The sequence below is a fragment of the Folsomia candida genome, unplaced genomic scaffold, assembly GCF_002217175.1.
Source record: "Folsomia candida strain VU population unplaced genomic scaffold, ASM221717v1 Fcan01_Sc002, whole genome shotgun sequence".
Classification (NCBI taxonomy): Eukaryota; Metazoa; Arthropoda; class Collembola; order Entomobryomorpha; family Isotomidae; genus Folsomia; species Folsomia candida.
In genome coordinates this window covers 14,075,660-14,549,624 of record NW_019091194.1, presented here as the reverse complement: position 1 = coordinate 14,549,624, position 473,965 = coordinate 14,075,660, and the positions used below count along the sequence as shown (strand labels likewise).

General features: G+C 37.2%; 42 protein-coding genes and 3 long non-coding RNA genes across 87 annotated transcripts; 25 read left to right on the top strand and 20 right to left on the bottom strand.

Moving 5' to 3' along the window:
* Positions 1-2,698: 2,698 nt before the first annotated feature.
* On the bottom strand, positions 2,699-81,736 carry LOC118434361. Its single transcript, XM_035847677.1, has 14 exons — positions 80,892-81,736; positions 56,587-56,678; positions 53,552-53,920; positions 49,424-50,611; positions 48,879-49,243; positions 48,444-48,548; positions 44,445-44,603; positions 39,356-39,437; positions 39,079-39,251; positions 32,134-32,205; positions 32,006-32,044; positions 7,566-7,755; positions 7,440-7,495; positions 2,699-5,430 (listed from the first exon to the last, which is right to left on the bottom strand). Exons 3-14 carry the CDS (start codon positions 53,778-53,780, stop codon positions 4,975-4,977), a joined length of 3,114 nt encoding a protein of 1,037 aa, XP_035703570.1. The 5' UTR covers positions 53,781-53,920; positions 56,587-56,678; positions 80,892-81,736; the 3' UTR covers positions 2,699-4,974.
* LOC110844856 lies at positions 29,726-32,031 on the top strand. The gene is made up of 4 exons (XM_022091179.2): positions 29,726-30,195; positions 30,274-30,591; positions 30,976-31,276; positions 31,459-32,031. Exons 1-4 carry the CDS (start codon positions 30,149-30,151, stop codon positions 31,726-31,728), a joined length of 936 nt encoding a protein of 311 aa, XP_021946871.1. The 5' UTR covers positions 29,726-30,148; the 3' UTR covers positions 31,729-32,031.
* A 2,175-nt stretch (positions 81,737-83,911) lies between the features above and the next one.
* On the top strand, positions 83,912-86,672 carry LOC110842806 (N-lysine methyltransferase SMYD2-B). Of its 2 annotated transcripts, none has more exons than XM_035848519.1 (11): positions 83,912-84,145; positions 84,229-84,413; positions 84,681-84,879; positions 84,949-85,018; positions 85,091-85,227; positions 85,311-85,481; positions 85,557-85,724; positions 85,809-85,935; positions 86,013-86,171; positions 86,262-86,334; positions 86,423-86,468. In XM_035848519.1, exons 2-10 carry the CDS (start codon positions 84,253-84,255, stop codon positions 86,297-86,299), a joined length of 1,230 nt encoding a protein of 409 aa, XP_035704412.1. In that variant the 5' UTR covers positions 83,912-84,145; positions 84,229-84,252; the 3' UTR covers positions 86,300-86,334; positions 86,423-86,468. The 2 variants fall into 2 exon arrangements, with proteins under 2 accessions (XP_035704412.1, XP_021944318.1); XM_022088626.2 differs by having other exon boundaries at positions 83,915-84,145; positions 86,013-86,178; positions 86,423-86,672.
* Positions 86,472-88,384, top strand: LOC110842809 (nucleoside diphosphate-linked moiety X motif 13). The gene is made up of 8 exons (XM_022088630.2): positions 86,472-86,613; positions 86,767-86,841; positions 86,969-87,134; positions 87,225-87,427; positions 87,496-87,745; positions 87,818-87,972; positions 88,054-88,256; positions 88,342-88,384. Coding segments are annotated over exons 1-8 (1,083 nt in total). The 5' UTR covers positions 86,472-86,583; the 3' UTR covers positions 88,343-88,384.
* On the bottom strand, positions 88,309-89,614 carry LOC110842810 (putative pterin-4-alpha-carbinolamine dehydratase). Its single transcript, XM_022088632.2, has 6 exons — positions 89,239-89,614; positions 89,095-89,172; positions 88,972-89,025; positions 88,821-88,889; positions 88,651-88,689; positions 88,309-88,568 (listed from the first exon to the last, which is right to left on the bottom strand). Exons 1-6 carry the CDS (start codon positions 89,581-89,583, stop codon positions 88,491-88,493), a joined length of 663 nt encoding a protein of 220 aa, XP_021944324.1. The 5' UTR covers positions 89,584-89,614; the 3' UTR covers positions 88,309-88,490.
* Positions 89,615-89,616: 2 nt separating this feature from the next.
* LOC110842808 (DNA-directed RNA polymerase I subunit RPA49) lies at positions 89,617-93,044 on the top strand. Of its 2 annotated transcripts, XM_022088628.2 has the most exons (7): positions 89,617-89,747; positions 91,076-91,449; positions 91,545-91,839; positions 91,950-92,237; positions 92,322-92,552; positions 92,632-92,754; positions 92,829-93,041. In XM_022088628.2, exons 2-7 carry the CDS (start codon positions 91,236-91,238, stop codon positions 92,959-92,961), a joined length of 1,284 nt encoding a protein of 427 aa, XP_021944320.1. In that variant the 5' UTR covers positions 89,617-89,747; positions 91,076-91,235; the 3' UTR covers positions 92,962-93,041. The 2 variants fall into 2 exon arrangements, with proteins under 2 accessions (XP_021944320.1, XP_035704413.1); XM_035848520.1 differs by lacking the exon at positions 89,617-89,747 and having other exon boundaries at positions 91,043-91,449; positions 92,829-93,044.
* Positions 93,045-93,121: 77 nt separating this feature from the next.
* LOC110843482 (glucose dehydrogenase [FAD, quinone]) lies at positions 93,122-96,696 on the top strand. Its single transcript, XM_035848518.1, has 14 exons — positions 93,122-93,814; positions 93,927-94,129; positions 94,227-94,278; positions 94,352-94,489; positions 94,563-94,697; positions 94,755-95,047; positions 95,182-95,341; positions 95,449-95,612; positions 95,701-95,878; positions 95,959-96,077; positions 96,143-96,247; positions 96,310-96,344; positions 96,414-96,469; positions 96,555-96,696. Exons 1-14 carry the CDS (start codon positions 93,655-93,657, stop codon positions 96,593-96,595), a joined length of 1,839 nt encoding a protein of 612 aa, XP_035704411.1. The 5' UTR covers positions 93,122-93,654; the 3' UTR covers positions 96,596-96,696.
* On the bottom strand, positions 96,626-105,496 carry LOC110843678 (kinesin-like protein Klp98A). Its single transcript, XM_022089690.2, has 34 exons — positions 104,953-105,496; positions 104,652-104,854; positions 104,553-104,584; positions 104,423-104,460; positions 104,084-104,210; positions 103,898-104,004; positions 103,705-103,737; positions 103,473-103,622; positions 103,085-103,311; positions 102,967-103,016; positions 102,808-102,878; positions 102,621-102,720; positions 102,487-102,535; positions 102,080-102,203; positions 101,876-102,004; positions 101,674-101,769; positions 101,415-101,607; positions 101,287-101,331; positions 101,071-101,200; positions 100,869-100,995; positions 100,700-100,789; positions 100,435-100,608; positions 99,985-100,254; positions 99,707-99,907; positions 99,376-99,602; positions 98,865-99,249; positions 98,748-98,770; positions 98,486-98,653; positions 98,261-98,377; positions 98,140-98,188; positions 97,981-98,065; positions 97,840-97,871; positions 97,577-97,768; positions 96,626-97,509 (listed from the first exon to the last, which is right to left on the bottom strand). The coding sequence occupies exons 2-34, from the start codon at positions 104,696-104,698 to the stop codon at positions 97,300-97,302; spliced, it is 4,098 nt and encodes a 1,365-aa protein (XP_021945382.1). The 5' UTR covers positions 104,699-104,854; positions 104,953-105,496; the 3' UTR covers positions 96,626-97,299.
* An 835-nt stretch (positions 105,497-106,331) lies between these two features.
* LOC110844646 (putative E3 ubiquitin-protein ligase UBR7) lies at positions 106,332-109,084 on the top strand. 3 transcript variants are annotated; one of them, XM_022090896.2, is made up of 11 exons: positions 106,332-106,465; positions 106,606-106,671; positions 106,865-107,007; positions 107,081-107,223; positions 107,317-107,377; positions 107,454-107,593; positions 107,679-107,703; positions 107,800-107,911; positions 108,012-108,286; positions 108,398-108,569; positions 108,697-109,084. In XM_022090896.2, exons 2-11 carry the CDS (start codon positions 106,665-106,667, stop codon positions 108,849-108,851), a joined length of 1,233 nt encoding a protein of 410 aa, XP_021946588.1. In that variant the 5' UTR covers positions 106,332-106,465; positions 106,606-106,664; the 3' UTR covers positions 108,852-109,084. The 3 variants fall into 3 exon arrangements, with proteins under 3 accessions (XP_021946588.1, XP_021946589.1, XP_035704414.1); XM_022090897.2 differs by lacking the exon at positions 106,332-106,465 and adding an exon at positions 106,479-106,497; XM_035848521.1 differs by lacking the exon at positions 106,332-106,465 and having other exon boundaries at positions 106,515-106,671.
* LOC110844647 (radial spoke head protein 9 homolog) lies at positions 108,938-112,058 on the bottom strand. The gene is made up of 8 exons (XM_022090898.2): positions 110,712-112,058; positions 110,441-110,603; positions 110,215-110,344; positions 110,019-110,101; positions 109,879-109,942; positions 109,727-109,788; positions 109,276-109,505; positions 108,938-109,215 (listed from the first exon to the last, which is right to left on the bottom strand). The coding sequence occupies exons 1-8, from the start codon at positions 110,936-110,938 to the stop codon at positions 109,167-109,169; spliced, it is 1,008 nt and encodes a 335-aa protein (XP_021946590.1). The 5' UTR covers positions 110,939-112,058; the 3' UTR covers positions 108,938-109,166.
* Positions 112,059-113,343: 1,285 nt separating this feature from the next.
* Positions 113,344-115,559, top strand: LOC110843481 (piggyBac transposable element-derived protein 4-like). Its single transcript, XM_022089448.1, has 5 exons — positions 113,344-113,350; positions 113,422-113,606; positions 113,678-114,051; positions 114,119-114,685; positions 114,782-115,559. The coding sequence occupies exons 1-5, from the start codon at positions 113,344-113,346 to the stop codon at positions 115,557-115,559; spliced, it is 1,911 nt and encodes a 636-aa protein (XP_021945140.1).
* A 4,502-nt stretch (positions 115,560-120,061) lies between these two features.
* On the top strand, positions 120,062-136,269 carry LOC110844664 (E3 ubiquitin-protein ligase HECTD1). The gene is made up of 51 exons (XM_035848461.1): positions 120,062-120,857; positions 121,143-121,233; positions 121,324-121,391; positions 121,476-121,618; positions 121,717-121,808; positions 121,894-122,121; positions 122,203-122,505; positions 122,582-122,855; positions 122,949-122,969; positions 123,178-123,255; positions 123,525-123,637; positions 123,783-123,846; positions 123,993-124,120; positions 124,638-124,711; positions 124,813-125,071; positions 125,156-125,920; positions 126,037-126,351; positions 126,439-126,514; positions 126,583-126,730; positions 126,847-126,972; positions 127,049-127,140; positions 127,228-127,344; positions 127,431-127,656; positions 127,754-127,806; positions 127,893-128,013; positions 128,092-128,134; positions 128,232-128,367; positions 128,462-128,643; positions 128,741-129,046; positions 129,162-129,432; positions 129,528-129,629; positions 130,046-130,636; positions 131,116-131,258; positions 131,357-131,479; positions 131,578-131,832; positions 131,901-131,961; positions 132,136-132,205; positions 132,324-132,725; positions 132,823-132,924; positions 132,999-133,156; positions 133,660-133,717; positions 133,815-133,988; positions 134,073-134,153; positions 134,318-134,388; positions 134,508-134,713; positions 134,818-134,953; positions 135,020-135,097; positions 135,173-135,258; positions 135,338-135,432; positions 135,525-135,709; positions 135,782-136,269. The coding sequence occupies exons 2-51, from the start codon at positions 121,159-121,161 to the stop codon at positions 135,877-135,879; spliced, it is 8,172 nt and encodes a 2,723-aa protein (XP_035704354.1). The 5' UTR covers positions 120,062-120,857; positions 121,143-121,158; the 3' UTR covers positions 135,880-136,269.
* Positions 136,270-136,274: 5 nt separating this feature from the next.
* LOC110844665 (AMP deaminase 2) lies at positions 136,275-150,500 on the bottom strand. 11 transcript variants are annotated; one of them, XM_035848467.1, is made up of 26 exons: positions 149,915-150,500; positions 143,513-143,577; positions 143,298-143,455; positions 143,080-143,100; positions 142,117-142,276; positions 141,939-142,027; positions 141,744-141,838; positions 141,415-141,501; positions 140,981-141,322; positions 140,648-140,707; positions 140,113-140,272; positions 139,915-139,974; positions 139,692-139,821; positions 139,597-139,618; positions 139,335-139,510; positions 139,132-139,263; positions 138,933-139,048; positions 138,770-138,817; positions 138,581-138,707; positions 138,298-138,461; positions 138,138-138,223; positions 137,738-137,772; positions 137,489-137,662; positions 137,372-137,407; positions 137,062-137,136; positions 136,275-137,007 (listed from the first exon to the last, which is right to left on the bottom strand). In XM_035848467.1, the coding sequence occupies exons 1-26, from the start codon at positions 150,027-150,029 to the stop codon at positions 136,789-136,791; spliced, it is 2,952 nt and encodes a 983-aa protein (XP_035704360.1). In that variant the 5' UTR covers positions 150,030-150,500; the 3' UTR covers positions 136,275-136,788. The 11 variants fall into 11 exon arrangements, with proteins under 11 accessions (XP_035704360.1, XP_035704358.1, XP_035704361.1 ...); XM_035848465.1 differs by lacking the exon at positions 149,915-150,500 and adding an exon at positions 147,984-148,738; XM_035848468.1 differs by lacking the exon at positions 149,915-150,500 and adding an exon at positions 146,660-147,221.
* Positions 150,501-151,463: 963 nt separating this feature from the next.
* LOC118434647 lies at positions 151,464-154,260 on the top strand. Its single transcript, XM_035848654.1, has 5 exons — positions 151,464-151,820; positions 152,004-152,231; positions 152,475-152,557; positions 152,908-152,997; positions 153,404-154,260. Exons 1-5 carry the CDS (start codon positions 151,617-151,619, stop codon positions 154,008-154,010), a joined length of 1,212 nt encoding a protein of 403 aa, XP_035704547.1. The 5' UTR covers positions 151,464-151,616; the 3' UTR covers positions 154,011-154,260.
* On the bottom strand, positions 154,226-158,787 carry LOC118434646. Of its 2 annotated transcripts, XM_035848652.1 has the most exons (4): positions 157,840-158,787; positions 157,368-157,777; positions 155,370-156,784; positions 154,226-154,680 (listed from the first exon to the last, which is right to left on the bottom strand). In XM_035848652.1, exons 2-4 carry the CDS (start codon positions 157,752-157,754, stop codon positions 154,248-154,250), a joined length of 2,235 nt encoding a protein of 744 aa, XP_035704545.1. In that variant the 5' UTR covers positions 157,755-157,777; positions 157,840-158,787; the 3' UTR covers positions 154,226-154,247. The 2 variants fall into 2 exon arrangements, with proteins under 2 accessions (XP_035704545.1, XP_035704546.1); XM_035848653.1 differs by lacking the exon at positions 157,840-158,787 and having other exon boundaries at positions 157,368-157,810.
* Positions 158,788-159,338: 551 nt separating this feature from the next.
* Positions 159,339-206,018, top strand: LOC110844425 (serine/threonine-protein kinase D1). 4 transcript variants are annotated; one of them, XM_022090625.2, is made up of 35 exons: positions 159,339-159,964; positions 168,485-168,584; positions 169,618-170,673; positions 170,790-170,854; positions 183,253-183,391; positions 187,005-187,072; positions 187,191-187,260; positions 187,989-188,179; positions 189,187-189,274; positions 189,414-189,501; positions 189,596-189,619; positions 189,893-189,972; positions 192,148-192,329; positions 195,539-195,588; positions 196,855-196,978; positions 199,646-199,713; positions 199,819-199,886; positions 200,908-201,123; positions 201,215-201,277; positions 201,365-201,377; positions 201,451-201,479; positions 201,836-201,958; positions 202,046-202,085; positions 202,168-202,267; positions 202,410-202,498; positions 203,256-203,285; positions 203,356-203,388; positions 203,481-203,512; positions 204,018-204,074; positions 204,167-204,220; positions 204,283-204,354; positions 204,448-204,554; positions 204,748-204,794; positions 204,871-204,994; positions 205,109-206,018. In XM_022090625.2, exons 3-34 carry the CDS (start codon positions 170,604-170,606, stop codon positions 204,989-204,991), a joined length of 2,601 nt encoding a protein of 866 aa, XP_021946317.1. In that variant the 5' UTR covers positions 159,339-159,964; positions 168,485-168,584; positions 169,618-170,603; the 3' UTR covers positions 204,992-204,994; positions 205,109-206,018. The 4 variants fall into 4 exon arrangements, with proteins under 4 accessions (XP_021946317.1, XP_021946314.1, XP_021946315.1 ...); XM_022090622.2 differs by having other exon boundaries at positions 159,340-159,964; positions 205,112-206,018; XM_022090623.2 differs by having other exon boundaries at positions 159,340-159,964; positions 168,485-168,588; positions 205,112-206,018.
* Positions 206,019-206,030: 12 nt separating this feature from the next.
* LOC110843480 lies at positions 206,031-211,627 on the bottom strand. Its single transcript, XM_022089447.2, has 14 exons — positions 211,372-211,627; positions 211,164-211,274; positions 210,981-211,096; positions 210,585-210,926; positions 210,182-210,308; positions 209,831-210,021; positions 209,190-209,734; positions 208,608-209,120; positions 207,230-208,537; positions 207,119-207,142; positions 206,968-207,037; positions 206,787-206,892; positions 206,549-206,689; positions 206,031-206,462 (listed from the first exon to the last, which is right to left on the bottom strand). Exons 1-14 carry the CDS (start codon positions 211,399-211,401, stop codon positions 206,322-206,324), a joined length of 3,765 nt encoding a protein of 1,254 aa, XP_021945139.1. The 5' UTR covers positions 211,402-211,627; the 3' UTR covers positions 206,031-206,321.
* Positions 211,628-211,838: 211 nt separating this feature from the next.
* LOC110844422 (AP-1 complex subunit sigma-2) lies at positions 211,839-215,503 on the top strand. Of its 5 annotated transcripts, XM_035848800.1 has the most exons (7): positions 211,839-211,993; positions 212,113-212,291; positions 212,412-212,520; positions 212,608-212,745; positions 214,487-214,508; positions 215,088-215,115; positions 215,226-215,503. In XM_035848800.1, exons 1-7 carry the CDS (start codon positions 211,988-211,990, stop codon positions 215,284-215,286), a joined length of 543 nt encoding a protein of 180 aa, XP_035704693.1. In that variant the 5' UTR covers positions 211,839-211,987; the 3' UTR covers positions 215,287-215,503. The 5 variants fall into 5 exon arrangements, with proteins under 5 accessions (XP_035704693.1, XP_035704694.1, XP_035704696.1 ...); XM_035848801.1 differs by lacking the exon at positions 214,487-214,508; XM_035848803.1 differs by lacking the exons at positions 215,088-215,115; positions 215,226-215,503 and adding an exon at positions 214,759-214,987 and having other exon boundaries at positions 211,840-211,993.
* A 126-nt stretch (positions 215,504-215,629) lies between these two features.
* Positions 215,630-217,842, top strand: LOC110844419 (N-alpha-acetyltransferase 40). The gene is made up of 5 exons (XM_022090614.2): positions 215,630-215,833; positions 216,003-216,157; positions 216,532-216,687; positions 217,205-217,363; positions 217,471-217,842. Exons 1-5 carry the CDS (start codon positions 215,771-215,773, stop codon positions 217,544-217,546), a joined length of 609 nt encoding a protein of 202 aa, XP_021946306.1. The 5' UTR covers positions 215,630-215,770; the 3' UTR covers positions 217,547-217,842.
* A 198-nt stretch (positions 217,843-218,040) lies between these two features.
* Positions 218,041-223,298, top strand: LOC110844417 (adenylosuccinate synthetase). The gene is made up of 13 exons (XM_022090611.2): positions 218,041-218,874; positions 219,399-219,694; positions 219,763-219,827; positions 220,089-220,126; positions 220,947-221,226; positions 221,308-221,404; positions 221,470-221,519; positions 221,620-221,698; positions 221,783-221,816; positions 221,897-221,997; positions 222,069-222,193; positions 222,319-222,566; positions 222,666-223,298. The coding sequence occupies exons 2-13, from the start codon at positions 219,473-219,475 to the stop codon at positions 222,716-222,718; spliced, it is 1,392 nt and encodes a 463-aa protein (XP_021946303.1). The 5' UTR covers positions 218,041-218,874; positions 219,399-219,472; the 3' UTR covers positions 222,719-223,298.
* On the bottom strand, positions 223,291-239,964 carry LOC110844414 (alpha-actinin, sarcomeric). Of its 3 annotated transcripts, XM_022090607.2 has the most exons (31): positions 239,833-239,964; positions 238,433-238,828; positions 237,559-237,587; positions 230,713-230,947; positions 230,517-230,622; positions 230,295-230,422; positions 230,005-230,024; positions 229,842-229,914; positions 229,754-229,762; positions 229,527-229,612; positions 229,044-229,136; positions 228,750-228,980; positions 228,628-228,649; positions 228,345-228,399; positions 228,131-228,241; positions 227,956-228,017; positions 227,819-227,867; positions 227,677-227,736; positions 227,491-227,602; positions 227,361-227,389; positions 227,123-227,249; positions 226,880-226,960; positions 226,382-226,466; positions 226,201-226,304; positions 225,983-226,131; positions 225,713-225,815; positions 225,498-225,611; positions 225,135-225,243; positions 224,995-225,044; positions 224,840-224,905; positions 223,295-224,728 (listed from the first exon to the last, which is right to left on the bottom strand). In XM_022090607.2, the coding sequence occupies exons 2-31, from the start codon at positions 238,506-238,508 to the stop codon at positions 224,636-224,638; spliced, it is 2,667 nt and encodes an 888-aa protein (XP_021946299.1). In that variant the 5' UTR covers positions 238,509-238,828; positions 239,833-239,964; the 3' UTR covers positions 223,295-224,635. The 3 variants fall into 3 exon arrangements, with proteins under 3 accessions (XP_021946300.1, XP_021946299.1, XP_035704691.1); XM_022090608.2 differs by lacking the exons at positions 229,527-229,612; positions 239,833-239,964 and adding an exon at positions 229,258-229,343 and having other exon boundaries at positions 223,291-224,728; positions 238,433-239,123; XM_035848798.1 differs by lacking the exon at positions 239,833-239,964 and having other exon boundaries at positions 238,433-239,122.
* Positions 236,683-237,482, top strand: LOC118434697. The gene is made up of 2 exons (XR_004834187.1): positions 236,683-236,858; positions 236,974-237,482. It is a non-coding gene; the product is annotated as an uncharacterized LOC118434697 (long non-coding RNA).
* A 97-nt stretch (positions 239,965-240,061) lies between the features above and the next one.
* LOC110844416 (uncharacterized protein C19orf47) lies at positions 240,062-243,143 on the top strand. Of its 2 annotated transcripts, none has more exons than XM_022090610.2 (9): positions 240,062-240,319; positions 240,592-240,788; positions 240,861-241,323; positions 241,406-241,471; positions 241,541-241,668; positions 241,767-241,932; positions 242,005-242,139; positions 242,219-242,469; positions 242,626-243,143. In XM_022090610.2, exons 1-9 carry the CDS (start codon positions 240,295-240,297, stop codon positions 242,749-242,751), a joined length of 1,557 nt encoding a protein of 518 aa, XP_021946302.1. In that variant the 5' UTR covers positions 240,062-240,294; the 3' UTR covers positions 242,752-243,143. The 2 variants fall into 2 exon arrangements, with proteins under 2 accessions (XP_021946302.1, XP_021946301.1); XM_022090609.2 differs by having other exon boundaries at positions 242,623-243,141.
* LOC110844418 (piRNA biogenesis protein EXD1) lies at positions 242,957-244,769 on the bottom strand. Its single transcript, XM_022090613.2, has 6 exons — positions 244,494-244,769; positions 244,291-244,407; positions 243,844-244,217; positions 243,614-243,719; positions 243,295-243,530; positions 242,957-243,210 (listed from the first exon to the last, which is right to left on the bottom strand). Exons 1-6 carry the CDS (start codon positions 244,735-244,737, stop codon positions 243,145-243,147), a joined length of 1,143 nt encoding a protein of 380 aa, XP_021946305.1. The 5' UTR covers positions 244,738-244,769; the 3' UTR covers positions 242,957-243,144.
* LOC110844423 (vacuolar ATPase assembly integral membrane protein VMA21 homolog) lies at positions 244,568-248,047 on the bottom strand. 5 transcript variants are annotated; one of them, XM_022090620.2, is made up of 4 exons: positions 247,821-248,045; positions 247,636-247,700; positions 246,842-246,968; positions 244,568-245,022 (listed from the first exon to the last, which is right to left on the bottom strand). In XM_022090620.2, the coding sequence occupies exons 2-4, from the start codon at positions 247,669-247,671 to the stop codon at positions 244,871-244,873; spliced, it is 315 nt and encodes a 104-aa protein (XP_021946312.1). In that variant the 5' UTR covers positions 247,672-247,700; positions 247,821-248,045; the 3' UTR covers positions 244,568-244,870. The 5 variants fall into 5 exon arrangements, with proteins under 5 accessions (XP_021946312.1, XP_035704699.1, XP_021946313.1 ...); XM_035848806.1 differs by having other exon boundaries at positions 244,602-245,022; positions 246,842-246,962; positions 247,821-248,047; XM_022090621.2 differs by having other exon boundaries at positions 244,602-245,022; positions 247,636-247,733; positions 247,821-248,044.
* Positions 245,193-249,245, top strand: LOC110844420. Of its 3 annotated transcripts, none has more exons than XM_035848799.1 (4): positions 245,193-245,347; positions 247,260-247,321; positions 248,247-248,649; positions 248,746-249,245. In XM_035848799.1, exons 3-4 carry the CDS (start codon positions 248,257-248,259, stop codon positions 248,899-248,901), a joined length of 549 nt encoding a protein of 182 aa, XP_035704692.1. In that variant the 5' UTR covers positions 245,193-245,347; positions 247,260-247,321; positions 248,247-248,256; the 3' UTR covers positions 248,902-249,245. The 3 variants fall into 3 exon arrangements, with proteins under 3 accessions (XP_035704692.1, XP_021946307.1, XP_021946308.1); XM_022090615.2 differs by lacking the exon at positions 245,193-245,347 and adding an exon at positions 245,638-245,743; XM_022090616.2 differs by lacking the exon at positions 245,193-245,347 and adding an exon at positions 246,930-247,056.
* LOC110844421 (glutaredoxin-related protein 5, mitochondrial) lies at positions 249,047-250,593 on the bottom strand. Its single transcript, XM_022090617.2, has 5 exons — positions 250,436-250,593; positions 250,009-250,351; positions 249,858-249,943; positions 249,751-249,777; positions 249,047-249,315 (listed from the first exon to the last, which is right to left on the bottom strand). The coding sequence occupies exons 2-5, from the start codon at positions 250,343-250,345 to the stop codon at positions 249,235-249,237; spliced, it is 531 nt and encodes a 176-aa protein (XP_021946309.1). The 5' UTR covers positions 250,346-250,351; positions 250,436-250,593; the 3' UTR covers positions 249,047-249,234.
* A 4,567-nt stretch (positions 250,594-255,160) lies between these two features.
* LOC110843148 (homeobox protein OTX2-B) lies at positions 255,161-269,641 on the top strand. Of its 3 annotated transcripts, XM_035848013.1 has the most exons (7): positions 255,161-255,358; positions 255,707-255,779; positions 263,314-263,833; positions 263,959-264,072; positions 264,164-264,222; positions 267,285-267,311; positions 267,408-269,641. In XM_035848013.1, exons 3-7 carry the CDS (start codon positions 263,743-263,745, stop codon positions 268,347-268,349), a joined length of 1,233 nt encoding a protein of 410 aa, XP_035703906.1. In that variant the 5' UTR covers positions 255,161-255,358; positions 255,707-255,779; positions 263,314-263,742; the 3' UTR covers positions 268,350-269,641. The 3 variants fall into 3 exon arrangements, with proteins under 3 accessions (XP_035703906.1, XP_021944777.1, XP_021944776.1); XM_022089085.2 differs by lacking the exons at positions 255,161-255,358; positions 255,707-255,779 and adding an exon at positions 262,715-262,897 and having other exon boundaries at positions 263,974-264,072; XM_022089084.2 differs by lacking the exons at positions 255,161-255,358; positions 255,707-255,779 and adding an exon at positions 262,717-262,897.
* Positions 269,642-280,768: 11,127 nt separating this feature from the next.
* LOC110843479 (homeobox protein OTX2) lies at positions 280,769-315,033 on the top strand. 2 transcript variants are annotated; one of them, XM_035847620.1, is made up of 8 exons: positions 280,769-281,480; positions 288,174-288,509; positions 290,645-290,690; positions 290,756-290,805; positions 290,888-290,946; positions 311,677-311,696; positions 311,782-312,362; positions 312,796-315,033. In XM_035847620.1, the coding sequence occupies exons 2-8, from the start codon at positions 288,389-288,391 to the stop codon at positions 313,011-313,013; spliced, it is 1,095 nt and encodes a 364-aa protein (XP_035703513.1). In that variant the 5' UTR covers positions 280,769-281,480; positions 288,174-288,388; the 3' UTR covers positions 313,014-315,033. The 2 variants fall into 2 exon arrangements, with proteins under 2 accessions (XP_035703513.1, XP_021945138.1); XM_022089446.2 differs by having other exon boundaries at positions 280,772-281,480; positions 288,174-288,476.
* On the bottom strand, positions 300,406-301,973 carry LOC118434342. The gene is made up of 6 exons (XM_035847623.1): positions 301,730-301,973; positions 301,383-301,625; positions 301,184-301,297; positions 300,917-301,116; positions 300,688-300,847; positions 300,406-300,589 (listed from the first exon to the last, which is right to left on the bottom strand). The coding sequence occupies exons 1-6, from the start codon at positions 301,944-301,946 to the stop codon at positions 300,444-300,446; spliced, it is 1,080 nt and encodes a 359-aa protein (XP_035703516.1). The 5' UTR covers positions 301,947-301,973; the 3' UTR covers positions 300,406-300,443.
* On the bottom strand, positions 304,723-306,290 carry LOC118434341. Its single transcript, XM_035847622.1, has 6 exons — positions 306,047-306,290; positions 305,700-305,942; positions 305,501-305,614; positions 305,234-305,433; positions 305,005-305,164; positions 304,723-304,906 (listed from the first exon to the last, which is right to left on the bottom strand). The coding sequence occupies exons 1-6, from the start codon at positions 306,261-306,263 to the stop codon at positions 304,761-304,763; spliced, it is 1,080 nt and encodes a 359-aa protein (XP_035703515.1). The 5' UTR covers positions 306,264-306,290; the 3' UTR covers positions 304,723-304,760.
* Positions 309,040-311,655, bottom strand: LOC118434340. The gene is made up of 6 exons (XM_035847621.1): positions 310,364-311,655; positions 310,017-310,259; positions 309,818-309,931; positions 309,551-309,750; positions 309,322-309,481; positions 309,040-309,223 (listed from the first exon to the last, which is right to left on the bottom strand). The coding sequence occupies exons 1-6, from the start codon at positions 310,578-310,580 to the stop codon at positions 309,078-309,080; spliced, it is 1,080 nt and encodes a 359-aa protein (XP_035703514.1). The 5' UTR covers positions 310,581-311,655; the 3' UTR covers positions 309,040-309,077.
* On the bottom strand, positions 314,865-335,632 carry LOC110845274 (EH domain-binding protein 1-like protein 1). 2 transcript variants are annotated; one of them, XM_022091666.2, is made up of 25 exons: positions 335,497-335,632; positions 335,174-335,381; positions 334,888-335,066; positions 334,724-334,812; positions 334,494-334,628; positions 333,981-334,401; positions 332,022-332,124; positions 329,445-329,505; positions 329,255-329,309; positions 329,137-329,187; positions 328,600-328,634; positions 328,372-328,512; positions 327,793-328,271; positions 327,522-327,692; positions 327,347-327,442; positions 327,077-327,268; positions 326,657-326,857; positions 326,415-326,573; positions 326,244-326,325; positions 324,212-324,250; positions 324,086-324,132; positions 323,970-324,019; positions 323,787-323,860; positions 319,628-319,742; positions 314,865-315,827 (listed from the first exon to the last, which is right to left on the bottom strand). In XM_022091666.2, exons 1-25 carry the CDS (start codon positions 335,598-335,600, stop codon positions 315,740-315,742), a joined length of 3,375 nt encoding a protein of 1,124 aa, XP_021947358.1. In that variant the 5' UTR covers positions 335,601-335,632; the 3' UTR covers positions 314,865-315,739. The 2 variants fall into 2 exon arrangements, with proteins under 2 accessions (XP_021947358.1, XP_021947359.1); XM_022091667.2 differs by having other exon boundaries at positions 327,146-327,268.
* On the top strand, positions 324,370-325,430 carry LOC110845276. Its single transcript, XR_002547519.2, has 2 exons — positions 324,370-325,021; positions 325,123-325,430. It is a non-coding gene; the product is annotated as an uncharacterized LOC110845276 (long non-coding RNA).
* A 270-nt stretch (positions 335,633-335,902) lies between the features above and the next one.
* On the top strand, positions 335,903-337,713 carry LOC110845275 (N-alpha-acetyltransferase 80). 2 transcript variants are annotated; one of them, XM_022091668.2, is made up of 4 exons: positions 335,903-336,567; positions 336,680-336,834; positions 336,928-337,003; positions 337,105-337,713. In XM_022091668.2, the coding sequence occupies exons 1-4, from the start codon at positions 336,464-336,466 to the stop codon at positions 337,568-337,570; spliced, it is 801 nt and encodes a 266-aa protein (XP_021947360.1). In that variant the 5' UTR covers positions 335,903-336,463; the 3' UTR covers positions 337,571-337,713. The 2 variants fall into 2 exon arrangements, with proteins under 2 accessions (XP_021947360.1, XP_021947363.1); XM_022091671.2 differs by having other exon boundaries at positions 336,239-336,567; positions 337,108-337,713.
* A 67-nt stretch (positions 337,714-337,780) lies between these two features.
* On the top strand, positions 337,781-341,093 carry LOC110844095 (arginine--tRNA ligase, cytoplasmic). Its single transcript, XM_022090217.2, has 13 exons — positions 337,781-337,922; positions 338,073-338,188; positions 338,266-338,379; positions 338,489-338,677; positions 338,784-339,040; positions 339,128-339,317; positions 339,427-339,664; positions 339,744-339,788; positions 339,870-340,199; positions 340,296-340,456; positions 340,522-340,683; positions 340,751-340,892; positions 340,979-341,093. Exons 2-13 carry the CDS (start codon positions 338,129-338,131, stop codon positions 341,086-341,088), a joined length of 1,998 nt encoding a protein of 665 aa, XP_021945909.1. The 5' UTR covers positions 337,781-337,922; positions 338,073-338,128; the 3' UTR covers positions 341,089-341,093.
* Positions 341,094-341,411: 318 nt separating this feature from the next.
* On the top strand, positions 341,412-346,071 carry LOC110844094 (N-alpha-acetyltransferase 35, NatC auxiliary subunit). The gene is made up of 15 exons (XM_022090215.2): positions 341,412-341,826; positions 341,942-341,984; positions 342,137-342,523; positions 342,602-342,750; positions 342,830-343,053; positions 343,136-343,530; positions 343,606-343,643; positions 343,741-344,067; positions 344,143-344,222; positions 344,332-344,392; positions 344,471-344,629; positions 344,733-344,963; positions 345,025-345,173; positions 345,344-345,449; positions 345,529-346,071. Exons 3-15 carry the CDS (start codon positions 342,166-342,168, stop codon positions 345,682-345,684), a joined length of 2,433 nt encoding a protein of 810 aa, XP_021945907.1. The 5' UTR covers positions 341,412-341,826; positions 341,942-341,984; positions 342,137-342,165; the 3' UTR covers positions 345,685-346,071.
* Positions 346,072-346,218: 147 nt separating this feature from the next.
* Positions 346,219-351,011, top strand: LOC110844090 (double-stranded RNA-specific editase Adar). The gene is made up of 15 exons (XM_022090207.2): positions 346,219-346,465; positions 346,576-347,101; positions 347,182-347,333; positions 347,412-347,572; positions 347,663-347,799; positions 347,865-348,056; positions 348,133-348,385; positions 348,466-348,617; positions 348,775-349,018; positions 349,103-349,227; positions 349,328-349,357; positions 349,456-349,636; positions 350,151-350,274; positions 350,356-350,562; positions 350,650-351,011. The coding sequence occupies exons 2-15, from the start codon at positions 346,582-346,584 to the stop codon at positions 350,746-350,748; spliced, it is 2,577 nt and encodes an 858-aa protein (XP_021945899.1). The 5' UTR covers positions 346,219-346,465; positions 346,576-346,581; the 3' UTR covers positions 350,749-351,011.
* On the bottom strand, positions 350,997-352,279 carry LOC110844093. Its single transcript, XM_022090214.1, has 4 exons — positions 351,959-352,279; positions 351,855-351,872; positions 351,613-351,789; positions 350,997-351,538 (listed from the first exon to the last, which is right to left on the bottom strand). The coding sequence occupies exons 1-4, from the start codon at positions 352,116-352,118 to the stop codon at positions 351,243-351,245; spliced, it is 651 nt and encodes a 216-aa protein (XP_021945906.1). The 5' UTR covers positions 352,119-352,279; the 3' UTR covers positions 350,997-351,242.
* Positions 352,204-356,717, bottom strand: LOC110844091 (zinc finger matrin-type protein CG9776). 5 transcript variants are annotated; one of them, XM_022090211.2, is made up of 12 exons: positions 356,539-356,695; positions 356,085-356,464; positions 355,815-355,998; positions 355,366-355,739; positions 354,870-355,133; positions 354,479-354,637; positions 354,217-354,357; positions 353,935-354,028; positions 353,720-353,838; positions 353,265-353,444; positions 352,570-352,964; positions 352,204-352,442 (listed from the first exon to the last, which is right to left on the bottom strand). In XM_022090211.2, the coding sequence occupies exons 2-12, from the start codon at positions 356,211-356,213 to the stop codon at positions 352,238-352,240; spliced, it is 2,244 nt and encodes a 747-aa protein (XP_021945903.1). In that variant the 5' UTR covers positions 356,214-356,464; positions 356,539-356,695; the 3' UTR covers positions 352,204-352,237. The 5 variants fall into 5 exon arrangements, with proteins under 5 accessions (XP_021945903.1, XP_021945905.1, XP_021945901.1 ...); XM_022090213.2 differs by having other exon boundaries at positions 355,366-355,700; XM_022090209.2 differs by having other exon boundaries at positions 355,366-355,998; positions 356,561-356,717.
* Positions 356,718-358,507: 1,790 nt separating this feature from the next.
* Positions 358,508-396,265, top strand: LOC118434436. Its single transcript, XM_035847999.1, has 3 exons — positions 358,508-361,049; positions 391,281-391,565; positions 392,293-396,265. The coding sequence occupies exons 1-3, from the start codon at positions 360,605-360,607 to the stop codon at positions 392,610-392,612; spliced, it is 1,050 nt and encodes a 349-aa protein (XP_035703892.1). The 5' UTR covers positions 358,508-360,604; the 3' UTR covers positions 392,613-396,265.
* A 5,141-nt stretch (positions 396,266-401,406) lies between these two features.
* Positions 401,407-402,223, bottom strand: LOC110843478 (leukotriene A-4 hydrolase). The gene is made up of 3 exons (XM_022089445.2): positions 402,027-402,223; positions 401,815-401,898; positions 401,407-401,703 (listed from the first exon to the last, which is right to left on the bottom strand). Exons 1-3 carry the CDS (start codon positions 402,206-402,208, stop codon positions 401,568-401,570), a joined length of 402 nt encoding a protein of 133 aa, XP_021945137.1. The 5' UTR covers positions 402,209-402,223; the 3' UTR covers positions 401,407-401,567.
* Positions 402,224-419,343: 17,120 nt separating this feature from the next.
* On the bottom strand, positions 419,344-423,372 carry LOC118434248. The gene is made up of 2 exons (XR_004833861.1): positions 419,634-423,372; positions 419,344-419,549 (listed from the first exon to the last, which is right to left on the bottom strand). It is a non-coding gene; the product is annotated as an uncharacterized LOC118434248 (long non-coding RNA).
* Positions 423,373-426,605: 3,233 nt separating this feature from the next.
* Positions 426,606-431,781, bottom strand: LOC118434470. 3 transcript variants are annotated; one of them, XM_035848099.1, is made up of 4 exons: positions 431,160-431,781; positions 430,707-430,918; positions 429,842-430,646; positions 426,606-428,009 (listed from the first exon to the last, which is right to left on the bottom strand). In XM_035848099.1, the coding sequence occupies exons 1-3, from the start codon at positions 431,183-431,185 to the stop codon at positions 429,844-429,846; spliced, it is 1,041 nt and encodes a 346-aa protein (XP_035703992.1). In that variant the 5' UTR covers positions 431,186-431,781; the 3' UTR covers positions 426,606-428,009; positions 429,842-429,843. The 3 variants fall into 3 exon arrangements, with proteins under 3 accessions (XP_035703992.1, XP_035703991.1, XP_035703993.1); XM_035848098.1 differs by having other exon boundaries at positions 426,606-430,646; XM_035848100.1 differs by lacking the exons at positions 429,842-430,646; positions 430,707-430,918.
* A 633-nt stretch (positions 431,782-432,414) lies between these two features.
* LOC110842883 (leukotriene A-4 hydrolase) lies at positions 432,415-436,425 on the top strand. Its single transcript, XM_022088737.2, has 18 exons — positions 432,415-432,742; positions 432,820-432,890; positions 432,989-433,033; positions 433,103-433,239; positions 433,349-433,469; positions 433,731-433,799; positions 433,899-434,164; positions 434,248-434,276; positions 434,365-434,391; positions 434,471-434,511; positions 434,579-434,609; positions 434,712-434,778; positions 434,839-434,907; positions 435,004-435,191; positions 435,294-435,477; positions 435,575-435,805; positions 435,934-436,017; positions 436,129-436,425. Exons 1-18 carry the CDS (start codon positions 432,688-432,690, stop codon positions 436,262-436,264), a joined length of 1,851 nt encoding a protein of 616 aa, XP_021944429.1. The 5' UTR covers positions 432,415-432,687; the 3' UTR covers positions 436,265-436,425.
* The last annotated feature ends 37,540 nt before the right edge of the window (positions 436,426-473,965 follow it).

Sequence of the window (473,965 nt, the reverse complement as noted above, 5' to 3'; positions counted from 1 at the left end):
CCCATTTGCTACCATTACACAACATTTCCATTTGTACATCGATCGACTCTGACGGTGGTAATGATCCAGTTTGGCAGAGATTCCCTTCATATACACAAATTAGCCGCATACACACATACATACGTATCAGTGCATTGGCATGTGTGGTAACTGGCCACGAGGCATATGAAAACTTTAGATGAAATGGAATTCTCCACAGATTCTAAACAAAGTGAAGTCTTCATCATGACTACGCAACCCTTTTGGTTGCATAGTCCTCGAATGTGCGATGCGGCATATGTTGCTCAAATCTATACATTTGTATTTAAATGACCTCAATTTCAATAACCGATTTTGAGAGGAGCTGAAATACGACAACAGCTAACGAAGATTAACAGTTAAAGAAAGAAATCGCTGGTGAGAGCCAACAAATTCAGTTAAATTTTATTTTGGACACAATGACATTTTCTATTGAACGACGACAAAACCTGAACGGTTAATGTCAAGCCAGTCGCAGCAGGTGACATTTATGTTTATGGAGTTGATCTTCTGGCGAAGGGGGATGGTTGACTTGAACACTTTATTTTATATAGGGCAACCATTTGCATATTTCAGTCAGATAATTTAGTTTTCTCCCTCCTTCTCTATATTTAGAAGAACAAAGGATACGGATGAAATCAGGAAATGCTGAATACTTCTTGGGTCGAAGACTTTCTCCATCTCTCTCAAAAACGTAGCCCACTGACTGGTTGAAATTTGGATTGATACCGTTTGGGTTGTTTACCGATTTGTCAGTGTGATGGTGGTGGCAGAGGGAGCATAGTGGAGTCAAATCCAATTTTATCGGGTTGTCCTCTCCATAAAACTGTCCGCTCAAGTGTTTTGCATAAAATATCTTCTCCCTTCTTCGTCCTTAGTGATTTTAGATGTAGTTCAGGTAACTCATTTTTCTTCTCTGTCTTTCAGAGGAGAAAATACATAGTAAATGCAAAAATCAATACGAATGGATCAGGTTCTGATCCTACTTACCGTTGACTATAATCCTTGCTTTCAGACCCCGGCTTGTCTGGGAAAGAATTTTCTGGGGAATGACGCATAGTACGGACGAACGGACGGATGGAGAGCGTGCATTTGGCTTAAGATCGACTTCTTCGCGTCTAAGCATCTTAGAAAAACTTTGGATTGCATGCTGAATATTTGAATACTTGGGACAATACTGATTCAAAGTTAAATCCGAAATATCTCGAATTTTATTCTCCCTCCTCTCGCTCCCCCCACCCGCTTTCTCAGTATCATTTTCCAGCGCATAAGTTACCTCCTCATGCCACACACGCACCCTGATTTTACTTGAAATCTGGAAACCAGTGTTGTTGTCATTTTCCACTGCTTTACACCTTTGAATGCCAAATATTTTGTATATATAAGTATTCATCCTGTGATTTCAATCACACGCATAACTCACCATTTTGGAATCAAATGGCATTTTCTTTGTAGTGAATTTGATTGCTAAAGTGCAATCTCATGTTGACTGCAAGAAGAATCGACAATATGGCCGAAGAATAGGTTGAAATTTCCGGGTCGTTTGTTGCATTGTCACCGATTTTATTGCCACTGCTGCCATCCAGGCACATTACCTTTTTGGTTCGTTTCACTGCATTTGCATACGAATGTTGAATATCATTCGTGAATAGGGACAGCAATGCGAGAGGGCGAGTGCCATATGTGTCCGGTTATTGCACTATTCGTTATTCATAAAACTGGGGTTATGTGTATTCTGAAGTGACCTTTCCAGGCTAATCGTAATGCATTTCGCAATCACGACGACACGTTTGATTATTTTATCGCGTCATATTTTTAATTAATTATATATCATCTTATCGATTTGAGAACACAATGTATCAACAGGTGTGGCAAACACTTGAAAAATATGCTATTACCTTTGATTATATAACAATGGACTGTGTACAGCACAAACCTATCTGCATACCAAGATATGAAATTCAATGTACAATGCACAATTCCGATCTTTTCATGATAGTGATGTTCTCTTGGTGCAGTTATGTCAAACAGAGTAAGAAATTCGTTTTAGTAGATTTCCAAGAACGAGCCGTTAGAGAGGATTATTCGTAGCATGTTAAATTGAATATGAAAAAGCAATAAAGCATAAATGATAAAGCACTCGTACGCAATTTCCTGGTGATTTCAAGCTAGGAACCTGGAATGTTTGGTTGTTTAATGAAATTTTTTCGGAGCACAGTTCAATGTAGGGGTCGATATATGTAAGAACAGCACATTTCCCGAACGTGAGTGAAAGTAGCTCCAGTTTTAATTTGGGAAACAACGCACGTCAAACCAAATAGAATGGCTTTGTACAATAAATCTTCATCTACTTGTTTAGGCTGCCGTGTTCATCATCCGATTATCCTGGAAGCTCAAAGTAAATATTGGATGTTGTGTAGTTTTGTGTGCTATGCAAACGAATCTTGACACCATCATTCCCTGTTGTACATAATTCTTGCCTCTTGCAGGCTTAGATAAAAATTTGCTTTTAATTGTTCAAAAATAATTTTAGTGCTTCAGCGTGCCATTTTATGCAGCCGTTTGGTGAATAGCGAACAATATGCTTTATTACGCCTGAAATATTTATAGGTTTAGGAAATGACGAGGTATGTATCATTTATTATGCTGGCAATAGGGTAATGATTAATTTATTACTTGATCACCAGAAAAACAATTTTATTAGCAACAGTTTATTTCATTATGTAAATTATGTTATTATGGTTTAGTACAATTAAGTGAAATTGCTACAATATTAATCAGCTTTCCGCTACTGACATGCCAGCAATTGCATCCTTGTAGGTGTAATATTCTCCGTAAGGTTTTGACCTTTCCACGCATGCAATAAGCTGAAAGAATAGTTCTACGTAAAGTAGTTTAGTTTTATGTAAGGGACTCATCATATCAAGCTTACTTATTTGGCAGTAATGCATTAAATCCACCTTAATCTAATTTTCTCATTCCATTTTCAGTTCACACCAACTATGGTCGTGCACTTACATATTTCCTTAATTAAAGTTTATCTAAGGTAAATGGTTCGTCAGCACATTTTGACTGATATTTAAGTAGATATATTTATGGACTATAGCTTATGTACATATAGCTTATAAGATACCATAGTTCTTATATTTATGTATTTATAAATGTGTAACTTAATTACGTCGATATACCTTGTCTACGATTAAATGATCTCTCAAAAACATGGAGCAAAATGTAACAAAACATTATTTTCATATATAATTATTATGCATTTACTATTCTACCGCAAACATTCCAGGTAGATGGGCACATACATTATGGTTATACATTTTCGATTAGCTTCGTCAACTAAGCTATTACTTACGGTACATACTTGTTTAAGAAGATGTACTTCTACTTAAAATTACTTGCATATTTCTCTGCATAATTACATATGCGTCTAATCCGACAATTCAAGAGATAACACACATCTTGAATTGATCTATCTTGTCCAGCACCTTTAATTCGAGTAAATAACTATTTTAAAAGTTAATCAGCACCAACATGTAGTAGCACAAAGCCCAACGTCCACATTGTAGCAAAATATTGTCATAAAAACCCTTCATATGATTACGCCACATGGATGTATTTTACTAGCATTATTTGTATGTACATATACTTTCTAGTATTGTTATGGAAAAATTCTTGTTCTTATGCATAAATTGGGTCACTCCTTTCCAACTTGGTTTTGTTTTCAGGTGGAAAAGGATTGGCGCTTAAAAGCAATTAAATTAACATGTAACAAATGCATGTGTGCTTAATTAATTACATCATCTCACTGTTGTGTTGTGCCATGTGAACGACTCGCAAAATTCGTTACACTTTCACTACTAGTTTGAATGGTACCATAGTTTTGTGCTATGTAGGGTTGTGTGCTTTTGAAATAAACTAGGCATCATGAAAAGGGGATGGACTTACGAGGGAACCTTTTATAGTGCCCGGAGCTCCCAGCATATCTACTATATACATTAGACGCAGTTTTTAATACTAGTCCGTTGATGTGACAAAATTTCCGTGTCAAAATGACATTTGGTCAAGCTGTGACGATTTTAGTGACGCGCCGAACGGTCACTTTCGCCATGCTTTAGTAGGGCAGGTACGCTTTCACCTTTTCACTACACGCTCTCCGCTCATCTCACTGAAATCTCAACTCATTTGCTCACCGATAAGACTGGCACTTAATTTAAATAGATTTACAATATCATTACAATTTATTTACTATTTACAAGTTTTCAATATTGTTTTTTCCTTTCAAATATTGGAGTTTGAAAACTGTGCGGAAAAAATACAGCAATTACTTATGAATGTTCTTCAAAAAGTACGCGTGAACATTTTGTAACTTTTAAATTCAAATGTAAAAATAATATTCATAAGCTACAAATAGTAAATTGTAATGATATTGTAAATATAGTTAAATTAAGTACCAGTGAGTAAATTGGTTGAGAATTCAAAAGCAAGATGAGGACCGTGTGGTGAAAAGTGTATGTATTTAATTGCGCTATTGAAATCATCGGAGAAAGTGACCGTTCGGCGCGTCACTAAAATCGTCACACTTTGACCAAATGTCATTTTGACACGGAAATTTTGTCACATCAACGGACTAGTATTAAAAACTGCGTCTAATGTATATAGTAGATATGCTGGGAGCTCCGGGCACTATAAAAGGTTCCCTCGTTAGACTTGGTTTAAATCCACCATTTCATCAGAAATCTATTCTAATACATAGTACCTACATTTCAAGACGCATACATGTACATGTATGTACTTATATGTAGTTATGTATGCGTATGTATATGCATTTATTATATACTTGCTTGTATGCATCTCTCTCTACATACACATGCACCTTACAATTTACATATGCATGTAAGCATATTTGAATCTATATAAACTCACTCAGACTTTCACTCATTCACTGGATTACGAAATTGTACTAATGGAATCCATCTTCAATTCATAAATCTCACTCCCACCCGGAATGGACCAGTTTGGCCTTCTTGAAGATTTAGCTTGGCGTTTTCCTGGTCGATTATTCGAGGGTCCTGGAAATATTGGAGCGTACATCCCGGGGGTGCACTGACGCACACCACTTTTTGACGACGAAGAGGAGGAGGAAGATGCCGTAGCGGGTTTGCAGACTGAGTGACCAACATCAATGCCATAAGCGGAGGACGTGGATGGGAGCGGTGGGAGAACGGTGGATGTGGATGACGCGGCCAACAATGGTTCGTTGTCAAAGGACAGGTGAGCTCCGGGCTGGCATCCTCCATCATCTGTCGAAAACAGGGACGAGGACGGGGACTGGTCCCTCCTGGTGCAACAGGACCAGAGTTCAGGCCACATCTCATCCCCCAAGAAATACAGGATGAGCCAGCTCTGGAATAGGACACAAAACAAGCAGTCATAATAACGGTTTGCTATTGACAAACAAGGAGGTCTAATCCAGTTAAATTGTGTAACAGTGCCAACGTCATATTTAAAACAAGACCAGTTGTGGCATTTTGTGACATGGATAGTAATTGTGTTTGATGGGTTGTGGGAGAGGAAATCAGGTGGCCTGTCGCAGGAGCCGTGTGGAATTGGTAGTCAAAGTCAAAGAGGCAGAAAGGGGGTTCCTAGCAAATAGCCTGATGATCCACCCGAGTTCGTTACGCTAAAGAGATTTTCTGCTTCATCAATCAAACGAACGGTTGCATATGCGAATTGACACATTTTTACCTATGTTCACTTTTTAACTCTGTCCTCAGTCTGACGATACTGTACTTTTGACATTCCGCTCCGCTGCACTTTAAACAGGGTTTACCCTTGTCAAAAGTGTGCTAACAAGGAATTCATTCTGAAAATTCACCGCATCAAATATTCCATTTCAATTACTATGCTGACACTACCCGCATGAAATTGGTCTCAATTTTGGTATCTGGCACAACAATAAAAAAAACTGTATTTCATGGAGCAGAATGGTTTTAGAATTTGTTTAAAGCGTCGTAGGTGAAAATTATTATTCGTGTAACCATATTTAATAAACCTCTGTCATATTTTTGTTGGCCTTTGTATTTGGTATTTGATCATACTCAACCCATTGTCTAGGTTTTCATCATTTCATTTCAGTTACACAACTATACAACGAAATATGATTTCCAGTGACTGTCACAGTTGGCAAAGAGAGGAGACAAGTCAGGAGAAAGTGATATTGATATTGGTGACGAAGTGGAAATAAGATACCATCGACATGGCCGTTCTGAGAGAACATTGGTATTTGCACCAAACGCCCCTTCCGAGCTTCGCAGTTGTGTGTGTGTGTGTTTGCTCGAGTGTAATATTACATTCCATTATTCTAATGAAAAACAGCCGAGATAGACTTGAGGTAGACAGAGTGTGAGTGGAAGTGGCAGTGCATACTGGATGAAGACGACTTTTTCTTAATATTGTGCCATCATAATTTCTTGACGACTTTCTTTCATGGCTGAATCGTTCCCAGTCATTGGAGAACGCAGAAAGAAAGAACTGGTCATGATGTGTTCGTGTGTGGTGAAGGTTCACAGCAAAATTCTGGCTACACGGCTTCTGTCTGTCTATATTTAGCGTTAAAAACGTTGCTCTTAAAACAATGTTGTTGGCTTTTTCTGAGCTTTTTCTCCGTCATCGCCACCACCCACGACCACCACTTTCACCATCATCGTCTATTTTGTGAGTCGGAATGCGAGTTCGTTTTATGTTTACCCTGCACCACCAAGGAAAGTCATTTCGTATGCAAAACTAATGGAGAAAATTGCCATATTATAATACCAAATTTAGAGCACTCGGAATTTTTTATACTGAAAATACTTGGCCAAGATCACAGGCTCAATTGAGATTAGACGCGCCAGCATCTGCGACGCCATAATTCTTTGTAAAAGTTATTACTGACTTCTGAACTAATTTTGTTTGGAAATTGGCGACGATAAAATTGTACCTACACACTTATTCATCGTTTTCTCTCATGTCATGCATATTGCGGTGGTGGTGGTGATCTTTCCTTTGTCGCATATTTACACCCACCACTCCCACGAGTCGAGGAGAAGCAATATATTAAATTGCATGAGTCATATATTCAATCGAATTTTAAGCAAACGACCACCTCATCCCATTTATTGGTCTTCCCTTAATAAAAATATTCTCAAAGTTGGTCCTTTTAGATTGGAACTCGTGCAACAAATATAGATAACTGGCTGAACATGTGTACACATATTCAAAACATGTTTCTGGATTGATTCTTGCTGAAGCGTACAAGAGGTGTCTTCCTCCTTCCCCGAATTTTTCTAAACATTTTCCCCTTATGCTCCAAGCACTTTCGGTTCTTCCTGCAAAAATGTGAGCAACATTATTGTTTCCTCGCAACAACTTACCAGAAGTATGTTGGCGGAAGCAGACGCAATTTGGAAGAATATTGAGGAGGCATTCTCTGAAAGAAATGACGGGAAAAATATGTGTGTAAGTACGTAGCATCAGGGGCAACCACACCTCAGACTTACCCAGAGAGACAACCCCCAAGAACCACATGATGCTGAGGAGTGGGAGCAGCATGGCCGACGCTCGAATCCGACCGCTGATTTTCCTCTCGTCCAGTGTGTCCTCGTCCATCTCAGCACTCGTGGAGTCCGCCCATAACTTTCTTGCAGCCAACAAATGTCGAAGTGAAAGGACCACCAGGAATGTGTTTGACTGTAATTTCCAAAAAAAGATACACACATCAAAACTCGACTCACTCACTTTCAGGAAAGTGGGAAAGTGTTCGTTACACAAGGAAGTTGCACAATAACTGGCCCTCAGAGATACAAACGTATGTAGGTGTACATGTAATAACTTTGGAAAGTAAGATATTATTCGATTACGTACGTTGCAGATCAACACAGAAAAAGTATTCGGATTATTTGTGCTCATTTTTTGTAGTAATAGTAATACTTTCTCCGTGCATAGTTCTGCCTGATTGCACTACAATACTCATGAGACATTCTTGCTAGATATAATAATTTTTGAATGGTGTATGTACTTATGTATCGTCGTACATATGCTGCTTATTTGCTACAATTGTAAATAGTTGAAGCATTTTGTAAATAATCTCACCTTCGTCTAGTTACAAACTTTTTTGTTGAATAGCTAAACAGATGACGTTCACGTATTTACAAATATTAATGAGCACTCAAATCAGCTCCTGACAGAAAGGATTTGACAGTTTTCACTTATCTACAGAATTCAATTCTATGTCTTGATTCGTATCGTTACAGTTGTCCACACAAAAAAATGTCGACTACATACGATTGAATTTTTTGGTGACAGCAACTTCACCACAACTGCGTGAACAACATTTTTCTTTTGACTTCAATAAAGGCAACCACTTTAATGTAATGATCATGATCTTGCTTGAACAACTCCTTCCTTTTCTCTCGCCCCAGTTTGATTGACAATGCTTTATCTCCTGGTAAGGCATTCCCATTACAGTTCTTGTCGAGAATTGGATACAATTCTTCCTTCCACACGCCGCTACTGCAGCATTTTTAGAGGGTGGATTTTGCCGCAGTACTCATCGCACCTCAATTTGTTAAGAACTCATTTCGAGAGCTCTGTATTCCAATTCTGGAGGAAACAAGAACATTCACCATGAATCAGCCGACATTAAACAAAGTGAACCCAACAATTTTTTTAATGCAATTCTGAATCATCCAAGTGCTGCTCACTCGAAACCACCAGTCGTCCACCATCGGCAAGGAAAGCACGGTTTCTTTTGAATTTCTTACGGAACTGCTCTTTTATGGTCTCCCTTGACAGAAAGTCGAACAGTAAATCTTAATTTTTCTGCAATAACGACGTCAAAAGAAGTATTGGAGCCAGCCAAGTAAACTGAAATTGGCCAAAGGTCTATGCGCGCGGCCTCCTCTCTGTTTCGGTGAACAGAGATACCGTTAAGAATCTAGAACCTGGAAACTGGCCAACTAGAAGTATAGAGTTTATGCCATCCATTCATGAATGAACAGTTTTCGTTGACATCAATAGTTTCCTCACTACCAGTGACAGCTCCCCCATAAGTAAGCATGCAAAAACTCTGAGCCTCTCCCCGATACACAAATGTAATCATGAAATGACGACGACGACGACGACGACGGAGAAAGTTTCCGCTTCTTGGGACCAGCATCATTTGCGTAGTCTCCTCTCTTTGGCCAACCGCTCGTCTTTTCAATGCGAAAAAGTTTTGGTTTGCAAAGCCAAACGTAGTCAAGTTGAAATGAGATCTCCCATTTTCAAAGTATTTAAAGAATGAACCAACTTAAGCGTTCATTTGACTTGCCATAACAGAATAATTCAGGGAGGAAGTTGGACTGTCGTTTCCTCTCAAGTATTAATGACCCCGTGCACATCTCCTGCCACTTAAATCATGATTTACTCAATGAAAAATGAACAGAGAAACCTCAACTTTTTTCATTACAACTGATGAACACTTTCAGCTCCAGCCACAGACACGACAACTACACACATATATCACTCATCAAACAGCCTGCCATCACTTGCCGATTTTTTCTTCCTGTCGGGTAGATCTGGCAAGGAATTGGGGTTCCTAAATGGTGAGCGATAGGTATTTAGCTCGAGTGACGGACTATATAAAAGCTAAGAATAGCCCACCACTACGAACTACTGGACACTTGGACAAACTACTTGCTGACGACTGGGCTGAGCATTTATAAAAACGAACCAAGGAGAACATTCATCTTAATGTCGACCATTACAAGAGCAGGCAGCAACTATGCAGGAACAACTTTGATAATGCGTCTTGTGGTCAAACTTGTCCTTAAAAATGTAGCTTACGAGAGACAAGTGATTGAAACAACACTAATCCATCCACTAGTCCATTAAGTATGTACATTTTTTACTTAGTCCATAGGAGCGAGGTTGAAGATCACACATGTCATGAAAGACGACAGCACAGAATATTGATTACACGGACTACAAACACTTACATATACAGTTACGTAGTTTAGTTTAGTTGAGCAACGAGTGGGACTAGTATTGTAGAGCATTGTGAGTGAACCAAGTGGGTGGGAGGGAGGGTGGGAGACCAAGATGTATTGTGGGAGAAAGTTTGGGAGAAAAACTGTTGAACTATCGACGTACAGTTTGCATGCAGATCACGTCTGACAGAATCGGAAATTGCTCCTTGATCATATATTATGTTCTTCCTTTTGTGAGATGAGACGATGTTAACTAAAATAACACGAGAGAAAAAAGATGGGATACGAGAGTGTGAGCGAAGAATGCAAAAAATTGTTTTATTTTAGGATTCAGAACTGAGTTGACCACATAGAAAATAGACCATGTTTGGAGAATTTAAGGATGATGGAGAATAAGCATGACCAATGAAAATCCGTGTGTCTAATTATTATTCTATCCGTCGAAAAAATAATCACTTTCCGGTGATTATTGTCAAAATTATCCTCAGGGCACGAGAATGCAAGGCACTGAAGCGTGCGAGGGGAAATCTTATTAATAGCGACACAGCATGGGATCGATATATAAATTATTGAACCCGTTCAAAATTAACGAGATAACCAATATGGGGAGAAAATTGGCTCAGAAGTAATTATTGAAAGAATGTGAAGCAAAAAAGACTTTGAGAGGGTTTTGGATAACCAATATCATCAAATCACGAGTAGAGAAAGTAAGAGAAAGTACTGAATCGAGCCGTTGATGATGACAGGAATTGGGAGATGAGATTCGGGAGCTCATCATCATTTTTTGTGATTCCATTTCGATATGCTCCGTGGAACGTACATTTCCGTTGCGGAGTCGCCTCCTCTGGAAAGCAAGCAAGCAAACTGCTATCTTCAATCTCGATTCCCTCAATCAACTTTCTGGTTAATTGGATCAAGATCTCATGATAATTTTTGGGTTGTGCCAAACGAACCGAAGCGAATTACTGCGGATTGAGGCTACTGCGTACCAACGACTGCAGCAACGCCATACATATGGATATTCTTCATTTTCCCCCGTTTCAAACCACGGAGCTGTGGAGAAAGTACTGCACACCTCTATTTTTTTAGAAAATAAGTTAAACATGACATTGGGTGATTCCACAAAACATGATATTTGGCTTGTCACGCCGCCTGTCCAAAATTAGAACTAGAATTACAGCAATTGTGGACAAATTGGGTAATCAAAGGGTGAAATAATTGTAACAATAATCATATAAGTGATCTTGAGGTGCAAAGTCCATGTCGTATAAAGCAAATAAAGTGACAATTGGAGTTTGGGCTCGTAATGAAGTAACCTTCCGTCTGCAGACTGACGCAAACTTGGACTGAATTGGCTCAGAACTTATCCACCTTAATTGCCATCATTACAGAAAGTAATAAAGTTGCCCTTATCCTTTTGGTTTTCTTTTCTGCGAGAAAATGTTGCAATTCAGAAAGGATGTAAGAAAGTAAAACGTAGAGGCTAAAATACAGAGGGATGACGAACAATCTTAACTCAGGAACGGTCAGTGCGGATTCCTTATGTTTTTATGCGAATGCCCTTCTCTTGAACTACACGCTGATGTCTTTAGTTCAAGATCTTTTGCGCTTTCTTGACCATGTTTTAAAACTTTCCAAACTTTTCTTAAAATTTTGTTTCGCTGAAGAAAATATATTTTGTAATTCCCGAACTCTAAAAAATCCATGAAAAAAGACATCCCTCTATATACATATACAACTAATGAGGATGTGGTCAAGTGTGTAGAATATGTGCACTGCTGGAACAATAGAGAAGATTCAGTATGTACTTATTTCTGTTCGTGGTAGTATTTATGTAGTAGTTACGACCATGTTCATTATTTGGCGTTGCTGCATTGGCGTCGCCTATGCATGCACAGGCTGTCTGGAGCCCTTGCGTATAGCATATCTGGTCGTTATCCACATCATATCGGAGCGAGAAGAGGAAGATTCACCCGTTACAAAGTCAGTTAATATTAACGAGATCTATTCTGCTACTACGAACCATCATCACACTGCCAGTCACAGAGTGGGCTTGAGTTGGAGAAAGTAGAAAATGCGACCAAAAGTTGCCACATTTTCTCGCTGTTTTAATACCGGCTTTCCAAGGTACTTGCTTGCCATCTGATTATGGCCCTTTTAAAAATAATGACCCTCTCGTAAAACTTGCTCCGGGTGAATAATGCCACCATTTTGATGCAAAGCTGTAAAATTTTGGCTGAAAGGTTCATTTGAAACTTTAATTAGCTTACATGACACAAAAGAATGTTAATTGCTCACTAAAGAATCCAAGACATTTTAATTACTCTGTGTCAGTTGAGATAGTTGAGATGGCTTGATCAGGTAATTTCCCATGTGCAATGGGGTCTGACAAGTTTATAATGAAAATTATGTGTTTTTAAAACTCTTTTTTTGGATTAAATAAATCATGCTAAATATCAAAAAAAAATATCAAGATACTCGAACCAATTTTTCCATTATTTTCACACATTAAGAAATTTGTTTTTTTATATAGAATAATACTTAAATATTCCAAAGTATGACAATAGTCTTTCTTTGAAGGGGTGTTATTCAATATAAGTAAATATAATTTAATAATTCGTCATATTTCTCGTCTTCATCATTATGATCCAAGAAATCACAACGTCGAAACACGGAATGAGAAGGGCAAGTCAGCAGTTTTCTCCCCATAATATACACCAGTGTACGTACATATATTGGAAATGGGGCTTCGGAAAACAAGATCCACATCCAGCCAGAATATAATGTTTTACGATACGACTCGATAGACCTGGAGCGACTGTAGCTTGTCCAAGTTTGGTCGGATGATGGAACACTTTGAATGCTGAATATCTGCTCTTTGCGAAGAAAACTTTTGCCTTTGTGCGAAAGAGTTTTATCTACGGAAAGGTAGTAAAAGCCATCGAGTGAAAGTTGTAAAATGGTGATACTCGTTGCTCGTGAGGTGCGCATACTTTACATCCACATCTCCGATTTCATCAACTTTTATCCAAACTTTGCATCCACCACCGTCACCCTTTACGTCGTCGCCACAAATTCAACGCTGCACTATGTAATAATACCTGACTCAAACAATTGCGGCTGGCGTTGACGTCGTTGAAGAACAACTACATCCGCGCTTATCATATGTACGCTGGTATCTCTACGAGGCCACCACTGACGTGTTGGTTATTTTAGGTCACAAATAATACCTTTCAGCGTATCCAGGATGGTACATATTGATTTCTAAAAGAAACATCTACTTGATTGCATATTGTGAGGAGGGATATGTACGTAGTTCTACTTATGAAAGCAAGTTGCGTGGTCGCATCCGTCTCTGTAAAATATTCGTGTCATCGTCTTGTTCTCCATTCGCCGCTGGTTTAGTTCATCTTGTCCACCTTCGCCTTGGGTCTCTACCTACCGTTCTTATATCCGTTCATGCCATATTTACCTCAGGCTGTCTTTCCCCACCCACAAACAACACGGAACAATAACTGTGGCCGTAACTATTATGAAAGTTTGAGCAGTTCTTCCCGTGCCACCCAGTCAAGGACGAATAAAGGGAGGAAGGCATATCTCATAAACGAGGAATAGTATGGCAAGCTACATTAATTCCTGTCGTTAAAGGTGGCAATTAGGTTGTAAAATAGATAGATCTTCCCCACAAAATTTGCATTCAGACTACATTAGCTCTCCCGGACTTTCTCTTTCCGTTTCTTGGACTGCTTTTACTACTGCCATTAACAGCAGCCTTAGCAGCAAGTAACAAGTCGTAGAGAAGTTAGCAAACAAGCTGGAGTCGCTAAAACTTTCCGGCCCCACCGAAGAAGATAACATCAAAATGACATCAAGAAAGGAAAAGGAAAGCGCGGTTGGCGGCGGCAGTGGTTTCGCAATATTTTTTCATGTGACGACAGCACATTACCACACACACACAGGACTCGGTGTTCAACATACACAAATAATCTCAACATTTGTAACCTGTGTTTGTGTGCCAGACTTTATTGCGAGGTTAGATTATGGCCTTTGTTTGCACTTTCGCTTATTTATGATAAAATCCGGTAATAAATTTTGAACCCAATATTTATCCTGAATTTAGTGAACAATAAAATATAATGGTACGTATGTGCATATCACGTTTGTAGCAAAAATATGGTGGCGTTAGTGCAGCAACATATTGTATTTTATCTTTCAAATCGAATCTAAAATGCTTGGCAGCTGGTTTGATTTAAAATCTTAGGATATAAATTTGAAGCATGAGCGACTAGCATCACTGCCAACCGCGTCATACACAAATGTCCGACTTTTTCCTTGGTATTTATAATAATAGCTTTATCAAAATCTGAACTAGGCTGGATATGTGTATGCAATATACTGTATGTGTACGTACATATGTACACATGCACATATCTGACTGTATTCATTGACTGCAGAGCGTGAGACGAAATAAGCCTGCATAAGAAAATAAATAAACACGGATCTTCCAGAATGATGCAAAGCTTATGCTAAACCCTTGCTATTTATTATCTAAAACGTAAGCACACACGTCCACTCTGCATTTAAATTGCTCTTTGCAGACAGACAACGCATCACTTTGCTGCTTTCTCTTTATTATTTTTTAGATGAGATTGAAGCTAAAATGTAGAAAATTGGCATGGGATGGAGTTTTCTGTTTTCTAAGCAAAGCAAAATATTATTATGTAAAAAAATAATAGAACAAATGCTGTCTGTCTGAGCTCTTGAATTCATCCAACTCATGCCAGAGGGCTGAGAAAAAAAGGCTCAAGTGAGTGAAAGCCGTGTACATATGGCGTCACATGGGTTGATAAATATTTGGTTTCTTGTTATGCGGGTTTACTCATGAAATTGTGTGTATCCTGTTGCATTGTAGGCTGGAAAAACTTTCATTTGTGTGGAGATGAAATACGAAACATTAGTCCCGTTTTGGGGATGGAAAATAGAGCATCGAATTTTCTTTTTTTAGTGCTCACATTTATAATAATCCAATTTGGGATGTTTGGAATTTTGAATACTTATTTTGCAAGACATCATTACATTGTAGATAGTTGACTTCAATACAACTCTGGCTCGAATGTCATAAAAAATAAATACAGAGAAAAACACCGACCAAAAAGGTCCCACCTTTTTAACGACACCGACTGCAATTCTGTGAGAAATGCCTCTAGAGATAAAATGGGTGTCATCTCATTTACTTTGAAGGTAGGAGTCGGAGGAAATCATCTTCACCTTTCATCACCTCCTTCGTAGATGGAAAGTCCTCAAAAATAATGGTAATGACTCACTTAATATCTTGCAAGTGTCCTAAAAATAAAGGAATTGAGTATGATTGTCACAAAAGTAATTATCTTTCAGCAATTTCATTTTACGTCCTTCAATTTTTTATTTTCCTAATTAGAATTCCTAATAATTCCCTCGCTCCAAAATTAGCAGAAACTTTGTTAAGGTGTTGAATTTTAACTGGTTTTTATGCGTCTCTGTGCTCTCCTTCAACCACGAAAAATCAACGATGAGCTGGGTAAGGGGGTTGGTGGTAAATCGTCGTCGGAAGTTTGGTAGCGGACAAGTCGAGGGAAGAACAACTCGCTGGCGGACAAGTAAATAAAGTGGACAAGTCGAAGAAGAATATTTGGTCGAAAATATGGAATTGTCTTTTAGCTTTAAAATTTACACTCAAATCAAATTGTGTACAAGATTCTGAAAAATAAGGTTTCTTGTGTTTTTGAAAATTTCCCTGCGTTAGTCCATCTACGCTTTAAGCATGGGACATCGATATATGTTGGAGCAAAAGCAGTTGAATATTGTGCGATAAGTGCCTGAATAATAAGTTCTTCTTTGACTTATCAATAGCGTCGTTATGTCTTTTATCGACATGCGTAACTCTACCTAAGAACTTAAGTTCTTAGGTAAAATGGTAAGTAGCATTTTAATGCAACACGTTTTACAAAGGCATTTAATTCGAGCGTCTGATAATTTCAAAAAGATTCAATAGCCGCCGATTTAGTTGAATTTGTACCGTTCAGCTTCGGGAGGGTTGCTAGAAATTTTGACACTCGACCCTGGCGTTACCACGGTCAAGTGTGCTCCATTGCTTTTTACCATATTATGCACACTACAAAATGCTCTTTTGTAGAGGGACGACACATGGTATAAAATTGAATTCGACGAAAATGTCCGACTACGACACTTTTCGCTCCACCGAGTTACCCTACTACGAGTTGTCCAACTACCACCCTACCCGCCTTCGAGTTATCCAACGATGATTTACCCGTAACCCGGGTAAGGTATTTGATTAGATTGCAAATTGAATTTCCAGAAGTGACACTCATCTTCTTCAGCATTACTTTGTCCAACAGTTCCAAGAATTATTCAATATTATGCAGGGATTCTCCATTAATATTCGAGTGATACAATGTTACTTGCAACTAAAATGTCAACATATTAGAAATATTGTACAATTCCCAGCTAAATATTCAATATTAAACTAAAAGTGAAATGTGCGACTACCAACTTGGAAATTGCAGATCGAATTGGAGGTGTAGCAACGTTGGAGGTTTGGGGAAAGTTCTGATCCACAGAGGCGAGACCAGAAGAGTGAGTAAGCAACCAATGAGGAATTGGGATGAAATACATATACCTGCATCCTCAAGATGAGGCTGGGTGGATTGAACAATTCATGCCAGTTGCCTAACCTGAGGATAACTTTGATAGGATTATTTATCACCATACCACAGTGACTACACTGATTAATGAGTGTTTGCCTCACTTATCCTTAATTTGAGCGGATTGGATGAGCCAATAACGATAATTTGAATAACGATCTAATCATTTCTATTACTTCATGTCCTACACGCGATATGTGTGAGACGGATGCGTCCACGAAGGAACAACCCTCGCTAATTCTATTGAACCCATAATTACTTGCGCATCGTTGTGTTGCCCGGTTCGACGAATAAGCCGACCACTAATAACCCCGACATGGCGTAGAGAAATATCTGTAATAATTTGCTAGCTTTAGCTCTAATTCGAGCAGGAGATTTTTATCTGCGTTGGAATTATGCCAATATTTTAACTGAATTAAGTTGAAAACTTTCCGTAATACGTTAAAATCTTGCATGAAGTTGGTAAATTGATATCAGTAATAAATTAACTCGCCCCTAATGAAGTAAGGAAATCATATTAGACAAACAAAGCATTAATCGTGTGTATGATTCAATAAAGTTATCCAGCAATTCCTGACATTAACCATAAATCAATTAGTGTAACATATAATTGGAGGCTGGCCTAACAAAGTTATCGACTTGATTATTTCCTGCGAAAGTAGTCAATCTCGTTGCCCAAAAACTAATAATATTTAATCTCTCCCCACAACAGCCAAATCCCATCCTGTATCCTGAATAATCTTCATCATGGTCTGATACAATTTTGTTAATAAGTGCTGGGCTCCAAACACATGGCCCGTCGTATCTACACGTTGACCTGAATGTGTGGCTGGTGGTGAAGCAACTCATCCCTGGAAAAGTTTGTCTGTTCCTGTGAGACCCGTTTCGCAAAAGCCAAGGCCACCAGACCACTCTCATTTCTTTCAGTTATTTGCCAAGGGCCAGGACCACTGTATAAGTGCCTAACCAGTTTTATGAACCAATAATAGTAAATCAAGGGAAGTCGAGGACTGAGGATAATATCTAATAAAACAACGATACCTGTAAATTCTAAGTGGATTGCGTTCAAATTAGTTCACGACTCGGTTTGCCTCCAACCAAGCCAACCATGCAATTACTTGGTTGTTGGTGCTTTTAGTGTTCGGGAGCAGTAGGCTGGACAATTTCAGAGGCAAGGAAGCCAACAAACTATAATAATATAATAATATACCGCATCGAATCCGAACGGATGAAACGAAGCAGGTTGTTAAAGAGCTGCTGGATTGAATGGAGGAAACTCAGAAGAACGGAACAACCGAGACCAGGCAGAAACTCAATTACAACCTTTGCCAAAAACGAGTTAATTGAAGTAATAAGCTAAAAACTAAGAAATTTAAACTGGCCTCTGGAGAACCCATAAGAAGTTATTTCAAACCACAGTGGAACAAATGAGATGAAAGAAGAAGCAATATGTTCTATTTTACTTGTGCAATCACGAACTGTGCATCTATTCTGGCGAAAATTACTACATAGGTTAAAATTAGAACAAATTTGTCCGAATTTCGAATTTCAGACACATGTGGAAAATGCTTTGAATGAATGTCTTTTAATAATTTTGTAATCTTCTGCTGGTGGTGCGGATGAATGGGTGATTGCCCTCCTGGAATTTCTAGTGTAACACACTTACATATAATACATTAACGTTACACACATTAAGTATTTTGAACGTCCTCAGTTGGTACCAAAGTAATTCTCAAGTTTGACAACGTAAAAGTGATAAGTTTCCCATTTGCACCTGTTCCACTACATAAATTTTCAATATGCAGCACAATTTCCTTTTTATTATTGCTAAAGAAATGGAAAATTAATGAAGTATGAAGTCGGCGTGCTTAACACGAATATTACGGAATAAACGGCGCATGCTTTCACAAGTACGAGAACCACTTAGGTCTGTGTGCATATGTGTAACTGGAATTCTGTAAAAGTTGGAATCTGGCTAGATAAACTCCAGCAACAGACATAATGATGTAGCGGAGCAAAGTGTTGGAAATCCAGTTCTTTATTGAATATGCTATAAAATACATAATGTGATTCAAAACGCGAAAATTTAGCATTTTTGATGTTAGACCTCCTGTAGAAATGATGGTGATTTTTGAAATTAAAGCCCCAAACTACGTCTATTTAAAACGACCAAAACTAAAAATTCGACATTTTTGGCCGCTGCACTGCATCGAATTCATCTCCATCATCACAGTCGTAACGTGACCTATTGACCTATAAACGAATTTCCTCTTACTTTAAAAATTAGATGTCGATATCCGAAAGCGGAACAAAAAATTTACTTGTTCGAAAGTCATCGTGCTGACAAACGGACAGACGGACAAATCGAACCCAATAAGTTGCTTCAGTCCTGCCGCTCCTTAATAGTTGTGCCATGTTCATACACATTCATTCATACAGTAGTGTATGTATTGCCATTTAGCGTGAACTGATGTTAGATGAAGCTACACTTTATAACGACATTTTTGTGTGGACAAGCTATGCGGAAATGAAATTTTGAATTTTGTAAATTTATTTTTCTTGCATTTATTCACACGAATGAATCTCGGTGACACACTTTAAGACGTACGCCACATACTTATCTCTCTCTCTACACATCACAAATTGGATGAGATGTCACTCAGAATGTTTCATATGCTTGACGCATGCTGTCTCTCAACTGGAAAACACTTTAGTAGGCGTCTGTCAAGCTCTGAAAATTTAAAACTTTTCTGCTGTGTATACAATGCGTACGTACGTAGCAGAATTCTATTTCAGTAGGCTCTTAAATCTGCGTCGCTCCTTGGCTTTAGCACAGATCCACTTTTCCGGAAATTAAGTTTCCTCAAGCAGCATTTCTAATTCACGTCTAGTCTTCTAAATTCCTCGTGTTTAGCATGAATTTGAAGGGAAATTGGTTGCTGTCCAGCATAAATATTAGTATAATACGTACTAGCAAATAATAAATGCGAATTTGGCATAAACTAGTAATACATTAAAATATTTCTCAAATATCTAGCACTTATGCTACTATTAATAAGTGACGTGACGAGTAGTTTAGTTTTACTTCTGTTTTTTAAATTATCTAAATGGAACTTTGAATACAACTCGAAGTAAATTAATAACAATATATTTCACCCCTGAAAATCTAAATATATTCTGAGACAGTCAGCCAGTCATAATCCTCGTTTAGTGGTCATACAAAAACTTGGATGAAGTTGAAGTAATACAAGTGGGAAAAGAGTATTGCAGGATATGTTAAAGATGGGTAAATTTTTGCAAAAACAGGAAATGGCAATCGTAGGAAGGTAGATAAATATATCTATTAAAGTGCCGAAATAAATATGTGTATCTACTAAATGCGCACTTGTGTACATGCTGCATAGAAAACTTCCCAGAATATGTCTAAACAAAAAACATTTACGTCTTGAAGCTCTGGCTTCATTTTAATTTTTAATAATTGAACTTTTGTAAACGTTCACTGCATCCTTCCTGAGATGTATGCAAAACATCCCGCAAAACATCACATCAAAATCATCACGTATGCAACAAAAACTTTCTCCTGTGCCCTGTGGCGGTTAGCGTAGCCTAGAAAATTTGAACTCAAAGCAAGAGAGCCAGTTAGATTGTCTTTTCTCCCTTCTCTTGTCTGCTTCGGATGGAGTTAGAAAAGAAAAGGGGTACGAATGGTTGCACTATGAGTGCGATGTACGTACTACGTGTTGGTGTTACGTTCGGAGGCTGAAGAGGTTTCAAAAGAGAGAAAGGAGTACATATTTAGAATGCCTGATGAATGGAAGGCATACTGAAAGTAAGAATAATAGATTCAACAGGACAAGAGGAGCAGTGTGTATGGATGGATAGCTGGGTGTACGTATGCATTAGGTGGCTGGGTGCCTAAGGAAAAATGCTTCAATTAAAGTGGTAGTTGGTTTTGTTGGAGGAGATGGAAGCGGAGGTAGGGGATATGAGTTGTTGGATGAAAGTGAGTGACGTCCTTGTTGAAACTACGTCTCAAGGGACACGCTTTCCTTGAAAATCTCTTTTATTATTCCAATTTAATTAGGGTTAAGATTATAATCCCGCATCTTCTGGACTGAAAGTTGGACGGAAACTGTGCCACTCAATCATAACCAAGTCTCACGAGAACTTTCAAATCATGAAACTCCATTCATTTGCATAAACTATTAAGGTAATTTCGCAAATCTGCATAACATTCTTCTCGTTTTCTCCTCACAGCCAGCAAGGAGAGGAAGGACAAGAACAAGATGAGCCCATAATAAGATTTGAAGTTTGACGATGCGACGACAGCAAACAGAGCATAAACGTAAGCGTGAAATCTGTCAAATCAAATGCACACTGGAATTGTGTTAGCTCAAACTATAGAATACCAACTCGTGTATACAATATGCATATTATGCATGTCACAAACCACTTTTGAAAGTGTAAAGACATGCAGAATTAGGGCACATTAATTCGCACACACGGAAAACGGGAGCAGAAAATATACAAGTCGTTTTTCACTAAGAAAAAATGGGGAAAGGCGAAAAAATAGGGTTGACCTCTTATCCATGCGGTATAGACTGACCGAGCTAGCAATGCGGAAATTGAATACAGCCGAAGAGACTTTCTTTCACGAGAAAAGCTTATGTACTCAGCTAGTTCGAGGTTGTTGGTAAGTAGTAACAAGTAATTTGAGTAAGTGAACGTCCCAAATCCATCTGTGACAAAGTGCTCCTACATGCGCCATCCTAACCTAACCACCCAAAGGGACTCTCATATGACTAAGAGCACAATTAAGTAAATTAACTTTGAAATTGGACACGAGCGTCCCTTAAATCCTTCTGAAGTGAATACAAAAAAAAGAAACTTTCAGAAAGTGGGTAAAATAATCTCTTTTTTTTCTCTTCGTCAAACAAAACTTGGATTTTTTGGAAGAAAGAAGAAGACGACGACGACTTTCATCCTTAAGTAATGACACGCTGAACCACCGCAAAACCAAGCCACCAAATCTCATCCTCTCTCATTCCCTGTCTCATTCTTTCCAAAGGCGTACCAGATATTTGTTTTGTGTTTATTAAAATTATGGGAGTATTCCAAACTTGATATTTATTGCAAGGAACATGGAGTTTTGGAGTTGGTTCAAAATTTTCCTACAGCGGAGGAAGAACGACAAACAAAACGAGCGAGGGACAAAAACTCGTTTTCTTATGTGAAATGGCTAAATCGATGAAACTAATGGCCCATTCTACACCATTTTCTGAGGGTTTCTCAAGAATGGGAGAAAAGAAGAAGAGTTGATACTATTCCTGACTTTCTTCGCCGTAAACCCTTTATTCGTGGATAATCAAGCAGGAAACCAAAATAAAGCCACTTTGTGCCTCGACGCTTTGCTGCGTCGCAACTCTTCTCATATTCCTCAAAATCTTGTCGTGCTGATAGAAAATGCGAACTTCACCTTTCTCGTAATTCGTCCATCTCTTTTTTCGAGTGGGAAATAATTTCCCACTCGAATAAATTTAGAAAGGATAATTATTATCCTTTCTAAATTTATTCCCATAAAATTATTTGGTTCAAAATATATAAGCAAATTCCATACACGAATGCATCGTGATTTATGAAATCCGTAGGCATATCCGTACCAATGTAGACAAACTAACGTTGACATATTGGCTACTTTTGCTAAATAGTTTATGCTCACATGTTGATTATCCAGATTTAGCATAAAAGCGTTGGGTCAGCTCACTGCGATTAAAACATGTATGTACTTACCTATGTATATATATTACCATAAGTTTTACCAGAGCGACCACCCTAGTTGCATAATTAACTGCAATAAGTCATCTCCATTGTAAAGCATTTATGTATCAATGTGGACCAAATGAATGTACCGCACCAAACTAACTAGATGGATATGGGATTCTTATTGCGTGCAAGGCTAGGGAAAGGAAAATTTTGAGTGATCCACTTTCTCCTGAGTTTGTGATAGGAAAGAACGACCGAACGAGGCAAACTATCAAAGAACCACGAACAATCTCATAATTGTCACGAGATGAAATAGTCATACTACTTTGTTTAATGATCCATTAATAATTCTTTGCCTGATAAGTTAGAGTGAGTAGTTTTCCCTTTTGCGTTTTGAGATTATTCAGGTAAGGGAAAGAAAACATAATGCTCAATAAATGTCCCATTATTATTTGAAAATACGAGCGAAAATTCTCTCACACAAGAGTAGTTTCGGTTTGGAAGAGGAGAATGCAGCTGAAACTAAACGAAGCAAAACAGCGGCAGAGTTTTTATTATTTATTTAAGTGGAAAGTAGGACAGTCAATAAGGCAATGGCAGGGCAGACAGTGTGGTGGATGGATAGGAGGGAAGCAGGGCTGGAGGGAGAAAGTCAAGTCAAGACGTGACGGTGAAGTTGACCTAAAGTCAAGTAGACTTGAAGTGGATCAGATACTGCAGCAGGGCGAATTTATGCTGCTGCCACGATGAGAGAGATCTACCCAGCACCAACTCGCCTTGGGTTCCATCACCAAAATTAAAGACTTGGAGGGCAATCGAGGTATTTGGACCACAAAGGTTATTGCTATTAATGTCCTTCCATTCCATTGGGGCTGGTCACTAAATATATCTCTTGTCCATTTCATCAAATCCCAAATGGCAGCATTAATGGAAGCCCGAGACCCACTCGGTCACTGGCAGGGATGGAACAGTCACTTTCTTCGTCCTCAGCCTCCCTCTCTCTCCATCTTATCAAAGGGGATCTCTGTCAAGCTGGAAACTAATCCAAATTTAGTCAACCAGGGTTAACATCTTTTGACAGTGTTTCTCAATCCCCCAGTTCGCTCTCTATCTCTAAAAATAACAAACCCTAGTTTATGCCTTATCTATTCTTAGTTGGACTTATGTTGTAATATTAGTTACGTAAACTGATATAGTGATTTGAATCCGAGGCATCCGATTTATGTAAAGCTGCTCGAAATTAATTCTTCTTAAAGGCCTAAAATTAGGCAAATTCTATCAAAGCGATGAATTTATTTACTTTATTATTTTCAGCGATAAATAAATTCTTTCCGGAGAATAAATCTGTTTGATTTCGAAAGCTTGAATAAAGTGATATCTCTTTAAGAGCTACGGCATGTTTGTTTCTATCATTTCATAGAAAGTATGTAGAACAAATTAATACACTCAAGTTCTGCGATAGAATTATTACTCACAAAGGAATGCTAGCTGTAGTACATGCATGACACTTAATTTCTGATGTTAGCGGGGTGAAAGTAAACAAGTAATGACTTGGCACAACTACATTACATGTGTAGTAACTTCTATTGTGCACATGTATGTATGCATAGTGCATAATACTACTTTACGCCATTTTGAAGTACTCCTTTAGAAAATATGTAAGTAATTACACACTCGTGCTCATATAAAACATTTTCAGTGCCTTTGCTTTCTTCGCCACCCAGATCTCTACGATGAAGATCTCTACGATGAAGGTTTCATAAAGCGAGTGAACAATAAAGCTAATTTGAAAATGGCTCAATGGCGGAGCAGGAAAAAAGGAAGGAATTGAGCTTTCATCAAGAAGAAAGAAAACCTTTATCAACGTCTCATCACAATCATGCTAAGTAACAATAAGTAGACAAAAGAACAGATTTCTTGATTATGTCGATCATGACAAAATTATACTGCAATGCAGAGAAAAGAGAAACTTTTGTGGGAAAGCGAACGAAATTTGATTACTCTCAATCCACCTTCTCCGAGGAGGCAAACCAGTTTTTGGAAATAAGTTTGACTTTTAAAATTATTATGCAATCATTTATAATTGGTATAGTATTTTTGGAGCTGTGTGAGAATGTAAATGTGCAGACCCTCTTTCTTCCGATGAAAAAGCAACATGTTTCAGCATCACCCATTGGTATCTTGTATGTGTTAATAAATGAGATATTTGTTTGCCCTGAAAACCAGTTTGACCACCTACCAGAAAGCCCGAAAGGAACTAAATATACCATAAGTTTATTAATTTGAAATTAAGGTTTTATTGCATATTGTTATTTTATGAAGATACGCACTTCTTTGTGCACAACCAACTTGTAATGTATGTATTTAGCATTAGCATAGTTGTCGCAGATGTAATAATTTGAACTCTGAGGTATTGACTACATGGCATAAGGTAACTTGTGCAAATGGAATTAGGCCTTTATCATTACTTCAAATAAACTAACTTCAAAGTGCGTTTAAAAAGAAGAAAACGTTCAATAGTCAAGCCCTGGTCTAGAAGATGAAAGGAAAATACACATGTACACCTCCACATGCGAAATCTTATTCAAATAGAAGGGAAAAAATCGTAGATCCATATGTACAGTCTACGATGTCCGTCAAAAATTGTATTTAAAATAATTCGAAAGAAAATAAATTCGATTTTGTTACATTATATAGATAAATAACTAAACTACTAAAATGAGCTGATCATGAGTATTTAAATATGTAAATATACCATACATATATGCATTTGTTGGGTTTTACAGAGTGAACATGTAGAATTTGTAGCTTTACCCTGCAATACACAAAGTAGTTCAACCTGCTGTATTATGCAGCTTAAATAAGACTGAATATAAAGGATGCAAGAATAGGAATCCAATGTGCGTTTTAATTATCAACAATAACAGGTTCCATTACTGAATTATTAAAATGTTTGAAGAGAAAGCACACAGGTTTGTATCAATAAATGCAAACAGAAGACTATTTCAATTAAGCCGTCCTGTGATTGGTCTGCATGGATTTTCTCTAATTTTCTTCCCATAGTTCTCCCTGGCCTACATCCTGTTTCACGCAAGAGAAAGTCAAGTTGGCGAGAAACCCAAGTCCCGTCCCGTCTATGTGAAGGCTTCTTACCAACTAAATCAAAGCTCGATCCAGCTCACTTTTCTCAAAAACTTTCTCAATTGGGGAAGAAAATAAGAATGGCACACACCGTGGAGCACAAACACAAAGAAAAGAGAACCAATTGAAGGGTACTCACAATCAAGAGAGAGGTAAACATTGACAATGTCAGTCACGTGAAGGCAGTAGGAAAGCAAATACGTCAGCAGTCATAAAGTTGAACCGAGTATAGTGTTACATCCATTTGAACTAAAAGCTTTTGTTATCCTCGACAATAAAATGTAGGAAGGCACAAAGGAAAATATAAACAATACGATTTCGTCAGAAAGTAAAAAAAAAGTTCAAAGGTGTTCTTTATTCTCAATCACTGTCTTTGGCATAAACTCAAAAATACGAAAATTGAGATGCCAATTGAAGAATATACGGGATATTGCGACATCCCGTTGTTTTTATATTGGTTTTACGTAAGTGAGTCCTCCTAGAATAAATGTCCAAGATGACTCAGGAGCGTGCAATGTATATTTGTTAATACATACTTCCAAGACATAGCATTGCAATGATGACACTGGAATTATCTCAAAGTAATGACAATTTCTACGGCTTATTTACAGCGCTAAATAAAGTAGGTACTCATTTCCTCCAAATACGTACTACTCTTCTCTGGCATTGGCAAAGTGTGAAAGTTGTAAAAGAACATACACTGGGGAACGAGAAGCCGAAAACGCCTGCCAAAGTGATAAATATCAGTCACTAGACCGTTAATATCTCACAAGGTTCAGCAGTGTCCGCACTGTCTCTTCTGTATTCTATAAATACATGTGCGGTGGTTAAGCTGGAACCAGTTCTTTTTGCAGGAAATCTATTACAATTCTTATAATTTCAATCCATTGTTGCTCCCTTTCTTGCTTGTGATGATACAAGAGAAGCGAGAGAAAATGGACAGCAAAGTGTTTACGAGGCAGTTACGTAGTGTGTCACTGTCAACGTCAGGGAGAAAAGGAGCCATGGGTCGGCATGGTCATCAATTGTATCAGAAAGTGACAGGCGGACAAGAGGAGGCGCATGGATGGGTAGCGATTTTGTGCGTCTTTAATGATCACTCAACTACCTGTTATCGTTTTTAGAGCAATAATAATCACGCTGCAATGATAATCATCTCAAGGCATAAATTTTAATCTAACTCGAGTTTTAAGTTTTTGGTTTGAAGTTAACCTGCTTGTTGCAGTAGCCGATTGGGTTTCACGGCGATAGTAGCATAATTCATATCTTTTGTATATAACCGACTAGACCAAAGTAAGCAGAATTCCAGCAATTGAAACTGTACAGCAGCAGTTACCAAACACTCCTTTCTATTGTATATCCTTGCGGAATGAGCATGGCAAAACAAACAAAGAGGAGTTCCACGGAGAATTCAAGAAAAATAAGTTGATAAAAAGAAGTTTCGCTTTATTTTCTCTCATGGAATAGTATATACTTACAACCAGGACTAACGTTCATATAAGTGGAGCGAAAACTAACACAAAAAGTACTGATAATAATAAGTAAAACAGTAAAGAGTTGTAGAGTCACATGGACATAAATTGCATGTTAAATAACACTAGCGTTCGGATTTTTTTCTTTGTTTAAGTGATGAGAGTCAGGTCAGATGATACGTTATTGGTGCATAATAAATACATACATAGAATGTAGAAAGTACAAAATACAGCCAGAAATGTCTACTTTGTTCCAATTCACAAGTGTTTGCGAAATTCCGGTTCTCGTTTTCTTCTCTTAAGTTTTTATAGCAAAATAAAAATCTCAACAAAAAACTTTCGATTAAATAGATCTCAATTTGATCAGTGTTGAATATTTTTAAGCAGCCATCGTGATTGAGCGATCATTCCACTTTTACAACCTGTCCGTGAAAGTTAACTTTCCAACTTTCCAAATGAAAAGTTTTCCTCTACTTCTTACGATCAAATCACGCTTCAATGTATTCCGACTATACATTTCTACTCTCATGACATTTGAGCAGACTACTACATCTTCTTCAGCCATCAGTACTTTTAAATGAACGGGATTGAGAATCAATCCAACTTCTGATGGCCAATTTTCTATTCACAAGTTTATTTGGGTTTCTGATAAAAGGCAAACTTTGCAATTGAAATTTATAACGCAACTTTTATGCATTTTACCGACGGACATTTTGACGTCCATGAAACCCAATGGCACAAATTACACTGAAAAATGGGATATTCTTGTGAATAGATCTTCCTTTGTGTTTATGCCTTGTCTAGTAAAGAAACACGATTTGTTTAGGTACCATCCAGCGTCCAGCTAAATAGTTCCCCGTCAGAAATTCTGTGGAAGACGAAACACAACCAACCAACCAACAAACGAACGATCTTTCTTTCTTTCATAGCAAACTTTGCTTAATTCATTGTGAGATAAAGACTTCTATTCGTCTTGGATTAACATCTTTGCCCAAATGGAGGAGGATTTCATTAGGACCAAATACACCCTGAAGTTGTCTCCTGTGAGTTAAAGCCTCATAATTTACCGATTCTATCTCAGCTTTCGAAGGAAAAAGCTCCCTTTCATTTTCTGCTTTTCTTCTGCTCCTATCACGAAATAATGCCAGTACAACAAGGCTAACAAGTTGTAGAATAAATACACAGAAGACATATAAGTATACACGGTTCATGGGCAAGCCCGTCCCATATCGCCCTCGCTGTCTTCTTCCTTGTTGTATATTTTCACTTGAGTGAACTGAATAAACTTAACAAAACTGGGCCACATTTCTTGCCCTGCTCTTTCTCTCCTTATCACGGACTCCTTTGGCTTTTGGTGGACATAACATCTTTGTGCTTTGTCTTAGAAAGTGACATTTCAACCGGAAAGGCAAAGTTTTGGTCTCTGCTGGCTGGCTTTCTTTCTGCAAATAATAATGAATGACCACCCTCGGATTCCTGTGCAACTTTCCTCATCCAAGCAAAAGAACATCCAACCTGAAGGATAAAAATTGTGCTCCTAAAACATTAGGTATTACTGTAGGGTGCAATTTAATTTTGAGAATAAAGAAAATACGTATCCATGTAATGTACACTAAATCGACCGATATGAATTTTTTTCAAATTATTTATCAGCTTCATTTTCATACGTTGGGAGAACTATATGGTCATGACTCAGATTGAAGGAGAGTTGCTAAACGTTGTGTGTTGAATTGACAAATTCCGTTCAACGAGAAGATGCAATTTTCGTGGGGGAAATGCGTTTAGAGCTTGAGGTTGCTTCTTGACAATAAATATGTCTCGGGCTACCTCCTCCACCCGTCATGCCCGAGTTGCTTTGGCTAACAAGAAACAAGGCCGATTTCAAAGGACAAACGAGCAAAATATATATAAAAAAGTTTGCTTAGCAGACTGGTGGTGGATTTAGGTAAGAGAGGAGTTAAACCGGCGCCAGCATGGGGTGGCCCATAAATTAACAAAGAGAAGACATTCACTTCCCGTTCAAAATCTCTCAAGGAACGATAGAAGCTCAGGCGGAGAGAGCACTACATTTGGTAAAAAATGGGAAATTGCAGAAATTTTGCTGAGGCTAAGAAAGAAAGGAGCAAGGTTTTCCACAAAAAAATCGCTATTATTATTACTTATGCATGTGACCATTGTCCTTTCTCAGACATTTCGCAGCCATATCCAGTATGTACCTATCTGTAGTTGTCTCCAAGAAGGAAATAACGAAATGCAAGGAAGTTTACCCATTTTCAAGAGAGGAGGACTAGCCATCAACATATACATTATTATTACAGATTAATGATAATGTATTTCTGCAAAATAATGTAATTCAATTCAAAACGGTGTGATGGTGCCATTAAATTTTCATAATGTCACCGCCAGCAAGAAGGTGCATAATAATGCAGAGTTCAGAGTTGTACTAAATCTGAAATTCATTCTCCTGCTTGATCAAGACTATTCAAAACTTGTACACATTTGCTTGATTTGGTCGGATTCATGCAATGTAAATAGGTAAAAGTTCATGCATAGATAAGACGCGACCACTGCACTGTACATCGGATGTACCATTACACGCTGATAATATTGTACTGTCAACTGTGGTAAGTAAACACACACACACGTTAACGAGGAGCACAGTTGGAGCATTATTCATTGACTACGCTTTTCCCTACTGAGAAAAAAAATATAATAAAAATCTGCCGGATCAAAATTTTGAAGTTTATTATTGCGATAGAAAATAAAATTAATACAAGAATGTACACCGGCGTACATAATAATTATTATAATTATTATAAGTAATACAAGTGCTGTAAACAAAATGCATTCTTCAATTAATATTGGGGTTTTGCTCCGCTGACTGCTGAATCTTATTTTGACTGCTGAATTTTTCTGTGTTAATGTTAAGCTGGACTCAACGTGACAAAGTTTAAATCTCTCTTGTTAATTTCAAGCGGTATCTTGATTATTTTGTATTTATTTGTACTTGTCGCCACATGTGTGTTGAGTGAGTGCAATGTCGTCATCAACAGCAGAAAAAACTGGAGAAGGGGGGGAAAACATGTAAATTTTTCGAATTTTGCATCGATTTGGTAAATTTCAAGTCAAGAAAGTACTGAATAATAATATTTTATTTTCTAGTAAAACCAGATATTGCGGCGATTTGGCAGAACTTGCTGATTTGGACGTGCTGACCCGTCAACTCGAGTGCCCATCATGCTATGAAGTACCGTTGCCCCCAATCTATCTCTGCACAGCAGGTCATAATGTTTGCTTCTCCTGTAAATCGCAATTGAACAAATGTCCCTTGTGTAAAGCGCCGTTCTCCACGACGCGAAACTTTGTGATGGAAGGAGTAATATTGGCCTCAAAATTCAATTGCAATTACAAACATCACGGATGCGTGGAACTCGTTCTTGGAGAAAAATTCCATGAGCACGCCAAGACCTGTCTGTACAGGTGAGTGAGTGGTCGTCTTTTTATTTTGACAAGTTGTTCTAACAAGTTACATAGAATTTGATGTTTTGAACTGGACAAAAAAGAAAGAAGTCGATTTATGTGAGCTTATAGTTTACAGATAGTAGAGTTTTTCTTTTTGTAGATACGTATTTGTAGATACCTATAACCATTTAGTACAAGAGTTGTGTAGAAATCTTAAAGGATTTAAAGTGAATGAAAATGAACTTGACCGCACCTCGACCGACCTTGTCACCTGTCATTTACTCCTTTTTCCTTCCTTCCTTCCTTTTCCTACTGCGACCAACGGCCCGGTGCTAGTTGGTTGAGGGAAACGTTGTTCCAATTTATGGAAATTTATTCTGTTCACTTCTCTTATTTTATAAGGAATGGAGCAATCTCCAAAGAGAAGGAACCTCAGAGTAGTTCTTCCACCAATGCAAATGACGAAAGTTCCTCTCGTCCAACAACGGTACGACACGTTGGCGGTTGTTGTCAGTGGATTTCCTCCTCGTCAAATGATCCTATCCCTCAGGATGCAGTGGAAGGTGGATTTGAACATGGGACCTTACTCTACGTTTCCAGATCCCCTTACAACGGGGGCATTTTTCCAGGAAAGCTGAATGCTCAATCTCGCAAGCACTTTTTCCCCCTGGGTACCGAGGGACGCACCAGTGATGACTATGAAGTGAGTTTAATCATACATTCGAATAATTCATCATTAGTTTGTGAAACTCTTTCTGGTGATTTATTCCAGTTTCCTGAATTGCTTGAAAATTCACAAACTGATGCGCTGAGTTCTGTGCTATAGCATTCTATAGAGATGTTCTTCAAGTTTTATTGAGCTGGGAAAATTATTTGGTTTTCTAGGTGCTAGTCGCTTCACCTGACTCTGTCCAATGGGTCACTGCTGAACGAGGACAGATTCCTCCAAACCCCATAATTGGAGGTCGGACCGAGCTAGGGGAAGCTCTCTATATTGGAAGATGTGGTTTCAACGGCAATTTAACCACTGGGTGGGTGCTACCATGGAATAATCGTGTTATGACCACGTACAACACCATGGTTATCAGCAATGGTATATTCGAAGTTTTGGTAAAGACTGAACTCGGGGTTGCTCTTGATTTGTCTTCTACCTGACTATCAACTATTTTCTGTACTTTTGAATTTTTGATCTAATTTTCACTCAAGGCTGACCGTACGATGTGATCGAAATAGTGCACTCTTATTTATAATTGCAACTTGTTTATAATTGTGTAATACGTATTCATTAAGTTACTAAATGTACTTTTTATGCACTTTGTATTATTATTTTCATATATATTGTTTACGTGGATTTTATAATTAATGATGCATCTCATGTAAATTTGTAAGGCGAGGGTTTTGACAGCAATGAAAATAAATTTTAAAAACGTACCCCAATTAAGAGAAATACTGGAACAATGAAGGAGATGACCTATAAATAGAAAATATGTTTTGTCAAACAATTCCCACACCCCCGCAATCTAGACAAATTGGTAACAATTAAATAACGATTTGACTTACCATTCCTTTTTCGATAGACATCCAGCAGTAATGTCGGGTTTCGTACCCATCTGGGTTGGCCAAGTAGCTCATCTGTAAAGACAGGAACATTTTAATTCCTCAATTAAATTTCTCAGTTTTCCTCTGAATAATCACTAAACAAAATGTAATTTATCTTGTTTCATTTTTTTTACTTTGAAAAATATTTTTGAGTAAGTAGCATGTGGACGTAAAATATGGTTATAAGTAGGATACTGAGATATGGATTACAATTTTTAACTTTACTACATCTTACAAGGTAATAAAAACCAAGGTGTCCAACGAGTTAAGGGCCGACACCAATACCAAAATGACCACAACACATGACTTATTAAACAAACTGAAGGAATTTCCGTGTAAAATTCACTTTTCGTCACGTTGTGACGATATTTGTGACCAGCGCATGACCATCGGGTTGCCAGAGAGGGAGAGGTCGGCCGCTGAACGATCAGGTCTTGCACAGAGAAGCGTCATCGTCTTCAGAGATTTCGAATTCTTTCAAATTTTGAAAGCATCTTGAAATTTTGAAAAATTTCTAGAATTTCTTCAAAATTTCAAAAATTTCTCAAAATTTCAAAAATTTCTCAAAATTTCAAAAATTTCTCAAAATTTCAAAAATTTCTCAAAATTTCAAAAATTTCTCAAAATTTCAAAAATTTCTCAAAATTTCAAAAATTTCTCAAAATTTCAAAAATTTCTTAAAATTGTTAAATTTTAAATTTTTTCACACTTTTTTCAAAATTTCAAAATGTTTTCAAAATTTGAAAGAATTTGAAATCTCTGAAGACGCGTGAAGACGACGACGCTTCTCTGTGCAAGACCTGATCGTTCAGCGGCCGACCTCTCCCTCTCTGGCAACCCGATGGTCATGCGCTGGTCACAAATATCGTCACAACGTGACGAAAAGTGAATTTTACACGGAAATTCCTTCAGTTTGTTTAATAAGTCATGTGTTGTGGTCATTTTGGTATTGGTGTCGGCCCTTAACTCGTTGGACACCTCGGTATGTTCCCTTGTTAGTAGCAATTATCTCTCCTCCAGTTATGAATACAAAATCATTTTTCTAATTGTTTTATAAATTGATGTCCATGATCTCAGCTCTAAATCCTAACTTTCGATATTTATTACCATTACCTCTCGATGAGATAAGTTAGTAATTGACATTGTACTTTATTGATTCCTATATTTTTTGCTCCTTGTGTATTTGCAGGTTCCAATTACGAACAATATATTACAGATTATATCTGCATTGCTCTCAGAGCTGGGATAATCCTGATTAAGGATTATGGATTTTAATCCCGGATTATGGATTATTAATCCATAATCCCTAATCCGACAATGAGAGTTTTTTGTAGATTAATCCCAATCCATAATCCAGATTTTTCTGGAATTTGAATTAATCCGGGAATAATCCCATTAGATGTCATTAATCCGTAATCGTGATTACGGATTACTAATCCTGATTAATCCCAATCATGACTACTAATCATGATTATTAATCCCGATTAATCCCAATCATGATTACTAATCATGATTAGGTATTCATGATTAATTCTCAATCTGGATTACTCAGTTCAATTCCCGTAGTTCTATTTCATCCCACTGTGTAGCTTGAAGTCTCAAGTTCTCACAACTTTGTCCTGTCGGCTACCATTTGAAGAGTTAACATGTTTTTACTGCCTTGTGCTACATATATCAATTGAAACTGGCGTTTTAAATATTTTATGTGAAACCACATAGTTTACATTTTTTGGGCTAGATATATCTGTAGGTAGTGTAAAAATCATTAATCACCAAAATAATCCGGATTATTAATCCATAATCCATAATCCTGAAATTTCCAGAATTCATGGATTAATCCGGATTAATCCTGACATGAATTAATCTGACGAAAATAATTTAATCACAATCCACATTATTTTGTGGTTAATCCATAATCCTTAATCCACCCTCAAAAACGAATAATCACCCAGCTCTGATTGCTCTTGTCTGAATGAACCGCACTGATTTGCCTCGACTGCGACCTTGTGGTCGTGATTTTATTGCATGAATCACACGCCCACCACTACATCTCACATATCTTGTATTGCAAGTTGAATTTTTCCCAAGGTTCTTTCCCAAGTGTCCGACGATGATAAGCCTCACGGGCAGAGGGAGAAAATGGTCCAATTGAGAACCCACCACTACAGTGGTCGAGTTGAGGGAGGCAGGAGGAGAGGGGGCAGTGATACGTGTATAATGCCGGTTCCGAGTACAGACAAAAGCTTTTAGAAAGCTGGAGCAGGGTGGGTGAAAGTTCAAAACATAAAATAAAGCATCTCTCTTGCCTGCCTTCTGATAGGTTGGCATGATTTGTGGATGCAGTGCCACATTGGGATGGGACGTGGTCACTCCCTCCTCGGCAAGATGTGAACTTGCACAGAAATAAAATAAATAGTGCAGATGACAGATAGTGAAGCGTGGCAGAGGAGAGTGGGCGTTGTATTTTCTCTCATAAATTTCATTATTGAATACTTGTTCAACTCTGGCAACTTCGGAAACTAATGGCCACCATTAGAAAAGAATCAGAGCCAAAAAAATCTAATATTTCCCCAACAATTGTAGTGTCGCGTCAGATTGGTTATCTCTGTTACACGCGACTTGCCGTCTTGTCATCCTTCTGACAGAACCGACAAGATTTCCCTTTCGCTTATCCCTTCATTATTATTAGTTAGAACAATCACGTTGGAAGGTTGTGCCAACTTTTTATACATGCGTTATTGGGCACGTAACGAATGACATGCACATAAATGCTGTCTCTGTTAGCACAATACTTGCTGATCCTCAGTGTAGGGTAGACTACATGTAAGACTTCCAGGATTTGAGAAAATCTCAGGTTGGTCATGTGAAAGCGAAATTCTTTTATGTGAACCAGTTTCAGTCCACACCCTCCGAACGTGTTTCCTTGCTGCGTTCGTATGTATGTATCTACGTACAAGGCAACGTGATAACTGAGCGAAAAGATATTTATGTGCTTGGAATTTTGCCAAATGGAATTATACGGTTTCAATTATGCTGTTCATATTAATATGTATGTAAGTATGTGTATAGCACTGCTATTACACCAGACATTATCCAGTATCTAGTTGTTCCATATTAGTGCGTTTGATGTAAATATTTATTTATGAAATGTGCCCCCCTCCTTTATTATTACCATTAACCAATGTAACACAAAATATCCATACGTCCAAGTCAAGGAAGGTCCATAAAACTTCCGGCCAGAAGTATGTAGAATCTCGCTCACTGTAATATTAATCGCATTGCCAAGAAATATATATTTATGTAGTGTTCAATGCAGTACAGTCGATTCCTGTCTTGGACAGTAACGCTAAATCCCGAAATTTTAAAACTTTCTATTGACTAAAATCAGACCACGCAACTCAATCCTCTTCTGGGATCATGCTCTGGAAGAAGGACACGTACAAAGTCATATCCACCTTCTGCTTGTGTTAAACCTTCTGCTGCCTATGTAAATTTTTGCCTAATCTCCAACATCCGAATATCAGTTGGGTGTCTGTACTTATATAAACTCGATTACCATGTGCATAGTTTTCCCTCTCAAATTTCTACCTTTATATTTATGAAATAGAAAATATTTAAGGCTGAAGAGGATGCAACCAGTTGGAAAATTTGCTAACATTTCACCCTGATGTCAACGACAGTAATGACTCCAAATAAGTGAGTACTTACTTAGGTGTACTCACTCCAAATAAATTGTGTGTATACGCTCTTGTATTCGAGATTATGCATACAAAATTCTTCTAGCTCAGCGTATGTCAATAGATGCATGTAAATATGCATATACGTACAATCCAATATGCATTCATTTCGTATGAAAATATGAAAATTTTTAATGTAATTTTATACCTCTTACATAAATATATGCAAACTTTCATACATGTAGTTACGCAAGTTTGTGGTCACTGGAGGTGTTCAACTAGCAGGGATTAATAAATTCACCTAGATATTTATACATTTAGCTTGGTATTCATATATAACTGTATAACTATATGCATACATATTGGCTCGCTCCAGTCACCACTGATTCTATTTCACGTGGGCGTGTGAAACCTTATGATAAATCTGGCCCTATTGATCATTAGATTTTCTATTAGTATTTATAAGTCCAGCGTTTGGTTAGTTAGTAAATAGGCTAAAATATTCCCTGCATATTTGGCATTGACCAGGGTTTGGTTACAACTCTTTTGTTGAGTGCATGACATTCAAACTTGGTCAACCATTTAAACGATAAATTATTCCATTTGTTTTCACCGGGTTGGGTATGATATGATTATGGCATAAAGCACTCGGCTAAATGAGTAATGGGAGTGCTCCCTCGAGACGAAATGGAAGAGCTTTTGTTGTTCTGCTGCTGATGCAATTTCTAGATGAGAGTGAATTTCGATATAAATCCTCGCGCACCACTCCTCCCTTAAAAATTATCATGAAAGGCACTAAACTGAGCAACGTTGATAGCCAGGTAAACCACGTCATTTCGATATACTTAGATATGTATAAATATGGAATTTTCTAGGTAAACTTGTCATGTGGCAAGCGATGCGAGTATGGCTAAACTCACTGGAATATATATATTTGCTTCGTTACTGACCGAGAAAATTTGTATATAAATCATAATACGGCATTAGAAATGTTGCAATAAAAACAGAGATCTAGAAAATCAGTGCAGAATCTGAAATCTTGGGAGAGAATTGCTTGGTATGCTTCAGAGTTTTTTTTACTCCAATGACCACTTGACCAGCATAACTTATTTGAGAACACTTAATTAACAGTGGGGACATGCACTTAGAGCCTGTCATTTTTCAATTGAAGGAGAAGCTGCTCGTTATGAAAAGCTTAAAAAGAAAATAGTTTGCGGTTTGAATGTGGGAGTGTTGTCAAATATATTTGACAACCCTTCCATAACATAAAATGAAACCAAAACGTGGATCCAATAATTGTGTCACTGCAGGCAGACAACATCTGGTCACGGTCACAACTGACTCTGATGTTGTATACGTCACACACAATCCAGTTACTTCAACAAACTCCGCGGTGGTGAGTAGTGACAGTGAGCGTGGTCCACGTAGTATAATAAAAATCGAATCAGGATGAACAAGAAAAAAGTTTTAGTGAAAATTCTTGAAACTTGTAATTCCATTTATCAATCAAAAACTCGTATACAAAGACTCGGCCTTTCAGCCCAGTAATAAAATCAAAGAAAGTTATCCACATTCACAGAGTTTCGGTTTACCGAAGGAGAGAATGGAAACTTTTGTTACAGATGGAGAAAGACACTGAAGACAAACTTTCTTCACAATGACAAGTAAGAAACTACAGGATAAAAAATATATGAGTGGACTGAATTCAAGGAAAAATTCTTTCAAATAGAGAAGAGGACAAATGTTGAGGAATGATAAAATGACCATCGTCCAACCGTGTCACTTACTACATAACTTACACAGAGCAAGAGACCTGAGAAGGGAAAGTGCACTTACTGCTTCTTTCAAATCACGACGGGCAGGAGGGACCAAGTGAAAGTACAAGATATGAAAAACAGACTTATTTTTTTATTTCTAAAGTTGTCATTCGAACGATGACGGCCTTTCAAGCATCCCTCACTCACTATCATTCCTCCACTTTTTCTTTGATTTAGAAACGAGACGAGTTAAATTCAAAGCAACTTTTCCACCATGGTTTGTAATTTAAGGATTGTGAGCCTCAACTCCCACGCCCAACTCGTAAAAAGTGTGATAAGTCTCAACTCTCTTTTCATGTATAACAATGTTGTGCAAACAAACTTTACGAGCGATATCACATATACGGCGCTGAAGACCAGAGGGTTGTTTAAAATATGATTACACAATTCCATCAAAATAACAAACCATGCTGTACTTGTGTAAATATGCATGTCTTACACAACACGAAATCTCTTGTACCTTGAATTGATTTCGTGTTCTTGGGATGTTGTTGTATTTACCCAAACCCTTAGACCTGGTGTAACGATGTCCAAAGAGGCAAAACAATGTGGATTTTTTATGAAGCCTTAACACTAGGGATCTGTCTCCATTGCACATACACACGAGTGACATAAATTCAGAAGGTTGGCTTATCCCACAGGGATTCTGTGGTATGTTCCAGACTACCGAGATTTATCCAAGGGGATTTTACAACTCGCCTCACAACCAACCAACCAACCACAAGGAAACCAGGATACTTTCGAAGCAAGCAAACCTCAGCTAGCCCATTTCGTCGTGTGTTCAACTTGTAGTAGTTGCAACAACAAATTCAAGTAGGTCATCGTGATACGAAGAAAGAAAGAACGACAGGGGACGGACGAGTCTTATCTGTTGGGATGATCATGGCGAGTAGTGGGACGACAAGAAAGACAAATTTGTGTCCACCACCAACAAGCTCTGTTGTGCATTATATTTAGTGGCCGTGGTGAGGTTACGGACATGTACATCAAATCAACGAAAGCAAACCCGTCGCCCTGTTCTTTCAAAGTAGACCAACCATAGAATTATTATGATCATGATGCGAAAGGAAATTTACGATGTAAATACATATATGAGTGGAGTGGCGTGCAAGTTATTTTCTCTTCAAAGAGCAGCCACGCAAAATGTGAACCTGCGTGAATGGGAAAAATACTCAGCTACTATATGCATTAAAACGCATGATTTATGAATTTTTAGCCGGAGCCAGATGGACCTGTCATAACGATGTAGCAGCCTTAAGTCTTAGCAGCCGATTGATTTGAAATTTAAAACACAGTTATAGTGCACATATTTAGGAATTAATCCAAAATCAGTGGTTATCCACCAGTCACCCACAAAAAAAAATGTAGAAGAAAATTGGCAAAAATGTGTTGATTATGTTGTGGTCACTTACAAATATGAAGGGCAAAGGTGCAGTCCAGGATGCTGAGCAGTATCGCAAACTATGGGACGACAAGAGTGGTTGTTTGGCTTCCCCTCTCCCAGGTCGATCACTGGAGTCGGACACAACGAGATCCGGGGCTTCCGCATGACGCCGGAGTTTTAGGTAAGTTCGAATCGTATGGGCTGAAAAATGGTAATAATTTATCATGTGCTTTTATTCGCTAATACAATGATGACCTCTTTGCCGTCTTTGTGTGTTCTTGTTCATAATAAAACATGAAACGTACCAAATAACCAGCAGCCGATAACCAGGTGCAGATAATGTAAAATCATTGCGACGGTGTTGCAAACATCTGCTGGCTCCGTTGCCTATTTGTACAAATATTCACAAATGAGTTTTAAATTCGTTATTTTCTCATCATGCATCATAATCATAAAATCGTTACATGAATTTATGTACACTTTGCGAATACGCTCGTAATTTCGGATATATGTATTTATGTTTATATTATTATAACACATGGATAAACTATACCCGTAATATGAACTCTAATGAGAGATTATTGGATCTTGGAGGTAACAACACACGCTCCACGGTTCCAATAAAAAATAGAAAGTGTTCACTTTTGGCTGATAAATTATAGTATAGCCAAGATCAATAATACTTAGATTTGGAAGATTTGGAAACTCGGTTGCATCAATTTCAAGGTGCTCTCGAGACAATAGCCAACACCACTTTCGTCGAGAAAAGTGATCCGACCTATTTTGCAAAATTTATACTAATGGCCACGGAACCCAAGCTTTACGGACATCTCTCTCTCTCGCTGTTCTAAGTTTAAGTTTCATATAGAAATCCCAAAGCACCCAAGCAAAAACAGAAGGAGAAAAGTAGCCTACTTCGTTTCCCTAATTTTCAACATTCAACTTGACTTTACTCCAGAAAAGGTACTTTTCACTTATTTTCATTTTCAAACTTTCCTCATGCATGCATACTCAACCAAGTAAGCTTAGCTAAATTGTCTGAGGATATTGCAATCACCATCCACCAAAGCCAACTACCATCATCAGCACCAACCAAACCAGCAGCAGCAGAATGGAGAGAAGGCATAAAGCCAGCAAATATTGCTCAGTCCTCCTCCTCTTCACCCACCACCAACACCACCGGTGTGAATCCAGAATTTTTAGAGTTGGTGAGAAAGTTTGTGTTTGTTACTTTCTCCTGGTCCGTTGGTTGGTAGTGTGCGAGGAAGAGAAAGAGGTAAGCAAAAGCAAACTGTGAGAGCCCTACTTGCTGGCAGAGAAAAGAGCGATGGATCCATCTCATGTTTCATTCATGATCACACTCTTTCCACTCAACTCTCTTGTTCTTGGCTTCGTTTGGCAAAATGGTCCTTCTTCCCTGACAAAGGTATCTCATCAGATTATTGCTCCGTTTCAGTCTAGAAATGAGCCACGGACGGGGATGACGCTTTACTTTTTTATGCTACCAAGAAGGATTGCCAAACCTGTGTTGGATCTTTGTCAAAACCAAGTATGCATAATATACAGCTCCCAAGATGTAGATGACGACAAGTGACATGTAAATTTGAATTTTTAAATTAGTCCGAATGTACAGGTTGACAATGTTGTCACCCTCACACAATTCTTCATCCGTTCCGTTGTATGCATGTACATAAATCCGGTCCAGAGTGGGTGTCAGGCTGTTGGAGCTATATTCTGCTGTCAAGTCAGGAAGAAATTTACATAAAAGAGTCCAAATTGAGTAAAGGTAGGTGCTAACTTGATTGAAAAGATATCAAGGACTTCAATTAGCACAAACGTTTTTCTGAAATTATGAGCTCACAAATTCTGACGTCAATGTGGCGTGGTGTGAAAATATGAATTTCAGATCGGAATACAAAGATTTAAATCTGATAAACAGCAGCAGCCAAGTAAAATGTTTTCGTGTTCAGTCTGTCAGTATCGTCTTGTTCCTTAACTAAGCCCCACTTTGTATTCGTCGGCCAAACTGGCATCCTTAAGTTATTCATAGATTCAAAAACGACGCTGGTGTTCCTGTGACAGTGACTGCAGGCCAAACCAGACGATAGGCCAACCAACGCTTTGCGCTTGTCGATGTAATAACAGAAAGCGTCAAAAGTTGGTTGGTTACCATGTTGGAGGAGGACAACAGATGCATTCCCAACGAACCACGCCACCAAATTTGCAGCAGTTTCCATCATCATCGTCTCGTTGTCCCACGCCTTGAAAACTTTGATGCGCGAAATAAGTGTAAATTAGAGTAAGTCACGTATTTCGCCGTTGGTGGATCCCGCCTACGTTCCGGTTTTAAAGTAGAATGGAGCGCCGAGAAATGGCAGGAAAGCAGCAAAAGTCGCCCAAACTTGGCATAATATATCATCCAACTCTCTCAACCTATTCTTAACCTATACACAGTTGCAGGTTACTCACTCTACTTTATGAGCATAGCTGTGTACGTGAGAATGTCGATTTGTCCAAGGGCACATGTGTATAGTACGATACCATAGATTTACGATATGTCTTGAGAAGTATTAACGTTCTGAATGCAAAATCAGGTAAAGTTTTCTTTGTTTTCCTAAAAAATTTCATTACGACCATTCGCCCCACGAAAAATGATGCTTCTCAAAGGAAATCAAGGCAAAATAAATTGAGGTGAAGCATCATCAAAGAAGTTTTCCTACTGGTTGGTGGGTCGTATTTTAAAATCGTATTTAGGAAGTTCATAAAACTTGGAGAAAGTAGACAAACCTTTGCTTGGTCTTATGTATATACTACCTGGAGATGAGATGAGATAAGCTACGTAGGGATATCATTCTGTCTTCGCCTTGAACGCCCAGCTGCATAAGCTATATGTATGAGCATATCATCAAGTGGAAAATGGAGATATCAAGCAGTCAATCTACTGACACGAAATTGCCAAATCCCTGCTGAATATTCCGCCCACCTCGATGGAGCCAGTCAAAATTCAAAATGAAATGACTGTATATTCCTAGATATAAGCACGTACATACACATGTACATGCATACGTAGATACATATATATCCGCATTCAAAGTTGAGAATACTCCGTTCAATTTCACCTCTTCAATCAAATCAAGAATAAAACTATGGGAATTGGAACACCCACTTATTCTACTCTCCCTTCTTTCTTTCCCCTTCACATCCTGAGAAAGGCAAACGTCAAGTGGTTGTAGCACAAGCACAACTCAATCGTACGTACATATATTTACGACTAATGCCATTTCTTGAATCGAGAAAAGGAGGAAACTTGAGACTGGAGTAGTAGAATTTCGAAATAAGTTGCATCGAGTCCACCAAAACTGATATTGCCTCAAAGTTCCTCATTCAGCTCAGTCACCGTCACAGAGAACAAATGGAAGTGTTTTCGGCTTCATTCCAAACCTTGACAGATTCCAACTCTAATTTAACGGGGTGAAATTAAGTTCCTTCCTTTTGAGTCTGTACGTACACTTTCCTCCTGAAGCTAGGAATTTTCCAACCTATTTAAAATATGTAGACCGAAAATATTAAAGCCTTTGAGTTGGCTGGGTGCGGGTGGTGGATTGTAGGTAGGCTTGCATCTTTCCTTTGTACCTTTAATATTGTTTGGTGACCTTTATGTATTATGGAAACGGACTGAGAGAGAAAGAGGACGAGGGCAAGAAAGAAGTGGTGGAACAAGAATATACTTGGCTCAAGTTGAGAGAGCCACGTATTTTATTAAGGCTGCGTATTTTGGGTGATCAGCAGTCAGAAGTTGTGATCTCTCTCTCTCAATTCCTGCGACAGATGAGACAGATCTCAAACTCAGCTCATTTACATTGCAGTGGAGCTGGAGTCATCCCTTCCTTTCAATTTCTAATTTAGTCTCGATTTCGGAATTCCTTGGTTCCCTCTCTGCTGCAAGAAATATATTTGCGTATAATAAGGCATGGTTGGAAGGAGGAGGGGCGTTATGTGCAATTTCAAAGTCTGTTAGTCTTTGGTGGTTGAGTTTCAACCAGATTTCTCCTCATTTCGACTTCTTCTTCTTCTAGATTAAAACTGAAGAATTTACGGACTTGCCCTCCATTCTGCTCGCAGTCTACTTCGTACACCGTCCTCATTTTCGTCCAACTGCTGAGCTTTCTCCGTCCGACAATCGAGGTTTCAGCTCGAGCGTAGATTAGTATTCCTATCTACTTCTTGTGCATACTGCGTACATACTCGAATTACAAAATATCTGGCTACGAATGAACTGACAAATACCACTCCCTGCAAATTCCCTAGACTTGAAGGGATGTGCTGAGGAATAACTCTCCCCGTCTGATTAAAGTCATTGGAACCTACCGCACCGCAAACCGCAGGAACCTAAGTATAGAATGTGAAATGGGAAGGCATCTTTCTTCTTTATCCTTCATTATTACTATTAAATTCCACAGCATTTCTGGCAACGCATTGCACAAGTTGTGGGATTGGATCTTCTTAACACTTTGTAAATTGGGAACCAATTATAGATTTTATAGTTTTACTCCCAAAGTTGCAGCCCACCGTTGTGTTCAATTATTGTTGAAGGTAATTTCTATGTTCGCAATTCGTAAGAGTGTATCTTCACTGGGTACACCCTCAATTTTCGATAGTTTGGAATTGAGTGAATAATTAATTAATTAATATTTCTCATCGTGAAAATCTTATAATATACGAAGTATTATATACGCGAAGGAAAACTGAACATCATGTCTTTTACCGATCAGCAAAGGCTGCTGGTTGGAATATTTCAGTGCGTGGGAGTGAGCACCTCAAATATGACCGACTAATTTTCGAGAAAGAAACTTCGCAGCTCCAAAACTGAGCACCTTTGATCCTTTCACATTGTAGGAAACTTTTGTTTTGAGCTGCCAAATTGAATTTTTAATGGGATCTTATTATGAAACAAGACAAAGGAATTGGGGTGAGGCCTTGTATCATTTTCTTTGTCGTGAATATTACCTCCAAGCAGTATTAAATACGTCAGAAAGTAACAAGCATCTTTTAGTACGTTATTATTATAAGGTGTCCTTCGGATGAGTAGTGCATTTGATTAATTTAGTTGACGGCACAATTCGGTTAAGACATTTTTGGAAAATTCTGATCGCCTTTTCACACATAAAAATAAAGACACATGTTCAAAAGTTATGCAAATATTGGGAAAGTAAAATGAATTACTCAACACATGTCTCAAACTTATTACTTATCGTAGTCGACTGAACTTATCGACTGAACTAGTTATAAAATCGGACAAGATTCTAGATCTCTCTTGCCCGTTTTTATAACCAGGCCTGCGATATACTTACGTATAAATACTTCTGCATGAATGTTATGAATGTAAATACTTACGTGAACAGCAAGTAACAAAAGTAGATTGGAAATCAAGAGGGCAAATCCAATGTGCAGGTGAATGGGTGGTTGATTACTATGGGTCGATTTTCGGACGCATTTTGCTGTTCCAAGAACCGTCAGGACTTGAGCTATTGCAGCAATAACTCCTCCGACCGCCTGTTACAGAGATTAAACATACGAAAATGATTACTGACGAAACAACCAGATTTGGAATGCACCAACTTGTACAGCAAATGATACATGACGCGTTTGTTCCCAAGTTTCTAATTCTCAAAATGATTTAGAGGAGAATACACACAGAATTATAAGGCTTCAAAGCAAGTACATATCTATTAACCGAAAATGAAACGGAACGGATTGGTCAGAACTCGACAATTTTGTTTATTAATTAACCTTCTAAATAATGGTACAAATTCACATAAGTATTAGTTTGTTGTATATGTGTGACTATGTAATCGTACCGTTTATATAAACAACAAAAGTTATTCTTAGGTGAAGGAAAAGTAACCATAAAGTGATCATGTTAAAAGATCACCATGGTTACGGCGAAGCCTAGGTATGCATTCAGCTGCAACTTTGAGAAACTCCCACTGAGATTTCTCCCCAACCGTTCGTTGTACGGAAAACATGTTGAAACAAAATAGTTAGATAATTCGGTTTTACAGTGACATTTTTCTTATTTTTCCAAAATTCCAATTCCTTCAGGTGGAAAGTCCGATGCCTAAATTTTCAAATCTATTTCTTGGCACCAAGGAAATGTTTCCGACCGGGGGCTTGCCATTTTTACTATTCTCCTGGATAATACGCACATTTTAAGCCTTTGTTAGACTTAATCGGATGAAAACTCATGGAATTAGAGCGTTTTGAAATATTGTCATTAAGCAACCTATTTACGTTTTGTTAGGTTACTGGTTGCTAACGTATGCTAATAATGTGGGGTTTATTTTTTATTAGCATTACTATTTCAACATATGTAACATTCCTTAAAATTCTGAAAAATTAAGCATTGATCAAATTCCATGAAATACAATAATAATAAGTAATAATAATAATAAATAACTAATCCACCCACTCGGGATTAAATTAGTATGCCACGCATCCACCCATAGGAAAGTTCACAACGTTTAAGAATTGATATTATGATTTTATACATTTAAGTTCACACTTCACTAAAAATAATTAAATAAATACATTTAAAAAAACAAACTTAGGTGAAGGACGCGCTTAAAATATTAAAACAAGAAGCATTACAAAATGTTACAATATCGTTTAATATTTAGTAACTTTTACTTCACCGTGGGCCCAACTAACAGAAAAAATACTTTCAGGCATTTTGTGTAAACGAAATACGTAATTTTTATATAATAAACTTGCTAGATTTGAATTATTATCTTTCAATAAATAGTGACTTTGCACATTTGGTATAGAGAAAATTTGCCCACATTCTGACTCATTTTAATTCCTGAAACAGGTAGACTTTTCGTTTTAATTGGTTAAACAAGTCGCTCTTTTAGTTGCATTTAGTGTTACTTATCGCTGTGAAAATGAAATAGGTATAGGGTTGCCGTTTTATCCGAGATTATCCTATCCGATCGGATAGGATCGGATAATGTCGGATAGGATGAGCAAAAATACGATTCGGATATCCGTCGGATAGGATAATTTTTTCAAATTATCCGACTCGGATTATCCGACGTTGTCCGTCGGATATCCGACGGATATCGGATAATTTTGAAATGACGAGTTACGTGTAATTTGTGCACGTTGTATGTGCGAAAGTAAAGTAAATATTTCATCTCCAATTGTATTTCATTATCAGCCAGGATATATTTAAGTAATTCCAGACAAATCTTAGTAAAGCTAGCAGGTGTAAAATTATTACCATGTCAGACACAAAACGGTTCCATTTGTGGTAATATAAGGTTATTTTCCCATTGCTTAGAGAATCAATCTAGTTCTGTGGGTGCTTTGACGTAATTAAGTTGAATATTGACATTGTGTATTAAATTGAACTGATTACATACTGCGTAGTGCGTATCATACCTATTCAAAATAATAAAGAAAAGTGGAGACTTACGGAAAGACGTTTGTCAAATACATACATACGTATCACTTCTAATTCCTACAACTCCCTTAGTAGTTCAGTCTGCTCAGTTCACTTGACATATTTAATTTTAATAGAGCATATGTATGTAAATTGAATACCCGACAATTGTTGGCATTATTTAAAATTTTTGTGTTTTTTCCTAATTAATTTTATTATCCTATCCTATCCGTCGGATATCCGACGGATATCGGATAGGATAATATTTCTGAAATTATCCGACTCGGATTATCCGAACAGTGGACTTATCCGATTGGATAAAAATTATTTTTATCCTATCCTATCCGATCGGATGGCAACCCTAAATAGGTAGTTGGGCCCACGGTGAAGTAAAAGTTACTAAATATTAAACGATATTGTAAAATTTTGTAATGCTTCTTGTTTTAATATTTTAAGCGCGTCCTTCACCTAAGTTTGTTTTTTTAAATGTATTTATTTTTTATTTGTGTTTGTCATTTGTCTGCACATAAGTGAGAGACTCAACATGTCGCTAACTATGTTTCTCACTTGCTCACTATATAAATAGTAATATTTAGAGTGATATTAAACCTCCAACTTTGCAACTAGAGTCGAAAGTTTAATTCCAAAGTTGACAAATTCACGCACCACGACCTCTTCAGCGTCGCTTATTGTTCCCACTGCGTCTCATGCAACTTTTCCTTTCCCCAAACACATCCAGATATAACCACGAAATGTAACAAGTCTATAATGAAATGAGAGAGGGGGAAAGCGAGTAAATTAAACTGGATCGAATTGGAATACTTAAATAAATGCAGTGACCATGAACATTGTCATCCTACGTAAAATAAAGCTCAGCACGTTTGAGGGCTTGAGCCAAATTTGGTGAAACATGACGTATGTACATACGGCAGACCTGTCTAACTTTTGACTTTGATGCCAAACTGGTGGGACCGCCAACAAGGTAATAATCCCTTTGTTTCGAGCCTGTAAGTTAATTAAGGATTTTAACTCGTTCAGTTTACTTTCCCTTTCGGCGTAGTTGGTGCAAATGTGCGAATAACATATTTAGCGAGAACTTTTGAATTTAATTTAAATGTGGCAAAGGATAGAAAATCCAAAATTTTGAGTGTGAGTGAGGCAGCAGACAAGTTTGCGTAGTCGGAGTACATGTAGTTGAGAGAAAGTTTGGACAGAGCTGTGCTCCTGCTGCTTCCTGCATTTTGCATCGCCTGGGAAAGTCGGAGTGGGTGGGTGGGTGCTCAGAGTGGATTTGTTCGTCCGGTTTTTAAGCTTTGTTCTGTTTTCATTCTCTTGCCTTCCAATAAATGAAGCCGCAGCTGCTATCGCTCTCTCTCTCCGTTGTTTTAAGCAAGACCATAATGCAAAGTTCACATTCGAATGGAGGTGAAGACAGGAAATAGCAGTAAAATTTAGACCACAAGACAAATACGCCATGAGCTCAAAATGTGCAAATCTATTCAAATTAGTGGAGCTAAAAATGATAAATTACTTGCCATGTTCTTTCCAGTCAGAAATATATGTTTGCTTAGCCCTAGCCTATTTTCGTTTTCAAGAGCCTTGAATTTTCTAAATTTTAACCTGTTTATAATCAACGTGTATCCATGAAAAATAGGAAAAAGGCACTTGCGAGATTCTTGATTTATGTTTTCGAGATAGGAATAAATCAAATTATTGCGTATACTTCGTTAAATTCGTACTAGACTTTCGTAGTCGACCCACTAGTTTAAGCCCCAAGCGTGCCATTTGGAGAAAGCTCGAATGTCATTGATAATAATTTTCGATTATCGGTTGTGGGACTGATGCCCATTAAATCACTAAATCACTGATCTCATTCCTATGCTAGAAATTAAATGGGAACCGTTCGTGGAAATGGAAATGATTATTTAAATAACAAGAATGAATAAACAAACCTGAATTATTCGACCTACAACTTCCTCCTTATGGTAGTCACTACTGTACCTATCGCCAAAATACACGTACATCACGCTGTCAATCCGTCCTCTGGAGATCACATCCTGAAAATGAAAGTCAGTCAGTTATTTGTAACATTTATGCAAAATTGCAAAGTATTTTAATCTTTTCTATGGACTCGATGTCAAAATTTGGGTTTGTAATAGTGAATTTTGGGATTCTTCATTATGTTGCACGCATTAAGTATTGCGTGGTTTTGTAGGAAAGTATAGCATACTTTGAAATTGCTACCACTTGTTACTGCATGCTCGCTTATCATCCCACTATCCCTGACTCTGATTGTGCTAATAATTTGTGACGTAGTAGTTATGAGACGACGAGGGCGAATTAGATTTTTTGCAGCATGATTAGATAACAACCTTGAATGAACTTACCGCTAACCCATTCTGAGCAATAATAGCCTCCGGAGCTTCCGTCGACATCAATGGATCAACGTCTGATGCTGAGGGAGATGCAGCCATTCGATGTTCTCTCTCGCTCAATACTTGTTGTTCCTTCAGTTTTAGTCGATTTTGCCAACTACTCAGGTTCATAAAATGGTCGAGAAAGTCAGTATGAATTTTTTTGTTGTTGTACAAATTGAATTTTCTTCCGGGGGCCTCTTCTTCCCTTTCGCCCGGATTACCTCCACCAGCGTCTAACCCTGCTCTGTTATTTTCATTATTGTTGATTAGATTTTCATATTCGGGTTCACCGTAATATTCTCCTGTTCCATTTGTACTGTCATCTGGATAAACACCTGCAACATTTTGAAAAGCATATTAACAACGTCACTGAGGTTTTTAGTATATTTCCGGATGTTTAGTAGAAACAAATTTTGTTGAATTTATAGATTTGCATTGTGATGTTTCATACTTTCTCAACTTAAGGTTAGGTTAGGATTTCTAAAGTGGAATTAAAAAGTATTAAGCCTAAATACCTCCAGATGAGGAGAGCCATTCGGGGTACAGCATTGAGGTTCGTCTTCCTCCGGGTGTAGGAAACTTATTATCTCGAGGACCACTCTTGTTGGGTGGAGCAGAAGTAGATAATTCTGTCCCATCATTGAATGCTAACTTGACTGAAGGGTGGAGAAGAGGAGCCGAGGTTTCAGGTGCGTCTGATGGAGGTACCCACGAATGCTTTCTCCGAGAAGATGTTTCCTCGTCCTCAACCTCCTGCTCTAATTTGAGTGACATGGGCTTCAACGGTGTCAATTCCACGGACATGGGGCGGACCAATGAGGGCGAAATGAAATTGGGGGTCGGGTGAGATGATGTCGTAGTCCATGGGGCCAACGAGGCTCCTGCGAGATCAAGGATTGATCGACTTACGTTGCTATTTGTGGAGAGTTCTTTATCATTTGCACCTCTTCCACTGTCGTTGGGAGGGCTGCTGCTGCTGGGTCGATGTGATTTATCCGACTCAATTCTCAAAAGTGATTGCTGCTCATGAGTTAAATTGAGTTTAGATGATCGAGTACTAGACCACAACTTCCGCAGCAAATTGATATTGGTCGGCTTCTCTCCAGTTTCCTCTGAACTCGTCGTTGTCGTCGTGGGTTTTTTAGGATATAGGAAAAGCTCGGCTCTGGAGCGACTATCGATGGTTGTACTGGATGTGGACGACGATCTATCAAGAGCATCTTGGCCGACCTCTTTCGGAGAGTGGTGTGGTGTCCCCAGATTTGATTTCAACTTGGCATTATCATCCCAGTCTTTGATGACGATGGGGGATAATGGGAAGTTTGATTGAATGCGAAATTCACTGGGTACAACAGAACGTGTCGGGGGATTTGATGGTCGTCTAAGTGGACTAGTTTTACTCTCCATAATTTCTCGGTGTGGGAGAGAAAGTTTGGCGGCGGTGGTGGTGGCGGCGGCGGAGATAGTTTTTTCCATCAAAGGTGATCTTGCAAATTGACCATTAGAAGTGAGTTTGGATGCAGAGTGGTAGTCATCCGTCCGTGCTAGACTGGAGGATGAATGAAATACGTCTCCTTCACTGGCTCCTAGTTCATCACCCTCGCGAGCAGTTAAGACGGAAGGATGTCCAGGTCTCATGTTGGCATTGAGATTTAAAGGAGCGTCGGTGGAAGGTATTGCTCCCACGAGATTCAGCGAGATACCTGCACGGAAAGAGAAAGAGCAAAAGGTGAGGCGAAAGTGCTTATGAATTTTGCATCCTCTTCCACACCCAATTCACTCCTGATTGTTCAGAATGCAGGTGTTTGCTCACTCCCTAATTATTATTTAAAGCGGGTTGGAATGGGAGCAGAAATAAATTTTAATTTACACTAAATAAACGTTAAAGGAACGTGATGCAATTTGTTTCTAAACATTTTATGTAAGTCTATATTTTTATCATTTTATTCCATTTAAGTGTTGAAGCAGGGAACCGAATCTAAAATTGGGCATTTTTTACTGGGTGTAAAATTTTTCATGTTTAAACCTTTCCATTACATCAAAGTTGATGCCGTTTTGTATTACTCAAAGCAAAAAGCGTCACTAAAATTAGAATTTATGTCTTTCACAAGCATGACTCTTCTCAACTTCCGACCTCGATTTCAACAATGACCTACAACGCTTCTACTCTTCTTCTGTAGTAGAAAGGTAAGTGTGCAAAGAGAAAGCAACGTGCATATCGTTTACTGCTACACTTTTATGAACAAACGTCCAACCCGGGATGAAATTACGGCCCATCGTGAGTGGGATAGTGATGATATAGCGACAAGTTTTGATGAAAGTGCTCAGTTAGTCTCAGCTAAGTAATTAACGCATTATGTGAATTATGAAATTTGAATTAAATAAAAATGCCGGATAAAATAGTTTGCACTAGTTGTTTAATGGACACAGTTTATTTTAAGTCTGGATCTAAACCTGACTTTCTATAATACTGAAAGTCGAATATTATGTACGTGGGTCCTGTATGGTACATATCCTTTCAATAAAACTCATATATTTTTATCAAATACAATCCACGCAACCATCCAGTCCCGATCCAAACCAGATGCTGCACCTCTGCTGGCATCTGTGGCACCTCTTCCATCATCCAAGTTAGTGCAGAGAACCATTCTGGATTTCATATGTGTGGCAACTGTGTGAGGTTGAAAAACAAGTGAAAGGCAGACATCGCTCGGTTATTACAATTTGCCTGGAAATGAAACGTCGTTTGCAACGGTTACCATTTCTATATGTCAAGTGCCAGTCAGCCGACATCAGTCAGGCTCATCCCAGTGTTTTAAAACATACCGAGCAACAATATTCCAGTATTATATTCTGGGTGAAACCTGGATCCGAGATTTGACACGAGATAAATGACAATGGGTTTTACGGCGGCTGAGGGTAATAACTAGAGAGATACAGACATCCTCCCCCAACAATCCCATCCCGTACTTAATTTCAAAGGCTCCCAACGCTTCCTGCTTTTCCGGAGGTGAGAGAGATGTATGCACAAGAGAGGGTGGCGCATAGAATTGTGCCAAGTGCAGTGAAGCCGTTTTTGCACTAGAGAGGCATTTAAATGTATTTTATGTTACAAATAAGTAAATACAGCAAATTCGTTTAGCGAAAACTGATTAAAATGTTAAGTTAGGTAACGTAATTGTATAAATTTCGCCATGCAAATTTACCACCTTTCACCCGCTATCATTATATATTTCTAATGAGCAGAGAATAGAGTGGATGGGATGGAGCATGCGTTGCGTATCCCACTTTCATGTAAACCTTAAGTGTGGGTGAACCATCAGCATCCTGCCGTAAATGTGAATGATACAATCATAAAATTGAACTCTGTTATAAAGGTCTAACTATAAGCTCAATGTTCTCAATTCCAGACGTCCATATGTACGCACAGCAAAATCCTCGAGTAAAATGGAGTAAAACAGTAAAGTCATTGATTAGGATTTTATGGCTCGTTTTTCACAACGAGATCTTCAAAAGATATCAAACTTCTTGTTGGGAATGGAGTGAAATAAAATTGCTTTCACCAACAACAGCTCGAGCAAAGGGAGGGAGGATGCTCTTCTGGAAAACATTTTATTTTCAGTAGTTTCGTGTCTCGCACTCGTAAACTCAATATTCTCTTAAAACTAAATTGCACAAATATTTTGAAACTACCGATTGAATGCTGAATAATATTAATTCATTAAAACGGAAAACTTTCACCGTATGAGCCAAGTTGTTTTTTGCATAATTTGATAAAAGCAGAACCGAAGCAATGTCAGTATCAAAGTAAACGTACATGTTGTGCACGTTTTAATGCAGTGTTTGTTTCGCAAAACTGTTACTGTGACTTGAGCCGCTTTTAAAAGTACATTCAACGTTGCTGCTCCTCTGGAAATGCTCACTTCAAAGTCAAATGCATTGCGTGAATTGTATCTGTATCTGTTTCGGAGCCTGTTGAATAACAGTTTTACCTAATAGTAAAGCCTCCCTCGTGAAAATTCCTATTTGCAAAATAATTCAACGAAATTATTGAAATTCTTGGCCAATACATGCCAAGGTTATTCATAGGACAACTCTTTGATCTACGTGCATAAACCGGAATTCATACATCTCAACTTTGTAATAAATTGTGCGATGATGGAGGAAGTAGAATTTGGGTTTGAAGATTAGCACTTCAAAGGCATTTTTGAATGTCTATTACAACTCGCCCACCCAGCAGCTGGCTGCCTAAAAAGTCCTCCTGTTCCACTTTCTTCGCCCAAAAAATTTTAGCGAATGACAACATCAAAAGTTTAATATTACCTCAGTTACATCGCCCACGTCCTTAAAATATAAACCAACCACATCAGCACGAATGTATGTCATAAATGGGGAATATGTGAAAAAATGGTTAAAGAGGCTGAGTTATGAACCATTTGAAAGTAGAGGAAAGAAAACTGAGGAGAGTTTCAAAAATCGTTAAAGAGGCTGAAAAAAGTTGCTGATTAGTTTTTTCCACTGTGTGTGTGTTTGGAATCTGGGTGAGCGTGTATGTACATATGTATGTACGTATGCTGTTGCTGGCTGGCTGGATGGACGGACGGGTGGATGGAGGAGTAGAGAAAGCGAGGACTTTCACTTACCAGCCGAGAAGGAGAGAAGGAGGAGGAGGAGGGAGCAGGAGGTGAGTCGTCGTCTGCCCTGGTGGTCCTGGGTTTTGGACTCATGCTGCATTTTTGAGCTGCCGGAAGACTGAAGTATTTGACCCATTTGGAACAACTCCTCTCTTCTCGGACGACGACGACGGCGGCGGATTGTCTCCTCCGGCCTTATTTTTTGAACCAACATCTGCCCTGCTTCAATCCAGTGCATCCAATTCTCCTCTGCAGATCCAAGAGTTCAAGTTGAAAGGAAAGAACCCGAATTTCAACGTGGCAGCCCGGTTGTTCCTTTCGATGGTAGATTTGATGTGGCGTTGGATGGTGGATGGTGGTGGAATAGCATGAGGCGGCCTAGAACATGGAAGAAAGACAAAAAAATCCTCTCATCATCATTAATTCTTTCTGGATTACAAGTTATCTTGCCGAGTTCAATTTGCCGGACTTGTTCCGGTGCTACTACCATTACGGATATAATACGTGGTTGTGTGAGGCTGCAGGCTGTCGGTAGTATATATGTGTGAATACATACATACAAACATACGATACGGGCATGTTGTGGTGTTGGAGGAGTAAGATTGTGTATCAAGCAGCTTAGGGAGAAAGTAGCACTAACGTAGGAGTCGAAGAAAAAATGAGCTTTCCCTACTTTCGCCAACAGCCATGGACGGGAAGGAACACAGGAAATGGAAATCCCATCTCCTTCCGCGTGTTATGCCTTTTAAATCCACGTCTTTATGGTAATCGCTTTCTTGTTACACTTTAGCTTACAATTGTTAGTCCTTTCTAACCCAGTACTAAGCGTAGCTGGGAATTGAACAACCGTGGAATTTATTGTAACATGAGTTGCAAACCCATTTGCTGGACTATTTGAAATTTTGTGGAGAGTAAAAAAGACAACCTTTTTCCAAGTGAAAAATTTTGCCGAATGCATATGACTGCATATTTATATAAATACGTGTAAAATATGCCCAGACTGATGCCTGCACATGACAAAATAGGTGAGGGGACGAGACAAACAACAAGTACAGCAAATTGTTGCCTTTGACTGATTGTACCTCTAAAAATAGTGAATAAAAATGAGGATCTTAATAGAATACAAATATATTTACATATGCAGCAACAGTATTTTTTACTTGGCACAAAGGACCTCGTTTCCCCTCATTTCAGTTTGTCACGCCAACTTTTGATTAATTTGAAAGAAAATCTCAAAGAATCTCAGATGATGGCAGAAGAAGAATCAACACTAGTTTTGGCAGTTCTGCCCTTCTCGTTGCGTCTGTATTAGGATGAGCAAGCAGCAGACGATGGTTTACCAAATTTTCTCCCAGTCCTCCACAACTTTAATTTGATAAGATGGAGTTGGTTAAGGCGTACATACATTTCTTTCACTTGGCGAAAACCTCTTATCTCATTTCGTAGTACAAAGAGCCTGGAACTGAAACCTATCTTTCCAGTGTCAATATTTATTTTAACTTTAACACGAAGAAGAAATATAACGTGAAGATGAGAAAACAGTGGATGAGCTGAGCTGAGCCATCCTTCATCTCTCCTGCCTCACTGACGGAGGACGAGTATTAAAGGAAAGAGGCTTGCTTTAGAAAGCAACCTACACATGCATACGTACGTACGTACATTTGAGTATGATAAGTATGAATAGGGCACTGAAAAGTGGATTGAGCGGTATATTTATATGCATATCTTTCTCGCCATCAGGCTGCATATGTAAACTTACTCATATACAGTCATGCATGCACGCATACACAAACTGCGAGCTTCAATATCCACGTACTTTCCCTACCTGATAATTTCTTTGTTGCATAATTGAACTTTTCGGCTACGTAACTTTATGAAAAATCCATAATATTCATATTTTTAGGGAGCATGTCTTGGCTGTGAAAGTTTTCGCTCCAGCCAAATGCAGTACTCCATCGCTCAGGTGTTGGCAGTGTGTTACGTAAATTTAGGAGGGAGTCGTTATTAGGGTAAATAATCCCGTGACCCTGTCGTGCAGAATAATCTGAACAACAGACTTCGAAAAGCCGTTGTCTCTTTTTCATTATTATTTACATGAATGCACTCCAGGCAGATTGATGAAGTTTCTTGCGACACAAACGCGTCTTCTTTCTCCTTCTTCTTCCATGTAATCAAATAAATTGTCAATCGTGCTAGATGTTCGCAGCCTTTGATCTTCAGTACAAATTGCTTTTCTGGAACTTCCAACTTTGTGCATGTGTCAAAAAATTGCTTCTCATAAAGAATGCATACCCAATTTAAAAGTAATTTATTTAAACTTGAGGGATTATTTGGGGTGCTCATATTCCACAAGTGAGAGGATTTGGATCCTGGTAAAAAATGAGCTGTCAAATGGTAACAAAACTCAATGTCAAAATTATTATGCGAAACTATGTAGGTAAGTAACCAAACCAATGTGGCAGTAAAATTCCTGTGAAGAATTGAAGAAATGTCCCGATTTTCATTGTTTTAGTATTGTTACGGCATATTTGCCATCAATATCAAAAGTATAATAAAAATAATACAATATACACATAGATCCTTGCGGAAATTGCATATCGGATACGAATACGTATGTATGCATGTAGATACCCTTGATTTGATGTAAAAGCTACAGTGTAAGTATCACTACCAAAGTAGTACTTTCATTGGTTTCATGTTTTCCTTTCCTCATAGCCGAAGGAAAGCACATTTCTCATTTCAAGAAACGACTTGTGATGCAAAGAGCAGAAGCTCACCAATTTTTCAAAAGCATAAAGTCAAGTCGGGATTCTCGACCTCATGTCAGAACCACAAGAGAGCATTTTGATTGGCTGTCTATCTTTCTTGCCTGTATTCATGTGCATACGTATGTAGCTGGTTGGGCATAAAATCTTTCAAATCTTTTTTCCCCTTCCCCTTCCTCTCCGTCATCAATCTCACAAGAGAATACAATGCTGAAAGAAACATTTATACATTCGTATGTGTGTGTTAAAAATTACCCATATTCCAAAATGCCTTCTTACAATTTAACTCCAAAGATGTGCGCCGTGTCGGGGCGCCTCAGCCGTCCGTCCGTCGCATCTAAGCGATTTGATGTTGAAACTGCTGCACAGACCTGCAATATAAAAATATGTGTTTAATTAATTAAATTAAAACCTGCCGATTTCATTAAGAATACAAGTTTCACTCTCTTTACAAAATGGACATGAGATACAAACACTGGCGAAGGTTGGGTTGGGCTTTAAATAGAACAGAAGACTTGCATGGGGCACGAATTTAATTTTGCGTGAATGAGAAGATGAAAATACACAATCGCTTGTTCATATATCTCAGCCAGCAACAATCTTTCGTGTCGTGGTTTCTCCTTTTCCTGCTCAGCAATTGCTGCACACAGTCACTCGTAATTTTCTTTGGCGGAGTAATAATTAGATTAATTACGAATCCAACGCGGTTAAGCATTCTCATTCACTCGTTTCTCCTCTGCCGTAGTATCGTTGCAGGTTCGCCTTGAAATGCCTTTTGTCTCCTGATGAATTCTACGCAAACATGCAGTTAATTTGAAAACTTTACCAAAATGCAGAATTATTTATTTATATATGACCAGTGGTATCATTTCACTGAAAGGTTGTTCTTGGTTTGAATTAAATATATCTCTGATATCAATTTCAGCGAAATTTGGATGAGGAGCGTAGAAGGAGGGGGGAGAATGAAAAGGAAGCTACCTCGCAATCCTTCGTCCCTCGTAAATCCTAAAGCCGAAACATAAATTAACAAAGTGCAATGTATCATATCGCTTAGAAATAACTGTCACATAATTTCCAACCTAACCAACTTTCCCCACACTTTACGCTTTTGTACGACTCATTTATATCTACTGTGCAGCAGCACTGAGAGACTTTACTTGTTCTCTTCCTTCAGCTTTGTGGCCAAGCAATAAATTTAAATTAGAAAGGCTTCACCGCACAACAAAGTGTACACGTTATTGCAAAACGAAACAGTTTCGGTATTTAATTTCAATTTTCCACCTGTAACAGAAAATCATGACGAGATAAGAGCGTATGAAAAGTTAGCCGCGGGAGCTTCATTTTTTATTGAAATTCATTTTATCACAATTTTTGAAGATCTATGAAGCAGTTGCGACAAACTTTGTAAAAAAAAAAGTTGTGGAAAGGACTACACCCTGAGTAGCTGTTGCATGCATACAACTGGTGGTGATGGTCGTAGTGCGTGGCAGAAAAATTTGGGTAATGTAATAGTCCTAAGGTTTCCGCCTCACAGAACTTTCTTTCTTTGAAGAAAGAACGAGATGATTTTAAGAATGAAGTAAAATTCCTCCAAAGTGCAAACTTAATAAGCGCCACGGCCAAGATCTCCTTGAAAGTGGAGGAGTGCGTACCCTCGAAACATTGGGACACGCGGCGGCCACAAAAATTTCTACTCTGTAAAAGTCCAACACTTTGGATCGCCTTGTAATTTACAATTTGTTAGAAGTAAGCAACCACCTTCACAACTCCCCTTTGCCCTAACTTTTAATTTCGTTTGGACGTGAGCTTAAATTTGTAAGTCGCAGCTATGTAAGTCACAGCTATGCTATGCTACACAGACGAGGCTTCTTTGCTCCGAAAACGAAGTTATTTTTGTGTAAAAGTCTAGGAAAAGGAGAACAGAGAGGTATCAGACGTTGTAGAAATAGGGTAAAAGACAAGTACACTTTCACCTAAACGTGCATCTGCTTTAAAACAGAAGGAATATTTTACGTCATCACTCGAAATATTAATGTGTCGTTTTTGTGCTGGGATTTTGTTCCAATTTATTTTACGTACGTTAATTAAATCCAGTCTAAATATATATGGAAAAAGCTTAAAAGTTTAGTGCATTCGTTAACAGTAGTTAGGTCGACGTTCTTTTATTCACGTACACTTTTCGGCACGACTTATCTCCACAATTTACTAAAATGTAGCTAAAGCCAATTTGACAATTTTCTATACTCACAAAGGAATTTTCAGTGGAATAGTGGAATTCATACACTAGCTATGATACACTAGACAGAAATGTAGTGTGATGCTTTTGTGAATTCTGTGCCATTCGTCGTGTCATATTACACTTGAATCCTGCCATTCATTGTGTGTTCTCACAGCAAGAGGCGACATTAATGCTAATGAACAATTTCTCAAAACATGTGGCCCATTTACTTGGTGATTTGTGTCATTGTTAGGAAGATAGGTGTCCATCCTTTTGCAGGATGGACGCAATGAGCAGTTCCATTTTCTATTATCCTTTTATACGCGTCGTCGTCGTGTCAGGTATAGTGCACACTTTGCTCAACGACACCTCCAGCAGTTCGTGACATTGAAATGGGGCAAAGGACTTGGGAACACACACACATGTCACATCAAGTTGGATATATTCTTATTTTCGAGACATTGTAATAATAATTAAAGAATCAGCAGCAATGCATTTATGATATGCTTTCCATTTCGTAAGGCATATGCGCATCGATATATATTGCCTCTTTCAATGGCGTGGCACTTAAGGACATTTGGATGCAAGGAGTGATACTGATATCTAAAGCCTAAACCACCAAGGAAAAGAACGAGACAAATTAGTTAGCAGAGGTTGGCTCGGAGTGTTGTTGGACATGAGAACTGACGAGGAATGGAAAGCCGTGGTTGAAATAATAATGAACTTCTTTACCTGTCTCTCACACTCCTTTTGAGGGAAACAACGGAATCAACTATGAATTGCTTTGCTCAACTGAAATTCAGTAACTCACAAAATCCACACAAACCTACTGCCGACCCAACTCCAAACTCCTCGAAAACACGAACACGACTTCTCGAAACATGTAATTTTTTCCTTCGACTTTCTCCTTCTTATAATTAGCTTTAACAATGGGCTAATTAGCAGTGGACGGATTAATGTTGCAATATTCTATGGATTGTCTAGCTAATATTGATCTCCATTGAATTGAGATTAATAATTGCGCCAGGATAATAAGAATAACAATTGTAATTGTAACAATAATCAAAATAACGAGAATAATAATAATAATAACGTCGGGTTGACACGTGTGTTATGTCGATGTAGATGACACGCGCAAAATGCCTCATCATAATGGCAATGGTTGTGTCTGAATGTGAATATTTGGCTGTGATGTTGATGTGATAACATGTATAGATATTATTTAAGTAGTTGACAAATGGAAGCTCACTAGAGGACAATATGTTTCATCAGATGTGTGAAAGGGAGTGATACGACGACAACGACGATGTGTGTGCCCAAACGACGCATAGAAGAGGACTGTTGTGGTTACCTTATGCCAGTGAAAGTGAAATATGAGGGCATTCCCACCAAATGTGTGCTTTTGACGTGTTGACTCAGAAAATTAATGTTATTTCTTCAGTACGTGATAAAATAGTATTTGCGCCAAAGAAACTGCGAAAAATATTGATCAAGGATAACAAAAAGTGTTGATTCAGATATTTGGGATTACAGTCAGAGTAAAACATCTACGAAGCACTTTATAATCACAATATTAAAAGTGACCTGGTTCAAGGAACCAAATATTTAATGCAACTTTTTACTTTAGATTGTATTATTTCGTGAGAAATATTAGAATTACTAGTATTGACACCTGCTGATTGTTGTTTTTGTAGTGGGTTCGTTTATCCGCAAAGTGTGAATAAGTTGGCGACTGCATGCATGTAAATATTACGCATTTAAGTATATGCACATTTCCATATGTAACACAAACACATTTATAAGCGCTGTCAACATTCCTGGAAAGTATTCATTACAAGGTCCCCTGAAGGAATATCGTTTATGCAAAACTACAAAATTAGGAATGCACTGTAAAGTGCTAAAATCGTGCCTCGTGCAACAAGAGGGAGGAGCAAGGAATACAAATTGTTGTGATTAAGCAATAAAGCACACATGGTTATAAATCTTGGGCTGCATGCGATGTGATGCTGAAATTAATATTTTACAAAGGACAATAAGGGTTGACGAATAGCTTCCTCGCCTTCTCGTCCTCGGTGGTGGTGCCATTTCACATTTCAGGAAGCAGCTCTTCAATAAAGTTAACATTTTATGAGGAAATGCCTTCAAAGAGATGAGATATTGTCGCAATAAGGCACAATAGTGAAAGGGAGTCAATAGTTTCTTTGGCAGTCCTCATCTCACGGATCCGTATTAGCTTTCTCCCCTTCCCATCCCGCACACTGTTCATTCCTCTATTTTGAAACCACTGCATATTTGGCATGAGGAACATATTGACAAAAGCGAACAAACTATCGGGTAAAATGGGGAAAGAATTATTGGCAATCTTGAGAGACTCACGATTCTCAGAATTTTCACTATGTATTTCCACTGAGAATCTCAAAAATTGATACTTAAGTCCACATGCTACCGAGCGTTCGACTTGGTTCGGTTCGGTTTTGATCCCATGTGAAAGTCCCACTTTTTCATTGTTATTAAATTTTCCCGTCGCCTCTTTCTCCGGCAGAAGGAGGAGGCAGGGTCGATGGAACTGAGAAAGAATGAAACCCTTGTTTTGCTGTATGGCACAAACACACTTTGTTTTTATACGAGATATACAACATCCGGCAGGAAGGAAGCAAAAGTTGCCAAAATATCTTGCAACCGACATTAACTTTTTTTGAGGGGTTATGCTTTCGAGGATTCCGCTGCTTGTTGTGCAGGAATTTTAACATTTCTTTTAGAAGCCGATGGATTCTTATCATCACAACAAAACAATCCACTACCAGCCGACAACTTGGTTTCTTATCAAAATCTTCAATCTGTTGGAAATGTATGCATTTACATATATAGGTGGTTGAAACACAAAAATACTACACAATTTGGGATTAGTTGAACATATGGTAAATTTATCTCTGGCCTACCTTTTAGCTAGTAGAAAGTTGATGTTATTTTTTTTGTTTTTAATAATCATTGTGAGAAAGTTTAAAAGCCACATAAATATGCCTCCCACTTGCTAGACTTGCATTAATTTCCGGCAAAAAATACTCTTCCGCTGGAAGTTTGCATGTGAAAGAGATGTACATTGCAATTTATGGTAATTCTGTCATTCAAAATTACTCTTAATTGTATTGTTGGATTATTATGCATACAACAACTCAAGTATTTAGTACTTCTCCAACGTTTATGTTTGAAGATGTATATTTGGAGAGAGAAGCGTCTCTCCACCGTCTAGACGGTACCATGAAAAAGTCTGAGAATGTAAAAAAAGAAAACTAATAGAAATCCATTTACTCCGACACTTAAGCATTTCGTGCTTCATTAAATTTCATTCTCCAGTCGATATCTCTGGTTCAACGTTTACTTTGACAAAGAATAGATTTTATTACATCTGGGCCATTTCAGCTGCAAATCGGAATCGAGATTTCATAGATTTATGTAGGAACATTAGTACAATTTAGTACTTACGATCCAGACCTGCTTTCACATTTAGTTCTTTAACGCATTGCACTTAGCGAGATGTTAAAATTATTAAATTAAAATCCAAGACATAGACAGTGCTACCTATACATACGTATGTATATAGATATTTACATATTTATTTATTCCTGGCTGGCGTAGAAAAACTGCTCATTATTATTAGAACGCAACACCAGGTTGACTAGTCCCGGCGAAGGAAATATTGTGCAGGTGTTTGTTGTTAATTAAAATGACGCAAGTTTCAGATTTTCTCGTTCAGTTTGAGTAAAGCTGGTGATTAGTTTGTGTAAACACGCATGGAGTAGTTCAAGTTCGTAGGATGTTACTTGCCGAGTTCTCATGTTCTCTCGAATGAAATGAGCTTTACGTGACTTTGCTCATTAATGACTTAACGAGAGGGTGAAAGTGCGATGCGATGGGGAAATCGGGTTGCAGTGTGGATGGACCTTTCATGACATTATTAACTCTTGTCGACTCTGCTCTGATTTCCACTCATCGTGTTAAAGTTGCTGTCGGCAGCCGTATTATAGCAAATGCCTCTCCGGCCACTGATGAACACGACCTGACCAGAATGTAAACGAACCAACCAACTAAAAAATTACAATGAACGCCGAGTTTGTTCCAACCACTCTTTAGCTTCTTGCTAGGTTTATGGGTATAGGCAAAATCTGGGATAATTTAATCCATGTGATTATTTAATGGATTACCGTCCACGCAATGCAAATTTACTCTGTGACTCTCCACAGACTCACCATCATAAATTTGGGGTTAACTTTCTTTTGCTTGCAAAGCTCTTTGATCTTCTCCAAGATTGATGCAAACACTCTTTTTATGCAAAAATCGTCTGAAATTCGATCCAGATCAGAGCAAGAGGAAGATACCTCGTTACCTTTCCTCTTTTAACAAACCTTAACGCCAGATCATTATCCACCCAATCCCAACTTTGAAATATTCTAAACGAGCATGCCAGGTAACAATGTGGATCCTCTTAAATTGCACGTGTAAAAATTAGATGATCTATCGGATAAGTGTGGATATATGGCAAAAAATATCGCATTCATGTGGTTCGAGAGAGTTTTAATGAAGCACTAATGATCTGAATTTCAACATCTGACTATACAAGTACGGGGTTCGAATTTTATAAAAAAAATTGTATTAAATTCATGCGCCCCGTAAAAATTTAAGTTACGTAGCATATATTATCATCATTATTTATTACGTTGTGACACCCTGTTGATATTGATTCTTAAAGCACACCGGATTATCGCCAAATGTTAAGATATACTGCATATCGACATTATGCAAAGTGATCAGGAATATTAAACATTTCTACCATTTAGTACACTGTAATAAGAGATTGATCTCCTTCTTGCCCTAAATTCAGCCTGACATGTGCAGGACGTATAATTTATATGCATGTGCTTCCATAAATTTTAGATTTTTTGCGTGAGCCGTACTCTCTACGCACCAATGAAGTTATTGTAAGCATAAATTTGCAAAATGTTCTCTATATCTATGCAAATGTGGGGCTGCTGATTTTACCCATGAAGCGTATCTACCTACATATATCCAAAATTTCTCAGTGGATCCCTTGACTTTTTGATTTTCCGTGCAATAATATTCCGAGATGTGAACGTGACGTGGAGCAGAGCACACGGACCGACGTGGAGCCCTAGGAGGTGGATTGGCAAAGGAGAAAGCAGATATGAATTGCATAAAAGATAACATTAAGAGATACGGGCCCAATTGTGTCTTCAGTTTGACGCTTTTACCGCATTTCCATATCATAATATCGACCTGCCTGCATAACATCTTTTCGCCTCCTGTGCCACAAAACCAAGCACCGACACCATGCAGCCAGCTCTTTGGCGGATTGGACTGTCTCTTATTACTCACACACACACACACACAACGGGCGATGGTGGTGGGGGAAAACTGGTCTATTTCACTCTTTTCGCTTTGCATATACATTTTGAGTCGAGTCAACGCAACGTCTTCGCATTTTGTTCTACTTTCACCTCACATGTCCCAGCCTAACGATTCTTTGGACAAGAGTCCCCAAGGAGCTTACCTTAATCCGACGTTTCTTTGGGCTCCGTCTTTTCCACCATTGTGCGAATATGAACCAAAATTTTGGAGGCGTGTAGATGAAAACGCAGCTCCTTATGCATAGTTGAATACCTTGGTTTCCAGTTCTGATCCAAAATCGGAATTTTTTGGCGATTAAGTTTCGCAAGCAGAAAATAATTTGCTGAATATTGATTTTGGACTAATTATGTATCTATCACTTTTCGTATTTACCATCTGACATATGTAGAAGTAACTTTGTTTATTTATTTAGCCATACGTTTAGCCAGTCGCCCACTTGTGGTTGTTATATGTCACACGATTGAGGACATATAGAAATGATAAAAGCATTTATGTATAATTAGTTAGATAGTAGGATTCCTGTAGATTAATAAGTACTTGAATAAATAAAAACAGCGATATCATGGTTTGCAGTTGATGTAGAGGATTCTCTAGAGGAGGCCCTTAAATTCTTCCTGAAATGTTTTATATTTACGTCATTCTGTAAATCAGGAGCCAGTTCAAACCCTAACTTAGCAGCATTGTACATAAAACCTTTTGTCAGAAAAAGATTTATCTACATTTGTATAATAATTAATGTTGTATGAAAATATCAACGGGAAGATAATTAACAAATAGCTCATATCAGGTATTTGTAAAAATTTTAAATGCCATACGTACAATCGTTGCTGTACTTGTATCTTAGAGAAAGTTTTAACTTTGCTGCCGAAGAAATTATTTTCGCTTTTCCTTTTCAAATAATTTGTATAATAATTTGTATCACATAAACTGCCGTGACATTGCAATTCAGTAAATTATCGACCAAGGAGATATACAGTTGCTGTATATCGCCTTGTTATCGACATATTTACATAACAATGTATTTTATAATAGGGAAATTTGAAGGAAGCAGAATGGATGGATTTCCTTCGTGCATAGGGATTAAAATCATGAGGTTTCTGAGTTATGAGTTTGCGAGAATTGGGTTTTGTGGAGAGAGAAAGTCCATCTCCTGATGGTTTCTGGACTCTGTTGAGGTATTTCTATGTCTTGCCGAAGAGGAAGGAAAGGGTGGTCGAGAGAAAGGGAGAGGAGGATATCGGTCGAGATATGAAAGTTTAATCATAGCTTTTGTCGCTCGTCCCCATTTCGCACAAGACGGCACAAAATGAAAGCCAAGAGTCGTTGCCTCTTCTCTGTTTGGATTCGATACATTGTTGGCATCAAAAGGATCTAATTTCAATTTCGCCATTCATTCATCATTCATAGGTTATCTGCTCGTTGAATCGGCTAAAATATGGAATCCTCCTTTTGCTAAAAGGAAAACGAGTTGATTTACACTCCAACTCCCCGTGTGAAGATGAGATTGTGTACAGCATCGTTGTGGGAAGTTGGTTTTGCGTCTCTCAAGTAAAATTAGATAAGGTATGTGCTCCCATTTCAAAATAATCCCAAGTGTATCAATCCTTCAGTATGTACCACCAGCAGTCAATATCTCCCACTCTCTCCTTCCTTCCTTCCTTGCCTCCTTCCCATGCTCGCTCTTCGGGCCAAAAGCCAATCAAAGACTTATATGGATTTATGCTTTTCCACGTTATAATCTTTGCCCACAACCATTATGGGATCTATTAAAAATCAGCCTACTTATTACTTTGCCATCGCGCTATCGTGGTAGTGGCAGCAACAGAAATCTGTACCCTAAGCTAAAAGGAACTCATCCATCAGTCCAATATCCAACGGAATCAGTCCATGAAAAATAGTGGTGCCAAGAAGAGTGGTAGAACTGCCAGTCAGTCAGTCAGTCTCTTCTTCATTTCTCAGTCCACATTTTTTGCAACGCTTCTCTTCTTGCCGTCTCTCCTCCTAATCGCACAAAATAATGGATAGGATGGGCGTGCAAGGGGGGCATCTTCACTGTAACTGATATACCATCATGATGATGATGATGACGAGGAGAAGGAGGATACAAATTCTTTAGCACGAGTATATATGAATGCCATCTTCTTGGCCACGCAATTCTATATGTTTGCGGTGTGCTACGATTTTGGACTGCAAAATATTACATGCTCCACCTCCTTGAGGAATCATAGACGTATAGTAATTTTGTGGTGCAAAAAATCCCGATCTGACGGTACATCGCATCTCTCAGTGGGCGATACGATAATCAGGATGATGGGAATGGGAAAAGAAAATGATGTAGAGAGATCATCATCTCTCACATTTTTCATAATAAACTAACGAACTCGGGAGGATAGAAAAGACGAGAAAAAATAGGTTCTGCTTAACTTCATCATATTGATTTTCACCCAGAGAACTATTTTTTCATAGTCGTATCTTTCTCCTTTTCTTCACACAGAGACGAAACGAAACCAAAAAAGGTTGGCCAACGTACTTCAGGACTGTCGGCGGTTCCCTTACTCGACAATGAACAGAAGCACGAACAGAAGTGAACAGCAGCAACAGAGAAAGAAATGAATGGAAGGAAACATCATTTCGCGGAATATATGTAGTGAGGTGGCAAGACAGGAGTGAAAACACTGCACAAATTTTGATAATCCTTCCGCATAGTTATATGTACATATGTATGTATACCTACATATCTACCACCACTGACTCTTCCTCTGCTGGTTTTAGTAGTGGTGGTTGGTAAAAGTATGGATGGGAAAAAGAATGCGAACCTGACATGCCTCTTTGGACAGGAAGACATTCCTTCCAACATTTTTGAGGTATTCTGGAGAGAAAATTCTGCGACCTCGTAAACACAAACACGACATGAATCATTTACCCGAGCCTTTCACTTAATTGATTAAACTTCTTGAAGTGAATGAACACATTACAAATAAACTCTGGGTTTCAGAGTGTGGAGTGAAAGGAACATTTGCGAAGAAGAAGGAGGAGGAATGAATAAAACGAACTACACACCAACATTTTCAGGAGTACTCAAGTTGGGCTTGACAAAGAAAATCTTTTCATGAAAATAAAAGTTGCTCTTATTGATCACAATTATGCCATACAATCCACTGCACAATATCAATTTTCTACTTGACACTCTCCTCCTCTACATTTCGTGAGTGTGCTTCTACTCAACCTAATGTGCATTCATTTCCCAACTTCCTGTGCCGAACACGTTTCCTTCCATTTTCTCCGCCCTCCTCCATTCACACGGGTTCAACAATTTAAGTACGTTCGCATACCACTGCTCCTCTCCATCCTCGCGATCTATGCATTATGGTAAAAGCTTGGCCGCGAGTATGGTTCGTGCATTATGAGTGCCCGTTATGCATGTCTTTTCCAAATACACACATTTTTTTACACAAGATATGTACAGTGTCGGACAGATGTCTACGTCCACATAGTCGCGTCAATTTCATTTTCAAATTGTCACTGAACTACTGAACCAATTTTCATCATTGATATATCAAATTCTCACAAATTTAACGTAATTTCATAAAACATATGAGTTATTTCTGAAAATTCTGGGAAAACTGAGAATCATAGTGCAGAGCGAGAGAGGATGAAATTTGAGCGGACAAAAGTCTACGTCCACTTCACTTTAATTGTCAACAACAAAAATCTCTCCAATTTATAAAATCAGGTAACTTAATAAATCTATCAATAACATATGCCGCATTAATTTTTAAATAATTTTCTTCCAGAAAAATATGATGGCGTCGACACGCAAGGAAATTCCTATCGCTATTCGAGATCTTGTCATTCAGGACTGGAAGGGTGGACAAAAAGGGGGCTGTCGCAGAGACAAATATGGACCAAGTATAAATTAGCAAGGACAACCATCCAGACAATCATTAAGAACTTTAAAGCTAATGGTTCAGTCCAAAACAAGGTCAGAAGTGGTCGAAAACCCATTTTGGCTCACCGAGAAGTACGCCACGTGCTCAACAAAGTCAACGTTACACCCTCACTTAGTGCTCCAAAGCTATCTACCGAGATCAAGGAGATGTTCGGCAAACAGGTTAGTCCTATGACCATCCAAAGAACACTGAATAAGGGAAATTTGAAATCCCACAGAGCAGTCCGGAAGCCTCTTATTGTACCGAGGAATGCAACCAAACGAGTGAAGTTTGCCAGAGACCACATTTCCAAGCCACAAACATTCTGGGACATATTTTATGGACTGACGAGTCAAAGTTCAATGTCTTTGGGTCAGATGGGCGTCGTAGAGTGTGGAGATATCCAAAAGAAGCTTTGAATCCAAAAAATCTCAACCCCACAGTTAAGCACGGCGGCGGGTCGGTAATGGTGTGGGGATGCATGGCTTCAAGTGGGGCAGGAAAAATGGAATTTATTGACGGAATTATGGACCAATACAAGTACCAGGGAATACTTGACCGTAATATCCAGGAATCTGTTCGAAAACTTGGACTTGGACGACGATTTGCCTTCCAACAAGACAACGATCCGAAACACTCTGCCAAGTCCACCATGGAATACTTCAAGAAAAAAAAATTCCGAAGCTAGAATGGGCTGCCCAATCTCCAGACTTGAATCCCATTGAGCATCTGTGGGACCACATTGAAAGAGAAATAAGAAAACAATCTTTTTCAGGAATTCCGGGCCTTAAATCCAGAATTCGTGAAGTTTGGGAAACCATTTCTGAAGATGTGACCAAGAATTTGGTAAACTCTATGACTCGACGCCTTGAATCCGTCCTTAAAGCGAACGGAGGCCCAACCAAATATTAAAAATTAATTGTTATAACATTCCTTATAAATTACAGTTTTTTTTGTATGTTTTCTCTGACTGGACGTTGACTTTTGTCCATCCAATTGTTTTCATTTTGAATTAAAATACATCTCTGGCCTAAAATAAATTTTTTAGCGGAAAACTAATAATGTGCTATGAAATTACGTTAAATTTGTGAGAATTTGATATATCAATGATGAAAATTGGTTCAGTAGTTCAGTGACAATTTGAAAATGAAATTGACGCGACTATGTGGACGTAGACATCTGTCCGACACTGTACATATGCATGTATGCTGGAATTGGTAGGCACCTCACTTTCTCCTCGGTGTCCTTGTCCACCATTTTGCCATCAATGGGAACGAGCTAAAAATCCCCTATCTTGAATGAATCAGACTCCTTTCAATATCCAGGCAATAAAATCGATTTTCGATGACCAAGTTTTGTAAAGTTCAGCCAACGTAAACAAGAATCAATTTATCTGAGTTAAATTGTAATTACTTTGCTTTTGCTTTCTTGTGTATAGTTACATGAGCGATTCAGATTATGTAATTTATAAGAAAATGAGAACGCCATACTGGAACTAAATATATAAAAATGTGCAATTTCTTGGTCCTTTTTCCAAGAAGAATCTGCCAGTTCAGTGACCAGCGAGAGAAAGATAGGAATGATGCAAAACAAACCAGTTTTCACTGCTTTCTGCCATAGCGTGCTTGGCCTTTCTCAGATCAAAGGAAGTGACTATATGTCTGTGTGTGTACAGTGCATTATGGTGTTGCATAGCCGGGGTGGGAGACTTGGTGGATGGGACCAAGAATGGGAGAAAGTCAGAGTAATACGTAAGGACGCAAAGACGTATGTAGGCGAAGAGGAGACTTTTTCAAGAGGCTGACTATCTGAAGAGTCCGTCCGTACTGGTGGTGGTGGTGGTGCTGCCCAGTGCTTCTGTCACTTGATGGAAACTATTACGTTTACTTGGTCCAACTCAAGCCTATACAAATGCCGTGTTTTCAAAACTGTTTTAACTTCTTCAAAAAGAAGACTTCTCAAGTTTCCTCTTCTGTAAACAAACTGATGTAGTGGTCAAAAGAGAGTCACACACAGTGGAGCTTTCTTGGAGGGCCACACGTAAGCAAGTTCCAGGATTTAAAAATCCAGCACATTCACTGTAATGTGAATAGTCTCTTTATCTGAGCGAACCAGACTTTTCCTACTCGATTTATTTATTGGACGACCAAATGATCATCTTGGCTATAATAAATTTTCTTAATCACCTCAACTTATGACATGCAGTATTTGCAAATTCACCAGTTTTCTAATACTTTTTTGAGGATCATCATTGAGGGAGGAACACAAATTTATTTTATGTACATACATGTAATACATTACTCAAGCCTATAATAAGTGTGTACGTCAACTGTGGGTGCTTATAGTGTGCATTGGCTGATTAGTATGGTGGCGCGTGTGCCATATTTTAAGGTTTCTTTGGGAAAAGTTGAAAACATCAAGTACAGAGAATGAGACGATTTGCAGTTTTTCCGAGAAGAGAGAAAGTACACGATGGGATGGTTGTTGTTGTGGACTTGATGGTGGTTCTTCTTGGAGTGAATGTATGTATGAGGCAGAGTGGTGGCCATTCCTTTGGAGGTGATATGCAGCTAGGAGAGAGTGTCTGTTGGGATAAATTGGCTTTACTTGCCCTGGGCTTTGGTGGCAGTAAAGTAGTCCAACTCTCTGGACCAACTTTGATCACAACTTTCTCCTTCCTTCCACTTCCTCCCATTCCTTCCTCTCTGCCTCCCTACCTCCCAAGTCCACCGCATCCATTCCTTCACTACTCCACTTTAATTCTACACCACTCCATGACCACAAAGTTAAGTAATGGAGTCACACGCAGGTTTCGTTACAGACCGTGCAGCACAGTCGCAAATCACTAACTCAAACTATTTCATCCCGCAATTACATAAGGTGTTATCAAGTTAATTCGAAGACTACTAGAATCTTTGGGTGACAATTAACTGCGATTTGAAAAAAAATCGTTTGATCCTACCAAATGAATCAAGTTAAAATTATGGCTTCTCAGCAGCCAGCTTGCATTGTAATAATAATATCCCGGGCACTCGTCACCATAAACTTTGACATGACAAACCAACCACATTTTGCAGATGAGCATATACTTTGTGTATAGTTGGTTTCTGTAATGGTTCACTGGCAGCCTTTCCTTCTAAGCAGCTGGCCAAGACATTACATTTCTGATGAAGAGTGTGACAACATGTAATTCAGTCTTTGCATACTAGAGCAAGAGCGACTGGTGTCCAGGAACCATTGGTGCTGCAAAAAGTAAGAAAGGCAGCGACGGAAATGAGGTCTTTGGAGATAAAGTGAGCTGACGATATAAACTAGTTGAGTCTACACGCTCCTGCATATGGTTAGCCTTGGTTAAGCATACACACACAGATGATGATATTACTCTGATTCAGACGCCTCATCAACTAAACTGTCAAATCAAATTATGTCAGAAATGTCAACAGACATACTTAAACCAAAATTATGCGGAAAGTCACTCATCGTCACTGCGACGGTGCAGTTTGTATCAGTGAGTTCGGAACTCGTTGTCCTGTCCAAGACTTTTACAGTCCGTTCTTTTAGTTGGTTGGTTGGTTTACTTCAGAGAATGAGTACACAATTTCCCACAACTACTATTACAGTCGTTTTGCGTCACAGGATACATATCAGCGGCCCAAGTATATGTATAGAACATAGTTTTCCTTTGACTGGTTTGGTCAGCTCATCCAGACATGATTCGTTACCAGTCATCTCATCATATCACGACCACCACCACACCAACGGGACAAAGAATAAAGTTGTTTCATACCATTAGTAGTTCCATCGTTCAAACTTGGCTTGCGCTTTCTCCTGGTCCAGAGAAGCAGTGCATAGGCCGACAAATTAAAAGTTTCGTGAATGCACGCGCTCAACCCACTTCCTTCCTCGCAGGAATCATAAATGTATGAGCTCCTCCTTGCTTTCAAAACATGTATTTGCTCGACGAGAAAACTTTATACAAAAGGCGAACGGTTTATTGTTTGAGTGAAAAAATACAGTTGAGCTTCAACTTTTGAAATTAACGATGTAGCATTTTTTATTAAACTTTTTGTATAAGCACCAATACATTGGTGGACTGAATTGCGATATTGCATATTGCGGACTCACATATAACTCGATTTATAGTGCAAGTATTGATATAATTGTCGTTGCTTTCAAATAAAACCTGAAAAAATATGTATGCAAGTTAAGTCTGTACATATGTACATACATGCACCCAATTCACAATCACATAAATTAAAATCGTCTGCCACTGTAGAACGATTTATAATATTCGAGACAGAAGTTTCTCATTTATTTTTATACGCCTGGCAGCTATTGGGTAACGAAAGATGGATCCCACGAGGTACCTTTATTGAAAAAATAGGAAGGAAAGTGATTGTATTATATAAAGTATGATCTCGCACGTCTGCTTTGCTTAGACAAGAGAGGCGATCAACCAGCACACCTTGATATCAAAAAATAGGGGAAGAATAAACAACAGGCCAGATAGGTTGGATAGAGTTGGATAAGCTTTTATGTAAGAAGAATGAAAAGCGTCATCATTTCTGCTGTGATGATTACACTAACTTATGAATACTGAAATGCAGTCTGCTGGTGGGATTTGGAATCGTCACGATCACATAAGTAAAATAAATATTTGGCATGGCATCCAGCCTAGATTCAAGATTCGCAGAGATGACGCATGAATGAATTTAATTGTTGAGGGCATGCGTCATAAAATAAATGCGATCTCAATGATCCCACCTTGAACAACTCCTGGGTTTTCAAAGAGCCTCGAGACAACAATACTTGTTGTACCCTAAAATTGGTGCACCTTACAAATAGTGAGGATGGATATCTTGGTTCTCGCAGGGCGTGGAGGCTATTGCGAGATGATGACTACGGCCCCAGTCCCTCTGTATTCTATTATGATTTGATTGAAGGAGAATAAAAGGGGCAGAAATGGTGCAAGAATAGACCTAATTCAACATTTCTCATAATACCGACTCGAATGTGATGTGAGTGAGTGAAGACGGCCACACTACTCACTCACTTCCACTGCTTTCTCTCTCTCTCTCCATTCGCAGGACTAGCCCAGCCAGCAGCTTAGGGAAACCGAGTTGAAAAGATTGCAAAAAATTCACTCGACTTGAGAAAGAGAAAGAGAGAGAAGGAATTCGTATTCATTCGTGATACAGTTTTCTTTCTCTGTCCAAGTTCTGAGGAAAGAAGAGGAAAAAGAAGAGGAGAAAGCAGTCTCTGTTCTGTCACTGTCCGTGCAATCCGCTGATGCAACCACTTCTCTTGCACACTCACGACTCTCTCCTCCTCCTGCCCAACTTGGCTGACGAGACTGACTGGGTGCACGGACGGACGTATGTATTTTAATACTCGTGTAAGTGTATTCGTATGGGAATGGACGAGGTGCTCTTATTCTTCCAGTTCTCAATCCTCAGGCAACAAGGACCGTTCCTCCAAACAGACTCCTTCAGTAGACAACGGAAAGAAGAATCAAGCCGACCGACCAAGAAGCTTAAAATAGCAATATAAGCTTCTTTACAATTACATACAACCCATCTACTCTACGCTTATGTACATATGCACGTGTGTATCCTAGCGGGTGGGTCAGCTTCAGGTTTGCTTTGCATATGTGCTCAGATGCTGAATGCCCCAGGACCAGTCTTCTCAATCTTACGATGACAATGATTTCCGCTTCGGTGTGGATTTCATCACAATGAAATTCATGTTTCTCCACCGTTGAGCAAATGACGATTTTATGGACCAGGTTATGAGGGATTTAGCTATAAAAGTAAGTTCTAGCTGCGTTTTGGACATTATTCTTCTCTAATGAAAAATTATTGTGTACATGTACATACGTAGGAACATGACATTTCTCGTCTTGTACTCTTGTTATACAAAACTATTTTTGATGATTTTATGAGATTTCTTAAATCTTTCGTGTTTTTTTTCCTTCGTGGAATCCTATAATACAGTGTGGCCGGAAAAAATGTTATTGTGTTTGGAATGTCACATGCAGTATTTTCATAAAGTTATGTACTTATGTACGACAACGAGAACACAATTGAAGCCAACTGCGACTCTTTTTTACTTGTTGTTGGGGTTTCCGCTATTTCATTCTTTGTACAAATATTGTTGGTTGGCTATTAGCTTTATTTGCATGCTCTTTTCTCGTTCTGAGTGGAGTTCAATCTTTATCCTTGTCAAAAAGCTTTTCCTTTTTGTATTGCGACACATTAAACTTTGCTAGCTTTGCAATGTTTATTCAATATTATTGTTGACACAAAACTTCCTCAACGCAACATTTCACTTTCATGGCTTTATTAGTAAAAGTATTTGATGGTATACTTCTCTAATGTTGTTGGCCACATTACAGTCGACACGTGCTGTTGTGCGATTGACTAGCCATTGAAAGCTGTACGTGAATGAAATGACACACGATTGATAGATACACATTTCTGGGTAATTTTTTCAATTTGCCTGTCCTCCATGCCTGTGGCTCACCACTGTCCCTTCAATAAGTGGGACTTTCATATAGTTCTCTCAATTAAAAAGCTGTCTAACTGCACTACTGGAAATTGGGAGCTTGTCCTCTCGGTCAGCTTATATCTGTCGTGCCACTCAAAATCCATGCTCGAGAATTGATTATTAGACAAGTTTGATAGCATGCAAAATAAATTTTAGATTCGGAATTCAGTCATATTGATATTTCCACAATTTTTCCATACAGAAAAAATTATCTTAAAAATACCCTGGTCCACTAATTCATAATTCACTAATAGTTTACTCATATGGATAGTCACTTCTAAATGCTCTTGTATGCATCTTTACAGGGAAATTTGCTAATTTTTCAACTAATTGTTTTCACTTCTAGTGAAATGCTAAAATCGCATATGAACTTTCACTTTTCAATCACCAGCTATGAAAATGGTTTAATAGAAAAAAATTGTCTTCTACAAAACTCTTTAATTAATGATCAGGTCGAAAATCCACAATGAGCAGATTAGTTCGTCATCGTCATTAACTACTTTAATTAACCTATTTGAATTTTTTTCAATGCACCTTCTAGGCTGAAGGAAGCGATACTTTGAAAGTAGGGGGCGAATGCATACTAACTAAGGTGTCAAGTTGGTAGGGCGTCTTTTGCATACCTCACCTTAGAAAAAGTAAAAATGATTTAATTTCAACGTTACAAGCCAACCCCGAGTATATCAATATACGGTGATTTTATTACCCTGCAGACCGACCAACACTAAATATTATCGAAACCAATTTAATTACAGGTGACGATTGAATATTGCGAAAATAATATTCTACTGCAAATTCACGGGCAATGAAGCGATGACGAGTTTGGTGAAATTCTCTACTGCCTAAATTGTTTTATAAACAATGAATGATTTATGTATATCGATCTTCATACTGTATAAATGAGTTGGAGAGAAAGGTTCTGTTAGTGCTGGTTTACTTAGCGGTAGCTCGTTTTCTGATCGTTGTAAAACAATGTGGTACTCTAACATCATCCAACCAAAACTTTGCACAGCCTCAACGAACCAATTTATATTGCACAAGTTTTGGATTCATGAATGAAGGAATTGAGTTTTGAGTGCCCGCATTCTTCCGCCTGTACCAATTCTGACCACTTCTTACTAACAAACTAACTGGAGTGAAAGCCTCTGTGGGCTGAGGACAGGACGATGAAACGTCTCCTCCTTGAGGAAAGTGAAAACTCTAGCTTCTTGTGCACTATGGTCTCCTTCTCGTGTCGTCATCCTCCTTGTCTACTCTTGGCCAATGTCCACTACTGCCAGCACCATCACAATTTCTATGTAGTCTTCTTTGCAGCAAAGTGCGAGTGGCTGTTGAAGTGCGCAAAGAAAACCAATTTTGAGAGCAAACAACAATGCGACACGAGTTTCACTATGTCACACTTTTGCTGGTTATTACATGCCTTTCTCTCTTTGCCGGGTCCAAGCTTAATAAAACTTGTTTTGGGACATAATTCCAGACTTCAATTTATTTCTCTCGCAAATGCTCATCAACTATTTATATATCGCATTCTGAACTGCATTTCATTTCGGGCATCTGTTGTACACACATATAGAATCTGAAACAACTTGCTGGAAAGCGGTGGGATGGAGTACGGCTAGTGCAAGGAAGTTGTAAACGGTTGTTGGACGAATTTAAATTCTTGAGGCAAAGTTGCCGTCAACAGCATCCACAACGTTACGTAACATAACTTTTGCATCAAATGGGTCATTTCAATTTCGTGGGGTTATGCAAAATGTTGTTGAACGGAAGCGTAATTTTGGAAATTAATTTTACTTTAGAAAATACAAATATTCTAATAAATGCAATTTGTATTGGAGCGAGTCATGCCCTTTGGCTACCTTCTGCTTGTATTAATACCACTGTACACATACTGTAAATACGTCAACAATGCTTCACCCTTTGAAAACTAACTTACTTACCAGAGTGAAAGTAGAAGAGAACTTTACATGCATGCACTTCAACCAAACTTATGTATGTGTTCATGCATACGTGCTGACGCCTTCTTACATAACCGTCACCTGCCAGTTTTAGAATGGTTGGGATTTGGAACAAATGTAGCAAAGTGGGCTTTTGTGGGCCAGCCGAATACCTCTCGCCTCGTGCCTTTCATCAGATTTTTATTGACAGAGACGGATGAAGTGGGAAATCTTGAGTCCGTCAGGTGTGTCAGTTGTATCAAGTGCAAATTGCCTCGTTTTTGAAGGTGGAAGTGCTCGCGTATGGCCAGCTGCGTACTACTCACACACCGAGACCATTATCACTGTATAAAATGATATACTCTGCATCTCTTATGCCTTCTTTCTCTGATGTTGGGATTTAGGTAGCACGTGGCTCCTGAAAAGTAGTAGTAGATTAATTTTGCATTTATGATTAAGTGAAAGTGCTTCTTGTTTCTCTGTGAAAATGAGCGTTGCTGTAACTAAAATTCGTGTCTTCTGTATGTAAAAAATGCAAATCATTCCAGACAAGCAAGAAAGTAGCAGGATGCATAATTCCTGCCATGTTACGAGGTCTTAACCTGAATGAAATAATAACTTGGTTCTCTCATGTATGTAGCATTTCCCCATTTAGATTTATAAATTCGAAAAACAGGATTTCAATTGATCAAATCGTCATTACTCGTCATTGACAGATGATCGTTGACGATCTAAAAGTAAATAATACTTGATATTGAGATATTCACTGGAAAGTAAGTATTGCGAGTTTTTTTTCTCAGTCTCAGATATAAAAGCTGGCTAAACTAAACCTGAATAAAACTTGACGAGTATCAAAGGAACCTGATACTCGTCAAGTGATGAATAAAGTGGTGAATTAAATGTGAGGATGTTGATCGAATGAGGTTTCGCTAAGTGCTTTCTCTTATATACATGCACGCCGATTGAGTTGGTTCGTTGTGGGCATGATGGGAATTCTTCTATCTACTCCGGCATGCGTATCTGCGTATATGACATGGAACGACGCTTCAACTAATAGATAGTCTCATGCTAATGCAAATTGATACTGCCAATCTCTTTACTTACTTACATTTCGCTTCCCTTTGGGCAAGCTTTTTACATTAAAAGCGTTTTTGTTATTTTATTTACAAAGCTTTTGCAAGTATCATTTGATAGTAAAATTATTTCGATCCTCTGCCCGCTGGATATTTCTAAAGAGAAATGCAGAGTCCATTCATTGATCCAAGGTAGAACAGCATTGTGCGATAATATTAGTTTTTCTTAACACAATGTATTTTTTGGAGGATCTATGATGAACATGCTGTCCTGATTTCGGGTGAGCATATTACGACATATGCATGTACGTACACACACACACGTACGAATAAAAAGAGGGTTTAGCCAACTTTTTGAAATTAAATCTCCGGACCAGAATTAGTGAAAATGCGTCCTTTCCACTTTATTTCTTCGTCCGCTCGTTCCACTCTGTTCTCATTCAAAAATCCCTGGAGCCAAGTTGGAAAGCAGCATTAGCTTTTAGCTTAGCGATTTTCTATTTCAAGAAGCTCAACGCAGGAATGGTCTGAATGCTCTGAATGATAAATCTTGGGGAAAACTTTAGCTCTCCAAAGAATCAAGAAGAGTTAATAATTCGAAGCAGTTTTTAATTTTCAAGCTGTCTTTACCACTCTCACACACAGATTCGTTTTGGCTCAGTTGGGCTTTATGCAATTTAAAGTTTTTTTTATACGCTCGCATCATCCACTTTAGTGCTAAGTAAGTTTTGTACTGGTTCCCACTCTCCCAATCGTAATAAGTAGTTTCCCTGCTGCTACATTTTTGTGTCGCTCCTATTTCATCTCCTCGGCTTTTGAATAGGACGGCCGGTCTCTGCCATTAAAGTGTTTATAACGCGACCAAACTCTTCGCGACTAATCAACTAAAGTACTGCATACGTGTTATGGAGTGAAAGTGATGCAATGCACGCCTTTCCAAGGGATTCGAATAGTTTGAGTTCAGAGGTACGTGCATTTGTTCATATACTCGCATGAAATACCGTACGAGGTGCTAAACCCTGTATATTGCAATAAATTTGAGTGTGTTTGGCTCTGTAAAGTATAGTTACGTAAAGCCCACCTATAGTTGACGAACGACGGAATTTGAGCCCTCTTGGCCGCTACTTGAAGTCACAAATCCGATTCTATTTATATAGTCTTCTGTTTGTTGCGCATATGTATGCTAGGAAAACATGTTTTTTTCCAGGTGAATGGAAATGTATCTCTTCAGTTGTCCAGAAATATACACAAGTGCCATACGTCAACTTTTCATGCTTTCTAGTGCTGGAATTTTGCTAAGTGGAGATGAGAGACGTGTCATCATCACTCCTCTTGTTGTGCCTACGTGTGGATCTCTCTGGTCGTCTCATCAGTATGCTCGTGAGAAAGTTGGATCCACTCCAGACAAAATTACCACCAGGTTGCTGAGTCTGCCTCAACGTTATCACTCCATTCAGGTGGAATGCATGGCCGTTGCATAGAGAGCTAAGCTATTGATAGGTATACACATGTACATAGGTTTTTTCTTATTCTTCTCTCATACCCACAGAAAATATGATCTTGTTGTTTATTCGAAATATTCGAATAAACCAAAGTTGGATGAGACTTGACTCAACTTCCTTCAATTCGGAGGGACTCAGAACTTATCACCCAACGATTTTGATGTCCTTTGAATATGTTGTAGTATTCCAAGTGGTTTGACTCGGTGACCACATTTGGGCCGGCCACACCCACTCAAATGGACAAAAACACCAAAAAACCTTTCAAATCCTGCTTTCACTAATTCAAATCCTTATGAAAATCGAATTTTCATCTGATTTTTAAAATTCTTGCACAATTGTATTCCCAAATAGTTGGTCAATATCAAACTCAACTTTCCTTCAAGAAATTTTGAAAAATACTGAAAATAAAAAAATCGTGTTTGATATAATACAACAACTATCTGTTAGTATAATGGTGAAAGGATTTTCAAAATCTGAGACAAATTTGATTTTTTGCAAGCCTGTAGGCTTGTAATCTTTGTGATTTTCACTCCTACGACTGGGTGTGGCGGGCGCAAATGTGGCTATTGAATCAGACCACTTGGGGGTTTTAGTACACTCATCGGGTACTACAACATGTCCATACATAGAGCACCAAAATCGGTGGATGATAAGTTCAGAATCCCTCCTCCTCAGTTAAGGTTTAGTCTGGGGTTGCGAGATCTGATTTCATTTCATCAGAAGAGTTTGAGTTTAAGGTTCATTCAACATGAAATTGCTCATCCGAGCGGACGGATTGTGGATTCCCTCTTTCCTCCCTGAATTCCATGTTACAATGGACGAGGCGGATGAAATTCTGTTCACTTGAAATATTCAATAATTGGAAATATTATGTGTGCCTAGGAGAGGTCTCACTCCTTCCTTTGGTTTCACAATGTAGTTTTCATATCCAACAGAGTAGAGGTAATAATAATGGATATTACGATTAAGAATGTAATCAAACACTTGTTTCATTTCGGAACCCGTCGTTGGGAAAGGGTGATTTGGACAGTAAAATCTCCGAGCTGAACAGGATCAACTATTCAAATCTGAAATCTGATCAAAGCGTATCAGGGCAATCTCTGTATATACAGATACTGAATCAGTAAATACGAACGTGTGCTACATTGGTGGCGAGGTGCTTTTTAAACATTCAGTATATACATATATACCTTATATATATATTATATATATTATATTCTATCGTGTGGTTTGGAAATTCAATCAATCAAATGCAACGACAGTAACAGAATGACTCTCTCGCTCTCTGACAATAAAGCACTAGTGGAAATCCTAGGAAAGAGGGACAAACAACGTACGCTGGCTATATTAGGATTGCAATGGTGAATTTGGAGAAATAGAAAGAGTTAAATGTGGCAGAGAGTCTTACTGGATTCTGCTGCACAGATCGTTATTACGGAGCAACGGGTAAAATATTCTTGTCACATTCGACGAAGAATAAGATGGATTTGCTTACTGCAGGGATGCCTACTCAATGTCACTTTTCATTGAAGCAGATAGTGCCCACCCTGTCGGAAAGACTCAAGTCGGCTCAAGGTGCTATCAGACATTTTTGCTGGACGGATCCAGAAATATTCGTTTGGTTGAGGGGAATATGCGAACTTTGGGGATTAATACATACACCTTTAGCGTAAATACCTACATATGTCCAAAGTTACCCCTTTACTTCTTAAGTAGTATAATAAAAAGCATTCATTACTTAAAATGGTACAAAATAACTTGTCGGGTTCAAACAAGAGAGCTTAATGTCTCAACTTTAACAAATGTTGAGCAACAAAGTTTAAAGCATTGACACCAACCTGATTTGACATGGGTTTTGGAGCGTGACGTCGGCAATTGACAGACAATTGCGGAAGCGTCAAATCAAATTGGTTCAAGTCTACATGTTAAAATAGATAAAAAAAGTTCATTTTTACTTGAAGAGGAGGGATTGAAGATCAGAGGCCAAAGAGCAGGAAATCTGATCCAGAGTTGTAGTCGTCGGTTGTAACTATACCGCAGCAGCAGGGGAGAGACTCGACATCGGCTAAAGTGCGACTACTACGTTCAGAGTTCGAGAGAAACAGGTCTTCGGCTCAACGTTCTTTTTGTCTGTAAAATGTTGTTACGAGTAAATTTCTCCGATTTTGATTCGCCAGCCACGCACTTTCACTGAACAACCAACCACCAAGTAGCAGGAAGAAGCACCACAGTCAGTGAATTCCAACATCCCTTTTAAACTATGTGTGCATGTATGTAGAGATAGATAGACTGACTGACTGACTTTCTCTTCCTGCAATTTAATTGAATACACACAAGAAGTTTCAAGTAGAGACTGAAACCCAAATCCCAAAACAACGTGTGGATGAATCCGAGTTCAAGTGACAAGTATATTGCACTAAACCAACTTTTCAGTATGTACGTATTTTATACCACGAATCGAGAAGCCAACTAAATTAACCAAAATTAAAGTTGGATTGGAAAGTTATTTAGTAGTTAAATGAACCACTTCGTTATCGATGAGAAAACTCTTTGGCTACGGTCACAAGCTAATGGGAAGAGGTTCTTTTGTGAATAAGGTCCGTTATGAGTTCAGGTCGACGTTGTCGAAACTTTTGTCTGCTAGGGTAGGTCTGCAAGTGGTGGCGACATTCGTACAAAAGAGCGAAAGTAGTGGTGATGAGATGAGACCACGTTTGGGTGAGGAGCGTGTGTTGCCTCTGCGAATCACTATTCTCCTTTCACCCAACTTGCCCACCAACGCTCACTTTTGTACGGGATTCGCCCAGCAGAAATCCGAGCAGCATGCAAGGCAAGGGAGAAAGTAGTCCTGCTTCAATACACCACCATCACCAACCGCAACTTTCTGTATCTCTCACATGGATTCAATGTATGGCACACGAGTGAGTGGTGGAAGGAGGGCAAATTTGGGAGAAAGGGAAAGCAGAGAGTCAGTCAGTGAGCGTCGTCGTTCTTACTTCCCAGCAGCAGCTCGTGATGTTATTTCTAGTCAGTTGTTGTCCCACCGCTCCTTCCGCTCTTCCAACGACGATCATTGTTTTCTATGCACGAAAAGGACGACTATTCTCCAACCACCAACAAGTCCTATCGCATGCAACATTCAGATTTAGCGTGTGAGCGAAAGGAGATGAAATATGCCAACAAAATGTTCTCCGCATGCATGCATCGGTCAGTCGGTGGGTGGGTATCGCCACGTATTTACTGAGCTCACAGGATTCAAATTTGGTGTTGGATAGTACTTGACTCCAAGTTTGCATTGACCCAAATTTTATAGACGTCATTTGCGGAGAGTGATATTCAATAAAGTCATGATCTTGGTCAAGAGGGCCGGTTTTTCCACAAATCACTAAAATTGCTGAAATACTCGCAACAGAGAAGGTTTTGTATGCATGCCACAATCGCTAAAAGGAAATAATCTTTGAAACGATGTAATTTATATCGTGCAGAGAGTGACATGACTGCGACGGCTGAGAGCAAGATTAAGAATCAAATAAGGACAGCAAAAAGTTAAACAACTACTCTTCTCCAAATATCTCGTATAAGCAAGAATCCGGAATAGACTGGATTAGCTACTACTTTGGTTAATTATGTAGTAAGGAATTTGATAAATTTTTATTGATGGTGTCGAAGAGCGTCAACTAGTTCCAGCTCAAAATATCTGAACCTCAAAAGCGTGTAAATTTGACTTTCTTTTACATCACTCTTCATTCAAATTAGGACTGCATTCATAACTAATAGTTAGCGACGGGGTTACTAGTAGTTTTCATTATGATGTAACTAATGAGGTTTAATTATGACGATGTGAGAGTTCCGTTGTTCTGGTGGAACAGGAACTAATAGAAAATATGTTGCATTTTATGTCATTGTGTTTACTATCGCACATCCGAAACTGGAACAGGCTTGAGTAATTGAATATTATCTTCATTTAGACTGAATCCGGATTCATTTGGAATTTCCGGCTCCTCTCTTGGAACGTCCGTCATGAATCAACAAATAATATACAAATCTCAGACGAATAATACATACATATTTACGTAGTAAAACTACTACGTGATAATGCAATCTATGCACGTAATATGTACATTGATACCACGTGTTGAAAATGGCTTTGTCAAAACTTAATTATGGACGATCGTTTGAGAATATTGTTGTTACATAATTCTAAAAAAACCACAAAGGGATTCAACCAGGTCCTTTCTCCTCTTTTACTTGCTCTAATAATGAACTGTCTATCAGTTAATGGAAAATGGTTCAAAACTTCAATCAGACTTTTCTTTGTTTATCGAACCGTTCCTTTCTGATCGGTTTCTAAAATAGAACTCTTTTGAACCTCGTCCCACGTCCACCACGTAAACCCATTTTTAATTATAATTACAGGGTAGTGGATCAATGAGTTGTTTGAGGGAAAATTGGACGCTTCAGCTTTGATCAATCCCCATATATTATCTGACGATCTCGTAACTATATTTATTTTATATACATATTCATTTCATTATATAATGTCACGTATGTATTTACATAGTACTACATGAAAAACTGTGAAGATCAAAAAGGAAAGCCGGTAATGGAAGTGTGTCCAAGAAGTAAATCTACATATAATTACAAGTCTCCTTTAAGAACTTACAATACAACTGGTTTATTTTGGACAAATATCTAATTGTTAAATGCATTCCCACTTTCCCTGGTGTGAAACAAATAAAGGTTTGATCACTTATCTGTTTGGAATTAGTAGGGAATCACGAAAAGTCCTAATTCCTTAGCTTCACATGAACGTCTGCTAATTATAGTAAGCAGTCCATAGTATAATTTCACAATTCCAAACTAATTTCATCCAAGAGCAGTGAAAATGTCAGTGGGTGAAAGTTGGGTGAAAGTGGCTTAAAGCTTCTCGTCTCTCGACGCCCCACTCGGCTGCACACGGAGGCAATCAATCTGAAGTAATCCTCTCCGGCTGCAATCTACGAACAAGATTTGTGCCAAGTGCCAAGTTGCAAGTCAAACATAATTGGAATGATAACCTTGAATTATTCTTAACTTAACGAGCTTGACCTCATTCAACAGTGAACAGTTTTCCTCAGAAATATCAGTCGTCCTCGTCGTTTATTAATATCTTGTGCTGTGCATGATCGTTTCTGCATTTTATTTTTAAACAAATCTATTTCGCTCAGCTGTAAGTCATATAAGCATTAAGTATGTAAATAAATCTTTATTTTAATTCTATATAAAATAATAAAATTGCTTTTACTTATCTAGCGTGTGCAAAAATATGTGTCAGATATGAACTACGACTTTCCTCTTCATCACTACTCGGATTACGAAAACATTGAGAAACACTCATCTGTTGTCAAACCGGGCACTGTTTTATTGACCTGCAAACCCTTTGCTTACTCGCTTTCTCCGAATTTGAATGAAATTCGGTGCAACACCTGTTTTAAACTGTAAGTGCCTTTGTACTTTGTCATGATTTTTTCTAGTCTTATGTTCATTCATGTATATACTCGTATATACAATATTTGCAACAAATTACATGTAGCCACTAATGCATGAGGAATAACTTTAAAATTCAAGAAGTTAAATTGAGTAGTTACATCATAATTTCCTAGAAGTAGGAAATTAACTAACTTAACCTGATGTAATAGAAAAACAAGTATGAAGGGGGAGGTTAGTTTGCCTTATGACTGATGTCACTGATGTGGCTTTGATAGTGAGGGGAAATCTGGAGGATGTGAGGGTCTGATTCTGCTCCGCTGTGGGGGGTGCCAACAGGTCAGATTTTGCAATCGAGAATGCCAGCGGCAAGGTTGGAACGATGGTCACAAGTATGAGTGCAAGGGTTTCGGCCTTCAGAAACGGGTTGCAGGCTCATTCACACGATTACTGATTCGTATTATTGTCAAACTCCAGGTACTTTATACTTTAGTAAATGTATGCTTAATTAGGTTTGAGATAAAAGTATTTTCTTGTTTTTAAAAGAAAAATAGCGACTATTATGATGAAGTCAGTCGCCGAAAAGTTCGTCGGAGATTTAAGGATCTGGTTTCTCGTAAGTAGGAGCAGATAAAGCATTAGCCAATAATAATCATCGTTTACATCTCTTACCAATTATAATTTACAGATTTTGCTGATCTCAAAACCGACAAAACTAGAATGGAACAAGTGGAAGCAATGTCACACATTGCGAGATCTGTGTTGCTCCACCACCCTGAAATAAAGTTTCCTAATGAGACAGAGTTACTAGGAATATGCGGACGGGTATGGGAGTAAAAAATGTACAGTATCATATTGCATTTTACTTTTGTTGAATAAGATGATATCTTGTAATTGTGATTTTCTAGATATTCGTAAATACCTTTAGCATCACGGATTACGAAAATCATACAATTGGTATAGGTTTGTACATTGGAGCATCCGTTTTTGATCACTCGTGTCAACCGCTAGCCGTTGCCAATTTTGACTCGACAGATATCATTATTCGGAATATTCGGGAATTTCCTATAACTCTGCCAGTATTACAAGTTTATGGAAAAGCGTATTTAATACCGAATATGTAAAGTAATTGAATTTTTCTACTATTTTAATAGATTCTTAAAGTGACAATTTCTTACCGAGATGTCATAAAACCCACAGAAATTAGAAAGGCTGAGCTACTAAAGTGTTATTACTTTGAATGTCAATGTGAACGGTGCAGTACATTTTTATTTGATAACACAATGCAATCGGTTGTATGCCCCAACAAGTGTGATGTTGAGGTTCGAAGTTTAATCCATAAGACATTCATTATGTAATAACTGTCATCGAGTTGTTTGATATCATTTCATAATTATTGTTATTAGATTAATCTGAAACTTCATCAAGAATGCCCAAAGTGTAAATATAAGTTTGAGGAAGATTACATTCAAAAAGTAGCAGATGCTGAAGAAGCTGCAAAAATGAAAATAACAGAAATGGGTGATACAGCATGTACGGTTTATACTTAGCTTATGTACGCATGTATGTAGCAATGATGGAACATAATTCTATTTTCACAATATTTTCAGATTTGGATGTGGCCGAAGTGTATATAAGAATTCTCACAAGTCTTCATTTTTCGGAAATACATTGGTTGCTGACTGAGATGTACGGAGTAGGATTCGATAGTTGTATCGACACTCAACGGTGGGAATGTGCTTATCAATATGGGACAATGGCGCTCAAAGGTTATCGGTAAAGACAACAAATATGATCCATTTGTTTATGTTTGCAAATACTGATTATGGGATATCTCGCTCATATTTGTTTAAATTCAGACATTACTTGTTCGAGTTTGACATGTCTTTGGGATTGATGTTTTTGAGGATGGCAAAGTTATCTTGGTACTTGGTACTAACCAAATTATCTTGTTTTTTCTTCATTTTTTAAACTGAATATTACGTTTATGTCACCCACTGACTGTCATATGTATTTTCAGGAGAAAGAAAAGGAAGCAAAGAGTTACATTGTTGAAGCAAAAAAAATTCTGGACGTGACACATGGACTTAACTCGCCTTTTGCTCGCCAACATATTTTTCCATTAATTAGAGAAATTAGCATGTGCTGCAGATTTAGCAATCAACTATCCATACCTTGATTATGCAATCATACTTACAGCTACATACACAGGTCCTAATTGTATAGCAAATGAGACAGAATTAAAAAACTTGAGTTTTAAGAAAAAACAACCATGTGTTATGAGCTTCTTTTTACCATTTTTATCACGATCTACATGCGCAAAACTCACAGTTTAGCAAATGCTGATAAAATTTTCTCCCATAGGTTAGCACAGTAATTTTGGAACGCGTAGCTGGAAACCAGATGGGCTGGCCCCTGTTAAGAATGGCTCGATACGTTGTAAGTAAAGTTGCATTCGATTTGAATATCACCTTATCTTAATATTATGTGTTACTTAATATATTTCATTAAGTATGCTCGAAAATTTACATTCTGTGATTAAGCCAATCGCTCTTTGTATATGTAGAAACAGTCAAAGTATCTTCAACAATTAAAGGAAAACGAGGAAGTTTGGTCTAAATCATTCCCAATGGCATCGTTTATGATGTTTTCAAAGGACAGGGCTTTCATTACCTCTGCATCGAATCCAACAAATCCGTTTCAGGCTAAAATTAACTGGAGAAGTTATGAAGGTGCCATCACCATAAATTCAACATTACCACTGTAAAACGTAATCTTTTTCTGTTTAAATAAGATGAATCATCACTATTGTAATATTACAGAGATTCAAAGCTACTGTCCGGATGTCAAAGGCTCATCCGTTGTTTTAGGGGTTGATGCAGAATGCGAAGAGAAAGCCTTATTTGTGTGTCCAGTTCAACCGGAAACCATTGATGAAATTCAGGAAAAATTTGAGGGAAAATTTGCTGATATGAGAATGGCTATCTTTTCCCTTTCAACTTCAGAAGCTCAACTTGTTGGACGTGTAGGTCGTTTATTAAAACTGCATATAGAAATTAATTAAAAATTTAGTCTTTTATATTTCTGACACAGGGATACACCATGATAACATGGAATGAAGCATCAAAATTTTGCCAGAGATGTGGCAGTGCTATGAAGAAAACATTTTCTGGGTGCGTTCGTGAGTGCAGTGAAGGCTGCACAAAAAATCATGTTTATCCTCCAATCTCTCCAGTAGCAATTACTCGAGTTTTGGATCAAACAAGAGAAAAGGTACTCCTTGTTCGGCAGCCGCAGTATCCTAAAGGAATGTATAGCTGTATTGCTGGATTTATGGAGCCAGGTAATAATTTTTTGTTTGCTTCAGGTAAGTTCAGGTTATGTTAGATACATCAGGTTTATGATTTTTTGTCAGGAGAGACGCTCCAGGATTGCGTTCGTCGTGAAATTGCAGAAGAAGCGGGGATTGTGGTCGAGGAAATTAATTATTTTCAATCACAAACTTGGCCCCTACCACAGTCGTCGTTGATGCTTGGGATAACAGCAATAGCAATGGAGGGTTCTGAAGTGGTACGCTTATTAAATAACTATATTGATCAATTTAAAATAAACCCCGTGTCAATTAAATTTATGAACAAATTTGTAATTTAGCTTGACATTGACAAGGGTGAACTTGAAGACGCTAAATGGTGTACAAAATCTGAAGTCAAAGAAGCATACGAAAGAGTGAAGAAAAATCCAGGGATATTTCGTGGTAATGATGAAGGCCTTCTTGTAATTCCTCCACGTGGTGCTATTGCTCATCAATTACTTAGAAATTGGATTGAGGGTGATTATATTCCGTCGCAACTTTAGTATGTACACATCCATTTATAATTGAATTTGCATGTTACAAAACCCAAAGAATATTCTTATTCACTTGTTTTTTTTTATTTCTAGAGAGAACTTTTTCTTAAATACAGCGTAACAATTTTAATTATCATTGTGGGCGTATATTATTATAGTAATTTAGACTACATCTAAACTGAGAATAATATTATAGTCAGTGGTCCCTTGGTTCTGCCATCACTAAACCCTTTAAAGATCATTCACCCTGATTTCATAAACCCGGCAGCTTTCTCCATAAACTTTGCTAGTTTCACGTCCCGATCACTCAGCCCATTGACCTGGAAAATATTATTAACATGTGTAAAATATTAGCTAGTTGTGTATGTCAAAAGATTGTATTAAGTTTTGGAATTTGCTCACATCGTGACTGGATAAGGTGACCTGCACTTTATTGTAGACCTAATCCATACAAATGCTTATTACTCATGAGATGGTTCAATGAACCATTCATTCCGAGATATGACTATGCAACACATTGCGTAGACAATAACAGAAGTACTAGGACGATTTTAAAAAAATCATCAACTCACGTTAAACCATTCAGGATGATGGTCCATTTTCTCTGCTTGAAGTGCAGATCGACTCATGAATCCCCATGCCTTAAATGTCATAAAAGTTATAGCGCATAACATATAACTTCCGAATATGTGTTTTTTGAAGCCTCATTATTAGGCTAATCACCTCATTGAAATTCTTAAAGAGGAATTCTTTATAAATGGCATCCCTCCCTTCAACCTGCGAATTGAAATTATCAAAGGTGCATATTAACTTTGATGAAAAAACTTGAGGTATGAAATTGCCTACCATACTCCAACCCGAGGACAACAACAGTCCGAGTTTCTCCTTTCTTTCTTCCTCTGTCAGTTTAGGACTTAAAGGTGCCTAAAGAAAGAGGGTAAAAAATATGGATATATATATAGTGGGATAATGATAGACGGTCCATCTTACCATTTTTGCAGAGAAAAGTCTCCAGATCCAAGTGGGATTAAGCGTTAAATTATTTACACTACCAGCAGCAGTAGCAGAAGTGTGACTAACCAAGAGTGATAGCTCTCTCCTAGAGATACTACTACTCCAACTCGTCCTTGATGAATGATTAAGAAAATTGTGACCAGACGAAGAGTTGGTGGAGCTAAAGGAATGGAAATCTCTTCCACTACTTTTGTTGTTTACTGATCCAGAAACGAGTTTAACTTTTAATCCATCACCACAAAGCCTTAAAGTTTTATTACTGTTGCCAGCAATAACCACTTCTGTCACTCCAACAAGTTTTGACCAGAGTGGAGTCGACATGCGTGCTTGTGTGTTCAGAATCCCTTTCGGCTTATTTTAATTCCATCCACCCAGAGAGAACTTGAGAGAAGTTGGCCTTGATTAAGCCAGCGAAAGATCAAACTTTCTCGACTCGAGTGAAAGAGAAAGAGAGAGAGACTTGGAGAAAGAGAATTCTCAATGATGTACTACCTACCGCCTAGCGCCTAGCTTCCTACTGCCTATCGCCTACCAGGTACTTCCTACCGCCTAAAGACCTAGCGCCTACTTCCTAGCGCCTACTTCCTAACGCCTAAACGCTCATCGCCTACTTCCTAACGCCTAAACACCTACCGCCTACTTCCTAACGCCTAAAATGTTTACCGCCTAATTTTTTTTATCATTTTTGAACATTTCACACTATTCTATTAGTGGTGAACTTTGAGATTTTTGTAAATTTAATATCATGGAAATCATAATTTATTCTTATAGTGGGGCACTATGAGATTATTGCGGTAAAGTGTAGCATAGATTATCGAAATTATGCCCCATATTGGGGTATTGTTCGTTTTTAAGCGAGCGAAGCGAGCAGGTTAGGTTAGTTATACTAGGTGCGCGGAAAGCGTGAAATATTCAGCTAGGTAAGCTAGCAAGGAGATCTAGCTAGAAGTCCTAGCTAGGAGAGCTAGCTAGAAGTCCTAGTTAGAAGTCCTAGCTAGTAGAGCTAGCTAGAAGTCCTAACTAGTAGAGCTAGCTAGAAGTCCTAGCTAGTAGATCTAGCTAGAAGTCCTAGCTAGTAGAGCTAGCTAGAAGTCCTAGCTAGTAGAGCTAGCTAGAAGTCCTAGCTAGTAGATCTAGCTAGAAGTCCTAGCTAGTAGAGCTAGCTAGAAGTCCTAGCTAGTAGAGCTAGCTAGAAGTCCTAGCTAGTAGAGCTAGCTAGAAGTCCTAGCTAGAAGTAGTAGCTAGGAGGGATAGCTAGACCTCCTAGCAAGGAGAGCTAGCTAGAAATCCTAGCTAGGAGAGCATCTAGCTAGCTCCCCTAGCTAGGACTTCTAACTAGATCTCCTTGCTAGCTTACCTAGCTGAATATTTCACGCTTTCCGCGTACCTAGTATAACTAACCTAGCCTGCTCGCTTCGCTCGCTTAAAAACGAACAATACCCCAATATGGGGCATAATTTCGATAATCCATGCTACACTTTACCGCAATAATCTCATAGTGCCCCAATGTTATAAGAATAAATTATGATTTCCATGATATTAAATTTACAAAAATCTCAAAGTTCCCCACTATTAGAATAGTGTGAAATGTTCAAAAATGATAAAAAAAATTAGGCGGTAAACATTTTAGGCGTTAGGAAGTAGGCGGTAGGTGTTTAGGCGTTAGGAAGTAGGCGATGAGCGTTTAGGCGTTAGGAAGTAGGCGCTAGGAAGTAGGCGCTAGGTCTTTAGGCGGTAGGAAGTACCTGGTAGGCGATAGGCGGTAGGAAGCTAGGCGCTAGGCGGTAGGTAGTACATCATAATTCTCATGCAGGCTCTACCGCTCTCTCCCGCGAACACTAAAACTCTCAGGCTGACTGCTGATATGCACGTGGAAATCGCACAACAACAACACAGGAATTTCGTCCTGAAATAAATAGTTTTTCACTATAAATTGACTATATTTGCGTGACAAGTCGTTTCATAAGCCTGACATGGGTAAAGTAAGAGTAAAAGCGGTGTTGGATAAGGATCCGTACAGTGATCAAGTTCAAAATCCAATCCTTGTTAGATTTCAACATGCTACCACGAGTCGTGAAAGCTCTTCCCTCGACCTGAACCAAATCTTTGGCACGGCCGTCTTTCACAGCGACCCTGTTAAATCTCAACAGAAGGACTTTTCCCATTTAGACAGATCCAAAAAGCAAGGTGATTGATTGTATTACGGTTTTTTAATTTAATTTCTAATATTTTTTCTACGATGATATATTTATTTATGACTTGATTTTTGAATTTGGATATAGAAGTAGATATGAAACCAACACGCAACCGTAAAAGAAAATTGGTTGCATTGCAGAGCAGTTCAATGACTTACATTGGTACAGACGAGGATGATGAACCCCTTCGAACTTACATGGCGGTGCGACAAGGGCAACATATGCAAGTGTTTGAGGTCACTCCGGTCACAGTCACACCATTTATCAAGGGACATTCCTTCGTGGTTGAGCAGGAGAGGCAGAGGCAACCAAAAAAGACGCAAATCGAAAAGAAAGAAGCTGCAATTGATCTTGTAAAGTCTTTTGGATCAAAAAGGAAAAGGTTTGTTACAGTTACATATATATTTGTTTATATATTTTATAAGTAATCGTATAATATAAGACTACTACAAGGTAGATACTTACTTCAATAATTTTGTATGATTGTGTTAGGTTGACATATGAAAGACTTGAGAAAAATCAAATTGACGTAGTCGACATGAATGAAAGTATGTCGAAAGCATCGGCACAAATTAGTGCAGCGGATGATGAACCAATAATCAAGGATGACTCCATGGTTCATCTGATGCCTCCTTGTCATCGGAAGGCAAAAACTGCAGAAGAAGTGTACAACTTGGATGATATTATCACTCCAGAAGAAATGAATGATATGGATGGTTTGTCAGATGAGTTCCTGAACTTATCGACGGATGTCATTCTGGAATGGCAAAATTCTAAAAAGTAGGTCGCAAAATGATCCTCATTTTTTCAGGATTAATATTGCTTGAGCACGTAACAACTATACTTATTTGTCTTTCTTTGCAGATTTTCTGATTACTTTTTTGCCATGTGGCATAGTTTGAGTTCTCAAGCTCCTAATGGAAAAACAATTTATTGTGCTAAGCTTGTACTATACACTGAATTGTTGATTTGTCTATTAAAACTTCGACATGACCAACTTCGTAAGAAGACGGTGGAACTACCTGATGTTTTCCCCATGTGGATGCAAGAGAAGGCACTAGAAACTTTTACATCTACCAACGCGAAGGGAGTCCGGTAACTTGTTTTTCAAAAAAATATATATTGCATTATATTTTGCTGGTTTACTGAATTCTGGGTGTTTCGATAATTACAGAAATCGACCCGAGCACCTAAAAGATAAAACCTGTTGCTACGTCATGGTGTTGGTTTTACTCGCCAACAATTTCATATTTGATGTCCAGCTAATGTCTACCAGTTTAAATCTCCATATTAAAAAGTAAGTAGCATCAAGTTTTTCCATTAATGTTTTGGTCATCTAATACTTTACATAACATACCTTAATATTTTCAGGCTGTTAACATTAGCCAAAGCCGTTGGTATATCTCTGCATTACAATAGCATTGCAAAAGAACATCGTGGAGTTCTCAAAGTTCCTCTACCAAAACCAATCGAGACCAGAGGAAGAAGACGGGCATTACGCTAATTTCATTTATTTACAATTTTTGCTTTGTGTATTTTCTGACGAAATATATTTAAAGTATTTATACTTCCACTTGCTATAAATTACTGGTCATTGTCTGCATAGAGCGATATATTTAATTTATTTGAAAGCTTAAAAGAGTCATGTTTTTTTTTTTACTTAAATGGAGCTCAAACGCCTGCAAACAACAATGAAAGCAATTTCGTTTGTTGCAATTACGACTGACGACTGCTGCAACTCACTCGAGTGAAAATCACTAATTGCATGTCAGCACAAAGCATGACAGAAATTTGAGACACACGTATGTATGCACACATAAGCATAAAATAAACAAAAAATTCAACCATTTCAATTTCACATCACTTGACAGTGATAAATACAATACGGCTTACAAATATACATATTTAGGTAGAGTAGTGCAGCACCTACATGCATACATACAGTGCAAGTTGATGCGAAGATGATTATTGAAATTTTTGGGAAATTCTTTTTAATCCATAGCTGTGCCCCTGTTAACTGTTCTCTTTGTTTTACGTGATGGTGGGTAAAAGTTCCTGAGTTTAGTTGCAAATTGAAGTGAATTGGAGAAGTTACGATATAGTAATCGAAAAATAAATTTCATAACGTTAGTCGATAATTTTTTAACCAGTATGTCTGCAAGTATTTTTTCAAACTGTGAGTGACTGGTACTGCACCATGGACATTAATATGCGTGTGGAGAATTTTGTGTCAATGGCTATGCAGGCGTGGGTTAATTTTTTAAGCCACTTTATGGTCATGAACATGTATCTGACAACATTGCCACTGGAGCCCATGAACGCCCGATTTCTTGAGAAGGAGTATGACTTCATCGTGGGTAAGCTGTTTTGAACTTCTAAATAACTATATGCATGTCCAAAGTTGAGATTCTAGTTGAGGCAAAGTGAGACTTTTACGCTTCCTTCTGTAATATAACTGATAACCTCTAGTTGGAGGAGGTTCGGCAGGTGCAGTGATTTCTGCTAGGCTTTCTGAAAATCCAGCAGTCACCGTTTTGCTAATAGAAGCTGGTGGCAATGAGCCTGTTACGTCAACAGTTCCTTGGTTTCATGCCGTTCTACCGGGGTCAGATTTGGACTGGAAGTTTCGGACAGTGCCACAAACTGACATTTTACTCGGATATGAAAACCAGGTGAGTCCAATCCGACTGGTAATTTAATGTGTAGAAGTGTAGTGTACCTGGCAGGATGTTTAGTTATCATTGATCAAGATGCCACTTATCAACACAGGTGTCATTTTGGCCGAGAGGAAAAGTGATTGGTGGAACAAGTTCAATAAACAGTAAAAAAAAATATGCAATTTTGTTCATATCAGAAGAACGAGTTCAACTCCATATTTATTATTTATTTATTAGCAATGATTTACATGAGAGGAAATAAACTAGACTTTGATGCATGGGCAGCACAAGGCAATGATGGGTGGGCGTATGAAGACGTTTTGCCATACTTTAAAAAGGCTGAACATCAAACTGATCCCATTTTAGCTGCTGATAGTAAGAAATGAGGCATACAAATTTTCTCTCGGAAATCCATAAATGATCATGGTTAATAATAATATTTTCGTAGCATACCATCACGGAACCAACGGTCCTTTAATTGTACAAACTCCGAGGCATCGGAGTCCTGTGATGGGTGCGTTTCTCAAAGCTGGAAAATATTTGGGATACGACATTGTTGATCCTAACGGAAGTCATGTTACTGGTACAAAGTCCTAGTAAATAAGTTATTTCTAGATAATAACTTGAATTTTATCTCAAGGGTTCTCCCCATTCCAAATGACAATCAACAAGGGAATCCGATGGTCGACAGCACGTGCATATTTGAAACCTGCAAGTCGACGGACCAATTTACACATTTTTCTTTATTCCCATGTTCACACAGTTTTATTTGATGAGCAAAAACGTGCCATTGGTGTGGAATATGGTGCCAACGGCCTTCGTCACATAGTGTATTGTCGAAAAGAGGTTATTTTATCTGCGGGGACCATAGGCTCCGCTAAAATCTTACTCTTGAGTGGCATTGGTCCTAAGGAGGATCTAGAGGAGATTGGGGTCAGCCTTAAATTTTTGTCGTATAATATGCTCCTAATTTTTTGTGCACTTTCATCTGCATGTCTTTTTGCATAGTGCAAATGGGTTGTCAGATGAAATGGGTACACTTTAATGTGTTATATGCGTGTGAACAGATTTTCCCGAATATCGCGAATTTACAAGTAGGAAAAAATTTGCAAGACCATATGGGGGCATTTGGACTCTCGTGGACTATACGAAAGAAAAAAAGTGCATACTCTTTACTTCCACTTTTTAACCCAATTACGCTAAAAGAGTACACTTTAAAACATACTGGTAAAAACATGCCTGAAAATAAGATTATACGATCATTTTTTCCCATGGAATGTTGGCCTGACTTATATGTATTGTGCATACTGAATGATTTTATTGCTTTCATTGAGGTCCTTTCGGTGAAACAGTGGGGGTCGAAGGAAATGCATTTCTACACAGTCGATATTCTAATAAAAGTACAGATTGGCCAGATCTGCAACTATTTTTCCTTTCTGCGACACCGGCGATCGATGGGGGAGGAGGATTTCAGAAATATTTTGGAGCTACTACAGAAGTGTGTATATGTAACTCTACTTAACTTGTTGCTTTGTGTTTAATTTTCAGTAATTAAGGTTTTTATGAAATTTATAAACATTTATTAGATGATTGAAACTTTCTATCACCCAATAAAATTCAAGGAAGGTTACACAATTGTGCCGATTTTGTTACGTCCCTTTTCTCGTGGTTACATGAAACTTCGGAGTCATCATCCATACGACATGCCAATTATTCAGCCCAACTTTCTCAGCGATCGGAGGGACTTTGATGTACTTTTGGATGGTAAACTTTTTTGCGGCATTGTTGCAAAAATTATATTGTTACACTGAATTAATATCTTGTAACAATGTGTTGTTAATAAGGTCTGAAACATGCAGTAGAGATAGGAAACAGTAAACCCTTCAAAAAATTTGGAATAAGCATGCATCTTGGAGTTTTGCCGAAATGTCCTCACCTCCAACCGGGATCAGACGCTTACTGGGTTTGTATAATATAAAATATAATGTGCTGTGGACTATAACTAACTTTTATGAATATGATTGCTAGGTCTGTTTTCTGCGTCACAATGCTAATACGGAACATCATGTTGCCGGTACTTGCAAAATGGGGCCTGTGCATGATAAGAGTGCTGTGGTAGATCCAGAACTAAAGGTAAAAATAATTTATTGTGAATTGTGTTTAAAAATTCAAGACTAAAAAGAGTATTATTTAAGGTTCATGGAGTAATGGGTTTACGGGTGGCCGATGGGTAAAATTATGAAATTGAATGCACCCAAGGACAGAATAATGTTATCCCTAATTAAAAATTATGTTTCAGATCAATTATGCCGACAGTAGTGAGCGCAAACACGAATGCTGCAATCATTATGATAGGTATTTTAAAATTAATCTTAATTGTAATTAAGTCCCCGAATCAAAGGGTCAATGTGATATAATTTATTTTTATTCCCTATGATAGGTGAAAAAGCTGCAGATTTAATTAAAGGATCGTGGATGTAATTTAAATGTAATAAGGAAAATTATTTAATGTTTTATGAGCATAGAGATTTATTCAATAACTTGCCGTTGAATAAATACATACATGTTTTGGTTCCAATTTAGACCTTTTCGATATATAATTTCTTGTCTATATTCATTTCTTAATGTATATATATATTTTGCATACTCGTAATACAAATAGTAGAGAAAGTACTTACACTTACATATTTAGTAGCAGGAATCATTTAAAGGGCTGAGCAAATTAAGTTGTTTGATTAGGCACTTAACAATAAATGTTATAGGTCGTATATAAACGATATTAATAGTTTATAAATTATTATCAGATCTTTTTCAGATCAACAAATCACCAGAAAGTTGACTAATTAAACCACCAAACAAACAAAACAAAAATTACTTATCAATTTAACGTTAATGATAATAATTATATAAGCTGTAGAAATAACACATTTTGCACATTTCGGTATAATTTCTTGAATGACATCAAACATGACATATCGGTAATTAGTATTGTGACTAGAACAGTGAGTACTTTTAGTCAACCAAAGCAAACACAAAAGATTCGTGTAAAACAATAGAATTTAAATTATGTAATATGTCAAGCAAGAAAAATGCCAATAAAGTGTGGACACCTAGTTGACTTTTTGTTATTCCGAGATTGCATATTTCTTTGGTAGTAGTGACTGGAAGTTGTTGGACAAAGAAGACTACGAAGTTCCAAATACAGTACTCTCGAAAAATCCTTTTTGGAAGAATGGAGAGAAAGCTGTTAATGCGTCTTTCACTCTGATGGAAGGGCAGTTGTGGAGTGGACATGATGAAATTTGAGAACAAGCCTTCAATAAGGATTGAAGAAAGATCTCGAGTAATTTTTGCCTTTCCTTTGCTAATTTTTCTGACCGACTACCAAACCATTTCTTGGGAGGAAATTTGAATTAGTACGCAATCCTCATATTTTACTAATTCTAACGTTTATGTAAATACCTTGGGAGGAAAATGAATGTGTTCAATTCTTGGTCCATATTTTTTCCGCATGTATGAATTTAAATCCCGAAAGCGTTGATATCGGCGAAGAACTGACCATTTTTCATGCGGGGTAACAATAGCCACTTCATATTCAAAGTGTGTACTCGATCCATTTCCCCTCAATACATACGATGGAATTTTAATTGACACCTAATTGTGAAAGTATAATGAAACCAACGTTAATAAAGATGGAAATAAATACTGAGATTGGAAACTATTACCAATTCTGATGGAACATCAAGTGCTCCACCACCTAAAATATCCAAATAAGTAAGTAAGCAATATATTATTATATTGGAATTACATTTCAACCAGGGCCACAAAAAATATCCTGATTATTTCCATATGTATGTATTACATACCTTGGCCAAAAGATGCCCAAACACCAGAGTTCATTGAAATTGACCGAGGTATATTAGTTTGGGGACCATTAGATTCTTCATCCTCCTACAAAGCAGAATAGAACATACAATAGCCAAGCTAGGTATATTTAGATAGCAAAATTTACTAGTGGAAATTACCGATCCTGAACCATTTAAGTGATTTAGTCCCGATGGTAAACTGCTGCGACTTAAAAAAACACTTTAGTGAAACGGAGTAACTATTTTAATTTGATTTTGTTGTGATAAGTAAAACAATTACAGATTGGAAGATCGATTTGTATTTCTGAGAAATACATTGCTCTTTTGTCCATGCTTTAACTGGTCAAATATCTCGAACAGACGTTTTTCTACTTCTTGATCAATCAAAGTTTGGAGGCTATTTAAAATTTAGAAAGATAAAAAAAAATCAGGGAATATTATCTATGCAACACATATACAGTATGAAAATCTAATGCAATCTTATGTATTGGTAATAAACACTCACTCGTCATGATCAGTAACACTGGATTGAACTTCAGAGTCATCCAGTTCACTGTCATTTGCCATAGTTGAATCTTCTGTCTTGTCAAACTCAAACGTAGATTCATCCTCATCGTATCCCAAAAGTCTATGACGACTAGCATTGTCCAGCAATCTTTCAATTTCTAAGTACCTGTTGAAAATAGATTGACCTGTAGCATTTTACCCTTGATTGGACGGTGTTCGAAAAAATATATTGGCAAAAAAATTTTATTTCTCTGTCTTACTTATTTCGAAGTTCCTGAAGCACCTGTCAAATACAAACGAGTGTTGAATTATTATACGAATAAACTCGTAGATGCCCAGTAACTGTGTAAATTAGAAGCATAGAAAAAAATCCTTACAGCCATGTGTCCATTGAGTTCTTCTTTGTCGCAGTCATTTTCCAAACATTCTAGCACGACAGTTTTTTGGTCGTTTACTTGTTCAACAAGTCGTTTCAACTCTAAACCAATGTCCGTTGGGCTCATGTTAAGCGTTAAAGAATTTGAAGTCGATATAAGTTTATGAGCCACTAGATCTGATGTTGCTTTAATAGGACTAATGTCTCCATATTTTGCACTATTTACATCATTATTCCGATCAATTCGATTAGGAGAAGAATCCCTAGTAATCAGTGGCGAAGAGGTCTTTGGAAGTCGTGGTTGTGATGTTGAGAGCCACTCGGCGCTTGTGTCGTTATTTTGGGAAAGATCAGCAATTTTTTCATTCGACGTTGCCAACATCAATCTATGTAAATAGTAGCAGAAATGATTGTACATATTAGTAATACAAATACACTTGCTACGGAATAAAGTAAACTTGAAATATGCATGACAGACTACTAAAGTGAGTAAGTGCAAAAATGAGTATTACTTTTGTTCTTCAGCATCTTCGAAATCTTTTGTGTCACCCGTATTTTCGATTATAGTTTTCAACTTTTGTTTGCTGGTATCAATATGAGCCAATTGTGTTACGATAAGTTTTTCTTGATCCGCAATGAGAGCTAAATCAGATTCTAGCCGACTCATTTTGTCTTCACTTGCCATGATTTTGTCCATACTTTTGTTAACTTCATCTTCCAAGTCCTTACAACTTAAACCCTTTAAAAAATAATATATTTGTAATATTACAGTAATAACAGTAATAGTATTTCAAAATGATACAAATTAATCAAAAATTTAAAAAAGCTGAAAAAAACTCATACATTTTCAAGCAATTTGTCTCTGTACTCCTTTAATAGTTCCGTTGTTTGAAATAAAAGTGATTTTTCATTGTCGAACGCTCTTTCACCTTGATTAATGTCATTCTGTAATTTTTCTGCTTGTTGAGAAAGGTGGTCACGTTGGTTTTCATACTGTAGCTTAATCTCATCGTCAACGCATCCCTTTAGTTTTTCAGAAAATTCCTAAATCATATTAAATTAGCCATATTCTGTTAAGCGGAAAGAAATATCTTATATGTATTAAATATAAACTACTTTACATTTAGCTGGGAAAAAATGCGATTTCTTTGCTCCTCTAAACGGGATACATTATTTATACGCGAGTCTTCTAGCTTTCTAGCCTGTGATGTAAGGTATTCCTGAAATTTTGGTTCGTCCATTCTGAGGATGGGTTTGAGTTCATCTGCAGAACGACCTACTAGCTTTTGCTGCAATTCCAAAGTTACATTTTGGAGAACATTCTCAGCTTGTTCCTGCTTAGCATCTAACTCTGCCCTAAGAGCTTCAACGTTTTGAGCCTCAGTTTCAATCTATGTGTTCATGATATAGACATTTGGTAAGTGTTATGTCACGGCACAGCATTGAGCACAATTTGAAAACGCACGTCCGTTAATGAATCATGCAAAAAGATAAAATTACAAAACAGTTAGGAAATCAAAAATCAAATAATAACAACGTGACTACGTGATAAGCTTCGTTAAGTCACAAACCTGTTCCATCTCTTGATCAATTTCCCATTCTAAAAACTCTCGTCTTTTTTTAAGATCTTTTTCCTTGGATTGTAAGCTGGCCAATGTTTCTTGTTCTTGTTGTTCGAGTCTCTTCCAGTCTTCGGCAAGAATCTTCCGATGTGCCGAGTACTCGGTCTCCAATTTTTTACGTCTCTAAAACCATTTTTCCCAATTATTCACAAATTGCAGAATTATCCTCTTTCTGAAAATCCAAAACCACTAAAAACACATATATGAAACGTACATCTTCAAGGTCTTTCTGAGCTAATTGTATCACTGAACTCTTGTTTAGCTGCTCGGCTTTCCAGGCTTCCTCTTTTTCTGCTTGTAGAAGCTGTTGACACACATTTAGAGTGTTTTTAGATAAAATAATATAATTATGATTAGTATTAGTAGGTATTATATTTTTGTACTTGGTAACTCTGTTTCTGCTCTTCTAGTAACTTTTTTTGTTCAACCAAAAGCTGACTTTCCTTCTGCAAACGAGCTTCTTCAGCTTCTAATTGACGACGCTTTTCTTCCAAAATAGTATTTTCTTCTCTGAAACATGAAAATGTATCAGATTATTTTACTATCAACTTTAATTTATCACTATAAAATTTATGCAATACTAACCCCATTGCAGAAATACTAAGCGAACCGTCCAAAACCAAATCGGTCGCAGATCTACTTAGAAAGGACAGTCTACTTAGATTTACGTTTGAACGACTACCTTCCTTTCTCATTTTTTCTGCTTCGGCTGGATCTGTATTTAAGGTAAATTAGAATCAAATTACAATCTAAATAAACAGTAAATAAATAGCATTTTAAAAATATTATATATATTTGTACCATTGTATCGAAACATATTCGTTCGTCCAAGTAGTAAAACACAACCTGTAACCAACCGACACACATCAGTTTGTATGAGGTAAATATTATCAGTCTGATTTTGTTTGCTTAGTTATGCATTTTCCTACCTTGAAATAAACGAGTAGGCTTATCTACAGTTTGTCCGTTGACTGAACAAACTGAAGCCCCATTTGGGACCAAAGTCGCCATTCCGTTTTCTAGCATGATACTACAATGTTGGGATTCTAGACCCTGGCCTTTTAAACTGATGTCATGATTATTTGTATTGTTTTCATCTGAACCGATTTTAGTTTCTCCTTCCTGAAATCCAAAGAAAAAAAATCAAAACTACAATATTTATAATTTAATTAATTAATTAATGCTTACTTTGAGGTGATATAATGTGATTCCAGTGCTGTGCAGATCATCATCAATGCCAATCAAGTGAGGCATCTGAGAATCTAAAATTACTCCAGGTCCAGCCTGATCAAAAAAAATTTCACGTTCAACATTTGTTAGTTTCAACTGTAATTGGCGTAATTGCAATAAAAATTAATGTATGAAAAATTGAAGTAATAATTTTAAATACCTTCCGTAATGTCAAATCTTTTTGTTCCATGAGAATTTTCTGAGTCTCCTTCCACTTGTCGGTCCATTCTTCCGTGAGGGATTTTTCTTTCGCTTCTTTCTTTTGAAGTTCTGCCAGAACGTCGGATGGCTATAAAAATTAAACACATTACATATTCGAACTCCATACGAATAATATGAATGTTCAAGAAAAAGGCATACATACATCGTCACTTCCTAGCATCGACTTTAACTTTTGAATTTCATTCCTCAGGTCACGGATTAACTTAACATTTGGATCTTCATTGATGGTGGGTTTGTTTATAATATTTTTCGCTCTATTTGCATACCTGCAGTTAAAAATCAATCCTGATTTGGTTAAGTGAGTCAAACGTTAACATGATAAATCAGAAGAAATTATTAAATCTCGTGGAAAATGGTCAATGTTAGTCGATCTTCAAGAATTTAGTCGTGCGTCTTCAGGTCTATAATATGTGAACAGATTTCCGATTTGTTCGCATATTAATTCTAATTATGGCAAATAAATATGTACTTGCTGATGTGAGAATTAAATAGGAAGTATCACGAAAGTTTTAATCAAGGGAAGAATTATAATCATAACAGATTTTTTACCGTAGTGTGCTCAGAGTTTCTGCATAATTACAGTCCGCAGGAGAAATAGCTACAACAAAAATTTAAATTAGCATATTGTATGATTTAATTCACTGAATTTATTTTTTCCACATTTTTAAACTTAACAAACATACTTGCTATGCATATGGTCTTTGCATTTCCACCGAGGGAGTCCTTGAGCAACCAGGTTAAAACGGAATCACGATATGGAATGAAGACCTTCTTTGCCTGAGTCTGTATATACATACACATCATATACTGTTAGTTGTAATTACAAAAATTTGCGTTGATTTTATCGTTCAAGTTCTAATAACTTCCTACCTGGGATTGAGAAGCATCGGCTAAGGCCGAAATCACAGAACCCAACGTTACCAGCGACTTATTAATGTGAGCTGTTCATGAACAAAGGGTACAATGTGAGCTTACAAGTTGTGTGCCTAAAATTTTGTAAAAAATATTTAAATACAATAGATAACTTACCTCCCTCTTTAAGTCGTTGCCCCGTAGCACCAGATGCATCTGCTCTCTCGCTAAAAAAAAGAATGTGCATTTACACGTGTGTATGGGAAATTTGTAAACAAATTGAAATTGTATATACCTTCCTGCGAGATCTACTAAATGAACTTTTGAAACAGTTTCCGAAGGCATGTCACCTACAAAGCTGGCTTGGATAAACGTCATTGTAAAAATTGCATGACTTCTACTGCTAACGTCATTCATATTTGTGCAGGCCGTAGTTCTCGCGGAATTTCCAGTAGACATTAATCCAACGATATCATCGTAGTCCATTACTAAGTGTTTGGAAAGGCCTTGTACATATGGTCCCTGTTTGAAAGGGAAATACAAAAGGACAAATGAATAGTGTGCATAGAGAGCTAAGTAATAGCAATTCTTCTACTCAGCAACATAAGATGTTGATGCTTCGATAGTGTTTATATAAATTTAGGTACTTTAACTATGCACTAGTAAAGGCTATGGAAAATTACCTGTCTTGGATGCTCACGAACTTTGAGGCTATGAGTCTGATTTCCTCTTAGAAGGTCTTTCACCCTTTCGTTGTAAATTTCTAAATAACTAACTTCTGTTCGATATGTAGTTCCTTTTTCTTTCCCTTGGTGCATTCGCTTGAACATGTCCTGCGAGTACATATAAATGATAAATCGGATTGAAAGTTAATACATATTGCGTTCAAATTGTTAGAAGCAAGTGCAGGTTTACCTTGCATATTCTTGGAATTAGGCCCTGTGCCTCCTAATAAAAAATATTTCATCTTTAGTCAGTTTACTACTTAGATCAGAGGGGACTACTAAAATAGGAATGCTTTCTAAGGGAGATGCAGAATTGCAGATCCCATCAAGAACCCAGCAGATGTAATATCTTACTAGTTAAAACATTCAATTCAGCTACTTACCTCAGACCCCATCATGGTGTGAGTTTTCCCACTTCCTGTTTGTCCGTATGCAAATACGCAGGCGTTGTACCCTTCAAAAGCATTATGGACCACATCCATACCAAGGTCTGCAGAAAGAATTAAAGTGCAAGTCTTCACTCACCACTTATGACTATTTAGTTACATATAGCTATGCTATTTACGCACCTTCAAACACTTGTTCTTGAGATGCAAAATGTTCATCGTTTTCATCGTAAGACCAATAAGAAAAGTCGAATGTAAAATCTTTGTACTTTTCACGAGCTGCTTCGCCCTCCAGTTTTGATGCAGCCACCTAAGCAGAGTAATAATTAGTGACAACAGTGCCATTACGGCGGATATTTATTTATTTATTTTCAACTTTTCATCTGATGACCTAGATATTTCAAACTTGTGAGTCCACCATCAAAAACAATTTTTTGTAAATATATACCCGCCGTAATATAACATAAATTCCTATAAAAGCTAAAACCAATCATATCTATAATTATTGCCATATTTAAATACCTTGTGATTGCATATACGAGTCTTTTTGCCTTCCATTTCTATATAAAAATAAATTAACCAATTAACTATTATGCTTATATTCACCAATTCACCATCATATCATTTTGCAAAAGTAAATTGAATAACTTACCAATAATTGGATGAGCTGCCATTGATATCTCTCTAAAATAAAATATTATAACGATATTTATGTAAAATTTGACGCCAATATATGAATCTTGATACTAACCTCTGGTTCAAGGGCCGAACCCTTACAGCAACCTTGACAGTTGCCATTTTATTTTATCAGACCTACTTAAAGGCAATTAGAGAAGTAGAGATTATTTAAATCAGATCTTTGAGTAAAGCAGATCTCTCATATCACATCACATCCCTTCACAAACTACACATCACTGATGTGACATCAGTTCGAAGTTCATCAAAAAATTGATCCTGTAGAATAAAAAAACGATAAAACATTTAAAAAATACAATATTCGTCAGCATTTGCAGCCTTATTTAATTTATATACCATACGTCAAATTTGTTTACCATTTCGAAGAATTCAAACATGTGATTATAAAAAAAACTATGATTGCTGTCGTGTATTATTTCAACTAAGAAAACACGTACTCTTCATATTAATTCAAAATCCAATTGCTCAAATTCTTGACTGTTGACTGTTCCTACTATCGCTCATTATGTAATGTTGCGAAAAATTCGATTTGCGAAATAGTCTTTCACACTCAACCAAATAAACTCAAGTTCAACAACGTGAGACGTGAGCTGATTGAGAAGAGGACTGACTATATTAGCCATCCACTAAAGTAATGAAAGCGTTACATACAACAGTTTTTAGGTTAAGTTTTTGAGGTAATTAAACCATCACTAAACAAAACATTAAGAAGGATGCTAACTCAAATTTAGATAGATGCGTAAAACAGATTCTTTTTAAATGCTGCTGATTGGTGAAGGAAGAGAGAACTTCTTAAAAGATAACCTGACTCATCCTAAAAAGAATATATGGGGAATCCCCATTGGGGATGACTCCCTCTTTGCATTTTGTATTCTTCCTTTCTTCACAGTTTACATTACTTATGTGAATATGACACCAAAAAAAAACAAAAATTTTACTAATATGAAATGTCCTGAATTTTTGGAAAACTACATAAGAACAAAAAGCAGTTTCAACTGTATTAATTTGTATTATGTTAGTGTGCAATATTAAGTTTAAAAAATTCTATTGTAAGACGACAAGAGTATATGTTTCAATACAGATTACTTGTATATGATAAATTATAAATAAATTGTTTAGCATCATGTTAGTATGTTACCTACATACTTACTTATGTATGAAGGTCTATCCATGGATCTAAAGGGTCTATCACATGATTCACTTCAATGAATGTGTCAATTTGTGTACACTTATTAATTATGTAGTTTGTTGCACAAGTGAATAGAACTCCACAAATTGTCACAAATTGTTACGAATTGAAGGGCAAAGAAACGGCGTGGTGCCTTACTGAAATACAAACAAGTCTGAAGCCTATGATCAGTGTTATATTACTACCAAATAGTGAATGTTATTCATGGCATTCATTCATACATACGAATATTTTGTGATGATGATTTTGATGATGTCATTTTATGACTGGTACTAACAATTTTATTTGCCAACAATGCCAGCCCATGCCACAGTTATGTTATGCATGTATAATAAGCATTATGTTGTATAGAACTTAAACTATAAACCATTACGAGAAAATGGTACGAGATTGCCAATCTCAGATAATATCCTTTGGACTGTTATTTAATAATAAATATCGTACTTTGTGGGATAAAAGTCTAGGCAAAATATATCTGCACCACTGACAATGCTGGGTTTGCAAAATTGTTCATGCAGAAGATTGTCGAGTTTTGCAGCAGCTTCCGTCGTCATGTATAACATCTTACAATGCCCAGAATGAAGCGGGAGTGCGAGAGACTTCGAGCGCACAACTTTTGTCCCTAAACAAAAACAGAAATTGATTCCGTTTGCAGTCTAGAATCTGGATATTGCAGATCCGTCAGTTTTTTAGACTCTCCGTTTTTTGCAAGGTCCTGAATTTTACTTAGTTACGTGTCTACATAACTAAGTAAAATTCAGGACCTTGGTTTTTTGTATAAAAATAATCACTAACTTGAATTAATTTGGCCGTTTATCAGTCTCACCTATTCTCTAAACATTTCAAACTTGTGTGTACTGGAAACATTCGAATTTAATTATGGCAGGTAAGATTGATTTCACTATTAATTAAACGCTTTTCACTTCACTTTTTCGTCCTTATTTTGTACTTTCTTTATGAAAGCCCTGTGTATTAGACATTGCACATTATATTTTGATACGAATTATAATTCAAATATCGTATAGTTATTAGGAAAAGTTAAATAGATTTATGCAACATTTTCTCGATTGTTTGATTAGACGGTGGACCCTCGTCATCGGAAGTGAAAGAGGACGAGGAAGTGGTAACCCTTGGGGAGGCATTGGAGGCATATGAAGAACTGGGGAAGTTATCAAATGCGGTGCTCGGAGCCTCCGATCCGCTCAATTGCTCCTATTCCAAGGTTTCGTACTTTCAATTTGAACTTGTATGTATTAAACCATGTTTTAAAAATTGGGCATGCAAATAATTAATAGGGCTACTTGAAACGTCAAGCCCTTTATGCTTGCTTAACATGCAATCCAAAAAATGCTCCACATTTCCAGCAAGGAGGAGTTTGTTTGGCGTGCAGCTACAAATGCCATGACGGACATGAATTGGTAGAACTATACACAAAGCGGTACGTATTGCAATCATTTTGTGAAAATTCTTTAATGTACCGATTTTAGTGAGGACGAGTATAGCTAATTGAGAAGTATTATGTTACAATTAGAAATTTTCGGTGTGATTGTGGAAACAAAAAGTTTCCCGATAACCCTTGCACTCTGCAAAAGGTAATTAGTTATATCTATTTAAGGCTAGTAGGTTTATTACGATGCAGCACTTCATGTTGAATTGTTGATCTTTAAGGATAAGGAGGAATATAACGAAAAGAATGTATATTCCCAAAACTTTTCTGGATTGTACTGCACATGTCACAGACCTTATCCCGATCCGGACGAATCTGCAGAAATGGATGGCGGCCCAGGACCTATGATTCAATGCATTGTGTAAGTCAGTAATTGAATTGTATCTGTGTAATAAAGTATATATTCTGCAAATCGATGATTATTTTTCTGATGACGATTTTTTTAGCTGTGAGGATTGGTACCATTCTGAGGTAGTTTATGTACATATTTATTTATTTGAATGCAATTTGACTATAATCACCAGTATTAATAATAATTTATTACTATGCATATTTTTATACGTTCAGCATGTCATGCCTGTTGGGTTTGACTACGAAGATATAGAGCAAGCGGTGGAATTGATTTGTGCTGGTTGTACACCTAAATTGAACTTTCTGGCCTTTTATGGAGAGTTGCAAGGTATTGGAATGCTATCTTTTTAACTGCTGCTAGTTGTTTGTTTATTGATTATTTATAACTTGATGAAATCTAATCTGCAAATTGTTTTATTATTTATCAGTCAAACCCAGCAATTCCGCTTCGGCAGAGGTTGTGGAGGACTCGAACGCCAAAAACATTATAACCAACGGGGAAGAACCCAGTAAGCATGAATCACCTTCAAACAGCCAGGACAGCGGAGTTTCATCGTTACCGGAAACTGAAACAAAATCTTCAATTAATCCAAATGCATGTCCACTGACAGACACTTCTTGTCAAGCAGAGATGAAACCGGGAAATGGAACAATGTGGCAAGATGGTTGGCGCAAAAAGCTTTGTCGGTGTGACTCTTGCAAGGTATCGATAATGTCAATTAAATAAAGTATTATCAGTTGCCATAAATGGTTCAACGTATGTACGTACATACATCTAAAGATTATATTTCACAATGTCGTAATGTTTTCGTAGGCGATATACGACGCTGGAGGAGTTTCATTTCTTTTAGACGAGGAGGATACCATTGAAAATTATGAAGCTGCTGGGCAGGCTAAATTGGACTCTGAAATGGTTCGAGCAGAAGAATCATTCACTCGACAAATGAATGAAATGGGTCATGTTGGTCAGATTGAATTGATTTCAGGTAATTTTCATTTTATTTAAAAAATTATGATTATATATACTTACTCTTATGGTACGTATATACATTCAACATCAAATACATAGTTGTTTGTTATGATAAAATGCATACTGATAATAATATAAAACAGGATACAACAATATGAAGGAAGCACTGAAGGATTTTCTCGAAGAATTTGCTAATAATGGAAAGGTTGTTCAAGAAAAAGACGTGCAAGAATTTTTTGAAAATTTAAGAGCAACCAAACGCCCACGTTTAGACTTGGGTGGGAATAATCAGTTTTAAGGCTCTTGTATACATCGAGGTTAGATCCACCTATGCCACTGGAACACAACACTTGCAACGTCAAAATAAGATTGTGATTTTTTTAGTGTGGCTTTTTATCTGCCCAATAATTCGTTGATGATGAGAATGAAAAATATTAACATGCAAAAAAAAATAAATACCAGCAGTATCTTCCAACCAGCAGTTCTGAATGTTGCTAAAGTCAGTATATTAGCAAAAAATCTATGACTGACCCCAAAAATATCTTAATAAAATGATTCATCTCATTGATCATGAAAAAGTTGGGTTGAGACGATATGATTATATTATTTCTGTTCAGTTTCCTTCCTCCTCTTCATCCATTAACTCTTGTGGAACGTATGGCCTGGTTAACATAAACTAGATCAGAGTTGTTCTCGATAGATCGAAATATCATTTTGAATACCTCCCATCTGGACCCGACTCGTATGGAAAGTCGCCACCTTCTCCTGGCATTTCTGCAGTTTCTTTTCCCATGTCAAATTGATAGTCCCCACCACCTTCAACAACAGATGCTTTTATAGCCCTTGGTGGAGGAAGAATCATGAAGGGGACGTCCCAATTCTTTTTCCCTGTCCCGATGTAGATGAAACCGTAGCGTGGCGTGTCCATTACGTGGTATGCGACAAATCCTGGCTGTAAATTAATTCACATACATTATGAATAACATGTTTAGGAATCGTGTTGTACACTAAATCGTAGATTGAACAAAAAGACCGTTCCACGGATTGTCTCAAGTAGCTTAAGACTATAAACATTTGGGGAATCAACGTCGAAACTACTTTTTGAAATTTATGTGGTATGTAGATAACTAAATGTACTCATGGATGGTAAATAATATGAGAGCTTGAGGTTACCCAGTACAAGGATCGTGCAAAAACCGTGGTTTCCAAACTGTCCATCTGTAAACTCCAGCAACCTGATACAAAAAGCATGCAAATCTCTTTAAATATTTAGCCCAATCAATATTCCATCACCCGTAATTGGAAAAACTCTGCCGTCTCTGTACCGATCGGAAGGTCACATGCGATAGAATCCAAGAAATCCAAACTTAAATTGTAATCTGCACGAACCTAGAAATACAAATATCTAGACATTAGACATTACTTTTGTGTATTCGATATTTTGTTTTATGCATGAACTGCTGACCACAATATTTCGGTCCCACGGGTTTTCCGGTCGGCGAAGATGGTAGTAAGAGTGAAACTGGGTTGCGTTGACTTTTGGCACTCCTTAGTAAAACTCATTCATTTATTATATGCACAAATTATTTATGCATGTGAGTGCATATTCCTACATAGTTTACACTTTTTTATCATGTTTGATATTTGAACTATTATATTACCTTCAAAGAGTTTGTTTTCAGTAACTAAGCCATTTACGCTTTTGATTAGAGCACCCCTGGGAATAATTGCCACCTCGTTCATAATCCCAGCAATGGTGGCTCCAAGACGCTCTTCCTCCTTAATTGTCACCTATTCATTCATTATAAATACTTGTTCAGAATTATTCGCTTATACATAATTTGACTATCATATTTTGCTTAAAAAAATGCGTAATAAATAATGTACCCAATCATCCCCTTCCATGATTTCATCCTGGTTATCTGGGACAATGTCAGTCTCACTGTCTGCCGTAGGATCTCCAATGAAATGACCCCTACAAGCGAGACCCAATTCTATGTTCCCAGCATTCGGCAAGGGTAACATGACCCAATCGATCCCCATGTTGATACTATACGATTAAGTATATATAAGTAATTGATATTAACAGGCCTTCATGTTTTCAAGGATATACAAAGTAGCCATGTATTTGATGTATTATAATAAATGGATATATTACCTGTAAAAATATGCACGATCTTTGATGTAGTCTTTTCCGATTCCGCACACAAAATAATAATCTCTCTCGGTGCCACAGATTTTTCCCAAAAAGTGGACGTAATTGAACTTGTTGTCTTGCTGAAGAATTGTCAGTGAGGATTGGATAGCAACTCTCTGTTCAACAGAAAAGACCGTTCCAGTCGACGCCAAGTAGTCCAGGGCAAAATTCATTCCACGCCAATCCATCTCGTTCTTGTCTTTGTTCCGGCGACAGATTGCCAAAAAATTTGCCACTCACTCACTCACGCTTCGGCACTATAGGTAGGACAATTGCAGGACAATTTAAATTTTTGAACAATTATAGGTGGGCACAATTCAAGATTGCTTGACAATTTATCAGAATACAAGGTTACGACAGTTGCTTCGATAGCCTCAAAAACCTCCATTTTTGAAGTGCTAATTATTTGGCCCGTCGCTAACGGTAATTAAAGCACAAAAATTTCTAACAGAACGCCGAAATAGCCGATTTCACATTTACAACTGCACTGATTCTTGTATCCATGGTTAAAAAATTAATTCGTGGGATGTGATGTGAGTGCACACTGGTTCCAAAAGGTACCAAGGTTTTCGAAAATTGAAGTTTTTTCATCGTCGAAGTAAGCATCGTGAAGACTGTGAAGAGACGAAGTTGCAGTTGGCATGTAGATTATTACAAAAATTATCACATAGTGGCAGTAGTGAAGGGTTCCCAAACGTTTCACTCTCTGATTGACAAGAGTTACATGAATTTATGTCAACTTTTAATTTATTCATAAATTACTACCAAACCCAGCCTTATATTTGCAGCTTTATAATTTTACATGTTATTTTAACATAATTAATTGGCCCTGTGTCCCTTCCCATGATGTCGCAATCGAAAAACTGACCTCAGATTCGAAATCAGCGACCAAAAAACTATAAGAATCGACATTTACCCAACCTCAACAACGTTGAAATAATTAACTATTAACCAGTTGCCTCCCAAGCATGTCATGTGGCGCACAAACCGTCGCTAAGGGCCCAAGTACATCAAAGTCACGTGCTCCTTGAACGGTAACCATGCGCCCAAATACATCAAAGTCGTGTGCTCCGACTGCGGTAACCATGCGCCCAAGCACATCAATGGGTGATATGAATAAAACCAGGGAAATCCTTTTTCCGAAAAAATTGAGGAGAATGCCCCAATATAGATGAATAAAAATTTGGGCATTTGCTTTTCCCCGAGGGAAAGGAAAAAGGGAATAGCTTTTCCCTCAACCTCAAGATTTTCCCTGGAGACGGGGATTTTCGTATGAATAAAACCAAGGTGAAAGCCTTTCCTTCAGGCAATCTCCCCAAAAAATACCGATCAGCTACTATGCTGACCCCAACTAACAAAATTAGCAATAAAACTTAGTTTTTAAGCATCTGTTGTACTTTTTATGAATGTTGGACACTAGTTGGACATGTTAGGGCTTTGAAACTCACAAAACCAGATTTATCGACAAAAATATAGATTTTTATTTGCTATCGACATCGAAAAAATGTATTTTATATTTTCATTGAAAACCTGAAAATATTTTCTGAAATATTTTTAAATTCAGATTTCGGCCAACTGGTCATGCTACCGGTATCGCGCAAGTTGCATATAAATGTTGAAAATTTTCCAAGATTCTAATTAAATTCTGCTTTCGCTCATTTATTCGCCGTTTAAGGGTCCATTGCATGTGGGTTTTGAGTTTGAATGTTTGTGTCTCAACTTTCCATTCCTCCATATAAATGGCGATTTTGAAACCCATTCATCGTCGTGCATATTTTACAAAAAGGGAGGTTTCAAAATTCGAAAATTTTTAGCTTTATACAAAGTTAGGAGGTTAGAATTTTAGTATTTTTCCTGGTTAGGAAATTTTTGAAAATCTATAAAAAATTCAAAAATGAGTTTGATCTTGAATATTATAAAATAACTGTATGGGACAATAATCGTAAAAGAGTTTTTAAATTCCGAGAACAATTTGATTTTTGGCGAGCATTTGAAGGTGGTTTTTTCCAGGTTAGTCTGAGTGAGTTTGGAGGGTGTTCAAAAAATCAAAAATAGATTAAATTAAATACACTTATATACAACAAAACAACGCTGAAATTTCCTTGATTTTTGCAATTCTGAGATGCGCCGATACCGAATTTTAGCCTTTTTAGCGAACATCACAAACCAGTGGGGGTCATTGGGGGACATTTCTTTAAGAATTTGATCAAAATCATGGTCAGAGAAATTTTTGAAATGCATTTGTGTTCGTTGCGATGGTATTATTTTAATTACATGTAATTGAAGTCAGGGGATTTGCCCGAAACCAAGGGGATTTGCCTGGCGAGAAAGGTAAAAGTTTATTCATACGAAAAGGAGCAATAGCCTTGACCTGTGAGACTTTCCCTCAGGCAAATGCCTTTCCCTTTTCCCGTTTCCTTGGAGGATTTCCCTGGTTTTATTCATACCAGTAAATGTCATGTAATTCCAAAAACAAAATTTTCCGCCCGAGCACATCAAAGTCGTGTAATTCCAAAATAAATTCTGTGCAAATTTCTAAATAGCTGTAGTTTTTTTTGGAGCTTGTATATTACAATTGTATAGCTCTTCAGGCATGTCTGGTAAGTATTTATCATCGACAAGCATATATATAAATATATATCCAATTTTCTCACACTTGAAAATACGACAGACAGTGAAGACGACGAATTTTCCTTGGGTCAGTTCTCAGATTACGACTCCGATGAGGAATTCTTGCTACATGAACACAACGACGACGATGACGAGAACATGATCAACTTTCCGGAAGATGAAGATGAAGAAGGCGCGGATGTAGATTCTGAGGACGAGTTGGGTGACCTCGATGAACACCCCGATGTACGTATATTATTTGTACATATGTATATTCCTAAATAATTTTATTTTCCCCAAATTGATTCATATTTCAGACTAATGTTATCCGCTACCGTAAAAATGTCCCATTTTCACCACAAGTTAGTGATTATGAGGATCCAGGGGAATTTCTAAAGCCGGATTTTGGGGTCACGATGGAATCTACTGCTCTAGAGATTCTACAAAAATTCTTGGACCCCGAAATTTTGGATGAAATTGTCCTTCAGACCAATGTTTATGTTCAACAACAAAGACGGGCGAATCGAAATACAATGAAGGATTGGTCTCCAGTGAATGGGGAAGAAATATGGCAATTCTTCTCTCTGGTGATGATGATGGGGCTGGTTATCAAGCCGGAGATCAAGGACTACTGGTCCACAGACTCGATGTTTTCTACCCCATTTTTCGGTCAGGTAATATCAAGGAATAGGTATATACAACAATAAAATACAATAAATACTTATGTACACTAGTTATCATACCTATTTGCCTACTAGATTTGAGTCAATCCTTCGGGGATTCCATCTTGTGGATAATGACACCGTCCCACCCAACAATAAAGATCGGTATATAAAGTTTGGGAGTTTTATGGACAAGTTATTCCAAAATTTCCGCAAAGCAATAAATTTGGGATCATTTCTCACGGTGGATGAAACTTTGCTCTCGTTCAAAGGGAGGTTATCTTTCAAGCAGTATTTAAAAGACAAGAGAGCCAGATTTGGAATGAAGCTATATCTCCTCTGCGATTCGGCTAGCAGATTTGTCCTCAAAGCTCTTCCTTACCAAGGAAGAACTACCAAAATAGAGAATTCAAGCTGGATTCAAGAACTTGGATTTGGTGGCGCTACTGTGATGACTCTTCTTCATGGCTATTTTAACAAATTTCATAGAATCACTATCGACAATTGGTTCGTGTCTCCGATCTTGGCATTGCGATTGAAGCAACTTGGTACGTACATACTTGGCACCGTACAGAAAAGAAGAAAGCTGATACCAAAATGGACGGACAAATTAGCAAAGGGACAAGTTGCGACTTATTCTTCTTCAGACATTTTAGTGGAACGGTACGTTTTTGTAAATTTACCAATAAAACAATACAATAAACCGGATGTCAAATTTTCAGCAGAATGACGTGAAGAATTTCATTTCATGATTTTTAGGTGGTCTGACCGGAGAGAAGTGATAATGCTGAACACATTTATGGGACACCGAATGGAAGAAATCACAACCACAAACCCCAACAACAACCGAGAGAAACCATCAACTGTTCTCGTTTATAATGCGACAATGGGCGCTGTGGATAACGTCGACAGAGTCACCAAGCCATTCACATCTGTCCGCAAATCCTTCAAATGGTACAGGAAAGTATTCTTCTACTTCTTGGACATAGCAATTTACAATTCTCACATCATTCACTCTTCTTTCCGGCCAACGAAGGAACACTCAAGTTATAAAGATTTTGTACGAATTATAATCAAAGAAATATTAGAAAAATATCCACCACAACGTCTATCATTGGGGAGGAAGTCCAACACCCAGTCGGAACGGCGAATCGGCACCCACTTTCCAGAAAAGATGTTAGAAGATAATGTCTCCGTCTTCCGGGATTGCCACCTATGCTGTTTGGAAGGCAAAAGGCGCACCACAGCTTTCAGATGTGAAACGTGTCTGAAGTTTTTCTGCATAAAGAGCACAGACTCGTGTTTCAAGAGATTTCACACGCTTTCGAAATTACCCGTCAAAAGGAAGCGATCTAGCGCCAATGCATCTTCAGCATCGACGAGTCAAAGCATTATGTACCAATCAGTACCTCGGTCTGAAACTGACTCTGAAATTGGATTAGGATTCGGTGAGGCGAATGAAGTGAGATTTCAAGAAGCGGATTTTGAATCAAATGTTGTAGTAATGGAGGAGGAGGAAGAACTGTTTTCCATTTAAAATGTGAAATTACTTGTGATTGTGCGAAAATATTTAGCCGAACTATGAATAAGTTTGTGAAATTTTATAATTTATGATTTATAGTTGTTTTGCCGAGTTTTTCCGGCCTATATTCGAATTGGCTATCATGATGTTGTATGGTGTTTTATTGTGAAAAAAATTGCTTCGCGGCATAAGTAATGATAATTAAAATGATTTCCACATATCATATTATCAGTATCACCCTTGCATTAATTTGGGCTATAGCGTACTTGTCAGCATTTCATATCTTGGGTCGCATTGAAAATACTTCTCCAAGAAAAGTGGTACAAAGATCACGAAATTCGAAGCCTTATCTTGGGGGCTTAGCAACTATTTTATGGCTTCAAATGTGGCAGGCAACTGGTTAATAATGAATTATTTGTAACAATTGTAAACACGGAAGAGGCCACTTATCTCAGGTGCTATTAATATACAGGGTGGTTAAAATGTCACGCTACAATGGAAAATTTTTCGATGGGAAAAATTCGTAAATTTCCATTAGTTACGAAATTTTGTCTCTAAAATTCAACATTTCAAGAATTTCGTCATCAGAGTTCCATCAGTTTTGATAATAATTTTATAAAAAATCTCAACCAAAAATCTTGTAACTAATGGAGATTTAGGGATTTTTCCCATCGAAAAATTTTCCATTGTAGCGTGACATTTAAACCACCCTGTACATAGGCTATTAATAGCACCAAGTCATACAGTATGACTGGGTGCTATTTATAGCAGATCTTTCACCGGGTGCTATTTATAGCAGAACTTTCACCGGGTGCTATTTATAGCAGAACTTTCACCGCCCTCCGGAGGGTATAAAAGGAGCTGCACCAGAAATTTTTGTCAGTCTGCGGGAGGAGCTCGTGGGGGACGTATCCCTGGGTGAGCTCCCCATTGCAGCTGCGCCCCTGGACCGCCCTGCCTCTCTGGGGAGTCGGGTCCACCCGTGGTTTGTCCCACAGCCCCGACTCTCTTCCCGTTGGAGGGGTGGTCCGGGGGAGCAACGCTGCAAGGGGAGAGCCTTACGGGAAGGTCCCCCCTCCAATGCTCCTCCCACCAAGCAGGCTCACCGGGTGGGGAGCCGGCGGGGCTTGCCAAAAGTGCGGGTGGCGCTTGGCAAGTGAGAGGGGCTCTCTACCTCCAACCCTTGGGTGACGCCGCTCTTTAGCGATACCTCCCCTTGGGGCCGACCGGGTTCCCGAGTTCGAAGCCTTAATGGGGGCCGATTTACGGGTGCGCTCCCACCTCGTAAGGCGAGGGTCAGACGGGCCCCCTAGGGGAACGCGGTTGCAGAGGCGGTGACGTGGGCAGGGCTTTCCCGGTCGGTGGAGGTAGACCCCCCATGCGCCTCAGGGCGCGAGTGGGGGCCCGCCCGCGTGGAGCACGAGGGAGCGACGTGCTCTGGAAACGCTCTTCTCAGGGCGGCCAACAGCTCCCCCCCTTATAAATGCAGGGCATGGCGACAACCTTTGTCGCCATGCCATAACTTCGCTATTTCTCGGCCGATTTGCATGAAATTAAGCACAACGCTTCTTATTGGTGTTGTCGACATGTCGCAAAATCACACCCGCCGCACACCACCTTGTTTTCGCCAAATTTCGTCGCCATGCCAGAACTTCACCATTTTTCGTCCGATTTGCATGAAATTTAGCAAAAAGCTTCTTATTGGTGTTGTTGACATGTCGCAAGGTCCCACCCGCTGCCACCCCCTTGTTTTCGCCAAATATCGTCGCCATGCCAGAATTTCGCCATTTCTCGTCCGATTTGCATGAAATTTAGCAAAAGGCTTCTTATTGGTGTTATCGACATGTCGCAAGGTCCCACCCGTCGCCACCACCTTGTTTTCGCCAAATTTCGTCGCCATGCCATAATTTCGCCATTTCTCGTCCGATTTGCATAAAACTTCGACAGAGACTTCTTTTTGGTGTTATCGACATGTCGCAAGGTCACACCCGCCGCCACCACCTTGTTTTCGCCAAACTTCGTCGCCATGCCATAATTTCGCCATTTCTCGTCCGATTTGCATGAAACTTCGACAGAGACTTCTTTTTGGTGTTATCGACATGTCGCAAGGTCACACTCATCGCCACCACCTTGTTTTCGCCAAATATCGTCGACATGCCATAACTTACCCATTTTTCGTCAGATTTCCATCAAACTTCGACAGAGACTTCTTATTGGTGTTGTTGACATGTCGCAAGGTCCCAACCACCGCCACCCCCTTGTTTTCGCCAAATTTCGTCGCCATGCCATAATTTCGCCATTTCTCGTCCGATTTGCATGAAATTTGGCACAAAGCTTCTTATTTGTGTTGTTCACATGTCGCAAGGTCCCATTCATGATCATACCCATGCTCAAATTTGACAGGTACAGGAAGTCTATCCTTCAGATAAGCAACGTCAACCGGTGCACAACCGGCAATGTTGTGCAGATAAAGATCCATTGCCTCATTAATCTGCCTTTGAATCACCAAGTCTGATCCACCACGATAATTGAAAAATTGTCCGGGCTGTGCATTTTGAGCAATTTGTACGAGTACTTCCTATTGATCATCAATGGACGAACCGGATAGCACCCAAATCCTTATCAAGCAACATTTCAGTAATCAGTCGTCGTTCCTAAAACAAGAAAGAAGTTTTTTAGGCGTCGAAGCAATTGTCGCAACCTTGTAATTATTACTAAAGTTGTCAAGCAACCTTGGGCACAATTACTTGACTTTTAGTACTCAAATTTTAGTATCTAGGTAACGCTGGATATCTTATGCAGTGATAAAGTATCAAATGATCTTAGGATTCGACGCACGATTAATTGACACCATTTCTATGGGGTGGTTTGGATTCGACGATATGAATGACCAAGATAGATAGAGACAAGTTGGTAATGCATTCCTTGGTAAAATTGTAGTCGTGGTATAAATAATCTACAGTGTGCAGTGTTTATGTTATATGTAGTTCGAATCAGGGTCAGAGCCCTTTTCTAAATTTTTGCCAGATGACCTAACTACTGATTAATTAAATTAAATAGGGTTTGATGATAACCATAAAGGGTTTCAATTTCATGAACTATTGGCGGTGTCTCAAATTTTAACGATCGTTTTATATTTAACTTCAAAAAAATACGAAAATTTGTATCCGTCAATCATACATCAAAATCATTAGAGCGTAAAAAAATACTATTTAGTTGCATACCTCTAAATTAATAAACCCCATATTTCCATCGTGGAATAACTAATACAGAAAATTCAATTATTTATTTTACAAAATTTGTCAATTAGCCGGATAAAAAAGTAACATCAGAAAAACAGTAACATTAGAAAAACGTGTGTTGCAACTTGCAGTAAAGTATAGCGACATTTATTGCATTTTACTGTTCATCTTTTTGTCAAATCCTTCATCGCATTATTTTTAGACTTCTTGGCTCAATCCGAAACAAAAAAACAAAACAGGCTATTAGATCATGCACGACCATGCAAGTCGAAAGCCATGAGAAGTTACAGATAAAAGACCTGACCGTCATCTCAAGGGTAATGCAATGTAAAATACATACGACATTTAACACTCTTCACAAACTTTTTCATTTAGCCCAATCTCAAAAGCACCAAAGAAAAACTAAAATCTTTGTAATTGAACTAAGTTCATTAATGCGACAGCATTAATTTGAATTGACTTATGATTATCAAAGATTCAGTAATTGTAATAAAACAAGAAAGAAAAAAAATTTTCTTTTCACATGAGACAGACTTGTGTTGAGACTTATCCTTTAAACGTGGCTTGGTTGACACTACAGTAAAGACTGCACTATTATTCCCCTTTCGCTTCATCTTTTGGGTTTCTCGCATAACCTAAATTTCTCAAATTCAAGTAAGTCACCCAAATTGAAATCAGATGGATAAATTCCGTTGAAATGCATGACATGTACCATTATTTTTAAAATACCAGCAGTGTGTTATTAAGGATTTTATCTTCTCTCTCGTTAGTAATCTTATGCGGGAAAATAATTGCATTCTCATGCTGACCTTATCAATAAATAACTGACATAAACAAAGTTAGAAGTGGTCTTGTTTTTGTATTTTCTGCATTTCTCTGCGATTTACTACTATTTAGTAGTTGTTGAGTTGAGAAGAGTCTCAACTTGAGACTGCAGCTCGTGTCGGAACAAAGTTCCCAAATGTAACATATCAAGGACGTATTTTAATGCAACCAAATCCCAGTCCATCTGCCTGCAAAATTCATACGCTCCTGCCACTACTAGATTTCCCCCTACGCCATCCATTCACCACGGGGTCTTGGAACCGATTCCAGATTAAGACAATTTAATTTTTAAAACTTCTTGAAAACTGAATGCGAACAAAATTACAAAATTTCAGCAAATGTTCCTTTTTAGAATCCGAAGACATTGAGCATGGACGGCCTTCTTTGTGTGTTGTACCGTATCGCCTTGTGTCGCACAACCAGATGAAAAAGTAGACTGACGACAATAATAATTATTTTACACTCTCTGCCTCCTGCTGAAGAGAAATCCATCTCGTTCTTGGTTCTTTCTTTCTTTCTTTCATCTTTCTGCATTTCGTCCTGGTCCGAGTGCAAATACTCAGGGGGAAGGACGAGGCGACGAGTGTTGCAAAATAAAATGAAAGTTTTTAGACACCTTTTCAGTTAAAGTAAAATATTATTATAATTCGCAAAGATGATGACTATTGAGTGACGAAAAAGTGTGCGAAAGAGGAAGTGAATACAACCAACCATCAAAAGTCATCTCGTAGTATGGTGGCTGGTTGATTCAACTTTTTTGTGGCCCAGTTTCGAAAAGTTGTTTGTTTGTTTTCAAGCACTAGTTTTTAAAAGGTTTTGTCCGTGATGATAAGTTCTCTGTCTTGCTCATCATTGTAATTTTTGTAAATATACATGATCATTATTTTTAGCTTAATATAAATCGTTGTGAATCAAGAATTAATACAAGAGTGAAGAACGAAGAGCCAGCAGATGTAATTAATTGCAGCAACACAGCAGAAAGAGATATTATTAATTGAAATACAGCAAAGTAACCAATTTTAGTCATTTGGTTTTGTCATTTGTCCACAACTGAATTTATCCGGAGAGAACAAGTCAAGTCTTATTAGAAAAAAACAATAAATTAATTCGCGACATTTTGAAATCCCAAGTTGCCAGTCGATAAGTACTATTCAGTTCACAGCGAACGCCTAATTTTGGAAACAACTGGTAGACAATTTCTACTGTAAAGATCGGTGAATACATAATAAGATCGTTACAAATTAAGGTGAGCAAACAACATTCATATGTTATTAATCTGTAATCATTAATAATCAAAACGCCGTGCACTATAAATGTTGTACATGGTGTTAGATTAATAGAATGCATTATTATAGTCTATAATACATAATTAGAAGTTCCAATTTCAAAATTTGCGATTAATAGGGAAATAAGTAATTGTAATATCCAGTTCTTTACGTCCCATATTATGTCTGTCTCATCCAATTATACATGTATATATCTACTTGGGAGTTTCATCTCTTCAAAATTATAATTCAGATTTTCGTTTTAGATAAGCAAACATAGTCATGGCAGACGTTGTGGATCCGGAAACATTGTTGGAGTGGCTGAGCATTGGACAGGGCGAGGAAAGGGACATGCAGGTATTATCATAATGACCAACTAAAAAGGACAAGTAATTTTCGTGTCATTAAGGACCAGAACTAAACAAAATTGATTTATTTTGCATACAGCTTATCGCTCTTGAACAGCTATGCATGTTGCTCTTGATGAGTGACAATGTTGATCGTTGTTTTGAATGGTAAGTTTTTCTTCGAGTTCAAATTGAAATATATTTATGTGAGAAAAATATCGCTATTAATAAAATATGAATCGATTTTAATAGTTGTCCGCCGCGAGCATTTCTTCCAGCCCTGTGCAGGATATTTTTGGACGAAACTGCTACAGAATCAGTGTTGGAAGTCACAGCTAGAGCACTTACGTACTATTTGGACGTATCCGCTGAATGTACTCGTAGAATTGTGTCAGGTGATATTGTTTGACCTACAAATAATTATATACCATTGTCTTTAGTCTGTATTGACAACTTTTCTGCACAGAGACTTAACATTATTCTATAATTCCAGTTGATGGAGCCGTAAAATCCATTTGCAATAGATTAGTTGTCGCTGAAATCAGTTCCAGGACTTCAAAGGATTTGGCTGAACAGTGTGTGAAGGTACCAGTTTTCCTCCATCTGTTCTTATTATTATAACATTCTCAAACTGTTATTATTGTACATGACCATTTTTTTAATCCACTAGGTTCTGGAGCTAATATGTACCAGAGAAGCTGGGGCAGTTTTTGAGGCTGGTGGGCTTACTTGTGTGCTGACCTTTATCCGAGATAATGGAAATATGGTTCATAAAGACACTCTGCACTCTGCGATGTCTGTCGTATCAAGATTGTGTTCCAAGATGGAACCTCAAGACACAACTCTCACTGCAGTGGTTGAAAGTTTATCAACTCTTTTACGCCATGAAGATAACCACGTGAGTTTTATTGCTATTGGGAGAAAAATTTAGATTTTGTCCTATTCATATACGTTTCACTATTAACTAACATTTTTACAGGTGGCTGATGGAGCATTGAGATGTTTTGCATCACTTTCGGATAGATTTACAAGGAGAGGAATTGACCCAGCTCCATTGGCATCACATGGATTAGTTAAAGATCTACTTGCTAAAATGTCATCATCGCTTGGCACAACGTCATCAAACATATCAAGTTCTACTCCTAACGCGTCAACAATGGGAGTTTCTAGCGGAGTTTCTTCAACATCCAACACCCCGAACGAAGCCAAAAGTACAGCAACTGTGTCAACGATTATAAGTTTGCTTTCAACTTTGTGCCGTGGCTCTCCGTCAATAACACACGTAATAATTTCAGATAATGAGATGAAAACAGCTCATTGTTATTACTGATGTTTTGTTTGTATTTATTAATATATAGGATCTTTTACGATCTGAACTACCCGAAGCATTAGAAAAAGCTTTAAAGGGGGATGAAAGGTGTGTGCTTGACACAATGCGACTTGTTGATCTTCTTTTGGTGCTACTGTTTGAAGGCAGAAAAGCATTGCCAAAGCAATCTGGCGTGGCGAGTGCCAGATTGGCTAGTCTCCGACGACAGGATGGTACCTCTGGAGAGAAAACCCATCGTCAACTCATTGACTGCATACGTAGTAAAGACACTGAGGCGTTAATAGAAGCCATTGAAACTGGAGGTTTGAAATTTTTCATTAATTATTTAATGTCAGGGAGAATGGATATATTGTATAAAGGACTGGCAATAAATAACTTAACTTTTTGATACACAGGTGTCGAAGTAAATTTTATGGGTAAGAGATTTGACAAATTTATACTGTTTTTATGCGATTATCCTTTAATCGTTTTTAGCCCAAACCAGGGCTATCATATCTCTGGTAGTGGGTTATAAACACTGGTTTTCGAAACTGAGTAAAAGACCAAGAAAATGACTAGCTCAGGCTATCCAACGCTGCACTGTATTTTTTTTCGTTACGATGATTTTTTGGCTGTCCCTTGCAGATGATGTCGGACAAACATTACTAAATTGGGCTTCTGCTTTTGGGACTCAAGAAATGGTTGAATATCTATGTGATAAAGGTAGGAGAAAAATTTGATACTTATGCATGTATCGAAATATGGATCCTGTAGACGTAAAGAGAGAAGGGGGGTTGCCTAAAACCTGTACCGCGTGCGAGGCTTTCCACTTACAGCATAGTTAAGCTTAGCATCAAGTGGAAACCTCTGCTGGATGTATAGTGTTTAGCAGGCCCCATTTCCATGCAAGTAGTTAGTATGCTGGCGTTATGTTTTAGGAATAAATGAATAAATCAAGTTAACTAATCCTAAACATGTACACTTTTCTGAAGGTGCTGACGTTAATAAAGGCCAGCGGTCATCTTCTCTCCATTATGCCGCTTGCTTTGGAAGACCTGCAATCGCTAAAGTTTTATTAAAACATGCCGCCAATCCCGATTTAAGAGTAAGTTTAATTTAATTTAATAACGACATTTATTTTATATACATTATGGGAAAATCGTTTGACACATTTGCATTACTATTTACTACACGATTGAAGACTTATAATTCGAAGAGTATATATTTTTATGATAATGATTTGTAATTAGGACGAAGATGGGAAAACTCCTCTGGATAAAGCCCGAGAACGGAATGACGAGGGCCATCGAGAAGGTTTGTTTAAAAATATTGACATTTTACTACTAATTAAAATTAAACAAATATTGATGAATCCTGTTTTAGAAAATTACCATAATACTTATATTTGTGTATTCTATTCTTTCACATCTTTTGAACCACACTTTCTTGGAACTATAAAGTTGCCACAATTTTACAATCGCCCGGTGAATACATGGTGTCTTCAGAAATTGTGAGGGAGCGATCCAAATCGGAGTGTGAAGAAGTTGTACAACAAGAAGCAAAAGGGGATCCAGAAATGGCTCCTGTTGTAAGTTTCTTATAGTTAATTATAGTCAGTCGTACATATTTTTTAGATTTGCGTATCCCATTTCGTTTTTAGCCCTAATCAGGGCTTTAGGGCGTTCTTAAATTATGTAACGCTAAAAACTGATTTTCTCGACCCCCCCCCCCTCCTCCCTTTAACATGACGTACATAGGCACGATATCATTGGGGCCTAAACCCCCTTCCCCCTTCAAGCGTTACGTAATTTAACAACAGTCCCTTATTATGGGATAGAATTATCATGTTTATCCGACACTATCGAGCCATAATGGCTAAACCGATTGAGTTCATTCTTTTGCACACATGTATGTTAGACGAATTCAGTTCGATAAAAATTTCGGTAAAAATAAAAATTTGACCATCCCGACAATTGGGGTTGGTAATACGCGTCCGATCAATTCGGAAAACAATTTAGAAGCGGACTCTGTCCCTGACTCGGGCAAGTTCAACACTGTACTGTAGGTATTATATATTAAAAAAAACTATTTGCATAATTTTGTAGATTCCTGTATATTTACAACGACTTTTGCCCCTCTTCTGCTCCACGTATCATTCAACCATGGTTCCTGCCGTTAGGTAAGACTGTTTATTTTGTCTCAAAGCTTTCTATAGTTTACTCTATAACTGCGTATATAATAACTGATACCTATAATATTCGTATTTTACATTTCATATAGACGAGCAAGTTTGAACTTGATAAAGAAGATGATTCATTATATACCTTCCCCGTTATTGAATGAACTTTCCGAACTTTGCAAACCTGAATCTGCGTCGCATTCGCTTGGAACAGTGTTGGTTGAGGTCATCGCTGCGGTCTTAGATAATGAGGAAGATGACGATGGTCATCTACTCATCCTGACAATGATCAAAGATCTTATGATGAAAGCTCAAGAAATATACGTGGAACACTTTGCAAGGCTAGGTGTTTTCGTTAAGGTATGGTTCAATTGCAATTATTCAATTTGAAAATCTATTAATCCATGTATCATAATTTTTCATTTTATTCATTTGATTATTAAGGTGCTGAACCTGTGTCCAAACGACCCCGAAATTCTTAAAAAAGAGGAAACTCCTGAACGTTTGGATACTGACACAGTTATGATGGAAGATGCAAGTGAAATAACTGCCGGAAAACCTTATCATTGGAGGGATTGGTGCATCTGTCGTGGGCGGGATTGCTTATATATCTGGAATGAAGCTGCAGCACTAGAATTATCAAATGGCAGTAATGGATGGTTTAGATTTGTTTTGGATGGCAAGCTCGCGACAATGTATAGTTCGGGTAGTCCAGAAGGGGGATCTGATAGTTCAGAAAGTCGAAGCGAATTCATCGAAAAGCTACAACGAGCCAAGGCAGGCATTCGACCAGGAATGCAGTCGCAGTCAATTTTGAGTTCCCCAGGCCCAAACAATCAAATGAAGATTGGAAACTGGGCGCTTTCCTGTAAGAAAGATGGCGAACTATCCATTTCTAACACTGATGGACAACAACAAACCACAATTCTCAAAGATGACTTGGCTGGATTTCTTTTTGAATCCAATCGGGGGACCCGCCATTCTTTTACTGCTGAAGTTGGGACCTTGGGACCTGAATTTGCCACTGGTTGGGTTGGAAAGCGTGGCAAGCGACTAAAGTCTAAACATGAAGCAATGAAACAAAAGATCCGATCTCTTGCTCAGGAAATTTTCGATAATTATTTTCAAGTGGCTCAATCACAACCTCGAGGAGTTGTTGCAAAGTTGGGGACAATTGTTGCCCAGTTGGAACGTGCATGTTTCAAACAGGTAATAAAATTTATTTGTTGAATTGTTAGTTTGATATTTAATTAATTAGATAATTATAATAATAATTCGAACATTATTAATTTTTGGTTTATGGAATGATTCATTTGTTTTTTTAGCAAACGGGTCATCGAGATGATTGTACTACCTGGCAGCAAGTTTTAAAAACTGCTTTGGATGAGTTGGCCCGTTTATTGCGAGACGATTCGCTTGTCTCTGCATATGAATTGCACTCATCAGGGTTGGTCCAAGCCTTGATTCGCCTGTTTACATCAGATCATGAAAGAGAACATGACGTATTTTTTGGAAAATCGAGTCGCCGTCGTCAAGCGGCAATGTTACAACAACGATTAGAAATTCTAAAGTCTGTGCTAAAAGAACGAAATATTGAAGGTTCAAGAGTTAATTGTGGACGAGCACTTGTCAAGAAATTGGTAAGTTTAAAGAAGAAACGAGCATTTCATGCATACTTCAAAAGACATTTGAAACTTTTTTTAACTGACTGATGTGAATGCTTCAAGGTAACCGTGCTCGAAACGATTGAGAAATTACCTGTACTGTTGTACGAATCTTCTGGTGCTAATTATGGATTGCAAGGTTAAAGCAGTTTTAATTTAGGAATAACGTGTTTGTAATTGTTTATTTACTGATTTTTTTTATCAAAGTACTCACACGGAGACTTAGATTCCGACTGGAAAAATCGTGCACAGAAAGCTCACTTATTGATAGATCAGGACGTACCTTAAAAATGGAACCTCTAACAACTATTGGACAATTGGAAAATTATTTGCTGAAAATGGTTGCAAAACAATGGTAAGAAAACTATGTATATATATTTATTATTCAACATTATAAAACAATAAATTATTATCAAATTGCTTTCTATTCAATTCGTTTACTGTACTGATATTTACTTACCTTTCCGGCAGGTATGACTATGACCGTTCCACATTTGCATTTGTGCGAAAGCTCAAAGAATCTCCTCCTGCTACATTTCGACATCAGCAAGATTTTGACGAAAACGGTCTTATATACTGGATTGGTACTAACGGAAGGTTGGTACTAGTATATGCAGTTGTTTTTAATTTCAAATACCATAGCCATTCATGAAACCGATTTATATTTCTGTAGAACTAGCATGGAGTGGGTAAACCCTGCACAGTACGGACTTGTCATTGTAACTTCGTCAGAAGGTCGTAATCTTCCATATGGGCGGTTACTGGGTAGGCTATAATTACTTTAAAAAAATTCTATATTACATAACGAATTGGTGCACAATTTAATAATGTTGATTGTGTTATTTTTTCAAGACATTTTAAGTCGGGATACCTCGGCATTGAATGTACACACGAATGATGATAAAAAAGCATGGTTTGCCATTGATATGGGAGTTTGGCTTATCCCGTCAGCCTATACTTTGCGACATGGTAATCAATAACTTGATTAATTTTTCTTCCACTAACTCTATTATTTGTGCATTTATGTGCTACAATGATAATAATTTTATTCACAGCTCGAGGTTATGGCCGTTCGGCAATGAGAAATTGGAAATTCCAAGTATCAAAGGACGGCAACACTTGGGAAGATTTAATGAATCACACTGATGATTGTTCACTGAATGAACCAGGAAGCACAGCCACATGGCCTATTACACCTCGCGAGGATGAAACGATAGGATGGCGTCATATTAGATTGCAACAAACCGGGAAAAATGCATCTAACCAAACACATTATCTTAGGTAGGAATTATGAGGGTATTATATAGTTATGAGGTCAAAAGGTGTCAAGTATTATTTAACATGATGAAACTAATCATTCATCTTCTGTATAACTTAGTCTTTCTGGATTTGAAGTGTATGGAAAAGTCACAGGAATATGTGATGATTTAGGTAACTTGATTGGATACTAATAAATTGAAATGAGGTGCATTTTTCATAACAATTAATCAAACAAATAAATTGTTGTTTTTATATAGGAAAAGCCATGCGAGAACAAGAAGCAAACATTAGGAAACAACGGCGATTAATCAGATCCCAGTTGAAACACATGGTTGTAAATGCTCGAGTTGTCCGTGGGGTTGACTGGAAATGGAGAGAGTATACACCAATATAAAATTGAATCGTAAACTATATAGATACATTTAATATACTCAAATAATAATATGCTATTTATAGGCAAGATGGAAATCCCCCTGCAGAAGGAACAATTACCAGTGAGGTAGGTTTATTTTGTACTGTCGTGGTTGGTTTTGCTACTCGTGTATACATTCCAAGTCAATTGGGTCTAACTTAACTGTAATAATATAATAATCTAGCACAACGGCTGGATTGATGTAACATGGGACGCTGGTGGTTCAAATTCATATAGAATGGGAGCTGAAGGAAAGTATGACTTGAAGCTGTCGCCCTTATATGACCCGGAATCAGCAACGAATTCTAAAACTCCTGCAGGTTAGTGTGTTTTGCTTCAGTTTTTGATGCTAAAGAATACAATATTACCGGGGATCAAATCACAACTTTTAATATCTATTTTATCTTTGAACAGCTAAAGTCTCCAAATCCAAAGCTGCTGTTGGAGAAACTTCAGGAAAAGTCAGTGTACTCGCTAGTAGAAAATGCAGCTCTACTTCTAGTCTTCCAGAAGCAATGGATGGAAATTCTGCCAAACTGCACTCCGTTGCATCCACTGAGCAAGCATCATCTGCGGATAGTCTATTGGTGAACAAGGTGGGTTATGATGAAATTAGTCGCGAGGTGCCAATTTCTAAACAGTTGTAGATACATAAACCATATTGTTCTCAATCTGACTTTATACCACTTACAGTTGAGTGAACTAATGGCTGAGTCGGTATTATCAAACGCGCAGTCAGATTTAACACTTGAAAATATTGTGACTTCATTGAGCGTACCGGAAGAAATACATCCTTCATGTAGCATTACTGCAGCTGCTGTCGCCGTCTCTGATCTCGCTACCATTGTTGAAGAAAGGAATATTGGCAGTAGCGGTAAACCAAATGCGTTATCAGTTACTTTGGGAGACACGAGTGAAGATGAAACATTCTCACCCCTTCCTTCTAAACTACCCGTAGCCTCTGCTCCAACCGATGTTCCAGGCGGATCATCTAAGCTGGTAAAAGTTCAATAAGTTGACTCACATTATCAATAGTCCCAACTTTTATAATAATATAATATTTATTAACAACTATTGTTGAATTGGGTATTAAATGTAATTCATTTACAAATAGACTGAAGGATCTTGTCCTGGGAGTGCATCGTCATATGATGACACCGAGTTTTTCAACAGTTTGAAAAATGGAAAGAATGCAGTATTATCTGCATCTAAACCTGCTGTGTCAACCTCAAATCCAACCAGCAGTAGCGGAAGTAAACCGAAAACAAAAGTTTCTAATATGAGTTCCATCGAGTTTGGTGATTTGGGTACAATGGGCCCCCCAGGTCTTAAGGATGTTATGAAAATGATTGCTTTGCGAAGAGCAATGGATGACAGTAGTGAAGGTATGCAGCAACATCTCCTCTCGTTAATATATATTTTCCATGAAAAATAGCACGAAACTCGTATTTATTTTATCATTTTATTTTCATGTACATAGAAAAGAAACTGAGAAATATTCAAATGGAAGATTCGGAGGCGTCTGGAAGTGGTGACCGGGGTTCATCTAGTGGAAGTGGAAGTAAATCTCGGAGGACTTTAGGTACAAAAAAAATCACTTCAATGCTTTACACTAGCTACATTTTATATAAATATTTCTAACCACTAAAATTGGGTTGGGTACTTGATGGTTGATGGCTATACATCTAGCTAGCTAGCTTTTTATTAAAATGGGTATAGCTTGTCGTGGGCTTTCTTTTGGTTGATGTTGATGCCAACACAACAGTTTTAGATGGGTTGGAACTCTAAGACGATGATTGAAATGAAACCTATGTAACTATTTTACTATCAATCAAATGCTCATAAGTCAAAAGTTTAGTAATTTATGTATTAGGCAATGACATTATAGATGTTTTCCTGAAATCATCAATATTTAAGACCTATTTTTTCCTTATGGCAAAAAACTAACAAAATTGACTGGACAAAGTCGTTGTTGACACAAGAAATCTGTATGTGTAGCTTGGCTGGGAACGAATAATAAAGGGGTTCCTGGCCGAGGCACGGAAAGCCAGGCAAACCCAGGATCCGCTGATGCCTCCACTGCTAGTGGCACCACGCCAGGGACATCATCATCCAAAACAATTTGTTCGAATCCAAAGAGTGTGTCTGTTCCCAATTTATCCACGACTGAAACTTCCTCCTTGTCTACATCCTCAAACTCTGTTTTTTCCTCTCCACTCTCCCCAGGAACCAACAATTTAAACAATGTATCATCCTCACTATTTGACAGTTTATCAGCGATCGCCAGAGTTCGGTCGTTGATCAATAGTTCTAGATTTCCATCAGTTTCTCAAAACTGTAACACGTTGGTGACAACAACTTCTCATGCAAGCCCCTGTCCTCCTAACACTAATAACCCCCAGCAGACCCCTCAAAATGTACATCCACCAGCAGCTCATCATCATAATCATCATCATCATCCTCCGCCTCCCGTTCCTACATCCCAACAACACCACCCAAACCATCAATCATACAATCCTTTCGTTTTCGGACGCGCCCCACATTCTGTCTCAAGTCTTGTTAGGATTGCACTTACCTCAAATTTTCCAGGTTGGCAATGATTATATGCTCATTCGCACATATTAAAATCTTCACTTTAATTGTCAGTAAATCGCAGTTAACTATGATTTGCATATTTTCTACTGATTGATTTCCCCCTATATATCGTTTTCATTCCGCACTTGATTATTACATGCATATTATTATTCCTTTGACTGAGCCGGATGATTGTTGTATGCGTTTTGGCTTGTGTATGTATATTTCTGTAATTATTTCCCCTTGTACATACATCATAGTGATCAAAAGTCCAGTGATAAAAATAACTACAATAGCTTTCTCCTTGTTCTTATTACTCAAAGAAGCTTCATTCAAAGAAACTACGAAAGCTTATACATATGTACATACATATTTATTTATATTATCTAGACTATCATTTATGTATGGTTTTGCTTGTTGTAATCCTTTGCAATTTACCAAAGACACGGAAATGCATAACACTTGATTAAAAATTGTATTTGGTGCAATCACAGGAGGTCTCCTCAGTACTGCACAGAGCTACCCAAGTTTATCAGGAAATAATTCTGGAGGTGCTGCTACAGCGTCTAGCGGTGGACAGAACTTGGGTCAAACTTTAACAATGAGTTTAACTTCTACCTCCAGTGACAGTGAACAGGTAAAGGAATACAATGTTTTACTTTTCGTCTACGTTTAAACCACAACATGCTTAATTCTTGCATATGTAAATCTTTTTGTTACCGTCAATTAATTTAGGACTTTCTGGAAACTTGTCGAACCACCACGTTATTAGCTGAGCTGGAAGATGACGACGAATTGCCGGAAGATGAGAATGATGACGATGAAGAAAATGAAGACGACTATATGTACGAAGAGGCAGTAAGTCTTTAAGAAACATTTAACAAACACATCTTAAGCCGTCACCCATGACTCTTACATTGTGTATTCAATTTCAAACACATTGGATTTATTTTTAGGATGAAGATTGCTTCGAAGTTCGATCTGGCAAAAGGAGATCTTGGGATGATGAATTTGTTCTCAAACGTCAGTTTTCAGCATTGATTCCTGCTTTCGATCCACGACCTGGGCGGACCAACGTGAACCAAATTAGTGAGGTCGAAGTACCAGCTCCGCTAGACAGCACAGTGTCGACTCCAGGAAGGGATGTAGACTGTTGCATAGCTCCACAACCCAAGCTTAATTTAATTCTTCGTGGACCTAATTTACCAGGCGTACGTTCATCATCATTTTGAATTATCTTGTTGAGTATTGTTAATGAATTGTTTTTGTTCCTTTATAGGTACCTGATATAGAAATAGATTTGAGTAATCGCAAAGCTACCATTTTCCAAGCTGTCCAAGGTAAGTCTCATTTTCCCCCCTTTCAACTCTCAAGAAAAGACAGAGACTTTACGAATACTAAAATATACATTGTTTTTTTATATTTCTAAAATCCTTAAATAGTCTGTTTTTGTCACGTTTTCTTACGGTTATTTGTTTCAAAAATACATTTGTTGTTACCTTGTCCTTGTCAAGATCTCGTCCAAACTTCTCAAATTGGAACCAAGCAGGAAAAACTCCGCAGAATTTGGGAACCGACTTATACGTAAGTGGCATACTACTTTTAATTATTAGTCCGCATATAGTTAGAGTATAATAACAATAAGGACTGATTATCGAGATGATATTACTATTACAATTGTTATTTATTTAAACCTTTACAGCATCATTTATAAGGAAGAAAAAGAATCCGAAGAAAAGGAATCTCTTGATACATGCACTTCCAGTTTTGGTGGAACAATTTCCCCATCTCCTTCCTCCATTTCATGTTCTGTGGAGGAAGTCATGAATCTGCTCCGTCATTTGTATTCACTAAGTGCTTCAAGCAAATTGCAGGACGATACTATCATCTGTATGGATTTGAACAAGGGATTCTATGTTCCTCCCGATGAATTTATCAGCAAAAAAATTACAAACAAACTTGTTCAGCAAGTTCAGGACCCTTTAGTACTAGCTAGCCGTGCTTTGCCAACGTGGTGTGAAGACCTTACATATTCTGCTCCTATGCTGTTTCCCTTCGACACCAGAAATCTATATTTTAGTTGCACCGCATTTGGGACGTCGAGGTAAAGCATTTCATATATTCAAACAACTAGACTATTTTTTTAGTACGTGGAAAATTCTCAGTAATGACTTTCTTTTTCTTGATGTTATTTTACCTAGGTCTATCGTGTGGTTACAAAATCAGCGAGATTCAACAGTTGACAGAAATAGAACACGACGAGATGATCCTCATGAGTTCCGACTTGGTCGACTTAAACATGAGTGAGTGTTGGTTTGCTGCTAAAAAACAACACTTTAATCAATCAATCATATCAAATTATTAATAAACTTTGCAGGCGTGTTAAAGTTCCTCGAGGAAATAATCTGTTGGAGTGGGCTCTACAAGTGATGAATTTCCATGCTGCAAGAAAATCAGTTCTCGAAATCGAATTTCAAGGGGAAGATGGGACTGGCTTGGGCCCAACCTTGGAATTTTACGCCCTTGTCGCTGCAGGTTAGTAACACAATTTATTTTAATACAATTTATTTAAATCGAATATTTATTAGAAACAGATAGTTAGTTTTTAATAGAAAAACTAGGGAGTGTGTAGGATCATTGACATATAACTGATATTGTGATAAACCAGCCTTGGTTCTAAAAGTTAGATAACGTTTCTAATCTCAATCCAAAAAAATGACAAACATAATTCTAGTGGGAGTGAACAAAGATATTCTTATCATTCCACATTCAGCCTTTCTCGCCTTCTGAATCATTTTACATATAACGGGAGCAGGAATTCTGTTTTTACAACTCTTGTTTGTATTTTTTGTATTTGTGTAATCCATTTGTTTTACACAAAAACCTACCAAAGAGTTAATTTAATTTATGAGTGAGCAAAGCACAGGCAGTAATTCGCATTGTGTATACAAATCTTGGTTTAAAAAATAGTCAAGTGCACGATGAAACGCTTTAGCCCAAGTAATTAATAATCACTAATTGCGTAATACCTTTTTCAGAACTGCAAAGAAAAGACTTGTGTATGTGGTTATGTGATGATATTCCGGATTCAAATCGGTACGTAGTATATACACACATGTTGTAATATTTATATTAATGTATGGTCATTATATCGATAATAGCATTATAACATTTCAATGTTTTAAATTAATAGGTATGACCGACTTCCAGTAATTGACGATACTGCGTCCAAGCCACCTGAATATTATGTTCAACGAAGCACTGGATTATTTCCTGCGCCATTGGTCCAGGATAGTTTAACTTGTGAAAAGGCTTGCAGACTGTTTAGGTTTTTGGGTATCTTTATCGCCAAAGTCTTACAAGACAAGTAGGTTGCAATTTTGAGTAAAACCGTGTAATTTATCGTGATTTGTTAAGTAGATCTAAAGTCTTCACATGTTTTATATTTCAGTCGTCTTGTGGATCTTCCTTTGTCTCGCCCATTCTTTAAACTGTTGTGCTCTGGAGAATTTGGGAGTGAAGTTCGTGAAAGGTACGTGTACTTTAATTTAGTTTATTGCCTTGAATCTCATAACAATTAGTCATTCGTTAAGAGAATGTCTGTTTAATGTATTTACATACCCACCACAGTAACATAGATTTCTAGTATGCTTTATATGCAATGTATAAGATCAGTCTTTTTATATTTTCTTGTAGGTCAAGAGGTGACCGTGTCGCTACGCCTCTGTCGGACGAGGACTTAATGGTTTCTTCGTATATTTCTCAGGGTAAGAGATATAATTCATTTATTCTTATTGTCCCACTAATTATATATTAGTATAGGCATAACTGGCAGAGATTGAACTCGGTGTTGTAATAATTTATGTTTTCATTTTTTATTCTCAAGAGAGCGAAAAGGAAATGGAGCTAGATCCACCAAAATATCGAATAACGGAAAATAAGCCTTGGTACTCTGGAATTTTAACTATTGAAGACCTGACAGAAATTGATCCACCTCGAGCTCGCTTTTTGAATCAATTACAAGAACTTGCTACCCAAAAAAGACGTATTCTACATGATAACTCTCTCTCAGAATCTGACAAACTTCGACAGGTAAGACTCACCACTTCCGTACATATATGATATTGCATAGTTTGTATAGATTATTTTTTACTTATGTTTTCTATACTATTTTATTCATATTCTGAAATATGTAGATTCAAAATTTGGCTCTACCTCACTTATCAAACCAAGAGCCAGGACCAGCAATTCGATTAGAAGATCTGGGGCTAAATTTTCAATACTCTCCCTCATCCCGTGTATTTGGATACTCTGCCGTTGATCTTTGCCCTCGTGAGTATTAAAATTGCATTTTTATACATATGCATTTATGCCAATTACTATATACTGTGTTTCCAGGTGGAGAATTTGAAGATGTTTCCATTGATAACATTGAAGATTATATCGAACTCTTGACTGATTTCTGCTGTCGAACTGGTGAGGAAGTAGTATTAAATGTTAATATTCAAAATTAACCTGAATTTATTTTGTTTATTTGTATATTTTATTAAGGAATTCATCGCCAGCTTATGTCACTGAAAGAAGGCTTCGATTATGTATTCTCAATTGAAAAACTCGGGGCCTTTAGCCCAGATGAGGTTACTATCTATCTATTCTGATTACTATAATCCATATTGTCCACGTTGTAGCTATATTTAAATATACCTTGAAATTCAGGTGAGATTAATGCTATGTGGCGACCAGAGTCCTGTTTGGACTCGTGAGGATATACTAAACTATACTGAACCCAAGCTAGGTTACACCAAAGAAAGGTATTTTTAATTTTATGAATTAGTGCATCAAAATATTCGTTTAATTTTAAGATGTATGTATGTAAATTAACATCAACTCTTGCTTATTTTAGTCCTGGTTTCCTCAAATTCGTCAATGTTATGGTATCGTTTACAAGCGAGGAGAGGAAATCATTTCTTCAATTTACTACTGGATGTTCTTCACTACCTCCCGGGGGCTTAGCAAATCTGCATCCTAGACTTACTATTGTTCGAAAGGTGGACGCTGGCGAAGGAAGTTATCCATCAGTAAATACTTGTAAGGCGTATACCTTTATTTACGAATTATTAATAAGTAAAATTTATTTTAAATGTACTTATTTTTTCTTAGGTGTGCATTATCTTAAGCTACCTGAGTACCCTTCTGAGGAAGTGCTAAAAGAGAGGTTGCTTGCGGCAACGAAAGAAAAAATGTTCCTTCTTGCATAGTCAGACCAAACCGGCACACGAGAACAGCAACGATTCCATTTGAAGGTTCATCAAAAGTTGGTAAATAAGTGATTAAGAAAAAAGATCATCCAAAAATTTTTGCTTCTAAATAACTGATCTAACATAGTTTGAAGAAAAAACTTTGATCATCATATGAATATTTACTGTTAGTTGTAGTAAAGACGAAAAATAATGTCACCGGGCGCCACTTTCGCTATAATAATACACACAATATAAATACATACTAAATCTAACGCAACAATCTCCTATAATCACACTATATTGTAATCACATGATTTTGGGGGTTGTCTGAACTTTGACTAATGTTTAACTATTGTAAAACAAAAGCCACATGGTGTTAATAAAAATGAATCACGTCATGAAATTAAATTATGTACTATTCGTAATTTCCAACTTTATTACTAAATAGCATCATAACCTTCATAACATCATGTTCTTTTTATTAATAGCAGTTGGTCAGTAAATCTAAAAATCCGGAAAAAATTAATACATATATTAACATTAAAATCATTCTAAATATTTATTACATTATGCAATCTAAAAATAATCCCCAATGATTAGTTCATCCTGACACAGTTCGATATAAATTATAAATATATGTATTAGTCAAAATTTTTTAAATAATCACATCAGAGTTCGATTCAAATTGGCACCACATGGTTCAAGAAAGATTCATCGCAATGATTGCTGTATAGTAGTCAATATTTTTTCATACATCATCATTTATAGTATTTATACATGTATTATTTATTATGGGAACAAGCATCCACTGGCATCGGTCATGCCTATTACTTAGTACATACGTCATCACAGTGAGAGAGAGAGGTCAAGTTTAAAATAAATTGCTATCCCCCATCCAAACAGTGTCCTCAAATTGGAAATGCTCATTTATTGCATTCCTCGAAAAATGAAGCCTTTTACTTGTGGCTTGCTAATCCGCTCGACGACCTTGAATATATTTGCTAGCTCTTCGACTAGTGTTTCATGACGATAGCAGACGCGGATGTCGGGCACATTGGTCCTGCTGATGTCATTACCAGCGACGCCATCCTTTGTGTAATTGGGTCCCAACCAGTACTGTTTCACCTGAACGGAAATCATTGAAGACTGATTTTTACATAAATTGCCTCGGTATGTAATCAAACTTATAGTTTCTCAGACCTTGTGATTAAAACCGCTCATGATAACACTGTTCCTCGCGAGTTCACACATGTCACATGCACTCAGTTTCCAGACCTGGAAATATAAAACAATTATTAATTAATTTAAAAAGTTATTCAGATCCATACAAGTTATAAACATAACAACACGAGGAGGGCGATTGTGATCGTGACCTGCAGTGAATGTACTTACGCCACATGTTAAAGGTGAGTTAATATGTGGCAAATGAAGGACGGACTTGTGTATGTTGCTGGATTCTCCAGATATGCAACGCTAAATTTATGCAATACTTGGCTGAGTTTATGCTTACCTGAGCTGCAATGCTATACTCCTCCATTAAGGGTTCCTTGAGGGAGAAAATAAAACTGATGAAACTGAGAAAAATTATCAAGGCATGATTTTAGTTATGTACCACATATATATGTACCTTGGTGAAGTGGAACTGGAGTGGGTCGTCCGTTGATAAACTGATGCAAAGACCCCGTGCTAAGTACTCTGGGAGTGGATTCCGATTGTAATTCAAGAACAATGAGTTGTTGCTCAACGGCGACATGGCGATTCCAATTTGGGCCAAATAATATAAATATTGCAGAACGGGAACCTGTTCAACATTATTGGATAACGTTATCGTATTTATATGCATGCATGTACAATTGCCATTAAAGCATTGCTGTACCTTTCGCAGGAGGAGCCCATGAGAAATGTTCTCAGCTACAAAAGTTATATAAAAATAGTTAAAATTAGTCATTTTGATATTATTCGTGTATGTCGAGTCATAGTTGCACACAATACTGGGCAGATTTAATTATAAATGTGATACATATACAATTTTGAAATACTAGATTTAGGACAAATTGTACTTTAAGGTTTGCCTAACCCCAAATAATTTCATTTTTAAGAGAAATTATTCTTCTCCGTTGGAATCATGCAGTAAAATCAACAAATACTTGGATAGTAAAACTATTATTATTATTACCATACCCCGGACAAATATTTTTTTATCCTACCCTACTCGTGTTGAGCTCAACATGAGTAGGGTAGGATAAAAAAATATTTGTCCGGGGTATGATTATTACCCAGCAAATATGCAGACACCAAATGCTGAACGGGGCCAGCTTCTCCACAATGAGGGCGAAAAACAAATGTGTTGAGACCTCGCTCCCTATGAGCAAAATAATTGAAATATTTGTCAAGAAATAATAAGCGACTGGATTTTTTTAATGTATGTGAAATTACCTTCGGAAATGGTTCAAAATAGCCATATTTGCATACATATAGTACAAATAGTAAGAGTATGGGGGATTCTCCTTCTCCGCCCAGCGGTCAGGCGTTGGCACATTGTGATCAAAGAGAGGATGTTCTGGTTTACTCTCATCGTCAACAGAGTCAAACCCAATGACCTGGAATATAACACAAATATACACAAATTAGTGTATATAGTTTTCATGCAAATTAAGTAGTCCAATTAATTATACTACATGTCATAGATCATTATTATACATAGGTCTTGGGCACTCACATATTGCAGAAATCGATGCAAGTCCGGATGAGTGTTGGGGTCATTCGTCGCCTCAAAAATGGGCATGAAGATATTTTCTAGAATCTCTTGGAAGTTGCTAATCAGGTTCTTTGACTTGTAAATATCACTGTATATCAAATTATGTAATTAGTTAACTGTATTGGCATTATTACTGCTTACTACGCTTACTAAAGTCGTGGAACTTGGATTAACCATCGAACATTATCCGAGTACAAGCTGGAAGGAGGAGAAGAATAAATTACCACCAGAATATATAGGCCAACTAATTCTAGTCTAGCTATTTTTGATATGGTATTTCGAAATAGTTTGAATCAATAAATCAAATCTTTACTTGTTGGTGATTGCCCACTTGGCAAGCTTATCCCATTCATCCCTACTTCGACCATAGATTGACAGCCGTAGTTCAGCATTTTGATACTTGCTTTCGTCAAAGTCTGCCATCACCTCCTAAGGGACAAGTAAAAACAAAATGGTCATCGTGCTGTAGTTTATCTCATAAAAATTTCTTAAATGTACGTCATTATACGTACTTTAATAATGCGTGCAAAGTATCGTCCATCATTAAAGTTGTCGGTTTTAAGGAAAACTTCCCTCAGCCGGGATTCTCCGATTGGATTATACTTTGCATTGAACTTATCAAAGCGATGAAATGTGTTTCGATCCTGAAATTGCAAACATTTTATAAATGTGCATACACAACTGTCTTATGCAACTTTTCAAAACAAATTCATACAGCGTGGACATCCAACATATCGACCGTCAAATCATAGGCAGTCAAATTCATGGACTGAAATACTTCTTTCAATGTCATCAACTCCCCCTTTTCATTATGGCACACTTTTTCATCTGCGTGATTCTTTAGCGTTTTCTTGATAAAGCGAAGAAGGTGCTTCTGGTTCATACATGAGGCTACGTGACATGCAAAGAAATTAACACTAATGTTTTCAGCTATTTCTACCAAACCAACAATGTAAACTTATTTATTATGTGCATACCTGCATGAATATGAGTATCCACCTGATAATTAAAACAATTCAGAATTAAATTGATGTTTACAATTGAATAGTATGAAAAAACTATGTGTACGTACTTTGCGAATATTATAAAAATCTCGATGTGGTACATCTTTCTGAGCTGTCAACTCTTGAACCTCATTCAGCAGAGCATGGAGTTGATACTTGGAAAATAAATAGCTTAATCGTTTAAAGCAGAATGATTTCCTGAAAAATAAGACATGTAAAATTATATTTCAACATGTACAACTATAATGTTTCTGTCTACGCACACCTAATCTCGAAAGCAAATATACTTACAAGGGTCCATCAGCAATCATCACACAAAGAATTTTCATATCCCGAATGTACTCGTGGAGTCTGTGACATTAAATGAGCAAATTAATACGTCTTCCCACATGTTCACATACTTAGGACATACGTATGTACATATGTATGTATATATGTGTATATATGTATATATATATGCATGAATTTGCGCATAGTGCAAAGCTTTACCCCGGAAATGGATAGTTGTTCGGCTCCTCCTTTTGTTGGGCTTCTTCATTCGGGAAGACCTGGCACACCCCTTCTTTGAATTTCAAAATCCAGTTGAGACTTGGCTGGAACTCAATTTCCCAAGGGTTGTCTCGCCCGGAGGGTGGATGGATTGGATGGTCTACAGCATACAATGAATTAGACATTTGTGCCAAGACACGTATGACGACCACATAACGAGGACATCACAACGCAACACCTTAAGAACAGGGTCCACAAGGACTCGTTTATGGTGATAGCTTAACTAAAAAATAGGTAAATAGATGGGCAGATAGGTGGACTTAATTGAAACGTGCAAAGCATCCGTTCTGACAGTCTCTTATGCTTTTGTTTTGATTTTGCTAGGAACACATACAAACTCATAATAATGTTCAATGTTTCCATATGAGAGGATGGTAAGGGTTGTGCAACATGTTAATTGAAGCTAAAAAAACTAGGTTAGGACTGATTTGTGTCAAAAGTGAAAGTCAACACTGACAGACGGTAGTGAGACTACCTTTGGACTTCTTATAGTAACCCTTTTGTTGTACCAAACCATCCACCGTCCAGCTTTCCTCTAAAGAGTAAAAATATTGCCATTTAAACTTAAACGCTTAAACTTAAACAAATACCAAATTGAGCAGAAAGCACACGCATCCTAATTTACTTAGAATCCCAGATTGTGTTCTTGTCAGTAATATGTACATATTTAATTATTCAGCAACCAATAATCCTTCGTGAGAGCTAATATCGAAAAATTTTTGAGGCTATCTCAGACATTGGATCAATGTCAAAGGAGGTAGGTAAGTAGGTAGGTAGGAGAATGTTAAGGTTAAAGGTAATAAGGTACCAGCAAAAGGATCGTTGATGTGGAGCACTTCAGTTTCTTTAAGTTGACGTGCTTCTTCAGTCTTTGGAATGTCCGTGTCACTATTGTCTTCATCCACATACAAACTCTTTCTCGGTTTCATTTTAACATGGACCTGAGTGGGGTTGAGCAAGTCATTCTTAATTTGATCAACTCTTGACTCAAATCCAGATACAGAAACACGGGTTTTATCAATAGACTCAGAAGTGGACTTGAGCGTTTTGACCAACTTGTTTATCGAAGAAGTTAGACGAGGGTCAGTCTGGTTTGTGGTGCAAAACTTGGGTGCAACAGCAACAGTGTCACTCGTACTTTCTCCAATGCCTGTAGGTTAGGAAAGTTTAGAAGAAGGATTTTTTCAGCCACAAGGATGGGGTGGAATTGTGAAATGGAAGGAATGGAAATTTTATGGGTACCTTCGACGCCATGATCACAACGGTTTTTCTGGCATCGATCTCTAAGTTGCTCTAGTTTCTGAGTCATTTCTGCCAACTCTAAAACCGCTGTACGATATAAGATATACACAGGTCTGACAAAAAGATGAATAGATCAAAAAATTCTGAGTACGCCATTCATAGCAATAAAGAGAAAGAGAGTAAAAAGCTTCTTAAAATGTATACAACATGAAAAAGCTAAAAGTTCATGCGTACGAAATTTTGAATTTATAAAAAGATGAAATAAAAGATTCGTTGTCTGTACAATATTTATACCGACTTACAACAAATGGAATTAAGAAATTGCTTACCATCAATCGTCTTCTTATCATCATGGTGTTCCTGCACAGGCTGCTTCTGAGGTTGATCCAGAGCAGCAAGAAATCGTGAAGTTATGTTCAAGAAACTATAATTAAAGTATATTAAGACAATTAAGATATAATTGGCATTAGATTTTAGATTTGAAGGCAGAAACAACTCTAATACATATGTATGTATGTACATACCTTTGACGAGATTTGGCCATATAGTTTTCCCGAAGGCGCAAAGCATTCACAAGATATTTTGATGCATGAACCAGATCTTCATAGGGGACCTTTTGAGTACAAAGAGAAAGTTGGCACATCATCACTTATAAAATATGCTTATCATGGCTGACCTGTAATTTAGGAAAAATAAACTTACCCCGGAAGTGTCCTCTCCAGAAACGGAAACCCTTTGGAAATGAGGAACAAAATCAAATTCAAAGTCGTCCTTGACGCTACCATCGTGGTCTCCTTCGTCCGGTGTGACTCCGAGGGTTGGTTCAAAGCCATGCTGTGACCGCGCCTCGAAATCCTTCGCCCTGCAGAATTGTATGTAAACCATCGTCTTTAAGTATTTTTATTTAAAAAAACAGTCCAATAGTTGAGCGGTCTGTATAAGTTTTAAAGTTAATGTTTGTTTTCAATCAAAGTTTGACACTTTTATACATATGCCAGCAGCATTTGAACATCAAGCGTTGCGCATAGACCTATTCTATGAACTCCTCGAATGCAGCTAAAAAATGTTATGCTAGTAAATACGACTTGTAAGAAATGTAAATTATTATTTTTTGCACAATTATTTTTCATAAGCTGCGGATTCCTTGAGTCACAATGTCCAGTGAGCTCAACGCGTAAACTGCGACGAAAAGCATGGAAAACCATTATTTTATGCCATACGGCAAGTACTGCAACGCAATAAATGCGTCCCGAGTTTGCAAAATTTCTCGTAGGTCGCCTACACCACGATATCAACACGGTAGATATCAACAGCGTATACGTATGTAAGTACGGAGCTGTTTACTTCTTGATCTACGCATTATATACAAACGCCAAAATCCGGACAGGAAATGTACCAAGAGCTTCTTAACCAATAAACAAGCTTGAACCATTCCGTGTCAATTAATGATTAGTCATTGAAAACACAGTGAACTCTGTTATGTAAATTAAAATAATTTAAGGACCTACTAGATAAAATATTTAGTTACTTTGCAGTAAGCATTATGTAAAATCATGTATGTTAAGCTAAATGTATGGATGGATAGTCGTGTGGAGATAAATGTTGATTTTTTTGTGTGTTAAACGTTTAGTTGAGAAGAAAAGTTTCGAAAATTCAGAGGCTTACTTGACGTCCGTTTTGGTCTTGCTGTATGCCAGGCATAAAGAGGAGCAAGAAAAGTACAAGAAAATCCTTGATCAGATTGAATTTGATATCGCCTCTTTTTGCGAATATTACATATTTACAGTGACACTAATAAATAATACTACATAAAAATATGAGAAAATGGGAAAACAAAAGCACAAAAAATATCTCATTCTAAAGACGAAAGTATAATTAGTTACCTGATGCTAAGTTGTCGCTGAAGGGCTAATTTGGTCTCAATTTGTTCAATGGGAAATTGAGGCACTTCAAACGGGGTGGAAATCTCGTTGGCAATCTGAATCACATTGTTCTCTTGCATGAGAATTGTCCCAACCATTTCTTCATAAGTGTCGTCCAACTATTTAAACATAATGCTGTAATGGTTTTTGTATGTTCATAAAATAATAAAAGTTACCTGCGAGTGTCGAATTTTGGGGATTTGGAACGAAGTTGGACTCCCATAAGTGGGACTCTCACTCCCTAAAAGGTCAACAAAGTAAATAAATTCAGAGGTCAAATTTTACTTTCAAATTTGTATTTCTTATCATATTACATCATAACTAAATCATTTTGATACAAGACTGCTGACTTATCAAACAAAATATGTAAAACATTTTTATTATTATTATGTCAAACACGTTTATTTGCACGGTGCATACCGGATGGATTCGAATCGAATCCAGAAGATTCTGATATGTATTGTTCCCGTTTGCCCATCATGCAATCGAGCGCAGCTTTGAGGTCGGGAGGAAGCTGACCACTTTTTAGAACCCATTTTAGAATTCTTTCATCTCCCAAACCTTCCTCTATATTTGTATCAGGATGAGACACACCTTCCATATTTCGCTATGAATTTAACTACGGTATGCAGAGGAGTGATTGAAATGCAAGCAAGGAGTTGATTACAAAGAGCGACTGGTTGGTAGTTGTAGTAAGGAATGCAGTTAATAGGAAATATAATATTGGTCATTAACAGTATCAATATTGCATTCCACTTGAATAATATTGACAAGTTATGAACTTTCAGTTAATCCCGTCGTGTTATTAATAAATTATTTTTGGAGTGATCTGAAAACCCAATTAATGTTATCTTCAAATAACTAGGCGGCTTCCCACTTGAAGTGATATCGAATAAATATATGTATTAAATCAGCACTCGACTTTAAAAATTATGTATCGAGCTCTTGAATATGCTGTAAACCATGCAAAGGTCAGAAATTGAATGCCCGTGGAGCCAGTCCTACAAAATGTTTTATCCAATGAAGGATTACCAAGAAGGGGTTGGGTTTGTTATGGCATCGTTTTATTGTCTTCACGTTGTCTTCGATTTCTTGCCATATAATAATAATATGATAAAATTATCTCTCGGAGGAGATAAACAACATGTCGTGCCATGCAACGAATGTTTATCTACAAATGTACTTCAATTGGACTGGGATTAAAAATCTGTTGTGAATTTAAGCACAACTAAGTAATTGCCGTCGTTCAGAAGAGAAGACAACAGCTCAGAGGTTATGGATTTAAGTGCGAGGTAGTTGTTCTCTGTTCTACATTCGAAAGGTTTACTGTACTACGACGCCAACTCGACCGACCACAAACAACACGTTTATTTCCTTGGGAGGTTTCGTCTTGTAAAACAAAACTTTTAAATCCCAAGTAGTGATAAACCCAGTCAAAAATTATTTGAGGTATATATTTGTCATGTCTGTTTGTTTTTTGGTTCGCCTGCTCACGACTGTCAACTGTTCTCAATAATTCTTCTTTAGACTTGCACAACTTTAAAAACAAAAGTTGGAATAGAGACATGATACCTTAACAAAATTATATTCATGCGTTTCTGATAAACCCAAGGATAAAACCAAGATTCTCGTTGTTGTTGCCACATGCCAGGCTAAAGATGTACATATACTTCAAAAAAGGCAAAGTATAGCCTGCAGAGTTTCACTTTATGACGGTTTTTCTTATCAACGCAACGTTAAAATAGTCCTAATCTGCGTGGACCATGACTGGTCAGGTGAGCTTACCCAGAGAAAATTATGTCTTCAATGATTGGAGTCCAATCCAATGACAAACTATTTCTTTTTGAAATTGGTCAGAATTGTTTATAAATTCAAGTCACAAATATTTCAAGCGAATCGCAACCTTTCTGTTAAGGAAATCTGAAGCCGTGTTTCAAAAACTCTGGATGGGCAATAGAAAAAATACTATCTCGAAGGGCTGCAAAAGAGGACTGATGGGAATATAATATGACAATTCGATTATATGAGTTACCAGTAATCCATTAAATAGAACCAGCCAAATTGCTATTAGATCCAATATGATGTACACCAAAATCAATTTTTCATTCTATGTAACATATACATATATATATTCTGTCATGTATTATAAACAATGTACAAACGACCGATATTTGATGCAATATAACCATGAAGCTTTCATAATGAAGGTCTTGATAGATGAAGTCTAACAACTTTTGTCCAATTCGGCAAAACTCGTCATGCTTTCACTTTGTTTTAGGAGGAGGATAGGTTGTGCATCACGCAGCCCCAGATTTTGATGCTCTTTTGGGTATTTTGTAGTAACCAATGAGTATAGGAAAATTGAAGCAAGAAAAAGTGAAGCAGAGTCCGTTCCATGCGCTGCCACACCCCCTCACATACATTGTAATCACTGAAACTACAGAATTCAAACCCTAGTCAAAAATCCAATTTTTATCAGATTTTCGCGAGTTAAGCATTCTCTTGAATCAAGAAGGTTGTTTTAAATCCGACATAAAGTTCAATTTTTTTTAGTATTTTCCTGTTGAGAGTTGAAAAGCTTGAGATTAATACAAAAAAGGATATATTAATATTTGATATAATAAGGCAAACTTCCCCTTTGGTGGGTGTGACAGGCGCAAATGGGGTCATGGAGTCAAACCTCTTGGAGGTGCAGTACCATCATGTCGAAAGGACATCAAAACCTGGTACTGCCAACCGCACAACCTCCCCTTCTCACGATCAGTGGTGGTGACCCGAATAGGAATTTATACGAAACAGTAATGTAGCACAAATTACAAATTGACTGGAGCATGAAACACAATACAGGAGTATCATGTTCCTTTTGATATTGCAAATACCAATTTATCCTTGATTAGCTTGATCCCTTATGTCTTTTCCCTTTATTAGTGAAAGCTACTCGACTCTCTTGTGATATGTACTTTCATCGTATTACTACACAATAAAACTTGATTGCGTTCGATGGGAAACCTAATCGTACATAGTCTCATAGGACCTGTATATTAAAATATGCATTTAGCAATACAACTAAATCGCTTAATAATCTACCAGCAAAGTTTCTATTAGTGCATTCTATGGCACTAAATGAACCAATCACCGAGAGTACTTTCTTACTTATACGGGATTTATTAGCTAGTGAAACCATCGTACTTATTATCGGTCAAATAAGTGACATTGGTCCTCTGATGGTAACACATTGCGGTCGAATTGCCTAATTGAACCATAATTTCCACATTTCGTCGTAAATGTCAAGAACATTCCAAGTATATAAACAATAAGCTTACGAGCTCTTGACGTTGCATTCGCAAAGGGAGGAAGATCCACATCGCTATCAAAGGATGACTCTCCCGACTCTCCAAGTTTCTTAAATCGATATCCCCGAAACGACATGACTTTTTTATCCTATAACTTAATTTTTTTTATTTATGTTTTCCTTTTCCCTTGCTTTTCCCCCACTCACAGTTCAAGTAACGTATAACACACTATTACCATGTAGTCCAATCCGTTATGATAAATTACAACAACTCTCTCGGTCAGTACAAGTATAGTGCAGATATAGAATCATCCAATTTGTTTTGTCAATATTTCTCGGGTATGGAAAAAAATCTCAGGCGCAGAACTTTTTCAGATATGCATCAGTGTTTTGCAATTTTGATACTAATCAGATTAAGAAGTTAAGTCTCTGATATGTGAAAACGGTAAGTAAAGTGTAAACTGTATTGTAGTGTAGACTGGTGGATCAAGAAGATACTCTTGTCTTGGACGTGCCATATGCCTAATATTCAGTGAACATTACAAATATTCCGTAAACCTCATGAACCTAACGATTACACAGACTGATCCTTAAGTTTTGCAACACATGCGATTCTGAATTATAATATGCATGCAGCTGACTTTTCTGTAATATACGTACAGGTTTTTGTCAGAAGTTATTTTTGGATCCTGGTTTTTTATAAGTTTGGCATGATAAAAGACTTTTCCTCGCAGTTGGCTGCTTGTGTGATATGGAAAGAAGGCAACGGCATGCGCTTCGTATTATTCTTATCTCAGACATCTCCTTACCCTCAATTGACTCAAAATATTTGGTGGAGAGTAGGCGAGACGCGAGACAACAGTCTCAAATCAGTCATCGATGGGAAGTCACCAAGAATTTGAGACAATTAGCACTTCAGATATGAGACATATAACAAATTCCAAAATGGCAAACATTTACCAAAATTTGATGGACGAAATAATCTTTAAAAAATATTTTAGCCAAACTTAGCATATGCTCGGTGTAATTCGACGGAGAAGTGCTAAATACATGGGTACATGATGTGAGACTTCAAAATACATCAAGCTGGCAACAGTAACTTGAAACCCACATTACAAATTACAATTACTTGTAAAATTCCAAATACTAACTATATACGAGTAATTTTTGTTTACAAATGGCAATCACAATAGCATCTGAATAATAAAGTCCTATTTTTGGCCAGCAATTAGTAATTTTACCAATTTTCCGAGAATAATTTACGACATGAAGTGTGGTTGGTGTTTAAAGCATACTTTTATATTTGGACGTGAAATTAAACATTCAATCATGAAAAGAAAACCAAGAAATCTAACCTTTCATCAACATAAGACTTTCAGCCAAATCTCCAGATACGGAATGGTCCTCACTTAGATTACTCTTCCTCCCACTAATTCCAACCGGTTCGGAGGTAGTTTTGTCCCCATTTTGACCCAAGGTTAGGTCAATCTTAGTTTGCAATGGCATATTTACGTTTGATGAGAAGTGTCGTAATAATTCGAGGAAATAAACAAGAGATCACAAATAACAGTCTGTCAGAATCGGAGTCTGTCTGGGATGTGCACAAATATTGTATCAGAGTTTACTGAAAACAGCAAATTCCTACTATCACTTATTGTATGACAAATATGAACTACTGATAAATATGACGTGATAATCCCTCAACTCGATCAGTACCACTCAATGGAGACTTATTATTATATTACTTCTGCTCCTTGCAAAATTTCAGCTCAGACAGAACAGACGTCGGATATATGTACATGCATATATATGCGATATTATTATACAAGTATATAGCACTCGCAGCACCACTGTTAAAAAACTTGAGTGTTTATTGTGTTATTTGGGCACCATTGTGTTGCATCACCCGACGCATGCAGTGGTTCTGGCTATTCTTGCCGTACAATACAACTCGTGCAAAAGTTGTGAATAACACACGAGACGACTGAAAGTATTATTATGATTATGATTAATCAAGATTCCAAAGGACGAGTGGTGAAAAGTCACTCTGCTGCGATGTCTGAACCTTATTTGTTTCAAGCAGTTACTGTTTGAACAGGAGTCAACGTACCAAATGTTGTATGAATGGAACAACCATTATTCATCGTCTGATATGTACGAGTAATACCCTTCTGAAACCCATGTATACTTCTTACACCAGTTGATTTGATTAGGAAATCCTTTATTAGACGAATATATATTTCGAGCAAGTGAATTATGCTTCGCGTCAACTTTTGGGAACGTGACAAAGTGTGTATGCACTTTAATACTTGAAGCAGATGGAACGGAATATTACAAGAGATTACTAAAAATCTGAAACAATGTCGATTCATTCGTAACGACTGGTTATTAAAAACACTTGAAGCTTATTGGGAACAAACTCGTTTATTGAAAGCAATTTATTTGGTAGCCTATTCACTCACTCTGTATTGTGGAATAAATGCATAAGATACTTTATGACGGCTATTTGTTTGTCCGTTAAACTTGTTGTACTCGATATTAGGTATTTACATGCATTGCATGCACTTAACGGATGTCACAATATCTCGTATTCACTAAAACATGCAAGGCTACTTGCACAGGAGAACCACAAATATTTAGTTGCATAATAGGCATAGTTGGCGTTTGCCTGTAGAACTGACAGCATTTTTATCCTGAACTTCCCGAAAAACTACTGGAAAATTATTCTCGCCCCTTTTATATGCTTCGACTGCTACATAAATTGTTTGAAGTTATAATACACGACACCATGCGAGTGTGGAGTAGGAACCTCGGAAAATATGTGACCCATCCAAATTTAAGCTAATTCATAAGCCATATCTTGAGCTAAATTGAATGATCAAAAAGATGACTCGATGATATTCGCAGTTGGATGACTGCCGGAAATTTATCTTCATTTTGTGTGAAGCACCTGGTTCCACACTATATGACTAAATGACTAATGATTTAATAGCCATAATAATATGCATGCTATACATGTATTATTCACAATTTAGGATATGATAAAGATATGATATCAACCGTATCCCATTCCCACATCCCGTATCAATCGTACATATTTTGGTATTTTGCATGTAACCCATGCATACCTTACTTCCTCTAATTTTGCAACCGTACGCAATTAAATTTTTGCTTCATATATATTTTTTGTTATTTTTGTCTGCATGCACAATTCCACCACGTACATGATGGAATTTTAATCAGACACAGTGACTTATGCATTAAACAAATGGAACAAATGACATACCTTCTCGACGACGGAAGAGAATGTTGGGCTCACCATCGTCCTCGTCATTTACTCCAGAAACATTGGGATGGATAGCAGTTTGTGTTGCAGAGTTGTGATAACTTAGGTTCGACATTGACTTATCTCGCAGGTAGCTCTAACAAAGTGATGATCGATGACGGTGCTCTCGTGTTAACAAACAACTCGTCTTGCATAAATATATTGATTATATAGTCTGGCTTCTTGTCCTTTTGTTTCCTCGAGACTTTCACTTGGACAAATGCACTCTCAACAATAGGCTTTTCAGTTGCTTTTATTCAACTTGTAATATAAATGCGGATTTGTAATCACTTGGTTACAACAATTAGACTCTTTAATTATTAGTCGTGGCACAGTTTACAGCTTGTTTGACTTAAAAGTGCACAATAATGATATGTTAGGCCCTTGCTAAATGCAGTACTCTACGGATGAAGTGAAGGGGTTTAGCATTAATATTCGACCACTACTTCGCACCACTGCAACAGCATAAGGCAATGTTCACGGACATCGGGAGCAGATGATATGGGGAGAAAGAGAGTGGTGTTGATGAAAGCAGGAGAGAGTATGATTAAGCACTTATCATTGGCAGCAAGTACCCGACCGAGAGAGAGAGCGAGGTGAGAGGAAAGTATGGCACATCGCTTTCGGTGTGCAAAACCGTCTTTATTCAGTGCGTCGACGTCCCAACTTTCCCGAATCCAGCCGACATTACTTGAAGCAAAGAAAGAAATAAATAAAATGTAAATAAATGCATTCAATCTTTATCTCAGGAATGCAGATCTGCTTATGTTGCCTCTTTCTTAATTGGGAACACAAGACGTGGAAAATGTATAAAGTTTACATAATTTTTTTTGTCAATTGGCGTTTAGTTTTTGCATGCATCGTCATAAGATCGAATTCACATTTTGCATGATTCTTCAAACTGTAAAATATCTCATGAATCACTCACTGCACGTAAATTCTCGTATAGGTACTAAATAAATTCTGTTTAATGTATCCCATAGGTTAGTTTCAACAAGAAATTCATATTACATTCATATTGCTATTGCATGCTGAAATATCTATATGCAAGTGTATTTTGACTTTTTACATTTTCACTTCATACAACAATAAAAAATTTACATTAATTTATTTGTGAAATAGTTTTTGCAAGGGTAACTTAATTATTAAAATTAAAATTATGCATCTATTTTTTCCGTAAAATTAAGGTAGTCTTCTACCTACGGATGCAAGCGAAAATGAACGAATGAAGAGTTTTTCAGCACGTTTTATTAAATAGGTATATACAATTGCAAGAATAAATGGAAAATTTATTAATAAAACGAAATGTATTTATATTTTTTGAATGTTTTTGTGTTTAATAAATACAAAAATAAATTCCCCGAGTTTCCTTCCGGTAGGAAGATTGAGGCAACGTTCCTCGTTGTAAAGTAATGCTTAAATGTAATAATATAAAACCAGTGGCTCGTTTTTCTCCGGTAAAATTTTAATAAAATTTTAGTGGAAAGAAAATTCTTATCAAAATCTTTTGGAGCATGCCGTCTCTTTGGAATTAAATATATTGTTATGGAGTTCCAATTTCTTGATACGAGTTTATGCAGATAAGGGGGTGAGCATTTCCAACAGGAAATAACATTTTATAACTGACTCATATTGCGTGTGAATTGCTGAAAATCATTGCAAAATGAGCAGTATATCAGCAATCAGTTCTCCAATTCAAATGTCTCAATCGAGAGCTGATGTTCCCAAGTTTGCAATTATACTGAACGGAATGAAAGCAGAAAACAGCATTGGCCCGCAAGTTCCTTCCGTTCTGACGCAAGATCTGGTGCAAACAAAGGATGATGGAAAATACAAAGATGTTGGACAGCTTGCCAAAATACTTCAAGTATGCAAAAATATTGTATAATGTGTTATTCTACTTTCACTTTTTTGCCAAACAACCCATGAGAATGAGATGTCTGAAGGATCGTAGGCTCCCATCACTCTGTTTTCATTATATTATCGGAAATTCTATTGTTATTGTTTCCGAAATTGTGTCTTTAAGTTTCCTCCCCTTGTTTGACAATAGGAAAAGATTAAACTTCACGCAGGAGTTGAGGCGTCATTGTTTACTGGAAAGGAAATCATTGAGGAGAACCCGGCCGCATTGATTCCGCTCATGTTTCGTGTCGCAGTTGAAGAGTTTTCAAAAACTTGTAAAAACGAATTTAAAATCATTGAATGTCGGCATGAGACCAAGCTGAGTTCAAACTGGAAACCTTCCCTCTCGGACATATTGATTGCTCGAAAGCATCAAGTAAGATTATTATTACGTGTAATTTTCTACAGAGAAAGTGCTTACTTACGCAGTCATCCTTAAATTCTATGATACTCAAAGTTTATGAGGGAGAGAGAGAGATAACTAAATTGCAATAAGTTTCAAAACACTAGTTTATTGAGTATTATTATGAAACTCATGAACTACTACATACATGCATACACTAGTAAAAGATGGTTTTCTAAAGTTATTTAACGATCAATTTCTTTACTTTTGAAATAGGTCATTGTTGTGGATCTGAAAGAGTCGTTTCTTCCATATACGAATTTTGCTTATGCAATACTTCGTCAACTAGATCGTGAATGGTAATCAAGTCATAAAACTCATGAAAGTCAAGCAGTAAATACATAGTTGCTCGCATGCACAACACATAATTTGATTGGGACTAAGTAAGCCCTGGATTTTCCTTGCTCTTTGTATTTCTCTATAATAAATGAAACTGCGAGTCTTTGATTTACGAACGAGATATCGGTCCGTGAATTTGATGAGTTTGGCTGGTAAGACGACGACGACGAAGAAATAATAATGCGCTGTTTATGTGACGCCATGAGGGAAAGTATGCTTCCCCTACACTATTTTGATCGAAAAGATGTGAATGAGAGAGGAGACGGTGTCTGATTAGTTCCCTTTCATTGGATTATTTATTATTCCTCAGGAGGATCAAGATGCCTCGATGTTTGTTTCATCCCAATGATGTGTGCACTGTAGAGAAGCCCAACAAAAATTTGATTATGGTGTCCCCGTCGTAAGTAAATGTCATTTATTTTCTAAGAAATATGGAAATACGTGCTTGTATGACATACATACTTGAAACTTTTATTCCTAAATATTTCACATATGTATTTACATTGCTTAGGTGACTTTTTTTATGAAAGTTCATCTACATATGCTCAAATGCAAAGAAAAAGGCAAAGGTGCATGAATATCGTCTGATTATAAAACTTTTATTCACTTTTTATCTCTTCTTGTTAAAGATTAAATGGAAAAAGGTTTCTTAGAAAATTAACTTTCAGTCAAACAATTGAAAAATTTTCCATAAGGTTATTTATAAAAAAAAAATTGGTTGTAAGTTGTGCGTTAAATGGCACATGTACATAGATACGTGTATGTGTATGTATTATAACTTACAAATTACACATTCATGTATACAGAATGCCTGATGGTGACTTCAAACTGTCCGGAATTGCAAGTCCGTTCCAGTACAAATTACTCACCATGTTCAAATTGGGCTGCATGGACGCCTTAAAGAACCAGTTACAAATGAGAGACCTCCGCATTGGAAAATTTGAAGACATTGTCGCAGACATTGCCCGAATTCGAACCATTTACAGACGGGCCCAACGCTGGTTACTCCTGGGACAAGAAATTCAGATCGGTTCTGATTCCTGCATGGAATTGCTCAAACAGATGGAATCAGTCCTGAGTGCGAATCTGACCACGGCAGCCAATATCGAAGACATTGGACAGCGGCTTTTCTCCTCAAACACGGATGAATCCGCGAAGCAGCAAGGAAACCGGATGGATTTCAACCGTGAAGAAAGGTTTCCTTCGCAAGGTGCAACCACAGCCCAGCAACGCGATGCCAAGGGCGCTGACTTGTTTCCGGCGTCTAACACAAAATCATACTTTGACCTATCTCCATCCGGAGACCAACCACCAGCTCATAATTTGTCTGCACAATTCTCGTTGGCGGACGAAAAGCTTCGAACGCAATTTGAAAGAATTGAAATGATGCTATCGTCTGGAAATCGTGAATAAAATATTCAGCTGCATGAACCTAAATAAATAAAATAACCTGACATGGATATACATATGTACACGCGTATTTATTATAACAATACATATATATAGAAATATGCATGACCAACTCGTGTACAATTAAACACTAAACGCAAATAATATAAATGTCTAAACACCTTTTGTACATGTATATTTGTATGCATTGCTGGACAAAGGAACAACTGAAAATAGAATAATTAATAACAAAACACAAAATCAACCAAAGAAATCTTCAAATTCGGCATCTAATTCTTCCTTTGTCGGTACTTGTTTCGTCGAAACGGACGTCGAAAGTGAGGACCCTTTAACGACAGGTTCATCCCCCCTTTTGCCTGGGTTTCCCCTCTCTCTCTCAGTTTCTGAGTTGTCTGATTCTGAGTCGTCAAAATTCAGTTTGAGACGGCGAGATTTAATCTTTGACGTTAATTTTGATTCTCTTGTCTCCCGCATCTTCGAATCTGATTTGCCAATTTTGTTATTTTGAGCGATCTTCTCATTACCGTTCAGCCCGGAATGATCTGCTCCTCCGTCTTCAGCTGAATTTCCTGTTGTTTGTCGCATTTTTTGCGATGTCTCATTAGTTATGGAGAGAGGAGGGCGAGGTGAAGGAGGCAATGCATCCGATAAGGGATGCAGCTCACCATCATCACTACAATACAAATACATAAACAGTGGCAATAGTAAAAGTTTCGACTTGACTACACATATAGTAAATAGTATTTTGGTAGGAATAAAGTGCATTTATATATCTGTCTCGTTCCTTACTGCGACTGGAAATTATTTACAACATCAAACGGATCAAGGTGCCTTATTTATTGTCTTTGACTGAGGCTGACGTGAGACGCTTGACAAGATAAAGTACTTTTGATAGAGCTGAAAGTGTTGTCTCTCTTGTTTAATGTTCGTAGCAATAAAATCATCATTTCAGTTCAGTCTCTCTTTATTGTATGCCTTGCGTTTCAGGAGTGAAACTTATTTCATCAGAGTAAATATTATGGAAAGATAGAAGTTTGCTTTGTTCGGCTAATGGGTTATGACGCATTCATTTCCCGTCGCTGCCACTACAACTGTTTCCCTTACGATACTGCAACGGTCATGCGACAATCTTGAAATCTGTCTCTCATTTGCCTCCAAGGTGCTCAGGGAGTCACGTCCCACTAATTTCGACTAGGTGAATAAAAGATCAAAGCTGGTCGACATACTTATTTATAAGAAACTGCTGTGCCTTACTTATTATTAATTTAAGGCGAATTTTGGCGACGTCAGGAACTCGAAGGTAACGAGCGTTTGAAGGTGCTTTGCATAATAGTAGGAAAGGTGTTCTTTAAGATTATCTACCTGCATGTTGGCAAAGATGATGTCCCCATATTAATAATTTGCGATGAATTATGATCCAGTTTCGCTAAATTATTGCCAAACTCTGCTGAACCCGCATTGCTTGGACCATGTGCATATTTGTCAACAGCCGTGTCGAAAGTTCTTTCTTTCTTTGGTTCTTCGTCGATCTGTTCATCAGTCGCAGTTTGGATTCTTCGTGGAGATTGTGGCTGGTTCGGGAGAAAGGGTGATGATGATGGTATTTTGCTGATATTCTGTTGGATTTCTCCTTGCTGGGCTTGTATAGACTTTAGTCCTGCTTTCTTCTCAACAATATTACTCACCTCATTATTATCATCCTCTTTACTTTTCACTTCTATGGCATTGCCCGCTCGAGTAATGTTATGCTGGTTGGAGGAATCGTCGTCGTCGTGTATCCGTTTGTGTTGCATAGATTCTGCAGAGGCCTTATTTTTGTGGTAAGTAGAATCCATCAGACTGTCTCCTATGCTGTGCAACGAGCTGTCATTGGCCATGGAGGAATGGTCTCCTTCCTGATCTGGTAGATAAGTCGCATCATTTGCATCAACATGGTTTCTCCCTTCTTCCTCTACCTGCATGGAACCAGTGGCAGTGGCACCAGGGAAAGTTTTCCCCGTAATTTCTTGGCCATTCCCATTGGCATCTGCTCTGTGAGGCTCATCGTCAACAACATCAATGACAGTTAGGCTTTCTTTTGTTGCGAGAGGGACATTGCTCGTTTTGGGATTTCTTGCATTAATGGAAGGATTCTGCTGCTGCTGCTGGTGTTTTATTGAAGTGGAGTCTGACAAGGATCCGTCTGTGGAGACGCTTAGTATATAATTCGAGCCCCGAGATTTTGGCAGCAGCACAGAAAGTGAAGTGGTGTCTGCCGAAGTTTCGTCAAAATGCTCTTCCTCTTGCTTCTGCGGATGATTATTATTACTACGATACTCTGGTTTTAAATCCGCAGATTCACTCGTAGTGCTGGAAATATCATCCTGAAAGGCTAGCTTCTTGGTAGGGCCCTGCTTTCCCGTGCTGGGCACGTATTTCGAAGGAAAGGTACCGGTTGAAGGTAAACCGTTGATGGGGTATTCTCCACTAATTGAGATCAGACCTCGGTGATGGCGGTTACGTTCTTTATAAAAGTCCCGAGGGTGACCATCAGCAGAGTCTTGTTCAGAAGCTTGATCAAGAGGGATGTCAATATTTAGGAAACTTGTCTTTCCTTGATTCAGTATTGGCGTAACTGGACCAGTAATATCCGTGTTCGACGAGGTTGAGGTCATCGTGACTGAATTCTCAACTCTTTTTTTGCTGGAAAGGGATCTGCTTTCTCCGAAATTACTTTCCGATGCCCCCCTGTGATTTCTGTGGGTCGAATATTTTCGGACGAGGTTTTCATATTCATTCTGAAAATGTAAAAACAATGTATAATGTAAACTACTGCCTTAACTTTGTATATGCATTTTCCTTTGGGTATTTTTATTTCTTTAATATATTTTAGTTCTAGGTTGTGACTTATGTCAATCCATTCTAGCAAAAATTATGGACGCCATTTGTGCAAAGAAAAAAGGATTGTTCTAAACGTGCTCAGCTTCAGCTCACTTTCAGAAAATATCTCAAAGCATTCCCCTCAATCTCCTGATAAATGTAGCCATTCAATCAAAGCTTTCAAGTGTCAGTCAGATATAAGAAGTAACTTTATAGCTCTGCAATTTGCCTACCCTTTTGTTATTGTCGGAGCTGAAAAAAACTCCATTTCTTGTCCTTATTTATTATTCCATGTATAAAATTTTCAAGAAAAATATATTTTGATGCGAATGTCCGTCAAACACATGCATACACTCTGTCGTACATGGACATGAAACCGGCCAAGCTTAAACGTATGTATATCCGTGTATTAAAAGGAGTCGGCATGATGTGGATGGAGAAAGCGGTTGGGCTGACGAGTACGTCAGTCGAGTAGACGGAAGTACATGTTCTCACACTTACTCTCATCATCCGAAGTCGTTCAGAACGAGCTGCGAAAATCGACGCATTTGTTTCCAATTCCTGGAGTTTATCCAAAATTGAGGCATTTCTAGCACGTCGTGGATCCTGATCCTCATAATTTCGCGGATTTGTATTAGTGGGGTTGGCCAGAAGTTGACTTTTCTCGGATAAATGACCAAGTTGAACACGAGTGGTTGTCTTTGGCTCCACTCCACTGGCTGAAACGGGGACACTTGTGTCCTGTGTCCACAACCGTTGAAACTCTTCCTCCAGATTAAAGTGCTGACTCTCGTACGTCTTCAATTCTCCTTGAAGTTGGGACATTCTCTCGTAAAATTTAATGGAGTCGCTGTACGAGGACGGTTTCCACATTACTGCGTCTGACATTCTGTAGAGCTGACACTGGATTCCTTGCAATAAAGAAATAATTCAGTTTTACGCATTCCCCGACAATGGTACGTTGTTAGCTTACTTAGTTATGTATTTAGGTTCTTGGGGTACCAGTTATTTATGAAGCTTATATGTCTGCCAATGAATATAACTGACTTTAATAGTTCATATGACACGACGATGAAATTATTACTAATTATTTATAATCAATAGTAGAATTGTATTTCAAATCAATCTCAACAATATTTTCAAGGAAAAATTTTCGAGAAATTTGAGAGAAACACTTTTCCCCCTTTAGTTACCAAGGTTACAAAGGGACAACAAATCATACCCAACGCTTCAACGCTGCTGAACGCTACATATGTTGATTTTCATGAAAATTCATAAAAATGTAGCATTTCAAATTATCTAATCTCAGTAATAGTCGAAAATATTTTTACTGATATAATACCAATATTGTTATCTAAGTAGATACATGAGACTATTTACAAAAATGTTGCAATTTGTTTGAATTTTTTGGGCACTTTGCCTTAATTCCGAACAAAAGCTCATGCAAAATGTTTAAGCAAATAATAAAAATTCCAAATAACAGAATGCAGTCAATTGACACCAAGTAAAATAAGACCCTTATCCTCTCGTTGGCATACTTGTATTTCTGTCTGAAAAATTTTCCCGTTCATTTTTATTACCTGTAAAAATGCGGCCATGTTGCGTGATCGCCCTCATCTCCAAACCCCGACGAGTGTACATACGTATAACAGAACATTGTGCATAGCAAAAAACCGAAAACCCATTAGATTAGCATCTCTCAATTTATTACCAAATTGTTATGAGCCACCTATTCCAGCCAGAATGCCATACAGACCTTCATAATACGTCCTGTGCAACCCAACACCGTCGTCCTCTACCCATCTCGACATTTAATAAAAGGAATACAATATTTGTATGATTCAAATGCAAACCACTTTTGCTCTGCCAATGTACTACGTGTTTGCTGTGCCTGCAAGCATTGGAATTGCGCTGATGTTACCACTACAATAATATGGTATGCATGACACGCCATTTTTTGCACTCTTGCCGTATTGAGATTCGAATTCAAGCTGCATAGCATCCAGAACATGTACCAGACATACACGGCTAGGTTTGGACCTCTCCGTGTCATATATACTGCGTGGCAAAGTGTAATAACTCTACCATTAAATTGCTAACCAATCCAACAGCATCCATCATCTCTCTCTCTCCACATCACACATGCAGGCATACGTATAATTCTTACTTACGACGTGTAATTCGCGTCGCTGTTATTGTTCGCTGTCCCCCTCGCTTTTTTATTATGCAACGTAGGAATGGCGAGAGTAAAACGTAGCGGCCACAGCGAGATGAGAAACACAATGCAAGAATCACGAAGATCGATTTTACTACAGAATGCGCATGCCATGGTCTTGTAATGTATTGGACGGGTGTGCAAAAATTCCTCCAAGAGGAGCGAATGCTTTTGCCTCATCTACGGCTGATGTGAGAGCCAGGGAGATGCTGCTGTTGAGATATGATAGGAAAGAGCCACGAACAGTGTGCCAGCCAGTTGGATTTTGTTACAACGAGTGAGAAAGCCAGCAGCCAAGGAAGAATTCTGCTCGCACCATTCGAAAGTGCTTTCCATTTCAGTACGACGAGGTAGACGGGAAGGAAAAGGAAAGTGACTGCCACTACTCCAACCCGGACGGACTCCGTTCTCAGTTCTGCTTTTATCCTGGTGAAAGTCCGAGAGCCGAGTAGTTGGATTTCGATTCTCACCACGTGAAAGTCTGTTCGTGATGTTCGTTCCATCGCCACTTTCAGCAGCAACAACACTTTCTCCTAGTTCTGGCTGAGACTCACATGGGCTCTCTCGCCTTTTTTGCATTGTGTGCTCTGTACGAGGAAGTGCAACAGTGTCAGCTGCGTTATATCTCTTTCCGGACCGGAAAGAAGACGTTGTTGTGGTCGCGTTCATGGATTTATGACAGTCGCTGACAGATTTGTCGGAATTTTGAATTTTAATCGTGCATACAAACCTGCAAGAACCTTCATTGTGTGATTAGCATAGTTTGGATGTGTATGAAAATTAACAGTCAACCAAACATTAACGTTTTCCATGCATGCAAATGTGTAATCGGTTCAAATCGAACGAATTAGATTGGATTATCAACGGTAAAAATATTCCAAAGGTAAGAAAACATTAATGTATTGCCTGCAATGCATTAACATATGTACGTACAAAACCATGTACCAATATGTACTTACATACCTGCGTGCGATCTTGGGCATTATGAAAATAAACCCAAAATCGAGCATATTTTTCATAGGAATGGCATAAGAATATAGGAATTTAAATTAAGCCATTTCCAAAGTAGATGCATGTAGTAGTGCTTATGCAAAGTAGTACCCTGAGCAAAGGGTGGACATAAAATAGTGGGGGAACATTATTAACCAGAATTTAATTTCCGCTTGGGCTGACACTGTACTTATGTATGAATGAACGCCATTTATGCAACATCATTAAAAAACCACATTCCATATGCTACAATTTTAAATGGTCCCAAGCAGCATCAATTGACTTCCAGGGTTTTAGAGATTTTGGGAATGATAAACTTTGGATCCGCTTAATCCAAGAGTTGTCATGAAATATTCAGCATTCGTCTACCCTGGGTTGTTTATTATAAACATTACAATGTAATCAAATTATTTGTACCTCTAGTGGTTTATGGGCACTGGCTCGAAGAACAATGTGATTCCACAGTGTACATAAATATGTACATACATAAATACATTATTTATTCTTCGCGTTCAGTAAAATGTCTCATTTTTTCATCGCCTTGCTCGTCGTCTGTCTTCAACTCCTCTTATGAATAATATGACACGTCTCTCCCATATTCGCGAAGCCATTGACATAGCTTTCATTCATCCTTTGCTGAACTTCACGACGCGTCGTTTGTTTCTGGTAATTCGTGCACAATCTACGATCTGTTAATCAAGACTCCATGGACATCCAACTATGAAACATGTGTAAAAGGAGGCAATACGTGCATATATACGTGTAATACATACATAAATCTGGCTATAATCTTGCCCATGAATCGTTTCATATACGTATAAACAGATTCATTCACGTGGTGCGTGGATGGGAGAATAGAGCAAGCGAGTAAATAAAGATCACGAAAAAGATGAAAGATACTCTCTTTGCCGACTAATAATATCATGCACATTACCACGACTCGCTCAGGTTATAAACATGACACATTTACCAATTTATGTGTGCCAACAAAATATAAATTACAACTCTGATCCAAAACATCCAATCAAGTAAGAAATCAAAGCCACATAAATTATCCAGTGTTTTCATATAATCAAATGAAAATCGATATTACCGTTCCTTGTAAATAATTTACATGCATTCGTCTAACTGCTACTTTTGTACCACAGTCAGAGTTGTCGTACTTGTAATTATTGCTACATGACATGACTTGCTTGATTTTTGCCATCTCTGCCACTGCCCAACTACCAACCAACCAAGTGATTGTATGTAAAATTGGACATGCACATTAACTAATTGATGAAATGAATCAATGGCTGTTGGTACGTACAGCAATTGAAATGAAGGCAAAATTTTAATGGATTTACCTTGAAAATTTCAATCCTCGGCTGGTTGACCCTATGCTTTTGTGTGCGATAACTACTCTCACAACCCACCCACAAAATAAGAGATGAATGGATATAATCAACCCCATCAGGTTGCATGAGTGGGTATTCATTCACAGGCATCATAAACTCACCTCAATCATACAAACAAACTAAATTATTAAACATTTCGACGTCAGCTCTCGAACCAAAATAAAAACAAATTCAAACAAAGTTATCAATGTGATCCTGATGATGATTGTACAGCGTGCAGGCTAAGCAATGTTTTGTTGTTTGACAACAACAATTTCACCCACAACCACAAATTTTACACTGTTACAAATACGCAAAATACAAATCGTATCATGACCTAAACTGCACACCCCACCTCGGAAATATCCGTAGCAAGCCGATTATTGTTTTTGGTCTGCTGAAGAGCTGTGGGCTTCGTGATTGATTAATTCTTGGTATTAATTAACCTCGACAAAAACGATAATTAGTTACCTCGCTGGCATAATCTAAATACAACTGCCAAGTCTAATTCAATATCAAACGTCGTCCTGTGGCTAATTGATGTTTCTCCTCGCTTGGGAGCAAATTCTTACCAACTAAACAATTACTACATACATACTCTACTTATGTATCTCTATGTACATATTTATACATATGCGTTATTTATGCTGCTTGGGATTATTGACATTCATGATGGATGACTTGTTGGGGATGTGGTGATAAATTGATACCTTAATTAATTGGTCACCATTGTATGCTTATTTGATCGTCTAAACTGATTTTAAGTCTTATCCTTTGATGTTCGCTTATTGATGTTGCCATTTGTTGGTTGAAAAATGTTGATTAATTGCACCTGCATTATAATAAAGGCATTTGGTCATTGGGAAAGCTGAATGGAAAGTTTTGCCCGTCAGAGGTTAATAAAGGAACCCAATTTATTATGGCATCGAGCTAGCCTGCCAACCAATTTCATGTCAACTTGACAGCTCATTTCCATCAATTAGTACGTTTTGTATTGTGAGTGAAGGAACACTTTGTTTAGCTCAGGTATGAAAATTCATAATATTACAAATTGGTATTCATCCATCGACGTCCACCCACAGCTGCCACCCAGGCACTTAACAATAGCAAACAATTGTAGCAAATTGTTTGCGATTCCTCGTTTAACAAGCTATTCTGAAACCATTAACATCTAATGAACTGTTTATATTTCATATTTTACGACAAAAGATAGATTGCCACACATGAATCCAATTTGCAGAACCAAGAACAAGAACGATTTTGACTCGTTTTTGGCACTAGAATTTTTCTGACTTCATCTCGATCACAATATTTGAAGCGCACCCCAGGGGTATTTTAATTTATAAAACATTAAATAGGCCAAGTGGTCTGAATTGAAGATTACCTTCTTACAATGTCATGTCTAACACATTAATAACTTTAAAAAAATTCAATAATAATCCATAAAAGGATAAAGGTTTTGTGGTGAGCGTATATCCATATGCATGAATTGTTCTGGAGCGGAAATTAAAATTAAACCGATACCGAAATGTTATTCATTTGTTGTTGCTGAAATATGAGCATTACGTGACATAGCCATTCGTCCAACGAGTCAATTAGTCAATTAGTATGCATATTGTTGGTTTCGTGTATGTTAGGACAATGACAACCACGCGCAAACGGTACAGTGAGGTCAAATTACTCTATAGTTCAGCCCCACATACATTTTCTATGACAAAGTTGGTTCAAAAACATTTTAGTTGTGCATGACCATCCAACCTGATTGAATGACAAAGTCACCCAGAAGGAGTGTTAGCGTTGTGTATAAAATGGAGAATAAATCACTCGTAGTTAAACATTGATTGCATACATAAAATGAGGTCTGTAAAAGCTTTACTTAAAACGAGTTAGTCGATCTGAAAACGAAACTTGATACCCGCGTGAAACTAGACACCAAGATTAGATGAATGACGAGCATAAGTGTATTCCTGCAAATATTCCATCATTTTGATCTTCTTTCATGTGTACAAGTATGAACTGTACATACATTCTTGTCGTCTGCTGAGTTTTTCATTAATTTTGAACCATCAATTTTGTTGAGAAAAAAGCGCTGTATAATATTGACAACGTAAACTTGTGTTGATTAATCAATTCCAATATAAATCATTTATATGATGAGCATTACAATAGAGAGGATAAAAACTAGAGCATTTTACTTGTCTCTATATTGGTGAGTTTGTTAGTAAATCTCCCACGTCTCCACTCCAACGTCTCCTCCAGCATCGGAAGCATCCCGATAAATAAGTAATCCAGTTAATTGAATTGGCTAAATGATGAATTCCCCTCTCGGTTTGTTTCTCTTAATTATGCTGACATCCATTCCTTTGAAAGCTAATAATGCTGCGCAACAGCGAGGAGACCTTCATCAACAACTGAAGTGAACTAAATAAAGAATTGGCATCTCCAAATGAGTTTTATCCAATCCTACGCACATTACTATTACACTCAAATTCTACCTTGCGTTGTTGTGTCTTAATCAAGCAGGCTTTTATCATCAGACAGACCTCAAAGAGATTGAAATGTTACTTTCCCAAACAAAAATATGAATGAATTGATGGATATGCGGGAATCCGGCTGCTACCGTTCGGTATGTGTACATATGGCTAAATAGACACATTGCTAAATTATTTTCCTATCGAGCATACAACTATGCAAGCTGGCTCGTCAACATTAATGAGCATCAGTCATGACATTTTCAATATCATACATAAATACATACATTTCGCAGTAGTCGAACGTAATTTGTATGCAATTAACTAATCTCCTAAATTGAGTGTTCTTGGTAGACAGATAACAAATTACCAGCAATATCAACTTTGAACTTATTGATTCCTGTTCGCTCTCGGTGTTTTCGTAATTTCTGGATGCATACATATGTAATAATATGAGTACCGTTTGTAAGTCACTCCATTATTTGGTTCACCTTTATTTGGTAAAGGTTTTGGCAATGTATCTATGCGCATAAATACCCCGAATAATTATCCAAGTTAAGAATCACATACGCGTACTTTCTGTATTTTTTATACTGAAACCAAAAGGTCGTATTATTTTTCTTGTAATTTTAAGTGTTTACTGACGGACACTGGTAATAGAAAATATCGTTCAAGTATTGCAATGAAATCTCCCTTTTACAGTACACGAGGAGTGTTAAATTGGGTGTAGTCTTAATTTATAGACATTTTCGAATTAAATATGTAATTCAGTAGGTTAACTTGAACTTTACGTATTTATTATCACGAGGCGAAAGTGGTCGTTATACTCACGGATAGATTATAAATTTATACAATGTTCCCTCTCGCATTGGGCGCAGTTGAATTAAACTTTTAGATTCATTCAGATAATTGTCTCTGTAGACCTTTCTCTAATTTACATATTACACCTCCCTCCTATCTAGTTTCCCAGCAGAAGAACGGGTGGCACATTATATAATTGTACATTGTTCTGACACCAGCCAGCATTGTTATGCCTGTAAAATAAAGTTAGGGATAGATTTAGCAAAGTGACCATATTGGACACTATTGGACACATAATAGACTGCGAGTTTAGGCAGGAGTTACGTTAGACATATTTTGATGAGGAAAGTTAAGGTAGTTTTGTTGGACAGGGTTTTGAATGCAACGATTATGCACAAATTCCAAAATTTAACCAAAGGGAATCCAAAGACATGACATTAGGACAGGACTGAAATGCTGTCACCGTTATAATTCAACGAGATTTGGATGCTCTAATAGGACTTGAACAATAGACAATAATACGACAGTAACGTGAAGGCTGTGTGGTAACATTGGCCACTAAACTTGTTATTATCTGGAGGTAAGCACAGAAGGATGCTGTTATGTGAACGTTAGAATTGGTTAGTTATAGTGCTATAAGGAAAGCACATTAAATCACCTGCACACCTACGGTATGTGACGGAAAGTACGTTTGCGTGGATCAAGTGCATAGCACCCGAGAAGCGTTGAGACGATTGTTACAGTTATGTTGTTCAGAGAATAAGATATGCACAAGCTATATTTCAGTTATGAAATCACAGGAGTTGAAAGCAAGCAAGTGTTGTGCACCGAGTAGTTTAGTCGTGATTTAACGCAACAGTGCAAAATAATAATAAGTTGACTTGTGCAGTGTCCTCATTTCCTCGTATTTGGAGCATACCCTAAATTGACATTGGAATTTCTGCGCATATTTCCTGACATGTCAACAGAAATCGTTTCTTGTCCCAAGAAGAAAACATTTGAGAACATGTAATTCGTTCCAGAAAAGACTGTCCATTCTCCTTGAGCACGTACACATATTAATAAAAAAGGGCAAGTACTGAATACGTTACTTTTATTTTAAAAACATGTCTCTGTCTCAAGAGAGTAATAACATAACCTGCAAAGAGAATATGTAATGGTTAAAATTTCCATTTATGTAAGTATCCACACGTGGCAAGTTTTAAAAATACGACGAACATTCAAACTTCTCAGTTTCGTAATGTTGAGTATGTAATATTTGTGTCTCATTTGCTTTACTTAATTGCAATTAGTTCGTTATGCAAATGCTGTAAGTGTAACTGGGTTCTTCAAAGTTGAGAAAAGTTGAGCTTAAGAATTGCATACAAATTGGTCATGAAATATTTCGTGAACATGAAAGTGCTTTATAAATTTTTACATGGAGCCTAAAATGCAACTAATCCTAATCCTAAGTATCACAGTCGCTCACAAGATTGATGATGAGATGTGTGCAAGTGTGATCGTTTTGCGTTTAATTTCTTGGTCTAACTGCATTCCTGGGTTGCAATGGGTTTGTTGTTTGCTATTGCACAAAATCTCAATGTTGCTCATTTACTTATTTCTCGTGGACTTCTTTTCACATGGTTTACTTGGCTGGTTTTAAGGTATGAGCCTGCATTCTGTGCTGTAGTGTCCCGTAAGTAACGAAGGATGCAAGTTGACTAACAAAGACGAAGCATGCATGTATAAAAAAGAGGCTGATTTGATGGCAAAGTTGATTGGCGTATTGTTGCATGACTCTTGGTTGGTGCATTGACCTTGATTACAAAAAATGAGACCTGGCTAATTTTTGCGAAGCGGAATGCCCGTCATGTCCCTTTATTATTTCACTGTAAACTGGCCCAAAGAGTGGGATGGAGGAATTTAAAAGGAGAAGTGAGAAATCTCCTTTTAAGCAAAAGACACCACCACCGGTACCACCATCATTATCCTCTTCTGGCTTGAGACAAGCAAGAATTGAGTGGAAATATTGCACACCTTTCGCTACAATGATTCAAAACCGGGGTTCAACTTATCACGAGTCAAACCACAGAATGCACCCTTTCGTCCAATTAATTTACTTTCCTCTCCTGCTTTTTTGCCTATGCTTTGTTTATCAAAATTCAGGAAAGGCATAAGGGTGTAACTTTTGAGAGGTTGATTTTGTTGTGGGTGAAATGGAGCACAACGAAATGGATGAGTGGTGTTAACGGTTGCAGGGAAAGGTGAGGTGAATCCAATTCTGGCACAATATTATTATACGGTAAAAGTAGTGGTGGCAATAACAAGGTTGGCGAGTGGGTTTTGGGTAGAATAGATTTTATCGTCATTTAATTTACGTGGACTGCAGTACGTAACGGTTTCTGTGTACCTTGAGCAGTACAATACTCTCCTTCCTCCTCCACGACTCGAAAGCAAGAAGCCAACTAAATATGCATGCACTTGAATTTGTGTCACTTTGTAAGTTTTCTGCATTCACAGGCATTTATTTATCCCCTTTTCTAGCCATTCCTTATCATTTTGACGTAGTTGCTTGAAAATGTGGAGATATTCCACTCTAATTTACGCTAAAAGTCAAAATGACATTTATTGTCGTTATTTATACGGTTGTAAAAGTACTTGAAAGAAATAATTTGCGTTCCGATTAAAGCGTGCATACCATGGTCAGAACGTATGCAGTAGTGGAGGGCAGGTACGTAAGTCGTGTGGTTGATAAGGTGGTGTCTGGAGGATGACATATTATTACACAAACAATTAAATTCCATTGCATTGATGATGGCGACGCCGAAGAGTTGGTTTGTTGGTGCAATTTGAAAACACCAACCACTTCATTCATAGAGGAGCTGCTTTCATGTGGTATATTTCTATTTGATCTCGTGGCACAAAAGGTTTTCGGGTATCTGGTCGTTAAAACGCTGCTGTCAAGCGAAGAAGCACATTTTATACTCGGAATGAAATTGAGAACCGCAAAATCATTAACGTCAATCACCCCACAACCGATATGTGTAATGCTCCTCCCGATCGACGAGTGATATGGTTGGAAACATACAAAGTATTTCGTATGCGATAAACAAGCACACATTTGCACATCAAAAGAATACCCATTACTGAATATTACCATCGGGGCGCAATAATCAACTTCTAACCCTGACAAACTAGTTTAACCTATTGAACTCTTTTTCAATTGTGCTTTGACATCACAATATACATCCTACGTGTTACCCAATGTGTGTTGCACAATTTCCTCCCCATGCAGCATCAATGGATTTTGAACTTGTATTCTAATAGTTGACACAGACTTTATGAATTCCATGAAATTCAAGAGCCCTAGATTATTTAAACGATGATCATGATCTATAAAAAAATATTTTACCATAATGTTGAACGATTGACAATGAGTCCATGCTCATTGATCCGTTGAGTCAACTCAGAAGTGAATTAAATAGTTTATTGTCCAGCAGATAACGATGGATGTGAGAATTTGACGTGTGACCGAGTTCCAAAATTAGCAATGAACATAATAAACATAAAAGTTTTCGGAAATAAGACTGCATAAATCAGAGTAGGGTTAACTACATGTGTTGATAGTGGTTTATCACAGAAACGTTGAGTCGGACGAAATCTAAGCCTAAACAGATAGTAACACAATACCCGTGGATCAAATTTATTGCTAATTAAATGTTTACACAATGTGGATTACATAAACAAATTGGGTCCAAAATACAACTTATTTATTTTTTGTTACAGGCTTTCCCTTGACTTTGGCCCTGATTTAGAAGCGGAACCATAACAAAGTTATTCATGCGGATGAAGATAAAAGGGAGGGATACATAACGAGAGTCAGCAAGTACGTACGTATGCATTCAATATTGTTTTTGGAGTGTGCTAAACTATGTACATATGCATGTAGCCTAGATTAGTTAGTGCATGGTCTTGGCTGGTTGTTACATATACTTTTGCAATATAAATAAAAAAGATGAGTAAATCCGCGAGTTAGTCATCTAACTTCTAAGCTCATTAAATGCACACATATCTGAACGGCTTGCAATCAAAGAAACGTCTCACTGAACTGGGCTTAAGAAGTGGAACAGAGCCGGATACTCGATATATATATGATACACATGTGCTCTAAATATAATGTGCAATAAGTAATGGAAATACTAAAACAAAGACCTCCTACACGCGCTTATTAGCTTCAAGAACATTTGTTACGTCATAATCCAGCATGACACCCAACAAGACCAACTGGTGGCAACTGGTAGAAATCTGTCAGTCAGTTTCTGCAATATTGTTGCTTGTTTATTTTTCGCTAGAATTTTTTTATCATATTCCTTCTGACGCTATCGAATGCAGACATCATTTCATATGTCCATAGGATTTAAACATTTTTATAATTAGAATAGTACATGTTTTGCAACTGTTATTTGTTCTCGTAATTCTCCTTCCTCAACTTGATGAGCTTCTATTTGTATCATTGTACATAATATGTGCATAGCGCAATTATAAAACTTAAAAAAAACAGATTGTTGAGTCATTTCTAAATGCGCTATAAAACATACTAATACCTACATACTAGTTAACCAAACAAGGTGCCATTCCCAGTAATAAATGTGTGCAGATAATTTATTTATGTATAATGCGAGAAATTATCAAAAATCAAATTAGCCAATGTAAAAACTACATATAGATGAACAAACATACATGATCTTTGTTCAATGTTTGTGACACAGTGTGTCAATAGTTTGTGCTTAATGGGCCATGGCCAATGATTCAACAAAACTGTAATAGCATAGCATTAGATAGGGAAACCAACCATCAAGTATAAATTGATGCATCACCATTGCCAATCCTAGCTCACGTTGTGTTCTTGGTGTGCACAGATTGTTGGAGTGGACTTCGAGAAGGAACAACACGACAGTGACAACAATCCAATCGGCCATCGAATTTGCTGCTCAACAATAGTGAACCAGCAAGAGGCGACGAGGTATCGAAAATCGACCCCCAACCAAACCCAGCAAAACAGTTATTACCACCACCACACGAGATCGTCTGTCAGGGATCGAGCAGTGATGCATTTTCTCAGTCTCGCGAGCATCCTTACTTGAGTCGACGAAGAATAGAAAGCAAGATTGGCCCACACAATCTGAGTGAGTCAGCAATCAACTTGCACACTTTTTGCAGTTTAAAACTTTATCAAAACCCAATTGTGTGTCGAATCGAACTGTGTAACATTTTATAAAAACTTTTGCTCCCAACGAGTAAAAAACGGCGTATTTGCCATTCCCAAGTTTTATCAACTGGAAAATTACCTGAGATTATCCACGAACTCGCAACATTTACCGTGCTATCCTACATTATTACACCGTCTACGAGATTTACATAATATAAAACTTACGGTTTCAGCAGTGGCATAGTTATTATACGTGCAAATATATTAACTATACTACATATTTCGTGGTATAGCGAGGAACGGTTAAGTGAGACGCCTCTATTATCGATTTCCAGATACTTGCGTTAATAAAATAACCGCAAAAGAATTGTGTTTCTCGAGTGAAGAAAACCCTAAAGATCTTTCCATTGAAAACAGTTCGGCGTGCGTGAGAACTGTACTTATTATTATTAGTCGTAGTAGAGTACCTGCCAATTCTCTGCGGTTATTTTCCACTCTGACGACAGATGTGCTGCTGTGAACGCAAGCAATTTTAATTACTGAGAACGACGAGTAACTGAAACCTTGTTGGAGAAGTGTATGGATGCGGAGAGTGGAAAATAATAATAAATACATCAAACAATTGATCACACGGCGTCATTATTTTCAATTAGCAGCGTTTCAACAGCAGTAGTTCGTAGTTGTACAGAAGGAAAGATGGACAATTCTTCAGGAGACATGGTCACATTCATGTTTCAACTGGGCCTTGTTCGTGACTCGGCCACAGGTAAGAACTTTATAGAATTTAAAATACATTTTAAACTCAAATCTACTGTGCTACGTCGTAAACAAATGAGTTATCATATCAGTTACAAATGCTGACAAAATGTATTCCCTTTACAGTGGATACATCTCTTCTCACCCTTAAAACTTTAAAGGAGGAAGCATGCAAGTTCATCATGAAAAAGGTGAGCACATTTAAATAATTCAGCTTGTCCATCAACTCTGACATTTGAGCTACGTGTGTAATCTTCAACAATTCTCCAGCCTCTACTCCCATACATATCTGTTAAGCAGGTTCATATTCCCTGACTCCAAACGCCATATGTGTGACCACCAGAACCCAGCGGTGTATGCATTATAGAATACGCAGCCTCTCATTTTCGATTCGTCGTTGGAGGTCAAATTGGTCGCACAGCGCAGTGTCCAGAAGGACGATATTTGGAGCATTTTATACGCCAAAACTTTTATAAGATGGCTGACCAGTAGCAGAATTCACAACGAGCTAGCCTTTGCGAGTAAATATGGGGTGCGGGATATGCATATGGAAGTCTTGGAGTTGAGACAAGAATACAAATTGGTCTCAATAAAGGTTCATTTATTAGTGACTTGAGATTGCTTGCTGGGCGCTGGGCAGATAAAACGGGTGTGAAGAAGATCTTCATAAATGTAGACTACAGTCGACTGCTTAATTAATAATGAATGAACACAAACGCCAAATTTCCTGCTAAATTATTTGCACCAGAAAGTCACTGCTGCAAACTGTCTCTTCGATATATCTACATAATATGCAGCGTATTGTATAACACAAAAGAAAAACAACCACTCATAAGCATTTCCAACTAGTTCCACCATAGTTTAGATGAGATTTTGCGGTTGAATAATGTAGCAGCTGGTACAACCTTGTCATTAACAGAATTTGACATTATGCTAAAAAGTAGTTATTAATATGCCGAGCCAGACTACATATTCGCCAACAAAATATGTACAACAACAACCACAACGGAAGGAGATGGATTTGACTATGAATTTGTAAACTCAAATGCTGATCTGTAGCTAAACAAGTTGGCCAGCGAAAAATCATTACGTCATTTGTGCATAAAAAAGTATCAAGCAATCTTCTCTAAAGGACACAGGTTGACTTGAGAGGTGAGAAGGCAAGTCTAATTGTGTAAGAAAAGTATGTACGTATGGCTGCCCTTTGGCTACTCTAGCATAAATTGGTTCGCCCTTCGAAGAGCTTGTGCATAATAATTGCTTAAATCAAATGGCTTTAGACACTTGTAGGTGAGGAATATATAACTTCTTTTTAGCAGAGTGACCATACTCTGACGAGAGAAGGAGATGAGTGGATAAACTTGAAGACTTTGATTTTTTAAAACGTTGTGACGTCTCAATTATCTTATTAGTAGTCTTCAATTAGGTTGATACTACTACTTTTAGATTGCGAACAATTTGTATCACCTCATGAAAATAAGTACCCAAATAAGTTTGACTACAAACAGCGAAGAGGTGAAATTATTGCATATGGAAACCTTAGACTCGAGATACTAAATAAGTATAATTTACTGGTTTGTCTGTCATTTTAAAATGTCAGCTTGTGTACGCTACCGCGATGATAAATTGGTTGGCGTTGAAAACAATGTTGTCTATCAGAAATGAATTATTATGTCTAGAATTCGTTCAGCCAGTAAAGTCGAGACTTCATCCTGTAAACTTGTTTGCTATACATCATTATTTAATTTGATTTAAATTTCCTAGAGTATTTAATTATTAAAAATAGTCATTTTCGCTATACTAACTTTAGGGTAGTACCACAATCAATGATTGTAGGTCTCAATACACTTCTATTCTTCCACTTTGAGCTACTTATATATTTATGTATTTCTGCATCCGTAAATTAAAACAAATTACGATTTTTATCTTAGATATGTGTAGATGAATTATTATCTCCGCGATAAGGTATTTTCTTGGCAATTAAAATCGCAATTGTTTTTTATACGAAATCCTAGATAGTTCAGTACCACTTCTCAAGTGTATACATTGTAAGTTTTAGTATGCAATTGATTTTGGAGTTTATTTGGATTTTAAAGGGTGCATAAAGCTTATAGCATTCCGCTGAAGTTGATATCTTCATCGGGAAATACGCTCGTATATGTAATCCGAGGTAGAACGTCCAGAAATGTGTACTCATCCGTCTCGGATGGGACGAACATTGTAAACAGCGTAAAGTACACAATTCCTAGCAATCTGCATCAATGTCCCTAAAGCAAAATTGGACCATCATGAATCATCGCTGATTTAAAATTCAAATAAGAAATTAATGCAAATATTCGCTCCACATACGCAACCAACCGTACGATATCCCTATACCTTGGAGACTCTGTAAATTTGAAGGCCGGTTAAGAATTCAGGGACATTGGCTAACTAAAGTATGGGTTATTGTAATCTTGTAGTGCTGAACCTTCTGCAATACATAAAATTCGCTTCTTTTCATTCAGTCACTGCATGCATATTAGACATGCGCTGGCAATAGTTTTAACGCAACCACGCCCACAAAATTATATTACTCAGCCAGGATGCAAACCAAATAAAGATTCGTCGTTTAAAATCCACTTACTAAATACGACTAGTAACTGTCCAAGCGAATTCTAAAACGGGCGGGTATTTCCCAAGATTTGCATAGTACGCAACTCCCTCCTTTTCAGCAAATTTCCCAAAAACATGTTATGGGTCGTCCCCTGGAGGGGCAATGAATTTCTTGAGGTCTAGACAAGGACAACGTTCTACTAAATATAACAAATTACACTTTCTTTTCATTGGATTGATATTTTGTGCAGTTTTGGTCCAATTTTTTTTCACACTGGAAATATTTATGTATTACCCGAACAATATGTCGTTTCTCGACATGTTGTAATCTTGATTAAGAATTAATTTGTATCAGATTAAAAACAATTTCGTATTACGTACATGAAGCTGTATTGCATAGGATTGCTTTGACATTTCTTAGAGCTTACATTAATGATAGATAAATGGTACTAATCCTAAAATTTAATATAATGAAAAACTTATTGAATCACATTATGAAAACTATTTATTGATAGATGACTGTTATCCCCTCACATAAATTTTCCCTCTACGTTGTGTGTAGCGTCTTGAGTTGTAGGTTATTAATCTAATTTAGTCTTGTAAGCTCAGACCACACTGATCCAAAGGTTATGTTCAGCGACACGAGCTCATCGTCAAGTAATTTACCTCCCTTTGAACGATATCTAACAATTTATTAACTACTTGTAATACAACTCTAGTGATTTTTTGAACTAAATGCAGGATAATTGCATGTCACTTTTGTGGTTTCGTTGTTTGGCTGGCGAATTTGTAAATTGTCACCTTTTGCCTTTCAATCACTTCAAAGTAAAATAAAACGTTTTAAACGAACATAAAGAAGTAGCGTCAAAGCGATTGAAATTTCATTTATAATGTCACCACGCTGACGCATGGCTTATGTATTTTTTGGCGTTTGACCTCGTCGTCACGGTCATAGGCTGGTATTCGTTTTAAATTTTCTTAACTTGAGTAGAACTTTAAAAGCAAAAGTTGGAGTTTATGATGATACCTTAATAAAATGATCTCATGCGTTTCTAATAAACGGATTCAGGGAGAAAGCGGAGAAAACTAGCATTCTCATGATTATTATTGCCTGCTAAAGATTAAATGCAAAATAGGTCCTGCAGAGTTTGATTGACTTTAGCTTTTGTTATCAACACAAGTTGTGTTACACAATATTAAGATAATCTTAACCTGCATGGAAAGTTATCGCACTTGATGACAAGGGTACCATGAAATTATTTGTTGGTGCAGTTACTAAAATTAAACTTGAATTTTGAAATATGAGTATTTGGAATTGTCAGAATGCTGCCAATTTCAGAATATAATCATGCAATTAAGGAAAAGTTTTTATTATTAAACAACTTCACTTTAAAAACTCTTGTGACATATGTACATATTTCGGATAATAATTTAGTTGGGAAATCCTAGAATAACAATTTGCAACATTTTAAGTAGCCAAACTTTCTCAAAGTTTGAAACTTTTTGAAATAAATTGACAATTTGCGACTTTTGATTTTGAATCCAACTGATCTTTTGTGAAGGCCACCCATATTAAAGAAGTTACAACATACAATTCATAAGAAAAAGTTTACTGACAAACTTATCCAAGCTTGTTGACATTTCCTTTTGCTTTCTGTACTCGATGTAACAGTATATTTTCTTTCACATAACTACACAAATAACATAATAACTTGAGTGATTTGATGTTTCGTTATTCGCAGCACAAAGCTTTACCTAAACATGCACATAGGCCTTGTGCGAATATGTTCTGACACTTGCAAAAGTAAAGTGAAAATGCATATTTGACCACCTTTCTCCACATAAGTTGGGAGTGGGCATCAAAATTGGTGAGAAAGATCATTGTTTTGTTTTGTTTCATTTTTTTATTTGTTTATCTCGGATAAACAAAATAAAAAATGAACGATTGTTTTTCTGAAGTTGTATGCATTTACATACAAGGCGGAAGATTCCCAGAGGAAGAAATACGCCTTCCTCTGGGACCGTTTTATTTTTGTTTCTGTTGGTAAGACGGAGGTGTGGGGTCATGAAGGGCTGACCTTCGATGGAAAAGCCAACAAATCTCCCGGACCGTTCAGTTCAGAGGGGAAAAGTCGCTTCAATGCACTTCCTGCTGAAAAAAGCATCGATTTGATAATGTGTAAAATTCAATACACATCCGTCCGCACATCCCTTATTTCATCATGCTTGGTGTATAATGGAGAATTATACATTCTGTAACACACATATTACTTTGCTCTGTAGCAATAAAACTAAAATGCATACTTATCTTTAATACAGAATTCATCATAGCAAAACATGTGGTTGCTAAATATCAAAATAATGTATACGTGTTTTATGGGACCCATCTGGAGTGACACTTTGACCTTGATGGAAAATTGAATCTCTTTGATAGGTGATTAAAAAACCTTTGTGTCTCGTTGAAAGCCATTAAACGTTAATTGCTAGATTCCTCTGTTTGATGCTGCTAGCCAGTCAGAAGTGTTTATTTAGAACTCGTTTGTATATTGGATGGACAGGAGTGAATAATTCAAAGAAACTGTAAAATAACATTAAATGACTTTGTAATTATAAACCCGTCGTCAGAAGTGTCGCTCCATGATCCACGTATTCACTCATAAATACATACGTCAGTATATGTGATAAATGTCACCAGCAGAACACCTACATACAAATACATGCATACTTCCAAACATTACCAGTGAGTGACTACTTAGCTTGGCCATTACTCACTTTTGAAATTAGTTGTCAGTCGGTGGCCAGAATAATTTACATTAATTAATAGAGAAGTGTAGACAGGCATTCTACCAAAATGTCATTTCTACACGTTCCAAGTTCCAGCATTGTATGAACAAATGTCAAACATAAATACGTTCAAAATAAGTTGTCAACAAATCTTCCGTACTTGTTCGTCGAATGATCTACTTGTCATGTCGTTAAATGTGTAAACATGATCCTCGGCCCAGAACAACAGGCCTTGTTTTCTACGTCATTAGTCTGATGTTTCCATTCTTTGCGAATGCTTTTGTTTCAAGGATCATATTTACATGGAACAGACATTGAATCTTCAACTTTCTGACTTTCAGCCTATCCTTTTTTCCTTGTATTCCGAGGAGTTGTATAATGCTGATGGCACATATGGCGACAAATATTATTCAGATCCCCTTCAACATCGTCTGCTATTTGTTTGATACTAAAATCGGACCTGTTTGTGTCATATTCTTACGAAATATCAGTTACTTCTAACTTATACATAAGTACATGCATATGCTCGTATTTTTAGTACAAATACACAATACGCGTGTTTATATGCAAAATGTGCAGAGTTGAATGTTTGGTACTTTATACAGGACTGTAATGTTTGATATGTACATAAAGTTCTGGAGATGGGAAAATTACTTCGTTATGACTGTGCTGGGTATACTATTGTAGATTGTAGTAAATTTTATTGCTTTCGTCAGTAAAAATTAGAAACATAATGAGACATTTCATACGTCCCATCAGAACACAAGCTAATGAGATTTGATCTAGCACCGAACCAAAATAAGTTATGATTTACACATAATGGGAAAACGTCTTTGTGATTGCTTCGTTTCAGAATTCAGACATTTACGTAACGGGTTTTCGTGGGCGAAAATCATGAAAAAGGTTTTTGTCCAAAAGACTGAAGTTTTTCCTCCAGGATATTTGATTTGTTGCCAAAGGTCAAGATTTTTGATGAGATTTCTAGCTTTTCATTATGTCAGGGCAGAACGAATTGTCGGTGGGGGAAAATAAATTGATTGTGTGTGCTATATATGTATGCTATGTACGTACATAATATGTACGTTTATGACAGTGTACAAAAACACTACATTTTTATTGTAATCCATTCCCCAACTAATCGACTGATGCAATGAAGCATCTATTTCAAAATGAACTAATTCGTTTTCTGATGTAAAATTATATATTTTTCTACTTAACAACTACTACTTAACAATAATTCGGTCGTCACCTACTTGTCTGAATATACATGCATGCAAGTAAAAACTAGCCCAATTCTTCTGCAACACACCATTAAAGCTGGAAAGGAATGAAAGTGTTTCCGTTCTGAAGAAAGCCTGACGGAAGCGAGTCACACTCGATTAAATGGGTTGACAAAGTATGTCCGCAGATGTGGCCGAGGGGGAGAGAACTATAGAATCAATCAAATGTACTGACCTCTGACCCAATTCCATTCATTTCAAGGGCATAACTATACTTTTGTATGTTCACGGAGGTTATGAGACGGCATTAATATTCACTACAGATCTTTTTTGTTGCGATTATTATTTTTCGTTTCACGAAGCACAAAGAGGGACGGCACGAAATTAATTTTCATTTTGTGAGTGCACTTGGCATCTTACCAAATATATTTTGTTTTTCGCAGCCCGCATGAGAATGAACTTTTCGCACATGTATCATCATCTCTTACTTGAGAAGTATATATTTCCTCGCAGACTGCCAGACTTTATACTTTGCTATTTCTTATTCATGTATGTTATGATGTACGTGAATACTTAATTCTCAGCTTTCTACTCCACTAAAAATAATTCTAATTTCATGTTTATGTATGTATACATAGATCTTTGAGTCCCCCATGTGCATAGCATGCGAACTCACTAAAACGGAGACAGGACAAAGTTTCTGTTTGATTTTTTACATGAAGCGGAAACATTTTAAATGGGCATTGGAGTATATTCAATTTTTTCATCAGGCCCACTCAAAGAGATGACGCCGCCGCTCGCTACTTCATCTCAAGGACGGGTCTTAATTAAAATTCTCAACTCTTCTCAACTCTGGCGATAATTTTCCAAGATAAGAAAGAAGCACATTTTGTTTGCGAACCCATTGTGGACACTTTGTTGCGTCATTCGGACACGACAATTTAATCTCCCTCCGACGGCCGACCAACCGACCGACCTCGTCGCGGCATTTCCAATGTAAAAGTCGTAAACGTTGGTCTGCACAAAAGGAGATAAAATATTCCACGTGAAATATGGAAAAAATAGGCAATTTAACTGCTCATAAATAACCATGTCGAGGACAAAGGAGGGGTTTGTGAATTATTAACCCTACACGTAATCCTTATTAATTTTTTGAGACAAGAGAACGGGAGGAAAAGGGAGGAAATTTGTTGCGAGTAATGGATTTCTTGATCCAGAAAGCAAACGCTAATGCTTGCAATACATCAAGTGACATTACAATGTCGACCTCAAGTACCTTTGATGCTCTTTAGACATAAACTGCTGTGTAGTTTATTTCAACTCATTGCAAAACTGTGACATCTTATTTTTTGGCTGACACAAAGTTTGTGCAGTCAAACTACACAGTGAAGTATTAGATACTCAAAGACATTAACCGGGATAAGTTACAGGAACCGTTTATATAACTGCTTAGAGTACTAGACACACAATTATTGTTCCTGAAGATTTTTGGGGAAAATTCGCTGGTTCATTGGCTTGGCTAACTTTTGCATACATTTGTACAGACATGTGCACGTAATACGTCATGTATATATACGTATACAATGTGCATAGACATGTAAATAATTTATGCAAAGTCTTCCCGCACAGACGATATCATGCAGATATTGTTGCAATATTACATGAATAATTAGGTGAGATGTCTAGCTTTAAGGATTTTCTTTTAAACATTTCTGTTATCACACCAACCACAAAGCGGGTAACATTGCGGTTATACATTCTCATTATTGTCCCATTGTGTGGTATTTAAGTAGCTTAGCTGGCGCAGAATTTCTTGCAGTGAATGTTGGATCCGGACAAGATAATTCACGAACCACTAAAGCTCAAAGTACAGTTTGTAAAGCCAGCTTTGGCTCCACATTAATATAATAATATAGCCTTCATCCATGTAGTGGTGTGTATGTAAGTATTATTGCTTATGGGAAAATTTAATATAGCCAAGATTAACTGGTGAATCGCAAACCATCATCTCAAATTCGGCTATTTAGTCTAATAATGCAATAAATTCGGTACATTTGTAATAGAATCCCATTTACATTGACACGGCATATTAATTTTGGCAGCAAGCAATCATTAGGGGGCATCACTTACATACTATGTAAAATTTCATTCAGAGTTACAATTTGTAATTCGTACGTACATATTATATCAAAACCATACAGTGACATATTACATACACATTTTCATGATGCATTTTTTGCAAATAAATAAGATGCAACTTTGTTTAAATGTTTGTGCATGTGTGCATAATTCATTGACCATCCATTAAGTATTTATCATTATTAGGTCAAAGTGGCAGACTCAGCTTGTGTCAAGCCTATGTACGTATGCTGACCTGGAAGGCGAGGCTGCTCAACACGTGCACAAATCGTTAGACTTATACTTATACGTATTTATATTAGTAAGTATATGCAAGTGATGAGTCATGAGAAATTCTAGGATTAGTACATAGTTTGCCATTTTATTCCAAGACGATATCCTGGTCAGATCGCGCAGTTTATGTGGTCTACGTTCATATTTGCATATTTGAAGCTTCAGCAGCGAGCGGTCCCATCCTTTTCATCTTGCCATTTCAAAGAGGAAACGAGCGTGAAAAACTGCGGGTGGCATGTTTGATTGGTTTCATTTTTAATACTTTTCCAATGCACAGAGCGGAAGAAAAGCAGATTGAATTACTTTGCTGAAAGAAACCGTGTTTGTATTGGTTCATTGTACCCCAAAGGAAGGTATATACAAGAAATATGCATGCGTGTGTAATGCGAAAAAATGCAAATTCTGTTTGCCAAGAAATTCACCGAAATTTAGAGCACGGAGAAAACACCGATTGTAGTTGACAGCCTATAAGAATTTGGGATTTTCTCCTTGGTTGTGTAATTTCCTGATTATAGTTGAAGGCAAGTTATGCAAGGTGACGGCCCCTGTCATCGAATTTTTAAATTTTTATGATTTTCCACTTTGTATAAATTTACTGAAGCATTCCTACATCTCTCAAACTGTCGGTGGTCGCTGTCTCACGAGCCGGTAAACTGGCTGAGACAGTCTGCTCGAGCAAATGAATGCGCAAAGTGGGGATCAAGAAGAGTGTCTGTCGTCGTCATAGGGGTTTTCGACAGGCGACGGCTCTTGTTTCCAAAAAGACCCTTTCCCCGTCTCATTTTTGTCACTTTAGCCGAGTTGAACCACTTGGAAATTGAACACCGATTCAAGTAAAGTGGATCTTCACTAACCTCGTGGTCGTGCAGCAGGAATTTCCAAGATACATTAATTTTCCTAATGATTTCCATCATCACGTTCAAAGAGGGTCAAGAAGGCTGAGATTAAAATAGATCTGCACATTCAACCAATTTTTTCTAGAATTAAACTTTATGTAGGTTAGCTTAAGTACGTCTTAAGTTTAACATTTTAGAAATAACGTGCAAATGTTAAAAACCAGCATTTCGTTTCGCAATACAAATCGTGCAGTGATCATGATTATAAACGTGGATCATTCTTTACAATTAGCATACAATTGCTCTTCGTTACTAACTATTTATTCGTAGTACGAGTTTAACATTAGTTTTCCGTCATCTAAGGAATATACCCCGCTACCCAGAACACGTTAAGTTCTTGAGCGCAGAGATTTCAGCTATTTATGCTTATGAAGCTATTGTATCTCGAATTAACAACGAATTGCAAGAAAAGGAACATGTTGAGACGAGCTTTTATAGTAAATACACACAAGCGGAAGATTCTCCTCGTAATATCTTTAAGTATTTGCATGACTGAATCCGCAATAGTTGAGTCAAGTCAAGCAAAACGAAATCAAAGTCAGGTAAAGGTGATCTCCAAGGATTTGCGTTGAATAGATTGAGTTAAACTTCAAATCCTCCTTCGGCTACCTGCTTCCTCGTCCTCAACAACTTGAACACACTGCAAGTTTTATGCTCAGTCAGAATCAAATCAACAAGACCCCCAACAAATACGTATATATGTACATACTATAAGTTTCCTCCGGACTCAGCAGTACGAGTACAACGATTATGGGTCAGGCTGTCCCGTGTTCTTTGATTTTTGTGTGCAAATTCCGTTAAAAACGCTATACTTTGTGTATCGTAAAATTCAGGATCTCATATTTCCTCCTTTCTTTAAATCATCCTCTGTTCTCGTGATCTGGCTGTCGCGACGTCGGTTGCGTGCTCCCGATCACGATGAGTTTTTGAGTTGAATCGAATTGAATGTATAAAAATTCAATTTTGTTTCCTAATCCGATTTCGTTCTGCTTCATTGAATTGTTCAAGTTTGTAGACAACGAGCAACGTCTCATTCGTCGTCATCTAGTTGGTCTCGTAACTATCTGTGACAAATTCTGAAAAAAGCCTCATTGCTCAGAAAAACGGTTCTCATCTATTATCAATTTTCAAGAGTTGGTAGCTTGGTAAGTACAATTTAATAATTGATGGTGGACAATAGGCACGAATACAAATAAGAAACTCACATTTCCTTTGAAAGACAGTTTTTGCATGCTCAAATACACGATAGTTCATGAAATGGCCTTTCTGCAATGATTCTGTGCAGTTTCCTATATAAATAAGTGCGTATATGCATGTGTATAAGAACATGTGAGATCAAGTAAGACCTATTTTCGATCGCAGTAAGCACTAAATTTTCATTAACTTTCTTATGTACATTTTTATTAGGATGGAATAGTTTGATCCCCTCATTCATTCATGCTAGCCATTAAATTGATCATTCTGTAAAATGGTCTCAAGAGTTCTGGAAAACGGCAAATATATGTAGGCTTCTCACACGCGATAAGATTGAGATATGTGCATTTTTACGTTATATGATGATCATTTAGTATAATGTGAGGTTTAAATCCAAATTGTTATAGATTACAACTTTGAGATAATAAAGTGGAACCTGAAATTCAATTCAGAGTGGATTTGGGTTTCTCCTTTCTAAATATTAGGCTGACATGCATGGTAAATAAATATTGGTCTAATGAAGAAGTATCGCCCTTGTCACATGTCGGTTCATACATTTTTTCTCTCGATCAAGATTTACTTGGAGCAGATGCTGATTGGATTGCACCATGAATTGAAATAGAACTCCAGATACTTTTGTCTTCCACGGGCCACGGTCCCAGCACCGGAAATAATATTGATACTAAATTTTCACCAGAACAATCAAGTTAAGCCCTCAGCTATTTGTTATGGTTAGTTTGGTGGTCCAGGAATGCGAACTGTTGGAATGGATTTGATAGGAAAACGAAACCAACGAACGAATCCGCCAAATTGCTTTCTTCGTATTTATGTTCGAGTATAAAATTCCCATTTTCGGTTCGCTGGTTTGCTTTCTTGAGCTTTGCAATTCCATCCGAGCTACAGGGTCATCTCTTCTTCCATTCGACGTATGTTTAAGCAGTCAGTCATTCCTTCACGCGGACATCACACACCCGAGTCGTGTGGGGATTTGGATCGGTGAAAATGTTGGGGACCAGAGATCCCATCATGTAATGTGATTCTCTATCTGCGTCACTTAGACAGACGTAGCGACAAAGTGTGATTTACTTTCACAGAGGGAATAATGGACGTTGTGGCGGTATCGGAAGCGAAAATAAACACCGTGCACCGTGTACATTCACATCTTCCTGAGCGGATCAGGCTTTTTTCATGATCCTTTGCAAACCAATACAAAATCTCATCTCGTGCCCCCAGCGCAGAGTTTGATTGTCATTGATGCACATAAAATGGGTGGCAAGATAGTAAATAGTATAGATCACACGTTCGAATAGGTCGTCATACTCGTAGGGGTATAAAAACACGCATGGAGAACATGGGAGAATAAGAAACTACACATAAACATTTTTTGTGTGGTCTTATGGATTTTTGAGAGCTGGTGGTTTCAAATTATTAAGAAGCGAATGCGATTGATTGCTAAATCTAATAATGTTTCTTATTTTTCTGTGTATTTAGTTCCCAGAGCACGGACTGAGCCGATTGAACGAGCGATTACTTCTTTTCCGGCATGATTACAGCTCTACAAACATTTTGCAGATGATTAACTCGGCATCAGAGATCAATGATGAGACCCTCGTCGAAATCGTGCTTACAGGTAAACCAATTTTCTCGAAATTCTGATATCGTGACTACGCAAACATACGTATCACGTAACTGTATACATCTTGTTGTGCAAACTCTAAAAATTTTCATTGTTTTCGAGGAACGAAAAGAAGTAGCGAACAAATAAAGTTTGCTAGTATTGCAACATTCCCTGCTATATTTTTCCTCTTGATTGGCCAATCGAATAGAAAAGTGAATTTATTTACGTTAGAGATTGGACTAACAATTCTTTTACTTTATTTTCGGGAGCAAGGACAAGAATTTTCCTTTGACGCACTACTAACACGCCAGACCATTTGGTTCAAGTCGAGAAAAACGGCGTGCTTATGGGGTTATCGGAAAGTCCCATAGCTAGCTGTTAAGTTTGAGACGATACGTATGCAGGACCTATTTCCCAATGTAAAATGTCAATTGAATTTATTTTATAATTTATCCGACCATTTACGCCATCTCGAATTTTCAGTATATTTTTGTTAAAATGTACTTTAGTATGCAAATTTCGACTGTATCTCAAATTTTCTCTAGTTTTCCTGTTTTTCTTGAAATTTTTGTACCATCTACGATGTTGAAATATGCAAAGATATTCCGAAAAAAAGTTGCCATGAACTCTCCCAACTTCTCCCATAAGCACGCCTCTTTGTGGCAGGTGGTGTATCACTAACGGGTGAATATATGTATATTATTGCTTATATACAACAAACAAGTATGCTTTCAAAGCTGTGTAATGTAGGATTGAGAGAAGAGAGGAAAATTATCTGGACCTTCTCCTCTTGGTCTGAGCAAGGTGTTTGGTAATAAGGAAGAGTTGGTTGGTTTGGTGGTTGGAGAAAGCAAGACGGAGATAACGGGGACAATGTCCGTTCTGGGAAAAGTTCCGCGTAGAAGAGGAAAAGGAGAAAGCGAGAGCTATAAATAGAATTTATTACTCAGACATTTTCACGAATGTACGGGCAACTTTCGAGTATTTCCTTCGTAATTTTGTACCGATTCTTTTGCTTGGATTAGTTGTTGGACCTCCGGATCTCTCTCTATTTATTTGTGCACTCCGTTGGTGCACCCGTCGCTTGGTTGGTTCAGATTGCGAGGAGTTCATTGGGCGAGAGGTTGACTACTATATTGCCTGGTCACATCCCTCATCGACCTGTCCGTATTTCGGAAGATAATCCTGACCTCAGTCAGTCACTGATTCACCAACCACTACGAGATCCGAATGCTCAACTCGTATGGCGTCGAACTGAACTCCTTTCTGTCACTTTTTTATTAGAACCATCACATTTTGGAGAAGGCACGGTTCCCTCTACTACCTCCCAGAGGGAAATATTATGCGGGTGCAAAGATAAATTGGCGTTAATATTCAATATATCATAATTAGGTCACATTCACATATATTTGTTACACGTTCAATTATTTTAGTCCATCCTGATTAAATAATTTATTCCTACAATTGCACTAATTGTCAAAGCATTATTTCCAAACTACTTTACAACTGCAGTAGTTATTGCGCAAGTGTTAAATATTGCTTTTGGTTCCCTTACAACTTGTAGTTTACAAGAATAAAAGTTTCAAGTGATTAATCATTGAATCTATCTCTTTCAAATACATGTTGACTTTTTGTAAGCGAATAATATTTATTTAGCGAGATGCTTTCTAGGTTCTGCACTCAACCCTTTCAACATTATAGACCTTCCTGTCACTTGTCCACATAAACTCAATCAATTAGAAAGCACTTTACACTCACTTGACGACTTTAATTCTCTGTGTGCCATCCATCCCATAAGGTGAAAGGTTGTCCTGTCGCAGGCGTGGTTTGAATACATCGATAAAGGGAACAATACTTGTGTCAAGTGAACCAATCCATTCCACGAGACGACTGAAAGAATTTTGTAAAGGCATTCAGCATTTCCGTTTCAGCCGGAATTGCACGTGTGTGACATAGATGCACTGCTTCACAAACCGTCCTATTATACCAGGCAACGTTGGCGACAACGAGTTGTCGTCATATCCTTCTTTTCTTTCGTCGACCCATAAAACGTTGATCCATTTCATTTATACACTCACAATCAGTTACGAGCTGTGTGAATTTTCATCCTTGATTACACTTCACCCATGTTTTATTTTATTTTATCATTGGCATTGCGTCAGCTGACCCATGCAGCAGGCCAGCGAGCATGCAACATCTCACACAGATATCGATGGGGAGCACTTCAAACTTTTTCAGAGCATCACTTTGATTTTGCAAAAGTTGAGGGGTAGACTGGATGGGACGAGTGTGAGGTTTTTAGGGCACCCCGAAAACGTTACTGCAATTTAGAGAGACCGATATCGATAGTCGATGATATATGTATTCTGGAAGGTGTAGGATTCCTTCTTCGATCTTGACTATAAAAGTTATTTTGTTGGAAAATTTCTCGCTGCTTCGCATTCCAGGGAGTCTGCCAAATGGAAAGTTTAGGTGGTTTGTTGCTAGTGGATCAACTTATATCCGTTCCCATGTGGTGTGATGATGTCTTGTGTTGTATAAACTGGGTCGAATCTTCAAGACTCCTGTTGGTGAAAGCAGCGGCGTATTTTACTGCTTGTCGTAAACTTTGCACAAAAGAATGTGAAATTCTGGAAGGGTCGCATTATTTTTTAAGATAAAAATCACTGAAATAAACTCGCTGTTTTTTTCTCAAGAACTTGACGGATATTGAACCAGAACCTTTCAAACCTATGAAAACGGGGTTGCAGTACTTTTAAGTAGTAAAGGAAAACTCAGTAAAAGGCTTTGGACTTTGAGGCCAGTTTTTTGAGCGGATGAAATTTTAATCACTTGGGGAAAATTTTCTGGTTTTATTTATTTATTTCCCAGATATGTTGGTGCATAATCTCACATTGAGATAGGACTAACAATAAGTATGTAGATCTGGTCGCATATCATTTGATATTACGCATTGGTTCAGTTCATATGCCATCATGCATTGACTGAATGGCATGAATTGTAAATTTTGCTACAAGTTTTTTGGTTGACATTTGACGAGTTGAGATGAATTCAGTACGGCTTTCTAGCTTGGAGAATAAAGAGTGGTTCAAGTCGTTTTTGTTGTTTTCCTCGCTTTCGTCGTCTGATCTTTTGAATAGAAAACAGTTGCATCCCAAACCTCTTAAAATTCATTGAGTCGATTCCTTTCTTTCTTTGGTTTGTTGGCCTTTCGATATAATAAGATTCTGCAGTGGTGCCGTTCTTCCTTCCTCTCTTTCACCAGGCAAACAGCAAGCGTCTTAAGTCGAAAGAGATAAAGTTAGTAAAAAAGAAAGTGGAACTTTCTCTGTGGCTATTTTTAGATTTACATGATCCGTCGCAAGTTTTTGTTCGGCAACTTTCTTAAAATGAGTCATCTTGCAATACGCAGAATGGAATAATTCTTACCTAAGTCTAGTTCACCCTCTGGTGACATTTAATCCTATGGTTGTACGTACGTGGAGAACTAGTTCATCTGAACTAGTGACAAGCCCTGGCTTACTGATAATATGCTTTCACTTCATTTACAATTAAACACGAATAAATAAATACATTCAAGTGCCGTTTGATAGAAAATGAAAATATTCGTGATTATTTTTTGCAGCTTCTGCTCCCTCCGGAGAAGAAAGTGTCCAGATCCGACCCCACAGTCTTTCCGTCCATTCATACAAAGTAAGCAATAGAATATGCAATCCCGTGTACCCTCGTTCTTCCTAAGAATTCATGCACATGTGACATGTATGCATCCCTTTATTCAGGAAATAATTGTTCCTTAATTATAAAATTTCAGTCGCCTTCCTTTTGTGATTGTTGCGGTGAAATGCTATTTGGACTTGTTCGTCAGGGCCTGAAATGTGAAGGTAAGCGTTAAAATATTAATTTGAACTGATTGCACAGGAGCAACCTCAGAGATGTACAGAATACTGATACCACCCCCATAAAGTACCACATCAATTGCACAGAGGCTAATATTTAACCCCAAACTTGTAAAAATCTGTGTTTAAGTTGGACTTTTTGATACTTAGCAAGAATAGGAAATGGAAAAACTTTCATGTTTAAAGTTTGGAGCTTTAGAAAAGACCTGGCGTTAGATAGATGACCAGGAAAGTATGACGAGAGTAATGTCTCGGCTCACTAGTTAAAAGCGTAGCCAGGCCCAACATTTACTGGAAACTTTTGCATATGCACTTTACTCCATATGAAGATTGTACAGCAGGTATAAAGAATTAATGCACAGTGTGATATGCGCGCTCATTAATATTACCACTGCATGCAATACGAATTTCGCCCAATTCTATTTGAAGGACATAAATATGTATATGTGCATAAGCATATGTATGTCATATAATTAAAAATCTGCATAATTAGCTTGCCAGAAGAAAGTAAATGAAAGTCCTATTTTTCTCGATTGCATTAAATATGTAGGTCAGTCTATGATAAAACTTCTAATAGGATTTTGTAAGGTTAAATATTGAATTCAGAGCACGCTGTCATCGCTGTGAGCTGCCCAGCAAAGTTGATTATCCTCAACGAAAGTTAGAGTTCAAGGCAAGTAATTCAATGAGCTTGTTATCTTGTCTTGTTGTAGGTTGTGGCTTGAACTTTCACAAAAGGTGTGTCTACAAGATTCCAAATAACTGCAGTAATAATTACCACGGGAAAAGACGTCGGTCCTCAACATTCTTGGGCCTACCCCGGAGTTCGTCAGAGTCTGGCTCAATTGGCTCGATCAATTCTGGTCTTTCTGATGACAATTCTCCTGCAACTATTGGAGGGCTGGTAAGCATTCTTTGCTCACTTGTGTGTGTATTTTTATATGTGGAAATTAGTGAAAGTATCAAAAATACCAAGCATACTCAGTATGTTTAATTTTTACAAGATTTACTGATGCCTTTTATGAATAACGTAAAGTTTACGAAATAGCTGTATAACACAGCTGGACTATTATTATTTACGAAGCAGCCTTGTGTGGTGCTAGTATCTAGAAAATATTGCTTCTGAATATTACTGTAAGCTGTATTGTACCGATAAAATATGAGAAATGTACGTACATACATATCCAAAAATACAAGTTTCCTGTCAATATATATCAACATATAGTTATCAGCATAGTGTTCGGAAAGCTGCCCAAGAGTTAATTCAAATAAAATGCTGAGCCATCCCTTGTTATTGGAGGAATAGCATCGGCAAGCATTTCACAACTAACACGAGTTGAGATATTGGTATGTTGGCCAATTTTCTGGTTTTCACTTCAATGAGGATTCATGCACTGTGTCTCCTAAGTTCAAGCAGTTACAGAAATGTCGGTGCCCTCAAATCTCCGTCTCATCATCTTGTTCTCAGAACTTTATATCTCACAATTTCCTTTATTTAGTAACGTCTGCTCCAAATTGCCTAGTTTGAAAGTGCGTTCGGGCACGTAGTAAAATCGGGCTCTATTATCTGAACCAATCCAATTGGATCTTTTGAGGTCTAACTTTCTCTCGTTCAACCTCGCGAATTGCAAGTCTTATTCCTTCCCCACATACGTACAGACTGGAACTCGAGCTTCAGTTCACAATGTCTCTTCAACCTGGCAATTAAAACCAAGAATAATTGCAAAGACTCTGCACCACTAAATAATTGCTTTTTTGGCACATCAATTCCACAGATAAATGGCTTAAGTATATAGCAGTCCAAATCAGTTTTACTGGTTTAATAAGAATTGCTATCATTAACGAATATGTGCACTAGACGAGATCTGGATTGGAGGATGCTATATATGATGTTAAATTTTTAACTTTCAGCTTGCCCCATCACCAAACAATGGCAAAAGTCGGAGCAGATCCCCTTCATTGGGAGGAAGGCCACCTTGGGTGGAACGAGAAATTGCTGGTGATTTTAATATTGCAATTATGCAGTTTACGAACGAATTTAATGCAAACCGCGAATATTGATGTAGCTATTAAACATTAATTAATAGCTGCGGCTGATGCATATTTTTACTAAAATTCAAGAAACTTCTGTACTACAGGTCGCATCAAAATCCCGCATACCTTCATGGTCCACTCCTATACCCGCCCAACCGTTTGTTCGTACTGTAAAAAACTCCTGAAAGGATTGTAAGTTACATATATTGTTAAATTATATGTATTATAATATTGCATGATATTTAAAACCTTCAAAATACTCATTGTTACCTCATTCGCATTTCAGCCTGAAACAAGGACTGCAGTGCAGGTAAGGCCTTCATTTAACTTTGCTGTCCTCCTCCTTAACACCCTTCTATTTAACCTTACTTTCTCCATTGTCACCTAATAAATATGTGGAGTACAGTTTATTGTGCATGTAGTGGGAATGAATTAACTGCTTGGCTTACTTACCAACATTCCTCATAATAAACTCTGTGGGGACATTGTGTCCCCACGGTTTCGCAGCCTTTGGTGATGTGCCATTAGCATTTAATGTGCGGCACTATTAATGATTTTTCGTAATACGACTTATGATTTTCAGAGACTGCAAGTACAACGTTCACAAAAAATGCATGGACAGAGTCCCAAAGGATTGTGCTGGCGAAGCCCCCAAGGATATGGGTAAGCACATAAATATGTATGCATTACAGTTGAGCGGACGCAATAAGCAAGTATTAGTAGTTGAACACGTACATAGTGTTGAGTTCACTGCTGCATGCGATCTATTGAATTTTAATTTTAAGATATTTTCCGCAACCCAGAATTTAAGATAGCCTGAGCTCAGCTCAGAGATCTCGTACTCAATTATAGTCGTTCGTGCGTGGATCACAAACATCATCGTGGAGAAAGTTGCTTGAGTTGTATCTTCTTTTCAAGTGTCACTTATATAATCACTTCTCATGCTATCAATCATTTACACTGTACTTTTACTTACTTTGCCTTTTTGGACGTCCCACTACGACGTGAGGTTGATCTAAATTAGAATCACAGGGTACTCAAAAACTCAACCATTCTTCCCAAAGACAACGTTCATCTTCTTGAACAAACACTTTCTCCATCCTTCTCCTTTTACTTTAAATTCTAGAGAGGAATGCTAACATTTAATGTTGTAGCAGCAGCACTAGCATAGCATCCCATATTTTATTTCATATTAAACATTCCATGTCATACTTTCAAGTGTTTAGAAACTTTTCCTGTAGTGAATACAAATTATACTGTTCCCCAGGTTTGTTTCTATCTACAATATTTTTTAGCAAGTTTTATCGTAGCTCATTTGCATTTCATATCTGTTCGTAAATTATTTTTGATCTTTTTTCCGTCCAGGAAACACGTTTATGTAAGGAAAGAGTAGCAATTAAAGCAAAATCTGCCAGAATCTTAGAAAAAGAAGCTCATGCAAATTTCCGCATGAACGATGAAGACCCATCTTAATCTATGTGCTTTATGGTCTTACTTTTTCTTTGCTCCCTAATTACATAAGCTGATTAGCAGCAAAAGGGAGGAGTATAAGTATGTATCGAGATGTATGCGTGTATAGTCAGCCTACTTTGTATCAAGATGTTTCAGAGCTTTCAAAGCACACACGACTTTCTCCACCCGGAGTAAAGAATTTAAATAATATCCAAATTAGAATCTTAATTTCCTCTCTTGAGTAGTAATAATAACGGGCATGACAGCGTAAGCACTCCTGCTTCTGACATGAATTTAGTTATTCACATTTTCTGGACAGCAGGACTTTCATAATTACTGGTTATAATTCCCAAGGGCTACATAAGCCTTTAGAAGTTGCAAAAACTGTCTCATGCCTTTTAAGAGCACATATTTAGTTATGTAGATGTTCTCACAATATGCATGTACATACACATATTTGTACGAAACTACGCAGATGAATGTACTCATACATTTTATTAAAGTTGGATCAATTTTCAGCAGCAATAATATATTAAAATAAACAATTGCAGAGATGAAAACCCACCAAGGAATTTATATTTTACCCCAATATAAAGTTGCATAAGTAATACCAATAAGCCATTTGTGAATCCGGTAGGAAAGAACCTTGAATAATGGAGAAAGTTGCTCCATATCGTTTGATATACTACCTTCACACTTCTCTTCGCATTCATCCCTATAGATTTGCTAGATTTCCGACCTGTTTTCTAATTCCTTTGAAACATTCCTCGTGGCAATCCTACTTTTGCAAACTTTTTGATTCACCAAACTACATCATTGAACATTTCACGGAGACGCGATAGGAATGACATTGCAGGCAATTTAGCTCCTCGTTTCTCACCTGCGACTGGTGATGGTAATGCGTTAAGGCACACATAATCACAATGGTGAACCCGCATAGCTCACTCAGAGTGGGTTTTGGGACTTTGCAATCAAATAAGGACAATCTCAAAGTTTCAAGAGTCAATATGCAAGTAGTGTAATGGGGAAAGTTTAGGAACTGTAATTATTAGATTTTGTTCGTTGTAAGTACTAATAACTTTTGTTTCTTCCTAATCCTTTCTATCGTCTCAATTTTCAAACGTTCCTCGAGAAAGTTTCTGTAGAAGGATTAATAATATACATACTTATGTACATACATCCATATGTGTGTGTATACAGACAATTTTTTGTATATAAATACATACAAAAGTGCATATATAGTTAACAGGCAGAATCAATTTGTAGTGCAAAAAAATGTCGAGAAAACTCAGCGTAAAGTGATTTAGCTTAAGGGCGGTTTTTAAAGTGGTTTTATTTCATGTGTATCAAAAATTTGAACTGCCCTTGGTTTTTGGTGAACCACAGGCGAGGCGTCGAGTCAAGAAAGTTTTGAGTCTGACAAGAACCCATCCATCGGAAGTCGTGACAGCAATGAAGCCTTGGAGGATGATTCGGACGATTCGGGCTCTCCTCCAGCCGGAATGTACAAGGAAGGAGCCGACAGCCCCTCGCCACACTTTCCCAATGGCAACGTCACACCGATACTGGTAAGACCACTTTTTCTCACTTATTTGACACTTGCGAGTCAAGTCGGGTACACTTCAATCTCAAATTTTATTAGATTTCAAATTCTCAGCAGGGGTTCTGATGCTTCGTGTTCTGGCACAACAGTTCAATAAAATATTTCAGTCCTATTATTCCTCTAAGCTTCGAGAGCTACATTTTTAAAGCCGTCCTTACACGGTCTTCAGACAGGCAGAAAATGTTATGCATTATTCCTTATTTCAGTTATGGCACACGTTACTAGTTAAATTCACTGATGTCACTTTCACTTTGATGATTAATTTCAAGACATTGATATTCTCAGATTCATAATTACCTATTAAGAGCTCGATTTCGAATTCTGCCATATTTTAGGCGATTTATGTGTTGCACGTCCACTCATTTATCGTAGAGCGTGGTTCTCGGGTTCCCTCATGACATTTCCTGTGCTGAAACATACATGTTGTTGTGAGGAAAGTCCTTTAGGAATTACGAGATTATTTATCAAGAACACAACGGTTTTCACTCCAGTCTTCCAGCTTAAGAGCATTAGATTAAGTGGATGTCGGATGAAAGTTGAAGGAGGCGACTAACTCTGAAGTCCTATCCCTTTGTTTTGCTTGTGCTGTTTTTTGGGTCGGTCTCCACATCCACGACCGCAATAAGTGAACGATAAGTAGATTCAGCAAACACAAAAGTACACTTGATGCGATAATTAATCTCAGAGTATCCTCCTCCCACCAATCAGAGTGAACCGAGCAATCCCATACCTTCACCCATGACTAGAGGATGTATGTATGTATGCAATGCGTTAATGGCTTCTGATACTTTTGTCTGGTACAGAGACGCCAGGTACACGATGAATATGTATTATTTGACGTAACAATAAATAATTATTAGTAGTTGTACATCATCAACTAGGTCATACTTCTCCAAATATTCAATTCATTTGTCTAATTAGTTTTGCGTGGGTAGCTAGCTCGTACCAGTTCCACAAAAAAAAAGATGAAAATTGATATTTGTGCTAATCCTATCTTTACTTCAATACTGACCGGGCAATGTGGAGTTCTCAGCCATGTACTTGTGTATTTATTTACTATTGATTAAGTAGATGAAGTAAAGAAAGCATACGGAATCCATCGCCACATACTTTTTCCTGCCTTCCTATCTTTCGAGCGGAAGAAAGTGCAGTAAGTTGACCAAGCAATTTGGTCAGACGGTGGCATGGATTCCAGAGTGTGGAAACTTCATCAAAGCCACCAGCTGTCGAAAGTCGTAAAATGGAATATCTAGTTTGTCCCAATGGTCGTAATAATTACTTGAAATCTAATTGGCAAATGGAGCATTTTTGCTGAGTCCACATAATGTCCGTTATTGCGCAGATAAAAGAAAACGTTATTTTCTATGCCTGCGGATGAGAATCCAGTGATTACATTCGTGTGACACAAGAGACAGAAGGACAACAAAGGACATAAGTTTTGGTGACCATCTTTCATGTAATCAAAGTAGAGAGAGTTGCCTCCACATATCCCACATCCTTCATCACGAGGGGAAAGCCGCACAATTCTGCGCAAAAAGAGAAAGCGTGCACTTATGCTCATTGTTTGGGTTGGATAGAAAGTAGTAAAAGTGGTCGTGGTGGAATTCGGGTTGCTCTCTTTTATACACACACTGGAAACAGTCGATCCCCACATTTGTTGCAAAATCCTTTCATTTTTGAACAAAGGGATTTGTATTTGATCGCATACATGCATGGAAAGGGCATCCCAATTACTGTTGCTGTGAAATCCAGATGACGCTCATTTTCCACACACTCCTTACGAAATATGTATATATACCAAAGTGCTTAAAACTGTCTAAAGAGTTGCTCATTTTATTATAGAAAAAGATTGCATACCAATTAATCAAACCGTGAAGGCGAGTGGCCGTCAGTATTGCATCCACCTGAGACTAGACTTTGATTGAGGTCCTGTTAACTCCACTCTGCGAACAATTCTTGTAGCAAAAAAGAACTCTTGGCAATATTAGTTGGGTTCTTTATTGTTGTCGTTGTTGGAGGTGGTGGTGGTACACGAGCGAGAGTAATAAATTACTTAAGCAGCAGAGAAAGTCAAGGTGAGGGAATTGTTCAAGATCGTCTGTCTCTGTGCCTTCCTATTTCGCTGACTCTTTTGACATGTTGCAGGAAACGGTATCTAATTTTCCACAAATAATTGAGTAATGGAACAATCTGAAATGCGAGCGTTTTGCATTTTTGTATTTACAACTTCCGTTTTTCCATAAAATGGCAAGAACGCCTGATTACTAAACCATGAGAAAATCTTCCAATATGTAAATATATGCACACAAGTCATCCAGATTACAAGATTACTCTGCCACTTCTGTCACTTCATCCTCTAACTACCACTGGATTATTCACCATATGTATTTTTGCCATGTATGTACTTATGTATATGATATGCATTTAAGAAACGGAATATTTGTCTGTCTGACAAAATATGCTTAAATAATTTATGTGTATGCGCACCGAGTGTCTGCATATGTCGTTCCTTAAAAGCTTCCTCGTATTTGGTCGTTGTTCAGTTTTCTCGGTATTCAAACATTTTGGGGACCGTGCACAAATGACGTCACTCAGAAATTGAATATTTCGACCCCTCCGCCCTTAATTACATATCATCATGCTTCGTGCTTCCTCTCTCCGCTACTTGTGGCATCATTTGTGCACGGTCTCTTGTGCGACATTTGGTAAATAATGATGATCATGGTGGCATTTGATTTTGATTTATAACAAACATTCATTCGGTCCATATTCATATACATAGAGCATTATGGCGTGGAATTAAAGTTAGCAAACCACATTGGTAATTTTAATTCTCGAGTAATCGACAGATGTTTCCAGCAAAAGTAGCAATAAAACAAAAGCATCAACTTTGTAGAGAAATTGTAGGATAGACAAACAGAGAACCCCAACAAACTTATATTTGTTGTGAAATTTGTTTTGGAATTGTGAAATTCCATGAATCTCGGGTTTCATGCTACGGTATGGTTAAGTTTGTTTGTAGAAGATTGAGATTCGAAGTGTGCAAATAATAATAGTCTGCAGAACATTTTGAGTGGAAATGACTTGAACTGTACAATATTACCACACACATATTTTTGTATAGGAGCTCTTCAGAGAAAATTAATTTGACTAAGTAAACTCTATTTTTTGAAGGTTGAAGACCACGATTCTCCCGAAGATCCGGTGAAGATTAGAACTGCCAGGTAAGAAAATACTATTCCTTCGACGCCTCTTCATGCCCCTCCGAAGCTTTAAGCTGCTAGACCATTTCGAAGCTCAACTGTGTAAATAGCATATACACACACACACACCTTTTATTTTATCATATCAAAAAGTATGTACTCAAAGTGCATGATTTCCATCACCCTACGTAACATCACAGTATTATTGTGTTACATCACGATACATGGAGGTTTGAAAATGTGAATAACATTGGTCTCAGTTTTGCACGCGAGTTAAACTGAATGACACCCAAGATGCGAGACGTCTTTGCATTCTGAAATAATAGTCTTTCATTCTTTATAATGCGCTATGCAAGAATGAGACCAGAAAGAAGGCAGTTGAAAATTATATGGTTCACAGTTGTTATCACATTTATTTTGCTATTTACAGCAGCAGCAGCATTTGTTTGTCGCTCGTTTTAGTGTATTATTTAGTAAGTAGGGTAAGGCCAGTTTGGATGATTTTATGGTTTAAGCAAGTGTGTAAGTATGGCAAAACTTGGCGCTCCAACGCTCCTCTTTACTTACTCAAAGGATTACGACTGTGAACAAGTAAATGCAATTCACAAAAGCAATTGGTGCAGCGCAACTTGATCTCAACAAGAGTTCGCACTAACCAGCTCAGCCAGCCAGCCAGCGGTGGAAGGATGCGATGCGATGTTATGATTATTGCTTTATTACGAATCACGAGAATAGGTAAAGGAATGACTGACGAACGTTACTGCATTACTGCCCATTCTATGGGAATTAAATGACGATGGTACTTTCCCATTAAATATTTAGGAGGGGGTTTCCGAAGTACATAGATTCGCAGAAGCAGTAACGAAACTCAGATCATCGGCTGTATTTGGATTATTATGTGGCTGGTAATAATCAGGAATTTATGCCCATTATATTATACCATTACAAACTGCAGTAACTATACACGAAAGGAAAAATCTTGAAATATTTAGTTTAGTTTTGACGTGCAAGTATTCTGACGTTCAATTTACTTGAGGTGAGGTGAAAATTTGTTTCGTCTAAGTTTACTGCGTTCTTCCAGTGTAACGAACCACCAGCTAACAGCGTGTTGTCTCAAATTCGACAGGGCCATGGTGCATTTTGAATCTGCAACAGTAATTCTATAACTAGAACTGTGACTATTATTATGTAATTGTGAAAACTGAAAAATACGTGAATTCGTGTAAAATAGGTTCCAGAAATCCGATCACATGTAATACATAGTTGACGATGAATTAATAATTGCAGCCCCACTCAGAGCAACAATATCCCTTTGATGAGAATCGTCCAGTCTGTGAAACACACCAAGAGACGTGGTTCCAAAGTTATTAAGGAAGGCTGGATGGTCCACTTTACGAACAAAGAAAACTCGGTAAGCCATTATCTTTACTTTTTTTAGAATTATGCATAATAGATAATACACATATTGTAGCATAAAAATAATTCCTAAATATAGTTATGATGGTTTCATGAATTGCAAGAATTACACTCATGTCAACACTAAAATGATTGTGCATATGATTGTTGTGGGAAAAATGAGACCCAATTTATTAGATACATATTTATCCATTACACGTTTATTTCTACAACTAACTCATGCAAAAAAAAATCGGAAGTGGCTTTTCATAGGAACTATTTACTTTAGGACAAGTAGACCGATTACTTAGCACAACGTGCTCGCCTTATTTGAAATATGTGCAGCGTGAAGTAGTCGTGCATAAATATGTATGTTTTTTGTTTGTGCACAATCTTTCGAATCATTTGCCGATTGCTCTCAATTCTCATAATGGCAAACGTGGCTAATTGAAATTAATAAGCTTACTTTGTACTAGTTTGTATTTTCCACCCTCATTTAATCAGCAGAAAGCATCATCCATCAACCAAACAACTTCAACCTAATTAAGTCTGTTGCTAAAAGCCTTATCACGTTGGGCACACACGCCAATGAGCTTCCTTATTCTACCTGAGTGCATTATTCTTATTAATGACTGTAGGGCACGAAGCAGAGATTAAAATTTGTACAGATCGATGCATACTACAATCATACCATTAACTATTTCTGTTTGCAGAGATCATCGGTTGTCGGTCGGTCAGTTGTTATTCCAAGCAAAATTAGAGACAACTGATGCAGGAATACACATGCACATTGTACATGCCTACATATAGATACATGCAAGAATGACTTAACGTATTTCCGACTATTTCATACGAGTGAATGAATAATTTAATGACACTTTATGGGTAGATACACAAGTCGTCATTATGGGCACATCTCAAACTAATTTTAATCATGGGGAAAGAGGTAGCCCGATAATCCTGTTCTTTGCTGATGTGATGATGGGGAACATTAATTGTCAGAGGACTATTATCCTCTACGACTGCCGTTATCGGTCTGCTGGAATTTGGCGAAGGGCAATATATTTATTATAGTCTCTCGCATCCCTGCATATTTCATTAATCACTCATCCACATGAAGAACGACATCATTGGAGTCAGGATTACTCAGTCAGTCTAGTCCTAATTCCCACAAGAGTCTAAGGGCTCGGGGTTTCATTAAGCCACAACAAATGTGCACTGTTTGTCAAATAAGGCGTCTTACAAAGAAAAACTCTGATGCGAAAGAATGGAATTGGAAATGCGAAATGTGTTAAAGAGCATGAGCAAAGACACCATGAGAGTAATTCTACAGGAGGCATGACAAGAGGAAAGTAATATATTATGCAATGCAATGAAAATGAAGAGAAAAAAGTTCCTTTTATATTTTCAATAAAGAAAAAAAGAAGATTGACTCCAGTTGTTGGACAGACGGAGGGCATGAAATCATCCTCATCTGAAGCCCACCACCGCATATATTTAGTTTATGGAAAAATATATAAAATTTGTATATTAAGTCCGGAGGGAATAGAAAAAAAAGAAGAAGCCTGTAGTAAGTAGACAATGGTTAAATACTTGTGGTTTTCGCTCGAAATGAAAGAATGGCGAGGAAAGCAACATAAAACGGAGTGCCTCGCTTTTCACCATCACATAAATTTGACAAATAGAAACTGCGTTGTGTAACAAATCCAACGTTTCCTGTAATGGAAAGAGAAGGAAGCAGAATTTCAATGTATATTTAGTATGTGCGTACGATAATATTTTTCTGTGGTGTATTGTGAATGCCTGCAAACCATAATGTGTATGTATTGCAGAGGTTGGGTTGAAATAGGTCGTGCCTAATAAAAATGCCTTTGACTTTATTGAAGTAGCATCAGAAAAGTTATGGAAATTGTAAATAGCTACGATGCTATCTATTAATATCATCTCTACTTTTTTCGGAAAATTGGTAAAGTTGCTACTGTTTACTGTACACTAGCTGTATCGTAAACATAAGTATTTATATATTCAAGGTCCAGTGAAATGTCTGGTCGTATTTATATGTAGGGAAACTTTCCTTTATTCACAGGAGTTAAAAAGGTTTTAGCAGTTTAAATAAAAGAAGGGTACACAAAATAGTGAGGATTTATGTAATGTAAATCATGAGGGGATTGTGCGTTTGGTTCCATTTTGCAAAGCTGCATGTAAATACGTACATAGACGTCAAGAGTGCGACCAATTCTCTGGATACCAGTTAAGAGCTTAAGGAAAGCATGGACGTGACCTTTTTCCGACTTTATGAACTGGGATGGAGACCCAGACCTTGAGTGGATCTTTTGTCATGTATTTGTTATGAACGGATATTCAGAGCTCGTGCAATACCTATGAGGGAGCAATTCTGCCAAAAGTGAAAGTGCAGCCAGAGCGTGTTTGGATGGAGTGTCCCTTGCAATAAATTTTGCTCGCCCTGACATCCTCATAAAAATACGGCTTGATTTATTCCTCCATAAGAAATTTAGCAATATCCAACAAATCTGCTCCTTCAAGCATGCACACACACAGAGTGGTTTTGTTCGTTTAGTTGGATGGATGATGATCAGCCAATGCATATATAATATTATTTTTTGTGCGGAATATATTTTTCTTTGTACGTTGGTCTAACATGTGGATTTTTATGAATTTATAGAAAAAACGACATTACTGGAGACTGGATGCAGCTGGAGCCCTAACACTTTTCCAGAGTGAAAGCACAAGGTTAGCTTGGGTTTGGTGATTTCGCATGATAAATAATGCTATTAAAATATTACACCAAAAATATTAACGAGTGATGGCCTAATGTATAATTTCGTTAAATTTCAGCAAATATTTTAGAGAAATCCCGTTAGCAGAAATAATATCAATCGAACCAGCCAAAGCACCTCAAGGAGGTGAGTACGTTTTAGGTTGAAATGACTTTTTTCCGCTTTTGCTTCATCTCCCTGCATCCATTTTTTGGTAATCAGATCCAAGTGGCGCATATCTTTGTCCCCAAAGGAAGGATTAAAACAAAATGCTTTGCTGTAGAACATCCCAATTTTCTCCAATCTCAGCCAGCCTAAAATAAATACGTATCCATAAAGTGTACAGTAACATAGAAGGGAGCAATGTAGTAAAAACTGTAGTGAGTGAGTATATAAGAAGATATTTGCAAAATGGATGAGTGCACGGTCCACAAGTTTGCGTTGTTGCTTAAGGCACAATTGTAACTGTAATCCGAGAGAAAGCTATGTAGCAACTTGGCCTCGTCTTGCATTGCTTTCTCTCCAGTCGTTAGGTTTTGTTTATGCCGTCAGTTAATCCAATTTCATGTAAATGTAATAAGATATACGCCTCAAAGCCCTTTGCGAGTGTGTATGCATACAGTGTTTGAAGGATTCTTGAGTATTGTTCTTGCTTTGTCGTCCATGTAATTATAAAACAAGCCAAAGACTTCATTAATCAATGGGATTATACCCATCCAAGATTCCTCAATAAAATACGCAATGTAAGTTAGGGAATATATCTGTTACGTGTTATGTTTATTATTACCTTTTGCTAACACAATGGTTTCAAAAGGACCCAGCATTTTTCACAGTACAGCTATTTATCCGCAAATAGAATTTATATATTTAATTAATTCAATCAACACAACCTAAGTTTGAACCACTCCTGGCTAAATTTAGGGGGAAAGTTGTTGTGCCTTTCAGTGATTGGTCTCCACTTTCTCTGCATTACTTTACCCATCAAACCAACTTCTCTTATTGTCCTTCCTCTGGTATTGCGTTTCCTATAATCTCACAAATTTATTATCGTTTGCAATGGACAAAACTTTGCTCGTGCTTATCTCTCATTCAAGTCTAAATGCATAGAACGCTGCCAAACTGTTTGTGTTGGATGGACCATGATTTCATTTTGTTTCTTTCGTTCTAGATAACATGCATTGCTTCGAGATAAGGACTGCAAATGTGGACTACTACATCGGGACACCTGATGGAGAAGATCCACTCTATGGGGCAAAAGATCTCACAAAAGCGACTCCTCCCCCAGAGACTGGTATTGGCACACATTTGGCAAAGTCATGGGAAACCGCAATTCGGGCAGCTCTCATGCCCATCACTCCGCAAGCCAGCATTGCTGCCTCCAACCGTACGAATTTTACGCAAAGTCCATAAATAAAAATGTCACGCTTATCCGGTTTGCCTTTCTCCATCCATCTTTTTGTGTGTGCTCGATACAGGAAAGGACGACGAGAGAGAAGATCGTATCACAGAGATAAGCCAAATTTATCAAATTTTTCCTGGTGAGATGCTTTGAATAATTAAGTTAAAAATTGTCCCATCAAATCAGCCTTAAACTGTAAGCTAAATTATTCTTTACTATTTTTCAGATGAGGTTCTTGGGTAGGTTGAACAACTTGCTTGTCAATTGCTGTATAAGTTGTGCCGTTCTTTCATTTTTTGTTCTTCTATTTAGGTCAGGACAGTTTGGAACTGTTTATGGAGGTAATTTTTATGAATTTTTATGCCGCCGTACTCGGAGCGGATCCTGCGTATTATTAGTACATGTACATAACATGACAAATAAGTTGAAGAAACTTTGTCTCTCTTTCTCGGAAAGGAAGTAAATGAAATTTAAGATTACTACTATTATCGGGGACAAGATTCTTGTTTAACTTTGTTGGCAAAAGAACAGCTCATACATGAAAGACAATAAAGCTTTTTGTGGTGCAATTCTTTACTGACTTTCTCTAAGAGTCTGGCAAAATTGTTGAGAGGATCAAAGTTGATCAGAAGCAGCTTTAAAGTTTGGAAAGAGTGCTTTCTTTATTTTTGTATCTTTTTGGTTTGTACGTGTTTAGGTGTACATCGAAAGACCAACCGACCAGTAGCGATTAAAGTAATTGACAAGTTAAGATTCCCAAGAAAACAGGAAGATCAACTTAAAAACGAAGTTGCAATCTTACAAAATATATCACATCGAGGTAAATACACATGAATAAGTATGCTACATATACACATGTACGTACCTCTTATGCATGGAAAATGAAATAATTGTGAGCATATTTTAGGTGTTGTAAATTTGGAAAGAATGTTCGAAAGTCCAGAGCGGTAAGTTTAATAGTTCATTTACTTTATTAAGTAGTCAATCTTTAACACTCTTTAAATGTTAACTTTTAATATGAATTTTCAGAATATTTGTGGTAATGGAGAAGCTGAGAGGAGATATGCTCGAAATGATTCTGTCGCGTGAGAGGCTCACTGAACGAATTTCCAAGTACTTGAGTTATCAAGTAGGTGTCAAACTAAAAATGATTTCTTACCCGTACACGTTCATGAATTTTTAATGAATTTAATTGACTGATGAACCAATTTCATTCTAGTAATTACATATATGCTTAATATAAAACTTGGTCGTTTTGCTGTTTTTTTTAGATCCTGGTTGCTCTTAAACATTTGCATAGTAAGAACATTGTCCATTGTGATCTAAAACCCGAAAACGTCCTCCTTTCTTCAGATTCAGAGTACTAGTTTCTGTTATTCTTAAATCTGATACAAGTTATTCGTATACGCAAATCTCCTCTAAATTCTCAAATAATGTTATTCAGCAAGATGAAATATTTCGTACCCAAAAGAACGCATTAAATCTGCGCTTAACGTGGCATTGTATCACGTGTTTTTTGTTTGAATTGTTGTGTCTCAGCTTTCCCTTCCTCCATGTATTCAAATGGCGATTTTGAAAAATGTTCACCGCCTTTCGTTTTTAACAATATGAAGATATTAATGCACCTAAAAATCGGTAATTTTTAGGCTTACATAGTTAGGAGATAAAAATTTTGATTTTTTTCTTCAATGAGGAAATATTTAAATTTTATTGATTATTTTTCATCTATTTTATATTTATCTTCTTGTTGAAGGAAAAAATCAAAATTTTTATCTCCTAACTATGTAAGCCTAAAAATTACCGATTTTTAGGTGCATTAATATCTTCATATTGTTAAAAACGAAAGGCGGTGAACATTTTTCAAAATCGCCATTTGAATACATGGAGGAAGGGAAAGTTGAGACACAACAATTCAAACAAAAAACCCCGCATCAGCCAGCATGCTATTCCGCCTTAAGGCATTTTACATGACATCAAAACAAATTTCCCTGCAAACTTGATGTTGCGTATTTTTATATAGGACGAGATTTGTGTATAAAAATAAACTGTATGACTTTCGACATTTTTACAAGACAACTTAATTAATTAACTAACTTGAAAAATAATACTTTCCCAAGCTTTCCCCAAGCCAAGCTGTGTGATTTTGGGTAAATGAGTATATATTCAATATTTTAGTTGTTTTGCTATATTATCACTAAAAAAATGTTTCTCATACAGGTTCGCTAGAATTATAGGAGAAAAGTCATTCAGGTAGGACTGATATCTATGTACAAAATCTTTTTCTCCTAAGAATCGTAAACGGACAAGGTAGACGAATCTAACACAATTTTTATTGGTTGCAGACGATCAGTCGTTGGAACTCCAGCATATTTAGGTAATTGCAAGTTTAATGAAAAGTTTTAGTTTTAGTTTTATCTAAAAATCTCCTAATAAAGCAATGCTTATTGGGTTAGACGAATTTTAATTACTACTCGAGATGAGTAGGATGATCTGGTTTTCCAAAGCCAGTCTTCGTATGCATAGAGGATTTAATTTACATATAAAATTCGTAATTAGTTGGTTCAACTTTGTGGGTTCAGGCTGACAACAGATCACTCATTTATCATCGTCCATTCAACCTTGGTTAATTGTCAATGTTCGAATTAAATTACGAGTTTATTATATCATCTTGAGTTCCAACAATATGGCTACAACGCTGCAATGTTGAGATAACCCAGTTTAGTGTTTGATGAGTCAAAATCAAGTTAGTCGTATAAATCTGCTATGCAATTCTGCTGTGATTACACATTACATCGCACACGGCAGAAGGGACTATGAATTTTATTCACATAAATTACGATAATCTTCTAATACGTACATTACATCTCTGTCACTTTCAGCTCCAGAAGTATTAAGAAATAAGGGCTATAATCGGTCTTTGGACATGTGGAGCGTGGGTTAGTATTTGATTTTATCTAAATATCTGTACATGCGTATGTATGCAGATAATATAATGCGTTCATAACTACATAATCTAACTATGATATAGGAGTCATAATCTATGTGAGTTTGAGTGGCACGTTTCCATTCAACGAAGATGAAGGTAATTTGAGTAATAAAAGTTACTTTATGAAGCTGTGTTTTAAATGTGAAATGTGTGTTAAGATATAAACGATCAAATTCAAAACGCTGCCTTCATGTACCCACCCAACCCCTGGAAAACCATTTCCCCGGAAGGTAAGTGCATATATATACACACCTCTTGTAAGTAATCTCGTAAAGGCCTTTGTGACTAATAATTGAGCATTCTTTTGTGTTTGTCAATTGCAGCAATCGACTTAATAAATAACCTACTCCAAGTGAAGCAGAGGAAGCGATATACAGTGGACAAGTCACTGAATCATTATTGGCTGCAAGACTACCAAACCTGGTGTGACGTAAGCGAATCAGATTTTATTTTTCTGTTGATTTTCTACATTAACTGGGTCCTTAACATTATGGAATTCAAACTTTAACATGATACTCGTTTGCAATCCATTGCATCAGTAACTCCAGTCATAAAATTCAGCATCGTCCTCAGGATTATATTCATGGTTATCAATATTGACACGAGATTTCTTTTATTTTTAGCTCAAGGAGTTGGAGAGACAAGTTGGATGCAGATACCTAACTCACGAGTAAGAAATGCGTACCACAACAGAGGAGCTGCCTTGTGATGATCATTAAATAAATGCGCATTGATTATTGTTCCAGGTCTGATGATGCCCGATGGCAAAATTATCGCAAAGAGCATGGGAGTAATAATGGGTCCACGAACGGACTTCCTTCAGCTTCTGACTCTTTGTCCACTAACCTTTCCAAGTTGCGTCTTTAGCAGGTAATATTGCTTCTTGTTGAAGATTTCTTTACTGGATGGCGTCAGATCACAACCACGCCACCTTACTTTATTTATACCCCACACCCCTTATAATCTGACCTTTCTTTATTCTAGCAGTACGAGAGATTATTTTAGTTTTATTAAATCACGGCCAACCGAGTCCTCCTTACCAAACACTTACAGCTGGAAGGAAAATTCGATTCCCGATATTCCTGAGGAGGTAGAAAACAATTCGCCGTGGAGCAACTCCTCTTTAGTATCGTCTCAAGGAGATTTGCGTATAAGACTTGTTTGTCGCGATGATTCGTCCACCTTTTTATAGGAAATATACATATGGATTTATAAACTTGAGATTTTTATGCATATTTCTAATATTGCATTGATTTTAGTGGTGGCTATTGGCCGTGAGTGATTCAGATTATACAAATATATACACAACAAATTTCTCTATTGTTTGTACACTGTAGTTTTATATGAAAGAATACAACAGTGTCAGTAATTACATACATCGTTCAACAAGATTGAGAAACACTGCTTCGGGTCATTTTCGAATTTTTAACACCGCCAAGGTACCAATATTTACCTTGCAGCAACACAAATTCAGTTCTCAAAAATTTGATATTTTAGTACCATGAAATCTCATTGAACGTGTGGGACCATTTTTCAAGCTTGAATGTTCCTTTTTATAGTGTTCCCTACACTTTTTTATACATTCTATCTCACGTCCTCCTGTAACCTTTTACGGCAGTATCGCAATTCCTTATAACATTGCTAATTATCTCGAACAAGGTGTATATTCGCATAAAAATGGTTTTAAAAATAGTTACAATAAGTCAAATCGTTAGTTTATTAGAAAACGGCAGATAAATATCTAGGATAATGCAACATTGGATAATATTTTGTACTACTTCAAGATTGATTATTTTATAACGAATGTAAAAATTTTAATGTTTCTGAATATTAATACTATTGTCATTCCATGAAAATAAAATAAAATTTGTGACATTGTAACTTTTGAACGAAAGAAAAGTGCCTGTGCAGTTTTTCAGCGAAAGTGATTATTATTATCTATTAGTGATTAGAATTAGTCAGAAACGATTACATTTTCTTCATCTCAGCGCACACGCAAAAATATACATAGTTAAATCTATTAACGACAGTGTCAGTCGTAATATGAAAAGTTTGAATAAATAAAATAAAACATAAAATATTACAAAACTTATGAAAATAAAATGTGTCATATTCAATGTCAATATCAACTTCACGAGCCTTCATAAAAATTGTAGAAAATTCTAACTAATTTAATCTCTTACGATTTTAACAAATATCAACTATCCTTGTAGGGACCTTCGTAGCAGGGGCCTGCCAACATTTCTTTCTCTGCTGTCTGACGGCTAATCTCATTTACTAATGCATATATTCGAATAAAGGCTTCCGGTCGGGTTACATAATTTACATAGTCGGCACACTGGAAAATTAAAGATTCATTCAGTTACAATACATTGACATTATTTTCACTAATGCAATAAAGACAAGTGCAGAATAATTATGTACCTTTAGAGTTGATGCCGAGTATGGTAACAAAAGATCGTACAACCAAGTGTTCAATGTATTCCCATGCTCCTCATGAAACGGAGTGATGACGTTTAAACTTTTTAACGTGCGAATATCTTGATGACTTTTATTGCAGTATAACTAGAGTAATAAATAAAATGACACTATTTATAATAACAGAATCAACTTTCATGCATGTCTGAAACGGGAAGAGAGGACAACTGAATAATGTCTATACCTGGTTCCGTAAGCTTTCCTCCTTGCCTTCAACAATGTCCATAATTTGTGGTCTAATTATTTCAAAATGTTGCTTGAATTGGTCAGATGTCATGTCCTCTATATTCCTGCAATCAACCAACGCAGAAATCACTTATTGTTAGTTGCAGGGTTAAAGATTATTTAATTGCTTCAAATCTTACTTTGTGTGCTTTTTGTATGTTCTACTTTTTTCTGCATAATCTTGTACTACTGCTGGCATGCATTGTGAAGCTAGAGTCGTACATGAAATTGACCAGAAATATCAGAATTATGAGTAATAATTAAATTTAAAAAGTTATTCCATTAAATTACCTTGAGTGAGATCATACTCGTCTCCTGAAAAAAGTTGTTCATGTACATTTTGTATGCGAGAATGTATTACGTAAATATTCATCAAGACAAAATATAAACAGAAATTTCTACCTCTGGGTTGATATTCGGTTTGTGGTTCCTGAGCTCGTGACATGAATTCTCTCCAGTATGGTCCAACTCCTTTCGGATAATGATCATCTGAATCATCATCATCGGAATCGTCAACATCAAAGTTTGTCATTGGGCTAGCCCGAATCCCAGTACTGGGGCCCGGTATCGGACTACCGGCTCGATTCATTTCTAAACTGTGGTGATGGTCATTATTCTTATGATGTTTGGGTCGTGTGGACTTTGATTTCTTCAGCCATTGTTCAGGATTCAGGGAGCAAATGTCTGGACTAGCAGGCCGTTTTGCCGGTGGAGGGGGCATTAGATCGCTATCATCCTTTTGTTTTCTGCTGCTTTGTTCATTGTGTTTTTTCTTTTCCCTTTTATCTAATCCAAACCGCTTGTAAATATTGTCTCGTTTACCATTGTTGGACATGACTTTATTCAAAAAACCGAATCCTGCACGAAGCGTTCCCGGATGATTCATCAACTGAAATGTTGACAAGTTTTCCACTCGCTGGTGGTTACACTCGTCATTATCACGGTGGTTGTCTGATTCTGATGATACTTGGATTTCTACCATCACAGGGTTATCGCTCAATGCATTCACAACATTATCACTTCCTTGGGGACCCCCAGTTCTTGATATAACATGAGCTTTGTTTCGAGAACGAGCAACAAAGTCGAACGAATATTCATAACCATCATCATCGCCTATCATGGCTTCGTCATTATTAACTGAGTTATGTTCTACTTCAGGCGGATTACTTGGGTGATCCACGGAATTAATGGACTGACATTCGATTTTAACTGATGCTGGTCTATCAAAGCTAAAGAGCTCTTCGTCGTCCTCATCTTCATATTGATCTACAGAACGTTTTGGGGAATCTAAAGTTACAACAGGGATAGCAAAATACTGTCCAGCAAATAGGACATCATCATCATCTTCACCGCTGGAGGCTTCTTCTCGTACATGATCGCTATCATTGTCCGATTGGCTAGTACGTTCGGTTTTAACAGCGATTGCAGATGTCTTTTCTGGAACGTTTGAGCTGGGCGCCGTTTCAGAAACTTCAGCTATTTGGTCACGGGGATGATTTCTTTCTCCAATGTCTAAAATTGAAGGGACTGTAAAAGTAGTTTGAGTCTGAGCGTCTCCAGTTTGCTTGCTGGGTGACACACTAGTTCTTTCTCTTGGAAATTTATTATAAATTCTTTGGTGAGCAGAATTGAAAGCGCTGGTTGTTGAAGATCCAGGAACCAATTTCTTTCTTCTCTTCCGACGAATTGGAGTTTTTCTGTATGCTGACTCTGAAGTAATTATATAATTGTTTAGTAATTATACATTAATATTTATTGCCAAACTAATTTTTACTCATACCTGAAGTAATATCGTCAGAGTCACTGGCATGGTAGTGTAGAATTTTTGTTATAATTTGTGACGAGGATTTATAAGAATTCAAATTTTGAGAATGGTCACTAATTGAAAAATTCTTAGAAAGTTGTCTATGCACAGTGGTATGAATGGAATGAACACAGTGGTCAGCAATATCAGGACTAAGGCTACGTCGCACTTTTTCCGATTGTTGGACTGTGATAATCATGCTTGGCTCAGCAGGCTCGAGAGGTGGAACTGTACCAGGGCTTTCTGGTGGCGTCATAGCAGAATTGCTTTGATCATCATCAGACGAAGGAACCATTTTGACTAATACGGGCATTTCTGGCTCAGATCCCGAGTAGGAATCTTCATCATCATCTTCATCATCAACTTCGTCGGGATCATCATGTCTTATGTCAACATCCTCTTCAGGAGATTCTGGAAATGGGCTAGGGGTTAACCTGTCATTTAATGGTGAACTGCCTCGTCTTTTTCTTGTATGCCTTTTTTGCTTCACTTTAAAGGTAGGAAAAATAAATAAAATATCAAAATGCTAGTAAACCTTTAAATAAAATAATATAATACCATCCTTCCTCTTTCTTTTGTCGGCTGATCCTTGGGATGACCGTGCGTCTGAATTATTAGGCATTTCAGTATCTTCACCAACAATCTCAATAGCAGAATTGGCATTATTTCTAAAACGATTCCGATCCATGGTGGGCGACCCAGTTGATCTGGCTCTTTTCTTTCTCTCAGTAACATTGATTGCGGGTACACTCATTGCTCCGACTGCTTCTTCAAATGACATTTGTCCAGTTGAAGTAGATTTCATAGGTTTCATTGGTTCAACAATTGCGACGTTTCGTTTCCTCTTGGCCCTTCCTCTTTTATTTGTATCATCTATATCAGGTAAACCTGACGTTAACGTGTTCTTCGCAGGACTTTTGCTTTTGTCGCTTCCAAATTTCCTTCGGTTTCCAGCAGATCTTTTAGGTTTTCTACTTGTGTGGTGATGAACACTTGCCTCTGTCTCTTCAATATCGGGAAGTTCTTCGTCAAAGTCTTCATCATCATCTTCAATCCAATTTCGAAATAGGCTGGAAGAACTGAATACTTCGTCGACAGAATCACTAATATGAGAAAATAAGTTTTTCATTGAAGGGGAAGTTAAAAACTATAGTTCTATGTGACATGGTGGAAGCAAAGCTTTATCATCTTTGTCTCACCTTAAAATATCGCCTCCGACGGGTGTTCCGTCAATATCTACATCTATACTATCAAGTATATCCAACTCGGTTGGGAGCTCAATGGGGGAACATTGTTGAGGTGCAACGGTGGTATTGCTCATCGTGCCTCCCAATTTCACTGCCGGGGAGGTCGCTGCGAGCGGCCATGACAAAGATGACCCAGGAGGAGGCTGAGTTACAAAACAGAGAATATCATAGGTAAAGAAGTTTTGAAAATAATTGGAGGGACTTGGCATTGGTTCAGGTTCAATTGTAATAACTTGTGCATTTCACGCGACGCTAATGATCAACACGTACACAAGAGGATCACAATTAAGTTATATGTATTACCAAGTCCATCAAAGACTCTTCTGAGCTACTGTAATCTCGAACATGGCGAATGTGGGAGCTGTTGGTGGATCGTCTTTTGTTCTTGGTGGACTTGTTCCTCTTTCGATTCACTGTCTTGATTTTATGCCTGATAAGAAAATCAAATTTATTATTATGCAGCAAATAAGGTTTTTCAATGGATTACAACCAACAAAACGTGGTAATATATGTACGAGCAAGGAAGTTTATTGGATCTTGACGAAAAATTAAAATATTTATATAATATGATAAAAAACAGGAAGTCTATTATTGGTTTGAAGGGTACTTTAGAGGATATATTTTTGAGATATTTATTCTTCCCGAGGTTTCGTATATGTTAACTGCAAACCTCATCAGGCAATAAAAAAACAGGAAATTAAATTACGGTTTTTCATATGTTGCCATCCCTGGTTGATTAGTGACGCTAAAGAGCGTTGTTGACCCAGAGCTGGAAGGTGATGTTTGAAAATAGTTCCGAACATCGTCATTCTTGACCCCTAACTCTTTCCGAATTTTTTTCCCATCCTCCACTTGTGAACCAGATTTTTTAGTGACACATCCTCGAATGTAACATTTTGTAGGCGTGAAATTTTTATGCCTCCCACCAAAGTCTGCTATCCCTGAGTTCTCGTCTATTTCACCATCTTCGTCATCTGTCCATACATTGTGTTTGACATCCAAGACGGCAACAAATGGACACTTGTCCTTGTTTAAATGAATGGAATACCTACAAAACGTTTTATATTTAAAATACGTTTTATTTTGACAAGTGAAAACCTACCCAAATGCAATTTCTTGGCCAAACGAAATATGATGAGATTTTGATATCTTATCCGTCCCAGATTCGTTGTATTTTCCAACAAGTTCTACTGCTGGCTTTAGCATAGCTTTGACTTCCTGCAATTATACATACATCAATAAATCTTTTCAGGAACGCAAATCGACGACAAAAATATTGCCAAACCTTCCAATGTCGCCTTTCCACCCATTTTGATGTCAGTATTTCCTGACCAACGTTATCGACCAATTTCGATGGAAGAAATGACAATTCCACTGGCACAACGTATCGTCCAGCCTAAATAAAAAATATCACTCAACATTACTAAAAGATATGTTCACGTTCACTTCACATTTTGCATAATGGTCCTGTTCCTGTAAATATTTGTATTTACCTTGATGTACTCTAGGTACTTTCCTGGCATTGTTTAAAGCAATGGATTTCCGGAGAAAGTTCCACCAACCAAACTGTCCACTTACACACTAAATCACTTTATATAATTTGTAAGGCTTGTACAAATCACATTTTGTTATGCGTTATTGTCATTGCATTCTTCTGGTCAACGTGACCAAGAGTTTACGTTGCTGGTCGGACTCCCTCCCTTTTTACACTGAGGCCAGGTCAATGGTTCTTCAGCTCTCTCCACCAATCCAAGGCACCACTAATACTACCACTGATAATACCCTCTGAGGACCGTCCAGTCGTTGTAATACGAACGGAACGAGGTCACTAGACATCCCAAATCCTGAGATTTTATTTAATTGCAAATTAGGAGAACTATTATTTCTACAATGGATCAAAAACTGAGAAATGGATGCACCAAAGGAAGCAGCAACTCGTCTCAAAACGTTGAGAGTGAAGAGTATACGTGGCAAATTCGAGAGAAGGGCTGCTACGAATTACAAAAATAAAATAAAATTTTGACATTCTCGTAAACATTGGATTTAATTGAAAAACACATTAAGTTATAACCCACTTTATGGTGCAATCCTACTAATATCAATATCAAGATGGTGGTCAGTAATAATTATTTCACACAATATTTTCTATACGATATTTCATTTCACGTGTTATGTTATTATGTGTCGAAATTCGACAGTCGAATGTCTGTCTAATTGTTTGTTTTATTTTGCAGATGCATTTTATGCTCTTATTTAGTCGACAAGGGAAGTTGCGATTGCAAAAATGGTACGTCGCACAACCTGATAAAGTTCGAAAGAAGACGACGAGAGAGTTGGTCACTACCATTTTGTCCAGAAAACCTAAGATGTGCTCTTTCTTAGAGTGGCGTGATTTGAAAGTGGTTTATAAAAGGTAAATTAATTAAGAAACACTATCATCTCTTAAAACCAGGTGTGCGTTTTGATCGAATTGTCATACTGAAGTTAGGATAATAATTATATGATAGTAATTGTTTATGTGCTATTGTTTCAGATATGCCAGCTTATACTTTTGTTGTGCAATCGAACAGCAAGACAATGAACTCCTTACGCTCGAGATAATTCATCGATATGTGGAACTTTTAGACAAATATTTCGGGAGTGTTAGTAATAATAATTATACAGCCATTATAGTACGTCTAGATATTCTATTATGCGAGCTATAATTCCGATAATTTGACTTGTTTTAGGTCTGTGAACTGGACATAATCTTTAACTTTGAGAAGGCGTACTTCATATTGGACGAGTTTCTCTTGGGTGGCGAAGTGCAAGAGACATCCAAGAAAAATGTGCTAAAAGCTATCGCTGCGCAGGACCTCCTACAAGAGGTAACTGATGGAGCTGATTCAGTTGAACTGTGATGATGTATTGTGATTTAGATGCATTCAAAAAACGATTAATAATTGATATGATATTAATCGAAGTTAATTGACTACGTTCTCTCATAACCTAATTAAATACGAGTAAAAAAATGCTTGAATCTTCTTTGCAATATTTGTGACCAATCAGGAATGATAGAATGATGATATTCATGCAGTATGCTGATGCAAAATGCATGTTCATACGACTGTATGTATAGCTTTGTTTGCAACGTTACTTAATTTTTAATAAGTGTTGGCATTTTTGAAAGTTTGGCCTTGTACTCCTGCGATTGATTGAATATTGTTACAATTTCACAATATTGTACATGTTATCCTTTCTCTGGTTCGTCATCCTAACTGTTGCTGATACAAACCAGACCAAGAGTACTACAAAGCTCTTTTCCATATTTAGCGTGAGGCAGAGTGAGATTCGGGTTCTGGTGGGTATCCGCGATTATCGCGCGTCAGTGCCGTATCCGTCTCACTTTGCCGCGCTCACACAATCATGCGTCTTATTTAGTTAAGTATACTGGGTTATCTAAATGTTGTCTTATTAAAATATAAAAAACTTAAATGTTGGTATATCATTAGCCCTCGTTTGTTACGGCACTTGCCGTATAAGTCACTCCCACAGAAACTTTGACCCCAAAAATCTCATGGTCCCAGGCATTTCTCGTCGGGCAACAAAAGCTGAAAATGTAGGAGAAAATAAGGAGAAAATTCTGGCATCAGGTTGTCAGACGGAAAATGGCTGGGACCATGACTTTTTTAAGGATTTATGTGTATGCAAAAAAACCGCCAATTTTCGAATTTTGAAACTCTTGATGCATCAAAATGTTCGTATTCCAGGGGGAAGTCAAATTGCAAATGCAACTTGGGGTCTTATTCTTTTTGTGCCGAGTGTACATTGACTTTCTCATTTTTCACGATTTCCTTTAACAATTTTTGAAGGGGGGGTGGTTGCATATAATTCGGAAAGACCTATGGTATATTGATGTTTCTACCCGAAAATAAATTTTGGATTTTTTCTGGGAAATTCGGTGAAATCGACGCGAAAAGAGCTTGTACTTTTGGCTCATTTTGTACCTGCTCATGATTATCATGATTATAAAGGACAAAATATGCGAGGTATGCATTCTTCCTTATGTGGATATAAAATTCAAGTTGAGATGATTTCAATTAAATATTAGTACATTTAAATTCGCTGGTATATTATTGTAGACACTACTAGTAAGTAGCTTATGTAGAAGTATTTTTAATATACATTGAATTATTTGATAAATTGATAGAATCTAATAGAGTTGAGAATTGTGGTAAAATATTTTTTATGTACAATCAAATCAAGTACATTATAGTATGTATTAGCTTTTGTAGTACCCATTTGCCATACATATACATAAGGATATATATTAGTTCAGAATAAATAATCAGTTGGAATGTGATTCGGTTTTTCACAAAGCATGAGAGATTCCAACAATTGGCACCTGAAACAATATGTATAACCTTTTCCATGAAAGATAGCCTTGCATGACATGCTGTTCTAGCATGGCCTATTTATCGTGTATGATGTGAATGTATTCATTTGTAATGTCGTATTTAATGTAGTATTTAATGTTTTATTTACTCACCACTACTAACACTACTATTTGTTGTTCTCACTGTGTGTCTTCTATTTATTCCTTCGGGGTTATGTTGTTGGCCGCTACAGGATCCTGAATGGATTGGATTAGGTAACTAATTTTAATTGGTGGCTCTGGGCAGTTATTCAGTGTCAAATTCAAATACTACGCTACTCATAATGGCATCTCTATTCATTGCTTTTACTTGTTAGCAATCTTGTCAAAGAATAAATGTTTTAATGGAGCATGCACTTCACATACAAGCAAATATTTTTGGTCACGGAATTTATCCACATTCGTCTTCAAAGTTAAACTATAATATGAAATGTTACTTGTTATTGTTGCATTGCCTCTCTGGAAGGATGAATTTATGGACTCTATCTTAAAAGAACATGGGCTTATCTAATCCCTTTATGATGACGACTGGCGTCTAAAATATTAGTACTCTGCGCCATTACAGTAATATGTATGAATTTCATTCTCTGCTCAACCTTTGAGCATGCAAATGGTTTTCATAATTCAGTTGTACATTGCGTCAAATCAATTTTTGGTGTTATAAAATAAAGTTGTTTAAAATGTGCTATAAAAAATTTGATACTATATAATATTAGTGTGCTACTGTATAAAACTTGAATAATGGTGTGACACTCATTAACAATTAATTCTGATATTAATCCATCGTCAATCCAGTACAAAGCCAAACTTCAAAATTTATCCGGTACTTCATTTTTCTTCAATAATATGATCTTTCTATAAAATAGCCCCCAAAACATAATAATTCCTTTGTTTGCAATATTTTAAATTGTCTTTATTCTTGTCTAATTTTAGGAGGAGACGCCACAAGGCTTCTTTGAGGACCATGGACTTGGATAATGAATGTTTGATATAATAATTCAGGAATTCACCCTTCTTTCGATGACACCAACCAATTACCTAAAATATGATACATTCCATTATCTACTCCATCTAATTTAGTATGACACTGATTCTTTCCTTCCATGTTCATGAAGCAGCACAAGTATTACGTATCACACCACATATTTTGTAGTTTGAAGTTTATCATTAAAGTTTAATAATAAAGAATAAGACTTTAACATTCATTAAAACCAGATAGAATAGTATAGTTCTGCTGTGATTAAAACTTGGAAAAGGTGAGATTTCTTAAAATGCCCATAAAATGATGGAGACAAAATCGACGTCTCACATTTCCCACTATAAGCAAGCAGTAGCACCAACCAAATCCGGCCGCCCATCATTCTCCTTTGTTTTGGGTTGCGTTTTATCGTATTTTTTAATTTAAAAGATATATTATTTAGATTTATTTATATTTTAATTCTGAAGACTTAAGTTAACTATTTAACCGGAGCTCCGTCATGATTCAATTAAACTCTCCGACAGAGGAGGATGAGACAAGAGTCATTGAAGCAAATTCATTGGTTAGTTTACCACTCTTATTTTCATTTTTAATTCATTTGACATTTGGTATTTAAAATAGTTCGCTTTGGTTGGATAAAGTATATAGTTAGTTGTACGGGATTAGATTAGTCTTGTTGGATCGCCTGTGGCTGTGATGTGACCTGATTTTGATCTGATTTGAATTTATAGGAGGACCCGTTACAATTGGAACTATTGAATAATTACAGTTCACTGACTTACAGAGATGGTTCCACGGCTACTCTGAAGCATTTCAAGGCTCAAAATTTGTCTCCAGTTCAGTTCAAGTGGATTATGGGTTTAATGGAAAGAAATATGAAGAAAATGTACGTCATTTAATTTATAACTTTTTATTTCAATTGCTTGACTAGCACAAGATGTGTAAAAATCTAAAGTTTACTGTACGTGTCAGATGTACTCAAACATATGATCCAACCAGAACTAGTGATAGTAGGTTTGAATTGGTTATCATTCAATGTTCACTCATCGTCGTAAGTCTTAATTTTTGCGTGACGCGATCACTTATACTTGTCATTTTCTTGTCAATATTCTGCAGAATTAATATCATGATATTTATTACCTCTGAATAATTCATTTATTAATGGCTCGTATCAGGTTTTCAGTAACGTATTAACAGAAAGAATTTGATTGATCGTTGAGTGCATACATAGTTTATCATGAAATATGTTAAAAATTGTAGGTACAAACGGAGTCAAGGTGGGTGGAAGGAACGCAAGAAAAGAAAAGAAATGACGCAGGAAACTTCGCGTTACCTGGTCGCATATGTGAATGAGAAACCTGTCGCGTTTACACATTTCCAGTTTGACATGGATTACGGGCGTCAGGTTTTGTATTGGTAAGTAAATTTATGTTGAATGTTATTAGTTACTCGTTTTTAGTATGTACGTACATGGTGTATCCACGCAGTGAAAGAATGCTGTCTGCGCTGCTGTGTGAATTCATTTGCTTTGAAATTTTCCATTAGTTAATGATGCATGTTTAATATTTTTATTGGAAGCATTCCAATTTTGCGATTCCGCATAGTTTGTTTTGTCTCGTTCCGTTAAATTGGAACCAATTTTATTGCGAGTAAATTAATTCGATCCTTCTGTGCAGGTGCAAATTCACCTGTGTCAATGAAAAATGGGATATTTATTCATGTTCTTATTATATTTGAGCCTGACGTCCACCTGAAATAGAAACGTTGATATATATACTTTTGCCTGCATTATTTTAGAAGTCCGATAATATATATCGATCAAATAATAGCAAGCGGCCTAGTAAAACTTGCACTAAAAAGCATCGCATGCAAAAATGTGATGTTGATTTGTGGGAAAGTCAATTACATTCCCCTATTTTTATTATTACTTTAGCTATGAAATTCAGTTGGAGACAACGGTTCGACGATTTGGCCTTGGGAAGCATATTATGAAAACGTTAGAGGAAATAGCGACCGCCACCAAATTGTCCATGGTTGTTCTAACCGTTTTTAAGCATAACCTGAACGCACTTGCTTTCTTTAAAAGCATAAGGTAAGATAAACTTTGGTCTAAGATCAGTCAAGATTCACAATTATTATTAATAGCTGATTTATTATACCCATTATTTTTGGTCATTTACGTGATTTGCTCTTTTTCAGATATGACATTGACGAAACCTGTCCTGAGGACGAAGAGGAAAAAGATTATGTTATAATGTCCAAGCGAACTTTGTAAATCTTTGTCAACCTTTGACCTACTTACAAGCAATTCTTGCATTCTTGAATATCTGAATAGAGTTCAGTTCTTGGGTTCCAAATTCCACGTAGTGTAGTAGACACTTATACGATGCATATGGTGAATGTATTTATATGAATACATATACATACATACATATATATTTATACTAACTTGGAAGAAGCAGACCAATGAATATTTATGAATGATCTCACGCTTTCCTTGTGATAATAGTTCATACACATGATCAAAGTATTGAATTACACAATTTACGCCTGTCTGGCTTTGAAATTTGATTATAAGAGATTCATTTCTCTGTCTCATACTGTATTAAACTTCATTATTTCACGAGCAGTCTTTCATATTGGCCGAGTATTATTATCATCGCTTTTGTTCCACCCTAAATCTAATGTTCTACCCTAGTTTGACAAGAAAGCATGAGACGATTTTGAATTGTTTCGTATCCTGGTGAAGATTTATATAACACGTCGTTATAAGTATAATTACACTGCACTTTTACATATGTACAACCTACAAGCTCATAATTTTCATAAGCTAGTCAATCCATTAAATCTTGATGATGCGAGTCTTTCTGCATACTCGACAAATTTTTATGACTACATATCTGACTGTTGCGTATTGAATTTTAGTTTTGTACGTATTGTGCAAGATAATTTTGTTAACGACAATTTGCTAACGGGGAATATGGAATTCAAAAAAGCTGCGTAGTCGAATGTTTTATCCTTGTATAACAGAAATTCATGTCAGGCATCTGTCTCACTGACTTGAGATAAAAATTTATACACGTATGACGTATGAAAGTTGAACAGTGTGACGAGTATGTGCATGAGTTTGGAGAAGAAAAAGATTGCAGTAATAACCTAACCCTTTCCTTTCTACCTTTATCATCATCGTTGCAGCAGTTTGACAGTACCATTAGTGCTCGTTTACTAGTTGGGTTTAGATTTAGCATTGCAAGATCACGAGTCAGTCGCTTATGAAAGACGAATTATAATGAAAAGCTTCATTGGCACCCCGGTTCTTTCATGCAGCCAAAAATATACCCAGGAGCGAAGGGTAGGATTTTATAGGCAGCCTTGGTGTAAGGAAACTATAAAAGGACGGGAGAAGAGTGCATTCGGTTTGGCTTCGCTTCCATTCGGTCACAAACCCTCTCCACGGACGGACAGGACGACAACGGGTCTTCCTTATCTCCTACCCGGACTCCACTTCTCGCCTCATCGGCAATTGAAACTGTGTCATCGATCCACTTTTAAAGTCAAAAAGTCACCGGAAACTCGCACTGCCAAGTTGGTGACATTTCTTTCGTAAGTACTCATTATATATTTCTATTCTCCGAAAAACCTTCGCAGGAATATTTACTGAGCAGTCTCATAAGTGTGCTGCTTAAATAGTCAGCCTAGCTTTTCAATTTGAGCAGGAACTATGGAATAATTAGGATATTTTGCTAACGTAATCATTTCCAGTAGTCGTGTACATATTACGTGGAGGGATTAATACATGAACAAAGAACGTGCTGATAAAAGCTAGCTGTTGCTCTCATGCGTCATTATTACATGTATTATTAGTATCCCAAATTGGTAATACAATAAATTTATTCCCAGTTTGAGTTGACTGACTCGCATGTCTGACGCGACGCATATATGCATGCAGATCTATGATGAATGATGTGATGATCAATCAATCGATACCTCCTGCTGCTGGAAGTCTATTGTACATGTATAGTCTGCATTTTGCCTCGTAAAACCAGCTAATTTTGGTTCAAGCGTTTCAAAGTGCGTATAACGGACACAAGTGGTAATAGATTTATTGTGTGATTTTTTTACGATAGGAAATCGAGACCCCCTTTCTCTGGAGTAATCCTAAACAGTCGGACAATTGATTGAGGAAAAGTAGGCGGCAGTCATGGGGACTTTAGAAATATGCGAGAATGGGAACCTGGCGAACGGAGTGTCGAATGGGGTCGCTCACAAGGCCAACAATGGAGTATTTGCACATGGAATTAATGGAGGGGTGAAGGATGACAACCGTGTGACTGTCGTCCTTGGAGCCCAGTGGGGCGACGAAGGAAAGGGGAAGCTGGTTGACTTGCTGGCGTCGGATGCGGACATTGTGTGTCGATGTCAGGTATGTATCCCTGGCTTATATCAATATCCCTCAAATTTTCTGTAATGTTGATTTGAATTCCATTCCAGGGGGGTAACAACGCAGGGCACACTGTCGTCATTGGAGAAAAAGCTTATGACTTCCATTTGCTACCGTAAGTTATTATTGAATTATGCAACAATACTCTCTTGATGTGGTATCTTTGCCCACCTATTTTTTACTGACTTGTGTTGCAAACCATGACACGTCACAATTGACACTATATTCCACCACCACAGTTACTCCCTTTTTCTTGTTGTCGAAATCTCCTATGCTAATCTCGATATTTATTTAGAAGTGTGTGGTTTGAATTTAATGAATACTCAAATTCCTATATAGCCTGATGTAAATGTGTACTATTTGTTTTTCATTCTAGATCTGGAATCATTAATCCGGCCTGCAAATCGATCATAGGTACACTAAATTATTTACGTTTTTATTTACGTTTTACCACATAAAAATTTTGTGTAGTTTTGGCATCAAAGTATATACAGCATATTAGATAAAATGTTCAATGAGTGGTTTTTAAGCAGTTGGAAGTATTTTTGAATGCCATTCATTATGCATTTTAAACAACTGTTATTAACCATGCAGTTCTGGTGAAACTGAGATTATTAATTAAAGTTATGATGGCATTTACGTATGTATACTTTGATAATTTTTACACATAGCTGGTTGGTACTATTAACTAGGCAGCTAACATGAATTCTATCTTTAAAGTAAGCGCATGCTTGAAGGTCAAGGTTAAATAAAAGATGAGGTCGATTTCAAGGTTGTGGATACATTACAATTTCATGAATATTTAATTGGTTTTCTTTTGTTACGGGTCCACCATCGAGTATAATTGAAATGCTAGATAGTTGCAGTCTGTGAAAGCATTTGCTGAAACGAATAAAAACTTGGAACAATCTCAATAAGTTAATTTGGAGAACCGATACACGTATGAATTTATCAACCCAAGTTAACATTGGAAAATGATGCCAAGTATACATATGTATGTAGTAGCCGCATCATCATCGTCTTATGGTTGGTGGTTGTGCCAAATTTTCTGACTGAGCGAAAGTAGGATCAAATAAATAAATTTGTGTGTTCAGTCAGACAGGCTATGATGTAACAAGACACATATTGTGTCGTAATCAAATCGCGAGAATGATGACGATGACAGTTTCTTCTTAGTACTTCTCGAGTAGTGCTAAACTAAAGGCTAATGATACATTTTTAATTCTGCTACTAGGAAATGGGGTCGTGATCCATCTACCTGGATTGTTCAAGGAATTGGAGGCTAATGAAGCGAAAGGACTGGACGATTGGCACAATAGACTACTGATCTCTGACAGGGCTCACCTAGTTTTTGATTTTCACCAAGCGGTGGATGGGCTGCAGGAAGCTGAGAAGGGGAAAAACATGTTGGGCACGACAAAGAAAGGAATTGGACCAGCCTACTCTAGCAAAGCGAGTCGCAACGGACTACGTGTTTCAAACCTAATGGGCGACTTTGAATCTTTCTCTACAAAGTAATATAGATAGATCCTCTCTCCTCATGAATGAGTGATTTAGGGATCACTGAATTGAATGATGCTAAATTATGGCGTAAGGTTTCGAGAACTGGTGGATCATCATCAACGCATGTTTCCTGGCCTGCATGTTGACGTGGATAAGGAATTGTTGCGGTATAAGGATTATGCTGAGATGGTTAGTTATTATCATACATGTACCCATGTATACTCGTGCCTGTCTTATTAATTTATAATATCCAGATTCGGCCTTTGGTTTGTGATACTGTAGACTACCTCAAAAATGAGCTCCGGTTAGTATCAAACCTAATTAATACCATTTGAAACAGAGATACTTATTGTTAGATGCTTGTAACTAGCTTCAAATCCTATTTCTTGTATGCAATATTACAGCAGCAACAAAAAGATACTTGTGGAAGGTGCTAACGCTGCAATGTTGGATATAGATTTTGGCACGTATCCTTTCGTTACGGTAAAATACCTTTAGAATTTGGTTTACAACAAGTAATAATATTTATAATGTTATACAATGTTATACAATGTTATATAATTGCAGTCTTCGAACTGCAGTATAGGAGGAGTTTGCACGGGTAAGATTGATTCTCATGACCATTCGTTTATTGATTAAAGCAGAAACAATTAAATACAGAAGCATCAAATTCACATTTAGGGTTAGGATTGCCACCAAAGAGAATTGGAGATGTGTATGGCGTTGTTAAAGCTTATACTACACGGGTTGGAGATGGTCCGTTTCCCAGCGAGTTGAAGGACGTTAGTCATGCCATTTTAAATAATGTCCAACATTTCATAGAATTGTTTTACAATGCGATTTTTCTAAACAGGAAATTGGAAAGCATTTGCAGACAGTTGGGGCAGAAGTGGGAGTTACTACTGGTCGACTACGTCGTTGCGGTTGGCTTGATCTCGCATTACTGGAGTATACTAACGCGGTTAATGGCTACACGAGGTAATAAACAAAAATATTAATTTAATAATAACAGGATGTTCAAGTTTCATGAGACATTCGTATGTAAATTATTTAACTAGGTCAAGCTATGCTTAATTTAATGAAATGTTCTTTGAAATCACTAGCATTGCATTGACAAAATTGGATATCCTTGATGATTTACCTGAAATCAAAATTGCAACCCACTACAAGTTGAACGGAGTACGAATCTCACGATATCCTGCTGATCCAGCCGAACTTTCACAGGTTGAAGTAATGTATGAGACCTTACCTGGTTGGAAAAAATCTATTGCTCACATTCGAAAATGGGATGATCTTCCTGAAAACGCTAAAAACTACGTTCTTCGAATTCAAGATCATTTACAAGTTCCTGGTATGTGCCCCTTACTCAATCAGGCCTCGTTTCCCTAATTTAAGTGACAGTATGTTGGTCATAGCTAATTTTCATGATTTTCTTTTTTTAATTCAACAGTGAGATGGATCGGTGTCGGCCAACGGCGCGACGCCATCATTGATGTTCCTTGAACGCTATTTAGAAACTCGATCAAGAAGTATTTCATGTTTACCTAACTACCTTCCCTATTATATTACTACTAATTATTACTATTCTACGATTAAGTTCTACGTTGTACCTACTTTTTGTACTTTGACTTGCACGCTTGTTGAGATTCAACAAATTCTTGCTTATGCAAATTTTTCTGTTAGCTTATCAATAGATTTGCAAAACTTTGTAGGCAGATCCTGTACCTATACCAAATAGGCTAATAAAATCTTTCTCTGAGTAGCAACACTGTTGACTGTGTAGTTTTATAAATATATCAAATAGTGAAAGGTTAGAAAATATTTATTAAAAATGAATCTCCTTATGATTAGCATCATTCTGCATTTTAATTACAATATACAGAGACCGACTGTGACTATTTTCTAATAATACAAACGTCTTTTTTGACAAATGTTTAAATGTTATATATAATACAGATACGCATTATTTTTCATGCTCATCATCAACACTCCTGGAGAGAGCGCAACAACGTCCCAGCAAATTTTATTGGAATTAATATGTACATGTAAAATGTGATTGTCAATAAAAATTTGAATTTCTCAATTTTATTCAACAGACATTTATTAATATTGCCTTCATACATCCATTCAACTAGAACTTTTTTAAAATATATACAGGTTCGTACAATACTTGAATCAGAGATTACTTTGAGAGCTGCTGAATTAATTTTTTCACAATAAATAACCAAATCGACAGTTATGTCTCAAATTTAAAAATGCACAAAATAGGATTGATTTTTTGTTTGTTTATTGGTTGCAGTATCTCATACGCTAGAAACTGACTTGTAATTAGTGCACCTCACTTTCCTGTTGAATTGAAAATCGGTCGGAACTGAACATAACATAACTCAGAAGGGGGAGATTTACATCAAATTGCCCTGCGACTAGATGACTCGATAATTTATTCTCATTCTAACAATAAACAATAATCCGTGGCATAACATTTTTACATTCACATCATACAAACCACCCCTCATATACATAACTACTAGTGCGTACATAGATCCTAATATTATGAATGCATTATTAGTTGCCTTAACATATGTATAACATATCATCAGTAGTGCATTCCTTCATTCCCATTCAAATGGATATCTATTATAATAAACCCACTTTCAGCCACCCATCAAAATTTCATTCTTGTCGTACGAATTGGCACAAATAATGTCAGAGGTTGTCAATTTCAAATTGCGAAAACAGGTCACACAAATAATCACCATAATACAATGCAATACTTGTTATTAAATAAACTTATGTATATATATATTAATGATTAAAGCTTGGCTTGATTTCATTCATTTACTCATCCATAGCATGCATGTACTTATATATATACTTACAAATACTAAATAACTCATAACAACTTCTGGAAATAAACTTACAAATACTAATCATCTTAGCTGCTCTCGTACACAACTCATCAGTTTTTAAATGAACGAGGGGAGATACAAATTAAAGTGGACTCTGTTCGACTAGGCTTTCGAAATATTTCCTCAGTTCGTTTGATGTAATTACGGTTGTTAATTAAAAAACAATACTACGCAGGGCATGACCAATTTTATCTTCAATAATAACAATGGTATTCTATGGAAAACCAAAAGCTCGTGAATTTGAGGGATTTAGAAGAGTAACTACAAAGAAGGGATATAATACATAGTCAGTATTGGAAGACCTATTCAGTTGGTAACATTGCATTCTTGTGAGCCAGGAAGACTAAGAGTTATTATATAGTTAACAAATAAGTAATAATTATTAAACAATATTATTATGATGAATGGCAGTCACAGCTTGGTACTGGTATTGGACCAATAATGATTTGTTTCAATGGGTCTTCTCTTCTTTCACAAATTCACAGAGTTTTCCAAACTTAGCAAAATATAATTAAATATCAGACTCTCCGTACAGAGCTGTGGAAAAGGAGAGGTAGTCAAGGGCTCCTGGAACTGCGCCTGGTCCTTTGAATGGCTGCATCCTCTGAATACAACAACAGAAAGTTTAGTTATATTAAAACATGACTATGGCTTGTTCCAGATAAATATTATTGCAATTAATTTATGATAACATTAATATTGATATTGTTCTCACCTGAATGCAATATTCAGCTTGGTCTGGAGGCAACTCTCTTCTCAATTCATCGGGAAGGATGTATGGCTAAAATAAAAACCGAATTTGTATTCCGTCATTAAATGCACATCGTTGCAGACCACTATAACGTATCAATGCAACAATTAAACTATTACCTTATCTGCGGCAAGAATCCTGAATGAATCTATAACTTGTTCGGCGGTGTCTAATAAAATAAGAAAGAAATTAAATGTGTTCATTGTGTATTTATAAAATAAGTTTATTTGTCTCAAGAAACTAAATAGTAAAAAGTCACCAGTGTCAGTGGATTCTCGAGTCATAAAGTCCAGGAAGGCGTCAAAATGAACGTAACCACTGTTGTTGGGATCCACAGCTGCCATTATTCTGCTAAAGTCAACATCTCCCTGAAATTTGCAAATATGTCAAAGTTAAAGTCAAATTACATCCGATCAGAGGGCATTATTTAGTTATTTATAGCATTTTTATCATTCATAGGGAGCCACGCATTAAGTCGACCTTCACAGACTATACGAAATACATGAAGTATGTTCGATAAAATTTATTTAGATGCAATTTAATTTGCATATCCTCCACTCATCGACAGCCATACGAATCTTTTCCAGTTTATGTATTGCAATAAGAAAAAGCAAAAACAAACCTGAACAGAATATCCCAACGAGACAAGACATGATCTAAATTCATCCTTCGCTAGACGCCCGGTACGGTTTTTGTCAAAATGGTTAAAACTGCCTCTGAATTCCGTGAGTTGTTGCTAAATATTGAAAAAAATCAGAAATCAACAAATAAATCAGTAACGACCAAACATGAGCTCCTATATGAGCAAGGCCTTGTAAATCCGTGAACGTTTCTTACTTGCGTAATACCCTTGGAGTCACGAGTTAAGATTTGATTTTCGACTTCGTTAATATTTCGGTTGATAGAGGTTAGTAATTGCTCCCAACCCACACGAAGAGTTCTGTAATTGGAAACATATATTGGATACATTAATTTGCCACCTAGCCATAAAGACTTTCTGAGCGATGTGCATTACAACGCGTTACAACACGCGTTATTCAAACAATGGTATTCTTTTAAGTTTTTTTTACTTCTCGTTTCAGTAAAATAAATACAAGCATAACTTACTCCATTGTGTATTGTGTATATCTGTTTTCAAAGACCATTCCTTCTTGTACGGACTGGTGAATTTTTTCTAGTTCATCAATGTGCGGTCGGTAAGCAGTCACACCTTGTTGATATTCCTTTAGTCTGTGGAGCTGATCTTCAAGTGATCCCTTTAGAAATTAATAACAAAACATATTATTACATTAAATCTGTTTAATTCTACTCATTATAGTGAATACCTGCAAACCCATTCCAATAGCAGTAACAGCGTCCAATTGTTTCTCAATCCATGGTCCTACTTGATTTCCCTTTTCAGCAAATTGACGTCGAAGCATTTCATTATCTAAGTATAATTTTAATTTACAAAGAAATTAAAAATGCCAAGTATTTCAACTGTTTAAATTGATTGAATAAAATTACTTTGTTGCTTGCGATATTCATTTTGAAGAGTAGAATCCCTTTGTGGCACCAATTGTCTCACTTCGTTCCATTTTTTCGTAAGGGTCTGAAAAACAAAATATTCACAAGAATCACGAAAGTGAAAATTTTCCACTCATTTAAACAATTGTACTTATTTCTTGCCATGTAAAAACTTCAACTTTGGACATGATATTTTTTAAAGTAACCCATAAAGATATCAGATAAGAAGAATACCTCAAGTTGAACTTGTAGTTCTTCCTTTAACTATTCGCAGCATGTAGAAATATATAATTGCAACATATCATATCAACTATATCTATACAAAGTTTTATAATTTATAAGCATATTGCGAACGTGCCTAAGATTTAGTACAAATTTATTCCAAAAATAAACTCCAGCAACAGAAAATAAACTCGCGGAACAGAGTGCATTGAGACTAATTGAGAGCTGTACTCAAAGTGCTAATTTATTTCATACCAGTAACTCAAAGAAACTTACGCTTGCAGTGAGGGTTGTGTACGGGTTCTCGAGACCTCCTGGGACTTGATATTTCTGAGCAATACTTTCAACTTCCTTGACCTGCACACATGTAAACAAACTTTTAATCACAAATGCATAAAACCACAAGGACATGTGACGTCTGAATCATTAAGGTTGACCCTGTTTTGATATGTAACACCCATGATTCAGAGTCTGAATTTCAGACTTTGTAATATCTCCGCAATATTAAATATATCTTACCAGAGACACGATAGAATTATATTCCTTGTCAGCTTCTCCTAATGTTGCTTTGAACTGATTATGAGCGTCAATCAACCCTTGAATTTCTTCAATGGTGTGCACAATGAACATGTCCACCAAATCTTCACTGGAAAGCCAAGTATAAATATTAAATATCCAGGGCGAATTAATTGGTATAATTCAGAAAATTCTTGTGGGCTTTTCAACTAATTAGCGCTCATAAATCTAGAATGCGTACCTCGTTCCATCCAGCCAATTGTTGAACGGCTACGTAAAATATTATAACGTAACATGTTTATTTAATTTGTACCACAAATATAATACATAATTCTTAATAATCACAATCTAAATATATGGATCAAACTTACAGCAGCACGTTTGGCAAATTCGAGATGTAGAGTGTCAATTTTTTCGAGAACCTTTTCAGCCTCATCTAATGCTTGGCGACGTCTTTGTGTGAAGCTGCCCAAGCGATCCCATCTAAAGCATAGCATATTTCTTTAGAAAATATGTTCCAACTATCTGTGTATTAATAAATTGTGTTGAATTATTACTGATCACAAATTCTTTGACAGCGTTGATTAACTGAAGCACTGTCGTGATATCCCAAGGCACTATAAGAAATGTTTTGGTAATATTTTCCACTACTTCTAAGAATGAAATGTATACATCATATGTACTTAAAAATTTACATACTTTAGTTCATGAGCAATCGCAGCAATTTGTTCAACACGATCTTGATGGGCTGTTGGATTAAAAAAAATTAGCGTACGGTAATTACACATCTGTACACCGGTTGATCAACATACATATAATCTGCTATTATATTATACCTGCAAGGTCTGATTCAAAAGCTTCATGTTTCTTTTTTAAAGCTTTCAACTCATTTAGCTTGCTGAAAAAGAAACAAAGTTAGCTTTAAGTTTAGGTGATGACGACAATAGTGATGAGGGATAATTGAAATTTCAAAATGTATTAATTCAAATAGTCAAAATTTTTTGGGTATACCAATGTCTAAAATCTTGGCTCTGTAGCATTTCTTCTTTTCCCTTTGTCCATTCCTCATGAATATCTGATTTATGTTTGAATTTTTTGGCCAAATGTTCCAATCGCTCAAGTCTACAGCAAAAATTACAATTTAGGTAAATATATTGCCATCTACATGTTCCTATTTATATTGTGTTAGTATATATTACAATGATTAAATTGAAAAAGAACTAACCGCATTATTTCCGACAGAAGCCATTCTTCAAACGACTTTTCCGAAGTTTCAAGACCTAAAAGAGTTTAACGAAATTAATTTCATTAATCTCGAAAATCATGTGGCCAAATGAAAAGCAGAGTTATATTAGAACTAATTAGAAAATTGGCCTCCAAAAATTCCACAGCCAATAAAGATGTTTTGAACCGAAAATTGGAGAAATAATACAATAATGGTAATAACGGACACAATGCGAGTACATCGAGAGCAATAATAATATTGATATTGAAATTTTTTAACTGACCTTTCCACGCATTTGCAATATCCTGTTGGAAACACCAAGAAAACGACAAGAAGTTAATGCAAATAAATAAATAACAATGAATCAACACACCCATTGAAATGTTATTGCTAAAAACCACTTACAGATACCATTTTTCCTTCTGTTGGCATGTATGCAGGTCTATTAGATAACCGAAGTTTTGTTTGAAGTGTGTTAAAATTTGTTTCCAGCTTCGCCTTCTGTTCGACTCGGGGTGGCTTATGAACACGACGGTAAGTTCGATATTCCTCCAATTTCTTCTGTACTGATGCTAGTGCGTTATCCGACTGTCTGTTGTTCAACCATGGCATAGTCCTCCGGATCCATTCAAGAAGCTGGAATCACGCACACCCATTGACTATTATATTAATATATGTAATTACTAGATGAGCCCTTACATCACTAGCTAAACGTTCATATTCCTCCATCAAACGCTCATTTTCCTGGTTGACCTTAAGGACTTTGCAAATTCGGTTTGCAGCTGTCTCGGCCTAATTCCAAAATAGGTTGTATTACAATCGGCACAAGAAACTTTATGCATAAGGATATTAAAGTTGTGTGGTTAATATAGATATTAGTTTAAAACCATTCATCATGGATCAGTGAGTTTACCTTTTGAGTACTCGAAAAACAATGGTAGTACGACGATACATAAGTCATCACTAAGCGCTCATCAGGCATAGCAGTGTTCGCAATATCTGTTAAGCATTAGTGTAACTCCTATTAGTATGTATGCATTATTACTTGATATTATGTAACTTGTTATTAACTTTTTAAATCATTTAAGTAAATCAATTAATTTTAAAAACGGCAAAACTAAAAAATTCCAAATCCAAACGCAAAAAAAATCCACACATATTAGCGGTACACTCTCGATTTACCTGCTGTGCCCCTTGGAAAGCGTGATAGAAGCATGACACATATGTCATAATAGCACGCTCATCGGGCTTAGGAAAATTGATCAAGTCTAATTTTAAAGAATTAAATGAAAATAATAACTCATCCTTTGCAGGAGGACTTTGGAATTCCGTAAATATATACATAAATAAAAATACTTATGACTATGATCAGTATTTTTACAGATCATAATAATGTTAACGAAGCTCACCGTAGGGATCTGTAATTGATAATGAAAGAATTATAAATTTAAAAAAATAGGTTTTAGCACATGCACGTTGAGTACTATTAATACCTACCCAACATTTTTGGGATATCCAAATGTTTTTCAGCGATTTCAAATGCCAAATTCAAGTTCTCTAATGGATTATCCTGAAAATAAAATGATTCACAATCAAGTCTATAGAAGTTAACAGGATAATAAGTTTTATACCACTTGATATTATTAACATGTAATCATACCTTGGACAACTTGCTGTAATCTAACAGGTCGCCACCCAGAATCAATCAAATAAAATATGAGACATCGGTAACAATACTACAATAAACTAACATAAACTACAGAGAGTGAGGATTTCTCGTGTTTCTTAAGTTTATCCATTCGTAAACAAAGTAATTTGAAACCAAGAAAGAAATTCGGTATCTCTTGGACCACCATCGAAACAAAAAAATTTTTGTGACAATTTCTACCAACGATGTAGACTCTTTCACTGATTAACCAAAAAAACACGTTAACCAACCACAACTATTACCTAATAAGTCGGGTCTATGGCGGTGAATAAGTGCACAGAAGGCCAAACCATCCTTCCATGAGAGATGGAAATTTTGAACGTTAACATTACGGTACGGCGCGGTTTTTCGTTGACACCACAGGAGCAACCTGCCGAGCACCAGAATTTAAAGGTTATTTTTGTTACCAAAAGTCCCAAAATCCGTATTTATAAAGAAATTGCATAATTTTATCAAATACATACCCTTCCTTGGCCGTCATTTCTTCCACAGAGATGTCTTGGATTGCAAAACGAAGAATAATAGTCCAGACCATGCCGAGGGTCATTTTTAAATTTCCGTCAACGATTTCTGCGTGATAATTGGGAATATTTGAAAACATCTTAATTTAATCGTAATTTCTAGCAGTTATAAGTATGACAAGCTCTCTCCTATATATACCTTCTGCTCCGATGGATACCAATCTCACACCTTTGCTGGCGATGTAATCCAGAGCCTTGTTGACATTGGCGATTTTATGGAATCTCATTTTTCCTCTATCTGGTTTTGGCAATGTCTCTCCAGAAATAACTTCCAGTAGCAGCATCAATTTTAACCCATTTCTAAAGTCTTCGTCAATGTTTTCAATCCCGGTTCCAGCTTTCCTCAAATGCGAATTGCACCAAGCTGTAAAGGTCTGGAACAATAATATGAACATTAAATGGGGAAACACGGTACGTTCATCCATAAACTTAATCGATCCATATTTATAAAGCTTGTTGGTATTGCATTTTTTGCATCACATTATAATTGTGACGCATGAAAAAAAACGGAAAAATCACAAGATAAAGAGCATTTCGCCTGGGCCTGGGCCCCGTTTTCACACGGATACACATTTTGGTGAGCCAATTTTTTGCCATATTTATCTCGAGAAATTTGAGCTCATAACAAGGATCGCGTTAATGCAACCTTGGTCGCCGTCCACCCTTCCTGGTGGTCATAAATTATAAATTAAGTAGGCTGGGACCTTTAATTCATCTTCATTCAAAATGCCAGTACAAAAAATTCCGCAAATTAACCTGTTATATAGCACAAAATATGTACCATAAGGTTCAAAATATATCAAAATATTGGGGAAATTTATTTCATGGAATATCTTCAGAAAAAATTGACTCTCGTCACAATGTGCAGAAGCCGAGGAACTCGGATCGAGTTCCTCGACTCTCATTAAATGTGTTTCAGAAATCGTTTAACACAATTACTCGTGCTACGAGGATGACTAGTGCGAGAGAGCGACGAAGGCGACGGTAACCTTAAAATAACCGAAATGTAGACTAAAGAATGTATGTCCCCGATATTTCTGGGATGGCAAACGCCTACTCACTTTAAAATAACTGGCAAAGATTGCAACGAAGAGGCAGCGTAAAAGAGATGTACTTATATTATGCAGTAAGTAACATTGAGACGCTTAATTCCTATTTACTGTTTACAAATGTTGTACGTATTCCCTCCTACTTGTATGTACTCTTCATTCAGCAGACAAAATCGTGACGATATTGGTGCAAATTCTGCTCTAGAGGTCTTCCCAAGTGGACCTGTTTAAATGAAGAAATGCTCGTACAAGTTTAGTGGTGGTATCAAGAAAACCTTCCTTCCGGTTATGAAATCTAAATTCTTATCTATTTTGCAAGCCTCATGTGTACGTGTATTTCAGAACAGAAGTTGAAACTCTGCAATTTTGAATGTAGGTTAACGATACACATGATAACAAATTTTAAGACAAGGTGCGTATATATTTTATGAGTTAGACTTGTCAGAAATTCGAGAAACAATAAGCGTCAGTAATGTGCGTGGTGGTTGATCCAGTCACCGTTCTTATCGTCAGTTTTTTTACGTCATCCATGTGTCTTAACTCCTTGTTTCGAGTACGGATGCATGCACCGTATTGGTTATTCGAAATACAAACATAAATTCTAAAAAGTGCAAAGCCAGATTTGTCTTGAGTAATGTGCATATACGGCGATACGCCCAGAACAATACAGATTGAAAATCATCATAAATGAACTCCAGTCATTGTCATTTTATTGATCGCATAATTAGCTGGTACTATTATTGACTCTATGTAATATGTATAATCGCTCTTCTTGATAATCTCTGTAAAGATCAGATTGCGATTATGAACTTGTGCATATTGAGTTGACCTTCAATTATAAATTTAAAATATCAGTCTTGGCTTGTTTGGTATTTTTTTACCAAGATACGAGTGCATCCTTGCCTTTAAGCAGGCTTTATGAATCAGCTCATAAATTCAAATCCATATGTATTGTAATAAAGTAAACCGTGTGATGGAATATTTCGTGCAAAATTAAGTAGCGCTGCTCTTATAGATTAAATGCATTAAATCGTCCACTTTTACATTTTCTTTATTATCCCACTTTTCCAGAGCTGTCTAGTTTTCAACAGGATTCTTTACAAAATAATCAAGACTATAACAAATCAATAATAATTTTAACTTCTTGGGTATTTTAACACTTGACTATTGGCCTTTTTTGTTCATTTCATGTGCACGTGTATGTAAAGTAAATCCGAAAAAAACGTCAAAAACGACTTAAGTCTGTCACAAGATCATTTCGAAACTGATATAATATGACTAGAATATCAGGTCAGACCTCAACCCATTTCATTAGAGCAACTAAAGAAAGTTCTGTATTGTTTTGAAGCATTTATAATGATGCAAGTTTAAAATACAATTTTCCGTCACATTGCGATGCATACATAATATCAGTAATTCGGTTAGTCATGCAATGGTCATGGATGTTTAGGAACGTAACGGCAATTTATTCACCATGCTCCCTTTCGGTGTGTCGAACCGTTGTTTTTGAAAAGTTGTGAGTCAATTTGACAATATTGGGATTGACGGTATTGGGCAACCAAATAAGCAATCAATGCTTTAAATGCTAGTACTTCGCTGCATATTTAAGTATTGAATTAAATCGCTGAGTTAAATTTAGAATAAATTCCAATTGAACGTAAAATTATAAAATTGAAGAAAGTCTAGAAAATCCTAAACTGGAAAGTAATAATATTCAATTTTTCCGTAGTACACACAAACAACAATACTTGAATCCTCAACATGGTTAAAAACTCTAATTTCATCAGTTTACTGACCTCGTGGGATCGTGACTATAGAATAATCAAGCGTGGGCCGTGACATTCTGTTAAACAAAGTCGTGATGATATTTTTAAATTCGAGAGCCTAATAAAAGAGTACGTTTAGTAATATTAGGGACTCCCAACTTTGTAAAAAAATCGCTTTTTTCGCTCTTTTCTCAAAACGCTTTTTTGTCAATTGCGATGCAATTTCGTTCTTTTTTCACTCTTTTGGTCCAAAAATAAAATTATCTTAACCTTGATTTTATTTTTAAGCAAAAATATTGGAAAAAATTTCGAAATCACATGCGGAATTGAGAAAAAAGCGTTTTGTGAAAAAGCCAAAAAAGCGATTTTTTTACAAAGTTGGAACTCCTTATTATTTTGCACAACGCTCTTTAAAATCGTTTTATAACTGCATTTTGTTGCATCAGATCAACTACTTAAAACCACAAGTACAAAATTTGAAGTTTGCAAGTCCAAGTCCACATGAACTAATAAGTTTCTTCGAGTAAAATTGAGATCTACACAGGAAAAGAAACAGCAACGGCAATTTTATATTAAAAAAAAGTTACATTCATCAGTTGGCGAAATCGCGACATTTAGTACGAACCAAGCAGGAACAAATAACCCAACAAATGATAATCACGTCGAATGACACTCATTGACACGCATCGATCGAAAAAGCTTGTTAACATACCAGCTTAGCTAATAAGCTCAACATCGTGCATGAGGAAAAATCCATTTATTAGTGACAAAAATCAAGATGAAGGAACAATGTTCCGCGTGCTCGTTATAAAATAGAAACCCCAACCTGCATGCAGTATAGCTTTTCAGAATGAGCCGACGCATAGATCACAGTAATGCATACTAACTAACCCATGGTCTCATTATTCTTTAATTTGGAGTAAAATAATATGCATGGACAAAGTCATAAAATCCGTTGCACGCGAGTGTAACTTTTTAAGTTTCACTAGATTTCATAATAATATCATAATTTGAATACAAAAAATAGTTTGCCAGGTTTCACACTGGGTAGTACACATTCATCATATTACAGAAGTCTTGAATTAATACATTTTAACTTGATACAACTCTTGCATTTCGGATACTTTGTCTCATAATGTCACCAGGCTAAACACAATAGAATTGGCTAGATGCCATAGCACTGATATTGTTATTGAGTGTAGACACGATGCATACCAAAAAGTAGCTCACAACTATGGTATACATGATATCTGCCTAATGCCATGGTCTGTAAGGAAATATGTGAAGGCTCTAGTTGGTTCAAATCAGCAAACATTTTAGTTTCGGTTAGTTTACTTGGTTCAAGTTTACATGTGAGAGACCAAATTTCATGGAGTACGCTCGTACCTAGGTTGCTGTACTTACGGAATAAGTGAGTAGTTATCGTAGAATACACCGAGAGAAAAGCTGATAATCTCCAACCACACGAGCAAGATTTTACCTTCATGCAGCAAATCCATATGCTTATCCTGCCTGTCTTTCCAAGCCTGATTCACATTAAGTCAAAGATTCGCTAAATACATTATACGACTTCCAAGTTTTTTTAACTCGGCTTGTACTGTGAGCGAAGAAAACACATTCCAACATCAAACTGACAGTCTTGCCCTCATTCAAACTGCATTTCCAGGCACTAGGGTGTTCCCAAAAATAGGTGGAAGAAGAGATATTCATTCACCGTCGATACCGTCCTACCAATAACTCGGGAGATAATTTTTAAAACTTATGATTTTAAATGCCTAATAATAACTAATACAATTTGTAGTTAGTCGTCCTTAAAAACAACACAGTAAAGATTGAAATGTGACTCATTTTCATGCAGCATGCCTGGCACAAGTAGCGTTTTTTTACCTAGCGTAACAAACAACAAACAACGAAATGCTTTAGCAATCAATGATGAGCGGACGAACAGAGTTATCATACAATTAAATTAGATTGGTTGATCTATTCATCTTTTTTTGATATTCCTAAAAACAGAGATTATTAGGTAATGGACAAGGAATTTTTAAAAGTGACCCTTTTCAAGAATTTGCACAAGATGATATTCCGTCATAACTCTGGGCGAAAAACATTCAAACATAACCTAAAGAAACATGTAAAGAGAAACGAAACGAGTGTGGAAATGATGGCCGGAACATGCTGATAACGTTGAGCGGAACATACATGTCTATCTTTCAAATATGTAAACAAAATACTACCGGAAGGTTTGCACATATAACCTCTCAAACTCTACGTGCAGAATGATCCTCATCGTCCGGGTGGATAAAAATAACAGAATGAGCTCATCCCCCATCCTAGGATGGGAAGTGGTTGGTTGGTTTTCAATGTTGATTTGACAGAATCATCCAAATTGCTCACAATTCCAAACTCTTTTAGAGTATTTAACTTAAGTAGTAAAATATAGGAATTTGAAATTGATGATGTCAAGATCATCCGCTACCTACCTATGCAAACAAACCAATTGCAAACAAATCCACTCATACGTACTAAAAATCATCGATGAAATTAAATGAATCAATTATCCACAAAAAAGTATCAACAAAAACTAAGTGTGAGTTTTTGCATCGCTTTAGCGAACAAAGTAGGGTATCAAAACTCAAATTAAGTTTCTGCTAATAATACGCTCTGCCGATGTTGAGTGACTTTTCGTTTTTCAAATACCTTGACTTCACACATCCCTGTGTGTTCTTTGGACCGTTTAAGCTCCCCCAATTCATGCAGTTTCATACATTCAAACCCTATTGAGTAACACTAAACAGTAATTTAAAATGTACTCGGCCAGGTAAAGATATAGTTCACCTTCTTTTATGTGTTTGCCTAACATATTTATTCACATACACATGGCTCATATTCGCATTTCCTAACTATGGATGCATGGCATTTATGCACACATATTTCTTGATGTATCCATTTTGATAGCTTCAAATCTACATACGTGAGGAACGTAAATATACAACTATTCGATTTAAATTCATTTAATACAATTAAGAATTTTATAATAAAGACAAAGAACCACCCACATATTTAATTCAGTTTTAATAACCGCAAACCACTTGTGATGTATCCAATTTGTGCAGCCTGTCATAAACTTATTTCTTTTTGGTGCGAATAATGTGTGGAATGTGTGGCATTGCTTAACTGAAGTTCTAAATGTGCGTCAAAATTATTGCCAGTTTGGTGAACAGACTAACAAATATTCGTTTTGAACTGATGCGAGCAAACCTATGAAGAGAAAATGATGTCAGCAAAAAAAAAGCTGTTAATATCACCCATTACACATTACAAATACACTTTACATTACATTTCTATCCTGAAATAAATTGCTGATGATTGCTTTCAAGGTTTGCTGATTTACTGCCTGATAGATTTGCGTAATAGAGAGCATTCCATATTTTGACCAGCCCTGTCTGCAACTGACTAATCCTGCCTGAGTAGTGAGTATAAGCAAACCAATATATTAAGTATATGCGCTTAATAATAAATAACTGACATTGTTGTATTTTCTACTTGGCACATTTCATTGTGGACACTTTCTTCTAATCTATTTAGTGGGAAGAACGACGAAACAAACTTCAATGTAAATATTTTACATGTGCAATGAAAATTCCATCATGGAATGCGACATGGAGAACGACAAAGATGAGTAACAAAGCCATCAAATAAAAAAAACTTGATATGTTTATCTAATCAATGTTATCCTGATCCGTCATCCGCATTTTTACAACGACGTGAGTCAACTTTTATACATATTTGCTCAAGATAATAATATGCTGCACTGATCTTATGCTCCTAGTTAGTTGACTATGAATTACCTTGGGCAGTGATTTTACCAACTGAATATTTGAATATTATCATGCTTGATAAAGCTGAAATGAATGGAAGGTTTGGATTTTGTCTCGGTAAACTGATAAATTCTATTATGAAAAGCGTATGTATCTCAATAGATTTCAGTATATCTCATTTAAAAACGAAAGAACCATTTTCAGCTTAAAATGATTTTAACCGCTAATGGTTTTAATTACAGTGAATAAATTTTCATGATATTAGGGTTTCAAAAATTCAATCATTTTTTCATGATTTGACGTCTCTGAACATGTACTTTTATATATTTGAAAGTAAGAGAATTTGACTTGCTTTCTTCTGTTGGCGTTCCCACGCTGGATCTGTTAAAAAAATATACACGAAGTTATTACTCAATCCGCTTCAATAATTTACTAGCGCATTTGGTTCATTGGTATTCAGGAGGAGAACTTCCCAATCAGATGCAAAATGGCAAAAATTGAATTGTCATAATTTATTTGAGCATATGAATTATCGAATTTTTGTTGTTAAATCGGTCCCTTTTTGGGTAAAAATGTTTGCTACAATATGTCCGAAGGACTTTGAAATATATGACTTGACAGCTTGAAGCATCTATTTATCAGTTTTAAATGAACTCTATATGCCTAATGAAAGGAAATTGAGACGGCCATATGAATTCTGAAGTTCGGAATTCATAACCGGAATTCATATTGTGGGTCTTTAGAATCTGAAGACCCACAGTTCAGATATAATTTGTTTCAACTTATGGTACATTTTTCATATATTACAACTGTACTACTAACTAACTCTAATTCAAGTAATTACTTATTTCAACAAACTTTTATTTTTTGTATTTGAAAAAATGATCACCCTAAGAGGCACTTATGCACTTTGCACTCGTGCACTAATAATAAGTTCGTGAATGATATAATACACTCGATTGCTTTTAAAGGTTTTTAATTACAATCAATAAAGATGACCATTCGCTATTATTTTGTAGCAAATAAATTTCTATATAGAGATTTATTTGTGATACTGTGAAATTATTTGTAATATGCAAAATGGCCTATATAGATCATATGATAATTATAGGAAATGACAGGCATGTGCTATTAGTATTAGGTAGTACAATACTAAATAATGCATCTAACCGGTGATGGTACCTTTTAACCAATTGATTCGAATATAAAAAAGCAGGATAACTCACCCAGAAGTCCTTCCCGTTCCCACTCCTCCTCTTGTTCCATGTAGTCTATCTCACCCCCCATCCCGTTGTTCATCATTGTTATATAATTTATTCTAGTAGTTGCGCAGTTTTGCAAAGGAATAATCAAACTAGCCCTTCTAACTATAACGATACTAATTAACTATGCACACAGTTTGATGCTGCTGCTCCACTTTCTCCACAACAGGCACTACACACAGACACTTTCACTTTCTTTCTCTTGGTCAAATTTGAATCACTTTTTCGGTGAGGAACAAGATAAGAAACTGCACAACTACGAAAGAGATCCGAATAATCAATCACAAAGTCCCAAATCTTGTTTCGGTAGTAGTATTATGAGCAAGATTCTTCCTTTACGGTGCTTTCACTTCCGGTTCCCTATTATGAGAAGACAACAATATGTATGAAATTTCACGTTCACAATATACATGTACTGATGGTGATGGAAATAAATTAGTGGCTACACGAATTATAACATGTATTACTGGTTTATCACACACACACACTCATTCCCTGGCATTCACGAGGAGCAGCAAAGTAAAAAGGAGGATTAATATCGGATTGACACAGGGGGCTACTACGAAAAACGAGAGATAGCAGATTACGGACAACGGGATTAAGATATCGTTCGGTCGGCAGGCTTCGGTGTCTGTGTACCGTGTGTGCTTTAATTCTTTCAAAAATAAACGTGTAGCCTACTTTTGCTCGTTAAAAGACAGGCAGTAGACACCAGTTCAAAAACGAGGCAGCATTTTCTTGCAGAAGATGATATTACTGCCAGTTCCTTTTAAACTATAACCAACAGTGATGTAATACTACTGGAAAGGAAATGCTGTTGGCTGGCTTGGTTTTGCTATCTCACCATCGTCACCCGTGAGTTTCGAACTATTTTAACTTTTTTTTACCATCCGATCCGAATTGCTGTCCCGTTTCTTACTTGAATGAATGCGGCTGCATGCATCTATGTCGGAGCAATTATAATAACACGAATAATGGGAAAAGAGAAGAACTAGGAAATAATATCCTCTACTTTTCGTCAATGGTCTGAATAATGACGATCATCGTCATATCTCTCCATTCATTTCAGTTCTACCTCACAACCCTTATACCTACGTACACCTACACCTTAATACATAACTATGTACTTATTACAAATTATGTCATGGATGATTATGAACTACCATGAACTTAAAGTCGTCCTCTATTAATAGTGTTAATAAGATTTAAAACTTGATAATAAGTAAACGCACACAAAAACAATTTTAGTATGTAACCGACCAGTGTGTACAACAACAATGCAATCAACAATCATTGGTTCATCCACCTTCAATCTTTCAATCGCTTATAATGTGTCGATGCAATTACATGTTGTTTGTTCTTACGTTATTTTTTGGTGAATATTATTGTTGTTTTTGTGAAGATGTGTTTTTGTGAGCCGGGATGAGCAGCGCAGAAAAGAGACAAACCGCGACTGAGGTGAGTGAGAAAGGGCCGACCGAGTATAAATAATTTGGCTCGTTTGCAAATCGCAAACCCGACCGACTATGTCCTCGAAGGAAGATGAGATGGTTAAGGTAATATAGTCTACGTCTATGGATGAGATCAACGCAACGTAAACAACGGCCGCCTCTGACTCTCGCTCAATCTGCCTCCTTGGCTGGCGGGCCTCTTGACTGCTTCGCCACCACGAAAAGCACAACAAATATGAAACACAATTTGTAATTTTAGCCGATTTTAACAATTTTTCTTAAAAGTTCTCACCCACGCAGAGCATTACGTCAAAAAACAAATCATTCTGTCCAATATAAAGGCGCATTATTAATTGCTGTTACGTTTCACTCACAATGTCATCGGACAAAGCGACAAAATGTAAGCAAAACAACAATGGAGTAAAATTATGAAGTAGAAAGTAGTCAAAGTTTATTTATTATTACATATTATTATTCATTGTCCTTTCATTTAATTGATAACAATTATCATTGTGTATCAAATTTTAACCTAGCGTATTTATTGAGAATTTTTTAGTCGATTAATTTAATACGAGTTTGAATATTTGATAATATTGGTTGTTAAACTTAGTGTTATGCAATCTGTAAATGTGATGTATTTGTTGTAAACTATGTGTTTGTCAAATCTTGCAGCAATGTGGCTCCGTTTTTTTCGTGATGCCGGGATTCCGCAGGGATTTGATACCAAATATGCTCTTGTATTTGATGAAAATAGAATAAAACATGATATGCTTATGGACATAAGCAAGGAGTGCTTGAAAGATATGGGCATTACGGCCATGGGCGATATTATTGCAATTCTCAAGCATGCTAAAATAGTATATGAAGAGGTGAGTAATTAATTTTTTAATAACTAACTACAATTAACATTAACACCAATGTATCGTTTGATTTTGTTTTAGTCAAAAGCTCAGGCTTATGACATTCCTCAACCAACCTCAACGGTCAGACTATCTGCACCCGCTCCAGCTCCTAAAAGCAGTTCACCAGCTTCTTCTGGATCCAGCTGTGGTTCTACTGAATCGAGGGAGCCACGGAGCGTTATCATTAACTCGCAACACAAAGTGTTTGCAACCCAACCCTCCAAGGTTCCTTCAACTGCTGCTGCAAGGTCAAAGACTCAGACTGATGCACCTGTTAATCGAACCATTTCCAGACTAGTACCATCATCCTCCTCATCAATGCTTGTCAGTACAAGTTCTGATAGAAAGACTGAACCGGGCGTGAAGGCGACTTTAATGGCCACTTCGAAAATCGTAAAGCCTACTCCCAGTACCATTGTCAGGTTGAAGCGAAGCGTTAGTCCAGCTCAAAGAGAAGAGGTGCCTCTTCAAAAGAAAACTCGAGTTCTAAAGGAACAAGAGGGTATGGGCTGATCTCATTTGTTATTGTTATTTTTAACCATCTTGTGCTAATAATTGTAACATTTGTAATTGTAATGTCTTAGGGAGCTATATCGTGAAGATGCCCGAGGGTACAACCCCAAAAACTCAGAAACTTATGCAAGATCGTTGTAAGCTCAGTGATACCCTTGTTTCAATTGCATGTATATAAATTCAGTAATGCACACTTTACCTTCTAGTGGGACCTATCAATAATACCCATGTTCAGATGACTGAAAAGAAACTTAGCGTCTTCTCTCGGTTGGGAGGAGAAAGTCGCGTCTCGAGCAGCAGTGATGTTTCGCCAAAAGAACAAGTTAAAACTAAGGTAAGCATTACTTACAGCATCTGAACCTAATGCTTTACTTATCGTATTTAACAACAAAAAATCTGACGTATGCAATTTACGGTTTAATGTTTCCGTAGTCCTCGGTATTCTCAAGATTGGGCCAGGGATCTACTAGTACTGCATCCTCCTCTCAACAGCAACAACAGGTCATTGCTCGCCCTTCAATAGACCCCTCCGACTTTTTGAAAACGAGATTCGAAGTACGACAGGCAATTTCTTCTCCGGCTTTAAATATTGCCAAAGGTGGTCCGATTATTATCATTTGACGATTCATATAATCTACGATGCTTATAATAATTATTTGTCAAATTCTAGCTCATCTTGCAAGCAACTACAATACCAATAACTCAAACAGCTTAGGTCGACTTGTAAGTGACAGAGGAAGCGTGTGCTCATTGGAGCCAAGAAATGATAATCGCATTAGTAGTACCGGTTCTAGAATGAGATCAAGTATGCCTTATTTTATTAATTGAACTGGAATTTTAATTATGCGCATTGTGATCAGATAATTTTTATAAATTATTTAAAGGTGCTGACGGTGGTAGTGTGAAATCGAGACTTGGCTCCCGAGAAATAAATAGTACAACTGCAATCTCTAGATCACGATCTCGATCCATTTCTCCTCCACCAAAACGTCAATTTAATGATCCTCGGATTCAAATTCGTCGTGGTGTTGTCGAAAGACGTCCCAGCCCAGCGACGCAATTTTCTACCACCATAAAACCACGCATTCCAGTCCAAGTAATTACGAAACCTCAAGCTCAGACTGCAATTCGCAAGGTATAAATACTACAAAAAAATATCCCCGAGTGAAATAATAAAGCTACACGAATTTGGTATATTATTTCGCTCGAGAATATTTTTTATATTTTTAATTTCGTATTACAAAATAGGTGCAATTCAATATACTCATGGGTAATCTGTATACTTTAGCAGATGGACCCTGATAATTCTGAGCTGTCTGTTTCCAGACAAGTAGTACGAGAAGAGCGATTTAAGAATGCAGAAGGGAAGAATATGATACGCAAAACTGTCATAAAGACTGTGCGAAAAAGGATTTAAACGTATACATTTGATCTTCCAGTTTCAACGTTCTGTATATAAATATACTAATTTTTAACGAATGTTATGACTGCTGAAACACAAGAACTACTTTAAAATCCTGTAGTATTTCTAATAGTTAGTTTTAATTTATGGTTTAATGACCGTTACAAGTAGTTTCATTTAGTATGCATTAATCTATATAGGAGGAAATTGAATAATAATATATGTATTAAGCAATATTTTTACTTCATAATGTTTTTATCAACTGCACTTACGTGCATACATAGAGACGTGTAACTTTAACTTATGAATAATATTAATAAATTATTATTAATATGGACTAACATATAAACAAGAACAACCACATTCTACAAACTAACAGTTTTTAATAAACTCAATAAATAAATCGAGCTAAACTTGTTGACCTAAATTATCTTCAAGCAGGTCCAACAATTCGGACGAAACTTCTCTCGGCTTCTGAAATAATACAATTATATATCGGATTATGATTCGCCAACATTTTCTAACATCAATTTGCAACTCTTTGTTGTGTCGTGTCACCTTTGACAATACGGCATACTCTTGGAGACCACTGTTCTTAAAAGTGCTGAGATGTGCTTCCACACAATTGCGTAAACGTTTCATAAGTTTAGTCATCATGTTTTCACGAAGTGGGACCAAATGTTTGACTTTTATCGCACACAGTTTAAGAAATTCTGGAGGTGGAAGGGGCTTCCGAAGAAAAGGTGAATTGGATGAAAAGTCCATTCCTTCGTATTTCCTTAGAAAGTCCAATTCTTCGAAACGAAAAATTTGACAAATATAAATACGAAAAAATAAACAAATATACCAATCCCAATATTAGTCTAGTAAATAATACCTTCCATAGGAATTCTACGGTTGTACATTTCAAGGCAATCAGAAAGTGGACTGAGTTGAGGTGGAGCATATCCTAAATGCTCTTTCACAATTAAAGCGTCAGCTACCTGAAACCCAAAATTATTTGTCATGTAAAACATACCAAATCTTGCCAAAGGAAATTGAATTATGCATATATATGTATTGGCTCCCAGCCTCCCATTATACTTTAGAGTAGTGCCAATAACTAACCTGGGTGTCAAACACGTTGACCATTTTTATACGATGAACGTGCCATAAATAGTCTGCTGCTGGTCGTCCATCATGAATGATTTTGATAAGTTTTTCATTTGTGAAAACAGATCTCTCCAAGGATTTCCAAAGGTCAGGTAATTGTTCATATAGGGCGTCAATATCGAACGGAATTAAAGTTTTCCCAGCTGTCATAATCATCCAACTTACGATTCCGTTCCGTCCAACATTTTGACCTTCGAAAGAAATTCCACAAACATCTACCTCTTTCAATAACGTTGTCAACACTTTAAATTGCTGAGGATCTCGGATCACATAGGTGCGCAATTGAATCTCAATTGGCTCTAAATTTTTCATCTCCGAGTTTAATTTACCTGCAAATATACCATGTATTCAAAATTGATCCATGTTAATTTAAACCTTGGCATAACTTGCAACCAGACTAACATTTTTTCGTCTTTTCCTTTTTAATTTTTTCTCCAGGATGACCAGGAGGAAGAGATGGTGGTCCATCATCTACCTGTCCCGTCCTTTTCTTGAAAATTCCGCATTCAATCACCTCAACTGAAATGTGTACGTAATATATTAAATAAAATAAGTGAGTCCCAGTTGTAAATGTTTATGCTTGATATATATATATGATTCCTTACTTTGTCTAATTTCGTTCAAGGCTATAGTAATAGGTTCTTCATGACACTTTCCATTAGGAAGCTCCAATGGTTTGTCCAATACAATTTTGTCTTCTGCTGGATTTTTTGAATTCTCAATTGCCAATTGAACACCAATAAATTCGCCTCGAAGTGTCCTATCTTTTACTTGAACACTGACTATAGTTCCATTTGTTATATCGTACGCTGACAAGTAGTTAGACATATTTTTGTCGGTTTCGATCATTTATAAAGACGACATTCAATAATAATTAATGTTTCTAGCTATCGATAATATATTTAAGTAATAAAGTATAAATTGGACTGGGTTTTTCCTTGAATAAATTTCAACTAAATCTACCTGCTTAAAAATTAAGTTTTTAGTCTTCCTTGTCCAATTTATCAAATCCAGGAATGGTTTCGGTGTCAAAATACGCGTGGTAGATGAAATTCCCCAGGGCTAAATGCAGAACTATGACAGCAGCGAATGCACTGTACAGGTTCGACTGCAATGACTCCAATTCCAAGAAACCTAAGGAAAACATAATATAAAAGTTTTCTATAATTAAACAACACGAATAGTTAATAAGGACAAATGTTATTGTTCATTTGTCGTTAGTTTTTAGATCCGCATAGTAAATAAATTCGATTCCTGGTTATTTATATATAAGTTACCTCTAGTACTCAAGCTCAATACAACGCTGATAATTCTCATGTATTATTTAACTATAAACAACGCTTGGTGCACATATACCACTAAATCAAATTAAACTTCCTTAGTCCACTCCACGGTGGTTGGACACCGACTGGGTTGCGAGTCTTCCCATCTTCAAATATTTACTTATCGTCCTAACCAGGTAATCCTAAGCAGTAGTTGGTTATTATAATAAGTTACTAATGTTTTGAGCCTGTCTGGTTGCAAGTTGTTATACCATATAGTTTTTAGTCAAAGGCATCACTTTGAGTCTCTAACGTTCTTCGAGACCATTAATGCATCCAAATCTCTCCTCGAGTGCTTCTACCTCACCCTCCTGCCTAGTTCAACGAAGGTGACCCACATAAAAAGTACATATTTATATCGGATGAAGATTTGATTATATGAAGTAATCAAAATCAAGGCACCAGGTAAACAATACCACGTAACGCCACGAATTATGTCTTCCTCCTTCATCCGTGCATACGATATAGCAAGGTATGCCACACCACCGTGATGATGAGATGCCTTGAACCGAAACCAAACATGGTATTATAAGGTAAGAGACAAGAAGTCCAATGGGTTTAAACACTCCTTCTTCGTTCTTGAAAACATAAACCCATTGTGTTGCACTGATTGTAATTTTTCAGTGGTTTCTCCTCCACATTAAACTCATCTTATTTTGATGTGTGGCGTGGGCACATTGTGTACGCAGATAAAATAGAACGTACCACAAAAACGACCACGCTCATGAAAACACTCTGAAATGGATTGGCGTTGTTGGATGATTTTGCGTTCCATTGTTACGCAGAAATATCATGAACCAAGATGTCGGAAAAAGTACCATCAAGCTAAACCAACCAACAACACCTGTCTCTATCTTAATAACCACATTTAACTAAACCATAATATTAGAACTTTCGCACACATTTGTACTCGAACTCCTTTGTAAAACTTATTAGTACTCGGAAGAGTGAATAAATCTATTTAACGCAAAGTCAAGATTTTGGCCTTTTAAAGTTAAACCTCGGATACACCCGAGTAATCTCCGTTAGATTATATTAAAAATATTAAGAACCAATAAATGATTCGGATCACGTCACGATTAAGACCTTAAATAATGTAGTTTCTGCAAAACTGCAGACACGTGAGCAGAAAATGGATAATAAGGATGAACAAAAAAATCAACTCTACTCATCCTCACAATATGCTAGAATTTTAAAATAAAAAAAATTGGGTCGATCAAAACTGATCCAAGTCTATTTAAGTAAAATGGGCAGCGCACGTGCGCATCAATTTGGTAAAAGTGACAATATAGCCGTTCTTGAAATTAAAAGCTTTTATGAGCATGTTTCACTCCAATTCAAGTCAATTTCTTTTGATGACTAGTGTAAATTAGGTCTCGTTGAAGCAGTGGAGCACATCCTCCACCATACATACAATTAGCAAAGCAACGAAACAATCGTCAACTTTATATTTAAGATAAAGGGTCAACTCTGCTTTCTAGTCTTGACTTTTTAAGGTCGTTTCACACATAGTACTTATATAGAATCGAAGTACTATATAAGTCTTAGATAGAACATAGCTAAATTTCATATAAAAATATGATACTGTTGTATAGATAGGTAATAAATGAAACGGGAGTTTTTTAACTTACCATCAAAGAAATAGATCTTGAGGAGGAAAAAGACGGTAATGGGGCACAAAATGATGAGAAAGCAATGGAACAATACTTGCTTGAAGATTTGAAACTCTGACTTTGCAGGCTTGGAGGAAGTCTGTAACTAAATCAAATACAAAAATTAGTATAAATAAATAGCAGGGATGTATACAATAATTACTTATATTATTAAACCATCCTACCCATGGAAGGTAAAAAGTGACGATGGCCAAAATATTGATCAATGCATAATAGAAATGAGTAATTTGGAACGAAGATCGGGTTGACTTGACGTAACGCGCAAGCAGAGGTCAAGAGTCGACCCTCTGCAGATTTTCCAAAATAGAAAATTGTATTGATTGAATTTGCACATATGTTTGTTTATAGTAATTTCACTCTTTTGTTGTCAATTTAGCGCAGAAAACATCGAGTCTATCATCGAAGTACGGAATCACTGAATCAATTACGCCACTAGTGGTAAGTTATTGCATAAATATATGCTATCGTGCATTAATTATTACCAGCAATTAATTGTTTCATTACTTTGTGTATATGTGCAAATTGCACAGTGCAATATATGTATATTATATTGTTTATATGCATTTTGATATGAAATGTGCATTTCCCAAAATATCTCTCCAACTGCAATCCGCTTAACTATATATTGTAAGGGTTTTATACGACTTACAAGTTGTTAGTAATTGTACGCAAGTTATACCGTTTGCTTTAACATAACAGTTAAGAATTAAGAATCAAGTACAATTATAAATCTACAAAATGAACTCTCTTACAGAATTTTTGATCGCTTGCCCGTCCAAGTTGTACATTTTCACTAATAATTGATGAATTGATAGTCCTGGTTGAAATAGAATGTAGTAAAGATAGGTTTCTGAAATTCCCTCATTTATTTACGATGAACAAATTTTGTGTTATATGTATATTTATTTTCTGTGGCACTTTAACCTTAAAAACACACCTGGGTTTGTGCAAAATAGCTTTACTTTCGCTCTTTTCCGCGACGGGTGTCAGCAGTCATCGTGAATGATAATTCAAGGTCAGCAAATTCAATGTATGCAGTAATTTCGGGTTAGTGTAAAAGTAGTAAATGTTGCATAATACTTATGCTTTAGCAATACTTTCTACTTGCTTCTCTGAAGTTTCTCACTGATCTCCGTAACCGATATGATGTAAAGTATTAACTATTTTCCCCGCTTCCTGTCTCATCTTCTAAACCTTATATACAAACTTGCTTTCACTGTATATGCAATGCACGTAGATCATGGATAAATCAACATGCATGAAATGCAATTTGCATTACTTGCATTCGTCTGCTCGCAGACAAGCATTTTTATTATGAATATAATGCGGTAAAATTTATTGCTTATTGTTTTATATGATGCAGGGAATACACTATGGAGTCTCAAAGTCAAAGTAGTTTTGATTTGTTCCAATTCCAATCTCAAAACTCTGCCACCACGGGTGACCCTGTTCCTGAAGTCCCTGTGCATTCGTTCATACCCCCCTTGCAACAACAACAGCATCCACCCAGCGTCATTAGATGTCCACTTTTACGACCACCTCAAATGCCAGGATACAGACCATTTGATTCACAAGATCCGTCTCAAAATGCAACACAAGATCCTTCAACAGATAGTGCATCAGCGAGGTCATCAATGTCCTCAGTAATCAACTATAAAAATTTGAAAGAGAGTGATTGTATCAACCTGCTTACCCAATCTGTGGATGTCATATTAAAGGATACATATAATACCGCATTTCGCCAAGAAATATTCGATCTATTGGAGGTGACCAGAAATAAATTGGCTGACAATTAAATTTAAAATCTATACTTACAATGTATTTCTGTCTATCTTTCTCATAACCTATTATCATACGTGCAGGTGGACTCTTCTGATGACGCTGTCAAACAATTCAAGTACAGATTATCAAAGGTTTGCGGAATCAATGTTGAACCACAAGTCAATATTGTCAATGTTGAACCCGAAATGTGCAATGTTGAACCGGATATTCCGGCTGAAGAAATATTCGAATTTTAATAAACTAGTATTGGTGAAAGTAAAAATTAAAATACGTAATCAGACGAGTTAAGACATTTTCTCACTTCTTGCGAGTTTTCCTAAATTCTACTAGCGACTCCTAAATGATAAATGGACTTTTAATTAAACTGTAGTACAATTGTTGTCCATTACTACTACTTTTGTTTTTATTTTTATTATTAATGATTCTTAATAATATCTAGTACTTTTCTTTGTTCATTTTAGTCAGTTATTTGTTGAGAATTTGTTGTACACGATAAATTTACTTTTCAGATTTTAAATATCGTAAACAATAAATTTATATTTACGACTAGAAATATGTTAAAAGTTGAATCATTTGTTATCTTTAGTCTTGACAGAGGTTGCACCATCATCTTCTTTCAACGCAGATTTGATTCCAGCCTTTTCCATTACCTGCAATTATTCAAATTTTATTATTTCTTGAATTGCTGACCTTGTCGAATATGATGAAATCGTGATTACTCCGTAAGTATGTAAAGGCACTTATCATTAAGTAATCAACATTTACGTTAGAATATAAAGGGTTTTGAATATTTTTAGTACAGGTGACAGGTATTTAGATTTTAATTTAAAAATATCGTTAGGTAAGACATACAAAAGGGTGAGATTGTCGAGAATTTGGTGCTGACTTGACACAAAAACTATCAAATTGACAATGTCGAGTAGTCGAGGTGTACATTTGTAGTATATTTATGCATTTAGGACATGCCGTATTTGTCTGGCATGACATTCAAATTAATGTTAAGGACAAAGGGTAATCTACATTTAACACCTAAAAACATGTTATCAAAGTATAATTTAATATGTTGTTAAAATATAATTTAGTACCTTCACCAGGTCTCCATTTTGATGCATCTGTTGTATTAGATCAAAATGTAGCAAATAATTAAATTTACTCGACTCTGTAGCATTTCTTGAAATGTTTTTGCACATACCTGAATCATAATATCACATCCACCCACAAATTCGCCATTTATGAATATCTGGGGAATGGTCGGCCAATTGGTGTACTCCTTTATACCTGGAAGTATTCGATCAACATAGATAGAGCTATAGTAAAAATCTCTGTGTTCTGAAATATTGTACCTTGTCTAATTCTTTCATCTTTAAGGACATCATATGAATCATACTTTTCTACGCCGTGCATTCGAAAAATTTGAACAACAGCGTTACTAAACCCACACTTTGGCTCTTCAGGAACTCCTTTCATAAATACAACCACTTTGCTGTTCTTGGTCATCTTATCAAATTCCTCCTTTGGCAAGGGTGTAACTGACGAGGAGTCGGACGCAAAAAAGTATCGACTTGTTCGAATCAAAAATCCAGAGGAAGGTTCACTCTTCAGGAAAGAGGACAATAATGTGGTAGAATTTGGGGGGGCAATGTTGTGTGCCAGTCGCAGTGTCCGAGAAAAATATCCCATTGTGACCTGTCACCAAAAAAGTTTATAAACTAAAAGTGAACAATAAAACTAAATATAAACTGGGCTATTTGATTTTGTAGTCGAACTTACTCTTTTCCTTCCTGTAAAGTTTTATTTTTATTTTTATTTTATAATCCCAACAATTTGTTTATAAGAGCAAGTTTTTAAGTGCGTGTTGATATTTTTTCATGTGTTATGAACATTATTATGTTTTTAACAAATTCCCGGTACATTTTCGGCAGTTCGTAGATGTTTGTAGATGGCAAACCATGCACTCTTGGAAAGTAAAGAACAGTTCTCAAAATGCGATGTTCTCAAATCGTTTAGGATTGTCGAGACTGAGACACTAATAAGACTCGACTATCCAGAAAAACAAAATTTAAGAATTATTATGGGGGTTATCAGCACTGATTGTGAGACTATTTAAATATGAGATGAAATGTATTCACCGACTCCCGATAGAGTATGACTTGGATTGTTGAATAGAACGTTGAATTGTTTGGAATTTTGCCTAAGTAAACAAACTGAGATTCCAATTTGCATCCCAGTGCCGAATTTGTATGGTTTATTAGGGAGAATTATTCTATTATGTATGTTTATAAAAAGAAAACGGTTTTTGTTGTGCTCTATGAAAAGTAGTGGTTGGACAAGAAAGCTGTCACGTGAATAATTTGTATTATATAAAGGGCGATTGGTTTGTGGTGTCTTTAAAAATTCATAACATTCAAGCTTCAATTTGAAAACTAGTTCAATCCTTGATTTGATTGACAGTGACAGGTTGACAGATTGCAATGCAAAAGCTGCATTGTGGTCCACAATTTGTGGTATAAAATGCTAATCTTGTCTTTTCAGTAATTGTTATATTGCATACATGATACAAATTATGAAAAAAGTTGGACCACCATCATATAAAATTAGTAAATATAATGCATTTTTAATGTAATAAACTTTATGTTTTGAATGACAAAGTATAAGTAAATGTTGGAAAATTCAACCCAAGTACTTTCTCATAAATCTAATACGTTTTAAAAATAAAAGTTTTTACAGGGATGCGACTCACACTACAAATGTACATATAGTTTACTGATCTAATTCAGGCCGGAAATGTGCTCGGTTTAAAGAATGAGGTGTGGTGGTGCAGGGAGGCAGAAGGAGAAATGGACTTGATAGGACAACAAAATCACACTATGAAACCAGATAAATTGCTTTATGTTTGTGCTCTGGAACCGCAAAGGGCTGTTTGTTGGAAGACCTTCCTCACCACATGGTGATGGTGTAGCCCCCATGCGAGGACCACAGCCCCTTGTCGGAGGAAGGAACAATCTTCTTGTTCAGTGATCAGGAAAATGTCAATGTTCATCCCAAAAACTCGTTTGGAAACTATCTCAGCAGGGACATCTTTTTCCCTTCCTATTTTCTTTTTTATAACTGATTCGGGCATCTGTAGCCACTCAAACATCCCTTCGTTTTTTTGAAGCGGTGTTCTTGTGTAAGAATGTGTATTAAGGACTATAATTTCTTCACCCTCCGCCATCTTAAATACTATCGGTATTTACCTCATTCTGACGATTGCATTTACAAATGTGCACGTTTTAAAATCCTTGTTATTCTAACTAATTCTAAACGGTGAATGATAAGTTTATTATTTATTTCATTGTTCCAATACCAGTAATGAGGTTAAACTATGCCAGTGTGTGTCGCTTGTGAGTGTGTAAATTGTTAAATATATGCATATGTACATTGTACACTCTACAGCGACATTCCAGTATGGGTAGTAATTATCCAACAGGAATTTCAACTATTCAATTTCACTCATTTGGTTTCCATTTGTTCCTTAGATTGGGACACGAAGGGGTCAAATAACGTGTCGCAAAGGCATAACAATAACATCAACAAAAATAATGTGCTTTATAACAGGCAGTTGAATTTGAATAAGGCTGCACGCAACCCTTCTTCTAAATACGCTTTTGTCAAGCCCATTGCATCGTTGTCTTGTGTATGTATGAACTATGAAGGGTGTGGAACTGCGGATAGGAAAATAACTGATGTGATTGTTATGTATCATCGCTGCATTGCCAGTAGAAATGTCATTACTGATGTGAAATTGGACGACTCGGACCTATTCATTGAAATGGAGCAATTCTTTGAATTTGTGATTTGATGTGTCTACGTCGACAAATTGGAAGAATGAGTTGGTGAGCAGTCGTAGTGGTAGCTTTATATATATACATATACGTACATATATCTAAATCTAAGTACTATGGGTTGGCATAAAATGGGATTCAAAGTTTCAAAGAATCAAACATACACAGGCGTTTGTATGCACAGTTGACAGTTCGGAAACATGTGAACAAAAGATTAAGGGTATCCTGCACAACAAATAAGGCTATTCCGATTTCATGAATTCAATTCCCCCTGATAAATCACAATCTTCTAAACCTTTATTATTATGATTAGCCAGTCACATTCAGCACCATAGGTTGTTGGACCTTAGCCGATGGTGGGCCAGTGGGAGAAGTATGTGCGACCAACAGCAGCAGATAAATTGTGTAATTAGTTTGGATCACTATGATGCTGCGACGATGAACGCTATAAATGGAATAAAAGTCAAACTGCGGTCAAAGTTGGTTGATTGTGAAAGTTTTTCGAAAATTTTAAACTCTTTAAAGTTACTCTAAAACAGCCAAACATTGTCCAAAAGTGAATAACACACAAGCCCAACTATCCTAATCTCTTGATTTTATGTGTGTTAAAACAACGTATCATTTGGTGCGTAGCTCAAATTATAAGATTTTGTTACTAATTGCATGCATTTATGTCCTTATGGAGAGAAACCTGCAGAAAATAGACAAATTCTAACGGAGAAGACGATGAAATTAAATAGCTTATGTGCAATGTACGTATCTATGTACATAACACACTCCACACCGAAAACCACCATCCAATCCAAGTCAAGTAACTACATATTTAACGCAATGCGATTCTCGAAACGGACGGAATAAGTAAGGTGCATGATAAATATTTCGTTCCCCAGCTTCTAATCCTTCGTAATCCTTGAAATTAATAAATCATACTTATTTCTTGTGTGACTCATGGCGTTAAGCAATAATTTCTTCCTGTGCTTTATTAGATACACAAAAACATAATAAACATTATTAGGAAAATGACTGCAAATTATAATTTGTTTTTCAAAAGCGGTCGGTGAAGCGAGTATGCATAATAACAATTTCAAAAATTGAGAAACACTATAGATAGGCAAACATAAATAAGCAATGCGGAAGTTTTTAGTATTTGGAGCTCTACCAAAAAGAATTACACAAAACGACGACAATTATCTGGCACACACAAACTAAAACCCCTCTCTCTGCATATGCAGCTCCTCCACCACCACCCACTTCCACCTTTTACGGTGGACATCAAATATGTTTTAACCTTTTTGGTGGATGAATGGGCAAAAGTTGAGATTTTAGACTGCTTTACCATAATTTGGGATTTTGGTAGGGCGCAGCCGTGAGGCTACGAGAAGCACGAACGACGGGTCATCGTGGGTTTGGACACGACCGTGGACCTCATGCGGATTTGCGGAAAGACATCAAGTCCGTCGGTCGCTCCTCGTTTAATGGTTGACAGCTAGTGCTAGACACAAAGTTCTTCTTTAGGTGCAGCTGCAACGACAACGATTATATTTATTGCTTTTACAGCTTTCAGTTCGTACCTCCACCCCACCAACTACGACAGTTTGACAGTACTGCTACATTACTTATGAATGACAAGATGAAAATTTAGAACACCAGAGTAAAGTCTGGAAACTGGGGCACTTTTTAGAATAGTGAGCACTATATTGGTTATACATAGTTTAATCAAACTATTTTTGAATAATTTTTAAAATGTGTTCTCGCTAAGCTTTAAGTAACCGTTTGTAATATTTTTCACTTCGACTGGAGACTGGAGACGGGTGTCATCACTATTGTCATCAGTATGTGCATTAAATTCCAAAGTCTAGCCATATTAAAAAAAGGTAACCCAACGCGTACTATGCTCCTTGGCAGATCGATGGATACAAGCATTCCTATGAATATGTTGCTCATTTTATTAACCGGACCTCTGCACTGATTGATACCGAAGACAACATGTCGGGCAAAGAAAAGGAAACGCCAACTACTTAATAACTCTGGAACTCTGGAGGAGAGACGGAGCCTAAACTGGGGAAAAATATGCAGTTCAGGAAACGATACCCATAGCACCCCCACCGATCACAACCCGATATAGTAAAGTTCCATGGCACAACCAAATATGCATAGGCTGGTGGTTGTCAGTCAATTATTGCGTGGCTTGGTGGAGAAAGGTCTCATTTTTCCCATTCTCTTATGTATCAAACTATGCGACATCAGAACCTCAGAAGCGTGTATACAACTTATGGGCAGTGTTGCTTCGAACTAATAAGGGCTCGACCTTCTGGTGATTGAGATGAATGAAATAATTTATAAGGGTTCTCAATCACCCCCACCACCACGGAAATATTATCCCCCAACTCTATTCGAAATTCGAATCAGTCAAAGCATGGAATAAGGGTTGCTCTGCTGCATTTTCTTGTCCATCACATACTTATATTACAAATTAGCTAATGCAGTTTGTAGGTGAATAATGTGAGTAGAAGGACTGGATACAATGTAATAGACAGATTCAGCAGTTGCTGGTGAATGAGGTCCCTCAGTCGATTCTCAAATCAAATGATGATGCCCCACAACCACCACCACCACTGAACGACGAGTAAACTTTCCTTCATTTGATCCCATCCAGCAGCTAGCTCGACAGCATCTCTCTCTCGCAACGCCATCGTCTCACTTTGACCATCCATGTCCTTTGGAAGCGTTGCGTTGTCAAAAAATTTGTTCAATTAATAATACATCAAAATGTGTACATTCTAGTTCTCGCCAATAGTTTGAGATTGGCCGACGGTGGTTCAGGAAGTGATATTCTTTTGTGACTCCTTCACAGCCTCGCGAGACAAAGGTGAGAACAAGGTGCTCTTTCTTCTTCTGCCCAAATGTACAATGCATTTCGTACATGAATGCTTGTGATTGTTTCTAACATACATTATTATCTATTTAATAGTATTTAATATAGAATAAATAGTTTGTATCAGTGTTCACTCTCTGCCCGGACTGCTGAACCTCTGATCGGACCAGCAGGTTGAGAAGTCCGAGCAGAGAGTGAAGGCTGGTTTGTATACGCTTGTCTTATCTGCAAAACTGTGAAATGATAAGGTTTTGTCTAATTTTTCTTATTGTCTGACTTTTTGAAGGGTCAATGTACTTGATGAAAACATATTAATTATGTATGAATCTTAATTTATTTCAGTGACAAATCTTGCTATTCATCCTTTGATGGATCTGCTTCTGGAATCGCCTCTTTTTCTGGACAGAACGGTTTGGTAAGGAAATTATTGATTTCTTTGTTTTGTTCTTATAAGATTTATATCGTCGTTTTCAAACTGTGACAATACAATGAGCACAAACTTAGTGAAACCTAATCTACTTAAATCCAGTAATTTCTTAGAAGATCCAATGGCTTCTAATACGGCAATGTAAAAATAAATGTGCTCAGGAAAAGTGAAAAAAAGATGCAGGTAATAATCCATACGTAGTAATATTTGTAGCATAGGTAGGTCGGTATATACATAGCTTGGAGGAAGATAATGAAGGGTTAGGGGCTAAGCCGGATCAGGGTTAACAAATTACGCCTGTTTTAAAACCTCAATAAGTCTCGGAAGGAATTCATTTTATACATATTTTCGGAAATTGTGATCCAATGTTTTTTTAACTTTCTTAAATATCTATATATGTCAAATAAGAACTCATGTATGCACTTTTAAGGCATTTTTTAGGCGTGTGGTAATCCCGTTCGGTCATTCGAATTCTGCACAAATTGCAGACATAGGACTCGTGTACCCGCTGAATCTTGGTCGTTTATTTGTGTATTGTGTTGTTACAATTCTAGGAAAGCATGTTACGCTTTATTTCCCAATCTACTATCATTTAAATATATTATTTTATCCAACAAATAAGTGACCCGATTCAAGGTTTGGTCAAGTTTATTACATAAAATGCAACTACACAACAACCATAACAATATATGCATACACAAAATCTGTCTTGTTTCAATGTTCACAGTTCATGTAAATTTAAGATGACACAGTCTGTGAAAAAGTTGAGCAAGTATAAATGTGATTGTCATAAATCACCCTGCTGCTTCAACTCAATTGTTGTAATTGTCCAGTGGATGGGCTCGGATGCGGTAAATGAAGTCTGTTTGGTACGCTTTTATTCCACCAATTAACCTCAGGCTAGCGATACGACATGCAGAATGCGACACACCAAATTGTAAATAAATCTAATTCGGCTAAATTGTGCATATTATATATTTCTAAAATGATGATAACGAATGTATTTGTTGTGTGATTCTTATAAATACATATCTAACTATGTATGTGTGTATTTCCGTTTAGTTATTTCCCTTTAGTAGTGCCCTTTAATACGTTTATCAGTAGCGCCTTTACTTACAATGCGATGGTGTGAAGTGTAACCCTCCGATTTGGCTTAAATTTTAAAATTAGGTGGTCCAAGCCAATACAACTAACGTTTCTTCAGGCAGTTTGTGCGATGGTGAGAGTTACTCAAAATATTTGAGGTCAAAGTTCAAAAAACGGCCGACTTTTTTCAGGCGGAGTGAGAAAACTCCACTTCCAGTCTCTTCCCCTCGCTTTGATTTGCAGGTGTCTCGCTCACGCATACGCCTTCATGCACAAGCACAGGCTTTGATGCAAAATAATAAAAAATAAACATTATTAACTACAGCTTAAAAAGCAATTAATACGCATTATACATAATTTAATTCATAATTAAATAAGTGCGATTTTTACTTATTTCTAGTACAAATTTACATAAAAGTTAATTTATAAATTCGCCAACGGCAAATAAACATGGAAAAACTTAACTTGCTTTCCATTTCGAACGCGTTGGTTATTCTAATATTCAATTAATTTATATTTTAAGTGCTCCTGTGTTTGTTCCAATGATTCGATATTGTTGGTACTCGAGCGGATTATGGGGTGATGACGAAAAGCCCGAGTTTAAAAATGTAAACGACGTTTGTTTTAGAGAAAAAAAATATTAGTTGCGACCTGAATTGTGGCAATCCCACATTCATCAAATTCAGCTGGTGCAGTTTATCGTATTGTTTTGTGGACTTTTATGAAAATAATCATATGGTCACATGTACAATGAATAATTAATATTTTTCTACAAAAAAAAATTAAATTTAAAATTGTTGAAATGAATTATTTTTCGGAGTGAAAATCAAAGCGAGGGGAAGAGACTGGAAGTGGAGTTTTCTCACTCCGCCTGAAAAAAGTCGGCCGTTTTTTGAACTTTGACCTCAAATATTTTGAGTAACTCTCACCATCGCACAAACTACCTGAAGAAACGTTAGTTGTATTGGCTTGGACCACCTAATTTTAAAATTTAAGCCAAATCGGAGGGTTACACTTCACACCATCGCATTGTTAGCACTTTTTTAAAAAAAGAACTTATCTTTTCTTCCAAGGTTTACTTAAAATCTGATTATCATCCAGATTAGATTACTTATTCAAAGCGTAAACAGAGTTTAAACAGAACGGGACAGTGAATCATCAGAAGATTCGTTTTCATTCTTGACCATATCGTTTCATTATTAGAGCCTCGCGTGTGTATGTATGTACATGTATCATGTTATTGTGGGATACTTGGATGGATATTGTTTGACAAGTTTGTATTTTTTAGTTAGCAGTTAAATGACAGTTTAAAGTATGGAGCGTGAATCATCTTTTACACTAATTTGATATGCTCACAAGCTGTGTTGGATAAGAGCGTTTTTTAAGACAGGGACCGTTAATGAGAGCGTAATTAATTATGTTGACACAAAACCCATGAACTAATCAAAAGAGAAACATTAATCATAATCATGTACATAAAGAAGAGGTGTCGTGTCGTTTTCTTAACTCGTCATATGCAAAACATTATAAAACCTGACAAGTTTATTCACGGCTGAATGCTGTCAAACACAATAAAATAATATTTCCAAGTTTTTGGCTTCAATTAAACAAGGACTTTCTGTGTGCATTTTAGCTACAAACTTGAAAGGGCATTCAGAAAATCTTACGCGTGAAGGAGAATTCAAGTGATTTAAGATATTTTCAAAAAACTTTATGAAATATTTGAATCGTTTGGATTAACACATTTAAATTGTCGAGTACATGCATTTGTGTATATTCCAACTTTGAAAAATTTAGTTAAGCTACGCTCCAATGTTCATCCTAAAATCAGAATTCCGAATATTTGAGTTGTTTCTGTTTATTAATTATGATGTTCAAGTAGTCATTAAAATAGGTAAATCGTTTCCATTATGACCTCTGCAGTGTTAATGAGGTCTGCCCACAAAGAGACCGGCGATGTAACCATCTTTTCCCAAATGATAAAGTTTTTCCTCTCAGCCAAAGGTCCAACGTCTCAAGCATTCAATAATAATAATGTCTACACACGTACAAAGACAGCAATAACATAAATCCACACGGGATGGATCCTGTGATTCAACCTGTACACAAATGGGCAATAAAATACATAATTTGGACCTTCGAGGTGCTGGTTGTGTTCATTTTATTTTCCTCCAAATGACTTTGTATTTGGTTTGTGTGTGGTAAGATTTAGTGTGAGGGGAAGGTTCCGTCTGAGACCAGATGAGAGATACCATTAAAAGGAGGGACGCACCACACCCACCTCTTTTGGTAATGAAAAACATTGCGACGTCATGTCAAAATATGTGCGCAGGTTAAATTTCTAGATCTGAAAGACGATCCGCAAAGCTATGTACATATAGAAACTTATTTTTAATGATAATTTTTACGTTGAAATTACATGTTGTAATCCCATCCACTATATGCAACCCCTCATTAAACCTATCTGTGTGGTGTGGCGTATAAGCTGCGTACATATGTAATAGAACCAAACCCCAGCATTTTTCCAATTTCTTTTATGAGAGTAACGCTTGCCTAGCAATTTGAAGAACTACCAATTTTTCAATTTGCTCACAAAGTATATAGTTGTTTAGCATGCAATTCCTCAAGTGGATTGCATTTTAGTAAGCCACTACTAACAACGAGTCAAGTGGCCAAGTAGAAAAGTGCCTTAAATTGCACTTGCAAAACTGCAACATCAAAATTATAAAAAATTAAAATATTTAAAAGAACATTTTTCTAGCATTTTTTCTGTCTTAGGATGGGAATGTTGCATTTATTCAAACGGTTGGACGACTTCAAAGGTTATTCCATCCTCAACGAGTGGAACTATTCTATTTAACTCCTAATTGTCAATGTCATCAACTACCACTGAAAAAGTTTGGTGGCATTTTAGTCCTTCTTCTCTTGAAGAAGTGGAATGGACCATTAGTTCAGTTGAGCTAGCCGTTTTTTTGTTCCAAATACTTGGTAGGATTCAAAGAAGCGTACATACATAAATTTGCAATGAGGTCTCGCTGTAATTTGATTTCAGTTATAATTGATTAGCAGATTTTGTTAGGAAATACATATTTACAGATAAGTAATAAATAAGATAGCACAATAACTACACAATGCAACGTGCTTGTTTTTTGAAACGCAAAAATATCTGCACTTTACTGTTTGTGTAGAAAGATAAGCAAAGTTAAAGGTTTTGAGACATTCTATGATTGCATTGTTCTTGTGTTTCATACTCAACTAGTGCATGCTTACATATAGCTTCGTGTAAGCAGAAATGAAGGTTGGAAAATGTGATGCGAGTTATTATGAGTTGAGTGATGTTCAGTATGATTGAAGTGATGACTGAAAAAGATAGTCCCAAAGGATTAGAATCCTGAAAGTAGAAATGGAATTATTTCCAGCACCAGCAGAAGGAATATAAGGATTCGTTCAGCTGAAAATCATCTAGCATAGCATAGATCGCTTCATGAGTTGCATCTACATGGGTACATAAATGGATGGAGTATAATAGGACGCGAATGGTCCATAAAATATACGCAGAGTCGTCGGAGAGAGACCACTTTATTTTAGAATTGAACAAGAAGAAGAATAAAATGTGAGTTAAGTAGAACAAATGCATTATAAAATGCTTGTCCACGCCAAATACCTGCCAGCTAACTGTCTTTGTCTTGTCCTTGTTCTCCGTAAGAATAATAATAGGGAACGACGAAGAAGCGATGGACGACGACGACTCCTGTCATCTCTCTCTTTCTCTAGCTGGTTGAATGGAGTGGTGTATCGTTAATAATTTACTTCCTTTGATGGATTCTCCATTAAAGCATTTCACTTTTTCCATCTCGCCAATCTTCTCCCGGACTGAGCTGACTTGCTCTAAAAGGTTCTGTCTCCTTTTACTTTGCAAAATGTGTTTTCCCTCTTCTGAGACTTGCGAGAAAATGCATGTGATTTTGTGTATCAAAATTCATACGTACTTAAATAAATATATGTATCGTCAAATACATATGTCCAACTTTCATGTTGTCTGATGATGATTCATTCGTATATATGCCTTCATTTTCTGTGCCTGAGTCATAACCGTACATTTACTTCAATATTGACTTAATTATAATTAGAACATACTTAAATTAACAATATCCCAACATTGAGGAGCACTGGTTAGGTGATGCACACAAACTTTCTAATACTTGGAATTTTGATCGTGCTCTGACTTTATTAGATATTATGGTATGGCTAATGGACAATCCCTCAACATTTCTGAAATATTACTCATCACTGGAAATATTCCTCTTTACTGGAAATCATACAAATTCTGCCAATTTGTCCAGTCCATCGGTCTTCCGTTTGCCGTTGGTTTGCTGTGATTCTGGTTGCACCACCTCTCGTCGACCACATTGGCCCACCTTGGCTTCACACAACGCCTTCTTTTTTGCCTTCCTCCTGCTCACGAAATGAGATGAATACGATGATGCTGCCTGACCGTCATCTTTATTTTGTTTTCCAACCCTTTGGCCACAATCCCATTTTTTATTGCAAGGAAGGACAGATGACATGCTCTTGTAGCAGAAGTTGTTGACTTCCATAGCGTATGTACAATATTTTACCAGAAGAGCAGTGATAACACGAACACCATTTCATACCAAAAGAATGAAATGTATGAGAATCGCCTTATAATTCTCATAAGGCGATTGGATGTCTTTCAACTTTGGATCTAATTGTTTGCCATTGTATCATTTCATCACTCCCTGAATTTGTTACCAGGTTTGTAGAAGTATCATTTAAAATTTAAAGAGCAACTGTGCATGCCAGCTGAAGCTGTCTGGAAAAGCAAGATGCACACATTTTGCATTACTATATGTATAAAATCATATAGGATCATAAACCGCATTTCGTACGTATACCCAACGGAACACCGTTGCGTTTCCATCCAGCTAAAAAATACAAGTTTATTTTTTAAGCGTCAGTCAACAAAATTTAATCCCTTTTGAATAGATAGATCTGGTGGTGGGTTTTGGGAGCCCAACGTAAATATGCATCCATCATATATATCAGTCAATAAGAGACCAAGTATTACATTTGCATGGCCCTAGCTGACAAAATATCAAACTATAAATACCAATAGCTTTATTTCTACTTAAATTCGTGCTATTGAAAGCCTGGAGACCTTAACTTGAGTAACCTCTGCAATTAGGTCAGTCTTGGTGCTTTTATTTTCTCGGAAATTCTAAATTGGCCGAGTGTTAAACTAAAAATATGGTTAGCCAACCTTCGAGGGTTTAATTTAATTAGTATACTCATTACTTGGACTATGTAAATTGTAGATTTTTTAAACTCATTTGTTGGGATGTGAATTTGGTGAAACATTTATGTATGTAGTGTATGGCATATGTAAATGTCCTAGTTCGATGGGCATTTCTAAAAAGCACTTTTTGACACATAAACTGGCATTTCTCACCATCAGTGAATACTTACAAACTCCTGCAAGGGGTCCATCAATACACGACATTTACCATTCCACAGGTAGCAACTTCTTTTTAGCTCCGGGTTGTTAGGGTTTAGGGTCATCTTCTCTTCGAACCCCAATCCTCCTGAATTTCCTATCTTGCCGTGTAATTCATTGTGTCCTTATCCTGTCGTCACCCAGAACTTCGACACATACGACGTGTATGCTCATAGCAATAATAATGTGTCCATCGGTTAGTTTTGCTTTCCAAGTATTGGTTGTAATAATAATAGTTTGTGGAGAGTAGTTTTAGTATAACTTAAATCCTAAGATTTTGGGATTGTTGGTTGGTTGGTGAAGAAGAGGTTTGTGTAGTAAATGTTGCCTCTTTTCCTTGATACCACTTATTCTACTGCCAGCGATTGACCAAGAAACACATTTTTTTCTTGTCTCTCTCTCTCCCACTGCCTAAGTCGCTTAAGTCTTTGAGATTAAGCAAATCTCATTTAGTTCCTCCATTCAACTCCTCTATTTGCACACTTGTTGTCGTTGGGTTAAAACGGTAAGCTGTAATACTTGTGTTTACATAATACAATTAAGCCAATCGTTTACAAGCATCAATTTTATTAAAGCTTAGATAGTCTCAACTTGTATAGTCTCCTTTCCGGTAGGACTCAATATCTCATATTTAAAATAGCAATATTTTATTAGGTTTTCCCAAAATTACGGTCGTAATCATAATTACATACATAATCTTTTATGTAGATATGTAGGTAGATAAGCTACTACATCCCGATTGATATGGCCATTGCTTTTGTAATGATTGTTGTAGCACATACGAACGAATTAAGCATCCAATAGTATTTATTTTCAGCTCTAGCTGAACTATGAAGGTTTTACGTATTGCGGTATCACGGATGTACACCCTATTTTAACAAATTTACTATTTTACATAGGAACATCTCATTATAATTTCAGGTAATTTCCGGAGCTTTCTTTCCAAATAAGTTCTCTCACTGACTCTTGTCATAGCCGGAAGGAAGGGAAAATCGTTGGCGTAAATATACCCTTATAAATAAAGAAGAGTGACAGTTGTGCGTTTTGAATGAGACTTTCTTTGGAATCAATCAACAGTGTTGTTCCACGGCGTCAATAACTTATCGCATTCGCGTTACGTCGTGTGCAGTGTAAAGTCTGTAGTGCCCGTACAGCAAGATCTGTAATTTATACTCGTTCCTCGCAATAACTTTTTGACTCGTCGACGAAGCCACACGGGCGAAATCTCCAATCCTGGATTACCCACGATCATTCCCGTCCCACTTCCTTCCAACGCCGTTCCCCAGCCCTCCTCCCTCTCGTGGATCCTCCTCGAGCGGAACAGGAACCACTCCCGTCGGTCTCTCTGCAATGGCTTATCTCAAATCCTCATACCCAGGCATGAATGGGCTAGGCTTTGGCATGGGGATGGATCCCGTCCCCCCCGTCGGCTTCGGTCCAGGTATTCACATACATATGTACATATATATTTTCCTCTGCATAATACTTCCTCTCTCACTCACACCTTCCTTAATGAGTAGGAAAATATTTAGATTCTGATGAAAATAATTTATTAATGCAAAATAGATCTTTATCTTCAAGGTGGGGGCAATGCGAGGAAGCAGCGAAGGGAACGAACCACTTTCACCCGAGCACAATTGGACATCCTAGAAAAGCTTTTCACTAGCACCCGATATCCAGGTAAAAACACAATGACTGTACTCATTATGAAAATGACTGATACATTTTAAAGAACTTTATGTATAATATGGAAATATTACTTTCCGAACAGACATTTTCATGAGGGAAGAAGTTGCAATGAAGATCAACTTGCCCGAATCGCGTGTTCAGGTAATGCACAAGTTTTCTAATTTTGTAAAATCTCCTCCCTGCTTCTTTTCCTTCCCATTAGAAATCTGTCACTTTCGTTTTACCCATCTTATCTTTCTCCCTGGCTGGATAAGTTAGTTGCCGGGGCTGCATAAGTCCTCCCACCTGATTTCAAACGAAGTTAAGTAGGGATATTCTCATCTTACTTAAGTTAAATGCTGAGAGAAACTTTGCTAAGCCTGGAGATCAGATCGTCTTGGATCCATCCTTCCAGCATAGCATCACACTTGACGGATTCTAGTCAAGTCGTCGTCAGTGACTAACTCATTACGAAGTATTAGTGAAGTGTATGTATTAACAGTTGTCCGGCTACCAACCATCATCGTCGCAGTCTTCTTTGGTCTCATCATCACTCTTGACTCGTTATAAAGTGGTTGGTTTGTTGGGAATGTATGGATGTGTGTGAATGATTTCGTCGGCGTCCTTCTTGAGCATCCCAACTTTCCTCATTCTTATACAAAGCACACGTATAGCGGTATATGGATTGAAGGGAATTAAGGAGGATAAGTAAACTGGAGCCGAATTTAGTTTTCTCTTGTCAAATCTTTTGGTGACTGCGTTGAGGCTTGTTTTCATTCAATGTTGAAATTCCCAGGAAAGAAAGATAAGTACCAAGTTTTCGGTTCGGAGTAAAGGATTTGGGGCCGAAATCTTGGAGATGTTGCCAATCTGCAAATGTCTTTTCTCACGGTGAAAAATGGGAAAGTGATGATTGATAAAGATTTTAAAAGGTATATAAAAACGGACATGGACAGATTATTTTGTGGGAGATGGTTAGATCTCATTTCATTCTGAAATTTTACATGACAATATCCAGATATTATCATTCAATTCTTTGACACTTCATAGATTGATACAATATTGGATTTCTCCGCCATGTATAAAGTAACGCCATACATACCTACGTATACAAAATATTTATGAAACACTTAACAGCATCCACATTGTAGTTTCCTTTGTCGTGTTTGATTGAGGGATAAACTCAAATCAGTCTTTAACATTGGCTTTCTCCACCCATCCAATAAAAAGGGAAAAGCAAGATCGGATTTCACGGAGATGCGACCAATTGCTTCACATGGCTGAATTTACTTTTTTGTTCAAATTAACAATGATTTTCCCACCATATCCATTACATTGTAAATTAATGGTTGACTTAATTCTGATGGGTTGAAAAAAATCATATATAAATATGTCCGGCGTACAGAAGATGACTCAGTTTTCTTTGATTTAGACTTGATTCTTCAAGTGTTAATAATTGTCGAATACTAAAAATATCTAAGAAGGATGGGGTGTGGCTGGTTAGGAATTTTTTGTTAGGTTCCTAAACAAATGGCGTTTCTCGTATCGTTGGAGTTGAGTGAAAGCGGAGGAGACAAGATAGATACACAAGATGAAGTGAAGTCGTTTATTTTATTTTACTAGTTTTGCGAACCTAGTGGGTAGGAAGAGGAGGAAGGGAGTTGGTTGAAAAGAGCTGATTCAGTCACAGCGAGGGGAGAGAGAGACGGAACAAATTTAATCCTTACGGCACATGGAAATGCGTTTAGAGGAGTTGAAGACGAAGAAGAAGGGTCTTCTTCTCCCAGAGAATTTCTTGTTGGTTGACGACTACGACGAGGATAGCATAGCAGCCTTGGTTGATAATGGTATAGGTTATTGTTATTGTAGTAGTCGTAGTAGTTCTTCCGCTTTCATAGACTTGGGGCTACACGGTGAAGTACACTTTTCCTAGTTGCACTTTTCCTAGTGAATTTTCTACAATTTTATTTTCTTGCAATATTGAGCCGCCTCGATTATTAGTTACTGATGGATTGAATTCTGTAGAAAATGGGATCTTCGTAAGGCGGATGATGTTTTGCCAAATTCATCAATTTCAGTTTGGTTCTATAGTAAATATGTACGTACATGCTACCCTCGTCGTACGTACGCCTATGGGAGATGTGAGGTTGGGAGGAGGGGAGCTAACCGGTGTTGGAAATTGAATTGCGAAAGTTAATTCAGTTGATGTGATTTGGCTCGAGGACTGAAGAGGAGATAATGGTGTCGTTTCTTCTGATTCCTATTTTGGTTTCAGACTCCTCGATTTCTTCATCTCTCACTCTCCTTTGAGCGTCGTGCTCTTCCTCTCACCAAAGATTAGCTTTCCAACAACAACACCATGCTCACCAGGAGCGGTGATACAATTCCAACCTCGGGGGTACAAATGTGGGGTTATGGATGTGCGGAGATGTCAACTTGAAACTACTTTTGTCGACTATAAAATTTCCTATCCATTGAGAACCCCGGGGACATAGTAATATTTACCAATTGCCCTCCGTTCCACGTACTCTGCTCTTGTTTTGATTTATTTGTAGCTGTATCCGGTTCGATAAATTTAGTCGACGAGTGCGTGCAGAAATCTTCATCGAGTTTCTCTCAAGTTGACATTTCTGTGCCTGTGCCGATGCTGATATCGGAGCGAAATGCCACTCTCTCGTTGGGAAATAATGGCTTGGTAGCATTTTCCTGCTATTTGACATAGGTGCATATACATGCATATACATTCTCCTATACCGTTAATAAGCCGTGGCTCCTAAGTCAAGAGCTGGAGGGAGTGATGCTGATGATTCTGATGACGACAATGTTGCCAAGAGCCGGATGGCTGGTGTGGGTTTGATTGGATGGAGAAAGCAGGAGCAGTTCGGGAGGAGAGAGTGAGATGAAATAATGAAAGTCGTTTGATCATCCATCATCATTTCGTCAACCTTGTATTGGATTAAATCATCTAATTGTCACTCTTGGGCACGTATCATTACCACCCCGGCCCTAATTTTTAGAGTTTACTTTAACCGAAGGACGAAAAATGACATTCAGTTTGAAAATGACTCTCGTTCAGCTCGCTTTCTATACAATGTCCCTATGTTTGCTTAATTTTGTTTGTTTTTCCCATTTTGCTTTGCTTCTAAAAGGTTTTATACTGGAATGCGAATGCTTTATTTACCAAATGTCCGGTTGGAATTTTGACAGTGTAATTCTATTTTTAGGTTTGGTTCAAAAATCGTCGTGCTAAGGTAATTTTTTTCAACAGTTCCCTAGCAGTTAATGATACTTGATGCAATTTTGAGTAGCTTTACTAATATGTGCATAACAATACTATAAAATCCTAGGTCCGGCAGCAACTCCAGCAGCAACAGAATGCCACAGCTAATCCTAATCCGAGTCCCATCGTCCCAGGTAAACGAGGTCGCACAGCCAAGTCAAAATGTCCACCAAGTCCGGGCCAAGGAGGAGCCTTATCACATTCCAATCTCAACTCTTCTTCGACACCTTCCAACAACAACAACAACAATAATAGTAATAATATTAATGGGTCGTCTGGAGCAGTAATTAGTGGTGCCCATTCGCATTCCCCGATCGGACTAAGTCTGGCACATCAACAAGCCCAACACCTCGCTGCAATTTCCTCTGGTCTCAACTCTTCTTCTTCTGGAGGGGACAATCATCACCAGCAACACCACAATAAAGGAATGGACAACAACTCTGCATCTCCACTACCTTACTCCAAAATGTACTCCATTAATAAGCAGTCCATCTCCCCAAGCACAAGTAGTCCCCCAGGGTCCTCACATCACTCCTCCATGGGAGACGGATCTCCTTCCCACATTTCCGGAAATGGTGGGATTTATGGAACTCCAGGTGGACATAGTCAAGGACAAATTAGCCCCCCCTCCATGTTGGACCAGCATTACGGCGGTGTTTCCTCAACCCCCACCGGCTTCCCCTGGCACACACCCATTGCTGACTTTCACAACGGGGTTTCCGGAGTTCAGCGTAGCTCTCCAGCAATGACTTACTCTAATTACAAGAACGCCACTGCAGCATCCCATCATCAAGGGTACACTTATGCGCCATACTACACCAACATGGAATACTTTGCCCCAAGTCACCACCATCACTTTGGACAGCATCAAATGGCAAATGCCTATGCTACCATTTCCTCAACCCACTCCCACCCACAGCACCAATTCGCCAGTGCCAAGACTGGGAATGAGTACATCATCCCAGACTCGTATGGGGCAGGTATGACTGAAAAGTATCAAATTCTGTAAAAATTTGACAGGCGAGGATGAGATGGAGACGATGGGGAAAGTGTGTAAGTCTATTTGCCCTCATCATCATCAGACAGACGACATTAATTAAAGTTCTGTCTGGCTGCCTCTGTGTTATATAGGCTAGATTCCTCGTAGCGATTAAGTTGTATCTATTGATTCAGAAAGTCGTCGCACGAATGAATAGAAAGGTATAAATAAGTAGGTGTATTTACCAATATTTAGTAACTATTTAGCAAGTATCTCGCTATTCTAAGTATAGAGTATGACGTACAGGAGTAAATATGTTAGGAATATGGAGGAAAAGTTAATCAGGAATGGAAGGAGTAGCAGTAGTACATATTTTATAGCCAGAGTTATTATTAGAAGATCGAGGAGCGTGTTGTTGTATGTATATTAATTTTATGAGGAGATGCACACAAGTTATGGATTGAATTTAGTTAGATGTGCTGTAAATAAGTCGAGGGTGACAAATACTGCAATTCATACGAAAAGTTGGGGAAAGTTGCGATATAGAAGAAAAGTTGAATGAAACTTATTCCAAGTGAGCAGCAAACATTTAGAGAAGTTGCTCCTCCGTGTAATGAACAATTTAATTAATGAGCTCATAAACTCAATCAAACTTTCAGTACAATCCTGAGTTACCTTATTTTCTGACTGGTACTATTTATTTAACCTCCCAAGTTTGTTATTGGTATGTATTTGTAAAAAAAAAACATTTTTTACTGAATGGGGTGGACACAAGCTTATATTCGAAAGAAATTCTTAAGATTTCTCAAATTGATTTACATTTCCGGCGATGTCATATCACTTGGAATTTATATTTCACATATTTTTAAAATTTCAAAAAAAAATATCTCGAGTATTTATTTACTATAGGTTCTAAGCGTTCCACATAAAAATTTCATAAAACATTTCGAAAACAAACACAAAATATAAGCGTTTTTCTTTATTAGTTGTACAAGAATCCTAATAATTCATCCATTCATTTGACTTTGACTTGAGTTCCTTTGTAGATTTTTACCCTGCTCAATTTCTTTCCCTCCTGATTTGGATTAATTTTTTCCCCGTTCTGCGTGTATGCATAATTATTTGTCTATTTCGTAGGTAGGTTCCTTACTAAATAGTTTGTTAGATGAATTTTAGCCGTATATATTCACATACATATATATTTCAGTATCTTAGTTTAGCCATTTTTAATGTCTGACTATATACTTTGAGTGTTTGTGCAATAGTTAAATTTGATGTGTTATCATCTCTAAATCTGAATAAAATCAAAGAAAAATCTCGCACTTTTGTTTTCGTCAAACTTATTATTTCCTATGTAAAAGTTGCTGCGTATGACTCGCTTATACTCATCCTAAGGATAAGTACGTGGCATGCTATATTGTCATCCCAGCTACATACATACATCTGCATCACAAGTTGTTGTTCTCCACAAGAAAATAAATCATAATGCGCTGACAAAAACAAAGATGTATCATCATATCCAAATCCTAGACCTGAAACAGATTACATTACCAGTATGCAAACTCCTCACTCAGTTTTTACAATCCCACCAACAAATCTTGTAAATGTTGCGATTTTCTTAAAACATCTCGCTCGGGATTTATGTATGCGTGGATGCATAATAAGCTCAGCAGCCTCACATTCACATTGTACAGTTTTTACCAACTGTGGCCTTATTTATATAAAAGCTGGCTCTGACAAATCCTGAACATCTTCAAGACCGGAGAGGATGACGCCAACCACAATCACAGGCAGAAGGCGGAAGGGATTTTTCGGAGATTTGACACAACATTCAATTCAATCTCCGCCCGAGTAACTGTAAAGCAAACTATATAATATCATCACATCCTGCAGCTCCAAGCTACATTTTTCATCAGGGAATGGGTGACATGAAAATATATTTTCTAAGTCCTGGGGTTCAGCTCAACCCTTTTTTCTCATTCGCTCACTTTAAGAACACATATCATTGCCCAAAATAAAAAAAGTATAGCAGGGAACAAAAGCTCCGTCCAGCCAGAGTTTTCCCTTGAAAAAATAACGTCAAGAATACTTGAAAAATGTCAATTTCTTCAAACGAGTTAGCACTATGTTCTACTTTCAAGTGAATCTGAGTTGAATGAATCAGGGAATTAGCGAGAGGGATTGATTTCATTTCAGATTCAAATCTGTTCCAATTTCAAATTATTTAACATCTTGGAACTTGAAATACTGATAAATACATTATGACAAAGCACGAATAATAAAGGGGCAACTGAGCGGAAATAATTAAAATGCTGTTTTAGAATAGGAAGGCAAGGAAGATAGAAAATAAGTCCATTTATTTCACATTATTTCCGATCACCAATTCAGCAAGTGTTCAAATTCCCAAAGGGACACTTAACAATCTGTAACAATACTTTGGAATGAGAGGAAGAGAACCATAGTCAGCAAGCTGCCATGTTACTTATCGTCACTGTCACCACCCTCATCGTTCTTTGGTGTGCATAGTGTTACTGAGAATAAAGTGACCACATTTGGTATCGAGCTTGCTGCTCATAGAAATTCTCGCCCTGGGTTAACGATACTGATGATGAGGCGCATGGACTTATTACCCCTCGCATCATACATATATTTATAAATAGGTGCAAATGCGTACGTAGAGAGGAAATACCAAGCCGACTGATTTATTATGTATGGAACAAAAAAGTGAAAGCTCTTTCGGGCTAAAAAACACTTGTCGATTTCCCCATTTAAAATCCACACCCAGCCGTGTCAGCTTTGCGTGTGATTTCGTCCATGAAGTATTTGCACAGAAAACAAACGCCGCTCTGCTCTTCTGCACCCCTGTCACCATTTCGGATCCAGCCTTTTATACAATATAACGCAATACAGAAGAGTTTATGTGTGCTTACTTTTGCATCCAGTACAAACTCCCCTTTGCCAGCGTCACACTGTTGTCTCCTGCACCAACAGAATTCACAACGCTTGTGTAACCATTGGGGGAACGGAAATCAAAATCGAATCAAATCAAACAACCACAAGAGTGCAAATGCCCATTAAAAATCATTTGAGCTCCAGTTAGTTGAGTAAACTTAAATAAAATCAAGTGTTAAGTTGAAGGCTTCCCCTCAGATCTGGTGTCGTTTACTGGCAAATAACCCAAAGCTAAATAGTCTCGTTTTACTCGAACGCTTGATTAAATTTCATTTGAGATTCTTTTTTTGTCACAATTTGAATTGAAATATGAGCCCCAGAAATAAAGATTTCTCCTACGTCAGTGGTACCCACGTATGTATCTAGATGCACATGTATCTATTTGCCTCATATGTGCATTTCTTCAGATACAATTTGACCAACTTTTGAAACATCCATTCACATTTTATCCCAGGGCGTCGTGCTACATATTTATGGCATATCGCAGGACAAAAGGCAATCTGTCAGCAATTGAATAGTCATTATTTCTCCAATAATTTCTTGGGCGGGGACCAGAACCCAATGAAAGGATCAATTCGTCAATGCTGTATTCAATTCCAACCAAGATGTCAATCAACGTTGCAACAACTCATTGCAAGCGTTGGAGGCAATACCAGGACTTGTTTGTCAAATAAGTATTTCCCTATTCCACCCCACCACATAATAATTCAATTAACAGTGCAGCTAAATACCATGCCCTACACAGTTGTGGGGCAAGTTCCTCCCTGAATAATAATATTTAATATACAATCGCAATAATGGAATTGCATTTTATTGTGTTTATTTCATTCTGACAAATTTTCTCCGCCTGTTCAATGACAAGAACTGAGCCAGATTGCTCTCCTCTTCTTGCGGTTAATATCCGTGGTATTTGTAATTGTAAGTAAGGTGTGACAAGGCCATGCCCTCCCGAAATCCGTGAATGAAATTGTCAACCGGACCACCACCAGTCTCACCAAAGACTTTCGTCAATCATCGCGACGTGACGATTCATTTGGCTTCTTGCAGATCTTTAACGGGAAAATCAACGACAGAATTGTGACAGAATCGTTCCGTCGCTCTTTTGTCGGAAAAGCTTCTATTCGCATCAAACAGTGTGGACATATTTTGGAAAGAGTGCCAAGTAAGCGCGCCCCTCGACCGCTTTCTCTATAAATGCAATGCAAATGTTGGGAAAATAATGTGGCAATTGCGTTCTTTGTCATTCTCAGATGGTTTGTTGAACGCCGCCGACTTTGGGTCAAGCTCAAAAGACTTTGTTTGTATTATTGTTCAAACTGAGCAATGCAGACCCACAGATTTACAGATCCAGTATATGCATATGTATGTATAGCCATATTTCCAGTTGTTGTTTCCAAATGCTGGTTAAAATGTGACAAAAACGGTGGAAAACATATTAATCTGGGTTCCACTGTAGTCAATGTCAATCAAACATTATACAAATAAAATTGGCCCTTCGGCTTCAAAAAAATCAGTCTAATAGATAGAAAGAGCAAAGTAATATCCACGAAAAAAGACCACCGTAACAGACTTGTTTAAATACAATCCACTCTGTCCATTTCTTCATGAAAATAAATATGTACATATGTACGCCCTTAAATATATTGAAGCACAAATGAATATAATATTCTCACACTTTCGGAATCAAATAACAAATCGTGATCCGGATACGAGAAATCTTGAAGAAAGATATATAATACATGTGTCGCAATATGTGAGAATATTTGTCATTTGGTACAATTGTCCAGTTGGTTGGACTGCATCCTTGTTTATTTTTTTGGTGCTTCCTCGTCTTCTCAAGAAAGATATTGAAAAGGAAATCATTGAGCATAAAGGAGAGTCGAGTCAACACAAAAATGCTCCAGTTGCAATAAATTTTGGTGGTCCTCTTATTTAATAACTTTTTACAAATTTTCACACGGATGTACAAGAAACATTAACGAGATCATCCTTTTTGTTCCCATTTACCCCGACTTACAACTTCCTGCATCACAACCTCTTTCAATTGGAAAATTCGTGAATTAAAGTTCATGTAAGAAATTCTCAATCGTGAGGATGCTCTTATGAGACTCTGAGTATGTGACACGTTTTACAGATCTCTGGGCTTTACTGGGCTCTTAGTACAGAAAAGCTTTTCTTATACCCTCGAGTTGTGTGTACATCAGTTGCATTGAAGGAGACAAATTGTCCTGAAGGAAGGGTAGACCCACAACAATCCAACTCCATTTTTACCTTTTTGGTCATATATTTATTTTCACTCATTGTTAGGAGGGAGCTACTGAAAAGAATGGTGGTCGACTTTTGTGGCCTGCAAGTGGTAATAAAATTGGTACATTTATTTTATTGCATGAAAGGGGATAAAACGGAAGAGTGGCCAAGAAAATGTTACGTACAACACACAATCAAAAGTTGGATGAAGAGAAATTCGAGTAATAATTTTATTTCACTGGCTCAATTCAAATAATTCGACTTGGATACAGCTCAACCCCAGAAAACGCAACAGTGGCTTCTTCTTTAAGACTTATTTTTTCATCCAGCACCTGCACCGTGGGATATCAATGACAAATTTTTCTTGTGAGATGTATGTATTATACATGCATTTATGGTATCAATATAACAAACTAATTCCCAAGATAAATATATATATATCAAATAAATTAACCGACATAATTATAATGACACACGTACATAAATCTAATGAATAGTAGTGACTCTTGCTAATATGTATTACATACATTTATATGTTTCAGTGTATGTACGAGTACGAGGAACTTAAATCTCACCACCTAACAAATATTGCCCTAATATTATATATTTTTTCTATTAATAGCAATTTTCTGTACCACGCAATCACATAGAGACGTAAATAGTGGGTTTATTAGTCGTATGCATGCACAATATCTCTTTAAAACACATTTGATTGATTAGTTTGATTCGGGCGTTTGACTCGCTGGCTTTATCGTGAGCCAGTCGGGAGCAATAACTTTGGAAATAATTGAGACGGAACCAAGTAACAATGTTTTCGCAGCTATACGTAGCTTTAGTTCATTGCGTGGTTGTGGTCACAACACGGATTTTTAATGAACGACCATCCATTCATTTGGCGTCGTTCGGCACAAGGCAGTGCACGTGCCGTTGATCCGCCTATCCAATCCCAACACTCACCAGCAGCAGCAGTAGCAGAAGATAAAATAATAAATTGGACCAGAAAAGTTACATGCACAGCTTCTTATCCGCAATAATTCAATGCAGCAACGCGCTTGTGTTCCCCTGATTGATCTTCTCCGGTATCAAGTTTCCCTCCCCTCCAACTAAATAAAATAATTACTCTATTTGCAAACAATTTCATCCCAATTCAAAGAACAAGTTAATAATATCTCTGATTCTAAACATGAAGCTGGTTGATTTGACCTTAAACGGACCTTTTTCTTTCTTTCTGCAACTCTATGCACAAAAGTACATTTACATATGTATTTGTAAATGAGAAAATCAACATTGTGCATTCATAATATAAATTTCATACTCAAATTCTAATTGCACTTTTTGCTTGGGGAAATGAAGATGTTCTTGGTGTTAACGCACGCTAGAATCGTTGCAAAACAAATGAGCTATAATCTATCTGTCGTTCTTTTATTATTATTTTAATCCCAACTAATGGATTGGTTACAATATTTTACGCTGTTAATTAAAATAAAATCTGTACACATTTATATTTTCAAGCTTTATGAGTCAGTTTCAAACAACCTGCATGGCCACATTGTCTCTGTCGTTGCTAATTTTCAATTTATTCAGCGTAGAATAAAGCCATCACCAGAGCAAAGAGTACACCTACATATCCATTAATTCGGGGAGAAGAAGGGGTAAGTTTACACAAGACAATGGCATATAAACAGCACATCTGCACAGGTGTGCTGTTTCAACAGATGTCCAGCAGTCCATTCCACATTGTATCAAAATATCAGCCCAATATCAATCCCCCCAATCTGTCGTTCGTTCGAGAATATTCAATATATGAATCCGTTCTTGTTTGTCGAGAATAATATCGAGTCGAATTGGATGAGGAGATGAAGTAATCGTTACGACAGAAGAACAGGAGGACATACATACACGAGCGAGGAACATGTTTTGATGCAGACACGACTGAATATGTAATAGTCATGTCGATACAAATGCCTGTCGATGCCTGATGCAGTGCCACCATAAGTTGATCTGTTCATTGCTGATGTGATTGAAGGAAAACAGGTCATGATAGCAACGGCAGATCTTCATTCGTGATAATTAGTATTCTCCATCAACTCATCCCCAATCTCTCTCTACAGATCTTCCTTGATTCACTGCATGCATAGTTCACATATTGGAGCATATCATCGGCTCGTTTCAATAGGATTTTCTTTTTATGCACTTCTGTACATGTACATATTCTGCTGCCTGTCTGTACAGATTCACAACAAACTTAGTTAGTTACTGGCAATAAGCTTAGTGGCAAAGGTCAAAGCAGCCTTCTTCATTAATGAGACAGCATTGCCAACAGATTTTAGAATTCAATTCAATCATTCCAGATGAATATTAATCTTATACCATCACCACACCCCCATTACATAACATCCAGTTGGCGATAAAACCCGGATACGTATGTATAATACTCTAGCAAAATTAATGTCTGGGGATTAGTTCGAGGGAGGGAGAGAGAGTATCAGAAAGATACGGCGGATGATAATGCCAACAGACGAATTTTAGAGAGCAATTAGTTTATCAGCATGTGTTGTTCTTGTTCGAAAGCTATCACAAAGTTTTTTCTGTCGATTTTTAATTTAATGAATCATATGTACCTGCGTAGTGTTTAAAATACTCGATACTTAATTACAATTTGTGTCCAAATATTCAAGAACAATGTCAATATCGGTACCTACAATGTATGCATAATACTCCCATTTATTATTTGCCTACCACTAAATTCATCTCAGTTCACTTCGATGCCCATTTCTACATATCTATTACAAATCAGGAGCTTACTTACTTGACTTATGCAATGTAAGTATGCACATACATAGGTTGGTAGTGAAGCGATGATTCTAAAGTATGTGTTGAACGGATTCAACGAGAAAATTAAAATTTGTCCGTTTTCCTCTCCGTTGATGTCTCAAGGGCTGTGAACATCGTGTAATGCTTTTGTACAATACGACCAGCGACGACCACTGAACTTTATTTCCAGACGGGTGACTCAAGAAGTGGGACATCATGAGGCGTTTGACTTTGAAAGAATTGTTTGATATTCGTCATCTTTTTGAATGAAATGTTTGCATGATTTGCTTAGTCAAATACATGCCCCGTTTGCCAAATGAAATACAGTAAAATGAATTGAAGGTTTCATAATTCAACGCCACGACCGCATATGCACGGGTTTATTTGTTTAGGATTACAACGAGTCACTTTAAGGCTCAATATATTAAAATCGGAAACAAGCTACAACAGCCTGCATATCCAGGAACTGTTCTGATGTTTACTTTGAGTGTGCTTTTGGCTTAAATACCCCAAAGGGCTCGTGCTGTCAAATTGTGATACGTATATATACAGTACACACGGTGTTGGCTGACCACATCACACTATTCTCATCCTTATGTAGTAATAAGTTTGCAGGTTTTCTTTAATCCGTGCGTACAGAGTGTGTGTCACTGTGTGAATGAATGTTTCTATGAATTTCGAAGACAATGTCTAAAATTGTCATTCGGTTGCACCACATTATCTGCACCAAGCTATTCTTAGTACCCTTCTGCAATCGTTCGAAAATGTGAATAAATTTATTTTCTATGACCGTGACGTAGGAATTACCATTTTGTCACGACCCGTTCATCCCACAGCATGGCTGCGAAGAAAGGGTGAAATTTTCGAAGGGAATTTTATTTGTAAAACTACAGTCCACAAAAGTAGCAACGTAATAAACTGTTAACTATGGAATACAAGGATCATTTGGTCACGGCAAGCCATTAATTTCCTTTCCTTGTTCATCTGTTCCCCCATTACGGTTGACTTTGGCCGTACCTCATTGTTCAAAGGGCTAGCACATAATAATAGGCTGCTATGTACTACAGATATTCTTGAGCAGAGAGTCCCTCCCAACTGATGAATAAACACATTGTATTTCAATTTTATTTTCACTCGATGCACCTGAATTAATATGGGAATCAGTGCCGTCATCAACCAATTTCAGCATTATACTGAATAATGCTACCAGTAGTAAATATGCATGATATGCGTAATATGGAGGGAGGGGCTCGTTTAATGGTCAATTTGTGCTGTTAGAACCATCACCAAACATATTCAAATTGTAAAGGAAAGAAATTTAAATGTCAGATGAAATTAATTCCCATCCTAGCACAATTCACGAACATAATAACCAATTGTGAAATGACATGGGCATCAGTTAAATCTTGACTTACGCCTGAATTAATTGCGCATTAATTAAGAGATTATCGTTGCATGCGTCACAAAAGGGAGATTCCTTGACACTCCTAGATACCTTACGTTTGGAAAAGAATACAAATGGATACGATTCATGTTCAGGATTCTTAACGTAATAAATATGTGAAAGGATGAGCCGGATGCGGCGCTTTGCAAGAGCATTTGAAGAAACGTGACAAATCTTACCGTCTGGATTCACATCTCTTGGCGCTTGCTCCTACTTTACTTACTCATCGTCATCAAATATTAAAATTATGTGTATGCACATACACCGTAACGAAGGTCGAAATGAATATGTAGTTAGTGTTCCCAAGATTTGTAAAAAACGAGCTACCGAGTTAAGTTAAATTAACATAACGCATTGGAAATGAAAACCATATTTTAAACAATGTACGCAATACGCATGTCTACATAAAAATATACTGAATGCGAAAATAAATTTTAAAAAAAAATATTATTGTGATCAAATAAACTTAAAAGTACTCCAAAGCAAAATCAAACGAATCATACATATTTATCTAACGAAATCAAATTTTCAGTAGTCGCATGTATCGTTATGTAAGTCTATTAAGTGACAACTACACAAGCTGAGCAACAATCCTAAAGGATTAGAAGAGATTTCGATCAAAGAGTGTTGGTAGTTGTAATAAATATTTGGAGCAAATTCGCATTTTTAGCAAGTAAATGACCTCTGATAAAGGAGCACAGTTAGCCGTTTATTTAGTGTACACTTTGATGGTGTTAGTGCGTGGAATGTCATGAAAAGGCTACATAAGTAGCTTGTAAGCTGCTGATTATTTAATTAAATACTTTAAGCTGATCATCCTATTGTCGCAAATAACTGTCCCTGTTGCACCACTATAAACTGACGGGTACTCCAATTTAGCAGAAGGCAAATCCTGTTTGCCGCATGTCCTTTTTCATACATTTACGCACCGAGAATGAGCGAGAAACAGTCGTCGTGCCAATTTGTTAAGTCCGTATTTGTGAGACTAGAATTCATATTCACATTTATTCAAGTTTTCATTTGGGTTTAAGAAACAATTTAAAAATCATAGCTATTTTTGTCAATTTACTTGTATTTAAATAAGTATCTAAACTATTTAAGCAAACCACAACGATATAGTCTTATCACTTATAGAGTAAAAATATGTCAAATACTTCTTGTTTGCATTAAGACTTAAAAATTAACTCAGAATAAATTGTATAATTAGAATGCATGCATTTTAGTCTTTACATATATGCATGTACATACATATATGTCCGTATGAATTTGTGGTAACTGGTAACTGAATTTGTGGTAACTGCACACTGGTCAACGTTATATACATATGTACACAAAACAGGAATGTGCGCAGTAAACAAAGTCATGTATGTATCTGATGAGTAATAGTAACAAAGCTAAAGTCAAAGGAGGCAATGATAACCTATATAATTCTTATAAATGTAATAATCTTGTTGGTAAGTTGGTTTAGTTTGGTTGGTAAGTTGTTGGTATCAAAGGTCGGATGTAGCATGAGTGAGTGAGTAAATAAAATCATCAAACAATATCAAAGAGTTGACAATGAGATGAAATAGGATAAAATGGGGCTTATCTGTTAGAGAAAGAGAAAGAAGAAAGAATAAGCGATTTCACTGACTTAGGCCAACTTAAGACGGTATTATGATTGTCAATTATTTAAGTTAAGAACTTCTTATGCCATTCTTCATCCAGAAGGCTTCCATTTCAAGAGCTGGTTGTCGACGTCGACGCCAAGTGAGTGTAAGCCCAGTCAATAATAATATTGTTTGGCTACGGAATTATCACGTGGATTTGGAATACATACATATATCCGTGCACCACTGGTGCTTCTGCAAGAAACGGGGTAAAGCATGCAGCCCAAATAAGTACTAAATAGGAGAAAAGACTACTTAATACCATATTATTGATAAAAGAAAACATTTTGTAGCAGTGCTAGTCAGTTGGCTTACATTTGCACCACCACAGAGGCAAAGTTGCACTATTATATATGTACATATGCATGTACATATAACGCAGTCGTGGTTGTAAGCAACTTAACGAGAGCATTAACATTAAGTAGGATTTGTTCGCATGCATGCAAAGTTGATACCTCTTCCTCCTTTCATGTCGTCCTTGTCGTAGTCGCATTTTCATGGTTAGTTCCGTTTACTCAGGATTAGTCATTGTGAGAGCATTATCCAAACTGCGAGATTCATTTTATTAGCTTACGACCCACGGATAAGCCCCGCTTTTCAAAGGTGTTGATTACTCCATTTTTGACATCAAGTGCACAAAAGTGGATTACTGGATGTAGAACACAAGTTAAGTATTTCAAAATATTCATGCTCATAATCATGCTAATTACTAAATTACTTGCATAAATGCATACATTTTAGAAGGTAAAATTAACTTTCTTCATTAATTGAACCAAGGTTTTAGGGTTTTCAAATGTTTTAAAAGAATCGGTTTCATTATCGATCTCTTTATCAGTACGTATGTACATATCCATAAATTCATATTTACCCATTTATTATTTTCGCACATACATATTTAGAAAAGTACATTTTGCAGCATTAAATACATCAACAAATAATCCACTCTCAATGTTTGATACATTTTTCCTTTCAAGTTTTTCATCTCACGCAATGCGATCCTTTTTTCACAAGCAAGCTAAAGAGTCAACTTGATTTAAACGCCAAGCTCCTAGGTCGCTCTCAACAAGATCTCTCCACGAAGTAAGCACATGAGAACTGGTATTCAATCAGAGAAGTGGTAAAAAAGGCGTCCGCGCAAAGGTGAGTTGCTGCACGTTCCTCGTCGAGGTTGGTGGTGGCGATGGAAGGGGGAGGACGTCGCCATGGGGCTGATCTCGCGACGCCAGACCCAATGGCATCATGCGTAGAGGGCGAGGGAGGACGCTAGCTGGGACACTGGGCGGACTTTCTCCACGATCACAGACTCCTCTGGCCCGAGTGGAAAAGCTATTATTATTATGTCCACCAACAACGCTTCTACATTACATTGCATTATGTTGTGTCACGCCACATGAAATAAATGGGGATGGGGTCGCTGTTGCTGGAGCGTTGTTGCGTAGCGTTGGATTGCGCTGTTGCTACAGATATGCCTTTTATCGAGTGATATCATCTCGTTCGTGGGTGCAGGGTTTGGTTTCAATCGTGGACACTGGATTGGCCAAAAGGGGAAAGGTTTGGTTATCACGATGTTGGTTGATGGTGGTGGTGGTGTGGCTATCCCACCACGTCGTCGTCCGTCGCCGTCGTCGTCGTCGCTGTCGTTCCTATGTTGGGAGGTAGTGAGGAGAAAGAGTGGCTGCAAAGGAAGGAAGAAGTCAGCGTTTCTGATTCTGGCTGAATATGTTTGAAAAGTTTAAGGGGAGGATTGGCGGATCAATCCTTGGTCTCTCTTATTTAATACGGGGCTTGAGAGATCTAAGCCTCTCTGTAACAGGCTTAAGACTTGTTTTATCTCTCCTTGCATTCACGAGTAGATTTTTGTCAGCTTAGGTGAGTTTATTGTGTTTTATCTCACTGATTTAAAAAAAAGTTGGTTAAGGCGATTAAGCATAACTGAACTAAACCTTACGGAGGACGACGGGTGAGAAGAAGAGCAAATCGGGTAATTGTGCTGGAAGTGTGCGAGAAAGAATAATCAAGAAAATCCAACAACTTGAACCGGTGGAATTAAGCAAAGTAAGTCAAATTAGTTTTCATTCAGCTATTTCTCCTCCGTTCTCTTCAAGTTTGACCTTTACTGCTGGAGACCATGCAGTTTTTTAGTTCCGAGTCTTTCATCCATTCAGCAAAGTAAATGAATGGAGAACGAAAGAAAAAAAATCTCAATTGACTCTTGGCTGGTTCTCATGAATTCTGAGACAATCCGTGTAAAGTAAAGGGTGTCAGTTTACCAGCCATAAACGAATTCGAATCAAATATAATCATGCAAGTATAATGTCAAGTATTAAAATATTATGCATTCCAGTTTATATCGTCGCTAATGCACTTATAAAGGTCTGGAATACAGGTTGCATATTGAAAAATTTCATTATCAATGGTTTAATTTTTGCATACCATTATTTAATACACAAATTTTGGAAAACAGGTATTGTATACGATTTTAAATTGAATAATATGTTTTTTTCTCTCAATAATTTTCAGTTTAAGATAAACAATACCAATTAAATTTATAAGTAGGCTGTATGTATATGCATGAAACTGAGAATGAAAATTTATGTGAGCTTTTTCCAAGCAAAGTTAAATTATTAAGCTACACGTAATTTAAGAAATGAAATCGATCTGATACATTTTTTCACGCCACGTCATTCTCGCCTTTGTCATTTTCATTCGATCAAGTGGGCAATTGAAGAAGCAGGCAGCCAGCATGGGACAAAAGTGCCTCCCAACAAACAAACAAAATAATTTACATCCCTTCAATTCTTTGTTAATTTTGGGTATTCAATTTCCATGCAAGAAAAGAATAAGAAGTCATTCACACACTCAGTGAACCGAACATTGTCCAGCCCATGCTAAGTAATTTGATGTCATGGGGCTGGTTTACGCAGTCAGTGGTTAAATGGCTATCATTCAATCATTGATCTCATTGCTGATTATTATGATTATGATGAAGGGATCAATGGTGGGCTGGTGGGGCACAGAAAAGGCGAGCACCTTTTACTTTTACTAAATTTTGTGTTGAATTGTCATGCTGATTGGTGGTGAACAATAGGGACAAATTGAAAGTCAAGAGGTTGCATGCGCGTCCCAAAGGGTGTATTTCACATGGATACACGTATGACTAGAACTTGCTCCTCCACTCCATTTGTAGCTGTATGCGTCAATCTTAACAATCAGAAATCTCATTGTGTTTCCATCGATTGTTGTGAATGAGGTGAAAGATCTTGGTTTACATCTGACTGCTTTTTAAGTGTTTTGAAATCTCTGCGTAAACAATTCATCTAAACTCTCATCTCAAATATGGAATATCATCCACCACGACCACCACTAGGTAACGGCAACCACTTCTGACCAAGCACATGTATCCTCTCTCGATATCCATTCAGCCAATTGTCGATTGTCATTTCAATATGATTGCATTACTCTGATAGTAATCACCCCTTCTGCATCTCATCGTCGTCGTATTTATGATGCGTGTTTTCAACTTGATAATTGGCCATTACCGATCATCTTCATGCGAGCTGACAACCCTCACTAACTTGTTTATGAAGAGTGCACCCCTTCTTCACTTTTCTGCTATACGTACATGCATGCACCATAATACAACGTAACATGCCTCGGGGTATGTACTCATTCTATTTGTCGAAGGAGTATTTTGAAATTTACTAATTTAATGCTCCACAACATCTACGACGTATTCTGCCAACTAAACAATTTATTTGCCATATCTGCTCGCGGTAATTGGTTTATTTGACTTTCTCATCTTTGATTTTGGATCACGGTTGTATAATAAGTCGCGTATGGGCGAGAGCTTTCTAGTAAAGTGCGTCTATGAAAAATAAATGCTACATGGATACATATAAGAATCTTTTGCTGAGTCATTACTTCATTATGTCATTCAATTATTTCCACATGGTGAATACACATATGTCCAATCACACAACAATAATAATTCAGAACAAACTTTTAAAAGTAATAAATAATGTGTCTGTGACTGAACTTGAACAGTAGTGTCACGGCAAAGATAAAATTAAGCATAAAACACATGTCCAATTGAATAAACCATGAATAAATGCTCATTCATGTCTCGAATTTCTCTACAATAATTCCAAGTAGTTGACGTCTTGTTCAACCCTACAATTGCATAAAACTTCACAATGTGATCATATAAAGTGTCATAGACACCTGAGGTACGCAGTTATAAAAAAAAATCTATGTGGGAAGAATATGATGTCTTGGCCAGTTTCATGTCGAAGTCAGAGCATACAGAAGAAGAAAAAAAATACATGGATGCATTTGTACGTACGATTTGTTCAGCCACTTGCTTGACGTATCGTGTTTGTTCCCCTTTGTTCCTTCCTTTCTATCCATGACAGTCACCATAAAGCAGTCACTTGTCTCAAAAACAAGAATGTACCACATTCCTATGAGGAAGGATTGGTAAAAGTTTTCTAATAGTGCCCAAGTTGGAATTTCTCATACAAAGAAATTCACTTTGGTGAATCCTTCACAAAGAAAAGTGGAAGGGCAGACAGATAGACGACGACAAAAGATAAGAAAAGAATCAACCACTTGGAATCAATAATCATGGTGAACATCAACTAACTAACTAGAGAAAACCATTTCCAGAGATGTGATATTTATACTTACATGCATACGCGAAGCTGCTGTTTTCAACCACAATAGACAATTCAGGTGAGGTTACTTGTTAGTTGCATTGCTATTATTATTTGTTGCTACAAATGCACCCTTTTGCCTACCTTCAACCAGACCACTTAATTTCGAAGAGGAGTTGATGGGTTGGAAGAACAAGGTGAAGAAAAAAGGTTGAATTTTTAGGACAAAAGTTTCAAAAAGTTTCATATTTCTGCTTGCGGTGGAGATGGAGTGTGATATAGCTCCACTTGGTGCTGAAAACAACACCCTTTATCGAGACCTTTATGAATATTCAAAATTCTCATCCAATCCAGTGAACTCGTGTTGGTGGGTGCACTGACAAGCTCGCAGACCAAGGAACGTAATGAGATTCATATATGTACAACATATCTGGTCTTGCACACCTAAAATGCAGTTGATATATTATGCTTGCACATATTTAAGGATTTTTCCTTCTTTCGACTCAGATCATCTAAACATCTGTCACAATTGATCGGCAACTTACACGTTGTGGCCTTTGGACCATTCCAATTCTCTCACTCTTGCCTCAATACCCAATTTCTCTATCTGCGTTTGAAACTGTGACCTGTCTTGTCCCCTCGAGACTGTGTCGAGATTGTGATGATGCCGGGTGATGCAAAGAAATGAGAGGCAAACGGACGAGTGGTTGTCTATCACCAGAAAAACAAACTTACAAGAGAATGAGGAAAACTGTTGGAAACTTGGGGAATTTTAATCCCATGTTTTTCACCATTCACCAATTCACCAATTACATTATGCACCCAGAAGAATATGAGCGAGAACACATAAATGGGATCATGCAAACTCAAAATCTCAACTGAAACTCAAACCCTGTCGCATTGTTCAATCGCTTGCCTAAGTAAATAAAGTTCATTTTGCTCAAATACTACTAAGTGGATGCGGTAATGTCACAAATTGCAACAAGGACAAATTCCGTTTGTTCAAAATTCCGTATTGCACCGGCGAAGAGAATAATGAGGATTTATAAATTTTCAAGTTCAAGCTCTAAACGGATGAGTTTCTGAGCCTGTCATGTATGGATTGGATACCTGAAGAGAAAACTCTTGAATGTTGGGAGTAAACAACAATTACTTGAGATTGCTATAATCCTTTTATTTTGCATAATGTCTAATGGTAATCCTATTTAGAATTTCCATATTTATCAAAATTTTACAAAAAACATTCCTGTGTTCAATGCCTTTTCGTAATGGGGTTAAATTTGTATTGTTAGGAATGAACTTTGTAAAATTATTTCTTTTGCGCTTTTTTTTAAAACTTTTTAAATATTTTCTATCCAGTGGAAATTATACTTTTGTTGGGCCTAGCCTAACTCAAAACCTGTTGGTAATATCCGATTCAATAACCATTTCCTGCTGAACAATATTGGTTTAGGACTCTGGAACGTGATTTTTCTAAATTTTTACCCTGAAGATGGTGATGATGGCGATGATGGTGTACGTATTTAATACAATCTCCGGCAATAAAACTTATTGTCGTGATGTTCATATCAGTAACTGCTATTAAGGTAGTGTGAAATGAGTAATATGTATAAAATCTTTGTTATCAGTGTCATCATTATATACGTAAACGATGTCTAGAGGGCGACTTGAAATTGTTAGTAAAACATTCCACCAACTAAACTTGAAATTTGACACCCTTATCACAATAAATAGTTGAATTGAGTTAAGTGGGCTCTTTGCCATTTCTTCCGAGTTTGGAGTGTTTTTATGAAAATTGACCAAAAAAGACCGTGTGTTACAGAGTGAAATATGATCAGCCACCACAGGAAGGAAATAATGAAACCAGGAGGCGTGTTTCGTTGAGGTGGTGTGGCACTTGAAACTGTAATACTGCCATTGTGGTGGGTGTGAACTTTATCTTTTGTTGGTTGTACATTATTATTTGTCAGTAAATGATCACTTTTGAGTGCTTGACAAATACATGCAACCTTCCTTCCTCGTTCTCTCTTGTTCTTGTTCTCCATGATGGTGTGGTCTCTCTCCATTCTGTGTAAACCTGTTGTAACATCTTTTCATTTTGTTTCATTATTTCATGACGTGGTTTGGTTGCGGAAAACGAAACTTGAGCAGGCCAGAGTTCTTGAAGAGCTCTTCAAGAGACGTTACGAAATGGGTATCTAAATGCTAAATAGATCATAAATGGATATCATAACCCATGGTTAAAATTATGAAAAGGCTGAAAGAGTCGTTTCCCCTGAATTGAAACACACCCTGTGGAAATAAAAAGGTGTATCGAGCCAATATATGTGAGGATCCGAAAAAAAATGAATCAAACTGGTCTAATGAATAGGCTCGCATAACAAAGAGGAAAGGTCCTCTGCTGAATTCAATAATACTCTTATGCATGATGCTTCTGCTGATGTGTTTTGTAATTTGGATACATTTTTCTGAAATGTGCCCGCATTCTACTTTGCTGGCTTGGAATGGATACAGTTCATTTTTAATGTACACTAACCGTTTGAACTTTGATGGCAACGATGCTTTGAGAAATTTTGAATGGATTGAGAAGGTTATATGTAGCTATATGGTATATATTATTGCGTGTTCGGGTGGTTTTGTGGGATTATTTCTGTCAGAGCAAAAATTCAGTTTCTGAAAGCAGACTCGTACGGCCTTATGCAGGATGCATGCAGTTGTGTGCGTCAGTTACATAAGATGAGTGAATGGAACTTTTGTTCAGCACAACCGTTTTATTTTATTGCTTCTTTGTACTTGATTTCACACTTTGGAAAATTCGTAGCTACGATTGAGCATGTTTGCATTCTGCATATTTATATCCATAATCACTATTATCATCTTTTGGCACAATTTTTTACAAAAATGGGAAATATTTTTTATAACTGCTCGTTTCTGCGAACGTTTACATATATAATAAGTGTGTATATGCATAAATATTTGAATGAATAACAGACATGATCACGAATGGAGATACAACCGAAAGTGCTGTAATCAAATTTTGTCAAACGCCAAAGGTGCTCACAAACAGAAATGGTGGCTGTAGTCATTTTAAGGAACCGTAATTTAATTTCACAGTCCTGACACATCTCATAATGATTCTCGAAACTATTATCCATCCATTGTACACATAAATTATGATGACTTTAGCTAGCAGACAAATTGCACAAGAATGACACAAACGAATGGCTGAATGGTCCACCCGAGAAGAATGGAAGATCTCATGATTTATAATTTTATTTTGACTGTCATTCAGGCCACTCACGCTGAACCAACTTTCTTAGGAATCTCTCTCTCTCTCTGCGTTTCAGTTGGTTTACATCACCAGCTTGGAATTTCTTGTTTTTGGCTCCGAGAATGATGACAATTCTATGAAAATTTGTGGTAGCCAGCAAACAATTAAAATTATCATTGCCGTCACTCTGCTTGACCATGTACACGATAGTCATGGGTTTGCCTTGGCTTCGTCAACAAGGATTTGCTGTTGAGTTATCAAGTAATTTTATTTTCATTTTCCTTGCAATTTCTTTCCGGCCAGTGGACATTGAAAAGATACACATAATTTTTTGAATGACACCTTTGTAAGGCTTCCATCCATCCATCCACGCATTTCACTTTGTGGCGTGTGTTTTGTAAAATCAACTGTCATGAGAGGCTGGTGACAAATTCTATTCGGACGGACTATACTTCATAGTACAACATACGTACGTACACCTTCGGGTTTTCCTTTGTTAAGTGAGGGTGTTATTCATGAAGAGCACTTTTACTGTACATGCTTGTCCTCAACGTTTGAATTTGAAAGGCCCAGCATGGTTTTCGAACATGACATTTCAACAGATCTGATCAAAAAAGTTTTTGAAAAGGAGGATTAACAAGATGACCAATATATATCCACCAACTATGAAATTGTCTCTTTTGAAATTTCTTTCTGTTCTCTCTCTCTCTCTCTGCAATAATATTGTGCAGAGAACCTGTGACGTGATTTGATCGTGACAATATATTACTTAAATCAGTCGTATTCACCACACAGCTGAAAAATTTTCTTGTTTCTTTAAAATAGGTGCTGTGCTGCTACTGATGGGACTAACATTTCGAGTACTCCTGGCCGACCTTAACTAAAGAAGCGATTGTTTCCTTTAAAGGAGAGAGCTTCAAAGACAATTTGCACTCTCCTTCCGATCCGAAAGAAACGTTGTCAAAATAGCGAACATCCTGGCTTTCTCGTCTTTCGGGAGTGGGGGTGGTGGGCATGGGGGGCCTGGAGTTCCCCCCTCAATGTCCTACCTCAAGTCCTCCCCCTACACGATGAACGGGCTGGGCCTGACACCCATGGACATGCACCCGTCGATGGGCTACCCGCCAGGTGAGATACCAACATACCACTGCTACGACCTAGGTAAATCATCCTCAGATTCATCCGTACTTTTTATATAAATACGTACCTAACTATCTAAATTTATCCTGCTGCTCCAAAAAATCCTTCGCAGCTTAACTTTTCATTTTGCTCCGAATTTCTCAAACTTGGTGAGAAATAAAATAAATACCTTTCTCTGAGCCAAACGATATTTTACTGAACAAATGGGGTTCTCCTATCTCCCACACACACACATTTATTTATATAGATATTTGTGATAAGCCAGGAAAAATAGTTATAAATACAGTCAAGAGATTTAAAATGTTGAGAATGTTGGTGACGTCTTGAAACCAGAAACGGCTCGATACGACAAGCACCATCAAGCATGCACATTTTTATAAGATCTTGTCGTCAACTTTTAGAAAGTAAGTCATCATCTCTGGAAGTGTCACCTTTCACATGAATGACAGCACCTAATTCCAACACATTAGTACTTTTTTACACAACCCTAAAAATGTAATGAAGGATTAGGATAGCGATTATGAATCCCATTAACTACACCGCCTCAACTTTTACAGTTTATTTTGTCTCTTGGGCTGAAACTAATGGTTCAAGATGGTGGACAAAGTTTATATCGCTCATCGTGGTCGTCACCCTCAGCCATGCAAGCACTAGAACTGGCAATCATCATGTTATAATAAAAATGACCGTCAGAAGATATGCGTAATGCGCGACTTTAGACTTGGTTGGGAAGTGAAGCGTGAAACCAAAACTGACATTAAAAAGTAACGAAAGCACTTTTTGAGGTTTGTTGATCCATTAGCGTTTTCCATAAGAAAGGCTGTCACTCCAGAAAAAAACTGGAACCAGTCGAGTCTCTTTTTCTCCTCCAGCTCTGACTGAGATGGAAAACGAGATGCTCTGCCATTCTTCCACCTCTCGAGCGAGCGGAGGAGAGATCAACGAGTTGAAGTGCTTTTTCCTAGGGGAAATATGAAGATGAGTTGATACTATCATTTGATCAATCAGAGAAGTGTGAAAAAGCGACATTTTTTTGTACTCTTGTCTAAAACTAAAAGTTATTGTCAAGTAAAATTCTTCAACTGCATGGCTTAAGAAGCAAAGTTTTTTTCCCTTTATAATCCACATCACTACACAAATACACATCCATTTGAGATGAACGATTGAACATTTTCTCCCATTTGACTTTCCCATTTTCATTTTTCTCTGCTTTTTATACTCGATCAAGTTGATCGTTTTTGAGATAATGTGGATTTTTTAGTTTTGATTTATTTCCATGTTCTTCTTTATATGCGTAAACACGAGATATACTAAGCGTCCCATGAGCACATTTTACTGCGTTGTTGTATACAAGTTTCAATTTGTTAAGGCGAACAAGAATCGTCTTTTATCCTACAACCTTAGCCCACATTATTGATGTAAATTAGTGATCACAATCAGACCAAATTGCATCAATCCTCACCTTTTAGACTGAGAAATGGAACTTTAACGCTAGAGAAATAGAAAATTGAATAATAAGTATGACGCAACTCTGGATACACGCATTTATAATTTATACTTATGTGTACAAATGTAATATCTCAGATGGCATATGTACATGTTATGTAGCAGTCAGTTATATAGTTAGTTAGTGGAGGAATAATCTATGTGAATCACTATCAAACTCGATATCATTCAATCGTAATCAACTTCAATGCACAATAATCCGATGCACTTTAAGTACATGTACATTAATAAAACTAGATTCGACAACTTTCCCTGCATTCGACATACACGCCTCAAATGTTTAATACTCAAATCCCTACGTGCGGTTGAAGTTTAGTTGAGTGAATTTTGCATTGGCCATGCACATATGAATAAAATAGGTGTAAATATGTGCATAACAAACAGTTGTGTGAGAGATTATTATTGCTTGTAAATGGAAAGTTAGTTTTGGACGGGATCAGGATTTTAGTCACGATGCGATTAACTGATTATTCGTCTCACTTATTTGTTAAAATTTAATGCAACGGAATGTTTCTTGCTGCTACATTTCTAACAATCAACTAGACTTATTTAGTTATCTTTAATGCCGTCAATTGTCTATCATCATCTTTCTATTAATTTATATGCTACATATATTCTACATTAAGCCATATTATTTTTAATTATTACAGGTTCAGCTCCCCGAAAACAAAGACGTGAGAGAACCACATTCACAAGGTAATTTATTGTAATTTATTGTAATTAATTTTGTAATTTATTATGTAATTTACTATTACATTTAGAGCTCAGCTGGACATACTTGAGTCGTTGTTTGGAAAAACGAGATATCCAGGTGAATAATTTTCTAGGACTGATTTTTCTAGAATTCTGAACAACAAAACGAGAAATTTCATGGTCAATTTTTATTCTGACAGATATATTTATGAGGGAAGAAGTTGCTCTAAAAATCAATCTCCCAGAGTCGCGTGTCCAGGTAAGCACATAATACTTTACACATTACTTGCGTCACACATATCGCAATATTTTGTGCAACTTTCTCCTCTGGCATTCAGTAATCGCTACTGCTTATTCGGCTGTATGGCATTGCATCAATTGAAGATTCTTCAATTCTAGGAGTGACAATCCGTCGGATCGGATCGGATTATGACGCCTTCGGATTGATCCGGTTCGGATTAAGCAGGTGTTCGGATCAATCCGATTCGGATTAAACACTCAATCCGATCCGACTCGGATTGATCCGTCGGATTTCGGATCGGATCGGATTGTAATCCGATAATTTGATAAAATATATGAATTTTTCGGGTAACTTGATACCCTGCTTCGTCATGCGATGGTGTGAAGTGTAACCCTCCAATTTGGCTGAAATTTTGAAATTAAGTGGTCCATGCCAATACAACCAACGTTTCTTCAGGTAGTTTGTGCGATGGTCAAAATTTTGAAAAATATTTGTTGTTAAAGTTGAAAAATGTGCTATTTTGAGCACTGGAAGAGAATGGAAGTTGAGTTTGCGTCTTCCGCCTGGTGAAAATCGCCCGTTTTTGAACTTTGACCTAAGATATTTTGCCAAATTCTGACCATCACACAAGCTGGCTGAAGAAACGTTGGTTGTATTGACATGGACCCTATAATTCCGAAATTTCAACCAAATCGGAGGGTTACACTTCACACCATCGCATTGTCAGTACCTGGTACCCGCCCAGGTAATTCATACTTTTAAGCAATTCATGAATCATATTGGAACATTGAATTGGAACTGAAATTTATCAACTTTCCTCAACCAGCTCGGCACGAAATTTGTTATTGAAGTTACTGTCTGTAATATGTAGTAACAAAGAAATAATACCGCCCATGATTTGCTACAAATGAACGATTTATGAGCCTAATTTGATTATTTAGTGATATTCTAAAATAACATTAAACAATTAATTCATTTAAAAAAGACCAAAAGCTTTTAAAGTTAATCCATTTAGGATTTTGTGCGTCTTTCAATATTCAGAAATACCCTGAAAATTTCTGTCCTTTATCTTAATAAGCAATAAATTGTAGATGAGACCTTCAAATTGAATTGAATTGAATTAAATTGTAGATTTCAATGATTTAAGCAATTTTAAGCAAACATGTTTAATTTCTGCAACCTGGTTAAAATTCTAAAAATTAGCGTTTTAAAAAAATTCCGACTTCGGCTGAATCTTTCAGCCGAAATAAGAATTTTCCAGGCTGAATGATTATTTAAAAATTCCGCGACGGGTAAAACATGCGTATGCAAGATATTATTGACCCAGTTTATACGTAGTTCTAGTGTGTACATTTTGGGGGAATGTGAAATAAATTCACCAATCCGAAATCCGATCCGAGATCCGATGACGAGTTTCGGATTGATCCGATCGGATTAAGCAGTCAATCCGATCCGACCGGATTAGGATCGGATCAGGGAAAAATCCGATCCGATCCTAATCCGCGGATTTCGGATCGGATTTTCTCGGATCGGATTGCCACTCCTATTCAATTCTAATAAAAACACAAAGAAACAAACATTCGATAGTCTAATTTCGATTGAGTTAAAAAAATATTTCTTTTTTTTTTTACTGCATCACAGTTTATGTTTTCAAATTAAAATTTTACAATTAATAAGTTAACCTAACAATTTCAATATATAAAATATTTTACTGTATACCTTCAGAGTTTCAGTTCAATGAAACGAATAAATAATTGTTTAGTCATTCATAGATTTTTTGAAATACCGTTACTTTTCCCAGCGCATTATTCAGTGGGTGATGTATTTAGCGTCACTTGACTCAATAACAATACCCCCACCAACTTAGCCATATTTCGAATATTTGTGCAGTTAGCTCAATTGAACACGTTATTCATAAATTGATGAACGGTGAGTTCTGACACAGTAAAATGACGAAGCATTTTCAAACTCATTGTGCATCTCTAATAAATTTAATATTCGCCTCAAATGCGTCGCCATTACAAGTTTTAATTTACAACTAAAGACAAATGTCATGAATGAATTTTGAATGGAATTATTGATGACATTATTGCTGTTATTTTATGACATAGCAGCTTGGCATGAATGCACCTGCTTTCTCAATCTATAAGACCAGAATGCTGCGCATTACTAAATATATTTCAAATTTTTGGCATATTTGGCTGAGTGCCTGCCTTCTCATTGTGTTCTCCGCCGTGCATGCATAAGCAAATTGAATGACTATGATGAATCAAATTCCTTTCGGATGAAACCTGAATTTCGTGTGTCGTATTATATTTTACAAATCATGCAGCGAATAACACCATCTTAATATGACCAATCGTTAAATCTTATTGCAGCAAATAACTGATTCGTATATGCACATATTTTTACGTTATTTGGTGACATTTAGCAGGTTTGGGCGGTTTAGACTTTAATATTTTAGATTTATTGTAGTCCTCCAGAGTATATAATAGCTCCACTGATTGATGCATATATTTAGAGAGAAATCAGTCCGGGCATTAACCTACACTTACGCCGACTTCTCAGGTATTTGCATTTTTGTTCGTTTCATCATCTTGAAGGGAAAGATGATTTGCAGAACTTTTTGAACTCGTAGAAACTGTCAGTTGAGAGGAAATAATTACTTCAGTACGTGCTCGCCATCAATGCTCACCTTCTGCACCTTTGAGTGAGTGATTCAATGAGGTAAATAAAATAGTGGGTCGCTGTCGTCGGTGGGAGATGTTTACACAAATAAGAATCTGGCAATTGTAATTTGCACGCATAGAGACGAAAGGTCCAGGAGGCTCTTACTTTGCTCGGTGGTGTGGAATAGAAAGGTCTGCCTTCGTACGTGAGAAGGGATAAAAGAACCTTTTCACCGCTCTCTTGATATTTCAGGGCGTGAATTTCTTTCACAAAAGCAAATCACAATGCAAAATGTCCACCAAAAAGCTATGCCACCAAGAACTCTCTCTCTCCCTCTCTCTCTGTGTACATTGATCGGTATATTTACAAACATTGTTGGCCCATTATTAACGGGCCTTCTAATTTGGGAGGTGAATAGGGAATGATTCTCATATTTGATATTATTGTGAATTGCTCTTCTCATCTCAATCCTAGCTGTTGGAGATTTAGAGGGAGCAATAAGTAGGCAGCAGAAGTGAGCCACGACACATCTTCAAAAAATTGTCGAGTCATTTCGCATTCATTGATTTTCAGAAATTATATAAGGAAATTGTCGATGAGCCCGAATTACCAAGTCAAAATCGGGCAAAAAAGTATGTAGTGTTTCCTGAATGGCGTGTAGATTTCATGCGCAAAGAAGTCAAGCCGTCGGGGTCCATGTCGCTCATGTGTTTTATTGCGTCGTGTGCGTAATGCAGTGGAAGAACAACCCTTTCAATTTTTATGAGGGTAATAATGCCATCAAATTTTACTGCCAACAAGCAGTGCACCATCGCCACTGCTAGCCTTTTATTGAGCCTGATTCTATTATTATTCAACAAAAATGGCTTCCGACCCAGCTCATTTCGGTTACATTTGGTGGTGCAGAAGAGGAAGCGAATGTGGCTGTGGGGCATACGCGAGTGTGAACTTTTGATAAAGTCATTAATCAAATCTTTTGGAGTATTTTTGACTCAGCCCGAGAGCAGGGAGCGAGTGAAAGGGTCTCTTTTACTCATGTCTCAATTTATTCAGCTAGCAATTCCCTGCTTCATTGTAACCAATGCTTCTTCATACATGACTTTCATCAGTACTGCTCACTGGGTGTGTACTTATGGAATGGATGACATCAAACATTTGGCTGGAGGCTGCAGATCCGGCAGTGATCTGAGCAAGGAAGGGTAAACAGAAAGGATCGCATCATGGATGGGATTTGATGTTGATTGGATTCTTGCTAATTTAATTGGCTGTGATTTTAACTCAAGTATACTCGCACGTCACGCCGATTGGTGAGCAACGATGTGACGGTTTTGCGTTTATTGTCAATCGGAAATCTATGAATATAGTAGTTTGACTGAGTTATAGACTTTGTCTACTCATTCCTACTGCTAAAATACATCATCATCACAGATTTAGAGTGCATGTGTTTATTCTGCTCATCATCATGCAACTGATCTCTTAAATCAATAATGTGTGTGCCGGGTCAACTTCAATCTTTAAGCAAGCAAACCCAAGGGTGAAAGGTTGCACCGCCATTTTAATGCCAGTTTTCCATTAAACTCGTTAATCGCTTTTGCAACTTTTGAATCCTTCCTCATAGCTGCTAAAATCTGGAAATTGGCTTATCACTGATAATCAGTAAGGAAACCTCGGATTTGTATTCTAACAAGACTTGGAAATTGTAAAGCATTTTCACAATGCAGCATATATACTAAATATGTACACTTATGTCACGCATACGCCCTACTTGAGCACAAATGTTACAAATCATATAAAAGCTATATAAATATGCCTCACAAACTGGCCTTAAACTTGTATTATTGTATCGTAGGTAGCATATAAGTACGGTTCAAGAGTTTATTTATAAAGTGGAATGAGAAAAAAAAACTTGGTGGAAGAACTAGGTGGCCAAGTCGCCGGAATGACTGGGGCAGTACCTAATAATAATGGTGATTTCTTTTATTGCATTGATATCGCACAACTGCTCGGCTTCAGAAATAGGGCGTGTGTGTCATGTGTGTAGAGTAAGGTAAGGGAAAGGCAGGTGTGCTCATTGTAAAATTGTAATCAGAATTGTCATCCTATTTCAAAAAGGCTTAAAAAGGCTTAGGACCCATTGTCCTAATAATGCGTGTGTGTGTGCGATGCTTGATTTGACTGAACCGAACTCACTTTGTAGCTCAAAAGCATTATTATCGTTCAAGTCAAAAAGTTCAAACTTTCTCAGAAGTACATTCTCTCTCGTACATTTAAATTGTATGCACATTTCAGTAAACGTGCATCGGTGAGGATAGCCTGTCCTCTCCTATGTGGGCTTAAACGGGACACGTAGCACATATACACATACACAAGATAAAAACAAATAGGTTCGAAGAAAGCCAGTTTGTCTGTCAAGTTTTTGCAAGTGTTCAGGACATTTACTATTATTATTAACAGTTACCTTTTATTAATGACACAAATGAACGAAACCGATGCAGCTGTGTCAAAATTCCACAACGTTGACTTCCGAGTACCTTATATTGGTCGTTCTTTGTTTCTACATAATATCCAAGTTGTTGGATATTATGTATCCCATTGACTATCCCATTGACTCCAATGACAAAGTTCGTTGACAAAGTTGGACGATCTCACAACTTTTATTCCATTTCTTACTTACCAAAGCAAATGTTTGTCTCACATTGACAAAGTAATAAACCGTCGAGTCTCTAAGTGTGTGCGATGCCAGCAATTATATATTTGTCAAAGAAAATAATATTTCCGTCCGATGATGGTCTTTTAGAAGCCTTGAAATATTTTACTTTTAGTACATTTGACATCCATCATTCTTGTTTCGTCATTTGTTTCATTGACTTGACATAATCTCCACCAGTTGCCTGTAAAATAGACTGTTAGACCATAAGGTGTGATTACAATAAGGGACGACCAAGGAGTAGTTAGTTTATTGTCAGCGTGGTCTTCTCTCACGTAAATCCGAAATTTGGAAAAAGCACGTACACTTTTGTTGAAAATTTCTCTTCAAATTCAGGTCATATAAATTTGTTTTTCTCATTACTACAACAGCAACCAGCAACCTCCGGGGTAGTCATGTTTTTAGCTTTTCACAGGTATGTCCGTCGCTTATATTGCTTAACAAAATCTTTACAACGCCAAGAAGAGAACTTGTTAATAAATTTTTGGTTTCAATGAGAAATGGAAACATGCATGTAAAGGCAGACACATCAAGAACCCAACAGTAAAGAGAAGCTATGGAATATCTAGATATGCTGTACATATGTACAGGAGACGCGATTGAATTGCAGTCATTGTGGTATAATTCAATTTTTGAGCAACATATTTATCTCCAAGATCTCCCTGAAATTCGGATATTTGGTGATGTTTTATTTCGTTAAATATGAAGGCTCCTCCTGGACCACAGATAGACGGACAGTATTCCTCTGAGGCATGACTCTGCATAAATTATTCCCCAGATCCGCTCCTGCTACTGTTTTTCGCCTCCGTATCTCCCATTTGGTTTCGAGTCGACCCTCAAAAATGGGGAACTTGGTTTTGTGAACGAGTTGGAAACATTTACAAGCACCGGAGAAGAAATTTAGAATCAGTGACGTTAAGTATACGTTGAGACACGAAAAACTGAAAGGTAAATATCAGGATGGTGGTCAAACCAAGTTCTGCTTCTGGAAATTGGAGGTCGTTTAAGCGACAAAGTCGTGTACGTACGTGACCTATGAATACCAAAGCTCGGATGAGGAACCATATCAATGTCACAATGACCTGCTTCTTAAATTCCTCTTTATAATCATGATTTAAATCCGGTAGGAATTGTAGCACAATAAACCCTGAGCGGATTAACGGAGTGGAATATACACGCATAGGTCCATCAGTCAGGACGGTGCATGTACGTAGCTTTACCTTGCTCATCTTTTCGTAATAACTGCTGTGGGGTTGTCTCCTCCTTTGTGAAGTTTCCGTTGCGGATCGGAAGTGACCTGCTCCTGGTTATGCGTATGCCAAAAAGTCCATCAAAGTCACGTCTTAAACGGGCTTATGTAGTCCTACATCATAATAATCATTTAGTGAAACTGTATGATAAGTGGTATAAGTCTGTATTAAAGGAAAAGACAGTTTATGTTGGAATAAGTAGCGGAGTAGTGAGTAATAAAATTAAGATTTTTACGAAGCTACTCACTCACTCGAGTAAATATATTTAATGCTAATCGGATAACTTGTGACTTAAGCAAGGCTTAGCTGCCGTTTAGTCCATTCTTACACACTAGGAAACATTAGGATTATTAGGAGCAAATTGAGTTAATATGGTGAACAAACTATTACTTCTTAAAACTAGTGGCACAAGAGTATTAGGTGACGTAAAAATTAAAAAAGAGATAATCCTGCTTATATTTTTTCTGTATTTAAAATGTCATTTTTTTGAAGTAACACATCCTTTTCGTTGCAATATATAATTTACTCCACTTGTCATCAACAGGTGTGGCTATTCCTCACCTATGTCTTCCCAAGTAACATTTTATGTCCGGACCTTGCTTGGGCCAGGCTTTTGACAAAAGTCCGGCCCAAGTACAGATTTGACATCAGGGGAATGTCCGGTGCCAGACTTGCAATCGGACTTCAGCCTGCGATGGTTCACATGTGGCCCAGACTTGCGCCATACTTTATGCAAGTAGGGGTCACATCCTAAACAGACCTGGTCCCGGTCTTTGTTTCGAGTCTGGTTCAACTCTGGTCCAACTCTGGTCCAGCTCAGTATCGTCCTGTGGGAGCGGACATGACCCTACCTTGGCCCGAACTTGTAATTTCATGCAGGGGCCATTGATGTAAATACAGGGCTGAACCGTGGATTGTATTTTTAAATATTATTTTATTTTCTTATAAAAAGAAATACAGGATTTTCATTTACAATAATGGCATACATACATATTCATCATTACATAACATTAAGTATCCCTTATCAATTATTGAATTACATTCAAATTCTCCGGAAATTGCATTAAGATTGCTAACAACGAATGATTTCAACTTATGGCTACTGAGGGGAAAAGTATATGCATCACATTTCTTTAAATATCGTTTACCAATAAACTTATTATCGTCTATGAAACATTCAATTTCAACAATTTCCCCCGACGACAGAAATGCAATGTTATTACCTTTTTTTGTGGAAAACTGCTTTCCAGCAAAAATTTTTAATTTCTTCAATTTTAATTTGGCACAGTCTGCAGAATCGAAAAGGTTTCTCTCTTCAATTCTATTTATTGCTTGCTCTAATGGCAAATGTTTAGCTCGCAATAACTTTTTTAAAGTTTGCATGTGATTCTCAAACGGAAATGCACTAACATTATCAAGCTCACCATAAATAAGTGCATCGTCTGGGATGTGAATAATAGAATGCATGTTATAAGTTAAATAGTCTTCCCCATACAAACTACTAACTTTTGAAACAAATTCGACTAAAAGTTTTCTCGCAAGTTCGATCCATTCTACAGAATTTGCCAAATTTGACAGTAATATTCGCATACTACAATGCAAAAGCATAAAATGGTCAAAAAGGGTCGAGGGCAATACATTTTTTAAGCAGACTGGACCAGTGTAAATTAAAAACTGACGCAGTTCAGTTGCTTTGTAATGGTCAATTTCTCTTATACATCTAGGTTTTCTACAAAACTCAGACGGAGTAAAAAAAGATATATTTTTTAAGTGTCCACTAATCTGATTTATACTACTGGGGCTTAATTTGATTCGTTTTTGAAGGGGACTACGAAGCCAACTAAAAATTAATTTTCTCATAATTCCTAGGCACACTAAATGCATATAGTCTAGGGGTACTTGACTAATCATTCCAAGTCCTATATCTGCAAATGGAGATCTTCCTGACGTGTGGGCATTATCAAAAAAAGATTCGTTTGTTCTTTTCTCTGCATTAATTTCTGGAAAAACTACCTTCCCTACCCATTTCCCTTTTTGACAACAACGTTCACATCCATAATATGCATTAAAGCCGTTGCACATTTTTAAAAACGAACGAGCAGGTGCGTCGGCAATAAGACATTTCATATTTAATGTAAATGTATTATCGTTAATAATAATACCGTTCGTTTTTATATCCAGCATTTCAACAATAAAATCTTGCAAAAACAATTCAAGTGACGCGGGTTTTGAGGTACCAAAGTAAAGGGCAATGACGTAGGGACTGGGTGATCGACAGTGCTTGAAAAGAGCTAAAATTGGCCAAAACTGACTTTTGCTACTTTTGGATATTGGTAACCCATCAATTCCGATACTCATTGACTTGTTTGCACTCGCATTTTCCCACCCTCTGTTATTTGCTATTTCAAATGCTTTTCGAATACCAAAATATTTAAATTTTCCCGTTCCTAGCGTGATAGTGCTGCTAGACTTGGGTGTCTTAAAAAGCGTACGGGGGTCACTTGGCAAGTTAATTCCACATTTTTCATTCTTTAAAATGCTCAAAAGTTCTTTCATTGCTACGTGTGTGATGTTATGATTTAGACCCCAATTTGTTAACCTATTTTTAAATTCTAAAGATTTCGAAAACTTGTCCTCTTCCTTTTCAAACTCGTCGTCTGAGTCTGGCTGACAAAATTCATCTAAGTCAAATTCACTATTTACCATTTCGGGGGAAATTGTTGGAATTGAATGTTGCGTATTATTATAAATCTGATTACCTAAATTACTACTATTAATACTATTATTATTACAAGTGCTATTGTCCGTATTAACCCCGTTAAGAATTGTAGCTACTTCAGCTTTCCTCTTTCTATATTTGGTTGATTTTGATGACTCCATTCTGCCAATCAATTATTAGCCGGGGGTAACTTCTTATTACGTCGCCTTTCCCTTCCACCGTCGCGATCCTTCGCGTTACCAAACCACCGTGTTGCTTCAACTTCCACGTCCTTTTGAGTCTTATTGGAACATAAGGGGTTTTTTAGTATAGCATCTGAAATCATAATACAAATATTCAATTTACTTAGTTGAGTTCATTAATACTTAAATTGTCGTAATTATATAGCCAAAAATTAATTAAATAATATTTACCCACTATAACGTTGAAGAGTTTAAGTTTATCAAAAGCAAACTTGTTACTCCTTCCTGTTAGGGACGTCTGTTCCGCTATAGCCTGACCAAAAACTTTTGCTAGCACTCGTTCGACCGTATCCTTAATATCAAGTCCACCGACTTTAACAATTTGCTTGAACTAATAGAAAAAACGTATACATTATTCGCATTTCAACAAAAACTGTAAATAAAATTGAATATTATTTACCAATATTTTTCTTGCCCCACGTTCATTTAACTTTAACTCTATTTCCATAAGTTGTTCCTCGGTGGCAATCGGAAGTTGAAATTCCTCTCCAGAATCCTCGCCAGAGTCACTTCCGGCCGCTATCGCTGCCACTTGAGCTGATAATCTGGATAGTTCGGTCTTAATGTCGATTAGGTAACTCAATACATTGACCTCAAACCCTGTAAACACATAATATTCCATTGTATTAAAAATATAACATGCTTGGTATAATGGTGGAATCCTAACCTTGACTGGTAACCGTGAGAGGAGCTGAAAAAGTTGCATAATTTAGCTGAGATTCTGATTGATCTTCCTCAGCGCCAGCAATATTTAAATTGAAGACTGCCTGGGACGAATGTGCTGAAAATTTAATAAATTTAATAATAATAAATTCGTAAAAAAACTTATCACATTATTAAATATTATTTGATTAGGTTTCGCTAACCTGCAACTGTTTCTTCGACGTCATCAATCGTGACACTGCTACTTCTATTTGTGTCAATGTCGGGAACTTCTGTATCAAAATTCCTCCTAGAATTGGTCTCGCTATCGGATGAATGTTGTCGTTGGCGTGGTTTTGAGTTAACTTTGACGGGGGTGGGAGGGGACGAGGGGGGACTTTCCTCCTCGCTCGGACTGGTCAGTGCTCTTGCCTCGTCTGCATTAGTGTTTGCTGTAGTGTAGTCGTCTACAAAGTAAAACCTCCTATTTTAGATTAAGATGAAATTTGCAATATACACAACTCGTGCTTTCACCACAAGTTATTTTACCATATTAAAATTATTTCCTTACCACTCCCCAATCCTCTGTAAATCTTTACGGGAAAACTTGACCACCCTTTCCGTGGGACACTATTTCCGTCGTGGACGAGAGTTGCAGCATTAGGCCCTTTTGGCCATTTACAAAAAGTCCGGCCTTTCTCTTCTAGCAGCCACGTCGTCGGAACTGCAGCAACACTTTTTTCTTTCGTAAAAAGAACTACCGAAAATTTAGTTGAATTTTGAGCCATTGTGCTCGTCGATTAAGTAAAAAAAACTAAAGTCAAACGGCGTGGTGGCTACACGAGGCTAAACTTTCACCCTGAGCTGGACCAGACTAAACTTTTCAAACCCGATGCAAGCCTGGCCCTGCCCCGCGACTGACTATAGTCTCGGGTTTCTCCCAAGCCTGCCACGGAGTCGGAGAATAAAGTCAGGGCCGAGTCAGATTTATGTCTGGGAGTCCAAGTACGGGTAAAGTTGGGCTACATACCAACGGGCCGGGCTAATAAATACGGACGTTAGCCATATCTGCCCATCCAGACTTGAACCAAGTCAGGACCACTGGACCATTTCCTGAGATGGAAAAAACTCCGCTAATCCTTCTTCGGCCTGGACAGGGCCATAGCAGAGTTCCCTCCCTGACCCCTAAAATGTTGAGCCAGACCTGCCGGGGATAACTTACATATGGGCCTGACTTGCATGTTACTTGGGTTGTTTTGATTTGTTTCCAAAAATACAAGTATACCCAAGTAACATTTTATGTCCGGACCTTGCTTGGGCCAGGCTTTTGACAAAAGTCCGGCCCAAGTACAGATTTGACATCAGGGGAATGTCCGGTGCCAGACTTGCAATCGGACTTCAGCCTGCGATGGTTCACATGTGGCCCAGACTTGCGCCATACTTTATGCAAGTAGGGGTCACATCCTAAACAGACCTGGTCCCGGTCTTTGTTTCGAGTCTGGTTCAACTCTGGTCCAACTCTGGTCCAGCTCAGTATCGTCCTGTGGGAGCGGACATGACCCTACCTTGGCCCGAACTTGTAATTTCATGCAGGGGCCATTGATGTAAATACAGGGCTGAACCGTGGATTGTATTTTTAAATATTATTTTATTTTCTTATAAAAAGAAATACAGGATTTTCATTTACAATAATGGCATACATACATATTCATCATTACATAACATTAAGTATCCCTTATCAATTATTGAATTACATTCAAATTCTCCGGAAATTGCATTAAGATTGCTAACAACGAATGATTTCAACTTATGGCTACTGAGGGGAAAAGTATATGCATCACATTTCTTTAAATATCGTTTACCAATAAACTTATTATCGTCTATGAAACATTCAATTTCAACAATTTCCCCCGACGACAGAAATGCAATGTTATTACCTTTTTTTGTGGAAAACTGCTTTCCAGCAAAAATTTTTAATTTCTTCAATTTTAATTTGGCACAGTCTGCAGAATCGAAAAGGTTTCTCTCTTCAATTCTATTTATTGCTTGCTCTAATGGCAAATGTTTAGCTCGCAATAACTTTTTTAAAGTTTGCATGTGATTCTCAAACGGAAATGCACTAACATTATCAAGCTCACCATAAATAAGTGCATCGTCTGGGATGTGAATAATAGAATGCATGTTATAAGTTAAATAGTCTTCCCCATACAAACTACTAACTTTTGAAACAAATTCGACTAAAAGTTTTCTCGCAAGTTCGATCCATTCTACAGAATTTGCCAAATTTGACAGTAATATTCGCATACTACAATGCAAAAGCATAAAATGGTCAAAAAGGGTCGAGGGCAATACATTTTTTAAGCAGACTGGACCAGTGTAAATTAAAAACTGACGCAGTTCAGTTGCTTTGTAATGGTCAATTTCTCTTATACATCTAGGTTTTCTACAAAACTCAGACGGAGTAAAAAAAGATATATTTTTTAAGTGTCCACTAATCTGATTTATACTACTGGGGCTTAATTTGATTCGTTTTTGAAGGGGACTACGAAGCCAACTAAAAATTAATTTTCTCATAATTCCTAGGCACACTAAATGCATATAGTCTAGGGGTACTTGACTAATCATTCCAAGTCCTATATCTGCAAATGGAGATCTTCCTGACGTGTGGGCATTATCAAAAAAAGATTCGTTTGTTCTTTTCTCTGCATTAATTTCTGGAAAAACTACCTTCCCTACCCATTTCCCTTTTTGACAACAACGTTCACATCCATAATATGCATTAAAGCCGTTGCACATTTTTAAAAACGAACGAGCAGGTGCGTCGGCAATAAGACATTTCATATTTAATGTAAATGTATTATCGTTAATAATAATACCGTTCGTTTTTATATCCAGCATTTCAACAATAAAATCTTGCAAAAACAATTCAAGTGACGCGGGTTTTGAGGTACCAAAGTAAAGGGCAATGACGTAGGGACTGGGTGATCGACAGTGCTTGAAAAGAGCTAAAATTGGCCAAAACTGACTTTTGCTACTTTTGGATATTGGTAACCCATCAATTCCGATACTCATTGACTTGTTTGCACTCGCATTTTCCCACCCTCTGTTATTTGCTATTTCAAATGCTTTTCGAATACCAAAATATTTAAATTTTCCCGTTCCTAGCGTGATAGTGCTGCTAGACTTGGGTGTCTTAAAAAGCGTACGGGGGTCACTTGGCAAGTTAATTCCACATTTTTCATTCTTTAAAATGCTCAAAAGTTCTTTCATTGCTACGTGTGTGATGTTATGATTTAGACCCCAATTTGTTAACCTATTTTTAAATTCTAAAGATTTCGAAAACTTGTCCTCTTCCTTTTCAAACTCGTCGTCTGAGTCTGGCTGACAAAATTCATCTAAGTCAAATTCACTATTTACCATTTCGGGGGAAATTGTTGGAATTGAATGTTGCGTATTATTATAAATCTGATTACCTAAATTACTACTATTAATACTATTATTATTACAAGTGCTATTGTCCGTATTAACCCCGTTAAGAATTGTAGCTACTTCAGCTTTCCTCTTTCTATATTTGGTTGATTTTGATGACTCCATTCTGCCAATCAATTATTAGCCGGGGGTAACTTCTTATTACGTCGCCTTTCCCTTCCACCGTCGCGATCCTTCGCGTTACCAAACCACCGTGTTGCTTCAACTTCCACGTCCTTTTGAGTCTTATTGGAACATAAGGGGTTTTTTAGTATAGCATCTGAAATCATAATACAAATATTCAATTTACTTAGTTGAGTTCATTAATACTTAAATTGTCGTAATTATATAGCCAAAAATTAATTAAATAATATTTACCCACTATAACGTTGAAGAGTTTAAGTTTATCAAAAGCAAACTTGTTACTCCTTCCTGTTAGGGACGTCTGTTCCGCTATAGCCTGACCAAAAACTTTTGCTAGCACTCGTTCGACCGTATCCTTAATATCAAGTCCACCGACTTTAACAATTTGCTTGAACTAATAGAAAAAACGTATACATTATTCGCATTTCAACAAAAACTGTAAATAAAATTGAATATTATTTACCAATATTTTTCTTGCCCCACGTTCATTTAACTTTAACTCTATTTCCATAAGTTGTTCCTCGGTGGCAATCGGAAGTTGAAATTCCTCTCCAGAATCCTCGCCAGAGTCACTTCCGGCCGCTATCGCTGCCACTTGAGCTGATAATCTGGATAGTTCGGTCTTAATGTCGATTAGGTAACTCAATACATTGACCTCAAACCCTGTAAACACATAATATTCCATTGTATTAAAAATATAACATGCTTGGTATAATGGTGGAATCCTAACCTTGACTGGTAACCGTGAGAGGAGCTGAAAAAGTTGCATAATTTAGCTGAGATTCTGATTGATCTTCCTCAGCGCCAGCAATATTTAAATTGAAGACTGCCTGGGACGAATGTGCTGAAAATTTAATAAATTTAATAATAATAAATTCGTAAAAAAACTTATCACATTATTAAATATTATTTGATTAGGTTTCGCTAACCTGCAACTGTTTCTTCGACGTCATCAATCGTGACACTGCTACTTCTATTTGTGTCAATGTCGGGAACTTCTGTATCAAAATTCCTCCTAGAATTGGTCTCGCTATCGGATGAATGTTGTCGTTGGCGTGGTTTTGAGTTAACTTTGACGGGGGTGGGAGGGGACGAGGGGGGACTTTCCTCCTCGCTCGGACTGGTCAGTGCTCTTGCCTCGTCTGCATTAGTGTTTGCTGTAGTGTAGTCGTCTACAAAGTAAAACCTCCTATTTTAGATTAAGATGAAATTTGCAATATACACAACTCGTGCTTTCACCACAAGTTATTTTACCATATTAAAATTATTTCCTTACCACTCCCCAATCCTCTGTAAATCTTTACGGGAAAACTTGACCACCCTTTCCGTGGGACACTATTTCCGTCGTGGACGAGAGTTGCAGCATTAGGCCCTTTTGGCCATTTACAAAAAGTCCGGCCTTTCTCTTCTAGCAGCCACGTCGTCGGAACTGCAGCAACACTTTTTTCTTTCGTAAAAAGAACTACCGAAAATTTAGTTGAATTTTGAGCCATTGTGCTCGTCGATTAAGTAAAAAAAACTAAAGTCAAACGGCGTGGTGGCTACACGAGGCTAAACTTTCACCCTGAGCTGGACCAGACTAAACTTTTCAAACCCGATGCAAGCCTGGCCCTGCCCCGCGACTGACTATAGTCTCGGGTTTCTCCCAAGCCTGCCACGGAGTCGGAGAATAAAGTCAGGGCCGAGTCAGATTTATGTCTGGGAGTCCAAGTACGGGTAAAGTTGGGCTACATACCAACGGGCCGGGCTAATAAATACGGACGTTAGCCATATCTGCCCATCCAGACTTGAACCAAGTCAGGACCACTGGACCATTTCCTGAGATGGAAAAAACTCCGCTAATCCTTCTTCGGCCTGGACAGGGCCATAGCAGAGTTCCCTCCCTGACCCCTAAAATGTTGAGCCAGACCTGCCGGGGATAACTTACATATGGGCCTGACTTGCATGTTACTTGGGTTGTTTTGATTTGTTTCCAAAAATACAAGTATACCCAAGTAACATTTTATGTCCGGACCTTGCTTGGGCCAGGCTTTTGACAAAAGTCCGGCCCAAGTACAGATTTGACATCAGGGGAATGTCCGGTGCCAGACTTGCAATCGGACTTCAGCCTGCGATGGTTCACATGTGGCCCAGACTTGCGCCATACTTTATGCAAGTAGGGGTCACATCCTAAACAGACCTGGTCCCGGTCTTTGTTTCGAGTCTGGTTCAACTCTGGTCCAACTCTGGTCCAGCTCAGTATCGTCCTGTGGGAGCGGACATGACCCTACCTTGGCCCGAACTTGTAATTTCATGCAGGGGCCATTGATGTAAATACAGGGCTGAACCGTGGATTGTATTTTTAAATATTATTTTATTTTCTTATAAAAAGAAATACAGGATTTTCATTTACAATAATGGCATACATACATATTCATCATTACATAACATTAAGTATCCCTTATCAATTATTGAATTACATTCAAATTCTCCGGAAATTGCATTAAGATTGCTAACAACGAATGATTTCAACTTATGGCTACTGAGGGGAAAAGTATATGCATCACATTTCTTTAAATATCGTTTACCAATAAACTTATTATCGTCTATGAAACATTCAATTTCAACAATTTCCCCCGACGACAGAAATGCAATGTTATTACCTTTTTTTGTGGAAAACTGCTTTCCAGCAAAAATTTTTAATTTCTTCAATTTTAATTTGGCACAGTCTGCAGAATCGAAAAGGTTTCTCTCTTCAATTCTATTTATTGCTTGCTCTAATGGCAAATGTTTAGCTCGCAATAACTTTTTTAAAGTTTGCATGTGATTCTCAAACGGAAATGCACTAACATTATCAAGCTCACCATAAATAAGTGCATCGTCTGGGATGTGAATAATAGAATGCATGTTATAAGTTAAATAGTCTTCCCCATACAAACTACTAACTTTTGAAACAAATTCGACTAAAAGTTTTCTCGCAAGTTCGATCCATTCTACAGAATTTGCCAAATTTGACAGTAATATTCGCATACTACAATGCAAAAGCATAAAATGGTCAAAAAGGGTCGAGGGCAATACATTTTTTAAGCAGACTGGACCAGTGTAAATTAAAAACTGACGCAGTTCAGTTGCTTTGTAATGGTCAATTTCTCTTATACATCTAGGTTTTCTACAAAACTCAGACGGAGTAAAAAAAGATATATTTTTTAAGTGTCCACTAATCTGATTTATACTACTGGGGCTTAATTTGATTCGTTTTTGAAGGGGACTACGAAGCCAACTAAAAATTAATTTTCTCATAATTCCTAGGCACACTAAATGCATATAGTCTAGGGGTACTTGACTAATCATTCCAAGTCCTATATCTGCAAATGGAGATCTTCCTGACGTGTGGGCATTATCAAAAAAAGATTCGTTTGTTCTTTTCTCTGCATTAATTTCTGGAAAAACTACCTTCCCTACCCATTTCCCTTTTTGACAACAACGTTCACATCCATAATATGCATTAAAGCCGTTGCACATTTTTAAAAACGAACGAGCAGGTGCGTCGGCAATAAGACATTTCATATTTAATGTAAATGTATTATCGTTAATAATAATACCGTTCGTTTTTATATCCAGCATTTCAACAATAAAATCTTGCAAAAACAATTCAAGTGACGCGGGTTTTGAGGTACCAAAGTAAAGGGCAATGACGTAGGGACTGGGTGATCGACAGTGCTTGAAAAGAGCTAAAATTGGCCAAAACTGACTTTTGCTACTTTTGGATATTGGTAACCCATCAATTCCGATACTCATTGACTTGTTTGCACTCGCATTTTCCCACCCTCTGTTATTTGCTATTTCAAATGCTTTTCGAATACCAAAATATTTAAATTTTCCCGTTCCTAGCGTGATAGTGCTGCTAGACTTGGGTGTCTTAAAAAGCGTACGGGGGTCACTTGGCAAGTTAATTCCACATTTTTCATTCTTTAAAATGCTCAAAAGTTCTTTCATTGCTACGTGTGTGATGTTATGATTTAGACCCCAATTTGTTAACCTATTTTTAAATTCTAAAGATTTCGAAAACTTGTCCTCTTCCTTTTCAAACTCGTCGTCTGAGTCTGGCTGACAAAATTCATCTAAGTCAAATTCACTATTTACCATTTCGGGGGAAATTGTTGGAATTGAATGTTGCGTATTATTATAAATCTGATTACCTAAATTACTACTATTAATACTATTATTATTACAAGTGCTATTGTCCGTATTAACCCCGTTAAGAATTGTAGCTACTTCAGCTTTCCTCTTTCTATATTTGGTTGATTTTGATGACTCCATTCTGCCAATCAATTATTAGCCGGGGGTAACTTCTTATTACGTCGCCTTTCCCTTCCACCGTCGCGATCCTTCGCGTTACCAAACCACCGTGTTGCTTCAACTTCCACGTCCTTTTGAGTCTTATTGGAACATAAGGGGTTTTTTAGTATAGCATCTGAAATCATAATACAAATATTCAATTTACTTAGTTGAGTTCATTAATACTTAAATTGTCGTAATTATATAGCCAAAAATTAATTAAATAATATTTACCCACTATAACGTTGAAGAGTTTAAGTTTATCAAAAGCAAACTTGTTACTCCTTCCTGTTAGGGACGTCTGTTCCGCTATAGCCTGACCAAAAACTTTTGCTAGCACTCGTTCGACCGTATCCTTAATATCAAGTCCACCGACTTTAACAATTTGCTTGAACTAATAGAAAAAACGTATACATTATTCGCATTTCAACAAAAACTGTAAATAAAATTGAATATTATTTACCAATATTTTTCTTGCCCCACGTTCATTTAACTTTAACTCTATTTCCATAAGTTGTTCCTCGGTGGCAATCGGAAGTTGAAATTCCTCTCCAGAATCCTCGCCAGAGTCACTTCCGGCCGCTATCGCTGCCACTTGAGCTGATAATCTGGATAGTTCGGTCTTAATGTCGATTAGGTAACTCAATACATTGACCTCAAACCCTGTAAACACATAATATTCCATTGTATTAAAAATATAACATGCTTGGTATAATGGTGGAATCCTAACCTTGACTGGTAACCGTGAGAGGAGCTGAAAAAGTTGCATAATTTAGCTGAGATTCTGATTGATCTTCCTCAGCGCCAGCAATATTTAAATTGAAGACTGCCTGGGACGAATGTGCTGAAAATTTAATAAATTTAATAATAATAAATTCGTAAAAAAACTTATCACATTATTAAATATTATTTGATTAGGTTTCGCTAACCTGCAACTGTTTCTTCGACGTCATCAATCGTGACACTGCTACTTCTATTTGTGTCAATGTCGGGAACTTCTGTATCAAAATTCCTCCTAGAATTGGTCTCGCTATCGGATGAATGTTGTCGTTGGCGTGGTTTTGAGTTAACTTTGACGGGGGTGGGAGGGGACGAGGGGGGACTTTCCTCCTCGCTCGGACTGGTCAGTGCTCTTGCCTCGTCTGCATTAGTGTTTGCTGTAGTGTAGTCGTCTACAAAGTAAAACCTCCTATTTTAGATTAAGATGAAATTTGCAATATACACAACTCGTGCTTTCACCACAAGTTATTTTACCATATTAAAATTATTTCCTTACCACTCCCCAATCCTCTGTAAATCTTTACGGGAAAACTTGACCACCCTTTCCGTGGGACACTATTTCCGTCGTGGACGAGAGTTGCAGCATTAGGCCCTTTTGGCCATTTACAAAAAGTCCGGCCTTTCTCTTCTAGCAGCCACGTCGTCGGAACTGCAGCAACACTTTTTTCTTTCGTAAAAAGAACTACCGAAAATTTAGTTGAATTTTGAGCCATTGTGCTCGTCGATTAAGTAAAAAAAACTAAAGTCAAACGGCGTGGTGGCTACACGAGGCTAAACTTTCACCCTGAGCTGGACCAGACTAAACTTTTCAAACCCGATGCAAGCCTGGCCCTGCCCCGCGACTGACTATAGTCTCGGGTTTCTCCCAAGCCTGCCACGGAGTCGGAGAATAAAGTCAGGGCCGAGTCAGATTTATGTCTGGGAGTCCAAGTACGGGTAAAGTTGGGCTACATACCAACGGGCCGGGCTAATAAATACGGACGTTAGCCATATCTGCCCATCCAGACTTGAACCAAGTCAGGACCACTGGACCATTTCCTGAGATGGAAAAAACTCCGCTAATCCTTCTTCGGCCTGGACAGGGCCATAGCAGAGTTCCCTCCCTGACCCCTAAAATGTTGAGCCAGACCTGCCGGGGATAACTTACATATGGGCCTGACTTGCATGTTACTTGGGTACTCACTTGGATATATTTCGAACGTGCAGATTTTTCATCGAGTTTCTCTCAAGTTGACATTTCTTCGACTGTGCCGGTGCTGATATCAAAGCGAAATGTCGTTTTTTGCTGAAATGTTGATATTTGACACATACATATTACATACCTCTCATATCGAGTTACTTCATACACCGTGGCTCCTAAGTCAAGAGCTGGAGGGAGTGATGCTGATATGCTGATGATGACGACAATGTTACCAAGAGCCGGATGGCTGGTGTGGGTTTGATTGGGTGGAGAAAGCAGGAGCAGTTCGGGAGGAGAGAGTGAGATGAAATAATGAAAGTCGTTTGATCATCCATCATCATTTCGTCAACCTTGTATTGGATTAAATCATCTAATTGTCACTCTTGGGCACGTATCATTACCACCCCGGCCCTAATTTTTAGAGTTTACTTTAACCGAAGGACGAAAAATGACATTCAGTTTGAAAATGACTCTCGTTCAGCTCGCTTTCTATACAATGTCCCTATGTTTGCTTAATTTTGTTTGTTTTTCCCATTTTGCTTTGCTTCTAAAAGGTTTTACACTGGAATGTGAATGCTTTATTTACCAAATATTCCGTTTGTATTTTGACATTATCATTCTATTTTCAGGTTTGGTTCAAAAATCGGAGGTAATTTTTAAACAGATTCTGTGATTTGTGCCACTTTTGAAGTTTTACTAAACATAACTGAAAAACAAATAATTGGATTAAACAGGGCTAAGTGTCGCCAACAAGCAAAGCAAGCAACTCACACGGAGAAAACTAGTTCATCAAAATCATCTAAAAAGCTAAAATCTCCAGCTAATTCTGCCTCCCACAATAACAACAACAATTCCACCAACAATAATAACTCTTCGAACAACAACAACAACAATAATAATCAGTCTATAGTTTCATCACAACATAGCTTGAACAATGTACATCATCATCATCATAACTCGAGTCTTGGAAACAGTCCGGACGTGTCTCAGTCTCCCCCCACGAATCTGCACCCTCATCAACAGCCCACATCCCACGGAGGTCACCCCCAACACTCCCACCGCGACTCACCCTACAAACTGCCTCCCCTCTCGTCGTCCAACTCATCTGGCTCCTCAGGACCGCTCAATCACCACCACGCCCTTGTCGGCTCGGCGACCATGAACTCGGCCGGCTCGCACCATCTCCACCACGCCACTGCCACTGCGAGCAACGGTTCAACCCCATCCTCGTCCTCAGCAGCAGCAGCAGCAGCCGGCTATGGCCTCTGGTCAACAACATCGCTGAGTCCAATGGGCGACCTCATGTCATCTCAAGGTAATAGGAATTAGAGCAAAGAGAGCATTATCCCTCTTCCACAAAAGGATTTAAAACACTCACTAATGAGCTTCCTCCTTCCGTCCATGATGGTAATAATGACGATGACGATGGGGATCAAGTTTTTCTGGACAGACAGTTTTTAAGTAATGAGATGATCAGGAAAATATTTACTGATTGCGTCCTACTCCACCTTTGTTGTGGATAATCCGATTGGCAACCAAGTAACAGCCTCTTGCTGCACCTTTCTTCCTCCCATGTCGAGAGAGGTGGTAGAGATGGTTGCCCAATTCGAATGATTGCGACGATTCCTGTAGATAAGGTTGGCTGGAGTGTCGTTAGTTTTAGTAGTCTCGCTGGGATTGATTGGGGGAGATGATAAGCCTACTTAAGTAAATAATGCAAAATCTTTCAACGGAATTTTTGTTGTTAGGATCGCTCATGGCTTCCAACTGTTTGGACCGATCCAACTACATGGCTGGTGCGGGTGGGATGGGGATGACCATGAGTGGCTCAACATCAATGGCTCATCAGGCAGGAGCGTCCTCGTGTTACAGTCAAAATTACCATGGGCCATCTTCCTACTATCCAAATATGGATTACTTGTCCTCATCTCAACTCAATGGACCGGTAAACCATTTTGCGTGGTGAATTTCCTAATCTCACTTCCCCACAGAATACATAACACAATTCTTAATTATTGGGAGAGAATGTTCACCTTCTTCTTCATCACCACCACCACCAACCAGTAAAGACCTTGTTGTGTAATACTCTTGTAACAATATTATTTAGATTAGATGTAAAAAGATTGTTAATCGTGTCGAGTACACCGCAAGTATTTATTATTAAGTACCCTATAAAACATGGAATTATTGTCACGAGGATATCATATCTCATTTATAATAAGTGGCAGATTACGTATGTATTTAAGTAAGTAAATAACAATTAACTTGCTAATGAGCTCGCAATTGTTGGAAGGTATATGTATAATAGATAATATTCATATCAGAGTGAACTGAATTCAGTTCTACGTTCGACTTAAGAAATATGAAATCTACGGAGGACACAATTTGCCAACAATTTCAGTGAATTAATGTTTATCTGAACATAGCCATTGTTTCGAGTATTTTTTTTTCATTCTGACAATAATTGGAAAGCGTAAAGAAACTTCCATTCGTTGTACATGAAGCATTTCCCGATTGTTGTGCTAAGGTTTAAGAATCTTACATTAAATGTGTAGTCAACTGCGGCAATCACTACTAGAAATTGGATGGAATTAATACATAAATATATTATGTACCATACCTTTAAAATATTATCATGTAATTCTAGAACGTTTAAATCCGTTTAAATAAGACTCCAGTGTTACCTAAGCTAAATACATACCTATATAAACACTCTTCTCATGCATATCCCTGTACACCCCAAGAATGGAATCAGGGATACTATACTAAATAATTTCTCTATGTATGTATGTATACTTATAAAGCCAGGCACGCAAAATTATGAACCTTTCGATTTTTTAACCCACATAATTTGTGTGAATAATGTCGATGAAATACATTCATATATTTATGTGTTCGTAGTTGTTGGTAAAATCGAATTTAAATTATTCTCTTTGTTTGTACTTGCATGCATGACACAGTATCATTGTTTTTGACATTTCGTGCCAAATGAATAAAAAAATCTGAATCAATAAAAGTTTTATCTTCACATTTTCATTTGCTCAATTTTAAGTTTTTACCAAAGCAAGACTAAGAATTTTCTGGCTTGATAAATGGTCAATCCGAAAAATTAGTCATTGGAACCTGCAATATAAGAAGCAAATACAAACATGTACACATAGTGGGATTTGAAACTGCAAAATATGACAGATGACGAGGGACATTGATGAAAAGTAACCGACAATAATATAACCCACAAATTGAATGCCATACGACTTTTCATCACTCCTCCAGCTATCTGGCTGCATCCGATGATGTAAATGCACGCGCCTGCTACTGCAACGTGGACCGTTCTCCAAAATGATTAGGAGATTCCCGTGGGACGGAGATTTGGGCAATAATAAAGAGATGCCACATCATGACGGGAAGTGCATCCAGCTCACTAATCTACCCAAAAGTACCCTCTCCAAATGAAATCATCCATAATAGATATATTTAATCAACAAGACCAACCAACCAACCAACATAACTCGAGGTCTAATCGCACAAGCACCAAACCAAAGCAAACCACCCACCCCACCATCAGCACAGTCATCTCCTCTCTTCACATAACAAATGATTCAAATTTTATCCGAATCTCATCTCGTCCCTTCACCCATGCGAACGAGGTTCTTCTCCTCGCACAAATTAAATTCCAATTATTTCATGCTTTCTCCCAAATGACTTTCTCCATTATCACAACGAATTTGATATCATTCAGCTCAAAGTTGTGTTGTTAATTAATGATCCAACTATTTAATTTTTACATGAAATGCTTAATAAAACAAGAAACACAATATTTTCAGTAGATTATTGCGTTGATTTATTCATTTACTTCACTGCGCATACATATTTCGTTAAAATTAATACATTGTCAGAGTTAAAGCAATAACGGTTACAGCAGTGCATTTGCGATTGCGAGCATGATTAAGTATAAATTATTGTGGTAACCCATATCTTAAATAATATAAAACAAAATAGCGACAGCACTGTATCGATTCAGTTGTGCTATACAGATATAACAGTTGTACGTACATAGCAAATTAATAAGGGTTGGCATTACGTAACTTGTTACAGATGATCAAAATAAAATAGGTACATACTTCGTTTTAAATAAGTGCTAAACCGAGCTCTTGTTGTGCCAACAATAAAAAAGCAGTCCATTGAACGGGTTCAGTACATACGATCCTTTCACGAGAGTTTACATAATATCGAAAAAATAACAATGTAATTATTACATCGAAATCTTAGAATACGAAATTCAATTGAATACCATATTTGGGAAATGGGACATGTGACATGGGACAGCGACAAATAACATGGTAGCTACAAACAGCCAGCTACATATATATGCATATTAAAAAAGTAGTTATTACTTTTGCTTACTAGGCATAAGACATGCATAGTACATAAATATGTAGGCATGTCATGGACATTATTCTTTGCTGATTGAAAATAAGCACCCAAACTCCCCCGACAATTTAAGTTTAGTATCGTTTCCATTATTAGTTGAGTTTATAAAGTATATATGTAGGCAATTGGATATGCAATAAGGCTATATGTACGTAAATGATATACATAATATACATATGTATGTATGTATATTGCGCCATTGTTCACTCTACTGCTTTGGCTAGATTCACTAGAACACAAATTACACGTATCGGGATTATTTTACTGAATTGCACAATTCTCCTTCCCCGAGTTTCTTGATAGATCAGCAACACTGACATCCTTCTCAATTTCCTCATCCGCCTCAATCCTGAAAATTGAATAAAACAGGAATTTTAAGCATCAATTGACATTAAACAGAAAAATTATTTGATTCAATTCATGATGCGTATGAAATTTCAGCGTCGTGGGAAAACCCAACTGACGACAACGACGACAAAAATCCTTTGCTTTCCAACAACAATGGCTATAACTAAAACCGATGATATGACGCTAAATATATATGTAGCATGGAACAAAATTGTACCAATTTCTTAATTTTCGTTTCCCGTTTGCATATTTAGGCTTACTTATATGAAACAGCTACATACACACAGACACGTTACGACATTGACGAAATTTTCAGTGAATTTTCATACAATAGCAGCTTATGCGAAGTTGCAAAGAATTCTTCTACTGCGGGGTGATGGAAGAGTAAGAAACTTTCTGATTTAAATTCAAAGAAATCGAGGCTGAATCGAAAAAGAGATGAATTGGTCTAAAATGTGAAGTTCTCAAATATTTCAGCTCATCCTCAGTTGGCTCGTTTCCATTTTAGATCAACAAACCGAACGCAATATTTTGATTCAAATGCTTCTTCCTCAATTCACATGAAGGGGTTTGCAACCAGCCTGGCGTACAAAATGAAGCAGGAATGAACGAAAATAGAGTTGCACTACTGTTGCCACTGCTACACCATCACCACACTGTCCTATGAAATGAATAGATGCGAAGATAATCCGCTTATGCTACGCTTTGTCGAATGATGAGAAACGCAATGTGCAGATCAATACAAAGGCACAAAAGAAACCTTTCTTATTTAAAGGGGTCTACTGTAGCTCCACGCATCCAATCTCAACTTTGCGCGAGGCAGAGGAAGAAAATGAATGTGATTCATTTTTGCATAACTGCATACATCTCCGAGAACGTAACTCGTAATAATGTGTCGTACGGAGTAAAGGAAAATAGCCGTTTCAGAAAAACAATGATATGCAAGAACAATAAGTACGTACATAAGTAAATACATTTAAATTATTTATCAATCATTTGGAACGGAAGAAAATTCGAAACAAAATTACGCCGCCACTACTTTTCTGCTTTACTGTGCAAGTAAATGAAGTTTAAATCTTTTCAGAAGTTGATGACACCATACCATTTGCTATGAAAACAACATGTGCTCATGGGTGTGTAAACTTGACTGGGACTTGCGTGAAAGCTCTGCAGTGAGAGCGAGAGGGTGCACAGCTTTCCCCACAATGTGGTGTCAAATTGAGTTTTAAGGGTGCGATACGTAAACCATCAAATATTCACGACGTTTTAACAAGAGTGCATCGCATTCAATCCCTTCATTCCATCAACAAAAATAACCCATCGACTTTCATGTGCCGGCAGTGTAACACCAAAGTAAACTCGATTTTCAGTTTAAAAAAGCCATTAAAAATTCATGGATGTTTCTAAAAATGTATTTTTGCTGAATATCTATATTCTCGGTGGCAAAAAAAAATCGTTAACCTGTGCTTTCATCAATCCATTCATCGATGTTCCATTAATGCTGGAAAATATATATGTATCACCATTTCAGCCCATTCCATTGTTGAACAGTCTCGCATTAAATAATGGAGAAAATAATGGAGTAGAGTTCACTTTTGAAAAGAGAATGAAGGCTAAATCCGAGAGTTGAGTATCCGATTTTTTTCAAGAACAATGGAGAGAGTGCAGCAGGGCTTTGCTTCTGCCTACTTTGCAACAAAAACTTTCAGATAATGCAACTACTTTGGGGTTCACGTGGCGAATACCCAATGGAGGAAACCTGACCTCTGTGGGTCACGCGTCCTTTCAACAACATGAATTAATTTCATTTCCAAATGAGCATCAAGAAGCGACGAGACGAGGGAAGCCAAACAAATCATTGGTCGCCCTCAAATTCACCCAGTCCTTCACTTTTGGTCTCTAAAACCTAATATTCTCACGCAACAACTATGTACATATGACGTAACACACACACAACCACACACACATCATTCCCCAATGCAAAAGTTCCTCATAAAGAAGTTGTCAACCGTCAATGAATAAAATTACATTGACGGGTTTCAGCTAACAATGACAAGTGCATGAGAGAGGAGGCAACTTGCAACAATTGCATGAAATCCGAAACCCTCTGATATGTCGATGTGATTAGCAATACGCGTTGAATCCGGCTAATTGTGGACAAAATTAAAAATAACATATAAACAGGATTAGTTAATCTCCAATACAGATAAAAACTGTTATCTGAGAACCGACCAATGTTTGGGATGTCCTGCGAATGACAAACTTTCTCATCATTAACAAAAAAAACATGAAACCGTGATATGCATCCATACGTCGTCATCTGTCCATGCTACGCCACGGGTCAAAGTTAAAATGTGAAGAGTGGAAGATTCGAAGCTTGAAATCATGAGTTTCAAGTTGGGAACATTCCATATTTACAGATAAAATACCATCTCTTCAAATTGCTCCTTCTAATCTGAACCCAACGAGCAATACATATATGCAACAAATATTATGCAGTAGTCGTGTCATATAAATCAAAATATTACACGTTTCCGGTTAGAAAATTTAATCCGTTTAAAGGTAAGGTTTAACTTTTTGTGCTTGCTTCTTCAACCCAGCTTAAATTTTGTCACCTGCCGTTCTTTTTCTGGTGCTAAAAAAGCTAAAATCCGTGCATTGTGCTTGGTTCAATACCTAACTACATACAGATCCAGTATTTACTCTGATCGTGCTTCTGTTACTACAGTTCACAACTAATTCTTACTAATGCAACCATCACGGGGACGACGTCCGACTGCGTGACATAAAAAATGACAATGACAATTAAAAGAAAAACCAACCCCTGCCCAAAGTAATAGCATATTATTTTGTGTAATACTATCACGAGAATCAGATGCAACCATGCTACTTGCCAGCAGTATAAAGAGATTGTCTCGAAAAGTTACACCCACCTACAGGCTTAAAAGTATAGTCCTGTAAAAAGCACAAATCTTAAATGAACTATATGCAATAGTTTTTGTCATCGTCACCAGTTTCTCTATCATATGCACCTATGCATGCTCATTTCCGGAGGTTAAACAACTCCTTTTCCATTATGTTAAAAAACTCGTGGAAAATATGTACCAGCCACAAGGCATGTTCTATTGTGGGCATCGTGGATGTATATATGTATGTATTTACCAAGGCTCATATAACTATAAAGAATTGTGGATCAAGAAACCCGGAATAAAGAAAACACGAGAGACTGATATCCGTTAAATCAAGATGAAACTGGTAAATCCTCCATGGGAAATTGGTATTTCACGGTGTCAGAGCAGGATACAAAGGATGAAGGAAAGGGTGCAGGTCCGAACAAGCAAGACTGTCAAAAATAACCCTTAAAGGGGGTGCATAAACTAAAATATTGCCTATCGGTCTGTATACACAGCTGGGCAATTGTTCAATCGAATAGCCCTTTATTATGATTCATTGTTCACGAAAGCCAAATCAAACGATGCAACGAAATGTTAACATTTCAGTTCACATAAGATTGTCTGAATAATAAAATTATTTTCTTTTGTGCGTGTGTAATGTCTATCAGAGGCAAAACCAGTGTCCGATCCAATTATGCAATTACACCTGACAGTAAGCTAGACATGCTCGATTGAACCCTTAAAAACCCGACCAATAACAGATATGTTGGAAAAATCTTTCAAGGCAAGGAGGCTCGGAGCAAAATTACACTTTTGAAGAACCAACTCTATTATCTTTGGCTACAGTAATAGCTCACAGGAAAATGCAGGATCAATCTAAGCAAGCTGAGCAAATAAGGAATCTTACGCTTTTTCTTGGTCATCCAACCGATCCACAAGTTCATCTCTTTGGTTTACAACGTTCACTAGTTCTTGTAATAGTAAAGATTCCCTTACACGATCTGCATCCGTTTTTTGGCTCTCTGTAATACAGCAAATCAATACAATTTAGTACATAATTTTACTAAAAATGTTAGTAATTCACTTGATGGGGTTCCTTAAATTTACTATTCTTAACCTTTGCATAGTTGTTTTATACAACACAATTTTCTTTAGTTCTCTGGCCCTCTTCAAAATGACCCTTCAATACATGGGTTGATGTCACCCAACTTTCACCATGTTGGGATGCCACCAGCTACCACCACTTTTCACCCCAATTATTTACCAGACACGTGAACACGATACTATACAGCACTCGAAATGAATGTACATAAGTAGTCTCCCACTTCTGCTGCACGGACGCACGAGTCACTTAACCAAACCTTTCACTATATTCCCAGGAAGATCGCTGCAATAATACAATTATTCACACGACAGAAAAGAGCAGTGATAGTCGACATTTTCTTTATTTTATTTTCGGGAGCGATTCTCGAGAGGAGTTGAGATTACAAAAGTCAAGGAAATAATGGAAGGGCACCAGTCTGCAAGAATATGACGATGACGATGGCTGGCAGAACTTGCACTGACAATTTAAAGGAAGAAAGCTATATATAGTTAGTGCAAAGTCGAAGACTATGAGCAGCTTATTTCGAGCAAAGAGCATTAGGAAGGATGTAAAAGGCTAGACACAAGCTTGGGCGTAAGATACATTTTAATAAGACAAACCATAGAGCCGATTTAGCGCACCGCAGTAAGGATTCTTCCATTGGAAGGGATCATTGCATAGTTAAGTCACAGTCTCACTGCCTGCGTAACACATGATGATGACGACGACGACGACCGGATTTATCACTTGCTATTATGCCATCAGAGGTATGTACATGAGCATAAGAAATAGTAATCTTTCACAAGCTATTTTTATTAAGTAGTAATCCGTGCTCCGTAATTCCTGCGCTTAATGCATCCCAAAGAAAGAAAGAAAACGATGATCCTTCCAGATCAGCAGGGCAAAAGTGCATCCGCATAACGACTCACTAACTTGCATAGAAGCAGAACAACGTAATCTGAACAGACCATCCATTCATCAAACAAGGGCTTAAGAAAGCGACTTTTGTCATTCATGCACCCGCAGTCACAATTTGCTCATTTTAGAGATTGAATAAATGGCAACACTGATATTCCAAATAGTCCATATTTTGCCAATCCGTACGAGTACGTACATTTGTCCCACCAAATATACATACGTTATAGTAAATTGTAATTTTAGGAAACATATTTTTGATTATATAATCTAGCTATGTAATATATTTAGTTACATGTGTTTGCAATAGTTGTATAACTGCATCTTTGATAAGACATGCGAGGTGAAGAGAGCTACTAAGTTTTGGAAAGTGGACTTTGGAATAGATGAATATTTCAAGTGCAGGGGCAGGAGGAGAGGAGGGCCGAGAATTCAAGTGCATAGCAACTCCTTTCTTCTCAAGTGGAGTGGAATTAGTCTTCGTAGCTCTCACATGTAGTCGAAATTGTGTAGCAGTATCCGGACCTGGGAGGGTTGCTTGAGAGGAGAGAAGGGGCATCTAAAATAAGAGACCCGAGTAGTCCATAAGCGGCTTACGGTCTGTGATTGGCAATCAGACTAAAGCGAGAGGGAGGGGGCAGGAGGAAGTGAAAGCAAGCGCACCCCATCTCACCCGGCCATCTCACAGCCAATACTCAACTTGACTTTGACTTTCTTCATAAAAAATATAAGCGGAGTCTAGTTGTTCCTCAATGTTACATTGGGGAAACAATTTGAACTATGTCTGCCTATACTTCCCCAAAATATAGGCAGATTAGCAACAACTTCCTGGACATGAACATGTACGTATGTACTTATCCCATATAAGGAGAAGGCACAAAAGAAGCCGAGCTCCCCTCCATCGTTGAGGATTTAAAACTTTCTTTTCATGAATCTAAATCACATGAAGAGTGCATGTAGACGAATCTCAAACATGCGTCCTCGCACAGCCGAGACAATCTATTGATTTTGCATCATCCAAAGAAGAACAAACTTTATGAATATATGCTCGACCTGGCAGTAGCAGTGGTCTATTTAGATACTAGCTTAGTACACAAGTAATGCAACCGATATGAATCACCTCTCAATATTGCGTGAAGCAGCTGCACGTGATAAAAAAACAAAGGAGATCGTCTGCACGAAACACATTCCTTCGAAATCAGAATCTCTGAATTTACAAGATGGGATCTAGATCACTGCTTCTGCTTACTCCATGATGGAGAAAATAAGTCATTTTCCATGTATTTGCGACCAAAGATTGAATTGACAAATGAGACGACAAATCCTTCTTTGCCCATTTCTCTCCTCCTTTGTTCTTGACTTTTAACAAGAAGATAACAATGGGAGCGCATAATGTAGAGATGGGAGACCACGCTGGAGGAGAAAAAGAGGGCTTCAGAAACATCGGATTAGTGGGGTTGTCCATGCTTGCGGTGTCCACGTCCAAATTCCACGGCACTCTTGCAGAAAAACATTATCTTCGGGTCTGCAGTCCTTCGCCATACATACGGATATACAAAATCCTTCGAAATGCATCTCCCACACAATCTGCAATACACTACTTTTCTTTTGTAATGCTAAGTGGCAGCAAATTGAAAACTTCCTGCTAACCAAAGTACATGCCCCCCAATAATCTTCCTACTACATACAAACCAAACCACACAGCTAAATTAATAAGCAGAGTAAAATATTGATTTTAGCAACACTGTTTAACATAATGTGAATCATTAACAAATGTGAGAACAATTTATAAATTAGTTAAATGTGCTAAAACATAAAATTATAACGTCAAACAATAGAAAACTGCAATTCTCCTAATTGTTGTTATATATGTAAGCAAGACTATTAACCATATACTATTTTTTATAAATTTTAAAGTTGTTAACCCACTCAGAAATGGGTAAATTGTAATCCTTTCCATTCCATTGCTGCGTTGATCCTTAATTCACCCTTTCTCTCTTTCTTTCACTCACAATGAAACAAACAAGAATCCATCCACCGTTCTCTGAGACGTCTTCTGCTCTGCATATCTTTTCACTCTTCCACTTATCCCGTCATCATGTACCTTACTTTAATACACAGATTGGATTTCCATGTTCCAATAATGTGAGATTAACTAAACTGAGGAAAATATCTAAGCTCAAGTTCCTTCGGTTTCATCTTTTGCCTCCTTCTTATTACCTCAAAGCTTTAGCTTGTACGCATCTTCCTTGTTTTCCGAGGTAACTATTGTAATACTGCTTTGAGCATTTGTTGAGGTAAGCGAGCGATTTTCAACCCACCATTTCGCTTCTTGACGTAGTATAAATGAGACAGCAAGGAAAGAAAGAGTCATCAACATCAACTTATGCCGTGGTTGTTATTTCCATTCCGTTATAAATATATACGATCATTCCACACTGTACAATCTGAACATGCACATATACATTGAGACGCATGGAAGAGTGAGAGGAATGAAGGAAAAGAAGACACTACAGCATTATGGACGATGGCAACTAGACCAAGCACGACCAAAACTTTGTCGAGAGAGTTTATAAGCGGATTAAAGTCATCATGTACTGCTGAGTAATGTTTCTTTCCACCATCAGATTTCATTGTTCGCCAAGAAATAGAGGAACCGAGTTCAACGATTGCCTGATTCGCACCACGAAAAGTATGGCCTGGCATGACGAGATATTGGAGAATTAATCGTTGACCCTGTTGTCACACACTCCATTTATTACAGACGCGACGCCACCACAATAAATTATGTCACCTTAAAACATAAGTTGCTCCTAAAATAAATACGTATGCGCGACAACTATATATGGAACGGTATATATAGGTTCAAATAGGGTAGGGATATATAGGTTGAAATTGAAGAGGCAAATCGGCCAAATCAATCAATTTCTTGTCATTATCTAATGTTGTTTTATATTATCTTATCTAATGAATTTTGGCATTTTGTTCAATTCAGTTGCATCTTTCTTAAATCCTCTTTAATTATTTTTACCAAAGCCAATATTTGTAAAAAAATTATCAGACTCACCATCCTTAGCAAGTATTCTCCTCAACTCGTCATTCAACTGGTCATATTTCACTTCCAAATCTTCTTCTTTTTCTCTGTAAAATGAATTACCAGAATTTCAGAAAAAATCGAATTATGTACATGTACTACATAAATGCATATATGTAGGTACAGACCCCAAGAAAGTTGTCAGAGTAAACTTACAAAATATTTAACTGCATTTGGCGTCGTATCAATGCGTTTTTCTTGTTCACCTGCAATGAGATAAATTGAAATTTGTAATTTATTCATATTTCACATACTTTTTCATTTTTACTCACCAGTGCAAACCATTGAGACATGAGGGCATCCTCGTCTGGATTATCGCCTGAAAAATTCATTAGAGAAACCACTATTATGGTGTACATATTTTAACCCCACTATAAAAGTACTGCATATGCTATTACCGTCTCTCATAGCACTTCTGAGAACTCTTTCCAGCTCACCTGATAAATTAGAAGTATACATAATCATTTTTACTAATATTCACAAAACTTTATGCATACACAATATACAGCTAGCCAATTAGAATTAACCTATATTATACTACATAATTACACTGTGTACAATAATTCAGATGTCCCAAGCAACCTCAATGCGAATTTACTGCGAATTCCAATGCAAGTTTATGCAATTTTTGTGCATAAAAAGTTGTAATCATTAATTTGTACAAGATTCGTGCAAAATGTGTATCAATTTTTGTGCTACTAATAAATTAGCACAAGAAATCCACTAAACTATCACAACTTAATAAGTAGCAAATTATTACAAAGGAACAAGTGAATATTTAGTGCGTATTTGTTAGCACTAAATTTTCATGAGATTTCTTGCACCAAATTCATGCATAATTCGTACGTGGGAAATTGTACAAAATCAAAATGCAGTAAACAGGTGCCAGTATATTTACACGAAATTCGTACCGATTATTCTGTAATCATTTACTACTAAATTAGTAACATTTCTCTATTGGCGATTAAATAAACCCACCTCAAGTCAGTTATTCTTTTTGCCATGCCGTGACATCAACTCCATCATTTCTTCTCCATTTTTAATTTCCAACGAAAAAATTTATTTAGATAGATACTTAGGGTCGATCTTATGTCGGACAAAAGTTCGTATTCATCAAGTTTGAAGTCGACAAAGGGCCAAGATTGTGCCGTCTACGTGGATTTCAAAAGATTGGACGACTAATGGCGTGTTATATGCCGGAAAATACGGTAATTACATATATACATACATATTGTTGTTAGCTACTTTTGCATTAATATATATTCGGGTTATTTATGTAAATAAAATATACGATTTGCATAATTTATAGATTCATACGTTGAGAACACATATGTATAAGGAATAAACCTATCGACTCATGTCGACAAACGGCCAGCCTAAATTATCAGCAGAAGAGCCTGAGGTGAATAAGGAAATATTGTCCAGGAATTCATTTTAATTTAGTCTTTCTCTATACTCCGTAAGTACGAATTCTGCAGATTAATTACGATAAATATTTGTGTATCCCAATTTGCAATTATCTTTTAATAAGTTAAGTATTTGGAGATAACATTATTGTAGAAATACAGTAGATGAATTTGTAATAAATAAATAATAATTGAACTATGAGTAATACGTATAAATGAATTTGTATTAATTTCATGCGTACCATTAGCACACAATTAGCAATAGATTCGCACTAAATTCGCACTAGATTCGCACCAAATTCTCACTTCATTAATGCATATTAAGGGCCCGGGGGAAGATTTACTTGATTTTATGTTAGCAACAATAATTGCCAGGGCCCCAAGATTATTATCGCTCTGTTAGGTTACGACCACAATTAATTGACACCGTTTCTATGGGACACTCACGTTCAAAAGCTTTGGTTTTGTCACTGCTTTTGAAAAAGTTTCCCTCAAGTCCCTCAAGTTTTTGAAAAAAGTTGTTTCTTTTGTTCCATGGATACTCAAAATGCAATTCCTGCCATTAATTTGGCAATTCTAAGCCAATTTGTCCTCACTTTACGACCAAATATCTCCACTGCACAAGAGGGCAGATCGTCAAAAAAAACTCAAGTAAAATCTAAAGATATGATTAACGCATTAAACATAATTTAAAAAATCTGCCCTCTTGTGCATTGCTGAATTTTATCGTCAAAGTTGACGTGATTTCTAAGCAACTTCCCCCAGGCCCTTAATCATCACCAAATTTACACAAAATTCTCACATATTTGTTTGTGTTAATTTTGTGCATATTTGGTACAAGTAAACTTGTAGTGACAAATTATTGGTATGAATTTTGTACATGCGACTTGTACAAAATAATCACAAGTCGGCTTCACATTTTCACGGAAAATATGCATTAATCCAGTTGTACAAATTTAGTACAATAGTTGCAGATTTTGGTTGCTTGGGGTATAAAAAAAACTAGTGTAACACTTTTACTTACGGGCTTCTTCATCAATTTGAATTTGCTCCTTCTCAAGTGCATCCAATTCATTTTCGATATAGGATTTGGTTCGTCGAAGTCCCTACAGTGGAGAGAAATTACGATAATATTAATATTTTGTATACATGTCACGCGAGATAAACAAATAAAAATAAGCGTTGAATTCCGTACCTTGTTTGGATTGACCTCTCTGTCTGGCGATATTTTTTCCAACAACGTGTGAAATGACTTTAACTTGGGAGGGTTTACACTAGTATGGACCGAAACGGACATTGGCATATTTTTATTGGAATCGTTCGTAGTCGTCAACAATGAGTTCCCATTAAATTCCTACATCATTATCAAACAATTAGTACTTTACGAAAGAACCGCTAAAACAATCACACCGATTTTAATACAAAGTACAGTCGGACCTTATTATCACACATATCGGCATGAGAGAAATTCGCCTTTGACTTGATGGGACTGGAACTTGGAGTTGATGACACCGGTGTCCCTGATTGAGTACTTGACCTGGAGAAATTGTCTCCATTGGGAGAAATTACCCCTTGTCTAGCTTCGGCAATCAACCTTCTTGCTCTTTCACGGAGTTGTTGCTGACGCTCAGTTTCATCCTGTATCGATAATGGTATATTATTTTATTATAATTACCAATGCATCCAATATGTAGAAGCTACAAAAAAGCCAACATTGTAATGCAAAGGCACACATGCTGCAGAAAGGGGAAGAGCGATACTACTAAATACTCATCTGTATGTAATTAAAATTTAACGATCTACAACATGCAAGTATAATTACTAAACCTTAGCAAGCTTTACATTTGAAACAATTACGTTTGCAGATGAATTTGCAGGCTCACTGGCAGCGCGAGTTTGGAGATTATACAAGCTGCTTCCGCTTACCATCGACGCCACCGGAGTACTAGGTTTTGAAGGGGGGGAATTCCGTAACGATCCTTCCCTCTTCGCTTGTTCCAACATGACCCGTGCTTTTTCGCGAAGTTCTTGGTGTCGCGCAAGGAGTCGCTATGTTTTTATTAACATAATTAAAATACGATTTCATTTACCATTAAATGATCCATATTCACAAATTACGCTACTTACTTGTTGAGTTGTTTCATCACGTTTCGTAGGGGACAAATCTAAAAGTCCAGGAGCATCTGGATCAGGTATGCCAACTGAATGACTAGACAACTTTGCCTGTTACCAAAAATATTTGTGTTAGGTAATTGCTATTTATTTTCATGAATGGATTAGAAGAAAATAGACGGATTAATACCGTATGAACTGGAGTCGGAGGAGCACTGTTTCTTCGTTGTATCTCGTTAATATTTTCATCGTCGTCCTCGTCAGAACCAAGGGGGTCGGTATATTGGCGCCTGGTCATAAGTTGTTGTTGCTGTGTCGAGGATTGCTTAGTTGGTAGGGAACGTGAAGAAGCCTCTATATTCTGAAAATGAGACATACAATAATTGTATAATAAACAATATAATTATTATATTGTTTTTTGAAAACAAATTAATATATACATGCATGAAAAAATAACCCACCTTATTATTGTGATTGACAAAAGAGGTCTTAATTTCACTTAGCTTGCCCAAAAACGATTTTGATTCAATGTTTGAGTTAGGAGATGGAGATTTATCCTTATTGTTAAATTTATTTAAAAAATTCTGGAGAGATGTTGGAGAACCTGTATTGCTATTTTGATTCTGATGAGTTTCAGTGGACACTCTTTGCAAAGAGTTAACTGAAGATGACGAAGAGCTATTGCTAATGGACGATACTTTTTTGGGTGAGTGTCGCTGCTTGGCGTTATTATTATTGGGTTGGTGTGACATTTCAAGTCCAACACTACTTTCTCTGCTGGAGCTAGAACTTCGGTTACTGCTTTCATTCTTCATGTTGATTATTTCTTGTTGAAAAATTTTTTTCGTCATTGCGCTGTCAGCTTTATTCTCTGGACGACCAACAATATATGACGATTCGGACGATGTGGCACCAATGTTTTGAACCTCCAATTGACAACCTAATAATAAAATAAAATTACAATCGATAGAACCAGAAACAACAATCCAAACTATTAATATAAAGCAAAATTCATGCCAATGTAAGTGTGTGGTAAGTACCTGTGAAATGGGAGCGTAGTTGATATAAATACGTCATAACGGCCAGCTTATCCGGAACAGCTAATAGCATCATATCTGAAGGTTCTATCACACGAGGTATACCCAGGGACTCTGCTGTATCGAAGGCTGTCTTACAATTTCCTGCAACAATGAAGGAAATTAGCAAATCTTAAAATAGTTAAAATATTTTTAGAAAAATGCACAATTTTAATAAAGAGGATGGAGTACCTTTGATATCGTGAGGGGACAAAGTAGTGAAGTCTCTGTACATGAGAGCAAAGAAAAATAAATTAAAAATATTATCACATCGGATCTCGTGTGTATTTCGTATTATTCTGACACGTTTTCGCATTTCTACTGTTCGGCATTTTCATCCACGTTCCTACCAGAACTCTTCGAAGGCAAGGTTTGAGACGTGATCATTCGTTACGTATTCTCGTCTGGAGAGTAATTCACCCACCTCTCTTCTTCTCGACCATACTTTTACTGCCACACAGTCGATTTTTTCAGGTTTACAACTAGACCTCACCAAGGTTGGATCCCTCCACGAGAACATTTTTAAAATGAGTTCACATAAAGCTATTCTCACATTCTGGTACTATACATATACGGGTCTTTCGCCCTATTCGCTTTCACAATACCCATTTTACGCTTCTCGTGATTCTCATTCCTTCCATGCTCGCTCCATGTCATGCAAACTATCATTGACTTATCAAAGTCTAAATTGACGATATACTAATCAGATCAACGTCGCAATGTACTTACATTAATTCGGGGTGAAAATGGTGAATCAAGGCGCAAAAAGCCATCCCATTTCTAAATTAAGTTTAAGTAAAATCAAGTTTATTTATTGATCGGGGGACAATATCAAGTCGTCACATACCTCCACGATGTTGTCATGTTGGTAACTTTGACTCCGCGGTAGCCCTTCGTAACATCTACAGATGCATCATGCAATTAAAAAGATAGGTGTAATTGCACATTACAGGGGGACATTTAATTAATCAATGCTTATTGCTTGCATTCGATGAAATACTGTGAGACAAATGTTTAAAAAATTAAACACGGATTACCTTTGCACCATGAGAGGAGATCTTGGCTCAATGTTACGTTTGATAACCCAACCATTGTCACCTGAAATTTGGAAATATGTATACAAATTAACCTTTAGAAACATAACAGAGAAGAGTTGGTCAACTCTTGTACAGAATGTTTTTGTCCAATGTGTTTAAGTTTGTATTCAACTTGCTGATGACTGGTTGAGGTACATAAAAGTTGCAACATTTGATTTTATTACACAAATCACAAATGAGAATCGATTAAAAGAAAGTGTAAGAAAGACAATTCTTTGGTCTAAATTCTTTGACATGTGTAAATACGAACAAGACGAATAAATTTCATACATGTGTATTGGCAATTCTGGTAACTATTTGTCAGAGTGAGGGAGTGATGAAAGTGAAAGTGGGATTGAGAAGTTTCTTTTTTCATTTCAAACCGTTTGGGACTCGTGTTTCATGGTGGTGTTGGTGCAACAAATAATGATGTCACTCCTTTGCGCTACCACTGTTTGGTACATAATATTGCATCCATGTAGGGATATATATATATAGATAAATATAGCTACTTCAAAGACGTCCAGTCCCAAGTTTCTCATTAAAAGTGTAACTTATCGAGTTGATAAAAATTAACGATAAGGTAGGAAACATGGGTAAATGGTCCGTTTAATAGCAAGTGGAGAAAAACATGATATTACTGTTTGTAGAGACGATCCTCTAACCCCACCGAGCAATTTCCTCTTTCTATCTAATCTTTCTCAAGAACGTGAGGTTACCACTCTCTGATGACATTTTACAACCCATGTACACACGTCGTCGTCGTCTCCCTCGCGCTCATCTAAACTTTTCTCTTAAACGTAACGATCGAAAGAAAGTGAAGTAACAAAATAAATAGCCCAGTCGGTTCAAAACACACCATTTCGTGACTCCACTCTCTCTCAGGTGAGTGGCGACGAGGAGGCGATACCAATTAGATCTTGCTACTCGGAAGGCATACATGGCTGTACATATGCTGTCTTCAGCTCCTTGTTCCTTGTACTTTTAAAAGTTTTGCTAATCATCGGGGAGGGACACACATGAAATGGGCACAAGTGTTTTTTTTAACAAGACGATGCACATATATGTACATTTGCAATTAGATACAAGCGTGTCAGTCTATTTAAAAAGTCCAAAAACTAAACCATTCTTGTTCCTCAATGTATTTACAGAGGCCTAACCGTTGTCACATACGTATTTTTTTAACCGCATTGACAATGATGACTTACAAATTATCTGTTAGGAAACAAGTCGATCTAAGAATTCCAGTCGTGCTTTCTTTGTCTTCAATGGCATAGTGTTATAGCCTAGCCTTTTACACATATGTATGAACCTTTCTTTCCCTGCAAGATCGAGTCACTCGTTCTCCCCCTCCTAGACCTACCTAGCCTTTCTTTGACTCTTCTTTCCACTTTCACCGGTGCTTTCCTCTTCTCTCAACTAGATAGTCTCTACATGCAGTCATGTAAAGCTCATAAAAAAGATCCTGGTAAACTACACTGACGACTCCCCAGGAATGTCATTCAAATAAACCTCCAAGTTCCAACATTGGAAATTAGAATGGTTCAATTTCATCAAAATCTCGAACCCATTGATGGGAGCAAAGGAAGGTAAATAGAACTCTTTAAGAAAAGTAATTTACAAACAATACGGAAAAGTGATCAATTTTTCCATTAGGTTCGACCTTAAGTATAGCAAAATATGATTACACTTTTATTGCAAAAGTTTGAAGATGCTAGGAGAAAGGCGAGAGACCAAAACTTATGGATGATACGAGCGAATAAAAGTTACGCAACTTCGCATTCGAGATCACGTATGTACATACACACATGTCGCATTTAAATGAGTACATACCCAACTGATGCCGAGGATTCCAGCCCGATTTTCAGTAGCACAAATTATGTTTTCCTCTTGGCTTATGTGTCCATAAAACTTTTCTATCTCTCGAAGCATACCTTTTACATTTGTATTACACGCTGGCCATAGAATTACAAGCTTAAAAAATTATTACTGCTGATTAATTTTAAAAATCTTTAGCATGTGAATTGCATCTAAAATTCGAGGTAGTTAGTGAGCGAATCGAAGGTGAGACTCTACAATAACCGAATTTACCACAACTACATTTTTAAGTAGTAAAAATAGACACAGAGTACACGTATCCAACCTGTTAATCTACATGAAGTACGATGGCTTGCAAAGATCGATATGTGCTTTTCCATGGGTTGTGATTTATTAATGAGACGAATCTTTAATACAGTTGCTGCTTTCACTCCGGTGAGTGCACTGCTGTCTGCTCACGCTTTTTTTGTAGAACTTCGATGTACTTCGAAAAAGAGAGGATTGAAGGGAGCAATGCGTGGAGTGATACGGGAAATAGAGTAATTTCCATACATGAAAATTCGTCCTTGTTTATGTTACATGGTTAGAATTTACCTCCCCCCCCCTTGATATGTGTCTGTGTCTAACTCTAATTTAAAACTTGTTCGTTGGACTAGAATTCTTATTGTCACTTCGTCGACGTGTTATTTATTAAGTGAAAAATAATTAAGTTGTACTTACATTATCGTGGAGGTCGAGCGGTTTCAGTATGCTTCGATCCCCACGATGTTCAGGACTATGGACTTCGGTTCCGACTTTATTCTCTTCTCGGGAAGGACTGTTGCTGCAACACGAGAAATTCAGCAATGAACATTTTATAGCCTAATGAATTCCATTGTCTCAGTAACATGGGTGTACGAATGACATGTCCAGAAAGGACTCTTAAACAAAACATTAACCCAGCAGCAATTGGCAGGAACGTTAAACGTACATAAACATGTAGTAAAACTATCCGTTATACTTTAAGCATATTGATCTCATCGTCAGCTGAAGCCCCTACCATTACCAAATGAAAATTATTCTGCATATACAAAACCCAGTCAACAGTAGTTTACAAAAATCAATAATAATAATTCTTGATATATCTGGTGACATTTCTCGGTTGGAAGAAAATGAAATCGTACATACCTGTTTCCCAAGTGTAAAAAATGTAATGCACCACATGTCAGTGTAGTGAAAGCACTTGATGTAAGCGAATTTCAGTAATTGTACATTTATATAGATCAAGACGAGATAGATCGACACGTTGCAGAATGTTGTGAAACTTCACGATTCAGTAAAAGAAAATGTAGAGTTCCATAGCAAGGCAGGATTAGGTGCGAAGTGTGTCTTTGCCAGATAAAGAAAGGGAAAGCGGGCAGGAGGAGAAAGGAGAGCACCGGAGAAAGTAAACGAGCAGCAGCAACGCCGGGGTTCCAATACGCGCAAGATTTTTGCTGGCAGACAGACAGAGAGCAAAGTAAAGTTGAGCATTCTTTACATGACATTTAATTCCAATGAGCGTGACCCATCTGCTGACCTCGAACAACGAGATGGAACGTGATGCCCTGAATTTTGTTGTATAATAATGGATGGCAACTCTATCTACGTATATATAGTCTTAATTTAGGAAAAACTATCCTAGCCTGCCTACTTACAAAGTAGCAGATTTAGACGTCATGAATTCTTTACTTTGTTTGGTCCAGATGGAGAGAAAGAGAGAAAGAAGGATGTGACTCGTTTTCCAAATAAGATCTAATCATGTGAAAATGGAAAAGTTCAATCTGTTGGAATTGTCCACTTATGCAACGGTAGGCCAACCAAGGGTACATATATATAACAAAGTACTATACTAGTAGCTTTTGACTGCAAAAATAATTATCCCTAATAAGCAAATCAGTCAAAAATATTTAAATGATTTTGATTTTAAATGCAAGCACTACCAAAAAGCAGAGTAAGCTCTACAAAAAACTTTACACAAAAATTAACTAATAGAAAGCTTGTGCGAGTGTGTATTAATTAATATATTAATTTATTACTCTACTAGCATAACAATAAATTCAAGTCGATAAAAATTGATAAAAATAACAAAGAGTTGTAGTATTAGTAAAAGTAAAAAGTAAAAAGAAAGAAGGATCAGACAATATTTTGATCTTTTTGTAATTTTTACAGCATAAAAACCAATACTAATAACGAAACAAACAGAAATGAATGCAATTTCCAAAATGATATAGTAGAGATATGACATCATCACAAGTTAGCATTTTCTTACATAAATGGTGAAAGTGCATGGTATGATACCATTGGTATCGCTCATCAATAAAATAATAAAAGCTATTCAATTTCAAAGCTTAAATATAATCAAGCCAACAATATACAAGCTTTATAGACTATAACAAAAAACTAAAACTACAAAATAAAATTGAGATATAACTAACAAATATTTGTGTAATATTACCAAAACAAAATCTAATTTTTGTTTCTTCAAGTCATCTTAAGCCATTTTAATATTTCGTGGATGGCAATAACATCAGAATAAGCTCACCCTATCACAAACCCTTTCTACTTAAGATTAGTACATAGCATAAAATTTCATACATCACAAGTTAAGCAAATCGGTAAATCGGGAAAAAACATCCGAACAAGACAGCCAACACTGACCTTTTATACGGAAGCTCTTCCTTATTCTTTTTTAGTGAGATTTCCTTGTCAGTAAAATAAGTTGCACCAAGAAGACCATCTGCTTTTGAACTGGTGTTAATTGAATTTGAAGCAATACTTGCTGATTTTTCCATATCTGATTTGTAAAACGTATCGTTTATCTCAGTCCTTTCAGAAATTTTTGATAGGTTCAAGTTTCGCAAGTATCGTGCGTTGGGGTTGTCAACCGAGTCTGGTGGCTCGTGACTTTTCTCAAAACTAGACAATATTTCGGTCGAATCTGTATCATCTCGTTTAGATTGATTATCATCGTCATTTTCAACTACTACGGGCCCGATTTTCATAGGACTAGTACGACTATGAACAGATTCATCAGGGAGATCTTCAACGACCGAATTATCAATGCTGTTGTCTGATTTTGCTATATATTATAAACAAGGATGAAATATAATTTGGATTGCTGCAAGGCAAAATTAAACGTGGTTAGTGAGTACGGAAGTTTAACTAACTTACACGGACTGGATGGTTTTATAACTTCATTGTTAGAAGTATTCAAATTATTAATTAGGCTGTCAATCTGACTAGCAATGTCGGAAACTTCGCTAAGTTTTCTTCTATCCATTTGTGGTACATTGAGCGATTTATCTCCTATTTTTGATAATTCAAAATTTAAATGAGTTTGACACACCATAAAGTATAATGTAACGAGGAATATCGACTCTTCAAATCTCTTGCATATATACCTTCATCATCTCCATCCAAGTCATCCAACGGGGCAATATCGCTTGGGGCAGAGCTCATTAAACTAGCCAAACTCTGCATATCTTCATCACTATGATAAGAATTAATACATAAGCATTACTTGCTTGATGACTACTATTCATGCGTAATATATATTTTTACTTACGTTGCCTTTCCTTCTCGGATGAAACAAGATGACACATTAAATTTCAGGGACGCAGAGACAATCTTTTTTGACACAGGTTTGAGTTTAAGTTCCGAATTTGTTTGAGTTGGAACATCAAAAGCGTATGCTTTGATATTAATCGTCCCATTGGCTATAGGTCGTGGCTTTCCAGTTGAAACCTAAATTTTAAGGGCAACAAATATATCTCACTGATCCTGACTTCTGATACACAAGTTCGAAAGTATTTTGGCTCAAAGCATCTATATTAATTAATAATACGACATACATCTTCCAAGGAAATATTCCAATCCTTGTCCTCGTACTCTCCCGTTCGTGGGTCTTTGAAAATAGTCACCATGATCTCCTTGCTTTCGGGAATTGGCCAAACAATCATCCCTTTCATGGGATTTTTCATTGTCGGTTCCCACATTTTTGGATCCACACCAACTCGTCTGTTTCGTCGCCAAAGAGTTAGTCCCAGCTTTTTTGGTTGCCTGAAATTCACACAATAATATCGAATATATACCCAACGTATTTTACATTTAGATATTTAACATCTCACAACAAATTTTCGAATCGGCAAATTAGCAAAATCAAAAGTAATCGTACCATTTTGGAGTGGCCTCGACAATAAGTTCTTCAAATGAAATGACAAGACTGAATTTTGCAGCTCGTTTGTTTACCCGTTGGAGTCTTTTCCAAACAGAACCCATTATCACTGTTAGTGTGTAGTATTTATAGAGAAGGATATTGCTAGAGATTTTTATGAAATAGAATACGACAAGTTTTCAAGTTGCTTGTCCAACAAGTTGATCCAGCAATGTGATTGAGTGAAGCGTTCTTAGCGTTGCCGAAAATTAGTACTGAACGGCCTCCCAAGAATGAAGAAATACTGAATTTAATATTTCAATTTCATCTCTCCACTCCAGTGACTCTGTGTTTTGTTATGTCCGCAGAAATAATCAGCCTTGTAGGAACGCAGCAAGTTATTCAATTGTATCGTTAATTTACATGTTTGTTGTGCACAAATTATGGTAGTTGATATTCAACGCATTAACGAAATCACTTTAAATTTAAATAATGAATAAGCACAAACCAACAAGCTTCAACAGGCGATAGGATGATGTAAATGTTTTATATTTGCTTATGCACAATATTTGTGGTTCGTTTAAAGATAGTATACAGGAAATGAATATGCATCCCACACATGATGACCAACTATTTTTTACTATTATTTATTTTTTATTGTATTGTATTCGTTTTCTCATCATGTGTCTTTCGTTGTGGTTCTTTCTTTCTCTATTTTCTGGAGAAGGAAGGCGGAGTTGCCTCGCACAACAGAGGATATTATTGGTCCATCCTCATAAGCGGGAACATGCTATTAATTTAGCAAATTTGCAAATTTTGCTTGGTTCTAAATACTCAAATTGAGTATATTAACTTGATCGTCGTGACATAACGGAGATGTATGTGCTCGAGTCGCTGAAATACATACAAAATTTTTTGCCGTTGAATTAGCGAATTTCGCTAATTCAATTAATTATTTAATTCACGTAAGTGATGACGACTGACGACGATGGAGCAAAGTTTCGACTTAATTTGTGCTCAAAAACATCCAGAGTTGATTGATGAATGTATTGACCTTCTAAACACACAATGGCCACGATCCAAGACGGCCAGGTACTTACTTCCTCATGACACATGAACGAAAAATATTAAATAATCTTTAGAATTAAAGGATTTTTTCAGGATTGCACTATTTCATATATTATTTTTATATGCTGATTATTAGGCTGGTCAGTATACAACAAGGGTCGTCAGAAGGTTTCCCAACCACATTGTTGTTGATTAATACGCATAGTAATGACGACCCTAAACGAGTTGTGGCGCATTGCAAAGTCTCCCCAGTTTCAGTGTACCACCCAAGTGCTTGTTTTGTAGAGTCTGGTAATAATGAAAATATTTTAGGAAATAAAATGCTAATTTAAATTAAACATAATATGCGAAATAAATGCAATCGTATTGTATTAATGACTTTAGTGGTAGTGGCGAAAGAACTTCGCGGAAAAGGGATTGGGCGTATCATTATGGATAAAATGGAAGCCTACGTTAAATGGTAACAATAAAGAACTTGAAATTCAATACTGACAACAAAGAGTGAGATACGCTTATAGAATTAGAGAAAGTAATGTTCTGAAGCTTTGTGTTTTTTGTCAGTAGGGGAATTCGGATAATCTATTTAACGACGCATGATCAACAGGGATTCTATGAAAAGTTAGGATATTCTTTGTGTGAACCAGTCGTCGTATACGGAGGAAAATGCAGTTCATTTAAGATGGATGGTGGTAAAACACCATTTTCTAGTCAACACATCCGTCCTGCTGGTACAGTTCAGCACAAAACTACTATTGAAGATAATATTAAGACAATGGACGAATCCGAAGTTCTCTCTTCGATGATGACGCAAAAGGCTACGTTAATAGAAAACCCAAAAGACAACAAGAATAATATTGCTAACAAAAATGTTACTGAAGTAATAAAATCTGTGCCATCATCCCCTCCTCCTCCCCCACCTCCGCCATTAAATAATTTAGCCATCTCACATTCACGAAAGTTGACCAAAACTGATATCGTTTTAAAGCCGGAAATGAAGGTGACAATGAAAAAGGAGCTGTTATTCTAACATTTTATAAACATTTTAACTCTAGTCAATGTGCATGTTTAACGTTGAAATTGTAACGAGCCATATCTTATGAAAAAAATTTTATAAATTGACAATTAATAAATGAACGAAAATAAAACTATAAATAAGTCTTGACCCACCGACGAGATAAATTATGTGTCATCATTCCCCTATTACTTCTCTCACATGAACGAAAATGAGCTAGTTCAAGTTCAACAAACCACCCGGTTTTTTCCACGCTCTACAGATTGTTGTCACCAAATATTAATTACAAATTAACATCTGGAGTTGTGAATGCAGTTAATTCTGATTTCAGATTTAATTGTGAAGAGTTTTAAGTAAATCCCTGCTGGTGAGTCATTTCGCCCTCGATTCTCGATCCATTGTACAAAGTAGAGATCTGATGAAACTACGTTTCGGGATTTCAAGACGTTAAATTTCATAGCACCAAAAATGTGAATATTTCTAGCTGTTGTTAACATGTATTAATTGTTTCTTCTAGTAAATCTATAAACGCAAGCGGAAAGTGGAGTTCTTTCACGGTTGGTCAAACAAAACATGGTCAAAGCTGCAACTTCTTTCAATATGGAATCCATTGAAAAACGAACCAATGAAGCAGTAAGTTTTGTTGACAATTATTTAGTATTATAAACGAACTCAATTTATATAATCAGATTCTTGACTTTTCTTTTTAGGAACAAGAAGCTGAAAAAATTTCGCAATCTGTGAACCAATTGGTGCAAGCGGAGGTTGATAAACTTCAGAAGGAAAATGATAAGCTCAAATATCGCGTGAAAATGCTCAAACGAGTAATACCTACTCAACAATTAAATTTTGATAATGAACTATAACGTGACCAGTGTATATTCATAATTGCATCAAAGCTTTAATCGCAATAAATTTGATGTTGTTTCACAGGCTTTCGAAGACGAGGACAAGAAGATTGTCACCCATATGCGTGACATTGTGCAAATTTTGCGCTTATACTGTACTTTTGCTGTTAATAAGGCTTATCCTGAAGCTCCTCCAGTTCCTGTTCAAGTGACACAAGCTACCAACGTAAAATTCGGAGATTATCAATGCAACGTTGCTCCACGATTGGCTGGGGTGAGATTTGACTTCAGGCTTCGTTAAAACTACAATTTTTATTTTTGTGTGCGTACTTGCATTTTATATGCACTTAACTCTTAACATTGAATATTCATTTTGATAGATTTTAAAGTCTAGTCCACGAGAAGTCGGAATGGAAATCTTGAAAAACTTCCCTGAAAATCCTGACTTGATTGAAAAAATTGAGGTAGCTGGGCCCGGGTTCATCAACATTTTCTTGACCAACAAGTTTCTAGTTGACGAAACTATCAACATATTTGTGAACGACGTAAAGTTAGCTCCACTTGTAGCCAAGAAAAAAGTCGTGATAGATATGTCTGCTCCAAATGTTGCGAAAGAAATGCACGTCGGACATCTTAGGTACAAACAAATACCATGTTCTAGATAAATCACTATTATAACTAATAGCACTAATTATATCAAATATCATTAAATAACCCCTTGTAGGTCTACCATAATTGGAGAAAGTATTTCTCGGCTAATGACGTTTTTGGGATATGAAGTTGTTCGTGTAAATCATATCGGAGATTGGGGAACACAATTTGGAATGCTAATTGCTCACCTTAAGGACAAGTTTCCTGATTATTTATCTGAGGGATATAATTTTCCTGTTAGTGATTTACAAGGATTTTACAAGGTGAATACCTATAATAAATATTGTACATGTAACTCTATTTCTTGTATGTATATTTTGGCAGATAAAATTTTACTATGCAATACTATCACATACTACTATTTCTGATTAGGAATCCAAGAAACGTTTTGATGAGGACGAGGACTTTAAAAAACGGGCATATGGATGTGTTGTGGAATTGCAAGGTCACAAGCCTGAAATCTTGAAAGCTTGGAATATGATTTGTGACGTGTCACGGAAAGAATTTTCCAAAATTTATGAACGATTTGATATTAAAAATCTCACTGAGAAAGGAGAATCGTTCTATCAATCAAGAATGGAAATTTTGGTCAAAGAATTTGAAGCTCAAGGTAAATTATAATACTGCAAGTATCACATGTAGGATGCAGTAGTTGGGATTGTTGGTTAACAATCTTTATATTTTATTAGGATTACTTATTGATGATTGTCCAGAAGGGGATGGTGCACTGACGGGTGAGTTTAATAATAAGTTAATAGGTCTACATGAAATATAATCGATATCACCACTACCTTTTTATGTGTTTATTTATGTAGGTGTACGAAAAATTATGTTTGGGGACAAGACTAAAGTCCCACTAATAATTGTGAAATCTGACGGTGGATTTACCTATGACACGTCCGATATGGCCACAATCAAGTATCGTGTGCAAGAAGAACAAGGAGACTGGTTGATTTATGTAGTCGATGCTGGACAGTCTAATCACTTTCAGACAATTTTCGACTGCGCAGAAAAAGTTGGGATCTTGGACCCATCAAAAGTTCGCGTGGATCATGTCGAATTTGGCGTTGTACTCGGGGAAGACAAAAAAAAGTTTAAAACTCGATCAGGAGACACGGTGAGATTGGCCGATTTGTTGGACGAAGGTTAGTGAAATTTTCCATTCAAGAATTTGATATAAAAATCGTGATAACTAGAGTATATATATGTACACACGTATTTTAATTTTTTACTAATTTTAGGTATTAAACGGGCTGAAGAAAAGTTAAGGGAAAAGGGTAGAGACAAAGAAATGACACCAGAGGAATTCGATGAAGCCAAAGCTGCTGTGGCATACAGTTCTATTAAGTACGCTGACTTGTCACGTAATAGGAACCATGAATACGTCTTTTCTTATGACAGGGTAATGTAAAAGAATGATGATTTAGAAGAAATTAAGTTTTAATTCGTATCTTTCTAAATAATCAGATGTTGGATGATAAAGGAAATACCGCAGTCTACCTCTTGTATGCATTCACTCGTATCTCGTCTATTGCTCGTAGAGCTGGTGTCACACTAGAACAATTAAAGGAATATGCTAAAACCAAACCCATCCAGCTTTCTCATGAAAAGGAGATAAAGTTGATGAAAGTAAGCTTTCTACCAAATTTCTTGACAGTTTCGTCTCACAAATTGTAATTGTTTTTTTTTATCACAGACGCTGTTACAATTTCCCGAGATAATTGAAACTTCAACCAATAATCTTTTCATTCATCCAATTTGTGAACTCCTCTACGACATTGCTACATCATTTTCCGAGTTCTATGATACCTGTTATTGCATTGAAAAGGACAAAGCAGGTCTGTACAACCTATTTTATATTTAAAACTTATTATTTATTATAATTTTTTCAACTTCAATCATTTTGTGCGTATTTCTCTCTTAGGAAATACTACAAAAATCCACATGGAGCGCCTTATTCTGTGCGAAGCTACAGCCAACATCTTAAAAGCCGGATTTAATATTGTTGGGTTGAAATATGTAGGAAAGATGTAATACTAAATTAATACCGTTTTTGTAATACTTTTCCTTATTAATTGTAACATTTGCAGTTGTTTTGTACTAACGCAAATACTAATTAGTTGACATTATCTTGTAGTTATTTGTTGGAACTTTTATGCTGAATAAAACTTTCTTTCATAGATATATATTAGGAGGATTTACTCATTTACATAATTCCTTGTCAACACATGACGAATTTAACTTTTCACAACACGAGCAGTATGACATAATGACGCCTTTCTGGCGATAATGTGTAGTATGAGTGGCATAGACTTTGCTAAACTTGCGCCAACTGGAACCATTTGAACGGGGGTCCATCCATTCCCTGGCGATTCACGTAGATTCACGTAGATCTTGTCTCATTCTATGAATCGTTTTAAAAGTATTGCAAATTTTTTTTTACACACAATTCTTCGCAATTCAAAAATAAAATCCTTCTCAATTTGATATAAATAATTAGAGTCAAGTAAATAATAGCCAGGAAGTACATAACACTACTACAATTAATTATATGCCCTGTCATACATAATATAATCAGCTCGTTTTTGTTCCAAATTTTTACTTGGCACTTCACCTCCGAGTTTAAATTGAATGGATAAATTAACTGGTCACGAGAAGGATTGAGCAAACTTTACCGAAATAGGTCGGAAAATCAAAAGTACAATTTGGGGCAAATTTACTTACTTTCCGGATCCGGATGGGGTCAAATTGTTTAAGAATACTAATATATACGTAAGTTCGAATTTTACAGCTTTTCACGTATGAGGTCTAATTAAAATATTTTTACAATCTATAAATACTAGTTTAGGATACTTTTACATTTGTATTCTCCGAATTTGTGTTTCAGTGGGCCAAGTTACTTAGGATATCGACCTTCTACCGACCTTCAGGTTAAATAATAATAATATCAATACCTTTGACTTATGTTGCATATGAATAGTGCACAAAAGTACCAACAGCTGATGGGGTGGATGGCGTCAAAAAATGCATACAATTACGAAAGTGTTTCTATATTCAGAAAGACAAATGTTCTCTGTTATAGCTCTCTGAAAGTATCACAGCTCTGGACTAATGCTAGGATTCGACGAATTGGGCTTGACCACATCCGTCACGTTGTGTGGTGATGCTAGCAATATGAATGATTCACAGGAATTAAACTTTGTAGTCACAGGACAGGTGGCACCATCCGAATTGCCTGTTGTTTCTTGCAAATTTGAATCCCAACAGCAACAAGTCAGAATTCCGAAGGTATCTTTGGGAAGAGTGGGTGCTAATTGTTCTTCGAAGAATGACTACCCGACGGAAGATAAATCTTCACTGGTGGTTACAAACTGTTTGGACCCCACGCCAAAGTTTTATCAAGATGGCGATGTAACTCAAGACGATGAAATGTTGGATATCACGGGACAGTTTTGTGAAGCTGTTAAAAGTATGATTTTTATGGCTAAAGTAATTTTATTCAGTTTTTATAGCTAATAATTTGGCATATTAAAATTGTCCTAAATAGGTCTCGAGCTAGGAGAATTGCTCCACGACCCTTCTTTTGGTCTATTTGAAGCCATGTCTGCAATTGAAATGATGGACCCAAAAATGGACGCGTCCATGATTTGCAACAAGGGAAAGCGGCCTATTCTCACTTTCGACCAGGCAGTTCAGGTAAGTGGAACAGAATTATTTACATATTACGATTAATTTCAGGAATGAATGAATAATCCTTATATTGACTGGTTGGTAGGAGGGATTTCTCTGTCTGGATAATGTGTCATATGAAGATCATATTGGAATTATCGATACAACCATTAGCTGCCTCGTTACGTGGATGGAGGGACATTCCTTGGCCCAAACTGTTTTTACAAACTTGTACTTACATAGACCCACTGCAATTGGGGATAAATATCTTAGGGCAACATCAGTTGCAAGTTTAAAATTAGTTGATGTCATAGAAGAATGTATTAACAAGTAGGCTGATATTTTTTTATCAATACAAGATATTTAAATCACTCGATTATAAATAATTAATATTTAAATACTGTTTTTTTAGAGCTGGGGTTTTTGAAGAAGAGGATTTTCAGCCTTCTGTATATGGGTACAATTTAGGCACCATGTTTACCGACTCTAAGACATCTAGCATGTTGCGTGAATGTGAAGATGATCTTCAAAAGAAAATCAAATTAATGAGTAAAACTCAACAAAAATCTCCTACTCAAGTTGGTGTAAATGAAATCCCAGAGCTAGAAGATATTAATGACATGGACAAAATTGATGCTCTACTTGGTCGTATGAAATTTCTTCGCTTGTTTCACTCGTTAATTTTGCATATTTGGAAGCGGGATGACATTGCAGAATGTCCAGCTTTGATCGTTGGGTGTCAAGAAACACTTGTCGTACTACAGAAAACTGCATCGTTAGGCACCCAACGAAACATGAATGAATCAGGTATAATATTAATATTGCATGATTAATATTGTATTTCATTTTACGGATGTATAAATTAACCTGATTACAAAACAGATACGTTCATGGTTGGATTCGAGCTTCTGGTCAATCAGGTAACAATAATAATAAAAACCCTAATAATCATACTTTAAATGTAATTTAAGTTTTCAACCTGTTTAGCTCATTTTTAAACTTATTTAACTGTTTCAGCGTTTGCTACCGCCAACATTTCCCCGATCTACAAAAATCAAGTCCACCGAAGATGCTTTCAAATTTATGGAAGGCCTTCTAAACCGGATAAAGACAGTTTTGAAAGTGAAGCTTCTTCAAAACTTTCATGGAATCGTAGATTTCTTTCATGCGTTTAGTGAAACGCGACCATGTGTACTCTCTCGTTCACTTTTGCAACTTTTATATGGACCAATGAGATTTAAGAAACCTGGGTTAGATGACATGATGGATGTCATGAAAGAATCTGTTAGAGGATTTATTGCACCTCCTGTTTTATCGTCTAAATTTAAAGGAAAAAATAGAGAGGTAGTGTTGATCTCAATCAATTTATTAGTTTTGTAGTGTAAGTTTTTCGAATTTAAGTGATTGTATTCTTTACAGGTGTCAGAATGTGTAGATATGTTTTTTGAAAGGAGTGCAACAGTGTTTGCGAACGTACTAATTGCGTGTGGTCACAATAGGTAAAATACCTAGCTTTAAGTAATATATTTATTACACACATACGTGGTACGTAGTTCATGTTCCGAAGGTACATGTTAAATGTGGCGACGTTTTCTTATTCATGTGCAGAGCCCGGTTGCGAGATAAATTGGCACATTTGATGGAAGATTTTGCAAACTTACAAAATGAGGTGAGTGCTTAATTAAGTGCTTCAGCAAGGAACTCTGGTCTTATTTTAATATTTTATTTCGACATTCTTTAAAAATAGACGGAAAAAATTGATAATTATGTACACTCTCTGTGTCTGCAAATGGATGGCATTCGACAACACGGAAATTGTTTCGGAACATGGCTTCTCTGCCACATCAGCAAAATTATGATTCGCTACATTTATTCTGGATTTGAACTGGAATTATACGCTCTTCATGTAAGTCAAATTCAAGCAGGCAGAGACAGTTTCATACTGGCTTATTACTTAAAAACTACGTCTTTATTTTTCTCAAAATCTGTCTTTATTTTTTTTCTTTCAGGAATACGCATACATTTATTGGTACTTGAATGAAATTTTGTACGCTTGGTTATTGTCGACGTATAGTCGAGCAGAAGCATACATGTTGGAGGGTGAAACATTACTAAACGATAAGAATGGCAAGAGAAGTGGAAAAAATCGTCAAAAAAATAGCAAAGCTAAATCTAAAGCGTACACCAAAGAATTATTGATTCTTCAAGCCGAGCAAAATTTGACTGGTGGTTATTTTAAGGTAGTTTCTAATTCAGCATGTTGCTAAAAAATGTATATATGAGGCTTTCTGTGGATTACAGACACTTATGGGGCTCATCAATGATAACAGAATACCCTTTCCCAATATCGAATTCGACAATGAGCAATGTCGTTATCGTCATCGTTTCGCACCATTCGCTCCAATACAAACGCCATCACTAGTTCATTATATGCAGTACAAACAGATTAGGTAAGATCGTAGTTCGTGCGCTATTTTACTCATTTTGCCTGTTTGTTGGTATCGTTTATCGTTGGCTGGGATCATTACAATTCCAACCAGCATAATGAATTAATTACTTAAGCTCAAGAACGATTCAATTAAAATGAATGACTGACTTATTATTGATGTATATATATTAGCGAACTGGCCTCCGCTCAACCCGCTGCAAATCTCTATTTAGCTGCAACTAAAAACTTTCTTCAAGCCAAGCAATTGCTCGAAGCAATCCCTGGTTCTGAAAAGGAGGTATTTTAAATTTATAATCGAACAATACATGATAATGTTAATAGACAAGTCTAACTTTTTGTTGGCATTTGAATTATAGGTCTTGGACTTATTGAAAATTGCTAAGACCAACTTTGTCGTTGTGAAATTACTTGCCAGTGGACATACCAAAGATTCCCGTTCACCTCCTGAATTTGATTTCTCCTCACACATTCATTTCCCCGTGATGAAAGTTGGCAAAGAAGCAGCAAATTGACATAACCATATTATATTACAGAATTTGCGGTTCCTTGTGACATAAAATCATGAATTTTATTATTATTAGAGGGAAGCAATCTTGTTCATTTCGGCCGATTGAATTTCAAAATCAATTTTAGCTTTACACTACTAGGTATTACTACTAACGTTAGATTTTGTAGTAGTACTGTGTTATTATATACGTATCCTCGTCGTCGAATAGTGAAGTGTGAAGTCGTGTGTTGTTGATGTTTTTATTCGCGATCGATTCGGTGATATGCACCCAAGTCAGCTTTATACATGTTAGTTAGGGCCCCTACAATAGTTGAATTAACAAATTTATTATTACCACGTCATCGCTCGTGTACTCTCCCCCACAACTGAATAAAATAATAATTTAAAGACATACTTTCATGAAGTAAACTTTATGTTTGTTATTGTGAATCACAATTTGTCATGATTTGAACAAAGTAAACGTAAATAGTATATTGCCATATTCTGCAGCATTGAGTTTAAGTCTGCCCGCGAAATAAGAATGTGCTCAGAAGTGTGAAGTGTTGAATTTTAATTTTGTTTAAAAATTTTCTAATAAATTTTCTAATTTTGTAATTACACAAAATATAAATTGTTTAAACTCAAAGACAAAATATATTTTAAGTTTTCTTGACCGTTTAAACATAGTTCATCTAAAAATTACAAACTGATTTGTGCAGTTACTTTTGTTCTACTTCTCACAGAAATACCGGGCAGAGTGCTGAGTCGTGTTTTATTTATTTAGCGAAGTGATAACGTGATAAGTCGTAAGTATAATATTTGTTCGTAATTTTTATTTTGTACATTGCACATAATGTTTTATGCTCATGATGAAATTATGAAATTGATGAATACTGATAAAGTGATAAATTACCAGTACAGGATGGATCCTTTCACAACCGGCGGAACTCAAGGGAAAGAAATTCCAGGCAACACGCATGCTACACCCATCCCATCTGTCGTTCCCGAGTCTCAGAATTTCATACCCATCGCATTGGGGAACCCCTTTCAAAATGTTCCTAAAATGAACACAGCGTCATCGCCAGGCCATGGTGGAAAAATAATGGAGAACATTTTAGAAAGGGTGTCCAAATATAATCCGTCAACCGTATCCCCCCTAAGGCGAAGACCGAAGAAAGATGCGGGATATTTTAAGAAAACGCCAAGATACTATTTTCCTGAAAGACCCGACCTGAAACCTAGCATACTAGAGAGGGAAGGTCCAATTAAGTTTATTCCAGCTGGAGAAGGAAATCAGCCAGAACAGGATGATCAGATGCAGCAGCCTCCTCAAGGGATCATTACTCATCTTCAATCAGGTCATAGTCAGTCGTCAACTAACATGGAACTTGTCCCTCGGAAACCAGGCAAACAATCAAAGAAACGGGCACTTGATATGACTGGTGAGTGTACAAAAGTAAATTGTTTAATATAGTTATGAGGAAGACAACATAATCACTTGGTACATTAATCTTCCGAGCAGGTGACCCGGAAGTTTACAAAAAGTTGAAAATTACTCCTCAGAAGCCTGCAACTGCACTGTTGAACGAAATAAGTCCGAACCTTGATTTTATCTATGAGGATGTAAAAGAGAGTCTGGCAAATCCTAAGTTTCTTTGCAAAGTCAAATTTCCGGTAGTCCCAACAGCATGATATACATTTTTATTGTGATATCGTTCATTTCATTAATTAAGTTACTTGGTTTTCGCATAGCTTGGTGAAACTGGTCAAGAGTACATTGGCGTAGGTCGATCAAAAAAGCTGGCAAAGTTAAATGCATCTGAAAACATACTAAGGAGCCTTGGAACTGACATTCCACCCGTAGATGAGACAATGGAAATTGAACCTGCCAAGTCGAACATAATGAATACCATGTACAAAAGTTACAAGTTTATATACACTGATCAGACTTAACAAATATGAATCTGAACTGAAATCTTTCTTTATCTTCTGTTTCTTGTTAGAACTACTCCAATGATCAACTATTTAGCTCCTAACTTTATTGATCTACCATTTATTCCATCGACACAGGACTTTACAAAAGACGAAGATGTTGAAATGTTTTCCTCCGAATTTTGTGTCAAGAATTTGAACCCTCAAGGTAGTTCAAATAATTAAACTAGTTATCAATTACATACAACACCTGTTTTATGTTTTATATTACAGCGATTGAACTTCCGTCGTTGAAACGACTTAAAAATATACCAGATTTTGAAAACAATTCCCTATGTGCTCTTAATACATTTATCGGACCAGAAGCGGTTGAATTTGAAGAAATTAGCCAAGATGGACCACCTCATAATAAGAAATTTGTTCTAAAACTATGTCTCAAGACAGGAATGACATTCATTGGAACTGGTTAGTACATAGCGTATGCATGTTGTACCAGCCAGCATTTATTGTATATTCAAATTAAAAATGTCAATTTTCAAAGGTGGTAGTAAGAAGAGAGCCAAACAACATGCTGCAAAACAAGCATTGATTGCATTAATTGGATCCAACGTCTATCAGCTTTTGATATTAGAATCACATGGAAAAACAAATCAAAAACCGCAACAGCAGCAGCAACAACAGACGATGGAATGTTTAAAAGACACGCCAGAAAAATTGATTCCAGCGCACTTTATTAATGAAGACCTTATCAATGCCAGTGAATATGATCTAACTTTCAGTGATTACATTGCCAGGTGTTTACATTTAGCGAAGTACATACTTTTCATTTTTTTATGCAGCTTAATTTTACACTTTGTCCTCCATTTTTTCATAGGATAGTCAATGAAAAATACGAAGATATCATGGCAAATCATCAAGACTATATTTCACAAAAGGTTCTTGCCGGAATTGTTATGACTCGCAGCAATCCCATGATAGAAAATGGAGAAGTTATCGCTGTTACGACTGGGACAAAATGCGTTGAAGGTAAAGTAGAAAGTAGTTCTAAACAAGTTGAAGGTAAAGTAAGGGTAAAGTAGTCATAGAGAGAGAGACTGTCTCACGGTGATACTGACAGTTAAGCTTTAGTTAATATTTAGTTTCATAAGGTTATTTAATTATAATACAACTTTTTGCGTTGAAGGGGATTTTATGTCAACCGATGGACTTGCAATAAATGACTGTCACGCAGAAATACTTGCAACAAGATGCCTTCGAGACTTTCTCTATTCAGAAGTGGAGAATATTGGTTGTTCAACGACTGACGAAGAATTTGAGGAATCCATTTTAAAAGAGGTCAAATCCGATACTGGGGAAGTATTTTATATGGTGAAGGAGAATGTGAAGTTCCATCTGTATATAAGTACTTCTCCTTGTGGCGATGCAAGGTTTGCTTTTTTTATTCGTTTGTTGTTAATGTTGTGTGACATTAATCTTAACAGGTGATGATCACTATCTTTGTTATTTTTCAGAATTTTTTCGCCAAAAGGATTGGAGGCAACAGACGAAGAAATAGAGCCAACTGACGATCTGCAGGATTCTCACCCTACAAGACGAAATCGTGGAGTTTTAAGAGCTAAGGTTGAAGCTGGGGAAGGTACAATACCAAAATAAAAATTGTGTACCAAATTTTCACTAATTTTTCCTATTCGCCGCTTTCGTCTCTGTTTCTTATTTCTATTGTTTGATTGTTACAGGTACCATACCTGTTGCAAATTTACTTACAGGTATAAATATCATTTAAATATATAAATACATGGGCATGTAAATTATTTCGTTGGACGATTTAGGAAAATAAATGTTCCTTGAAAATTTTTCAATGTAGGGCCACAAACGTTTGACTCCATTGTCCAGGGAAATGCACTTTTCACCATGTCATGTTCAGACAAATTATGTCGGTGGAACGTGATTGGCATACAGGGGGCTTTATTGTCAAACCTGATGTTTCCAGTGTATTATTCTAGTGTTATCCTTGGGAGCCTCCATCATCCTGTTCATTTTAAAAGGTGAGATTTGGTGAAATCATTCAAAATTATTTGCAGTCTAAAATACTTATTAGATTCATGGCCTAAAGCCATACAGTTGGATATCGTTATTAAAGGTGCATTATGTGATAACTGATTTTTGGCCGTTTCATCCCTCCATGTATGTTGGAGACATAGGAAATACAACAACCAACAAATCAGATAGCACATATTTAGTGCACCTTCAACGACGCATGTTTGGCTATGATAATCTGAGTTCATGATACAGTATTTTTAACAATATTGTTTGGTATATGATAAAACATTATCGACTTTAATTCTGCTAAACAAATCAACACATTAATAAAAATGGTTGGTTTTGGACAAGTAGATGAAACCTCAGTGAGAATCCTTGATTCCGATAGCGTTTCGAGATGACCAATATTTTGTACCCCTGAACTAATTTTGTAAAATATATAAAAACTTTATCTAATGGTCAGGATTCAACGTATTTCCCTTCCTAATGTCTATATTAATAAATATGTATCTGTTTCAGAGCGCTTTTAGGAAGGATTGAATCCTTAGCTGGGAAGATTCCTCTTCCATTTAAAATAAATCGTGCGCACTTATTGATGGTTAGTCATCAGGAAAAACGAGTTGTCAAAAAGAGTCCAAATCATGTAAATAATTTTACACCATAAATACTTTATATAATTATAGTGATATTATCTAACCCACTGTGAATCTGCATTTCACTACAGGCAATTTGTTGGACGTATGGCTGGTCAACGCCAGAAATTCTTACTGCGTCCAAGGGTCGTTGTGAGCCTGGAGGGATAGTATCTCGTTTGGCCAAAAGAATGTCTTTTATCAGATTTCTGACCTTGTATAGAAACCAGTGGGGCCGGAGAGACGGATTTGTAAATCTTAATTACAAAGAAGCAAAACTTATGGCTGGGGAATACCAGGTACAATTACATGCAAGTATTTGGATTACATAAAGGTGACCGTACTATTGAATGAACAAAATTACTATTCGTTCCCCATTTCTGCAGAAAGCGAAAGATGCATTTCAAGCTCATATGAAAGATACCAATTATGGCACTTGGATTTCCAAACCAGTTGAAATAGACTCTTTTGGCATTGAAAAATAAGCGGTTGATGATGCTTTGTCTGTAGCAGCATGTTTCAAAAATTGTGTTTTAGCATCTGAAAAAAGTCGCATCCATATTAGTACGACTGATTTATTTTAAGATTTTAAAAAGTGTATTATTTATATTTATTACAACTTGATACGACCTTGTCAAGTCTGCGAATGTTTTTACTTGTTTGTTTATTTATTGTTAAAATATATGACGACTTGTAAGTAAAAATCTCAAAGAGTTTAAGACGTTAATAAAAATTTGTGCAAAAGAAACAATCACATTTATTACGGGTAACATTCATAGCAAAAACAAGAGTAATTTTGTGTACATAAACATACAAGTCGATAAAAGTTACAAAAGAAATAGAAGGGTAAATTTACTGTATTCTAAAAAGTTAAGTAGATTGGAAGGCAGAAGAATTGCAAATATGTATCTTTATTAATAACAGTTTAAAGTTGTTGTTCAACTTTATTTTAAAACATAAACTTTACCGCAGTTTATCATCACTTTCTAACTACAGCAACATCATCAACATCAATTCCTAGCATCCGTAGATCATCCATATCATCATCGTCCCCAGTTTCCAGCCCGGCAACAGTCTTTAAGGTGGATGAAGATGAGGTTTCCATTTTATCTTTTTCATGTTTATCAGCGACGGGATTCTCAACGGCAGGAACGTTGCCTGCAACAGAAATCTCTTCCATATCTGACGCTGATGCTCCATATCCATCAAATGGCATTTGATACGGCTCATAGTAATTTGTAGAAGACGAAAAGGCAGACTGAATGGCCGTATAGTCTAATTTACATAAGAAAAATTAAGTTGGATTGATTTGCACTTTGAGTGTAGAGTGAAATGTAGAGTAAAATTACCATATGGGGCTTGCCCTGCTGGAGGAGGAACTCCCATCATCGGGGGTGGTAAGCGGGGAGGTGGTACCGTTGCTTGAGGAAAGTTTGGAGGAGGAACTGTAATGGGCTTCCCACTTCCTCCCCCTCTGTAAATAATGTCTAAAGCTTGTTGGAGATCGTCAGGCAAGTTAGTGCCACCTGCAAAACGCATCAATATTATTCACTTATACTTACTGTGTAGCAAAGTTTTGATTTTAACTCACCAGGGGCTTCTTTTTCACCTACACAAATCAAATATTCAACTTGTTATTAAAAGCATTCAGTCATGATAATGTTTACTAGTTAGCCATTTCAAACATATGCTCACCAGGAGGCTTCAAGTCTGTATCAGGTCGCAGTCCAACTACGGGGGCCACTGTTGAAACAGGTACAAATGCATTATTATGTCCATCGTCGATAGTCTTGTTAGCAGGGACATAGGTGGAATGTTCACGGGGTGGATGATCAAAGCTAGACGATGTAGACATGGTGTGGTGACTAAATGATTCAACGTAACCAGGGGCGGTGTCATCATAATGGCTAGCTGCAGACACAGCAACTGCACTACTTGCCACTACTTGGGAATTGTCGCTCGAAACGGCGACTGTCAATTTGTCCTTTCCAGCAATAATAGGACGTTTGTATAGTGGCATTTTCCCAATGATAGGCATCTGCTTCTTAAGTGGCTCTGCCCCCGAGCATTCTTTTCTCTATCCCGTCTGTCTCGAGACCGAGAACGTGATCGAGACCTTCGTCGGCCATGATATCCTCGATCTCTCGATCTTGAACGCGACCTACTCCTACTCCGACTTCTAAAATGAATGAATGAAAGGTTTAATTTTAATTAACGGGTTCATGAGCCATTTATGCCTGTTATTACTACATATTATACATACAGCGTTAGGTAGCGAATAGTAGTTTAATATAAATAAGTATTACCTTCGCCTGCTACCTCCCCCTGCTCCTCCACGATTGTCACGATAACGATCGCGGTCTCTGTTCTCACGAGCTGATATTTGTAATTCCACTCGCTCAGGGCGCTTCTTGTCAATTTCTCGTCCCCCGATTTCTTTATCCTCTTGATCACGTCCTTTCGATTGCAAAGATCTTGCCTGTTCCAAAGCATTTTCTCGAAGTTTGGCAGCTTCTTCTTCTTTCTTAACTCCATGTCGCTGTCGAACGATTTCGGCAAACTTTTGAGTGTCAACAAGATCTAGTGGGGCTTTTTGTGGTTTTCCCATCCATTCGTCAATCTTAGAATCCTTGGGTTGAAATTTGTTGATAAAATCACCAGATCCCTTCAGATCTTCTAATTTAATCGTGTTACGCATTTGCTGGAATTAAAAAATAAAATATGTCTGTCTTGTTGTGTGTACCGGGACTAATAGAGATACTTGTTATCTTTCCGTTATGTTTAGTTAGAGGGACGTGTCGTATGTAAAGACCCCTTGAAGCCAAGATGCTACTTATGTGGCCATTTTAGAAAGGACAGTAAAAATTCAATGATAAATCAGTATTTTGGAAAATAGAACAAGAGACACAAGTGTAGTTACACAGGACGATGATTTAGAAGCTTCCGTCATGTAAATTCTAATCATAAAAACAAAAAAAAACATGCTAGAAATTATTGTTACCACTCGAATGCTGCCACTCCTCCCATTATTGTCATCATTTTCATTAACTGGTGCTGGTTGCGGATGGTCAAATCTTGATTTATGAAAATCCTGTTTTCCATCGCCCAGAGCTCTCAGTCGGGCTTTTTCACGATCTTTGCTCCATTTTTCCTCCCATTCGGGGTGTTCATCCAGAAAGGTCTGCATAAAAGTGAAGGAATACATTAGTCTCGTCACTCTGATTGGCTGCACCCTATTAAGTTTTCATACCTACTCGGTATAGTAACACCAGGATAGTTGATTGAATTGATAACTTTTAGGTTAAATAGGAATCAAGAGATTGGTGCAGGAAAACGTTTTTACGATCTCATATTCCCCCGTTATACAAATATAACAGCCTCATCTTCGCAGGCGTTATAACTTTCAAGCACCTGAACAAATTAATAGGTGTAAGTACAGTGGTTTTTAATGCTTACACAGTAATTGTTGTTGTGTTCCAAGCTCTTGAGATGAATTGAAGCACCAATCTGATCTCCCATCCAATTGTTGCAAAGGCGACAATACCAGCCTTCCACAGGAGAGAAAAACTGCATCCCTACAAAAATATTTTGAATATGCAAATTTGTATATACGCAATTTGGTATTGCAATTTGTCAGAATAAATATTTCTGTATTTTATATTTTTACGCACCTCTCAGTGGAAGTTTTTTGGCAGATTTGCTCGGATTTGCTTGATCAACTTTAGCACTTCTCTTATTCCAAGGCTTGTCATCAATACCTAATTGCTAGAAACATATAACGGCAATAAATTCGTGTTCAAATAGCCCAATTGACAACAGTTTAATCAAATCTATAAGTTCAGACAAAAAATAATCTACATGCAATTTTTCAGACATATGCTTGTCAAATTAAAAATCATCATAATTAATCGCAAAAATAACTTATCATAACTAAAAATGTCATGTAATATTACCTCAACCGTGTCTCGATGTGCTGTACTATGAAAATGATTTAGCATTTGTTCAACAGTTTCAGGAAATGCGTTGCACAATCTGCACCAGTGTTGTCCGTTATCGACGTAATCCACATCAGTCAAATCTATCTTTGTAGGTTTCTATTTAAGAAATACAAACAGTTGATTGATTGAAACTGAAGATGTAGTCAAGATGAGACAACTCTACTGGTAAATAATAAATTGCATGTATTTTTTGATTTTGCTAACTTATTTACTTTACCATTTCAACCAATTTTTTAGTTGGTTCGCTTATTTTGGGGGGAGGAGGAGGCACGGGTGGATGAGCTTTCTCAGCTCCTACAGATTTATCCGCAACGAGAACATTGCTGATTTTCTCAAGTACAATGTGAACGGCTTTACACCTTCCCTTCAGTTCGGCCTGGGAAAGAAAGATAGAAAAAGTCATAAAAAAATTGGGAATTGATGTGAAATAATAGACAAACTCAACAACTACTAAATACTCTGTATATTTAAATATAGAGTATAACCTCAGACTATAGTTAATCATCGCAGAATATTCAGACATATGCTTGTCTATTGTTTTCACATCATCGGTATTGTACCACTTGACAAACAAATTACAACATAAAAAAACAGATCGAGAGAAATACCTGGAGTTTTAAATTCTCTTCGACCAACCGGATATCTGCACGCGTTTTCTTCAACTCGTCTTCCTTAGTTTGCAGTTTCCCTATTTCACGTTCTATAATTTCCAGTTTTTGCTTGTAAGAATCTTGCTGAGTTATCAACGCTTGACGTTGTTCAACTGTTAGTCTACTCCCAGTTGCTTCAGCTGCAGTCGATTTTTCTTTCTCCTTTTGATGCCTTCCTTCGCTTTCAGACGAAGAATTAGAACTGTCATCACTGTCTCGTTTCTAAAATATATAATAAAATAATCCTTCAAATTAATAATATCAGATAGATTTACACCTAATGTGTAAACACCTTGAAAGATGTAATAAATGTCAGAAAAGTATTAACTTCATATTATGAATCCGATATATGCTTGTCTATTTGTTGTTCATCATACTTGCTTATTATATCATTATATAGGTTTAAAAGTTAACTTGTTAAGGTTAACGACTTTGGTCAACTTTTGCAACTTACCGACTTGCGTTTTTGTCGAGACTCCTCGGATGAAGAATCTGACGATGAAGACGAGGATGATGAGCTTTTTCGTCGACTTTTCTTTTTCTTACGCTTTTCCTTCTTTTTCTTATGGCTCGTCGAGTCAGAGTCGCCACCTTGGTGGATAGGTTTTCCTCCAACAGCAGGTGGTTGGTGATAAAGTTGAGGAACATTTTCATTCGGGATGTTTGGAGGATATCCATATCCACTAAATGTCAATGAAGGATCGTCCATATTGCCACTGTGGGACTGATACCTCTGCAATAGATCTTGGTCCATGACGATTTTCTCTTTCCCATTACTCGAGCTAAACTCTGACGTAAATCCAGAAGAGGCAGGCCTCCAGTTATTTGCTTCGACATTTTCCACAGCTTTCATTGGTTGGTGAACGTATGCGTTATTATAGTGACCTTTAGCTGGTGAAATACCTGGCGCTTCTACTGCGGCTGGCTCATGAGATGGATTTTCCAACGATGATCGACGATATTCATTGGAACGTCGCCTATCTCGAGGACTCATGCTTCGACTCCTACTTTTGCTTCTACTTCGACTGTAACTTCGACTTTGGCTCCTTGACCTTGATCTGGAATACCTTCGTTTTCCTCCACGTCCCTAATAATTTGTAATTAATGCCATAATTACTATAATGTTAAAATAATACATTTTATTTTTGAGATTAACATATGATTACGGCTCACCTTATCTCTATCATAGTAGTCGTCATTGTCCCAATACCTGGGTCTTTGTTTGAATCCTCCTCGACCTCTGCCTCGCGTGTATCCACCTCCTCCACGCGGCACAAAATCTCTCCGATAACCCGATGACATTTCAAACTATTTCAGATAGATTTGAATGGAGAAATTCGTTCCTTATTCTGGTAAGAAATATGAAAGGACATCAGTCACGGCGGCCGGCGGATGAACTTTGGCGACCGTAGTATTTCCAAGATTTGTATACGAGCAAAGTGTCCGTTGCGGTAAAGATGACCAGTACAACGAATATTTTGCAATTTCTGATAACTCCAGCAGACCACGGCCTCATTTACTACGACGACAGACGAACGAGAAGGGCAGCAAACCTTCCAGAATACGAATACGAGATAAAGATTGAATCATTAAAGATCAAGGACAAACACTAAGCCCTCACAATTACCTGAAGAATGCTTAATAAATACCTTCAGTAATTTGTAGTTAATCAATGCCGACACTCAAGTTAATCATCGGGAGGGTTAAAATATTAAAATGCGAGGAGCAGCGTCTTATGGGACCCGGTGCTGGTTTCCAGTGTGGTCGCGAGAGAGGGAAGTGTCGTCGCTCCTCAAGCTCAACGGCTGCTCACTAAAAAATCTCACTTTCTCGTCCGGCATATGAGAAATTCTACTTGAGAATTTTGAGATTTATGCATTTATCAGCAGATTTATCGCACATTTACGCTTTTTGTCAATAAGAACTGAAATTTAGCCCACTAAAGCTCATTGTACATGCACTCATCGACGGCGACTGCACTTAATTAGTTATGAGTGCCACTCATCAAATATTTAATTAATCTTACAAGTTGTAAGTTACAACGGTCATAAACTGAACTTTTGTTTCTTTACTCGTTTTTTTTATTTGTTAAGAGTTATTTTCATAGAATAGAGCTTTTTAGGTTACTTCTTATATTTCTATTGGCACTCTACTCAACAAATAACGCGTGTACATTGAAGCTAAAAGAGGAGTTTTATTTGTGTTTTGTTCACTGGCTGCTGGTAAAACTCACTTTAACTTTGGTATAAATAACTTTTCTCTGGAATTTACTGATTGTACGATCCACAATACATAGTTCACAATACATACCTGTCATTTCTTGTACCCATTCATTCTCCTCTTACTTCATTCTAGATACAATAAAGTGTCTTGTATTTCTTCTGCTTCTGTGTGATAATATTTTTTGGCAGTGACTGATAGGAACACAATGTCGACGACTTTTTATTGCTTTCTATTTACAAAGGTGTTTTGTAAGAAGTAAGTACGTGTGCGTACACTGGTTTCTAGTGAAAGAAAGCAACCCCCTTTTTCATATACTTAAAATGCCATCTCTGTAAATAAATTGCCTTCTATCTTGTCAGCACTTATGTCAATATTTTTTTTCAATTAATGACAATAATATCATAATCAACCGAAATTAGAAAGTGTTGTTCGCAATGGGTTTCTTGTTTCGATACAAATCTACACTGACTTTGACAAGTTGTATTTTGTTTTCCAAATTCCTAGCATGAAAGCTAATGCAAATTTTCAGACGTGATCAACACAAGCCCACCATAGTTTATTGATTATGCTATACCAGATGCATTTGCTTTGTTGACTATGTGTGGTTGGCATTTTGGACATGGACCACGGGATACGCAGATTAATTATACCATAATAACGTCTCTTTCACATTCACATTTCCATATTATGTCCTTCACTTCTTTCACCACCAACCAGAAGTAAGTATTTATTACGTGGTGCGTTCTTGTTTTGAGTTGTTTGTACCATCAAACAAGTATTTTGTATTTATTTACAACTTCCCTTACTATTCAAACTTTTAGAGTATTTGACCAAATTCGAGGCTTATAGACCTCTTACACATTCTCAGCACCATAGTAAATACAAAGGTCGACGAGAATTCAATTTGTCGTCATAAATGTTTTTTTCTTGCAACTAATTTAGTACACTCACTTTCGAGCTAAAGCAATAATGTTACATATGTTAGTCTGGAACTTGATAATCACGATAGGTGTGGGGATAAAAGTGTCAAGTTGCATTGTTCAGTTGGAACTTCAGACAAAATACGTGAGGTAGTGTGTGGTTGATAACACGGGACATTGGCATATCAACAACTAATAATAGAAGGTATAATTAAGCGCCTAGCTAATCCATCACCAAACTGGATAGATCATTTGGCATGTGTCACCAGTCACCACAAAAGAAAGTGGATTTGAAGTCAATTGCTCCTCGGCACCAACATCACTCAGCTATCCCCCAACTCCTCAATACGTAGCTACCCAACAACCCGGCCGACTTTCACCAGCCGCCACCGGTTCGCGTGTGTGGTACTCACTTCCCAATCGGCTTTCTCCTCACTCCTGCTCCAACTTCGGCCCTGTTGAAGTGCTTCAACTCTCGCATAAAAGCTGTTGAAAATCTAAAGGAAAAACCGGGGATCTGCTGAACAAGTGGCTTCTCCTCTTGTTTCTCCTTACCATCTCCCTCCGGAGTACAAGTAACTTCTGTCGGAAAATTTAAGCTGGAAGAGTTTTGTTTCTGAATCCAACCAAGAGACAGCGAAGAAAGGGAAAGAAATATATAGAAAATCTTGATTTGCTCCGAATGGGTGAAAGTCAGTGACAGTTGGTTTCTTGTTCAATCTGATTTTTCCAAACTGTTGCCCTCTTCTGTCTTATCTCGTTCTTTCCCCTGGAGAAAAAAAGCATTTGTGTCGTCGTCGTCTCGGATTTCGTCACTTCATTTATTTTTCGGCACCCAGTTAGCCATCCAGGTGGATAAATATACACACAACCTGGCGATTTGGGGTTGCACAAGAGAACTTTAATATTCGACGTGTCTCATTCAGAAGTCCAGAACATAATCTAGATATTGACTCGACCGGAAGAAAATGTGAAGCCAGAAAACAAGTCGACCATCAAATTCATACTCAGAAACTATCAGCAAAGTTTCATTGTATGTGTATATACTGAGCACGGGGCTGCGCAACACAAGTTCACAAGTTATTCTCGAGAGACGTGAGATCAGTTTCTGTCTTTTGCAGTCACAGGACTTGCTTTTGAACTCAGTTTTCGCATTTCACGTGATTGATACATACTGATACTTCAGTGGTCACTCTGCTACATACATATATGTACATAGCTACCGAAAATAAAACAGCGAGCCCAAAAACTTTTCCTTGGAACCTGACTGAATCAAATCCCAATCTCTCTCTCCATATATGTCCCTATATCTAAGATCAACAGCTTCAATTTACTCGTCGTCTCATCTTCTCATGTCAAACAAAGTCGAACGATTGATATTTGAAGTTTGCCAATTGAGCCATTTAACCTACGGATCAGCCAACAATCTATAAACTTTTGAAAAAATACGATTACAGTCTCAATCACAAAACAGGAACATACGTTTTCGTAAATAAATTGCATAAAAAAAGTGAAAGCACTTCAAAAGGTGGATAGTGAATAAGGCAATCAAGCACTTTACTGGTCTGCTGACTCGAGTCAAGAACAAATTAATCAGTTAAAGACCCTTGAAACGAGCTCCAAAGTTACCAACCACGAGAGGAGCAGAAACAGCTTCAGTTCTGATTTCTTTCGACTCCGTCTTTCCCCTTGTTCCTTCGTGATCAAGTCTTAATGTTTGAGATAAAAAGAGAGAAGAGAATGATTTTCAGAGATTTCCAGTTGAGTCTTCAAGCTAAGCTTAGCTCTAATTAAAGTCAACATAAAACGCGAGCATTCGGGCAGAGCGGAGAGCAGTGAGACAAGTTTGTGGAATAGGGATCTGTTATTAATTAATGGTTCGGATCTGCCGGATCCCTGATTTAGAACTGAACTTGAGAGAATTATTTTACTCGGACTGCACGTAATAACCAGTGGCGAAAGTAAAAAGTTGCACACAGTCCGCAGCGAAACAAACTCAGATTAGTGCATATTCTAAATGCGGAGAAGTCCAAACAACAGATAAGCGAAAATATATGTAGACGTGCATGACCAGGGAGAAAGCATTGTTACAGTTTGCCTGCCTGTTTCTTGTTTCAATACAAACTACGACCACCACCACCACAACCTCTGCTGCTCCTTCCGTTGGTCATAAACCTTTTTACTTTTCAACTAAAACACAATTTAGTCAAAGTATTACGCTTCGAGCCCCAGAGTGAAAGTTGAAAAGGAAGACTGACTGACTGACTGAAGGCGGATTGTCCACTTGGGACTTCTTTTTACGAAGAGCTAATTTGCAAGAAAAAGATTTCAACATCACAACAGGATTCCTCTGCTCTTTAGATTAATAAATATTTATAAAGACGCTCTTTGTGCAGAATCACTAGACGGAAAGTATTACAAACATAGAGATACTTGCACACATACGTGCATACATTAGTCAATTAATTGTTTTACCTGCAAACATTAAAAATATATAATTCTTCTGTCTAACAATACTTCTGCTTCGAACCCAAGACTTTCTCCAAAATCATGGCAAACAACAAAAGAGGAATATTTAATAAGGGACTCCATCGCCATAAAAAAATGCATAATATGAGCCTGGAAATGAAAATGAAAAACGGAGGTGACGGGAAGCGTTGTCGAAAAGTCAACACCAATACGAGTCCTCCTCCGACTGCGACTTATTGCAACTGGAAATCTGGAAGGGATCTCAGGCGGGCTTGCTTCCTGCTCCTCCTTGTCGTAACCCTTTCTTTGAATATTGCCTCAACCCTCGCATCCTGCAATCCCCCACGGATCATAAATGGGAAAGTGCAAGTGAAGGACATTCCCCACAATGGCAAATACTCTGACAACTCCGAGGCGATTGTTTCATGTGAGCCAGGCTACCACCTCAAGTCTGGAGAAGTGATCTACTGCCAAAATAACAAGTGGGTCGCTTCCGGGAGCAGAGTGATGGAAGACCAGTTGTGTGGTAAGTCAAAGTCGTTGTATTACACAGCGCGTGCAGATTATGTAGAGCATACAATGTTCCAATTGACCTTTAAAGTTATTCATTGGGAAATTACACAAGTTAGAAAATAAATTATATTGCACTTTCTCGGCATTAGTATGAGCAGGATAACAACATCTACATACATATATGTATACATAAATATGTATCTGCATGTGTAGCAAATACTTGATGATCCTTATGCAACAACTTCTGACGTCTGAAGTGTGTGGGGATGAGAAATCATAGACGTGCATTTTACAACAGCTTTCTCTCACTCCTCGGTTCGATGAAACAACTCGGTGGCATCCAATATTTCCTGCTCTCATGCGTGCATCCCTTCTCTATGCAAAATTTGGCTCAAGTGGGTGGAAAGAGGATGGGAACGAATATTTTCATAATTTCATTTCACTTGGCTCAACATCTGCTGGTGATCAGCTGCAGCAGCCTGGCTTCCCTTGTCCTCTCAATTCACCTTTTCTTTTGTGATGAAAATTTCAAGAGATTGAGCATCCATCATTCTTGATAATAAGCAACATCGTCCTACACACTTGCTCATCTCCTCTTCTTGCCAGCCGAGTTTGTTGGCTTCTAGTGAAAGCATATTGGAATTGAAAGATTGACAATGAAGGAGGAAACGTTGAGCTGTGTGTACAATGCGTTGCACAATATGTATGATACGACATATAAATATCATCATCGGTGTTTGCTTTCACCATCGCTTTCACCATTGCTTTTATCATTCTGCAACTAAATTACCAAACATATTGCTGTATCAATTTATTTCATTTTGACTTCCTCTTTAGTACATGGACTATTTCTAACAGTCCGTCAATGCATTGGGATCGTTGGAAATTAGCACACTAAAATCATCGCGACGTATTATGTTAACTATTAAAATACGTATGTTTCAAGAAAGCGGAGATTGTGATGCTTGTTTCCAGCATAAAAGTGAACTGAAGATCCAATAAAATAACATGTCACGCAGATAAATTGACAAAAATTAGTTCTCGTCATACACCCCATTTCCATTAAATCGACCAACCCATCTCGTTGTCTTGGACGGGGTTGAAGTAATGAGCTCTCAAGATATTGACTTAAGTAGAAAACTTGAAAAGCACAGCGAAATAAGCGGAGGAAATTAAGACCGGCTATTTATTTGCTAAGTGCTTGAACCCGCAAGTAGATAAGCAATAAGCAAGAACGAGTATACGAAGCATGGGTAACGTTGTCGTCCCTATTTGTAGTTGGATTCCTACATTAGCATCATGAGCTTTGTGGTTGACTTCGGTATGATGCCAACAAATGGCATTTATTCATCAAAGTCAAACTTTCTCTCCTGAAATGCATGCCCTTTAACTAAAATTGTTATGCAATTAGCGCAATTGCAGTTCGCAGCAGCCAGGAAATGCGAACTTGGCTTAATATTGCATTACTTTACATAACAACCATCCGGGCTTATGGAACGATGCACACTGCCAAAGTTAAAATAGTTTTAAAGTTTTAAATTCTTGCAATTAATAAGAAAACGGATTAAAACAGAATAATTAGTTCAGTTTCTTTGAAACAGTACTTCAAATTTCAAAATCCCATGATGTATGTGCATAAATAATTTAATATCATTAAAAACAAAGAAGTCACCTTAGGGGTCACAGGAGAGAGGAGAGGATGGGTTACCTGGTAGCGTGATCTATTAATTTTCGCCACATTTTAATAGTAGGGGCGACCCTTGACAAAGGGGGTCTACTTTTCCGTGGCATAATTTATGGGACCCCTTTTTCTATACCTACATCTTTCACCACAACGTATTTGTTGTCAGACCTTAACTTTCAATATCTTATTTCTCTCTGGTGGTCTCTATTCATTACAAACCTACACTGAAATTTGAGGCTGGTACTGCATTTGTTCCATTAACCGCAGTTTCTCAGGAGGATCGACGTCGGTTACTCCTTCAAACATTTCCAGTTCCTTCGCCTTTCAAATATGAATTTATGCATTACCGTTTCGCGCATATCATCACAAAGAAGAATTCCAACTTCCACATCAAAGCTTTCATCTTCCCCATTCCAGCATACTTTTGCGTATATAATATGAGCGAGAGCGCAGAGTTTGAGGCTGTTGAACTAGGAATTTCTACCCAACTTTTTTTACAATTTCATACGCAACAAGGTTATTAAATTCAACCCATAATACTCGTCTTCAAACTTGGTCAAGATCAAATAAGGCTACACGAGGAACAGGGTTGCTGCTGTGGCCTTCAAATAAACACACGTAGCCATGCAAAGACCTGCAGAAATCTCTGAAATTAATATCAAAAGGAAATATTTGCAAACAAATCCCTCACGCAATATGCAAAGTACCGAAACAGAATTTCACTATTCATATTAAATTAGATGGCGGTACGTAGAAAAATGAACATCATATTTAGTTACAAAATATGACCATCATTATCATCCTTAATTGCGTTGCAACGTAGAATTTTTTCGCGTATGTATGTCTCTTATTTCATTTCCTAATGAAAATGCGACACACAGATCAAGTGTAGATATGGGTTACGGTAAAATGAACCTTCGTGCTGGGCAGATTCGCACCATCAACTATACTGCCTGGCTATCACTAGGCTATTAAATTGTGCCTTCTAAGCAGGAGGTTTTATGACATGTTGATATGATGGCCTTCGCCACCATCTATCAGTTTCACCCCTGCTTCCTATCATCATCAGCAGCAGCTTTCTCTCCCTCTCGGCACACACGCATCCCTCATAATAACGATAATCCAGAGGCTGCTGGGAAATCTACCAGAAACAGTTCCAATATATTAAATTTCTCCAAAACCAGCTCCACAGCTTTCTCCCTCACCCAACACGAACCATCTGCTTTCACCAGTCACCAAGACCAGCGTGGTGGAAGCAAATGTGCAACTTATTTCGAGGAGATATGCGGTGGCTCCTGCTCCTTCTTGGCCTTTCTTGTCTTATGGATGGCCTTCACTGGTCAGGTCGTATCTTATGAAGAAGAAGAAAGTGGACGGATATCGTTTAACCAGCTTCGCTTGAACAAGCATCGCATTACATTATTGCCAATAAATTCAGTGGTTGAGGCAATTCTGGAATTGACCATGTTTTTACAAATGTATGAATGTATGTAGCCGCCAGCAGGTGGATTATCTAGTAAAATAACGAGTTCGTGAGACGAATAGATATCCTCCCACCTTTGCCAAGCATTTTCAGTACAAATCAACAATTAGTTTTTCTTTGACTTGAAGTAACTGAATAAAAAGGCGATGGGAAAGCAATAACAAATGCAGACCTATTTAAAGGCTGCTAGCAGGGATTATCAAGGACGACTGATAAGACTGTATAATTGCTGGAAGAAGCTAATAAATAGGAGTGAACAGCTGATTAAAAAATCAACCACCGCGGAATCTAAAATTCCGAGAATGGTAATAGGCAAAAGTTACACATACAAGTATACGTATGTACAGCGTACTGGTGCTAATAGTCGTCTGAATGCTCCCGGAAATGCTCTGTTCGCATGTAAAGGAAACTTCATGAAGCCAGAACACATTGTTTTACTCCCTTTCAAAGTAATTCACCTTGTGTATAGCAGTAGATAAGCAAAATACCTCCAGTTGTTTCAGTGGGGAACTGCCTATGACATTCCTCGAATATTTCAAAACTATTTACGAGTTTGTTCTTCTATGGTTCATGCACTTCAAATAAATTAGTCAAAATATTTACGACCGGCAAATACTGGGTGGCTCCCATTCCATACCTTATCCTCAGTTGTAAATTAGTCTTGTCACAAGGTCATTTAACTTTATTGGGTACAACACATTACGTATTATAGGTGCATGTAGTCAGTACTACGTGTAGTGTAAGTTCTCCTTCAACATAAAATTACATCATGTATACTCTCAAAAAAGTGTACCAGTTTTGACGCGATAACTGAGCATAAAAGTGGCCACTTTTGGGATGTGTACAACTTGACCCTTGTTGCCTATAAACGTTTACTCACCTAGCCAAATGGCAGCTCAGCAACTATGCTGACTGGCTACCACTCTCTTATTTCGTATTACTTTCACTCTCAGATAGTCAACAAACAAAATTCTGTTCTCTATCTGCCCCCAAGAGAGTGTGTAGTTTTGAGTTCTGTTCATACATATATCCAGAAAACCAAAGCCCTCGTACTTGCTGGACCGTACCACCCTTGCGTAGAGAGAGATTGTGTTCTCGGACCCGGACTTTCCCTGAGTGTAGAGATGAAGGAGGAAATACGTGTCAGGATTTCATTCCTGTGAACCAAACTGAAAAACAGGAACGGGTGAACAATAAAAACTAAAACAACAATTCTGGACACAGACCGACCCAGCAGAAGCCAAAACAACCTGTGAGTGAAAGTCTCCTCGCAGAACTATTTAGCAAGGAATCTGTGTTAGTTGGTAGCGTGATGTGACCTTTTACAAAACGAGGGCAGCATAAAATATATTTTTCATAATAAAAACAGTCGGTCGTTGCCTCTAATTCCAAGTTTCTTACAAACAGGAATTTACAAGCAGGAGGAGCGGCCAAGTAAGAGCTGCATCTGTATTTAGGAAACCCTCCATCACCGTGTAACAACCTGCTGACCCCGTTCCTGCATCTGACACTGAAAGGTGGCAATACACACGCGCCTCGTAAATTATGGTTTCGGTGGGTATTTTTATCTGCTTGCACCCAAAGTACGAGTACTTTGTATAAGTACAAGTATTGATTGGGGAAAGCATCATTGCGACAGAGTGACCTTGGCTTGCTTCACATCCACATATCCATATTAAGCAGGATCTGTATTTCCGCACTTTAAAATTCAAGCACGTCAACAACTGGAGAAAAAGGGAGATCAGGAGGAAGGAAGGAAGGAGTGAAATTACAATAATTTCAGAGTTGGTTGTCTCTCTGGTGGCGCTGGGTGGTTAATGTGCGGAAGGGGAAATTTAATGGAATGGTGAAAGCGGAGAAATTGGAATGGCTCCGAATTCTTTGTATTTTCTCTTTTGGGCCGCTGGGTTGCGAATTTTTCCTTCGTTTCACTCACCTCTGACGAACGTACATACATTGTTGTGTGCTTTGTAAAATTTACTCCATCTCATCTCAAAGTGTCCCCCGGGACTTTTATGCAGTGTATGAAAAAAGTATTCGAAACTACATAACACGAAATTATGAAGGAATGATTATAAATTTCGTAACGTAACATCTCCAACTACATTTTCATATAGTTAACTGGGTTACCCCATAGTCTGTGACTATTAATAATACCTGATGCTCTCCTGGAGACGAGGGTCCACTAAACTTTTAAAGTTTAACCATATTCAAAAAATTGGGTATGCATACGTAAGTAAATATGTATTGAATAACTTTTGTGGAGATATTCTTCAAGTTAGTCAACTTTTTTCAAATTGGGACAGTGATATTTGAAGGTGCATACTCCATGTGGGTGGATGTGACTGAAATCGTAAAATATTTAAACTTTTGTGCAGTCGTAAGTTATTTGCTTCACATCCACATCCATGAGATCGAGATGGTCATAAGTTATTTGTAGGTTGAAAATGCAAGCGAATTTACTCCATAAATGTTAGATGATCCTGCTTCCTTTACAAATAATATATTTGGAAAAAGTACTAAAACTTTTAATCATTCTAACATAATTAATTTAACAATATGCATACAAACTGTTAAATAATTACTACTAGTGTTACTCACCATATTCGAATTATGCATGCGATATGCAAAAAAACATGTCTCCAGCATGTGGGGATTCCTAAGTTGTGTTACACAACCGAACAAACCATTTCTCTCGCAGAATAAAATCGACTCCGATCCAATTCGACATATGTATGTATACAATTTGTGGAGAAAGAAAACTTTTCCTATTACTTCAAACTCGGTTGTATACACAATTCAAGGCTCGTCTGCCTAACTCGCTTTCTTTCCGTTTCATGTCCCTACTTTTTTTAGTTGGTCTGATATGAAAATCCAGAGATAAAGAGTTAGACTTGGATTTTTAAGAAAAAATAGATGGGCCCGTTGAAGGGAAACTGAGGTGAGGGAGAATTACAGATTTACGGAGAGTGCATACCCAGAGAGTTGGTGCATCTCGGTTAGAAAACTTATTGGAGACATCGACAAAATCATATTGGATTAAGCCTCATTTTTTTCTGCCTGTTCTTTCATACGTACAATACTATTTCCAAACTCATCCTCAGTGTTCCCTGTGGAGAGGAATCATCCCATTGAGCAAACCCGCCTTCACGTGCCATTTTCAGTGTAACAAAGAAAAACCAGTCAAAGGAAAAAGATATCAACGAATCTGTAGCAACTTGATGGGGTTGGATAGGCCCCTTCGAGACGAGAGTCAGTCAGACAAGTGATTCTTATTAAGTTGGGTTGTCAGTTCCAGGTAAAATCGCATGTCTAGCATTTTTATTAAACTTTATTGTGTCACGAACACTCACAATTCGATTTTTCATACGATTTCATATTTCACCTGTCATTTTTACACATTTTGACTGTATTCATAATTTGAAGTCCTACTTGCCTTGTGAACGCTTAATTTCAGGCGTTAATTACACTTCAAGTGGAAAGGGTTTCACAAATCTCAATATATATATTTACATATAAACGCATATATCAATAGTATTCAATGGTCTCATGTAATGTACTCACTTACAATCTGGAACAAAACCCAACTCATACTCACACACAAGTAATAAAAATTTAAGAATTTAGCACGGAGATTATAATTCTACTTATTTCCCGACATGTTGGTGAAGGGTTAAAAATTAACTTATCAAACTGTAGTCTTGAGTTTTATAAATAATGTAACATTTAAGAAAATCGACATTTGCCCTGCATATGTACCTATCGCCAGACGTACTATGTATCTATGCGTATTTATTAATACTATAATAAACTCATTCGATGAACGTAATTTGCAGTCATGCTGCATACCTCGCCCTGCTCAATATAATCTAAATGAAGGAAAAAGCGAAGGTTGCGATGTAGATACATACATATATTTTGGCAAAATAGAATTATGCAGCATCAAATGATTGCTTGTAAATGCAAATTTGTGCTAGGTCCTCATCTTTCACGTCTACGGGCTGTTCAAGGTAATCCGAACTTCAAAGCAAACTTGGCTGCTTTTCAGTTTTCTTTTATAGTTAAAGCAAAAGCGGTTAACGGTTTAGGTTTGCAATGAAGGAAGGATCTCTGCAAGAAGAGAAAGCTTTCTCTTTTCGGAAAACAGCGCGTGGGAAAGGAAAAGTGATTAATTATGCCGTGCGGTTTTTCTAGATGCAAATGAGCCGTCGACTTATGCATTATTCTCGTCTCGTTGTTATATTGACAGATTCCATCGTACTATGAAAGCAGTTCATCGACATTTGCACATAATCACACATTGCGCACAAGTATTTACTTACATGCATACTCTGATGTATGTAGATACGTATATTACACACCCGGCTGCTGTAACAAAAAACTTTTTGTTAAGTAATTACGTACAAGGATTATCACTTAGGGTTCCCCAAAAATCCCCTAGTTTCAGTTAATGCATCGTTCAGAAATGTAAAATGAACTTTACAAAAGTTGGAATGCTTCTAAGAGATTTTCGTAAACCTGAGGTTGCATCCTGACACACAACTTCCATTTATACTGCTTTTCTTTGATAAAAATTCTTGTTTATGATCTTATACATATGTCCATACATATATACTACCAACGTAACAACTAGACATTTTTATAGTGCAAAGTCATATATACGGCACTACAGCTTGATTACTGCAAATAGTTGGTAACAAGATATTCTTTGTGTTTACGGATATTATCATGAGTTAAGTATTTTATCGCAAAGTTCAATATTGAAGATATGTATTGCTTGTTACTGGGATTGTTGAACTGTTTGCTCGTAGGCTGGTGCACTGAAGGAAAATTATCATCTTGGTTTACTTCAGATGAGTCAACGTTACAATTTTCTCGTGGTTGAAACATTTTTGAGGAGGAGGAAATAGATCGATTGTTCTTGGATTGACACTGGGAGGAGATGTATTGGAGGGGAGACAAATTTACTTACGCCTGAAGATGAGATGTAACGGATCGGTCTACATAATAAGGGCGGAGAAAGTATCACTAAACACAGCACGAGTAGCATCAGCAGAAGCAAGCTTTCTCCACCAGCAGAAAACTGGGGTTATCTCAGCTCTGCCAATAATGGTACCACTATATATGACATACAAATACTTATATAATGCGTCGGGAGTACAACTCCACATCTTACCCTGTCTACACACGTAAGAAATCACTAATCTTTAGTTGGTTGGGTGGATCTGGATTGATGATGTTATGGCATATTTTGAGAAGAAATATCGAGGAGAAAGTTCACGGTTTAAGCTAAGGAACATTTCGCATGCATTACGTAAGTAGCACAAGATCTGTGTACCGCTTTATACGCAACTGTAATATTTAACTGTATGGATAAAGAGTTGGAGATTACGATTTGTCAAGTATTTTCTACCTTTGTGGGGTTTGTCCTATTTATTATTCTTGTATCATGAAATTTTAAATTTCTGGATACTATTGTATTTAGTGGGCCGAAATACTTCATAGTTAAGTGTACCTAATACAGATATTAGTGGTGGTCGTACTGCATACAAAGAAGAAATTTTCCAAAAAATACTTCATCGTCCTTCTACATTCTACGATTTCGCTCATTTCCATTCAGCGCAAAAAATGTATCTGCGCGTGATTAGAGAGGCATGACGCTTTTCAAAAGATTATCGGTAAACCCTTCCTGTCCTATAAAAATTCAATGGCCGTCCAAAAGACAGATTGACACTCATCAAATCCCCGCACTTTCACATCAATATGATTATAAAGCTTTCATCTCAATTTTTTAAAAAGGATTTTAGCATCTGCCTAATGATTTTGATCTCGCAGCACCACGTCACCTTGGGTGGAGCGGATGAGTGAGTGCTGTTGAAAAGTGGACCTAACCACTAAAAGGCCGCGGTTTTGCAGAACATCAGACTAGGATTTTGTAGACAAAAGTAAAAGTACATAAACACGGAATGATGGTACCAGATTGTAGAATGTTAGGGCTAAACATAAAAGGATTTATACTTCTAATGATAAAAATTGGATTGGCGTCCTTACTTCTTGCTGGCGTAACATAAAATTTACTCAATGTAATTTGGAGTTTGTTTAAAACTTTGCAACGTTAGAATCGTTTTGTTGTTGGATAATAGAGAAACTTTTAAAAGTTTTGTCATTTCACGGCATGGGCTGATTATTGGGACAATTTAGTTTTTCGCTGGAGTAGAAGTCCTGAGAATTATTATAGACTCATCGCCAACTACGACTAACCCCAGACTCGGCGGCTACTAGACTGAGCTGATGTTGAGAGTGAAAGTAAATGGCGGAAAATGAAATAATGCGCCTCGTGCATAAATTCTGACTCACGGTGAACTTGTGATAAAGCAGGTTTGCCAATATCAGCCAACAACAAGGGAAAGTTGTCCAACCACTGAGTGGGTGAAAATGAGATAGGTTCAGGTTGGCGGATGGATGGATGGAGGATTGAGGAAGCGGCACAAACTGCTTCGTCGGCAAAGATTCTGCAATGACGCTCGTTTATTCTTGTATTAAATGACACACCTTCCTTTCCTCTCACCAGACTCTTATTCTCTGCGAGCTGTGGCAGAGTCTCTTAATTCTGTTTCATAGAGTTTTGCTGAAATCTTGATGCTATTACACAGCTTTGTAGAAGACGGCGCAAACTTTCTCCATACAAACTGTTGCAGCCCCGTTTTTTACGATGATGATGAAGCCATGTTGTCTCTGTCTGTATAGAAACTTCGATGGTTATAAATGTACATTTTCTTCCCATTCATGAAATCTCGAAAGCCCACAATTTCTTTACTTTCTCCAGTTTCAACACTACGGTTATATTCCACGAGTTCCCCGTAAATTTACATTGCGGATTCCATTATCTGTAAACCATATTTTAGAATTCAAGGGGAACATGGTCGAGTAGATTTTCATACGCCAGCAGATTTTGTCTGGCTGGGGGAATGTATGGCAGATTAGAGTTTCTTCCGCAATATTTGAGGCTGCATCAATGGAGTGGAAATGTGGTCGGTGGGTCTCATGATGGGGGTGGTGTCCCTACACACCAGCTGTCCGGAATATCATTCCACATTATGCTCCTCAACTCCAAACACATTTGACTTTCACCCACAGGCCTCCGTCCCTGATAATCCCGTCGTGTACATTTATGTGTGCATTCATGTGTTGAGTGGAGTGCTCTGTTCAGGCAGGAAATTCCCCTTGGCTCTTTACTTAATCTGGGAGTTCGACCAGTTGTACACTACATATGTATGAATATATGCTTTTTAAAGCTAAAACTTGAGCCATAAATAGTTGACCAGAATATGAGGATAATCGTAATGCCAATGTGCGAGTCAGCACACTCGGGTCAAGGCAGTATCACAACTGTCGTCCTCAATTCCTCCGGAGTTGTTGGAAATCAGAAATATTCTTGATGCCCGATGGTCCGAGTGTTAAAAACTAAATATGTATATATTTTGGAGAGCTGAAATGAAGGGAGACACGTATGTCTGACATATGAATGTATCATCAGGATGACCCATTCGTGGCATGATTTTGGTTTGCATTTTAGAGTTGAACAAATTTTCTTTCACAATAAAATGAACGAACTGCATATATACTTCACATTCTTTGACATTATCGTTATCGCCATCGCCATTCTCTTCTCCGCCTCCTCCCCCAGTCACACGTGGAGTGAAAGAAAGATTCAGAATGCTCGTTTCATGGTGTGCTGCTTCTCAGTAATTCCGTATATAGTGCCCATTTGCCAACGTCTATAGGTAAGTATGCATCTAGTCACAAATGAATGCACCACTTTAATTTGCTTTATTGAATTTCTATTAAGCAGGCTGGCTGACAGGCATTCCCACATGAATTAGTTATAGTCATCAATTCTTTCACCTTCCCTGCTCAATGCAAATTCCCAAAAATATTCAAATTCTGGGCTGCTAGGCACTGATAGCCACTGACGTCGCCGTTCCACGGTATCAACTTGTACTCACCACTCTAATGGCACATTCAAGAACGTGTCAATGTCATATAGTGCATGTCGATGTCAATTTTTTTTTTTACTGTCAACTGTAAATCTGTACATAATACTTTTAAAGTTATATGTTCACATATCGACGAAATGGGGAGAAAATCTCGGGAATATGCAATTTGTTCAAAATCAAAATATAATGAATGCGACGGTGTTACGAAGGAAGTAAGAAGCACGTTTGCTTGAGTAACGAAGCGAGTTTTCACTGTGACATCACAAGAACGGATAAAGTCGTGCCAGGAGCGAGGACATATCAAAAATTGCTCTCAGCGCCCACAAGAAGTTGCACGTGTCTTCCAAGTTGTTCCCTTCGCACACATTGTGCATGTGTATCTAACTAGAAATCTATTATCCAGTTGATTTGGCAGAGAATATAGCATTCGAAGAAAGTTATATTATTAGAGGTTTCATGGGAGGTTATAATATAATGGTACGTACACACAGCCAAGTTATTAGCAGAAATGATGATGTGACACTGAATGGGAATTCCAACATAACTTACTCCATAAAACGGACTGGCTCTCTTGTACAAAATATTTCTCTCATTTCATCCAAGAATTCTAGCTGCTCCGTGATTTTCGTCCTAGATGAACGTCGTGGAACTGGAAAACGAATCCAATTAAGGTTGCTAAAACTCGACCTGCATGAAAATGGCCTTTGATGCTATGGACGCCATATAGAGTAAAAATTCAATTAAAAATAATCACACGCTTGTTGGACCCCACGTCTCGTGGATATTGTATGAGTAATTGCCACACGCTTTCATACTTTTTTTGGGGGGGTAAAACTTTGAACGCCTCTGACACAATTAAAATGCAAATTGTTGTGCAGTTCAGCCCTGCTTGTACGTAAGATAAATAATCCTGGTGAGTCTTATAAAATTAGTCTAAAAAAAGTTTCTTAAAGTTTAGGATTTAAAATGCTTAATAATCTTGAATGTGTTAAATTCATTAAAAAAGGACCAGCAGTTTGAGTGCGAGGTCCTAAGTCTGTGTCGTGTGATGTATATATACCCGTCTGAAAACATAATCAACGGATGCACAGGGCAATGCCACGAATGACCCTGCTGTTCTGTATTCTCCGACATATTTATAATACAGCAGATTTGATCAGCGAATTTCCGTTGTATGAGTAAAGAAGAATTAGGAGTGGCTTAAAATAGGATTCTGAGGAAACATGAGATTGGCCTCTGCACCTAATTTCCGATCCTGTCACATTCCCAAAGGCAGAAGGTTCTTAACCAAAACAAATGGCTTTTGGGTAAATAATGGACGACTTTCAAGATAACAGATTCTCACGTTATAAAGCAGCAGCTTTCTTTCTAGCCTACTTCACCATGGCACGTTGCTTGAATCCCTTTCTGAGTCCACATACAATCATGCCTCACATTGTAAAACATGTGTCTGTGTAATTATTTCTGGTCGCTGCTGTGAGAAAAAAAGGCACCCATCAAATTTTCTTGTTAAAAATTGTCGCACAGATAAATAAGTACATTGTCGTTCTCACCCAAATGCTATATGTATATGCAGCACAAACACCTTACTTGAAGTCACAAGCATATTTTAGTCATCCCATTTGGAGCGAGAGTGGAGTGTGAATGTCGGCTGTAGTGTTCAATTCCAGAAAGTACAAAGCTCACCGACAGACAACACAATACATTTCTTGGTTCAGAGTTAATCGCTCGTGTCACAAATGTATTAAATGTAATCAAATATTACTCGGAGCGATGTGATGTCATGTCAAAACCAATGAATCTCGGCGATGGAGGAAAATTAAACCCAACAAAGGCGAGCAAAGCCACCTTCTCGTCCGTGTGGCTGTATGGGTGGTTGCCCTTTTTCATTAATTTTACATGATCGTCAGTGGACAGGATGACAACCCGTCGTCGTCCTTATCTATTCTCGGCTTTACTTTGCTTTACCAACTTGGCCAACCAACCACCGACTTCCTTTAAGGCATCTTGTTCTTGTTCGTGTGTGATTTGATTGCAAGGTCTGAATCTGATATGAACTCATTCAACCCTTTACACAACTCTACTCCGCGATGAGTCACAACTTTGACTCTTAAATCCTTTCCTAGAGCACAGCAAATAACTTTCACAAGATGTAGAAAGATGTAGAAACATGACAGTGAAAACTTGAGGTGTTTTACTCGCAGGCGAGCATATTACAATCAGATCCTTGCCAGAACAACACAACATCCGCACTGATAAGGCCCAATGTGGTTTGTAAACCGCCCCATGTTAACTTTGGACTTATCAAATTTACGGTCCAAGAGATAGACAATACTTCTCTCGCTCTCGCTCTCTCTTAGAAAACTTCTAAAGACTGTCAACTCGAGTCCAATTAATTTCAAATCTAAATGGATCTGCCCAGACTGTTGTCTGGTGGTGATGACTGTATACTGCATTCAATCTAATTCTACAATGCTCTCTTCGCTTGGCTGCTTGGGTATTATGGAATGCCAAATGAGATGTTGTTTATAGTGATCCAAGACAGAGGAGGACAAAGAGGAAAGTCTTGTCTTTTAAATTGGATCATACAGCACAAGCACGGCCATTCAGATCTGTTTAATGAGTCAACAAAACCGGCTTGTAAAGATCTCATTATTGAATAATAAGACAACGGCAGGACCATCGCTAAACTATTCTGGAGTAGATTCAATTCCTTATAATATGGAAATAAGTTGAACCATTAGACACCATTTTACCAACTTGTATTTAAATATATGTACAACCAGTACAAGAACTATTAAAGATCAGCTTGTGAGGAATGAAAAACGCGTTACAAGGATCCTATTAGCTTAAAAATATCATATTCTCAAAAACTCTTTACATTTTAACGTTATTGCCATAATGTAGTTAAGTATTTGTTGTATTACAATTACTAGACTACTTAAACAAGTAACTCATTTATGGGTGCAAAATAGAAGTATCAGCTTACATTAATTAACGCTTCCGGTGGGTTTTGAAATGACAAAGTTCAAAAACAGTATTAAACTATGCATGCTTCCACGTGTGACATATCAAAAACATTTTTAACGTAGAAACGCTCTTCATGGTTTTAATGGAGGTTCTAGAAATGCTGATCACCTAGCTCGCTCCACATCTTCTCAACCTGTTCAAACAATCCACTTAAACTAACGAGGTGGCTCGAACATAGGTACATACGTACGTACGTGCATAAGTAAGTACAATGCACCAGTTGCCGTTGCCTCCTCCCTCCTCCTCTCGATAACATCATCATTCGCTTCGGCTTCAAACTGTGTAGAATTATCGCTTTAATCCAATAAATGGAAAATTGCTTCTTATGATTAAACATTTGGAACCCTTTACCTACCGCATTCCATTTGACTGAGAAACTCTGTAATTTCGTTTCAAGGCAGGGTACTTGGATTTCATGTAAATTCTCTTCAGCAGCAAGATGGCCATCCAAACAACTCCATGGTCCAACATTACATCCAGCTCAACGACTTAATCATGCGACGAAATTCATAGGCTAGCTTAGCTGATATTTTCTATAATATTGAAGAAACTATTGAAGACATGAAGAAAAAGACGTTTTACAAAGTCATTATACAGAATTCAAATGTTAGTATCTTTTATATTGGTGAAAATGGCCAATAAATATTTTGTACGATCTTTGCATATACATGACTAAACTCTCAGCTCGTGTAATAACTTTGATCACAAACTTTTTTGTAAATACCTTCACCAAGCGCACAAGTGAATGAACGGTGTATTACATATTGGTACATCTTGAAGAAAGGATAGCTCGACCAAAATTTCATTCAGATTCTTATCTTTGGTAATTATCTATCTTGAATATGGGTGCGGATGACTTTGACCCGCTCCAGATGTAAGCTTATTGTTTACTCTGTGGTCAACGATTATCCTCACTTAACCCTCTTTCGTAATTGCGTCGGACAATTTGAATTTGAACTCAAAGGAGAGGCGAGTGAAGAATGGGCTGCGAAACAAATCTGAAAAATCTCTGAATGCTTTGTTTGTCGGAACATTAAACGATCTTATCATCAGCACAAGGTTAATCATGTAAGGGATGAATTATCACATGTGATTAGCTTTCGAGCTACATTCACTCACTTATAGTTTTGGAAGCGACTATTTAGTAAAGCAACATTCTCCGCTATGTTCATCTTGGGAATTAGCATATATAAATGTATGCATATTTATGTATTGTCGGTTACCGTGAAATACATAGTTAACTGGACAGAAGGTATCTTAACTTCGAATAAGGAACTAAAATCATAGGAGACTGGCCGTTATTGGGTCAATGATGACAATGGGACCCATCACAACATGTACCTCGTATATTCTCTGTAAAATACCAATTGACATTCGATTCGCGCACCAATCATAACAATTTCATTGCTGTAATGTTGTGTCGTGAGGAAACTTTTTGAATGAATTCAATTCCATGTTCATTTCATGGTCCATTCCAATGGTCAGTCAATTTGAAAGCGGACCCTGGAGAGCTGCATTGCATTTTATTCGAGGCCATAAAGTCCAAAACTTTCTACTTCATACTTCTGGAAACAGCAAATTTGGAATGCCAACTAGTAGAACGACAACGGAGCAGACACACACACACGTATGCACATATTTCTATATAGATTATACGATTATACGAGAGATACATTATAGCCGGAATAGAAAACGCTTCCAGACTCAATTGTCAATTTTTATCGTGCTGTAAAGTTTGCGTATGAGAATGTGAAAGTGACATTTCGATTTCGATTGCAACAAGAAGTGCAGGATTTCCGTTGCTACATTTCCAATGTAAACAGGGATCAAAAGCTTATCCACTTGATAAAACGTCAAAATAAATCTGTGATGAAATTTGATCAATTTTGAAATTTAAAGATTATTGCAAATTCTAGACCACTTTCCACTTTTATCTTTGCAATAGAGTGCAATTGGCGCAGAAGGAGGAGAAGGACAAAAAAGCTGAGAGACAGGACAGAAGTAATGTAATCAGCTCATTCCGACAAGCGTTTGTCGTTGGACGATGGGTTCCCTGATTGTAGTTGATAGGCTGCCGTGAATCAGCTTTATTCGAGGACTTTGTTTAAGCTTCAATCATCATCATCTCAGAGTTTGTGGCACAAATAATATAGGCGACTGTATGTATGTATATATTTGGAGCACGTCTGTCTGTGGGAACCGGTGCCTATTGCTTTCTCTTGCAATTTTGCTCAAAGTGGAATTATATAGAGATTGCATTAGTAGTTGAGTGAATCCTGCTTTGAGTCGTTCAGCACGAGTATGATGAAGACGAGGTCTGCTTCTTCATCAGTTTCTTCCGTCCGTTGTTATTTCCTCTGATTGTCCTTCCCTTTCAACTCGTCCAATTCTTTTTTATTTCTCGTCCAACACCCAACCACTGGACCGCACAGTGTCAATGCCGCATGAATCTAAATCGGGACTTGGCACTTTCTCCTCCGACTGGTTCCAACACTTGCTGTATTTAGTATACAGTAGCTCAACCCCAATTTCTCATATGGACACAATGGGCGAGAACAGTATTGAGAACTTTGGGTAGAAGCGGGTTGAAGTCGTTATTATAACAAACGATGCTCAGGTCAAAACAAGGCGTTAGCGTGATATACAGCCAAATCTCTAAATCTTTCTGTGCCCTTGCTGTGTCTTTGTGCGTCTCTGGTTTAGCAGACCCACGAATGACTCGGCTTCAGCTTTGTGCAAAATGCAATCTACTTTTTCTCAAAAAAATCGCAAAGACAAAAGGACGCTAGATGACTGTATTGTTTGCATGGTTGTTTGCTTGGAACCCCATTGTGTCTTATTTTTAGAAATTCTACACTATGTAAATATCTCATTAAGACCTTTTGAGATGGGCTGTGGAACTGGATAAGTGGAGATGTGATGTTGATTCAGTAGTGCTGCAACGAGAGCAGAGAAGTTAGCTTGTCTCATTTTCCATCTTCTGCCTGCTCGTCTTTCATTCTTTGTTTCTAGAATAAAAGATGAAATTCAAAACATTTTATGGGAAAGTAGTAAGAAATTGGATACTTTCACTAATTGCATTTTGTTGATTTTATTGATGTGTCATTAGTTGAAAGGTTTTCATAATAATAATTTCTGATCATATACAATAAGCGGCGATATAAACGATCGATGAAAATGTTCTAGCAAACTATCATCAACTTGATGAAGGGAAATTGCAAATCATTTTTATAGAAGTTTATTTCCCTTACTTTGGTAGCTGTATTATTCCCTTAATAGAAATCAAAGCATGTGCATAAGTACGATAAATAAGTCGAGGGTTGGCATTTATATTCCACTTTCGCAAGCCTTCTAAGCAAAATTTTGGCACTCATTTCAGAACGATTTATTTTTCGCATTATAAGAAATCAGCGGAAGACTCTGAAAGTATGAAAACTGAGAGTTTAATTCATAAAAGTATCGTAAATATGTTTCGTGTATTTGACTATTTTCATACTCGTTTGCATTTCAGCTCTTACTTTGTTATTTGGCTACTTCATCCTTTATTATTATTATTTTGCTTCTGCGGGATTGCGAGTTTTTCTCATTCCTTTTTATCTTGTTCCACTGGTTGTGCATTTTTCATCGCTGTGAGTTTACATGAAATATTATTATGAACCCCAAATTCAGGTTTCTAACTTGTTCATAACACTATGCAGACACTACATACGTACACGTGTATATGGCGTTCTTTCTTCGTAGCTCTAAATTTTTGCACCCATTTTTCAGAGCATAATTCTCTGTCACTTACATGGATATAAAACACCATTACGATGATTTTGAGATGAAGTGAAGAGGCTCAAAAGTTTTCTATACAAAAAAAGCTAACAGTAACTTCAAGCGGTTGGCTATTTTATTTAACTTGGTAACTTGGTTCGTTCTTACGAACATCTAATTTTTCAAAAATTCTTAGCCACAAGTGTGCGCAATAAATGATAGAAAAGTTTTTGATACCAGAGTCACAGATAAATAACTGCACGAGGAATAAGTAAATATTTATCTGATGAGCGATGCAATAAGAAGAATCACTGAGAAGAAAATAAGCAACCAGCTCAGCTCGAGCTTACTGAAATTAGGGCGATAAAGATCTGAACATTATGAAGAAAAGCTACCTGAGTTGCAATTGTGGGCGGTCAGATAGTTTCTATACAGAATTAACTCCTGTCCAAGAAGAACTAAGGGAGAGTTGATGTTGAGACTTAACAAATTGTGTGGTAGACCAGAGCCCTAAAAAAGTTTGGAGCAGTGTGGAGTCCGGTAGCCGTAGAACAGCAGGAGTGGAATGAGAGGAATAAATAATGACTGCTGTGTCATTACATAACTTGAAGATTCCACGTTAGAAACAGATACGAAGGAAGACCCACCGAAGAAATAGAAGAAAGAGCTTGTTGTTGCTTGTGGCATGCATTTCCAAGCCACCCAACATCTTGGTGCTGCTGCTCAAGTTGTTGGTTTTGGACTCCGTGCTTCGGATTCCATCCATTCATCCTGCTGTACGTACGACGGAATTAAATTGAATCTTTCCTGGGTGCCAGGCTGGGTTGGTATTAGGTTGGCTTTTCTGTCAGACAGGAGAGAATGGGTGCTGAACGCGTGGTGGTCATCTCATGTCATTTATAATGATACTCGCAGGGACTTGTTAAGATGAATATCTCGGCGAAGGATTGTCTGCATCGGTGTCTTTGACTGGTGTGTGGTGAGGCAATAAAAAATGTACAAATTTTGTACAATTTCAAATGTCAGTCACACGCGTCTTTTCAAAACCACTGGTTGAGAGAGTACGCAGCAGATTACTCTACACAATATGTGTACATATACAGTTCCTACACGCTAAATTAGAGTCTCAAAATTGTGAATTGGTCTTGGAATTTCCGAATATAAAATAAAACGAACGGGCTGAAAATAATGCAATATGTAAAGTTTGCTACGATAGATATACATACAATTTCTGGCGAGATTGTTTATTTTAGCGAGTTGATTCTGTTTGAACGAAACTGAATTTATTGACTATCAGCATAACAACGTTCTACCGCATCGCTCTGTCAACGTGCACGTCTTCAGACGAGTATTTCCTATGCAGCAAGTCATTCATGATTGGGTATCCCGTCCAACCAGGGTTTGGATTTGAATGTGTACAATATCGAAAGAGAAAGTAGCTGGGAGAGCAAAGAAGGAATTTCATTTCAAACTTTCCCTTCGCTTCTTGGTGGAAACGTACATATTCTGGCTGTCTTCTTCCTCGAGAAGTGTCGTGTCTTGGTTGGTGGGCAATGTGGCAGGCAACTACATACAATAAAGTCTGCCAGTCAAGCCAGTCGCATGCAACTTTTGACAAATTCAGAGTACACTTCCACCTATTACATAAAGCATTGAGATAAGATTCTCCTCCATTTCCTCCACGATAAGATAACAGTCAAATGGGGAATAATTCCGCTGAACTAATTTCTTGAATTGTCTCGCTTTCTCTCGAGAAATAATACTCGCGTCGGTTTGTTTGCGTACGATAAGGATACGCAAGCGAAGCCGCGTCATTTCGAAACTAAGTAAATACATTTATGCATGGGATGCGACACAGCCAGGCCGACAACGTCGCGTGAGTATGCATGTAGTGGTCGTCGGAAATGCAATCCTCCTTGTCACGGTTTCTCAGTGGTTGTCCCCCGCCTCCAATTCCTTCAATTTCTTTCTTCTGCTGTGTCTTTCATATGCAGCGGGCGTTGTTTTGTTAAGAGTAGCGTGTTTGTGAAGCTCAGAATCCTCCTTCTAGAATCCTACTGGAGAATTGAAGTAATTTTTCGTCCAGAACAGACAAACAATCGTCATTTCATATGGATTTCCCTTTTATTCTCACATTTCCTCCAAATTTATAGTGCATTTGCGTCTGTCATCACGACTAGAATTTTTCTCCTTTTCTGGAAATTGAAATAAAATGTGTCCTTAATGGAAAAAAATTTATGGAGAAAATGCCAATCCTAATAAAATGATTTCATTCACAGCTACATTATGCATGCTCTGTCAGTCCATGTACATACAACTGTCTCCTGAGGAGGAGCAGGGGATCAGGAGGGCACGACATGGTACTGAAACATTAATGTCGATTAATTTGTATTGCAAAACAAGACCTTGGATGGTTTATTCACTGCGAAGGACAGGTTAATCTTGCAGCACCTTCGACGACCCATGTTCTCTTGGGTTTGCCCTTTTCTTGACATTCCGTATATTCAATAGTAATTTTCTCCATATACGTGTATCGTCGTGGTATGGACCGTGTGGTGCATGGAGTCCTAATGCAGATTTGATGTTCCCACATCCAATCACCACACACAAGAGATGGGCGAAGAAGGTGAAAGAAAAACGCCGAAGAAAGCAGACCCAATCTGTGTGTCCGTTAGACGAAGCCAATGTCAGTCAACAGAGAGAGGGAACACGGACCACTACATTCTTCCTGTAAATAAAATACGATACCTTAGATAAACCAAATCTGGCTGACATCACCTTCTCCTTTCTCTTACCTTCCAGTTAGATTTCTATTTTAGGGTTTATTTATTCCTTTCTCCAGAAGCTTTTCTTGCCTCTCGTTACTAAATCCTTGCACTCCTCTCTTTGCTCCTTTCTTGCTCCTACTTACCAAACAAAACTTTCTAACGGCGATATGTTGGCTGGGGCAGCAGCATCAGTGAATAAGCTGCCGTGGTCGCTGGATTAGCTGTCTCTCCTACTTTCTCCGTCGTCTTCTCTCCCCTGCGACTCCATCCTTCCCACATTTGTGCATTGAAATAGGAATTCGAGAAGAGTACATGGGCGTCAGATGTTGGTCCCACTCAATTTCAGCCCCCATTACTTCAGACTCCTTGCATGATTTATTCAGTGCTCACTAGTTTCGGAGAAATCTTAATATGCATGGCAGTCAATATAGTGCATAATGCTTGCTGGCATATACATACTTTGCTTGTGTTTTCGATCGTTTCAGAGGTGTATCATTTATTGCATCATTTATTATCATTTATTGAAGGTCATAGATCAATCACGGTGAATAGATCTGGTCTCCTTAATTCCTGTGGTACGTTTATTTGTATGCATGGGTGTTATCAGGAGGAAGTAATGTGCGAATCTGAAAAGCTTTTGAAGACTTTGAGTTGGAAAATACTTATCAGGCATGAATAAAACTATGCCTGATGCGATGACATGAATAGAGGCATATTTTAGTAAACCCCATTCACGTTTGACAGATTTTAAGTTCTATGCAAGCAGGTAATAAGGTATATACAGAGATATTCATTTTTCCCATTTCCAGGTTTTCCTGGAGCTTTATACTCCGACAAAAGCAGAGCCCCTGAGTAGTAAATTCATGGAAAATGTTGTTGACACGAATTTCTTTCAATTAATGCAATGGGTAGAGAACGATAAGAGTGTTGCAAAAGAACTTTCTTCGTGAATGGCAGAAGGAATCCCTATAATTTTTTATGCGAAGAGAGCCAAATTGACGCGCAAAAATTTCCTCCATAAATGCGAGACAAATACGAACACTTAAACCAAAGGCACGATAAGTCGTTAGTTTGATGTCCAATTTGCGAGGATTCTCAGCAATAAACCTGCCTAATATATAATACCAATCACATTTACTCAATTCTTTCACCACCTCCAGACTCATAAATACATAGAACATATTTCGCAAGGCTCGACTGCATCAAAAGTATGATTGATTTACTGTTTGCTGCGTTCTAATAAAACGTTCAGTATTTTTTTAGCTACATACATGACGACGATTTATTAGTCCTCAACACTGGTTCAAGTTCTAGTATATGAACTTTGGTGGAAAATTAGGCCAATAAAACAAATGCAACGCTGGGATTATCCATGAGTCCAACTATAGGTTCATGAGTCATATGCATATATCTGTATACACACATGTACATATACTTACTTATGTCTGAAATCTGTTCAAATTGTCATCCTTATCTGATGATTTATGAACAAGAAGCGATCGGTTTAAGGAGAATGAGTGGGCACTATTATTGAAACCCAAGTCGTAGAACTAGAGAGTGGTGCATCTGTATTGGTAGTGCTAGCTGACGGTCAATTTTTTGTTAGTCACCACGTACAGTGACTAACCTGAAACAGTAGCAACATTTAATGAAACAATGATTTGCTGCGTTGCATTGCTGGAATTCTTGTTTGATGTTTGAACGAGATGAACAATTACTTTCAAAGCGAGACAATGGGAAAGGTTTGTGTCAAGGAGTGGCTGAGACAGCAGTCTGGTGGGCTCCCACCTATTACATATCCTAATAATGGGAGACCAACCGACAGAGAACAACAGTTTAACAATCAACTACGAAACAAGTAATGCTAATTCATGGCGATGATTCGTGTGTGTTTTCTCGTTAACTATTCAGTGCATATAGGCATTCGGACACTTTAAACAATTACTAGCTGATGTGATCCATGTGGGCAAGCAGGCAGTAGGCGAGCGTATGCATGTAAATATGTATGCATGTCGTTTTATACAAAGATAATTGAAAGTTTTTAGTAGCAAAGGAGGGCTGGGGTCGTTTAAGGTCGTTATTTCAATATTTCACTTGGGGAGTTGTTTCTCCACTATTTGTATTAAATACAGAAGCTGTTTGCTTGTTCAATATCTTTGTGACATGATTAGTTTTCCTGCGTTGGAGTCTAATTTGACTTTTAATTTATTGAGGATTGGGCACGTTTCATTGGTGAATGGAATATCTTTGTGTGCATTCTTCATTTGTTTATCTTTTCTTTCGTGTCTGACACAATTCCAATTTGAATTAATGTGAGTATTATCATCGTAAGAAATAATTTAAATTTCTTGGTTGGACATTACTTGCCAGCATATGCATAATACATCTAATAATAATAGTTAATAGTATTCTGAATCCAGACTCCCTGAAGGAGTAGTATTGTTAATAATAATTTTATAGGACACAGAGCATGGGCATTAAATTAATTGGGAAAGTGTGAGGTGGAAGCGATGCAGCCAAAGTTTGAGGATTCCCTACTACGAAAGAGACGGAAGAATTATGAATTTACTTATTGTATCTCAACCTCACCGGATTTCAAAATTTGACCGTAATTTCCTCGAGTTAAGTCAAGACGTTAAGTCATTAAGTTAATCACATAGGAACTTAACTACCAAAAAGACGATTCTTTGGAAGAAGAGGAAGCCTTGTTCTAAATACCTTTTTCCTCTCCTTCTCACCCTGCACCACTCCCACGGACGGATTGTGGAAGGAGGAAGGAACTCATTCGAGAATGATTAATCTTGGATCTTTGGGCACAGATTCATTTTCCTTCCACCGTCCTACCTCCTGCCTCTCCTCCTTTCTCATAAAATAACGGATCAAGCGGCATTCGAAAGAAGGAGAACAAGACCAGGCCAAAAATCTATTAAAGCAGAGCGTCTTTGGAATTTATTTTAGGAGGCTCTCCCACCTAAATCGATTTTACCACTTGCTCGGCTCAGTCCACACACCATGCTCCTACGACCAACATCAAGCGTCAGAGTGAAGTCAAGGGTGACTTGAAGTAAAAAATTGCTCTGGTGGCAGGGAGGCGACGAGACGACAAAGGGACATCGTACATTCAGCCAGGAGATAACAGCTAAAAAGCCAATAATAATCATATTCGGGCCGTTGGTGGTGCGTCGAGTGTATGCAAGCGAGGCAGCAAAGGGTTTAGATTGGAAAGTCAAATAATTCTTTGCCCAGCGACTTTAAGGATGGAATAAATTTTAAAACTCTGCAAAATGAATTTTGTCATTTATTTTCACATCAAGTACTGCAAAAGGTTGCATTTATCCTGATTTTGAGCACCGAAAAAGAGAAACGCTGATAAAATATTTCTCCGTGGTGCCTGAAAAGATATTCTCCAAGGTGCTCGTATAACATTTCTGCTCAACCTTTAAATAACAGATTAGAGAGAATTAGACCAGAACGCCTGCTGACTTTTAAATATGAACTTTGTCCTTCTGAGCATTCCATAAGAGACGTCGTATTCAACTAGTTGGCGGAAAGAGAGTGCTGAACGTTGTAATCTATAAAAGGAAGTCGGGGAGAGGAAACCAACTTTCCTAAGTTGGAGACGTCATACTCTTCGATTTTTGTTTCGCAATTTGAGAGCAAAGACATTTCCAACATTCCCAAATGAAATCCGTATAGCCAGCCTGGTAGCCATGTGTCTAGGTCTATCCAGACTTAGGAAGTATGCATTTAAGTGTGTGCGATGAAAATCATACAGCAAGCCAAAATAATGTCAAGTATGCATAATTCTACTTTAATTCTTGAATTGAGACTTTGTAAACCTGAACTGCAGTTTTATCAGTGTTTTTTTCTCAGTAGTTTCGGATAAATCGGTCTGGTTTTGGTTTTGCAGCTTATTTCGCCTTGTATATTTAGGAAGGTCGCGAGACTATTATCCAGATGTATGAACATAACCAAGGCTTGTTGATTCTTTTTTCGTCCTGCATACTCCATTTCATTTCTCTCTCTCTTCCGCGTAAAACTCTCCATGAAACAAGGATTGAAAGAGATTACTTTCTATCAGAAGAGGATTTGGATTACCTAACATTTTCCCTGACTTTCTACGATGTCGATATATTCTGTTTCCATTATAATCATGATATCCGCCTCCAGTCCTTGTGAAGACCGGTACATCCATAATTTATGAGTGCATCCTTCCCACTATTTGTATTCTTTCAAATGGTATGTAGGCATGCAGTTTTATGAAGTAGATTATATTAATGAGCTATTAGTGAGGAGCAAGATTAATTGGTTGTGATTATACAAATCCAATTGTTAACTCATTATTAGTATCGTGACAGAAATCTGCAAAAGGTAATTCTCTAGTTCACCTATCTATCTTATCTTGCACACGAATCTAAGTACCGTTCTTACTCAATGCTACACAATCTACGTATACAAACTTATAGCTAAAGGGTGATATTCCACATAGCAGTATATATGCTTGCTCAACCAACAACGCATCTACAGCTAATTAAGATTTTGAATAATTACCTGCACACGGGTGACGTTTTACTTTAGAGGCAAGATTTTTCGATATGATTGTGTCTGACTCCCAATGCACTGTCCAAACCACAGTTCCTTCCTCATCCAGTACATAAGTAACACCAGTAATGGTTATGATACTATGAGAATGTTGACGTTTCTGGATAAATTGGAGCGGGAGGGTTCATATTCCTAACCCTAATTCATTTCAAACATAAAGAGGTTATGAAATGAAGAAAGAGATCCGAATTTCCAGATAAGAAAAGAGGTAGGTTTAAGACATAGTCAAATGCACCTACATACATACAAATATATGCGATGGACCTATTACACTGCTGTTTATCTACTTTATTTAAGTCTATTTTGTTCAGGATTATTTAATCCTTTGGACATACGCACATATATTTACAGAGTTTACTTTTCCAGAATACAAAATATTACATTACGTGAAACATAAAACCTCTGAAATTGAAGTCTAATAAAATGGTGTAATGCATTATGCAGTTTTATGACATCTTAAAAGAAAAGCGTATTTCTTTCATAGGCTTAGTTAACAATTCACCCCTGTTCGATAATAGTTTTCAAAGTTGCAAGTTGAGCCAACTTTTATAGAACACTTGGTCTCAGAAGTATAATTTGCAAGAGTGCGAGAACGTGTTTTCATCTCAAGTAAAGTTCGCCCCGGAGCTTCTCCAGTACGAGGACGAGTGCGATCCTATTTTTAACTGTCCAACCGCCCGGAGCGGAGAGCAAGGAATAAGAAAGGGAACTTATTTTGCTCCAGTTTCGCATCCAGAAGGAGCAGCAGCAGGGCCCTTGAAAACTTTATTCGTCTGAAAAATCACATAGAAAGAGGAAGAGAAAGCGAGGGAGATAGATACATACATGCATCTTAAATATGTACCATAGTTCTGTGTACATATACATTTTCTCCCTTCTTTCAGTGGGCAGTGAAGAATAGCTCATTCATGGTTAAATACTCGTACATTGGGATTGAGAGAAAGTGGTGGAGGGAGATCACAATGGCAAAACCCACAGCACACACACTTCTGTGAACCAGAGCACATTGTGTAACAAACCTAGAGAGTCATAGTAAATAGAAAGAAAAACTGTACTCAGGAAAAGGAATCAGACCACTAAACTTCAATCTGAAATAGGCAAACCGGAGAAAAAGGTCAATCCATCGACGTGTAACAGCATTCATCTTTGGTGTTATTAGCATCTTGTTCAACTTTCTCTTTCTATTAGTGTACATAGATAAACCAATGGCATGATTTGAAGCACAAAAGCATATTGGAATAATTTAAGCATTCCGTCCGGATTGAAAAGCGAATTTTCACTTTCACATTTTCTCAGCTTAAAGTTGGTTTTGAGTTTTCTTTATCCATCGACGCGCTGTTAATATTTATGAAACAAAATCGGCATTCATTCAGCGACCAGATTCAGCCTGAGATTTGGGGAATTATGATGCTAAAACCACATACATGATTCGAAATATGTAAATACATGATTTGAACAGAGCTAGTGAAAAATCCCACATTTTCCATGCACACGGCCACGCATGCATTCTATTTGTTACCAAACCTCATTTTTGGTTTGATCACTCTTGCATTTTGCATCAAAACTGTGCGTATTAATTGAATAAAAGGTGGCTTTTGACTTAATGCTACTGCATTTATTGACTTAGGGTTAGGCCTTTTTATTTTCGAAAAAAGCATTGTTTTATGGTTGATTAGAGTCATCAAATGTTGAAAGAACTTGGACTTAAAAACTGATAGAGTTAGAAGTACTCGTGCTTATCATTACGTTATTACATACTCCATTATGCTGATCTAGTTAACCAGATCAGTCAAAGCACTTGAAATTACTCTCCAGATCTGAAAAAACTTATGGAAGATATCCAAATTAATGTATATATTTTTTTTATTGCGTTTCGCCTTGGCAAGAAAGTTAACTCCGACCTGATGTGTTCATTCATTTCTCCGTGGATTGGAATACACAATTGTCTGGGTCCCATGTCTTGAATTGAACCACATCAATCATGCTTATTGCATAAATCGTACAGTTATAATAATTTACATGTGTGCACTTCATCTTTGTTAACGTCATAAAACCTGGGACGCTGTACAGGTACATTTCAGAAAAAATAATAACTTACACACGTACCATGCATGTACACAATTATTCGTTTCATTATTTAAATGCCCACCCGATAAACGATACAATATTATAGCGTTACAGAAAGAAAGTTACAGAATGAAGGTTTTGTGTTTGGAAACATGCTACAGTTTTAGTGCAAAATTCATGCCAGCCGAAATTCCTTGTTGGGTTTAATTTACGCTGCAGAGCTAGTTTTAACATCAACAAGCGCCCAAGAGTTATTACACTCTGAGCAAGTGTATCCTGTCACCAAGGGCTGTCACCCACCAATCCATTTTCTTGAATTCACTCTGGACGGAAAGGTCACCGTCGAAAACAGACAGGCAGAAAAACGGGTTTGTTCTTCTTGGCACCGTTCTTAACACCTCGCTGAGTACGAGTCAACCCATGTCAACCATGTCACCACCCTTGTTGGATGATTTTGGGGTTGTTGCTCGTTGTTTGCCAAGCACATGAGGCTGATGTTGTGGGATGGATGATGTTGATTTGACCGCTGGAAGATTAACTGCTGGCTGACAACTGAAAGTGTTGAAAAGGCGCAAGAAAAGTTGAGGTGAGCTGACAGGACGTAAAGTGAAAATCTTGTGTCACGGTATTACGTACGTACGTATGTACTTATGTGCTTACGTATGTCCGTGGAGTACGAGTGCATGTTTTGTGGAACAAGAGGTGGAATATGTATCTCTTTGCACATTGTTATTCTTGAAGACGAAGAAGAATGCCAATCCACGCCATAGTAAAAGACCAAGCAACGCTCGACAATGGAAGTTTGTCGTCATCCAAGAAAATTTTGTCAGATTTATCCATCTTGTTTTCTTCTCACGATGGCAGGAGGAGAATATTCTCACTTAAATTCAGCAACAAAAATGCTTGACTTGAATTCATGCATTGAATTTGAGCCACACATGCGATGCGATGCAATCACGTCGTCCTCCAAGAAGGTGACCGTCATCTCACAAAAATATCCCACAATTAATGTGTAAACAGCTCAGCGTGTGGCACAGCACACTTGTAATAATAAGGTTGGGACTAGAGGGTCAGTCAGAGAAGAGTACAATAAGCCAGCCAACCTCATACATCTTGCCTTCTCAGCATTATATTCTCCCAGTGTAATGGATGACAACAAAAAACGAAGGATTTTGCATGTTCGGGTGAATTTCTTAAAAGGAATGGCTTTCAGAAATCGGGTAATGGATGTTTTCTCGCCGTGAGGGTGTATACACACAATGGTGAAGAATAATACTCCCATGCTGAATTAATTCTCGTCATCACAATGACCAAGGTGTCAAGCTCATTGCAGGAGGTCATGATGCATTACGTTCCCAATCCTTGGAGAATTTTGAGGCTTTAATTTCTTTTGCATGTGTAACCCTAATAACTTTCAACAAGTCAGCAAAGCATGACTAGCAATTTTGTGAGCCTTAATTTGTGATTTCAATTTTATCCAAGTTGAAATTAGTCTGTACAGCAATAAGAGTAATTGAGAAAGTTTTATGTATATATTAAAGCAAAGTACTCCAAACAACACGTCTTGGAAAGTATGTATATGCACAAGTCTTCTTACAGTTCTACTGGATAACTACTGTTTTAAATTTCTATTATCCATCCATATTGCTCAACGCTGTCTCTTAAACCGTATTGCACACACAGATTTGTTTTTGAAGTTTGAAATGCACTTGAACAACACGGCGATTGCATTGTGTCTTGCGTTGCAGTAGCCAATAACAAAGTGCACATGTACATGCCCATCACATTACAACAAAAACTATCTTTAGTGTACCAGGCTCACAATGTTTATTACCGTTGCATGACCGATCTCGCTTCTTTTTGGTAATTTCTTCTCGTTTACTAAGAAACTGCACGACTAACGACAGCTTTCCTCCCACAGACCTACGGACCAAGGATGCTGGATGGATGCATGGATGGGAGAAAGCCAAAAGAAAGGCTCAGACCATCTATTTCTATTATTACAATAGTACTTATTGCTGCTGGTAGTGAGTACTTTGTTTGCTTGGGTGGGCTGGATTCACATAGAAATTTCCAAGAGATTATTCTCCAGTTCCACTACAGATGGAATATATTTATTTATATAGGCTTACCATGTTATCCTTCTGACTCTTCAGCATTACTACTTGTATAGCTGCATAGGTGAATTATTTCGCGAATGATGATTACTGAGGATGAGTTATTCTGCTCTGCTGCCCACATTCTTGGAATGGAACATAAATACATTAAACACGCACATTGCACATTGATATAAATAAATAAATAAAACAGGAACATGAATCAGATATTATTACTATTATTATGCTGACTGTTCCATGTGCATTTGTTTTACCGTGGTATTTGTAAAATACGTAGATTTGTATTTATGCATTTGTAGAATTTTATATGTACTAGAGCGGAATGCACAATGAGGTCCAACAAAACAAACCATTGTTATCTGCAACGTTTAGTTCGGTTTATACATATACACACGGAATCCACTTATTTTATCGTATAAACGAATTCCGTTCACTGATGCGAAATAAATATCCCATCGACCAAGGTTGAGTTGAGATAATCGCTGTTGGCCAACGAGAGTGAGCCGCTGGGACGACGATTGTTGTTCTGGTTGGAGACTTTCACCAGGAAGGAAATCGGCACAAGTTGAACCATTTCCACAGTAGGATTAGGACGGCTGGGGAGAAAGAAAGTGGCGCTGGAGATATTTGTTACTCCTCCATCAAACATCCACACGCATTGAGGAAATCGGCCGTGTTTAGCATTAAGGTTGGCTGAGAAATGGCTAATTGCAAATGAATGTTTTATTTTGGGATTGCAGAGAAAAGTAACGAAGAGAGATGTAACAGCCCTCCTGAGATTGGCAACGGGTACTACCGGCCGTATTACGGTGGGATGGGTGAGACAGATTTCGCAGTAGGAACGGAACTGCAGGCTGCTTGCGAACCTTCCTTTATCCTTAATTGCCCCCATCAAAAGCCGTGTGGTAGAATTGTGTGCTCTGGGAAAGGGACCTGGAGACCTAAAGATCAGCCACTGATTAACTGTGCTGCCACTCCACAGACCGTCGTCAGTGGGAATTCAAGGGACATCAGATCAGATGATGGTAAGTCGCAGTCTTTCTTCTCAAAAAAATTTCTCAAATAAAAGTATCTGTCCTTTCTCCGCTTACAAATGTGTACGTATTTCTACCCAGAACCCTTATAAGAAGTTTAGTCCCATATCTAATGCATACATGCAACAAAAGTAATATAATTTTAGGACCTTGTCAACTATATGACACCTGTATTAACATTATGGCTCACGTTCAATAAATTCTTCTTTTTCGTAGCAGGTGCTGTGCGCCTGTGTTCATTTATGTAACCCGTTCAAATTAATCATACGATCCCTGTGCCCACAAATCAATATTTTCATTCTGGATATTCAATATTAAATTCCATTCACTATAATATCCAATTTGGAAACGATGAATGCCAAGAACTTACCCCAAGATGAAATAAGAATAGGAATCCTTAGTGGATCCGAGGTACACGTAATAATCACAGCACCTTCGTTCTACCTTTTTACAATGAGCATAACCCAGTCGTGTTTCATCATTCGACGCACGAAAACCTAGATATTAATCCATTCGATGTTACAATTATATAACCTCTGTTTAATTAAATTTTCAAGTTGTGCCTACACGAATCGTCCCCTACTTGTGCGTTCTTAAGAAGCTGCACAGTTATACGAACCACAGTCCGTTCATTCAGCATTCATTTAGGTTTCATGATTGGGCTGATGGTTAACCTGACTTTGATAATAATGATGATAAAGGCTTATTCGCTTTCTAGTTCACGGATCACGAAACACGAGTTCGACCCAGAACTACTTGATACTGGCGCTTGCGATGGTCTGCATCGTTGGCGTGGCTGCATTGACGATTGCACTACTGCGACGTCCGCTGTTCTGCAAGAAGCGGGATCAGTCCCCCTCGGACCCACATGTCGTCGTCACCTCATCGTCACCACATCATGGAGGCGGAGGAGAAGACTACCAGAATTCCATTGTCATTGGCATGAACACGGGCATCTTTGTTCCAGGGGCTGATTATAATTTGCAAGACTATCACCTTCAAGACGGCCCGTTATGTGGTACTCAGATTTTTAAGTAGACAGATGCCAAGCAAAATCTGCACGCAAAATCTTCACAGGATCGATTCGTCTCTCTTTTGTCTCCATGTAATTTCTGAGAAAAATCCATACGCATGACAGTTGGTCACTGCATACGGTGAAAATGTTGGCAATATAGTTAAGAGTCATTGAAAAAAAATGTAAATAGTATTTCCTTTAACAATCATAGATTATGGAAAGCGATTGTTGTTTTGACAAAGTAAAAATGAGAAAATGAAAAGAGAAAATGTTAACGGATTGGTACAAAATCAATACATGTAAATTCAAATATTTTTCAGGTATCATTGTATTACCTCTGCTACGTTTTGGTTGCTTTCCAAAGAACACGTATTCCAACATGTGCAAAATTATGCTGTATAAAAGGCTTTTTAACATACTATGGAAGAATTTCTTTTCGTGAGTCCTTGGCGCATAAAAATAATTGTAGGTCATGATTATGCGATCTAATGATCTGTGTATAAGAGGGAACATTGCCAAGACAAAATTCAGCTGATGACTAATTGGCCCTTAATGTATATATGATATACTAATTGGGGAAAATGAACGTGTTAGTAGTACTACTTACATATTGGGCACCTTAAAAACAAGCATCGTTGTTAGCATGTACATGAATGAATTGATATCTAGTGATAGAAGAAATAATACTTTTACATAGATCAGTCTATGATTACAGCATAATACAGATTTCTCATATCAGGCAAAATTGACTGTTGTTGTTGCTGCTTTCACTTTGGCAGCTAATTCATATGTACTTACACATACTTATTTAGTTCTACAAGAAGAGTAGTCAATTCTCATTGTACATAGTGGGTACACACTTAGCATACGTAGTATTACTACTCGATAACCTTCTATGAATTATGAATTGCTGCTTTGCATTAATCTTATCTCAGATATTCTAAAATGTATCTCAACTAAACTAATCAGTAGAGGAAAAAAATACTTGGGCTGGTCTCTGATTGACTTTAGGGGAATAAAACGCCGGATACACGGATCAAACGACATTCGAAGGAAGGCAAGTTGTGTTGGTTTTGTGAATATTGGACTGCATTTGTAAGCAGTAAATTTTTGTTGCAACATGTACATTGAGAAATTTATTGTGTTTGGCTCATTCCTTTAATAGGCATAGATTTACGGCATGATACAGGTTAACATTGGGCAAACACATCTGATTCCACTTGCTATGGTTTGTTTGCATGAGACTGAGAACTTGTCCAAATTGAGATTTTACCATGAATTTACGACCGATACTGTGTCACATAAACTTTCTGGTGTGTACTTATTTATCCTCCCCTTTTTCCAACTTTATTGATTTCCACGTCATTCAACTCACTCTAATTTCTGACTTATTAATCGCCAATTTGTCGTATATACACATACAGTCTTTGTATTATAACGTGAATATTTACCCATTATTATTCTCTATATATATATATGTGTTCTGTATATGGTTGTAGTTATATTGCTGGTGTAGATAAGGCATTCCTTGGAATAACTATTGATAAGAGTAGAGTTATACAATCAAGAATACAATTAAGATTATACTGTAATAATATTCGGCTTAAGCATACACGTAGACACAGAATTTGAGTGCTTATAATCTTTTTCCTGTAGCCATTTCTTCATTTCCTCAGAAATTGAAAAAAACTCGGCAAGATCTCTGTGATGCTGGAACATACACATATATTTCCTAACTGAATCTTTATACCTCTCAAAAACAATAAAGCAGAGTACTTACGTGCATATGATGAAATTATAGGAAAAGATTAGGAAACCCTAGGTATCCAGTTCTTGTTTATATTTAGGATCATGTACTATATGCATATACTTATTATTCAGAGTGTACAATTATCACAAATGGAAACAGAATTCTAATCCGTAATTGCTTGCTGGTTTGAATGTTTTAAATCATTTTATCCGGGCTCCATCATAAAATCTGAGGAGAATCCAATCTCTGTAAGTGAAACTATATCTCAACTCAGTCAGCAATGTGGAGGAAAATCCGCATGAAACGAAATATTTATAAATAAAGCTGCATACACAGACATAAAGGATTGGATAGGTTTCGGTCTTCAGGGCAAACGGGCGCCTCATTGTCAATTTCTCTGAGTGAACCAAATAGCGACACGACAACACTGGATTGAGAGTGAGTTGAGCCGATTATGATGACAAATTGTATTCCGAAGTTGGCAAAGTCAAAGAAGAAATCAGCACTATTTCATCTTTCATTTGTATTTGGCTCACCATAAACTGAAGCCATAACTTAAACCATATTTGTGAGACACGAGCTCAATCAATCAAAATCACTTGGACGATATGATCTACATATGGATCATGTGCAGGTGTAATTTGAGATCTCCACTGAAATTCTGCTGTAGCTGACATGTTTTTGTTGTAAGTTTCGGTTGCACTATTTTCCTCCTGAAAGGTAATGGATCTCGAATGAAAGGTCTCATAAATCATTATTGAACGGGTAGAGTTTGTGCACATGTAGGTATAGACTAGCTGGTCATGTATGTACGTGTAAATATATTTTGAATAACCTTCGTGCAGAAACGATATTCGTTTATTCTCTTAATAAGCATTGACAAAGCTGTAAAGCATCGATACCAAAATTTCAAGAAATTTGACTTGAATGCGAAAATAGTCTATATGCAATTGCACACTTGTCATGAAGCGTAAACTAATAAATGCACGCAATGTATTAATAAGAATGAGTGCGGTTAAAAAAGCATGGATTCTTGATTTCCCTAATTGTTTAGAGCTAGAATCTATATATTAATCATGAAGTTCGTAGTTTGAGAACGTCGTATACGCATACGAAATTATGTACATATTTGCAGTCTGAACTAATCTACAAAATTAATTAGTCCGACCTTTCATTTATCAAAAAACTTAATCCAGTTAGAAGTTGAGCTGACGGAAACTTACGTACGTAGTTAAGTTAATTAGTTCTAGATGATACGGAGCGGTATGGCAAATGAGAATTTTTTCCTTCGACCGACGGAGCAGTTTGTGCTCTTTATCGAATCTCAATGTACCCGAATTCGGGTAAAATAATCAAGTCCAACATGCTGCGTTCTAAAGAGGATTTCAGATTCTCTTCACGGTTTCGATATTGAGGTGCTATTCTCAACAGCCAAGTTACGATTGTTGTGCTATGTAATCTTTGGTGCTATCAATTTTCTTCTCATCTGTGTCTGCGTTGGTGGTATACACAATATTTAAAATACGTATGGCGACGAAATTTTTGATGATGTGCACAATCTCAAGTGTGTGCATTCAACAATATTATGAAGTAATTTTCTAAACAGATAAATATGTACCTTTTATTGATAAGAGATGAATCCTGTCTCATTCACGAACCAGCCCAGCTATTCTTTGCGATATCAATCTGTGTAAATATGTAAATAATGTATTATCATAATTAAATAAATGTGCGTGCGTTTGTAGGAATCGGAAGCATTGAAATTCTCAGAGGTGTTAAAAATAAAAGTAATCTTTAGTGTAAACTGTTTTTATGCCTATAAAATACATTGTTAACTTACACGTATAAGCATACATATGTACATAAATACATACCCATACAACAAGTGAGTGAAATACATGTGCCAATGTTATTGGAGTTCTCAGACTTGGTTAAAGTTTATTTTCATCAAAACAAGTTTCTATTCATATTGGCTGGCATACGGATTTATCCCATCGCCACCACACCATCTCCTTCCCTCCCTCTCTAGCTCCTTAGTTAGCAAAGTTTAGTTTTTCCTTGGCTACTTTCTTATTTCCCGTGGTGATAATGCCTTACTTCAGTTCACTTACTTTCTCCGTCTCGCAAGACACAATTGAATGAAAGTGGCAGCAGCTGTGCCAGGTTATTTTCTTTCCCCTTCATTTTGTTGTCTTCACTCTTGTAATTTCTTTTCTAATTTCCACATTTCAACACCATCCTGCCATGCCTCACACATCAACGACTAACGTCAACCCTGACACAACGCGAAGATTTATTTGATGAGCATGTTGATGATCTTCGTTGCAGGCTGGCTGTGGGGCGTCTCAAGCTGAAGCATTTATGAACTTCTGCGTGCGTACGTACTGCCTCGCAATAAGAAAGGACAGGCAGACAGAAGATCGACCTTAAAAGATAAAATAAAATGTAATTTATCTGATTAACAGAATCGCTTCGTCACGTCCAGATCCAACTTCCAATCTCCACTCTCATCCAATCCTCTGCACATTACATATATTTAATCGCGTATGCACTAAAGGTTCAATCACACGCTTTGAAAGTTTGTGTTCAAAGTATTCAAAGTTCGCATCTATCCTACTACGCCACGTCATTTAAAAAAGTCGACAAGATTTATAACTTCTGGGATTGGTAAATATTTACCTAAAATAGTTTTTAGAAGATTTTTTCACTGCATTAATTCATAACTTTCTTTTGTATGAGACAGAGCACATCTCAATCAAGAAAGTTATATTATTAATCATGGCCTTGATGGAGTTGTGTCTATTTTGATGGAGAATGTGGAGGTGGGTAGCTGCCGTAGAAAGCACACCGCTTTTAGCTAAATCTCAAGAGCATTAAGAAAAGGAAAGCCTTTGAGTGCCCATTAAGAGAGAAAACAGAGAACGTAGTCACAGATGAAAGCCACAACACTGCTGCTACTACGTCCAGAAGTGCGGTATATATATGTGCACGTATTCATATATAAATATTGTATTGTATTAACCATATCCTGTCTCAATTCAATAGCAGACACTGAATGAGCAATAGAGATAAGGAAAGTGCCACAGACAAACTTATCTATTAGCCATTGGCTTAAGAGTACGGCAAGCTTGCATTGCTTTTTGCGTCCTCTTCTTCGTCCTTGTGGTTCTGGAGGCTACATACTCTGGCCCCATTTTCCTATGTAGCAGGAGCATAAGTGTGTAACAGTTGAGTTTAAGACAGGAGACTTTCACCCTTGGGGAAACTTTTTAAGGAGTCGTTTCCATTCCTTCCCACCCAAAAAGAATGACAAACATCATTTAAGTAACCTTTGTGCAAGTTTTATAAAAATTTTATGAATACCGAGGCAGGTACATACGTCAAGTAAACCGATTAACAAGCATGCATAGCATTATGTAAAACATCACATGCGTTATGCAAGTTGCAAATAGGCTGAAGGAGTAGGTTTTGCAAAATGGAGAACAACACCTGTTCCCTATCAAACAATTTCTGAATTTTCTCAGCGCTGTGCGTCTTTACGTAACGAGAGAAAGCCCAAATTTGCATCATTTCCTACTAACAAAATATCTGCCGTCACCTGTTCATTTCTATCTACATACAATCGACCGCACCTCCAACCCATATGCATGCAAACATGGAATTACCTCATCGACCGACCCATGAAGACTCGGCCTAATGTTATAAGTATGTAAGTGGTATCTCTCGTACTATACTTTCTTCACGTGTTCCTCATCGACTCAATCTGTGGGAACTTCTCAAAATCCGGAGCTAACTTATTTCTTGCCAAGAAGGTAGAGGAAAACGAGAAGAAGTAATCAGAACAGCAGGTCGGACGGTTTGCGTCTGCCTCCAGTGCATTCCATGCGGACATCTTCCAGAGAAAAAAGAAACATGCTGATTAAGATAATGAACTACGTACTCATCAACTAATTTAAGGAGACTCGCTGGTAATATTATTATTGTTTTCCTCGTAGCAAGACTCATCCGAGTGCGCAGACAACAACTAGGCTAATGATCTTGTTGTTGCTGTTCAAGAAAAAACTCAAATTGAAATGGTTGTACATTAAAATCAATTTGATTTGTTTGCTAAGATTATGAGTTTTTAGGTCCCCGGTAGACAAATTTCGTTGTGTTTAATGACATCCGACAAACACGATGCAACGCAGCCAAGGGACTCAATGTAGTAACAAAGGCCATTCTCATCCCACTCAATGAATCTTCAGTGAGCTTTCAGCAGGAGGAGAATAGAGTAGTTTGGGGCAAAACTGATGAGCCTCCAAATAGTACACGAATGTTTCCTCACAATCTCATTGTTATTCTAAAACGCTGTGTCTGGGCAATTCCAAATTTCATTTTGTACGAGAAAGACGCAAAGAACACGTCAGTCTGCACCTCATTTGCTTGAATATTTTTACAATGCACACAACACGTTGGGAAGATGATGCAGACGCGGAGAGTGGCATTAACGAGGAGAAAAACGAAATGTTAAATGTTAACTAGATGAACATTTCTCTCCCACAAACGACCCTTGCCTGGCTGTTGGCCCGGCGTGTGCATCCATTTGAGCGTTGAGTTGATGACTGCACAAATCACTCCGAAGGAGCAGTTTACTGACAAGAAACGCCTTTTGTTGGTATTTTTCTTATAAAAATTGTGTAAGAATGGATCTTTTAATCACCAAACTTCAAATGTAAACGTGGTGTGTCTCCGGATATTAGCTTGTGAACACTTAATTTCCCCTTTACACACTCCCCATCAAGACATTCTACAAATATTTATGGACTCTCATGTAAAACTGTTCTGGAATGGAATCCTGTCTTAAATTGTGTAAAAGCTTTTATATCAACTTGAATATTTGAATATATGTCTACTTAGCTGACAAGTTTAGTTAGTTAAAATAGCAGCCAACATTCTAACCAACAGGTCACAAATGCATGTACAACAGTGCCAACACGAAATCAACAAATCAATTATATTTTAATAAACACCAGCCTCCGAATTGACAGCCACTGATTCTCATCTTCTGATTGATGCGTTATTGCCATATAAAAAAATGCGAACATCGATTTTCAAACTTGAGACGTCAATGTAATTTCATAAGTGTTGAAATCCCGTATAGTTGAATAATGTCATGAAAAAGTCGAAGAAGTGCACCTTGTTAGAAAAAAGATAAATTACTGTGCGAAATAATAGCTTCTGAAGAAGTTTGGGCTCAGATTCAAACAGGTGGTAAAAACTCAATCTCAGCAGGTAGTTATACTTTCTTGCCTATTACTTTCCTGCACTAAAAAATTATGTTTCACTGAAATTGACAGGTGCTAAATGTGACATACATATACTTCATTATCTCATTAAACGTTATTGCCTATCTTATCTTTAGTGTGACAAGTCTGCGAATTATGTAGACGAGACTTATGTATATTTACGACACACGAGTCATCATGCACAAGTATTTTCTTGAAACATGTTACAATATGATTGCGCTTTAGTAATTCCCCACTACTTAATTTGTGCCAATTCATGTATTTATGACGTGTACAGAACGTGCCCTAAAAATTGTCTGCTATATAAGTTATTAAAACGATAAGTAAGTTTACCAAAAACTCGACTAGTTTAATTTTGAAAAAATATAGGATCTTGCCAAAGTCTTGGAACCAAAACACTCACATTTGTATCTCATATTTACATGAGGACTCAAGTGCTGAATAAGCAAAAATGGAGAAATCAATACACTCAGCTTTTGTTGTAAATATACAGAACATTTACTTAAATAACAAGTATGCACAGACATACATAACAAAAAAGGTTACGGTGCAGTAAACCTCCTGAAAAATTTATCCACCATATCTTTTTATGTCTCAGCATCTCTGAACCGTGCATTGCATTTCTCTTTGAATAACAGCAATTTCATAGTTGAGTTCAAGTTGACAGTTCGAGGTAAAACGCTTCAAGAAACCGAGAAATTCATAAACAATTCAGAATGCTGAAAAAAGTAAGAATTCCATAATCTAAATATGAGCGTGCCCTTGTTTTCTTAAATTGCATGAGCCTATTGAAATGTTTGTGAATCTTGAAACACTTTTTATCCAATGTACATCTACACATTTATCTCATTATTATTTCAAGCCTGACGTAATGTTTAAATACAAGATAAAAATAGGGTTTTTACTATTTTTGTCCTAACCAGGGCTTATGGAACAATCCTGTCTGTCTGTCCGTCATCTCTAACTCTTTAACTTGCCCACTCGGTTGACATTTTTTATGCATCTTTACATATCGTAAGGCTCAATTTCATGATTAATAAAAAAGGTCCATTGGGAAATTATACATATTTATGTAACGCCAAATCGTCAATTAATATCTTTAGAATCTCCTTTGGTCGTAAAACGCAGTAAGCCCTTAGTACTTGCAGCTTGCACTGTAGTGTTAATTCCACAGGGTTGATTCCTTCATGTCATGAAAATCTTTGCCAGTATCTAACACTTTTCGTTGGGTAATTATGTATGTGAGGTTTGACAGCATTACTTGGGTGGGTTTGAGTATTGGTAGAAATTGATATATGAAATATTGGACTAGCTGTAATTAAGTACTCGAATTGTAAATAGTTTGCCATTTGAAACCACCAATTAATTTGCCATCTTGATTTATTGGTTGATAAGTTGGTGGTATCTATACTACATAACAAGCAAAAAAGGTTGATGTTTATAAACGAGGACGACGACGGGAATGTGAGATTCTTTGGGTACTGCAAAAAAGCCAAAAATTTATCCCTTGAGATGGCAAAGGCTGTTTTGCAGAATGTTTCCCAGAAGTGTCAAGTGAGACTAAAGTGATGCGATCGATCGAGTGTTCTCGCAAACTTGAGAGAGCGGAACAATATTTATCAAAAAGAACAACGTAGCAGACCGAGTTGATTAATGAAGGGTTTCATTTAATTATTATCAAATGATCAAAATTCAAGCTGTTTTCGCTCTGCCTCTGAGTGAGTGAGTCATACAACTAGAAATTAGAAATTGAGCATGCTGTCACCACATCACAAACCATTATTTCCTCATTATTTCCTTTTGACCCAGTGTTTATTGTTTCCCAAAGACTTTGACTTTACAGTAAATAAATCTAAAACATAAGTTGGAATAAAGTTGGATCGTAGGTAAGCAATATTAATGGTTGTTCACAAGTTGCATGAGTTGTCGTTGATTCGCACAAGTTACAAATGTAAATCTTTGGCAATAATGGTGGCGGACATGCTCATCATGCTTGACCTGGTTTTCTTGAAATGATCAATCGCTCGTGGTCGAATCTCCTCCCAATTGTACATTTCCCTGTACAACGGTCGAACGTATCTGAATACGAGATTAATACACAATGTTAAACACACAAAAAATAACTACAGTGACAATGGCCCACCAACTTGATATTAATGCAATAAACGATATACATAAGTTGAGACTCACTTCATTCGTCCTTGTTCTGTCACGAACTGGAGGACCAGAGGCACTTGAGCCTCCCACTTGGCTTTCAAACACAGTCGCAGCCACCTGAGACGCAACAGACAGAAACATAAATACAGAAATAGACAGCAAAGAACTGGATATTTTCAATACGTGTCACATTGCCCCTCTAACACACCTCATCTTAAAAAAACTCCTCGATCTAATATTAATACCTGAATCGTATTTCGCAGTTCTTGTAGCTATTGAAATCATACACGGTTTGCATGGCCTGGACCTTTGAAAGGCTGACCTCTTCCTCCAAGAGTTCGGCCAGGAATTCAGTGATCTGTTGCGAAAAGAATTTTCTCAAGTCCCCCTTTGAGAAAGGACACGGCTCTACGGCGTCCCACTCCATCCATCGATTTTTTAGCTCAATACACACATCCGCTAGACTCGTGTCAAAACTTTTGAATAAACAGAAAAACTAAACGATATGTATATACATGTCGATAATGATAATGCCGGAAACAAAATATTTTGATTAAAATTTGATTTTGTCAAATCAATTTTACTTATCCGCTGATTTAGTTTACATACATTTTGTAATTGACATTTACAATTATAATACGATCATGGTTTATTAACAATACAACGCGCTTGATTCATACATTTTACAAGATAAAACTAATACGTAGATACAACTACAGATATAACATGGCGAGCACGTTCAGTCGGTCAAGTTAAGTGACGTTAGTTAGTAAGCATTACATATTATCCTTTCCCAACATTGACCTGGACAGGTGGTCCATTTTTGCAGCGTCGACAGTAGCAGGTCCTCCCACTGGCACCTCCGCAGTCTCCAGTTCCGCAATTTTGTCCAGCACAACTTGCCACGCAACAGCCCTTTTTCACCCACGCCCAGTTCCCATTGTCACAGCAGAGTCCTTCCACCTACAGAAGATCGAACTTTTCAGAAAAACTTGGGAGAATGGGGTCCATAGATAACAGTTCGAAATTATCCAAAATTAAACCAACTTACCAGAGGCGGTTCAAGAAGCGCTAGATACAACGTCAACAGGAAGCCTATTATTGTTACGGGCTTCATCGACCGTTTTTACGTAAATGAATTTTATGTGAATGAATGAGGGGTCTGCTCACAGTACGCAGTAAAAAATAAAATGCTCAATGGACTCAATTTATATTCATTCAGATAGCGACATTATTGACGTGTGTGGTTTATTGTTTTCAATGAATTGTCTAATTAATTGAAGTACTTGCCTCAACATCCTATAATAAAACCGTTATTTATGTTAATTGCTATTATAACCTTCAACTGCTCTGTTAATGGCAATGGCTGAATTTGTCGCGTTAAATTAATGGATATCGAAAATTTTCCCAAAGTTGCCCCTCTTTTAATAAGGAGAATACAAGTGATTTTACTTACATTATAATTGTAATTCACTATCAATACTGTTAAAATGCACTATCTGAATCCATTCCAAACAATTTCATACGTAGGCATGAAGTCGGTTGCATATTATTGTTCCGGCGGAAGAATATTTTGAAAGAATGTTCCCACGATAGCCCAAAACTCTAAAGTCAACAACAAGGAAATTAAATAAGAAATTATCATTTTTGGGATTCGCCGGTGCAGATGGAAAGAACTCTGTGTCTGCCGACGTTCATACTAAACGTTGTCAATAATTTAGTTTTAAACGTCACGTATTCATCCTTTGTCAATAAACCAATTCACGTAATGATTCACTTATGTATTTTCCTGCATTGGTGCAGTTGAGTACATACAATATAGCAAGTAATACATGTAACATACGCAGTACAGGGCATGATCGTCTATGTATATTAAGTTGTCATTGTTCTCCATATTTAACAAAAGCAAATTTTTATTTTGACTTGATTTGTTAATAATTTGTAGTTTACCGTCTCGAGTCGTGAACTCTGGTTGTTGCGCGTAAGTTATTTCCCTACTTATCTTGTAATTCATAGAGAGGTTTAAATGGCACAGTTGGTATCGCATTAAGCAGACAAATTAGACGACTCTTGAGCATATTACCATTTGCCTGCTCACTCTCGCGTCCTTGTTACAAATATGAGTTGAGATTATCCCAAGAAATAGTTATCTCCGTCGGGGCACGATAAAGTATCTCAAATGGGGTTGCGTGATTATTTTCTCAGGACCCGTGTTTCCAAAGGCGCCGCAATATTTATTTGATGAAGCGCGTCTCCACCTCTTTTAAGCAATTCCTCCTCGAGTTCACATATCACACACATTCATTTACATACGCAAAATATATTTACTTCTCATGTTCTACAAAATGCCGCATTTTTGCTGAACCTGAACCGAGGGACACAACATTTGAAATTGGAAAAGGCCGCATGGACGGGCAATTATTCTATGGCTTCGATAGGGCAATCAAGGGATCTTTGATCAACCCATAAAAACAATTTTCTAATTTTATCCACTCGGTAGCGTCCACATTTACATAAATCTGAATCCAGTCCAGGCAGTTTGAGTCACATTTTTACATTTTTAACGTGACTCAAGTAGGTTCGTCGCTATTGACCAACTTTATGGGATGGAAAAAAGAGAAGCGAATAAAATAATGGAATCCATCAATCCAACTTGTTCCACGAACTTACATATATTCACTGACTGACTAATAGCACAGCCGACTTTCTCAACAAGCTGAAGAAGCCAAAAAAGTTCATCTCATCGTTCAATCGCATCCTTCTGCGTTTGGCTGCTTTTGTGCAGGTTGGTTTTCAATTCCAAACTAGAACTGGATAATTTTCCAGCCTGTCTTGGATTGAGTGTGAGATGGACCTGCTTGGCGGAGGAAGTACGTTTTGTCTCATTTCCACAAAGTAAAAGTCGGAATTTGACTTTGGAGTGAGTTTATAGGGATGAAATGCTGTATTTATGTCGACGGCAGCAGCAGCAGCACGGTGGTTGTGAAGAAGTATTGGACAACTTTTCAACCCGGTCAGACGGAATGGTTTTTGTCACCTCTCTCTCCCATTTATTTCTCCAGTTGTACTCGTTCTGTGTACGTTTAATCGAATTTTTATCTGCGCCCTGCTCCCTTTAAATTTTGAGCTATTCAAATTCAACAAGGATCAGGTTCACCAAATTGGACCAGGTATCTAATAATAAGGGAATGGGGAGACAGAGAGTAAAAGAGGACACACCACGAAGGGATTGGAATACATTTTCGATTTTTTGGTGTGGAATGGAAATTCCTTCGTGATGTTGTAGGCTGCTAGACGGATGGCGGAGAAGAGTTGTTCCGAAGACAAATAGTTCAAGTTCGTGGCTTTGGGAATGATCTTAGGCTTGCGAGTAATAAACGAAGACATTTTTTCATCCCAAAACGGAGAGGATGTGAAAGAAAGCACAAAACTAGAGTGGATGGATGGATGGATATGCATCATTGCGCATTGGTGTTTGTATTTCACCTTTATCTTCCACATTTCTAGAATTCTCTCGTGTCCATACTTTTGCTCCCTTATTTACTTTCCTCTTTTCACCAATACCATTCCATATCACCCAGAGACCTCGGGAACGGAATTTGCAATGTCACTTGATTTTAGAATTCGCTTCGTTATGTAAGATGAGCTAATATTTTGAGCTTCTCTCTCTGCTGCTCTGACTGAGAATGAGGACTGCAAAGGAGCGAATAAGAATAATATTTTCACCCAATGCAGTATTCACTTAAATAATGGTGGCCGCCGTCACTGGAGACGTTCCACCGATACAGTTTCAAAGAGATTGAAGAAAAACGTTAAAAATTTAAAAGCGTTGGATTTACGCTCATCTCATTCTGCTGTAGCTCTTGAAACTGGATCCTCAAATTTATCGAGTCGAGTTCAACTACTTGAAACCTTTTTGATGTTGCAATGGCTATTACAAGGAGTTTTATCGACATGCTTTCCAATACATCACAGCTGCCGTACAGACAAGCACCTACAAGTTGTGGTGTGAAATTGAGGTAGTGTCTACATACATATACAGTCAAGTCGGTATTAAAGTGCATTATTATTACGGTTCGCACTGAGACGAGGAGAGTGTGGCTATAACAACACGGTGAGTGTTGCATGACACGTTTGACAACCGAAAGGTCTGCGTCTTGTTGAGTGACAGTGTGAGATGAGTTTTGGAAACGGTTTGTTTCCGAAATTTTTGCAATAACAAGACAACATTTCTTATCTCTCGTGATACTCGTAACTGGTTCACAAAGTATAAAATGTACACTTTGTGTTTGGTGGAAAGCGATAAACCGAAAAAGAAAGAAACACTTGATGCCATAAGTAGGCAATAAACGCTTATGTGATTCCCCAGTCAAATGCTACCATCAATCTTGTTTTATTTCCTCGTGTGTAACAATGTAGACTATACTGCCTGCAACCAAAAGACAGAAAAAAGGTTTTAATTTATGACTACAGTTTTAAATCGAGAAGTTTCTTCAATTCCATTCTTGTGTTACATTTTATGCTATTCTTATGTTGAAGTTCGTGCGGTAGATTTGTCGGCCTAGATTTGTTTAGCCCAATGTATGCATTACAAATATTAATATATTCAATAATTTTGATTAGCAAAGCGTAGCTTAATGGGTCACGATTTTTGAGCTTTTATATAACACGAATGAAAGTAGGTGCATTGAAACAAGATTCCGAGAGAATGGGAAACTTTTTCACTTGGCTCAATGAAGAACTCATTCAGGTGACTTACCATCTTGGGAGGAGAAGATTGGGAGTAACTCACCGCAGCGACCTGAAGGAAGAGGAGATCCCAACAACTCAAGGGCCAGACGACTTCAAGTCATGCAACACGTCATGTGATCACGCGAGACCCATTCGTCATTCATGATCCCACTAACTGGGAACACAGTCCATAGAACACCACCATCGAAACATGGGTATCACCCACAATCGTCTAAAAAAACTGTGCTTGGCGAATGTACGAAAATACAAACGAAATCCTCTCAATAAATAGTTTTCCATGCAGACGAGAAAACACTGAACAAGTTACAAACACACGTCCATCCCATTGTACATTTGTTGTTATTTGGAAGTGATTCCCAAGGATGTCGTAATTTCTTGAGACATGCCTCGTAACACGACTTCTGCTGGCCATTATGTTATTGTTTGCGAAAATGTTCAACGAATCCAATCCGCTTAACATGATTTTCTAAATTATTTAATGAAAAAATCCATAAACAACTACCCACGCGTTTTAGCAATTATACAAGACAGAACAATTATTAGAATATGCAGTCAAACTTGGGAGACTACTTCATTGAATCATCTCAATTAGGAGACGATTAAGCAGAAAATTAATAAATTTGACAATATTGCTTGTTGTTTTCTTTTGGCACAGCTTGCAACAATTTGCAACTAACTGTGCGCGTCGAGTGATGAATACTTTTTACGTAAGTAAAAGACATTGATATGACAGACCAAGAAGATATGAACACGAAGCACTTTTGTTTTGGCAGACTTTCCAAATTACTTATTAGACACATTAACTTGATAACTTAATAAAGACGAGATAAGACAACAAGGAGAAGATTGAAATTCAATGCAACTCATGCCGAGAAGAAACAAGCCGCTTGCTTTTACTTGTCCTAAAAACTACAGATTTGAAAATAATGCAGAGGCATTACGGCGAGCAGGAATGTTATAACAATGCAGCATTGTCTGGCTCTATTGTAGAATCGGCTTTTGCATCCGTTTTTGGAAACCTGACGCTGACATTATTGCGCCTGTATTTGGCATCAGGAATAAATTACATAAATGCAGTTTTATGTTAAAATAACTCCAAAATTGGTATCCTCAAGCTTCCATGAATGTATCATTAATTCCGGGCTCTTCAAATTGAATATAATAAAATGTACGCATATACATCCATTCCACTTCACCGGCATACATACCTATTTACCACCTTCATACCAACAATTAGTCATATATCTAGCATACATTTTATTTGATGGAAAAAGTACTTGGCCTCATATAAAAATTTGATCTCGTTAAAAGTTAACTGTCGATTCCGACATGATTCTATGAACACTACGAATAATTCCATACATTTGCATGCATATAATTCCAAGTTTTCCATGATACATTGACACTCCTAATAATAATTGGTCCTCGAATGATGGAAGTTGTTGTGACTGAATGTTGACAGACCACTAAAATTAGAATAATTTGGTATTTTGTACATTAAACCGGTTGAGCGTGATTCATCGTCACTAGGAACTTGGACCTTAAAAGGAGAATCGTTCCGCGACGAAGACGACGCCATAGTGAGTGAGCCGAGTGATTAATGTGCCGGCCGACTATAGCAAATGCATTATGATTGGTTTAGCAAAGACACACAAGCAAAATTTTATTTTTTCAACTTCAATTCATCTCCTTCCACCAAATAAATAATGGGGACAACACAGAGCCATTAATTTATTTGATTTTGACAAACCGAAAAACCGGATCAAATTAGATCGAAGGTTGGATCGCATGCGACAACAGAGAAATTCAAGTTATGCAAGTAACAAGATACAATTCAAATGTCAAGTTTCTTAGGTGGTTGCAACCGACGTGGCAAGTAAATATAATTGTAAAATCTTTATTCCACTGCTTATAAATTTTCATATGTATAGCGGAGATCCTCACCTTAACCTTTACCGCACATGAATTTCATATGATATCAAAGTAATTTAATACTACAATTTGAACATAATTAGTTAATACCAGACTCCAACCGGCTTTCCACGCAAGGTTAATTTCCTGTTAAATGCGTCTTTAATTTGTCTGACCGCATGATGCGAGCGACATGTTCTGTGGCAGGCTGCGGACGCGTGTCTTGAAACAAAACAGTCGTCTCTCTATCCAACCAAAGGAAACCTGAACAATCAACAAGAACCAGAACAACGGACATCCCACTGCTTGGAATTTGTTGGTATCCATTCTTAATTTAAATCAGGGGGAAGAATTTAGGATTTCAAGGGAACCATAAATTTTGTAATAAACTCGTCTCGTTAAAAGAGTCTGGCGTAAGTGGTGGTTGCAAATAAATAAACAAACCATGTTATAAATATGTACCAGCCGAAGATTAACGTTTCCATATTATCCCTCGTACGCGTCAAACAATGCATCATTCACGAAATAGCTCATATATTATTCTCCAGAAAACAACATGAGCTTTTCTTCGTAAGGTGAAGATTGAGCAAGTGTGTATCACTTTGCCTCAGTCTCAGATTCTTGTTGATTTATGGAATAACAACACGTCGCAAGGCTGCTGGGAGCTGCATGTATGCAAACAATCATTGTTCAGGAATTAATGGAATTCGGTTTGGTTCCCATTAATAAAACCAACAGCAGTTACCGTGATTACGTATCCTCACTGGCTTTAACCTGGTAAAATGGAAGGAATCTGGAGCTTGAAATGGATAAAGTCATTATTGCATGATTGCATCGCCTCAGTGGTGCTCGCTGCTGCCTGGCTGGCCTAAAAAGAGGCAGAGGAGCAATTTCATCAGTTAATTAGACATAGATGTGAACAACTATATTGTAATATGTTCTGGCATTTATTAAGTCTTCTCGTTCCCCTTGTTCTCTACCTCCAATGTAAGAATATGTATGTATGTAGCATGCCTTGGGTACATTTTTCCAGTGCAGCACTAACTGTACTAAACAAATAAATTAACTCGGAACCATAAAATAAATTTATCTTGATTCTATTACCTTACAATAAGCTCAGTTTGCACCCAGAAAATAATCCTCACAAGACAACCGTTAGGCCTCATCCTCAGTTATGTAAGTAAATAAATAAGTAGTGATGGGATTGCATCCTCATAAATGGATATCTCTTCATCGCACTCGTACACATTATGACTAGTCTGTCAAGTATTTAATACTGACATTTGTAAATGATATTAAGACAATGTTGAATTCAGTTTCATAGTAATCACCCATCAGTCTGGAATCAATTTATTCGCTCATAGGCAGATAATTCCCGTACTCCTGCTTTCTCTACGACGAACTTTGCGCTATTTATTCAGTTCATCATGGAAAAACTGGTCTTATGATGAGCACGAACACTTTCTGTTACAGAAAGTTCCAAAATTTAGAACTTCAGATGTTGTAGAAGAACCAATTCGATGTTCGGGAATAAAGTTTTTCTAACGTCACATTTACCTCATTGTAAGTATTTTATTTCCCACGTGTCCTATGTTTCTTTACACAAATTACACGCTTGGGAATTATGTGGTATCGATTTCTGTAGTGCATACGTATGTACATGGTGACTTTCATACTCTGCTTTACCTTTGTTCGGGGAGAAATAGAAAATGGGTTAAACTTTTGAACTTGCTACTGTACATCGTGATACACAGATACGTGAAGATCAAAAATAGCAACCTCTCGGCTTGTACAATCAAGCCACGAAAAGTAACTTAGGGTTGATGGCAGCAGTCATGAAATGTCAACTCTCTGGTATCTATTTATTTTCCCTCCATCACAAACAAATTTATTGCTCGTCGATCACATTGTATTCAATTAATCAACAAGAAAACTTTATCACTGTGTAAACATTTATTTATTTATTGAACTTGAGCTTATATAATGCTTCACATTGTTGGTATTTTTAAATGTACATGTACATACAAAGGAGGCGTTCATGTCTGCCTTACTATTCACCCAAACTCAGCATACCGTCAGATATGACACATTAAAAATCAACAGCCGTCAATTTGTTTCACGTCACATCAAGACAAGTCATTGTACATTATAACATTATAATTAAATTATGATGGAAAATTTTCGAGCATGTAAGATGTCAAATGAAAGCGTGCCATGGTATTGTTGTTTGTGAAGAGTAAACATTTTTCTCCAACATATGTTCAGTCTCAACTGTGCTGAAACAATGGGCCTTAATAACATCAAATTCATCTCGAATGAAGATATGGGTCTCCCGTTGAGCACCTTCATGTCCTCTGATCTTTGGGAACTACAACAACAACCAACGTGTGCCATGTCAGATAACAAGCTCAACGTCTTCCAAGTCGAAAGATTCCCTTCAGACACAGATAACCCAATAAGAGGCATGCAACCTTTGCTTCATATGTAACAGACTAACCGGGACTCATTCAGCAAAGCCATCATTCCAATATGTATGCATGTACCTGCGTGTGTGTAGCATTTAGGTTATTAACGTAAGCACAGATTAACAGGTAAATACTATTTGTCCCTCATTTTAAATAGCTCACAACGGGATGAGATGGACGGAGAAGATTTGTTTGTGGGGTAAAAAAAACTTAAAAGTCAAATGTAATGCAGCAGGCGGACGCACCCATCACCAATTGGACTTGAATTGGTTGCAACGACAACAACAAGGACTAAAACAAAGTTAGTCTAAAGGGTCTTGGGAAAACTCATCTACTTTCATCTCATCTGTGGACTGTGGATCGCTGTGTCCTGATCTGCGTATTCTTATGTATCTATGTGGTTCTCAAGGAACGAATAAACATTAAGAAACCTTGACGTGTTGTACTAATTGCACCATTTCTTTGATGAGCCGTGAAAATCGTAATTTCTTTACGGAACACTAATTACAGGGAAGAATTGAAAGTTTGTTGGGCAAGTGCCAGTCGGTAATTCTTAAAATTTGTACTTATATTCACTCTCCTTGTTTAATCCGCTGCTTGTGGGATGCGTTCAAAAGTCGTAATATTTTATTGATATTTCAATGACGGCAAAGGTGTATGAAATTCCTTGTTTGCTCGTACAGTACATGCACACTTACTTTTTTTACATCAGTATATACGTAAAGAGGTAAAGATATGTGTATCGACATGATCGGCTATATTTCATTCAGACATGATCATCATTAGATGTAGGTGTTGCATCCTGTTCAGTAAATTACGATAAAACGTGTTCTCTATTCTCAGACATGGAGACCTCCCAATATTTATCTCAACGACTGGGTTGTTCCACATGATCATCTAATCGAAGCCCATCATTCGGTGTCACTTGTGAGGTGGACGCGCTTGGATGCACTGACTTCCAGTCCTAAATATTCTTATATAAGAAGACGACACAGAAGCAGGAGTACGGATTCCCGATTTGGGAGGAGGATGGAGTCAAAATGTTCAATGCAGGTGGCATTAATGTATTTCCTTAAGGTGACACTTCTCTCCTCAGTTTGACTTCAAAATGCCCTGAAAACACCAGGAGCTGTCAAGCATCCCAAAATATCCAGAGAACTCGACATATTATTTTTCTTTATTGAAAATTGTTGACACTCTGACAGACACCAAGATACGCGATGCTACTAACGCTTGCATGTTGCACATATTGTACTCTAATGTAGTAAATAGTTGCCCATTTTTCTTACGTCAACTAGGAAAACTTTTTCTGGTGCGGTTAAATAAAAATGTGGTTTTAGAATCCAACTTGAGTTGACTTGACTTGGCGTTTGGCATCTTCTGGTTAACCATGAAATATTTACCTGACACTCAGAAATGGAATGAAATGCCACTTTCTTTCTCTCTCTCCCTTCTCCCTCCGCTCGCTTAGATAAAACGACAGACAATAAAAAATTGAACCCTGCCATGCCAAGATATCTCTATGAAAAAATAATAAAAAGAAACTTTACCATTTCCTGCTCTCCTCTGATCTACCTGCGCATTAATATATGTTTTCAGTCATAAATAACTAGGCACACATACATACGTATACATATATTTCTCTCTCTCACTGTCCGGAGAGCACCCACTGTGAGTGATCTATCTGACTGAGGAGTAAATGCTGGGCTGGTGACCCTTTTCACACTTTTTGACATTTTCGTAATTTGATATTATCGCCAAAACCAAGCCCACCACTTCGGAGGAGCGAACCTGACATGCTGGCAAAGATTGAGATGGAGGAGCGAATTCAATTTGAATAAAAGATACACTTTCTCTGACGTCGTCGTGTCGTGGTGTAGCAGTTATGCAGCTTCTCTTCAAGGATGGTTCTCACTTTTGCCAATTTTTATGACTTTTATTAACCCCATTCTCGTGTGAATTATGTCTTGTGTGGGATGCTTAAACGCATCAACACAGATACGCATTCAAAAACAGACAATTTCACGTTTGTTAGTCTCGGGCAAGTTATGCGGATTTGCAGTGGTTTTAAAATTCTAAATTATGTATGGCACCACGAAATGTATGGGCTGCTCTCCTGAATTTTGTACAATATGTCTTGATTTAAAATTCAGTTTCCTTCTACCTTGATTTTATGGTTATTGATTTTTGATTTGACAGCACTGGTTGGCGAGAGAAAACGGCAACATAATATATGTATGGCAAACTACTTTGATTTCCCATGCTGACGATCTTGTTCATCGTTTTATGATGGAGAATTATAAACATGGAATTCCAATTTGCTCGTGTCATGATCTCGTTATTCTGCTCCAATAGAAGATGGGATAGAAATTCCTAGTGTTCAGGCCCGTATACGTTGCAGAGAGACACATTTGCTCACAAACAAGGCAAGGTGACTTCTCCAATTAATGTCTTTCAGGTAGCATGATTAATGTGCTTACTTAGGTGAGATTTGTCATCAGTGTGACTTGAACTTGAGACGATTTTATGTAACAATCAAATTTAAAGCTACTGCATTACTCGTACCACCAAAAAACACATTGTGTTCGCCAACGATCTATTCAATTGTTTTACGTACCTCCGACGCGTTCAGTATGAACTAATATTAAACTAGTATTGAGTTTGAAAGAATACGAATATTCTATACGTCGACAAAATTAATGGAGGTTGTGGTTTCGTATGTACTGTGCACGTTGGGATTTTGTTCATACCAGAGTAATTGCAAAGTTATGTTATCCCGATGATGTGTGTTATTAATTTGGCTTTCTCTCAACGATTGAAACTGTATTGTCCACCCAGCCAAACTCTAATACCTCTTAATCCTTTGAGACTAATTCAAATTCGGAATTTGTTGAATTCCGCTGAGTTGGAGTTGCTAGCATTGTTTTATTCCTTGGAGAGCAATTGGACTATTCATATAGATATTTATGTACACAATAATTCAAAACAATGCAATGGAGATGAGAAAAATTGATTCAGCCGACACGAGCAGCCAAGAATTCTATTCACTCGTCCTCAGAGGAGTGTGCGCACTTCCTACGCGAGTGTTACACAATTCAATTTCCTATCTAATCTCCGAATTAGGCTTAACTAATTTTGTAACACCCAAGACAACTTCATATTATTACACATTCTTCAATTTGGTTCAGTAAACAAAGAAGGATTTTTTTTAGTTTGGTCTACCAAGTAAAAATAATGAGCTGTTCGCATGGTCTGTTAATTTTGTTGATAATTTTCATTTAATCTGATCTGATTGTATTATTTGTATTGAGCATTTTTCAAGTATTGTTTCAATCCAAATAATGCCACTTTTATGAAGTAAAACATTATGACAAGGACATGTTCCTTTGTAGAAGTCTCAGATATATTCTCTATACCCGTGATGACGAATTATACAATGGAAACTGATGTGGGGATATGCACACACATACGTATTCAGGCTAAACTAAACAAATCAAACGCAACTTTATGCATTGTTCTTAAATTATCTTAATTTGTAATCTAAGATGGGTTGGTTTTGATTGGCCAGAAAAAAAGATCGACTGACTGCAGAAAAATTACCTTTGATGGACACGCCAACGCATCTGGTCGCATAACATAAAATATCCTCCACCTTTCTTTTTTAACGTTTGATTTGCTACAATTTAAAGTGGAACGGACCGCATGACGAGTCATTACAAAAAAATAAGAACCAAGTTTTGCTGAGCAAACATAAAAGGAGATTTTTCCTCATAAGCAATAATTATGAAATTATGAGACTGAACAACCAGCTGCAGCAGCGTGTACTCACTCGCTATCATTCATATAAATTAATCTTCATAATGTCCAACTTGTCAAATCTCTGTTTAGCAGATTAGCCAGCCGTCTGAAAACGCGCACTGACAACAAATTTCACAGACTGTAGGTGTGCCAACTTTGTCACAGAAACACGCCATATCTAATTCTCATCGTCAACGCAAGAAATTCAAAACCAAACGGTTTCCTAATACGGTTTGACAATGAACACAACTAATGTACACTCATTAGACTAAATATTTCTTGGCTCAACGTTTTCACCCAACAGCTTGCTTATCTACGTGCACAGGTATATCGTTTTCATCATTAGATGGTCTGCTAGGTGAAATTGATACAAAAACTGCCAAATTGTTAAAAATGCACACAAGTTTCACAACAAAGTCATAAAGCATCTAGAATGTCATAATGTCTCAAAGCAAAACAGATACAATCATTCCCGTCGTCTAATTCTTATTTATTTATTGTAATGTACTTATACATACTTACATGTAATTAAGCTCCATTGCTTTTTTACCATCAAATATATTTCATGCACGAACGCCAACGAAGTAGAAGATAGAAACAAGCAATAGATATCTCTTAATTCAATGTGACAAAATCAAATAACAGTAAATTTACTGAAGGAGGGTGCGTGGGATGCGAGTATCGTGAACTCCTCGAAAATTTATCTTGATCAAATCCAAGACAATTTTATAGGCAATAACTTCTCAATTATTAGTTATGCATGTTCATTTTGTCATTACCATGTTACGAATTGCATGCATGAGGCGGGGATACAACGACAAAACGAGATCCAAGGTCTAGTTTAGGGTTCTCCTGTTTCAGCACGTGTGCGATGTGACCTTTGCTCTTCCGCTAAAATCTAATCTAATCAGAGAAATAGAACTGGCAGTCTGAAAAATACAAGATATTCAAAATATTGCAACTTCCTACTATTTCATTTCATAAAACTGACTATATCTACTGGCGTAGAAGGTTTAAAATTAATTCTATGTATGTATGCATGAGGTAAATTCATACTTTTTGCTATAAATAGCACTGGTTCTAGTTTCTGTTTGAATTCAAATATTTTCCACCAAAGTAATAACTAAAGTAATCATTAGTTAGTAATGAGCCAACGGGCAATGTCAGACTTAATTTTCCAACTGATGATTAATTCTTAATATTTCTTAAGCATTTGGTTTTCTCTTGTCGCTGCCATTACACATAGCAACCAAGCTACTACCCACTCACGTCGGAGAACGAAGCCACAAGATGGGAAATTAGGAAATTAAGTGGTGCCTTTGAATTTCCAAGGCCCATGTTCACTTATGCTCCAGTGCCCTTGAACAACTGCAGAGTTTCAAGTTCGGGTAGTTCCAGCACACTTTCCTTTGTCGAAGAAGAGGACGAAATTCCGTGGAAACTTTCCCACTTTCATTCTCAAGAACAGCATAGCAGAGTTACCTCACGAGAACTCCTTATTTCCAACTCTCCGTTCGTCCATGTTCTGCATGCGCATCGGTTGTGGTTTTCATTTAGACAAGATTTAGCTCAACACCTTACTACTCGTGTTTCACTAATTTACTCCGAGCAGTACGTGCCTTTATGACATGCGACAACGTCTCTTGTCCATATTAGACCAATTACCAAGATTAGTTAGTTTGTTGAACAATGCTCTATTTTGCCCTTTCATGTAATTAGTGAGGTTAATGGAAAAGTTGCAATGCAATTCTCATGCAACTTAATTTCCCACACGGTGCATAATAAGATAACGAAAGAATTGCACTGTTATGCGGTGGCACTTCATTCATATTTGTCGGCTATGCATACGTATGAAGCACTTTTAGCATTATATTTGAAGCACTCGGCTTTAGACATAGTTGCACATTGTGGTTCAACACCGAATCTTTGGAGAATTTGGTTTGGATCCAAAATGTGACTCAGAATAATAGGGTGCCCTGTGAACAGTCGTGCCAAGACACAAGCAGATGACGATGATGACCGTCTTCAGATTGTGACATGAAAAGACTTTGAGCTATCAATCATTTGCAAGAGATGGACAATGGCAACATAATTGAAAATTTGAGCTTTCATAAATTACAGGGCCTTGTTCTGCATATTTCTTCCACTTCATGGTAGCTAAGTACAAGGCAGGCCAGCAATGTTGACTTTTGATGGAAAATGTCCTGAAACCACCACCACGGTTGGGTATTTATTTGGCAAAGGAGTACGGGATCAGGCCGGGATGAAATGTGGATTGCTGCGACAGAGGAGGATTGAGGAGGAGGAGACGGAGGACGAGCGAGTGGACAAAGGACAGCATATTCGTGAGTCTGGATCAAATGACACAACCATGTCACGGAACTTTGGAAATATTTGTCTTCTCATCTCCTCTGGTCGTCCGAACACGCCGGCTCTATATTTATTTCAGAGGAATCCCATTTCATTCCAATCCACTAGCGACAGGAATTCGCTTTCCGTGATTTTTTTCTCTATTCGCAAATCCATTTGTCTTCTGTGGGCTATGTCATTCTTTTTTTATGCCGACTAAAATTGGAATGGTTCAAGCATCCAAGCAGCAAAGGAGCTTAAACAACTTGATATTATGTATGGAAAATACAAGCATTTGAAGCTTTTGTAGCATGTTTTTTGTTGATATGTTGCATTATCATTTTGTCATTAAATCAACAAGCATACAAATTATTTATTGGTTAAAAATGAAACTGGAAAGTTTTAAAAATAGTCCTCAAATAGACTGCTTCCGAACACTTTAATAAATAACGAGAGAATGGAAGGAAGTCATAAGCTACAAAATTATTCATTACTCTTGGGTTTCCAGTCCATATAAATAGCACTGTTCAATTAATTAATTATAACACTGATAACACCCAGCAAAGGTTAAATGCGTGTAATGCAACAAATGACGTCAGTCAGAACAGTGATAAATACTTTATTCGCTCTTTGGTCTCTTTTGAAGATGGAGGAAATGTATTAAATGCAACAATAATTCCCATCGCTGTCACCTTTTCACTATCACGAAATGAATTTTGGTTCAAAACTGGAGACGACGAATTTCAAACAAGCGATATGCATGGTCTACTTCTGTTCTTATTTAATGTCGTATTGTAATTTAGGTTGCTGCATAATTTTACGATGGGCAAAGTGGTGTACAAATGTATCGAGGGAGTCAACAGTCAACACAGTTATTCCACCACGGCTGGTTTTTTATGCCTTTCTCCTTGTCAATCAATTTGATTTTGTTGGCTGATAGTCATGAATTGATATGGATATTATCATCATCTCCATCAATTACGAGAGCGAGATGAGTGGCTCAAGTCTACCAAACGAACCCTGGTCGGATATGTAGATGCTATTCCTTCGTGCTTACTACATGCAACTTGTTATCCTGCATGGTTTCCCCTGTTGAGGGAACAAATAATTTTGATACTCGCATCCTCTTCTTGCATGCGATGTTGATGTAGAAATGATCTATCGAATCTTGAATAAATTGAGTATGAAATCATAAAACGACGTTCGATCTCTTGGATGCATTCCCATTTTTTATTTTGCAGGAGGTTCTCTTCCTATGCCATGTAACTCAAGTTTTGAATGAGGACCCCATGCAGCGATTTGAACTTACTTAATGAGACGATTACTCTTCACACACAGGATATAATTTGACGCTTCCAATGTAAATTCGAAACTGCCTGGTGATGAACCAGTAATATTGTATTTATTGCTTCACTGCGGCTGCTAATTTTTATAAACGTACTCTGGCGAGCTGAGCATTTATTGCTGTACGTCTGACCATTTTATGATTAAGTTGCTCATTTAATGCTGTGGTCAACAACACGGGATGAGAGATAAAGTCAGGATTGAAAAATATTGAGTTATTTTAAATTAGAAGATTAATCACTCAATCAGCATGCCACCGGGTTCTGTAAAAATTACTCCATCCATACTACGCAATCCCGGCCAGACGACTACTACAATTTAATGGCAAGAACAAGTGCTTGTGAGGCCAATTACTTTTTATTCATGCTGAAATGAAGGGTGGTCGACGACTACTTCGTTAACTTGATGATGATTCATTTTACTTACTGCAGTGAACTTGTAATAAAAACGCGAGGCAATGTAACACATAGAACATATATTTATCCTCTTACCTTCGCATATTTAAAACCTGGATGCAATCCCGTGTACGTATAGTTTCACATGGAAAGTGTGGACCAATATAATATGAGACATATATAAAGTTCCTTGCGGCGAGAAATGTCAACGTAAGCAGATTTTATAGCCATAATGCGGTAATACATATTGCAATTTTAGACAATTTTGCCATTTTCACGTGACCCAAGTACGTATTGCACGCTTTTTAGGAGCAGCGATGTACCATTATGAAAGCTCATGTATCAGATTTATCTTTTTTGTTCTCGTACCCCTTCAAACTATGCAACCGTGTGCTGCGTTTTTGTAGTGTACCCGATCCAATTTTGTTAGCTTTACTACAAGAAAGTAATTGGAGTGCAACTTCACTGCAAATCACACACTCTAAATCTTCCAAAAAAGTCAGTGTCTTTGAACCCGTGACTTTATGAATATTTGGCTGATTTAAATCTTGAGCATCATTTCGTTACATTTTATTTATTTCTGAAGCATGCCTTCGTAAAAATTTGCGAACTACTACCTTCACATACGAGTACTGATATATATTATTCAAGGACAAGCTGTTCGTAATTGTATACACATGGAATATAGAAATATAGCTGGATTTGTGCTCGTAGGATTGGAAGTAATCTCATTTTACAAATGAGTCTACAGGGTCTGGGGAAAGTTAATTCAAGAAATTATGGGTTAATTATGGCTCCATTATATTAACTGGAGAAATATTCGCATAAAACAAGATACCTGAACGTGGAGCTCATCCCTGCAGGTGCATTTAACCTCATTATTTCTCCAGTACCAGGCCTTCTGAGAGGTTCATTTGTGGAAGTAATGTTTGTTGCTCATCTCATTTCATCTCCTCGTCGCTCCGATCTGCAGACCACACCACGTCATTCCAACGACAACGACGAAGGCGACCTACCAAAAACAACATGGGTTCGGAGACATTCTTTGTCTTCGCCTACCTGAGCATAGTTAATGATGTCATGAGCGAGAAGAAAAGCCATAAATTCCGACAAGGGGCCCAGATCATTTGAAACAACCAAAGTGGTGTCTATTCCGACTTTATTTGACAACGTGTAACTAAATGATGATCATTAAGTCAATGTGCTCAAGCACAACCAGCTCAACCTTTGAAGTAAGCATTTAATGTATGTATATATATATCAGTTATGTATCATTACCTCAGTTGCGACTGCATATAATTTTTCATCCGTGCTGTAGGTCTCATTTTGTGCAGGCAGCGTGAACTTAATCCGTAAGTATCATTTATAATGATAACGATGCCGTGCTTTGTGCGCTCATCCCAAATTTTAACAAGACTTTGACACAGCATGCAATACCAATTCATTAATCTAGCAATCAACAAATTGACGACACGATCAGTATATGTATGAATGGACAGCCGTTCATATTCCGCGGCGCTCTGCCATTAAAATATGGTTACAACTTGTAACTTACAAGTATGAAGTATGATTTAGTTGATTGTTGATCGTATTCATATGCACCTAATTTTTGAACATGTGGTTAGGTGGTCCAATCAACTTTGGCTTCATGAGCGTTTCACAGCCAAAATATATAACAACAAAAAAGTCAGAAGATATAGCAGTTCGGCATATTGCACGTCAAAGAATTAACTGAGGGATGCGCACATAATTGTGGTGTAATTAGAATTCATTACACCAGAAATCCAGTTCTGCATGCATGGGCTGCTGATGGGTGAATAATGAACGAGTGCCCTAGAGTCAAGAGCTTAATCAAGGAAATCATATCGCACTCGGGCGAGTGTTCATTAAATTTATTTTATGGAATTTTCCACCTCTTGATTTTGCTGTGAGAGTACATTTGAGTCAGGTAGAAAGAAGGACTTTTAAACTGCATTCCCATAAAATTGTAACTTTTGTGCAACCATAAGGTATAACAAATGTATGTGGCAGCGTTGGTCGGGTGGATAAACAAAATCGCTGCTGCCCTTTGATCTTGGGCCACCCTAATTATTTCTGATTCAGGGAGAACTTTTCTCCTCTCTCCTCGTGGTGGACCTGCTGAAACTACCTTCTCTCTAAAGCAAATTAAGCATTTAGGCTTTTGTCTTGTGAGAAAAAAGCGAACTGTCGAATCAAAAAGTGACCACAGTAATTGGTGTAATTGCTTTAAATGTTCTTGACCAGGTCAGACGAAATTTGGGTGAGTGAATACCTGAAGCAGATGTAATGATGGGGGTCCAACTCAATTAGGTCGTATCACACCTCTCAATGTTCATAATTTTCAAATCATTCCCTTCTCAAATGCAGGCTTGTGTTATTTGATAACTGTTTTTTTTGGAAATAACTCCATCAACGATAATTTTCACAAATACTTGTCATTAAACTATTAGCGGCGCCTTTGACAGATAAATCAGGAATGCCACACGAACGAAACAGTACTTGCTGACATCATACACAAGACGCGGTGTGGTTACTATTTCTCTTTACGGGCAAATCTTAAACTTTTCACTGAAATTGTGTTTAATTCCATGCACATATTTTTACAAGCTATTTTGCAACTAAAAAGGTTAACAATGATCTATAATTTGTATACCCCAGCTGGAAGGTTCATTATTATTTATAGTGGTGGTATTAATCTTGCACTATTTTGCAGACTAAATTATTAAAAAATATGCGATTCAAGAACGGTCAAACGTACAACAAACAAGTTCCAAGCGTCATCATTTTCTGGAACTTTATCTCCTATCATAAGTCCCAGAAAAAGAGTTAAACAAAGATTTTGAGAAGAATTCTGGCCTATTTTGTTTTATTTTTTTGCAGATATTCGTATATAAATTATTTGCTTTATAATTATTTTTTGAGTAGATCGTGCAAACCTGAATGAAACTTGTTCCAAAAACAGTTTTCGACATCATTATGAATAAAATTATTTATACCTTCACGAGGATAATAGAAACAGACAGAATGACCTCCAGGTTAATTGGGAGAGTGAGAACTTGCATTTGAACTTCAAAAAAAGAAGAAATTTTAAAAATTATTTACCAGCCTCAATTTCTCAAATAATATTATATAATAATATAAATATTATGAATTTGTTGATATCTTTTTGTGACTGACAACTGACATTTATTGTAGTAGAATTATTGAGAATATTGGTTAAACAAAACATTCAGCAAGTCTCTGAACTGAATGTGGTCGTCCTTACATAAATGCCTATTTATGTATATGTATGTATATAAATAACTGTATGTACTCGCTAGTCGGTTTAGTGTTCACTTACGAACCACGTTTGGTTCAATTTATAACAAACGGAAAACTTTAGTACGCCTGTTAAAAGTTCAAGTTTAAAATTTGAATAGAATCTCATTTGCATAAGAACTGATGAGGCACTGAAGTTTTAAGTGGAGAGTAGGCGAAAAGACAAATATTTAGATTCTTTGGTCAATCAAATAGCTTAACAAACGAGCAAACCAAATTTTCTCAGACTAATAGATTCAGGTGTTTCTCTCCTTGTATTTTGAGAGATTTGAAAACTCTTGTCTCTGTTTCTTTATTCTTTGCTCAAGTTATTGACTTGGCTGAAGGAACAAAAGGTTAAATTTATTATTGCAAAATATTCAAGTAAGTTAGGTTAAGTTGTTTAGAAAAATAATAAACACTTTTGAGTGGAGGAGTAGATATATGAAAGTACATTTTGGCCCACAAAGTAAACCACTTGCTTTATTTTAACGAATTTGTAATGAGATGAAGGAATAAAGCTGCCTATGACAGAATTATCTTTGAAACTACAGCCAGTAAAGGGCAAATCCTTTCATGCCATAAAATCTATTCCTACTCTAAATCCCCTCGATCCTTCTCCTTCCTTCCTGTGAACTGATTTCCAGATAATCGACATCAATTTACTCTGAATTTCTATTTGAACAATGTAATTGACATTGTGAAATCAGAAACAATGGTCGTTATCCGAGCAGATAGAACGCCTACACATTAATCACTGGAAACCACAACGCACACGGCGAAAAGTCCAGATTGTGACTTGGCCTACACCTACTCAACCTCCACGAAGAAGTTGCCGTGGTGGTGACTGAATTGACTTGAAGACACAAAGTAATGAATAACAATCGAAGGAAAGGCTGGTCTTCCAGAGAGTGGTGCATAGCAAGTCGTCCTCGCTGGAGATGACCCACTACCAATCCAATTGGGCTGAGCTGATGTACTTTCGCCCAAGATGTGTCTTTGATTGGAGATAATCCAACAACAATGGGGCAGAAGAAATACTTTATTTCGTTTATATACCCTTCCTTCAAATGTCCTTAACTTAAGTACGGCTTAAGTAAGCATTCTAAAGTTCAAAAGGAAAGACAGCAGCAGCTCTTATGCCAACAACTTTAATGTACATCTACTTATGTATATATGTAAAAGTCGGTCAACTATATGCAAACGTATTTACCTAAATATAACTACGCTTTTGTATTAAGATATTTAAGACTGTTTTCTGTGTGTACATATTTCTTACATTAAATAACTCGTACTGTTGCAACATATGTAAATTAATTAAACGTTTTTAAAAGAACAGCAATAAATGTACATATGCATTTATACATCATTCTGTACTGTACAACATATTCAACTCCGAACGTATGTACTTATGCACATCTTATTGCATCTCAAATGGAATAATGAATTTGGACCACACCATATCACACCCAACGCTTCATTAGTCACCTTCATTAGACAAGTTTAAGGTAAATTTTACAACCAAGCACATCAACGAATTGCCCAATCCCACCCAAACTAAGTGGATTAAATTGTACTTAAATGTCGGCATTGTTAAAATGTTGATTGACGACGTAAAGATTGTTTGGCCGAAATCAGACAGAATCTTGTTCAAAAGGCAGTAAGAAGACATTTTGCTTGTTGGCTGGCGAGCTAGGTGACACAATGTCGACTTTTTATTATAATTGCTTTAATGGGGAGTTTTAGAAAGCTTGAAACTTTGCGAGGTGCAATAAAGGGGGAAGTACTCTAAAAAAGCATAATTATTCAGGGTCAAATAAATCCTATGGAGCAAAATTGATACAGGCAAAACTCAAAGCTGAGGAAATTACTAAAATCCTTCATAAATAGCGTGTCCATGAAAATCATGAAACTTTAGGCAGACCAGCCCAAAAACTAAGTGGAAGAAGAATCATTTATCATAAGGCACATAATGTTTTGACCTGCTTTGCTTTGCTTTGCTTTGGTGGAAAGTTGTAGTGCAGCTACTAATAATTACAACACAACAACTGCGATTACTTTGGTCATGGTTGATCACCCAACTTCTCGATTTAACAAACTATTACTCAAAATAAAGCTGCATACGCATACATACACATTTACTGCATAATGCTTCTTAACGTACGAACCACGGATACGAATTCAGACCAAGTTCCCCACAAGTAATACGTAATATTATTACGTGTAATTCCGCATCGGAGGAATGGGCCAACCAGCGAAGGAAAGCTAAACCATATTTTCCGAATTATCCTAGCTTAAGGGTTTCTTTAATTCCATGTGAAATATGGGCAACGTGGATTTATGTTCATGCACTTATTAACCTGACCAAGTTTAAATCTTTGTGGATGTGTACTAACCATATCAGACATGCCATAATGATAATCACATTGTTGACCATATCGTGCTTTACCAATGCTTGGTGGCTCTCTGCCCTGTCGGAGTCAAGTCTTTGCTAGCTTTGCACTTTAATTTCCCTTCAAAACAAGATTTATGCAATGGATGGAGGAGAGGCATAATGTATACGCGTCCAGAGCAAATACATTCCAAGCTTCTATACACATTCATCTCTTTTCAGTTGAAGAGAAAGCATAAATCTGCTCAAACTGCGCAGAAATTAATTCTTACTCGTTGTCATTATGCTAAGGACAAAGCGTTTTGAGGTCATAAAACAAGGAAAATATTCATTTCCAACCCAAGTGAAAAATACGCTTATATTTATGCAGTCTAGATTCAATGCGTGGAATTTCTCCTATGCATCTCATATGATAAATGTACATACACAATCCAGTTTTATCAATCAGGATGCTGTTCCAGGTAATAATATAAACTCGTAGATTATTGATTGAGATTAATAAATTCAGTTTGAAATGCATATACTTTAAAGAAGACGAGATCCACCAATCTACTTACTTGGATGGGCTGAGATAGGAACTGGAATCAAGTGCAAGAGTACAATGTAATTCAGGGTGTCTCCCAATCTAATCTGAGATATGAAATGAAACAGACAGGCAGACAGGGTGGGTGAAACTAACCAAGAAGTTGCCAACATGCCAATAAAACTGCAATAACTTAACAACTTTTTGAGAACATAATACATTGTCAATCCAGACTTCCAGACATGAGGCACCAGCTAGGAAATTGGAGGCATGAGGTAATCATTTGCTCGGCAATTTTTTGTACAACTGCAGTATCATCATCAATGTACATACAGATATACAACATATCAGTTGAGTTGGACCATCCCATTTCTTGCTATTAATAAATGCAAAGCTACGAATATTAGAAAATGCATTTCATGATACAGATTACTTATCAAGTGGTCCGGGAATATTAAAATGAAGCGAGTTTTAAATATATGCGCGTCCTAAATATTTGAATGCAAATCGATTAAATTAAATCTATTCACTGTCCACTATTTAAGAAAGGTGCAAACTAAAAAATAATACGCACACATACGTATAAACTTAAAATATATACACCTAGAAAATTCAATTCAGTTGCAGTAATGGTAGATGCACTTCTTGAAGAACCACAAGCTCATAAACTTCTGGGAACAAAAGAGCATCACGTCTCGTAATTCGTTTTTGAAACTTGAATAGAATTAAATGTATCGAAGTGCTTGAATTAAGTGTTTTCTTACTCCCTGTTTAATTTCATGTGAAGCTCACTCAATAATAGAAATATGACCAACTGTTCATATGCTTAATATAAGAGTGTAGCATGTAAGTATGGATATGCATAATGGCTGAAGAAAAGATATTGGGGCTGAAGGGTTGGGAGTAACCTGATTTCAATGTCCGAGTTAGCAGATTTATTGGACATTTGGCTGCAGCAATCTTGAACAAGGTGCGCAACAACAACATCAAATCTAATCTTCACAGTTCATAAGTTCTCCTGCCTTCTTTCTTCTTGAAGTAAAGGGAGAGGAAGACGAAGAATGTGGAGACTCTGCAGACAAGGGAACAAGACAATTTTGAGCACTATTCAATCTGCAGGTACACCATTTAGGATAAGGATTGGGTGAGACTGAAAAACTGTGACTTGGAGTGAATGGATGATGCTTCGTCAGCATCAGTGTTTTCATAAGGTGGCTCAAAGTACCTACTTCAATCTCATTCCATCCCAGTCGCCGTGTGTGAGTACGATTTCTTATTCTTTCTTTCGGCAAAGTGGTCAGCCAGCCACCACAACGCCCGTAACACAATAATGACGACCCACCGACCCGACCCTGGCCTGAGGGACTCGATTATTGGCTCGCCTCACACATTCACAACTTTTATCATGCCAGCAGACAATACTGGACCACGATCTTGATCTTCAGAATCCAAGAACCTTTTCTGATACAATAATACATAAATAACCAGGATTTTCTCAGTCCATTTCAGTTCTAATATGCATAAAATTCCAATACGCAATACGCAATAATTGATAATTATCCGAGGACGGCGCGAAGCGCCGGACGACGGATAATTGTAATTATCCGAAGTAATACGGAATCTTGAGGTATTAGTCAATTGGTAGTTGTCTCCTGACAAGCCCCAGCTCCCATCTATATAAAACACATTAAAAGAAAAGTGCCATGCATGCCCCGGGCTAGTATATCACCTCACAGTCCAAAAAACATTTTCGAATGAACAATCGGGTGGGTGGGTGAGGCGCTAATACCTCAAGATTCCGTATTACTTCGGATAATTACAATTATCCGTCGTCCGGCGCTTCGCGCCGTCCTCGGATAATTATCAATTAATCCTACAGTATACTCCATCTATCGGTATTAGTCAATTGGTAGTAATTCAAAGCTTCATGAGAAAATGCTACACAACAAGCAATTATGAATACATGTTTAAATCAACATTTATTATAACATTTATATTAAATATCATCAGCCATTCAATACAGCATTTGCAAATTCGTGTGTGTTTATAATAGGTCTACGATAATGTTTAGCAAAAACTTTGGAGTTATTACACCACCCAGCAGCTTTATAAATAGAATCAACACAAACTCCTCGTTCATGAGCTTTCGAGGTAGAAGAATGACGAAAACTATGACCTGAGTATACATTAATATTAATACCGGACTTACTTAATACTATTTTTAACCAACGACTAAGCGTATCTCGAGAAACGGCCCCATAAGGGGTTCGTGTAGAAATGAACAGTTTATCTGTTTTCCGTATCTCTTTAGTTTTAGCTAAATAACATTTCAAGGTTTTAACTACACATAAGTTAATATCTAAAAAATTAGGTAAGGATAAAATTGTCGTACTACCTGGCTTACTAGACTTTAATTTATCATAAATTACGATTTCACATGAACCACTTTTAAAATTAATATTGGGAACACTTATAGCAGATAAGGTTTGTACTCGTTGGCCTGTGGTCAGGGCCAACAAGGCCACTAATTTATGTGACAAATCAATAATATTTAATCTCGAATTCTCGCCTAAATTTTTACAAAATTGAAGCACCAAGTTAGAGTCCCATGTATTTTCATATTTTGGTTTGGGGGGTCGACTGTTTGCTACCCCTTTTAATAGGCGACACACGACGGGATGAGTCCCTATATTTTGCCCGTCAACTTTCCCTATCATTGTAGAAAGACAAGATCTCATTGAATTAATTGAGGTATACCCTAATCCGTCGTCATGAAGTTTTGCAAGAAATTCTAAAATACTATTAATTGAAGGCCTCCAAACTGGGAGATTGTTAATGGTACAGTATTCCGTCCATTTTTTAAAATTTGAAGAATATTGTTTCCAGGTAGAATCCTGGCACGATGAAAGGAGTAATTTTGTTACGTTCTCGGGGTACTGGTCGTTTTGCCACATAAAATTGCTGCCATGAGATTCATCTTCCTGCATAAAGGATGAGAAGAATCATCATATGGGGATTTTAAATCATAAGTATTTTGATGTAAAACCAAAACTTTGGATTTTAGAAGTTTCGAAAATTGAGGATACCATGTTTGAGTACACCAGTCTGGAAAAACTACAATACCAGTTGCCCTTTCATGTTTTATTTTGTTTATTGTACGCGAAATTTGAGAAAAGGGTGGAAATGCGTAAAAATATTGTGACCACCGGAAAGTGAAAGCGTCAACTATTTCGGAATTTGGATCTGGAAACCAAGACGCAAATCTGGTACATTTAGCAGAATAAGTGGTGGCAAACAGATCGATTTCGGGCGTCCCGAAGTGATCACAAATAAGATTAAAGGATTTCAGATCTAAGGAATAATCCGTCTTATCAATCTCTTCCCTGGATTGTTTGTCCGCTATATAATTCTGCGAGGATTTGATATATGATGCAAATATCCAAATATTTCTTTCCTCACACCATTGCCAAAGGATTCTAGTCCATTTTAAATTTATTTCTGAGCGACATCCCCCAAACTTATTAATGTATGCTATAGTGGTGGTATTATCACTGCGAACTAGAATATTGCAATCAGATGAACTCGAGCATAATGATTTTAACCCATTAATCACTGCGATCAATTCTAGTGTATTTATATGAAGAAGCTTTTCGTCTGTTGACCAAAAACCTCGTGTAACTTGTGACTCAGTGTGGGCACCCCAACCAGTCGTAGACGAATCAGTGGTCAACGTCAAGACAAAGCTGTCCGATCTTATAGTTTCAAATGAATTTGGCAACTTTCTCTGCCACCACTGAATGTCTGCTCGACATTGTGCATTTATTGTGCATTTTCCATTATAATCGCCACTGCATTGAATTAATGCTGCATTTCTCAGCAATTCTAAGCGTCTTATGTAAGTACTCGAATAACGTATAGCAGGACTAGCTGCTACCAGATTCCCTACCAATTTAGCTAACTCTTGAATCTTAATTGTCTCCTTTTGTAAAACTTTCAAAATAATGTCATTAATTTTAGTCACCTTGCGTGCAGGTAACGAAATTTGCATGAGTTTCGAGTTGTAAACAAAACCCAAGTATTCAACTACTTGACTTGGCATTAATTTAGATTTTTTCTCATTAATTGTGAAACCCAACCAAGTCAATAAACATTTAGTTGACCTTATATTCCTTAAACATTCCGATTTGTTTCCACCTATTAGAAGTAAATCATCAAGGTATTGATTAGAAATAAACTTTCTCTTTCTTAATAATGCCATTATTGGTCTAAATATCTTAGTAAAAAGTCTTGGAGCACATGAAATTCCAAAGGCAAGGCAAGTAAATTGGTACAAAATACCTTCAAATTCAAATCTTAAAAATATTTGATCATCTGGGTGCACCGGAATGGCATGATAAGCATCCGTTAGGTCTAAAGTTGCCATCCAACAATTGTTTTCTATAATACTAATAACTGATTTTAAATTTTCCATTTTAAAATGAGGAGATAGAATATACTCATTCAAAGATTTAAGATTGATCACTAATCTGTAAGAATTTGGCTCCTTCTTTGGGACAAGAAATATTCTTGAAACAAATTGACCTTCGCAAGGCAACACTTTAACAACTGCACCAGTATCTAATAAAGTTTGTACACATTTTCTAGCATATGGTAACTCTACCTCAGAAAATCGAAATGGCTCTGGTGCATTACTTTGGCATGGAATACTCACAAATGGTATGCGAAAATTTTCGATTGCCTCTAGAATTTCCTTGTCTTTCGTATTTTTCTCCCAATTTTTTAAATATAAACTTAATTTTCTTGCCCTGCTTACATTTACTGCGATCGACTCGGTGGTCTCCATTGAGGTCGCAGCATCGATCCTCTTGGGTTGAATTGCGTGAAGTTTTGTCTGTGATTGAATCGCGGGCCCCCTCGGCTGTAGGAGGCCCGATTGTAGTTTAAATATGTACCTCTTGAGGAATTAGTGAAAGTATTTTGGGGTCTGTTTGAAAAACGGGAAAATCCTCTCCGGTTTGTGGACGTCCTGATAACAGTGGCAGCTGCTCTGGCGGCCTTGATGGTGTCACAAACATTGTCTCCAAATAGTAACTCCGGTGTTGATGGCGTGTTGCACACTGCCACAATTTCAGTGCTTAATGCAGGCTTAATATCCTGCTTCCGTTTCATATTGATATCTTGGCTCAATTTTGAATTCAATGTTGCAGCTTGAATAGTCAGCCTCAGAAGATCTTGACTCAACTCTGGGGGCATCTTTTTCGAATTCAACATCACTTTTTCTGCTAAATGAGCCAATGCAACAGTTGAGCTCGATAGGATTGTTAACATTTGTTGGGATTGGAAATCTCCTTGCTTTGATTTTTGAGGCAATACGGTCCAAATTTCTGGGTTTACCCTTGGAACTCCGAGAAGTTTGCAATTAGCTGGTGTAAGAAAGGGTTTCCTCAATTCTTCGATTTTCTCTTTAGATAACACTGTTTTTCCCAAATTCGAAAAAGAACTGGCCACGTTAACATGCAAATCCGGTCCAAATTCCGGTTCAATCTGACTTTCATTTAATATATCTAAGAGCTCAGATGTCGGTCCATCGTCAACGAGAGTGGAATCATCAATCACTTCTATGAACAGATATCATCTCTGAATACCTCTTATATATTAATATTCCAATATTTCCAAACCTTTTTCATGTTGGAGTAAGCTTTGCATTGTGTCGTCAACAACGTCGACTGATTTCTGTTGGCTATTATTTTGCGTACCGAGCAAAATTTCCTTAATTTGCCTAATCTCATTAGGCAGTGACTGAAGTTCAGCAATTGCTTTTGAATGAGAGGCCAAAACGGACACCTTCCTCTTTTTCGGTTTGGGCGGACCAGCGGTCACGTCATCAGCACTAACGATTATAATAACAACACATGTTCAAGTTTGACTTTTTAAGTTTTCAGTGCTTTTTAATTTTTTTTTTAATGAGGGACTACGTCCTCTCAAAAAATATATTTGAGGTAACCACGTTATCCTCTTTCTCTAGAGTGACTACGTCATCTCTGTTATGTGCGACAACGTCGTCACAAAAGTTTTTAAAAAATATATAACTCTTTGCCCTTAGGTTAAAAATAATAGCAAACATGGCTTACCTGTCCCCCTTGCCGGTTGACGACATCTTGATTTGTACAAGGTCAAATATTAAACGAATTTGTCGAAAAAATCACGAGCTAAAATTTAGTGATGTGAGCTGGGTCTGCATCAAAAAGACTGTGAGGTGATATACTAGCCCGGGGCATGCATGGCACTTTTCTTTTAATGTGTTTTATATAGATGGGAGCTGGGGCTTGTCAGGAGACAACTACCAATTGACTAATACCGATAGATGGAGTATACTGTAGGATTAATTAATGTCTAAGGGTAAAGATGAGGTATTTAAGGAAAGCCTAACACCCATGACTGCACGTCCCTCATATTTATTCTCGTGTGACTTCATAGTCACGAATTTGCTTATATTGTCTCCTTGCAAAAAAAAATATGTGAGTAAAATTCATTCGGTGGACTGTGCAGGAATCATCACAAAGTAAAGACTGCCAGGATTTCCTTTAATTCTAGAATCTGTGGTGTTTCTAGACTAAAGTTGAACATGTCAACACTTATTAAGAGCCACTTGGATGGGGATACTGGTTCGTTATTTGTACAAAAATGAAGACCAGTAGCCCAACGCGTCCAATCCATTCAAGGGTGACATCACCAGCAATGATCATCACTCGTGAAGAGACGCGTCGATAATTGAAGAATGAGGAATATCCATCTTTGTCAACAATAAGGGAATCCATATAAGGCCCTTATTATTCCTTACCAAAATTCACTAATGCGTAAGCGACAACTAATCAAAGTATCAAACAGTTGGCAAAGTATAGTTCGATCGATATGGTAGTTAACAAAGCTGATCTTAGAACGAGATATGAAGTACGATTGAGTTCTCTCGAAATTGCAAAATAAATAAGCTGATATTGTCAAGTGGCAGCTGCCGAGTAATTACTGAAAGAGAGCGACTTGTTATTCTTGCAAAAAAGTCTACACAAACGCAAAAAGAGCTTGGACCCGTTTCCCCCTGTGCAAAGGCATATGTGGGTCTTTGGCACCATGATTTTACAAGGGCACAAATTGCCAAGATAATATTTCTACCATTTTCACGTGATTTAAAACTCAGGTCGGTTTGTAAAGAAATCGCTCTCTCTCTAGTCATTCATCAATGAGAATATTGACAAAATGGGGAAATCGAGACTGGTTTCTACTTTATCATGCGAAGAGAAAGAAATGTGAATGTACCAAGTGAGACTGGGTTTAGAGAGCATAGCATACGACGTCGTCTCATGATCCCTGGCCGGCGGGAAACCGACTTGCAACATCAGTCGAGTGCAATCAGTCAACTTGTTGATTTTTGATTGCGTGATCATTTTTGTACATCTGTGCCTGAAGAGGATATCCAACTAAATTGTAAATTGATACCCACTTATCGAGGAGTTGCTGAAACTAAGCACAATTAATTGATATCTCACCACTCTGAGATAAGTCTGATTATCAGTGTAGTGTTGTTGTTAACTCGGCTTCAAAATCACTCCAAAAATTTTTACCCGTTGTCTTAGACATTTCTCTACCATCTCTCTAGCGAAAATGAGTGCTCCAAAAAGATTGAGTCCAAACGACCCAAATTCATTTTCTAATCCAGGTATGTTATGTCTTAAGTGTTTAATAGATTACAGTTTGTAAGTATTTTCACAGTAAGAATATTTTGTCGTTTCCCAGAAAATGTACGGGTTGACCATATGCATATGAAATGGAATGTTGACTTTGCAAAGAAAATAATCGGTGGGCAGGTACATTGTACATATGTAGTATATTGGTAATTGAGTTTTGGAGGTCTTCCTGGTTTTCAGTCATTTTTGCAATTTTTTAATACTCGTTCGTATTGTAGGTTACTTATCGTCTATTGCCTGTTACTCAGCCGGTGCAACAAATTGTAAGTTGATGGACGATTTGATAGACTTGCATGCATACTCTATCATCTTTTAATTCATTGTTTTCTTAGGTTTTCGACACTCGGCAACTAACGGTCAACAGTGTGAAAAGCAGTGATGGCAAAGCCTTGCTATTCAAATTGGGTGACCCAGTTTTGAATTTTGGCCAACCTTTGTCCATTGATGTTGGATCCTTGTTCAACTCGGGGTAGGTGGCTGATATTAATTTTTGATAATGAATGATATGCAACAAATTGTGGGAACATTACAAAAGTTATCAGTTGTTTAAAATTAATTGGTTACATATGTTATGCCAGATCGAGTTCGGTTGAAATCCAAGTGGACTATGAGACGAGTCCAGAGTGCAGTGCTTTGCAATGGCTGGACGCAGAACAAACTGCAGGGAAAGCGCACCCTTATGTTTTCAGCCAGTGCGAGGTGAGCAGACTTTCACTTTATTTGATTTCTCCATGCTTTTAAGTATGCCTCGTATTGTCAGTAGAGGATCAAAAGTATTTGGTACTATTTCAAATTGCAATCCTATCAAATGACAGCGTGGACATTGCATAATAAATAATAGTTACATCAGTGACTATATGATCTATATCATTTATGATGAGTGTAGTGTAATCTCATATCCCACATTCATGTATCATAACCTCTATCACCAGTAACGTTCAGAAATACTTTTTCGCGTAGATGATCCATGCCCGGTCCTTGTTGCCTTGTGTCGATACTCCATTTTCGAAATGCACGTATACGGCAGAGGTGAGACATAAGCAATTATAAAAATAGCCTATTCATCATTTATTATTGTGCCACGTTAGAACTTCTATGCTCACTGCGTTCGTATTGTCTAAAACTAAGGTGACAGTGCCAAAAGCGCTGCAAGCACTGATGAGTGCTGAGGTTTCAAAAGACATTGTCGAAGTTTCTGACAAGAAAACCAACAAGTTTGAACAGAAAGTCCCAATTCCAGCTTACCTTATTGCGATTGCTGTGGGACACATCAAAAGCAAGAAGATTGGCCCTCGTACTACGGTCTGGTCTGAACCAGAATTTGTTGATGCCTCAGCTTACGAGTTTGCTGAAACGGAGGAAATGCTCAATGCTGCAGAGCAACTCATGGGAAAGTTAGTACAAAAAATAGTTACATACGATAAAATGTATAATTATACCAAATCCATACTTATATCGGCTAAATTGAACTAAAAAGGTACGTTTGGGGAGTTTACGATATCTTGGGTAACGTTTTAATAATATTTTTCCTGCAAAGATTTATTTTTAAATAATAATTTCCAATATTGTCCAACAATATCCTCACTTTGAACAGTTCTCCCACCGTCATTTCCAATGGGAGGTATGTTTGTTTCCATATCTTTGTAACTAGTTACGTTACAAATCTATTGATAACTTGCTCTCTTTTATTCATCCTGAAGGCATGGAGAATCCCAATGTTACTTTTGCGACACCAACACTTGTGAGTATTTCATATCATTTAATTTGTAAGTACGTGATCTTGTCATTTATAATGTTGGTTGCTGTAGCTCGCTGGAGATCGAAGTTTAGCCAATGTCAGTAAGTTCATATGAAGTTTCATTCTCTATATAACACCCGTTGACGATTGATTAATATCTCAAAATTGTTTTTCATATTAAAATGCATTTAAATATTTTGTAGTTGCACATGAGATTAGTCATTCATGGACTGGGAATCTTGTAACAAACATAAATTTTGAACATTTTTGGTATTAATATTAACATTTACAATTAACGATGGCATTACTTATCACAAATATATTAAACAGGTTAAATGAGGGCTTTACTGTGTATGCCGAAAGGAAAATCATGAGCATATTGAAAGGGGAGAAATTCAGGTCGGTTTTTCTGAACTTACATACTTCTCTACATTCGATATAAAGCGTAGTATAAATGACCGTGTTGTTGAAAATTTATTATTGGTCAATTATTAGGCAATTCGAGTGCATCGGAGGATGGAAAAGTTTGACGGATTGTATCAACACAATGAAATCCGACAACCCGATGACAAAACTTGTGACGGATTTAACTGGTTTAGATCCTGATGAATTTTTCTCTGTTGTGCCCTATGAGAAAGGATCAGTGTTTCTCTACTATCTGGAGGAAAAAGTCGGAGGACCAGGTAAGAAATATTTAGAAGGAATTTCAATATGTATAATGGCTTGTTCCAGCCTGCAGTACAAACAAGAATGTGCATAAATTATGTATAATATTTCCCATCAAGCTGTCTTTGAGCCATTCTTCAAGCATTACATTCAGGAGAATCAGTTCAAATCCATCGACACTGATGTATTCAAAAAAATGTTTATTGACTATTTCACTAACAACCTCCGAATATCTGAGTTGATCAAGGATATTGACTGGGATACGTGGCTTTACACTACAGGCATGCCACCTGTAAAACCAAGGTATGTACGTGGTATATTATTAAGTTACCTAAAGTTTAGTAACGCCATTCGTAAATTTACATCATCATCATCATTGGTTTTTCTGTTTATTATAAAGTTTTGACACGAGCCTAGCGGATGTGTGTATTGAGCTAAAAAATCGATGGATGGAGTGGGACGCCGTAGAACCGTGTCCTTTCTCAAAGGGGGACTTGAGAAAATTCTTTTCTCAACAAATCACTGAATTCCTGGCCGAACTCTTGGAGGAAGAGGTCAGCCTTTCAAAGGTCCAGGCCATGCAAACCGTGTATGATTTCAATAGCTACAAGAACTGCGAAATACGATTCAGGTATTAATATTAGATCGAGGAGTTTTTTTAAGATGAGGTGTGTTAGAGGGGCAATGTGACACGTATTGAAAATATCCAGTTCTTTGCTGTCTATTTCTGTATTTATGTTTCTGTCTGTTGCGTCTCAGGTGGCTGCGACTGTGTTTGAAAGCCAAGTGGGAGGCTCAAGTGCCTCTGGTCCTCCAGTTCGTGACAGAACAAGGACGAATGAAGTGAGTCTCAACTTATGTATATCGTTTATTGCATTAATATCAAGTTGGTGGGCCATTGTCACTGTAGTTATTTTTTGTGTGTTTAACATTGTGTATTAATCTCGTATTCAGATACGTTCGACCGTTGTACAGGGAAATGTACAATTGGGAGGAGATTCGACCACGAGCGATTGATCATTTCAAGAAAACCAGGTCAAGCATGATGAGCATGTCCGCCACCATTATTGCCAAAGATTTACATTTGTAACTTGTGCGAATCAACGACAACTCATGCAACTTGTGAACAACCATTAATATTGCTTACCTACGATCCAACTTTATTCCAACTTATGTTTTAGATTTATTTACTGTAAAGTCAAAGTCTTTGGGAAACAATAAACACTGGGTCAAAAGGAAATAATGAGGAAATAATGGTTTGTGATGTGGTGACAGCATGCTCAATTTCTAATTTCTAGTTGTATGACTCACTCACTCAGAGGCAGAGCGAAAACAGCTTGAATTTTGATCATTTGATAATAATTAAATGAAACCCTTCATTAATCAACTCGGTCTGCTACGTTGTTCTTTTTGATAAATATTGTTCCGCTCTCTCAAGTTTGCGAGAACACTCGATCGATCGCATCACTTTAGTCTCACTTGACACTTCTGGGAAACATTCTGCAAAACAGCCTTTGCCATCTCAAGGGATAAATTTTTGGCTTTTTTGCAGTACCCCAAGAATCTCACATTCCCATCCTCATTTGTAAGCATCAACCTTTTTGCTGTTAGCATACTCTTCCACCAAACAACTCACCAATAAATCAAAATGGCAAATTAATTGGTGGTTTGAAATGGCAAAGTATTTACAATTCGAGTACTTAATTACAACTTGTATACACGACCACATAACCGTAGATGAAACCGACATTTGATTAATCTCACTTTTCCCCTTCTAAAGAATGAGCTACTTTTGTGTTATTTATTGTTGGTCTTAAATTTCTCGTTGATATTTGTTTGAATGTGGAATTATATTCTAACAGATTCGTCAAATGAGGATTGAATAACGTTACTTAAAAACTGAACGATTCCCAAATCTCTAGAAGTTTGGCAATTTTAATTTACAAGTGGATACAATTGTTTAATCTCAGACTTTCCCCTATTTCGACTGCATACATAATTGCATTATCAACCTTTTGTATTTACAAATATTTCTTCCTATGTTAGTTTTATCAATATGAAGAGGTTAACGGGTAAGTACGATCTTAATGCATTCATAGCAAGCAAATATGCACATACATATTTGTGAAGGTGTTGCCCTTTATTCTGATCAGATATAAAATAACACACACACATTGTTATTGGATAGAGGTGATCCTTAAATAAAATCCTATCCGTATATATGACAATGGAGCGTAATGAATGAGATACTTAGTACTTTAGCCCATGGAATTGGATGTACCATGCTACACGGCTTTAACCTTCGCATAGCATGATTCTTTAGTTATTTAATTTATTCATGAAGATACAAGTATTCAAATATTTGGTGTATTTGACAATCATTGAATGCATTGTTGAATAGTCGTCGCTGTTCTCTTGTCATCTGATAAGTCTGGCTATGGCATTAGCAAACTAAATACATGTGAATTTATGGTGTCGTATCTTTCTCTTGGTGTGGACTTGAGATTTGAATGGAATGTGATTACTGTGCATGTATCCGGTATTTATACCGTCGTCAAGTTGTGATTTGTGATGTTAGCAAGCAATGAACATGACGATACAATGACGACAAATATCGATGAATTTTGCTTGAATGTGAATTCCATTATTATTATTGTGATGTTGAAAACAGTGATGTAAAATCAGAATGTCTTGCAAAAATTGTCACTGATATATATACGGAACGGGCACACAAATACGTATACATATACGTTCATACATACGTATACGCATACATTATTATACAAATCTACGCCTACAAATGAGACTTTCCCAACGAGGTGAATGGTTAAATTATTCTAGAAACCAGAAAGTAGTGATTTTAATAAGTTTGGTTCATCAAACGACGTTGAATTGGAGTTATTTTTCTTCTATGCAGAATTTCTTTAATACAAAAACAACTCTATCCGTCTACTTTTTTAAAGTAAAGTGTATAATCAAATTTCCTGTTAATGAGGGATCACCATTTGGCGTCAGGAGGGATTCTTCTGGTAATTGAAATGTTGTTCAATCAACGCCATCACTTGACACAATGACGGAGAAGTGATTCGAAAAAGACGGCTGCAAAAAAATCTTAAATCAACAATCATTGTTTTCTTGCAACACCATGAAACTCTGTACATTTCACATGTGCAAAGTTTCTCCCCCACCAAATTTAATAACTATAAATAACGAACTAAATTACAGAAACATGCGGCGTCTATTTTTTGTCGCCCACATTTTCGGTTATTATTAAAATGCTCCGGTACATAACATATGATGATGATCATGATGATGCAAAGTTGTTCATTGAACCGAGCCACTCTTCAATATAGTGAGTTAGGCAGTCGCATGTGTGTAGTTTCGGCTCAGTAGTGGTATTGTTGCATTATGTAAAAATTCTTTTGTTATGAATGGCTGTTGATTTCCAAAAATGGAAGCATTGTTTTTTCACCTCTCATCTCTCTCTCCTTTGAACAGAATTCTCTCTCTCTCTCTACGTGCACGAGTAATTTATATTTTCAGCTCTCCCCGAAAAGGAGATATGAAGCTCTAAAGGTGTGCGGATGATGCCACCCGATCAATCGCACCCCACCAATCGCACCCCGTCTAACGCACCCCACCATTGCCACCCCAGAGCAATCGCACCCAATCATTCGCACCCCTGTAGATGCCACCCTTTATCAATCACACCCCTAGGATTATCCCACCCCCGATTTTGTGAAATTTTGACAAATTCTTAGGTACAAATAAATAAATGAGTGTAAATATGCGATATGTTGCTGAATGTGTTAGGGTTCTAAAACAATGTATGTATTATATATTACATTATTATATATTACATTTCTACCTTTCCTCGGCCTTCGAGTGAGATTTTGACAAATGCTCGGGCACAAAAAAATAGTTGCTGGAGTTTTTTTTAAAACAATGCTTGTAATAATTACAAGCATTATTGAATAAATTACAATGTAATTTATTCAAATATCGTCAGGCTTCATAAATTAAACTCATATTTCGACAAAAAATCTAAAAATAAAATCTCCGTAAAAATTGAAACATATAAATCATTCGTATCAAAAATAAAAACTTAGCACAAAAAATTGGCCAGGTTGTTTCTTGTATAATGCGTGGTTAAGTTAAGTAAAGGTTAAGTATGTACATACATATGTACATACACGCTTGATATATTTTTACAAGTAACAGGATTCATGTGTAAATCTTTCATGAATTCTTTACACGCATTGATTTATTTGTACCTAAGAATTTGTCAAAATCTCACAAAATCGGGGGTGGGATAATCCTAGGGGTGTGATTGATAAAGGGTGGCATCTGCAGGGGTGCGAATGATTGGGTGCGATTGCTCTGGGGTGGCAATGGTGGGGTGCGTTAGACGGGGTGCGATTGGTGGGGTGCGATTGATCGGGTGGCATCATCCGCAAATCAGCTCTAAACGGTAATATCTTCTCAGTCTCAGAGTCTCATCTCTTGGGATTTTCCAACGTTTTTCGAGCGAGTGCAAACTCTTGCCAAATCATCCAAACAATGTTGCATGTGGTGGAGCACCGACTAGTTTTATAACATTTTATTACACACAGACCAAACAATTTTAATCAAGACATTATAATTCCTGAAATGGTAGAAATTATTATGTGGCACTACAATACGTTTAAAAATGTAACTGAGGCTGCAAAACAATGCGGTGGTAGTGGTGGTCGAATTTTAATGGGTACACATGTATTGTTTCATGATAGACTTGTTAACATTTGTAACTTTGCTCAGAGAGACAGCAAATATTAATTTGGCAGCCTTTTAGAGTTTTAAACTCACTCACCCAATTTATCAAATGAAGCATGAAATCAATCATACATAAATTTCAACGGTTGTACCGTTGTACGTAGTAAACACACCAATCCTGTCGGATATCATTTCAACGTTTGACCAAGGGTTTGAGCCATTCAACATCCATGGCTTGTCGTCAAGATGTCTTTAATCTTTCCTTCTCCTCGAAATAACCCAACTTGATAAGAAACTAAATCAACAAAAAAGCGAGTGATATGTGCTCTATAGCGCCCTTCTTATCTGCAGCAGCAAAAGTAAATGGAGTGGACATGCTGTATACGCCCAAGAGATAAAAAAGTATTATTTTATAACATTTCCTAGTGCCCACCCAGCATTGGAATTCCTTCGTTCTGAAATCTAAGAAAAGCTGTAAAGCAGACCAAATAAGTTAGGAGTCGACTCGAGATGAGACTTTATCACCATTAAAGAAAAGCTGCCCTAGATATGAGCACAAAATCTGCTCTTTCGCCGGAATATTTACTACTCGTAATGTTGTAATATAGACGAGCAAAAGGAAAGCAACTTGTTTCCTGTGAGTATTGTTGTAAATATGTACGCACTACTACTACTGCTACTACCACAACCACATATATCGTCAATTTTTTCCATCTTTTGCTCCCTTCGAGTGAAATTCTTGTGGTTCATAAAACAAATAGAATAATACAAAACTGGCATCTTACTTGAATTTAAATCTCAAGTTTTTCGACTTTATTATTGCTTGACGAAAAGAGAATGGTCTGTTTTTATACTTTTTATATACATATGTGCATGCACTCTGTCTCTTGCTGTTGATGTTTGTATGGAACCTTAACTGGATTTGTAGTTTGATGCAAGATCTTCATCTCCCAAAAACCCTCATCTAGAATTAAATCTTAAGCATTTTACAGATTTGGGCAAGAGTAGTACAAGCTCAAGTACTTGTCTCGTTGAGCGTTTCCAGTTTCAGAATCAGAAGCGATTGATCTGCCTGATTCGATAACAATCTTTCCGATCCCAGCATGCAGCCTATCCGGTTAAGGAGCATTACTCTACTTTTCTCCTGTTTTGATGTCTATACGCATCATTTTAGCCAAGGAAAAATCGTAAAAGAAACTTGAGAAATGTGCACGTTGGTACTTTTTGTGTCTAAGTGGCTGCGTTTATTCGAGAGCTTTGGCGTGGCCTGTTGACTCGAGGGTTTATATGGATATCTTGGAATCGGGAATCCGGACTTGTTGAACAAACTAAATTAAAATCCACATTCATTTGAATATCAAAACACTGCTTAGTTCCTGTGTTCCACTTATGAATTTTCCAGTTGTGTTTTTAAGTAAACTGAATAGATTGTTGATGGCTGATGGCACTGGTCGATAGTGAAAGTGGGATTAAACGTGGAGGCAGTAAATTCTGTAGGAAATGGAACAACTCCTCCCATAGTTGGAATAGATTTCAGGAAATTACACAAATCAGGCCAAGTATCGTGGAAATTTAAAGCCAGGCAAGAGCAACCCAGAGGGCTTGGGCATCGATATGCAATAAACATCGCTGGTAGAGATAAGAAGGACAAGTTGAGGAATCAATGTCGCTTTTTAAAGATGTGAAAATAAATGGCCTTCCGTAGTTAACATTTTGTGTCGATCTATCGCTTCTGAGTTGGAATTCGAATCCGAGTTTCCTGCTGAATTTTTAAAGCCAACGGCAGAAAATGCATAATAATTTAGCGCTCCATCCGCTTTTTGGAGAACCCACAAGGAGTTTGGTATATGTAAAACTTATTTGAGTTTAATAGTTAGGTATTCGGACACAGGAATAATATTCGATTCAAGCGTATTTATTATGCATCAAAATCAGATATGTTTCTATCCGCAATACATAAACATTAAATGGTAGTAGTTATTAGATATTGCTTGATTTAACGTAAAAAACTGGGGTTAGTCGAATATGATTATTTGATTTGTGGCACACACACTATTCGACATTTATTATTGCACCAAAAGCAAGATTTTATACTCTGTTGAAAACAAAAGACTAGACAGCAATGGAAATAATATAAATTTTGGGCACCTTCAAGATGAAATATATTTCTTTTAACAAATAGAATGGAGCAAATTTACATACGGATCTAATACGATCTTCACAAAAATGGGAGGAACTTTTCCCATTAATTATTACTTTAAAACACTTAAGACAGAAGCCAAACGCTGCACGACATAATTCATGGCAAGAGGATTGCTTTATGAATCCGCTGCATTGTCAAACCACGTTCGTACACACAACAAGTTGGTCGCGAGCTGGTTGACGCGTGTATGAAATTAAACACACAAAATTTAACACTAAATGCGTAGGTGCAATTCATGAATGATGGATATCTGTAATTTAATACATCAGATATGCCCCTTTAGACCACAAGCACCTATGTGCATTCCCTTTGATAAAAACCTTGAGTCATTAGAGATTTACATTTACGAGGGCCATTCAACACAATTCTAACTCCTCGTGTGGCTATTCGCTGTGAAAAGTGAGCACCGTCGTTTCATTAGTCGCAAAAAAACTATTATAAAAATTCAAGTTAATACTGCCATCGTAATTCCTTAATTAAACTGAGACAGTATTATAAATTCACGCGTCAAGAAAACGGGCTGACCCCAACTCAGCACTACGAGCGCTACTTATTTATTTAAGAGCCTTGGGTGCTGAAGTGAAGACGGTTAAATCAGAGTCATCGAATATTTATAGATCCTGATTATACCTTTTCTAATATGGTCAGGAAGTGTAATTCAATCTGCCACTTGTAATCGTAGTCGTACGTCTTCCTAAAATTTGGGGTTTGAGAACAGCCCGAAAGAAGTGTTGAATGATCTGGATGGCTACTTCTTCAATAGGTACATGCAGCGTTTGATTATCGTGAAGCAACTTAAATAAATCTTTTCCGAGATGAAGTGTTGATTGTATAATATTAATTATTTATTAGAAGGAACTACTGAGTTTGAGCTGAGAGGATGTGGATATCGTTTATCAAATTATTCCGTAATCATTCAAATTCAACCAGATATCCACCACACCAACACCATCGACTTAAATCATCCTTATAGTTTTTATTTAATATGTAAAAAAGGTCATTCAATCCCTCAGGGCTGCACAAGAAGAGAAGGAATAGAAAAACATGTTTCATTGAACCTAAACAACCAAACCAATAAAACAATTACTTTGGGAAATCGAAGATTAATTAGTTTTAAAGTATAAATGGTTTGTAATGTATGTGCGTATGTAATTACTCTCCTTATGTGGGGACTTAAATTAATGGGTAATGAAGGCGTTCAACATAACAACGCAACGTAACTCGTCTTACTGCAATTTTTTTCTTGATTTACCCACTCGCTATTTCTCATGGATTCCATGCGATACAAATCCTGCCTACCTACCTACGTTGCATTGATCAACAAATGACGAGAATTTCCAACTATTACAACTAAATTATACCCAAAAAAACACCCTTCGTTGCCAGCATAGTAATAAGTGCTGGGTCTTCCAAGCAAGAGTATAATTGACTACGTATTGAACTACATATGTGCATGGAATCTATATCAAATTATTACATTGTAATTTTCATTCACATTATTGACGGGTAATTAAGCTTGAAACAGAATTTAATTTTAGCTGTAAATTCATACCCAGCAATTTTTAAAATCGATTAGCTTTGCTTTCTCATAAATCAACTTTCGTTGTGATTGCTTGCACTCAAATTATGAATCTAAATCTACTCTGAAACATTGCCGCACCTGATGTCTCTTACGATAATAGCGCAGTAATATGTTAACATCGAACCGCAGATAGACAATTATTGCATGGCATCATTGGCATCGATCTCTATACGTAATTGTACTGCTTCTGCATTGTTTTCTGCATAATTAGGAAAGTGGTCCTGACCCGAAGTACACAATATGTAGAAACTAATAAGCGGCTATTATGCGTTTCTCCACAATTAAAACAAGGTGGGCTGTCGGCGATGAGATTTGAAGGATGATTCATTCATCTCAATGAATAATGGGACATTAAATGGGCACGAAAGGGTTTAAAACAAGTAATCGGCTCGCATTGATATTCATAAATGCAGAGGAGCTACTTATTGAGGTCGAGTTTTGGAGTTGGGCATCACGCATTTATAGCAGCACACAATCTGCCTTGATGCTCATACATGTTGCATCTTCTTGTGTAGGGATATTATGCATGCTGTTTGTTGTGTTGTTCTACGACGACTGATGGGCTTGGCTCAATTCGAATTCATCCGTTCATGTTGAGTTGTGATCTTTTGTTCCTTTCAAAGCAGTTCGATTACATTGTGTGTGCATACATGTGTGTGCTATAATAAGCCATTTTTAGCTTTGGAATTCAAACCGACAATGGGATGCAATATTTTCTCGTCCATCCCTTCACTCAAATCCCATACAAAATCGATATCATCTTATCGTTATGATTGGACAGTTCATTATTTGATTCTGCTAATTATCTCAATTGCCAACTGCGATTCTCAGCGGCAGTGCAGAGCACGGCGAAGAAACGTTGTTAATAATAAATAATCTCTTGCAAAGACATGAATGTGTGTCCACATGAAGTAGATTTGATCAGATTCTTATTCATGTTGCATGTTGGAGTAATTTCACCACAGAGAGAGAGCAGCAGCAAGAAATCGTACGCAAACAGTCATCATCATCATCAGGATAATATGCTTTTTTAGACGCCAAACGATGAATGCAGATATAAATCGATTCTGATTTTGACTGACTGCTTGAGCAGATTAAATCTTGCGAGGATTAGAAAAAATAAAATGAGAGTTGATTCTTTGCTAAAGATTTTTAGTTGTCTATTTAAAATTTCTCAACTTGCTTTTGCCCACTTATTGTGTTTATTGTGAGATATCTGTCGTAGAGAAGTTGTATTCTTTAGTCTGATTGACACGATATGAATATTGCAAATTTTAGACTGACCCCGACAAAAAAAAACAGAAATAAATTACTTGATATACGTTGAAGCAAACACATCCGTATGTACGTATAATTTTTGAAGTAATTTCATCAGCATCGGAGAACATTTTTGATATCCTTAGTCTATTGCAAGCTTTCTTTCACATACAGTGAACTTCGCCAGGCACAGTTTAGATAGAAAATTAAGAAATTTTGTGCATCATGATCACAATTCCAATCTTTAAAAAATGTGTAATATTTTAGTTACATATGTAGCTTGTAAATATAGTAAATGTACTGACATTATGAGTGATACATACATATACATTATTTTAAAAGTTAATATATTTCTTAACTGGACATACTTAAATATGAACTAGTAGACATATCCATAGTCTTGCCAATCTCAACCTTTCAAAATTATACAACAACATAATGCACACGATGCTTTGGAATTAAAATACTATTATGTTGTTAGCTATGCCGAAATTAAATTTTCTAAAATAGTTGAGACAGTTCTCATTAACAGCTTGAGTGAAATTATGCACAGTTACTTTTGCACTACTATAGCGTCTGACAAGCCTGCCTTGACTTAGGATTAGCGTTGAGCCGCATTTTAAAATTGAATATTAAAAGGCTATGCTAAATATGCAAATGGTTTTACCATTAAGTAATTTAAAATGGCGATATTGACGTTCGTTATTGGGAGGAGGAGGAAGTTATTCGTTTGAATATTTGAAACGTAGCCATTCATTCGTTGCGAAACTTTCCTTGTTCTGATTGGCTGATGATCCAACGAGTGATAAAAGTAACAATTTATTTTTCATCAAATGGCGCTTGCTATAATCATTCATTAAATTTACTACAACATTATTTACATACGCTGTGCTACGTTCTGAGGTGGTCAGCTAAACAAGAGCAGTAATGGGTGCTCCATTTTATGGATGTTCTAAATCTTAAAACCAATGTTATTGTTGTTGCTGTCTTGCATGTAAATTGTATTCAGACAGTTAATTTCGGAGGATTATTTTACAATACATTTTCCATGAAATTTGTGTACCTATTTTGTTTCCCCTTCCCATAACTTTTCTCAAATTAAATGAAATTCTTGTAGTATGATTACAGCAATTAACATTATTATTGCCCTTGCGGTGCTCGTGTGCTTTGATACAAATTTTTCGAATTACTGTGATAACTCGTTAAGTACAAAAGTTTATTACTTTTATTACATTGATTACACTCAGTCTCTGACTTTGAGTTGACTAGCTTTCATTTTCCGTTGAGGTCTTTTCATTTCATTGACTTGGTTTTTGTTACATTGCAATGCACTCTCCTGCCATATAAGGACCCTCTGTTTTTTGTGACATGACATGAAGTATATGAACAAAATGGGAAGTGCGAGCACCGTACATTAAAGTCATCCAAAGTGTTCAGTTCGAGTTTAATGCTTGCACAATTTACTCGCAATATTGGACATTGGTTAGAGGTACATGTGCATACGCATGATGATGATGATGTAGGCCAGGGTAAACGTCGTGTCGTTGTGGGCATTATTTTACATTCATTTTTTACAATCTTGTCTTTATAAGGAAACTCCACAACAATATCCTTAGTTTGGGTTAGTTGAACGAACCCTTGTAAAAGCATGCAATGCAACGTTTGGACCCATATCCATCCACTTTGCAATCATCCGCACGGGGCTCGAGGCCTTCATCTACAATAATAATTAGGAGGATGGACGGAAATAATGTTGAGATATTTCAAAGGGAACTCACGCTCCCTTCATTCAGACGAACACCGTCGGGTACTTAAGTTATTATTAAATATATTTCTCCACGTCAATCAAACCGGTTGAGAAGGAGACGTAAGAAGGTGATTGTGTATAGAAAGAGCTCAGCTTTTAAGGGACAACGTTGCCCTATACGCATATATGTAGATATGCAAGCGTAGGACAGACGCGTGCCATCCGTGCATGTTCTTGTTCTGGCTCATTCGACACTTAAAATCTGAACTTTTTCTTCCTGGAAGACACCAGAATTGAAAACATATATCGCCCTCGACTGGAGTAACGGAGTGCGGTGAATGGCATATCGTATCATCACACATCATACTTCACTCTTGAGATTAAATCCAAAGTTGTAAGCTTTCACTTCACACGTCGATGGGTGGAAGGAAAGGACCTTGTCGGTTCCTAATATGGGGCCATCACTTTTCCTCTTATTTTAACGGTGTAAGTTAAGAATGAGTTTGTCCTTGCTCGTGTTGGGGTGAGGAGAGTATCTGCACTTTTAAATGGAAAAGAGATTGACTTATACGGTCACGGTATTTGTGTGTACATTTCGACGGACTGTAACAATTCTGTATGTTCTATGGAGACGACTACTGCACCAGACATTTTTTGGTCAGGTCAGATTTGGGCTTCATTCATAAAATCAAGCTCTTTTGCAAACAAACCGTGCCTCTGCTTTCATTGCATTCTAATTAATTAATCCCTTATTTGGGGAATCAAAAAACTCAAGTAAATCTTCCGTTTACTTGGTGGGGTAGTTGGTAAATGAGAATTATATAAAAGTCATTGTAATTCAGAGATGCAGTCTGCATTTTAAGAGTCAAATATGAGTATTGTATTGATAGTGCCCTACCTCAATTTCTGCCCGAAATGGAAACGTCCTTGGCATTCAAACTTTTGTTGGTCTGGCATTTGGTTTGTTATGCAATGTATTTGATGCATTATGTGACCGTTTACACACATTTAAGGTGATCAGCTTTGATTTCATTGGAAGACCGGGCACATATTTTTAGAATGTATTAAAAAAATAGCTAACTTGTAGATTATCCTTTTACAGATATTTATTATGTATATGTAGATTTCTTGTATTTTAATTAGACAACGTAATGGTTTTACATTTTATTTCAAATTCTTGAGGAATTTTTCATGTGTCGGCTACCAAAGAGGAACAAAATTCGTCAGCAAAATCAGTCAGCCCACGGGTTTTAATTTTATGTATTAAATGCATTTAAAGATTGTTATGAAAAAGGTACCCCTTGTGTCAGGGAGTAATTTGGAAGAGTGAAGCAGCACGAGGCAAGAGTTGAAACCACATTTCACATAATTCACAGTGGACGATGGACGTGGGATTGATTGCTGTAAACTTTGTAATAAAAATGTATTCAAATTTTATGGAAACTCTTAACTCGCCGTGTTTACCACACTCTTAACATATTTTACTGCTTTACAGATTTACAACAACGGCACATCAACCAGAGCCATATCGTTAATATCCACTTATCCACTTTTTGCGAGGGTCGGTGGTTGTGTGGCTTATGCAATCTATTCGAGGCATGGCTTGTAAATCCACCTCCTGCATTTTATTTGACACATCATGGATTTTCAATGTTCTTCAACTCTGCTGCCTTCCCATTTTCTGTGTTTTATTCATTTGAATTGCCAGGGGCTGGACAATACTTGTGATGATAGGCTTTTCCTGCCTGCTCATTATTTTTTGATACGCCTTCAGGCCGTACGCTTTGCTTAATTTGAATCTCTTCGTTTTACAAAAGGTTATGTAAAATTGGTTTTTGTCTATGAAATGGGATTAATGTGTGCCATCTTTTTGTATGGATTTTCATCAGATTTCCAGCACAAAGGAAATATCTATGCAGACGAAATTGAACTCACAAGGTTCATTAGTGAGGCATATGAATAAATATCCATGTTTTTCTCGTAATTGAAATTATCTCGTAATTCAATTGATAACCAAGTGAAAATTTGTTATTATTTATCCTGATAGTTCGAGTAGTCGTTTGAGGTAAAAACCTTTTCTGAAGAAAATGCTACTCTAGTATAGACACCGAGTGGCATGTAAGACTATTACGAGATTCTATAGTAAGACGCTCCACATGCAAAACAGCCAAGTGATAATATCAGCAGTAGTGAAGCAAAAGTTAATCCCGCCCACAACTTTCCTTCATAGGTCCAATCATGTAGCAGCGAAATTATTAGTAAGCAAAGTTTTAAAACTTGACGCAAGCAATACTGATTTATGATGCCAATTCATGCAACACTTCTTCTCCTCTGTTCTGACGTTGTGTTAAATAACTGCAAAGCGCAAATCCAACAATAGGGAGCAACCCAACAAGTACAGAATACGAAAGTGGATGAATATTGCATGCAAGATAGCAATAAGCCTGATTGTTATAGTACTATTATTGCCACACCATCACCACGAATTATTCATCATAAGGCTTGATTTATGTTTTACAGATAGAAGAAACGTCGTGGAACTCATTTTTAGTCATCAGCACGAATTTTTGAACAAGGTAGGCGACCTCCAATCCGAGTGTTGTGGACGGGATGTCAAAAAACTATCTTCGTCTTCTCGCAATATGACATTAATTATATTGCATTTTCCGCCACACCAAAAATTTAAATTATCAACGTGTTTCTGCAGCAAAACGTGATTTTACATTTAAAAAGACAATTATTTCCCAAGCATGATTATTGGAATACTCCCTAATTTTTGGGGGAATGTTTTCGCATGCTTGATTTTCATGAGACCGATGTACTTTTCCCAATAAGATGCATTTTAGAATATTTTAGGATTCGGACAACCTGTATGTGTGTACATTTACAATGTTACATTCTTCCCTCTAAACGCTCAGACTGTGCAGCTCAGTTTTACATCCGAACGGCTGTAGCGATAAAATTCCAAATATTCCAAAACTTTAATAATTTACACGGTATTCAGACAGAATTTTAGAGTATAAAATTTCACCCCTCACTCCGTGGGAGCCACAGCAGAAATCTGTCAATCATCTCTTTCTTTGCGATATCATAGATGAAAATTAAATATGCAGAGTATTAAATACTTCCAATACATCAGGTGAGAAGTTCCCATCCGATTCGGGGGTAAATGTTTTGAATAATTTAGGATTCGAGGACCTGCCCGTGTCGTCGGACAGAGAGCTGCTCGGCATGAGGTGGGATGGTGAGGGAGTTGAAATTTTGAGTTTGTAAATTTATGGGATAAATCTGAAGAGTGTGCACAGCGAGGAGAGCACAATAATGACCATCATCATCAAGATAATAATATGTCAATGAAGTGACTGAAGTGAGCCACACCGAGTCCGGCGTGTGAACATAACAGGTGTGAAATTTATCCGGGTGGTCTTTATTAGGTAAATCAGAGTTGCAGCCCCCATGCCACGACTGATATAAATATGATATTAAGGCCAAATTCCAGCTTGCTTGGTCCAACCAAATCTTTTTTGGTCCAACTAAGCCAGCAAACATATGTGTGCATCCATTGACCGAGGTGGACGTATCCGATGAAAAATAGGCTGCCATATTTCATCTTGCACGTATGCACACCTTTAATTCGCCCACAAATGATCTCTGTTGCAGCATTGCTGTGTTTTACTCTGTAAACATAAATCCAAAATTTATTCACAACCAGTCGAGTTTAGTTACAAATTATGCTTCTTTGATGATGAAACTCGTAGTCACATAGTTCTCTTATCTTAACTTATGTATGGAGAATATGCAAACAATTGTTAGCCATATACATACATGTCAAAAGTTGGTCGACACTTAAACGAAGCTAATCGCAGTCGTAGAATTTTGTCAGTTTAATGAGCATATTTTACAGTTAAACATTTTTATTTCCATTTGAATTTTAACTGCAAGTGCAAACCAATTAGACCATCAGAGTGAGTTCTAATTTCTATCTTCCAAAGATAGACAGCGTTTATGATCCATAAAAATTGAATCATGGGTTTACTAATCGATTACTACGAATTGATCATTCCGAGTTTCCCTTTCTTCAGTCGTATAATTATCAAGATAATTTAGAATCTATTATGATTGGAGATGTAAATTGAATATAAAATTAAGCCCATAAGATAATAATACCATACACTTTTGCATTTATGTGTATTTATTTATGCGCACTCACAAGGGTACGCTTTTAGAAAGCCAATAAAGGTTTCTCCACTATCAGCAGCTCTAACTAAATTATTATTTTAATCGAGCACATTATGGACAAATTTAGCAATTGGTTATGCACATCTTTAGATAAACATGCATTTTTATGTACACGTAAACTTCACACAAGGCTGCCCATTCCTTCGGCTCATGTTACAATACTGTCGAAAATTAATCTTGCCACACACAAAGAGCAAACACTTGAACTTTGAATTCTTGATGAATTATGCCCTTTGCCAGCAGCGTGGTGTGACAAATCCATTGTTCATGGCTTACATCTCTCCTCCGACGAGAAGAGAATGTGAATGCGGTCTCGGATTCAGTCAGGTGTTGTTGGATGTGCTTCATTGTGGAATATTATTGCAAAAGAAAAACTAAAACTATGTTTTCCGTACTTTTTGTTCTTCCAGGTTCCAGTAGCATCATCAATTCTAATAATAATTTTAATAGATAATTGAAATCTCCACGGTCAACATTTAACACATATGAACTCGACGAATTTTTCATCAGCTTGAAACGCGTAAAGCTTGAAATACACAATTCACCATCGCAATTCATATCCCACTCGCTGATCGTTATTACGTTATGCACAGCTCATTTTATAAAGTTCCAAAATATTAAATGCATCAATTCATGTCTACTGAATTTCAATACGGGGTGTGAGTATCACGCAAGAATTCTCATACTGTGCTTGGGTTGTGTTCCTTGAATTAGTGGATTTGTCTGCATCTGAATGGAATACGTGATTACAAAGATTACTGATTAAGAAAAGTCACAATTTATTGCTTTTTGAATCCTACTACATACATACGACTACTACCTTTGATTGTGCTTCTGTAGCCATATCTCATCATGCATCTTTAGGTATATACAAATTACGAGTTGAATTTATTTTTAACACAATTCCGTAATCAAAATTTTGTTTCGGATATGAAAAAAAACCTGGAATCTACCTTTCCTCTTCATTTCCATTGTTCAATGGTCTCCGCAATAGTGCCCAATATTTGTTTTACACACATATCCACGTACACAATGTGAAAGCAATTTTATGTGAGAAACGTTGTGCCAAGTGTGAGTAAAATGGCGTCAAGTCAAATCATTTTCTTGAGGACGCCTCGATTGCAATCAAGATTCTCACACGTAAACCAGCAGGTGACAAGATGGACAATAAATCTGCGCCACTACTGGTTAAACCACAGACGTCATTATGCATAATACTCACAGATCCAAAGAACTCCTATGTGTGGACCCTCCCTTTTTTCATGCTTGCAGACTCAACAGCACTATTTATCACCAAGTACAACAAATTATGCAGGGAATACATTTAACACTGGGCTTGCTGACCATGTGAGACAATCTCCATCAATTATTCAATTTTCTTACATCAAATAACTCATTGAATGATGATCATGGCTGAACCTTGAACTTGTGGTCGGTCGGTGGTGCTACCAAGTTTAATTCCAACAACGAAAGACCACCTCCCACCTTCTTCTTGGTCACCTTTCCTTCTTCTTCTTCTTCGAACAGCTTGAACATCACCAACTGCCAACTGTGATAACTTTGGACCCAAGCGTGAGACGCCGACCAAAAGACAAGAAGAGACAATGCCCCTTGAATTCATACTCATATTCGTGGCATCGGAGGATTTGGCATTAATAAATTTACTACAAATGATAAATTGATCACTATTTCCATTCTCACTACAGCGTAACATCTGCTGGAACCTTATGTGTCTTGCGGTACGAATAAAAAGTTGAAAATTCCGGGCGTACATATATGCTAACCATTTGTCTCTTTTATTCAAGAATAATAACTTCTAGTCATCCTTTTCGAATGGTTATTTCTGTATCATAAATACACAAGTGTTTTGATAAAGACCAACTAATTATAGTTCAGAATAGGGACCAAAATAATTTGCGATTTAATTGTCGCCAAAAAGAACATTCAAGAAAGAGAAACAGGTTGCCGAGCAAGAGCATCCAACAACATTTTACTAAAGTTACAAGCTATAAAGAACATCTTGAGTCTACACAATTGACCAATTTTGATGTTGCGCTTATTCATGCATACAACTCTTTTATTATTATTATTACCATGCTCAACCAAAGAATATCAATTTATATCTATGGCCAGAAACAGTGGTAAATGGTTTCGTTCTGTTTAATGATTTTAATAAAAGGCATTGACAAATAATGCAGCCTATATAACACTCGAATCAAAAGCACTTCTTCCACCTTTACATTATCCAAATGGTTAAGATTGATTTGTTGAAGTGCATACTATTCTTGCACTGCAATAACAAGTGGAGGCCTTAATGAGCTCTTTTAATTCAAAACAGAAGCAGCTAATGGATAGCAAAACGTGAACACGCAATAGGCCGAAAAAGTCGGGAATCGCTTGTCATATCTGCAATGTTGGAGGAGCGAGATGAGACAAGAGGAGCTTTAAATCATTTCATAGATGAAGAAGAACTACAAATACGATAAATGCAAAGGGAGCCACGTATTTTCACGATATTTTATTTAGTTCGCCTTCTGATACGAAAACTGAGATTTGCCGACAAACCGACCCAATGAGATTGTGATTACAGGGAGAGTGTTATTCCATTATCTCATCCTCAGTGTATACATATATTCCGACTCAAAGGGGTGCACACAATTCCACAACAATCGACATAACACTGTTAGCAAAGTCACGCAAAGCGAGTTAGCTACCTGTTTTTACTAAATAACTCAATGTCGGTACTTGCCTTCAAGTCTAGCTGCATATAAATATTTCCAATCTCATTTCCAGCCATTTCCAGTTAATCTTGATGAACTATTTTTGCTGCCAGAAGTATACACAAATAAATATGCAAACTTTTGTGCTGTTTGGTCTTATTTGTAACTAATAACGTAAAAATTGTGCAAATGACTATGTTTACCAGGTTGAATATCGGTATTTATATTTATCATATCATCCAGGGACGCTACATCTGGTTGCAGCAACATAAATACGCTGACAATTTGTGTCACCTCTTGCAATATATGTATTTAGCCAGTCTGTTGTAGCAGTAATAATAATACTCATCGTCACATCAATCAATCAACCTGTGGGTGAAACCCTCACCGCATCTAATCAGCTCTTATTGATGTTTCTGCATACCTTTAAACGTCGCTGTGCGGCTCTTGCTGATTAGCGGAAGATGATCAATCGGTTTAAGGTGTAGATGTATAAGAATTACGCCATTATTACAATATCCACCAACTCGTGTACTCGAGAACATTTAATTCTTGCTCTTTTATTTTGAGACCAATTGTTGCAAGAACGAGCCAAGAGAAGACGGAGAATCTTCACACTCATCCTCCTGCAACCTGTCTTCATCTCATTATGTACATAAATAAATACACAGTGCACAATCTAATCGACAAGACAACAGAAAACGATGACCGGAGGATAGTTGTCCAAGTTGTTTTCATTGGATTGAATTCGACACCCGCCTGATGAGGATAATGACGAATCTACGCATAAAGCCAGCCGAGAACTATGAAGCCTACATGTCCAACTTCATTTTACTCTTTATTATCCCGAAGACTTTCATCCGTCCGTATAATACAACTGGCTACGAAACGAAATAAGCATAGCTTTGCTACTGTCTGCATCCGCATGCATGTATGTACAGAGTAAATAGGTGGCTATGAGAGGATTCATCATGTCAAAATGCATAATTATTTCAACAACAAGAGGTAATGTTCGGAGGCGGCATTCGGTTGGAAAAGCGGTCGTCGACAGTTGAGAAGTTTCATGTCCATCCATTGGTTGTGCAACACAATTCAATAGTGAATCAATTATCATAATCCTGTTCCTAATCAATATTTTTTATCGGTCAATATTTGAGGAGCCGACTTACTGCTTGTCCTTTTGACGATGGTTTAGCAGTGAAATTGTGAAATGCTAATTATGCTGCAGAATAATAATTGACGACCAATCTTTCACCATTCCGAAGATCCTCCAATCAATAACAATATTTAATTTATAGTTGGACGCAATCATTCTCTGCATCCTTATCCATTTCGGTATTTTGGATTGCGTGCTACATAAAAGTACCACGTTCACATCGACACATGTAGTCTGCAACCATTTTAGCTAGATACGCGTATAAATAAACTATTCAGAAATCGGCGAGAGGATTTAGAGAAGAGAGCATTCACATATGCATACATCGATACTGCTTACTATTGACCATTATGTAGGAGGTATGTACATACATAAGATATACGTGCAGTGTCTTTTGGAGGGGTGGATTCCATGGAGGATGCTTGAAGGCAGTGGGAAACAAATAAACACACCGAACATAAACTTGCAGGCAGTACTCATAAATATGTATGGGACATAATAAAATAATCTCTCTTTGTGTGAGTTACCGCGGCGGCAGTGATACTGCTACAAAACCCAATTAGCAATAATTATTGGCTTTGGTCTCTCTGTGTCGTCATTTTTATGCGTTCTAAATCTTTTTCAAATACTTTTCCCACTGAATGAAAACAGCGACACTGCATTTAAATATAAAATCGCTCTTCACACACTAAAAACGACAATAATAATAATAATCATATTCATATTAATACTTAGCTCAAGATTTGAAACACATACAAAACGAATTCACGTTTTTTTTACAAGATACGCATCGCATTATGATGAAACCTATGTGATTATGATTATTGTATTTTTTTTATTTTTATTGTGACGATTCACAAAACCTTGCTGCAGTTCTTCCATTACAAAACGCATTCAATTCTCAAGGAAAATGGAGAAAGAAAAGCTTCAACTTGTGCATGAGACGACAAGGGCGGTTGTTTAGCCACGAAAACTATGAGGGTTGACGCCCAAGTGATGTGACATACTGCCGGTGACACCCTATGCAGGACTTGTCGTTGGATTAAATCGGCTGCGCCTGAATAATATGCACACATGTGACATGCAAGGAAGCAACTTCTTCACCTTCAACCAGTTACCCTCATTCAGCAGGTTGTAAAAACCATTAAGTCGCACGATTGCAATTACGAGTGGAGGCATTTGACATTGTGATTTGATTGTAATGTAATGCAATTCAATTTCAATCGATTCTCCTCCAATACAATGCTAGTGACATGGCACAACTTGTGGTTGCTTGTATTATTCACGCCTACACAAATGAACGATTTACAAGCTTGGAATTCTAATTCCGTGAGAATGCGACTGTGTGTTAGTGTGTTGTTAGAAGCTCAAATCTCCAAGATGCTCATATTCACCATGAATTCGTATTAATGTGCTCCTCTTACGTGTACAATTTGGTCCTACAGTTACGTAACCATTATACCTATTGTCATTGACCAGCAAAACTTATGATATTTCTGACTGGCTTGTGCATATGCAATTATGCAAAACTCTGATTAAAATGAAATTAAAGTAGTAATATTTCTTGCACATATTCTAAGGAATTTAGTTGCAGAGAACTTGTAAAAGTCGACGTCATTTAAGAATCTCAAAAAACAATGCGCTTACAAGAATTTATCTTAATTTTAATGAATCCAAACATTCTTAATAGGATTTTGAATTGCAAGCATAGTTTTGTTTGCTTCGTCAGTTGATCTCCAATTCGACATCGGGTTCCTCCCACAGCTGCCTTGTCACTCGTCTTGTTCTCTTTGTAGATGACATCAAAAACTGAAAGGACGAAGGAATTCAATGGTTGAATACAGAACAGGGCATCACATTTTTAAAGTATGACAGCAGTGGACTGTCTATTAAAGAAATGTCTCTTTTACCAGCAACGCCAGCAAGCATATGGAAGATCCCATTTGCATTTTGAATAATAAGTTAAAATGTCAACGGTTTATTACAGAATTCGAACTGGTTCATGTCCATCCCACGTCAGATCATATGATCAGTTGTCCAAGTAATGTAGGGCTGGTGACTCAATTGGTCTGATATTTTCATGTCATGGCACATTTTCCGATCCCATCTGTCCCGGTTAAACTTGTTGCCTTTTTACTTTTACAATAATTGTTAGATATGCATACCTACTACACCATATCAATTTCTCTCTGTGAAATCAATGTAGTTACACATATTCCACTGCGAGCATTCAAACCAAATTTCCAGACAAAACTCATTATATCATTTTATAAGTCATCTTCATGATATTACATTTGAACACTAATTTCAAACTAGTGTTAGAAAACTGAAATTTGGCAAACAGATTGCTAATGGCTTGTAATGAAAGTTTCTGAGGGGAAATTGGAAGACTTTTCAACCAGAGGGATCTTATAGGGTGACATAATCTAGAAGCGGACTCAGAAGTCTGTAGATTTTGAAGTATAAATATACCAAGATTTGGGTGATGATTGTAATTCCATATTAGATTTCAATCGTCCGTCCTGTATATCAGCGTAAGGAAAGGACTGTGAGATCAGCAATTTTTTGTGATTTAATTCAAGTTGAAAAGTGTACTTTAGTGACAAATTAAGCATCGTTCTCATTATCATATTTACAAGGAAAGTTAGATGATCAGCAGTTTTATAAAAAAAAAAACATTTATTTACCAAAAATTAATACCAGACCATTATCACATTCCCAAAGTTCATGTTTCATTAGCATTCTTCTTACTTGTAAGTCAAAGTTGGCGTGTACATGGTATTTGCTAATAAATGTTTCTAAACCTCTGATTGCATACATAATTGTCTACATGATTAGTAAATTGCAGCTTTTGTGTTCTGGATATCTACAAAAAATCATTTATTCCTAACTTCATATTTCGCCTGATTACATCGAGTAAAAATAGTGGACCAGAGCAAGAAGGCAAGTTGTAATTTGTGTGGATATCATATCTCACAAAATATAAGGACTGACATAGCCCAAGAGAAATATTGAAATTAAAAAGCTTCTTCAAAGAGCAGTTTCATGTTTTTGTAATGCCTGACTGACTTTTCTTTTCACTGGCCATGCGACGAGTGGAATTCTCTTTTTTCACTTTCTGAGAGAAGCAAAATGCCCAGAAACCATACTGACTGCAACTACTGATCCAAGTCAGCATCATCGGTAATGGATACGTGCACTCTGTGATTAACTGATTACAATATTTATAAAAGGAGAATTAATTTTTCACTTTTTAGCTTTTGTGTGATCAAGAAAGAAACTGAACCATTTTGCTCCACTGCCGCATACAATTCGTCGTATTTAGCTATTTACATTGTTGCTTTTGAGTAAACTTTTTAAGGCAAAGAAATGAAATGTTCATAATTACTGTAATTTTTCATTTAATGGTTTTACTCTTTTGGATAATCAAATGCTCAATCAGTCCATCAGTGGAATAATTTAATAAAAATTGCCCTTCTCCATTGAATTTTACCCACAAATAAATTGCTAATTTAGTATTAAACACACTACTCATACATGAAAAGTCACAAATTTGTACATATGTAGGAGCACTACAAGCAAAATAGTAAGGAATAAATGAGCATCAAGCAATTTTATTTAACGTGCTGGTACCAATAAACGACTGGTCAAGTGTTTGTTCCTTTGAGCAAAGTTGAGAACACGTTTTCCTTCCTCCATTGTGTCATTATTGCCTTGTTGGAGGTTGGCGTGTGGGTGTTATTCACAACCAACCAATGAGAATATACCATGAATTACAGAATTTAGAAAATTACATCGGCCACGTTGCAGAATTAAATCCAAATCCTGTATTTTTATAACTATCTTCATATATGCAGTGCCTGGCAGCCGGATTAACGTTCTTCTTGGTGAGACGACTATTACACTATGTGCTTTTCAACTTATTTACCACATGTACATACATATCTGCTTATCTTCTGCAGTTTCTTCGTAACTACGCGCTTCACCAGTCGTGTTATGCATTATACTTGACTGACTAGACTATTAGATTTTTTTAAGATTAATATCAGCGCAAGGTTTTAGTCCTGTTTCAACTCTTCTGCAGTTGTATGCACATGTTGAATTTTTTTTCTGGATCCGTGGGCGGAATTAGCGCGTGGGTTTTGTTGAAGAACACTCCCATGAAAAAGTCCACGTATTCAAATTAAATTTACCTCTCTCTCTATTCCGATACAATCTCAGCGTATTACAAGAACTTGTGGCGATTCACGGCAATCACAGATAATCAAATGTACATTTATTTGTAGAATGTTTAACAAAAGTACATTTTAATAAAGCACATGATTGGATTTAATCAAGACTATTCACATTGTAACATGTAAAAATCCTGCATTTATTATTCATTCTGCATCAAATTTGTAAATAGTTATGTCCCAAAAAAACGTTGCAATACAATTTCGTTTACTGTATTTTTTATATTTTATTTTTAATTCAAAAGAGGAATAGATTATGAGACGCGCTGGCAGGCAGAAGACTGCACAGAAGCTGGAACTTGTAAATTGGCTGTCGATCTCGATTTGACAAAATTCGTTTCGCTTTGTAGGAAGCATCATTAACTCGCTTTAGTTTTAATTGCTTTCTTAATCAACTCATCGGAACAGAAGAGGCAGTAAAAATGAAATGACTTGTGAAGTGATCACGGATCCTTTGCCAAACAGGAGTTTGAACTGGGCTTTTTATAAAACTTTAGTGTTTACAACCACCTTTTCATTTCATGGTCCCTTGTAAATAATTTTGCATTAACATTATTTATATCACAAATTAAACACGCCATTTCGATCTTCTAATGAGATGTAGAACCAATAACAAGTTATGCTCTTACGTTTTAATGTTTCAATTTACGACTTAAATTCAAATGCATAAATTTATGTGTATCAATCGCCATTAATTGTTTCACTCCTACTAATAAGCACGTAAATGTATAGGAAGAAGTGCAAATTACCCAAGCAAAATGGCAATATTTAGGTATACTAAATAGTACTATTGATAAGATAAAATTCATGCAGACAACAAGAGACGAACCGTAAGTTATGTAGTTAGTCTGTGATTACGATGTATTTTTTATATTAAAAACACGATGAGCAAATGGAGTTCACACAATAACTATGCGTCACTTAGCCTTTGTTCATTATGAAATTGGCATAAAACTTGATCTTGCAAAAATTGGTAAACGAAGAGAACAGGATTAATTTGCATTTCTGCATTACTGTTCAGATAAGTGTTCTACGTACTATATACGAGATGACCTCTAGACTTCACAGGAGTTTGTTTGAAGCATTTGTCATCTTGTTTTGCTGCTCACTTATTAGTATGCAGACACCAGTAGTAGTGGTGGTTTGTTTTGCTTGCAAAGTGTAAAAATATGATGATTAAGTCCACTCAGCAGCAACAATCAACGGTTGGCTAATGAATAAAACTCGTCAATGCTCTCTACATGATTTTAATCACTTTCACAAATGACAACTGACCTTGTGCCCGTGAAATACGGCATTTCTTCTGTGTGATTGTAAAAAAATCATCATTTCAAATGCGTCTTGTGCCGTAGGATGTTACGAATTAAAAATGAGTGCTTCAACATACGTCAAAAGTATTAGATTTTTTCCAAAGAGTTACAAACCTCTACATACTTTTTTATCAAATATAAATTTTGAGAATTTCAATTTATCTTTCAACATTGAATGAATTCCCATCACATTTAATCAACCTGACACGGAGTAGAACACATTTAAAAGCCGTAAAAGTGAAAGACACGCTCAGTTAAACACAGTGCCTGGGAGTAAATATATACATAAAGTTCCCCCGAGTTGTGTGTAATAATAATAGAAAAGAGATAATAATAATATTGAGCAATGCAATGGTAATAGCTTTGGGTGATGTGATGATGTGGTGCTAGTTGGTTATTACATATCTATGTACCAACCACAGACAAAAGCTCGTCCAGGTTTCATGGCTGTGTTTTTCGAGGTTCTTCTTACGAAGCTCACTCATTCGTGATATTTAATGTTCTGAAACTGGTATAACACATCATCGTATAATTCACTCCTCAACAATCACAATTATTCGAGATAACAAGATGTTGATACATTAGACAAACAGGAACAAGAAGGCAGGAACTTGCGAGAAAATCTTTCCCACGATAACAACGACTCAACGGAATGAACAGGTTCCTCCTCTCGCACAGCAACTACCTGTTGGGTGGTAGGAAGTGTTAAATGTTGGCTGGCTGGCTGAGTGAGCGATGATGAACGAAACAAAAAACGAATGACAAAATTATTTTTTAAATTGCTTTGTTTAACGAATTGAGTAGAACGGTTGAAAGGTCAAAGGCGGTTGAGCCCTTCATTACGAAATTCAGTTTATGTAGCTGCATCATCAAGCAAATTTCAGAGTGGACGACCAAGATTACTTTGATTCAGTGGCCATACGAGAAAGGCAAAAAGTATAGAAATTGTTTACCGAACGCACAATATATCATCTAAAAAGCCCTCACATAAAAATTCCAATAATAATAAAGCTAGTCCAACAAAAATTTAGACGAAACAAAAAAATGTTGAATAGAAGTGCAGACGTTGCTGGGATGATCTCATTCATATCTCAAGTATTTTGTTTAAAAAATTCCAGAAGTTTTTGCGTCAAAGACAGAACGGAGAGTAATTACTTACTTCTCATATCTTTGCAGAGAGGTCTCGATAAGTCGATAACAATATTTCTCCTTTCATCGCTCTGAACTGGGAGGTCTCCCACATCAATTGATTAGTTAGTGATATTATTTTTAAATGAAGGTCAAACTGCGACATGGCATCTCCTCTGTAATTTATTGCTGTCCACTATTTGCATGACTTCTGGCTATATTGTTGCTGGTAGGAAGTGGAACTGACTCCTAAAAGGTAGGCATATATGTAGGTAGGCAATGGTAAGGCATCAGAACTATCGAGAAGATGGAATGTAGGATGATGAGAATATTCGGGGGCCCAATTGGGTGTGTCATAAATCATAACGTGGAAAATTAATGCGTAGGCAGTCAATAACACAATTCTTATATAAAAACTTAATGACACGAGTATGTGTGGACATGGCATCAATTTGATACATCAGTAATTGTGACTGATCTTAAATATGCAGTAAATGTATATGCATTGAAGGAAATCTGTATAATTGTATATGTTTTTATACACTGTTTGTGCGTGACTATTGACGTCGTGTAGTAAGCAGTAGTTTGTTCATTCAGATTTGGAAAGTGGAAAACTGTCGTTCTTCTTATTCCGTGGAAAAGATTCAATTCCCAACATTCGTCCAAGAATGAAGAGGCAAAGAATGGAACCAGGTGCATCAATTGTGGTTAATGGCATGTGCCCTGCAGACCATGTAAATCAAGTGGGATACAAAATAGCCAAAGAAACTCAACACTGGTCCAAATGACTGCAACAGAGTCCATCAGTGTCAACTGACTTGTGGGTCTGATTAATGGGGACATGAGGAAGCAGTTTCTCCTTCTTCAGATGTCCAAGAATGGAACATGGACACAGATCCGCAGCACCAAGAATGAATGAATGAATGGACTTGAATGCTTGCACTAAATTAGACCAAATACTTGTGGTTGGTAGACCAAAATGAACGGAGGGGACTTAAGACCCAGAAGAAACATCTTAATCACTCACGGGGAATTCCATCTGGACCTCGAATCTATGTACATCATCAGGCAAGAAGGTACAAATGGTACAGGTGCAGGCAGTCTACATACATGTGCCCTTCATCACCGTCGTGCCATGCATAAGAGTAATTTAATCTTTTCAATGGAATTCCTTTCCCATCACTGCTGCTACACATACAAAAGCTAAAAGAACACAAGAATCCGTACATTATCGTATCGTCTTCCTCCTTATGTACACATGTAAGGCATCACTGAATGCAACGGTGCATCATTAAAGTCACCAATTATGTCAAAATGAATTAGGTGTTTAGGAAAAATCATCTGATATGAGCAAAACTAGGCTAGTTTGCGATATATCTGTATGTCCAAAAGTGTCAGCAATGTTAAAAATTCTCCAACTTGAAGTTCAGAGAGTAATATTTATTAGAGAAGAAGAAAGCGACTGCCTACTTTTTAAGCCCCAAAAAACAAATGGGCTCATAAATTAGAAATTGGATTCTAATGAGGTGGACAAGTGGTTCGAAGGGAATGTGTGGTGTTACACGACAAGACAACACAGCATAACTCATTCTCAAAAAAGACAAAGGGTGTAAAAGCAAGTATCATGCGTGACACGAGTTTTTTTGTGTAAATCTGATTATGAAATATCTCCCATGCAAGTAGGAAAGTAAGCAAATGCGTACAAGACGAATAGTTCGAGCGTGTGGGAGTAAAAGGAAATTTGCCTTACTTCCTCAGCAATTTTTGACACTTGATATTTGACTTGGTGAAGTAGGGTTGAGGCCACAAGATGAACATTTACATACAGACCCACATTCCACCTAATCCCTGTAACAACATTCTATGCAACAAAAGAAGCATTTTATGGATGGTGGCCACTGCCCCTTTGCTTACTTTTAGGGAGTGTGCTTAATATGTAATGACAAGTACACATCATTATTGGTTAGGACACTTATTGCAAAAACAACTTCACTCTATTCGCACGTCATTGGCCAATTGGTAAATATTCATTTCGCAACGTATAGTTTAGAAATGCTGTAAAAATAATGTGTCAATAGTCCTCTAGAGGTGCGTGAGTGGTGCGTAAGCAGAAAGTTGACAACCAACGAGAATTATAATATGTACAACGTTATTATTTTGTATCTTACTTTTACTTGTATGGACAATAAGCGTGGTGGTTGCTATATTAATGTGCATGCACGGATTATATGCCCCTGGCACTTTCTTGTTAGTATCGTTACACAAAGTGATAACTTGATGCAAATTGACACACGTTATTATTGATAAACTTTTTACACTTCTCTTAATTTCTAACAAACCAAGTTAAGAGATTAGAAGTCAGCAACAGGTTCTCGCTTGAGTTGGAACAAGTGACAAATATTATTTTCATAAAGTGATTATGGGGCTTAACGAACAAAGAACAAATTAACTGTGTTGCTTGTTAGCTCGCAAAAAGTACCTATTCACAATAAGTAAGTTGACTGTTTTGTAGTGAGGTATTCATTTATTTATACAGAAGTAAATGCAGATACATGTGCAGACATATGAGGAGGTGGTCGGTAACAAGTTGCAGATTTCTGCTCGTAAAATTTTCTCTGCTGCAGTGCTGTCCCTTATCAAAGACTTATGGTGAGGCTACTTGTCGTTAAATTACGAGACCAAGTAACTGTTAAGCCTAAGGATGAGATAATAAATTTAGTACCCATTAAATTTCCTCTTTCCATCAATTGTGGTCAATGCTTCTGAGGGTGGATACGACTTGTACTGTTTATTTTTTATGTTCGAATGAGTCCTCTAACCAAAATCCGATTAGTCGATCCATTTTAATTCCAATTTCTATTTCATTTCCCAAATTATGAGGGGAGTCGAACAAGAGTAAATCCGAGTCAAAAAATATTTTGCTTGAAAAAGTATTTAATTATAAAGGTGACAATAAAGGTGAGGTTGCAAGTAAGTCATATGCAAAATTTATCAATCAATTCTATGCAATTTATATAACATTTTCTCGTCGAAAATTACACGTTTGCAATTTGAATACGAGCCACATATTCACATGCATGCATGATGTGGCTTCACCTGTTCAAATCAATCCGATCTCCATAAGATATACATATGTACAAACTTGCGTACCTACATATTGCTCAAGGAATGCATCTGCATCACCAAGTCCAAAGGATTAATGGATTTCGGTCCATTAGCACGAAAGAGGCTGAAAGGTAGCTAATAGCCTGAGAGTGTCTAAATGAGAGTAAATAGAGATACATTAAATCCAAAGTCATTTATTAGCATTTACATTAAGTCACTTGCATACGTATGTACACTGACTGACCCGCTGCTGATGATCATTTCATCAGAATCAGAGAATGTATGTATGTATAATCACTGATATGAACTGCTTGATTTTTTTGCTACCTGCGTATACATAGCGTTGCAACTAACTGACCATGCTTGCTACCCCTGGACTGCCTGACTCTATATTGGAATTACTTTTATCCAAATTGTGGAGTATGCATTATGCCAAACGATAGTGAAACTTTGAATTGTTTGAAATGAAGAGAGTTGAGGCTTTTGGATGTTGGTAGATTACTTTTATTTTTTTGTCCCGAATGTTGGGTAGCAGATATCCATTGGAATTTTTCATTTGAGTCCGAGCTAAGCTGAAACTTTGATAATTCATCTCCGTCTTTAATGAGTCTATTAAGAAATTAAAAATCATTTGCTCCTTTGTCCATTCACCTCCCTTCGTCTTCCTCCTCGCTCTTGTGGGCTCTCACTTTTTTGTTTGTATTGAAAGAAAAACCACTGCATTCAATGTAAAAGTTTACTTGATTGTATGACTAAATGTTGGGAAATTAATGCCCATGGCGGATATTTTGACGGAGTAATTTAACATCTTTGTAATAATCCTTCATAGGTTTTCAGTGCAAAGCGCTTTCATCAATTGAAGTACATTCACAAACCTACGTACGTACATTGCTCGCTTACGTAATATTCGGGAAATTATTGTACACCACGGCTAAAAAATCTTGTGTTTGATAAACTTAACAGAAAACTTTGTTATTTTGTAAAATGCTAATCAGCGGGAAATGATTACGTTACAAACAATTCATAACATAACTTGATACTTTTGTCAACACGGGCTAAATGTATGCTTATGCTACGTGAAATAAAGTTAATCAAATATTCAACATCTCTTTAATCTACTTATTTCTGTTTTTGTAATTTATGATATTTTGTTAGATTGCTTAATTAATTCGTTAAAGTCAAATAAATAAAACGACTCTCAATTTCTAAACTTACAACATGGTCGTTGGCGTTGCAGGTTTCTTGCATATCACCGTCACGGTGTTAATTCAGTTAATTAGCATCTTACTTGTGTCCTTTCTTGGAACTAACACAAGCAATTCTGATAGCCATGTACATATATTTGGAACACATGACACATATGTAAATGTTTATTTTCTTGGAAAATAAGAAATCGCGAAGAAGACCCCACCAATTGAATTGCGAACATTTAGCAAATGAATAAAAACTTCAACGTAAAAGGGTTCATCAATTAGCAGGAGACAAATTCATTAATCTCCGAAACATTTAAACGATAACCGTGTCATTGTAATTGACGTATAATAAAAAGATAACCTCCAAATGGTTTTATTCATAACAACAATGGCTTCAAATTATTCGTCACATCATATTAATCATGATTGAGTGAGCATTACAAGATGATCACCATTCTGTCTGATACATAATTCCCTCGAGGCTAAGGTGTTTTTAATCTCAAATAAAATGCATGAATGCATGTATAAAATATTACAATCACATGCACTGCTCGTAGTGTGTATCTAAATACATAAATGTGTATAGATTTCATATTTCTTACAAAAATCTATGCATTTTTATGTACATAGATATAGTTGTATATGCTGTAACACGCAAAGTTTGAAAAAGTGAATCCTCAAAGTCAATTTAGATTATTATTAGACATATTAATCAAGGGAAGATTGAATTGTAACAACAAAAAATACGAATATTTTATAACTTTGGCATTTCGTATATCCTTACGTCCACTGCAAAAGTATTGGAAGAAGGGTACGACGACAACAAAGACAAGAGTCATCTACATAATATCTGCTATCCTAAAACACCACCCAACTTCCCAAGTAAAAGTCAATGCAACGACGCTGGTCGATGAGTCGGTCGGCATGACCCAGCAAATTTTTCACCCAAGGAACTGTCCGAAGATATTTTCATTTGTAATGTGATCAATGGTGCATGGCTGGCTTGGTTGGCTACATAATATCAAATTCAAAGCTCATACAACAAGGTTTATTTAAGATTTAAAAAAGTCTCTCACACATGGCGATGGATGCCCAATGATAATAAAGACGTAGGTGAGTAAGCGAGGGGAAAATAGGAATGTATGTATTCAGTCAGTTTGTATTCTAATAATAATAATAACGATAATAAATCGCTGATCATGCCTTGCAAGATTCTGCAGCATACTTTTTTTATGAGTGATATTTATTTTACACTGTGCAATAGGATCTACAGCAATGTGGCTTCGTTTGGCTGCTGGTGTGAGCCAAACTGCGTGCATTATTATTGTCGTAATAAGAAAGCGGAGGTTTTTGGTCAGCCACGAGCGCTCGACGCTCTCTGTATAAGGTCATATCTTAAAATTGTACAAATATCTTTAAAGAGGATTTTTAGGATTGAATCAAGTTTAGCCCTCTGAGAAATTTGAATACAATCCAAATCCCGTAGCAAAGTGTTCATCACAATCAACCCCTTCGTTTATTTTTAAGAAGGAACCCTGTGGATTTGCCGTGAAAGACAGTCGCAGATGTCAAACACGACGGTTTCTCTTGAGCCATTGTCAATATTCTGATTGTGCTCTTTACAGACGAAGTTTTAAATGATTTTTAGCCGTAGCTCGTGATTCTGGTTGACATTACGTATTCCAATTCATAAATATCAACCTATGAAAATGCTTACCTATTGGTTTTCTTTAAATGACACAAACTTTTATTTGGCCCATTCATTCTCGTAAGAAACGAAACTAAATGGATATGTAGATACTCTAAATATATGGTCTTTGTGGTCATCAAAGCATCGTATCAAGTTGGATGTGTGAGTTACAAGGATTTGAAGGTAGGCAGCTACAAGTCCCTTGACCATTGACCAGAACAGCGGCGTGGGAAGCAGACCCATCAAAATATTTGATATCCAATATTGCACCACCTTGCTTGATTCAATATTGGATTCAATTGGTTTTTCAATGAGTATGCCCACTCTGTCCATATATCTCTTTCAAACTGACTCAAATTTCGTTTAATGCACGGTCAAGAAGAGCGACCATCTCGATATGGGACGACCTTCCTGCAATAAAATACCTTTTAATGCAATTTGGAAGTTGATTGCGATTTAAAGATTACGAAATTTGATTTCACTGGAGGAACTGGCTGATGATGACGACTCGAAGTTGTGGTGATATGTTGATAGGAAAGTGCCACAAAAAAACTACACGTAGGAACATGGGTATTTAAAGGTGGGTGCATCTAAATAGTAAATAAACGAGCATAGGGAAGTAGAAAGTGGAGAAGAAGGTGTGTGTGTGCTTTGCGTGGTTTGGTTGGTGGGACAGCAATCGTTTAGGTTGGAATGATACCCATCAGTGACTCCGAAGTAAATTGGATTGGATAATAGGTTTCTTTTTCAACCAGAACTCTCAAGACTGACACGGATGGACAGATTAGATTTTGTGAAACAGATGAGACGGGATGCAACCCGACTCTGAGTGATGGGACCTTTCTCATCCGTTGTCTAAGGATGGACACCCTGCCGTCACTCCTTGCTGCGTCCTCCTGCAGAGTTCCATGCCAAGAAATCTATCCAAAATGAATACTTTTACCCTTTTACTTAAACATTTCGAAGGGCAACGTGGTCCACTTTGCGTCAAGCCAAAGACTCGTCACTTGTGGTGACTGTGAGGCTTTTTATACCAACACACGTATGTATGGACATACGTATGTACATACTTAAGTGATGAGTTTGTTGGAAATGAAGGGTTGGAGTTCAAGCGTCTTTTGGGTGGACGGAACGATGCATGTATTTAGAACTTCTAAATTAGAAGTCTGCAGTTAACTGCAAACGCGAATAAATAAATCCATTCGAAACAGAATTAACACTGATCATGTTCCATTGCTCAACTTAATTTTGTGGTTGGGCCAAATAAATGTCGTGGGAATGCAAAACTGAACAATGACAAAACGATTACATGGTGAGATCCGTTTCATTGCGAGCATTATTATTATTATAATCCCATAAATACCAGACAAGGCTCTCATCTCACTAATGCACACACATGTACGATTGCGACAATGAAGTGAATGGAGACTTTTCAGTGCGCAACACTATGACGAGAACGACGGACGGAACGTAGTGGACAACAATGGTAATGATAATAAGAGTTCACTTTTTGGTCTAGATTTCACTTGCTCGCATTTCACAAGACGAGATAATGCACTGTTCACCCGTGCTGCTTTCTTGTGCTCTCTGTATATTTATGTAACCATTCGACTCGAACAATAAACAATTACGACTTTTATTATATGCTAAGTATATATTCCAAGCCAAGTACATGTAGAATTATTGTGTTGTGCAGTAAATTCTTGTCCTTTGGCGATCAAAAGACATGCCAGAGCTCTGGTGGAGTGGATTGGAGCCAAATATCCGTAAACCGCATGCACTTTACTCTGGCTTCATGATGAGAGGTTCAACAGTACCTAAGGCCCTAAAAGCTTCAGTATGTGTTGAATGTAATAGGGAGTGACATATTACATCCAGAATACAAGCAACAAAAGAGCAATCCACTTTTTACCACTACATCGCCACAACTTGGTCAACAACTCTCTTACATAGTTTAAATGTGGACCAAAATACGAGAATAAATCTAACCGAGCCCTTCGATTAAATTCTCATGGGTGTAGCAGAAGAACAGCATAACTTTTCTATTCAGCTGCTCCAAAGTTTTCATTATCATAAAATGATTTCGCCGGCTATTAGTTGCTCAAATGACTTGGGAGTAATTGGTGGCATAATCTCGACAACAGATCTGCACCACCTCGATCTCCGTATGAACAACAATCCAGCGCAGAGTGTTGTTCTGGGACTGGAACATTAAGCGTTTAAGTCTCATTAAAAACAAACAACAATAACTTGTGAATTCGTACAAGGAAATAAATTTTCCCTGTTACTCTTGTTCACTCACAAGTTGTTGTAACCACTGCCTCATACATACAACAGACACTTGGACTTGTGTGTATGTCCTGTCCTTTTATTTACTATTCACTTGAAATTAAATTCTGGCTGTTGAAATTTAATTACGTACAGAATGGGTTTGAATTAAAGTTAAGAGAGTGTCAAGTCAAGAAAAGCAAACTTGTCTCAAGGGCTACATTGACTTGGCTTTCATTCTTTGAGGAGACCAAAATTCTATTCAAAATAATTTGTGTAATACGACGTGTTCCTTATTTCCTTGCTCTTTCGCCTCTTCTTGTTCCGGATGACGAATGAGTCCACCCTTGCACTTCATAAGTCCTGAGTGCACTTTGCCATATTTTATGCGTGGAGAGCTTGGGCTTGACCACGGAATATTGTTGCATGTGAGGTGTGGTGAGTAAGTTAATTTTTTTGTATATGTCACGAATGACACTTTTGTCACGTTAGCATTTCACCTGACACGCTATGCAACGCTGTTCCCGACAACGACGACGGCAATTCGTATATAAGCTTCTTCTTGTTTGGCAAGGATGAATGTATATGTATGTACATACGTATTTATATTTGTTGGGATTTTCACTTGTTGTGTTGACTTTGGCACTTATCTGTACTTATGTACTGGTATGAATAAAACCAGGGAAATCCTCCAAGGAAACGGGAAAAGGGAAAGGCATTTGCCTGAGGGAAAGTCTCACAGGTCAAGGCTATTGCTCCTTTTCGTATGAATAAACTTTTACCTTTCTCGCCAGGCAAATCCCCTTGGTTTCGGGCAAATCCCCTGACTTCAATTACATGTAATTAAAATAATACCATCGCAACGAACACAAATGCATTTCAAAAATTTCTCTGACCATGATTTTGATCAAATTCTTAAAGAAATGTCCCCCAATGACCCCCACTGGTTTGTGATGTTCGCTAAAAAGGCTAAAATTCGGTATCGGCGCATCTCAGAATTGCAAAAATCAAGGAAATTTCAGCGTTGTTTTGTTGTATATAAGTGTATTTAATTTAATCTATTTTTGATTTTTTGAACACCCTCCAAACTCACTCAGACTAACCTGGAAAAAACCACCTTCAAATGCTCGCCAAAAATCAAATTGTTCTCGGAATTTAAAAACTCTTTTACGATTATTGTCCCATACAGTTATTTTATAATATTCAAGATCAAACTCATTTTTGAATTTTTTATAGATTTTCAAAAATTTCCTAACCAGGAAAAATACTAAAATTCTAACCTCCTAACTTTGTATAAAGCTAAAAATTTTCGAATTTTGAAACCTCCCTTTTTGTAAAATATGCACGACGATGAATGGGTTTCAAAATCGCCATTTATATGGAGGAATGGAAAGTTGAGACACAAAAATTCAAACTCAAAACCCACATGCAATGGACCCTTAAACGGCGAATAAATGAGCGAAAGCAGAATTTAATTAGAATCTTGGAAAATTTTCAACATTTATATGCAACTTTCGCGATACCGGTAGCATGACCAGTTGGCCGAAATCTGAATTTAAAAATATTTCAGAAAATATTTTCAGGTTTTCAATGAAAATATAAAATACATTTTTTCGATGTCGATAGCAAATAAAAATCTATATTTTTGTCGATAAATCTGGTTTTGTGAGTTTCAAAGCCCTAACATGTCCAACTAGTGTCCAACATTCATAAAAAGTACAACAGATGCTTAAAAACTAAGTTTTATTGCTAATTTTGTTAGTTGGGGTCAGCATAGTAGCTGATCGGTATTTTTTGGGGAGATTGCCTGAAGGAAAGGCTTTCACCTTGGTTTTATTCATACGAAAATCCCCGTCTCCAGGGAAAATCTTGAGGTTGAGGGAAAAGCTATTCCCTTTTTCCTTTCCCTCGGGGAAAAGCAAATGCCCAAATTTTTATTCATCTATATTGGGGCATTCTCCTCAATTTTTTCGGAAAAAGGATTTCCCTGGTTTTATTCATATCACCCATTATCCTTCTTAATTCTGCCCGGTTCGTTGGCTGCATCAGATCATTAGTTACTCGTTGTTGGAGCATTAGATTTCATGCAAGATTTCACCCAGTTTAATTCCAGTTTTCATGAAAAACTAAACCCACACGCACCAGAGAAATGCAGCAGCCACCCAGCCCAGCAGCATATCTTGTAACACCTCATCCACACGAGAGAACGACAACAACATATTAAATCCGCCACATAATGAAATGTTAAAATGTCCACGACAAAATTTACAAACAAGTTGACGCTGTTTGCATAATGGATAATAAGATAGTGATATTTGAGCATAAAAACCACACTCGTATTGTATTTTAGTCGTCTGTATAGTTCGTATTTACAAACAACTTTTCAAACCACATTTTTCCATAAAGGTACAATAAAACAACCGCAAATCACTATGCATAAAAGTGGTGGAAGTGTTGGACGGATTATTTCTCATCTCCTCCTTTGAAACCTCGGTAGCAGTTTCGGGTTAAATAAAAAAAACCAGTAGCGGAAAAAAGTTTGTCCCTTCGCACCGACGACGTCTAAAGTAACAACACTCACAATTATCATTTGTTTGCTTTCGGCATTTTAAACTGTGGGATTTAATTTACTTTTTGTCCAAATGGCTAAGTGAGTGAGTGGCCAACCTGTTTATTCAGGGTGATGCCTTCCTCCCTTAAATTAATTTTACTACAACGGACATCAGGGAGATTATCCAATTAACTTGAGAGAGGAGACCGACGAATGCCCAGAAGCCGAGGTGCCGTAGGAGTTGTCTCTCTCTGGGAAAAATTATGCTGTCTCTAATAATCAGGGCAATTGCCGTTGGTCGTCGGGACGTGTGAAGCCGAGTACTAAAACGTGACATGGTGTGGTGCCACGCGTCTGCGGAAGACGGAAGCCTTCATTTCACAAACGCTCCTTGTGGGACTTCAATTGTCTTAAAACGAGCAAAAAACATCCTCACTCGTGATTTTTCCATTAAAGCTGAACCATTTTGACGAGAGGTGAAAAAGATGTTGCTGCTACTGCTTCGTGCTCACAGCAGTGGACGTGGTATTGCTGTGGCTTCTGTGGCGGAGGGAGTTTATTATTTCGCTTCGTCTGCACAACAACTACCACTTAATTAAGTGCCCAAGAGACTCAGGGTGCAATCTACTTTTCAATTTTCTCTGTTGGAAACTGAACCACTTTTTTGTGCACCTAAAGTATAATAAGGGCGCAAATAAAGCTATCAACTGTTCAATAAATGATGCAAAACGAGATTCCATACTGTTTTATTTCAAGTTATTTTAACAAAAAAATAAGTAGTAACATTTTTTTGCAAAATTGCACTTTCCATGAACCCTTACCATCCTCAACCTGAATTGTAGTTGGTGGCACCAATCTCAACAAGTAGCAAGTGACTGACAGAGTCGCTCATTTCATCTTCAAAAACAAATAACAACGGCTTGTTAACCAAACCATATTTGTCTCTATATAAGGAACGCGAGTCAAGTCCTGTGCCTAAAAAGTGTAACTTGCATCAAAATGAAAACAAGAGCTGTGTAGATATGAACGTCAGTATCGAAGCGTATGTACATATGCAGGTCCAAACTGCCCGAACCATCTTACTCATCCTTCCCATTTATGGCTATCAAACTCAAAACAATGACCATAATATTATTCGGAAAAGTCAGTAGTTCAGTCATGACCAAATCAACGGAAAGATTGTCCATATTTGATTCTAAATTAGCACGCATTTTACTGCATTGTTAACGACCTCCAAAATAAATATGTACGTATGCATAGATAGCTTATCGTGAAAGTGTCGTTTATTGCTGAACCTTTAATACATATCGTCGTTGAATATGTAAAAGGGGGGATTTTGAATGACGATATCTTAAATAGGTTTTAGTATGTTTTGATCCTCCAAATATGTACGAAAGGTTCATACAGACATACATGTCTATATACACAAGCGGTTACATCACTGTGAGAGAATAGAGAGAAAGATGCATGTTCAAGTTCACTTTCAGCTCTTGGACATGCAACTGATTCACTGTTTTTACTGTTCATTGACTTTTAAGGAAATTTGATGCATCGGACCAAACTTGTATTATAGTCATACACATTGTGCCTACTGCTTACACGGCTGAAAGGATGGAAGAGTCGACACACATTGTCTTTATTATCCACAAAAGGACACT

Excerpts from the sequence above, each read along its gene's own strand:
- LOC110844417 (XM_022090611.2), top strand. The coding sequence starts at position 219,473 with ATGGGGACTTTAGAAATATGCGAGAATGGGAACCTGGCGAACGGAGTG. Across the intron at positions 221,817-221,896 it reads TATAGGAGGAGTTTGCACGG|GGTTAGGATTGCCACCAAAG; the intron begins GTAAGATTGATT and ends ATTCACATTTAG. Across the intron at positions 222,567-222,665 it reads AGATCATTTACAAGTTCCTG|TGAGATGGATCGGTGTCGGC; the intron begins GTATGTGCCCCT and ends TTAATTCAACAG.
- LOC110843478 (XM_022089445.2), bottom strand. The coding sequence starts at position 402,208 with ATGGAGTGGGACGCCGTAGAGCCGTGTCCTTTCTCAAAGGGGGACTTG. Across the intron at positions 401,899-402,026 it reads AACTGCGAAATACGATTCAG|GTGGCTGCGACTGTGTTTGA; the intron begins GTATTAATATTA and ends GTTGCGTCTCAG. Across the intron at positions 401,704-401,814 it reads ACAGAACAAGGACGAATGAA|ATACGTTCGACCGTTGTACA; the intron begins GTGAGTCTCAAC and ends TCTCGTATTCAG.
- LOC110844090 (XM_022090207.2), top strand. The coding sequence starts at position 346,582 with ATGGATCCTTTCACAACCGGCGGAACTCAAGGGAAAGAAATTCCAGGC. Across the intron at positions 347,102-347,181 it reads ACGGGCACTTGATATGACTG|GTGACCCGGAAGTTTACAAA; the intron begins GTGAGTGTACAA and ends TCTTCCGAGCAG. Across the intron at positions 349,358-349,455 it reads TGTTGCAAATTTACTTACAG|GGCCACAAACGTTTGACTCC; the intron begins GTATAAATATCA and ends TTTTCAATGTAG.
- LOC110843480 (XM_022089447.2), bottom strand. The coding sequence starts at position 211,401 with ATGCCAGGAAAGTACCTAGAGTACATCAAG. Across the intron at positions 209,121-209,189 it reads CAAAAGAAAGAGGAAGGATG|TGAAGCAAAAAAGGCATACA; the intron begins GTATTATATTAT and ends CTACCTTTAAAG. Across the intron at positions 206,463-206,548 it reads ACTCGGCATCAACTCTAAAG|TGTGCCGACTATGTAAATTA; the intron begins GTACATAATTAT and ends TTAATTTTCCAG.
- LOC110844856 (XM_022091179.2), top strand. The coding sequence starts at position 30,149 with ATGTCGTCATCAACAGCAGAAAAAACTGGAGAAGGGGGGGAAAACAT. Across the intron at positions 30,196-30,273 it reads GGAGAAGGGGGGGAAAACAT|TAAAACCAGATATTGCGGCG; the intron begins GTAAATTTTTCG and ends TTTATTTTCTAG. Across the intron at positions 31,277-31,458 it reads GCACCAGTGATGACTATGAA|GTGCTAGTCGCTTCACCTGA; the intron begins GTGAGTTTAATC and ends TTGGTTTTCTAG.
- LOC110844420 (XM_035848799.1), top strand. The coding sequence starts at position 248,257 with ATGGAGTCTCAAAGTCAAAGTAGTTTTGATTTGTTCCAATTCCAATCT. Across the intron at positions 248,650-248,745 it reads AAATATTCGATCTATTGGAG|GTGGACTCTTCTGATGACGC; the intron begins GTGACCAGAAAT and ends TCATACGTGCAG.
- LOC110844647 (XM_022090898.2), bottom strand. The coding sequence starts at position 110,938 with ATGGATTGGCGTGGAATGAATTTTGCCCTGGACTACTTGGCGTCGACT. Across the intron at positions 110,345-110,440 it reads TCATGGAAGGGGATGATTGG|GTGACAATTAAGGAGGAAGA; the intron begins GTACATTATTTA and ends ATGAATGAATAG. Across the intron at positions 109,506-109,726 it reads TTGCACGATCCTTGTACTGG|CCAGGATTTGTCGCATACCA; the intron begins GTAACCTCAAGC and ends ATTAATTTACAG.
- LOC110842809 (XM_022088630.2), top strand. The coding sequence starts at position 86,584 with ATGCAATCATACTTACAGCTACATACACAG. Across the intron at positions 86,614-86,766 it reads ACTTACAGCTACATACACAG|GTTAGCACAGTAATTTTGGA; the intron begins GTCCTAATTGTA and ends TTTCTCCCATAG. Across the intron at positions 87,973-88,053 it reads CAATGGAGGGTTCTGAAGTG|CTTGACATTGACAAGGGTGA; the intron begins GTACGCTTATTA and ends TTTGTAATTTAG.
- LOC118434342 (XM_035847623.1), bottom strand. The coding sequence starts at position 301,946 with ATGGCTCAAAATTCAACTAAATTTTCGGTAGTTCTTTTTACGAAAGAA. Across the intron at positions 301,626-301,729 it reads TTACAGAGGATTGGGGAGTG|ACGACTACACTACAGCAAAC; the intron begins GTAAGGAAATAA and ends TTTACTTTGTAG. Across the intron at positions 301,298-301,382 it reads CGTCGAAGAAACAGTTGCAG|CACATTCGTCCCAGGCAGTC; the intron begins GTTAGCGAAACC and ends TTAAATTTTCAG.
- LOC110845274 (XM_022091666.2), bottom strand. The coding sequence starts at position 335,600 with ATGGGTTCTGTTTGGAAAAGACTCCAACGGGTAAACAAACGAGCTGCA. Across the intron at positions 334,629-334,723 it reads CTTGGATGGAGATGATGAAG|GAGATAAATCGCTCAATGTA; the intron begins GTATATATGCAA and ends TATCAAAAATAG. Across the intron at positions 324,133-324,211 it reads CAGAAGTGCTATGAGAGACG|GCGATAATCCAGACGAGGAT; the intron begins GTAATAGCATAT and ends TGAATTTTTCAG.
- LOC110844421 (XM_022090617.2), bottom strand. The coding sequence starts at position 250,345 with ATGGGATATTTTTCTCGGACACTGCGACTGGCACACAACATTGCCCCC. Across the intron at positions 249,778-249,857 it reads GATGTGATATTATGATTCAG|ATGCATCAAAATGGAGACCT; the intron begins GTATGTGCAAAA and ends CTAATACAACAG. Across the intron at positions 249,316-249,750 it reads AAAATGGAGACCTGGTGAAG|GTAATGGAAAAGGCTGGAAT; the intron begins GTACTAAATTAT and ends GAATAATTGCAG.
- LOC110844093 (XM_022090214.1), bottom strand. The coding sequence starts at position 352,118 with ATGTCTACATCGTCTAGCTTTGATCATCCACCCCGTGAACATTCCACC. Across the intron at positions 351,539-351,612 it reads AGCAGGGCAAGCCCCATATG|ACTATACGGCCATTCAGTCT; the intron begins GTAATTTTACTC and ends TATGTAAATTAG.
- LOC110844091 (XM_022090209.2), bottom strand. The coding sequence starts at position 356,213 with ATGTCATCGGGTTATCGGAGAGATTTTGTGCCGCGTGGAGGAGGTGGA. Across the intron at positions 355,999-356,084 it reads ACTACTATGATAGAGATAAG|GGACGTGGAGGAAAACGAAG; the intron begins GTGAGCCGTAAT and ends ACAAATTATTAG. Across the intron at positions 355,134-355,365 it reads CTCGACAAAAACGCAAGTCG|AAACGAGACAGTGATGACAG; the intron begins GTAAGTTGCAAA and ends TATATATTTTAG.
- LOC110842810 (XM_022088632.2), bottom strand. The coding sequence starts at position 89,583 with ATGTCGACTCCACTCTGGTCAAAACTTGTTGGAGTGACAGAAGTGGTT. Across the intron at positions 88,890-88,971 it reads TCTTTAAGAATTTCAATGAG|GCATGGGGATTCATGAGTCG; the intron begins GTGATTAGCCTA and ends ATGACATTTAAG. Across the intron at positions 88,569-88,650 it reads TCACCTTATCCAGTCACGAT|GTCAATGGGCTGAGTGATCG; the intron begins GTGAGCAAATTC and ends AATATTTTCCAG.
- LOC118434646 (XM_035848652.1), bottom strand. The coding sequence starts at position 157,754 with ATGTCAGACGCAGTAATGTGGAAACCGTCCTCGTACAGCGACTCCATT. Across the intron at positions 156,785-157,367 it reads AACGACTTCGGATGATGAGA|AATGAATATGAAAACCTCGT; the intron begins GTAAGTGTGAGA and ends TTACATTTTCAG. Across the intron at positions 154,681-155,369 it reads TCATCTTTGCCAACATGCAG|TGATGATGGTGAGCTGCATC; the intron begins GTAGATAATCTT and ends TTTGTATTGTAG.
- LOC110844664 (XM_035848461.1), top strand. The coding sequence starts at position 121,159 with ATGGCAGACGTTGTGGATCCGGAAACATTGTTGGAGTGGCTGAGCATT. Across the intron at positions 128,368-128,461 it reads GAATTCTAAAACTCCTGCAG|CTAAAGTCTCCAAATCCAAA; the intron begins GTTAGTGTGTTT and ends ATCTTTGAACAG. Across the intron at positions 133,157-133,659 it reads TTACGCCCTTGTCGCTGCAG|AACTGCAAAGAAAAGACTTG; the intron begins GTTAGTAACACA and ends TACCTTTTTCAG.
- LOC110844422 (XM_035848800.1), top strand. Across the intron at positions 212,521-212,607 it reads TAGACAAATATTTCGGGAGT|GTCTGTGAACTGGACATAAT; the intron begins GTTAGTAATAAT and ends GACTTGTTTTAG. Across the intron at positions 214,509-215,087 it reads TCCTGAATGGATTGGATTAG|TACAAAGCCAAACTTCAAAA; the intron begins GTAACTAATTTT and ends TCGTCAATCCAG.
- LOC118434647 (XM_035848654.1), top strand. The coding sequence starts at position 151,617 with ATGAGCAGTATATCAGCAATCAGTTCTCCAATTCAAATGTCTCAATCG. Across the intron at positions 152,232-152,474 it reads TGATTGCTCGAAAGCATCAA|GTCATTGTTGTGGATCTGAA; the intron begins GTAAGATTATTA and ends CTTTTGAAATAG. Across the intron at positions 152,558-152,907 it reads CGTCAACTAGATCGTGAATG|GAGGATCAAGATGCCTCGAT; the intron begins GTAATCAAGTCA and ends ATTATTCCTCAG.
- LOC110843148 (XM_035848013.1), top strand. The coding sequence starts at position 263,743 with ATGGCTTATCTCAAATCCTCATACCCAGGCATGAATGGGCTAGGCTTT. Across the intron at positions 263,834-263,958 it reads CCCCGTCGGCTTCGGTCCAG|ATCTTTATCTTCAAGGTGGG; the intron begins GTATTCACATAC and ends AATGCAAAATAG. Across the intron at positions 264,223-267,284 it reads TGCCCGAATCGCGTGTTCAG|GTTTGGTTCAAAAATCGTCG; the intron begins GTAATGCACAAG and ends TTCTATTTTTAG.
- LOC110843482 (XM_035848518.1), top strand. The coding sequence starts at position 93,655 with ATGGACATTAATATGCGTGTGGAGAATTTTGTGTCAATGGCTATGCAG. Across the intron at positions 95,048-95,181 it reads AGGATCTAGAGGAGATTGGG|ATTTTCCCGAATATCGCGAA; the intron begins GTCAGCCTTAAA and ends GCGTGTGAACAG. Across the intron at positions 96,345-96,413 it reads GGTTTACGGGTGGCCGATGG|ATCAATTATGCCGACAGTAG; the intron begins GTAAAATTATGA and ends ATTATGTTTCAG.
- LOC110844665 (XM_035848462.1), bottom strand. The coding sequence starts at position 143,937 with ATGGAAGGTGTGTCTCATCCTGATACAAATATAGAGGAAGGTTTGGGA. Across the intron at positions 139,975-140,112 it reads AACAACTATCCATTTCCGGG|ACTCCACGAGTACATTCGGG; the intron begins GTAAAGCTTTGC and ends TTAATGTCACAG. Across the intron at positions 139,049-139,131 it reads ACTTTGCACGCATTATTAAA|GAGGTGATGGCAGACTTTGA; the intron begins GTACGTATAATG and ends CTTGTCCCTTAG.
- LOC110844419 (XM_022090614.2), top strand. The coding sequence starts at position 215,771 with ATGATTCAATTAAACTCTCCGACAGAGGAGGATGAGACAAGAGTCATT. Across the intron at positions 216,688-217,204 it reads GGGCGTCAGGTTTTGTATTG|CTATGAAATTCAGTTGGAGA; the intron begins GTAAGTAAATTT and ends TTATTACTTTAG. Across the intron at positions 217,364-217,470 it reads GCTTTCTTTAAAAGCATAAG|ATATGACATTGACGAAACCT; the intron begins GTAAGATAAACT and ends GCTCTTTTTCAG.
- LOC110844094 (XM_022090215.2), top strand. The coding sequence starts at position 342,166 with ATGCTAGGATTCGACGAATTGGGCTTGACCACATCCGTCACGTTGTGT. Across the intron at positions 343,054-343,135 it reads ATAGAAGAATGTATTAACAA|AGCTGGGGTTTTTGAAGAAG; the intron begins GTAGGCTGATAT and ends CTGTTTTTTTAG. Across the intron at positions 343,531-343,605 it reads ACGAAACATGAATGAATCAG|ATACGTTCATGGTTGGATTC; the intron begins GTATAATATTAA and ends ATTACAAAACAG.
- LOC110842883 (XM_022088737.2), top strand. The coding sequence starts at position 432,688 with ATGAGTGCTCCAAAAAGATTGAGTCCAAACGACCCAAATTCATTTTCT. Across the intron at positions 432,891-432,988 it reads AGAAAATAATCGGTGGGCAG|GTTACTTATCGTCTATTGCC; the intron begins GTACATTGTACA and ends TTCGTATTGTAG. Across the intron at positions 435,192-435,293 it reads GGAAAAAGTCGGAGGACCAG|CTGTCTTTGAGCCATTCTTC; the intron begins GTAAGAAATATT and ends TTTCCCATCAAG.
- LOC110843479 (XM_035847620.1), top strand. The coding sequence starts at position 288,389 with ATGTCCTACCTCAAGTCCTCCCCCTACACGATGAACGGGCTGGGCCTG. Across the intron at positions 288,510-290,644 it reads ATACCACTGCTACGACCTAG|GTTCAGCTCCCCGAAAACAA; the intron begins GTAAATCATCCT and ends TAATTATTACAG. Across the intron at positions 290,691-290,755 it reads GAGAGAACCACATTCACAAG|AGCTCAGCTGGACATACTTG; the intron begins GTAATTTATTGT and ends TATTACATTTAG.
- LOC110842806 (XM_022088626.2), top strand. The coding sequence starts at position 84,253 with ATGAACTACGACTTTCCTCTTCATCACTACTCGGATTACGAAAACATT. Across the intron at positions 85,228-85,310 it reads TACTAGGAATATGCGGACGG|ATATTCGTAAATACCTTTAG; the intron begins GTATGGGAGTAA and ends GTGATTTTCTAG. Across the intron at positions 85,725-85,808 it reads CCAACAAGTGTGATGTTGAG|ATTAATCTGAAACTTCATCA; the intron begins GTTCGAAGTTTA and ends TATTGTTATTAG.
- LOC118434341 (XM_035847622.1), bottom strand. The coding sequence starts at position 306,263 with ATGGCTCAAAATTCAACTAAATTTTCGGTAGTTCTTTTTACGAAAGAA. Across the intron at positions 305,615-305,699 it reads CGTCGAAGAAACAGTTGCAG|CACATTCGTCCCAGGCAGTC; the intron begins GTTAGCGAAACC and ends TTAAATTTTCAG. Across the intron at positions 305,165-305,233 it reads GTGGGGCAAGAAAAATATTG|TTCAAGCAAATTGTTAAAGT; the intron begins GTAAATAATATT and ends TTTTTCTATTAG.
- LOC110844423 (XM_022090620.2), bottom strand. The coding sequence starts at position 247,671 with ATGTACAACTTGGACGGGCAAGCGATCAAAAATTCT. Across the intron at positions 246,969-247,635 it reads GGCAAGCGATCAAAAATTCT|TTACAGACTTCCTCCAAGCC; the intron begins GTAAGAGAGTTC and ends TATTTGATTTAG. Across the intron at positions 245,023-246,841 it reads CAAGATCTATTTCTTTGATG|GTTTCTTGGAATTGGAGTCA; the intron begins GTAAGTTAAAAA and ends TGTTTTCCTTAG.
- LOC118434436 (XM_035847999.1), top strand. The coding sequence starts at position 360,605 with ATGGCAAACAACAAAAGAGGAATATTTAATAAGGGACTCCATCGCCAT. Across the intron at positions 361,050-391,280 it reads GATGGAAGACCAGTTGTGTG|AGAAAAGTAACGAAGAGAGA; the intron begins GTAAGTCAAAGT and ends TTGGGATTGCAG. Across the intron at positions 391,566-392,292 it reads GGACATCAGATCAGATGATG|TTCACGGATCACGAAACACG; the intron begins GTAAGTCGCAGT and ends TTCGCTTTCTAG.
- LOC110844646 (XM_022090896.2), top strand. Across the intron at positions 107,704-107,799 it reads AGGATTGGTACCATTCTGAG|CATGTCATGCCTGTTGGGTT; the intron begins GTAGTTTATGTA and ends TTATACGTTCAG. Across the intron at positions 108,287-108,397 it reads GTCGGTGTGACTCTTGCAAG|GCGATATACGACGCTGGAGG; the intron begins GTATCGATAATG and ends ATGTTTTCGTAG.
- LOC110844425 (XM_022090625.2), top strand. The coding sequence starts at position 170,604 with ATGGACAATTCTTCAGGAGACATGGTCACATTCATGTTTCAACTGGGC. Across the intron at positions 188,180-189,186 it reads CTGCAACTATTGGAGGGCTG|CTTGCCCCATCACCAAACAA; the intron begins GTAAGCATTCTT and ends TTTAACTTTCAG. Across the intron at positions 189,973-192,147 it reads CGAAGCCCCCAAGGATATGG|GCGAGGCGTCGAGTCAAGAA; the intron begins GTAAGCACATAA and ends GGTGAACCACAG.
- LOC110844418 (XM_022090613.2), bottom strand. The coding sequence starts at position 244,737 with ATGATCGAAACCGACAAAAATATGTCTAACTACTTGTCAGCGTACGAT. Across the intron at positions 243,720-243,843 it reads TCAACGTGTTTGACACCCAG|GTAGCTGACGCTTTAATTGT; the intron begins GTTAGTTATTGG and ends TTTGGGTTTCAG. Across the intron at positions 243,211-243,294 it reads AGTATGCCGTATTGTCAAAG|AAGCCGAGAGAAGTTTCGTC; the intron begins GTGACACGACAC and ends GTATTATTTCAG.
- LOC110842808 (XM_035848520.1), top strand. The coding sequence starts at position 91,236 with ATGGGTAAAGTAAGAGTAAAAGCGGTGTTGGATAAGGATCCGTACAGT. Across the intron at positions 91,840-91,949 it reads TTTGGATCAAAAAGGAAAAG|GTTGACATATGAAAGACTTG; the intron begins GTTTGTTACAGT and ends TGATTGTGTTAG. Across the intron at positions 92,755-92,828 it reads TTAAATCTCCATATTAAAAA|GCTGTTAACATTAGCCAAAG; the intron begins GTAAGTAGCATC and ends TAATATTTTCAG.
- LOC110844416 (XM_022090609.2), top strand. The coding sequence starts at position 240,295 with ATGTCATCGGACAAAGCGACAAAAT. Across the intron at positions 241,324-241,405 it reads AGTTCTAAAGGAACAAGAGG|GGAGCTATATCGTGAAGATG; the intron begins GTATGGGCTGAT and ends GTAATGTCTTAG. Across the intron at positions 241,472-241,540 it reads GAAACTTATGCAAGATCGTT|TGGGACCTATCAATAATACC; the intron begins GTAAGCTCAGTG and ends TTTACCTTCTAG.
- LOC110843678 (XM_022089690.2), bottom strand. The coding sequence starts at position 104,698 with ATGGCAACTGTCAAGGTTGCTGTAAGGGTTCGGCCCTTGAACCAGAG. Across the intron at positions 101,770-101,875 it reads AAGATTTGACATTACGGAAG|GCTGGACCTGGAGTAATTTT; the intron begins GTATTTAAAATT and ends TTTTTTGATCAG. Across the intron at positions 100,996-101,070 it reads CTTAGTATTTCTGCAATGGG|AGAAGAAAATACTATTTTGG; the intron begins GTTAGTATTGCA and ends TTCATGTTTCAG.
- LOC118434470 (XM_035848098.1), bottom strand. The coding sequence starts at position 431,185 with ATGTCGTCAACCGGCAAGGGGGACAG. Across the intron at positions 430,919-431,159 it reads TCAACCGGCAAGGGGGACAG|TGCTGATGACGTGACCGCTG; the intron begins GTAAGCCATGTT and ends TATAATCGTTAG. Across the intron at positions 430,647-430,706 it reads CTTACTCCAACATGAAAAAG|AAGTGATTGATGATTCCACT; the intron begins GTTTGGAAATAT and ends ATCTGTTCATAG.
- LOC110844414 (XM_022090607.2), bottom strand. The coding sequence starts at position 238,508 with ATGATGAACAACGGGATGGGGGGTGAGATAGACTACATGGAACAAGAG. Across the intron at positions 226,305-226,381 it reads TGAATATCGCAAGCAACAAA|ATAATGAAATGCTTCGACGT; the intron begins GTAATTTTATTC and ends AATTATACTTAG. Across the intron at positions 226,132-226,200 it reads CTATTGGAATGGGTTTGCAG|GGATCACTTGAAGATCAGCT; the intron begins GTATTCACTATA and ends TAATTTCTAAAG.
- LOC110845275 (XM_022091668.2), top strand. The coding sequence starts at position 336,464 with ATGGAGCAAAGTTTCGACTTAATTTGTGCTCAAAAACATCCAGAGTTG. Across the intron at positions 336,568-336,679 it reads CCACGATCCAAGACGGCCAG|GCTGGTCAGTATACAACAAG; the intron begins GTACTTACTTCC and ends GCTGATTATTAG. Across the intron at positions 336,835-336,927 it reads TGCTTGTTTTGTAGAGTCTG|TGGTAGTGGCGAAAGAACTT; the intron begins GTAATAATGAAA and ends TAATGACTTTAG.
- LOC118434340 (XM_035847621.1), bottom strand. The coding sequence starts at position 310,580 with ATGGCTCAAAATTCAACTAAATTTTCGGTAGTTCTTTTTACGAAAGAA. Across the intron at positions 309,932-310,016 it reads CGTCGAAGAAACAGTTGCAG|CACATTCGTCCCAGGCAGTC; the intron begins GTTAGCGAAACC and ends TTAAATTTTCAG. Across the intron at positions 309,751-309,817 it reads TCTCACGGTTACCAGTCAAG|GGTTTGAGGTCAATGTATTG; the intron begins GTTAGGATTCCA and ends ATGTGTTTACAG.
- LOC110844095 (XM_022090217.2), top strand. The coding sequence starts at position 338,129 with ATGGTCAAAGCTGCAACTTCTTTCAATATGGAATCCATTGAAAAACGA. Across the intron at positions 338,380-338,488 it reads GCGTGAAAATGCTCAAACGA|GCTTTCGAAGACGAGGACAA; the intron begins GTAATACCTACT and ends GTTGTTTCACAG. Across the intron at positions 340,684-340,750 it reads AGGAGATAAAGTTGATGAAA|ACGCTGTTACAATTTCCCGA; the intron begins GTAAGCTTTCTA and ends TTTTTATCACAG.
- LOC118434361 (XM_035847677.1), bottom strand. The coding sequence starts at position 53,780 with ATGCACTGGATTGAAGCAGGGCAGATGTTGGTTCAAAAAATAAGGCCG. Across the intron at positions 32,045-32,133 it reads TGTCTATCGAAAAAGGAATG|GTCATCTCCTTCATTGTTCC; the intron begins GTAAGTCAAATC and ends TTCTATTTATAG. Across the intron at positions 7,756-32,005 it reads CAGTATTTCTCTTAATTGGG|TCAAACACATTCCTGGTGGT; the intron begins GTACGTTTTTAA and ends TGGAAATTACAG.
- LOC110843481 (XM_022089448.1), top strand. Across the intron at positions 114,052-114,118 it reads CAGGTAATATCAAGGAATAG|ATTTGAGTCAATCCTTCGGG; the intron begins GTATATACAACA and ends TTTGCCTACTAG. Across the intron at positions 114,686-114,781 it reads TCAGACATTTTAGTGGAACG|GTGGTCTGACCGGAGAGAAG; the intron begins GTACGTTTTTGT and ends CATGATTTTTAG.